This window comes from Lepidochelys kempii, chromosome 13, assembly GCF_965140265.1.
Source record: "Lepidochelys kempii isolate rLepKem1 chromosome 13, rLepKem1.hap2, whole genome shotgun sequence".
In the NCBI taxonomy this organism is placed as follows: Eukaryota; Metazoa; Chordata; order Testudines; family Cheloniidae; genus Lepidochelys; species Lepidochelys kempii.
In genome coordinates, this window is record NC_133268.1 from 16842135 (window position 1) to 17325003 (window position 482869).

General features: G+C 43.6%; 5 protein-coding genes, 2 long non-coding RNA genes and 3 other non-coding genes across 17 annotated transcripts; 3 read left to right on the forward strand and 7 right to left on the reverse strand.

The window, feature by feature from the left end:
- The first annotated feature begins 37724 nt into the window (after nucleotides 1-37724).
- Nucleotides 37725-77589, forward strand: PTGIS (prostaglandin I2 synthase). Of its 4 annotated transcripts, none has more exons than XM_073309465.1 (10): nucleotides 37725-37832; nucleotides 50213-50336; nucleotides 51286-51464; nucleotides 55590-55733; nucleotides 58514-58668; nucleotides 59937-60118; nucleotides 65966-66134; nucleotides 68263-68444; nucleotides 74864-75015; nucleotides 75905-77589. In XM_073309465.1, the coding sequence occupies exons 2-10, from the start codon at nucleotides 50307-50309 to the stop codon at nucleotides 76047-76049; spliced, it is 1338 nt and encodes a 445-aa protein (XP_073165566.1). In that variant the 5' UTR covers nucleotides 37725-37832; nucleotides 50213-50306; the 3' UTR covers nucleotides 76050-77589. The 4 variants fall into 4 exon arrangements, with proteins under 4 accessions (XP_073165566.1, XP_073165568.1, XP_073165565.1 ...); XM_073309467.1 differs by lacking the exon at nucleotides 37725-37832 and adding an exon at nucleotides 38550-38772; XM_073309464.1 differs by lacking the exon at nucleotides 37725-37832 and adding an exon at nucleotides 47070-47357.
- A 19711-nt stretch (nucleotides 77590-97300) lies between these two features.
- Nucleotides 97301-290588, forward strand: KCNB1 (potassium voltage-gated channel subfamily B member 1). Its single transcript, XM_073309469.1, has 3 exons — nucleotides 97301-97676; nucleotides 99115-99771; nucleotides 287158-290588. The coding sequence occupies exons 2-3, from the start codon at nucleotides 99205-99207 to the stop codon at nucleotides 289174-289176; spliced, it is 2586 nt and encodes an 861-aa protein (XP_073165570.1). The 5' UTR covers nucleotides 97301-97676; nucleotides 99115-99204; the 3' UTR covers nucleotides 289177-290588.
- A 7085-nt stretch (nucleotides 290589-297673) lies between these two features.
- On the reverse strand, nucleotides 297674-335817 carry LOC140897127 (uncharacterized). The gene is made up of 3 exons (XR_012154685.1): nucleotides 335736-335817; nucleotides 334634-334728; nucleotides 297674-297806 (listed from the first exon to the last, which is right to left on the reverse strand). It is a non-coding gene; the product is annotated as an uncharacterized lncRNA (long non-coding RNA).
- Nucleotides 335818-340181: 4364 nt separating this feature from the next.
- On the reverse strand, nucleotides 340182-371939 carry LOC140897158 (somatomedin-B and thrombospondin type-1 domain-containing protein-like). Its single transcript, XM_073309544.1, has 5 exons — nucleotides 371702-371939; nucleotides 352126-352320; nucleotides 351009-351087; nucleotides 348254-348411; nucleotides 340182-341401 (listed from the first exon to the last, which is right to left on the reverse strand). The coding sequence occupies exons 1-5, from the start codon at nucleotides 371937-371939 to the stop codon at nucleotides 341250-341252; spliced, it is 822 nt and encodes a 273-aa protein (XP_073165645.1). The 3' UTR covers nucleotides 340182-341249.
- A 30586-nt stretch (nucleotides 371940-402525) lies between these two features.
- On the reverse strand, nucleotides 402526-407313 carry LOC140897129 (uncharacterized). The gene is made up of 5 exons (XR_012154686.1): nucleotides 407259-407313; nucleotides 406551-406707; nucleotides 405621-405766; nucleotides 404331-404376; nucleotides 402526-402970 (listed from the first exon to the last, which is right to left on the reverse strand). It is a non-coding gene; the product is annotated as an uncharacterized lncRNA (long non-coding RNA).
- On the reverse strand, nucleotides 404182-404275 carry LOC140897428 (small nucleolar SNORD12/SNORD106). The gene has a single exon (XR_012154727.1). It is a non-coding gene; the product is annotated as a small nucleolar SNORD12/SNORD106 (small nucleolar RNA).
- LOC140897425 (small nucleolar SNORD12/SNORD106) lies at nucleotides 405859-405950 on the reverse strand. Its single transcript, XR_012154725.1, has one exon. It is a non-coding gene; the product is annotated as a small nucleolar SNORD12/SNORD106 (small nucleolar RNA).
- LOC140897426 (small nucleolar SNORD12/SNORD106) lies at nucleotides 406792-406883 on the reverse strand. The gene has a single exon (XR_012154726.1). It is a non-coding gene; the product is annotated as a small nucleolar SNORD12/SNORD106 (small nucleolar RNA).
- An 856-nt stretch (nucleotides 407314-408169) lies between the features above and the next one.
- Nucleotides 408170-423032, forward strand: LOC140897159 (retinol dehydrogenase 10-like). The gene is made up of 5 exons (XM_073309545.1): nucleotides 408170-408625; nucleotides 415780-415878; nucleotides 418263-418408; nucleotides 422115-422246; nucleotides 422915-423032. Exons 1-5 carry the CDS (start codon nucleotides 408170-408172, stop codon nucleotides 423030-423032), a joined length of 951 nt encoding a protein of 316 aa, XP_073165646.1.
- Nucleotides 423033-427006: 3974 nt separating this feature from the next.
- STAU1 (staufen double-stranded RNA binding protein 1) lies at nucleotides 427007-479777 on the reverse strand. 5 transcript variants are annotated; one of them, XM_073309474.1, is made up of 16 exons: nucleotides 479609-479777; nucleotides 472026-472094; nucleotides 461617-461893; nucleotides 459681-459805; nucleotides 455236-455392; nucleotides 447544-447682; nucleotides 446622-446787; nucleotides 439407-439505; nucleotides 437726-437938; nucleotides 436845-436988; nucleotides 435737-435883; nucleotides 432919-432991; nucleotides 431307-431626; nucleotides 430420-430542; nucleotides 428764-428849; nucleotides 427007-428067 (listed from the first exon to the last, which is right to left on the reverse strand). In XM_073309474.1, the coding sequence occupies exons 3-16, from the start codon at nucleotides 461807-461809 to the stop codon at nucleotides 427980-427982; spliced, it is 2073 nt and encodes a 690-aa protein (XP_073165575.1). In that variant the 5' UTR covers nucleotides 461810-461893; nucleotides 472026-472094; nucleotides 479609-479777; the 3' UTR covers nucleotides 427007-427979. The 5 variants fall into 5 exon arrangements, with proteins under 5 accessions (XP_073165575.1, XP_073165574.1, XP_073165573.1 ...); XM_073309473.1 differs by having other exon boundaries at nucleotides 437726-437956; XM_073309472.1 differs by having other exon boundaries at nucleotides 455179-455392.
- Nucleotides 479778-482869: the final 3092 nt, after the last annotated feature.

Here is a 482869-nt window from a genome sequence, read left to right on the forward strand (position 1 = left end):
GCCCAAAGGCTGTTCTAAAGCTATTCCAGGAACCAGTGCATACTAGATGCAGCTAAGACTCTGGGCGAGAAACTTTACGGAAAGAATCCAAACGCTTGCGTGGTGTAGCTGTGCGGTATTTGGGAACCTCATGGTGTTGCCCATCATTGCCAACACTCATGATTTTACTGAAAGTCTTACAATAGCCAGGATGAATAGTGCCTTAGTCACTTATTCTCCAGGTCTCCAAAAGCCAATGGGACTTAAGGTCCTAAATCACTTTTGACAATGTTCTTCGACTCTGAAATCACCGAGGTGCTTTTGAAAATGTTACCTGGGGTGGTTTTCTTCAAGCCCCAGTTTTGTGATGACAAGACCACTTTCATTTTTTTAAAAGTAAGTTTCTAGCCCTCCTGACTGTGGAGAAAAGAAACTGAAAACGATGCCATGTTCCGTAGGGCAGACCAAGAAATGGTCCGATTACAAGCAGCTGGTGCTATTGAGCCTGCCCAGTTCTCAGACTAGGCTGCTCCTATTGTTCTATTGTTGAAATCAGACAGTGGAGTAAGCATAGGCAGGGACTACAAGGTCAGGGTCAACAGTGTAGCATACTGATCTTCTGTCTGCTCCCAGGATAAAAGACCTGTATATACGCTACCATATGTGGGGGAAAACTTTCACAAACATTGATTTAAGTAGAGCATTATTCTGAGTTTCAGACCCAATGGCAGTAATTCCATGTTAACTGTACATCTAATTGTGTATGTTTTTTCTGAAAACGTAGCTCCTATCCCTAATATTTAGAGACCTGGATTTTCAGAATTGCACAGTCAAAAAGGTTCACAATGAATTTGTAAGCACAGATACTTCAATTACATCTACCAAAGTATCTGTATGTGCAACGGCTAGCTATCCATTTTACCATAATTGATGCTAGTTTGAAATATGGCCCATAATTATGCTGTTTGTAGTACACAATGCCTGAGTTTTCAGAAAGGTATACCCACAGTTACCAGAACTCCACATCCACATTGTATATCAGTGCTGGCCATTCTGACTAACTGGTCAATTGCATGCACAGTTACCAGTTTGCAAGTGTAATCCTGGAATTGGTAGGTGAGCAATTGCACACACATAGAATCATAGAATCATAGAATATCAGGGTTGGAAGGGACCCCAGAAGGTCATCTAGTCCAACCCCCTGCTCAAAGCAGGACCAATTCCCAGTTAAATCATCCCAGCCAGGGCTTTGTCAAGCCTGACCTTAAAAACCTCTAAGGAAGGAGATTCTACCACCTCCCTAGGTAACGCATTCCAGTGTTTCACCACCCTCTTAGTGAAAAAGTTTTTCCTAATATCCAATCTAAACCTCCCCCACTGCAACTTGAGACCATTACTCCTCGTTCTGTCATCTGCTACCATTGAGAACAGTCTAGAGCCATCCTCTTTGGAACCCCCTTTCCGGTAGTTGAAAGCAGCTATCAAATCCCCCCTCATTCTTCTCTTCTGCAGGCTAAACAATCCCAGCTCCCTCAGCCTCTCCTCATAACTCATGTGTTCCAGTCCCCTAATCATTTTTGTTGCCCTTCGCTGGACTCTCTCCAATTTATCCACATCCTTCTTGAAGTGTGGGGCCCAAAACTGGACACAGTACTCCAGATGAGGCCTCACCAATGTCGAATAGAGGGGAACGATCACGTCCCTCGATCTGCTCGCTATGCCCCTACTTATACATTTAGGTCATAATAAAAACGATATCCATCAATCAAAGATGACCAAAACATTTTGGTCTACATTTATGCCTTAAGAATATTGCAATAATCTACATTGCCACTCACCCTTTCATTCCTTTTAGTAGACCAAACAGGTTTTTGGGGGGTTAGAAAGTACTCTTGAAAAGCATTTGGAGCTTATAAATTCCAAGCTGTTATTGAATAAACCCAACAGAAGATGGAGACATTAGATAGCCCTGGAGCTGGGAGAAATAATTAGCAGCTGTAAAGTACAGCGTCTTGGTTCTGTTTCTCCATCCAGCTTCTCTTATAAAATCCTGCCCATCTTTTACAAAGGGGGGAAGAATAAGAAGCTAGAAATCAATGGGAATTAGGTGCCTAAATACCTCTCAGTAGCTGGGCCTTCCTCACACATTGCCAATGACTTGCACATACTATTGTGCAGGTTAAACTATGCAGCTCTAATTGGTTTGTCCTGTTGGCCTAGATTGATTTGCTATACACAGAAAGTTGGGAATTAGCGCATTCTGTGAAAATGTTGCTGCCATATGAGCATCAACCAAACTGCCTGTGGAGTAGCAAAGGAAAACTCTAATCATTCCCTGGGGGAGGGATTCCAGGGGAGCCTGGAGGAAATACAAAATACTGAGGAATATTGGTTTGAATTTGTAAATGAATTCCCTTCTCTTGAGTTCAGGCTCCTTTGGGGTTTGATCTTGACAAACATCTTGAGATTGATGGGTCCCAGATTTCACCAGCAGTGAGTGCAATTGCTGGCAGGAATGTTTTGCAGAAACAGTGAAATTAAAGTGACTCTGGCAGAATCTGTGGAGAAAGTGACCGATGAATTTGTAATCATGAGGATTCACTCTGGGAACCTAGTTCTAAGAGTTATGGCTCATCCCATCAGGGAGTAGAAACAAAACCATTGAGTTGTGTCCAATCAAAATGGCTGTTTTGGAGTAATGACAATAATCCACTTGTGAATGAGCAACAGGCCACAAATCATTCACCAATAAATCTGAGAAAATCACAGTCTGTCCCTAGACAATCAGCAATCAGAGAATGACATGACCATCACTGGGGATGTGACTTGTTCAGAGTGATTTGCCAACCTCTTCTCAGGGGATTGCACAGAAGGCAGGTCACCACCTACACATATGTGCGCATATGGTGTTGCAGGTAAGATGCTGGACCAAGGCTCAGAAGATCTGAGGTCAGTTTCCAGCTCTGACACAGATGTACTGTGTGACAATGGGTAGGTCACTTAATCTCTCTGTGCCTCAGTTCGCCAGCTGTACAATGGGATTAACGATACTTTCTTTTCCTCACCCTTTGTCTCTCTGATCTCTTTAGACTGTAAATGCTACGGGTGGGAATGTCTTTTGCTATGTGTGTGTGTGTTCGGCACCTAGCACAATTGAGTCCTGATCTCAGTTAGAGTCTCTAGGTGTTATTGCAATACAAATCAATAATAATAAAGGACTTCCTCCCTTATCCTCATCCAGCCACCCGGAGCTACGCTCTAACCATGTTGTGATAAGCACTAACCGGGTCAGATCCTGCCTCTGCTGGAGTCAATAGCCAAACTCCCCGTCCCCCCATGGGGAGTGGGATTGGTCCTCATGTACCATGAATCACGTTTTTAATGGGCTGGGAATTTCACATATGTTTCTAAGTCTGGCCACTTCCTCCCCCCCCCCCAACAAAGGATCTGTTTGTGAATAGGGAGTCCCTTTTCTCTCAGCACAATGAGGAAGTCTCCAGAGATCATGAGCTGGGTCCAAGACTCTTCTAAGGAAGAGGATGCCCAAAAGCTGCAGTCTCCTTTCTCCACTGAGGTGGGGTTAGAGCAGATGCTGTAGTACGAAGTTGGGACAGTGCATGAATTGCTTTACGGAATTTGGAGTGGGAAGACAGGGCTGGTGATTGCTTCGTGCTAGAGACTCGCCTGTGTGGACACACTGGAGCTTTGAAGAAGTTTGCCTCTCTCCCAGGGTTTGAAGCTGGACATTATCCACGCTGAACCAAAACCCATTTGTAAGTTGAAGACTGTGTTTGCAACTTGAGGCTTGGCCCTGTCTCTGATTCCATGTCTCCAAAGTGAGACTTTGGGTGTGTCTACACTGCAGTCCTGGGAGGTGATTTGCAGCATGTGTAGATGCACACAAGCAAGTTTTAAAGTGGCCATGGATAACAGTGATGCTGCATCAGCATCAGCGCAGGACCGGCTCGCTGCCTAAGTAAGGCGTACACAAGCTGTGCTGAGACCCGTGTAGCTGCAGCTTCACTACTCTTGTTGCCCAAGCCAGGTAGTTTACAGCTAGCTGGGGTGTGACAGTCATGTACCACCATTGCAGTGGAGACTTACCGGAAGATTTCCGTCAGAAAAATAATGTGAACTCAAGTAACAATGCACAGCACAGAGGTACTGAGCAGAGTAATGAGCCTGATCATCGGGAATTCCAGTCTGAAGGCTTCATTTCCATGAAGTTTTTATCCTGGGTATGATTCGACGCCGATGCCAAAAGTCTCCAGTGGCAGGAGAATTCTAGGGCTTTGCAGAATGGCCAGGACTGGACATGGCAACAGAGCAATGGTTTTAAAACATTCCTCACGTAAAGTCAGGAGGTCCGAGCCTGACTGCTGCAACTGGTGGTCCCCATGTAGAAATGGGCTTGAACCAAACTTCAGCCTCCTGGGCTTTGGGGAATTCAGAATCTGACCCTGGATCCAGAGCTGAGCTTGACAGCTGGCTCCTAGCTCTAGAACGGGCCAAACCATTATCTGGATCCAGATACCTCCAAAGTGGGGCTTGAAAACTGGATCTGAATTTAGCAGCTGGGCCCCATCACTAGCTTAAAGGCAAAATGTACAGGGGGAAAAATATGCAGCCAGGCTGACCCTGATCCTGGCACAAAAAATGCACCTGCTAATGAAATATAGATGCTAATTTTAATATCTGGATATCTAATGACCTGAACTGAGCCCATTATCAGACAGTTAGATACCAAGGGCCTGACTGACACATGGGGTGAGACCCACAACTATTAGCAAGGTCAGTGGGAACTGGAAGTGCTCAGCAGCTCTGATAACCGGACCTCTAACTGCCAAAGCTTGTGCCAGCAGGAGGGAAGTTGAACCATGGAAAATCTGTCCCAAAGAGAGGAAGTGACTCCAAGGGAAGAAGAGGGAGGGTGTTCCAGACACAAATGCAGAGGTGTGAGGTGCTGGGAAGTGGAGAAAGGCCAGGGCTAGAAGAATACCACGAGTGGGCGGAGAGGCGGTCATGGGGAAAGTAGATTTGAAAACCAGGCCACAATGAGGGTGGAGAGGAAGCCAGTGACGGTGCCAGGGGAAGTGAGTGATTCGCTTCATCTTCAGCTTTGAACAGTGAAAGCTGAGACTGGCCAAGGGATTTTGAACTCCCTGGCAGTTACAGACTAGGAGATGCTGAAAGGAGGAGATGGGAAGTGATTGAAACATGAATAAGGAGTTCTGCAGAGGTTTGTTCAGGATTAGCTGTGGCAAGTGCCCAGAGACAGAGAGAGAGGCCCAGCTTTTCAAAGATAGATATATAGGTGCCTACAGTGATTTTCAAAAGAGTCTAAGCAAGCCAGACACCGAACTCCCATCGAAATCAATAAGAATTAGGGGCCCATCTGCATCTTTAGGTGCCTAAATATCTTTTAAAATCTGGCCCAAGGACCCCAGTCAGACTTGCTGGGCCAGGAGGAAGAGGTAGGAGAACAAGAGACATTGCTGCGGTGTTTTCCCAGGATGATGCTGTCCTCTTTCCCCCTACCAATTTTTTTCTGGTTTCATACACAGACTTGGTGCTTGTGAGAGGGAGAGTATTGCCTAGGAAGGATGCCCAGGGAGGGTATGTCATGATCTCAGAAATTTGGAGGCCAGGGGCTTGAGTAGCTGGCGTTTTAGTTTTTAGAGAGCTACTTGAACAGGCCCCTTATAGCAGCCATGAACCCTCTTGCAGAAAGGTTACAACAGTAAGGTATTCTTATCCCACAAAACGGGGTGGAGTCCCCAAGAAGATCAAGGCGATTTAGGAGAAGAGTTGGGCAAATCTGGCCAGTTTCTGCCTAGTAGTCCTGCATATTGCCCCAGGACCTGAGTGCCGAGCTGGGATCAGGTGCAATCCTCTTCGGGAATAGTCTATATTTAGAAATTAGTTACAAATTCTGAACAGAATCCAGCTGCCTCCCCAGAGCAATGGTGGTTCTGTAAAGCTAGCATGAGAGGAAAATGATAAAAGTGTCTTTGTCAGGAAAATAAGATGATTTGACCCTAAGGAGACAGGGAGAAGATCTGCTAACTGGGAGGTGCCATGTTTACAGTTTCTTTTCTGTCCAAACAGAAGAGCAATAATTCTGCTCTCAATGAAATGTGCGTATGACCCATTGTCTTTATCCGAGTTACTCTGGCTTAAGCTTCCAAAATAACTAGTGATTTTTGGTTTCCTCGATTTCTGATTGCTCAGCTTGAGACACTCTAACGAGGCCTGTTTTTTTGGAAAAATCCGAGCCTCCTCCCTCATGAAATCCAGGTCCCTCTATGGTGTCTTAAGTTGGCACCCAAAATGTGAGGCACCCAAAACCACTAGTTACTTTTGAAAACATAGGTCTCTGTATTTGTACCACTGCATCATTATGTCGTGGGCTTGGGCAGGAGACCACATGCTGCGAACGACGGTCCCAACATTTTTCCTCATAAGTTATTTTCATTGTGGCTTTAGAAGCCCATGGAATCGAGACAGGAAAGCATATAGACTGCATTCAGATGGTGCCATGAAACTCACTGCCTGAGTTCTGAAAAGCATCAAAAGCTGTGGGAAAGAAGCAGGAGACTGAGCCTAATGAGTTGGTAGCTAATGAGCTTTGTTTATTTGCCTGGTGATGTGGTCTTGCTCGTGAGCCATTTCCTGAACTACTTTGGCTTCTTGAACATTTTGTTGGCCAGCTTGTTTCTGCTCTTGAGGACTTTGCTGGGTACCAAGAACGAACAGTGAGAGGGTTGGTTTATTTGTTTGCTTTAAAAAAAACCCACACACAATGTATTTGCTTTCCTATGAATGGTGTTCTGTAATGGAAAGCTCCATTTGGGCAGAATTCCTCTTCCATTCTGACATGGCCATGAAAGGTGCTGAATGCCTACGATTCTCAAGAATACAATGAGCTCCCACATCTCTCAAGATCAGAGTCCTAGTCAAGCCCGTATCCTCAATCTCTGGTGTATTCCCGTGCTGACTGCAGGACTGTTTATGTCTATGTAATAGAAACCTGGTCATGAAGGGGCGTGTAAAGGGGCTAGCCGGGGCTCGACCCTCTCCAGGGCAGCGGGGAGCTACACTGGCTCACTACACAGCTGAGGATTGGGGAATTAGTTTGGCCGTGGAAGTCTTCCCTGGCGACACTTGTGGAGGCAGAAAATAAGTACAGTTATGCCAGGGCCCAAGGTCAGGGCAGGGCAGTAATGACTCAGGCCCTCAGGCAGGGCTGAGCAGTAACAGTACAAACAGTCGTGAGCCCAGGCCCTAGGTCAGGGCAGGGCAGTAATGAGTAAGGAGCTCAGGCCCTCAGGCAGGGCTGAGCAGTAACGGTACAAACAGTAGGCCCAAGCCTCCACACGGTTTGGGAGCGGGGGAGACGGCCACCCGCGAGGTGGGTGGCAGGGGGGCCACAGGCCCTCCCACTCCACTGCGTCCCAGCCTGGGGCCCTAGCAGCAGTAGAAGACCCGCTGCTGTGTCAGTGGGGATCCTGGCCGCAACACACTGACACGGGATCTGGAAGTGCTACAGCCAGACTAGGTCGGCTGTCCCCGGGCTACTTCCTGACTCCCCCCTGGTGGTACCTGAGTCCTGGTGGAGTCCTCCGGGGGGTCCAGCACCATGGGTTCCTTGGGGTACCGGGCAAGCGGCAAGCCCTGCAACTCCTCCGGGTAGCGGGTACAGGGCAAGTCAGGCCAGTCCTGGCGTGCACCTTGGGCCACAGGGGCTTCCCAGTCATGGACTAAGCTGGAGGCGGCTAGCCCTCTAGTGAGCTCTGAGGGCGAGGCTTTATACTTCCGGGTCACTGCCTGACCCTCTGAGGGGCGGGCTCAGAGCTCCCTAGCTCCGCCCACCCTGGCCTCCGGATGAGCCACGCCCCTCACAATGGAAATGATCCACCATTAGGAATTCACATGACCGCTCTCAGTGTTGTTTTTGTGGTATCCCGTACCCCTAAATACCTGTGATCTTTCAGTGCTACATATGCTTTTTTAAAACTTCCTGAATAGATAATCTTGCGCATATCAGAGAGCGTACCATTTGAATGGCCATAGTATGGAAATTCCGGGTCACATTCCCAGCAGGTTTAAATGGATCCATTGACTTCAGCATCAGCTTACTCCAGTTAAGGATCTGATTCTGTCATTCCTTCTTCAAGATGGTGCCAAATGGTCCGTTACAAATTCCCTGCAGATAACATCCTGCATCTGATTTCATCCCATACTTTTCTGTGCTGGGTCTGTCTCCTCAACTGAAGTTTTGTAAAATGCTTGTTTTTCAAGAGATGGCGTTTCAGAAATTCTCGTTTGAGAAACCTGAGCAATAAGCATTTCAACAGACTTTAAAATGGTGTTTTATTGGCTTAAAATGATATTTTATGGTCTTAAAAAGTAATTCACTTCAAATATCTAAAGCATGGTACTTTGTAATCTGAAACTTTGTTGCTAATCCATAGCAGATGTAGTTATTTAAGAGCATGGAACCTTTTCTGATCTCGTTCGGCAAAGAGACAAGCCCATTTCCTCCAGCGCTGTATAGTTTTTAATAATGACACTTGGCATGTTTCATCTGAGGATTTCCAGACACTTTGGAAACTTGAAATCAGCTCTCTCAATACTTCACTGAGGTAGGTATTATGATATCCACTTTTTACAGCTGGATAACCTGGGGCACAGAACAGTGAAGTTACTTTCCCACCTGTTAGAGCTGGGATTAGAACCTAGGAATATGTCTACGCTGCAGTAAAAGATCCGCAGCTGGTCTGAGTCAGCTGACCTGGGCTCAGGCTGTAAGGCTATAAAGTTGCCATAGATTTGTTTGGGCTCCGGTTGCAGCCTGGGCTCTGAGACCCTGGCCCCAAATTGCTATTTTTAGCCCTGCACCTGAGCCCTGCTAGCCTGAGTCAGCTGACCCAGACTCGGTGCCGTGAGTTTTTTGTTGCAATGTATACATACCCTAGTAGTCCTGATTCCTGGTCCTAGTCTAGGTGCCATCCCTCCATGCACTGATTTCTTTGCCATCTAAGCTTCCTTCTGCATAGCTAGTTCAAGCCAGACCTTTGGCATTGAACAACAGTGTCTCCACTGAACAGAACCTTTGGCTGATGGCATTGTCTGTACAACTGAAATAAATGAGCAAACAAACCCAAAGTGTACGGTGAGCACGGATCTAGCAAGGAGATGCACCATATTTATCGTTCGGCAAACTATGGTGGCTTTTTTCCCTTCCTCCACTTAAGTCTAATGAGACAGAAAGGAAAAATACTCATAGTGGGAGGAATAGAGCCTGCCTGCTACACAGAATATACCCAATGTTGTTTGTTACTGATGCCCACATAAAAGACCGAAATCTTTCTTTGGGTTTTGTAGCATGCTGTGATCCACAAGATGCATTCGCATTGTCTGTTTAACTGATAACTGGAGTCTGTGCAAGTCACATTGAATGACATCTACTGAAATGCAAAAAGAAAAGAAGAATTAGAAGTGAGCTCTAGCTCACGAAAGCTTACGCTCAAATAAATTGGTTAGTCTCTAAGGTGCCACTAGTACTCCTTTTCTTTTTGCGAATACCGACTAACACGGCTGCTACTCTGAAATCTACTGAAATGTTGCCCTAAAAGGATCAATGTGAAATAGATACATAGATTTAATGAGTAGGGACTTCTTAGGACTGGTGCCTTTTCTTTCTCTTTTTTTAAAATCATTGTAGGTTTCAGTGTCCACTCTAGGATGCTCGAAAGATTGCTCATAACCATCGTGATGATCTGGATTGGCTAATGCTTGTTTTGTGATGTTTACATTGGCTTCTGTACATGTATAGGCATGAATATGTCTATCCATCTGTGCAGGGTCATTGCATTACATCTGGCTGCTGTGTATCATACTTACTCCACCTAAAGCATGCCGTGCCTCTTATGCTGGATGAGATTTTCGTAGCAATACAGAGTGGTTTCCATATTTGTGGTGTTAATAGCACCCCTGTTTGGCTGGGGCAAGCCCCCTTTATAGATTCCTTGGAGGCAATGCTTGTGTTGTACATAGGCTGCAGAAACCCTTATTTGAACATTGAAAACATCTGCATAAATCACATTTCTATACTGTTCCTGAGCTAAGTTATTGTCATTTTGTGTGCTTTCTCAGATCTGTCTACCAATGTGATGGGACAGTTTTTCCCTTAAATAAACTGGCTTGTCCTGGGAGTTCCTGTAGTGGGTTCAGTTGGGGGCATTCTTTCTTTCTGTATGCAAGTAAATTGTACCAGCCAGTTTGAATTTGATAAGGCATGTTAGGGCCTGGGCTAAACTAGGCCTCATCAAGGGAATCAAGGCTTTTTCTTTAAACTTCCCTGCAATTGCTAGTGGCAAGTTAAGTTGTTAATGGTGTCTTTGATGTTCATTGCAACCCCTTCAATGATGATAAACTATTGGACTCAGTAGTGATACAAGCAGCAAGCACATTGCCATGTTATATCTATGAATGTACATGCACGTCAATTAAACAGCCTATCCCTTCCTTAGCTTTCTGATGGAAACTTCCGCAGGGTAAAGTGGAAGCAGATATACTCTGACCCGTATCAAGTTGGCCTTAACTTGCCATCATATTGAATCATGTTGAATAGCACACTTAAGCAGCTGAAGCAATGACATAAACAATTCTTTAGGTAACTGCAGAGTGGGAGACATGATGTAATGCTGGTTATAATGAGAAATGGGTCAGAAAAAAGATCAGAAGTTCAGGAACAGAAAGAACATGCTGATCTGGAGAAGTTCTTTAATAAACTGCTTTCTTCAAGGAGTTAGGGAGTTCCTGTGAGTCAGTGTCATATTCTGTGCTCTTTTATATTAAGTGGTAGATTGTTTTCATGTCACATCACCAGATTATAGATATTTGGGTATGACATTGCTCACTAATGTTGTTTATATTAGGTCATTGTTGGTCATTAATGTTTCTGGTGCTGCCAAAAGATTAATAGTGCAATACAATAGAAAATGTTGTGTTTTTATTCAAATGAAAGAAAAAATGTGAAATGGCCATTTCTGTGTTTATAAAGATTGAAAGAGAAAATATAACTCCAAAAAAGACTTAGATGGGGGAGTGTAGTCTCTTTTTCATTGATGTGTGAAATAAAGTAGAGTTTGCTGCCTAAATTAAAATAATTTGCAATATTTATAGAGACTGTAAGCTCAGAAAGTCGGGGTTCGCCTCTTTGTTCTGTGTTTGTACCGTACCCAGCACAATGAGGTCCAAATCCCTGTTTGGGGCCTGTAGGTGTTACTGCAATATGAATATGATAAATATAAGAATCACAATTTAAAATATATTGCTATGTGGATGGAAAAAGAAACTTATTTTTGTCATAATTCATCTTTCATGTTATATTGCTACTAGTGGAAGAACATGTTTATCTTTATTGAGTTGTCTACACATCCTCATAAATATTATATTATATACATGGTTGTGTGTGTTTAAAGTTAGTCGATAAGTCTATTGACTGAATAGGGACCTCATGATTTGCCCCTCTTTATATTAGTACGGCAGATGATGCTATTACAAGCCTTCCTAGTTCTTTTTTATGAGTATACAAGCAAGTGTTAAGTCTTGGGACGACATGCTATGTGTTTTGTTATGAAAGGTTGTGGTGAAGGGTAAGCTGTGTGATCAGCAAGAGAGATTGGTCTCTGACTGGAATTAGTTCTTGGGGCCTGGACATTGATGTTGCGTTGAGATCCTGGAAAGTGGGGATTGCCTGCATTCTGTTTGTGACCACCTCTGTTCAAGGACTGGTGTATTTGTATAAATAAAACAAGTTACATTTAAATATACTCAGACTCCATGTCACTGATTTCTCCTCCACTGGGAAGCTGATCTGCAAGACACTACTCGGAAGCAAGTTGACACTTGTGTCAGAATGGCACACTTGTGTTGGAAGTGAGGACGACATCATTATTACACTACTGATCTCAACCCAAGCCCTATTTGGAGTATATTGCTATACTAGAATCACAGCACCTTTCAGCTCAGGAATTCAAAATTGAATTACACCTCATAGAAAAGGAGGACAAACTAAGGCCCTAGATATTAAGTGACTTGCTCAAGGTCCCACAGAAACTCTAGGTCCGTGTCCTGGAGTGGTTCTTTTCATGTATAATAGCAGCGTGATCTGGAGAAAACTGTCATGACTTTTATGCTGTTGAAGGCTCAACATTTCTGGATTTCTATTTCTTGTTAGCTGCCTTTGCAGGACAAACAGTGACCATCTTGTTATTGAACTGAGTCCGTGAGATGTTTTTATTCAGACAAAATCAAAATTCAAGTCTGAGTAAGAAACAGTCATTTCCTTGGCATGTGGGGCTAGACAAAGGTATTTGGACCTTAACAGCATAATAGATCTCCTTTTCATAGGACCTGATCCTGCCCTCATTAAAGTCACTGGCAAAACTCTCTGTGACTTCATTAGGGGCAAGACTTGAGAAGCAAAATATCAGACACATCCATTGTGCCACATTGGGGAGAAAACTGACTCTGGTTTGTTTTCTGTAGTAGTCTAATCTGCCCCACTGCTATAAATGATCACCAAGGCAGTATTTCTTAAGATGTGTGCACTTAGCAAAATTTCTCCCTTCATTACCATTGTTTGGATTTTGTAAATGCTGACACATGAACGATGCATTTTCCGTGGATTCTCTCCTATTTCCTGCTAACTAACCCTTCCAACTCAGGAAAAAGAAATCCAAGTTTTGCTATTTTTTGATTATCATATTATACCAGACCTTGGGCCAGGTCCTTCCCTGGTATGTGACCCTACTGACCTCAGCGCTCTTCCAGCGGGGCTCACTTGGACTCAGGGTGACTAATAGACTAGGATTCTGTGGAGCTTTTCCGTAGGGATGTGGTGACACCCAGGATCAAGTCTTTCCTTTTCAGTGAAGACACTGGGCCATACAGCCCCGCCATGCTTCAGCACCACTGAGGGCTTCAGCTTTTGCCTTCGCATTCTCTGCTGACCCTCTTTTGTGCCATAGAGTCAGAGGAAATGAAAGAGCCTGCAGTAAATCAGAAAATTTCACGGTGTTGTAATTGTAGGGACCCTTTGGACTTCAAGACTGGATGGGAAGGTTGTGCTAGTTCATCCTAGCTGAGTTCTAACCCCACTCACAGAGTGGGAGCCAGCTCTTTCCTTCCCTGGTGTTACATAGGAAGCTAACAGGCTGCTGGTTTTTTGATACATTTTCCTCCTTTAAGGGCCCGATCCTGGTCTCCCTGAAGTCACTGCCGAAGTTCTCATAAACTTGAGTGGGAACAGAATTGGGCCCTCCAGTTGGTATCTCCAGATAAACCATATAAATAGGGTTCTACTAAATTCATGCCCATGAAAAATGTGGCACACGCCATGAAATCTGTTCCCCCCCCCTCCGTGAAATCTGGTCTTTTGTGTGCTTTTACCCTATACTATACAGATTTCACTGGGGAGGCCAGTGTTTCTCAAACTGGGGGACCTGACCCAAAAGGAAGTTGCAGGGGGGTCGCAAGGTTATTTTAGGGGGGTCGTGGTATTGCCACCCTTACTTCTGCGCTGCAATCAGAGCTGTGCAGCCAGAGAGCGGCGGCTGTTGGCTGGGCGCCCAGCTCTGAAGGCAGCGCCCCGGCAGCAGCAGCACAGAAGTAAGGGTGGCGATGCCATACCATGCCACGCTTACTTCTGCACGGCTGCCTTCAGAGCTGGGCAGCCGGAGAGCGGCGGGTGCTGACTGAGGACCCAGCTCTGCAGGCAGCAACGCCCAAGTAAGGGTTGCAATACCACACCGTGCCATCCTTACTTCTGTGCTGTGCGGGTGGTGGCGGTTCTGCCTTCAGAGCTGGGCTTCCGGCCAGCAGCCGCTGCTCTCCAGCTGCCCAGCTCTGAAGGCAGCGCCGCCGCCAGCCGCAGCATAGAAGTAGCAGTCCTACAATCCCTCCCTACAATAACCTTGCAACTCCTCCCCCCCAACTCCTTTTTCGGTAAGGGTCCCTACAATTACAACACCGTGAAATTTCAGATTTAGATCACTGAAATAAGGAAATTTATGATTTTTTAAATCCTGCGACCGTGAAATTGACCAAAATGGACCATGAATTTGGTAGGGCCCTACATATAAAACTAACAGCATTACAAGGGCTCCCTAGAATATCCTGTGGGCTTTAATGACCCAAATAAGCAGCTCAAGGTTTTAAGAGCATCTAGATGTGATACCAGAGCTGTCAAGTAACCATGCTGCAAAGTGCCTTGTCCTGCCAAGACTTATGAAGGGGGAAGGTGGGAGAGGAAAGAAAGTGGAGTTACGATGGGAATGGGAGGGAAGTGAATTTCCATACCCTGCACCTACCCCTTCAGTTGGAACAGACACATTTGGTAGCAATTCTGGTTCATTGAGGATTCCTTCCTAATGTTGTGGGTCATGTTTTTAAAGGGTCAGCTTCTGCTATCCTCACTTGTGTGGAGTAGTACCTTAAGCCATAAACAATACCACTGATTTCAGTACAGGTTCTTATGGCCTGAGGTGCTCCTTAATGTGAGTAAGGGGATCAGGATTTCACCCAAAGAGTTTGAGTGTGAAAAGCTTGTCTCATTTGCACTTGCCATGACTATGTTCGTGCTCACAAATCAGGTATGTACACATGAAGAGCTGGTTATTTGTCTGTGCAATTTCTTAATTTGCACCTGTATCTGCAGTAACTCTGTGCACATGTTTGTGTACTTTAACTCTTTAGAAATCTGGCCCTTTAATTCTTGTTGGGATCTGGAAGAGAGATGTAACCTCTTTCAAGAGCCCATTGCAAACAAACCCCAGATTAAAGACTGCCGTTGTAACTATACATAGAATTTGCCGTTAGTTAATAAGAATATCTTATCTATGAATATATCTGTGGATCAACACTGAAAATCCCGTAGATGTAAATAAGAGAGAGAATGGTAATGAGAACTTTCAATAGCACGCAAGTCCCATTTTCAAAAGTGACTTAAGCACTGAGGAGTCCGTCTCATTGAAAGTCAATTAGGCTCCGTTCTTCAAACACATTTAGGCACCTGAACTTCCAATGAGTTAGGCAGAAGCCAAGCAGGGGTTTTGAGGATCACAGTAGCATCTATATCTGGCACTTAGGCCCAGATCCACAAAGGAACACTTAGGAACCTAAGTGACTTGCCCAAGGTCACACAGGTGGTCTGTGGCAGAGGAAGGAAATTAACCCAGGTTTCCTGAGTTGCAGACTAATGTCCTTACCACTGGATTAATAAGACTGGGACTTCTCTGCTTGGAAAAGAGATGACTAAGGGGGAATATGATGGAGGTCTATAAAATCACGACTGGTATGGAGAAAGTAAATAAGGAAGTGTTATTTACTCCTTCTCATAACACAAGAACGAGAAGTCACCAAATGAAATCAATAGGCAGCAGGTTTAAAACAAACAAAAGGAAGTATTTTTTCACAAAATGCACAGTCAGTCTGTGGAACTCTTTGCCAGAGGATGTTGTGAGGACCAAGACTATAACAAGGTTCAAAAAAGAACTAGATACATTCATGAAGGATAGGTCCATCAATGGCTATTAGCCAGGATGGGTAGGGATGGTGTCCCTAGCCTCTGTTTGCCAGAAGCTGGGAATGGGCGACACGGGATGGATCACTTGATGATTACCTGTTCTGCTCATTCCCCCTGGGGCACCTGTCATTGGCCACTGTCGGAAGAGAGGACACTGGGCTGGAAGGACCTTTGGTCTGAACCAGTATGGCCGTTCTTATGTTCTTATGTTTATGTTGTTCTTATGAACATCCTTCTGTCCCCTTCTGGGTTCAAGGAGAATAGCAGGTGCTCAGCCCCTCTCAGGATCTGGTTATTAAAAGAACTAGAATAACTAATTCCCTAGATCATTAAAAATGCTGTCATTGTTTCAGTTCTGCTGTATGTTTGCTCAGAAGGACCCAGTATGAAAGGCCCACAAGTGAATGTTTATTCAGTGAGAAATCATTGTGAAGATTTCCAAAACAAGTATCTGCTCCAACAACCCATTTTCTTTGGAACTTGGGATGAAGTAATACTGGTCTGGGTAATATAAAATTTGGACTCCATGCAGAGCCAGGGGATCCCACCACTTTCTCTGAAGAAAGACACATTGTTTGAGGCCCTTTCAACTAAAGATTAGCAGATTGTCCGCACAGAGTCCTGCTCTGATATAACAATTGTATTTATGAAGGAAACCAGCACTGGTTTGCTAGGCAAAGGTGGAAAAGCAGCCAAAATAAGCTGCCAGAAATAGACTAAAACCTCAATCTTTGCAAATGATTTAAACAAGTTTAAAGCTCCCCAACCAAAGCAGGATGTAGGAGGCGTTTGATAAAACCGAACTGCACATATATTTTGGCGATTGCTGTGGCCCAACGAATTAGAGTTTAAAACAAAGGCTCTGAAATAAAAAATTACTCTGGCTAAGGTCAAGACCTTGTCCTTTAGGAAAGCTGAGTGTGTGTAACTTCATTGTGGGGCTGTTTATAACCAAGGAGCTTTGTTCTTGGTGGTCTTGCAAAGATGCAGGCTTCTTCCATTTCCAAGAGTTTATTTTGGCTGCTGCTTTTCCTTTAGCAAAGAACTCACTCCCGGTTTGTGTCATTCGCAAAAGGCTTTTTCAAAACAATCCCCCTCAGATCCGTTGAAAGCAAAAATGGTGGGTACATGTTATTGTGTTTAGTGGAGTCCCTTATTTTCTTTCAGTACGTGGTTATACAAAGGGTGCAATACATCCCAGTGCAGGTGGTTGCTGCAGGGCTCTCTGTACTGCATAAGCCCCATTTTAGTTCTGAGGGGCAAATACTGTCCCCCTTTACAGGTGCAGTTCTACTACTCAAAAGGGAGGCAGGATTTGAGGGGCAGAGGCAGGTGTCATAGAGTAGCCCAGTTCACCCATCCTCCTGGTGGTCATACATACACAGAACAAGCATTCATTACTAGAGTGCCTCGAAAATGGAATTTCCATCACATGGGAAATTCTGACAGTTTGAAATTTGCTTTGTCCCAAATCAAGACGAAACGTGGAAATCTCAACATTTTCACAGAATATTCCAAAGTATTTCCTGTTGGAACAATTGGAATGACCTTATTGAAATGTTTCGTTTCGACTTTTTCCCTTCAACTTTTATATTCTAAGTCAAAATGAGAAAGTTAAAAGGAAACATTTCAGAACTTTTCCGTTAAAAATTTCTTTGACAGCTACATGTTCCTGCAAAACATTTCAATCTCAACAAAACAGCATCTTCTGATGGAAAACTGTTCTGCTGAAAATTTTTTGACCAGCTCTCTTCATTACCCCATTCTCTTTTGCTTATGGTCATGGGTGAGGCTTGGCAATTAGGAGGATCAAAACTCAAGTTCTGTCCTTGGATCTGATGTTCTACACCTTGCTGGTTAAATTGCCATCAGACTCAGATTAGAAGACAAAGGCCTAATCTGCTGTCAACAGAACTTTCCCAGACTGGTTGCTAAAGGAAGGTGATCTACCTAGTAACAGGCAGTTGATCTGGATGGAGATAATATGGTAGTGAAGCCGGGTTGTTTTTTTTCTGTAGCGACAACAGGCAAATGTCTTCCTGAAGAAAGTTCCTCCTCCTTCTGCAGAATGGTGGAGGGCTTCTCTTGCAGTTGCATGCAGCATTGTCTACAGTGAAGGGCCTAAGGAAGGTCACAGCTTGACTCCCAGTGGGGAACAGCTGTCAACAGATTAACCTGGCTCATTTTCACTCTCTCTGGTAGGAGCAGCTGGTCAGGGTGGTGGCGGCAACCTGATTTCTCCATCCTCCTCTAAAAAGAGGTGGTGGAGGAGGAGGTGAGCCTGTTGGAATGTAACAGTTAATGTCTTTCTAGTAGATCTCTGACTGGTTATTCACAGATGTGTTTAGAGTGAATGAAGCCCTGGCTGTAGTAACCATGCAGGCAAATCAAGTGGGCAGATTTGTGTGATCTTGTACATACACAGCCCTAAAGTGCTCTGTGCCTCAGTTTCTTTATCTGTAAAAAGGATGATAATATTTATCTGGCAGCATGGTGTTGTGTGGGGTTAATTAAAGTTTGTAAAGGGCTTTGATGTCCATGAATGGAAGCTATTCTGGCAGGGCAGAGAACTTTTACCAAGCCACAAAAGACTAGTTTTCTCCAAGTTGGTTTTGCTTATTTAGTATCCAGATTTTCTCTAAATTTCTTGTTCGTACTTCCTGGTACTATACTTAATTTTTCTTTAGCTACTCGTGATTCACATAGATCACTAGAATATTCCTGCGCTGTCCACTTCAAAATAATGATGAACTCTCAACATTTACTTAGATGAATTTAGCAGACTTTTAAGAAGCTTTGTAACTTACATTGATTTCCAGCACATCACTTCTGTCAAAGAGTATTAAAAAAGGGGAAGGCCAAGGGGCTAACTGTCTGGTCTGTATAACCTACAGCTTTGAGAAGATGAAATATCAGGTGTGTCTAGACGAAATGATGATCTGAACAAAAGTAGGGAAAATTGTTTTTTCAAAGACGTACATTCATCTGCCATAACCTATTGGCTATGGAAGGTCATAGGGCCCTTTCAGATCTGACACATTCATTCAGCAGTCATTTTGCTCACGGGATCTTTTCTGGTTCACCTTGATTAATCCAACTGGGACAAAGTGAAAGAGGGAGAAAAAGGAGTGGGCCCTAATCTAATCTGAAGCTAATCTATATAGAAGGGCTTGAAGAAGCAAATACATTTATAGATAGACCTGGTTTCGATTCTCTGCCTTACCGACGTTTTGCTCAAACATGACCCCAGTCTGCCTAATAATCTTTGTCCCTAATTGATTAGCTTTAACCTGCAGCAGAATTGTGGCCTAGGCTGAAGAAGGATGGTGCTGTGGTTAAGCCGAAGGGGTAGGACTCTGACTCATGAGAACTAGATTGAGGGTCAGGTGTCCTGCATTCTACTCTGGCAGCTGGGCCTCGGTCTTTTAAAAAGTGAGCCCCCATGACAGCTCTATACCTCAGTTTCCCTTCTGCGTAGAGAGGACAATAATACTCAGCAGCCTAACAGGGGTGTTGTGAAGCTCATATTTATAAGACCCATTGCCTTTCTGTAGCTTCTTCCATTAGAGAATGTATCTGGGGTGATGGGGTAGTGGTGAAGGAATTGTTTTTTTATCCAGTGTGCCTGTACAAACTTTCCCAGGAGTGAAAATACTTTTTTTTCCTTTTACTTAGGAAAGGAGGGAGAAGCACAATAGCAGGGGGAGTGAAAGGTCAGCTATTTATCTGCCTGAAGCAGCAAGCCTTCGCTGTCTGAATACAAGCTCTCCTACGCATGACAAGTAAAGTTGGGAGAGGGGACGGACTCCTGTACATACAGCGTTATCAACAGACATACTCCCAAAATATTGCAAAATGGTAAAATTCCCTAGTTCTTCCTTCATTGAGAATCATAGGTAACTCAGTGTCTACACTTGTGCTGTGTCAACTTCAGTACATTGACTATGGCTCAGCACAGCTTGGGGAGGGGGTGTTACTGAATTGCTATAACTTACATTGGTGGGAGACAAATTTGAGGGTAGACACATGAATGACTAGGTCAGTGCAGGGTGGCATATGTTGACCGAACTTTGTAATGTAGACTTGGCCTAAGTGGCATATTTTCTGTATTGATTGGGCAATGCCACTCTGCCCTTTTTCCATTTTGCTTCATTGCCCTGAGATGATAGGAGGGAACTAACTGACAAGTGTTCCTCCTGACAATATTGAAACCCAGTTCATAGTCACAAGCCACCAGTCACGACAAGTATGAAATCCACTGCCTCCCTAATGTAGGTTTACATGATTTTAAGTTTTAGAGAGACCTATGGTTCAAATCCCAAGTGGTTATTTTTAAAGGAGTGTAAAATCTAATATTAATATCAGTTTTCAGAGTAGCAGCCGTGTTAGTCTGTATTCGCAAAAAGAACAAGAGTACTTGTGGCACCTTAGAGACTAACAGATTTATTTGAGCATAAGCTTTCGTGAGCTACAGCTCACTTCATCGGATGCATTTGATGAAGTGAGCTGTAGCTCACGAAAGCTTATGCTCAAATCTGTTAGTCTCTAAGGTGCCACAAGTCCTCCTTTTTTATTAATATCAGTGTTTTCATAACTGTATTTTTCTCTAATTTCCATATATATGCAATATTATCGGTCAAATATGTTTGGATTTAAGTCTTTTCCTGCAATGTTCCAAACCCAAACATTGCAGCTTTGTGCTCATACATGAGAACCACAAAGTGAAATTAGCTGGAAGCAGAAGTCATACTGACTAGTCAGTTTTTATTATCCTCCCAAGAGAAAGCACAGACCCTACAAGCAGCAAAAAATAAACCAGAGTGTTAAAATTCAGTGTGATTCAGGCAAGGAGTGAAGGTTTAGCCAAAGGAATTTTGTTTGGTCAGTAAAACACGGGGTCAGATCTTCAGCTCCTACTAAGGTCCCTTAGTACCCCCAAAGCACTAAAGGGGCTGCTGAGAATCCCCTTGGCATAGGACTCATTCCAGGTGGCAGGAGAGGCACGTTGAGGAGTGGATACAGTGCAGTGTGACAACCTCTCCCGGTTTTCTGATGTGCCTTGTGATATTTGGTGGGTTTTTTTAAAGCCCCAGCTCCTAAAGTCATGTGATTACAGAAGAATCTCAGTTTTCATTTAAATAACAACACAAAGGTTCTAGCTCTAATAGTTGCAGAAAAAACTTGAAAACATAAGGTAAGTGAACCCCAAGTGTTCAAAAAGCAGAAGGCAAATAAAAAGAACTCCAAAATCATTATTTTTGGCTTAAAAATCATGAGATGTTTTTAATCTTGTGACTTTTGGAGGCCTAACTCGTGATTTTTGGACACATGGGGGAGCTGTGCTGATATTGTTCCTGCTGGTCCTTGGCCAGTTAGGTGCTGCCTAGTGGACTGCTCCAGCCAGCATCATTTAAAACACCCTGTAGCTCTAAAATCACAATTGTGGAAAGGTACAGTTGAGGATCCAGCCCACATGGCCTGATTCTCCTCTCATTTACACTAGTGCAAATCAGAAGTAACTTCCTTGAAGCTAATGGAAATACAGTGGTACAAAACCAGATGAGATAAAATGAGATCAGACTTGAGACTTTGATTTGTAATATGAGTGTGTCTCTTTAAAAGACCTGGTTTTGATTTTTGTCTTTGAATAGCAATGCTGGTGATGGGGAAAGTTTTGTTATGAAACTAATTTTACAATTCTGGCAAGGGCAGCAAAAGGCTGAGGCAGCCCTTGTGGAGACCAGCTGCTAAAACAAACCCAAAAGATGTTTTCCCATGATTCCTAAAAGACTCCTTAGATTGTCCTTGAACAAATAAAGATTAGGAAATATCAGGAGAGTTGCCAACAGTTCCTTCTTACAAGGGATGTCCTTTATTTCTTTCATCTCTGTGCAACGAGATTGGGAATTGCTGAGTGCTGCAACGAGCAGCAAGAAATACCTCTGGCAAATGTAGGTGATTACTGATTATTATTAATTATTATTTATTTAATAATATCAGAAGGAGGGTGGGGTAGGAGTGCTAAGAAAATGGTCCCTTATTTTTGAAATATAATGTTGGCAACCCTAGGTTGGGCCCAGAACTGCAATCTGCAACACAACATGGGTGTGCAGAAGGCGAACTGTGTTAATATTAGAAAGCATCACACCTTTTCCTTCCCTTTCAGTTTAAATAGCCATTAGAGGAGGAAATCAGGAGAAAAAAACAATATGTGGTATTGAACAGATCCTTAAAGAGAACCCCAGGGGATAATTTGTCCTCCTTTCCCTGGATTTGGACTTTAGATCTTGGGAGGGGGGGAAATAGTCAAAATAATAAGGACTAAAAATAATACATATCTTTAAAGATTTAGGGTTAAAGCTTGCACCCACTGATGACAATGGCAAAGCTCCCATTGACTGGACTAGCAGCAGGATTAAGTCCATTGCCTGTGTTAATGTTTCTACCTAATCCTGAAGGACTTTCTATTTTACTATAGACCATTACCATAACTAGTATTTTACAAAGTATATGGGTCTTAATCACATGGGAGTGTTTATGGGCTGAATCCTGTTGTCTTTACTCAGAGAAACTGTCCATTAGTTTCAAAAGGCCTTTAGCCTGGCAGAGAACTCCTTAAGGGGTGCAGGATTTGTCCCGGCGGCGGGGGAGTGGTTAGGTTCCTCTCCCCAGGGATTTCCCTACACCCACCCTGAACTTCCCCAACACCTCCCCCGCAGTTTTGTGAACTAGTTACATGCAGTGTTGCCAATTTAATGATTGTTTGGAAATTTGAATTGAAATTGAAACATTAATACACACTTTAAAAGCATATAAAGTATATGATAAAATACGTGTATCTGAAAAAGTATAACAGATTTAAAAAGTATGAACATAGACTAGCTTCCTTATACAGCTGTTGTTTTTTATGACAATGTCAGTGCTTTCATTTTGATAATGTTGGCCAACCTAATAATTTCAAATTATGATTTGTAAGCAAAGTCTAAATGAGCTCTCCCTGATGAGCTGGGGGGCTGGGGAGAAAGGCTTCAGGACCAGATTGTATTTACATTCACACCTAATCTATCTAGGTATCCAGCAAACAGAGCTGTGTTGCCCAAGTGATAGATTTTGGCTGGGGTTGGGTTACAAATCACTTGAATGTGTGTGTGTGTGTGTATGGGGTGGGGGTAATGAAATGTTCTTGTTCTTATTGTATGAGTAAAGGGTAGTAGAACTGTACTTAGCCTGTGCTGACTGAGGGCATCAAGAGAGAGGGTGGGGACAGGTGTTTTGCTTGATGGTCTGCCTGAGTCACAAGGTACTACCTGACCTGCCCCTCTCCTCTGTTTAAAGACAGAGCTGATTAGGCTCCATTGATAGTCTTTTGTTTTGTCAAGTGACCATTACAGCTGAAATCACTGATAATCAGGTCTAAGTGCTTAGACCTGCTGTGGGACAGTGTTTCTGTGGAAGAGACGGCCCAGCCTGCACTAGCAGTGAGGTTCCCCCACTGAGAGCTCAAGAGACCAATTTGCAGAGGTCACAGTGGCAGGTGGCAGCAGAAGGTGACAGCGCAGGGCCATTGGCAACAGAGCGATGGAGTGACCAGTGGCACAATGAACAGTGGCCAGAGTGAACAGTGAGCAGCTGGAGGAACGAGCAAGGTGCCTTCTTGCCCCCCATCTGGCAGGTGAACATATGTGAAAGCACCTCTGAATTCTGAATCTCCACTGACCAAGGACAACACCGGTGAGTGTTAATGAGGCTGTTACGAATGCTGGAGACACAACACAGTTCATGTGAACAAACATGGCTGTGGCATCCTACTTTCTATTTAAGCAAGAGATACCGCACACTACAAACTGGAGGGCAATGTTAAGTGCATTGTCACTTGTTCATCCTGAAGTTGAACGCTGGTTCCAAACAAGACCAGCAAATGCTCGCTAACTCAACTGACTGGCTAGACGCAGGTGGTACAACAGTGAAAGACTCAACAGTTGAAAAAGTGAAGAACTCTCTCACCACATTCAAAAAATTTGCATACATGGTTGATGAATGCACCAGTGCAAATGGGCATCAGGTATTAAGTCATTGTGTACGTTATCTTGATGTCAGTGATAGGCCAATAGATGTATTTCTAGATGTTCAACTTATAGAAGACACATTGGCTGCATCTGTGACAACCCACATCTTAGAAGAGTTAAATGCTTGTCCGGTGGATCCCAAACAGATGGCTGCTTGTGCATCTGATGGAGCTACAAACTTCTCTGGTAGACATGGTGGAGTACAAGCTTTGCTCAGAGAAAAATGTACCCCTAATCTCTCCTATATACACTGCAGAGGCCATCTACTCCAACTAGTGCTAGTACGAGCTGCAGACTCTTCAAAAGACATTTAAAAAACTATACATTTAATGTCTTCATTATATTCTTTTTTTAGCAGGAGTCCAAAAAGACTGAATATCTTGAAAAACATAGAAGATACACTGGGACTGAAATTCAAATTAGTCCAACCTGGGAAAACCCTCTGGCTTTCTCATGAGTGAGCCTTGGCTGTTGTCTTAAAATTACTCCAGCTGTTATTACTGGCTTTGGAAAGTCTCTACCAAGATGGGCTGGATCTAAGTAGTGAGGCTGGTGGATTACTTTTGCTACTATGGTCAGAAAAGACTATTGCCATTCTCTCTCTTGTAAGTCTACTGTTGAAACCACTTGGGCCATTAAACAATGCCATCCAGGCATCTGCTACAACAGGAGTAGATCTTTGTCCAGCAATAGGAGCTACATTTGGATCAATCAGAGAGTTATCCATTGAAAAAGTACTGGAAGAAGCAAAGACTTCAGTCCAGAAGTTGACTAATGAAGGCATTTATATTGAATCCTTAAGTGAAGAGGACAAGAAGTGTTTGTTAAGACAACTGAAAAAGTACACAGACTTGATTCTTAAAAATTTACAACAGCAACTTCTAGATTCTACTCAACCTCTATGTAGCTTTTACAGATCCCTGTCCTATAAAACACCGACTGTTGACTGGAGTGAGGCACTACCAGCAATGGGGCTGCCAGGTGGTCAGGACAGAATAGAGAATTTGAACACAGAGTGGAATATCATACGATGAATGAATGAAGATTTGACTTCCAATTCTTTTGTATCTTTACTAGTGGCTCGACCCAATCTTTATGCTATGTTTCCTCGGATGAAAGAACTAGGAATTCATCTCTTGCTACTCCCAGTCACAACAGCTACAGTTGAGTGTTCTTTTTCATCCTTGAATAGAATTTTGTGTTCTGAAAGAAGTCGCCTTCTGCCTGATCATGTGAATGAACTAATGAGCATATCAATTGAAGGAATGGAAGTACCGAACACACGAGAAGCCACCAAAGATGAACACATTGCGTACAAGAAGTTCATTAACAGAGTTGTGCAAAATTATAACAAGAAACCAAGAAGGATGTAGATGTAGTGCTTCATAAAAGGCTTGAGTAGCCAACTTTAATTTGTAACGATTTAAAGCATGAGTTAAATCTAATAAAATGGTCATGAAACATTTTTCAGTTTTTACTATGGTGCCATACAGCCCACCTTCACCCTCACGGTCTCACCCCTCATTGGCCTTGACACCGCTCCCCTGTAAATTCGGACACCCCCCCTTAATTTCAATTCCTGGGGAAAACTCTTCCTCTCCCTCTCCCTCCTATAGTATATAGGGGCTGTAGAAAGGTGACAAGCGACTCAGGGAGAACTCCTCTGGTGCTGGGACTCTGTTGGGCTGTTTTAGATGCAAGGGGAAAACCAGGGGTTGGGGCCAGAAGTGGAAGAAGTCATGTCAGGAGTCAGAGGGGTCAGGGTCATTGTGCAAACTGCAGAGGGGGCACCAGGGAGGGTGCTGTAATTTAGAGCAGCCCCTAGGGCTGCTTAAGTGACCGTGAGGCCATTTTGGCTCCTGAGCAGCCCAAAATTGCGAGGGTGCAAAGGTACCAGAAAGCCACTTTAGTATCCTCCCTGCCCCTGGCCTGCACCTTCTTTCTTGTGCCTCCTGGATGTTCAACACAGAATCTCAGCCAACAGGATTCTTTCCCATTGACCTCAGTGATCTTTGCCCAGCTCTTTGTACAATGTAGTGTAACTTCAATGGGTTCTGGCTGGGCAATTAAATCCACATCCTGCCTGGTCAGAACATCATTGTACGTTTGATTTTAAAACAAAAATGAGGCCTCAGGCTGTGCCCATGGTGGTGAGATGCCGGCAATAGGGCAGGAGAAGTACTTGGCAGAGGTTGAGGCTGAGGCTGAGGCTGGCTCTATGGTAGAAAAGGTTTGCCTGTATAACTATACCAGCAAACCCTCCTAGTGCAGACACAGCTTCCACTGCTTTTCCCTGGTACACCTTATATCCATTCCCTGAACGAGATAAGCTGCAAGCTAGGCAGCTCTCTAACACCACATTCTACAAGCCATTACCCTCTGATCCCACTGAGGGTTACCAAAAGAAAGTACACCATCTGCTCAAGAAACTCCCTGAAAAAGCACAAGAACAAACCTGCACAGACACACCCCCTAGAACCACGACCAGGGGTATTCTATCTGCTACCCAAGATCCATAAACCTGGAAATCCTGGACGCCCCATCATCTCAGGCATTGGCACCCTGACAGCAGGATTATCTGGCTATGTAGACTCCCTGCTCAGGCCCTACGCTACCAGCACTCCCAGCTATCTTCGAGGCACCACTGATCTTCCAGAAAACACCATCCTGGCCACTATGGATGTAGAAGCCCTCTACACCAACATTCCACACAAAGATGGACTACAAACCATCAGGAACAGTATCCCCAATAATGTCACAGCAAACCTGGTGGCTGAACTTTGTGACTTTGTCCTCACCCACAACTATTTCACATTTGGGGACAATGTATACCTTCAAGTCAGCGGCACTGCTATGGGTACCCTCATGGCCCCACAGTATGCCAACATTTTTATGGCTGACCAAGAACAACGCTTCCTCAGCTCTCATTCCCTAATGCCCCTACTCTACTTGTGCTACGTTGATGACATCCTCATCATCTGGACTCATGGAAAAGAAGCCCTTGAGGAATTCCACCATGATTTCAACAATTTCCATCCCACTATCAACCTCAGCCTGGACCAGTCCACACGAGAGATCCACTTCCTGGACGCTACAGTGCTAATAAGCTATGGTCACATAAACACCACCCTATACTGGAAACCTACTGATGGCTATACTTACCTACATGCCTCCAGCTTTCATCCAGACCACACCACACAATCCATTGTCTACAGCCAAGCTCTAAGATACAACCGCATTTGCTCCAACCCCTCAGACAGAGACAAACACCTACAAGATCTCTATCAAGCATTCTTACAACTACAATACCCATCTGCTGAAGTGAAGAAACAGATTGACAGAGCCAGAAGAGTACTCAGAAGTCACTTACTACAGGACAGGCCCAACAAAGAAAGTAACAGAACACCACTAGCCATCACCTTCAGCCCCCAGCTAAAACCTCTCCAACGCATCATCAAAGATCTACAACCTATCCTGAAGGACAATCCCTCACTCTCACAGATCTTGGGAGACAGGCCAGTCCTTGCTTATAGACAGCCCCCGAACCTGAAACAAATACTCACCAGCAACCACACACCACACAACAAAACCACTAACCCAGGAACCTATCCTTGCAACAAAGCCTGTAGCCAACTGTGTCCACATATCTATTCAGGGGACACCATCATAGGACCTAATCACATCAGCCACACTGTCAGAGGCTCGTTCACCTGCACATCTACCAATGTGATATATGCCATCGTGTGCCAGCAATGCCCCTCTGCCGTGTACATTGGCCAAACCAGACAATCTCTACATAAAAGAATAAATGGACACAAATCAGATGTAAAGAATTATAACATTCAAAAACCAGTCAGAGAACACTTCAATCTCCCTGGTCACTCAATTACAGACCTAAAAGTCACAATACTACAACAAAAAAACTTCAAAAACAGACTCCAACAAGAAACTGCTGAATTGGAATTAATTTGCAAACTGGACACCATTAACTTAGGCTTCAATGAAGACTGGGAGTGGATGGGTCATTCCACAAAGTAAAACTATTTCCCCATGCTTATTTTTCCCCCCTACTGTCACTCACACCTTCTTGTCAACTGTTGGAAATGGGCCATCCTGATTATCACTACAAAAGGTTTTGTGGTTTTTTGTTTTGTTTTTTCTTCTCTCCTGCTGATAATAGCTCACCTTAAGTGATTACTCTCGTTATAGTTGGCATGGCAACACCCATTTCTTCATGTTCTCTGTGTGTATGTATATATATATCTATATCTTCCTACTATATTTTCCACTGCATGCACCCGATGAAGTGGGATATATCCCACGAAAGCTTATGCTCAAATAAATTTGTTAGTCTCTAAGGTGCCACAAGTACTCCTCGTTCTTTAAACTAGAAGCTGTCTACACTAGGTAGGGTGACCATATTTCCCAAAGGGAAAATGGGACACTGTGTGGGGCTAGCTCAAGCCTCCTCTCTCCCACTGAGATGCTCATCCAACTTCCCCTCACCCCCCTACAGGGGTTGGCATTGCTGCTTGTTCGAGCCCGGCCTGCCCCCCTCCCCGCCTTTCCCCCTGCATGGGGCTGGCATTGCTGCATGTCCCCCCCACATGTTCCTCTGTACCCCGTTTTTTGACAAAAGTGAGTCTTTGTCCTATTTGCTCTTGCCAACTGATCAAGCTGGCAAGAGCAAATGGGACAAACGCCCACTTTTGCCAAAAAAATTGGGATGGCCAGGTTAGTGCTTAAAAAATGGACTGACCTGGCCAAAACAGGGCATGTGGTCACCTAACACTAGGGCTTTTGCTAGTATAAAGACGTAGTAAAAAATCCTCCTCTCTAACTGACATCACTATATCAGCAAAGTTTCCGGAGTAGACTTGGCCTAAGAAAAAAAAGTTGACATTTGACTTCCCACAACCCGAGGAATGACATCTGGCTTCCCACAACAAGTGGCCCTATTTACAAGTGGCCCTATTTATACCCAAATCACATCCAGCTGAACACACAATTATACCCTCTCAGGGCAATGGGAGCTAAGACATGATGCTCCACTAAACCCCACTGAAAAAACTGTCACCCTTAAGATAGAATAGCTGGGTGCAGGAGAAATTCTGGGACAAATCACACTGGTACAGAGAAATAGGAACGAATAGAATAGCATCATAGTCTGAGAGCGGTTGAGCATTTGCAGCTCCCATTTAACTCTCAGGATCTGGCACATAAAATATACTGGAATGTAAATCACAGAGCCCTGTTTCGTATCATCCCCTGTGTAACCCACACCCACTCACCATAGCATGCTATTTCCCTTCGAGCAGAGGCTGGGCCATAGATAGATCTTGATGAGTCTGTTACAACCTCAGCTAGAAGAACTGAACTTTTTAGCTCAGGCAGTAGAGGATTATGCTTTAAGATCTAGAATTCTCAATCCGCACTGCTGGGAAAGGACCACAGCATGAAAGAGCCAATCCTGCAAACACTTAGACAGGAGTAACTTTATGCACATGTGTAGTCTTCGTGGCACTACTGGGATGAATAAAGTTATTCATATGCATAAATGTTTGCAGGATAGGGGCCTAGATCAACAAAATGCAGCAGGAATCACTTTTTTCCTCTCAGTTCCACAGTGTCATGATGAAGGCTGCAAAGCAAAAGCCATCCCTTTTCCTGCTGCTTTGAGTGTGCCTGGCACACTGACATCCCAGTGTGCAGCATTCCAGAGCAATTCCTCCAGCGTGGTTACGGGTTGACTATTTAAACTGAATCCAGATGCTTTTCAGAGGCAAAAATAAGGACTTTCACTCCAAAGAAAGAAAGAAAGAAAGAAAGAGACACAGATGTTTACAGAAAGCAAATCTGGGTCTGTGGAAATACCCATTTATTTTGGTTGCAGAAGGATTAGTTGCATCAGCTGGAACTTCCATGGCATTTGGTTAATATTTTGTCAGTAGCTGATGTTTTGTTCCATAAGAACAGGAGCAGCAAAGTATTTGAAAATTGAAGAAAAGTAGTGTCTCTCATGTATAATATGAATGCACGTTTCATTTAGCAGGCTGTTCATGCAGATGGGAGAAATCAGAAATATTTGCCTGCCAAATTTGCCTTAGAATTTTGCAAAATATTGGGGTGATAATTAACCTGTTCATTTTCTTTTTAGCAAACCATGGAAATGATTGGGGGGAATCCCCCACCCCAAGCTCTAATGTTAAGAATCAGGCACTGAATAAAAAACTGTGGAAAGAAGGAAAATAAAATACGATACCGTTAGGTCTGGGAATGGGGCTAGTCAGATTCAAGGGTTAGAGAGATGAAAATAACAACAGGGAAAGTTGAGTTAAAACAAGTAAGGGAACAAATCAAACAATAGGATCTAAAGAGTGATCAGGACTGGAGAATGTGAAGCTGTGGAAAAATAGGGAATGGTAGCTCAATGAGTAATGGTACATAGAGTGCAAAAAGTACGTAGACGGCAAAGCACTGTAATGCACTGGCTAATGTGTACATGTATCATTGCCCTTTGCTGGATGGAATCAGAACTGTTCTACCTCATATCTTAGGCCCTATAATGCGCATGGAGATTTTTTTATATAGCTCAAGTGATAGAGGCCTCAATCTCAGATGTTCAAAAATCAGGAGATTGGCTTAAAAATCTGGAGATTTTAGAAAGTAAAGATACATTTCTTTGTATTTATCTTCTATTTTTTTGAGCTTTTAGGGTACACTGGGCCCACATTTTCATTCTTTTCTCTGCAACCATAAGGTCTAGAAAGGTGGGTTTTTCTTTTTAATGAAACTGAAATTTTCTCATGGCTCCAGGAGCTGGGACTTTAAGAAAACCAACAGTTGTCACAAAATTCATGATAATGTCATTAGATTTAGCCTGAGTTCTCTTCCAGTTGTCACTGTAAGTTTAATTGGCACAGGGCATAGTGCTGATTAGAATTGTTGAGAAAACGTTGATGAAAATGAAGTTTTGATGGCAAAGTAGGTATGAAAAACACCACCAAAGTGTCATGAACATTTTCACGATTTCCCCCCTCTGTTTTCCATTCAGCTCTAATACTGAATGTAAAGCCCTGGACACACTAAGTTTGATGTGTTATATGAGAGAGATCAATCAGGAGAACATAAGTCTGAGTGGTTTTTTTGCAGGATGGTGGTGGTGTTGTGGATAGCAACTTACCTAGATTAGGACCTGAAATGTAGAGGAACTGCTCAGCACCTGCAACTCCCCTTGACTTTGACACAGGATCAGATGCAGGCCCTTGAATAATATTTGATCAGCATGCTTTAATAGCTGAGCTGAGAGTTGCTAATATGAATACATTTGCTATAGGCTTGGGGTATTTTTCCTAATCTAAATGAGTGTTTATGTCTTCTCATGCCGTGCTTTGTACTAAGCAAAACCGCTGTATTCACCATTGCAGCAGCCTTTCTTCTTGTTCTCGTGGATACTGAATGTCTGACCTGTTGCTATTCTTGGTCTCATGTTGCTACTGCCTGATAATGAAGCGCATTTTGAAATTCCAGAATTGCTTTGTGTCTGTTTTGGGACCCTATTAACAATAATAAGGCTGGAGCCACAAGGAAGAGGCATGAATTTCCTGTATGCTCACAGGCCAACCCCTTCACACCACATCTGCAGAAATAAAAACAAACAAAAATCCTAAATGACAGTTTTTCTTCCAGTTTCACAATTGTACTAATTCAGGGGCAAGAAAGGGTTAACAACTCCAGTTAACGTGTCAGATTCTCAGGCGGTATAAATTGGCATAGCTCAAATTACACCATTTGAGGATCTTGCCTAAGGGATCTGAGGCTAATGTCCCTACACTGGAGCACTTTAACTGGGTGTTACTTAACTAGTCATCTTCTTCTTCAATGCTTAACCAGACAGTTGGCTGTAGAGATTGTTCGCCATTTGGTCCATTCCTACGCAATTGCGAAGGCTTGGCAGCCTGAGTCCAACATCGGAACAGACTTGATGAACCCATGTAATGAGGGTTCTACCTCTGGGCTGCCACCACCCTTCGGTTGGTGGAATTTGATCCCAGATGTTAAAAGCCACCTGGAGAACAGAGTTCGCTGGAATCTCTTGTGGCATCCTTGCGACATGTCCAAAAAGCTTAAAGTGCCGCCTGCGGACAATGGCCCCAGAAGTCTGTAGACCCGAGCGACCATAAACATCTGCATTACAGATGAAGTCATTCCATTTTATGCCCACTATATGACGATGACATTTTGTGTGGAAAGCCTCCAGCTTTGTCCAGTCTGTGTGGCGTAGTGTCCATGTTTCGCAGCTGTACAACACTATAGGAAGGATGCAGCTCAAATAAATCCTGAACCTGGTTGTCATACTAAGATGATGTTGATTCCATATCTGTTGTAAATGGCCCGTGGGAGATGCTGTGATGCCAATCTGATGGAGAACCCCCGTGTGAGAATGTGGGGAGCAGGTAAGTATAGAACCCAGATAGTAAAACCTGGAAACTGATTTGACGGTTTCATTGTACAAAGAGATTGGAGTCGTGCGTGGACCTGGTTCTAGATTTTTCAGTTTTGTCTTTGACCATGAAACCTATCTTAGCTGACTCCTTCTCCATACACTGGAGTGCCTCAAAAAACCTGTCGGGGCTCTGTACTAAAAGAACAACATCCTCAGCATAGTCACGGTCTCTGAGTGAGAGATCACCGATCTCAGTGTCCATGGACATGACGGAGTGCTGCATTATGAAATCCATTGCCTGACAAAGGAGTGCAGAGGCACTTGAGGCTACTTAACTAGAGGGGACATTAAAAAAAACGAGCATCAGGGCTCTGCTGTGGGGTTTCTGTGGGAAAATAGCACTAGATGGCTGGGCTTTAGTTGGTGCACAGTGAAGTCAAGCCATTGCCTCTGGGCTGCAGTCCTTGTTCCTTGGCCCAGGGGAGCCCAAATGTAACGTGCAAGCACCCTGGGACAGACAATTTTTAGAGGAGGGTTCTTATTGTTTAAAGGTAGTAATTTGGTCTGAATGAACTATATTGATGAGAGCTCTGGAACCTGCCCCTTTAAAAATAGGCAGAACTTGGAGTGGTTCTTTGCAGAGGCCTGTGAGCACTATGTGTGTACTGCTCTACGAGGAAATTGGCATGTAGCCGAGCACTGGGAAGACTTGGGGCCAGATTTTTAAAGTTATGTAGGCATCTGTAGCTGCAGATAGGCATATAGTCGGATTTTCAAAATGACCTAGGTATCTAATGTCCATCGTTTGGTGTGTAAGTGCTTTTGAAAATCCCACTGGCCATCTATTTGCAACTCAAGATGCCTAAATCTCTTTAGAAACCTGGCTCTTTCCCTGTAAGAAGCTTCCAAGAAAGGTAGATTTCAAGAATAAATAAAGTTCTCTTTTGTAAACTGAGCTTTGTGAGTGCAGGTGTAACCCACACATTCCTGGGGAGTTTTCAAACCCTCCTGGACACAGAGAAAACAGAGCACACCCTTTACAAAAATCCCCTTTCCTGTTCCAAAATTATTTTCTCTCCGGCTAGGTGCAGTTTGGGATTCAGTGAGCCCTTTATCAAATCAGTGCTGGGACATTCATCCACATGGCAGTTGTCTTGTTGAGAGGCTACTGCTCATGTGTTCTATATAGTGCCAGATCATCAGGTGGTGTAAACTGGCACTGACCTACTGCCTTCAATAGAGCTGTTCTGCTTTACACCACCTAACTCAGGATCGAGCCCACAGTTTGTTTTGTTGGTTGTTTTGTTTTAATTCTCATCTGGGAAATTGTCTCTAACATTTTGGCTCAACCTATTTCCATCATGGGCTGGTGAAAGGTAGGGAGCAGATGTTGTAGGCCAGCAAGGACATTGTGCCCAGCAAAAACCATGGATGTGAAGGATGTTGTTTTTGTAGACGATCCCAGATACATTTTTGTGTCAGTATCTGCCCCTCATGGCCACTTTCCTCTAACAGCTGCTCTTAATGATTTTGAAGTAATTGCTGCTCCTGGGTGGCAGGAGAAATAACTGAACAGCCTAAAAATCTGCATTTACTAGACTGCATCTCAGCCCCTCTGCCTTGGTCATGCTCTGACTCTGCCCTGACATGCACACGTTCTTCCCCTAGAGCTTGAGCCTACCCCATTCTAATCAATGGTGGTTTGAATTCATGAGGGGAGAATCAAGCACCTACTCACTGGAATTCTGCTGAGAGAAAGCAGTTTTCCTTGCAAGTTGAGTAGCTGACTGTGCTCCTCTTTAAACTCCCTTGCCATCTCAGATGGTGAGACCACAAAGGTCAGTGAAATACAGCTGCTGCCTGATTGTTGCATGAGAGCCCAAAGGTCTCCTGACAGGAAGTAGGGCATTGTATATTGGTTTAATTGCAGAAACAACTGACTCAGACTCCAGTAATAGGTTGAATGTTTTTTAATGCACTGTTAGAAAAACACATCAGCACAAATGTCAAGTAGCAGGGTCGGTGGCCTGAATGCTTTTAATTTGTCCATTGAGAAGTACAATGGTTAAACACTTTTCAAACACTAAGTGTCTGCGGGATGGATTGTTTGTCTCGTAGTGTGAAGTACGCAATTCCTTCCCCATCTAACTTGTAGCTCGCTCATGGAAATGTGTCCAAGGGTTTTTCTAGAAGAACAATGTCCTTCACATAGTTTGGAAATGAAGAACTCAGGTTCCAAACATGGGCAAGCTCAATGGAGAGCCCAAGCTATATTGTTTCTATAGGATTTTTGCCTGAGCTAAAGATTTTGAATATGGATCCAAACTCTTTCTAAATTTGAATCTGATACTATAGATCAGATCTGGATCAAAACTGCTTCAAATTTCAGGAGAGTGTGGATCTAAGTATTATGATTCATAAAATCCATGTTCTGCTTCTCAAATTGGCATAGAATAGGTACATGGTAGAGTAAGTGCTGGATGAATAGTATTTGCAGATAGCACAGTGAAAATTTTTCAATATAAGTCTGATAAATTGTGTGACTGTTTTCTGCTATTTGACAATTTCTAGAGGTAGCTCAACAATATTCATCATATTATTCACATTTTTGCTGTTGATTGGGGATTAATTTTATTTATGAAGATTTTTTTCCACTGCTGCAACCAGATCTAGTGTTTGAACACCTAAGTTTTAATATGAATGTAAGAGCTGGATCTTCTGTTAAGGTGTCTGTGTTTGAAAACTGGGTCCAGACTCTGAACTCTTAAACTTTGTGGTTTGGAAACTCTAGCTTTGCCCTTGTGGTTGATGCACACATCGCTTCCAGGTTGGATACACTTGGTTCTCTACGCCAGCTAGCAATGTCTACTGGGATCTGAAGTGTCCGTGGTATAGGAGATTCATCCTAAGTAAATGCGCCTCTGTGTCTGATGCTTTGCTCTTCCCTCCTCTATCTGAACTCTAGGCAGTACTATTTCTGCACCTGAAGGAAGATTCTTGTACTTTCTGTATTGTGGGTCTTACTATTCTAGCTCTAGGCCTATATCCTGGAGTGGAAAAGACTTTAAATCACTTCTGGTGCAGCTTTTTTAAGAGTTAATGCCTCGAACCTCTTGCAGGCTAACTAGATATGAGCAGATGGCAGCTTCCTTCTGTTAGCCTGGGAGAGAGAGAGGAAAGAAAAAATAGCACGAGATACTAGTCTAATGTTCTTCCTGTCAGTCTGGATTGTGTGTGAGGGATTTTTTTTTAATGTTTAATTATTTAGTTAAGGTTTAGCAAGCTTACAGTCTTACCAGGTTTATTTATAGTATGCCAAAGGAACTGGAAGTTGTAGTTAAAAAAACAGTGTGTCAAACAACCCCAGGACTGTTGCATGAATGAGATTGAATTTTTGGTAGATGTTGTCCTACCCAGTGCACACTGGAAGAGTCACCTACAAAGAGATTTGTCAGCAGGAAACAACAGGACCAATTTTTTTCTTACTCTTTGTAGTGTACTGTTCTAAACCCGGACTGTAACAAAAAAAGGAAAGAAAGGAAGCAGCATTTAAGGAGCTGCTGGAGGAATGAAAGCTGTAACTGGGGAAGTCTTGTGGCCATGTTAACTTTCTTCCCAGCTACAGATGTGTTTTTGTGTTGTAAGAATTTTGAAAACCATGCTGTGATTTATGACCTCTGCACAGTTCAGCAGCTGGCTGTTACAAGCTTGTCACAGTGTGAACAGAAACCTCCCACGTACAGCGAATGCAATAGCAGCATGACAAGGTGATTTTTCCTGGCTGTTGTTTAACGATGCTGCTTTGCTGCAGGGAAGATGCTGTGAACATCAGTGTCAACACATCTTAGTCAAATAAACACTATCTAACTAACGTAGCGTTTTCTATCCCCAGAATAGGTTGGTGGTTGTCTCCACATAAAGAGCAAAGCATTTCCCCTCTTGTAGTATCCTTCTCTTTCCTATGTGCCAAATTGTGGCGCCCGCTGACCTCAGTGAGAGTCTTGCTGGTGATTTAGGACTGGGATTTGCTCTGTGTCCATTAAGATTTCCCAACCAGTGTTTTGCCTGTCCAAATTACCACACAGCTTGGTTGCTGGAGCACCTCCTGAGGCACTTTTACCTCCTTGAAGAGGATGGGGCACAGCACGGGGACTGAGGAGACATTGGTTCTATTCCTGCTTCTGCCACCTTCGGCCAGTTACTTCTCTGCACCTTTGTTTCCAATCTCGCTCCTTGTCTGTTTAGAGTGTAAGGTCTTTGGGGCCAGGGTTGTCCCTTACTGGGTGTGTATGTGCCGATCACAATGGAACCTCAATCTTGGTTGAGGCCTTAAGGTTCTACTGTAGCACAAATATTTAATAAGACGTGTATTTCCCCTAGGATATGATTAGGGCCCTACCAAATTCATGGCCCATTTTGGTCAATTTCATGGTCATAGGATTTTAAAAATCGCAAATTTCATGATTTCGGTTATTTAAATCTGAAATGTCATGGTGTTGTCTTTGTAGGGATTCTGACCCAAAAAGGAGTTGTGGGGTGGTCGCAAGGTTACTGTAAGGGGGGGTGCAGTACTGCTACCCTTACATCTGCACTGCTGCTTGCAGCCGTGGTGCCTTCAGAGCTGGGTGGCAGGAGAGCGGCAGCTGCTGGCCGGGAGCCCAGCTCTGAAGGCAGAGCCGCCGCCAGCAGCAGCGCAGAAGTAAGGATGGCACGGTGTGGTATTGTCACCCTTACTTCTGCGCTCCTGCCTGCAGAGCTGGGCCCTCAGTCAGCAGCCGCTGCTCTCCTGCCGCCCAGCTCGGAAGGCAGCCATGCAGAAGCGGAGACGCCAACTCTGTGGGTGCTCCGGGGCTGGCGCACCCCCGGGGAAAAATTGGTGGGTGCTCTGCACCCACCGGCAGCTCCCTGCCACACCCCCCACCCCAGCTCACCTCCGCCTCCTCCCCTGAGCACGCCGCTTCTCCCCCTAGCTCCCAGCGCTTCCCGCCAAGAAACAGCTGTTTCGCCACGGCAAGCACGGGGAGGGATGGGGGAGGAGGGGGAACGCGGCATCCTTGGGGAAGAGGCGGGGCCGGGGCAGGGATTTGGGGAAGGAGTCCAGTGGGGCAGGGAGGGAGTGGAGTTGCGGCGGGGACTTTGGGGAAGGGGTTGGAATGGGGGTGGTGCAGGGGCAGGGCAGGGGTGGAGTCCGGGCGGGGGGGCACGAGCACCCACTGGCGCCAGGAAAAGTTGGCACCTATGTGCAGAAGTAAGGGTGGCATGGGATGGTATCGCCACCCTTACTTCTGTGCTGCTGCTGGCAGGGCACCGCCTTCAGAGCTGGGCACCCGGCCAACAGCCACCACGTTCTGGTCGCCCAGCTCTGAAGGCTCTGAAGGCAGCGCAGAAGTAAGGGTGGCAATACCACAACCCCCCTAAAATAACCTTGTGACCCCCCCTGCAACTCCCTTTTGGGTCAGGACCCCCAATTTGAGAAACACTGGTCTCCCCCATGAAATCTGTATAGTATAGGGTAAAAGCACACAAAAGACCAAATTTCATGGGGGGAAACCAGATTTCACAGTCCGTAACGAGTTTTCCATGGCCGTGAATTTGGTAGGGCCCTAGATATGTAATCTAACTATTTTCTGTCCTCTAAACTTTCAGGTACAACTGCATTGGTATAAGAAGCCAGATGCAAACCATTTCAAATACAATAATCCCTATCGCTCTTCATCAGTAGATCTCCAAGCACTTTACAAAGGAGGTGAGTACCATTATCCTTGTTTTACAATTGGGGAAACTGAGGCATACAGCAGGGCAGTGACTTGTCTAAGGTCACCCAGCAGGTCAGTAGCAGATCTGGGAGTAGAACCCAGGGTTCTGAGTCCCAGTCCAGTGTTTTAGATACTAGGTCTCACTGTCGCCTGCATAGCAGTAGATTTCAGTCTAGTAGTGGAAATGAAAGAGTAAGGAAACATCAATTATTCCCAAAGAAAGGTTGGACAAATTGATTTTATCTAACTGTTTGCTGGTTAAAGAAAGTTTATGTGATGCTCTTGGCCAGGACTGTTTCCTTTTAGGTATGACTGGGGAGATCACTGGTGAAATAATGGGTAACACATTAGTTTCCATCTGCTAGATTTAGTTCTAGCAGAGACTTTTCCTACACTGGTCAAAGGGATGATTCATGCACAGGTCATCCAAGGCATATAGAGATAAATTATTCAGGGTTTAATGCATGGTGATCCCTGGTTACATATTCCATTGATAATCTTTGAGTCCTTGCATCATACATGCACACTTCAATAATTTTGTTTGCAATACTCAGCTGATCATAAAGTGAGGGAAGCAGGACCAATGACACAAACAGGAAGAAAGTGTGATTGGAGAGGTAAACAGTGGAGGCCACTGAATGTAAATGTTTAGCTCTGGTAGGAGCCTGCAGTGAGAGTGGCTGGAAGACTTATTGCTGCCATGCAGAGGTGGGTGACAAAGGATTTGCTGCACAGGGCATCCGTAGGATGTTAGGAATTGAAATTGACACAATCACCTGAATGCAAATCACAGCACTGGCGGGATCTGGGCAACACAGGCAAAGTTAAACTTCATCCCCTTGTGACTAAAGAGCTTAAAAGTAGAAGCAGGAGAGGCGACTGGCAGCGTCTGGCTAGTTATATGGAGAAAAGGTAACCAGGAGTATGAAGGTCAGTGTCAAATTATTTCAGGAACGGAGCTGTTGTGTGGTATTTTCTACACAATGTCTGTACTCTGTTTGTGGGGCTATGTGTACCAATAAGACTGATGAAGAATGGCAGCAAGACTTCTTGTCAGCTATTCCACCTTTGTCAACTTGGGTATCTCTTACTTGAATTAGGGGAACCCAAATGACACACTATTTATTGGGGGAAGTTTTTCCAGGTGAACTTTTAAAATTTTGTTCAGATAAAAATAACAAATGTGTTGATAAATATTTACACGGCTTGATACCGAACCCTAACATGCCTTAATTCATTATATATACACTGTAACGGCATGTAACGTGGGCTGCTTTATGCGGGATGCAATTGAATAAATCTAGCCAAACAACTGAAAAATGCCTATTTCCTATGAACAAAATTCTGTACGTACATTTGTCAGCATATCGTTTGGAAGTTTACAGAATTTCTGCTGCATGAGTGTCCCTGAGGCGGCCTCAGGTTCAATATTCAGATCAATCCTTCTATTTTAAGAGATTAGCAAAACTAACACAGACGATTTCTGCATATAGTGACTAAAATTCTTTCTTAAGCAGCTAAATCCCTTTCTCTGAGGTCCAAGTTTATTTTATTTGCAAGGATTTCTCTCTTGTTTGATGCCTATAAAAACAACATTAGAGTCAAAGCCTTGCTCTGGTACATTTGTTTGCCATTTACTTCTTTTATGTTAAGTTTTAAAAACATTTCTGATTAACCAGGTTATATGATCTCTAGATTTTATGGGACTGGTCTCCAATTAGGTGTTTTGACTATCCAGACATCTGTTTAGAGCATAGATTGTTCCAGTGTAATTATTTTTTACATGTGTACATCACATAGGAAATAAAAAAAGATACGTAAACAGGAGAAAAAATAACTTTTCCCTTTCCGCACAATCCATAGCAATAACATTTTACTAGTGTTCCGTAGTGTTCATCCAGGAGTGGCCATAATAGTTGGGCAGGGAAGTGTATATTCTGTAAATGAACATGACTAAGTTTCCAGTGTCACTTTTTCCATTCTAAATTACCTAAACATTTTCTCATTCAGGCAACCCTTCTTGTTTTGCCAGAATGAATACACAGAGCTGATAGTGTGCAAACAGCCTGAAGTTTTTAAAGGGGGATGATAAATATTTGTGGTACTTGTTTGTTTGTTTCTGGTCATAGGAAGAACCCCTCAACCAAAAAAAAAAAAAAAAAAAAAAGCTTCTCAATATAAAAACACAAGGCAAGTGGTTTTTGCAAGCTATTCTAGTCCTGCAAAAATATATCCATGTCCACAGATCTAGCAGTGAGTCTGGCTTTATTACTAAAACTGGCTTTAACTTAGAATATTGAAATATTACTATCATTTAAGATTTATTAGCAGTTTCTCCTAAGCCCTGAGTCGTTGGATATTTTGTATCTGAAGAGGAGTTAGGTAAAACCATGAGAGATTAAGTGGTGATTTTAACTTGAAATGTATAATATTGGTTTCCACTGGATATCCTAAAGCACTCTTTAAGGGCCTGATCCAAAGACTGTTGAATGGGCTTTCAATCAGACTCTCGTTGATAGGCTACAGACATACTGAATTCTCAAGTGGATACTCTTTGAACAGCTTCCTCAGATAACTGAATTAAAACTCTTGAAAGGGATCCAGTAGTTATATAAGCATAGGACTATGATAATGTTTGGAACAAAACTTCCATTGACCATCTACAGATTCTGGATTCTGTATCCCAGGTAGGCAGGATCCATGTTGAATTTTGGGTCACCAACAGTGTTTCCACTTGCTCAAGTGAAAAGAGCCCTACTCCATGACATCCTCTTTCTTCCAGAATATGTCATTTCTTTTGGCCACTATCCACCTGTGAGAAGACAGATGTTGTATTCGAATCCAATTAACACTGTTTCATTGCTTATACCTTATTATGTTTGATGTAAACTAGATAACTGGTGATTAATAATTCTGGAGTTCTTTTGCTCATTTAAATTATAGTATGCCTGCAAGTTTTATAAGAAAAGTTGTGTAACAAATAGTGAGATCACACATGTGGACTTAATTCACAAGAAATAATAACTACAATAACTATGTTTTTCCAGACTGTGTGCCAGACCTTCAGCTAGTGTGAAGCCATTTAGTTGTATTGACTTCCTATACTTTTAGCAATGTTTAGATATCATTATGAGTGCTCAATAAACTGAACTTTGGCATAAAAATACCCTATTCCTGCCCACACTGTCTTGGTTAGTTACATAAGTACCATTGTATTCTTTCTGTACCCTGATAGATTACTGTTGTAACTAACAGTGCAGCCCAAACAATGACTGTGACAATATAAAAGCCATATTCCATGCCATAACTTCATAAGTAATTTATAAAAGGCACCTAAGTTAGTTGCATGAATTGCAATATTTTCACTCTGAGAATTAAAAATTGTGAATAATTTTGCCTATTAAATATATTTGAAAGTATTTGTTCAGCTGGGGAGAGCACCCTGACTGTCTGGGAGAGCACCCTGACTAGAATTCTCCTGGCAGCGAATGGAGCACCAGTATGAGATGATTTGACCCTCCTACCTCGCTCTGGAGGGAAACGATACTTTCCACTAACCATCGCTTCTGAGGTTCATTTGGGGTTAGATCCAGATGGAGCTCATTGCCATAAGCTTCAAAAGGTGTTTGCGATAGCCACTGATGTAATCTGGGAACCGACAGGCAGGGAGGCGTCTAGTAAGGCCCACACAGCTCTTCACTTCAACAGTGGTTTGGCAGATGCCTTCAATTGCTGGAGCAGTTGTACGTTTTGTCGTCTCTTCTGAATGCTTTTCCACTGCAGAGCAGCACCACCTCTGTATTATCCAGGTGGAACTTTAGCCAACTGGCTTCCATCCAGGTCTTTGTTCTTGCCAAATCTTTTGGGGAGTCTGACATTGGTTATGACTGGGGCCAATGAAAAGGAATTGCAGACCTGAGTATCATCAACATACTGATGTGGTACCAAAGCCTGTATCGTGTTATGATCTACTGATAGCAAGGGAACCCTGTTGCCCATCCAAACAGATGAAAGGCTACAATTTAAAGCTGAAAAGGTCCAGAATGACACTTATTTGTATACAGACACTGGCGTATGTGCCAAAATAGTTTGCAAGATTAATCATTCTGTTTCTACTTGTCCTGGAGCTGCTTGCCTGAGGCTGATATTTTTGAGATAACCTGTTTTGATGCTTCTTATCTGCCTTTGTAAAATGCTTCATGTTACAATTTCACAGCTAAATTTCATTTTGCAAAAGCCATACATGTATAGGCCATTCTGGAAGACCATAACACTGCAGTGAACATCACTTCCAAAGCATGAAATGATACCCTGGGAAGAGCACCAGGGAAACATCCTTTACCTCGCCGGTTAAGTTTCAAATTATTATTGACACTGTTAGTGATTTTTTTTGTCTCTATTTTCTACTGTGTTGATCTCTGTTATCCCTAGTATAGCACTTAAAATGACTGACCACCAGTTAGTGAATTTGGGAAACATGTTGGTACAAGATTTGAATTAACTCATTGGGCCAGATCAGCTGGTATAAATCAGCGTAGCTTTGGTGAAGTAAGCGTAAACATGCTAATGTACACAAGCTGATATCTGTCCCATTATTCAAATTCCAAGTTAAGAAATCTTCCAGCTCTAGAGTTTTTGTCTCGGTACTGTTTTCTCCCCTACTAGGTACACAAGGAAAGAGTTGGAAAAAATGTAAATGCACATGGTGCTGTTTGCAAGCATGCCAACAAAATACATTCAGCGTTGTTCATACAGACAGTGCAATCCACCCACTCCATTTCTCTACTCTGTACTCACATCACATGCTTTGTACAGCAATCAGTTGAGAAAACACATTTGTTGCATGGAACAGCTTACAGTAATTATGAGCAGTGGCTAACATAGGGCTGGATCCTCAGCTGGTATAAAATGATGTCGCTCTACTGAAGTTAACAGCACTTCCCCAATTTACTCCATAACAATCTTTATATAGGTAAATATGTTGGTTCTTTGGCTAAAAATGGAATGAAAGTCAGACAAAAGTAAAAAGATAATAGAGTTCAGTGAAGTTACGCCCTGGATGAATTTGTTCTGTATTTTGTATCATTGTTTCTTTTCAAAGATGCCAGTAAAGTTGGCTTTATTTCAGATTCGGCCTCTATATTTGCTGCGGTTCAGTTTTCTTTGTAGAAAATAAGTCTACGTGGGTTATTGCCAACAAAACAGGATCCCCTCCTGATATAAAGCATCAAATTGGTATCCTGCCTTTCTTTTATTTTCCAGAGCATTTTTTAGACTTTCTCCAACCGTCAGTGGAGTTAAACCCAAGATGAGTTTGGGGCATAGTGTTCACTATGTTTTAGTGCAGCATTCAGGACAGAAGGAAAATGTTAACTTCTTCAGTGTTTGCATAGAATCTTAGGGGTTGGGGACCCAACTTTCAGGGGTCACCCAAAATGTACCCAAAATATTTACAAGTGCATCCATATACATAAGCCTGACTCCTTGTTTGCATGGCTGGGTATTCTTTATAGTGGTGCCTATTAGCCCAGTCATGGACCAGATGCCTATTGTCCTAGGTGCTGTACAAGCACTGAACAAAAAGACAGTCCCTGAACCCAAAGAGCCAGGTGACTGCTCACCTGATTACAACCTATTTGCATGTAAAACCCAGTGTGTGTGTGTGTGGGGGGGGGGTGTTTCTATTTAGCCTTAAGGTTCAACTCAGTCATCATCATAGGACATAATGCACAGCCATGCTGGAAATGTGTTGGGAAACAATTTAGTTGAATATGCTCTTTATGTAGTATATTTTTATTAATATTCTCTCAGCTGGGGCAGATTCTGCAAATCACTGCAATCACTGGTTCTTTTTGTGTTTTGCTTCCCAGTTAATTAATTGGACAACACCTTTTACAAGTGATAGGTAACATTGTTGCCATTCTCCCCCTCCTAAAAAGCACCATATTCTGACATTTAGAAGGTTTTATTCTAAAAGTCTTTCTTTCACAACTTGGGAAGTTCCCCACGGATATCCAATCCAGTTCAACTGGAGCTCTTTTACTGTCGCAGATGCTTTCCAAAAACCATTTAGTAACTACCAAAATTAACTGTAATGTACTCCTCTAATTTATTTGTTAGAAACAAGCCTCTAGTGCTGTTGTCAACATACATTTGTTCTATATTGACCATTTTGAAATAGAACATTTTTGATTATGATGTCAATCTGCTCATAAAAATACAGGCTACTTTTCACAACAGTTGAAGAAAACACAATAATATATATAAACCTGGTTCTTTCATTAGCTTTTCAGCCTGTTGAAAAAAAAATGTGTTTTAAAATAGTTGTATGCCTTACAGAGGGTCATAATTGCTTCTGCTATGGTTACTATAGGAACTGTTGTTCTTCCTTTGCCTTTTTAGTATACCTCTGTAACAATAATATACATATATACATTTATATAGTTCCGGTTAGAAACAAAGTTGATTATCTGCAGCTAGGTAGGGGTGGAATGATGGGGAGAAATGGATTTTTCTCCCCACCCCAGGCAATAGGTTCATAGTAGTTTAAATAATATATAATTTTTGTTTCCCATGTCTTGGGACCTATTTCTTACAGAGGAAAGAACCTTTCACACCAGACATGAACAGAAGTATTGATTCCAAAGAAAAAGAACATGGGTCAGATTCTTCCTTTTTTCCATGTGTGAAAATGCAAAGCAAGACCACTGGATGTCAGCGGTCACACTGGTATAAAACCAGTATGGGGTCAGAATCGGACTCCAGTTCTCTCAGATTATAAAATAACTCATCAGGGTGTAAGTTACACTAAAAAGAACATGTCTCTGCCAGGAAAACCATCTTTCTATTTTAACAGCTCAGCAAAGAATATTTCAGACAATGACAAACCACCTATTTCTATAGACTGTGACAGGGTCAGGCCAGATGGTTACAGGAGAGTGATAGAAGGTAAATACATTAGCCCCAGATTAAGCAGGTCCCTTTCCCCTGAGTAAGATAATGGGCTGCAGAACAATCATAAAGCTACTAGAATCAATTTAGACAGGCTGGCTAATCAGAACACCTGGTTTAAAGAGGACCTCAGTTCAGTCAGTGAGGGGCGTGCAAAGAACTGGGAGCAAGAGGCGCACAAGGAGCTGAGAGTGGGAAGGTGGACTGCTGGAGGACTGAGGAGTATAAGTGTTATCAGGCATCAGGAGGAAGGTCCTGCCATGAGGATAAAGAAGGTATTGGGAGGAGGCCATGGGGAAGTAGCCCAGGGAGTTGTGTCATGCAGCTGTTACAGGAGACACTGCAGACAGCTGCAATCCACAAGCTGGAACCCGGAGTAGAGGGCAGACCCGGGTTCCTCCCATCCCTCCAACTCCCTATTTGATACAAGAGGAGTTGACCTGGACTGTGAGTCCCACCAGAGGGGAAGGTCTCTGGCCTGTCCCCAGACCCACTAGGTGGGTCAGCAGAGACTGCAGGGATTGTTCTCCTCCCTTTCCCCATGCTGGCCAGTGATGAGGTTAGCTGAGTGAACAGCAGGTTTGAGCCACAAGCAAAAGTGGCCAGACTGAGGGCTGTCTTGAATCTCAGAGGCAAGCAAATCCGCCAATAAGCGCAGGACCCACCAAGGCAGAGGAGGAACTTTGTCACAAGACTTAAAAAAACCCCAGCAACCTAGTTTTAGAGAAAGTCTTTATCTTGTTGTCAGTGGTCTGTTCTCCAACAGACCTCCAACAGTGAGGTCAATAACAGTTCAGCAAGCAACTGACAGTCTGCTGCAGTAACTTCCCGTTTGTCCTTGATTAAAGCGACCAGCCATTTGGGGACCCAGCCTGCTGTCCTTATGCTCTTCCTGATTGCCATGAGAATTTTGCTTCAGTAAGTACTGCAGGGTCAGTACCTTGGTATGAGATAAATGGTCATTGTATAGGGTCCTAAGGGCAGATTCTTGTGTATGTATTAGTAATAATAATTATTTACATAATGGCACCTACAGAGATGTTTAAAAAGGCACTGGCTGCAGACTATGGAGACAAGCTCTTTGGGGCAGGGCCTGTCTCTTTGTTATGTATTTGCATAATGGGGGTCTGATCTATGAATGGGGCTCCGAGGTGCCTCCAAACACAAATAATAAGAAATAATAATTGACACATTTGCAGAATTGCTTATAAAAATGAGTGTGTTCATGGTATTGTAATTAATATTAATTGTTTTGAACCATCAAGGCAAGCAAACATATGCATATCCAGAAATGAGTGACCACATAATCCTGAAGCTTCTCCAGAATAGCCAGTGTGCCACACCGGATTACCAGAGTAACTAAAGGTCTTTTAAGCAAGGTCCATCTTGCTGTGGCATTCACAGGGCCTTGGTTATATATTGTCTGTCAGTCATAGCCATTCATTAGATGTGAAGCTCCATCAATCTTTTAAGTGTCTTTTGTGAAGTGCATCATACATACACTTGTGGGTGCTATAAAAAAGTAATAAAAATACTTCAGATGATTAATAAAATCGGCATGACTAGTATTTAATTTAAAAGAGTTTTGCAAAAACAGTTGGATAAAGTGCCCAGAATCCCATCGAGGTAAATGATGAAGTAATGAGCAAATTTCTTCTCTGCTGCACCGTTTGCTTGCTTAGAATTTCCCTTCAAAAGAGGGGCAGGGAAAAACCGCTTGAGTCTACAGTGATGAGTATCATAGAAAGGCTTCTGAATAAACAGAGATACTTGGTGCCTGTTATTTATCTAGTGCTTGCGCTGCAGGATGCTCTCCGAACAAGAGGCTAGTTGGTGTCTTGGCGCTACAGGGAAGAGTGTGGGAAGGAGATTAGAACAGAAAATAAAATGGAAATCGGGGTTTGGGGGCGCTCTTTCCAAGAGGGATTTGCTGGGCTTTCCCTTTACACAGGGATCTGTGTCTGGGCCGCTATTTGGGGAGGGCTCGTTCTGGTTTTGCACAGTCTAGTTTGACTGCTGGGGTTAGGGTGCCGATTGAAACTGGAGCCTGTGTGTGTGTGGAGGGCTAGAAGGGGGTGGGTTTGCCCCTTCACAAGTTACTGTCGGTTTCTCTCGGGCTCCCAGTGAGGAATGGTGATCCGGAGCCGGGGACCAGGGTCTAGATGTCTGGTTTCAGCTCCCTGAAATCCCATAGGGGCGGGGGGGAACCGGCGAGGGGCAGCCCCTTGCCAGCCGGGCTGGAGAGCTTCCCCCAGCGGTGGGGACGGGGGGGCTCTGCCCCCGCGCTCAGGGCTGGAGCCAGCGCGTAGCCGGCAGTGGGGCAGCCTCCCACGGCTCCAGCGGGGCTGGTCCGGCCCGGCCAGGAGGGACGGAAGGGGAGGAGACCAAGGCAGCTAAGAGTGAGGGGCCCGGCCGGCCGGCCGGCCACACCGGAGTGGCGGTGACCGAGGCAGCGGCTCCTCCGGCGGGGTCCCGGCGATCAGCCGCGCTATGTGCTGGTCTCTGGCCGCCGCCCTGCTGGGCACCCTGCTGCTGCTGCTGCTGCTGCGCTCCCGGCGGACGCGGTGAGTGACCAGCCTGCACCTGTGCCCAGAGACAGGGCAGCCCCGGGCAGCCTGCGTGGGCGGGGGGAGGGTCCCCCAGCGCCCGGCTCCAGTGATCGGGGTACCGAGACCACGGTGACGGGCGCGGTGTGGCCCCAGGTAAACAGAGGTCCTGCCTTGCCGGCTCTGCACCTGCCCATCGCCGAGCAGCTGCAGGTGGACCTGGCCCCACCGTCAGCATGGGATTGGGGTGGCTACACGCGGATGGGTGTCCGCGGGGAGCAAGAGGGAGCTCTGTTCTCAGGTCTCTTCTCCAAACCCCATTGAACCATCATAGGCCAGAACCCCGGTCACTGATGGGGTGCAGGCTACCGCAGGTGGGGTGGGGTGTGGGGAGGGGGGTTCAGTCTTTTATATACCAAATGCCGCCCTCTCCTCGCTAGATAAGTTCGGGCCCTGGCGCTGCAGTCCCTACTTATATAAATCTCTAGCCCGAAACCAGTGGGGTCTGCTTAGGGGTCACTGTGAAAAGAGGAGCAGAAAGGAGGGGGAATGAATCCCGTGAAAAAATATGGATGAAGGGAAATGTGAATACATAGGAGAAGGGGAGAAAGGAAAATAGCAACTGTATAGGGCATGGGCTTGCGCCAGCCTCACTTTTAGGGAATGTTATTTTGTCCTTAATAGGTTGCACAGGATTCCCTCTAGATAGGAAAAACAAGTTTTAAAAACGCTTCTGAATTATTCTCTGGGGGAGGAGTATAACCCATAGGTTTAAATGACAGTGGAAAAAAAGTTTGCAAACTCAATCTCCTTCGACAGAGCTGTGAATTGATTCAAGTTTTCAAAACCTTGATCTCTGTGAGATTCACCCATTGCTAGTTATTGAGCCAGGGCACCACCGATTGGCAATCTGAATCTGCTGATTAGGATGAACACCGCAGTAATCAGTCGAAATCAGAGCAGATTCCATGTTTAATGGGGTTTGTGTAAAATTCTCTCATTCTGAAAGATCCCAGGGTATGGTCTGAGTTGCTAAAGACCCCAATCTTAAATTTGTTTGGCTCCACATAGGCCCTTCTTTACACCCCCTTGCATCGTAACTAATACTTGGCATTTTGAAAATGTTCCCTGGTAGTTATTTCACTGTCATTGGGCCAGACTGTCATTGGCTATACTGGTGGTGTGAATCTGGAGTAATTCCATTGACTTTACTTCTTTACACCAGTGATAAGGAGGTCAGAATGTGATCCTGACCCTTCAAAATGAAGGCTGTAACAGTGTTCAAATCCCAGCTCCTTGAGTGGGTGACCCAACAACAAGTAACTGAGGGTACAGTATGGGATTTGCCTTGCTCAGGGAACCACATGGGCACCTCATACCATCTCTGCTCCCTTTGAGTTGGCAGGGGAATTAAAAGGACAAGATTCCTATTTTCCTTCCAGAAGTTCCAAACAGTCAGATTCCTGCCAATTTTCATATCCTCGGAGCAATGAAACCTCAAGCGCGTTTGTGACAATGGAGCGATCTGAATGCACGGGCATCAGGTGCTTATGCACTCTGGGTTTGTTTGGGTTGCCCTGATATTTTAACAGCATGGCAGCCCTCATTTCGGAATTGCGGTTGTTTTTCCAGTATCGTAGGGATCTTTCAAGGTTGACAGTGCTCAGTTTACTGCATCCCATTGTGCCTTGGTATTGCGTAGGATTGAGAAAGTACCCTATACGTGTTGCTGTAAAATTATGATTTATTGTTTTTCCAACACCCAAAAATGTGCTCGAGTCTTTACAGAACAGAACATGTTTGCAGTGGTGTTGTAGCCGTGCTGTAGACCCGAAGAAGAGCTCTGTGTAGCTTGAATGCTTTCCCCTTCCACCAACAGAAGTTGATCCAGTACAAAATATTACCTTACCCGTCTTGTCTCTCTTAGAACAGAGTATGGCAGATTCCTGGTCTAAAGCACTTAGAATCCAGAACCAAAAACTGCAGAAGTAAGGGGAAAGGATGTAACATTTGCCCCCGTATATCTTTGTCTTTTCCTTAACACGCTTACCTTTTGCTGTGTAGACCTACCCCAAAAAACCACGTGGCTTGCCTGAGCCAGCCGATTCAAGCTGGGCTCCAGCCCAGGCCCAGAAGTCTACGCTTCAATCAAATAGCCCCGCAGCCCGAGCCCTGTGAGCCCAAGTTGGTTGGCACGGGCCAGCCCTGGTTTTTTCTTTGCTGTGTAAACATATCCTTTGTGGTATATATGTTATTGACATACCTAGCCTTAGTCTGGTGAATTACAGATGCCATAGCATAACAGCTTTAAATCCTAAAATTTCAGTCCTTTGTCAGTTTGCAAGACCCATAGGATTATTTTAATGCACTTAGGTATTTCCATTTAATTTCTTCTTTTATATTAGCTATATTAGAAAGAAATAAACCCACAAATTAATATCTTTTTGTCATTAACGCTTATGCGCACTATTATATTGTTTAACCAGCATAAATCTGAGATACTTCCAGTAAATTAAAAAAAACCAACAACCCACAAACCCTTCCTTTGAGCTGCTAACTAGTCCCCACTCCTTTATGACTCAGGATAGTAATGACAAGTCCTTTTGGGGGTTACATCTTTGGAGCCCTGGAGACATAAAAAGATTCAGATTGGGGGAGCCAGAATGCAATCTGGCCATATAATTCTATTCATGTGATGTTCCAAAGCATGGTTGATCTGTGAAACAAAGCAAGGTGCAGATGGTAATGTCATTTCACACTGACACACCCATAACATGCTGGAATGCAGGAGTTTAAGTACCAAAGGTTATTAAGTAACTGTAGGGCAATCCTTCCACAGGGCTTTAAGAGCTTTTACCGATCTTTTTTTCCAGGCTACCGAGTGAACCTCCACTTGACAGAGGCTTTGTTCCCTGGCTGGGACATGCTGTGGAATTTGGAAAAGATGCTGCCAGCTTCCTGTCTCAAATGAAGCAAAAACATGGCGATATTTTCACAGTAAGCGCCCGCTGTGAATTGCCGGTGCTGCCGGGTTTAAATCCAGAGGGGTGCACAGTTCAGCTGTTCAACCAAAAGCAGCCCAGAAAGCTTTGTGGGAACAGCTTTGAGTGGACGCCACAGACCAGCATAAATATCAACAAACCTTTCCTCTTCTCTCCTGGCCACTCTGCCTCTTCCTTCCCCCAGCTACAGTAAGCCAGTCTGGAGCTGCTTTTAAACTAAACAGTGCATGAGCGGCTTTATTTTAGAAGGCTTTAACATCACCTTTCATACGTACCACAGAGCAGCTTCATTTTTCATAGCAACATATTTTCCCCATACCTGCATTAGACTACACATTGGTGTCTTCAGTCCATTCTGCTTCCTGTAGGGGCCCAAACTTGATACTTCAGAGGAAGGTGGATGCCCTCATAATGTTGTACAGTGTTAGGGGGTGAGAGGAAATGACCTTTGCACTGTTAAAGTCAGTGGGAGTTTTGCCTGAGTGAGGAGTGCAAGGTGGGTCCCTTAACTTGTATAGCTACAGGGGATGTTCAGAGTCATAAAATTCCTAAGAATCCTGAGCCCAGATGTGTAACTGTGACCAGGTATGCTACCCTCTTGGTCAGTGAGTTTCTGTGTTTCCATGGGAGTTTTTCAGACCATCAAATATGCAGTCAAAATAACATTTTGGAATTATTTGCAGACTATTGCACCTCAGCTAGTGTAAATCAATGTGCCTCCATTGAGGTCAAAGGCCCTGCACTACTTTGCACCAGCTCAGGATATGTGCTCAGCTGGGAATAATGAAGGAAAAGGACTGTATCTGAGTAATTGGACTTATTACTGCAGATTTTGGCTTAGCAGTTGTCCCACTGTTTGGTAATATTTCACATTTTTAATGTATTATTGTATTCATTAGGCTAATAGACCCATTAATTTTTTTTTTTGGATTTTTCTTCTTTAGATCCAGGTTGCTGGGAAATTTATCACCATCTTGTTGGACCCTCACTCATATGATTCGGTGCTCTGGGAGTCAAGTTGTCAGCTAGATTTCAGCAAATATGCACGCCTTTTAATGGATCGAATGTTTGATGTCAAACTGCCTGACTATGACCCCACTGAGGAAAAGGTCATGCTGAGATCGTGAGTATGATACAAAGGAAAATTTGGGCCAGTGTCTCCAGTTTGTTTTGGGATATTATTTTCCAGTGAGAGAGCCAGGCAGTTCCACCATGGAGGTGGTGGTCCTGGTATCCAGGACAGCGATACTAACCACAGTGTAAGTACAAAGCAAAATGGAAGGGGATAAGACCTGAGGTCTATCTAGATTTTCCCAGCGAGTCACTCAGTAAGGATGAAATGACAACGGGCTAACTATCCTAGAGGCCTGGCTTCGAAATACTAGAGATGGGTGCACTAGGAAGACGGCTAGATCTTAATCTATCTTTGTTAACTTTAAAAAGAAATAGCCAATAATAGCCCTGGTGGGTTTAAACTGTAACGTGGTATGGCAGCAAAAAAAGGCTAAGGTGGCTTGGGGTTGCACATGCAGAGCAGAGAGGTGATAATCCCTCTATGTACGGCTCTAGAGAAGCCATGCCTGGTGTACTGTATTCAGGGCAAAGCACCTCAGGACTGACTAAAAGGTAGAGTCAATTGTTTGACTACGCTTGTGGTCCGTTCTTAACAATGTTCAAGAGACCAAATTACCAAACGTAGCCAAATTCGCTGTCTAAAGACACAGCAGTACAATGCAAAAAGGAGATATATATACCCCTCCTTCTGGGAAGCAAATTCTCACACTGTGTTCACCTTACACAAAAGGTGTGCTTCACAGATACAGCTTCAAACTCAATTGTGTTTATATTATGGTTGTTTCCAAGCTAAATGCCCCCTATATGTCACTTTAAGTTTAACCCACTAGTTTGTGCCAGCTTTGTCCTTGGTGCCTGAACATAAGAACGGCCAAACTGGGTCAGACCAATGGTACATCTAGCCCAGGATCCTGACTTCTGACAGTAGCCAGTGCCAGCTGCTTCAGAGGGAATGAACAAAACAGGTAATCATCAAGTGATCCACCCCCTGTCACCCATTTCCAGCTTCTGGCAAACAGAGGCTAGGGACACCATCCCTGTCCATCCTGGCTAATAGCCATTGATGGACCTATCCTCCATGAATTTATCTAGTTCTTTTATTAATCCTGCTATGGTGTTGGCCTACACAACATCCTCTGGCAAAGAGTTCCACAGGTTGACTGTGTGTTATGTGAAAAAATACTTCCTTTTGTTTGTTTTAAACATACTGCCTATTAATTTTATTTGATGACCCCTAGTTCTTGTGTTATGAGAAGGACTAAATAACACTTCCTTATGTACTTTCTCCACACCAGACATAATTTTATAGACCTCTATCATATCCCCCCTTAGTCATCTCTTTTCCAAGCTGAAAAATCCCAGGCTTATTAATCTCTCCTCATATGACAGCTGTTCCATACTTTTTGTTGCCCTTTTCTGAACCTTTTCCAATTCCAATATACCTGGCTATACTTTCCCGTATCTCATTTTGAATACTACATTCCAAGTGTTAATGAGCTAAGCAAGTACTCCCTAGTTGTACTTAGTAAAAGTATTCCTGCATCTTTGCTGTGGAAAGTTTTCTATTTTATAATGCCAAAGCTAATGTCAGCTTTGCAAAGTGCTGCGGGATGCTTGACATGGGTGAACAGAATTGTGGGAAGAGCATAGTACATTCAGTTACCATAACTTCCCAACAACCATATATATATATATATGTGTGTGTGTGTATATAAAACATATATTAATACCATGCACATAATACCTATTCATGTGCTGTGTACTACACCAACAAATATGTATTGGCTAACATCAGTATGTGAATCATGTGGGTTAACTGAAGGGGCACACAAGAAAAGCAACAAAGGTTATAAGGGGACTGGCTAGAGGGATTAGTTTATAAGGAAGAATTAATACCATGGGGGGGAATATAGATAACTTGGCGAAGAGTCCTCCAGGTTATGTCTGGGAACAAACCTCGCTTGTATATCAGTCTTGCTTTTCAGCCAGGCAGCGAATGTCATGTTGACCTTCGGCGCTGAGTCTGGCTGGCACGGGGCAGAGCTATGCGTGAGGTGTGTATGGAAGGAGAGGACCTAGGGAGTTCCTGCATGTCTCTTGTACAAGCAACAGCACGGCGTCTCTCTCTCTCCTCATAGCACGAGAGAGAGCTCTTGGAACAATGGGCAGGAGACATGCGTGCGCTGATGGGGACTGGTGGGAGTGTGTCAGTCAGTTGGAAGCTCTAGCCAGCAGCAGATGAGCTGCGCTAAAGTGGGCTCCACAGTGCAGTGCCCCCAACCCTCCCCATGGTGTCCTGCCCTGGATGTCAGGATTCACGTGGTAGAACCAGCACCAGGAAAAGTTTCTGGTCTCTCCTGCCAGCCAGGGGAGGATTTAGACCTTCCGAATTAGCAATGCCTGTCTCACACTGTGTGGACATCACAACACTTGTACACCAGCAAATGTTGTCCCAGCCCTGAAACTGGTAAAAATCATCCTGAAGCAATTACAGTTACTTGTCAGGAAACAGTAATAAGCAGCAGAGCCCTGGGGCTGTCATTATTTTACTCTCCTTGGGATCTATTTTTACATCTAATATTTTAAAATATTAGAGAGATTTAATGACTTCTTGCTGTGTGATAGTAGCGAGACATGTTTAAACCCTTTAAATAAAAGCGAGGGACACAACCTGGCTGGAGATAAATATGCTGACCACATAGTTTACAGTACACATCTGATGGAGCACCGGCAGCGTGACTGAAAGCAATGAACAATCATGTTTATGCTCTAATAGCATATAAATGGGACAGTCTGTGGTCTGAACTTCTGGGAACATCTCTGCTTTACCAATAGATACATCACACCGAGACATGAATGGCTGAAAATAGCTTTTAGATGCACTCCTCCCTTCAGATTATTTGTTTCCCAATGGAAGTTTTAAGGTCTGGGAGATGTTGATGTGAATCATTCAGACGTGTGACCCTCAGTCAGACATTGCCCTCCAATCTATAGGTTTAAAAATTGCTGGACTCTCAATTGCTAGGAGGGAGTGACTTGACCTTATTGTGCTGATGCAATTTACAAGGAAATGGGGTTTGGGTAAAACCAGGCTGGTTTCAGATGATTTATTCTGCAATATTGCATTTGCACATTGGCTGAGGGCACTGATATTTCATGCCATGCACTTTCTTTATTGCGGGAATGCTAACATTATGTTACGCTATGTTAGCACTCTGATGATCTCCCTGAGATTGGAAGGTTGGCAGGTTCATTTGTCCGTGCACCTCAGGTAGATTGGTCTGAGCAGCGTAGTGTTCTGAATCAGCAGGTGTAAATCAGCACAGCTTCTTCCCCTGAAAGGATTGCTGCTGCAGTGCTGTGCAAGCCGCCCTGAGAGTCCTACGCGGGAAGTCCCAGGCTGACAGTGCGCTAAGGAGAATGGCCCATAATCAGTCCCTTGGAAACCATTTGAGTAGCACGAAAAGAGCAGTGACTCCAGTGTGGTTAATGAAGTCACAGAATGGCTGCTCATTTTAAGAACCATGCTCCATGTACTAGCATCATGTAATGCCCAAGTTCCAGTTCATTGGAAGTACAGCATAAGAAATCCAGTAGCCACTATGGAAAAACGTTATACTGTCTCAATCAAACCTCTCATCTGACCAGTGGCTATCACTAGAGGCAAATCCCTGCTAGATGTCATAGCGAACTGGCCTTTCTTTTGCTAAGTCTATAACAGCCACTTTCCCACACAGGAGTAGTTAAGGCACTTAAAATAAATCCGCGTAGATGGCATCTCCATGTTCATCACTTATTCCCTCTCAGTGGCTTCTATCCCAGAACATGGGTCCAAAGCAAAAAGCCAAGTCCAACCTTCAGCCTCACCCCCCAAATGTTGGGGAGCGTCCAAAGTATCTTAGAACTCTGCAGCTGGTCTCACTCTCCATAACGGGCAGCAACAGAATCCAGACCAGGCCACTTTACGGTGCCCTAGTGTAGCATGGAGAATTCTGTCCAGCACTTTCCCCTTTACCCAGAACATAGGTGCTTGGGCTGTGTAAGTGACGAGGTTCAGACACCCAGGGATGCATGTGATATAAACAGGAGAGACTTGTCCCTAACTAAACACTGATTATAGAACAGTAAGCCTTATACATGAAGGTGTTTCACAAACTAACTTCTGTTTCTACAGGGCTCTGCAAAACAAGAACCTTCCATCCCTCACTAAGGCGATGTTCTTCAACCTTCAGACCCTTCTGCTTTCTGACCCAAGCAATCTGAGCCGGCAGTGGACAGATGAAGGCTTGTTTCATCTCTCCTACAGCATGATGCTTAGGTAAGTGCTGCACTATAAAGCTTCATCCCTTGGGACTGGAAGGGGAATGACATCACAGTCAGCTCTTCTCCATTTTTTAAAAATTGTGACTCATTTAAAAAACAATGGATGTTTGGACCAGACTTTAAAGATGCAGGGTCTGCTGTCGCTCTCACACTGGTGTCAATAAGGAGCAAGGGCACTGGAGCCAGTGAGGAGACACTGGTGTGAAACTGGTGTACAGCAAGAGCAGAATCAGGCCTGCACCATGCTATAAAAGTGCAGGTGTCGTTATTTGATCATTATGAACACTGATTTTTTTTAAGCATATCTAATATTTTAAAACTTTAGTCACTGCTGCCTTGTTTTGCGCTTTCTTCTTTCCAACAGTCTGTTTGAGGGGCAAATGGAGTGATGTTTTTTATTCATGAAGGGATAGGGAAGAAGCAGAGTGATCTAGTAGTTAAGACTCTGGCCTAGAAGTCAAGAACACTTGAGTTTGCTTTTCTAGCTCTGCTTCTGACTTACAGCATGACCTGGGACAAGTCACTGTAGGCCCAAAATTAGGTGCCTAAATAAGTGACTTGATTTTCAGAGCTGCTGATCACCCACAGCTCTACCTACCTTTGGGAAGCCAGGTTTGAAAATCTTGGTCTTACCTATGTTTCGCTTTGCTCATCTGTAGATAGGGGGTAAGAACACTTACCTGCCTTACAGAAGTGATGTTCATTGACATATAGAAAACAAACGGCAGGGCTTGCATGGAAAGTTCTATAGCAATGCAAAACCAGGGTCTGCTTCTGCCAGCCTTACTCCTAATAGCATCTTACTCCAGGAGTTAGTGTCATTAACATTAAAACCGAGAGGGCTCCAAACGGGGAAATGAAACAGTGACGTTTTCTTTTTACTGAAACCCCGAGAAAAGAGACATTATAGAAAAGGAATATTTGGCTCATGACTTTTTTTTTAAAGCAGTTTAATTAGGGTTGATGTTGCAAACTTTACATTAAATTAACCCCCTCTGTGCCCGAGGATATGCAAAATCCAACCAATGGTCTATGGAACTGACCTGCAATAGGGACACTCGTACTGTACATCCTACGCTGTCAGAAAGCATATCTAAGGCATTGGTGTTGCATTAAACATTTCAGTGGCACTTATAAGTTTCTAGCACAGCAATGTTTGGATTGTAAACTGTGGAGGGAAATATTTATTTGTTTAAAAACAATTATATCCAATAGAATACACACGCACGCATGCACACACAAACACACACAATGCCACATGATAGAATATTGGTTTGCTTTTTAAAAAACCTCGGAGATTACACACAAAATAACTACGTTAAGAGACTATTATTAAGGTTGCAAAGTCAAGCATTCAAAAGTTAGGAGATACCAGAATGAAGGGTTCCTGTGCAATGTTAATTCGGCCCCCTGGTGCATATGAATTATTATTATACTGCCTTTAGTTACATGACCACATACTATTTTTCCCATGGGATCCCAGCCTCATTCAGTAAACCGGTTGGACCTGGAGTGGGGATGAATTAGGGGTGTGTATGAAGCAGGCTGTTGTCTGTAGGCCCCCTGCCTCACTTGTTGCAGAAGTTGGAAGGTGTACAATTAATGAGAAGGGATTTCAGGAAGAAAAAGGACCATCTCATGGTTAAGACAATTGAACGCTGCCCTGGAGAACTGGATTCTATCCCTGCCTCTGCCACAGAGTTCCTATGTGATCCTAGGCAAGTCACTTCAACCCCGATGTTCATAGCTGGTCAGTAGTAATGTGTTCTTCTCTTTCTGAGGATCCATCTTGATGCCTGGGGTTGTATTTGCAGAAGAGCTGAGCACACACAGTTGATCTGTGCTTTGAACACATAAAGTGCTATGTGGTGCTAAGTACTCTGAAAAATCAGGTCCTAGTCGTCACAGACTGGGAACCCAAAATTGGTAGAAACTTTTGACCATAATCTCTGTGACTCAGCTCCCAGTCTGTAAAATGGGGATAAAAGCCTCTCCCCCATTCTCCTCACTGGGCAATGGTGAAGATAAGTTAATTAATGTTTGTGAAGGACTCAGATACTATAGTGATGCGCATCATAGAAAAGCCTAGGAGGAGATTAATAATTCTATCTCCAGAGCAGGGTTTGAATAGTATGCAACAAATAAGGCCTGGGACCACACACTGAACAATGAGGAAAAAACGAAATGTTGAATAGCTGTTCATTAAGTGAGGGCCACCCATCCTGTGCACTGAATGAGGGAGGGAGCCTGTGGAAATAATAAATGTGATCATGTAAATAAATGCAGTATAATAAGTGTGCAAATTAATTCGGATGTTTCCTAACTTTTGAGTGCTTGACTTTACAACCTTTTGTGTGTGTGTAATATATAAAACCCAGGGGCCTTTAGTGTGAGCTGGATTAGACTCTAGTAAAAATATGCAAACAGGCATAATCAGGTGCAACAAATTCTATATAATGTTGGACTTTCTAAAGGCAAATCTTTCCATGGAAAGCAAAGGGAAACAGATGCAAAATAAAACATCAAAACTCTATGCCATTATCCTCTGTCTTAAGAAGTAACTGTTGTTGCATATGTCATCTAAAAAGGTTTCACTATACATTGCACAGAGCCTTTTAATTATATGTTATATTAAGATTAAAATACTAAAAACATTGGGCGAAATCCAGGCCCCTGTTCAGCTCAACGGGAGTTTTACCCTTGACTTCAGTGGAACCAGAGTTTCACCCATTGCATTTTAAATACAAATGTATTTTCCCTCTTTGTTCCAAACAGAGCTGGATACCTGACCCTGTATGGCAATGAAGAAGAAAACTACAACGATCCTTCTTGCCAAAATAAAGACCGGGCCCATTCTGCTGAGGTCTACAACGAATTTTATAAATTGGACCAGCTGTTGATGAGCGCTGCCCGCTCCACTCTAACTGCAGGTGAGTGCCTGTGGGCCAGAAAAAAACATCCACATAGACATAAGGCCACATAGTCAAGCATGTTAGGCATGCAATTATACACATAATTGGTAGGTACAGTTCATGCAGTTGCACATGCAAATCAAATCATATAATATGCCATTTGCATGCACCTCAGAGACTTAGGTGCATGCATTTGCAGCTGGCCATTTGTACTATGCCTCTACTCCCTGATCTGCACAGGCATCCAGTTCATTTCCAGGTGCAAATTGGTAAAAGCACTGGCTTTAACCAATAAAGTCCTGAATGCTTAAGATCCTCAATACCCCGGGAACCTGCCCCCTTTTCCCATGAGATACGAAGGCACCTGAGGTCACCAGAGGCCTTCCTTGCATTGCAAGAATGGGACCAGATGAATTGGCCATTGTGTTTCCTTTGTGTGACACTTGGAGAAGTCTGCACTGGCCCTGCATAGTCTGGTGTGGAAGGTGGTGATGGCACAGGACAGGAAAAGGGCCTCCAGATCCACATACTGTGGCAGGAGTAGCGGCCAGATGGGGCTGTACGGCAGCTCTGCCCCTGCAATAGGGCTTGGGTTAAACTTCCCCAGCTCACATGGAACCCAGTTACCTAGGCTTTCTGCTGGGAAAGAGAATGTCAGCCTCACTGGAATATCAGCATGTCCACATGGAGTAGTCTGGGATATAAGGGTTTGTCTAGAAATGTGTTAGCTGTGTGTGCTCAATCCCACACTTCTAAGTAGCCAGCATGTTTTTAAACATGACTGTCTACACCCGGGGCTAAATGGGGTTCAACAGCATGCTAATCAACACATTTTCTAACACGACTCAGTTCCCAGTGTAGACAATGCATGGGAGGAGCATTTCTGGCAGGGAGCTGTTAAACACCTCACCGTGGAGAGGTCTAACTGTTCCTCATTCCCAGCCTTCTTATGGATTTGCTTTTGACCTTTCCTTCCTCCAGCACACGTGATTAGAGTCTCACTGTTGGGGATTGCTGAGAGCACACAGGAAATGACCATTGCTCTGGAAACCCCCTGGAAATTAAGCCATTTAGGTTGGAAGTGATTTCTGAGCAGGGCCCTACTTTTACATAGGAGCTATTCTAGAAGAGCAAGTATGGGCAGTAGATGGCACCATTGTGAACATTTTAAGTTCCTTCTATCCGTGTCACTTACACTTTAGACCAAGAGTCACTAGAACTGGTCAGCTGCAGTGTCTCTTAATAGTTATATTAATAACGAAATCTCTGCCTTTGTTTATGTGCAGGGGAAAAGAAGGAAGCTGCCAACCTCAAGGGACATCTCTGGAAGCTACTGTCTGTAAAAAGACTGAATTCCAAAGCCAACAAAAGCCTTTGGCTAGAGAGCTACAAGCTGCACCTAGAGGAACTGGGAGTGGATGAGGATATGCAACCAAGAGCCATGCTGATGCAGCTCTGGGCCACACAGGTAAAACCATCTCAGCTCTTTCAGGGAGATAACAAGATGGAGAGAAAGCTAGAAATTGGCTTAGGACTAACAATAATAATACTGATTCCACTAGAGAGGTTGTGATGCCTCTGGAAAATACCAAAGAAATTCTAACTGCATGGAGAAAATGTCAAAGGAAATAAAACACCCACATTGATTTAAAGTAATATTGTGGCAAAGCCAGGGCCAAGCTGTGAACTTCCTCATGGTTGTTCTGAACTGCAAGACAACAGCGGGGATAGAATATTGAGCTTCCTTCTCCAAAAGCACAAGTCTACAGCACTTGAGAGAAAGGAGAATCACAGGATTGGTAGCAGTGTAGGATCTGTGACACACAGTGGAGTCATTGTGATTCCCTCCAGTTGAGGGCAGTGGTGAACATATGCACTAGGTCGAGCCTGTTCATTGCAAATTTTAGTTTCTTAGAGGCACAAACACAAAGATGCAGGTCCCTCTCCTGCAGTGCAGGGACTTGGCTCTGTCTTTAATGTACCCAGCGTGGCAAATTTCACCTGCAGATTGTCTGGTCTTTCAGCAGTGTTTCAGGACAGTGGGTGATCACGAATCCAGCACCGTACCAACTGCAAAGCTGGCATGCCATCTTTCATTCACTGTGTGTGTGATTATTCATCGCTCTGAGGCCCTTTTACCAAGGGCCATATGAACTGCAATACTCAGATCCAATATAGTGAATGATAGTTGCCAGGAAACTTTAACTGTGATTTTTACAGGATTATGCCTGAGGCGTTTGGATATTATCAGTGAGACAAGTCATGCGAATTAAGCCTAAGTCGGTTCTGCGCATATAAATTCTATGGGGCAAATCCTCAGTTGCTGTACATTGTTGTAGAGCCATTGGTATCAGTGTAGCTGTGACAATTGATACCGAGGAGCTGCCTCTATCTGTGTGTAAGCGCTAGTGTGCAAAGACTGTGTGTGAACTCATTAAACACACAAATAGGAGTTCACAATTTGCCCCCTCTATATGCACATTTCCTCATGCACCTGCTGGACAGGTACATAATGTAAATCACCACTAGGGGGTGGTGTATGCTGTATTTTGAGATGTGTTGTTGTCCTTGGCCAAGGTGCTGTTTTCCCAGGAGAAGTAATGCATACTGTCTGGCATGGATCGCAGATGACAGTCTATCCTCAGGCATTTCCAGTTCACATTTGATCACATCTGACTTCCTGAGCAAGGACCTTTTCTAAGCAGCTGTAGTTTCAGGCCTTCTTAAAAAAAACCCAGTTTCTCCTGTGTGTCATCTAACAGTTTGAGGGATCATTCTCACATCCCAAATCCAGAGATTTTACCGGAGACACTCAAACAGGCAAAGCTTCAGATCACTGTGCAGCTAGTGAAAACCACAGCATAACTTCAATAGAATCCTAACCAGGATAGGAAAAAAATACCCATATGTTTCTTGTTTCTTCATGACTAAGGCTATGATTTTGTCATGGATATTTTTAGTAAAAGTCATGGACAGGTCACGGGCAATGAACAAAAATTCACGGAAGCCGTGACCTGTCCCTGACTTTTACTAAAACCATCCCTGACAAAATGGGGAGGGAGAAGTGTCCAGCACCCTGCCCTACTGCATGCAGTGGCAGGGAGCTGCGGCCCTTCACCCCTGCCCACTGGCTGGGGAGCTGGGGGAGGGGGGGTATCCTCCCCCCGCCACAGGTTTGGAGGCGGCTGGGAAGCTGATGGGGATCCCCGCAGCTGCAGACTTGGAGAAGGCTGGGGAGCTGGGAGGGAATCACAGAATCTGTGACTTCCGCAACCTCCGTGACATACTCGTAGCCTTATTTGTGACACAATGGAGAGTTATAGAATAAACTTTAATAGGGATTTAGATCAGAATTTTCAAAAGTGGGCACTTGAGACTAGTCATCTAAATTTGTATTCAGGCCCTGGACCAAAGATTTCTTTAAATTGGACACCCATAATCAGAGGCCACTTTTGAAAATGCTGACAACACTGGAGTTACACTGGTGTATAAGAGTGGAGAATCAGCCTGACAATTGTCTACAGACAGTGTGGCTTAGTGGGTAGTGCACTGGATTGGGACTTAAGAGACCTAGATTGTGTTCCCAGCTCTGCCACTGGCCTGCTGAGTGACCTTGGACAAGTCACTTTAGCTCTGTGCCTCAGTTTCCCCATCTGTAAAATGGGGGCAGTAGTATTGACCTCCTTGATAAAGCACTTTCCGATCTACTGGGCAAAAGTGATAAAAACTAGGTATTAATATTATGATATGGTGTATAAGTTCCTGATAATGATCTCAGTTTATCAAAATGGTTTATTATTTATGGGCCTGATTGAAAATCCACTGAAGCTAATGGAAAGTCCCCTTGGATCAGGCCTTATGTCTGTATCTTAGAGGGATATAGCTTCAGAATCCCATTGTAATACTGATTTTCCTTAATTCAGTTTTCTGCAGTGTTACCTCTGTGTTTTTTGCCCGAGAAAAGAGTTAGCCTTGCTCCACAAACTGCTTGGTGTATTTGATGAAAAAGTAGGGCTCAGTTTTTAATAATAAAAAAAAATTAAGGGGAGAGAGATTCAAAGGCACAAATGGCAGTTGTGGGCCTTAATCAACTGATAGTATCCCATAGGTAGCCTCTCTTTGGTGTAAAAATGGTTTCTTTGCTTTGTAATATTCAGTTCTGTTGTTCGTTACACTGATAATATCACACTCATTTAAGGCCTCATCCAAACGCCATGAAAGCCAATGGAAAGATTCTCGATGGTGTCAGTGGGCTTTGGATCAGGCCCACCAGTGGGCGTTTTGTCTGCAGTAATACAGAAGAGAACTAGAGAGACAAATGTGGTGAGGTAATATCTTTTATTGGACCAACTTCTGTTGGTGAGAGAGACAAACTTTTGAGTTTACACAGGTCTGGGACCTGACCTGAAGAAGAGCTCTGTGTAAGCTCGTAACCTTGTCTCTCTCACCAACAGAAGTTGGTCCAGGAAAAATATTACCTAACCCACCTTGTCTCTCTAATATCCTGGGACCAATATGGCTACAACAACACTGCAAAACTAGGAAGAGAAGTGTTACTTCTCCAATCTCTTTGAAATATTTGAGCTCCTGTTATCTGCCTTAGAAATATACATAATTGCTGGGAAGGCATTTGCTTTAAAACAGTCACTGAAATAGATTCAGCATTGACTTGACTTTTCAGTGCTTTGTTCTTTTTTTGGTTTGATCTCAGCAAACGACTCTTCCTCCAATGACATTGTACTGTGCAGTGGCCCGAAACTCTCTTTAATCACAAGGAGAACTTACTCAGCTCATGTAGTTTTCTGGAATGTAATCTCCAGGAAGAGGAATGATACTTTATTCTTTCTAATGCATGACTAAGTCTGTTCCCTTGCAACATGAAAAATTAAATGGTCATATGCATTTATAAATGCCTCTATTTTAATTAAAAAGTAAACTGCCCTGCTTGAAAATTAGGCAAGATAAAATGTCATTGCACTTACCAAAACAGAATGAATTATTTATGTTGTATACTCTTCTCTTTAAATTACTTAGATTTAATGTACTGTGTATGCACTCCCTATTGACAGCGATGCTACTGTGCTTTTCACTTAATTGTCACAATTGTTTTAAAAACAAGAATGAATATATAAAGTGCAGGCCCATCAAGTATTTCTCTTTGCTGGTTTGACATGGGGGTATATTTCCTCTTGCACTCTGGAACAGCTATGTCACTCTAGCTGAGCTCTCACTTAAGTGGCTTTTATGATGATGATGATGATTTGTGTTAGGGGGCTTATTCCTTCACCCACTTACTTCCCTGGTCCTTCTCACATGAACAGAGAGCAACAATACCCGAAGTCCAAAGGTGCAAACAATCCGATGTTTATTGGGGTGAACTTCCAGCAAGCATGATTCCAGTTTCCTTCCTTAGTATCCTCCTTCCCAGCTCTGACACCACAGAGCCTTACACCTGTGTCCCTGTTCCGATTTCTGCCCTTAGCCAAGCATGATTCCAACATCCTTACTCCCATTCCCTGTTCCCATTTCCCCCTTTAGCAAAACATGATTCCAATTTTCTTACCCCCATTCCCTGTTCCCATCTCACACACCCACATGCCCACCCCCACCCACACCCCGTCACTTCCTCATTGACTACAGATTATATAGTAAAACTTGAGTTCTGCGTAGCTATACCTTAACCAATCATTTTCCTGAAATTTAACTAACCAATCCTAACATATTGTAACATGATTATGTAACCAATTATATCCCACCACCTCAATTAGTTTACACCCAGCAAAATTAATTATACAGCAGACAGGAACAATCACAGAACCAGACAGAGATTATACAGACAAACAACAGCAAAGTGGGAACTATAATGACGAAACAATACAGAAGTGAGGATTTCACATCCCAGCTATTGATAAGTGAGTTCTTGCCAGACAGGATGCTATCAAACTAAGTTTCCTTTTACATTTTCTAGGCACTTCCCTTTCTCTGGAGGTGATAGGAATACAATCCTGTCCTGATAGTGCCTAACAGCCCAATAGCACCTTATTTCAATGTGACTAGTTTGGAATGTGAGGATGTGACCGTTCGCTTCCCAGCTTATGGCTGCCTCTGCTGCTTAGCCAAAGGCCTTAGCCTAAGAACAGGGCCTCAGACTGTCACAGTAAGAGAAGGCCCTTACACCAGCAGACAGTGATTTTGATTCTTTCTTTCACTATCACTAGCCAAGTGATAAGAATACACCTAAATTCTTAGAGTATAGGCCTTTACAGACAGGCCTGAATATCTATATCCTAACAATTTGTATTGTGATAACGTGTAGGGACCCCGGTCAAGGACCGAACGCCAGTGTACTAGGTGCTGTATAAACACGGAACACAAAGACAGCCTCTGCCCTGAGGCTCTTACAATCTACACATATGAATCAAAATTAGAGAGGCAAAGTGGGTGAGCTAATATCTTTTATTGGACAAACTTCTGTTGGTGGGAGAGACAAGTTTTTAAGCTTATGCAGAGCTCTTCTTCAGGTCCTCGGATAGATTTATACACAGTATAATTTATTGAGAGATGCTGACTGCAGATGAAATGGAACCAAGCCCACTAAAATAGGGTTATGTGGGACTTAATTGGTGCATAAGCTTTGTGTAGGCTCTCTGAAATCACTCTCTATGTATATTACATCCCGCTCACGACAATGCAATAGGTGGGACATAATCCCTATGATAGATTTCCCCTCACCGGATGCAAAGGGGAGTGAGAGTATTTATCTCATGGGCATATAAGTACTTTTCTATACAGTAGCTGAAACACTGATAGTTAAATCCTTGCCTATTATAGTCTTTGTAAAATTCTCCTGTTGTCTTCAGAGAATCTTATTAAAATGAATTCAGGTTTCCTACAGTGGGTTACATTTTATGCCTTCATTGGCTGCTGCCGCCATACACTAGGCCGCCTCGCTGACTGCAGGATGCTTGACCCAGCAAATTCTGCTGTCCTCTTTTTTTAATGGCAGAATTGTGAGATCTTTCGCATTTCTGAGGCAGCCATTTTGTTCTGGGATACTCTCATTAATAATGTACAAGAGCTTGAAAGATACTTATCATCCTTTAAAATCAGTCCTTCAAGAATTGTTTTATATTAATTTTCAAGTGTTGCCAACAATTCCTTTCACTTATTGACGGAAAAGATTTTGCTTGTAATGAAAATTGAATTGACATTGACTTGTGTTTTTCTTTTGTGATGTAATGGAAGTTCTGTTTGTTCCAATTCATCTGCTCACAATTTTGATAACTCTAATTCCTTCTGGGGGTTTTATTTTTAGGGTAATGCAGGTCCGGCAGTTTTTTGGCTTCTCCTGTTTCTTCTAAAGCATCCTGCAGCCATGGCAGCAGTTCAAGGTGAAGTAGAAAAAATAATTAGAAACAGAGGACAAACAATGAAACAGATGCAAGGCATTAGCCAAGAGATGCTGGACAGCACTCCTGTTTTTGGTTAGTACATATCTTTTGGGGACATCCGTGTACCATTTGACTTAAATTATCTTTGGTAACTTAGGAAATTTTCAAGGAGTTTAGGCCGAAATTGTAGGCCCAAAATGTGCATGCAATCATGGCCCTAATTTGCACATGCAGTTAATGTGCTTGCTCATGCAAATCAGAGAAAATCTGCATACAGCTATGTCTAGCTGTTGTAGAAGAAATCCCAAGTAAATGAATGTCAAAATGTGGGCATGCAACTGGTGTTCTCACTTTCCTTTCATAATTGTGCCCCTTAAAGATTTAAAAACCTGGCCTACAGCCTGCTAGGTACTATTCAAGGTTTTACAAGTGTTAATTAACTAGTCTGATGTTAACTGCAAAGTAAAAAGGTTTAATTATACACCATTCTTCAGTGACAAAGCTAGACATAATATTTAAGCCATAGAAGCTGGTTCTTAAACAGCGTTTGGGAAATGTAAATCTTATTTTCTCCATACTTTGGGGAACACCTCTTCGCCTTAGTTAAATTTTGTATTATCTAGCATGTGCATTGCTCGCCTCTTTTCTGTTTTTCTATTCCGTAAAATGCATCTACATGGTACATTCAGATCTTTAACCCGCTCTCTGCATAGTGAGAGCAAGTAATGCTGTTGTGAGCAGTCAACCCAGTTTTAATACTGCACTGAACAGATTTAGTGAGAACTTCTTTCACAAAGTGTTATTAGGAGGTGGGAGTCACTGTGTTAATATATGAAGCATAATCTTTTACACTGGGTTAATGACATGAAATAGTGGTTGCAATGAGAAGTAATCTGAATCTATTTTAATACTCAATCATGGTTTTGATGAAAGCAGAACATTCTTAGTTGAGCTGAGAAGGAAACAATTTTCCTGAATTTTCAAGATTTTGAAAGATTTTCCTGTCCTGAATTGGGGCAAAAAGTTGAAATCTTGAAAATTTCCACAAACACAAAATCCAATAAGTTTTTTAATTGGATCAATTGAACTGTTGCATTTTTAAGATTTTAAAACACTTCATTTTGATTTTGGCCTTCTTTGTTTTTTTTTTTTTTACATATTTTTACTATAAATTAACTTAAATTTCTAAACAAAAAATCATTTTGTACTGAAGAAACAAGACTTTTCATTTTAAAAATGGTAAAACAAGGCAGTTTGACAATTTCAAAATATTTTTTTCAAAAAACTTTCAAAACAGAAAATTTGTTCAATTTCAACAAAATCAGGATTTTCCAATAAATAAATTATTTTGTGAAAAATTTCTGACAGCTCTAATTCTTAGTATTAATAACAAAGACACAAGGTGGGTGAGGTGATATCTTTTATTGGACCAGTTTCTGTTGGTGAGAGGGACAAGCTTTCGAGCCACACACACAGCTCTTCTTCTGGTCTGAGAAAGGAACTCCCAGCATCACAGCAAAATGCAAGGTGGAACAGATTGTTTGGCATAACTAGTTAGCACATATTGTAAGGGACCATTCAAGGTAGATTGTCCCGTTAACCCCTCTGCAATCATAGGACAAAAAGAGGGGGGTTAGTGGATTACAGATTGTTGAAATAAGCCATAAATCCAATGTCTCTGTTCTGTCCATGATTTTTGGTGTCTAGCAGAGTAATGTTAACGGGTGGCTCTACCTTGAATTTGTATAGGCTGAGCAACCTATATAGTCAACCATGGATTTTAAATGACAGAGGGATTTCTCCTTGGGTTTGACCATATATATGTTAACTGCACGAGCCACTCTGTAATCAGAAAGCTGCACACATTATTCAGTAACAAAGCAGTTAGCTCCTGAGTGACTGAGATGCAGGAAATAGTTGGATTCACATTTTTTACAGGAGAATTGCAGAGAAAGTCCTTGAAGACACGGTTAGTATTTCTGTGGTCTCTCCTTTATGTCTAGTTCAGTTTCCAAGGAAGGCAGGAGATATAAACCCTCTAAGTCTAAGGTATATCTGCCATTTGGTAGTATATTATGTGGTAGAACTTCATTAAGCAATTTATTTTTTGCAGGTATGCAATTCCATTCCTTATGCATAAATGTAAAGCAAGCAGCCTGCAGTGAGCTCACTCTTGTTTGTTGGATGCAGTAATTCTCTCTTCGCTTTTCCGCTTGTGCAGACAGTGTATTGAATGAAACACTACGTTTGACAGCAGCCCCTTTTATCAGCAGAGAAGTACTTGCAGACATGAATCTGAGACTGGCAGATGGCAGGAAGTTCAGCCTGAGAAAAGAAGACAGGCTCTGTCTTTTCCCATATTTAAGCCCACAGATGGACTCCGAAATCTATGAGGAGCCAGAGGTAACTTGGTGTCATTCTGAATCTTAATTCTTGTGACAATATTCTGTGCTGCTCCCTCTCAGTGTCCCAGCTTTAGTGGTTTATCTAAAACAATTGAGTTGAGCATATAATACAGTAGGCTGCATTATTGAACCTGAATTTGGCATCTCTAACATGCCAGTTTGAATAGATATCCTTTTAGGTTAACGAAATTCTAAAAATAAGAACTAGATTTTCAGAGCTTAAGCAACATTTGTGTGCCTAATTTGCATGCACACCCACTGTGATATGCTGGTTTAGTGAACTTGATCAAGCTTCCCCCTCGTGGCTGGACCAAGCAAAGAGTCTACTACCTTTTGACAGCTAGCGAGGTTGCTCTTTTAGCTGAAGAAGTGGGCTCTTGTGCATCTGGTGTCTCGGGTTTGGTGCTCACATTGACTGGGGCCAACTAGTACACAGGCAAATGAGGCAACAGCATGTGAGAGGGACCAATTCTGGTCATTTGTGCATGCAGTTACCTGAGCTGTGCATGCAATTCTGCACCTGAACTCTGGAAATGTGGCCTGAAATGGCTCGTATTTCAATATCCTGGACTTTACTTTGCCCTGATTTGAAATTAAACTTCAGAAAACTTCAACTGATTCATTTAAGGTTGCCACAATCCAGTATTTGAGGGCTGGATCTCAGTGCAGTTCCTATGGTTGTTTGGGTACTGGTTGCATACTCGTCTACTGGAAGCTGTCCTCTCCCCTTTCTGGAAAGCTGGATTGCTTATCCTTCTCATCTGTAGTTTGTGCCATCAAATGCTTGTGAAGTACTTGAGTCCCTTTAAAATTGAATGTACAGTATTGTACATTGGAACTACTATGAGCAGAAAGGGCTGCATTATTTGTAACTCTGTTATATGTAACAAGATCTAGAGAACAGTTTTAATATAATCCCATTACATAGAAATGCACAGAGGGATCTCTTTCCCTGTAATCTGTGGGATGCAAAGTGGTCCTCATAGTGGTTAGCACTGCATGGGAGAGGGAAAGGGCTCTTCTACAGTTCAATCTCAGTAATTACTACAGGTTATATGGACCATTTCCCATTCCAGTCCTCCTGTCCCTATACAGCTAACCCCAAACCTTCCCTGCAGAATGTGTAGAGATTGGATATACCACAAAGGAATATTAGCACAGTCCTGACATTCACGTTTTGGGCGATGCCCCAGAGGGGCTTCTGATTTCTTCAGAAACTGCTAGCACTGTAGCTACTGCTGGCTATTTTCTCTCCCATTTGGGTGAATCCTGTTCAGTGCTTTCCAGGGTGGGCGAATGACTTCCCCCTCCCATAACAACCACCTGCTGCTTTAGTGACAGGTTGCAAAGGATCCGATGGCTGCTGTTCCGATTGTATCACTTCATGCTCTGACCGTCACTTTCATCTTGAAAATCTGTCGCTCAGTTACTCTGGGTTGAGTGGCAGAGTAGTTGAATATCAGAATCACTGTTCCAATATTAATACTAGAACACCTGTTATTATTATTTACTTATTGTTTTGGCAGGCATCACCAGGTGGTGCTGTAACACATAGTCTTCCAAAGTGTGTTTTTGAGTTTGTGAGCAATGGTATTGTTAGCTTAGGGGTATGTGAGGTTTTCTGTAAAGTCAGCCTGGGGAGAGGATACTTTGCGAGCAGCAGGAGCGATTGCTCTCAGCCTTGGGCTCTGATTAGAGTTAAGTCTTGAAGCAGAGTTGCTTCCTGTAAACCAGGACTGAGAGTCCTGGAGGAAGGGATTGCCCTGCATGCTGTTTGGATGATCTCATTTCAGGACTGGTGTATATGTGTAAATAAAGCACATTACACTTAGAGCTTGCCAGACTCTGTGTGACTAGACTTCTCTACTGGGAAGCTGACCTAGAAGGTCCTGGACATCTGCTGCGACTCAGCAGAGCGGGGACGCTGGTGTTGGAAGAAGGGGTAGCACTATGTGTAGCATGCCCAGCGTGTCAGGCACTTTTGAGAGCTGCATACCAAGAATTCAGCAGGAACTAAAGGCAAGACTCTGGTCGATTGGGTGACGAGTCCCATTAACTTACAACTGTAAGTTGGAGACTTGGACATATGATGCAGTTTCTACAGCACAAAATGTAGTTAGAAGCCAAACTTTCAGCAGGGATGGTAGCCAACATCTGAATGTGGGCAGCACAACTGTGATGTTTCTTTAAGGTGTCTTGTAGTGCTTTATAGGTATTCTTTTGAAGAACAGTGTGACTTTTCAATGCTCAGGTGGGATTTGGCCTGACACCCCTAGAGATTCAGATACTGTGGAGATGAAGACCATAAAAGTACACAGCTAGGTATAGAGACCAAAGTTCTCTCTCCTTTTGGCCAAGAAGAACAGGTCCACATGGGCCACAGCGGTGCTGACTTCTCCTACCATGCTGTAAGAGTGCCTGGTTTGTGTGTATGGTAGAGCGACCTGCTCCCAAATCCTGCAGCTGAATCACACGTAAGGGTTCCAGTGAACTAAATCTGTCTCCCTAGAGGCAGGTCCTATAGCTTAGAGTTGAGGTACATCAATAGGGCAGGGGGGGACAACTTGCACCATCGTTGCATGTGCAGCTCCTGTTTTGTGGATAAACTCAGGACTTCAGTCTCCAGGGTTGTCAATTCATCACTTTCCACCAGCACTGAATTCAGGCTGTTGGTGGATTTTTGTCTATGCCCATTAATCTGGGGGAATTTATAGCTCCCTTTTTCTCCTAGCGTGAAATGTGTTTCTCCATTTATGATGCTGAGACACTTCCCAGGCTACAAAAATGTTTTTCTTCCTTTATACTTGTCAAGGACACGACCAGGACGTGGGCAGTTGGGCCTAATGGACAGAGCCCTAGGGGTAGCCAGGCCCGGAGGTTAGAATGGAGCTGAACTGGAGTCAAGATTCGGGACCACAGAATACATGAGGCTATAATTGAGAACAGAGCTGAGGGTCAGGGCCATGGATTGGAATCTGAATGCCAGAACCAATGGGTGAGCCAGAGATTTGGTCAGAAAGCAGAGCTGGGGTGTCAAGGATGGAGAAGGGTATGGGTTGAAGTGGGCACAGGGGCAGGCAGAGAGGTAGCAAGTGCAGGAGGCAGGACCAAGCCAGCTGTGGGTAGGGAAGATGTTGAGCAGTCAGCGAGCGCTGGCTGTTGCTGGATTAAATAGTAGCTAGCTCCACCCCTCCACCAAGCAGGAAGTGAAGTCAATCAGGCAGCCCCCATTAGGATCCCTGTGGCCAGTGTGTTGCTAGGAGACTGCCCCTGCTGCAGCTGGCTCCCTGTCAATATTTGATCAGTCTTTAAATACCTACACGGGAAAGAGATTTCTGACCGCAAACAGCTCTTTAATCGAGCAGAAAAAGGCATAATTAGATGAAGCATAGCAAGATCTTGCTGAAGACCTAAGGGTATGATGGATCCTCCATCATTCAAAGTCTTTAAAAATCCACACTGGACATTTTGCTGAAAGACATGCTATAGCTCACCCACAAGCTATGGGCACAGATCTTCTGCTGGTGTAAATTAACAGAGCTCTATTAGCTTTACTGCAGCTCTGACAATTTACAGCTGAGGGTCTGCCTCATGGGCCCTATGCAAGAATTACTGGGGGGAAAAGTGTCCTGTGGCCTGTGTTATGCAGGACATCTTCATAGATTATCATAATGGCCCCTTCTGGCCTGGAAATCTAGGAATCAGTGTTTGCTGGGATTATATAATACTCCTGCCGAAGAACGTGCCAGAGAAAACATTTAACAGGTTGAGATGCTAACCAAGAGTACTGCAAGGGAAAACTGAACCAAAAAGAGCTGTGACTGACTCTACCATTGGCTATCATAGCGAGAGGGGGCAACAAAGCTTGGAGGAGTGAAACAGCCCGGACCAACCTAGCTTACTTAGTGCTGCAAACACTTCATCCAATGAAGTGAGCTGTAGCTCACAAAAGCTTATGCTCAGATAAATTGGTTAGTCTCTAAGGTGCCACAAGTACTCCTTTTTTTTTTTGCGGATACAGACTAACATGGCTGCTACTCTGAAACTTTTGTAGTAGAGACACAGCTCCTGTAATTGCTGGAAAATGAAGTGGGAGAAAGGTGTGATGCCAGATGCATTGCTGCACACTGTGAAAGCCTAGAGACCAAACATGTGAAAGGATCATAGCATGTAATGGTGCCCCCGTCACCCTTTCAGGTGTCAGTGCATTGATTCTACAGGACAATGCCTGACTCCAGCTGGATAACTCATCTAGGCTGGGTCCTGTCAGCTCCCTAGTGCTTCTTCTTGTGGACTAATATTTTCCCATTTGAGCTCCCAGAACGTGGCCTCAGAATATTGGTGCTGCGTCTGCAGATACAAGGAGGCCAAGACTAGTGCTGCTTCATAGACTGGCCTTGTTAGGGGCGTAAGCAGCGGTCACCTGCAACTATTTTCCGGCTGAAGTGCACTTACCTCCAAGATACGCCTGAACCCTGCTGGCTGCCCAAGTGAAAGATATGAGCTGATGCCACAGTCCAGAACGCAGCCCTGCCATGGAGCCAGAGTGAAAAATGCCATTCCTGTTGCTTGAGTGTCCTTAGGAATCTCACAGAATAGTTCAGCAGCCAAGTACATACACCAGAGAGGTATTATGTCCAGTACAGTTTGTTTGCTTGCTCTTTGGATAGTTAGCACTAATTAAACTTCCCATGTGCAACTAAATGAATAACTTAGGAACCTATACCTGAAATAGGCTCCCTGGAATCCCAGGTTTGATTCCCAGCAGGGCTGCCTCAAGCCCTTCATTCTGCAGAGGTAGATATGTATTAGTAGGCACATCAATGTAGGCAAGTATCACCATCGCCATGTTACAAATGGTGAAAGGAGACAGAGCAAGGTCAAATGACTTGCCTGAGTTCACATAGTCAGTCACTGGCAGAACCCACATCTCCTGATTTCTGGTTTGGTGCCATCAACACTGGACCAAACTGCCTCTCCTAATGATTTTCGGAATTTGTCAACACAAGTGCACAAATTTAACATACTCAGGCTATTCCGTACTCCTCTACCCTTCAGTGTATTTGTTAGTCAGGGCCAATTCCCACAGCCTTTATTCAGGGGAAACTCCGTTTTAAAGAAATAAGTTTTGGTCCACATAAGCAATGCTAGGACAGTCAGCTGGTGCCCTAATAGGTGAGAAAGACCAGCCGCAATGGTGGATTTTCCTGCTAGTTGATTATAGGCCCTTTAACCATTATATTAGAATAGGTGAAAAAGCAGAATTCCGAGCGGGAATGATAGACCAGTGAACTAAGTGTTTGCATTACCTTGCATGACTAAAGGATTCAGCATATGAGTCACCGAGCTGAAAATACGCAGCATGGCAAGGGTTAAAGCAGGACAGATGTTTGCATGATTTCAAAGGTGAGCATCGGGGAATGATTGGGTTTGTTTCCAGCTGGATGAGATCATTGAAGACTCTCCATTTCAAAGCTGTTTGCCAGTATGGAAGAAACTCTTGATTGTGTCTGTTATGGTGGATCATCATACATCTGTGGCTCAGGGTCTCCACATATGCCAGCATGAGCCTTTGTACCTTGTCGCTTTAGGGAGAGAAACTCAGGCCCTTTCCAAGCCTCATTTTGTGCCATCCCCAGTGGAGTTTGGCACTGCAGGATTGGCGGACTCACATTCGGAAGGTAGAGGCTCCCCCAGCTCCCTAGACAGTCAGCAATGATTCTTTTTCACATTAAGTACTCCTTTTCTTTATCCAAGTTACAGTTGAAGATAAAGAATGTATAACTTATTTAAGAGAGAAAATAGATTTAAAAATGAAGAAAACCATTTCTTCCTATGCTCATAAATACCCAATGGCTGCATACTGCACTACTGCAGGGCAGAGAACACACTTTTTGAAGGTCAGAGGTTGAGGTAATCTCCCATCTCAGAACCCATGCTTGTGTGCTTTGCTCTGCTCTCTCTCTCCCAGTCCATACCAGAGTTCCTTGGAAAAGTAGTGTCTTCTCATGTCCCTAAAATCTAGTTAGGTCTCCCTAGATAGGGAAGTCCATATCCATGTTTTCCCCAGCACACTGCTCTTTTGACCTATATTCTCCAGTCTTCACTTGGAAAGCATGGAATCAAAGGACTGGAAGGGACCTCAAGAGGTCATCTAGTCCAGTCCCCTGCACTCATGGCAGGATTAAGTATTATCTAGACCATCCCTTACAGATGTTTCATCATAGGCTCCCCTACTTCTTAGAATGTCTTCCAATCAGTGTATAGAAAGCCTCTAATGTTCTCTCTACAACAGCATTTCAGGTGATACCAGAATACAAATATACAGCAAGTGATTGTCTCTGTGTTCAGAGATAGCCATCTGCTCCCGTGGGACAGAGAATAACTGGGTGAGAGAAATGCGTTCTTATTTTTCAGAAATTTAAATACGACAGATTCCTCAATGCAGACAAAACAGAGAAAAGGGATTTCTATAAAGGAGGGGAAAGGCTCAAGTATTACAACATGCCGTGGGGAGCAGGAATTAACACATGTATTGGGAAGTTCCATGCAGTCAATAGCATCAAACAGTAAGTAAATACAGAGAGTCTATGAAACTTAGTTATTCTGGCCATTTGTCATTTTAATATCCAGGATAAGAACCCTCTTGTTCTATAAAACTTGGACTTCCGTTTAAAAAAAAATAGCAAAACAAATAATATTTATCTAATGCCTCCGGCATCTACTTTGTATAAATACAGGTTGAGACCATTTGTAAATTCTGTATCTACTCTTCAGTAACCCATATAAACTCTTCTGGAAAACCATATTTATTTATTTTTTAAATAAGTATTTTTTTAACACCATAGATCACAAAATCTCCAAATGATTTGTGAATTAGTTATTTATGCTGCATAGTATATACTGTGGTGGTAGAGAGGAAATGCTCCCAGGCCTTTCAGTCTACTGTAACTTCATACATATACTGCATACACAAAACTACATCAAAAGAACATGAAGGTTGTAAAGTCAAAGTTATATTAAGGATGCAAAACTTAGGAAAGTCCAGAATTAAGTTTTCGGATGCAACCTGCATTGGGCCCCATTAGGATGCATGCATTAGGATACAATCTTTAATGATATGATCACACAGTATTTTGTCAATAGCACTCCCTCACTTTGTACAATGTATTTTTCCCTCATGTCATTCTTGGAAATGGCTAAACCATTTTTTTCTGAAATTTTCCAAAATAATTCAGCTGGTGGCAGGCACCTGGCATGGAAAAGTCCAATCTGAATGGGTAACGATTGGCAAAGTCGTAAGCAACTGAAAACTGGGTGTTAATAATAGGAAGTATCAGGCAACCTTAACTACAGTCAGAACTACCAGTTCCCTCTATATTTGCCTTCTAAGCATAGAGAAACTAGTAGATTGTCAATATCATATACTTTACTGACCTGGTCATTTTATCATTTTAGGTTTGTTTTCATCTTGTTAACCAATTTTGACTTGGAACTGAAAGATCCTGAAGCAAGAATCCCAGGGTATGACAAGGGAAGATATGGCTTCGGAATGTTACAGCCGAAGAATGACATCATGATTCGATATAAACTAAAAGATTAGTAAAATAGCAATGGCTTCCCTTCCATCATCCAACTGGTCTCCTCTGTGTTCCTCTGGTTTTTCTGAGAACTGTCATCGAACTGGTTCTAGATCCAAGTAGTATATTTTGGCTTTATTAATTAATCCATTGGGCTGGGGTAATGGTAGCAGTTAGAAAGAACATTAAAAAAAAAGTCACCATTATGTTGGCTTTGTACCTGCTAGACTACAGCTTTAATGCTAACTGACTCTAGTTAATAGGGGAGCTTCAACACACCATACAGTCATTTTTAGTAACTAACCACTAGATAAAGTCAAAGTGAACTTTACATCGTGGAAGCACATTTCAAGGGAGAATATAGCTGTCATAAGCTATTGTGTGTAACTCTCAACCAATTTTGCACATTCATGGAATTTCTTGCAAATCTTTGGGTACAACTAAATATATCTAGCAAAGTCATGACACAGAAAGCTGAGTGTTTATTTCTGAGTAGCTGGGCCATGGCATCCATACAGAGGGTTGGTCTTCCTGCACACTAGCATGAGAGAGAACTTTGGAAAGGAAGATACACTTGAGTGAGTCAGCATCATTAAGCATAAGGTGTCTTAGTGGCACTATCTGACCATTTTGACTGCTGAAGGTAAGGGGCCATTCCAGATCATAGGTTTACAGCCCAGATTATGGGCTGCCCAGACAAACTGCACACAGCACAGGTAGGTAGGAGGGGTGTGTGGTGCAAGAGAGAGTGTTGGAAAGTGACATAATGTTCACCATTTGCATTCTCCTGATCTTGGAGCTGTTGAATGCAGGCTGGTCCCCTTTGGGCTGCTCTAATTTATGGAAGATGTTGATGGCTCCAAAGAGCTGCTGCCCTGTGCCCCCTTTCTTCCAGCCATGCCAACTGCATTGGTAGCAGGGAGAGGCAACAAGGAGGAGAGTTGACATAGAAGCCTCAGCACTGACTCAATGCCACTGAAGGATTCCCATTGTATGAGGCTGACCCTTCTGTCTGTTTATGCTTCGTTTGTGTCCAGAATCCTCTGACAGTGCAGTGCAAAGCCATTGCATCTGTTCCTGGGATCATTTCTGAACAAGAGCAGCTTGATTTGCACATGTTCTCCTCTCAATTTATTTTTGTAAAGAAAATATTTTGGAATCCTTTATTTTTTAATTCAATTTCCAATGGAAAATCATTAATCTATTTTTAACTACAAATATCTGGAAATCATTCACCTAGTGCTGGGTGCTTTTAGAGAGACATAAGCAGGTCTATCCCATTTAAAGTCTATGAACTGAGAAATGTTATGCTGTTTCGTTTATTTTAGCAGAAAGAAGATATATGCATACACATCTACCCAAGAATCGCCCCCTCCACACACCCACATGCATATTCATGTAAATAAAGTTATTCTTTTAGTTAGACAAAAAGCTACATTAAAAGAATGGTAAGGTTGCAAAATCAGACACAAAGTTTGGAAATGCTAGAATGAAAGTTATCTGTGCAACTTTAACTCAGCCCCCTTGTGCATATGCATTTAAATAAAATATATACTGACATGATCAGATATTTTTATATTCAGTTTTCATGGGCAATACCATCCTGACAGCCACAAGTCAGCCATATGCAGGAAAGAGCTGATAACATTTGACACTGTGGCACTGTAAGAACCAACCCTTTTACCTCAAAACTTTGAGAGTGAAGTTTTAACAAAACTTTGTTTTCATTACAGGAGGCAGCACTTTTCTTTATGGTCCTGAAAGCAATATACAGCCTAAAAATCTTGCTATTACAATAGAGGTTTCTTTAACCCTCTCTTCTGCAGAGTGGCTGGGGGCCGTCAACCCACCTTAACTAAGATAACACACTATTGTAGCTTGGATATTTCCTTTAGCATTATATACGTTTACGATACACATTAAATTCAACCTGGTAATAGACCTATTAGCTGCTGCCCTTTGCCTTCCTAAAGCAATCTCTTTAAAAATCCACATTTTAAACAGAGCAGCTGCTGGCTGGAGAAATGAGTCTAAATTACAGCTGGGAAAGGCACTTTAATGGAACTGATCATCTCTCTCTTAAGTCGTTAGTACATTTCTTTAGAAGAATAAGTTTTATGCTGACCTCATGAATCCCAGAACTAGCAGCTCTTAGACACCACAGTCTGGTAAGGAGGAGGTCTGTCACATCTGGTACCACAGATCCAGAAAGGACCATGTTTGACCTATAAGCTCCTAAGTCGTTTAGGGCCTAATACCTAACAGGTTATCTTTGTCCTCTGTGATACCACAGCAGCCATAGTCAGCTCTGTACGTTCTGCAGTGAGACCAAGAGGACCCTAAACAATGGCTCCCCTTCTTTAAGGCAATGTCCTGTCTCACTGGTGCAAGGACATAGGGGAGATTGTATCAGTTTCTGAGCACACTGGGGATCCATTAGCCATTGTGGTCACACAGGCAGGATGGCTAAGGGTTGCTGGCGGTGCTGGCTGGGAAGGGGGAGGGAGAGGCTGGGTGTACTTTACTACTGCTCCAGAAAGAATGGTGCAGAGGAAGGCTGGGGCCAGGACATGCATCCAAGCAATTAGACTGTTCCATTGGCGCCATGGTGTGTCACTGAGCAAGCTGTCTGGATCCCCTGCCTCGCTGTCAGGAAGCTGCTAGGTTGGCCTGCTACTCTACTGCTGTATCTTCTGGGTGTACTGAGGGTAGGCTCCACTCCAACGTAGCCTCTCAACACAGCCCGTGATCTGGCTCTGGAACTTACTCCTGGCAAACAGTTTAATGTAGTAAAGTAAAATACATCAATGACTTCAAACAGGGTGAGAACAAGGGGACCAAAAAGAAAAGAAAATTATTCCATTCCATAATGGACAGTGAACCAAGAGGGTGAGAGTCACGTAAGCTGCTGAGTTGACACAAATTTCTGATCCAGACCAGGCTGCAGCTCTATCTAGGACCTCATATAGCCCTCATCACCGTAATATCTAAGCATGAGTGTTAATTGATTTATCCTCATACCACCCCCTACTGAGTAAAGAAGTGTCATTATCCCCATTTTACAGATGGGGAGCTGAGGCACAGAAAGATTAGGTGACCACAGGGAGTCTGTGTCAGCGTCAGGAGCTATATAGATCTCTTGAGTCCCAGTCCATTGCCTTAACTGTAAGACCTTCCTTTAGTCAAGGATGCTTGAAACCAGCCTTTTGGCTTGGCCTAATCGCGCTACCTTCTGTATCCATGGTATAGCACAGTACTGCCTAAAATATGAGTGGTTAGAAATGGAACAGTACTATTAGCCGATCTAGGCAGTGCCCTGTCAATTCAGGAATGTTCCATACAGGACATTAACTACGGTACATAGCATCTTACCATAATCTTTCTAAAAAAATAAATGATAAAACTAACTTGTATGTAAGTTTATCTGACGGCTGCAAAAACAGAGATGATCCTGATGCTGTAGCAAAAGGACAAAGGTGTTTAACTTTCATTAATCTGAGCAGTGCTATCTTAAATTAATGGAATGATCCTGTTGAAAAAGATCAAACTGTGAAAAGCAAATGAATCATGAGCATTGGAAGAAAACAAAGCATTTTTTCAGGGAAAACTATTCTTTAAAACCTTGCAAATTAAATGCTCAATACTGAAAGGCACTGAGTGATTTCTGCAAAGTGTTCAGTGCCCATAACTCTGGAACAATGCAGTGAAGTAACAGAACTGCAGGTGCTTAGCATCTCACAGGGTCAAGCAAGTGGCTTCAGTGTAGTTTTTTGCCACTTTAGCTAGAAAGTTAAGATTCTGTTTGCTTCTTGCCCCCCAGGTAAAAGCTCACATTCTAAAATAACCAAGAGATGAGAAAAGGTAAAATGAGATGGCACAGTGACACAACCCTCTGAATTTCTGAAGGCTTTTCTTTTGTATTTGGAAGAAAAGATAACCCAGTAATTTTTCATACTGTTATAGGTGTGATGTGGCAAGGAACTGTCACTAGGAAAAAACCAGCAGCTGTATGTGATCCTCTGAAATTAATTAACATTGTACAGTGCACATTTCTGGCAAAAAAGCACACAAGACAGTTAATCAGATAGATTATAAATACAAGATAGCTGTATTACGAAGCTTAATATATTGTATTGAAAGGATACTTCTGTTGCAGTCCATGATCTAAAAAGGATTACAGCTGTTAGGCTTTTCTAAATCTTTCTATGAACAAAGTATGTTAAACAGGCCTAACCCTGCATCTCGGTGGGTGTTGTTTTTTTGTGTGAACTGATCAAGATAGACTTTACGTGTCTTTAGCATGGGGCTGAGACATGCAGAATGCCTCTTAGCTGATGTGATCCTACGATGAACATTAGCCAGTGATTCTGACGCTCAGGAGCCATCTTTGTTTATAGATAGATATATAGATTAGATAGATCATAGAATCATAGAATATCAGGGTTGGAAGGGACCTCAGGAGGTCATCTAGTCCAACCCCCCTGCTCAAAGCAGGACCAATCCCCAACTAAATCATCCCAGCCAGGGCTTTGTCAAGCCTGACCTTAAAAACCTCTGAGGAAGGAGATTCCACTACCTCCTTAGGTAACCCATTTCAGTGCTTCACCACCCTCCTATTGAAAAAGTTTTTCCTAATATCCAACCTAAACCTCCCCCACTGCAATTTGAGACCATTACTCCTTGTTCTGTCATCTGGTATCACTGAGAACAGTCTAGATCCATCCTCTTTGGAACCCCCTTTCAAGTAGTTAAAAGCAGCTATCAAATTCCCCCTCATGCTTCTCTTCTGCAGACTAAATAATCCCAGTTCCCTCAGCCTCTCCTCATAAATCATGTGCTCCAGTCCCCTAATCATTTTTGTTGCCCTCTGCTGGACTCTTTCCAATTTTTCCACATCCTTCTTGTAGTGTGGGACCCAAAACTGGACACAGTACTCTAGATGAGGCCTCACCAATGCCGAATAGAGGAGAATGATCATGTCCCTCGATCTGCTGGCAATGCTCCTACTTATACAGCACAAAATGCCATTGGCCTTCTTGGCAACAAGGGCACACTGTTGACTCATATTCTGCTTCTTGTCCACTGTAACCCCTAGGTCCTTTTCTGCAGAACTGCTGCCTAGCCACTCGGTCCCTGGTCTGTAGCAGTATATGGGATTCTTCCGTCCTAAGTGCAGGACTCTGCACTTGTCCTTGTTGAACCTCATCAGATTTCTTTTGGCCCAATCCTCTAATTTGTCTAGGTCCCTCTGTATCCTAGCCCTCCCCTCCAGTGTATCTACCTCTCCCCCCATTTAGTGTCATCTGCAAACTTGCTGAGGGTGCAATCCACGCCATCCTCCAGATCATTAATGAACAAAAGCGGCCCCAGGACCAACCATTATAGATACGATCTAAATGGCCATAATTTGCAGGATGGGCAAGCTGGTGTGTATCAAATTAAAATCAAACCTCACACTGAAATGTGTGAGATTCGCTCATTGCTAGTTATTAAGGGCAAAATTGTGACCTGTACTTCGTGGTTCTGACTGCAGGGACACAGCGGAATGTAAGGAGGCAGCTTACTCTTCTGGGAAGCTTCCCCAGTGTGCATGGGCATGTGTGTATGGGGCGGAGGGGGGCAGTAAGTGGAGGCGAATGGAATTAACAAAGCCACTACCACCTTCACCCCTACATAGACAGAGGGTGGGGGGAAGGGATGGAGCCTGGGTTCTTCCCTCCCCTACAAATAAACTAATCAGTACAGCTGAGCTGGTACAGAAGAAGAAGTAATATGCTTTTAGTATGGGTTGGTAGCAGCTCCAGGGACCCAAGGAAAGAATAATGATGCTAAGTTTCTTTCTGTGCCATGAAAGATGATGTTAAGGGCTTCAGTTGCAGTGATCCTTTCCTAGGAGAAAGTATGAAAACTTGACCTCTTATTTACCATGAAAAGTCACCCAAATATCAAGAGCCAGATGGCTCATGTGGTTTGTGACCAAAGTATGTATTGAAACAGCCTGCTTCAGTGCAGATTCCAGAAGAGACATAGTTGCTAAAATATAAGCAAAAGTCTACAGTACTTCATTTAGAGGACAATTATAGATTGTTCAAAATGCCTCCTCATTAGGCATACAAAATGCAATATCAGGAGCTTCTGGGTTTGTTAGAGACAATCTATCCAGTCTACTGTAATATTTCAATTGAGGGCCTCCTAAATTAGACTCTTCCTTTGCATCAATCTGCTCAATTGTCAATATTTAATGCACAGTGAAAGACAAAAGCAGAAAGATGCCCGTTTTAAAAAAATAATCCATAATAATTTCTCCTTATGGCTTTTCCTAAAAAAAGTGCATCGCTATTTTTATTTCGCTTGCCGCAGTACCTCAGGCATGATGGGAGCCCCCTTGTGGTAGCACTGTACAAATAATAGAGATCATCTCTGCACAGAAGAGTTTGCAGCCTTAAGAAGATGAAGCATGGGGGAAAGCTAGAGCACAACACAAGAGTGATCGGTGTGATGCCTGTTTGCAGTGTTGTTGTAGCTGTATTGGTCCCAGGATAATAGAGATCAGAAATCGGTGAGGTAATATCTTTTACTGGACCAATTTCTGTTGGTGAGAGAGACAAGCTTTCGAGTTACACAGAACCCAACTTAGCTGTGTGGTGACTGGCATATGTTTTGTTAGTCCCAATTAATAAAACATGACCTGTTTTTCAGTCCTCACTTTTTGCTACTAAAGTCTACAGCTAGTCACCACTGACTTGATTTGTGTTGTTTGGCCTGGTGTTGTTAGCCCTAGCCTACAGCCTGATACCCTTACTCCTGATGGATAGCACCTTACTCCCAAGCGGTCCTGTTGGCATCAACGAAGTGCAGTGATACACAGCATAAGAAAGGCTTTCAGAATCTGGCCCAGGATGTTGCTTTTCTTGGTGTTTTTACCTTTGCCTTTTATCCTATTTCACTTTATTGTGGGCCAGTTTGCGCACCTCTTACTCACATTGATAAGCTGTTATTCCCAAAAGTAATTAATGGAACTACTTGTGTGAGTAGACACTTGATAGCTCAAATAAGGAACTCAGAATCAGACCCTTCATTGATATTATTTAACCCTGGCCTCATTTTTTAAAAATTGTTTAATGACATCTCAAATTGTTTAATGACATATATTGTTCGAGCCAAGAACAGGAACACCATCATCATCTATCTTCTGCATGCTACAAAAATGGGCACATTTAAAAGAGATCATTAGAATTCAGGGGGAATGGTAGTGTCCCATGTGAAGTAGCTTAATCCCAGTCAACCTTCAGAGATAGTTTATTTTAGTCTTCTACATTACACAATGAAGGGAGCACTTTGTGGGAAAAATAGTGTTAGATGAGTTGTTTTAAAAATGATCTTCTTACTCCAATTAATTAAAATGTGATTAATAAAATACACACATTAGAAATGGAAAACAATGCAAATTTTACCCAGAAAGCAGCACACTCAGTCCTGGGAGAATTGAATTTCTTTACACTGCTCAACGGTGACCCCTCTGTCTGATTAAAGGATAGTGGTGACTGGCTCCAAGAGAAGCCCCATCAAGACCTTGACAGGTGAAAGAATGAAGAGCATGTGGAGGGGAAACTGAGATATAGTGGAACAGAACAGGGATAACAATCACCAAAAATAAGGTTAAAGAGTGATATAAATTATCCTTGCACTGGATGACCGCAGGGCTCTTTTTAATAGGATACAATGGGGAGGACTTGACCTCCAAATCACAAATTCAAATCCACCTTTGGTTAGTTTGTCTGAAAGTCATTACCATCTGATGGCTGACAGGCGGCTTCCAGGAAACAGTCTGATGGTCTCAGTCCATTTCAGCTTCTAGATGGAAACTGAAAAGAAGAGAAGCTAGTTGGTAATTGCATCTTCTAGGGATTGTTACAACAATTAATTTAAATTTCAAGGTAACTAACTATATTTTCTGTTTAGCAAAGCAAAGGGCAGAATTCGACATTGGTGAGGCCTCATCTGGAGTACTGTGTCCAGTTTTGGGCCCCACACTACAAGAAGGATGTGGATAAATTGGAGAGAGTCCAGCGAAGGGCAACAAAAATGATTAGGGGTCTGGAACACATGACTTATGAGGAGAGGCTGAGGGAGCTGGGATTGTTTAGCCTGCAGAAGAGAAGAATGAGGGGGGATTTGATAGCTGCTTTCAACTACCTGAAAGGGGGTTCCAAAGAGGATGGCTCTAGACTGTTCTCAATGGTAGCAGATGACAGAACGAGGAGTAATGGTCTCAAGTTGCAGGGGGGGAGGTTTAGATTGGATATTAGGAAAAACTTTTTCACTAGGAGGGTGGTGAAACACTGGAATGCGTTACTTAGGGAGGTGGTAGAATCTCCTTCCTTAGAGGTTTTTAAGGTCAGGCTTGACAAAGCCCTGGCTGGGATGATTTAACTGGGAATTGGTCCTGCTTCGAGCAGGGGGTTGAACTAGATGACCTTCTGGGGTCCATTCCAACCCTGATATTCTATGATTCTATGATTCTATGAATACAATGGTAATAGGTGTGTGTATGTGTGTGAGAGAAAGGAGGACACCATTGTACCCAGGAGATCTGCTCCCTCTTTACATCCAGGATAATTTCTTCTGACTTTACTGACAAAAACAAATCTTTACTGATTTTTATTCTTTCTTGCCCTGTACAGCCAGGGCAAGGAGAGGTGGATTCTATTCCAGCTCATGCCTCATCAACAGAATTATTAAATACATTTGAATTGAAGATTTATTTATTGGATGATTATTGGTGATGATATAGGAGCCAGAGAGAAACCAGCTTGCCTCTTGGATCACAGAATGAGACTGCAACATTAGCAGTTATGAAAACATCTTTATTACTCATCAACTGAGCAAACTTGATGTGAAATGACTGCGATGAAATCAAGCTGGTGCCTACCCAGCCACTGTTACTGTCACTTTTCAGAGCAGAACCACACTCAGGAGGTCAGTTTCCTCCCACTTTTTCTCAGGTTTTCTTCTTTTAACATTAAAGTGCCATGCCAATGTGGCACTTTGGTAACAGGACGTTTTTCTCCTCAAGGGAAAGCTCTGAATCCCTGTTGGATCTGGAGCATCCACAATTTGTTCTTTTCACTTCTTATAGGCCTTACTCAGCAGCCTCATCCCTTTGGTCAAAAAAGGTTATAACTGGCTCCTTCCAGAGACAATCAAAGTTGCTCCTTCCGTGGCTAGTGGAGGTCAGTCTAGTGCTCCGCTCCATGTCTCCCCTGCATGTCCAGCCTTTCCAAGCTCAGGAGGGATGGTCCCAGGCTGTGTCTCGCTGTACGGCAATGCATTTCACCTGCTAGCTCCCTGAATTAATTTGGTACATGTTTTAAAAGCTCTGTTATTATTAGCGGGGGTCGAACATTTGACATGCCTCTTTGCACACACACAATGCTGGATTTGCACAGCCAATTAAATCAGCATAGGGTGAAAGCTTGGCCCATTGTTAGCATCTTCTGTTTCTGTGCCATGAGTGCCCAGGTGAGCACTTGACCCGCAGTGATAAGACTCGCTCCTATTCTGTTCAGTGAATGGTGGAAAGTGCCAAGAAAAATGTGGTAATTAAAAGGCCAGGGGCTTCTATGGATTGTTGTTTCTTACTGAACTTTCTAAGCCCTTAATCTGCCTCATCACAACAATGGAAAAATCAAGCAGAATACACACAAACTAAATTACTGCCTTTTGGCCTGGCTCTTGGGATTTAGAAGTCACAGTCCCCACGGGGTCTGTCTTTTGGTTCTGTGTTTGTATGGCACCTACAATAATGGGGCAGGCCCATGTCTGGGGCTCCGAGGTGTTATCACAATACAAACAAATAATAATAAGAGTAAATAATAACAATGATAAAGGATGCCCAGTACTGTACATCAATGGAAAACAGGAGATGTAGTTACAACCAATAGCTAGAAAACCCATTGCAGCCCAAATCAGTCCAGAGAAATGAACCACTCTTGCAACTGCAATTCTCAGGGTGAGGATTAAAACCCAAAGGCCTCGCTTCTGTGTTATCCCACACATGCAGGAGAAGGTGGCCAGCTGTGGTTCACCACCAGATCTTTGTGCTGCACTTTTTTTCCTTAGGACCTTGTGCTGTGGAGGAAATCAACCACTGATCAATCCATGCCCCACAGAGGCAGTGAGCGCCAGGTTCCTGAGCACTGATCTGGGGGCTCTCACCATACTTGGGCCCTGGAGCTGGTGCCCAAAAGATCCTGCCTTAAACCACTGCTGGTCTTGTGACAACTTTTCAGAATGGGCTTTGGCGGTAGAATGAGGATCCTAGAGGTTCTTCTTTAGCCCAGCCATATGTTGGAAAGCTGTACAAAGGTGGTTGCAGTAGACCCAGTTCCTGGCTCCTGGATGAATATTTTGGGGAATGGACTTTGGAGCTCCTTGCTATTCAAGTCTCCTATTGGACAAGGAGAGAGCGAGTGTTTTTAGCATTTTGGGGAGTGTAGTTTGGCATGAGTGTATCCAGTTACTGGCAAGCCCCTTTTGCAAGGCTGCTGCTGCCCTTTTCCAGCACCAGTTACTCTGCTCACATATGGACATGGCCCTGAATAGCATTCCTTCCGTAACTGACAGCTCATATCATTAACAGTTCACTTGAAATTACCTTTTTACATTTATTACTTCCCAGTGGTTGGCATGAAACATTCAAAACTGAAAAGCAGCTGTGACTTTTATTATTGTTGAGTTACATTATAGGAAGGGAAAATCAGCAGTGACTTTTATTAAAATCGGAGGGCAAAGTTCTGCCTTCAATTGCCACTCCCTTTTATACCTAAGAAAAACTTGAAAATTCATGAAAATAATTTCAGATTTATTTTTACTAAAGTATGTGCATTAGTAACAGATCCCCTAAAGGCTTCCCTCACTTACACTGCTGACACCTGAAAAATGCAGTTTCCAGTTAGCTGGAAGAAGCTATGACAAGGTTAGAGAATAATATTAAGGGTTAAGGTCCTGATTGCACCATGAGCAATATGATGGCATTCTACACCCTCTGTGCAGGTGTGGAAGCCCCTTGCATGTTAACTTAGCTCTTCATGGCTGCCGTGGTTCATCCATATAGAGCTCATTGCATGGGCAGAGCCTACCCATTTTGTCTCCTGATTCTGTAACAAGCTTGGTTACTTACTTGCTGTGCAATCTTGGATAGGTCATTTCACCTTTCTTTGCCTCAGTTTACCCATCTGTAAAAGGGACATAACAGTATCTCCCTCCCAAGGATGCTTTCAAAATGAAGTAGTGTTTCCCATACCCTTGGAGATCCTCTGGGGAAAGTGTATAGTATTATTCCCATCAATAGCCTGAAAGGAACATCTAAGGCCTGGTTGGCTGGTGTAATGCAGTTTTCCAGGATTGCCTCCTGCTCTAGGATTTATCTGGTCAGTTTACCAGTTGGGCTAGTTATTGCTAATTATTCACTGTATGTATCTTATGGCTTTAAAAACAAACTTTGTATTTGTGGATAATCTAAGCACTATTCCCAGATGTACAGACACTCTTTTCTCAACCTGTGCATTATATAATTTTAACATTAGCTTTAATACAATTTTTAAATTTGTCTTTTAGGATGTGTTCTCTCCTCACCTCAATTAAAAGGGATGGGAGGGGGTGGGGCTGGGAAGCCTCAGATCTGGGGAGGAGCAAATGGAAGTCAAGAAGTGGGGAGTGTGGGAGGGAAAGAGGGATCCCAGCTGAGAGATAAGGTCTATCAAGGCAGGGGCATATGACTAGTCTGTGCGAGGGTAGGGGGTATGTGCTGACTGCAATGGATAAGCACCCTAGTCTTCCCAAATTCACTCCTGCTGATGCTATATACAAGGCTGGAACTGTGACAAATAATGAGTCCTCTTTTATCACTGCCTGTCTGACAAGATTAAGAATCAGGTAGGGAGCTGGTCATTGCCTATCTGGATCTAGCAGAGTACGCACAGCGCTGCTGGACTTCAGGATAATAAAGAATTACAATGCAAAACAGGGGAGGATTCATTTTTTAAAACTGAGCTCCCTGCGGAATCTAGCTAATGAAACTCTTGCATAGCAGTGACTGGTGCCATGAAAACTGACAAATATCGTTGGAGCTGCCCTGGTTAATGCAGCTTTTCTTGAATGTGTGAACTTCAGTACACAGAGGTTGGTCACTGTGTTCTTGTCCTTTTACTTTTGAGCTGTTATGATTGTATCAGTCCTAATAGCACAACTTTAATTTTAGCCTCAACCAGCTCCCTGGTGGCTGAAGGCTATTGGAGGATTTTCCCCTCATTTAATCTGTATACTACCTTTATATCAAAACCTCTAATTCATTTTTCTCCTTCTATTTGGAGTTATATATAGTGATGAGTAAGTACAACTATGTCTTTATTTCCAGGGGGAAGACAGGTGAATGGCAATAGACCGGGCACCTCAGACCTAATCTTAGTAAAATCTGAGTCCCAGCTCCTCAAAGGTATTTAAGCACATAACTCCCATTGAAATCAGCAACTGAATGGCAAGGCTCTGGACGCGAGTGCCCTCAACTCTGCTTGATGTCAGTGGGACCTGAGGGTTCTCTGTATTATACTGTATTCTATCTATTGTGGCTGGTGTGCCCAGGCATGTCTGCCCTCTGCAGGATGGAACCAGAACTGTGCTTCTGTGTGTCATAGATCCTACACTGTTAACCACTAATAGAGATTCTTCTTTAGTTCAAGGCTAAGATCCTGTCCTTCTGTGGGGGGAGAACTTAAGTTTGATTTCCTGCTGCCACAAAGAAGCTCTGAGTATCTAAGTTTTACAGTACAGCAACAACCGCATCTAAGATCCTTTAAATCAACAAATATGTTGCCACATAATATGGAATATATGTGGGTAAATCAGCTCTTTACTAACCTGACTACTAGCTATGCCTTTGGTAGGCTTTGCTGCCTAAGCCTTTCCAAAAAAGACCCTGTCCTAGAACTTTCAAGTGAGCCATAATCTCTGTCACCTGATACTGGAGAGTTTATTCCCCACTGCCAGGTTACAATGATTTGCTCTTACTGAGCAAGACTCTAATCAGTAACCAGAAGTGGTTTTTACACCACCTGTTAGAGGACTAGTACAGGAGGTGGCTTTCCAAATGCTCGTAGGGCTTTCTCCCACCCAGATAGAGAGATCACTCACAGCCTGTGAATCAGATACAATTATACATAATACTCAATGCTTACTACAAATGTAGTAGGGTCAATAATATTTAGCTTGTTCTAACTACATCTCTATTTATATCCTGTTGCACTCAACTGAAGGTTGCTAGATCTGCATAAAATCAGCAGCTATCAATTAATTTAGGTGTGAATTTCCACTATCAGCTGGAGATGTTTTCTTACCTAATCATAGGCATATTCCAGTCATTCTGAATGTAACATTGTAGGAATCATCAGAGCTCAATTTCTTATTTATTTTTTAAGGGGGAGGAAAAAAAGTTGTGCAAAGAGAAGTGTTAGTTATTCAGGCCAAGCAGGAAAGAAACAGGATCCTGCCAGTGAATTTCTACAAGTTAATCCAATGGAAAATCCTACAAGAATGTTAGTCTTATGTTTTTGCGTGTAGGACCTCACCAGCTGGGATTGTTTCAAGGTATGTGCTTCCCCTTTAACTGCACCCCCCACTCCATACCACTGGGTAGCATCAGATTAGTGTGTGGTTAGTGCTGACCATGGCCATGGCCACGTTCATGTTGATCCCAAAAGGCCACTAACCTTCATTATTAGAGTCATGCCTCATAATTAGTATAACCTTTCCCTTGACTAAATGGGGCCATGTGATCATGACAGAGGATCAGTTTGCTTTGCCTGCTGCATGAGTCAGCAAGTGCCACAACTAATGAGGGTGTGAGGGCTCTAATTTTCCCACTAAACCTAGCTGGCTCCTCCCCCTATGACTATGGCAAAGACCAAAAGCCTGGCATAGCCCCACTGATTAGCTGCTGCCATGCAGAACAAGTCATGGGTTTGGATGCACTATCAGAACATCCGTTCCCCAAGCCAGTAGAGACCAGGCAGTTATGGAGATGACACAGTTGGTCCTCGGGAGAAAAGAATCAGTTCCTTCTTTTCATAACATCTGCCCTAGTTGTGCACAAATTTGGATCCTAATCCTGCACAATAGCCTGCATGGAACTCCTTGCACCAGCAGGGTTGTACTGAAAAGCCACAGAGAAAAAAGGGTTACAGTGGGGCTTTCTGGGGTTTGGGCTGGAATTCACTTCCACAGAGGGCCATGGGGTGAAATGCATCAGCTGGGTTATAAAGAGGACTGGACAATGGAAAGCTTTAATGGGCCTGATTGCGATGGATGATGAGGAGCAACTGAATATCTTGATGCTAATGGGAGCTGTGGTTGCTCAATAGCATTCTAGGTAAGGTTTAATACTTGGAAACTTGCTTGCTAAGATAAGAGGGAATCAGTCTCATATTTCAAGGCATAAGTTGGTTAGGAAATATGGTTTTTCCCAAGGACATAGTTATGCGTATTTGGCACGGTGCTTTGCTGGGAGTAGGCATGATGGATTTTGTCTTCCTTTGAAATACCAGGTACTGGCTTTGTGTCAGCAAGGGAAGAGAGGCGCTGCAGATCTGGTGTTAGGTAACAACAGCATGGTTTAGTTAGACATACCTCAAGAGGAGAGAGATTCCCAGCCTGGCTCATGACTGCCTATACAGTCATAGTACCAGAGTGGCACACAGAAGATTCTAGCTCCAAGAGATACAGACACTCTAAGCAGTATATAATGGTAGATCAGCACTTGCAGGCCTCAGTTGAAGGAAAGATACTGGCCTTGATGGACCAATGCTTTGATCCAATATGGCAATTACTGCACTCATTTACACGTATGCAAGTATGGAATAACTTCTTTGATTCCAATGGCTTTTCTCCTGATTTACACCGGTGTGACTAATATTAGAATTTAACCCTATAGGCCTAAAAAACCCTGGCCCAGGCATCTGCAGTCACTAAACAATATAAAAATAAAATTCCTTTGGAGAATTCAGAGGTTCAAGATAAAAGTTGGTTAGATGGCAAATCTCATAGGATGGAAGGTCTTCCCCAGTGCAAAGCCTGAGCTAACAGTGGAGATAGGGAGAATCAAATTTTCCTGTCCGACGTAGAGTCAAGCAATGGGATAGATTCACTCTCTGGTTTTGGCCAGTGCAGAATGTCGCCCCACGCCCATCATTTGCCCTATGCTACCCCTCTACCTCTCTTTGTGGGTCACCAGGGCATCCTGCCTTGCAAAGCTGCCCCACAGCATGTGGAGGATGTCCGATGTGGAGTCTGTCATGAGGAAACCATGCAGCTGCTGCTGCCATTCCAGCCTTGTGCACCCTTGAGGATGGATAGGGAGAAGGATCAGGACTATGATATTTACAAATAAGACTAAATAAATATCCTGGGTAATTTCATTGAAACCATTGCAGCTACACCAGGGATGCATTTGGTCCATTGTGGGGGGCTTTAAACTCACACAGAAGAAACATTTAAGGTTGGTTTTTTTTCTCTTTCCTTCATGCGTTTATGTGCTGTCTCAAATGCAGTGTGTTCAGGATGTGCCCAAGACAAATGTGGCTGTGGGCAATGTAGATTTACATGTACAACCACCTTAGAGAACACCCCAGTGTTTCTGCACTTAAGACTTAAGAGCTATTAGTTCTCCAGATCCATCTTCATTAACAACGCTGAGAACATTAGGTCTTACTGAATCGCTCTTAAGAAGCGAAGCAGCAATGTGTGTGTGCCCATTCTCAGTAAGTGCTGAAATACTATTTAATGTATGCAAGGGAGGCCTCCTCCACAGAAATGTATAAGGCTGGAGTCAAGTGGGATGGCTTTTAATGTGCTTTCTGGTGACTTTAAAATAGAGCTTCTTTAAGAACCAGATCAGAATGGAATTTCTTTATGGCCTAGCCTCATAGACCAAAGGAGCCTGACCTGGTTAAGAACCAATAAGAAGTCTGATAAACAGCTTTATAGAGTGAATGCAGGCACTAGGCAGGCTGGCTGGCTGGCTTCTTACCCTATCAGTCTTCCCATCTTGCCTGCTATGGACTCTTTGGAAGCATATTTTTAATAGATTGCTTCGGACTGAGAGTTACAGTGTAAAATTAAAGCCTGAAAGGACCCTTACAGCCAGCGGTGATACTGGTAGCTTAGGAGGCGGAAACCTCAAAAAGGTTCTGAAAAGTTCAGTTAAGCCTAATCCAGACTTACTGGATTCTGAATCTTTTCAGGGATTTTTCTGTCTCTCTGCACCCTGAATGGTATGTCCAGTCCTTATACAACAAGTGTTATCTTTCATAGCTTCACTACTCATGATTCCATGCCCCAAAACAACTTGTACTCACTTTGGACTCTTCTCACGTCCAGCTAACCTTGCTACTCCACTTACAGAATTCTCTTCCAGGGACAAGTAAAATTGCCCCATGACTCAATCCTTCTCCCATTCCTTGCCCTTTGTTTCCCTTCTCCGAGTGGAGACCCTCCCTTGCTCTTTGCCTTTAATGAAAATGTCAAGTGCAGCAGCTCAGCTCTCCCATGTTCTTCATTACTTCCCTGAGGAGCCTCAAAGGCAAATCTGAGGGCTCAAGATCAGTTGTGTTCCAGGCTGGGTGGCAGTACAAGGCGGCAGCTGCAACTGAAACCCATACCCGGGTAGTTAGATTTTCATTGAAGGCAACTGTAAGGATGGAAAGGTCAACTAGGTAGAGAGCAAGGGAGGATCAAGTTGGCATTGATGTTTTTTTTCTGGAGGTGGGCCCAATAGTGTACAGATTTGTTTTTAATTGTATCTCAGCAGGGAAAGCATTCTAGAGGTGTGGGCCTTCTGCCACTAGCACTTTACCCTGGTATTTTAGTATCTTAGAGTTGTTGGGCTGTGACTTGCACAAGCCATTGTTTGACTCTCAAAGTCTGTGTCTGTCAATTCTTTCATTTTGAAACACACGCTGGGGACTCCTGGGGAGAAACCTGGTTTTTTATTTACTCTTTCCCCCATTTAAGAGCAGGCACACTGGGCTTCCAAATAAGAAGTTTGGAAATCCCTCTTATACCTTGCTATTTCATTGGCCTGACTGAAAGGGCCTTGAAACAGAAGGAATGACTAAGAGGTCAAGGATTCCCGATATTTACATAATGAGAAACACATTTTAACAGAGGGACAGTGCCCTGTGAGTGACTTCCTCTCCCATTCACAAGTGCATGACATCTCTGGGACAACCACAGCAACGTTAGAGAAGTGTTTGGTGTGTGATGTCTTTTAATACATTTGAATGTTAGTATCATGTGACCAGACAGTACCACCTGGTCTGCCCAGAGATGTTGTGCAGACCACAGTCTGAGAGCCATCATTCATTGTCATGAGAGACCGTAGAGTTGCCTTATATCAGTAGTTCTCAAACTTTTGTACTGGTGACTCCTTTCACGTAGGAAGCCTCTGTGTGCGACCTCCCCCCCTTATAAATTAAGAACACTTTTTATATATTTAACACCATTATAAATGCTGGAGGCAAAGCGGGGTTTGGCTTGGAGACTGACAGCTCGTGACCTCCCCCATGTAATAACCTTGCAACCCCCTGGGGGGTCCCGACGCCCAGTTTGAGAACCCCTGCCTTATATTGAGGAGTCCTTGTTTCCTCACAGCTGTATTGTTTATGTTAAGTTCAGCAAAGCAGTGTAAATCAACCTTTTCATCTATCCCACAGGAATGGACAGGGAGACGCTGGAAATGATTTTAAGCTGGGCAGCCCTTTCACATTACCAGCTGTGGAACCCTATGGGAGTCAATGGCATTTGGGAGTCCTGACCAGTGGCAGGATATTTTCCACAGGTAGCCTCAGAATATTCCACTAAGGAGCTGAAAGCCCTGGCTAAATGCTGAAGAGGCTGCTTTATCCTCCTTGGCACTTACCAGGTAAAATCTGGGTAGGTAGATAGGTAATTTCAGTTAATGGTAAACCCAGGGGAATACATTTGAACCATATACTAGACATGCTCTCTGAAGTATTTGAGGTTTAAGGAATCTCCTGGTTAATAACTAGAAATGCTTGGCAGTGAACAGGATTTGCCAATGATCGTTATTCAAGTGTGTGGTGGGCTCCATGGGCCTTGAAAGAATAAACCACAAATTAAGATTTGAGATGTTTCGGGTATACAAAATATCAACCGAGAGAGGTGAGCCAGAGAGACTGTGTGCTATTGGGCTAGAGAACTTTGCCAGAAGATGCGGTGTGTATTATATCCTGGCATCCCTGCGCTGCCCTTTGCTGACAAACTGCCTGAGCTGACCCAGTGAGCAGTTTCTGGGAGGACGCAAAGCTATAGAAATACTCTCTGAATCAGGGCTGGCTCTAGGCACCAGCAAAACAAGCAGGTGCTTGGGGTGGCACATTTCCAGGTGCAGCATTCCGGCGCCGGCCATGCCGCCCCTAGAAATGTGCTTCCGCCGCCCCAGCTCACCTCTGCCTGCTCCCCTGAGCACACTGCCTCTCCCTCGCCTGAGAGGGAGAGGGGAGAAGTGGAGCATTCAGGGGAGCAGGCGGAGCGGAGGTGAGCTAGGGTGGGGAGGAGCCGCAGGAAGCAATGGGGGGTGGGGAATGCGGCACGCCAGGGGGAGGAGGCAGGGCCGGGGATTTGGGGAAGGGGTTGGGAAAGAGCGGAGCTGGGGGCGGCGAAAAGTTTTTTTGCTTGGGGCGGCAAAAATCCTAGAGCCCGCCCTGCTCTGAATAGACTCTTTTCAGGTGTAATCAGCTTGGCAATCCTCCTTCCTTATTTAGGGCCTGATCCTACAGCTTTTCTATGAGAAGTCACTCTGACTCCAGTGTGAGCCTGTTCGTTTGAGCATTAACAGGCAGGAAGGAGTCTAATGTGAACAATCAACAGTGATGTTGCCAACTTGGTTATAGGCTATTTTGTTGTAAATCCTTTTCCCCCTCCTTACAATGATCTGTTCAGCTAGTACTCCATAGTTTCTACAGTAACATGTGAATGATATTACCAGTGTCATAAGAGTGGTGTAGAAGGTTATAAATGCACTGGTGATAAAAGTAAGGGTTGCCTCTCTTCTCAAGATTTATCTGGATTGAATCTGATTTATTGTCTTCTGTATTACTTGTCGTTTTCCTGTTCCCCTGTAAACAGGCAGAGGTTAGTTCTCACGCTGTTGCTTGGACAGGATAGAGGTCACCGAATGTGTTATGCACCTCCATGATATTCTGTTCTAAGCCAAATTTGGTACATTTCAGGATAGGATGCCCATGAGAGACCAGTATCTGTTGATGCTGTCCAGCCATCATGATTTTAGGTCTTCCAAGGGAGGGCTTTTACATCCTACTTTCATTGGGTCAAAGTTTAAAATGAATCTCACAGGGAAATTGATAGGCATTTGGAGCAGATGACCACACCACTTTAGCATTGGGCTACCATTTGAGAGAGTGGGGCCTGTTTAGTTAGAAAAAGGAGCTCTTCATTCGATTTGAATTTGTACCATTTAATGTTTACAATCCTTCAGAGATGCTTCATCTTATACAGACAGAGGCCTGACTTTATTATAATGTAAGATAATGTGCCTCGGACATCACAGATGGTACCACAAGCAAATAACCTGTTCTCATAGTATCTTCTAACTGAAGATTTCAAAGCACTTTACAAACTTTAATAATTTAGCCTGACCCGTGCACGGCAGCTTATTATTATTATCCCCATTTTACAGATGGGTAAACTGAGCCCTAGAGTTGAAATGACTTGCCCCAGGACTCTCCCACAGCCTGTGGTAGAAGCAAGAATAGAACCCAAATCTTCTGACTGAAGATCATGTGCTTTAATGACAGTAATAGCCTTTTTTTGAGGCAGTGTGGCCTAGTGAATAGAGCACTGGACTGGGACTCAGGAGGGGTTTTATCCCCAGCTCTGCCAGTGGCTGCAGGGTGATCTTGGGCAAGTCACTTCACTGCTCTTTTCCACAGTTTCCCCATCTATAAAATTTAGATAATGATGCTTTCTTCCTTTGTAACGTGCTTTGAGCTGTACTAATGAAAAGTTCTGTGTAAGAGTTCCTTTAGAGATAAAAAGTCCTGACCCTACAAGCCCCGAGTGTGTATAGCACTGTCTTGATAAGGACAATAGGTTAACATATAGGTATTAATTAGATGATAGTACCAGGGTGAGAGACTGGATGGTGAGAGAAGCATAGTAATAAGTGGAGAACACTATTAGCAGGAGGATTAATCTCTTAATTATTATTCATGTAGCACCCAACGCAAGTGCTTTACAGACTGAATAGTTCACAGTCTAAATTGACATTCTACAGGCTGGGAGTGAGGAAGGAAGCAAATAGCAGGTGAAGGGGGGGGGGGGATACAGAGAATAGGTTGTGGGCCTGCTGGGTAGTGCCACATGCATCAGAGTTATTTCTTCAGTATTGTCCCCAGGGTCAAGAAATTTTCCTTCTTACTTTATCTAGTGCAGTGCATAAACCGGACCAACATCAGAGATCTGCTTCCTCCCCTGCACCCCCCATTCCATGTTTCAGTATCAATTTATGCATGCATCATTAAGATCTAGTAGAATAAAGGCTAGGCTATAGGGATCAGGGAGGAAATCGGGCAGTCTTCACTCAGACCAAACTCCTGCTGAAGTCAGAGTAACTGCAACAGTGTAATGTGCTAAGGGCTAGATGATAGACAGGGAGAAAACCCCACCTGGTGCATACCTAACAGCTCAACTCCCAGTAGATCCTAGCTCAACAAGGCACAGCCACAGGAAAAGGCCATGCTACGTTTATCAATATAACTTTGCTTTCGGCTCCTAACAGTTACTAGTCTGAGACAAATCCTGGTTGGCTTTTTGCGGTGTCATTTTGTCTGGGAACAGAGGGATTTTGTGTGTGTGTTATGGGGGGGGTGTATGTGAATAAAAGACCTGAGGTGCAGCTTCTCTTAAGGAGAAATGCTCAGGAACCTCTCTCACCCACACTCTTCATAAACTCTAATAATAAAAGTTCTTCCAGGCTCCTCCCTTCTAAATCATCCCCAGGCTGGCAGCAGCCAGGCCCGGCAAGTGTTAACTTCTCCTGCAATGCTGCATCCCAGCTCATGGTGGCGCTGCCCTCCTCTCCTCAACCTCCAACTTCCCATTCACTCTAAACAACGCTGGGTCAGAATTGCAGGGAAAAGCTAGAGGTTCAGACCAGACTTGTTGATCTCCATTAAGAGACAGCACAAGGAAAGAGAGGCGCTTTCCTGTGTGTCTTTAGAACGAGAAAAGGTGGCTCCATTTTGGAATGTAGACGGGGGCGGAGGGAGCGAGCCTCATCCAAGTGCAGGCCTTGGGAAGCTGCTTGCAAAAGGATCCTGGGAATAATCAGCAGCTTTCAGGCGGCTGTGTGGACCCATTTGCCTTGCTTCCCTCCTCCCAAGCCGGGGTTCTTGGACATACTGGAATATTACTGTGACCTGTCTGCCTAAGGCTTCCAGGGAGCCAATGCAAACGGCCTCAGCTCGTTGCTCGCTTTCTGGCTGATGCAGGATGTAGCCACACGTTGGGTTCCCTGTTCTCTGCCGACTGCCCGGCTTTGATGCTTGGCGAAGAAGGTAGGTAGCCCAGCTCGCCTGGGAAAAAGGGGAAAGCCGGTTTAGGAGCGTTTGCCGGAGTTTATGGTTCTAGCCAGGGTCACGGTCAAGGAGCAGATCCGGCTGTTGTTTAAAGACATGGCCACTGATTGCCAGGATCCCTGCACTGGCTACGAGAGGCGAAAGAGCGCGCCCTTGAAATCCGTATAGGGCTGGAAGGCTGGGCATGGAGGACCGTGTGAGCTGCTTCCCATCTTCACTGGGTTTATTTTAATGCCGTCTTGTGTAAGCAACAGTGCCAGGGGATGTTGCAAGGCAGCCTGCTTTCGTAATAAGCATGTGCTGGGTTTATTATTATTTACTGACCCTCCGTTGATTTATGTGGGATGGAAGGGAGGGAAATGGGGGGAGAGTCTCCCAAATGTGAAATGCGTTGTTTAAAGTGACTGGCAATCAATCCATCTCTTCCCGCCCCCCCCCCCCCCCCAATCCAATCTCCTCCGGGAGATTCACAAGGGGAGAGTTATAAAAAGCATCTGGGGCTGAGCGAGAGAAGGAGGCAGGCAGGCAGGCAGGCAGCCCGTAGCTGGGAACAGTGTTCCCCCTGACCCTACGTGCATAATCCCGTCCCTGCATCTTGGGGGGCGTGGGAGGAGGGCGCCCACCCTTCGTGGCAAGAAGCCCTGTCTCCTGGTTTGGACGCGCTCTCAGCACCCGCTCCACTTTCTTTTTTTGGAAGTTCACGGTTCCTTAACCTGGGTTTAACCAAAGAAAACTGGAGGCTCGGGGGAAGGGGGAGAGGCAATCGAAAGCCAAGCGAAAGCCTAGCTCCTGTAATGACTTTAGAGCTGAGTAAACATCCCTCGCTTCTTGCGTGGCTAGCCTGGGGGCCTGTCCCCACAGGAGCGTGTGCTGTGCGCACGGTGCGGGGGAACTGTGCGTGTCCCCCCAGGGCTTAGTGTCTGTGTGGCCAGCACTCTGCCATGGCCCCCTGGAGCCTCGAATAATGCTCCTGGCTTCCGCAAGTCCGGCTAAAGCCGCTGGGGGGGGGGGGGGGATTGCCCCGCTCTGTGTTTCTTACTCCTCGCAGCCCGCCACAAACCAAGGCAGAGCCGCGTCCAGCGCCTTCCCTTCGCCTGCGGCCCCCTCTCCCAGGCTGGCTGTAGCCCTGGAAAAGGCGCGTGTTACCCCGCGAGTCTCGGCCCCCTCCCCGCCCCGGGGCGTGCCCAGCGCCTGGCGCCCCCTGCCCCTGCGGCCGGCTCCCCCGGGGGCACAGCGGCTCTTCCCCCTCTCCGGCGCGGGCCGGTTTCAGCACCACGGGGCCGAACAGCGGCCAGCGCGTTCCCACAGCCGGGCGCCGCGCTGGAGCCGATGAACCGAGCTGTCGGCCGCTCTGATTGACGCCCGCAGCCGGCGGGCAGGGGGAATGACCCGTGCGGCTTTGGCTTCTCTCTTGCAGCTCTTCGGCATGGAGGGGAAGGAGAACAGGTGAAGCCCGCCGGCTCTGAAGCGTGAGTGCCCGGCCCCGCGGAGCCTTCCAGAGGCAGCGATGCCCGCGGGCATGAACAAGCATGGATCTCGGTCTTCTACCTCTTTGCCTCCAGACCCCATGGAGATCGTTAGGAGCAAGACCTGCTCCCGGAGGGTCAAACTCAACGTGGGGGGCCTGGCGCACGAAGTTCTCTGGCGAACCCTGGACAGGCTGCCCCGGACCAGGCTGGGCAAGCTGAGGGACTGCAACACGCACGAGTCCCTCATGGAGATCTGTGATGACTATAACCTGGAGGAGAACGAGTATTTCTTTGACCGGCACCCGGGGGCATTCACTTCCATCTTGAACTTCTACCGCACGGGCAAGCTGCACATGATGGAGGAGATGTGCGCCTTGTCCTTCAGCCAAGAACTAGACTACTGGGGGATCGACGAGATCTACCTGGAGTCCTGCTGCCAGGCCAGGTACCACCAGAAAAAAGAGCAGATGAACGAGGAGCTGAAGAGGGAAGCCGAGACGCTGAGGGAAAGGGAAGGGGAGGAATTTGATAACACCTGCTGCGCGGACAAGAGGAAAAAACTCTGGGATCTTCTAGAGAAGCCCAACTCTTCAGTAGCTGCCAAGGTAAGTTCTCAAATTACTGCTCAATGTTTGCCATCCATAAGTATTGCCTGTGGGGGCTGAAATGGGTCCCTGGCAGCCAACTGTCATAAGCTGTCATATCCCCCCCCAACGGGGACGTTTGTTTGATGTATGTGCCTTTAAAGATTTGTACTGGTGCCCAGGGTTTGAGCGCCTTCAATGTAACACTGATTAACAATAGCCAAGTCCCTAGTGGACTTCATGGAATCTATGGCTCTTCTACTTTCCTGGATAAGGTTTTTATTGGGGGAGGAGGGCTGGGAGCCTGGGAGGGCCTCATGCAAAACAGGGAAAGATTTTCTATTTGTTATTATTATCTATGGGTAGATGAAAGAGTTGAGGAAAGGGAAATAAACATCAGAAGCCATCCAGCCCTCAGAGGCCAGTTGGAACAGATGCACAATTACAGTGAGAAGTGTAACCTCATTAGTTTATCTAAAGCATGGGCTGTTTTACCTAGGTTTTTCAAGTTCTCTGAGAAGCAGTTAAGGTTTATTTACTGCTTGTCCTAGGTCTTGTTTTGATGCACTGTCATAGTAGATGTCCAATCTTGGTCCAAAACTGTAATGATCTGTATAAAGTTTTCTATGAGTTTTACTAGCTTGAATTTAACTAGTAAAAATATAATGGTGTGTATCACTCAGTATAGGGCTACTCAGAATAATTTCTAACTAGCTAGTGGTAAGCAAGGATGGCTGTACTAATAAATGCTGCCTTTCAAGGCTTATCTTAACTTTTCAGGGTAAAATGCAAACACCCCAAGGAAGTACCATGCACTTTTAGTCTTCAGCTTTACTGAGGACAGTGTTTTAGATCTGTTTCTTACCTGCTTCTGGCAGATTTTAATTTTCCCCTTTATACAATGCGATTGAAATTCCTTGGCTGTTAATAAATGATTGACATGCTGCTTGGTTTGAAGTTGTTACACTTGGATCCAGCAGTTCTATTTTAGTACACTTTGAAAAGAACATCATAGTTTTGAGAAATTAGTGTCATAGTTGATGGCTAATTAGCTGCTCCGCATTAGAGAATATCCTTGCAACTGCACATTTTCATTAACGATGAAACATCTGCAAACAAACATGGCTATTTTGTAACTGGGGAGATAAAAATAAAGGTTAAAAGAGGTGGAAATGCAGTATTAAGGATTGGAGACTGAACGTTAAAGGATTGAACGCTTGACATTTCTGGGACCAGTACTCCTGCAATACTGCTGCATAGCAAAATGAAAGCAGAGCTATTTTTCTGGAAATGTATATTTTTCTGCTTGATGTACATTTCTACATGCAAACTGGAACTTTGTCCCTGTAGCAAGTGTATTATGTTTTGTTTTGTTTTCTGATTTTGAAAAATGGGTTTGTTTCTATTGCAGCATTGCAGGTATAAACAAAAGTGTCTTTAAAGTTCTGAGAAGATAGTTTGAAGAGAGTGTGTGTGGGATAAGTGATTTATTCTGGCAGGGAAAAGGAAAAGTGTGGGGTTGCTTTGATGAATTGGTTATCGCTTTTTTAATGACAGGCGGGGACCCAGAAGGTCTTTTTTATTTCAAATGGCACAGATAACACTGTGCTGAAGATGTTAATAATGCATAGGCATCCTTTGGCACAGCTATGGAATCCTGAACCAGAGGCCTCGTGCTTAGCTATCTATGGCACTGAGTCAAAATCCACTAGGGACTGTTGAAGCTCACGATTTATTGTATATGAGCAGGGAGTCACTCTTGCCAAATAAGTGTCTGTTGGGATTTATAAGTGAAATACGCTCTAGGTTTATCTTCTGAGAATTTTCTCAGAGTAAGTGCATTCAGCATGGCAGACTTTGGACTAATCTAGAGTGAATTGCAAATGCATTATTGCCTTTCCCATGTTAAACTACCCCCCTGATGTTTCACTATTACAATTGATGTGATGATGTAATTTGCCTGGGAACTGCTGGAATATTTGAAGACAAATACAGATTCTAGTCACTTTAACTGTAGCAAGGAAAAGAGAGATGATTAGATTAGGCAGAAAAAGGCCACTAGGTCTAGTGAAACCTTTGCCTCTTTGCTTGTGGATACTTCTCCACTCGCTGCTCTTGGGTTTGTAGACAGTGTACTCTTTGCTTTGATAACCTTCCTTGAGAGCTCATCCATCTATTGTATTTATTGGGCCCAATCCTGACACAGGCCAAGGTCTGACTGAAGTCACTGGGCAGCTGACCATGGAAAGGACTGAGTAAGGATTTGGGGGTCTGACCCATTATCAGAATCAAACAGTTGTGCCCAGTTATCATCACTTTAAGACTGCATTCTCTGAATCTGGACTCACTGCCTCACCTCATCCAGCTATTGCATACATGTAAGTCCTTCTAATAGAGTAGGTGACCTTCAAGTAATTCTTCTGCCAGCATCACCCTCTTTCACATTTCCTCTTAAAATGAGACTATTTCTGCTTTTGTCAGCATCGTGCCCTCTCCAGGACATTCAAACCTTTCCCATGGAAAGGGGACCATAGTAATCTATTCCAGTAGTTATCAACAAAGTGTCCTTCAACTGGTACAAACCAGCATTTCCTGTCTCATCCCTCTTCCCTTCCCATTTTACAGTTGGGCTAGACTGAAATACTTAGACAACCTCTTTCTAGTTCTCTCCTCTCTACCCAAAATCTCCGTCTTAGTCAGTAGAATTCTCATCTGTGCTAGTTACTCTTTCCAGTCTCTGGATTTGTGGCTCCTCAGTAGAAGATTCTTTCCAATTAAATGTCATATACATAAACGGGTTGCAGTTTCCTGCTCAAGCAATTTTTAAAATAATTCAACAAACTATTGTACTTTCTGCACCATGAGCCTTTGTATAAGCCAATGCCGGACTTTGTCAACAAGCCATTAACCCTCCTTCTAGCCTCTGCATGCTTTGCCTTTGTCAGCTTTGCCCCATCTCTCAGTTAGATGATAAGGAACAAGTTCTAATCGGATTAAGTTTTTCAAGGCAGGTTCCCTAACTAAATCTCTCCTCATTGTTTCTATTTTAATATTTTCTCCACAACACCTAACCTAACAAATCTAGAATAACTTTCTGCAATATATATGATAGACATGTTGGGCCCAGTTTTGCCCTGCTCCCAACACCATTAAAGGAAGAGGTAGGTATATGAGGGAAGAAGTGGGATCTTTACTAAATTTAAAAAAGAGAGAGAGAGAGACTGCATGAATGAACTAAAAATAAACATATTAAATTAACATCTCCTCTGGGTTTCTCCATACATCGTGTTGAATCTTTGATTGGCTTTTATGCTGTAACCTCCTCAGGGCAAGGAATGTCTACTTTGTCTTTTACAATGCTGAGCAATATTAGTACCTAAATAAAATAGGAATAATATTATTAGATTTGCTAATATCCTGTCCCCTCAGAGCCTTCAAATATCGGAGCTGATATCAGAGAACTTTTCAAAACAGCAGTTTTTGTCTCACTAATTATTGATGGCATTTTCTTTAAGACTTGAGAAATGTGTACTACCTTTTCTTAACACTTTGTTTGCCTCAAGAAGGGCTGTCTGCCCCTCCTCCCAGCAACCACGTCCTCTAATAATGGGAGCTATAGAGATGTATATTATAAATACTCTCCATTTCCACTCTTCCATGCACATTACACTCCTCCCCACGATACTGTAATACAATTGCAGCATTGGGCCCCGGTCCTACAAAGAACTACGCAGGTATTTAACTTTATATGTATGAGTAGTTCCACTGAGCTCAGTTTAGTCCAGTTGTGTTCAAAGGGACTATTCACGTGCATAAAGTTAAGCCTGTTCATAAGTATTTGCAGAGTCGGAGCCTTAGACTACTCTCCATCCCACAAACAAACCTGTATAACAAAGTCTTCTATTTTTCCTTGATCTCTTGCCTCTAATTCCTACTGGTTCCTTTACTGGATCAATTTCTTCTGACTGTTGTGACTATACTTGCAGAATCTTTTACTGTTAGCTGAAATATTCACTGTAATTTTAGTCAATGTTTCCTTCTGCTCCTCTGATTATCCTTGTAGCTTACATCAGCTTATTTTTATGGATCTCCCAATCTTCCTTACCAGTTTGTCTATATTTTTTAAAAGCCTTCTACTTATACAGAGGACCGCCCACTACATCCCTACTTAACCACGTTGTCCTCTGTTGCCCTTGCTTCTGTTTGAATTTAACCTGGATGCAACCGAGTTGTGGTCTTTCTTAAATAGCCCTTTCTTTTTCTAAAGGGACTAAAGGTTGGTTTCACTTGCAGTTCTCTAAAAGCAGCCTTCCAATAATCAGATGGGAATGTTGCTTTTCCAGGACTTGAACCTCATGAGTGTATCAGATATTGGCATCCTTCGAGTCTGGCAGTTCCCTGGTGTTGAGGTCCTGGGGATTAAATCTCAGCTGATCCATTCTCTCACTCCGTGACCTCTGCCCAATATTCATTCTCTTGGGGTCTCAGTCTGCCAACCCATAAAACCGTCTAGATACTAGGACTTCCCTGGAAACCAGAGGCTGCATTTGGTCTGAGCTTGACTAAATAAATAAATTTACAAAACAAACCAGCTAAAGTTTAAGTAGCATACATGGTTTGTTTTACTAGAGATTACGACCTGAAAATTCTCTGACTATCTAGACCTTTCAAACAACTCTATAAGAAACAGTCCTATATGGGGAATTATTAGTTAAATTAGAAAAGATGGGGATCAATATGAAAATTGAAAGGTGTATAAGGAATTGGTTAAAAGGGAGACTACAGTGGGTCATACTGAAAGGTAAACTGTCAGACTGGAGGGAGGTTACCAGTGGAGTTCCTCAGGGATTGGTTTTGGGACCAATCTTATTTAATCTTTTTATTACTGACCTCGGCACAAAAAGTGGGAGTGTGCTAATAAAGTTTGCGGTTGACACAAAGCTGAGATGTATTGCCAATTTAGAGAAGGACCGGGATATCATACAGGAGGATCGGATGATCTTGTAAACTGGAGTAATAGTAATAGGATGAAATATAATAGTGAGAAGTGTAAGGTCATGCATTTAGGGATTAATAACAAGAATTTTAGTTATAAGCTGGGGACACATCAATTAGAAGTAACGGAGGAGGTTGACCACAGGTTGACTATGAGCCACCAATATGATATGGCTGGGAAAAAGGCTAATGCGGGTCTTGGGATGCATCAGGCAAGGTATTGCCAGTAGAGATAAGGAGGTGTTAGTACCATTATACAAGGCACTGGTGAGACCTCATCTGGAATACTGTGTGCAGTTCTGATCTCCCATGTTTAAGAAGGAATTATTCAAACTGGAACAGAGAAGGAAAACCTGTCTTATGAAAGGAGACTCAAGGAGCTTGGCTTGTTTAGCCTAACCGAAAGAAGGTTGAGGGGAGATACGATTGCTCTCTATAAATATATTAGAGGGATAAATACTAGAGAGGGAGAGGAATTATTTAAGCTCAGTACCAATGTGGACACAAGAACAAATGGATATAAACTGGTCATTGGGAAGTTCAGACTTGAAATTAAACGAAGGTTTCTAACCATCAGAGGAGTGAAGTTCTGGAATAGCCTTCCAAGGGAAGCAGTGGGGGCAAAAGACCTATCTGGCTTCAAGATTAAACTCTATAAGTTTATGGAGGAGATGGTATGATGGGATAACATGATTTTGGCAATTAATTGATCTTTAATTATTCATGGTAAATAGACCCAATGGCCTGTTATGGGATGTTAGCTGGGGTGGGATCTGAGTTACTACAGAGAATTCTTTCCTGGATATCTGGCTGGTGAATCTTGCCCTCATGCTCAGGGTTCAGTTGATTTGCCATATTTGGGGTCGGGAAGGAATTTTCCTCCAGGGCAGATTGGAAGAGGCCCTGAGGGTTTTTCGCCTTCCTCTGTAGCATGGGGCACGGGTCACTTGCTGGAGGATTCTCTGCACCTTGAAGTCTTTAAACCGTGATTTGAGGACTTCCATAGCTCAGACATAGGTGAATGGTTTATTGCAGGAGTGGGTGGGTGAGATTCTGTGCCCTGCATTGTGCAGGAGGTCAGACTAGATGATCATAATGGTCCCTTCTGACCTTAATATATATGTATCTATGAGTCTTCCTGCCTCTTAAAAAAGAAAGGACTTTTTTATTTAGTTTTCATAAATTCATACCGTGATCAATATCAGAACAATTAGTGTCCCATGGGAAAAAATATAAACCTCTGATCTTCTCATAGACTTTCCTGGAGCATGACTTGATTTTATCTTTTTTTTTACTGCCCTGCAGGCCTAGAGTACCCACATCCCCCTGCCTGTAAAAAGCTTCTCTGCATATTGTAATATTTATCCTTCTCTTATGCTCTCCTTCCCTTTTGCTTTATTAGGAGTATAAATCTCTCCATTCTGGTGTGCTAAATTTCCATGTATTTCCCTGTTTCAACCATGTTTCTGCTGTTGCAGTAATATCAGATTTATCCTTGAAAACCTGCAGCTCCAATTCAGTAATCCTATTATGCATGCCTCTAGAATTTATACAGCAGCTTTTTTCTTTCAGCTACCCATTGCTCTATGCTGTTAATCTCAAAATGCCTTACATTGGTATTAATGAGGTTCCTCCATAAATTCTCTTTTTTCCTTGTTATAATAGTAACAAAAATAATAGTTACGGAAGTAGCATCTCAGATGGATTTTTTAACATTCTGCTTTTACACACAACTAGTTATAAATGTCTTCAAATTACGATACAAGATCCATTTCTCATTCATCTTCAACATTTTATGTATGAATTCACCACCTCTACCAGCAGCGAGCAGTATATCAGATTCTCCCCTTCCCACTCCCATAATTTATCTCCTATCTCTTAGCCAGGTTGCCAGGTGATATGCCTGCTCATTCCATTAAAGCAAGCCTGGCTAAGTTTTGCTCAGCTGAAGGCTTGTAGCTGTGGTTTACCTTCTTCGCTTGTCCAACATGGCTACTGCTTTGTTTCCCCTTCTCTGAGGTTAATTTAGCTCTTCATCAAACCAAAGTAAACTCCTCCCCTTCCAAGGTAAACAGAAATCTAACATCAGTCCAAAGCCTTTACCTCTTGGTGCGTGGATTCACCTCCTTTTTGGGCCATTGACAGTCTTGTCACTGGGCTTCTTCCACAGCAATTTGGTGGAGACACATAAGCAGCTGCTGCCCTCTCCATGTCTCCTCCCAGTTGCTGGTTATTCTAGCCCCAAACATCACTCCTTCCTCGGGTACATTTCCCAGTCCTTCAGTTGTATCTCTAGGTCTCTTCCCAGGCTCTTCCTAAACCCCACTTAGACCCTTATCCTGGGGAGAGCCAACAATATGCCCTGTTCTCTGCAGCTTATATTTTCCCCCCAGCCCCGGGAACCTTCGCAGAATGCCTTACTGTGCCTACAGTTCCCAGAGTTCCTTGAATTGCAATCCCCAGAATTGAGCTGGTCTGGTATTTTTCCATTAAACTTTTTGGGTTGAAAACTGCTGATTTTTGAAAAACAAAAGTGTTTATGAAACAAGGTCAGTGAATCTCCCAACTCAAAAAAGTTAGAAAAGAGGTTTGGAGTTGCCAAAAAGTTTTGTTTTGACATTTTTTGTAACAAAACGTTCTGGGTTTTCCATTTGAAACATGTTTTTGTTTTGAAATCTAAGCTAATTAGACTTGAAGAAAAAAAAAAGATGTTGAAATCAAAATGAAATGTTTCAGTTGATGGGCACCAAAATTTTTTTCTCTTGCCTCACTAGAGCCCTCTGTCTGGTCATGCATGCTATTAACTCAGTCTCTTTTCACATTATAAGCCACATTTTTATGTCAGGATAATTGTGCAATTGCGTGTCTAATTTGGTTGTGAAATGACTGCAATTGCACATGCAAATACATCTAATTAGTTATTTGTTTGTGAAACTACCTGATGTGCATATGTAACTGAACCAGCAAATGAGATGCGCTGCTAGCTACGTTTCTCTTCTGCTTTTGCTTCATAGCTTCCTCACTAGCGTTCGTCAGTGCAATCTGAATCCTACATGTTTGCAGCCAACACTCACCTTGTTTACAGGGAGTGTGGTTAGCTGTCAGAGCAGGGGAATGGACAGCAGGACTCCTTGGTTCTACTCCTTGCTGAGCAAGTCACTTAACTTCTCTGGGTTCACATCTGTATGAGAGCGTCTGTCTCAGGAGGGGATTGTGAAGCTCATTTGCTAATGCTGAGTTTCTTAGATAACAGGTGGTATAGAAGTGCAAAATATTCAGGGCTGAAAATTTCAAATCATGAGGGGCTTTTAGGCACCAACTCCCATTTGTGCCTTTGAAAATCTCTCCCATAAATGACAGGTTTCAGAGTAGCAGCTGTGTTAGTCTGTGTCCGCAAAAAGAAAAGGAGTTCTTGTGGCACCTTAGAGACTAACCAATTTATTTGAGCATAAGCTTTCGTGAGCTACAGCTCACTTCACCGGATGCACTTAGTGGAAAATACAGTGGGGAGATTTATATACACAGAGTACATGAAACAATGGGTGTTACCATACACACTGTAACGAGAATGATCAGGTAAGGTCTCGTTCACCTGCACATCTACCAATGTGATATATGCCATCATGTGCCAGCAATGCCCCTCTGCCATGTACATTGGCCAAATTGACAGTCTTTACGTAAAAGAATAAATGGACACAAATCAGACATCAAGAATTATAACATTCAAAAACCAGTCAGAGAATACTTCAATCTCTTTTCAATCTCTTTTTCAATCTCAGCTGACAAGAATGTCTGAGGAACAGTGGGGGGGGGGAAATAAACATGGGGAAATAGTTTTACTTTGTGTAATGACCCATCCACTCCCAGTCTTTATTCAAGCCTAAATTAATTGTATTCAGTTTGCAAATTAATTCCAATTCAGCAGTCTCTCATTGGAGTCTGTTTTTGAAGGTTTTTTTGTTGAAGAATTGCCACTTTTAGGTCTATAATCGAGTGACCAAAGAGATTGATTTCAGAGTAGCAGCCGTGTTAGTCTGTATTCGCAAAAAGAAAAGGAGTACTTGTGGCACCTTAGAGACTAACCAATTTATTTGAGCATGAGCTTTCGTGAGCTACAGCTCACTTCATCGGATGCATGCCGTGGAAACTGCAGCAGACTTTATTTATACACAGAGAATATGAAAAAATACCTCCTCCCACCCCACTGTCCTGCTGGTAATAGCTCACCTTACCTGATCATTCTCCTTACAGTGTGTATGGTAACACCCATTGTTTCATGTTCTCTGTGTATATAAATCTCCCCACTGTATTTTCTACTGAATGCATCCGATGAAGTGAGCTGTAGCTCACGAAAGCTTATGCTCAAATAAATTTGTTAGTCTCTAAGGTGCCACAAGTACTCCTCCTCTCCCATAAATGTTGTTTCATTCTTCACTGCACTAAGCTTTCTCCCTTCCTTATCCTTATCATTTGCCCAGTCACTGTTTGCTATATTTTACTGTCTCCTGTGCTTTCAACAGCCCCATTTAGAAACTCACTCAGCTGGTTCCCAGACTCTGGTTTCATTCCTTCAGCAGCGGGGAACCTGACCTTTAGTGCCAGAGCCAAGTAGCCATGTTTATAAAAATGGGGTCTTTATTTAAATGTACTTATTGTTATATGCCAGGAACGTGCTCCGTGCTGGGCAAAACATACATGCACCAAAGGTCTGTTTCCTGCTGTGAGGAGTTTAGTCTCCTGTGGGAAGCCTATCTTACACTCAGTGAGCCAAATTCAACCCTGGTGAGTTCAAGGGGGTTATGCCCCTTCCATCAGAGTTGTATTTGAATGAATAATTTGCATTTTGGCATAAGTGAAAATGGCTCTATCTGCAGTCAATCAGGAATTTTCCATTAGAATTATTTTCCGGTGGAAAATGCAGTTTCTGTTAAATAAACATTTTCTGTGGGGAAAACCTCAATTTTGCAGATCTTTTTTAAAATATATTTTCCATGAGGAAAATGAAAGTTAAATGTTTTGGGTCAATTTTATTTGAATTAGAACATTTTGTTTTGTTGAACAGATTTGAAATGTTCCATATAGAATGAGTTCAGTAAAACATTAAACTGCATTTCCCTATCAGTGCATTGCCTTCTGGGAGTTGCGTTCCATCCTATGGGCTGACCTCCCTGTATTCCCATGATGTAATGCAGATTTCCTGCTGACCAAGTTCCGTGTGGTGCATCACGAAGTCATATGACGCTCCAGCAAAGGAGTATGGCCATAGGGGAGAATGGAGGTCTCCAGTTCCCGAGCTACAGCTCCCACAAGGCAATGCTCAGCCATAGGAAAATGCGGTTTAATGTTGAACTGACGCAAAATGAAGCATTTGGGGTTAGTTCAACAAATGAAAACATTTTGATTTTGGGAATGTCAAAATATTTTGATCAAAAATGGCAACATGAAAACTTTTGACATTTCCAACTCAGAATTTCTATTCCATGAAAAATTTCAATTTTTAATCCCAATTTGGGATAAAAATCTGTTAATGTCAAAATTCCCTGGGGCATAGAAATTCCAAATTTTGCCCAGCTCTAACTGCAGATGTTTATCACTGATTGTTGTTCATGAGAAGAATTTTGGGCTAGATTTTCAAAGAATTTAGGCATGCAGTTATGCACATAATCTGGTTTCAGAGTAGCAGACATGTTAGTCTGTATCCGCAAAAAGAAAAGGAGTACGTGTGGCAATTTAGAGACTAACAAAATTATTTGAGCATAAACTTTTGTGAGCTACATCATCGGATGCACATAATCTGTGCATGCAATTAGAGCAATTACAAATGCAAACCAGACAATTGCATGCAGTGATTGTCAGTTCTGGTCAGCAGACTATGTGATTATTTGATTTGTGCATGCTCGTATTTGTAGCTGTATGCCAAATGGAGTATGCAATTGCACCCCTAAACTGTGTAGAAATCAGTTTCTGTCCATTCAAAACAACTACTTTAATTTAATTCATTTTATTTGCTGGGATAAATGTCCCCACCATTGGTTGTTAGGAATAAACTTGGCACCTAATTATCAGATGCTTCTATTGTCCATTCGTTTGATTCAGGGTGGCCTTTACGTTTCTCCTAACTTGTGAAGCAGAATAATTCAGTGCTACTTTCACAATTACAAGAGTATGCTATTTGTTATTACTAATGGCAAAATATTTATGTCTGTGAAAGTTCACAGCTGATCATTTAGTTCTTATAATAAACACAGTCAATATGATTTACTCTATGGAGGTACCTGGCAGTAGAAGCAAATGTGGCCAGTCAGTATGGTTAACACGTTAATATTAGTCCTGTCTAAAGAAGCTGGTATCTCTTGCTCCCACTAAATTCAATGGATAAAAATTGTATTCTGACCAAGGGAGACAGGAAACATACCTCTTTCAGCACAGGCAGGCTACATGGTCGAATAGGTCACTTCTATTTCAGATGTCTAGGTTTCTGGTATCTCTTAACTTTTGTACCCTGCACCCAGCTAGTCTCTAAGGTGCCACAAGTACTCCTTTTCTTTTTGCGGATACAGACTAACATGGCTGCTACTCTGAGCTCAGGTAGTGTCCAAACTCCCTCCTTCCCTGGGGTTTCCCTTTATTGGTAACTCAGTACAATAACACAACACAAACCTCAGCCTAATCTTCCCGAAGCTTGGCTGTTCCTGTGGTTTTCCCCCCAGGTCCTCCTGTGTCCTAGTTTTCTCTGTTTCCTCTGAAACCTGCTGGAGCTTACTGGATATATCTACCAGAATGACTCAGCAGTACTCATCCTGAATCTGAATGCAGGGATTTAGCTCCCGAGTCTAGAGAAACTCCACAAAAGAGCCAGACATTCCTATGCAGGGCCTTTGAGTTTTCTTCATTACTTACACACACACACTCACTCTCTCTCTCTTCACGTAGCTGGAATAGCGTAATTTAGGTTAATTTACCACAGTAGTGTAGACATAGCCATAGTAAATGCTAATATAGAGATAGTCAAAGCATGGTAGTTCCTTATCTCTTATGGTATCAGCCAAGGGTCCAAACCCGACTCTTTGAAGGTAAAACACCCATTGAGTTTAACTGGAACAGTTCATTTTTACTATAATAATGTCTGCACTTATCAACCAAAGCTCTGAAAGTGCTTTGAAAAGATTGGATGCTTATGCCTTGAAACATAGCTGTGGCATGCAATTATCTCATTTTATACATTTATAAAGTGAACCAAAAGATTAGGTGGCTTTCCAAAGGTATATGGCAAATCAGTGGCAGAGCCAGGACGAGAAGCCAGGAATTCTGCCACGCAGTGCCTTGTTGTAACTACTACACCACATTGCCCATGGCATGATTTTGTTGTTAGTATAGACAAGTTTTCCAGGTACCAAATTTTACCTAATCTGTATTCTGCAATACTAAGACATTAGATGATGTACCAAAGATGACATTATAGTTTGCTGCCCTCTGAATGTCCTTACTCTGGGGAGGCAGTTTAAGCCCATCTTTGTCTTCATGTAGCTGTACCTAGTTTAAGGATTCCAGCCCTTATGGAGAAATCTTGTAGAACTTAATAGGGAATGAAAGGTTGTATAGAAATTTAATAGGGTTGTACAGAAGTTACTCTAAAAGCCTATTGCATTTAATTTAGAACCAAATCCTTTCTATACTGATAGATTTTCACAACCATCCTATGGAATTCTATTATAGGGATATAATTCTTGATTAAATCCTGTAGAATAATTCAAAAATTTGGTGGAAATATTCTTATGTACCATTAATTTCTACAGGATTTTTTTTTCCATATGGAAGCTCTTATCAAACACTGAAATTCATTAACCTGTTCAAGGAAGGTGTTACACAGTTAAGGTAATTACACTTAACTAAGAACATTTTTTTATAATAGTAGCAAGCTGCTTTCCTCCCATCCCTTTCTCCAAATACAGTAAAAAAAACTCAAAGGCCACAGCTTTGTTTTATAATACAGTCAATATATTTTCATATTATTTGACATTCAGACTCTACAGATAAAGCCTACCTATGATACTGTTATCAAAAGGCCTTTCCAGTGAGTTGGTCTGTTAAGCGGGAATAACGTCTCCCTATACCACCGAGAGCATTTATTTTGATAAAATATCCTTCATATGAATTAGAAGGATGCTCAACAGTTGCAGTGTATGTGGCTTGATAGGCTGAATACAGGGTGACCAGATTATTTCATTCAGCAGTCTCTGAAGTTGCATCCAGCCACACAAAGGTTGACTTTGATTCTTTATCCCAGCCAGAACTGATACAGAGAGTGTAGAAAAATTAATATTACCACTGGAGATGTAAGAGCTGGTTGGTTGATTTATTGTGAATAATATTTGTTGTAAATTAACTTTTTTTCCCATTCACAAACTGTCACTAATTTCTGTCATCCCTCATCTTCTAACAAATTGGATTTCTAAGTGTCATTTGTGTTATGTAAATAGAATAAATGCCAAATATATTTTTTGATTGGCAATGATTAGTGAAACCGTTTCAAAGTACAACACTAAAATAAATATTGGTGTCTATAATTAAGATACCTTGTGGCTACATTTTTTTAAAATAATCATTCTGCTAAAAGAGTAAGTTGAATAATTTATCAAAGATTTCCCTGTCTAAGCCTTTCTACAAAGGCTTTTGAAATACAGGCATTAGATTATAGGACTAGCTTTAGAACTTCCACTGGAAATTTCATGACATGTGAAGTCTCGTATACATGCTTGACTTTATCGGCAACTGATTACAAAACTTCCAAACTTTATCATGGCTCTGCCCTGAGCACGGTAGAATCTAGGTTTCTGTGATTGCCAAGCTGGATTCCAGACATGTTTTCACATTTCTCTGACATTGTTTTTTCAAGACTTCTCATCTTAAGATCAAGAGAGCAATAACAATAAAGCAAAAATCTAAGTAAGAACTTGCAAATCTTCCACGTTCCTGGGGAATTATTTGTTTCTTGTAAATACAGTAGGCCAGATCCTCAGTTGGAGTAAATCAGCATAGCTCCATTGAAGTAACTGATTCACTCACATTTTTTTAAATCAGTAATGGAAACATAGAGAAGTGGGTGTATTTGGGTTTAAAACATCCATTTAAATATGGCGGTATATGTCCTGATCCAATGGCCGTTGACTTCAATGGCCATCTATTATATGGCCCCCATCACCATATAATCTCCTAAATCCCTGGGTAGCACGCTAGTCACTGGAACATCCTTCCTCTCCAGTGATGCAGGATCCTACCCATGAGCACTCAGGAGGTAGGTTTGTCAGAAAAGAGAGCTTAGCATTTCTATAAAATTGTGTGAGAATCCACCACAGACTGAGTATCTTCAGACCTCTCAAAATATCTAGATCCTACTGGGCATGCACAGGGTTTAAACCTAGTGACTCATACTTTCTTTTTAATGTTCCTGTTTGTATCAAAGCATCCAGCCATTGCTTTGAGCACTTTTTCTCTGACACCATGTGGTTTTTAACCTTACTGAGGATCATGCATTTAATAAGATCTGTTTACAACTTCTCAGAGTAGTTCTATTCACTCGCCCCAATGACAGAGAGCAAAATAACACCCCTTGTATCTTATCATATTCCATTCTGTGTATTCCTCAAAAAGCTGAGAGAAAAGTAGTGTGATGGTTCTAGATTCTCTTATCAGAAGAACTTGCAACCTACTGTGGAATAAAGAGTTCCACATTTTTGTTTGCTTGCTTTTTAAATTTTGTCTTAATTCTGTCTTTCATATCAAACGTAAGAACTTTTGGGGGACAAAAGTCTCTCTTCTCCCATCAGTGTGCCAGAGGTTTATTAATAATACATACTAATTATACTATGTACTTCTTAGCTTCTTTCATCGAAGGATCTTAAAGTGCTTTGAATATATTAATTAACCAAGCCTCACAACTCCCTGCTGATATCGGTATCTGTTGTTATCAGTCTACTTTTAAAAATGGCAATTTAGAGGAAATAGTAACTAGAAAAATCCTCTTCAGGATTCAGACAAACAATAGCAAACCTGGCCTAAAAATCTAAAAAAAGAGAATATTTTCTCCTATAATTTTGAAGTTGTATTTCATTTAAAGTTTGTCTTGTCTAATCTGCCTATCCCTGTACTCTCTAGGCGCCGACATGCTGGGGTATGACTAAATTCAGACCCAGGCCCAAGATGGACTCGGTATTCTATATTTTTCTAGACCTAGGGAATATTATCATTGCCGGCATGAGGACCATTGCAATTGGCAGCAGAACTGAATCTAGCAGCTCCTTGATTTAAAAGGAAGGAGGCTGTCAGCAGGGTTTTGGTTTTTTGTTTTTTGTTTTTTTTAAAAGGACGTTCAACTCTGGAATTTACCATCCTTGCTCCAATAGATTTGTTATTCCTTAGGGCGCACTTCAAAGCTTGTCTGTGTATGTGGGTTGGATGGGTGGGTGTATGGGTTGTTGTTATCTTCACCAAGTCTCTTTTTGGGGTGGGCTGGTTCTTGAATAGGCATTTCCTCTTGTATAGTTTAGATTTTTATGCTGTTTTTTTAATCAGAAAACAACAGAATTAAAGAAACAAAAAATATCAAATATGATTCTGTCAGCAAGTGTCCTCAAATACCTCCCCCCTCACACATGTTGCCAGCAAGACTAATTAAATTTAGGTCATTCAGCATATGGCTATTTTTAATCTCTAATCTTTCTCACATAAACTTCTGATTGATCTCTGCAGGTGCTGCAGCATTCAACTACCAAGAGCCCTGACTGTAGACTATTGTACCTGTTACCATTGGGAAGGAATGCTGAGACAATTGCTGCTTTTGTAGACTATACCAAGAGCATGTCTGTCTGCTTTTGCAATGTATCAAGGCAGATTATATTGATGCTACAGGAGAGGACTGAAATTCTGAGATCAGGTCTTTGGTGCTGAATGGCATGTCTGGCAATTAACTTATTATTTTGACAATGAACTCTTAAGATCGATAACTGACTAACATTAAATTGGATTTTATATTTTTTACTTTGGTTTTCAAAGCTAAATTTGAATCAGGTGGGTTACTCCTATAGGGCCCGATCTTGAAGTCCTTATTTAATTTTTAGTCAATCCGGTGGTAAAACTCCCACTGATTTGGGGTCTAACACTGTGGACCTTGTCAAAGCAGAGCTCCTTTTAATTTCAGTGGAAGACTGGCAAAAGCAAGGGCTGCAGGGTCTCTCCCTAGGCGTTGACAATGCCAGTAATTGCTATACTGCTTTTGAATAGCCAGTGCTTCCAAGCCTTTCTGTATGGTTAAGGGTGCCTGTATCCTCACCTTGCTGTCAAGGTACAAAGATATTTCTCCACTATGATAAGTGTGCTGCATTTTAAATCAACTGAAGTAATGGATCTCATTTTGTTGATTGACATGTACAGTGTATTCCTTATCTATGTTTACACATAGAAGGTTGTTTTATAGGAGTAATTTAAGACTCACACCAATGTCAGTGAAGGCAAGTGAAATGTGATCTCGTTAAACGTTTCTAACACTGGCCAATAGCCACTTTAGGATGTTCAATTCACCTAGTGAAATATAAGACTTTTTTATCATGCCAGTTAAACACATCTGGTCTCTCACTTGAGTGACAACTGACTCCAATTCAGTCTTAGCTAATCACTGGGGCATATATAATTCCATATTTCTGTGTGCCCATTAAACTGCAGAATGAATTAGGGATTTTTGACTTCTGGGTAGTGCACAAATGCATCCCCCTTGATTTATTGAATTATTGTCTTTAAAAATGCTGCTTGTCGAGTTCTACATTGGCTTCAAATGCCTATTAGTCAACACCGTTCTTTGGAGTGGAAAACTTGTTACACAGTTATAGATAACTTGGGCATGGACAGTACCTCTTGCAGAAGTCATGTAAAAGTTTACTTGGATTGCAAGATCTTTGTGGCAGGGGTCGTCTTTTTTGTTCTGTGTTTGTACAGCACATAACACAACTGAGTCCTGATTCAGGGCTACTGGGCACTAGGGCAATACAAATAATAAATAATAGACGTTTAAAAAAAATCTTCTATTGAAAAGATAATTAGATTCCTTTAAGCATAACGCAACTTAAAGTTGGTCTCTTTCACTGAAGTTTGTTATCTAGTAGATACCTAAAATCCTATCTGTTCTTTCATCCACCACCATATTTTTATTGTTTTGAGTGGAGAACTTGTATCAGCAGGTTCTCTAACATGATAATTGTGAAAAGACTAGAGATCTGGAAGGCCTGGCCTACAGGTAAAGGTGTGTGTTTTAAAACCATTTAGTTATACTGGTGCAAACCCCTGTGTGGATACTCATTTATTGCATATTGATTTAGCTTCATTCAGTAAGGAATCGGTTTAAACTAAATTGACGTAATCCAGGTTTAAACCAATTTAAGAGCATCCACCACAAGGTTTTTGCATAGGTTTTACTAATTTGGTTTGTAACTGCTACTTTTTGTGTAGACAAAACCTAGGTCCCTCATTTAGGATGAGTTACTTATGCATTTTTGTGCAAAAAGAAATGAGTTGCCTAATTTGTACAATCAATTACTGGGATTTAGCATGCAAATCAGGTAATTGAAATATGCAAATATACTTGACAGTTTACATAAGTACTGTGTTACAAAATCTGCATGTGAAAAAACAGGATGACTCTGTGTGCAAATTAGATGTTTAATTGTGAAGTTGTGTATCTGAATGGTCCCGATCCTGTTATATCCTAAGAAAAAATTAAATAAATCTCCTTTCTTAGTTTTATTCAATCTTGTTTTCTTTCCCATCAAGGTGTTACCTAACTCCACTCTGCCTACATCTCTGTGCTCATTTCCTGTGGTCTCTCTACTGTCTCCTACTGAGCCCCGCTGCTACCTTCTTGTTTCTTTCTTTCCATTGGCTGCACAGGTTTCCCCTTCCCCACACCATGCCCTAAACTTGGTACTGCCCACTTCCTCCTATGCGTAAAGTGACCTCCCTTTCAATAAGAGCCTTTCAGTGCTGATTTCCTTGCTGCTTCCCTTCACCAGAATCACTTCAACTGTGTATCATTTACATCTGAATTAAACTGTAAATTCTCAGGGTCAAAGCCATTTGACAAAATTCTGCCCTGATTGATGGTGTGTCCTATACAATCCCATTTGGGTCAAGGAATTATTGAGAGGAAGGATGGCCTTGTGGTTAACGTATTCAACAGATAAGGATTCAGGTCCCAACTCTGCCACTGGCTTCCTGTGTGACCTTGGTCAAGTCATTTAATCTCTTTCTGCCTCTGTTACCCATCTGTAAAGTGAGGATAATACTTCCTTTCTCCCACCCTTTGTATGTCTTGTCTACTTAAAGTGTAAGCTCTTTCAGGCAGGGACGGCCTCTTGCCAGGCATATGTACAGCACCTAGCGCACCGGAGCCCTGATCTCAGTTCAGGCCTCTTGGTGCTACTGTAAAAACAAATAATGATGTTGCCCTTTTACTTCTCTGTGCATACATACAATATGCATCTGCGCTGTTAAAATAATACATATAAACCTTAGCTGGGTCAAGTATCCTATTGGTAACTTAGGGACAAAGGGTCCTTAATGACTCATCACTAGGAATTAGTTTCAAGTTCCACCTACTTTCCTGTCTGACTGGCTACTTAAACTGTTCTGATGTCTCAATACTTTCAGAGTAAAATAATAAAATATTCCAAAGTATACAGAACAAATGTGGCAAAGTTCCAGCCGTGATACCCGTTCTGATTTTTATTTAATTTTTTTTTAAGTGCTGTACATTTGTTTTGTTCATTAGAGACCTGCGAAATTCTGGTATGTAATGGATTAAAAACTCTAGAAGATATTTAAAATAATCCATATTCACTGGAGAAAACGGAGACTTTAGAGATGTGAAATATTTTCACCTGAGAACAAAAATGGTTGGATCATTATTTTCCCCAAAAATTGCTAATATCAAAGCAGATTGGGCATAAGGATATGATCAATTTTACCAAAGTATACATGTTGCTCAAATCTTGTCTGACCCTCTGGATGGTTCTACCACTGTTGCTGAAATTAACAGCCCTCTAATATCCTAATTCAGCAAAGCACTTGGACATGTGTTTAACTATAAGCATGTGAGTAGTCCAGTTGAAGTCAATAAGATTGTAAAGTTAAGCAAGTGTTTTGCTGAATTAGGACATTTAATAGACTGCTCATTTAATCAAGAGTGGTGAGAACATCCAGGCTCTAAATTACTATGGAAGATAAGAAATTCTCCCTCCTTAAATTAAAATTCTTGAAAAATGTTTGAGGGTAATTTGTCATCTGTAACATCCAAAGAGCCTGGAGAGATCTCTTGTCTGGAGCAGATGTTCAGGCATCCATATTCCTTTTTGATTTGGACACTTGTGGCCAATTGCAGAATTGAAAAATACATAAGCACCCTGTACTTGTGGAGCACTGTCATATATTGACTCTTCATAACAGTGGTAACACTTATGAGGTAGATTTTCATCAGTAGATCTCAAAGCACTTTACACACCATCCTCGTTTTACAAATGGGAAAACTGAGGCATGAAGAGGGGCAGTGACTGGCCCAAGGTCACCTAGCAGGGCAATGGCAGAGTGGGGAACCGAACCCATGCCTCCTAAGTCACAGCTCTAACCACTCCCTTCCATAAAAGCCTCATATCAAATAGCTGCCATACAGGAGACCTTACATGGCATGTGGGGATCTGACTGCTCTTTTAGGGTCACAATATGCTAGCCTTGGTCACAAGTAACCGCAAGGAAAGCAATGGGACTATTCATATGGGTAAAGTGGTTTCAACTTGGTCCTCAGTGCTGTATGAGCACAGCGCATGAAAAATAGCTCATACTAATACCTGTAATTAAGCTAGAGGTGATGAAGTAAAAGAAAAGGAACAACAGTCTTGCCCAATCACCTCCTATAAGATACTTGTCTTCCAAAGAAAGTTTTCTATTCTTCCTTACAGCTCCCACTGAAGTCAATGGGAAAGCCTCCACTAACTCACTGGGGACAGGACTGAATCCTAGAACTTTGAAGTGTGGTTAGGATAAAAATAAAAGTCACCTGTTTACTCAGCCGATCTGTTTTCTAATTAGCATTCAAGTCGTATCCTTTCACTTTCGCGGTAAAAAGTATTTTGGTTACGTTAATACTGAAGAACCAGTTCAGCTATGGTAGAGTGCTGCAAACTAGACAGAGGGTCTTTCAATCTGAGGTGAAAAGATCCAAATGCCTTTTGGATCTCATTCAGAAGTGCGCTTATCTGGACTGCAGAAAAACTGAAAACCACATAGCTGCTTTTTAGGGGCCAATTTCCCCACTGGTGTAAAAGAGTGCAACTTAATTAAGTTTTGAATAGCTTGGTGAAGCATTTAGACGCAGGAAACCAGAGCCTCAGGTAGTGTAAATCAGTGTATGTATATTGATTTCAGTGAAGCCATGCCAATTTACATTAGCTGAGGCCCTCAGGGGATGGCCCTCTGCTGCCATTGTATCCATCACTAAAGGTGTTTAAAAATCAATTTGTTATATAATTATCAAGAAGCCATTGTGGATCCTCTTTATTATTATTATTTTATTTTATTATTACTATTTGTATTACCATAGTGCCTAGGAGTGGATCTACAGAAGTGTTTTATACCTTTTGGAGCCTTCTCAGTTTTCTTGGGAAAATCACAAAATAAAGCCTACAGTGTGCAGCCTAGAACTGGGAGACACACACCCTGCTTTAGCAGTGCTCATGTTCAACTCTGTTTTCTGAGATTACAAACTGAAGATCTCACCACAACTTTTACCTTTTGGTTCTTGTGGATATATATATCCATACCTTCCTAAGCAGTTATAGGATGATAATAAACTTTACAAAGGAAATTAGTATTGTCCCATTTTAGGATAGATGGTCTGGAAACTGTCAGAATTCTGTGTGCTAACAGAGCTGTCAAAGACAGAATAATATCCCAAGTGCATAAATATGCAGTGCAGATTTTTCACATGGGCAAGAGGGACAGTTAGAGCAATGATCCTGGACAATATATGTTTTTATAACAAATAGAGCTGGTCAAAAAATTTTAATTTTGAAACTTTTCAATGAAAAAAGGATAACACTTCTGTTCCCATTTTTAAACCATCCCTAGTAACGGGCCCTCCACGTTGGTAACAGATGAGTCAACCATTCCCTTTATTTTCACCTTATACTTTTGGGGAAGTTTTGTAACATCTGTGTCAGACCATCAGAATATTCTGAGCAACAGCTAGCCAACAGGGAGTAAGTCTCTGGGACATGGACGCAGGCAGCCTCTGAGGTCATTTTATATCAAATGATCCATCTCAATCATTAACTGGCTACACTGACACTATTCCTCTGTAGGTGAAGAATCACATGGTCACAAAGTTCTGCAGTATAAACAAGGGAGACCTACTCAGAATCCTATTTGGACAGATTTATCACTTGATTATGGAGTAGCAACCTTGTCTGGCCTGTATGCCACAAGAGATTAATGTGCAACTCATGCTCTGCTTTCTCTCTGGATAATGTACACTCATGTGCTTTCCTATTATACTGTAAGGTGAAGGTCTGCTGGCTTCACAGAAATAGACTCTTGTGTTATAGACTCCCAGATACTGTACTGAGGATTACCAGCAAGCTGTTGCTCAACAGATACAAAATGGCCAAAATCTCCAATTAATCTACACACAGTGGTTATTTAAAAAAATTCAATATTTGCCAGACATTACTGCACTCTGGTGTACTTTCCCCTCGGGCTTAGTTCTGTTGGCTAGGAGTGTGAAAAATCCACATCCCTGGCCAACAAACACCAATGAAAGCTCTAGAGTAGTCACAGTTATACCGGCAAAAAAAAGGTCCTTTAGTCAGTATAGCTTATTCCATTCAGGTATAAACTCCACTGGCAAAAGAACTCTCTTTCAGGTGTAAATTGCATCTCCCGGCAGAAGTTTTGCCATCAAAACTCTAGGAGTGGAGCTATACCAGCAAACGCTTGCTAGTGTGGACAAAGTCTTTGAATAGGGGACTACCACCATGACTGTGTAAGATCTGTTGACATTTAATGGTGACCTCTCTCTCTCTCTCTCTCTCTGAGCTGTGGAATTTTTAAAGAGTCACAGCTACAGTGTCTAGGTCTAAATATATAATTATTATTTCTATTTAAAAACAAAGTGAAGCAATTCCTCCTCCACTAACCTCTTCCAAACCCCAGTTCAGGAGAGCACTTAAGCACGTGCTTCACTTTAAGTACCTGCTTAACCTTCATTGAAATAAACAGTACATAGGCATGTGCTTAAGTACTTTCCTGAATCAAACCCAAGTTATCACTAAGCAGGGTTGGATTAAGGCAATCTGGGGCCATAGGAACACCATGACACATGTCACCATAGCTCCGTTTCCATGGCCCCACCCCAATACCATTGTCCTATATTCCCCCGCCACCCGCCAGCTGGAGTGGCAGTGGCAGGGGCTCTCTTCCTCTCCCAGAGATGCAGGGATGACGTAGGATCTCCTTATCCCCATGTAACAGGCTCCCCTTGAATTGGTAGCATCCCAGAGAGGCAGCCATGATAATAATGGGTGCCTCAGAATTTACCTCAGCAAATGTGGTGTATGGGCTTGAGTAGTTGGGCCTAGCCCATTTTACCCCTTTCCCCCTGCTACACACCATGTCCTTTGTTGGAATGGTATTGGCAACCCCCCAGAGCAGTAGGTTTTGAAGTTCACACCCAATCAAGATGAATGGGGCAGGTCACACCTCTTACAGCTACTGTTTCAAGCTGTCTGAAGACATAGGTAGACCTTGCTGCATCAGTTACACTCAGGTCATGTTTTCAAGCTTTTCTGTGCAACTGCTTGGGCTAGAAACCTTTTTTTGTTTTTTACAGAAAGCTGAGATTATGCCCGCATTATGTGATCCCATTAGTTGGGGGCCTTAACCACTGCTCTGTAGTGCCTATGCCTTTATCCGGCCCTAGCCATGCCCTCATTGCGCATTCACTTCTCACCCAACAACCCTTCTCCCGGAAACTACTTCCAAAAACAAAGTCTTTCTCTTCTCTGTCCCATGGGTAATAATATCATCTCTTTCCAAGACCATCCTCCTCATTCCTCCCAATATATTCAGCTGCAGTGTTCCTCCACATTTCTACAGGTGAACTTGGCACTTTGCATTCCCCCTTAAGGAAAAATATGCACCCTCCTGGAGTATTAAAATGTATCTGATTATATGATGACAGGGAACATTTTGCAATGAATGATTGTCCAGTGGGAGGAAATGTACAGTGTATATAAAAATCCAGTATGTCAGCTTCCATATTTTTTCAAAGTGAAATGAATGCTGATGTTCTGATGAATTATTAGCTATGCTGGTAACCCGATACCTCTATTCCTGTACAGTTTGGAAAACATATTTCAGGAGTCCAGTGATCATAGGACTTAACGAAATCCACAATACTGTTTGATTAGATTTAAGTGCTTTGGTTCAATTATGTCTTTTTCTAAACAGCAAGTGTTCATATTCGATCAGGCAAGCAGCATGTTAGCAAAGGACTGGTTAGCTGTTAACTTGGCAGTGTAGCTATGTTGAAAATGACATACAACTCCTCCTTCCCCCACAGCTGCCAACCCAGTGCCTTTCACAAGCACTTAATTTACTCACAGGGTAACATAAAAGACAAAAATTACATAGGAACTGGGTAAAAGGAAAGTAGAGTTTAAAAAAAAAAAAAAAGTCCGCTCCTGTTGAATATGACTACACATTCCTAATATCAGTGCAATTGCTGTCCTATAGTTGTGTGTCTGTGCACCTTTTCCTGGGTAGGGTTATTTTTACTTAGAGTGGATAGCCTGCGATAGAGATTTGAGGGGAATGGATATGAACCCAAAATTCAGATCTTGTTTTAAAAAAAAAAAAAACCTGTCAAAGTTTGGAGGGTGTTTGGATCTAGAGATTCTGGTTCCACACCTTATAAAAATACGTGCCGTAAGCACAATTTGTCTCTGAATTTAGACTTCAAACACCACCTCTCCTCAGAGTTTGAAGGTGTTCTGATGTCAGTTGTTGGTTTCGGCTCAATGCCCATCTTTAGTTTTTGAAGGTTCTCAAATGTTCTGAAGGCTCTCAGATACTGAGGTACCTTTTCCCTTTATTTTTCTGTCTAGGGTCAGAACCAGAAATGCAGAAATACTGCAAGAGAAATGTTTTTCCTGGTGCTTCTACTTTGACAGAAAGTAGGAAGTGCCATAAATCTTGAGCAAAAGCCTGTTGCTCTATGATTTTTTTAGCAAATTTTTGCAGATTTGGTTGATTCAGTTAAGGTTTAGGAAAATATCCACATTTTATCCAAACCAAGTCTCAACTCTAATCCTCTTTTAGATTTCCCTATCACTAGTTATACATTTTGGACTCTGTTAGGCCAAACAGTGAAATTCAGGTACAATAGCATGTCATTTCTTCTGGTTTTCAGAGTAAGGTACAGAAGGTGAATTGAACAAATGGATGTCAGAATCTGAAAGATGGTTGCCATTGAATAGCCTATATCACCCGCCAAAGTATTCCTCGGATAGGGTCATAAGTAGAATCAGGCAAATAGAACCAGGCAAATAGCTGATTTTCCTGATTGCTATCAGTTCTGGAAAAAAAGAAAATTAAAAAATTCAGTTTGACGTGAATCCAAACATTTCAGAATATTTCAGTGAATTGAGAAGGTCTGGATTCAAATTGCTGCTCCAGAATGCTAATTCGAACCTGGGTCTCCCACATATCAGTGGGCTGCCCAAACCTCTCCCTTCAGCGATTTTGTGAATGGGGTGGGGTGGAGTGGAGGGGAAATCCTGTCCGAAACTATTTAGCGAACTTCTGGCAAATTCACAAATAGTTTTGAGCTCACCAAAACTGCATTTTTTGACAAATCGACTATTTCCATGAACAGATTTCCTCAGCTCTTATTATAAATTGACATACCAAGAGTTAAGGATTAAAACTATATGTTTTGGTGTTTGTTTCCCCTGTAACTTTACAGTGATCTGAGGTGATCTGCAAGATTTGATGTTAGATGATTAAAGGAGCGAATCCAACAGGAGGGAACACAGTGATTTGATGCTGACTGTCATTTTGTGTGATTGCAAAAGCACTCGATGACAGAAGATGAAAACACTGCACTCATCACAGGTTTTTTGTGCAGTCACCCACAGGGCTGCTGCTACCCAGTACCCAGGCTGCCTGTCTTGAATGTCAACAAGATTTGATTAAATCCTTTAATACAGGGCTCCATGCTGAGAAAGAAGTGACAAAATCAATCTTTTTCTTTCACCTGTGGGATAGCTAATTAAATCTGGGCTGAGCTGGAGGCCAGGTATGCTACAAGCTACATGATGATTTAGCAGGCATCAGAGCTGCACACTATAATACTGAGCAGCACATCAAGAACTGAATGTGTGTGTTTCCAAGCCTTTGGGAAGGTGCACAAAGCATACAGGTTACTGCAGGGTATTATTTGTTTGAAGTGAATAACACACATTGCATTAAAAATGACCTAACTGATCTAATTATAGAACTGACAGCTGTGCTATAAGTGAGGTTTCCAAGCTAATACTGAACCACTGCGGGGGGGGGGGGGGGGAAGGGGGAAGAAGTGGCAAATTGACCAGTTTTGCTCCTTTTTTATTTCTTTATGAGACAACAAGCTTTATACAAAGCAATTTATTCAAACCAGCAATAATTGTCAAGGTCACACACAACATGGCAACGTCTGAGGCTGGGCTCCTATTTACAAATGTCCTGCTAATGTAGAGCAGTCACCCTCTTGTGAGCCTGTCCCTGCTGGCACCAACGTGCCCTTTACATTATTCATATTTTTAGTCTTAAAGCATCGAAGGTCTGAAAGTCAAATGCCAGGGAAGGGAGTTCCATAGAAGGATGTGTTTTTAAATTCTCTTGCACTTTTCCAGTGGCCAAATAATTCCCAAAGCTCTCACTCCTAAAGAAATATTTGCAGTCATTGAGTTCATGGACAATAAAGAATATTAAGCATTTCAAGGACAGTCATTCATTTGCTATAGAATAATATAGGGGATTACCAACAAATGAATCAAACCCGGGAGTTCTATGATATCGTCACTGAGGTTTCTAATATCCTGACATAGCTCGGCACCCTGGCTATTTGACATAATTTATATGCTGTATACTGGGTAATGTGACTTTTTAGAAATAGAGCTGATAAACTGATCTACTTTCAGGAGGCCTGCATCTGTTGTTCACATATCCTTTAGTTCTACCAAACAGCAGAAATAATCATTTCCACATATAGCACCTTACATCTGATGCACAAAAAAAATACTTTACAAACAACACTAAAACTCTAAACACTTTTCTAATTAAAGTCTCATGCCCCATGGGGTAGGTAGGTATTCTAGACATTTTAGAATTGGGTGAACTTAGAAACAGGTACAATTATTTACCAAAAGCCTTCAGCAATTTGGTGGTAGAGCTAGAAGTATTTATTTTTCCAATTTATACAATGCACCTACCAGCCCCTCTCTTAGTGAATGGAACAATGAAAGAAATGTTAAAAATACACAACAATGATCTAGGACAACAGAATATCAAAACTCACACTAAATGAACTTCACCAACCAAGGGGAAGTCTCCTTGTTTCGTTAGCAATAAATCATGGGGGAACCAGGCAGAGTTTTAGGAAAGATTTTTCGGAGAAGGCAGAGAGGCCAATGTTTACATGATAAGAGGCCTGTGTGTGTCTGGTGACAGACTGACTGCCAGCTTGCACGCCTAACACGTGGTGTCATACCAAACTGGTTCCCTTCTAAAAACCCAACCCTCTTTCTCCAGTTCCATTCATCATACTGCGTTCTCCACTCAACTCAACACTTAGGGGAAAAAAAAGCTGAATAAACAGATAGGCCTGGAAGTTTATCCAAAACAACAGCAGCACATGTTGTTGGAGTATTTCCATTTATTTTGATAGGCTTTGGATCAGGCTCTAGAACATCTTTAGTGCCCATCTTTAAAAAAGGGAAGGAGGTGGATCCGGGGAACTACAGGCCAGTCAGCCTCACCTCAGTCCCTGGAAAAATCATGGAGCAGGTCCTCAAGGAATCAATTCTGAAGCACTTAGAGGAGAGGAAAGTGATCAGGAACAGTCAACATGGATTCACCAAGGGCAAGTCATGCCTGACTAACCTAATTGCCTTCTATGACAAGATGACTGGCTCTGTGGATGAGGGGAAAGCAGTGGACATGTTATTCCTTGACTTTAGCAAAGCTTTTGACACGGTCTCCCACAATATTCTTGCCTGCAAGTTAAAGAAGTATGGGCTGGATGAATGGACTATAAGGTGGATAGAAAGCTGGCTAGATTGTCAGGCTCAACAGGTAGGGATCAATGGCTCCAATGCTAGTTGGCAGCCGGTATCAAGTGGAGTGCCCCAAGGGTCAGTCCTGGGGCCAGTTTTGTTCAATATCTTCATTAATGATCTGGAGGATGGCGTGGATTGCACCCTCAGCAAGTTTGCAGATGACACTAAATTGGGAGGAGAGGTAGATGCACTGGAGGGTAGGGATAGGATACAGAGGGACCTAGACAAATTAGAGGATTGGACCAAAAGAAATCTGATGAGGTTCAATGAGGACAAGTGCAGAGTCCTGCACTTAGGATGGAAGAATCCCATGCACTGCTACAGACTAGGGACCGAACGGGTAGGCAGCAGTTCTACAGAAAAAGACCTAGCTATATGATCAGGAAGCTCCTTCTTCATGCATTGTGGATAAAAATGTGATGTGTTTGTTCATTTATTTGTGTCATGTTGTTGTGACTAGTGAACTAGAGAATATCATTAATATTGCTGATACATTTTTCCCTGATGTTATAGATATGGAATCATATAGGTGAGAGGGACCGTTAGTGGTTCATCAGATATTACCCTCCAGTATTTATTGCATTATCCCTAACTCACGGATTGGTGTCCAGTCATTGAGTTATAACAAATAAAGTCTAGGCTTGAGTATCTCCCAGTCATTGCAGTTACACAAACTTCCTTGTCAGCTTGTTTTATTGAGCAATGTTCTAGGTCCCGGTCTTGCAAAGAAAGACATACAGGCAGACCCCTGCTCCTGCCCACACCTCCACTCACTTCAGTGAGAGCCCAGACCAATGTATGGGTCTGCCCATGTCATTCTTTTTGAAGGATGGGAGCCACAGCTTACAAGGGATAAAATCTTCCCTCAGATGCCAGTCGCCCCCACTGAAGTCAATGAGACTATCTAACCTACATTTTCTCTGATGCGATAACACACAGAGGTACAGCAGGAGACAAGAGCTGATACAAAAGTGGAGGTTGAGCAGTTTAGACATCCTTGAGTCTGTTTAGACATTCTTGAGACATCTTTGACGCTTAAGTTCTGGCATTTGGAGAAGCCAGATAATGGCTTCAAGGGGAACTACCATGTTTGGAGAGGTAGAAGAAGGTGACTTCAGTTGTTGTGTTGGGGACAGACTGGAGAGGAATGTATGAAGAACAAATACAGTGATTAAGTCGAGAACGCCAACACAGACTGGGGTGAAATCCTGGCCCCAAGTCAATGGCAAAACACTGAATAACCTTTTAATGGGACCAAAATTTCACCCTAGTGTTTCAGAAGAAAAGGGTCATGATCTGCAAACTCAAAGTATTAACTTGCGATTCTATAATGGTTTTAAAGAAAATGGATTAACTGTTATAAGACACAGTACAATTGGGATAAGTAAATACACATTTTCTAAAATGATATGCATATTATATTTGGGAGTCTTGTAGGGCCCTAGCCAACACCGACTGGATGATTTCAGGGTGTGCTGAATCAGGCCCTTATGTGCAAGCTAGCAAGTAATTCATAAATGTATATTGAAAACAAGCAATTTCCTCTGTTTAGTATGTCAGACACACACCTCTGACTGAATTGAACTGCTTATTCTTTAATTTAAACTCTGCACTTGTTCTGACAGGATTACTAGTAGTTTATTTTTGATTACTAAGCTTACTATGAGCCTGATAGAAAGTTAGTCACACAGAAGACAAGCAATTTTCCTGGTAATCTAGAATTCAGCAGGGAATTATTTACACCCTCTGTCATATATCTAAAAACGGCTTGTTTCTTTGCTGTCAAACTTTCATTGACTCTTTCAAAGGTAGGTGCATAAATTATGGCAAAACTGTAGAGAGCGAAAAACTCTCGAGTCTGGAACTTACGGACAGAGATTATGGAGATTGGAAAGTGTGAGTCATGAGATGGCTACTTCATTTAGATTTATCTAATACTGCTCCAGGCACATCTTGGAAAAGTCTTCTAGAGGAAAAGCGTGTTCTCTTATTTTATTTAAAACAGACCATTTTGACACTTGCAAAGCTAGTCAGAGTTTTCTAAAAGTCTGTGTATTATGTACTGTGGTTTAAATGACAGGCTTCCCTTCCATTGAGGGGAAAATCTTTTAAAAGTCTCTGCACAAAGTTCTTTTTCTTTGCTTGGTTCCAAAAAAATTAATCTCGAGACAGATTTTTAAAAGTGTTTGAAGCAGGTTTTCAGCTGGTGTAAATCTGCATAGCTCCACTGAAGTCAATAGAGCCATACAGATTTACTTCAGATGAAGATTTGATCCTTTAAGTGTGCAGCTGGGCTTGCAAATTGTGGACTCAGTTGATCAGGCAGAGTTCTAAAAAATGTGGCCCTCATCACATTCTTTGTTTGTACTGGTTACCGTCTTTATGGACCCATCCTACAAATCCCTTATCCATACAAATAGGCTGTATGTGAATAATCTTATTGACTTCAAACGTACAGGTGTAAGAACGGCTTGCATGGGTAAGGGATATGGGGTTACTACTATTTTATGTGCTCAGTATTCTTCCTGTTGTAAAACACTGTTCAAATACAGAGCCGTATAAATATTAACTAAGAAACAAAATGTGCCGTCAGGGCTCAAAGTCAGTTTCCTGTAAAGCTCTCAACGTGCTGAAACAAATCTGACTGTGCTTATATTTTCCCCTCAATGGAAGGGAAGCCTGTCATTTAAACCACATGCATTTGTGCACCCATCTATACACTCATACATTAGGGTTACCATATTTGAACACTCAAAAAAGAGGACACTCCACGGGGGGGGGGGTGGTATTTGCTCACGCCCCCCCGGCTCCACCCCTTCCCCGCCCCCATTCCAACCCCTTCCCCAAACTGCTGTTTCGCGGCGCAAGCGCTGGAAGCTAGGGGGGGAAAGCGGGCATTCTCTCGAGTGATCAGCATTCACTCTCTTTCTCGAGTGATCAACTCTTCTTTGGGGAAAAATAATAATGGCAAAATCCTGGATGTTTTTAGATATTTAAAAGTTTCTCCCGGACGGTGATTTAAGAACCAAAAAGCCAGACATGTCTGGGAAAATACGGACGTATGGTAACCCTATCATACATACTCGCTGTCCAGAGTGGTTAGAACTCTGTAAAATTGGGGGGAAATTTCTCTATGAAATTGTGCTCTACATTTTTGCTCTCCTGATTTTGTTTTTCAGCCCGTTTCAGCAAACTAACCCAAATATGTCTGGTTCAGTCATAGAGTATTTGGAATTTCAAAAGCTGCCTTTTGCTCAAAAAGTGACAGTTTCCCCTGGAAATGGGCTTGTGTTCACCAGAGCTGGGCCTGGGTGTAAACCCAGCCCCAATCCCCACCTTGTGAACCAGGAGGATGTTTTTGTTCTGGATACACATCTGAAGTTCACAGCTTGGACCCACTGTTAATTTGCATTGGGAACCGGGGAGGGGGAACTTCGTAAATAACAGAAACAGATGGCTGAGGTGTATGTTTTGGTAAAACAGGTTCATTTTTGAATTGTGAAAATGCCTTTTTTTAGTAGCTTTCCCTTCCCTGAATGTATTTCCTAGGCTCACATAGAGTTGTGTACAGGACAGTATCCTTATTCGATAGTGTGCTTTCAAGCACTGTATTTTTCCCAAGGTGGTGCAGCACCCCTCTCCCTGGGCACCTGTGTTCTGTACTTTGGTATTCATCAGATTTTCTCTTTAAGGACTAGACTGTGGCCTGAGCAAGCATAAATGGTGCCACCTCAAAAGTCCCCACAGAAGCCATTGTGCTTCGGAGACACCCTTGTCTTCTCAATGCTCCCCTCTTGCACTAAAGAGTTGGGAAAATAACCCCCAAATAATTCTTAGAGCAGATCTTTTTAAAAAGCCAATCCAATCTTGATTTTAAAATTTAGTGATGAAAAATCCACCACAACCCTTGGTAAGTTGATCCAATGGTTAATTACTCTCACTGTTAAAAAATTAACCTTTATCTCCAGTCTGAATTTGTCTAGCTTCAACATTCAGCCATTGGTTTTACCTTTCTCTGCTGGATTGAGAGCCCATTATTAAATATTTGTTCCCCATGTAGGTACTTATAGACTATAACTAAGTCACCCTTAACCTTCTCTTTGTTAAGCTAAATAGATTGAGCTCCTTGAGTCTGTCTCTATAAGGCATGTTTTCTAATCTTTTGATCATTATATATATGGTGCAGCATACTGCTCCCCTCACACATGCCATGGCTCCACCTACTTCTTGCCAGCTTGCTTCTCATGGGGGGACGGTTTTGGGCACAAAGTCCATTCTCTCCTCCCTCATGTCCCCATGCCCACTGCAACAATCAGGGCAGCCATGACATGGCCACCTGGGAAGGCCCAAGGGAACTCCTTACGCCCTTGTTGGCTGCATTAGGGTTCAGAACAATCGAGTATCTCATGAAGAAAGGCCAGTTAGTAAATACAGGGACTTTACAAATGAAGTTGACGAGGTTTGGTCACTCAATCCTTGAGTGACTCTCTGGAGAGCAAGAGCCTGCTTCAACTATCGGTTTCCTGAGGCGCTGTTGACATTTCATCCATCCCATTGTGGATCTTTGTACAGAAAAAATAAATTAAAAAAATTCCACAAGCAAATTGCACTTACAAAAACTTCCAAAGGAGACATGTCTATGGCTGACTAGATCTTACTCTGAACTTTCACGGAAGTGGTTAACACACGAGTGACAAGGACAGATTTTTCCAGAGGAATATTGGAGCTGGATGAAATTGGGGAATACATCATTCCTAAATTAATCCCTAAAATATAACACATACCCAGAAGCATATAATTTTTCTGTTAAATTTACACCACTTTATTTGTTTCATTAATTCCCCTTATGGTTCACCATAAGAACCTTATTAGAGAGAAAAACACAACAGCTTGTCTTCCTGTGTTTGATTTTTGTCTCTCGGAGAACAAATATATTTAGGTTTTCCCAGCAAAAAGTCCTGAAGTGACAGCTGAAATATCCAGCATAATGAGAGCAAGTGGTGTCTGCATGTGTGCAGTCAGCAATTGGCTTGGAAATTTTCTAAATGAAGGGTGATGCATTCTGAATTGTTACAATGCCATCCAAAGCCTGTAGCTCACGAAAGCTCATGCTCAAATAAATTGGTTAGTCTCTAAGGTGCCACAAGTACTCCTTTTCTTTTTGCGAATACAGACTAACACGGCTGTTCCTCTGAAACCCAACAATTCAATGAAATCAATTCCAGTCTAATGCTTTTTTCTTTTCTTTTCTTTTTTGGTCTCATTGACTTCGGAGCTGTTGATGATACTGCAGAGAGATAATAGGCCCTTATAGGACCTGCTTTCTGCATTGAATCATTTGGCCTGATCTGATTAGAAGTATTTGGGTGCTGGTTACCTGGAATCCATGTGGCTTTGTTGTATTAAATTACTTTATAGTGTGTAATGATGGTGCAGGGAGATTAGCTCACAATCTCCATTGACAACTCCACTATCTTTCTTGTCTCACAGGCATGTAATCGCAATGTTATCTTTTTTCAGAGTAACAGCCGTGTTAGTCTGTATTCGCAAAAAGAAAAGGAGGACTTGTGGCACCTTAGAGACTAACCAATTTATTTGAGCATAAGCTTTCGTGAGCTACAGCTCACTTCATCGGATGCATACATGACAGTATGTATTTTTCTTAATGTTATCTTTGACTCCTCTTTCTATACTCCCCATCCACCAGCCCCACATCCTGCCTGAGCTAGCTAACTCCAGTTGCTTTGTTCTCCTTACTAGCACCAAGATTTGGTCTTTCCTACTGTCACTACTGCAAAAATCCTTGTCCATCCACTGGTCATTTCTCACCTTGATTTTACTAGCCTTCTCCTGTCTGGCCGCACTACCTCCCGATGCCCCCCTCTTCGGTCTTTTCAAAACACTGCTGTTAAAGTTGTGTTCCTCTCCCAGTGCTCCTACCATGTCATTTTCCTCTTCGAGTCCCTCCAGTGGGTTCCCATCTCTTACAAACAACATAGATTTGTTTGCATGTGGTTTGTTTGTCTCACTCAGTTATGTGTCTGCTCCCTTGAAACAAGGGAAGTTTTGCCCATTGCCTTGTAGCTTGCTACAGACTTGTTCACACAACACACCTCGCCCTCTCTCTTTTTTTTAATAGTTTTTAATAGTCCCTTTAATAGACCTTGCTTACGAATGCACAACCACTGGTGTGATACCATTACAATTAATGTTTCCATTGCCTAAGGGACACCCTTAGAAAAATTGTAGACAGTGCTGCAACGGATCATTAAGCAAGCAGCTGTGTAATCAAAAAGGCTGTGCTGAGCTACCGTATACTCTGTGTCCAGTGTAACCACATTACTACAGCACAGACAAGGGGCAAGGAAAAGAGGAGCAGAGTCCCCCCTTTGATACACGTATCAACTTGGATTCCACTGATGGCAAAGCTCACGCCTTTAAACCATAATTATCTTAGTGTTGGCCCATAGTTCCCTTCTGATTTTCTCTTTAAGCCTTTGTGTGGTAGGGCTTTAGTGATGAGTTGTTCACTTTTCTCACAGCTGCCTACATGCTTTCGTCCCCTTTGCATGGGATGCCCTTCCTGAACTGGTCAGAAGGCTATTACCCTCTGAAGAACTTTTGGGGCCCCTACAAGAAACTAGCTCACTGAGTCATCTCCTTATTGGCTCAGAGCCTCAGCTGGTATAAATTGGTCTAACTGCATTGGAGTCAATGGAGCTATGCTGATTTACACCAGATAAGAATCTGGTCCACTGTCTTTGTTTTTTGTATAGACTATCTACTACTACAGTATCAGTCATTTTGATTGTAAAAAATTAGGCTATTTTAATGGGAAAAAAAGCAAATGTGGCAAAAGTGACTTTAATATTAATAATAGTGCTGGCCTGGGAAATGTTGTGGACTCAAAGATTATTTTAGTTATGTAGCATCCAGAGATTAGCTAGTCTAAATGGGCCTAGCTCTATTGTGTTCAATGGCACTATGCCGGTTTATACCAGCTGAGGATCTGGAAATAACTTGTTTGGTATTATTTTCCATGACAAAGGCAAATGGTTCAAGGTTATGGATAAAAATAATTTTTTGCCAGCACTTAAACTCAATCAACAGTTACTAAATTTGCTCTTTGTAGCAACTGAAATTATTCTTCCCGCGGCAGTTAATTTAATTATGTATAATTCAGTTCCTTACGCTTATGCGGTGCTGTACTCACTGAATAGTTTCAGGGGATGACTCAGATGTATAAATCACACACACAAATGTTTGTGGCATCAATTGCCAAACTCAAAGATATTATTTATTATTTGTATTGTGGTGGTGCCTAGGAGCCCCAGTGATTGACCAGGATCCCGTAGCAGTAGGTACTGTACAAACATAAAACAAAAAGATGGTCCCTAACCCAAAGAGTTTACACTGTAAGTGTAAGGAAAGAGATAACAGGTGGATACAGGCAGACAGGGAAAATACAACAAAACAATGAGACAATACTATTGATAGGGAGTGATGTCAGGACACCAGCTGCCTAACTGTTGCCAAGATTTTATAGGCATCACTGCAAAGAAGAGTTAGAAATTATAACATACCCTGGTAGATGACTGGAAGTCTCCAGGGACCATCAAGGATCTATGTGCCTGAAAGTCATTGTCATCTGGTGGTTGTTTGGTAACAGACATAACAAGAGTTGATGGGTTTTAAGCTAGTTACTAGAGTACAGATGTTCAACACAAAACTTGTCACTTCAGCTGGCACTAATTAGCTCCTGGAACTGGCATTCTCAGCAGAGAGGCTAATGGATGAAAATGGACAATTGTGACATACCAGGGTACAGTCCAGAACAGCAGGGGGCTGTGTCACCCCTGCCCTGCAACCTTGGGTGCCTTACAATGCCTTGTTGTAGTAGCTCCCACCTGGGCCACTCACAAACAGCCATTCAGCATGCAAGCCACAACCTGAGTATCTGTGTCTAACTGCATCCTGCCAGCCACACTTGGGTTACACTCTGGTTCTCACCAGCCTTGTTTATGCATTGTGACCCCAATACACCTCCAGTCTCAGATTTCCCCCCAGAAATGTATGTCCTGTACTGCCCACCCTCTCCTAGACAATACAAATACTTTGTCTATTATTCCTTAAAGGGAATAATATGCCCTTTTATTATCAATTCAATGTCAACACACTGGATTAGATAAAATAGTAAAACAATTTTATTAACTACAAAGATATGTTAAGTGAGTACAAGGAATGAGGCATAAAAGTCAGAAATGGTTATAAGAAAAAAAGATAAGATATTTACTAATGCCTAACTTAACAAACTATATCGAATTGAAGAAAAGTTTCTCACCACATGCTTCCTTCAGTTTTACTGACCAAACTCTGTGGATCCGGACCCCTCGCCCAGAGTCCAATTCCTTTTCTCTTCAGGTGCAGTGAATGCAACAGACAGGGAGAGAAAGAGGGGTGCCTTGAAATGTTTGAAATGTTTGTCCTTTTTTATAGTTTCAGTCCTCCTCTTGAAAATCATTTCCAGTTGGGCACTAGGAAACAGAGAGCCTATGTGGAAGGATGTTCTCTGCTGTCTTTTTCTCATCTGTTTGAGCTTTGTTTGTTTCCCTCCCTTCTTGATGACTCTGTTTATTGCTTAAATGCAAATTAAGGCAAGCACATATTCCTTTGTCTAGGACAGACCTGTTTGCTGACTTCTGTTTGGGCATGGCTGTGAGGTGTGAAGCATGTGGTGTTCACATCATACAGGGAAATCTTATCATGCAGTGTTGCCACATACATTTCATCAGGTTGATACTGACCAGCAAAGTATGAGTTTTCAAATGATATCGTACAAGATGTACCTTCTACACAAATTATTACAAGAGTGTGTGGGGTGTGAACACAGGTATATTCTGTCACAACAATAGAGGCTGAATTACCTGCTTTACCCTAAAGTTGGTCCTTCCAGGTCAGAGGCAAAGCACACACCAACAGGGCAATCTTGGGGAAACTTGCACCACCTCTGTTCCTGCCAGGTTTCTTCAGGGACAAAGAGAGGATTTAGTGTGGCTGTCAATCCAGAATCATTCGCTCTAAACAAAATTCACTTAGGGGAAAAAATTCTGATTTGGGGAGGAAAAAATCCTCAAAAAATAAGGCTAAATAGCTATTTATTCAGATCATAGCTATTTAAATCAATTTACCTCCAAATCAAATGAGCACCCACTTCATAGTCTGCCTTTTTATAGAGATGGATTTATATTGCGCGCACAGCGTGCTACAAACAATGTGTACCATAGTTCTCCAGAAGTATGTTAAAGATAGAGCAGGTTAGCATGATATGAGTACATCTCATTCTCCTTTTCTACTGATGTAGAATAAAACTTTTCTCTAGTAACGTAGATTCTTTATTAGGAAAAAGACAAATGCCCCCAGCATTGGAGGATATATGCAGTATCTCCAAGATTAATTACTACAAAGTGGGATCTGGTACTCATTATTTATGCAAAAAATCACTGGGAATCTCTGGCCTAATGAAGACAGTGGCCTAACTTGATACAAATAAAATAATGAATCAGTTAGAAAAAGCACATGATAACCACAATTGACTTGACGTTAGGAAAAAAATCCACAGAAAATGGAACTGAAAAGATTGCCCTTCAAAAGAAAGGGTCAAATGCAGGACAAATGCATAGCTCCCAGCCTTATTCATGTGTGATATCCTCATTCACATACCTTTCCTGTTTAATGTCCTGTAATATTGTCTACTTTGATGAGTGATGTTTGTTTGTTTATGTATTTTGCATGTCTCTTTAGCTGTCTACTTCCATTCTTTGGGTCTGCAGACAACTTCTTGTTCCTCGCAGTGGAATTTATTTAATTTGGAAATGGTTAACTGGACAGATGTGTTCTTAGCCAGGCAGTCATGTTAAGCTAATGCATGAAAATGCTGGCCAATGGCAGGATACTGGGTTACTAAAGCTTTTTACATAAATAGGTAAGGAAAAGAGAATGCAGGGAAAAAAAACAAGCAAGACTTCAATGATGTTACACCAGGAATGAGCTTGGCCCAACATGATAATTTCAAAGGGGCTCTCACCAACCCCTTTGAAATAATAAAGTGTAATTGACAGTTTATGCCTGTCTCCTCTTTTGCTTTTTCCCTGCATGCCCGATCAGAGCTTTGAAATGTTAATTACAAACTTTATGCTGCCCGTCAGTGTGAGCGAGCTATTTTGATGTATTTTTGATGCACTTTTGAGCTTCGCTATAAAATTATGAGGCTCTGCTTATGGAAGCAAGAAATGTCTCTAGCTGCCATATTTGAGTGGGGATAAGGGAGGAAATGGGTTGAAATAATGCATGTTAAAAAGTTGAAAGCTAACGTTATATTATGTGTCAACTGTGCATAGGGTGACCAGATGTCCCGATTTTAAAGGGACAGTCACGATTTTTGGAGCTGTTTCTTACATAGGCACCTATTACCCCCCACCCCCGTCCTGATTTTTCACACTTGCTGTCTGGTCACCCTAACTGTGCACGTGGAGCGATTGATTCCAATCATAGGAGGAGGTCCAGTTATTCATGTACTGAGGCTGTGTGTGTTAGGCAGGTATTTTATTATACAGCAATTGCCTTGCTTGCTGTAACTTGGAAAGGGGCTGATGATGGTGTAGTTCAGTGGATGGGTCACTAGACATAGGTGACTTGGCATCAATTCCTGGCTGTGCCACTGATTTGCTGGATGACCTTGGGCAAATCACCTCCCCCCACTCTGTGCCTCTGTACTTCCCTCTTTATTTATTTATTTTATCTTTGTCTAGTTAGACTGTAAGCTCTCCAGGACAGACTGTCTTTTATCGTGTGTTTCTACAGCACCTCAGTTGGGCCTTTTAGACACCACTCTAGGACAAGTAAACAGTAACAGTAATTTAGTGAGCTACAGAATCTGGGTTGTATTGAAAGGGAATGTTATATCAGGAGTCTAAAGTTACCAGGAAGAAAAAAAACCAACACCCTGCTAACTAATCCAGTCTCACTTGACTTTAGCGGGCTGCCACCACAAAGGAAGGGCTCTTTCTTAATACTTTCCTGAAGTATCAGAGAAATTAGCAATTGAAACAACCTATTGGGTTCGTTTGTCCAAGCCCAGCCAATTCAGGATTGTTCACTGTTGAATGTTCTTCAGTATGCTGGCTAGGAGCTTGTTACTTCATAGAATCATAGAATATCAGGGTTGGAAGGGACCCCAGAAGGTCATCTAGTCCAACCCCCTGCTCAAAGCAGGACCAATTCCCAGTTAAATCATCCCAGCCAGGGCTTTGTCAGACTTCTAGTTATAGTAGTCTGTCTAGCTGTATACAGGACAAATCACACACCATTCTCCATGTCTGAGGAAGGTCCTGCCCTCAGCAAAGTGGGTGGGGGAGAGGGCGCAGTGTTGCAGAATATATTCAGGGCATCCATACTTCTTGTGTTTAGTGGAACCCACCTCCTCCAGTGTAGCATGAACTTGGCAGCAGGGCAGGCCTGGAGCTAGGGCCAGTGGATCCAGGACTACACTCGGCAAGTAAATGCACATACCTTGAGGCTGCAATAATATCTATGGAGTGGTTCTATGGCTGCTCCGAGGCCTACAGGGAAGGATTCCTTCCTCCCAACCTCCAAGGAACTCCCCTGTGCATAGCTCAGCTTCTCAGACTGGGGTTCTTCATGATTTGGGCCTAAAAGAGCAGATTTTCCATGAATTTTGTATGTAACTTTTTTCTTTTGACACTTCAGTTCTCTGGCTGATTCTAAGTGTGTTTTACTATAGAGAACAGTTTGGTGTCTCCCCATCAAAACAGGTCTCTGGCTAGCTGTCCACTCTCCCGTGCCTGGTGCAATCTGTTTGCTTTGGTTGCATGATTTATCACCAGGAGCTATATCCTGATGGCCTTACTTGTCCCAATGAAATCTGTTGTGTCTTTTGCTCTTTACACAACAAAAATAATATGAAGAAAGTACACAGTCAAAGCTGTGTCCCAAATAACTAACTAACAAACAAACATTGAAGGCCCAGTTATCAACCGGGGAGGGGGGCGGAGAAGCAAGTGGGGCGGTGCGTTCAGGGGAGGAGGTGGAGTGGAGGTGATGTGAGCTGGGGCCGGGTGCGGGGTGGGGAGCTGCCGGTGGGTGCTCTGCACCCACCAAATTTTCCCCGTGGTTGTTCCAGCCCTGGAGCACCCGTGGAGTCGGCGCTTAAGGCACCACTTTTGATGTGATCAGTGGGGGGAGCGGCCACTCCCCCTGCTCCCCCCTAGCTATGCTATTCCACCCTTAGGAGCCAGAGGGATGCTGCCAGATGCTTCCTGGGAGCTGCTCCAGGTAAGCACCACCGGGACTCCCCACCTCGCCCCCTGGCAGGTCCCTCTGGCTCTTAGGAGTGGGGTGGGCACCTACTACGGTGGCCCACGAGACCCTCCTGCCCAGTTCTGGGGGCAGACAGGGGAGGGGAGTGGATGGGGCAGAGGTCCTGGGTGGGGCATCAAGGAACGTGGGGGGTTGGATGGGGTAGGAGTCCCAGGGGGCAGGGGTGGGCAACGACCCCGTTGTGGGGTGGGGAGGGAACCAGTTGTTAAGATTTTGGCAGCTCATCACTGGAAATAGGGAGGGATCCTACACAGGTAGGAGGCATGGCTCCTGGCTACCCCATACAGCAGACAGGCTGCCTCTCACATGTGCCCTGAGAACTGCTGCAATCTAATGAGAGGGAAAGGGAGATAAAATATTCATTACTTGACTCTCTAAAACTGAGAGTACATAATTGTTACTTGTTAATGGATAGTTAGGCAGAGGCTAGTTGTGGTCATGAGTTCTGCTAAGAGAGAATCTTGTGGATAAAATGAAGTGCTGTATAAATTGGTAATATTTATAGCATCTCTTCCTAGAATTCCTTTTGTGACTGGGCAACAAAATGGCAGATGAAATTCAAAGTTGATAAATGCAAAGTAATGCCCATTGGAAAACATCATCCCAACTATACATACGAAATAATGGGATCTAAATCAAGAAGGAGATCTTGGAGTCGTTGTGGTTAGTTCTCTGAAAACATCTGCCCAATGTGCAGTGGCAATGAAAAAAGCAAACAGAATGTTAGGAACCATTAGGAATAGGATACATCAGACAAAAAATATCGTAATTCTACTCTATAAACCCATGATACACCCACATCTTGAATACTGCATGCAGTTCTGGTTACCCCATCTCAAAAAAAAGACATATTAGAATTGGAAAAAGTCCAGAGAAGGGCAACAAAAGTGATTGGGGGATGGAACAGCTTCTGTATGAGGAGAGATTAAAAAGACTGGGACTTTCAGCTTGGAAAAGAGACGACTCAGGGGAGATATGAGAGAGGTCTATAAAATCATGAATGAGTTTTCACCTAAAAGTCAAACTTTTCTTGAGGACGGGAGAAAAAGCTATTTTTTGACCATCTATTGTCACAGCCTAGCAATACTACATTTGTTAGCAAATATCAGAGCAGTGCTTATGTGCTCAAAACTTATTAGTGTTTCCATTTTTATTCCATATTTGCAGCGTTTTAGGATTGGCCAACAATCATTAGCTAATAACTACAACTGATGTCCTCTCATGCACCTCACTTGCCTTCAAATCCTTCTTCCACGTTCCCTTATTTTGGCTACTTTTACACCATTATTCCCCACTTGTGGGGGGGTCCCCATCTTGGTGTTGCTGCACCTTACTGTGTTATGAAAGAAAACAATTAAAAGAGAAATTAATATAACATGAAAACTCAAATGACTGTGAGCTTAAGTAGGCCAATTTTCTTTTATAAAGGGTCTATCAAGAGCCATCCAGTTGTTCCCACTTTTCTTCCTAATCCAAACCCTTATGATTTGGTGTTTAGAATAATTATGGGCCAGATTCTGAAGTTGAACAGCACCTTACTCCATGAGTGATCTTACTGATGTCAATGAAGTAAAGTGGTACTGGACATTAGTAAGGCAATCAGAATCTGGCCCTGTGTGATTTGTGTATAAATTAGGTTGTAAGAGCCCCGGGATGAGGACCTCATCTTAATTCTGTATCTGTAAAGCTCCATGACACTGCCACCAGCAGAGAAGTGTCAATCAGGGGGCAAAGGCAGGACCTTTTTGGCTTATGGTTCCGCATTATGAAACTCCTAACCAGTATCTTTTGCAGATCGAGCACAGAGGAAGAAGACCTGTAATGCTCACTCACCAATTGGTAACAAGAAAGGTAGACTTCTGTTGTCCTCGTATAGGCCAGATGTAATGCAAAGCTTCACAGTGTTAGCCTGTAGGATATTCCATGTTCATCCCATTACTATTGATTCCTAAACATCATTCCATATAACGTTTTGCCATTCTGCTGTGAATTCTGAATGACATGAAATGAGATACATACATGTAATGGCCCAGACACTCTCCTGAATTTAGGTTGCTTGATACCATTCCACTATTGCAAAGTTACATTAAAGCTGGTGGGGCCAGCCATGAGAGGATTACCCTGAGGTAGGGGAATCTTCTAGTAGCATAGAGGATGTCATGACCCTAGGCCTACCCACTATGCAGTACCAAAGGCAAATGCAGCCTGTCATATGCACATTTATATGAATGTGCAAATTTGACCATGTATGAGTGGAAGGTAGGGTTTTAAAATGTACTTCAAATTTTCATGTAGCATTGGCAAGAGGCCACCACTATTTCCAAGTTGAAATCAACCCACTTACTCCTGAAACCACATGTAACAATTTTCAGAGCATTTCATTGCTCCATACCTTTTGACTGTCCTTCTCATTCGCCCCATAATAGCTGGGAGGGGAAAAGATCTGCTTCTAGATAGGACTTCTCTGCCCTTGACTGGAGAGTAAAACTTCTGAAGTAACAGGTCCACATGGTGATGGTGGTTTGTTTCCTTTCCACCCAAAATGTCCAAAAAATTGGACGGGGGAAGGCACCATAAACTGAAGACACTTGAGAAATATCCCAAAGAGATTAAGAGACAAAATTGTTCCATGCTCCATGGCTTTTGTTGACAGCAATGGGAACTACTTCATGCTGAGTGCCTTTGAAAATCATTTAGATGACTAAATGGGAGCCGAGATCTCATTTGGCCCTAAAACCCTAATGTTTGAAATACATTTTTTTAAAAAGCTTTTTTTCTTTCCAAATTTTAGATCCTGACTGTGGATTTGTCTAGGCAGCAAACAAAGGTGTGATTGCAGTGTGAGTAGGCATACCTGCTCTACCTTCAATCTAGCTAACATGAATAACAACAGTAGTGAACGGTTTCAGAGTAGCAGCCGTGTCAGTCTGTATCCGCAAAAAGAAAAGGAGGACTTGTGGCACCTTAGAGACTAACCAATTTATTAGTTAGTCTCTAAAGTGCCACAGGTCCTCCTTTTCTTTTAACAGTAGCGAAGAGGAAGTGGTAGGGGCTTCAGCGCAGGCTAGCTGCCCCAGTAGAAGCCCGGCAGGAACCCTGGACGCGTAGTCTGGTAGCTAGACAGCGCTGAAGTCCATGCCACGACGTCTACACTGCTATTGTTACTCGTGCTAACTAGATCACAGCTATTCTATGGCATGTCTATCCATGCTAGTCATACCTTCATCTTCTGTATAGACATACTCTGTGTGCATTTCCAAAAGACATTTTATCTACAGAAACTCTAAGCAAGAAACACTTGCGAAGAGATTGAATAACTGGACAGTCTTATTGTTATCAAAGAAGTATGTAAATCTGTGGGCAAAGAATTCTGAAGGCTGAATGTGTTGACATCCAAAAAGGCTTTTTTTTTTCCACCTGGTGCACTGCTGCTTTGAATAAATTCCAGCTGAACTGGACCAAAGGGGAATATCTCACACTCCATAAAAGACAATGGGAAAGTTAAACTACAAATACATCACTTCTTCTCTCCAGTAAAATCTGTACGCAGGGCTTTTGTTTGGCTTTATTAAAGCAGCAATTTAGAAAATATTTGGCGTTGGTTTCAAATAACCATAAATCTGAGAAAAGCTTTAGCAGTTTTGTTTTTCAATTAGATTAGAAGCTTTAACTTTGGTTCCACTTTCAACAAACGTTTGAATTTCAAAGCCTTCTAATGGTTCCATCTCTTTCTCCCACTTACAGCAGAGTCTCTTCAAATAAGCAACTTTTCGCCACTGCACGATTTCTTAGACATGCCTCTCCCCTGCTGAGAGAAGTGCCAGCTTTGTAGCTATGGCACCTTTCCGGTCTTCAAAAGCCTCCTGCTGCCACCCACATCAAACCGTATCTGAAACCCAATTAGGACTTGTCAACATAAATTATTAGATGGAGCTGAGCTGCAAGCCATCAAGATAACGAGGATGGGCAGAAGTGTGGTTGCTTGAAGAGGGTTGGTATAGTCTGGTACTACCAACTCTGCATATTCTGCAACGTAGTCAAATTCTGACATAGTAATAGCTGGTTTATTTTAAATCGTCAGAGCCAGATTTGTAAAGAGTCTACCCGAGCAATTGTGCATGCAAAATGAGCATGCAGTTGTACATTGCATTTGTACACACATTTACCCCAATGTTATTAATTTATAAGCATTCCTATGCTGCCCATCACCATGGAATCTGAGTATCAATTGTGCATGCAAATTGGGTAATGGAGTGTACAAACGACAATAATCAGCTACTTGAATGTGCTGTTACACCAAATTTGCAGTTGTAAGTCTGTGCCCAGATTTGGCACACATTTGCACACCTGAAACATATTTAAAAGACAGGGTCTTCAATGTAATGTAGCCGTCGCTGTACATTGACAGGTGGTTGTTTGGAAATACCACTCATGCATATTGGTTGGTTCACACCTTGTGTTGGTGCATACATATTCAGTTATGGAAATGATCAGTTAAGAACTGATACCTGCAAAAGATACTTTAGTCCTGAAAAGAAAAGAAATGACATCACCGCTTAAAAGGTGGAAGTTGATTTTTTTTTAAAATTTATTGAATAGAGAAGAGGCCAATGGAATCCTCTTAAATATCTCCAAAGGCTTGATTTCCACTGGGAGGGAGGTCTGACCTCCCTGATCTGCCTGACTCTGTACTCTTTCACAAAAGGGTTCTGCTTTTCTTCAGATTCTAGCATTTTATATACTCCTCCTCTGCTCTCCTGTTTCAGCAGGAGACGCTCCCTCACACAGCCCTGACTCCTCTTTTAAGCAACATCAGATGGGGGAACTTAGGGGGAAAATATCTTTGCTTCTCTTTGAGCTGGAAACCTCAAATTAGTTAAAATAAACCATCTTTTAAGGTCTTCTCAGCAGTGAAATCTTGTCTATCCCGCTGCCAATGACACTTTATTGCCGGTACTTTCATTTTTGGAAGTTGGCAAGTAGAGAAATATAGCCTTTAAGTTTAAGCAGTTTACAGCATTACTGAGTTCAACATGAGTCTGGTCATGTATAGCACAACAAAGATGAGAGGGGGGAAATGCAAAGTCAGAGAGCTTTTAAATATAACCAGTTTGACACTCCCTGTTTACAGACAATAATCTCCAAGACAAACTCAGAGCCAGATTTTCGGAAAAATTAGGTACCCAATTGCGTTGCTAATTTGCACACACTACGTACCTTGATTGTACATGCAAATTGGATAACTGCATGCAGAAATGGCTAATTGATTAGGTAATTTGTACTTGCAATCACTGTAATTATGCACCCAGACTTGGGCAAAGTTTTGTTGTAGGCCTTTTTATTATGCCTATTTCATAGATGGGGAAATTTAGGTGCAGAGAGTGCATGTGACTTGCCAAAGGCTTTTGACTTACACAATAGACCTCGTGATAGAATCAGGAACAAAAACCAGGTCTCCTGACTCCTGGTGTTTTGTTCTAACCCATAGAACATGCTGTCCCTCCCTTACATATATCTATTATATGCATCTATCACCCTGGTACTTGAGTAAATTAATGAGAATGCACAGATTTTCCACCCATAGGGTGAGTTATGTGAACATAATAGAATTGAGCTGAGCGTTTGGAAAGTGTATGACAAAGCCATGCTTTCAGCTTTGGTTATTTTATATGTTGAACACATTGTACAGTATTTTGATGAAGATATTACCCATTTCTTGTATTTCCCCAGTAATTAGATGCTAACTGCATTCAAGGTCTCTTCTTCTGTATAGACAAATTAAGTGTTGTTATCTTACAACAAGGGACCATTTCTGATTGACAGCAAAAGGGCTTTGCAACAACAAAAAATGGTAGGAGCTATGCAATTTAAGTCTATAACTGGCATGTTGGTTGAATGGTAGATAATTGGAAATGATTAAAGACAGATCAGCCAAGCACAACAAGTGAACAAAACAGCAGATGACAAGGAGATATCTAGAACTGATTAACTGTTGCCATACAACAGTTCCTCATAATGGTCAGGGAAGAATTGTTTAAATACTTGCACCACACACCTGGGATAATAAGAAAAATTAAATGAATCATGAGCTTTTTAGAAAATCTGTCTCCAGATCCCTTCCAAACTCTCTTCTCTGCCGATGTGCCCATCTCATCACCCCTTTAATGTCCTCTTTCCATTCCTGCACCTTCATTCATGTGTCCTCACTGACTAGCTTCCCCCTCCTCCACCTCTCACTGCTCCTTTATTTCCATCCACCCATTAAAACAAACTTTTCTTGGGTAGTTTGTAAAACTCTACTCCTCTCTTCAAACCAGTGTGAACTAAACAGATGGCAAAAAAGTCTTGGAGCCTCCCAAGCAAAACTAAATTAAAGAAACCTGGAGATAACACTATGCCAGGTGGTAAACATCATCGCTCTGTGTCTTGCGGTATTGCCAACCCCAAGTGTTCAAAAATCATGAGATTATGTAAAAATAATAGATTTTTATTTGCCTTCTGCTTTTTGAGCCTTTAGGGTGCAGTGGGGTCACATTTTGAAGCTCTCACCACAACGACGAGAACTAGAAACTTACTTTTCTTTAAGAGTGAAGGCTGGAATCATCACATATCCACTTTGACTCCAGGAGATGGGACTTTAAGGAAAACAATAATTATCTTTTAGAGTAACAGCCGTGTTAGTCTGTATTCGCAAAAAGAAAAGGAGTACTTGTGGCACCTTAGAGACTAACCAATTTATTTGAGCATAATTGCTCAAATAAATTGGTTAGTCTCTAAGGTGCCACAAGTACTCCTTTTCTTTTTGCGAATAATTATCTTGAGACTCATGAGAATTGGCAACACTGAGACTCTTGCTTTATTTTAGTGTCCCATCACCCATCTCTGTGCAGTGTAGTTAGACAGCTCTTTGGATGTGCACCTTGGCTTTGTTCTTGACTGTGAAATACCCAAAAAGAGAGCCGAGTGAAATTTTTCAGGTGAAGCTTTTTTGCCAAAAAATGCAGATTTGGGTTGACCGAAACATTCCGTGAATTCATCTCCATTTTTGGCAAATGGTTTTAGCAAAAATTTAAAAAAGGGAAAACCCAGATGTGTCCAAATGAGCTGTTTTGACATTATCTAAATGAAACATTTTGAGTCGCACAAAAGGGTGTAAGGCAGCCATCCCAGTAGCCCAGTGGTTAGAGCACTCACCTGGGATGTGAGAGACCCAGCTTTGAATCTGTATTCTGGAGCAAGGACAGGAACCCTCTTCTCTCCCTCCCAGGTGGTGAATCCCATTGATTTTAAGAGGATTCAGGCACCTAACCTGCTTAGGCACTTTTGAAAATCCCACTGGATGCCTGCCTGCATCTTTAATCACCTGAACACGTTGGAAACCCTGGCCCTTAGGGATAAATTATGCCTTAGAATGGGGAGGGAGTGAGGCTGCCTGCAGCGCCAACCACTTCAAGGTGGGGAATGGGCGGTGTGTTTGCTACATGTTCTGACCGATCCATGCGACCACAAGCACCCAGGAGGCCTCAGGCTTTTAAAGGCTTAATACTCCCCCTCTCTGCCCCCCATTGGAACTCAGCCTCTTAGGAGGCATGATTTAGCCTATAATCTCTCGGTGCCTTGGTTTACCCGTAGGTATAATATTTGCCTTCCTCACCTGAGTGTCCTGAGGCTTAATGAAGGTTGTAAAGTGCTTTGTGATGCTTTAATGAAAGAGGCTACTCAGGTGTGATATTACTGTTGTTTTAAAAATCCATATACCTGCTCGATATTCTTTTTTTCTTATGAGCTTTATAATAGTAATAGCACCGTTCCAGGAAATACCCTGCACTTTGGTTGTATTTGCTTAATGGAATCCTGTTAACCCAGTACAGGATTAAAATATAATGGTATAAATCTGCATTTCTGGATGCTTATCCTTTCGTATCCATCACCATTTGTGGCTGATTCACTTCACAGTAGGTTTCTAAACCATTTGTGTTAATATTGCAGCCAGAAAAAGAATTCCACAGTGACCGGGAGGGGTAATTTCAGAATCATTATTTCTTGCTGAGCTGCTAGGAGATGATCTTCAACTGTGTTTTAGGAAGTAACTATGAGAAAAGGGCACTTGCAAGGTTTCCATGGCAGCTGATTCCCAGTCTGGGAGTTGAGAGCTGTGACTAGGGATAATTAAAATAACGAAAAGAAAAATACAAATATCTTTCATGTTTGCTATCTTGTGGGATTTGCAGGACACAGACCCCAGTTGGTTCTCAGCTCCCTGCCTACTTCTGATTATAGAGCTGCCAATGACCAGCCAGTCTCTGCCTGAATTTGTATCCAGTTCAAACAGGGAAAGGTCATAGAATCATAGAATATCAGGGTTGGAAGGGACCTCAGGAGATCATCTAAGTCCAACCCCCTGCTCAAAGCAGGCACAATCCCCAATTTTTTTTGCCCAAGATCTCAAATGGCCCCTTCAAGGATTGAACTCACAACCCAGGGTTCAGCAGGCCAATGCTCAAACCACTGAGCTATCCCTCCCCCTAGTGCAGACTGAGAATTTCTCTCTGCCATCACTCTGCACTAAGGCAGGGGGCACTGTTCCGCTAAACCAGCAGTTCTCAAGCTGTGGGTCGGGATCCCAAAGTGGGTCACAACCCTGTTTTAATGGGGTCACCAGGGCTGGCCTTAGACTTGCTAGGGCCCGAGCCCTACCGCCCGGGGCCAAAGTTGAAGCTTGAGGGCTTCAGCCCTGGGTAACAGGGCTCAGATTACAGGCCCCTTGCCTGGGGCTGAGGCCGTTGGGCTTTGGCTTGACACCTCGGCCCAGGGCAGTGGGCCTCAGGCTTTGGATCCCCATCTGGGAGGCGGGACTTGGGTGGTCTCAGGCTTCAGTCCTCCCTCCTTGAGGAGTGTAGTAATTCTGTGGTCAGAAAGGGGTCGCGGTACAATGAGAACCCCTGCTTTAAAGAAACATGTCACATGCTCGGAATCTACAGCCAGGGGAAACTCTTAAGGGTCTATTAGGTGAAAAGGTGCTTTGAAAGGATCGCATTGAGCATCCCTGCAGAGTCATATCTAGAGAGAGCTCTGCCATTCTAAGAGGTGCTAAATTATTAACTAATTGTTTATTAAATGGGTGGCGTACATTCCATGCGTAATTTGTATTGGATGATTTAAGGCAAGTTGTCAGTTCAGTTGATATCTAGTGATTAACGGAGCTTACTGTGAAAAAAGGAAGCACTGAATGTGAATGTGAAGGGGCAATGAATTACTGGGGTCACGGGGGCATCCTTAGTCACTCATTATTTGGTAAAACAGCCCCTATAGCAAATACATTCTTTACAGTGAGTTAACTTCAGATTTCTTCTTCTTCATAGTGTTTCTGCAACATAAAGAAACCTTGATTGCTGGTTCGCATAAAGCAAGCAAACAACCAGCTCAGAGCCTCTCTGGGCACAGGGAATCTGAAATTCGCCACACACAGCTGCCTGGCGGGCGGGAAGTAAAAGAGTCCCCTTGAGGCCTTGACAGGGAACGGGCCAAACAAGTTGCTGGTGCAACTCCTTTGATTTCAGTGACTTGCACGTGCTAACACACGCAGTGAGTTTGACGCAATGAGAGTAACCCTGTTACTTCCACGCCATCTGTCTCACCCCGGTGGTTACATCAGACACACAGAGATGTTTTTGCTTTTATGTGTTAGTGGTGTGTCTGGTATTGGATAGGATGTGTGTCCTTGAAACCTTAAGAAAAGGCAGCGGTACTGGGTTGTTCTGACATGCCATTTGCTAGTAGCAGGGAGCGAATGTATTTAATGCTATTGCATAATCATGGTATTTGCACACATGGGCCTGTTCCTCAGTTGGTGTAAATCATCGGTGCTCCATTGAAGTCAGTGCGTATTTACATTAGCTGAGGATCTGTCCCATGGCACTGAAAACCCAAGTCTCTGCTTTTTCAGGGCACCAGTAGGACATTTAAGCTTTTTCTGAGACATGACCTCAGGAATTGAAATAAATACTTGCATAAAGGAAGCATTCGCAGTGCTGAGGACTGCACTGGGCATTCATTTCTCAGGGTGTGTCTACCTTGCAGCTGGAGGTGTGAATGCAGCATGGGTCGGCATACCTGAGCTAGTATTAACCCAGCTAGTTTGGGTACCAGTAATAGCAAAGCTGCGACAGCACAGACTTGAGCGTGGGCGAGGCACCCAAGGGAGGAGCCAGCCAGGCTGCAGCGTCAGTGCCATTGAAGCCGCCACGCGCTAGCGAGATTAAAGCTAGCTCAGGCATGTCTACGTGTGCTGCAGTCACACCCTGTGATTGCAGTGCCGCCATACCCTTTGAGGCAGAGTCACTTGTGCCATATCGTAGGGCTGATTATTCCACAGCCTGACATTACGCCAAGCCGCTTTGGAACAACGTGAAGTTTCCAGGGTCTGTAACCAGAAGCATGGATGAGGTTTTGGGGTGGTTTTCCGGACACTTGCCAGCGAGGAGGAGTATTCCTGGAGTATCTGAAACAGCAGAGGGAAAGGGAAGGGAAGGGAAGGGGGAGGGGGATGTGTATGTGACAGAAATCTTCCCTATTACCATGATGGTCAAACCCTCTTGCTTGTTTGTGGGTGAGGGCAGGAAATCTTGTGTGTCGCAAATGCCTCTCTGAACCCTGCTCATGAATCATTTATCGCCGCCAGCCTACTGCCTCGCTGGCTCCGTTCGTGTGTCTGTGTGTTTTAGGAAGGAAGAAAGGCAGAACTGGTGAATTAAGCAGCTGTAACCCAATAACACAGGGAGCCTGGGATTCTTTTTTTCCTTTTCTTCCTTTTTTTTTGGAAACTGCCTGGGAGTGTGTCCTCTTACACAAGAGGAGGTTGTTTGGGGGGGATGAGTTTGTCACACCAGCATTGTCGTATATGAAGGATCTGAAAGCGGGGGTAGGGGAGGGACTGGGTGGTTTGGTGTTTGGCAAGACAGACCCAGCAGCAGAGTTGTCTAGTGGGCCAGGAGGCAGGGGCTGACTGAGTCTGAAGTAGTGTCCCTAATCCAACAGGGGGCCCACCACAAGGCAATTTTCTCATATGTCTCTGACTGCCCCAAACATGATCTTTCTAGTCCTGGTGTCCTTAAGCACTGAATGGGGCTACCAGTTCTGGGAATGGGAGTTGTGTGCATTTCAGGTTGGAAATAGATATCCTGGGTTCATTTCTCTCCATCTTGTGCTGTTCTTAGCTCTTGGATTTGGCCCCTGACCAGCTGGGAATCAGCACACTGTCAGACTCTGCTGTGTTGTTGCTCAGGGTCTATTGCTCTCTACCTTCTGAGTGGGCTGCAACAGCATCTCAGCTGGCAAATCCACACTTTCACCAGGGCATCTATGAGGCTTTCTCAGGGCACCCAGAACTTTGGGTGACCTTGATACCCCTCTGCCTAAGCAAAAGGGAGATTTGAGGGTGCTAAAGTGAATGACAGCTCCCTGTCACCTCCATCTGTTAGCCACCCCAGACAAACTTCAGAACTATACCAGCCCTTACTTTGCCTACCAGCGTAAATCCTGGTGCATTGAGGAGCGTTCCCCTGCAGTACCAGCCCCTCTGTCCATACACTCACAGAAATGACGAAGTCTGCCCTCTTCAAAGAGATATAGTATACACAGCAGCCCGTTAGCTCAGCTGAGGATGCCCACTTTACTTAATACTAAAGCAGTGAGATGTACTTATGATCACACAAACAAAATGTTGTTAACAAAGATAGAAATTCAAGTGATACTGAGCCAGGTTAGTAGAAACAGATATGGTTACAAATGAAACAAAAGTAAAACTCGCTTCTAAGAGGCAAAACATGACTCTAGCAAGTGACAATCTTTTGATTACAGCAGTTTTCTCACCCTCAGAGTCCTTTGGAAAAGTTTGATGATTTTTTTTCAGTCAAATCAGGATCCAGATTTTCCATGAATCATTCCCCTCCACCAGGCGTCTTCCCAGAGGGTTCCTTCTCCTTCTTCTTATAGTCAAGCAAAGCTCTGAAATGTATTCTTGTGACATATGCCCCCAAACAAAGGTCTTCTCCCCTGCTGGTGTGCAGAGACCATGCTGTTGCCTAGGCTGGTTTTTCCTCAACCTTCTGTAAATTCTGTTGACTTGACACACACGCAAAGTTTGCTTTGTGTTGACTTTTTCCATTGTCAATGTACATTGGAGACCTAGGCAGGCAGGTAAATCAACATCCCTTGGATTGTTCATCAACCCTGCCTAGTTTGCTTGGTTTAAACATCTTTTCAGTGTACACATACAAGTTCTTAATTGTTACCCATACAGACGTCACACACTGATGATGACAACCCCATTATGATACGTTTTCATTTGATCCACAACATTTTTGATAGATAAATACCATGACAGCAATGTGTTAGGTATAGTGAGTTTGTCAAGCCTGATAGGAGTTGCCAGGGGTTAAATTCTCAGAGTATTTCCCGGAGACCCCCCCACCCTCAACCTTAGGGGGGTTAAAATATGTATTGGAGCTCTGCTCCAGACAGCTCTGGCTGAGTTTAAACCCTGAGAGTTGCTGTTACATGACAGTGAACCCTTTGTGAGTGAGCAATGAGGTGCTCTGAGGGTCACAGCATCCACTCTGATTCCATTTAGTATAACTTGAAAGGTGGGATTTTCCAAAGCACTCAACATTGACCTACTTCTGCTCCCATGGGAGTGGATGATGAAACATCAATTGACTTCAGTGGGAGCAGAGTTATCCCACCGCAAATGCTTTCTACAAATGTATTTAACCACACTGCCCCAGCCCTAAAACTCTGTTGCAAATGCATGAAATTCCATCATTGGGCATTGGACAAGCAAGCTCTTCATATAGATTGAATTCTTAGCTACTTATTTGTCCACAAAGATGAAATCAGAGTGTTGTAATGTTGTGCATTCAAATCATGACATTGCATCAGTGCACAATGTTGTGATGTTTTGTGGGGGTGTGTTGTTATCATGAATTGACAAGCCCTTATGACATGTGCAAGCAAGTTCAAAGTGTCTACAGAATTGAATTCAGAACTCTTTGGTTGTTCTGTATGCTAGACCTAGAGTATAGCCATGGAAATTGGGACTATCTTGCATATTCAGAGATGGACAGCAATCTTAAATCCCACCCTGATAGTCCTTAGCAAGATCATCATGTGGATCAAAAATGAGCTGGCTTCAGTTCATTTTCCTAATAGACATGTGTCCACATCAAAATATACCCATCAGAGCCAACGCTGAGTTGTCCCCTTGTTGGCAGTAGCAACAGAGAGAGTAAGGATTGAATGGACCATGGAAACTGAATTTGCCTTGCATGCCCAATAGTGGTCCTTCAACATGGGCAATATGGTCAAGCTATACACATCTCGTGCATATAAAGGGAACTTTTAGCTCTGATGCCATAAAGGCACCTTTCACTATCACAGATTTCAAGAACAGGTGACCCTGGCACTGATCAGGGCAGCATCTCACCTGTAGAGGGCGGCAGTGCTGCAATCTGGCTGTCCTTTCGCTTGCTTGGCCCACGCTGTAGAGATGCTACATCCTGTACAAAAAGAAAAGGAGTACTTGTGGCACCTTAGAGACTAACCAATTTATTAGAGCATAAGCTTTCGTGAGCTACAGCTCACTTCATCAGATGCATCCTGTACAGATTTCTAATCACACTCATTTATTTTTTAACGGCTTTATAACACATCAGATCTTGCATCTGACACAGACTGGCCTCTGAGAAAGAGGCAAGTGACAGGTGGGGACATGTCTGTAATGCTATGCCCTTGGGTCGGCTGTCAACGGGAGGAACTGAACCTTGGATCTCTGGAGCTAAATGCATTCTTCCTAGACCAAATTACTCATCTCTTTTAGCCCAAGCTGCAGCAGGCTCATCAACCTCTATCTGTGGCCCAGCCACTACCAGAGGGGGATCAGAGCAGCATGCTGTGGTGCTATTAGGAGGGATGGCATAACACTTCTCTGAGTCTTTGTACCTCCTGACCCAGCTTGATTCCACGAGCATCTGCCTGCTGCATGAAGCAGCTATGTGAATTGAACCAGTATGTCATCTTATTGGCCAATCTTACTTGGACTTTGGGCAGGGAGGGCCAACACATAGCCCTTTCCCACTGCTCTGGCAGACAGAGTGGAATTGGCACTCTCTTCCACAATTGTCTTGTTTGGACCAGGGCTTAGGGGACAGCCTGTCTGGTGAAACTGGGCGGCCATGGCTTATGATTACTTAGCGAACCCAAGAAAACCACAGGCTATTTCTGGGTCCAGCAGCCTCAATAAAGGATCTTCTAGATCGTCATTACAGCCAACTCCTATTTCTTCTCTACTCTGAGAGACACTCCAATGAGGTGGTAGGGAAGGACAGAGAATCCTAAAAATCTGACATGGATGACTGTAAGCTTTTTGGGTAGGGACCATATTTTTGTTCTGTGTTTGTACAGCTCTTAGCACAATAGGGTCTGGCCCATGACAGGGGCTTGCAGGTGCTTCCACAATAACAATGAATAATAATAATAATTTGTAAAGTGTTTTGTTTCGCAAAATCAGGGAGTTAATCAGATCAATTTTTCTCTCCTCTCCATTCATACCTGAAAGGGAGCAGAATCGGTGATTCAGTAAACCATGTCTCTCCTAACTTTAATGCTGAATTATACAAGATTCCTTGCATAATTCCTCACGGTATCATTGCGCTTCCCTTTGCGTTGTGTGTGTGTGTTTGTCTCTCACCCACACCCACATATGGAGACATCAGCACATAGCTGCTTTAGAAGAAAATGGGTATCTTTTGTGTTTCCCAAAGCCTAAAGTTGATCAGTTAACTTCACTCATTGTCTTCCCCCTCCCATCCCAGAGCCGGCAGTTTTCGGCCTGAGTTATAGTGTTCCTCTGGCAAGAGGCAGTGCTGTGTCCTTTTGACCAAATTCTAAAAAGGAATTATTTATGTCTCATGCATATTTCTGGGCTTGACTGCCAAAAATGGCAAGCAGCACAGGGACACGCTGATAGCACCAGCCATGGAAGAAGGGATTCGTGGCTTGTGACAGGCAAACAAACAACTAACACAAAAGATAGCTACAATGTGAAGCCTTTTATCGGGTGAGGGCGCGGGGGAACAAGCGATGTGGGGTGTCCAAGGTTGTGGAGAGAGGGGCTTGGCTTCTGGAAATTACCCAAAACTTACAAAAAGATTCATCCAGTTTATCCTTTTCCCGCAAGTCCCTTAAAAATCATCTTTTTTTTTCGATCTCCAGCATAATGGATAAAAATAGCATGTAGTAAGAGAGACGGAACTGTGCATTGCCCAAATATTCTGTGTCTGTGCTTGCATCCTGATATATACTTAGGCTTGGCAGAATTTGATCTTTTTAAAACAATTTCAACAGATATTTCCAATATTTATTTTTTAATCATTTTTTTCACTTTTTATCAATTTACATTTTTACAGTTTGGGGAATTTTTTAGGGGATAAGACAATTAATGACAGTAGATGTTGAGATTCAAAAAGTTACAGGTTTTATAACCATTAAAACACAATTTGTCAAAATAGTATATGAAGTAAATATCCTTAAATCAGACTCTAAGAAGTTCTGTAGCAGGATTTTTCTTTCTTTGCCTATCTGTAAATTTTGATTATTATTGACAGAAATATTTTTTCATCACTTTGTGTGCGTACAGTCAAATAAACATTTACCAACAAAAATCTAGTCATTCTAAGCCTGTGTATACTACTGCAACGTCTCCCTGTCATACAGTGCAATCATATTAAACCTTTTGGGGGAGGTTTTCAAAAGCACCTAAGGGAGTTAGTGGCACAAGTACTGCTGAAAGGGGAAGAGAAAAGATTCTGGAGGAGAAAAGAGAATAATGTTTATCTGAAAAAACTGTCTTGAGTTTGGGTTTTCTTGTCAGTGTTTAGGCTGGCATGCACTTCTGCACACACAAAGATGCATTTATTTTGTACGTGCACAATTGGATATATGTCTGCACATGGTTCAGTGTGCACACAACCACATACATGTGCAAATCACGGCATTATGTGCATAAAGCAGACAAGTATTGCCATGTATGTGCAGACAAGCGATTTGCACCCTTGTATCCAGATGTATATGTGCAAACTAGGCAGACATCTGCACACCCTGAGTTTTATCTGAGTTAATAAAGTCAGACTACCAACTGTTTACTTTGCATGTGCAGATGCAGATTGTGCACGCACAAAATCAAATTTACATGAGCTCAGAAATAAATGCATGGGGGGAAATGACATCACAAATGCAGAAGCTGCTTTTGCAAGTATGGGTCTTAGTCTTTCCCTCCAATGTAAATTAATGTTGGAAATAGTTCCTCTCAAAATACTGCAGAGTGTCAGAATGCAGCTGACAGTACAATATTGCCCATCTGTAGATGGAGATGCTAACAAAATTCTAATTGAGGGAAAGTGACATTACACCTTCTTTGGCTGGTGCTTTCCTTTGTATAATATAATCCTGCTGTGAAGCCTCCGAGTCTGCATTCTAACTTAAAGTGAGATTCATCTGATAAATTTCATTATGAGATAAATACTGATGTGTCAGCATCCATAATTTCTGATGTATTACACTGCAGGGCTTCAGTGCTGAAATGTAACATGAAAGGTACAACTCCAGTGCCTATCCCAAACAATGGTGTTATGGAACATTTAAAATATAGGCTGGAGTCCACAGCCTGGCACAGTTTATGCACCTGGGTGGTTCTGCACAAGCTATTGTGGGATTTTCAAAACCTTCCATTGAAGTCAGTGGTAAAAATCCCCATTAACATCAATGGGAACAGAGTTTGTCCAATGCTAAGTGCTTTGGACAGTTCCTCCCTAGAGCTTTGCCATAGGGACCACAAATAATTTGCCAAGTTTCATGAAAAAAATCTCCACTTCAGGCCATGTACTCAGAAGTGCTCAGCACCAGCAACTCCCATTGCAAACAATGGGTGAGGAACGTACTGAAGACTACTGTGGAGTTGCTCATGACCTCACTCATTCCAGGCCACTTTCCCCCCAGAATCTTCATAATTCATGACATTTCCATGAAAAAAGAAGAACCTCGACATTTCTTGTGTGCTTGATGCAAACTGACCTTCATCAAGAGAGAAATCTGGATTGACGGAGATCCTGCTGCACAATCCCTGGTGTAGTCCTCTGGGGTGTTAGTTTGTAAATACCTGTTGTCCTTGTGGAAGCCCTGTTTCTTAGATAGATATGGAAGGTGAGATTTTAGGTTCGTCATCTGAACCTAACCAACATATTAGCTGAGGATCTTACAATCATTAATTGCTTTTATCTTCATAAGTACTATCATCTCCGTTTTATGGATGGGAATTGAGGCACAGTGAGACTAAGTGACTTGGCCAAGGTCACATAAGAAGTCTGTGGCAGAGTAGGCAATGGCTCTCAGGTCTCCCAGCCAAATCCTAGAGCTCTAATCATTGGACCAGACTTTGCTTCATCTCTTCCACCTGAGACAGTAAGGAAACAAGTTATCAGAGCTGGTTGAAAATTTTTTGATGAAAGAGTTTTCTGTTGGAAAACACAAATTTAATCAAAATTGACACATTTCATGGGAAAAAGTCTATTTCATTGAAATTTTGGCAGGAAAATACCCAAAGCAAATTGTTTAAGCTTTCTTGTCTTATTTCAATAATGTTGAAATGTTTCAATAAGGTTAAAATGTTTTTTAATTTGACTTATGATTTTGATTAATTTTGTTTAGACTTTTAAATTATATTGAAATATTAATTTTACTATATTTGTATACTAGAATTATGATATTGTAATATTTTGTATTACCATTATCAAAAAGAAATATTTTTACCTTATCAAAACAAAACATTTTGATGTTTCCAAATCAAAACTTTTTGGAATTTCTGTTCCATGATAAATTTCAAAATTTCAGGGTTTTTTTTTCCTACTTGGAACCAAAACAAATTTTGAAATATCAGAATTTCCCAAGGAATGGAGATTCCATTTCCTGACCAGCTGCACTGTTAATATAGTTTTGTATATCTGGAAAAAGGAAAAGACTGACCTTAACCCTTTGTTCCCCTCCTGGCTGCCTGGCTGTCTAATTTTTCATGGGCTCATCCCATAGCTTCTGGGAATGAAGAACTCAGAGGAGTCACCCCCACTTTTGCCCTAATTTTGGAAAATGAGTTTTCCAAAGTGATCCAACCTCTTAAGGCTGGGGTTGAGGGTGGGAAGAATTTTTAAAAGGAACTGGTGGCCAGGATGAAATCAACTGGTGAAGTCGTGTGTGTTTCTTAGGCAGCGGTGCACAGTTAATTAGTATGCTTTGTTGAGATGAATGAATGAAAATAGTCACAGTGGTTCAAAACCATTACGAGATCATGGTCTGACTATCAGTAAAGCCATCCTTCTCTGAAGCTGGCCAGGGAAGATCAGAGCAGAATAGCTGCTTTGTAAGACCTACACTTTCCATGTGTGAGATTTTGATCTGAAAGGGGATTTTTGGTCTGAAATGAGCTATGCTTATTCTTTGTACTTTTTTATTTGAGAAACAGCCTGACTGTTGTCTTGATAGACAAAACAAGCATCACATTGGGCAGTCCCAATGCCATGACAAAAGCCTGGCGCTCAAACAGAAAAAGAAAATCAATTCTCATTGATTCCCCTTCTATTCCAGGAAGACCAAGGGTCTAGCTTATTAAGAGTTATTTTGTACCAAGTGCCTCAGCTAATTTGCGAACTGTATGGGGAAAACCCTTTGTTGCCTATACAGGATGACAGAACAAATCTCCAATTAGTCAGGCTAGGATGCAGAGTGTCATGCAACTAGCAAGCAGTTTCCTCCTTTCCAAGGGTGATAGAGGAGTAACAAGTCACCATGACAGTTGATCTTCAGAGCTTGGGCCTTAAAGTCCCTTTGCACCTCTCTGGCAGTCTAAAGGGGCCTTAGTGTAAACAAGAATCAAGCCCTTTTTGCTTATTGCCACCTATATTACTCCTGGGGGAATTCTGTGCCAAAAAGTTAAAAATTCCGTGCACGATAATTTATAATTTTGCATATTTTATTTGTCAAAATAACACAATATAATCATCCCAATTTCAATTATTTTGGTAATTTATTTCAAAATACTTGTGAGCAAGTATGTCTAACAATAGAGACAACAACAAAAATCCAAAAAAATGTTTTTTGACAAACAGATTCCTTACTAGGCATATTAATACAGAACTTTGAGTAATAATTCATTTAATTACAATACAGAAATATATTTCCTGCACCCCTCAGAAGCACTGCAAAGGCTTGGGGGAGTTAGAGGTAATGGAGAAGCTGAGGGAGAGGGAAGTGATTGCTGGAAAGGAGCCTGGAAGTGAACCTGGAGGGTTGCTGGTTTTGGGTGGGAGAAGTGTGGAACAGTTTTTATGGCGGGGAGGCATTGTTATGTTAGGAAGTTGGGGAGCCTCTCCAATGCAGACCCTGGCTGACCCCTAGTCTCTCCCATTCAGTCAGGCACATCTGCCCCTATCTCCATGTGTCCCTGCACCCCCACTCACCATACAGCCAGCATAGCTGACCATGTCCCCATGTGTACCTACACCTCCCTCCCCCATCTCCATGTGGCTCTGCACCCCCATTCACATTCAGCCACTGGCTCAATGTTGTCCTCCCACTAGCCCTTTTGAGCCCCAGTCTGTGACACCACCCAGCAGTCCCATGTGTCCCACTCTCTCCGTCCCCACCATATCCTGTGCCTCCTCACCTGGCCCTGCAGGCAGGGCACTGTGAGGAAGGCCCCCTTTGCCCCCTCCCTCTCGAGGGCTGGCTGCTCCAGCCTGTGAGAGCCCCTGGTGAGCGAAAGGTATAATTGCAGCTTCCGTGTCAGACTCAATTATTCGAGGGGGAAGGGGAATCTGTGGAGGACATTAATTCAACACTTGTACACTGCTGCAGAATCCCCACAGGAGTACAATATATAAATGGCAAAGTAGCTACCATAGTAGCATCTTACCACCAGAACCAAACTTTGTAACTGTGGGGAAAGCAAAAATGTCTCTCTCTCTCACACACACACTCACACACACACAGAGATATAGATATATCCAGAATCAGTCCTGCCATTTAGCAGCTAACTCTAGCTTGGTTTGAATGGAGCTGTTGCTCATTTTTTAAAAAGTCTTACAGGGATGATGATGGTGATTTATTTGATGTTCAGTTTTACCTTGCAGTCTGTATCATGGATTTCTCACATTATGTCATCAGTTACATGCTTATTGCTGAGTACCTTTCGCTGTCATAGTTCAGACTTCTGACTGTTACTGTTTAGAACAGGTTTCAGAGTAACAGCCGTGTTAGTCTGTATTCGCAAAAAGAAAAGGAGTACTTGTGGCACCTTAGAGACTAACCAATTTATTTGAGCATGAGCTTTCGTGAGCTTTACAGCTCACGAAAGCTCATGCTCAAATAAATTGGTTAGTCTCTAAGGTGCCACAAGTACTCCTTTTCTACTGTTTAGAACAAAACCCAGAAGATGTATGCTTCCCTGCCAGAGGGAGCTAAAAATAGCCCTATAACTTTAATTGACAGGAGACTGGGAGAGCATGTTTGGATGAGGGTTTGTTTATTTTATTCTGGAGACCCCAATTTTAACCTCTGCAAACATAAAGGATCAATTACTTCTATAACCCATCTAGAACCTCTTTATCTGTAATGCCTGTGGCTGTAGTATCTGGGCACTGCACAGTTACATTGCAAACATATAGTTGCAGGAGCTTGCGCTCCTTCTCTCTCCCTTTACTTGCTGTGACTTGCCTTGCGTGTCAAATGTCACCCCTTGCTGGTACCTAACCAGAAGGAACAAGCAGAACCCCTGCAAAGTGAGCCAGTTCCAGCAGCTGAGGCAGCATTTCTTCATGAGCAAGGGTGTTGGCTGCAAAGTTCAACGTCCCCTCCCTTCCACTGGGAGAGGGAGGGTTTTGTAGGTCAGAATCAAGTTGGCAGGTTCCACTGAGAAGCAGTTGCATTCCACACTGCAGTGAGGGGAGAGTACAGTCAGAACTGGTGTCCTACCCTCTCTCTCCAACCCTGAATTAGGCACAACTGGCTTGAAAAGATTGCTCATTTGCTCCAGCAAGTCAACCTTTTTCTCTGATGTTTGGTAGCACTTACAAAGGAGCAGCTGAGGCAGGGGCTAGTTTTCCTTTTCAGACTGTCTCTCATCAATCCGTACACCCAGATTAGATCAAATAAGCATCATGCCTAAGCAGGCAAGAAATAATTTAATTTACTTGAGAGACAGCATGATCTTGTGGTTTGAGAGCCAGGAGTCTTGAAAGCTACTCTATCTCGACTTTTAGTAGAACCAAGGCATGTTAGTCTCAGTTAGATACTTCCTTTGCCAATCCGCTGTTTCCAGAGTACAACAGGGTGTGGAATAGTGTTTCCTCCATGTATATCTTCTTCCTACACATTGTGCTCTAGATTTTCATAACTCTACATGCAAAACCAGACCATGCTTTCAGCCATCACTTGAAGTGAAACCCAAAATGAGTATACTTTTGAGTAACAAGCTGGGTAAGATAATATCTTGTATTGACCCAACTTCTGTGAGCGAAAGAGACAAGTTTTTGAGCTATGCAGAGTGTCAGGAAAGCTCCGTTTACTTTTGTGAATGTTTGTTTACTGGCCTCTGCCATTTCCATTCCACAAAGAAACTGAAAATTCCAGGGTAGAGAAGGTCTTTGTTGTAACTGCTGAAATACTGTGGGAGGATGTTCTTGCTGCTGTCTGTGGCCCAGCTAGAAGCAGCAAATCAGTTCTGGAAATCCTGAGACAAGAACCTGTTCTCATGAGATTTCTTGCTTAGTTTTGTTGACCAAAGAAAATGGATAGTACAGTTACCTGAATTTCTGGGGTACTGATTCATTCTGAACCTCCACACATCCTAATATATCCAACTAATGATATTGACAAAAACAACGAGGAGTCCGGTGGCACCTTAAAGACTAACAGATTTATTTGGGCATAAGCTTTAGTGGGTAAAAAACCCCACTTCTTCTAACCACAAAAGTTTATGCCCAACTAAATTTGTCAGTCTCGAAGGTGCCACCGGACTCCTCGTTATTTTTGTGGATACAGACTAACACAGCTGCCCCTCTGATACTTGGAACTAATGATAGTATTTATCCAAAGAAAAAGTAGCAATAGTAGTAATACGTGGGCCAAATTCTCTGTCAGTGTAAATGGGTTCAGTTCGATCGACTTCGATGGATTTGGCTTCAGATTAGACCATGATGCTCAGCAGTTACAGTTTCGTGGAAAGTGAACCTGGAAGAGTTGCAAAAACAAGCAACTTGATATTCTCTTTCAAATTCCGGTGCAATAGTTTGTTTGCATTACTCACCTAGCTCTTCTGTAAATGCAACAAACAAGATGTCAATAGAAAAGGTAGGCAGGAATCCCATCCAAACTAACCATAACAGACAAGCAAGTAGCAGCAATTGGACATTATGTAAGCGGGGGAATAGTCCCGTTCTTGTGGGGAACTTTCCTGGCTTCTGCACTACCCTGGTGAAGTGGGCTAGCGAAAGGATCTGAGTCCTCGCTCCCACTTCCTTTACCCAGTGGCCTCCCTGCCCTTGAGGACTCCCCTTCCACTCTCCTGTCTGGCAGAGTCCTTGTAACCCCAACAAGGCTGGGCCCAGGATTCCTGGGGGGCTCGACCCCCAACCCTGCTGTGGTCACCTAGGACAGGGTCTAGGGTGTCCCCACTCCGGGGTACTCTCTCTGCACTGGGCACTTCTCTGACCCACTGACCATTATGTACAAGTTAAAGCAAATGCAAGTTATTTAATCAACCATTAAATTTAAAAAGAATAAGGAAAATGGGAAAGGTTAAAGGAAACACATCACCCCGCTCTGTGGCAGGGAACATCACAAACAGTGTCTCTGGAATGTCAGGGCAGTTCACAGTCTGTTCCTCGTAAGTCCCAGGTCTTCTTCTCAGGCCCTGGCTGTGCTGCAGGGATGCTGCGGGTTGGACACTTGCTTTAGTGGTGGCCACACGCTCTCAGGCTCTAAGTGGTAGGACCCTTCTTCCCAGTGTTGCCCCCACCCTTTCGGGATTACGATCCAAGCCTGGCCTGCAGAGCCTCTTGACTGAGGCGTCTCCCTGTGCTGCTCTGCTGCCCAGGGTCCCCCTTGGTCTCCCCAGCTGCTCACCGCACCCAGCTCCAGCCCGCTCCAGCCCCAGCTCAACCACTCGGTCTCTGCACTGCTGCTGCTGCTCTGCCTCCAGCTCCCTGGGCTGCTTCTTTGGCCCCTCTCCCTCTGGTTGCTGCAGCTCTGCTCCCAGGGCAAGTCTGCTCTCTCTGGGCTGTGCCTCTGGCTTTGGGGCTGCAGCTCTGCTCCCAGGACAGGGTCTGGTCCCTCTGGATCTGGCCCAGCTCTGCTCCCCAGCTTAGCTTGGGCCCCACTCTCTCCTTAGCTCGGCCCCACTCTGTCTGACCCAGGCAATTCCAGCTTACAGGGAGGACGGGACCTCCCTGGCCTCCTGACTCTCTGATTAGCCTGCTCACCCTGTCATTCAGGCTGACCTGGAGCATTGGCCTCTCCCCATTGTACCTGGGGGCTGTCAGTCTCAGGGTCCTGATTCCCCATTGACCCTTCCCCCTTTTTAGTACTGGGAACTAGCAACTAAAACACCCCCTCTGAATGTTAGTAAGGGGGCAACAGTCCCCTTACATTTACTTACAAGCTAATCAAGTCAATCCTGCTTTGTCAGCCACCTTATCTGGATTGAAGGAGGCTATAAATACACGATAGTAAAAAAAAAAAAAAAGCTGCAAAGAAGGGCACATCTAATTCTAGTGCATTATCATCATTAATAACAGGGTTATGCACTGTGTGCAACAATTGATAAAGAGATTTTGCTAATGCGTAAATGACAGTGCTTGCAGAACTGGAGGCCAGGCATTGGCAAGGTGTCCCTTGCTGTCTGCTAAGTGTCAGGATTGTTGGGTTTTTTTTTGTTTTTGTATTTTTTTTGAAAGAAGATGGTATCTATTTTTTTTTATTATTCAAGCATCAGCTTTCTGATGTAGTACTTTCACGGCAAGCTATGTCATGTTATGTCACTTACCAATGAAACAAGTTGTGTTAGTGCATCCCATCATTTTAGGCTATTGCTTGATGATATAATGTGGTGTGATGCATTGCATTGCGAAAATTATCCGGACAACCCATTTATTTGTTTGTGTTGAATAGAACTGGATAGCAAATGGAAATCCATTCCTCTGAAAAAGTTTATGGTTTGGAGAATTTTTCCATCCCAAATCAGGATGAAAAGTCAAAAATGCAAAGATTTTTGCAGGAAGGGGTTTGCAGAAAAATTCTGTTTTGGGAGAACAGACATAGAATTTTGTGGTTTGCTTGACTGCCTGCCTGGAAGGCTCTTGTCAATTTCACCTTTTGCTGGGGAGCTGTCATATTAATTTTTCCTAACAGAAAATTGAAATTTTTCAGGAAAATCTGAAATTTCCTTGCAGATAATTTCAGTTTTGTGAAAAGAGCACTCTATGTTGGAAAATTATTCCAATGGAATATTCCTGACCAGCTCTAATATTGAAGCAGCTCTTGTTGATTTAGCAGAACAGACACCTGGGGTGAAGTCCTGGCCTAATTTAAGTCAATGGGAATTTTGTCTTTGACTTCCATGGAGTCAGGATTGCACTCCTGATCTTGAGCAAAGCCAGTTTACAGAAGCAGCAACAAATGATTAAAGTGTTGTATGTGTGAATACTGCAGCAATATTAATTTTAGGATATTTGGAAAATCTTCAGTGAAATTCTGCTTTGGTCTGAATAATAAAAGAAAGGAAAACAACTCCACTGTTTGTTTGCGTAAATGAGGAATAATTTATTACTGGGGCTTCCTGTGGTAACTGTTTAGTGTATGGTTGCTTAATATCATGGGATCCAGAAAAATACATGTATATATCTGGGAGAGAATACCAGAACAAGTTTTAAGACTCTGGTCTATGTATATTACTTACTACAGACAAGTTTGGCTTTTACAGCTGTAGAGTAGCCTACCAAATTATGACAAAAATAACTCTTTGAACTATATTGAAACCTGCACAAGATGCACTCATGATTTTTATCATAAGTCTCATGATATCTAATGCTTTTTCTTAAAGCCTCAGCTCCTGGAGTCAAGTGATTACATGAGAATCTCAGATTTCACTTTCTGGGAAAAAACTAAGGCTATGTCTACACGCACCACAGTTCCAATTAGGGGTCTGTGAATTGCAGCAGCACACACTAACGTGCTGTGCTATAACTCCTCTGCAAGCTAAGGGGTAACTCGTTCACCTTAACTTAGCCCTGTTTAGCGAAAACATGAACTAGGTACCTCCGAGTCCACATCTGCAGCATATACACAGAGGTATTACAGCACAGTGCATCCTGCAATTCACACCCTTGTAGTCCGAACAGCAGGGCCATGTAGATGCGCCCTCAGTCTCTAGCCCTCATGGTTACAGAGGAAAGCTTGAAAATGTGAAACCTAAAGGTTGAAAAAAGAGAAGGCAAATAAAAAGAATCCTCTAAAGTATCATTTTTATGCCACTCTCATGAATTTTGAATGTTTAGGGTTGGCAATACTGCCATCAATCTTTGGCATCCTCCCAAAGACCCAGAATCATCATGGTACTTAAGCATGTGTAATTTTTTATAATATTACCAACTTCTTGTATGTTGTTTTTCATCCATAGATCTCAAAGTGGTTTACAAAGGAGGTCAGTATCATTACCCCTATTTCACATATAGGGAAACTGAGGCACACAGTGGAGAATTGACTTGTCCAAGGTCACTGGCAAAGTAGTTTCAGAGCTGGGACTTGAACCCATATCTCCCAAGTCTCAGTCCGGTACTCATGTCACTTCGTTACACTGCCTTCCCTCACATAAGTACTCCCCTTGACGTTTATGGGACTAATCTCATGCTTAAAGTTACATAGACGAGTAGAGTCTTGCTGAGTCAGGACCGTGGTTAGGAAGGCAGCCAGATTCAGAGTGCTTTCTTCCATGTTGGTTTTCCTAATTTAAGTTTCTTTTCAATCTGTGCTTCTGAAATCCTGTTTTCTCATCCCTGTCCTTACTCTTATAAAATTCATTGTGGAGAAAGAAACTGATCATCCTCTTCTCTAGGTCTTTTGTTCAAAAGACTTGACTTCCTCTCGATTTAATAAACATTCTCTGATCTTCTTGTCTCCTACAGTCCATCTGCACTCTTGAAAAGAGCTTTTCTTTACTTGCTCTAAATAAAAATAGGTCAGTTGTAAGTAATTTATTATGTGATAACTTTACAATGTTTTACCAGTCATAAAAAGCTAGGAGTTGTAGCAAATTCTAGATTTAAGCAAATGATGGTTCTACTCCAGTTATTATATATCCTCAAATAATTTGCTTGTGAATATTTTTCATATATCTCATAGGAACATAGGAATGGCCATTCTGGGTCAGACCATTGGTCCATCTTGTCCAGTATCCAGGCTTCTGACAATAGCAAGTGCCAACTGCTTCAGAGGGAATGAACAGAACAGGACAATTTATCAAGTAATCCATCCCCTGTCATCCAGTCTCGGCCTCTGGCAGTCAGTGGTTTAGGGACACCCAGAGCATGGGGTTGCATCTCTGACCATTTTGGCTAATAGCCATTAATGGACCTGTTCTCCATGAATTTATTTAATTCTTCTTTGCACCCAGTTATGCTTCTGGCCTTCAGAACATTCCCTGGCAACAAGTTCCATGGGTTGACTGTGCATTGTGTGAAGAAGTTCTTCCCTTTGTTTGTTTTAAATGTGCTGCCTATTAATTTCATTGGGTGACCCCTGGTTCTTATGTTATGTGAAGAGGTAAATAACACTTCCCTATTCATTTTCTCCACACCATTCATGACTTTATAAACCCCTGTCGTATCTCCCATTAGTTGACTTTCTTCCAAACTAAACAATCTCTGTCTTTTTATTTTCTCCTTATATGAAAGCTGCTCTCTACCCCTAATCAGTTTTGTTGCCCTTCTCAGTACTTTTCCCAATTATAATATCTTTTTTTAAGAAGGGGCAACAAGAACTGCACGCAATATTCAAGGTGTGGGTGTACCTTGGGTTTATCTAGTGGCATTATGATATTTACTGTCTTCTTATCTATCCCTTTCCTAACTTTTCCTAACATTCTGTTATCTTTTTGACTGCTGCTGTATGCTGAGCAGATGTTTTCAGAGAATTGTCCACGGTGACTCCAAGATCTTTCTTGCGTCGTAATTTAGACACCATCATTCATGTATAATTGGGATTATGTTTTTCAATGTGCACTAACTTTGCATTTATCAACATTGAATTTCATCTGCCATTTTGTTGCCCAAACACCCAGTTTAGTGAGATCCCTTTGTGACTCTTCACAGTTAGCTGTAGACTTACCTATCTTGAGTAATTCTGTATCATCTGCAAATTTTGCCACCTCAGTGTTCACCCCTTTTGAATATGTTGAATAGGACTGGTCCCAGTACAGATCCTTGGTGGGGCCCTGTTATTTAACTCTCTTCACTGTGAACACTGACCATTTATGATTACCCTTTGTTTCCTATCATTTAACCTGTTACTGACCCATGAGAGGACCTTCCTTCTTATCCCATGATTGCCTACTTTGCATAAGAGCCTTTTGGTGTGGGGCCTTGTCAAGGCTTTTTGAAAGTGCAAGTACACTATATCCAGTAGGGCACCCTTATCCACATGTTCATTGATGTCCTCGAAGAATTCTAATTGATTGATGAGGCATGATTTCTCTTTACAAAAGATGGACTTGTGGCTAAGACATTGGCCTGGTAAATGAGAAATTCAGGTTTTATTCCACAGACTTCCTAAGTGACTTTGTGTAAGTCGTGTCATTGCCCTGTACCTCAGTTTCCCCATCTGTGTGACGGAGATAATAGCACTGTATTTCATCTGGCCTCTAATCGCCTGAACTGAAAGACCCGCATTGACTTTGCGTCAGGCCCACAGTAATGTCAGGTTGAAGAAGAACAAAGAACTGGGACAATCCCCAATGTTGGTATTTCATTCTCTCCACAACGAAGCAATGTGTTGTTTTTTAAAGGCCATCTTAAAATACATGTGTTTTTTAAAATGAAAAATGTAGCAGTCAAGCTACTTGTGCCCAGCAGTTCCTGTGTTTGAAATCATGCTGGGAAACATGATGCTTGTGGGCAAGAACAACAACTGAACTGACTTCAGACCTACTTATGAGCTTAAAAACAACCAGGAATCTTTTCTTTGTGTAGATGTAATGTTTGGATGCTTGTCCAAAGGGGCCAAGTGCCTTCAGCTCCTTGACTTAAATTGGACAGGATCATAGTGCACTCCCAAGTCTTCCAAAGACCCCACCTCCCACCCCACCCCAGGTCAGACTTCCAAAGGAGCTTATAACATTGCACATGAAAACATTGTATGATAGCCATTTTTGCCTGGGCACAGGCCCTCGAGAGCTCAGAAGGGGTAATTGCCCACAAAAGTGCCCATGCGTGTGCAAATGGGTACACGTGCAGGTGGTACAGGTGCAGTTTAGGAGGTTCTTTGACCCAGTCACTAGTTATCATGCGGGGGGGATAAGATTCCGGTGGAGTGGAAAGGCAAGTCTCAGATCCAAGAGATTTTTGGCTGCTAATCAAGTTTTTTTCTGCCAGTCTCTGAATTATGATGATAATAATAATAATAATATAACAATAGTAATAAGCTGTGAACATCTGCAGGGGAACGTTAACCATTTATCCACTATATTTATTGGTTCTTGCCACTGCAAATACATCACTGTGGCAAGAAAATTCAGAAACGTTCTTAGGCCATTAATTCCATGTGGAGATCATCGTTCACTGCTGTATTTTTAAAGGCAGTTTTCTGCCCATAGTCTAGAAAAGGTGTGTGTGTGTTTTCATTAAGCATCAAAGAAAGCTGCTGAAGTACGAGCTGTCAGCTGCAGAGATGATAAAGTGTCAACCCAGCAGAGGCTCCACTAGAGGTTTCCAATTATTATGGCTGAAACAGCATCCATTAAGTGCTAGATTGTGCCTCCTTACACAACAGAGCAGAGAGAGGGGAATGAGAGGAGTAAGCCCAGCTCAGGACTGACCATTGCCCTGAAAGTATATTCAGTTGCTATGATAAGCTCTATGTGTGGCCCTATAGGACCCCTATAGTATCCCCCTCTCACATATCAATGAATCACAGCCTCACAGCAGCCCTGTGAGATAAGGAAACATTATCCCCATTTTACACATGAGGAGGGACTGAGACAGAGAGAGGTTAAATGACTGGAATCCAGAACTCTTGAGCCTCTGTCTGATAAACTAACCACAAGGCCATCTTTCTTCTGGTAAAGTTCCACTAGTTATTTTCTTCTCCATTGCTGGCAGGGCCAGCCCACAACATTTTGGCACCTGGGGCAGAGAGCTCAAATGACGCCCCCATGCCCTCTCGTTTGGGCCAAAACTTTGAAACTCTGTGTCCTAGTGGCGCCCCCCACAGTCTAGCACCTGAGGCGGCTGCCTCAGTTCGCCTCATAGTAAGGCCACCCCTGATTGCTGGAAGTAGGCAAAACCCATAGCTGCACAGGCAGGTATGTTGGTTCAGTGACATATGGGACATTTTTCCTATGGAAAACCTTACAAGCCTCAAACAGACTAAAAAATAAACAGGATTTTAGTATCTGTCCTCAATTTATGACATCATCTGACCCTGAGGACCAGCCTATGTGTCTCACGTTGTCTGTCAGCTGCTATATTTATTGTTGACAGGAGTTAAGAGCACCAATGTACTTTGTTGGACTCTCTCCCCATTATTAGGTAGTGGTACATAGTGTCTTGTGGGAGGCTGGTGCCTATAGCACTGTTGAAGTAGTAAATCAATTACAAAGGGGTTAGTGAAACTAGAACAAAGAAATCGGAAAGTCCATGGCTGTGATTCCCCTCTTCCCCAATCTCTCTTTCTTGTGCTAGGAAGAAATTAGGTCAGAGCGATCCTGAATGTTTTCATTTTTAAACAGTGCAGCAGGGTGAGGTGAACCCATTTCCTTACTACGCAAGGAAAGTTATGGGAGTTGCTGGCATATAGTTATTTTGTAGGTTCTATGAAGAGAAATAGAAAATTTAGACTTGTTCTGACCTTGATTTAGTACACCCAAAAACAGATTTAGCTTTCTATTTCTAGGCCAGAAAGTCAGTAGAATTATTTTGTAAAACTGATTCTGACTCCAAGGTTTGTCTAAAGAGTCTGCATATCATATTTGCTATTCTGACATCAAGAACTGACTGTTTGCACCTGATTTGATTATAGAGTAGACATTTGTGTGCTCGAGTGAGAGGGCCTACATCTCCTTAAAATGAAAGAATATTTCTGCTTTGAGGCTATGGTTCATGGCTCTGTTTTTCAGGATTATCTCTTGTGGACTGTATAATGAGGTGCACATATCCATGTGGGTGCAAGGAAGATACACTGTAGTCCTGTCAAGTCACGCACTGGTGTGGCGGTCTGTGGGTTAAATCCCAGCTCTGTTTTTTTTCGTACCACCTTGGAGTGCCTTTCTGAACCTCAGTAACTAGAAAACGCCCTTCTTACCCATACCAGAGGTAATCAGGTCACTAGGTACCATACCTATGCTGATAAATGGATGGATGCTGCTGAGTCTAGCTGGGCTTAGAGTCTCAGTTCCTTTCAAAATTGGGATAAAAAGAAAAGGATTTCCTAACTAGGAGCCAAGACAAGGGGCTCTGGATCCATAATTGCTGCTCTGTTTATATAGTTTGTTTCAGGCATTTAAAGACTGTTAAACTACCTGAGGGGAATGTGTCCAGGGACTTTGCTAACTTTTGTGGTATTTTGGCTGCACTGGGGGGAAATCTGTAAATAAACCTGAGACCCCAGAGAGGAGATTTACTGTTTAACCTGTTTCAGAGTAACAGCCGTGTTAGTCTGTATTCGCAAAAAGAAAAGGAGTACTTGTGGCACCTTAGAGACTAACCAATTTATTTGAGCGTGAGCTTTCGTGAGCTATAGCTCACTTCACCGGATGCATACCGTGGAAACTGCAGAAGACATTATATACACACAGAGACCATGAACAATACCTCCTCCCACCCCACTGTCCTGCTGGTAATAGCTTATCTAAAGTGATCATTAAGTTGGGCCATTTCCAGCACAAATCCAGGTTTACTCACCCTCCGCCCCCCCCACACACAAACTCACTCTCCGGCTGGTAATAGCCCATCCAAAGTGACCACTCTCTTCACAATGTGTATGATAATCAAGGTGGGCCATTTCCTGCATAAATCCAGGTTCTCTCACTCCCTCACCCCCCTCCAAAAACCACTGTTTAAAAAAACTGTTTAACCTGAGACTCCTGCTGAGTTTATTCTGGCTGTGGGGACGCTAGTCCTGCCACAGGCTGATCTTTAGGAACAACAATTCAGGGTTTTACTGCAGTGTCTAAATTGCACTCTTCCTACTCGTCTGGTGTCCGTTGTCTGTGTAAAAGCTTTCCTAAAACTCCCAGGACTCCCAGCCATGTATGGTATTGGCCTACTCCAATTGCATAGTTCTGTGGCAGCTTATATATACAGTTTGTAGCATCTCACAAGCACAAATGAGTTTAACTATTTATGAGAGTGGTAGCATGGAAGTGGAATTTACCTTCATACGTCTCAGGGCCCTCTTTGTGCCAAGACAGAAAATATTTTGGGAGGGACAAGGGCGGGGGAAATATGCTGCTTTCGTTTTAAGAAGAAGAAAGATCATATAGTTCCCTGTCTCAGAAACTCGGAACAAATCCTAAGAGCTCACCTCAAAGAATTCTTCTGGCAGGACTTCAGGCACAGACACTGAAATGTCAAGACAAGAATCTCTGCTCTGTGGTGATGTGCATGTCTAATTTTAAAATGGATAGAAATCGTGACCAGCTTCAAATTTCAGCTTTACCCTGCCTCCTACTCGTGTCTGAGGCAGCCAGGAAGTAGCAAGAGGGGTTAGCTAAGCAGCACCGAGCTTCTCACAAATGTCTAGGTGGCAGTATATGCGAATGTTATGCCTGTTAGCAAAGGTGAAAATGCACAGCAGGGCCAGCACTTACTCCTGGAACCTAGCACTCACTTCCAGCAGATCCTCTCTGGAACTGCCCACAAGGAAACTAGCAAAACCCCCTTGGTGTAAGGTCTGATGCATGGGCCAGCATGGCAACTTGGTGGTACCATATTTGGTTGTTTGGCGACAGCCTTGACCTCAGGACTTCAGGTATCCCCTCTCTCTTGGCTGGTTGAGTTCTAGAGGATGATGTAACACACGCTGCTATTTTCAGTTCCCACTTCCCGGGTAACATAGGGTCTGATCCAAAGCCCATTTAGGTGACTGGAAAGACTGTCACTAACTTCAGTGGGCTTTGGATCAGGCCTGCACAGCAGGAAAGGCATGGACTGAATGGGTGCCAAAATGCATGTGGTTTTAAAGAAAACCCCAAACTGTATTTTTAGTGAATTAACTGCTGGTGAAAGTTTCTGGATTGATAGCCCTGAGCGGTCCCGTCACACACGTGGGACAGCACAGGCCGCAGTGTACTGTGTATATTATATGTGTATTTCAGAGATATTAAAATAATATTAGGACTAAATGTATCTCATTGCCTCATCTGAAGTGCACTGCATGAACAATCCCTGCTATAAGCACGGAGGTATCGTCAGGGCAGTGACTCACCCCATTCACAAACTCTTTGTCATCCCAAATGCTAGGTCCTAGAAATGCCACTGCGGGCCTGCGAACACTAACATCCGCTTGGATGATGCATGACTTAACATTTCTAAATGATCTGTTGGTGACACATTTCCAGGGAGCAGGATAAGGGCTTGTTCAAACCTTTGCAAGTATATTTGCCATTTCCTTCCTTTGTTGAAAAGGAGGTGGTACTAAATGCCTGTGAAAAGTGTGCCATAATGAAGGCTAAGATTTAGTCATTGGTATTTTTAGTAAAAGTCATGGACAGGTCATGGGCAATAGACAAAAATTCACAGCCCGTGACCTGTCCCTGACTTTTACTACAAATACCCATCACGACTAAAACTCTGCTCCTGGGGCCACGCTGCTCTGGGGGGGCCCTGCTCCAGCAGTGAGGGCTGACTGACCCTGGCAGCCCCCCTGCAACAAGGCCTCCGGGGACTGCTCTCCCAATGGCCTCTAGGGCCACCACTGCTCAGGCGCTCCCTGGGGCAAGCCACATTGCCTGTTGCTGGAGCAGCCACAGAGCCTGCTGCACTGGTCGCTGCTCAGGCAGCCCCGGGAAGCTGGCCCCAGGGACTGCCTGAGCAGCGGCCAGTGCAGCTGGCCCCAGGGTCAGGGCTGCTCCAGCTTGGGCAGCGCTGGGGTCAGCCACACTGGCCACTGCAGCTAGGGAAGTTGCAGAGGTCACGGAAAGTCACAGAATCCGTGACCTCTGTGACAGAATCGCAGGCTTAGCCATAAGGCACCTCGACCTAAACCCCTCCTACAGCCTATGCGAAATATACATTATATCCCTGCTGCACGAGATGTTGAAGGTAGCTTAATATGCACCTCTAAGCCTCTTCAGGGGAAAAGTGCATGAGGAGAAGATACCCTGGGCCTTAAGTAATGTTAGAACAAGGCTGTTAGTCTGCTAGCCTTTTCCCTGCATGCAGCAAGTCCTGCCTTGCTGCTTCCAAACCAACAGCGAAGACCAAATGCAGTGAGAAACGGGAACGTGGTGGAAGGGTCATCGCTTAGCAGTAATGAAGGAACACAGAGAAGAGGCAGCAACTACATAAGGTCATTGGGTTGTGAAAGTTTACAGCTGAAAATGCAGCGTGTGCAGTCCTTGCACAACTCTTCCAAATGGCAGAGGTTCAAGGCTATTTCTTAGCTCTCCTGATGATTCACAGGTGAGAAGCTAGCGCCCCTGTTTCCGACCTGAACTGGCTGTCTGTCTCATTTACACAGAAATTAGGGAAATGGGAGGTTGAAGATATTTGAGAGATCTCCATTAAAAGTTTTGCTAAGTCTTTACGTCCAACTTAGTGCCTGAAATTGTATGGTGAGATCAAGAGCTCTGCTGAGGGCGAAAGGCCGTCAGACTAATGAGAATTTCTTTTAAGGAAGATGTGAAAGGATGGGTGTCGTCGAGCACAGTTTCAGCCATGGCTGCAAATGCTCAGAGAGCCAAAGATTCTCATCACTCTGAGTCCTAATCCCTCTGTGTGCTGACTTTGTAGTATTTGAAAACAGAAATATAAACCCTCTCCCTACCTGACCACATGTTATCCACTGGCTTCCAGTTCATTTTCCAGGAGCAATTCAAGGCACTGAGTTTTCACCCGAGAGCCTTGAGTAGTTTGTGACCTAGCCATGTTTCCTCTTGTTTAAGATCTTGGCAGTGGAGGTCAGCCGAGTTGCTCAAGCTAACAGTCCCAGGGTTTCAAAGAGAGGGGGCAGCTGGCAGGGCTTTCCCAGTGAGGGAGCCTGTGGTTTTGGAACACATTTCCCTTCCTCGTCTGACAGAGCTGTCGTCTGCCCACCTTCTAGCACACTGTCTGTTCTCCCGGGCTTCTCAAGAGGGAGTGGGAGGTGAATCCCCTTAATTCTGAATGACTGATGGCTTTTATTGTACATGTGCCCAGGGCCTTGCCTGCAGGCAGTGTTTTTACAATAGGAATTAATAGGTAAAGAAGCAAAACAGTTTGACTTCTAACCACCTAAACAGCAGTCTGGGTGATGAACACATGTGCAAGTGTATAAAGCCCTCGCTGTGAGTGTTGGGTCAGCACCTTGTCTAAGATTTGAGCAGCATTGCACAGCGTGTCAGCGGACCCACCTGCCTGTCCAAGACGAGAAGCCAAGATCATGGAGCAAATCGGTAGAGAGAAAAATATAAGATGTGCCTGATTCTAATTAGATTATTAGCAAGGATCATGTCTGTACTGCACCCAGCACAGCGGGACTGCAAACTTGATTGGTGCTTTAATACAAGCAATCAAATAACAGTAATTCCCCTCTCACTTATACAAGGTTTACATCCGTACATCTCGGCTTCAACAGAGTTACTCCTGATTTCCCCCCCCACCCGCCCCGTGTACATGAGAGAAGAACCAAGCCCATTATCACTTCCAGCTTTCCATTTAAAACTAGTGCTAAACAGCAAGAGCAGCTAGCCTTGGCAATAGAGACAGTAATGAGTTCTAGAGGTGTATTATTTACAGCATTTTGGCTCTGAAGTAGCAGTGAATATAATGTGAAATACTTAGGCAATAACTAGACTCTGCTGAAATGCTACTGGTAATGAGTGCTGCTCGTGAAGGCAGAAACAGACAAAGTGCAACAAGTAAGCAAGGAAAATCATTATACTACGTAGAAAAAATAAATGTTCTCAGCCTCCTCTAGGGATCTAATCATAACAAATGCATTCTTTCTGTTTAGGATTAACGACATTATTTGGGCTAATTATTCTGGATGTTTCCCTCCTCTTTTGAGTTGACTCAAAGGAAGAATAAATGTCTTTATCCTTGTGAGAATGTTTGCTGTTTGTTTTAATCTTGGCTTTTCCAGATATTAAATTCCCCTCCACCCCGTCATGGTTCATGTTTCATAAAATGAAATCAGGACACTAGTGGAGGCTGTTATGTAGCAATGATTCTGACCTCACTTCACACCCATTTTACACCAGTGTCATTCTGGTGACTTCAGTGGAATCACTCCTGTTTTAGGCCAGTGCAAGTTATACCAGGGTCAGTTAGGGCTTGATCCAAAGCCTGTTGTGGTCAATGGAATTCTTTCCATTGCCTTTAATGGGCTTTGGATCAGGCCCTCCATTGGCTCCAACAACTCCATGCTGCTCAGAAGCTCCATTCTGAAAATCACCCAAAAGATGTTTCCCAGAAGCTTGTCCGAACTCATCTCTTGGAACTGGGATTCTTGTAAAATAAGATTTTTTCCCATGTGATTTCCAACGTTCCTATTTTTTTAAAGCCAGGTCAGAAAAGCTATGAGAACAGCATGTATTAATGACGGTGATTCAGCTCAGACCAGGAAGTTTGAAACCGCATGGAAATTAAAAACAAAAATGAACCAAACTTTTCCAAACTGCAACAAAGTTTTGGGTTTGGTTGGAGTGTTAAGTGAACAAATTGCATTGCTGCCAAATTTCCACTGCCCCTAGAAAGAGGACAGGGTCCAGTGGAAAGGACAGTGGACTGGGGTCTCTTCCCAGCACTGCCACTGACCTGCCATGTGACCCTGGGCAAGTCGCCCTCCATTATTAAAGTCACCTCACCTGTAGAACGGGGCTAATGACACTCACTTGTCTTCAAAGTTCTTTGAGATGTATAGATGAAAGGTGCTAAATCAGAACTAAGCTTTGTTTAGGTAGGAATTCACAGGAGACACAGAGCTAGAGACTGGTTATTTGGGGCCTGATGCTGAATAGGTGGAAGATTCAGATAGCGTTGGCTGCGTTCCTATCAATGGTTATTTGGAGAGTTGTGTTTTACTACGTGGACATAGTTGAATGACCCTTCCTTTCAGTGATCTGTCCACCTATCTAGAACAGAAATGTTTTCAGAGCATTGCTAGCGTCAGTCCTGATACATTTTTACTGTTGACATGTCCGCCAAATTATGCTAGAGAAACTACTGATTTCTCAAAGGATCCGGGCTTAATTTGTAAGGAAAGAGGTGCCGGGGCTCAAGCAATTAGTTGCTGGGACTTGAGCAATTTTTTTACATTCAAAACTGATGCAGCAAGCCCAGAGGTGCTGGAGCTATGAACTGCCAAGCCTAGAGGTGCCGGGCTCAGCCCTGGCAAGCCCTGGCACAAATTAAGCACTGCAGAGGGTATGAACTTTATTGAGTGGATGGATCAGCTCTTCTCCTCAGCTGTCCCACTGGGAGGAAAAGGGGCCAGTGAAATGCATGAGCCAAGTTTCAGGGTCTGGATCAGGATGTTTTGTTTCTGAGTGCACCCTATGGGATTTGTGCTGCATTCTTCCCATGTGGTGAGAATTTCCATGTTTGAACTGCATTTCTATGTGAGAGCTGGTCTTCATCTTTTACAGCTAGATTTGTTTTGGTGAAGGTGCCAAATCTATTTTTAAAGAATCCATGTAGGTATTGTTTTGTCAGATGTTTTTGTAGCTGCAGATTAACAGTTATTAATAGCCATGGTCTGTTACTTATATCTTATTGTCTCATATGTCACATCAAACAAACAGTGAGGTAAGATTGATGCATCGCTACAAAGTTAATGTATGACTCAAATAACTCTATTTTTAACAAATAATAGGCCAGCTACTTTGTTAATGTAACTCAGCATAACTCCATTGAAATGAATTGAGCTAGGCTAATTTACACCAGCTGAAGATCTAATCGTGTACATGTATACATGTCGTATACACCTGGCTTTTCTCTCCTCTTGACGAATGGGAGTCTGTGCATTAATACTGTTAACATTAATGTAGATCTCATATGTCCCTTCTGTATTACTGGGGGAGTTGGTGTAACCCACTGGTGAGCATGTGTTGCAGGACCCCTCCGTGCCCAATCTGCAAAGGATGTAAGTCTGTTACCGGGCCAGTTATCCCACTGCTCTTCAGCTCAAGCTATAGCAGCTCATGCTTTTAGTTCGGAAGATTCCCAACTGGGTCATTTGGTGGTAGCTGACTTCGTGTGAACTAATAACATGGATAGTTTAGATAGTATGGACCACTCACTTCTGCACATGCCTAGGTTAGGCATGCCAATTATTATTTTATTTTATTTTATTGTTATTATAGTAGCACTTATAGGTCCCATTCAAGATGAGGGCTCCACTGTGCTAGGTGTTGCATCTACATCTACATATAGTGAGATACTGCTTACCCCAAACAACTTAAAACAATTTAAATAGACAAGAAGGACAGTGGGTCGGAGAAAGGAAGTATCTTTATCTTTATCCCCATTATACAGATGAGGAACTGAGCTACAGCTACTAGGGGCCCAGTCCAAAACCACCGAAGCAAAAGAAGCCCGTCCATTGACTACAGTGGGCCTTAGATGAAGTACTAAGGGCCAGATTTTTAAGTGGTCAGCACTTACAGCTGGGGCCAGATTCTCAAGGACCCAATATGCTTGACTCTGTTGACAGCCTGATTCCTTGTGACTTTGCCCAGGGATTCTAGACTACAGCCTAGAATCAAACCTAGATCTCCTCCTGAGTCCTAGTCCTGTTCCTTAACCAGGAGACCATCCTACCTGTCCAGCAAATACCCTGATATGGAATGTGTTTACAAATCAGCATTTGGGTTCAGGCACGGAACTATTTGCATGCTTCAGTCAGGCATGCATTTTTGTACATGCCTCTTTGAAAATTAGTCCCATATTCCTGTCAGGACTTAAAAGAACTCTATAATGCAAACATGTCGTTTTATTTCATATTTGTGTAGGATCCATCTACCATCTGTGAATGAGACATTAAGTGTTTTCTCTTTCATCTTTGCATTATATTTCCCGATCACGCATTTAAAAAGTACATTGGATATTCTACCCTCTTAGATCATCCAATCTCTCAAGGGGCTCCAGATGTGATCCTGGCAATTAAATGCTGGTGAGCCTAGCCTGTGTGCTGGGCAAATTGATGGAAATTATAGCAAAGAACAGAATTACAGATACATATATAAATATAATTTGTTGGGGAAAAGTCAACATGATTTGTGTAAAGGGAAGTCATGCCTCACCAATCTATTAGAATTCTCTGAGGGTGACTATGTCGATATAGTGTACTTACTTTCAGAAAGCTTTTGACATTGTCTCTCACAAAAGGCTCTTTAGGAAACTAAGTAGTCATGAGATAAGAAGGATGGTCCTCTTAGGGATCAGTAAGATAGGAAACAAAGGGTAGAAATAAATGTCAGTTTTCACAGTGGAGAGAGGTAAACAGAGGGGTCCTTCAAGGATCTGTAGCGGGATGCTGTGCTATTCAATATATTCATTAATGATCTGGAAAGGGGCATGAATGGTGAAGTGGCAACGTTTGCAGATGATACAAAATAGTTAAGTCCAAAGCCAACTGTGAAGAGTTACAGGGGGATCTCACAAAAATGGGTGACAGGTAGATGAAAAACACCACCAATAAGTGCAAAGTAATGCACATTTGAAGAAAATAATACAACTACATACATATAATGATGGGTTCTAAATAAACAGTTACCACCCAAGGAAGAGATTTTGGAGTCACTGTGGATAGTTCTCTGAAAACTTAATGTCAATGTACAGCAGTGGGCAAAAGGGCTAACTATTAGGAAAGGAATAGATAGTAAAACAGAAAATATCATAATGTCACTATACCAGCGGTTCTCAAACTTTAGCAACCCAAGGACCCACATTTTGATTTAATTTTTTTCACAGACCCCCAAGCCTCCTGCTCAGCCCCAGGCCTCGCCCCCACTCCATGCTTTCCCCTAAGGCCATACCCCACCCCACCTCTTCCTGCCCCTGCTCCACCCCTGCCCCTCCTCTTCCCGCCCCCTCCCCCAAGCGCACCTGGTCCCTGCTCCTCCTCCTCCCTCCCAGCACCTCCTGCATGCCACTGAACCGCTATTCCCCAGCATGCAGAAGACACTGGGAGGGAGAGGGAGGAGTTGATCAATGTGCCCCTCCCCTGATCATGCCCCATCCCCACTTCTCCCTCTCCCTCCCAGGACCTGCTGCACACCGCTGAACAACTGTTCCCTGGTGTGCAGGATACACTGGGAGGGAGGGGGAGGAGTTGATCAGTGGGGCATGCGGACCCCCTAGAGTACCCTCATGGACCCACGGGATCCCCAACATCCAGTTTGAGAAACACTGTACTTTATGAATCCATAGTACTCCCACACCTTCAACACTGTGTCCAGTTCTGGTGGCCCCATCACAAAAAGCATATAGTGGAACTGGGAAAGGTTCAGAGAAGAGTAGCAAAGATGATCAAGGGTTTGGAACAGTTTCCATATGAGGGGAGAGAAAAAAAATATAAGGGCTGTTCGGTGTAGAAAATAAATAACTAGGGGTGACATGATAGAAATCTGTGCAATGATGAAGGGTGGGAAGAAAGTGACTAGGGAAGTGTTACTTACCCCTTCACATAACACAAGAACTGGGGGTCACCCAATGAAATTAACAGGCAGCAGGTTTAAAATAAACACGAGGAAGTACTTCTTCACACACCACAGTCAATCTGTGGAACTCATTTCCATGGGATGTTATAATGGTGTAACTAGGTTCGAAAAAGAATTAGACAAGTTCATGGAAGATAGGTTGATCAGTGGCTATTAGCCAAGATGATCAGAGATGCAACCCCATGCTTGGGGAGACCCTAAACCTCTGACTGCCAGATGGGGAAGACAGGGGTGGATTTCTCCAACTGCCCTGTTCTGTATAATTCCCTGAAACTCAGACAGGATACTGGGCTAGATGGACCAGCTCTTTGGTTCTTATGTTCTCCTGCTCCTTAAGTTCTTCTTCAGTTCCTGTCCTAATCTGCTATGTAGAGATGCTTGACTTTATTTTGAAGTTATGCCCTTCACCTCAGAGGTGGTTGAATTTAAATTGCTGGATAAAGTGATTCCTATATATATATGATGTATATAACAATGAACATAGTCTGGTTATAGTCTATTCAATTGCTCTGAGATACTTTGTAATGGAAGGTATTATATAACTGTAAGTTATCATCAGGGAAGATAGTCGATTACCCAGAATCCATGCCTACTCCTGAATTTTTGATGCATGGTTAAGCACCATCTGTCTCTCTTTCTATTTATTTATCTTCTATACCAGCATTCATCACCACAGTATCTGAGTGCTTGTGACCAGGCAATTCTGTGTCTAATATGCAAAATGTGTGGAATTGCTTTAACCTGTGACTAACTACTGTGAGAGATCAGACACTTGCATAAATTCTACTGTCAATTATGCCAGCGCAGTCCTATTGAGTCATGGGGTTGCGGCACTATAACTGAGAGTAGAATCTAACAAGGATCTTGCCCATTGTTATAATTTACCTGAAAGTCTTGTCTATATCTTGCATGGTGACAGGTTTCAGAGTGGTAGCCATGTTAGTTTGTATCGGCAAAAACAATGAGGAGTCCTTGTGGCACCTTAAAGACTAACAAATTTATTTGGGCATAAGCTTTCGTGGGCTAGAATCCACTTCATCAGATGCATGGAGTGGAAAATACAGGAGCAGGTCTAAATACACAGCACATGAAAGGATGGGAGTTGCCTTATCAAGTGGGAGGTCAGTCTAATGAGACAATTCAATTAACAGTAGGCTACCACTGGAAGGAAAAATCACTTCTGTAGTAATAATGAGAGTGGCCCATTGCAAACAGTTGACAAGAAGGTGTGAGTAACAGTAGGGGGAAATTAGTATGGGGGAAATTAGGTTTAGGTTTTGTAATGACCCAACCACTCCCAGTCTTTATTCAGGCCTAATCTGATGGTGTCCAGTTTGCAAATTAATTCTAGTTCTGCAGTTTCACGTTGGAGTCTGTTTTTGAAGTTTTTTGGTTGAAGAATTGCCACTTTTAGGTCTGTTATTGAGTGACCAGGGAGATTGAAGTGTTCTCCAACTGGTTTTTGAATGTTATAATTCCTGATGTCAGATTTGTGTCCATTTATTCTTCTGCGTAGAGACTGTCTGGTTTGGCCAGTGTACATGGCAGAGGGGCATTGCTGGCAGAAACTCAGAATGAAATTTTTAAAAAGCAACAGCTTTCAAATTTAACTTGCAATAACTATGGGGAGATTTGGGAAAATGAGCCACTTTATTTTTCTCTATAAAACTGTTCCCTAATTGATCTGACATTGCCCAGTACGTCATGGAGATTTGGTTGGAATTCTCAGAATGTTGGCTGGTCACATGGTGCTTTCTCGTACTATTTTTTCAGCTGTTAAATTGCATTAAAAGAATCAAAAAACACATTCAGTTTTTTCCGAGTATTACCTTCCTATGTAAGCTATTGCTGTAGCCACCAAGGGGCTTTTATTTGAATGCCAGTAGGAGGATTAAGTTGCCCATGCTATCATGATTGGGACTTTGGCTAACACTGTAAAAAGGTGTGTTTTTACATTGATATAAACTCAGGATTAGAGCTGGGTGAAATTTTTCGGTGAACAGTAAATTTGTCAAAAATGTATTTTTCAGGACACAGACACTATTTGTGAACTTGGGTCAAATTTGGTGAATAGTTTTGGCCCCAAAAAAAGGAAAACAAAAATTTGGGAAATGTTGCAATGCATGGTTTTGAAAATGTCACTTCAAAATGACACTTTCAAAATTTACAAAATGTTCAAGATGAATCGATTTGACATTTTGTTTTGAAAATATCATTTTGAGTCAACCTGAACTGTTATGGTTTTTCATTTTGGCAGCAAAAGACAAATTCAGCTTTGGTTCCAAACTAACTGGGTTTTTGTTGTTCTTTTTTTCCATCTTAATAACCAAACCAGCTATTATCTCACTTCTCAGTGAGCTACTCAGAATAGCTCTCTGAATTAAAATCTTAGTGGAAACAAGGAACATGTCGTTTTTTTACCTCAGTGTAGCTAGTTAAGGTCAAGCCTTTACTCTCCACCTGGGGTTGACCTTGACTAGCAACACTGAGGTAAAAACTACCTGTGCCTTAGCTATCTTAATGTACAATCCTCTTGGAGACATCTTGAGTTCGTAATCTCAACATAAAATCACACCTCTTTTTGCAGTGAAGACATAACCGAGGAAGAGACGTGTTCATGAGATAATTTCTCTATGAAGGTGTGAAAATGTTTGAGAATCTCTGACAAAGGCCATTTATTCGCTTCCAAAAAAGTAGCAAAAACTCACAGTATATTGGGGGTACTAACCAACTAACTACAGTAGCAACAAATGGTTCAAGCTAGTGATTCTCTCACAATCTGGTCTCATTCTGGCCTAGATAAAATTTTACATTAAAACCTCTTGCAGTTAGAGTAGGGAGTGGATGGGTATGTACATTTTTAATAAAAATTTGAGATCCATGAACAATAAACCTTTATTTTAAATCTTGGCCTTAATTGCAAAATTTGTATCTGGATTTTTAAACCCTCAAAGTTCAGGTTTGTTTGAATTTGGAGGCCTGGTTCAGCTTTTATTGGAGAGATGGGTCCAGCGAAAATATTTGGTCTGGATCAGGGTTCAGATTTTGAAACCCCAAAATTCAGGGTTGGTTCCAGTTCAGCACTTTGGTTCAAGTCCATTTGGGCTTTTTTGTTTCTTTGTTTTGTTTTGCTTCTAATCTTTCCTAATTACTTTAAAGTTTTAGAGTTTAGTCTAGTTTTAAATTTTTTCTGTATAACCCTGCACCTGTAGAAGTGGTAAAAATATGTTTACACTCATTAGGAAAACCACTGAACATTCACTCTGGGTATGTCTGCACAGCTGCTGGGAAGTGCAATTCCCCACTCAGAGAGATGTGCACACAAGTTGTGCTTGAGCTAGAATCTGAAAGTAAACGGTGTAGCCGCCACAGCTCGGGAGGCAGCTCAGTCCTGCCTCACACCCTGGCTACATATTTGCACAGCTAGCCCGGGCTGCTGCTTATGCTGCTGCAGCAACACTAGGCCTTTTAGGCTCAAGCAGAGCTAATGCATGTATGTCTGCCTAAAACTGGGAATTACACTGCCCCACTGCTATGTAGACAAAGCCGATCAGGTCTATCTAGATGCGGGACAAGAGATCAGAGTTCTGTAGTTATGTTGCACAGTATGTTTATCTGATGGACTCCAGGCTCATCCATCCAGCCATCCAAGAAGAGATGGATTTCTCTAGACATTTTTTTCAGGTTTCAAATCCAACAGTGCCATATTTATGTAATATCTTTTTAGTAGTATCATGGTGAAACCAACACGACCCATGTACACTAGGTATCTGTATTCTGTAAAGAAACCAAAGCCTTAAACACAATTGCAGAAAAGAAATCCAAAATGGTAGATGCAATGGATTAGCAAATGAGGCGAACAAGCTGAAATAAACTAAACTAAACTAAAACAGGAGCATTCTCCAAGGCTTTAGCATAGTGCATAGGCACTCAACTGGGAGTTACACAATCTGTGTTCAGTTCTTGACTATACTACTGGTCTGCTATGTGACTTTTAGCAAGTCATCTCACCTTTCTGTGTCTCAGTTTCCCTTCTGTAAAATGGACATAAGGAAACTTACCTTCCTGTGTAAAGTGCTGTGAAAACTACAGATGAAAAGTGCTACGTAATAGCTAAATATTATTATTACACAGATCCCACCTTTTGGTTGTTCAGAACACTTTGGCCATGTGCCTTAACTTCACCTAAGGTGAGCCATGATTATAGTAACATGTACCCCCTGTTTTCTGTTGCAGTACTTACCCAAGGTATTGATATGAACGGTGATGCTTTAGTTGGACTATGCTCTGCGCAGGTATTTACTAATATCCATCTACTGTGCCGGTGGATCTGTTGACTGATCACCTGATCTGATGTAGTGCCAATCTTTAAAAAAGGGAAGAAGGAGGATCCTGGGAACTACAGGCCAGTCAGCCTCACCTCAGTCCCCGGAAAAATCATGGAGCAGGTCCTCAAAGAATCAATCCTGAAGCACTTACATGAGAGGAAAGTGATCAGGAACAGTAAGCATGGATTCACCAAGGGAAGGTCATGCCTGACTAATCTAATCGCCTTCTATGATGAGATTACTGGTTCTGTGGATGAAGGGAAAGCAGTGGATGTATTGTTTCTTGACTTTAGCAAAGTTTTTGACACGGTCTCCCACAGTGTTCTTGTCAGCAAGTTAAAGAAGTATGGGTTGGATGAATGCACTATAAGGTGGGTAGAAAGTTGGCTAGATTGTCAGGCTCAACGGGTGGTGATCAATGGCTCCATGTCTTGTTGGCAGCCAGTGTCAAGTGGAGTGCCCCAGGGGTCGGTCCTTGGGCTGGTTTTGTTCAATATCTTCATAAATGATCTGGAGGATGGTGTGGATTGCACTCTCAGCAAATTTGCGGATGATACTAAACTGGGAGGAGTGGTAGATATGCTGGAGGGCAGGGATAGGATACAGAGGGACCTAGACAAATTGGAGGATTGGGCCAAAAGAAATCTGATGAGGTTCAATAAGGATAAGTGCAGGGTCCTGCACTTAGGACGGAAGAACCCAATGCACAGCTACAGACTAGGGACCGAATGGCTAGGCAGCAGTTCTGCGGAAAAGGACCTAGGGATGACAGTGGATGAGAAGCTGGATATGAGTCAGCAGTGTGCCCTTGTTGCCAAGAAGGCCAATGGCATTTTGGGATGTATAAATAGGGGCATAGCAAGCAGATCGAGGGACGTGATCGTTCCCCTCTATTTGACATTGGTGAGGCCTCATCTGGAGTACTGTGTCCAGTTTTGGGCCCCACACTACAAGAAGGATGTGGATAAATTGGAAAGATTCCAGCGAAGGGCAACAAAAATGATTAGGGGTCTGGAACACATGACTTATGAGGAGAGGCTGAGGGAACTGGGATTGTTCCCAGTTCTGCAGAAGAGAAGAATGAGGGGGGATTTGATAGCTGCTTTCAACTACCTGAGAGGTGGTTCCAGAGAGGATGGTTCTAGACTATTCTCAGTGGTAGAAGAGGACAGGACAAGGAGTAATGGTCTCAAATTGCAGTGGGGGAGGTTTAGGTTGGATATTAGGAAAAACTTTTTCACTAGGAGGGTGGTGAAACACTGGAATGCGTTACCTAGAGAGGTGGTAGAATCTCCGTCCTTAGAAGTTTTTAAGGTCAGGCTTGACAAAGCCCTGGCTGGGATGATTTAATTGGGGATTGGTCCTGCTTTGAGCAGGGTGTTGGACTAGATGACCTCCTGAGGTCCCTTCCAACCCTGATATTCTATGATTCTATGATGCCTTGGCTTGTGTGACAGAATTGTTTTCAAGAGGGTTTTCCTAACCTCACCTGTGGCTGAATTGGCTAGAAGAGGTTTAGCAAATCACTTTTGGTTCAGCTGTTTTTCAGTGTCTGGATAAGTCAACAAAAAAGCCCCAGGGCAAGAAGGGAAATTGTCTCCAGTAGCAAAGGTAGGGAAGTATCCAAACTGAATCACAGATGCTGTCTTTGTTTTAATGTTTAAATAATTGCTTGGTGCAGACACTGCTTTATAAACAGGTAATAAACACGGTCCCTGAAATCGAAACACAAAAATTAGGAATTACCATCTTTCTTCCCTAGAATATTAAAGGACAAAGCTGGAAATATCAATTTTTTTGATATTTTGCAATAACATCCTTTGTCTTTATAATGACTTTTACAATGCATGCCTGATGTTATTCCATTCACAGTGGGAAAACTATATGTAAAAATATTCAGGTATTTAGGAGATTCCATTTGGAATTCCATTTGTATGTTTGCTAATTTGCTCTAGTTAAAATGTATTTCCTGTTCCAAATTAAGCACTTGAAAAATATAGTGTACTTTTCACCTCAACAGTCTCCTTTGGAAAGGTCCTACAGAATTTATTAAAAAATAATATACTCCCTAAAACCACCCTGTAGAGTTATATAGCCGAGATATGATTCTCTATTGAATCATGAAGATGGTTTAACAATTCTGTATAACTATTAAAATCTACAGGTTTGTAGACTAATTCCTATAGAACCCCAATTCATTTCTACAAGTTTCATCCCTATTCACTTGTGAGGGAGTTCTCCACAAGGGGTATATGGAATATAGTGTGAAAACTGTTGATTCTGATGTTAGTATCCTCAGGGTCCAGACTTAGAAGGTGCTGAGTACTCTCAGCTGCCCTTGAATTAATGCTCGGTACCATGCAGGGCAGAACCTAAGAATACACAGACAACTTGTGCTTCAAAATACCTTGTAAACAGAACATGTCAGGTTTTGAGCCACCAATCCCAGCAACCTCTGGAATGCCACCTGGAGCTGTCACACAAGGCACCACCTCATGGGTAATCATTTTATGGAGGCAAATGCCATGTATGTCACACCAGCATAGGTCCGTGTGCATGTACTATGCCCATGCACCGCTCTGGTGTGATTGACATGGACCTCTGGGGAAATATTTAAGGGTTTTCAGAATCGAAGCAAGTGTGTGTGTGGCGGGGGAGGAACACAGGGGTCACCAAAGCAATACAGGATTTTCTCCCTGCTTGCAAAAGCTGGAAACCAGATTCATTTTACAAAGAGGGCCAATCAAGGTACCATTGTCCGACAAGCCATCTGATGGCTACATAGAACCAAAACTTTTCGTATGCAGCAGATGGGGACATGATGAACTCTATTTCTGTAATACTTCATTGCCTCCCTGCACTCTCTTGATTGGTTCTGTTGCCACAGAAACATGGGACAGGAAATTACCTAACCTCTGAAATCAGCTAGGTTTCTTTCTGCAGCCCAGTTAAGTTCTAGTTCTATCATTCCACTGTGTGCAAATCTTCCTGAGAAGGAAAAGCGGAGCTCATTTTGTGTGTTAGACCATTGGTTATATTATATAATATAGAACCATATTGTAATTTCCATGTAGTTACACAGAGAATAGTTTGGATTCTGAAAACCTGAATACCAGAGCTGGTTGAAAAATTATTGACATAGTCTCCTTCTGAAATTACAGTTTTGTCAAAATCACACTTTCTGCTTAAGTGTGTTGGTTTCAGCAAAAATTTCAACAGGTAAAAAGTCAAATCATTTAGACTTTCTTGTTTTTGTTTTGATAATATTGAAACATTTGTTTTTATAAAGTAAAATGTTTTGTTTTTACTTTATCATTTGTTTGATTAAATGTGGTCTTTTATATTATAGTAAAATACTAATTTTAAAGTTATATTTTATATATTTAAGATTATCTTGTTTTGACATTTCCAAAATGAGTCAACATTCTTGAAACAATATTTTGATGGTTCCAAATAAAACATTTTAGGAATTTCCATTTCTTAAGTAATTACAAAATTTCAGCTTTTTGTTTAGATTCAGAATGTAAACAGGTTTTCTAAAGGCAATTCAGTTCCTCGCAAAATGGTGATTCCATTTTCTGGCCAGTTCTACTAAATTCCACATAGATGTGGTAGGTACAACAACTGAGTTGAGACTATTGAGATTCTTCTGCTGTGCATAACATTGCTCATCATTGGAGGGCGCGATTACAAGTATGAAGTAACAAATGCATGGCCCAGTTTGATGCTTTGGGGGCTATACTTTGCATTCTGTCAGGGAATGGTACTTGGTTCCAAACTAACTAAATTATGTCATCATTTCCACTTAGTAAAAGCTGTATCTTTCCCCATGGCTTTCCAAAGCTGCATCACCTTCCTCTTCATAAACTCCACTGCCATGGCTTAATTTCACAGCTCATATCAGCGTTGTCCAAGAAAGATGCTGACTGGCTTTTCTATTATTCTCTCCTTGTTCTATTTACTGAAATCAGAGATGATGATTGCCTCTCTGTTTGTGGAGAATATGGATCTCTAACGGGGTCCCTGCAGGGCCCTCCTGGCTCCTGCCCCCGCTGAGCTGAGAAAGTCACACAGAGACCTTGGTGCAGTGCTCACCTGGTGCTTTTATTTACAGGTTGTGTTCCCACCACCTTTCCACCATACACAGTCTCCTTCTTACAGTCTACCAGCAGGAGAGAGGGGGCAAGCTATCTCTCTCTGCTTCTCCTCTAGTGCAGCTCACAGCCTTCCTTCTAGCTCTTCCGCTGGGGCTTTTATCCAGCCGCAGCCTGATGAGGCAGCAGCTGTTCCAGCTTCCCCAATCAGGGCCAGGTGGTCCACCCAGCTCCAATTCACCTCCATTAATTGGAGCTGGAGTGACAGAGGGTTGGCAAAGCAGTTTTCTGCTTAGCACCCTGTCACACGATCTCATAAAAACCCAGCACCACTTTAAGGCTTGTATGATGTGGGGAGGCATGAACCACTGAAGCTGCCGTGACTTTGTAACCCTGCTTGTTCAGTGGAAAATGAAGCAAGAACAGTCACACTAGAATCATGGACCAGGAGCCAGGCCTATTAGATTCTGCTTGTGTGGTTTTGTGTGGCATCAGGGTGGCATGACAGCAGCTGAGCAATTGTTGTTTGCTCATGCTGAGTCCTCTGCATGCAGCAGTGTGTTCAGAGTTACAATCGCCCACATTTCAGTCAGGGAAAGGGCTTGTCTTTCTCATGCGAATCCCAGTATCTGGAAATATCAAGAGCCCTCATGTAGATCTGCTGCTCTCTGTGAGAAACGGAGGTTACTGTTGGGGCTTCAAAATGAAAACAAACAAATTAATAAAAAGGTTGGACGTGCTGATCTCAGGGACGTGGGTTTAAATTTGAGACTAATGGGGTAGCCACAGATTTGCCTCCTGTAAGTGAGATCAGAGAGCTCCATATCTTTACTTACAACATGCAATGATTTGTCCCAATGTGTTAGGCATGGCTTTGGCTAGCATTCACGTACTTACTTCACATTTCTCCTGATGTGCTGCTGTTATCTGTATATAATAGTTAGTAATTTTATTAGCAATAATACCTTGGATTAGTAGCCCAAATTCACCCAAGCAGCATTTGGCCCAGTTGGTGGCTTAAGGCAAGGCACAGGTGCGCTCTACCACTTTTCCACCCCGTGATTCTAGGGTTGCTTGGGTCCAAACCAAGTCCCAGCCAAGTAACAGCAGCCCTGAACTTATGCAGTGCTGGGTAACAGCTATCCTCCCAGCCAGGGTCCCTGGACCAACCCCTCCTGCCCCCTGACATGTACCCTACATATTGAAGCCCACCCAGAATGCCCCCTATACCAGGGGTCCCAGTCTTCACGTGGTATCTTAGCAATTTTAAGCAGTGCAAAGAGGATTGAATCATAGACCCAAAGAAGATTAGGGTTAGAAGAGACATCAGGTGGTCCTCTAGTCCAACCTCCTGCTCAAACAGGACCAACCCCAACTAAATCATTGAAGAAGGATCCCAGCCTCTAGAATGTTCAAGGCATTATTCATGAAGCAGACCTGCATTTACTTGATTACAAGGCTAACAAAGCAATTAAATATCCTTCCCAATAGTATCTGTGCTGTAATCATAATTTGTGTTTACTGCTGGTTTTCAGCTGGTGGCAAGCTGGGGACTCTCAGCTTAATCTTGCTGTGTGCATTTTATTTTATGGCCAGTGGAAATGATAAATAAATGAGCCAAAAAATAAAATAAAATGCAGAGTTACATTTTTTGTGCACAATCTTTTATTCTCACCTCTAGGCCACTTACTCTTATCTAAACAAAGCATCCCAGTTGTCCTAGCAACCATGTATATTTACACTCCTGATGTCTTTTTTGGGTTACTTCATTTTCCAGCTCAGCTTGTATCACTTTAGAACATAAGATGCTACAAAATAGGACAATATTATTGTGACAACCAATCAAAAGTATTCATTTCATAGTTTGTTCTTCAAGGAAAATTGCAATTCTCTAGCTCTGGGGAGAAAATTTAGGGCCATATTTTCAGAAAATAACTTTAGCATGCACATAGGGGGCTACAAGCATGCAAATTGGACATACACAGAAATGCACTTCTGGAAATCCAGCATGAACTCTATAGCAACAAAGCATTGCAAATAGCAATATAGGCCTTGATCCTGCATTGGGATCCACTTGTGCAGAGTCCTATTAAACTCAATGGGACTCTGCAATATTGCCAGGGTCTGTGCTAGCAGAACCCCATGCAGAATCAGAGCCTTAGAATATACCTTTTATCTAAAAATAAGTATCTATTATATCATATGTGATGAAGAGTCACTAATTGTAAAATTATTATTCATGTTGCTGTGCTTTTTTTTTTATATAATATTGTTCTGATAGTACCTCCATATCTCCAGAGAGGCAATGGGACTGGGAAAACCACAGTGAGTTCCTCTAATCCTGCAGAAATTCATTGCACTGTTTCATACATTACATATATATTGTTGTTTCCAAGAAGATTGCAAGATTGTTTGAGCAGATGCGGGTAGTGAACACGTGTCCATTTTGGGTGAACTCACCCTGTTAGGCATTTCTGCTGAAACAGCTGCCTTCAGGTGTTTGTACAATGCTAATTATAGTCAACATTTTGCAAATCCTATTAACTAGAGTGATTCGTATTATCTGCTGGTTATTAACATAACCAAACACAGCTGAGTGGTCTAACCAGCTGAAACTGAAATCGACTTGCATAAAGGGAACCTGCTGGAGAAGAGCAGGCTGCTGGCAGAAGTCAAATATAGTCATGGGGAAAAAACTTCCTTTCCAAGCAAGCCTTGTTGAGTGATGCACAGCAGGAAGTCACCAAGAGTTTTTATCAATAAAACATGAGTAACAGCAGAGAGACACTGAGAGAGAAACAGATGGGAGCTGCCAGAGCAGAGCAGAAGCACAAGCAGTGGAGGGCACAAAGTACCATGAAGGACTGTCCTAATACAGAAGCCTCCTACTGATGTGCTTCCTGCCAGTCTGTGAGAGGGAGGTAATAAAAGCACCCTCTGCAATGCATATGGAGACCCCAGCCAAGACTCTGGACCCAATGCCGATTGCTTGAGGGTGGTTCAGATCTGGATCTGGATTCTGAATTTACAGGTTGGACCCACGCACATTTTAGTATTATCCTCTTCAGACCTCAAGGACTGGACTCACGTAATCCATTACATAGAGGCAGTGTCTCTTTTCGTGCACAGGCTGAGTGAGAAATACACAGATAAATGTATGCACTTTATATGTATTAACATAAGACACCGTAACTGGAACAGGGAGCTGGAGAGATGAAAAATGAGTCTGCCACTTCAGCATCTTTTATAACAGTAGTCAGAGAGAGAGATCTATCTTCTTGTGATTAGAATTTTTATTGGCACTGCTTGTTGGCCCTTGGTATGCTGTGCATGGATGCGGTTTTCTAGGCATTTTGCACAAAAGATAGATGAACTAGACATACAATATGTTACAGAGAGGTGATGCCGGTATTTATGCACTGTCAGCAAGTCCCTCAACAGCTAAACTGTGTGGTTTTATAGGGCCCATCTACTCATCTTCCCATGATAAAGCATGTGGATGGGGAGGTCTTACCTTGGAAGACCAATAGACTTTGGCTCCTTTTCAGGGTATTGGAGCACCCCCTTCTGGTAAGTGGACCCTGAAGTCCTGTGAAGCAGGCAGCATACAGCCTGGATGGACCAGCATGGTTTTGTGGATGATGCCATACTACCAGATCTGGGTTCTAGCCCCAGCTCTCCTAGGAAATGAATTCTGCAAGCCCTCTGCAGACACAACTCCCGTTGATTTCAATGAGACTTAAACATGCACTTAAAATTAAGTGTGTACTTAAATGCTTGGCTGAATTGGGGGACTTGCCAGAATGAGCTCAACATGTGTGGGAGAATGGTAGGGTGTTGTAGGTGGAGGAAAGCGGAGAGCTGAGGGAGTAGCACTGTATGTAAGGGAGCAGTATGACTGCTCAGAGCTCCGGTACGAAACTGCAGAAAAACCTGAGTGTCTCTGGATTAAGTTTAGAAGTGTGTGCAACAAGAGTGATGTAGTGGTGGGAGTCTGCTATAGACCACCGGACCAGGGGGATGAGGTGGATGAGGCTTTCGTCCGGCAGCTCACGGAAGCTACTAGATCGCATGCCCTGATTCTCATGGGTGACTTTAATTTTCCTGATATCTGCTGGGAGAGCAATACAGCGGTGCATAGACAATCCAGGAAGTTTTTGGAAAGCGTAGGGGACAATTTCCTGGCGCAAGTGCTAGAGGAGCCAACTAGGGGGGGTGCTTTTCTTGACCTGCTGCTCACAAACCGGGTAGAATTAGTGGGGGAAGCAAAAGTGGATGGGAATCTGGGAGGCAGTGACCATGAGTTGGTTGAGTTCAGGATCCTGACGCAGGGAACAAAGGTAAGCAGCAGGATACGGACCCTGGACTTCAGGAAAGCAGACTTCGACTCCCTCAGGGAACGGATGGCCAGGATCCCCTGGGGGACTAACTTGAAGGGGAAAGGAGTCCAGGAGAGCTGGCTGTATTTCAAGGAATCCCTGTTGAGGTTACAGGGACAAACCATCCCGATGAGTCGAAAGAATAGTAAATATGGCAGGCGACCAACTTGGCTTAATGGTGAAATCCTAGCGGATCTTAAACATAAAAAAGAAGCTTACAAGAAGTGGAAGGTTGGACATATGACCAGGGAAGAGTATAAAAATATTGCTCGGGCATGTAGGAATGTTATCAGGAGGGCCAAATCGCACCTGGAGCTGCAGCTAGCCAGAGATGTCAAGAGTAACAAGAAGGGTTTCTTCAGGTATGTTGGCAACAAGAAGAAAGCCAAGGAATGTGTGGGCCCCTTACTGAATGAGGGAGGCAACCTAGTGACAGAGGATGTGGAAAAAGCTAATGTACTCAATGCTTTTTTTGCCTCTGTTTTCACTAACAAGGTCAGCTCTCAGACTGCTGCGCTGGGCATCACAAAATGCGGAAGAGATGGCCAGCCCTCTGTGGAGATAGAGGCGGTTAGGGACTATTTAGAAAAGCTGGACATGCACAAGTCCATGGGGCCGGACGAGTTGCATCCGAGAGTGCTGAAGGAATTGGCGGCTGTGATTGCAGAGCCACTGGCCATTATCTTTGAAAACTCGTGGCGAACCGGGGAAGTCCCGGATGACTGGAAAAAGGCTAATGTAGTGCCAATCTTTAAAAAAGGGAAGAAGGAAGATCCTGGGAACTACAGGCCAGTCAGCCTCACCTCAGTTCCTGGAAAAATCATGGAGCAGGTCCTCAAAGAATCAATCCTGAAGCACTTGCATGAGAGGAAAGTGATCAGGAACAGCCAGCATGGATTCACCAAGGGAAGGTCATGCCTGACTAATCTAATCACCTTTTATGATGAGATTACTGGTTCTGTGGATGAAGGGAAAGCAGTGGATGTATTGTTTCTTGACTTTAGCAAAGCTTTTGACACGGTCTCCCATAGTATTCTTGTCAGCAAGTTAAGGAAGTATGGGCTGGATGAATGCACTATAAGGTGGGTAGAAAGCTGGCTAGATTGTCGGGCTCAACGGGTAGTGATCAATGGCTCCATGTCTAGTTGGCAGCCGGTATCAAGTGGAGTGCCCCAAGGGTCGGTCCTGGGGCTGGTTTTATTCAATATCTTCATAAATGATCTGGAGGATGGTGTGGATTGCACTCTCAGCAAATTTGCAGATGATACTAAACTGGGAGGAGTGGTAGATACGCTGGAGGGGAGGGATAGGATACAGAAGGACCTAGACCAATTGGAAGATTGGGCCAAAAGGAATCTGATGAGGTTCAATAAGGATAAGTGCAGGGTCCTGCACTTAGGACGGAAGAACCCAATGCACAGCTACAGACTAGGGACCGAATGGCTAGGCAGCAGTTCTGCGGAAAAGGACCTAGGGGTGACAGTGGATGAGAAGCTGGATATGAGTCAGCAGTGTGCCCTTGTTGCCAAGAAGGCCAATGGCATTTTGGGATGTATAAGTAGGGGCATAGCGAGCAGATCGAGGGACGTGATCGTTCCCCTCTATTCGACATTGGTGAGGCCTCATCTGGAGTACTGTGTCCAGTTTTGGGCCCCACACTTCAAGAAGGATGTGGATAAATTGGAGAGAGTCCAGCGAAGGGCAACAAAAATGATTAGGGGACTGGAACACATGAGTTATGAGGAGAGGCTGAGGGAGCTGGGATTGTTTAGCCTGCAGAAGAGAAGAATGAGGGGGGATTTGATAGCTGCTTTCAACTACCTGAAAGGGGGTTCCAAAGAGGATGGCTCTAGACTGTTCTCAATGGTAGCAGATGACAGAACGAGGAGTAATGGTCTCAAGTTGCAGTGGGGGAGGTTTAGATTGGATATTAGGAAAAACTTTTTCACTAAGAGGGTGGTGAAACACTGGAATGCGTTACCTAGGGAGGTGGTAGAATCTCCTTCCTTAGAGGTTTTTAAGGTCAGGCTTGACAAAGCCCTGGCTGGGATGATTTAACTGGGAATTGGTCCTGCTTTGAGCAGGGGGTTGGACTAGATGACCTTCTGGGGTCCCTTCCAACCCTGATATTCTATGATTCTATGATTCTATGATTCCTGCTGCCCTGTACATGTCACAGTTAGGAGCCCTCTAACAAGCAAGAGCCCTTGTATAACATACGCATGTACTATCTACGGTACTCTTAGGGTAGGTCTACACTTTGAGCTGGAGATGTAAATTCCAGCTCGAGGAAACAAACCCGCACTAGCTCTGACTAAACTAGCACATGAAAAATCAGAGTATGGCCCCCGCAGCATGAGCGGCAGGAGGGGCCAGCCACCCCGAGTCCAAGCCTCACCAAGATACTAGGTACTTATTCAGGCAACTAGTCCCTCCCACCACTCTCACCACCATGATTACATTTGCGGTGACCATACATCCCATTTTGGCCAGGACCGTCCCTTTTTTTAAGCTCTGTCCTGGCTGTCCCACTTTTTTGCCAAGAAGAAACAGGATTAATGCCCAAAAGGTGGGGTGTGGAGGAACATGCCGGGAGGGAGAGAGGCAATCAGCAATGCAAACCCCATGTGTGGGGGAGGCAGGACTTGGGTGGAAGGGAGGCAGGGCCCAGGTGAACAGTGACACCAGTCCCAGCCTCATGCAGGGAGTGGGGCTTGGGCAAGTGACTCGGGCCAGCCGGGGGGAGTTCGGGCCAGCCCCAAGTGTGGGGCGAGGAGGGGGTTTGGGCTAGCCCCATGCAGTGTCCCTTTTGCCCTTTGGGAAATATGGTCATCCTAACTACACCTCTATTTTCTAGCCCACTATCTCCATCAGAGCTAGCATGGATCTGCCTTCTCCAGCAGGAAATTACACCTCCAGATCAACCTGCAGATGCAACCTTTGTCTTAACACTAGAGATGGGCCTGAGCCCCAAGCCTGGATATGCCATTGCCTTCTACCCCCACTTTGGGACAATTCCAGGTCAGAGCTACATCTGTAATTTGCAGCTCAGGCCTATCCCTTGCTACTGACCTCTAAAATTGACCACGTTTATTCACATGCTCTGTGGCATATCCAGAGCAGTCTGCTCCTCCCAATCGCTTAGTGGCAATAAGGCCCCTTCATTCCCTAAAGATAAACTGTATCTGTATCTGCAGTGCTGCTGTGTATGGCCTTTGGGGAGGGGGGTGCTTCACTGTGGGGAGGAGTTTATGAAGGGATTAAAAACGGTTTGGGCTAAAGGAAATACCTTTTTAAAACAGAACATAGGCTGATCGCTATTAAAAATGTCACCTCACACCTTTGCAGGATGCTAGTTTGAGGCAGCTCCACATGAATCCTGTTATTATTAAGAACAATTCCAGTTTTTCTTTTGGTTATATTAGCATAATCAAACCTAGCAGAGGGTCCGATATGGTTGTAACAGCCCCATAAAGAGCAGAATGGAGCATATTTTGCTTTGACAGCTTCAGTAAGGCAAAACCAGTGTGCAGTGCAGGACAAAAACAGCTTTTCAACTGTCTAAATCCAATTCTCAAGCAATCCTAGAGATGTTGTTTTACAGGAACTTCTGGCTATTGCAGTTAGTTTTTGCATGTAAGGCCCAGATTTTGAAAGGCTCAGTTTTGCCCATGTGCTGCTTTTAATACATGTACAAAAATATGGACAGAACTGTTAATTTGTAGAGTTTCGCACATTTCTGTCAGCTCTGAGGTTCCTAAATATAGCAAAGTCCCACACTAAGAATAACAATGTGCCCAAAGGATAGATGCAGTCTCAGATCATGGCTACGGTGTTTCTCATAGAAGTTGTTCCAACTGTATCCAATTGAATTGGATTCCAGCTTAAAAAATAACAATTTTCTGATTAATTAGGTGTGTTCTTAAGTCCGATAGAGAACTTCTTAATGTTGGAACAAATGTTGTGTATTAGTTTCATAATTAAGATAACTGATCTCTTAGCTTCAAAGTTCTCATAATTCTATCTTGTGTAGAAGGATGCTGTTCTGGAGTATGTAGTTCTATGGGGTGCCTGCAAAGCCATGAGGGAAGTTTAACTATATACAAGACAAAATAGCAATTAGGTCTGGAATATTGTTCCAAATAAGATTGTAATGTCCAGGAAGTAGCCCCACGCCTTCTAGATTCCTAACCAGAATTTTGGAACCACCCCCAGAGAATTCATCCCAGACTTTACAGTTAGCACATTGCAGGCTGGGAGTATAGTCAGTGCTGTGTAGATGTCCCATGCATTATAGACAAGGGGTAACATAGACAAGGGGTAACATATTCAAAAATGCCTGAATGACTTAGAAGCCTACATGCAATTTAAAAGTCATTGAAACTTAGGCTCTTTAGTGCCTACATCAATTTTGAGTATGGGACTTAAGTGAAGTATACCCAGGATCAATAAATCTCCTGTTTATGTGTGGTCTAATGGGTAGAGCAGTGACTAGGATCCAGGAGACCTCAGTTCTATTTTTAACTGCTCTGTGCCTCAGTTTCCCCATCTGGGGATAATGATACTGACCTGCTTTATAAAGCACTTTGAGATCTATGGATAAAAGAACACTCTAAGAATTGGGTATTCTCATTAGGTACCTGCAGAGTCTCAGTGTTTTCAGTTAAGTAGCTCCCAGAACTTGGTATCTAGGTTAGTTTGGCTTATACAGAAAGCTCCAGGCTCCTGCACTTCTTTGTGAATGTATCACGATCTCATTTGAAACTGTGATCATTATCGCTGCATGACTTGTGTGACATTTTTGAACACTGCAAAGGAAGCAGCCCTCAGATGTTCGGTTCCCTCTGAAGGGGGAATTGGTGTTGATATGACACAATGAAGGCATCTCCAGATAACTACATCCAATTAGATTCTCACAATGTGCCAGTCAAACAAGCTTGAACTGAATATACAGAAGAGCCATTTGTAATTCCAAATGGCACTGATTCTTTCTTTAAAAGCCCATAACATGTAGTGTTGTTTTCTGCAACTCTTTCGGTCCAGTTACCCCAACTGCTGGCAAACTGCTGGGTTTGAGTTACCATGGATACACTCTGCTGTGATTCACATGAAATACATCACTGCTGTATCCCCAGAGTGGTGAAAGCCTTTCACAGCTGATAATTTTTAAGAGGATGACTCATTGTTAAATATATCATGGCAGCTTCATATTGTTTTCTCTTCCTCAAACGCACAATCTGCAAATAGACAGCATTTGTAGGGCCCAGAAGTCAGGTAGCAAGACTTTTATCAAGACATTTTCAGTAGTGAAAGGTGGTACTTGATTTATTGTCTTTTTTTTCCTCCTTTAGTGAAGCAAGCTGTGTATTTGGCTCAGCCCATTTCTGTATAACTACATCATTATTATTTCCATTGTGGTCGTACATAGAGGTCCCAACCAAGGTCAGGGCCTCATTGTGCTAGGTGCTGTACAAACATGTAGTGAGAAACAGCCCTTGCCCCAAATAATTAACCATCTAAATTGACAAGATAGCCAGAGAGTTGGAGGGGAAACAGAGGAACGGTAATTTGCCCACGGTCGCACAGCAGGCCACTGGCAGAGTCAGGAATAGAACCTTGGTCTCCTAACTCCCCAGGTAGTACCCTATCCACTGACCACACTGCCAGTATTTGTTAGTCTTCTTTCCAGAAGCTGGTGAGAAAGGGACCAGATGTGGGAAACTGCCATGTCAGCCTGTTATAACTCCTCCAGGGCCACGTTCTGAAAACTCGCTCACATTGGATAGTTAGTACCTTCCTCCACAAATGCTCCCACTGTAGCCAGTGGAAGTCATCAGGTGCGACTCCACACAAATATGGGGATCAGAATCTGGCCGTATGGCTGAAGGACCTAGAGGTTGTATTAGCTGTTATGATTCTCCACACACAGAGAGCCACCACATGCTTTCCGTCTGAATGATTCTTATTTTAGATTAAGAGGAAATAACAAACCAAAAATAAAAGTGAGGTCTCTGTGGGAGAGGACAGCATCTCTCCTTTGTAACATGCTCCATCCAGTCTGCCTACCTCAGAAACTGGCAGCTGCTGTCTGCTGAGAGCAGGCCCCTAGCGATGTATTTTTAAAATGCAATTCACCAAAACCAAATTCACTCATAACAATTCCACTGTTATATATGCCACAGGGGAACTTCCCAGCTGTGGACTCTCAGCTATATAAACCACTTCCACATCCCGTTGCAGTACTGTTATAATGCATTATGGATTAACAGCCCTTTGGGATGAGAGTTTCGTGAGCTGGGAAATATAATGGGGCCAAATCCCCCAGTTCATGATCTCCATTCCATATCAAGAATTAAAAAATTCAGGACTCAGGGAAAATATTTTTGAGGGTTACCCCTATACTGCCAGGGTTTGGTCAACATGCTATTAGGAGAACTTGCTGTGTGTGTAGAAAGCAAGGCAGGAGGCCACCGAGGTTTCTTATCTATCAGTTTAAGAAGAAAACAATAGAAGTAAAATGGGGGCAGAGAAAAGGAACTGGCAGAGTAGATGTCTGGCATGGTAAGAACAGAAGATTGGGATCAGGACTCGTGGAGATCATCCAGGATCATCCTTGGTTAGGGTGATCTAGGTTTGAAAACCAGATATGGTTCCTTATAACTTTTTTGTGTGTCTGAGAACCAAGAACCAACTGGATTTTTTTTTCTGCTCTTTTTTGGATATCTGCAAACTCTTTGAGGTAGCTGATCATAGGCACATTTAACCTATGTTCACTGGTATAAAGTAACAAGTTGCAATGTATGGTCAGTAACCCCACACTTCCATTTCCAATTTAGCAGTGAACACATACAAATATTTGTGAATCCATCAAACCCTAGCCATGAGTATCCAAGCAGACCCAGGGCCAAACCATAGGAAAGTAGGGTTCAGAAAACCTCAGCATGAAGAAGGTTCCAAAATGGCTGGGCCTGTTTTTCAAGCAGAAATTGTGCATGCAATGGTATATCTGGAGTTGTGTGCCTACTCTGAGCATGCCTTTGCAGGTTGGACATTCCCCCAAACACATATGGTAGTTTGCATGTGCACAGAAGGTGCATAATTTCTGACTGAAAACCAGGGCTAAAATTTTCAAAAGCTCTTAAGTGTTTTAGGAGCCTAAGCCCAATTTTCAAAAGTGACCTACACATTTAGGGCCAGATTGTTAAAGGTATTTAGGTACCCTAAGACATAGCTACATGCCTAGTGGGATTTCCTAAAGTGCCTTGGTGCCTAACTCCCAATGCACCTGTTTCCCATATGTTGCCATTTCTGGAGATGGGGAAACACCTCTACACAGAAAATGAAATAGATTTTCTCTTTTTGGAACAGCATGGAGGGAGAATTTGGCAGAAAAACAACAACATTCTTTTTTTTTTTTTTTCTATTTTTCCTTTTTTTTAATGGGCCCACATCAAACAATTTCTTGCATTCAAAAAGTAACCTGAAACAAAAATAGGACTGCAGATTCTTGACTCCAGGCCAAAATAAATCTCAGTGACTCCTAAGATGAGCCTGTCTCCACTGCCCCTAAAAGCCCAAGACATACATTTAATGCATAATTAAAGTGAGATTTTAGCATACATTAGAATCTACAATTGTACAAGGTACAAATGGAAATTTCCAAACAAGACTTTTGATTACCAAAGCCATTTCAAGTGAAGGAAATAATAGAACTTTGGAGACCTCCGAGCCATCAGTGAGGAATTTCTGGAGTGACTGATTGCTTGGGCTGCATTATTCTTCAGTTCAGTTCAGCAGTATCTTTCAGGTGTATTGTAACATTTGGGGCCCAGTTTTCAAGGGGGATCTGCAAATGTACAGTAGAGGCATCCAATCTAGCTCTCCCTTGGTACAGAGGGAAGGAAATGCAAGGTGATGGACCCTTGAATCTGAAATGGGGAAGAAGATGGGATGGAAGGTGGATGAGGGGCGAGCAGTTGTTAATTGCAAGATAATGGAGTGGTGTGTGGGAATGAATAATGATTGTATAGGTGGTCCACAATGGAATTTAGTGATTCACTGCAATTCTTTTATAGGTTGGCATGGACACTCAGAGCATGGGATGAGTGCTCCTAGTATGAATGTTTAAAAATCAGAATAGAAATTGTGCTGTAGGGAACATGACAGCACTAGCCGAAGAATGGGTTAGATGACATGATGGGGCTTTTCCATCACTATTTGCTATCGTTTAGTGATTGTGGGCATGCAGATAGGAGTAGGGTTGCATGAAAAGCAGTGGAGGTTTTAGGATGCTAAGTAAGAAGGCCTTGGGAAATATGGCCTCAAAAGGAAGAGATATTACAAATGACTCAATGGCATTCACTTCAGAGTCTTCTGTGCCATATGATCCACAAAATGAAGGTGATAATGCTTGATCTCTATATGGAGTGTCTTGCTGTCCCATCCATTCCTGGTGCAGCTTCTAGAGGTGTTGGCATATAGAGAAAAAGTAGCTACTGTATTAATAATACCGAAAACTTACATAGCACTTTTCATCCCTGCATCTCAAAGCACTTTACAAAGATGGGCATCATTATCCCCATGTTACAGATGGGGAAACTGAGGCACAGATAAATCAAGTGATTTGCCCAGAGTCACAAAGCGAGTCAGTAGGCAATCCAGAACAGAACCCTAGTCTCTTGGCTCCTGGTAAGATGACTCTATCCATTGGACCATGCTGCTGAGAAGAGTAAGGTGCATTTTGGCATGACTTATGTTCAGTTCACGTGCTGTAACCATGGCGGAAGAAAGAACAAAGGGGCACAGCTGGTGCATAGCCGCCGGTGGAGTGACATGAAAAGTACCCGTTTTTGGCACAGGCAACCACAGCACTGCTGTCTGCTGTAGCGCTTCTCAAGCTGCAAACCACTGACCTCCTGCAGAAGGAAGGCGTTTCTCTGCAGGGAATTAGAACTAACTTTTTAGTCGTTCCCAGGGGCAGCCACTGTTGTTTGATTTAGTTGGGCTGATCCCATGCCCCGCATGCATGCAGTGGTCCCATTGACTTCAGGGGGATGTCCCTGCTTGGGAACACAGGACTGGGCCCTAAGATTGTGCAATACAATTAATGCTAATTTTTTAAAATCCAGTTCCTGCAAAAATTATAGCCAGAGATGTGTCTGAAGAGCTCGAGGAACGAATACGGGAGAAGACAGGAATGGCAGGGCCATAAAAGCTAAGAATTTGCCATCAGACGGTCTGTTTGGAATTGCTTTATTCTCTCTTGAGCTCTGTCTTTGCAACTTGGAGAATTACTGGCCATCTGTAGGATACCATCACACAAACCACATTCCCCTGGCACAGCCTCAGTTACCTGTAGTGTTGCAAGTAATAGGAGATGGAGCTTTTCTGCTATTTGAACCAAGTTATTCTAGACTCCAGAACATGTGTGTATTTGTGCAAGGCAGGCTGTAAATATGCACTTGGGGATAGAACACAGTGGGGAGGTGGCTAAATAAGTAATGAACAAACCCATCCACCTACAGAGCCACTGCTTGATGTGCATGACCAGCAGGATGGGGAAGAGCTGGGAGAACAAAAGTTTTACATGGCATGTTCTTTTCTCAGGGCAGGGCCTCCCTCCGTGATGCAGATTTGTTTGCATTGCTGCTCTGAGGAGCAGTAATATCCATCCTGATGCCACTCCACCAAGCAGAGAGCATAAGCATGGGATCAGCAATGAGCTCACCAGTTGCTGCAGGGCACCTTTGTGAGCCATGCCTGCATTGTCATGTGGAAAGGGGCCAGCAGCCGCATCAATCCTGTGAGGACCCCTCTGTGGCCTGAGATCCCTGGGGTCTTCTTTTCACTTCCATTCCCGCCATCCTATACTGGATTTATAGGCCCAACTCCCATACTGCAGAGAGCCTGCCAGATGCTAGGGGGCAGTGCAGCAGCCCCCTGGTTTTCCAAAGGAAGAGCATTTCTGGAGCACAGCGCTCCCCTTAAACACAGTTTTATATGGGAGAGGACGCATGTGCCTGCCTGATCTTCTGGGCTTGCTTATCTTCCTCTTTTTTTGTTGCATTTCACAGCACTTACAAGTCCCCTCCCGGCCTCCACCTGACTAAGCAGTGGGGATGGAATCCCCCTGTGATGTCCCCTGGGCTGCTGAAAGTGCTTTGCACTTTGCTGTCATTCTCCTGCTCACACATCACCTTATTCCAACAAAGTCACACTCAGAAGGAATATTTTCTTCAGCTCTAATACCCAGTGAGTTTTCAATCTGTAATCCTTGTTTGTCTGCTTCTGCGAGAGCAGCCATGGATGGATGAGGAGAAGGATAACACACTTTGCATGAATGCCTCACTAACACCATGGGCGTAGCTCTTTTCCCTCTATTGGAGGCTCTCACTGGAGGACTTCAGTGATGCTTGTCTGCCATTAGGTAGTGCCTAGGAGCCCCAGTCATGGGCCAGGACCCCATTATGCTAGGCTCTGTGCAAATTCTTTCTACCTTAGCGTTATCTTGTGAAGTCCCCTAGATCCAATATGATCTGGCCTGCAGTTAGCCCAATAGTTTCCCACCATACAGTTACCCACTGGGATTTTTTCTCGGCAGTTTTCAATTCAGCAGCTACTTTATGGGCTGGGGTGGACTGAAATGTTCCTGAGCTTCCTGTCCCTGAAGGGAAGGGACAGTCGTCTGTGAGGTGCAGAGGTCTTGGTCTTTCAAAAAGGCAGGAGACAGGCAGCCAAAAGGGGGAGTGTGTGCTATATATGTGTCGCCAAAATATTGAACTTCAGCCAAAACAAACCCAGCCACAAGTGAGTCATACAGGAAAGAAAGTCCTGGTAAAGACAACGGGCCTCAAGTCTCAAGGAAAACACATTGGAAAGGTTAGAATGAGAACCCAGAGCTCTCCTGATGGGGGAAGGTGCATACCAAACCCATTCGAACCTTTTCATGCCCTTGCCTTGGTGTTCAGATTCACTCAGCGTAGTCACCTGCTGACCTGCGAGTAGGAATGATTTCTTTTTAGATGTTTTTGACAGGTGTGTAAAATACCCTCTCTTTTCTTATATTAATCTCATGATGCTGAGAGATGGAGAGTAGAGTCTTATGTCTGGGCTGGTACATTTTCCTCACAATTTTGTAAGGCTAGAATAACAATGCCCATGTGTGAACGCCTCTCTAATCAAGGTTGTGATTAATTTTGCATCAGCCCTCCCTTAGCCTATGTTAGTCTTCTGCTATGTCCAGACTGTCCCCGCCCCAGTGCAAACTGGCATTTCACTGCATCAGTGCTAGTCCTTCCTTCTATCTGGGCTGATCTCAATCCTTATGAAAGGTTTGCCTCAGATAAAAATACTGAGAAAAAACAATTTCCTTTCCCCTTTCTTTCTCCCCCTAAATGACACATTCTCCTTCTCAATGCACACTGCCCCACAGCAGGTCTGGGTGCATTCTCTACACTCAGCTGTCCCTCCCCCAAAGCCAGCTGCCACCCTGAGCTGACCTCCTCTCCTCTCATACTTAGATCTTCCTCAGAGCCTCTAGCTGTGATAAAAATCCAGCTGCCCTGCTCTAATCTCATTGCCTTGAACCAGCCTGGTGAACTCAAGGTCAAATGGTAAAGCACTGCATTCTGGGTATCCCATGAAGAGATGAACTTACAGTATAGAAATATCACAGTGACTCTTATCAGGACAGTATGGGTATGGAGGCTGTTCATAGAATCATAGAGAAACAGGGTTGCAAGGGACCTCAGGAGGTCATCTAGTCCAACCCTTGCTCAAAGCAGGACCAATCCCCAATTTTTGCCCTAGATCCCTAAATGGCCTATAAAAATGCCGTTCTTGTGATAGAGCCAGATTCACCCCAGGGTCTCTACTAACTTTCATTGCGGTGGACATTAGCACAGACCTTGCAGCAGCAACAGAAAGCCAGGCTACCGGTAGCAGCCTGAAAGTGAGCAGGGTTGGACCAAGCAGATGCAAGGCTCAGGAGAGCAGGAGGTGGCTGAATATCCCTATTGCAGTCTCTGGGGGTCTTCAAGAGCCACCAGAGCTCAGTCGCGCAGAGGTAAGCCTGGCCCTGTTTGTTTCAGTCAGACATCTTGATGGAACTCCTGCCTGGGAGATCAATGGAAAAGGATATTGAGATGGAAAATTTGGATGCAACCTATTTGCTCCAAAATATAGCAAAGAGAGCAATGCATAGGTGGGAGGAATGAGCAGGACTAGGAACTCTCAGTAAATGAGAATTGTAGTCACCTTTTGTTCTTCCGTCTCGTGAGATTAAGAACATAAGATACACGTTTTTCAGTTTGAATCGCCATTTGACATTGATCCATATTTTTAATGCTCAGACTTTGATCTAATTCCCATCTCTACCCAGCAAGAATATGACGTGCTGGAGTGTGTTGTGCCTAATCGGTCCTGGCATTAATAACTGATTTACAGAGGAGAGAGTTGACAGACAGTGCTTAGAAGAATAAGTCATCATTGAGGGGGGAAAGGAAGAAAAATGTGGTTTCCTTCTGTTGTGCTGAGAATTATTAGCATCAAAGAGCTTTCTAAAACTTCCATCAGCTGGTAACAAAAAGGAGGTCACAATTAAGTTCTCAGTTTCAAAAGGCAGCATCTTGGTACGATACATAAATGAGTGTATTTGTACTGAAGATTGTCTGAGCTTCAGAGCAGTTCATCTTGAAAAGCACAGGGGAAGTTATTTGTTTTTAAGTGCTAGATTTACAGCCCCAAAGACTAAGTGCCCTGGAACACATTCAGCCTAGGCAGTAGTACTGCAAGCTTCTGCCCACATCTTCCCCAGCTAAAATGCCTCAGACCTTGAGGGTACGTCTAGGCTGCGGCTCGGAATGAGCCCCCCAGCCCTAGTAGTCAGACTGGTGTTAGAGGGGCTCACGTTGACATGCTAAAACTAGCGGTGTGGGTGTTGCTGTACTGGCAGAGGCTTGGGCCAGCCACCTGAGCTTGACCCAGGAGGTAGGATGGGTCCAAGTTTGGGTGGTTGGCCCAAGCTGCTGGCAATGCGGCAATGTCGACACCGCTATTTTTAGCATGCTAAGACAAGCACTGCAAACACCAGTCTGTCTACCCTGGCTCAGACGCTCACTCCAAGCTGCAGTGTATACACACCCTGACCTGCTTATGGCGAGAGGGAAGTTCGTATGTCCACTCAATCCTTGTCCTCTCTGCTGACGCTGGCAGCAGGTGGGGAGCAATTAGTGCCAACCGGGGTAGAGGTTGGTGTGATATAGACACCTGTCCACAAGAAACCAGGCTGAAATCACCACTATATTTCACATGGGTCACCAAGCTGCCATCAGGCCATTTACTTGGAGGTGAAAGGCTCTCTATACTATTCACCACTCCCCGGAGCCAATCAATCTCATCTCCTGACAGTAAAATAACCTGGTTGACACAAATATATAGGTCTGTTTCTTTCCTAGTATCTTTACAGATGAAACCCTAAGTGGTTTTGCCTCAATTGTCCATTTCTGGGTCCATCAAGGTGCTCAGAAACCTTAACTCTCATTGACTTCTGCAGTCAAACTCAGTAGGAATTAAAAGTGCTCATCACCCTGGAGGAATGGGCCCTAAGGCCTAACCTGAAATCCTATCTCAGGACTGTACATCAGTGATCCACATGTAATGAGTCTCTTAGCAGATGTTTGACTAATTTTCTATTTAGTAAAACAGGAAAATCAAAGGTCTTTGGAAAGGCAGAACTGAAGCATCCCGTGTTTCTAGCGGTTTAATGCTAGCTCTCCTGTTCCCTGTATTTGTCAAAGCAATGAAGCAATGTCAAGTCACAACTACTGTATGCTGTGGTACTGGCAAAGCATCCCAGAGCAACCAGCAATGATAATGATAAAAAGATCCAGGGCCAAGGCCAATATTCATAGCACCGAGGCAATTGATCCCCAGCCTGTTCCTGCTGACTTTTGAATAATGTTGATGCTTTAAAGGCTATTTTCTTGAAATGTAGGAACTCTTCACTCAGACACCCTATCTGATTTCAACTGTGGTGGCTTGCTTTGTCAGGGGAGGAAGTTTCTCAAACCTATGGTTCATTAGAGGTTCCCTGTGAAGTCATTACACCGAGGCATCGGGGAGAGCAACATCATATATCCATTAACCTGCCTCTATACAGTTCTTTGAGTGGCTTTTCTTTTCCAGCCACTGAAAGGTCCTTACCGCTGCAATTCAGCTAGACTAGCCAAACCCCAATTTCTGCTTGATTGCATAGAAGGTAGCAAGTGAGAAATCTGAGCAGTATTTAACCTGAACTACAAAAGAGAAGCTCCATTTCACAGTATTGATTAAGGGCAAGACTTCCAGATGGCCCTTGCCCTGATCCCTGAGACCACATCAGTGCTATTCCTCTGGGAAGCACAGAATAGAAGGCACAGCACAGAGGCTTGGCATCAGCATGTCACCCCCAACATAAGTTAGAGCAGCCTCAAGGGTTCTGTAATTTATGGCAGCCTCTGAGGGCCACCTCCACAGCGCTGAATCTTTGTAGCAGCATGCAGTGTGGATATATTCCTCCTGCCTCCTACACATCCCCTTCTGGAGTGGCATTTAGTGGGTGGGATGTGGGGAAGGAGAATCTCCATTCATTTCCAAAGGCTTAATTTTGTGCCCATAGTTACATACAATTGCAATTAACTGTGGGTGCAAATATTAGTTATGCATTGACTGTCATGACTTGGCCTGCAAATCAGATAGTTGAGCACCTGATCTTTTCGGTTTTTGCCTACAATTAACAACAGGTGCAAAAATACATATGTAAGTAATGTATTTAGGAGCACAGACTCAGTTCCCAAAACCAGAAAACAGCACTGAAATTCCTATACGTTCAAAACCACTACAATGTATAAGAAATACACTATTCATTTACTCCATTCAACAAGGAGCTGAGGGATACCTTCTATTGATAACTCTTATTTACCAATAAGATTGGGGTCTGATTTTGCAACTCTTTACTTCACATTACTAACTGTTTGAAGGATCAGGCCCTGGGTCCCATTAATTTTCAGTTTAGCAGAATGGGATGCTGTTATCTGTTGAGTGAAGTAATGTTGAAACATCTCTTCCTTGACAAATTCAGTAAGCAATACGCTGACCTGTTTTCTAATGCATCTTGCTGTGTCCCAGCCCTGTGCTGGCAATGTTACTGTGTAATACAAACATAGACATGAAACACTTTCATACATACAGTGTAATAACATCCTTCAGAAATTGAGGTGTAATGTAATATTTAGCGACTCCACCTTTATTACTGGCAAGGTAACTGGGGAACTCCGGAAAAAAAGGACAGGCATTTTAACTGATTTCACTGACCTGAGCTGTGTGGACAGCTGCTTTCACTCCTCCCCGCCCCCGACCTGAATCTTACCTAACTCAGGCTTGTAATAAACTAGATTGCACGGCCAGAAGCGGAAGTTTTTGAGGTGTAAAAATGGTTCTGGTCAATGTGTCTCATGTTGAAAAGACTACAGTCTACAGTCTTTGTTGGATTCCAAGCTTCTCGGGCCTGAGTTTTAAAGTACAACAGTACACAGCTGTATGTGAAAATGGCCATAAGTAGTCAGTACATAATACAGGAAAAATTCTCTGGGGAGGACACTGCATTTTTAATGGAGATACCCTGTAGAATTCTGCTGACTGTTCGGGACAGTGTATCATCACAGAATTTCAAGCAGGCTCGTGTAGCTTGAAAAGGGAACAACACTTTTTAGGAATTGTTACTGCTATTAGCTAGATAATTAAAAACTAAAGATTGTGCCAGAGACTTAACTAGAGCTGGTCAAAAATTTCCCAACAAAACATTTTTCTATCAGAAAATGATGTTTCATTGAAATCAAAACTTTCCATGGGAATGCATCAATTTTGATGAAGTTTTGGTTAGAAAAAATGGAAAAATATCATTTTGATACGGTGAAAATGGAACACTTCAGTTTTTCATTTTGAAGTGACTTTTTGTTTCTAAATTTATTTTATTTTGTGTTATATGTTATGTAATATAAAAATTTTAAAATATCAAAATCAGCACAAAATATTTCCATTTTATTGAAACAGAACATTTGGATTGACCCAATCATTTTGAGTCCATCAAAACATTCCATTTTGATAAAATTGAAATGTTTTGTTCTGATTTTTACTTTTAAAAAATCTTATATTACATTATAATTTTGTTTTGCAGGAAATTTCTAAATGCTTTGGTTTTGTTCTGGTGTGCAATGAAAACAGACTCTGAAATGTCAGAATTTCCTGTCAAATGTAAATTCCAAGTTTGGACCAGGTCTAACCTTAACCAGGAGATGCATCAAAAACCTCGGCTATAGTCCGGAAAAAACTCGTCCACTTCATTACTCACAGCAGAACTGTATATAATTACACCGAGTTATTATACAGAGTGACCTTCAATAATATCTAAGCTGCTTATTCCAACAGAAATGCAGACGTATACATTAATCTTCTTATTCTTACTGAGAAACATGAACAAGACAGCACTATGAGGGGGCCACTTATTTTTGGCTGTAACAAGGTTACTATACAAGTGGGAATTAATTTTATATGAAGCATCCTGGAGATCTGATATTTGAAGTTGTTTTAATCAGTTTTTCTTAAATAAGTGAAGAATGGAAAGTCCCTTTAAAGCTTCATATGCATGAACATCTCTCTTCTAGAAAGAGGTGGAATAGGATCAACCACTTGGGCCATTCCCATCTTCACATGGTGACATGAAGGCAACATGCTCTTTTAGACCCTGATTCCATCAAGGTCCCTAACCCCGAGAGTAGTGTCACTGACTGCTCACGTGCTTAAAGTTAGGCCTATGCTCAAGTGCCTTGTTCAGTCAGGGTGATAACGTGCACTAAAACAAGTTTTGCAGCACTAGCCTTACAGTATAATATCAATGGGGTATCCTATTAAATAATGGGGTATACGGGTTATAACTTGAGCTGAATGGAAAATGTTTTTTTTTCCCCATGTAAAATATAGACTTGTTGGTGGAAAACAAAAATTTGAGGGGAGCAGGGGCGTTTCAAAACTTTAGGTTGAAAACCTCAAATTATGATTTGGACATGCCCCCACAGGGCTTCGTGGGAGCTGTAGGTCTTGCCCCCATTCTTCTCTATGGGTCAAGCTTTTTGACCCACGTTTCTTAGTTTCCCATGGTCTCCTCTCTTGCTGAGGTAGTGTGGTGCATCATGTAAGATGTAGTCCAGCCACGAGGCCCAGCCTGTAGAGGAGAATGGGAACAGGAGGCAGCTGTCTACAACTCTCGTGAGGTACTGGGACAACATTTCTGAATCAAAATTTTGGTTTTCAGCAGAAAGGTTCCATTCTTTGAGTGTTTGGTTTTTCAATGAAAAGTCAAAATTTTCCGACTCTTCCTGTGGAAGAACTTTGTTTAGGCCAAAATCTTATTTTTCTATGGCAAATTTTTGACCAACCCTAGTAATCACAGCAGTTGTTAAAGGGAGCTCCATGGAGAGCCTTTCCTCCTGGTCTGCAGAATGAAACATTTTCAGAAGCACTCACTGGGAGATTAGGAGGTTGGAAGAAGTGGCAGAGACCATGTGGGCCAGTTTTAGCGCACGACACATTAGTGAGCACTAGAGCTTATATCCTTGCAGTGCAGACTAACACCCCATGGAGATAAGTCCTTATAAAGTGTCCCACAAAGTTAGGAGTCCAAGACTCTAAGTAAACTGAGTCTTAAAATCAGGATGTAGATGAGCTGTGCTGCACCTTGCACTTGGGGTCAGTCCCAAAGGGCAGGTCTACAGTACGGGATTAAGTATCAAAGAGGGGTCGCCGTGTTAGTCTGGATCTGTAAAAGCGGCAAAGAGTCCTGTGGCACCTTATAGACTAACAGACATATTGGAGCATAAGCTTTCGTGGGTGAATACCCACTTCGTCAGATGCATGTCATGTCATACGGGATTAAGTCGACCTAAATTACGCAACTCCAACTACGTGAATAATGTAGCTGGAGTCAACGTAGCTTAAGTCAACTTACTGTGCTGTCTACACCGTGCTGGGTCGACAGGAGAAACTCTCCCTGATGCTTCTCGTTCCAGTTGAGGACCAGAGTTGACAGGAGAGTGCTCTGCGGTCGACTTAGCAGGTCTTCACTTGACCCACTAAATTGACCTCTGGTGAATCGATTGCCGCAGTGTTGTAAGTGTTGGCATACCCTAAAACAGAATACAAAGGACAGTAAAGAGGAGGAGAGTTTTATTTTTTGTTTCTTTGTTTATTTCTGCCTGTTTTCTTCTCCGTCTGAGTTTTTTAAAATAATCATCAGGGATTCTAAACTTTTTAAATGGACATCTGGAGATGGTACCTGTGCAATAGGGAGAAGAGAAATCTGATATGTCAGGAGCACACATATTTGGGTGCTGTGTTACTATTTTAGATGGCTGAGTATCTCCAAACACTGGAAGGGACTTGCACAAAACCACTGCCATGTTTTCATTAGGCTTTTTAATAAGGGACAATCAGGGCCAAGATGGTTTGTGCAGCTCACAATCTAATTCCAGCCCGAGCAATATTCTGTCCTATTGAGTCAATATCTCTTGTTCTAAACTTTTCCCCCCAATGTATATAGCAGAGTAAAAAAAACAACCCCTTCTCCCCCCCCCCACTCACACACATATGCTACTGGGACCCAATTCTCTTTCCACAAGATACGGGTAACTCTGACTGACTTCCATAGGAGACACTTGCATTCTGTGGTGGGAGGGTCCAGTCCTGGACTCCCTAAAAATAACTGGTCAGACAGCAAAAGGATGGAAAAATATGGAACTCCCAAACTGCCAAGGTTCACAGGTCACTGGCTGGACTCATTTCGGTCTCAGAGGCCCATCGTTCTTTGTCTGTTGGGTTGAGATTAGTCATCAGGGCATGTTCTGCCAAGAGGCACTCCATTCTGATTGGCCACATCCCCCATGCACTTTGACCAGGAGACTCTGTTCTCCCTCTCTCATAATACAAGAACAAGGGATTATTCAATGTAAGGCAGCAAATTTAAAACAGATAAAAGGAAATACAGGTGGTTAGACTGTGGAACTCATTGCCACAGAATGTCACAGAGGCTGAGAATTTAGCTAGATTCAAAGGTTATCTCTACACTTATGGCTGCATGTAGAGTATAGGCGCTATATACATGTAGCTACTTGCTGCAGTGGAAGGCTCCAGTGCTAGGGAGGCAGTGGGGAAAGACACTGCAGCTACTCTGGAGCCTTTCCCTGCTGCCTCCCTGCTACCAGAGCCTTTTACTGTGCAAGGCTTCAGCAGCAGGGAAGTAGAAGGACGCTGCACAGCTGAAAATAACAGTGCAGGCATGGGAGGCTCTGCCTGAGCAGGTAACAAGCCCCTGTAAGGTATAGACACAGGGGACTGAGGCTGGTAGGCCACTCTGCTCTACTGCACTAACCTAAGTTGTGCCTCACGGTCTACATTGCTATTATACCCTTGCTAGCTGGGCATGCAATGCCTGTACTCTGCATGCCACTAAAAGTGTAGACACACCCAAAGAGGGACTGAATATTCATATGGGGAACAATTGTTAATGCTTCCAAAAGAGTTTTGGAAAGGATATTAAACCTCAAGCTTTAGGGCTGAAACCAGTCTCTATTAGCTGTTAGGATGAGACCTTCATGGGATATATATTACATCTTCCTTCTCAGGGGTCTCGTGTATCTTTCTGAGAACCACCAGGTGTTGGTGACCACTGGAAACAGGATGATGAACTAGATGGACCACTAGTTTTGATCTGGTATGGCAATTTCCTATGTTCCTGTGATCAACAGCTTCACTGGCATATACTATACTGGACTGCACGAAGAACCAAATCCCGGAGTCCTGAGAAAGGCAACATGAAGTCAATTTGAAGTTTCCCTGTGTCCAGTCTTCAAGTTTTGTCTCTGTATTACATATGGGGCAGTGATTGCATTGTACAGTTCTGTATGTCGTTCAGACACTGTACAGCCCAGGTATATACTATCCACTGCATATACTACATCGTACTGCATATGCTCCGTGCATTATAGTGAACTGTATATTTTCTATCATTGGCAGGGGCTGTATTACACGCTATATAGTGGAACCTACTCTTCAGATGTTGGTCTGTTGTAGATGAAATGATGATGAAATATCTATTGTGTTCGGGGTGGGGGGGAATCTATCTTCTTTGCCCTTTGGCAAATGACTTGAACTTCTTCACCTGGTTTCCCTGGGAGACTCAATTTGTGAACAGTGTCAGTTGTCATTTACTAAAAGCTCATGCTGCTCTTAGTGCCTTTAAAAGTATCTGCTGTCATGGCAACAAGGTTATTTCTTGCCTAATGGGCATCTACTTTTAAAAAAATGTGGCGATAGTTGCTAAGTGAAGCTTTGGTCAGGGATGTGATAACATCATCAGCCTTTCTAGAGCACTTTTCATTTGATGGTTGCAAAGCCATTTACAAACACTAATGAAGCCTTACAAGCCTCCTCCCCACTATGAAGGGAAGTATTATTAGTCCTAGTTTCATGCAGGTAAACTTAGGGTCAGAGAAGTGACTTGCCCAAGGACAAGGTCACATGCAGGGGCAGAGGCAGGAATAGAACCCAGGAATCCTGACCCCTAGTCTTCTGGTTTCATCACGAGGTCACACTTCTTCCATGTTCAGCAAAGACCATCCTTCCCTGCTGTAGTTCTGCTTCATGGCCTAGATTCACAACGTCACTGGAGCAGCCCTTGGTGCTACTGGGGTGGGGCATTGGAGGGGACAGAGGTGGGTTAAGCCCCCTTTCTACTACCATCACCCTCTTCTTGGACACTGGTTTGGCCCACTGCCCAGGTTAGAGCAGCTGCAGCATCTATTTTGTCATGTTATCGTCTTTGTTGTCCTTGTCCAGTGGATGTTGATTTACCATAAAACAACTATTTAAAAAACAATCCCTGGCAAACTGGTGCCTGGCAAAGCTGCTTTATGCTTCCTAAATAGACTCAGAATGACCTTTTGATTTGACAAGCTCAAGTGCTAATATCATACTGTCTCAAAATGTAATTAAAAGGTGCTAGCATCCCTTTCAGTCTGAACTGGAACCCACTGCTATCAATGCAGAGCAGACCCTGGCACTAATCAAATTTACATTCACCACACTCCCTGCATTCATCTAAACCATATTTAAAACAATTTGTATTATAATGCATGGCTGATCAATAATGCTGTTCAATTATTTAATAGCTGTACCAGCAAGGAAACATTACTATCCTTCTTATCAAAGCCAGGCTGATGAACCAGGTTCTACATGTAAAATTTCAATTTCAATTCGTTTTTAAACGGTTTCTGTTTTTCATCTGTCCATTTCTCATAGCAACCAGCAAGGACCAGAGTTCAGAGAGCCAGATTTCACTTATACAAGATGAATTTATATTTGCCATCAATGCACTTAGAAGCAGAGAATCTCTCAAGGATTTTACGTGAAGTGGGACTCACCCTATCGGGTAGATATAGCATCTCTTCATGCATGATCCACAGACTTCCTTCTACTGATCCACAGACTTCCTTCCCTCTACCCCTATCCCCCGATACTGGATGAGGCCTCTCAAGAGATGACTCGGTTCCATTTCATTTAATATTTAGTGCAAAGGGTGGAGAAATCCTCAATAGAAAGATGTTCACAGTGACCTGTCCTGAATAAAATCTGTTGTTCATCAGGACTCGGAAATCTTAGCTCTCATATGATAGTAATACTAACATAACATTCTTATTATGATGGCGACGACTGCTAACACTGATGTGCTGTCCATCTGCATAGCACTTTACAGATATTAGCTGATGTCTCCTTGAGCTAGGAAATAGACCGCAGCTCAATGTGTGGACATGCTAAGTCTTCCATTTAGGATCCATTGTCATTTTCAGAGCTGCTGTTCAGCTGCAGCCTGTCCCCTCTAGGTGTCTAAGGATGTGGCTACACAGCAACTAAACTCCCGTGGCTGGTCCATGCCAGCGACTCGGACTTGAGCTGCAGGGCTATTTCATTTCTGGGCAGACTTCTGGGCTTGGGCTGGAGCCTGGTCTCTAGGATCCTGCAAGGTCAGAGGGTCCCAGAGTTCAGGCTGCAGCCCGAACCCAGAAGTCTACACAGCCCCAGCCCGAGTCGGTTGGCATGGGCCAGTGGCAGATTTTTCTGGTTTCTGTAGCCCCATGGGTGCCAAATTTTCACTGGTCAGCATTTGCAAAGCTGCCTAAGTGCTGCTGCCATCCCACAGCTAACAAGCAGCTTGGAGTCCTAGATCACGCCAAAGACCCCAGAGGCAGGAATCTCAAACTAGGCCAAGGGAACACCTAGCTCATCTGCGGAGTCCAGTCCTATAGGTGTGCTCTGAGCATATGTAAGACATGATATCTGTCAGACCCTGCTGCAAGAGGGCCAGAGGCAGACCACTGCTAGGTGAGGGGGGTAGCACAGCACCCACAAAAAAGACAGCTGGAAGCACAGGGAAATGTAAGCTGAGTGTGAGAAAGGTGTCGAGCAGGAGGCAGAGAGAGAAAGAGATGGTTTCGGGTGCTAGAACATGGGTTATCTAAGCAGTTGACCTGGCTCCTGTGCCTAATTCATAGCTGAGGATCCTGAGCAGAACAGGTGTCTATCTCTGCCCTGTCAGCTGGGCACACCAAGTCCTAAGCCCCTCTCCTCAGCATATCGGTCCTGACTAGCTTAGGCAGTCTCACACTCAGCTTGCTAGCTTCTAAAAATCCCATCCTTAGGCACATAACTCTCCCTATGCATTGTACGGGGAGTCTGGACACCTTGTCTGGGGCAGCAGGCCGCCAACAGGTTAGGTGTTGCAGTGCTGAGCAAGAAGAGTCTGGGTCTAGGCATTAAGGGTTAGGGCTATTCTTCCCATTTGACATACGGGCAAACTTAGCAGAGAGGTTAGGCAACCTGCCCAGCATCACAGAGAAATTAAATGTCCAGACCAGGATCAGAGCTCAGAATTCCTGTCTCCTAGGCCTGTCTTCAAATCCCTTGACTGCACCTGTCTTCCTGATGTGTTCAGTAAGATTTCAAGCAGAGATGGTCAAGGGTGGCTCCAGTCCCTACCAAGAATTTTCATCAAGTTTGAAGGTATTTGGATTTGGGGTTTCAGACCTATTTCTGGTTGCTAGCGTGGCTCATAATGGTGCCCTCTTTCATCAATAGTTGTAAATACCTCACCAGACAAATTGGAATCATCTCAGCAAAGAGGGCTCTCTTTATGGGATTTGGTTTTCTTTGTCTACTCAGTTGTGTACGCGGAGAGGGATAAAGAACTTTATTTGTGTGGAAATGATCATGAGTTGCCTTTTGTGTACAACTCTCGCCAAAAGGGAACCAGCACTCCGAAAACAAGTTACTTCTGATTGCAGTGTCATAGTTCGGAGAGAGGGAGAGATTCTGGGGATACCAATTCCGGGGAGCCTAGGGCCTTCTCTTCACTGCTGAAAAAGGTGCTTTTTATTTTATTTAGTTTTGCCTTGGGGTAGTTAAAATGCATGAGTTTTCCCTGGGTAAAACATAGTGAAGACCAGACACTTTAGTTTTACTGCGAGATAAACTGTCCCCCAAGGGCTGATCTCAGTGAGTTTATCTTGTAAAATGAAAGTGCCTGGTCTCCACGGTGTTTTTACCTCAAGATAGAACATCAGAACGGTCATACTGGGTCAGACCAATGGTCCATCTAGCCCAGTATCCTTTCTTCTGACAGTGGCCAATGCCAGGTGCTCCAGAGGGAATGAACAGAACAGGTAATCATCAAGTGATCTATCCCCTGTCGCTCATTCCCAGCTTCTGGCAAACTATAGCTCATACGTGTTTGTTACCCTGAGGTAAAAAAAAGACACCTTTTTAGCAGTGAAAACACCACCTTAGAAATACCTCAGATAGGTGCCTTTTCCACAACTATTGAAAATTCTGGCATCAAAACCATGGCACTGGAGCTTGAGGTATGCACTTGCCTTACTAAACAACACTTTGGCTGCTTGTTCAACATTTCAGAGAGGTGTAAGCTCTTTGATGGTAGATGTTCATCAGGATACATTACCTGCTGAAATCCTTTCAGGAAGATGAAGGGTTACACTGGCTACTTAAAATTCCAATCATTAAGTAACCCAAGGAATTGATGGAGTGGGCTCCAGGAGAAATGAGTGTGAATGCAGGAATAATACTTTGAATTTATGTGGCACCTTTGACTTAAACCATGGTTGGTTGGGCATTTTGTGACCCTGGTGTATAAAGGATGGATCTGTGCATTTATTTTAATTTTTACATGCATCCATCATAAAGTGTCTGGGCTCATGTATAAGTAATTAAAGACAATGCAAAATGACTAGAGTGGCATCAGACTACATACAAAGGGACTTAGCTTCACAATTAGCTGCATGCAGGGATTGAGAGGCAAACTATATTTGAGGGAGCTGAGCAAATTGTAGGAAATATTTACTGTTGATAACGCTACAGATCACAACTTGGCTACATCTGCAACTGTATCCGATGGCTTTCTGTAAACATTACTCCTGGAGGAATTTTGCACCACTGTGCATGAGCAGAATTTATGTCCCCCACAAATTTCTTTGATTTCCTGCAGAATGATACTCTAAAGGGAAGCCACAAGAGCAGTCATGTGCCGGGCTCAGCTGCTAATCTGGGCTGAGGAGGATGGGACTTCCTCTTCCCCTGCACAGCATCCAGGGCTGGGTCAGACCCACCCACAAATTTCTGTTCCTGGCTGCAGAAAGCTCTGCAAACTCCCCCATCCCCGCTGTCTGCGCCCACTGCTCCTCAGCTGCAGGGGGAGGGATCTCTGTACAGGGAGCTGCTCCCCCATCTGTCCAACCCCCGTGCATCCAGACCCCCTCATACTCAGACCCTCCTGTCAAGACTCACCCCCCTGCTCTCAGAAATCCCCCTGATGAGCTCCCACTCTCCCTGCACCTGGACCACCCTGACGAGCCACCTGGAACCCCACCCCACCTAGACACACCTGGATCCCCCCCACACTGAGCCCCTCTCCCCCAGCATTTGGACCCCCCATACCTAGACCCCCTGCTGAGCTGTATCCCCCCTCCATACCCAGACCCCCTGACACTGAGCTCCAACCACCTTCACCTGGCCCCCCGTACAAAGTCCAATGACCATTGCACTCAGAACCCCTCAACAAGCCCCTGTGCATCCAGATACCCTCCCCACCCAGATCCTCCACTGAGCTGCCTGCACCCAGATTGCCCCACACAGAACTCTCTCAACCCACACCTGGATCTCCCCATGCTAAGCCTTCCATACTTGGATCCCGCCTTGCTGAGCCTGCCTGTCCACACCTGGTGCATCTGGCATGGAGGGGCAGGGCCCTGGGGTGTTTCTGGGGCAGGCCCCATCCTTGCACTGTATCAGGGTTGGGTGCAGCCTCACCGCTGAGTCCATGTCCCGGGGGAGAGGAGCTGCACAGTGATCTCTCACCTCTGTGCAGCCAGGGGCCTGTGCTCCCCAATGCCACGCTGTAACGTCCACATTTATTTGACAAGTAAAATTTGCAGAATTTTTCAGAATTTTAAAATATTGTGCACAGAATTTTAAATTTTTGGCGCATAATTTTTTTATTTTTTTGGCACAGAATGCCCTCAAGTAAAACATTCAAGCATTTAAGGACTCTTCATGGAATTTTTGTGGAAACAGAATTTCAAGCCTGAATGTTCAAATAGCCTCCAGAAGCAAATTTCAAAGTGCACATTTGAAATTAAAATTCTCGCTTCACGGTGGTGTTGGTTAGTTACCTAAATCATTCACCTGGAGAACAAAAGGAATGCCTTGTGATTTAATTAACTAGCCAGCACAGCAAAATGTGTTAACAAACTGTTTCATTGCATATATTCAATCTGCAAGCCAAGAATTATTCACTGACAAAATTCACAAATAATTCTGAAGAATGAACATATTTGGGGATTTTCTGATCTGTCTATAGGCAGTTTGCAACAGAAAAAAGGCAACTTTGTCAGATAAATTTTTTAATGAATAAACATTTAGCTCTGCTCTGAAGTCAACAGGGCTACTTGCATAAATAAGGGCTATTCATGTGAATAGGATTGAGTCTGTAATGGTACTTGGAGAACGGGAATTTCATTAGCTGAAAGCACTGATTACAAATCAAAGGGAAAGGGGAAATCAAGTAATAATTAGTCATTTAAATTTTATCAAGCATAAAGCAACTGATTTCAAACAAAGCCAAATAAAGAGGAAGTGCTTCTTTCTTATTAAGTTGGTCTCCCTTGGCCTTTTAAAGATTTATTAAGTGATGTCAATAAATTATGGCCTTGGGATTCAGCCTATAAAAACCGCATAGAAATACAATATCAGACAAGTAAGTAAGACTGTCACACTGGAATAGAAGCTAAATGCATATTTATTAAGGAGGCATATGCTGAGTTTTGGTTCACCTCTCTCATCTAAACTCTCTCTTGCTTTTCCACCTGTTGTTATTGAGACTGTATCTGAGTTTAGTTCTAATGTTGAAGTCAGACCAGATTTGATCACTGATAGGTTTAATTACATTGCTAAAGGACTCCTTGTGAAACTAAGCTATCTGAATTAATTATAGCACTGCTAAATTATGCAGCATATGTGTAAAGACCCATTTGGAATTTACCTTCATTTATATTCTAGCATAGCATTTGGATTTCCTTGAATAAATTTTTCTGTGGTGCTACCATTGAAACAATTTTGCAGAGAGAGAAAGTATGTGATTAATGAGTCTATTTATCCAAAGAAGTGTTATTGAAAAAGATAAAGGGAAAGTAGCCAGTGTTTGTTGCAATATGGTAAATGCAGAAACACCAATTCCTTTCCAATATATTATTTTTAGGGAAGCATCAACAATATTCTTAGAGCTATACAAGACAGGGTCTTGAAGACCATGGCCTGAAAAGCTCACATTTAGAAGAAGTCCAGATGAGGCATGACACACTAGGAGACTCAGAGGGAGGTGTGACCTTAAATAATTGTAAACGTTTGTTTATTAATTTATTGTAGTTTGGGGAGCTTGGGAAAGAAGAGAATCTTTGGGGTGGATTTAAGTGAGCCAAGGATGATGGGTTGTTATAATATGCATCTGTCTTAGGTACTTATTTTGGCCCTCATCACACAATATCTGAGTGCCTCACATTCTTTACTGTACTTGTCCTCACAACACCGTGTTAGGTAGGGAACCGGTATGATTAGGGCCCTACCAAATTCACGGCCATGAAAAACCCGTCACGGACCATGAAATCTCATCTCCCCGCCCCCCCCGAAATATGGTCTTTTTTGTACTTTTACCCCATACTGTACAGATTGCATGGGGAAGACCAGTGTTTCTTAAACAGGGGTCCCGACCCAAAAGGGGATTGTGGGAGGGTCGCAAGGTTATTGTACGGGGGTCGTGGTATTGCCACTCTTACTTCTGCTCTGCCTTCAGAATTGGGTGGCCAGAGAGCAGTGGCTGCTGGCCAGGTGTCCAGCACTGAAGGCAACGCCCTGCCAGCAGCAGCGCAGAAGAATGGGTGGCAATACCATACCATGCCTATAGGAGCTAACTTTTCCCGGTGCCGGAGGGTGCTTTTCCCTTGGCCCGCACCGACTCCACCCCTGCCCTGCCCCCTCCCGCCCCTGCCCCACCCCATTCCAACCCCTTCCCTAAAGTCCCTGCCCCAACTCTGCCCCCTCCCTGCCCCTATTGGACTCCTTCCCCAAATCCCTGCCCCAGCCCCGCCTCTTCCCGAAGCGCGCCGCGTTTCCCCTCCTCCCCCCTCCCTCCCAGCGCTTGCCACAGCGAAACAGGTGTTTCGCAGCAATAAGCACTGGGAGCTAGGGGAGAAGCGGGGCACAGAGAGCTCAGGGGAGGAGGTGGAGCAGAAGTGAGCTGGGGCAGGGAGCTGCCAGTGGGTGCAGAGCACCCACCAATTTTCCCCGTCGGTGCTCCAGCCCCGGAGCACCCACGGAGTCAGCGCCTATGACCATGCCATCCTTACTTCTGCACTGCCTTCAGAGCTGGGTGGCTGGAGAGTGGCAGCTGCTGGCCAACAGCCCAGCTCTGAAGGCAGCAGCGCAGAACCAAGGGTGGCAATACCACACCGTGCCATCCTTACTTCTGCGTTGCTGCTGGCAGTGGCTCTGCCTTCAGAGCTGGGCTCCCGGCCAACGACTGCCGCTCTCCGGCCACCCAGCTCTGAAGGCCGTTCCGCCTCCAGCAGTAAGGGTGGCAACACCGGAAACGGCCCCCTACAATAACCTAGCAACCCCCCCACAACGACCTTTTAGGTTAAGACCCCTACAGCTACAATACTGTGAAATTTCAGATTTAAATATCTGAAATCATGAAATTTATGATTTTTTAAATCCCATGACCATGAAATTGACCAAAATGGATTGTGAATTTGGAAGGGCCCTAGTTATGATCCCTATTTTGCAGATGGGGAATTGAGGTACAGTGTAAAGGGAGGGAGGAGGTGTTCAAAGGCACTATTACAGGGGTTCTCAAACTGGGGGTCAGGACCCCTCAAGGGGTCGCAAGGGTCTTACATGGGGGGTCGTGAGCTGTCAGCCTCCACCCCAAACCCCGCTTTGCCTCTGGCATTTATAATGGTGTTAAATATATTTAAAAGCATTTATAATTGATGGTGTGGGGGGGTCACACTCAGAGGCTTGCTATGTGAAAGGGGTACCAGTAAAAAACTTTGAGAATCACTGCACTTTTGGAACTAGGCATGCATTTTACTTGGGCTTTCAAGAGCCTAAGGCCTGGTCTACGCTACAGAGTTACGTCAACACAAGGCAGCTTACGTCGATCTAACTATGTAAGTGTCTACACTAAGGCCATGTCTACACTAGCACTTATGTCGGCAAAACTTACATCGCTCAGGGGTGTGAAAAAAACACCCCCCCCAAGCAACAAGCATTTTGACAGCATAAGTGGTAGTGTGCACAGTGCTATGTCAGCGGGAGAGCTTCTCCTGCCAACAGTAGCTACTGCCAATTATTGGGGGTGCTTTAATTATGGAAGAGCTCTCTCCTGTCAGCATAGAGCGGCTACAGGAGAGATCTTACAGCGGCGCAGCTGCATTGGTACAAAGGTAGGTAAGGAGTATTCTCCTGGGAGTAACAGAGAGATTAAGGCCTGAGTCAGCAGAGCATTTACACATAGGCTTAAAGTTAAGCATGTGTTTAAGTTCAATTATAATCAGACGGACAAAAACAGATGCTTAAACACTTTGTTGAATAAGAATGGGATTACTCACACTCTTAAAGTTTGGCATGTGCTCCAGTGCCTTCTTGAATTGGGGCCTAAGAGATTTACTCAAGATCTTGCATAGTAAATCAATTGCTAACTCAGAAATAGAACCCATGGATGAAATCCTGGCCCTATTGAAGTTGATGGAAAAATTCCCATTGACTTCAGTGGGGCCAGGTTTCACCCCAGGTCTCCCAACTCATCAGTTTCTTGTTTTTAACCACTAATCACAATACTTCCCCTCATTAAATGCCTCAGAACTACTCTTATCACATGAGAATGATGGGCATCATATTTTCAGCAGTCAGTATCTTTGTAGTACTGTGGCATTAGAATTAGATCTCTGGATTCCTGTGAGTTTGCACATTCCACATGTAGACACTTGGTAGAATCCATGAATATTTTCAACTGATCCATTGTTAAGGATGTTCCACACATTTTTTCTCAGGACCCAGTGTCACGGATAACATCTGTCTTAAGATCTGAACAGCCCCACTGGTTGCACAGCTCAGCCTAGGCTCAGAAAAAGAAAAAAAAAATTCTATGGACAATGTGCTATGGTGCAGACCAAGTGGAGAGCTTGATCTCTATGGTTTATTCAGTCCTCAACCTCACTACCACTACCAATAAGTGCTGGTTATGATGGTGGATTTTGATCTGAGAGAAGTATCCCCTAGGAACTGAACTGAGATCTGTTAGCTCATTTCACACAAGCTCCCAAACAGCTATCAGATGGGAATGACAGGCTAGATTGGAATCTGTGATGTAGATGCATAAGGCTCTGTATGCCATGGAAAATTTGAAGCCATCCAATCCTCTTCTATCTATTTTTGATTCTGATAAATAGAGTGTACATGTTACCTTTGCCAGGTCTTATTCCCCAAACCCCTAATTCTGTAGAATCTCTTCTGTTCCAAATGCAATTACTTTTCATCTTTCTTTTTTGCTGTTTGGAACCACAGCGCATCATCCTTCTGTGTCTCATTATCTTAATTAAAGCAAGGCAAATCAAGGGCCTGTTTTATAATCTGTCATCACCCGGCACAATTTCTTTAGCTCAATAATTGTGAAATCACATTAGGCCAAATCCTGAGAACTGCTTAGCACCTCAGCTCCCAGTGACTTTGATGACAGCTTTGGCTGAATAAGGGCAGAATGAAAAACGGAGCAAGGAATTCAGGGTTTGTCTCATTGTATCAGATAAAGCCAGTCTTTCCCACAACAGCACAGTTCCTTCATGCTCTCTCTGGGATCCCTGTGTGAATATTTCAGGTGATTATATCACTGTATTGCAAACTTTTGGCTCTAATATTGGCTCTAATCCTCTCCTCACTCATTATAACTGTTAATAATTGTTCTATTAGCCTTAACTGCATTTATACTTCCCAAGCCTCTATTGTCAAGTTGGCCATAATGACTGGGAATAAGTTATGTTTTAAAGCTGACAGGTTCTCTGCAATGAACACGATAGGGCTGTAGGTGGAATAGATTGCAACTAATCACTGCACTGTTGTATGCAGTGTTGTTGCAGCTGTGTTGGTTCCAGGATATTAGAGAGGCATGGTCCTTTTATTGGACCAACTTCTGTTGGAAAGAGACAAGCTTTCAAGCTTACTCAAAGCTCTTGTTCAGGTCTGGGAAACTTGTGTCACAACTGAACACAAGGAGGAACAGATTGTTTAGCATAAGTAGTTAACACATATTTCAAGGGACCATTCAAGGTGAAGTGGCATACCCGTTAATACCTCTCCAGTCATAGTGAGAAAAGGAAGTGAAGGTGGGGATCGTTAGTGGGTTATAGATGGTTGTAATAAGCCATAAATCTAGTGTCTCTATTCAGTCCATGATTTTTAGTGTCTAGCAAAGTTATGGATTTAAGCTCCCAGGCTTGTCTTTTGAAAGTGTTGTGCTGGTTTCCTTTGAGGATGAGGACTGAGAGGTCAGAGATAGAGAGATCGCTTTGTGAAAAGTGCTCACCCACAGATACAGTGTTTTTGTCTTTTATCATTTTCCTCTGTGAGCTCATTCCAGAACGTAGTGATAGTTGCTATTGAGGCATGCAGTGCACCGGATGAGGTATATCGTGTGTTTAGGATGGCCAGATTTCCCAATGCTGAATATAGGACACCTGGTAAAATTACTCATATTCAAGCGAGTTCAACAGCAATCAATCAGAACGATGCCGTACAAATGTTCAGATTAACATCAAGTTGACTGAGCCCCTGTTAAAAAGAAATACTGCATAGTTGGATTCTTTTTATTTACCTTCTTAGGCTTTAGGGTTTCACACAGAGAGAGGTGACACACACACGCCCGTACACCTTTCTCACATGGTGGTTGTGGTTGGGGGGTGACGGACCGATGTGGCTTGCCCGGCTCCCTCCACCCTCTATGCCTGGCTGGACCCCTGGCACAGACCCGCTTCTCCTAGTACCTGATACTGCGTCTTCCTGAGGCAACCCCTGCCCCCCCGAGTGTAGCTGAGGGGCGGAGAGGCTCCCCTGTGCCAGCACTGTGCAGGGCTTTCGGAAATGCAGGGCTCAGCTCCTCCTGGCTGGCACCCCAGGCCACAGGGTCTTGGGCTTTTCCAGAGCGTCAGCCCAACCAGAGGCAGTGGGGGGAAGGAAGAAGCCTGCTGGCCAGGCTGTTGGTGAGCTGAGCGTGCTGACCGGGGCCGGTTCTCCACACAGCGCTGAGAGCAGGACGTGCCACGTGTAGGGGGGGATATGGAGGAGCAGCAGGGTTAGGAGGTGAAGGAGAAAAGCAGGAAGAGGACAGCAAGAGGGGAAGCACATAAAAGCCCAATGGGTGGGCAGAAGAGGTGACACTTAACCAGCCGCCACCTGGTGCCTGCCCACCCTCACCTGCCCACCTGGTGCCCACCCGCACTCACCAGTCAATGCAGCCAGTGCCGGCCAGAAACGGGATGGGGGATGGGGCCCTGCTGGCCCAGAGCCAGCACACAGCAGGGGCTGTGCTGATGGACCAGCAAGGAGAGCAGACTGGCGGTATGATGCAGGTTTTGATGTGACAGCATTGTTTTAAATGTAAAGGTTGAACAAATAAATGTTGAGGAATTCCATACTGGAGCCAGAAATGCACTTTTTTTTTCAGTTCAGTCTATTCTTTTGAAGTCATAGGAGGAGAGAGAGTTGGAGAAAAGAGCTAAAGGCTGAGATTTTTCAGAGCTGTCTAACAGCTGTGAATGTCCAGTTCTCATTAATAATAATAGAAACGGTGTATCTGCATTCCCTAGGCAACTCAAATGCTATCTTGTGGTGGCAGAGTTCCTTATCTTATGTTCCGTAAGTTCAGTGGGGGTGGGAGGGGAAATGCACCAAAGATCATATAGAGATGAGCTGAACATATTCAAATACATTCAAAGGGTCTAGACTGCAATCACGGTGTGATTGCAGCTCAGGACGACATACCCAAGCTAACTTTAATGTCACTAGCTTGAGTCCCAGAGCAGTGAAACCGTGGCAGCATATACTTCAGCTCAGGCTGGCTCCATGAGTAACTACACAGGATTCTGGGCGGGCTTGTGTAGCCCTCACTGAAATTCAGACTACACACTTTGGGACTTGAGCTAGTGAGATTAAAGCTCGAGCTGAAGTCATGCCCAGTGACTGCAGTCTAGACATACCCTTAATGTGGTCCAGTAGTGAGAGGAGTAGGCTAGGAGTCAGACACCACGTACCTACACATTACATTGTTGGGCACCTTATAAACCCTTTGCCATTGTCTCGCTGTGTGTGTTTGAACTAGTGATTAATCAGCTGCCCATCTGTGTATGTCTATGGTAAAAACGTTACTCATTTCCCTCCTGGGAGTTTTCTGAGGCTTACTTAATTTAAATAATTAGAAATCCCCAAATAAAAGTGTTGTTAATAAATAGACTGCATCCTGCTATGTACTGCATCAACAACAAGGTTACTACATATAATAATATCCAGCACTGATTTAGCACTTTGCGTCTCTCCATCTCAATGTGTTTTACAAAGGGAGGCAAGTCATACCATTATCTCCATTGTCAGATGGGGAAACTAAGGCACAGCTCGATGTGTCTTATCCAAGATCACACGACAGGTCAGTGGCATAACAGGTAACAGAACCCAAGCCTTCTGACACCTAGTCCCTGTACTTCATCTTCCCTTTTAATGAACAGTGACACTTTGTGGCAATATCACACACAGGCAAACTGATGAGTCAGTCAGAAAACGGGGAATTCAGAGAGCAGACAGGTTTTCGGTTCACATGTTTGGTTGCCTTTATGTCTCGGTTTTAGATCTTATTATTGGGATCTCTGGATAAGCTACTGCAGCATCTTTTCTAGGCTAGCCAGTAGAATGCAAATGTGTCCAACAGTATTAACATGCCGGCGACATACCAACAGTGAATGGCACCCTTCCCCTCCCCCCCTTTTCTTAACTTTGGCAGCAATTCCTTTCATTACCTGAGGGAAATTCACGCTGGAAACAATGTGGATTAAATAAAAACAAAACCGAGGCCTAAACTGGAACTCCAGCCAGAGAGCTCAGAAGAACATTAATGTGGTATTATACACCGAGTCCCCAAACACCTTCAACTGAGGAGTTTCTAAAGTGGAGCACTTTATAGTATCACCTTAAATACCTCAAGGATGCAACATCCTGCAACCAAGATGTACAATATACCCCCCATTGTAGTCATAAGGTTAAATATTGGGGCTTTAAAGTCCCTTCTCTCTTGCTAGGTTCCATATTCTCCTCTGTATTTCAGTCCTAGTAGAGAAAGTTAAAACAACTGAAGCGGTAACATTTTGGGGATTCTGCAAATTCAGTGGCAAATATAGACCCCAATTCAGGAAAGCACTTTCACACGTACTTAACTTAAGCACAAGGTTAAGTCCCACAGAACTGAATGGGATGTAAGCAGTCCTGTCCTGAATAGGGATAGTTTCCTGAATCAGGACTCTAGTACTTAAAAATCTCACGAGGAGAAGGAGATGTTACTTCCCGAAGCAAAGAACTTAGGGCCCTAGTTTTATGATGAAATGAAGATTTTGGTTGTTAGTTACATGATTTTGTCTCAAAACTCTGTCAGGAAAGTGTATGCATGTGTATGGGTGGGTAGTGGGGGGCGGGGGGAGAATAAAAACATATCCAAAAATTCTTTCTTCACTGCCACTTTCTGTCCAATACAGAAAAACTGCAAACATTAGCAAAACTGATGGCTGCTAAATGGTCTTCTTTCTAACAATAATGAGCTGCATTTAATAATGAATTAAACATCATTAACTGGGGAATTTTTTTTTAATCTTTCTTTAATGATGTTATGCAGTAATTGCCACTGGGGTGAATAGGCTGGCATTGCCCATCCTTATCACTGTCTATTATTCAAAGGCACATTAGAATTACTCCCATTTGCAAAGGCTTATTACAGTAAGTGATACTGAATGAAGTGTAGTGCTCACATTGCAAACCAATGTAAATAAGACACTTTCCTTCATGTCTCTGTATCTAGATGATTCAACAATACTGGCTCTGTTTTCTCAATCAATAAAAGCCTTTCCTAGTATATAATCCAAACTAATAGGCATATGAAGTTTGTTAAAAACTGATAAATATGATTAAACCCTGATAAAAAGGTTCTAATGGGAATAATGAAGCTACTTGTAATCTGTATTATGCAGTGTAATTCCACAGTAATCAGACCTTCAATAGTTGTTCTTCATGTCTATTGATAAAGTCCTTTTCCTAAGAAATTGTTTGGTACTTTTCCAAATATTCCTTGTCTTAAAATAACAGGACCTTTTTTTTTTCTTTTTAACTGTTTGCAAGATTTGCTTTTGGGCTTCCTTACTTGTCCTTTACCTCTGTCTGAGTGGAGTCTTCTCTGTTTGTACCTAAGGGTTGCTCGATTTTGATAGTGCAGCTAGCAGACCAAAGATGCAGCCCTAGCTCTGACTTAAAAAAAAGCTTTAAAATAAATGAAATTGATGGAAAAACAGGGGATGGAATGCACAAGTGACTTTAGCCTGTAGATATACCGGTGATTTATGTCCCATCACATTAAGCAAGCTTGCCACCTGCATTTACGCTGTTGCTCAGTAAAAGAAGAGCATATATTTTATGGCTCTACTTCCATCAGACAATAAATGTTGCTACTGACCACATGATTGTAATATCTCTTGCAGTGGAGAGATAAGACATAGCTGAAATGACTTACTGAAGCTTCTGGACATAGACAGATCCTGTCGTTCTGTTTCTTAACTCTCATATTGACTGTGTTACCACACAGTCTGGCATGACTGTTTCCACACAGTCTGAAACCTGGCCTAGGCAGAGCAGTCAGGGGATAGACTGTGTGACAAAGCTCTGTCCTTGCCTCCGTGGGTCCCACGTTTTCTGGCAGATTTCGCTAGCCTCAGAGGCTCACTGTGACCCTCCACGTAACCCTTCTCTCTCTAGAGACAAGGGTCACAGTCTACTGAGTCATTCTCATCATAAGCCAGCAAGGGAGGTGAGGAGAAGCTATTCTTCCTTGCATAGTCTCTGTTGTCTCCCAGTCTCAGTGATTAATCAGGGAGCAAAGGGGGGGAGCCCAGGCCCACCCTCTACTCCAGCCCAGGGACCCTAATAATATCAGCTATGTTAGCTGACCTTTTAGAAACATGACATGTACAATTCCCTGGGCTACTTCCCCCACAGCAGCCCTCAATTCCTCAAGCTCCACTTCACCCTTACCTCAGGGCTTCCTTCCTTGTGCCTGATATGGTGTGTACTACACAGTCTCTCCAACAGCACAACTTCCTCCCACAGCTCCTGACATGCACCCCCACCTGACTGACTGGGAAGCTTTTAACTAGTTTCAGCCAGCCCCTGATTGGCTTCAGGTGTCCCAATCAACCTAGCATTCTCCCTGCCTGCTGGAAAGTTCTTAATTGGCCCCAGGTGTCTTCATTGACCTGGAGCAGCTGCCATTTCACTTATCCTGGTACCAGGGATTTGTTTAGCCTGGAGCTAATATATCTATCTCCCACTACTTTCCTATAGTCTACTGACTCCCTTGACGCCTTTGAGGAGCAGTGGGCGCTGTCCGGAGTTCTCTGCTCAGTGTCCCCGTCAGGTTCCCTTCTTTTGACCCTTTGACCGCACTCCTGTCCCTGTTGTTCATTAGTTGTCCCCCATAATTATTTGGTTTTCCAGGTCCTGTGGACCCCCCGCCTTAGGCTGGGGGGGAATCCTTTAGCAGTGGGCGGGCTTTACCCGCCCACTTCCTGGATCCCAATAAGACTACTTTCCTAGAGCCATCTGGCCTTGTCCCGTCACAACTGTTGACCACACTACAATAAGCAGACCTTTCCCCAGGTGCTGTGATATGTGTCTCATACCCATGGTTCTGGGTTCAATCTCCTTGCCACTTCTTGATTTTGGCAGTCAGACCTGGTGAAATAAAGGAAAGAAATTCTGTCTACTTTTTCCTCTGATCCCTGTAATACCATTGCTCCATGAATACCCAGTTTTAGTTACAATACACAGCATGACGATGCACTTGAAGGGATTGCAGATTTTTATTTCCACATCCTGTCCATCACTTAGCAATGACGTAGAATCGGTGATAAATAGCCCCAAATATATGCTAATAGCCAAATTATCATATAGTAAATGGCCGTAGATTAATTTTTTTAGACTGGAGCACCTAAAGTTAGGTGCCAAAATCCAATTGTAGGCACCTGAATAAAAGTGGTCCGATTTCATTTTCATAGACGCTGAGCCACCCCAGCTCTATACATGTGTACAGACGAGACCCACGTGTGCTATTCCACACTCAGGGAACTACCATGTTATCACATGAATCCCGTATTATAGTAGCTTTGGTAGTGTACATGGTTCTCCACCGAGAAAGGTAGCATACTGCTGAGCCCATTCTATGGACTTGAGTGGAATGAAGGGGACTGTGCTCCAAATATACATGTGTAAGGTGGACCTATAAAATATACCCATAGATGTTCAAAGAGCAGGTGCACACCAGGATCCTGAGCACATAAAAACATGTTCTATGTGTACAATTATCTGCTTTGTGCCTACATTGTGTGGGCATGACCCAGGCACCCATGCTTGAAAAATTTATTCCAGAGTGAACAAAGGTGCAAAGCAGGCAGAATTCTTCATTAAAATTTCTCCCTCTCAACAGTGTCTCTCTCTCTCTCTCTCTCTCTTTCTCTCTGACTGCACTTACACTAAGAGAACCATCTCCATAATTCTGGTTAAAATGCCAGTGCAGAGGGTCATAGGAGCATGACTCATTCTGCCTTGGCATCATCCGCTTTAGGATGTTCCTGCCAGTGTTGTGATGCCTGAACCACTCAGGTCTTTGTGAAAACATCCATTTATTTCCTGCTGCAATTGGGTCTGAGTATGGGCTGATTTGACTCCTCGCTCACTTCCTGGTTGACAACCAAAATATTTACAGCTCAGGGAATGCGCCTGGCAGCAGCTCCAAAACTTTGCTTTTGATTGTAAATGTAATTAAATGCAGTACTGATGATGTGAATTACTCATGTCATGCCAGGGTGAGCTATTAATTATCACTAATAAAATCTGTCATGGAAAGCTCTTAAAATGTTATATACTTTTTTAAAGCACATGCAACTCTTGGGGGGTAAAAACACACTGCACACAGAGAGAAATCTAAGCAAGACACTAAAAATGTAACAACCCTGTTCCTTTGTGTATAACAGTCAGAACTGATCTGCTGTCCATGCTGGCTTATTGTTCACCTTAGCAGTCCATAAAGCCAGCTCCCACACAGACCGTCTGCAATGGAATGGAGTGGTTACTTTATCATCCTCAATAAATAGTGCTTAGAGAAATACTATGCAATATCTTCCAGGACAGATCACTTGCTGCTTGCAGATCCTAGATATCTCAGTCACTATAGTGATTTCTGCATTTCAGTGTAGTGGAAAGTAGAACTGGCTGGAGGAGGACAATCCTCTTCTGAAATTTTGAAATTGGGTTTCATCCCACATTGGAACGAACACAAAACCTTGTAAATGTTTTCACTAAATGGAATTTGGTCCTGTCCGCTCTCTCGTCAGAAGTGACAAGAGAGCCCTGGATCTCAAAAATATTCTCTGTGACTAGCAGAATTTACAGTACGTGACTTGGTGCAGCCTCATGTAATGTGAATGAAATAGGTGCCTCATTAGAAACATCAGGCAAATAACTTTATGCTTCTGAAGGTAGAAGATCTCAAGGGATCTACTGCATGAGACTCTGGTGTGTTCGCAATACCAAAAGGAACGAGAGACAATGTAAAATCGCCTAGTATTTGAATATTTGAAGTTTGCCAGTTAAACAGAGGGAAAGTTTTCTGACTGCCAAATTCTGGGGCCAAATTCTGTTCTCAGAACAGAAAATTTTAGTAGTTTATTTTTTACTCCAGATTTATATTGGAGTAACTGATAGAGCACTCTGGTCCTTCACGCTTAGTTGCCTTGTTATATCGTAAAAGGGCTGCAGAGACACTAGCTCATTAATCCTTTACTTCAGCTCTGGCCGAACTGTTGTCCATGTGCCAAATACACAAGCTGAGGTTTTGTGGTGGAACCCATGGTGCTCAGATCAAGAAGCAGCATTGTGTGGTGGGACCTGTACTTTCAACATGCCAGGGATTAAAAATATGGACAGATGCAAGCTGCTCCACTCCATGCAATTTGGCCTGGCCCTCAGGCTCCTGGCAAGCTTCCAAAGTGACTCTCAGTTGGGAAATGTTTAAATGTTCCTGCTGTACTTTCTATCGGCGTAGAAAGGATTTTCTGTGTAGCAGGGCTGGTCTAGCCTATTGCTGTTATTCCTACGGCCTAGCTTGCAAAACAACACCATGGCACTGGTTTATCAAGAAAAAAAATTAAGGCAGCATTAGATTAAATTATGGTTTGCCATCCATCATGGAAAGAATATGCATTCTTCACTGCCTGTGCCTTTAAATCTGTCAGATTTCATATTGCTCTGCTTTACATTGAGATGAAAGTAAACTAGACAGGACTGAAGTAGAAACCAGACATGGTGTTATATGTAAATTATTAAGGTATTGTGGTTATGGTCTGCAAATCTCTTCTGGCTAGCTTTGAACCTGGCGACAGAGGTAAGCCTTGGCTAAAGGGAATAGTAATTATACATACTTTTGACTTCTGTAGTGTCTTCCACTTGAAGCTCTCCTAGCGTTTTACAAACATATTAAGAGCCAAATTCTGTCCTGACTCTCACCGCTTGCAACATCCGTGTGCACTAGCTATTATCCTTATTGTACAGATGGAGAAAGTTAGGCACCAGGAGAGTAAGTGGTCACAGAGCAAGTCCGTGATGGCAGAGTCAGGAGATCTGGGTCCTTTTCCTAACTCCTTGTTCTTTAGCCACAAGACCAAGCTTCATCCCCTAATTGGGATTTACTTTTCCCTCTAAACTCCTGGGTTAGTCACTCATGGCACCCCCGCCCTGACTCCCCTGTTCTCGTATCGGTGTTATTTCCTGTTTTACAACTTAGCAGTTCTACAGTACATATACAACTGGTTGTTTTGCTTTAGCACCATATCTGGCAAATCAAAACTTTTTATATTTGATTCTTTATGAGCCTACTGCATCCAATTATATTAATTTGCACTCAAAGTTTCATTTTGCTAAACTAACTACTGAAGAGAGCACGGTTTCTTAGCCTTTAATAACTGTAGGGTTATGACTGTTTGTTCCTCAGAGGAGTGGGACTGATTATTTCATCAACCCTAAATGCTGGCTGAGATGAATTCATTCTATGGATGCACTGGAATCTTTTGATCCTGTATTCCTTCTAGCTGCCTAGTCAATAGAGGAGCTAGTCTTGATTATTCTCAGGACCTTCAACCAATTCCTTTTATCTGTAATCAAGTTTGAAAGTGTCAAAGGGAGATAAGGCATCGAAATGGGGATCACTGGGATCTGATTTAATTTTAACTCCCTGTTGTATTAACTGGAAAAGGCTAGTCCCAGGATAGAATAAATGATATATACTGCCATGGTTTGAGGGTAAATGCATCACATTACCAGGAAGCATTCTTTAGCAGGAAATAAAACATATTAATGAACCACAGAAGTTTTTCAGCATCCTTTTCTCTGTAGCAAAAATATACATGAATTAATGTACAAGAAAGGCGGCCGCCTATTTAATTCCTGGAATGGGGGCAGAGTGTACCAGAATAACAAAAGGCCTGCCTGATTGGATAAAGGAGGGACCACAGGTCTCAGGAGTCAGCGAAGCACTGGGGACAACTGTGACAAAGTGGGGATTTTCCCTTGTTACGTTGTATGTGAGTCTTACCGTTTTGCACGCATACTGTGTGTGCCTAGTTTCCCTGTGTGCTGCACCAGTACCTCGGTGGGGAGAATAGGGGTGTGTGACTTTGGCTGAGCCCTCTGGGGCAGGTGAAGTTGCTCCAGCTGCCTGCTCATATGCTATGACTGGTGTCCTTCGTAACCTGAGACCCAGGAGGGGGATGAAACCAAGTGATGGCCAGGTGACTCTTTGCCCGAGAAGGGAGACAAAGACAAGGGGGAGCAACAAAAAGGTGTCTGAGGTCAGGTCGCTGGAAGCTGGCAGTCTGCTTGGGGGGACTGGAAGAGAAGGAGGCCAGGGCTTCTGGCCCAGAACTCCCCAAGATGGACTTGGCTGAAAGTCACTGATTTCTGTGCTAACAAGTTCTGTCCTACGCTGTGTTCCTGTCGACTAATAAACCTTCTGTTTTACTGGCTGGCTGAGAGTCATTGCTGACTGCGGAGTTGGGGTGCAGGGCACTCTGGCTTCCCCAGGAGCCCCGCCTGGGCGGACTCACTGCAGGAAGTGCATGGTGTGAAAGGGGATGCTGAATGCACCGAGGTCAGAGCCAGGGAAGGTCGAAGCTGTGTAAGCTTCTTGCCCTGGCGACAGTATGCTCAGAGAGAGGAGGCATGCTACCCCAGAGTCCTGACTGGCTTCATCTGGAGTAGTTTCAGAGCATCAGCCCGGTGACTCCATGACAACAACAAATGAAGAAACAGGGACAGGATGAAGGTGATAGGTACACAATGTAAAACTTCCAGAAGGAGCACCTGCAAGATGGAACTCATGTGAAGAACACACATGCTCAGAAAGCTGTCCAGGGCAGAACTCAGTTCACAGTACATGGGTGGTGCTCAGGTTCAATGACAACAGCATGTCACACATTGAGACATCCAGAGGTATGCAAATTATTACAGCTCTACAGACAGAAGCCCCCTGTTTCTCCACAGAACAGTCACAGCACAGGTCATGGCAGTACGAGTTTCCTCCCGTCCTAAGTGAAAGGAAAATTCAGTCTGCCTGGCTTGTAGAATGCTCGGCCTAACTGCTGAGACAATCTAGACCCACTGCAAGCAGGAATAGATGACATAGGGTTAAAACACTTGTGCACATTCCAGCAATTGCCAGCGCTGCGTTGGTGCTACCCGAACAATGGAAGAATTTCTGAAAATTCAGTGCAGCTGCAGCCTTAGTGCCCAGCATTGTAGTGGAGATGCCCAACCTCTGCTATAGGACAATGCAGGTTCTAATTGTCTGTGCAGGGCAATGCATCATAATGGATTCCTCATGCCGGGAATGCAGTCCGGCAAGCTCTTGCTGCCTGTGCATGCCCTGGCATCCTCATGGAGGATGCTTGGATGTTCTGTGCCAAAGTAGCTGTCTCTGTCCTTCTTGGGGCTATCAACAAGCTGCTTCATTGTAGTCACACTGACTGCTAGGCCCCGATCCTCAGAGGTAATTAGTCACATGATTTCCACTGTTTTCAGTGGGAGTTAGGTGCCTATTATGTTTGAGGATCTGAGCCTAGGTAGACATGACTAGTGATGGTAGGGGAAAATTATCAATTTTCATGAATATTTTGTTGATTTTTTTCCCTAGTTTTTCAAAAACATTATACATTTAAAAAATTTAAAGAATCTTTTTTGCAAATTTTGATGGGGTGGACTCACTGAAATTTGAATATTTTCATCCAAAAAATGAAAATTGAAAATTTTCAATCAGCTGCAGACATGGCATCACTGTGAGCTTTTCGCATCTACTTGTGGTTGGTGTGACTGAAAAGGCAAGAGACACTCTTTTTTTTTTTTTCCTTTCAAAATATCCTTAGGCTCCCCATGCTGACTGGTCTTCACTGAGAAAGCCATCGAGTTTTGTTCTCAGCTAGCATCATCAAACCAGTTTAATGTGATATTCTTGGATCAGACATCAAGAAATAGCTTTCCTATTAATTGGAATCTCATGAGTCAGTCCAGGTGGCTTATTCATTTAAAAATTTAACGTGCTGCATATGCCCATTCCAAGCAAATGCTGCCTGCTTTGTGCAGCTCATTTATAAAGTAGAACCAAATGTGGGTTGTTTTTTAAAATTACTTTTATTGTAAATATTACAAGATCATACATGTCCAAAATGTTTTTTTCCACCCTCAGTAACCTATGTGAATCTAAGCAAGGGTGCTACCAAACCAATATAATAATATTCAATGCATACAAAATCATGTGTAGGGTAAATGAAAATCACCATTAATGAGTCTTTCTGAAAAATGATGTTAAGGGTGAAATTCCAAGGTGATATTAACGTTGGTATAAGTTACACAATGGGAGGGCACAAGAGGGAGTTAGCAGAAATGTACCTGGCAGAGGAAGTGAGGTAAAAGCACTAAAATACAGTAAGAGGTCCTATATATACATGATAACAGTAGCCATTCACAAGACAGGATTCATTATCCACTAGCTCTAGTGGTTACTGTTGCATAGGTCACCTCTGAATTTGGGCCCAGTTGAAGTAGGAAGCCCGAGGTTCAGCAGTGTTTCCAACTCTCATGGTATCTTGCGTTTTGTTTTGTTTTTGTTTTCTTAAAGTCCCAGCTTCTGGAGTCATATGATTTCATTAGAATCTCAGCTTTCATTTTAAAAAAAAAGCAAGTTTCTAGTCCTCATGGACCATGGTTCCAGAGAAAAGCTTGAACATGTGAACCCTAAATACCAGAAGGCAAATAAAAAGAATCCAGAATTTACTGGCTTTTTTTTAAACTTATGATTTTTAAGCTAATCCTGTGATGGGTGGGAGATACAACTTTTTTTTAGCTTTTTTGGATGCAATACTGTTTCATGCTGTAAATATTTCCCCATTTTGATTTAATTCTCATTAAAGAGGAGAGAGAGAGTGAGAGAGAGCGAGAGCTTCAGTGTTTAAAAATTAAAAATTTTAATGAAATATTAAACCTGGCAGTGTTTCTTCTCTCCTACCAGTATTAAAGCAGGGTGCAAATTGATTTGCAATCATACTCTTATATCCCACACTTCCAGGGTCACAAATAATATCTTTCAGCAAGACAGCTACCTCCAGCAAGAAGTTTAAAATGCCAAATATACAATAATGACAAACTTTACTTTCAAACCCATTTTGCAGTCAGTAAGAGGAATGATCTGGATGATGGGATAGATAGCACCCTCAGCAAGTATGCGGTTGACACTAAGCTGGGGGAAGAGGTAGATACACTGGAGGGTAGGGATAGGGTCCAGACAGATCTAGACAAATTGCAGGATTGGGCCAAAAGAAATCTGATGAGGTTCAACAAGGACAAGTGCAGAGTCCTGCACTTAGAACGGAAGAATCCCATGCACTGCTACAGGCTGGGGACCGACTGCAGCAGTTCTGCAGAAAAGGACCTGGGGATTACAGTGGACAATAAGCTGGATATAAGTCAGCAGTGTGCCCTTGTTGCCAAGAAGGCTAATGGCATATTGGGCTGCATTAGTGGAAGCATAGCCAGCCGATGGAGGGAAGTGATTAGTCCACTCTATTCGGCACTGGTGAGGCCACATCTGGAGTACTGTGTTCAGTTTTGGGCCCCCCACTGCAGAAAGGATGTGTTGAAGTAGGGTTAGATATTAGGAAAAACTATTTCACTAGGAGGGTGGTGAAGCTCTGGAATGGGTTACCTAGGGAGATGGTAGAAACTCCATCCTTAGAGGCTTTTAAGGCTCGGCTTGAGAAAGCCCTGGCTGGGATGCTTTAGTTGGGGTTGGTCCTGCTTTGAGAAGGGGGTTGGACTAGAGGACCTCCTGAGGTCTCTTCCAACCCTAATCTTCTATGATTCTAAGAGGTATTCATACAGTCTAAGGCCAGAAGGGACCAACATGATCTAGTTCAGGGGTCTCAAACACCTGGCCCGCATGCAGCCAGCAGAGTTATTTCCTGCTGCCTGCCAAGCTCCCTGCACCCCCGGGGTTATTTCCTGCGGCCCGCCAAGCTCCCCACACCCTCGGAGTTATTTCCTGTGGCCTCCCCAGGCTCCCCTCCTCCCACTCCCCTTCCCCACAGCGCACCGCATCCCCGCTCCTCTGTGTACCTGCAAGTGCTTCCTGCCACTAAACAGCTGTTTGGTGGCACTTAGCACTTTCCAGGAGGAATGGGGGAGGAGCGGGGAGCCACGCGCTTAGGGGAGGAGGCGGAGAAGAGGTGGGGCAGGGGCGGGGATTTGGGGAAGGGGTTGGAATGGAATGGGGGTGGGGAAGGGGTGGGAAGAGGCAGGGCAGAGGCAGGACTTCATGGAAGGGGTGAAGTGGGGGCTGTGCCGGGGGCAGCGCGGGGGAGGGGTCAGTGATGCAGCCCTCGGGCCAATGTACTAGTCCTCATGTGGCCCTCGTGGTGATTCGAGTTTGAGATCACTGATCTAGTCTGACCTCCTATACAATGCAGGCCACTTCTCTGAATTACCACAGTCCTATGGACATACAGACTCCTGGGCACAAAATGGGTGGGATATTTCCTTTAAATTGTAGGATCAAGTGCATAAGTCACACAAAACCCAGTGGAAATGTTCAGGGATGACAGGGTTTCTCCATTGCTTTTGAGAACCATCTGTATACACATTAGGAATGATTATGACATCTTGCAAGCTGACAAAAAAATCATATGAACAGCTGGTGAAATGTTGCAACCTCCCTGTGCCCTTCACATACCTTAAACATGTTTGCCTCATTTAACCATACGCAAAGTGGATGGAAGATGAACTCACAGACAAATTCACATGATTTCATATTTTATTATCCCAATCCCAAATAAAATGAATATACAGCACCTAAGAAAAAATGGGGGGGGGGAACAACCGACTCCTCAGGCTTTGATGAAGTCTTAGAAACTTTTTGGCCTGAGGGGTGGGCAAACTTTTTGGCCTGAGGGCCACATCTGGGTGTGGAAATTGTATGGCGGGCCATGAATGCTCATGAAATATGGGGTTGGGGTACGGGAGGGGGTGAGGGCTCTGGCTGGGGGTGTGGGCTCTGGAGTGGGGCCAGAAATGAGTTCAGGGCTCTGGGCTGCAGCAGGGGGTTGGAGTGCGGGGGGGATGAGGGTTCCAGCTGAGGGTATGGGCTCCGGGGTGGGGTTGGGGCTGAGGGTACAGAAGGGTGCTCTGGGCTGGTACTGAGGGTTTGAGGGCAGGAGGGGTATCAGGGCTGAAGCAGGGGGTTGGGGCACAGAAGGGGGCCAGGGGTGCAGGCTCCCGGCGGCGCTTACCTCAAGCAGCTCCTGGAAGCAGCAATATGTCCCCTCTCTGGCTCCTACGTGGAGGTGCAGCCAGGAGGCTTGGTGTGCTGTCACATCCCCAGGCGCCATCCCTGCAGCCCCCATTGGCCCTGGTTCCCTGCCAATGGGAGCTGCGGGGGCGGTGTTTGGGGCAGAGACAGAGTGTAGAGCCCCTGGCTGCCCTTATGCATAGCAGCCGGAGGCGGAGACATGCTGCTGCTTCTGGGAGCCACGCGGAGCAGGGTAAGTTCCCAACCCCGCTCCCCGGCTGGAGTGCTGGAGTGGGGCAAGCTCCGGATCCCGCTCCCCGGCGGGAGCTCAAGGGCCAGATTAAAACGTCGAAGGGCCACCCCTGTCTTAGAAGTATGTTCAATTTCCTTGGAAAACAGTAAAGAAAAGAACAGTGCATCTCAAAAATGCTTCTTCTGTGAATCCACTTAATGAAATCTGGGCAGCAAGAGAAGCCACTCTGCAGATGAAGTGCAATCAGTGAGTTTCTAGTACACCCTAACTCAGAGGTGGGCAAACTACGGCCTGCGAGTAACATCCGGCCCGCAGGACCATCCTGCCCGGCCCCTAAGCTCCAGGCCTGGGATGCTGTCCCCCCTCCCCTGCAGCCCTGCTGCCGCACGCAATGCTCTGGGCAGCGGGGCTGCAGAGCCCAGCCTGACCCAGTGCACTGTGCTGTGTGGTGCGGCTTCCTGTCATGGTGCATCTGCACTGCCAGTCACTGGTGCTCCAGGCAGTGTGGTAAGGGAGCGGGGAGGGGGTTGGATTGAGGGCAGGGGAGTTCAGGGGGTGGTCAGGGGCGTGGATAGGGGTCGGGGCGGGGAACGGGGGTTGAATGGGGGCAGAGGTCCCGGGGGGCAGTCAGGAAGGAGAGGAGGGGTTGGATGGGGCAGCGGGGGGTGGTCAGGGGACAGGGAGCGGGGGGGTGGATGGGGCAGGGGTCCTGGGGGGGCAGGGGTCCTGGGAAGGCAGTCACGAAGGAGAGGGGTGGTTGGATGGGGCGGCGGGGGGCAGTTAGGGGCGGAGGGTCTGGGGGCGGTCAGGGGACCGAGAGTAGGGGTGGATGAGTGGATGGGGCAGGAGTCCCTGTGGGCCCATCAAGGAACAGGGGGGGTTGGATGGGGCAGGAGTCTCGGAGGGGGGGCCATCAGGGGGCGAGAAGCAGGGGGGTCGGGTCGGAGGCGGGGGCCAGGCCATGCCTCGCTGTTTGGGGAGACACAGCCTCCCCTAACTGGCCCTCCATACAATTTTGGAAACCCGATGCAGCCCTCAGGCCAAAAAGTTTGCCCGCCCCTGCCCTAACTGCATTGTTAGAGAGCAGAAATAGCCAGGACTTGTTTTTTTATTAGTGCACTGAGGTGCCTACCTCTTATATTTTGTTCTACTTAAACAATAGTAACAGAAGCTCAGGGCATTCCTTGAGGATTAACATCTTGCTGGGAGTAATTGATTGTCCTGAAATACAGCTCAGGGACCACTACAGCGAATCATTAATCTCCAGGAAAATTTCCTGTTGCTATTATCATTTAAAAATTAACATTCCAAACCAGAGGTGATAAAGTGATCCATAGTCAAGGATGTATGACCTTGAAAGCAGTATGGGAATGGTCTAGCTGAAAGGTGCTATAGAATCATCCTGAGTTGTTGTTGTGAGACATTGATATCTCACAGAGAGGCAGCCTGAAATTATCTTGCACAGGTGATACGGTGGCAGATACGGTGGTAGATAAGGTGGCAGGTAGGGATAGGATACAGAGGGACCTAGACAAATTGGAGGATTGGGCCAAAAGAAATCTGATGAGGTTCAACAAAGATAAGTGCAGGGTCCTGCACTTTGGACGGAAGAATCCAATGCACCGCTACAGACTAGGGACCGAATGGCTAGGCAGCAGTTCTGCGGAAAAGGACCTGGGGTGACAGTGGATGAGAAGCTGGATATGAATCAACAGTGTGCCCTTGTTGCCAAGAAGGCCAATGGCATTTTGGGATGTATAAGTAGGGGCATAGCCAGCAGATCGAGGGACGTGATCGTTGCCCTCTGTTCGACATTGGTGAGGCCTCATCTGGAGTACTGTGTCCAGTTTTGGGCCCCACACTACAAGAAGGATGTGGATAAATTGGAGAGAGTCCAACGAAGGGCAACAAAAATGATTAGGGGTCTGGAACACATGACTTATGAGGAGAGGCTGAGGAAACTGGGATTGTTTAGTCTGCAGAAGAGAAGAATGAGGGGGGATTTGATAGCTGCTTTCAACTACCTGAGAGGTGGTTCCAAAGAGGATGGTTCTAGACTATTCTCAGTGGTAGAAGATGACAGGACAAGGAGTAATGGTCTCAAGTTGCAGTGGGAGAGGTTTAGGTTGGATATTAGGAAAAACTTTTTCACTAGGAGGGTGGTGAAACACTGGAATGCGTTACCTAGGGAGGTGGTAGAATCTCCTTCCTTAGAAGTTTTTAAGGTCAGGCTTGACAAAGCCCTGGCTGGGATGATTTAATTGGGGATTGGTCCTGCTTTGAGCAGGGGGTTGGACTAGATGACCTCCTGAGGTCCCTTCCAACCCTGATATTCTATGATTCTATGATTCTTGTGAATTTCCAAGCATCAGTCCAACAGGTACCCAGTACCTGTGGATCTGAGGAGAAGTTCAAGTCCTCATTCAATGACTTTTCTTCAGTTTGGACATTATGGTGCAATAGATATAGATTGCAAGGCATTTTAACTGAGTTGAATACAAGCGATGTAAAAAACCGGAATCCTTGTGTCCACTCTGCAATTCTTTAAATCTTGCATTCAGAGGATACAGGTTTGAACTAATAATGTCTAATGTATTCATCTCTTGCTGCTCCCAAGAATTACAGCATTTAGAGAGATGCCTTTTTATTCAAGTGGTGATTCACAGGCTATGGGTCTTAGGTAGATTCATAGACTTTGTGACAGGGTCGGGCCAGATGGCTACAGGAGAGTAATAGAAGGCAGATATATTAGCCCCAGGTTAAGTAGGTCCCTTTTCCCTGGGTAAGGTAATAGGGAAAGTTCCAGAACAATCAGGAACCTTCTGGAGACAATTAAGACAGACAGGCTGATTAGAACACCTGCAGCCAATCAAGAAGATGCTAGAATCAATTAAGGCAGGCTAATCAGGGCACCAGGGTTTAAAAAAGGAGCTCACTTCAGTTTGTGGTGTGCATGTAAGGAGCTGGGAGCAAGAGGCGCTAGGAGCTGAGAGTAAGAATGCGTACTGTTGGAGGACTGAGGAGTACAAGCACTATCAGACACCAGGAGGAAGATCCTATGGTGCGGATAAAGAAGGTATCGGGAGGAGGCCATGGGGAAGTAGCCCTGGGAGTTGTAGCTGTTGCACAGCTGTTCCAGGAGGCACTCTCAACAGCTGCATTCCACAGGACCCTGGGCTGAAACCCGGAGTAGAGGGCGGGCCCGGGTTCCCCCCAAACCTCCCAATTCCTGATCAGACACAGGAGGAGTTGATGTGGACTGTTGGTTCACGAAAACGGCCAAACTGAGGGCTACCGTGAAGCTCCAAGGCAAGCAAATCCACCAACAAGCGCAAGACCCACCAAGGTAGAGGAGGAACTTTGTCACAACTTATAGACTCTAAGGCCATTGTGTTCATCTAGTGTGGCATCATGTTAGCACAGGCCATAGAATTTCCCCCAAATAATTCCTAGTGCAGATCTTATAGAAAAACATCCAATCTTGATTTTAAAATGGTGATGGAGAATCTATGACTGGCAGATACAGTCAGTATGTCATATTTTTTTCTGCGCTTATTTTACTTATTATATTAATTTTGATTTATAATGACATATACAGAGATGCTCCCCTCCTGGGCTCCATGCATCCTTGCCAAAATTTAAAAATCCAATTAACAGAAGTAAGGCCAGTGTCCACTCCACAGCTCTCTGTCAAAAATAACCAATCTCAGTTGGCTCCTCTCCCCAACACAGAGAACTTCCATTGTGCATGTGTAACACCGACAGACCCCGGTCGTCAGCAGGTGGGATCAAACCTGGGACTTCTGGAGCTTAATGCATGAGCCTCTACCACGTGAGCTAAAAGCCAGCTGGCTCTTAGCTAAGGCTGCAGAACAGACTCATTTAACTCTCTCTTTACGTGGTCTCAGTGCTACTATATGGGACAGAACACCACACCCAGAAGGTGTGTGGGTTACACATGTCCCTTTCTCTCCAAAAGCCTGGGTAGATATGTAGTGTGGCCTCCTGTCCTCCCCGCAGCACGGCCTTTAGGTCACCGCTAGAGCTAGCTTGAGGGTGACAGTTCCGTTTCGCAGCAACCTTCAAGTTTTTGGAATTTGTTTTTGTCCTGCTTTGGAACAAAACCTTCTGAACATTTTCGTGAAAACAGCATTGTGCTGAGGTGTCTCTTTTCAGATCAGAACCTGAGCTTTTTAATCTGGGACTGAGGGGTTAGGTCCAGGGGTCTCCAAGCACTTTTGACAAGCCCAAGATTGACTTACTCTCTATAGTCTGGTGGTTAGGATGTAGCCTAGGATGTAGGAGACCTGGGTTCAATTTCCTGCTCTGCCTGGTTCAAAGCAGGATTTTTCATCCCAGATCACACCTGGGATGAAAAAGATCCTGCAAACTGCAAACTGCTCTGTTACCAGTCTAGTGTATATGTGTAAATAAAGTTACACTGAGAATTCACTGAGAATTCACCCAGCCACCACATCACTGATTTCGCCTCTTGTGGGAAGTTGGCCTGAAAGACTCTGGAATTTGGCTACTGCTCAGCAGAAAGGGGACACTGGTATCAGCCATAAGTGACGAATAGTTGATCACTCAAAAGTGAGCTTTCAGGCTACTGGTGAAAAATGCACAGCTATCAAATCTCAAGAGTTGTGCTGGTGAGCTGTTAGGAAATCCTCTGTGGGACTTCAGACAAGGTGAGGTAACTTTTAATAGTTCTGCCTCTGCAGAGTAGAAATGACAGATGGCGAGACAGAACCCAAAGAGCTGGGCTGAGGCCAGTTAAATCTGCTAACATAAGTACAGTTTTATAATTATTTCAGGTTTCAGAGTAACAGCCATGTTAGTCTGTATTTGCAAAAAGAAAAGGAGTACTTGTGGCACCTTAGAGACTAACCAATTTATTAGAGCATAAGCTTTCGTGAGCTACAGCTCACTTCGGCTCTCCTCAGGGATCAGAGATGGAAATCGACCTAGGGCTGGAAGGTAAATGCCTAGATTTAATTCAAGACAGGGAGAGGGCAGCTAAATTCTATTGCTAGTTGTAATGGCTGATGGGGGAACAAGTAGGAAACTGGGGAAAACCTGCATCTTTCTTATCAGTGCGGTAAAAAGGGGTTTCAAACTGACCGTGACAACAAACTTATAGGAATCCTAAAGTATATGTGATTCCAATTATATAGCAGGATAGCCAATAGGCATCTCAGAATATGACATAACTGCCCTGGGTACCAGTGCTAAGAAGCTAAAGGGGAAAATCTAAATCCCAGTGATTTAGGAGGACTCCTGGCTCTCCTCGCAAGCTGTAAGTAATAAAAACAGGGATACAGGGCTATCAACAGTTGTTTCTAAAGGCTTGTAAAGTTGATGTATATTTGTGTCATCCAAATTGTTGGTTTCTAGGTGATTAAAAGCCACTGATACGTTTCTGGATAATATGAGGTTACTGAATTAGGAAGAGACTCCAAAGCCAATCGGTGGTGCAGACATCTAGCAGTGGACACAGAACGAGCCTGTGTAAGAAAGATACAAGTAGAGACTGGCAGGAAATGGGCTTCCCATCCCATGAGAATTTTCAAGATTTTCAAAACTTTTCCTGTCATGAATTGGGATGAAAAGACAAAATCTCCAGAATTTTCCCAAAAGCAAAAAGGTGAAGAAAAAATATCAGATCGGGCCACTGAAATGTTTTGTTTTGATCATTTCTAAATGCTTCATTTTGATTTTGACCTTTAAAAAAACCTACAAATTAACTAATTTCAAAACGAAAAGTCATTTCAAACAGAAAAACGGAACTTTTCATTTAAAAATGTTGGAACGCCTTGTTTCGAAAACTTCAGAAGTTTTGTTCAAAACAGAAAATTTGTCAAATCTGACCTTTTACCATGAAAGTTTTCAATGTCCACGGATCGGCATTTTCCAGCAAAATAATATTTTGTCTAAAAATTCCCAACCAGCTGTAGTTAAGGGTAATCTCCCTCCCCCTTTATGTGAACGAGTGTGGGGTTTTATGCAGTCAGGAGCTGTGGTAATAGAAAAGGGCAGACAAGCACTGGAAGAAGAATTAAAAGCATGGTAGCTTGGAAACTATTGGATACAAATAAAATTAAAGAATTAGAGTTAGTGTTAAGTTTGGTTAAGGAAATATATACATTGTAAAGAAAGGCCCTGGCTTGCAAGTAGAAGTCAGGCCTTTTTAAATAAATGAGTTAAAAGGCCAGAAGGAATGACACAGGGAGGATGTCTAGTTCACAAAAATAACAAATGCAATAAGGGGAAATGTCTAAAAAGAATGCCTCTGACCAATAGAGGTGACTGCAAATGGCTTTAAATAAGGCAAAATAAATCTGTCTTAAAATGAGACAACATGGCCTTCCCAACCCACACACCAGTATTATCTCAAAATTTAGGGCCTGTGTGAACCCAGGTACAAAAACTGTTGGTCGGCAAGAAGGAGGAGAGGAAAGGCCTTGTGAAGAAAGGAGAATGCAAACCTTACCTTGACTGACTGGAAATAAGGGTGACCTGTCTCAAATTGGTTTTTAGCTGAAGTTAGTAATTGGCAATAACATCATTTGTTTGTTGAATGGTTTAAAGAGTTATGAATTGGAAGGGTTCTTTTTCAGACCCTATCTAATTATGCTGAAGTATGTGAGAATGAGATGGTCATCTCTAGGTCTGGCCTCTTTGTAAGTATACTGATCACATGCTTATGAATACTTTGTTATTGTATTGGATGTAGTGACTGCTTGTTTTTAGACAATTAGACATGGTTAGAGCAAATGCATAAAAATACCATTTGGCCTTTGGATTTAAAAAAGGAATTTATGGTTAAATTGGTGTTTGGTGATCAATAAAAATAATTTCTAAACATTATTAATAATTCCAACTGAAACCATTTAAGAAAAGTCTCAGTGTGAAGAGCAGTGTGCATTTAGGGACATATTTCCAAAGTTAGTCACATGCAATTGCATGCCAATAAGTGTGCACATCTTCCACTTTCATATAAATAACTGGTGTGTCGGTGCTCAAGGACAAGAACCAGTTACTCATGCACAGATACCTGCTTTTGGATGCATATGTCAAGTATTTGCTGGCATAAGTTAGGTGCATGAAAACGTACATGTGCAATTGCATGTGCTTCCCATTAAAGATCTATGCCTTAGGCCTTGTCTACATTATGGGGCTAAGTTGACCTAAGTTACGCCGACTCCAGCTATGTTATTCATATAGCTGGAGTCGACGTAGCTTAGGTTGACTAACTGCAGTGTCTACACTGTGCTGCGTCGACGGGAGATGCTCTCCCGTTGACTTACCGTAATCTTCTCGTTCCGATGGAGTAGCGGAGTAGACTGGTGAGTGCTCTGCGGTAGACCCCCGCTGTATCGATGGCAGCAGCAGCATTGATCCCCAGGAAGTAGACATGGCCTGAATTTAATACAGTAAAGAATTCTTCAAGTATATGGAAAACATGTTACAGAAATTTGGAATGCAAGGGAAACCAGACAGATTTCTGAAAGAGGCTGAGGGGCCACTTGAGTAATTCAGTTAGCTCAACACTGGAAATTTCTTTTGGAGTCAGGGATGGCTTAAATCTACAGGGGACTTCCTACTTGATTGCACTCTCCTGGCACCCTCCTTCCACTGCTATGTGGTGTAATGTGAAGGAAGATCATACTCCAGCTTCTGCTGTCCTTGTTCTGGAGGTAAACAGAAAGTCTCCAGCACTGTCAGGACCTCTTGCCAACACTAAATCCACTTGCCAAAACTAAATTCACAATAGCCCCCATAGATTTCATTGGGAATATTCACAGAGTTAGGTATATGCAATGTGAGTAAGGTTAACAGATTCTGGCCCATAATAGTTGAGATAGACTATGCCATTCTTGTCCAATAGTCTTGAATCATGTGTTTGTAGCAGAACCAACAACTTCAGTGCAAAGACTGCACATGATACAGACAATACCCACTACAGATGAAATACAGTTGGTCTTTCCCCTCTGATTCTAATTTTAGGGCTTTATCTATAATCTTTCTTCTCATTCACACACTGCCAATTACCAGTAGGGCAGAATTTTTGTTGGTCCAGTTTGGCTTCCATATGTTCAGCCTTGCTTTCTCTTGGACAGATTTCTGCTTTTATTTAATAAGTACATAATCTTCATGTGTTGACAGAGCTTCCAGATGGCTCTTGTGCATTTCCTGAAGCACAAAGAACCTTATCAGTTGTTAATATCACAACCCCGCTGGGAAAAATACCTCTGGGCTCTTTGACCATCACATTTTTAAATATACATATTTGATTTTAAAAAATATATGTTGCCTTTGTGATCTCAGGAAGATTTTAGGATTTGCCCCTATAAAGCGAAGGGAGACAAAAATATAAGAGGGTTCTAAAATAAGTTTTCTTGGTTCATATAGGAGGATTATTGTATCTTCACAGCAATCTCCATCACTCTGCCTTGGACAGTTCATTGGGTACCAGGCTCTTTAATATGCATATCATTGACATTTGAGACCCAAAACCCACTGATTTCGGGGGGAGAACACTATATTTCCACATTTTCCAGTGTAGATTCCCCATTTAGAAGCATTTTGCAAGACAAAATCAGACCTTCTTTCTCCAATTAAATGGCTAGATTGTCCCTAGCCCTAACACAGCCACATGGGGGGAATAGAGGGCAGTGAGGATTCTCTATAATTTGCAGGCTTCACAAGGGCTTTCCAGATCATAGCTGCTGGAGCTCATGGGAGCACAGGGCTGCACTCAAGGTGTTCCCCATGAGAGCAAGTGGACAGGGAAGGACATAGAGTCAGTTGACTCCTGGCTCCTCTCCATTATCCCAGGTACCTACTAAGCAAAGCTGACTGGGTGTATGCTACACCCCAAAGAAGGGTTGTTCTACATACTTCCCCTCCTCCCCCCAGCAGAACAGAGGAGCCCCAGGAGGAATTGCCTTTCTGAGGAACAGGGCTTTCCCAAGGCACCCTCTGAGCCCTGCTTTATCATTGCAGTTTTAAATTCAGAACTGAAGATCGTCCAAACTGTCAGCAACCACAGACGAGGCAGAAGTGCAGGATAGGTTCTGACTTTGCACCCATTTAAGGCCCTGGCAAAACATCCATTGTTAGGATTATGCCCACAGGTCCTAAAATTATGAAAAAATACAGAATCCATGGTGTGATCTGATGTCATACCAAAGGGCCTTTTTCCAGCCTCCTTCCTCACAGGATCACTGGCACGGGACCAGCTTCTACTACCTTTACTGTCCTTGAGTAGCACCTCTCTCTCCACAAGCAGACCCATTGCTATTGACTGGGGCAATTCCTAGAATAAAGTGCTATTCACCATAAAGAAGGGTATCAGCATCTGGATCTGTAATGGAACTAGTCGAGGAGTAAGGTACAACTCAGCATGAGTAGGGCTGGCTGAATCTGGCCCGTAGTACAGCACTGGGCTGCTCAGTGTGAGGAAGGGTGACAAAACTGGGCCCTGTAGGTTTACACGCCCTGTACAAATAGAACAATAAAAGAGTAATTGAAAAAGCCCACTGATGCACATAAGAAAACAGGTGGAAAATATGAATATTTTAAAGTGTGCTGACTTGACTAAATATCTTAAGGCAATTAGAACTTTAGGTGCTTGTTTCATATGCAAATATGCATGAATCATTGAGATACATTTGAGAGCTGAACTGTAGTCAAAGGAGACTATATTTTTTGCATGTTTCCCTTTTCATAGCAACATTGCCAACCCCAAGCATTCAAAACTCATGAGTCAGGCCACAACATTTTAAAATTGGCTTAACAATCATGTGATTGTTTTTTTTAAATAAACGTATATTTTGGGTTCATTTGCCTCTGGGTTTTGAGCCTGTGGGGTTCATGTTTTCAAATTTTTCTCCACAACCATTAGATCTAGAAACTTCTTTTTTTTTTTTTTACAGGAAAGCTGATGTTTTCATGTAATCACATGACTCGAGGAGCTGGATCTTTAAGGAAAAACACCAAATATCATGAGAGTTGGCAACACTATAGTCAGAAATGCCTCCTTTCCATGGCAGCCTAGTTGCTCATTTACTGTGTTTGCTTATTGATCAGTTTGCGTGATGTGGGGATTTCTAATTTTGAATAAATCATTTCTTGATTACCATTAGGATAGACTAGAACTTTAAAACAAAGTGTTGGAGTATTTTACACTCTTGTTGCTGTTTTCTCAGACCCATGTAACTATTTGTTATTGTATTCTGATAGTGACGGGAGGCCCAAGTTAGGGGTTGGGGATGGGGCCCCATTGTGCTAGGTGCTTTACACACTCAGAAAAGGATTTTACAATCTAAATACCTGCCAGTACTTCCCAAGAGAAACCCAACCATTACAAATGTTTTCTTCCATCATGAGACTATAAAACGGGGGTGGGCAAACATTTTGGCCTGAGGGCCACATTGGGGTTGCGAAACTTTATGGAGGGCCGGGTAGGGAAGGCTGTGCCTCTCCAAACAGCATGGCCCCCTCCCCCTATACACCCCTTCCCACTTCCTGCCCCCTGACTGCCCCCCTCAGAAACCCCGACCAATCCAACCGCCCCGCTCCTTGTCCCCTGACCGCCCCTCCTGGGACCCCCCCTGCCCCTAACTGCCCCCCCGGGACCCCATCCCCTATCCAACCCCCCTTCTCCCTGTCCCTTGACTTCCCCGACTCCTATCCACACCCCTGCCCCCTGACAGCTCCCCCCCAGGACTCCCACGCCTATCCATCCCCCCTCCCCCCGCTCCCTGTCCTCTGACTGCCCCCCCAGGACCTGTCCCTAACTGCCCCCGGAACCCCCGTTCCTAACTTCTCCCCCAGGACCCCAACCCCTATCCAACCCTCCCTGCTCCCTGTCCCCCCCGACCCCCTGGGACCCCACCCCCTATCCAACCCCCTCTGTTCCCTGTCTTCATCCCAAAGGCTCTCAGAATGCTACAGAAAAATTTATTAATGAAACCACTTCTTTGAATTAGGTAAGTAGGGAAACTGAAGTACAGAGCAGTTCATGTGACTTTCCAAGTATCACACATTGCTTTGGGACTTGTCTACACAGCAAGTTACTGTGCGGCAAGCTGGAGTATGAATCTGCAGTGCACCAGCTTACTGTATAGTAACGTCCCATGTGGACACTGCTAAAGTGTACTAAAGGTCCCAGTGCAGCTTGCTGTGCTACGATTTGTGATATCATAAGCCAAGTGATACTCTGGAACTCTTACTGCACTGTGGTAGTGACCACAAGGAGCGTTACTGTAGATTCACACTCTGGTTTGCCACACAATAACTTGCTATGTAGATAAGCCCTTAGTGTCAGAGTTGGGAGTAGAATCTGGAGTCCTGACTCCCATTCTCCAGTTCTAGCCTCTGTATTAATTCTTTTTCAGTTTCTGATCAGCATTAAACTTCCAGATAAGCTACACTGGCACCAATTATTATTATTTTTACCACTAATCTCAAATGTGCAGGACCTATAATTAACTAATAGCATTTCTTCAGGTAAATGAATCTGCTTGCACCAATCACACACAGCATAGATGGTGATTAGGCACGGGTCATTGCTGTAACACTGAAGACTTTGTGGACTGTGATGTGTCATTATAAATATACTGAGGTCTTCGGCTTACAATCAGACTAGGTGCAGCATAGGTATCAGCAGGGCAAGTGTGACAGCTGCCATCTTGGTCAACAGAACAGGGGCTGAACTTGGGGCCTCTGGAGCTAAAAGCATAAGTTAAAGAGACATAAGTTAAAGAGAGTCTGTTGCTGGGGACTCTACCAAACTCATATCTCCTGTGAATCAGCACAGAGCGGGACCTGTAACACACTCACCAATGGGTTATTCAAGCGGCTCCACACAGCTCCATAAATACGCCTCTGTCCAGACTGGGAGGAGTCACTGTGAGGAGGGAGATGGTTAATCTGTTTCCATGGCCCACTCCTTGGCCTCTCTGTCCTGATAGTCATCCAGGGGACGAGTTAATGCCAGCTTTGGTGGTGGTGTGATATGGACACATGCCCACTGGGAACTGGAGTAAAGGCTTTCTGATTCATTTTCACACAGGCCACCAAGCATTGCACTTCTGAGATCAGCAGCTCCCTGTGAGGGATCAAAGCACAGAAAGCGTAGGAAAACCAGCACAAGCCACATGCTGAGCCTCACCCCTTATTCTGTCACTTGTTTTCTTCCCTCACATTACCCATCCCTCATCTTCTCATAGGCTGTAGAGGCTGTAAACTCCTCAATGCAGGGAGCTGCGGCCACATTGACAAAGGAGGCCAGGGCCAGGTTGTCAAGTGCCCAGCATCCACAGGTGGTGCCCAATTTTTCTATTGGAGCTGGGCTCCTTGAGAAGAGCCAGTTATTCAGAAGTGCCCAGAGCCCGACATCTTCTATTGTGGCATTTGGGGGCAGATTTTCAGAAGAACTATTGGTGTGTATTTTGGTGACTAAATGGAAGCTGCAATCCCTTGAAAATTGGGTTCCTCATCTTCTTCTTTATTTGTAAAACACTTTGAACATTTTGAGGACTGTATAAGTAATAATAATAATTAGTCTAAGTCCTGTTTGTAGGGTCTTCTGCTGGCCTGTGCAAACTGGCAAATCCCTGTGCCTCACAGCCCCATAATTAGCAACACACTAGACAATTTGCTCAACGTTTGGCTATCCCTTAGTATTTTATTTCTCCAGAGGGGGGTGCCTGTTCTGTGGTATGGTGGAGCCAGCCCTGGGTAATCTCACTATATCACTGGAAGTGTCAACATGAATAACTGCAGTCAGATAAACCCACCGACTACTTTTGACAGCTACAGTGATGTAAATAAGGCAACTAATGCAGATGCTAATATTAATTTGAATGACCCAGTTGTGCTTCACTAATAATATCTGGGTTAGCAGCAGGGCAAGGCAAGAACACAAAATATAAATATAGTCTTCCATCGTCCATGACACCAAATGGCAGCCATCTAAATATATTTGTTTCTAGCAGGAAACCATGGAGCCATTCTTCAAGGAAGAGTGAGTGAGGCAGGGAAATACAGCTGCATAACCTGCTACTTAATATAAAAGGCAATGCCAAGACCCGCTTGCCACCCCCCAGACTAGAACAACTAAGCAACTGAAGGTTTCTTCTGTGAACCGCTGTCTGCAGCAACCTTGGGCAAGATACATTGCTGTACTCTAGAGGTTTCTGCTCTTCCTTCCATAACTGTCTCCTCTTAGTTTGATTTCAGTCCTTGTATAAATGTTACCAAAACCAGTATGTGTTGGTGCTTAGGTGCTATTGGTCCTGATACAGCTGTTGCTGAACATACATTTGGTAATATCAGCTGTCCTACATATTGCAGGGGTAGTGACATAAAGTCCAATCCTGCAAGGGTGCTGGGTGCATACCGGAAAGTCTCTCCGCAATGGGAGTCGAGGGGATTTTGCATCTGCAGGATTGGGCCCATAATGCCCAAGAGTCATGTACCCCTGCTGCTATTTGGCATCAGCACTCACATTTTCCTGTGGTTTCAATGTAACAGTTTGTGTCTCCTCTGTCTGGCTGCGGCATATCTACAACGCCATGCATATGGAAGATAACTGCAGTGCTGCCCGTCTCTGAGAAGTGGATGAGAACCTGCTCAGGGGAAAGCATAGGGCTTGCCCAAGGTTTGAGGGAGAATAATATGTACAGGGCTTCAGAGAGACATTCATAACCCACATAGCACATCTGGGAGACTCTGACAGCTGGCAGGTCAGGGATGCTTGTCATGACAGGAAGGCATGAGGGTTCTAATAACCGGGAGTGACAAATGAAAGTGTATGTCAGGGGTGGCCAACCTGTGGCTCCGGAGCCACACGCGGCTCTTCAGAAGTTAATATGCGGCTCCTTGTATAGGCACCGACTCCGGGGCTGGAGCCAACTTTCCAATGTGCCGGGGGGTGCTCACTGCTCAACCCCTGGCTCTGTGCAGGCCCTGCCCCCTGCTCCACCCCTTCCCCCAAGGCCCCCGCTCCTTCCTACGCCGTTCCCTGAGCCTGCCATGCCCTCGCTCCTCTCCCTCCCCCCAGAGCCTCCTCCATGCCACAGGAGGCATGGGGAAGCAGGGGGCAGCGCTGATCAGCAGGGCTGCTGTCAGGCGGGGGGGAGCTGATCGGGGGCTGCTGACGTATCGCTGTAGCGCTGTGGCAATGTACATGGGTAAATTCTGGCTCCTTCTCAGGTGCAGGTTGGCCACCCCGGCATATGTTGTTACTGGGAGAACCTGAAGGGTTTCATCAGCTTGATAGGGAGGGATTTGGCAACTGAGGAAGCTGGACCCTATTGTTCATCTTTCAAGGCTGTGGTAGGATCATAGATGGAGAAAACGCACAATGAGAGGGGAAAGCAACCCCTCCCACCCCCCAGCCCTAAGCATACTTGTCACAGGCCTAAGGTGAACTCTGAACTAGGCAAACCCAACCATGCTATCTCACCTGCATGTGTGTGCGTAATCCCCGTTCATATCATGAGCATTTCAAAGTAGATGGCAGCGTCCGAGAGAGAGAGATGACAGTGCACACAACGTAAGGTTTGAATAGCCCCATGGATTAGCAGGGAGAAATAGCGTCAATTTTCTGTGTCATGTCAAAAATATATAACAGCTGTTGTGCAGTGGGCTGAAGTCAGTCACCGCTGATATGTGCCTTATGTGGCGGTAATGGGTAGGCAGGTACACAGAGGGGAGGGACAGAGAAGTGTGAGCATGGAGGGTTGTGACCCAAGTGAAAACTCATTCAAGTTTCATTCATTTGGCCTACAGTCATTGCTACACTATCCTGTAGATGGAGGCTTCACCCAGGGAAAATATAAATGGCTGCCTGGATAGCCAGGTCCCATGTTTTCTGCCTGGGAACTTTACCTGGACATATTTCCTTCTTTAAAAGAGTATATAGTGTAAACACAGTGATCAGAGAGTCAGGAAAAATGTGGCTTTGTTCTTAAATGTACACAATTGAAATTAAACGCCCAGGACAAATAAATGTCTGTGACCACCAGCAGCAAAGATTGACGCAGCTGTTCTCCTCTACATTCTACACTGGTGTTAAAAAGATGATTCAGGCCAAAGCTCTGAAAATCACATCATAGTGAAAGAGGAAAGTATAAGGACGAGGTCTTCTTTAAAGCTCTTCAGAAACAAACATAGGGGCCAGGTCTAGGGAATCACTAGCTGATTATTAAGATTCATTTTCAGTAGCCAAAAGACTGAGGCACCTGGCAGAAATAAGTAAAAACAGTCTTTGCCTCTGAAGAGTTTACAGCCCAATACTGCAAACATGCATGCATACGAGTAATTTTACTGCTGTAATCTCAATGTAACTACTTAGGAGAATAAAATTACTCACATGTGTTAGTGTGTGCAGAATCGGCCCTTCTTAATATAGAAATAATAGGATGATCCTTCCTACAAAGGACTCTCCTTGTATAGATTAAAAACAAGCTGATGGAAGAGGGTAAAACAATATACAGTATGAATATGGTGCAAGTATATCATTTATGTTTTCCAGGATAACATGATTGTGCAGTTAAAAAGAGGTAGAACTGTGCTTTTCATAACAGCCTGGAAGGCTTAATTAAGCTTTCAGAGTTCTGTAAAGTTTATTTCACTGTTTGGTGGAGGACAGTTTAGGATCAGCATAATAGGATTACAGTTGCTATATACAGCTGTGTAAGCCAGGAAGTCCTCCTAATGGGCCTTTACCCAGCAGGAAAATCTTTTCAAAGGATGCTTTTTATTTACTGCACAGTTATGCACGCTATAAACTTTTAGGGGGGAAATACACTTCCTTAATGTATGATTTTCAGTAACAACCCCTCCTTCCAGATCAAGAGCCTATAAATAATATATATTCCAGATCACAAACTGGGTTAGCCACATTGTTTGCTCTCTAATAGCTTCCCATGGTCCTGAAATTGAAATTTATGACTACGCTATCTTGCTAGGATACATTCATTGTCTTCTTTGTGCTGAAATGTTGGTAACTTCCAGTTAGCTGTGTACACGAGAAGTCACTCCGGCTGCTCCCTTCAGCCATGTGACCCCTTTTGAATTTTATCCCATGTGGAACCTCGCCATATTGTAGATTGCCAGCCAAATCCAACTGCTTAGGAGCAGCTGTCTTCCCACCAGCTGGAGCGGGTCATGGGATTCACTGAACTACAAGGCAAGAGTGGGTTTCTGTTATCTGATGAATAGCTTGGTCAGTTGGCATAGGATTGAATTGTGTCCTGTGCATACAGGTGAGCCATGGTGCTAGAATATACTGGAGCTAGTGCTTTGCAAATCCTGGACCTTCAAAGAAACAGCTAACATCAACACTCAGCTTCAAGTGTTTTCTTTGTTACTAATCAGCAGTGACTACAGTAGATTGTGGCAAATACTGGTGAGGAATGGGAAAAAAAGCGGTGAGTCTAGATTGTGCCAAACTAGAGTAAAACAAAAGGATGGGATTTTCAAAAGCACTCAGCATTGTCCTAACTCTGCTCCCACTGAAGTCAGTGGGAGTTCTACTCCTTACTCTAAAGGCAGCACAGAGCTAGAGCTAGGCACTTTTGAAAATCCCAGTGTAGAAGTGCAGACTAATTGCACAAGTCTAGACTAGAACAAGAGGCTCATGCCAGAGGTTCAGAAATTTTGGAGGTGCCTTTTTAAACAGGACACCAGGCAGATACATGAACAAGCAGTAGTGAGGGGAGAACAGGAGGCAGAAGGACCCTATGGAGTGACTGGATGGCTAATATGCATTTAGCAGCTGCCGTTGTGTTGGCCAACACAGGGAAGAGGAAGGAGGCCAGAACAGGAACTGCAAAGCTGGCTGAGCAGAGCTGGATGCATGGAGAGAACTAGCTGCCACAACATAGGAGTCCTGCCACCATTTCGACCACTGAGCTCTGGGATTAAAACAATAGTTAAGAATATAGAGAAGACACAATACATTTTAGGAGCTGTGAGTGCTTGTTGGGTTCATTGGTCCCTGGTTAGTAGCCTTTCCTTTCCTCTAAAATAATGCACATATTTGAGATGAAGGAGGGATGTGTGAACTTTTGTCATTGTAGAAAATGGGAGGGAGTATTCTGGGATGGTCAGAGGCAAGAACAGAATGCCAGGTCTCCTGGGTTCTGTTCCTGACTCTTACTCTTTGTGTGGTAATGGACAGCTCAGTTATCCTGTCTGTGCCTGGGTTTTCCTTTCTGTAAAATGGGGATGATAATACGTACCCCACCAGAGAGCTTTGACATTTAATCTATGTCTTTGCTTGAATGGAGATATAGAAGCATAAAGTCTAATTATCACTATTTCTTTAGTAACAATAATGTGGCTTTCAGTTTGAGTTTAGTTGGTGTCATGGCTTTAGTGCTGTTCCTGAGCCCTCCTCAGAATATAGACACCAGAGGGCTCAGCCTGCACTGCACTGAGATAATGTCACATCAGGCAGGTTAAAAGGACACAGATCTCAGCTGCGAGGGAATAATCCCACTAATGCTCCTTCCAACAGGCAGATTCACAATGGTTTTCTTACCTCTGTTTTTGTTTTCTGTAAAGTAGTAGGAACTTCACTGATAGAACAATCAGGACTTATACCTACACACACACACACACCCAGACACACACACGCACACACACATGCTGTTCTTAATCTTTACAAACCTCTGAATGTTCCTAATGCGTACAGTTTTGAATTCCTAGATTTAGTCCTATAGATTGATTTTACACACTATCTCAATCCAAAATGGCACTAATGAGCTGGGGTTTTTCTTTTATCCCTGGCTGAGCTCCTATAGGATTTAGAACTATAGCAAATCCATCAAAAGCACAGTGGCATTACAATCACTGTGAGTACTGTTCTCCAGTAGCACTTGTGAAGTTATCCTTTGGATTATATAAACCCTGGTAGAATTTGGCCAAACCACTGTCGTCTGACCATAGGTTATAATAAATCGTCACTTTTCTGTTAATTTGACTTATTTTGCATAACTCCCAGAAAACAAGGTAAAGGCAGGCGAGTAACAAAAGATGATGCAGACTCACGGTAAGGAGCAGTGAAAAACAAAGCCACACAGATTATCTATTTTTGCCTTGTGACTTTTTGTGTGCATCACCAGAAACTTTCACAAGAATTGGGCATTTTATCCTGTGAGTAATTGCCCTGACTCTGCTGGTGAACATACAAAGCTTTGTTACCACCGCCATGGTGAAACATGACACACGTGATCAAAGTCATGAATTTTCCATTGCATGAAACATCCCTTTTTTTCACCTGAGCTTTCCGGTGAAATGGCACTTTTCATAGAAACTCAAACAGCCTTCACCAAATGTTTAGCAAATGGAAAATGCAGTGTGATTTTTCTGATCAGTTTGGCTGATCCTGAGAGCAGTTTCAGACATCCCTATTGGTAAACGTGACATAGTGTTAGGAGCAGGTCTCTGTCAATAGCTTCCAGCAGAAGGACATGGTACCAAGGTGTTGGCAGACATTGATAAACCCATGCTTTGTTGCATGCTAGCTGGATTCCAGTGTCTTGTGGTTGAAGCATTGGAGCCAGACTCAGGAGATCTGGGTTCAACTCCCAGCTCAGCATCCTGGTGAGCTCTTAAGCAAGTCACTTAATTTCTCTGTGCCTCAGTTTCCCATGTGTAGATTGTGGGTAACAATATTTCCCTGCCTCCCAGGGCCACTGTGAAGATAATTTCATTAATAGTTGAAAGGTAATCAGATTGTACAATAGGGGAGCCCTATAAATACCTGATAGACATAGTGCATGTTAAAGGCTGGTCAGCATCTTCAGTGTACAGCTCTGTGACTCTTCTATAAACAACAGAACCTTTAAGGGAGAAGCTGTGTTGAAATTTTCTTTCAGCAGCAAAATTATCTCCATTTGTATAAATCAAACTATAAGTCAGAGCAGGGACACTGTTTTGTCTAAGCCTACATACTCTGCCATATCCTGTCTGTTAGAAGCTACTTGGGTTTACAGATCACCCTGTTAGTCCAACATTTGTCAGTGGCAGAGGCTCCTCACTCCTCCTACATCATAATGTTTAAACCATTTGCCCAGATCATAAACAAGGCGGCAGCAAGATTTCTGAGACTTCTGGCTTTGTCTGAAATGATGTGTGGGGGAGAGGGGAGAGGTTCGTTAGTTTTAAACTGCAAACTGGAGACTTGAGAATGAGTGGCACAAGAGCTATGTATTTTACAATATATTGTTCACAAAGGGCCAGCGACTAGGAACATGGAGCAGGAAAGATTTTTTTGTATATTTTTAAATAGCCTACTCAGAAAACAATGTAAAAAAACCTGACACGAGAACTGTGTGTTTTGTCATTTAAAAAAAACATTTCTTTTAAAAACTAGAAATCAACTTGTAGATCTGTTTTACCAGCAACACAGTTCAAAAGAATGTGTGCAAAATATTCATCATCAAATGGTGACCTTAAAGTGCCAACTTGACAAGACCCTACAGTACTATTACAGTATCGCCTACTGATGCTGCCATAATTAGGGCTCTGCCAGCCTTCAGCATTTCCCTTTGCACACTGTGATTTTCATGGGTATATAATTAACCAGAAGCACTTGCCCTGGCAGCACATTATTTTACAGGGTTTCTTAAAAATATGTTTGGACATTTTTAATTTACAGACGTGAAAAAACACCTTGCACAGCTAGTGTCACACTCTTAAGTGCAAGCATCTAAAGTGCACTTGCAAAAGTTACCTGGGCATCTGTTGGGTATTCAGATCTTGCATTTGCAATGCACAAACAAATGTGTGCAATTGCCCAGTTTGCACACCTAATGCTCCCCTGTGCATGCAAATGCTGGGGCTGAGGGGACAATAATACTAAGCACCTGTTCAGGGTAAGCATTTGTGTTAGGTTCTTTTTGTGAGAAAGCTCCATTTTTTACAGGGAAATGTCACAGGTCATTAGTGCACAATAAGGACTGGGCTTTTCTGGCATTGGAAAAAAATGTAGACTGGTCAATATCTAGATTCAGTGAAGAAAAATCTGTCCAGTCTCCATGTGGCTAATACCCATACAAGAGCACGTATGAAGGCTTCTGCGGCATTAAATCCAAACGTTGAAGTCAAACATCAGGTTATCAATAGTGTCAAACTAGCAAAGACACAAGGGTTTTGGATTCACCCAACTAAATCTGCTCTTCTTCCTCATTATTGTTATGGGGTGGACGGGTGGGGTATTTGGGTCTCTTAATTGTGTGTCTGGCACTCTTTTTAACCCCATGTGGTGGACATAATACGGAGTAAGGCTCTTCAGGGGAAAAGTCAGGAAAGGAGCTAGCATCATCCTAAATAACAGTATGAAGCCAGATTTTGAAGTAGACCTCCTGGGACAGAATGGGCATTAAAAATCTCACAGATCCCTAAGGCTGTGATCCTGCAAATGGAACAGCATGGCCAGACCCCAGGTTCACTGTGGAAACCCAGTGAAGAAAATGGGCCCAACCACAGTGTGTGTGGTCACCTGTGTGGATCCAGTTGCAGTATTGGGGCCCAGCAGGCTAACATTCCTGTGATTAGAGACCCAGATAGCATAGCCAACATGGGAATATGCCCACCACTTAATCTTTTCAGAAGGTGTGGGATATCCTGTTGATAATACAGCTGACCTCATGATGACACAGAACCCAGTCACCTAGAGTCCATCCACTGAGTGTTCACTGGGCTACTATATTGGTGGGGAAAGCCATAATTGACTATTTTCTCCAAAATAATAAAATACGAAAACAGAAACGAAGCCAAAAACACCAAGACAGTGACAGCAAGAGTCTGACTTAAATCCCCCCAAAGAGCATCAGACTAATGGCACCAATTTGCAATGCAGGCTCCTGGGGGGGCGGGGGGGAGGGTATTTGCAAAAGCCTTTGCCCTTTCTCTTTGTGCAAATGTGTAACTGTCATATTTCATTTTTCTCCCTCTTGTGAAGAAATGGTTATTTTTATATGGAGAAAATTTGAATTTTTTACATGTTTTCTGTGCACAGCCATTTTGTGTCATGCATGGTCCAGTTTCTGTCTTACAAGCCCATCCAAATGTAGGATCTAGAATTCCTGTCAAAGGGGCTCATGGAAAAAAATTGGACCCACAATTCTAGATGACCATCCACCTTTAACTAAACACCTCAAAGGTAAATCTTGCTTTGGCTCTGCTGCTGCAGTGGCTTCCTTGGCATGAGAATTAGTGTGGTCCCTCATGAAAGGATGAGCAGGATTCCAAGAGCTTGGTGACCCGAGAGAGATAGTCCAGGAGATCCAATAAGTCGGATGGGGGTCCTTAAAAGAGAATTCCTCGTGGAATGGCATCATGGTGCTACAGAGCCTGGGATGAGGGAAGATCCAGCATGAGGAGCAGTTGCTCCGGCAAAGGATCTGAGCTTCATTGCAGGAGGTCACCTGGAACAAGGCTGTCTTTTGGGGGTGCTGTGTGCTCTTTACAAAGACACCACAGGGGCACAGTTGGGTCCAAATAACTCTATTTAATAACTCTATACAACGTCCATGGCCTAGCTGCAGATATATGCTGCAGCTCTGGCAGGAGTGTGGTGGCTTCTGAGACAGAGAAGACAGGGAGAGTCATTAGAGGGCTCACAAACTATTATGCTCAAATAAATTTGTTAGTCTCTAGGGTGCCACAAGTCCTCCTTTTCTTTTTGCAAACTATTTAAAGAAATACTACCTAGTTCCTATACATTACAGGTTGACTTAAGCCAGAGCAACCTGCCCTTACTAAACCTCTTGCCAACCTTCCCTTAATAAAATGTATTATTACCACATGATCCCATCTGCTACCACTTACATTAGAGATATAACAGTTCCTTGGGCCATTATTGTGAACAGTGTGGTATTCTGATATTTTTTTCAATAGTACATTTAAGAGCTTCATTTCCTTGTGGGTTGGGGGGGGGTGTTGTTTAAATCCCTGAAAATTGTTCGTTTAGCCAAGGCTCATCCTTTCACTGTGGCTGATACTAGCACAGAGTTACTACATCAACATATTTGACCGCAGTTCTTGATTTTTGCCTCTCTTACGTTATGGTCCTACAGGTGCTAAAGGGTTTGTCCCTTACTCTGCCAGTCTGTAATAGTTACAGAGAGAGAGAGAGAGAGAGAGAGAGAGAGAGAGAGATTGTATTCCATCGAGAGAGAGTGGCAGAGGAAATGATGCAGTGCAGTAAAGCATAGAGAGTTGGATGCCACTCAGTGGCAAAGAGACCCCTGCTGGCATGTTGCTGTTTATGTTAATATTCTAGCAGTCTCTTTGGAATTTCAATGCAAAAAACTGACAGCATTTTAAAGCTCTCCTATTGCACAGTGAAATAAGACAAGGACCATGTGTTTATTTACCAGTTTCATTTCTTCATCTGTTCGCTATCTCACCTCTTCCTCGGTAACTGGGGTCCTTGTTATCCTGAGTTGTCCAAAGGGATTGTGGAGCAAAATCTAACATTAGAGAAGGGGACTGGCTTTGGCTGAAATGTCTTTAAATATCAACAATTCCTTCTCTTCTGAAATAGATCTGTGTAAAACTTGGCTGTTACTGCTCACAGGACATTGGTTGATTTGGTTTTGATTTCTGATGTATTCATTCCTTCCACACATGCATTCATGGTTCCATGGTTTCCCTTTGCATTTCAGGGTCAAACAGAAACAAAACTCAGCCAAAACTACCAAATTGTGCCTGGGTGAACCACATGAAGGCACCAGTTTAGGGATTATTCCCTCCCAGGGAATTTGACCCAGTAGGACCTTTCAGCAATTCTTGGCTGAGTTTGTAATGAAAGCAGATGAGTTGTGTATGCATTCGGTTTTCACAGTGCACAGATGCACAGCCCTTCCAACTGTCAGAGCACTGAGGCCTGAAGCTGAATCATTTCTGGGACAGTAAATTTAAGATTGGAGTTTGCTAGTTCTAGTCTTTATACTTTCCATACGTATCAACCTTCACCCTATCATTTTGTTTTCTATTTGATCTATGGCTGTCAGTGTTAGACATTATTTTGCCATAAATAAAACAATATTGTGCAAGTTTTATTGTGCGTTGGCAAGTAGTATGAAAGAAAAGACCCTGGGTGAAATCTTCTTCCTATTAGATCAATGGGAGTTTTGCCATTGAGTTTAACAGAGCTAGTGTTTCAAGCCATGTCTTCTGTACGGAGGGGCTTGCTTTTGAGTGCTGGGATAAACAGGAGAGCTGGTTGAAAGTTTTAACACTGAAGTTGTGGAAAATGTTGAAGTTGTCTCCATTTCAGAGGGGTTCAAACTGACTCATTTTTCATTGTTTCACAACGTTTCACAATATTTTTAATTTAAAATTCCAATCAAATTCTGAACCCATAAACATTACCAAACCTGCTCTTGAAACAATTATTAAATGTTTTCCCCAGAAAAATGGGTATACACTAAAGGATGCATTTCAAAAAGAGTTTTGATTAAAAAAATGTAAGAAAGTTGTGAAAAAAAATGGTTAAAAATGAAAATGTTTGAAAAAGTCAACAGTTTATTGCACAAAAAAAAATCTGAAAAAGGCCAATATTTCAACAACAGGTGAAGTTTCATGCAAGAAATTTCAAACAGCTCATGGACCAGGACCCCACTGTACTAACACTGTACAAACACAGAGCAAAAACATAGTTCCCCACCCCAAAGAACTTCCACTCTAGTAACCATTAGCTAAATCACCACACAGAAGGGTTATAAAGGTGCTGGTAGCTTGCTAGGGTCTTACCTCCTTCAAGCCTTTGCCAGTGAAACACTATAAAAAGCAAGATGACCTTCTGGAATATTCGAGGAAGCAATAAATAAGATGCTAAGTAAAAAAATAAATCGTTTTTCCTATAGCAGCAGCAGCTCCACCCTGTTTAACTCCATTTCCAACTCGGTCCAACAAATGGGATTTGGGTTTTTTCTGTCATTCGGAATTGTTAGAAAGAAGAGATATTTTGGGGGAGTATGACAGGGCACGCCCTCCACACCTGTCTTCCTCTGCGCACACAAACCGCTTGGAGACTCTCTGCTTGTAAACACTGTGTGGGGTTTATTTACAGTGTTCCTCCATCAGCATTGTGCAGCACCTTATCTCCATTCCTCAGCCCCTTAGAGCAAGGACAGGAGAGGGAGGAGAGCTCTCCCTCGGAGACCACTCTGGCTCTCAAAGCCTGCCTCACAGTCACTCTCCCCTCTTCCACTTCCTTCCTGCGTGGTTGTCTTCTATTCCCTGAGCTAATGGGCTAATTAGTGCTTTAACTCTCCTCAGCCCATTCTAATCTGTCAATTAGGCACAATTTTGCTCCTCAGGTTTGCTCTGGGGAGATTTAATTGGTGATACAGTGATGAGAGGACGGGTATAGCTGCTGTTGTCCAGTTCTCTGTCCCAGGTTCCTTCTTCTACACCTGCCCTTGATTATCAGTTCAGGCCCCAATTCATGCTTGGTCCTCCTCACCCACATATGGTGTGAGTGGCCCCTTGTCAGTCCACATCCCTATGCATGCTGTTCTCACCTCTTGTACACTGTGGGTGATTCCATTATCGCTCCAGGCAACCAAGCATATTGCTTCCATTGCAGCTTCTCTGTGCTGCAGGCCTTGCGCATGCTAAGAACTCAGAATATTCTCCTGAGTGGTGTAAAGGCAAAGAGCATGGGGCAGATGTGCTCAGGGCTCCTTGTCTAGTTTTATTCATTTTACTTTTCCTAACTGCTGCCCGATCTACCAGTTGTGATGTGGAAACTTCCTAGTATTACAGGGATTTCCAGTCCAGATGGAAACTTATAGAAATCAGCCCTCAGCCTTACAGATGTGACTGTAACGTGAGCATCTGTGCTGGCAGCCCTATCTCTTACAAGTTACACAGCGTCATCTTGCAATCAGCAAATTATGGTTAATCCTCAGAAAATGGTGGGATCAAAGCATTGCTGCCTTCCTCCAAAACTAGAGAGGAGGCTGAACTAAAGCCCCAGGAATTAAATACAGGAACAATTTACCAAGGGTCATGGATTGTCCATCACTGGCAATTTTTAAGATCTTTGTCTAAAAGATCTGCCCTAGGAATTATTTTGGGAAGTTCTATGGCCTGTGTTTTGCAAGGGGCCAGATTAGGTGATCACAGTGGTCTCTTCTGACCTTGAAATCTATGAACCAATAAATCTGAACTCTTCCCCGAGAACCCCGGGATTCCATTCCCACCCCTCAATTTCACAGCCACCCCCTGACTCTATACTAGGCTGACCCTAAACCCCAGACTTGAGCACCTCCCAACCACTGGAATGTTCAAAACACAGATGGGAATTTTGTGGCTCAGGCTGATCTCTACATAACACTTAAATTATCATATCAGCTCGTGTGATTCCATTTTTAAATACTTTTGTAGTTAGATGTGCTTCCCAAAGGGGGCTCTGGAACCAGTGCACTGAATACAGGAAGCTCTCAGGTCCTGGTTCATAGACACTTACTGCTGTGGGACAGTGGGACTCCAAACCACCCTGCAAGAGCGGCAGTGGTCAGATATACGAGGCAGGGGTTCAGGAACCAGAAAATTAGGCTTTGGAGGCCAGTCATACCCTCTAGCCGTGAGCACTCAACCAGTAGAGAGAGGAAGAGAAACCCTGAGATGGAGAGAGGGAGAAGTAAAGGCAGCTCCATAAAATAGCGTTGGGGCAAGTAGTTCTTTGGCTTCCTCTACAGGTGAAGCAGGAGAATGGCGGCGGGGAGGCGGGGGAGCATTCCTATAGCTGCCAGGCTAATTTGCACACACTGCTCTCCGGCTCCACCTATGAGTAAATGGGTTATGCTGATAAAGCCTTTTCTTTTGCAAGAAATAGAGGAGAATAACAAGCCCATTCTATTATTGGCCTCTCTGCTGGGATTGTCCACTCAGAACTGGATTGTGACTGCCAATTTACTTCACACAGGATACAGGACAGCCCTCAGGTGTTTGTGACTTTCACTTACTTCTCCCCTGTGCTAGATTTGAACCAGTGAAGGCGCTGCGTCCCTTTGACATTCCTCTAAACCCCAGTCCTCTGCTAGACTTGGTTTTTCATTGGGTCCTAATTTAGACTGAATCTATTGTTTCTTATTTTGCTGCTTACAATGATTTCCCCCTTGGTATGCCGCTCCTCTTACTTACAGTATTTTAATTCTGTAGGTGCCTAACAGCCAGATTAGCAAGAGTTCGGCCCCCAGCAGCCCCCACCCCCAGATCTTCAAAGCCGAAATACCTTTGAGGATCTGGGTGGATCTTAAGTGACTTTCAAAAGTGCTCATCACCCCACATTGTTGTCAGTGGGAGCTGCTGTGTGTGGGATACTTCTGAAACACTCACTGCTTCATTTTGGTGCCTAAATGGGAGCAGAGCTCTTTTAAAAACTTAGCTCCAATTGCTTTAAAAATCTGTCCCAAAGCCAAATTTAGGCATCTCCTATAAATGTCCTCATTTTCAGAGGACCTGAGCACCTGCAAGTCCCTGGCACTTCCATTAGCATCAGCGTGATCAACACCTCTGAAAATCAGGCCCTTTTGGAGTGCCTACATTTAAGCATGCAAATATGCAACCTTTGGTCTTTGCAAACTTAAAATTGTACCTTTGTGCATGATATAAAAATCGCCTGTTCTTAAGCAACTACCAACAAATCATGAGGCGTGAGTTGATCGGTAGGAAGATCCCAGGCTGGACATCTCCCCTTCATCATATTTCAGTATTGCCAACCGCTAATGTTCAAAAATCATGAGTCAGGCCCTCCAAAAATAATGAGATTGGCTCAGAAATCAAAAGATTTTTAAAATATAAAAATTGGGGCTCTTTTTTTGTTTGCCTTTAAGGTTCTCAAGCCTTTCTCCACCTTGAACCTTCTCTAGTTCTCCACATGAACTAGAGTCTCACATATTCACATGACAACAGGAATTTGAGCTTTAAGAAAACCCTTAATATCATGAAACCCACAATAAAATTGCATGAGTCCACAACTTTTTTATTTCTAAATGTAGTCTTTCACAAGCAGAGATGTCCGGCCTTCAAGAAGTTATGTGCTGTGGACACTCGTCCACACCAAACTAGTCTGAGACCATCAGCCGGTTGAATTTAGGTCAAGAAACATCCCTGACCAAAGCCTTAGATCTGAACTGTGTTCTAATGTCAAGTCCTCCTGCTGTTTTATTTTTTAAGTTCCTAACTGTGGTTTCTGTATTAACATCTGTCTGTGAGCTCATATGAGAATCCTGAATTTGTTCAAATCAGCACTCAGATGGCATTTAGTGTCTGTATGTGGGATGTGGGTGCCTTGTTAAGAAGGCTCTGTTTGAAATGTGGGCTTCCCTGTGGATCTATCACAATGTCTGTGCAGACAAGCTGACTGTTGGGGATCGACAACTGAGCAGAAATCAGCAGGAGTGAAACAAACTAGTTATAGACTTTGCTTAAAAATGACCTAAATGCTGCCCACCAGAAGGTAGGGTTTTACTAGTTTCTCTTGGTTGAAGAACAGAGTGTTGAAGTGTCTGACAGTGCTAATTAGGGATAATTCAGTCTGACTGTAGACAGAGCATAATCCAGTGGCTAGATAAACTCACAGGGTGGCTTTTATCTGACCTTGTAAGAGGAATTAATACTTTGACTCTGACCCATCCAGATCAGCTATCTGATTGAGGGCATCAGAGCTTCAGGAGAGGGGATTTGACTTCTGCGATGACAGAACCATTAACAGTCAAGGGTTAAACAAAACGCCACCCCTCTCCAGTGTATTCGGATGTACAGCTGTTACTCATAATAAGGACTTGCCAAGCTGCAGTATCTTTATAGCAGCTTTATTGCTGTGATTCAAAAGTAGTAACTGCAGATTGAAGAGCCATGTTCGGAAATTCGAAAGAGCAGTGGGTCAAAAATGGAACCATTTAGCCGAACAACTGGCTGAAACTTTGGGGGAACAATAAAAATGGAACCTAAACCCAATCCTCCCTTGGTTTTTCTTTTGCAAAACCAAAACCAGACCAAGTCCATATATGTAGTTAGACATATATAGACTGCTAACTGCCCTGAGACAAGTTTCAGAGTAACAGCCGTGTTAGTCTGTATTCGCAAAAAGAAAAGGAGTACTTGTGGCACCTTAGAGACGAACCAATTTATTTGAGCATAAGCTTTCGTGAGCTACAGCTCACTTCATCGGATGCTGAGCTGTAGCTCACGAAAGCTTATGCTCAAATAAATTAGTTAGTCTCTAAGGTGCCACAAGTACTCCTTTTCTTTTTGCCCTGAGACAGAAAAACTCATTCCACCTAGGCCACTAAGCATGGTGGCACCTTTTGGTCACCACCTATCTGAGTTGTACTGGAAACAGCGACCATAAGTGAAAAGCTCTCATAACCTACTACCAGTCATCTGAAAGATCAAGACCTTCACAATTTTTCTGTTTTTAATTACAGTAATTGCATTCACAAGTTAAATGCACAAAATAATACCTAGCTCTCCTCAGTAAATCTCAAAGCAATAACAAAGGAGGTTATTATCACATACCCCACTTTACAGAGGGAGAAACTGAGGCACCAAGAGTAAAATGACTTGTGTCCATGATCTCCCAACAGGCCAGCAGGAGAATTGGGCCTAGAACTCAGGTCTCCTAAGTCCCAGTGCAGCATTCTAGCCACCCACAGTTTTGCATACACAAAGTCTGCAAACCTGACCCTTGGTTTTAGCCCTTGGATGCAAAGGTTAAGGGGCTTGAATTTCAGTCAATATTGTTTTTTCTTTAAAATATAACAAAACCATTTATGCAGCAGGCACAGGACTAGCATGTTGGTTAGTCATTCAGATGCAGGAGCAGTGTATTTGAAAGGGAACTGCAGTTCCAAGTTTCCCAAGGCATCAGAATTGTGTGGATCACTGAGATGACAAGTTCTATTTTTGGAAAAAAGAAACTTTGGCTCCTTTACATACCCTTCCCCCAGTTACTTTGTTAGCCAAGGAATGATGTTGATGTTAGTTTGGCAAACAGCTACTAGGAGGCCCCACTAGTTAAAGAAATTATACTGAGCATTATCCTCTGTGGACTTGGGGGCAGGGACAAAACATTTCTAATGCAGCAAAGTTCAAGAAAGGTTCATCTTTGCTATTCCAAAATCTGCTGCTCTGGAAACCAGCTCAATTTTAAGAAAGAGAGAAGGATCAACCTTGCAAAGGGGTACATTTGTGATTAATTTCTGCATAGGATGGTATCCTCTTACATTACCTTGTAACAAACAAAGAATAATACAAAATACTCTGAAAGCTGGTGAAGTGAATCATCTCCCTTAATCTTAGACACTCATCTTTGCTGTTCTGTGTGTGAATTATAATACAATATACAATGCAGCAATGTTAGTCTGCCATTCAGAGCAAAACCTTCCCTCCACCCCCTGCCACACACCAGAAGGTGGTACATCCCTGTTTACCAAAAGGTTTCAGTGGACTTTGTCTTAACTGATAAAATTCAGTAGATCAACTATAGAGAAATAAAATCTGTGCTCCAGGTCTCCAGTATGGCAAAGGGGCCCTAAAAGGAATGTCCTTCTCATAAGGCCGCCCCCCCCTCCCCCCGACGTAGATCCAGCATAGATGAATCTTTGCTGGCTCATTTTGCAGGCCCTCTTGGATGGAGCATGCTGGGGATGAGGATGTGGCCAGAGCACTGGCTGCTCATGGCTGACACAGTGGCCCTTGTGTCTGTCTTTTGTTGTGTGAGCAGGTTAATTTCTTTGCTGGTCTTTGTCTGAGAGTTCCCTGTTTGGGATGTACATGATAAGTACTATTGTGAAAGTTTTGGAAAAGATCAAGAAGCCAGGGGCTGTACAGAGGTAACAGGTGTTTATTTCCTGTGGTTTTGAAGAGCTTATTTATTCCGTTAATATTGCTCCCATCACTAAGATAGGAAGTCAGCTAGCACACAAGTGAAGAGATTTCAAGATTGCCAGCTGACACTTAAAAGGGTATTTTAGCTCAATTAAGAGTCTTACAAATAAGCCAGTACATATTCAGCGCCAGTGCTTTATTTTTCGTCTTCTAGATGCCTATGTAGAATGCACCAAAATAGTTTATTTGAGGTGCTATCAAACTTTGTTGTTCAAATGCTGATGTAAGTAATTGTTTTGTTTTGATTTTTCCCCCTTTTAACAGACTCCATATCTACTATCTCTATTTATTACTCACTAGGGCCTCATGCTAAAATGAATGATTAATTGCCAAGGATTAGCTCTAAGCTGCTTTGGTTTGTATGCAGTTGTTGGTATTTATTAAATATGTGACATCTCACCCAGCAGTTAGTATTTTCAAAGAGAAGAACCATCTGCGCTTGAGATTAAAACACTTTCATTTGCATTGGTATCAATACCCTAACAAAGGGCTTTATGATCTAGCAGAGTGAGATGAAAGCTTTGGGGACCTCAGCTTGGAACGATTGCACGAAAATATGTGTCCAGGATTAAAAATCAAAGGCTTTACGTCTGATACAGGCTCTGTGTGCCAGACACAAAATAAATACAGGAATTACAGAGAGAAAAGAAGCAGATAGAGAGAACCCGAGGTGGGGTCAGAACAAAAGACTAGGAGCTAGGAACCTCCTGAGATCTAAAAACGAGGCTCTGATATTGACTCATTGTGGGATCTCATCTAAGTCACTTCACCTCTGTGTCTCATTTTCCCCATCTGTAATATGAGCAAGAATATTCGCCTAATTCACAAGGTGATCGCAGTGAATAATTAACTAATGTTTGTAACACTTAGGTAAGTGCTAAGTATTCTTAACATTGATTAATCCTGTGCAAATATAGCCAATTTTTCATCAGGCTTCCTTAAATGTATACATGTGCAATATTTGGCTCCACACTTCATGCAGGTCTGGTGACTGTATGTGCAAATTCTGAATTGCACCAACAAATTGGTGTTTGAATAAGTACAAGTGCGGCTGCATCTGTAAATACTGCAGCTGCATTTAAGAAGGCCCATTGAGAATTTGATCCAAAATGGAATGAGTACCTTCCCCCCGAAAATCATGATGCAGTGATACTGGCAGCCTTGCCTAAATTCTGTCCCTGGTTAGACTCTAAGGCTCAGATCCTCAAAGGTATGGGAGTTAGGGCCTAAATATCTTTGAGTATTGGGGTCTAAGTTACTTCTGCTCCCTACCTCACAACCTGGAGCTGGGCTGGTGTCTCAGCTTTATTTCTTTCCATTACTGACTGAATCCTGAAATTTGTGCAGCAGAGGTGAACACCAAACATAAATTTTTTATCTGGATTTTGAAACCCCCAAGCTGGTGGCATAGATGTCTGGCATAGGTTTGGCTCCTGGCCCATCTCTACTATTTAGGTAAATAAACCTATTGGATAGGGGTCTTTCGGCAAATACCCTAAAACCACAGGGACCAAATCAAGGAAATGGGTGCAAGGATGGGCAGAAGTGACCATTTGCACAGTAAGGCCCAAGAACTGCTCCCACAAATTCAATACATGATTGGAGAGATTCTAGAAATCTGGCCCAGAATGCTTTGCAAAGTCTCTAGAAGTTATCAGCAGTCCTTTAAACCACCATCCCCTTACCACTTGTGTGTGGTGTGGTGCACTGCCTAAAGAACTGGGCTGGTCTAAATATGCTCCATTCAGGGTGTGTCTACACAGCAGTCAGGCGGCACAGTTCCCTGCACATGCTGTCCCAATGGCAGTGGAACCCACAGCATGCATGGTCCTCTTTGCTGGATGTAAAGCCAGAAGGAGTTAATCTTCCTTGTCATATTAACCCCTGTGCATTTCATGGCTGAATTATCTGCCTCAGGACAACTTGTTTTAGGGTCTCTCTATAGGTACACATTGTGACAGGTTCGGTCACAGAGACCCCCTTGGGACTGTCACCTGATGTGCTGAGATTACCTGCCAGCTTGGGACTCCAGAAGCCTGCCTTGTTGAGCCAGATACGCTAGCCTGCTGCAACACAAACCCAGGTCTGGTCCATGTCCCCAAAGCTGCAGACTTTAACCAAAAACTGCTCAACAGATTATTTGCCTCCAGCACCCAGACACTTAGCTCCCAATGGGATCCAAACCCCAAATAAATCCATTTTACTCTGTGTAACACTTATACAGGGTAAACTCATAAATTGTTCACCCTCTATATCACTGATAGAGAGAGATGCACAGCTGTTTGCTCCCCCAGGTATTAATCACTTACTCTGGGTTCAATAATAAACAAAAGTGATTTTATTAAGTATAAAAAGTAGGATTTAAGTAGTTTCAAGTAATAACAGACAGAACAAAGTAAGTCACCAAGCAAAATAAAGCAAAAACACGCAAGTCTAAGCCTACTACATCAAGAAACTGTTTACAGGTAAAATCTCACCCTCAGAGATGTTCCAATAAGCTTCTTTCACAGACTAGACTCCTTCCTAGTCTGATCCCAGTCCTTTCCCCAGTACAGTCCTTGTTAGTTCCAGCAGACATCTTTGGTGGAAAGCAGGGGTGTTCTCATGACTGCAGCCTCCTTTGTTCTTTTCCACCCCCTTTAATAGCTTTGGCACAAGGCAGGAAATCTTTTGTCTCTCTGGGTCCCCACCCCTCCTTCTAAATGGAAAAGTACCAGATTAAGATGGATTCCAGTATCAAGTGACATGACCACATGTCCTGTGAGACCCCAGCCTCCATTCTCCCTGGGCTGGCTTACAGGTATACAGGAAGACTTTCAGGTAAATAAACCATTTACAACCAATTGTTCTAGTCAATGGGAGCCATCAAGATTCTAAACCACCATTAATGGCCTGCACTTTGCACAATTACAATAGGACCTTCATATTTCTAGCTTCAGATACAAGAATGATACATGCATACAAATAGGATGAACACACTCAGTAGATTACAAGCTTTGTAATGAGACTTTTTGCATAAAGTGGGCAGATTGCTTTCAGACACAGCAAGAACAAATTCAAGATTCTTGGTGGCGTTCACAAAGCAGCTGCAAACAGTGGAGCACTGCTTCTGGGCCTGAGAAACAAGCAGTGACTGATAGGATTGCATCGTAATGGAGGCTTGGGTTGATGAGCCGTGGCTGCAGAATGTTCCGATGTGCAAGGCCACGTTCCTGGGTCTGTGTGCCAAGCTTGCCCCTGCCCGCCAGTGCAGGGACACAAGAATGAGAGTCACACTAACAGTGGAGAGTTCCGTGGTGATCACCCTGTGGAAACTTGCAATGCCAGATTGTTACAGGTCAGGGGAAGTCATTTTGGAGTTGGAAAATCAACTGCTGGGGGCAATTGTCATGCAAGTGTGCAGGGCCATTAATCATCTCCTGCTACACAGGACTGTGACTCTCAGCAATGTGCAGAACGTAGTGGATAGATTTGCTGCAGTGGGTGTTCCTGACCTGTGGTGGACTGAAAGACAGCACGTATAGTCCTATTTTGCCACAGAGTACATCAACAGTCAGGGCTGTTTTTCTGTGGTTTTGCAAGCCCTGGTGCAGCACCAGGGATGCTTCACCGACATCAACGTAGGCTGGTCAGGGAAGGTGCATGACTCTTCACATCTTTAAGAACACAGAACTGTTCAGAAAGCAACAAGCAGGGACTTCCTTTGCTGACCAGCAGCTTACCATTTGCGATATTGAAATGCCAATAGTAATCCTAGGGGACCCCGCCTACCCATTACTCCCCTGGCTCATGAAGCCATACACCAGCCATCTCGATAGCACCAAGGAAAGATTCAGCTACCAGCTCAGCAAGAGCAGTGGTTATCTCAGTGGTGATAGCTGCCTGCTGTGCCCTGGATAATATCTGTGAAGCAAAGGGGGGAAAGTTGCTGTTTTATTGAGAAACGGAAACACTTAAAGAAGTTCTGTGCAAGTTAAAAGCAAAATACACTACAGTCTGAATAAATGTATGGAACAGAGTTTAAAGAAGCAGAAGGAACATTCACATCCATTTTAGCTACACATACAGCAGTCGTAGCTCTCACAGATCAGGGTATGTGAAGCTGTGGTTGTCCTTAATATCCCCCGGTGTGGAGTGGTAGGGGTAGGGCTGCAGCCCTTGATGCCATGTGGAATGTTGGGGGTGGGGGGGTGTAGGGAGGTGCTGTCCTGGAGCTCTCTATGGACCACAAGTGTCTGCAGCATCTGTGTTTGCTGCCGGAGAAGGCCCATTACATCCTGATGCATCTCCCTCTCCTTTTCCTGCTGGGCCTCCTGGGCCTTTTGCCTGTCTGCTCTTTCCTTCTCCCTATTGACTGCAGTATTTATCCTCCAGGCCCTCTGCTCATGGTCTGATGCAGCACTGGCTTGCAGGCCCACTTGAACAAGTCCTCTTCTTTCTCCTCCATATCTGGCTCAAGTGTTCCACGGGTGTGGAGAGGAAACCCTTCCAGGCCGCACCGTCAGCAGCTACAAATAAAACACAGAGGTACCGCAGTCTGTATAGCCCCAATGGAAAGTGAAAGTCCCTTCCTTTACTCCCCTAAAGTTTTACACAAGACTTGCTTATTGACACTTCTGCTGCAGAGTGCTTGTTCATGCAGAGTATGGCCTGCCCAGGGGTGAGGAAACTGAGGGGGAATTTCTCAGTTGCATGAAACTATGAGTATATGCCAATGGCACCGTTTACCACAGGCGGTGGTGATTTTAGCTGATATCTCACTCCTGAGGGTGACAGACACACAGAGAGCACAGCTGCTGGTGGAGTCCTGAAGCCACCTGGCCCTTAAGCTGCTAGCCTGTTTACTGCTGACATTATCGCCGAGTGGCATGGGAAAATGTCCTACTGTGGAGGAAGAAATAAGGCAGCCATCCCCAGAAACCGGGATGAGGAGAGGATTGCAGAGTACCTCCATGAAATTTTCATCGATATCTCTCAGGAGGATTCAAGAGACACCCTGTGTACATAAACCAATTGTTCTGCATCACTTTCCCCCCACCCCAACTCTACAGGGGAATGAAAGGCAGATACAAGCTCTCCCCCTCTCTTTGTGGTACTGCTACTTCTTCTAGTATGAGTAAATGAATGAACAGTCAGCAGCTATGTCCTGCTAAGTTGGCGGTGCCCTCAGTACGTCATTGTAATGGCATATCATTTACACACTTACCTGAGGTTCCTTCCCTTATATCAGGCTTGCCCATTCTCGACTGCTGGGACTGGCTGGACTGCGGTCGAGTCTCAAAGAGGTCCTGGCTTGTGGCATAGCTGGAGCCCCCCAGTCGCATGTCTCCATTGTCCTTCTATTCCTCCTTCACCGCCTCTTCGTCCTTGCTGCTCATGCCAGAGGCCTGTGAGTCAGGCTCCTTGGAGGTATCCACAGGGGGGGTGTGCAGGGGTGTGCAGGGGTGTGGGGTCTCTGCCAAGCATGGTATGCATCTCTTTGTAAAAGCGGCAGGTCAGTGGCTCAGCAGCAGAGCAACCTTTGTCCTCCCTGGCCTCCTGGTGTGCCTGCCGTAGTTCCTTTGCTTTCACCTGGCATTGCTGCTGATCCCTGTAGTACCCCTTCTCCTGCATCCCCCATGCAATCTGCTCATAGATGGCCACATTTCTACAGCGGGTCCATAGCTTTGCCTCTTCTTGTGTCGAGGAACAGAAAATTGAACATCATAAAAACAGTTGCCTTGTGGTGTTATAGCTATTCAAGCCATGATTCATTCATGCTTGTGAATGAGTAGAAGGGTTCAGCCTTACACAAGATGCACCTATGTACTCACTCGCACTTTAGAAATACCCGTAGTGTAGCTTGTGTAGAAGTATTTAACCACCGGCGGGCAACAGATAGTACAGGCAGGTTTGACATTCAATCTAGCTGAGAGCAACATATACAGATTACATATGCATAGCTATCAGGCTAGCAAGCATTAGGCCCCCAATTCAGTCATTTTCCTCAGCTGTGCATTAATATTTTGAAAATATTGTAATCACACAAGAGGCAATGAAATGTCATGTAGTAACATTCAGTATCAGGGTGTGCTAGTCTGCATAGAACAACACGGGCAAACTTAATGGCTTGTAGAAATTAGTCTATGTATTTGGGCGATTGAAGAACTAAAGAGCCAGATGGTAAATTGGGATAAATTAATGGGGCTACACAGATTCACACCAGTTGAGGATCTGGATAAAGATGTGTAAGAATGAGAAGTACTGACTGCATATCTGCATTTAGACAAGTAGGAGGTTCTTATTTGATTTTCGAAGGCTGTGGAAGCCTGTCACCAGCCCCATAAATAGCTGCGAGGCAGTGTGTGCAGTGGTTAAGAACAAGGGACTGGGTGTCAGGATTCCTGGCTTCTGGTTCAAGTCATGTTACCCTCTGTCTGCGTAAAGGGTAAAAACAGTACTACACACCTCCCAGGGGTGTTGGGACACGTCATTCATTAATGGCTGTGAAGTCCTTTTGAGTGTTTGGATGAACTGTCCGACTTTATGAAAGGGAGTCTGTTTTGATCCTGATTCAGGAAAGCATTTCACCATGTGCTTAAGTCCCCTTGAGCACAAGCTGGCCCCCTGCGGGGAGAAAAGTATCAGCTCTCCAGACTGCCACCAGGTGTCCCCATTTGACCCCTGAAGCAGTTGCTCTTGTCCTTAAACCACTAACTCCTGTCTATGGGACTGCAGGGGTCTCAGGCTAGTGCCTGTGTGTTTTCACAGCCAAAATCTGTATGGACCCTGGCTGACCAACTAGCAGCAGGGACTTTTTGATTGCACATCTGCATCTACAACATAGCCCTGGCATGTATATGGCACATGGTGTCACTCCTGCCACACACTGCTCTGTATTTTCCAAAGATTGGTTAGCTCTAGAGTGGACAGAGAACTATTTGTAGTCGGGGATGGCGGTAAAGGGGAAATAGAGCTATGGACTATACTGAGTAAAAGTATATTGTTTCTTTAAAGAACTAAGAAGACTGAGGGGGGAAATCCCTTAGCAAATGGAATGTCAGGTTTCAAGAATGAAACTTGTTTTTGGTGCCAAGTTTATTTTTCTGCGGGCCTCTCTGGAGCTTTAAAAAGTTAAAAAAAAAAAAAAAGGCATTAGACCAAAGCGCTCTTGGGCTTGTCAATTACATTACAATTCTCTCACAGAATTTCCAAGAATACTGGATCTATATTCAAATGCTAACTTGTTCTCTCCCTCTCCCCGCCTCCCATGCTGGATCTTCTCTGCTACTAAATATACGCACACCCAAAAAAGGGGTGAGGGGCATTAGCAGAAAAAGCTCAAAAGGTTCAGCTGAGATTTTTTTCAAGCCACCTATGGAATTTGGACATCCACTTCCCATTCCTTCTAGTGAGAATTGGGTATCCAGATTCGGTTGGTTGCTTTGAAATGTTCAGGTCTTTGATCTCAGCTGGGGCCTCTAGGTGCTCCTGCAATACAAATAACAAACAATAATACTGTGATAAGCATCCCAAGGCCTGAATGCTCACCAGATCCCTCCCTCCATAAGACTCCCCCCATTCCATACTGAAAGAAAGAGTTTGCTCCTAATTTTTGCTGCCTGTAAACTTTTGCTGCCAGGAAGGGGAAGAGAGAAGCAAGAAATTCTTGAGCAGATTTCCTTCTAGGTGGGACACGTCGAAGGGCCAAGCCCTGCTCATCTTGCCTGTATCACTACCCTCCACAAGGTCAATGGGCTTGATCCTGATCCCATGCGGTTACTCACAGAAAGTGAGCAGGAATTGGCACTAAAGGAATGTTTCAAGAATGATCACCACGACAGGCTTATGAGGGGTCTCATGCCAAATTTTCAAGAACAAACATGGTGCACAAATGGGAATGTGAAACATCTTTGCCCATGGTTACAGTAGTTTCATGCATTGATGTGAATCCAGTGCATCTTTGGGCCTGGGTACAGCAGTTGCATGCACAGACTGGGTGCACAGTTGGCTTGTTAGGCTCATTTGCACATAACCAGCCCATATGTGCACACGTGATAATTACACATACACAACAGGCATGCATTTTGCGTGCTTATATCTGTTAACAAATCTTGCTCTGCTTTCCCCAAGGTTACTGAACCCTAATTAATCACTAACCGTCACAGACATTCAATCCGAGGCTTGCTCACTTAAATCTTTGCAGCGGTGGGAACAATTTAGTGTAGGCAAAGCTTTCTGGATTCTACTGCCTCCTTGTGTCCCTGGAATTCTGCCTGTAACTATTGTGACTTACATTCCAATACAGCAATATCATTAAGAGCCAGTGCAATTAGCTGAAGGGGCTTGAAACCCTGCCTGGCAGGAATTGTGTGTTTGCCATTATATCAACCACATGTGAATTGGGTTTGTGAGCTTGTTGGGATGTATTGGGGATACAGATCCACTCAGACCTGGACTGTTAGGGCTACCATAACTGGCCCTAATGGGCACCTGGTTTGGGCTGATGGCTTGGTCTAGCTGTTAGGGGAGTGGCTAGAGAATCAGGAGCATGTGGGTTCTGTTCTTGGCCCTCCCACTGACGTGCTGTGCAACCTTGGGCAAGTCACTTCCCCTCCCTATGCCTCTGATTCACACTCCCAGCCTTTGTCCATCTTGTATTTAGACTGTAAGCTCTGCAGAGTAGGGACTAGCTCAGACGATGTGTTTTGTACCACACCGAGCACAATGGGGCCCTCATCCTAGTTGGAGCCTGTTGGCACTACCAGGGCTGGTTCCAGGCACCAGCATTCCAAGTACGGCAGTGATTCCGCCGCCGCAGCAATTCGGCAGCAGCCCCTCAGTGGCGCCGGCCGTGGCAGCAGTTCAGTGGCAGCTTCTCCCCTTTGCCATCCGCGGCGGCAGTGTTTTTCACTGCTCGGGGCGGCAAAAACTGTAGAGCCGGCCCTGGGCACTACCATACGCACCACTCCTAGGTGCTATGGTAATACCAATAATAATACTAAACAGGTTCCCGCGAGAGCTAGAGAACTGACTAGGCCATGGATATAGAATCCCCTCTCACCTCTCCAGCTGTCGGTGCAACGAAGGCAGAGTTTGCATTTCTGCTGCAAAGGACTTCAGTTTCAGGGCTGTCAGTCCACGACCTTTCCCCAGAGCTAAATCACTCACAGTCTTTTTGAAGGATTTCAAATACCATAGCAGTGAAGCTGCAGGTCAGTAGCACACAGAAACAGAGACACCCTTTGGCTGTAGAAATGCAGATATGCAGCCGATTCACTAGTTGGTAAGAGGGTTAATGCTCAGGAGCAGGTCTGAAGGACACTGGGCTCCAGTCGTCAAAGGCTGACGCAGCTAGAACTGTATTCACCTCAGTGGAATTATTCTTGCTTATGTCACAATTGGACCTAATGGCTTTTCCCAGCCTGTAGTAAGGCCGCCAGGCAGCCGTGAACACTGAAAGGAGGAGTAAGGCAGAAGGAAGGGGAGGTGGGTAGGGTTGGGAATGGAATGGAAAGGCAATTACTGCTGCCTTGAGTCCAGAGCGCCCCTAGGTACACAGTGTTGCAGAGGCCTGGTTTTCCCATTAGAGAAAGAGCTCCTGAAGATATGCCTACCTCTCCCAGAAGGGCTTTATCACAACTGATTCAGCAGGCTGTTTAAAATGTGATCCATGGTCACAGGGTTAGGGGGAAGCAGTGGAGCCTTCTTAATGGTCCCCTTCCCACTCCTCCCATTTCTCATACCTTCTCCCCACTTCCACGACAGCCTCTGTCTTCTCTCTGATGTGTCCTTGACCCTCACTGCTTCCTTTGCAGCTTCTCCCTTCCTTTGTGACACCATCTCATGTACTCCCTGTTCCTTCACTGACATCTTTGCTCACGTTCTGTGCTCTGTTCCCAGTGCTGATGGTTCCCATATCACAACCCATCCTCCCTCTTCAGCCCTGCTGAGGAACCAAATGGCAGCACAGCTGTTCTCCAACACAGCCAAGACACACTTCTATCGTGCATTACAGATGGGACCTGACCATGTTCAAAACTGCCCTGAAACAGCCCATTCCAGTTGTGATGGGATACATCACTGTTCCCAGGTTGACTTTTGTAGTATAGCAGAAGTTCAGATTGCAATCACCTCAGAATAGAGACCAGATCTGTATGGCACCAAACACAATCATTCCTCAGTAACTGATAACAATAACAATAGTAATCGTAGTAACAATACGTAGAAACAATAGTAATCTAATAGTAGATAGTAATCTAGATCTGAGATTACTCAACTAGCACTCACCTGGTGCATTCGCTGGTTGATAATTGTTGTCCATCTTAACCAGATACCATGGTGACAGATCAGAGAGAGAAGAGAGAATGTTATCCCTGACAGCTCTATGTACATTTCATGATGTACATTCTTTTACCCACTTCAGGAGAGCTTACACAATTTTAATTTTAAAAGCTGCACATAGCTTAATGAGCTTCCTAAAGACAAAGAATGGTTGTAGATCAAAAAAGTGGAAATCATATAGCTTAGTAGTTCAGGTGGCATCTTGCTGTGACTTGCAGGAGAAATGATAACTGGCTTCTTTTGTTTACTGCTTAGCTCAGTGACCAGAGCCGATAAACCAAAAACTAATTCTACCCCCTAATGCGCTACTTCTCAAATTAACATTCACCTGGCATTGCCTTGATCTTCAAAGCAGGAAAGTACATCAAAAGAAATAAAAATGTGACACTAATTATTGCTGGATGCAATCCAATGAGTAAAGGTGGAGTGATTGATATTTGAATTGAAGGTAAAGGACATAAACACACCAGACATATCAAGGTCTATGAAAAAATCCTTCAGTATATAATGGGTAGAGACTAAACCCATCAAGCAATGAGGAATTACCATTTAAAACATCCCAAACACATTCAGAAATGTTGGGTCTAACCAAAGAAATCACAACAAGAAACATTAAAACAGTCTTACCTGAAATTATTCACTGATTTACAATGCCATTTATTTGCTCTTTGAGAAAGCACTTTTACTAAATAAATAACAATACTGAAATAGTAAAATTCTGGATTTCATTCCATTTCCTCTTGGAATATCTGACTTCAACTTTTGAGTCTGAATTTGGAACCTACTGCTCCCGTAATTCTTTGAGCTTTTTTCCTGTGCTTCCACTATGCCTCTCTGAATGTGTCTCCTCATCCCAGCATTCTTCCAAACTTTTTGTTGTACACCAGTCCTCTGCATGGATGCCTTTCTCCTAATCTTCCCTGGTCTCATTCAGTGCTCTCACAGCCTTCTCTGTGCCCCTTCAGCCCTTTGGTCTTCCTCTGACTCTTTTTTGCACCTCTTCCATCCTTTGTGGACATTCCCATTGCTATCATGTACTGCTCTTTTGCTTAGATTCCCCAGCTATGATTTACTGCAGTTCTTTATGCAGTAGGGGACTAGGATCCAGAATGCCTAGGTTCCATTCTGCTCTCTACAGCTGACTTACTTGGGAAGCTCACAGTCTTTCTAAAAGTTATGTCCTAGTTCATCCCACAAGCTATTGGGCTTACATTTCATTTATATAGAAGAGAAGAGAAGAATAGTTCATCCACTACAGGTATTACTAGGTGAAAGTCTAGAGGTCTGTATCGTAGAGGAGGTCAAACTAAGGTCTGGTCCACACTACAAAGTTAGGTCGACATAAATCACCTTGCATCAACCTATTTGTGCATATCACAACAGAAAGCAAGATCTGTCTCTGGCTGACATAGGCACCCAGGTACAGTGACACAGTAATACCACCACCCCCCCGAATGAAGTGGCACCATGGTCAACCAACTGAAGTCAACATGGTGTGACTGTAAACACTGCATGACCTGGGTTGACCCTAACAGTCCTCCAGACATTGTCCCACAATGGAACTGCGACTACTCTGATCACAGTTGTAAACTCCACTGCCTAGGGGGCTCATCCCTTTTTAAGCTCCTCCCCTCCCCCAGCATGTTTTAGAAATGCCTTTTCCTGATTGCTCAGCGTGGCAAGCATTCTTACCAACTCAACCTTGTTGTGCTCAACTGCCCAACCAACCATGCCAGCTCCATTCACTAGACACACTTCTGCCTGGAGTAAACAGGAGATATTGGATTTCCTGGGCCTGTGGGAAGAAGAGGCAGTGCAGCTGTAGAAATGTGGACATCTACAAACAGATTGCTCAGGGGATGCTGGCAAAGGGGTACAACAGGGATCTGTACCAGTGGCGTGTAAAAGCAGAGGAACTTCACCAGGCATACCACAAGGACAGGCAGGTCAGCACTGGATGTGCTGGTGCCCAGTGGACCTGCTGCTTTAATCACAAACTGCATGCCGTTTTTGACAAAGATCCCACTAACACCCCACAGACCACCCTGAATACCCTGGAGAAGCCCAAGACAGAGATCCCTGCCATGAACAGCAAGGGGCCGGGGAGCAGGGAGACGCAGCAGCAGGCTCCAGCCATATCATGAGCTAGGACCTGTTCAAGACTCTGCCTCAGTCTAGTCAGTCCTACCAGATGAGCACGTATGAGCCTGATGAAGAAGAAAGGAACTTGGGTAACTGTGTGCACGCATTTTTCCTTACCATGTGTAAATTTAAAGAGGGCACCCAGCCCATCGCCAAGTTAACAAAACACGGGTATTGACTGTTCATTGTTTTACTCACACAAGGAGAAGTAGCAGTACAACAAACAGAAACATGAAACAGAAACAGAGTTGGCATCTGCTTTTCATTTCCCTGTTGGATTAGGCAGGGTGGTTGGGGGAAGGAGGCATGCAGAGCACTTCTTTTATGTACATAAGGAAGTCCCTTTTATCCTCTTGAGAGATGTTGATTGAAACTTCCATGGAGGTTCTCTGCAATCCTCTCCCATAGGGATGGCTGCCTTTAAAGACACTGTCCCATACCACTCTGCAATGAGTTTGCCAGACACCATTGCAATAAACAGGCTAGTGGCAGCTGAGGCTTGGAGGCTTCAGGATGCCAGTAGTAGCTGTGGTCTCTGTGCCTTTGTTGCCCTCAGGAGTTAGATATTAGCTCAAATCACCACTGGCTGTGGAAAACAGTGCCAGTATTCAGTGCCATTGCCCTGTGCTCACACCCATGGAATAGGGACTGAAATTTTATTGCTTCATGAAACAGAAAATCCTTCCCGTGCACTTAACTCTAGCAGGCCATACTCACCTGGCTGGGAGCTGGAGACCGGTGCTGTGGAGAGGCCCTCCAAAGCTAAAGTTTCAGTAATCATTTCTTATTAAATATGTTTATGGAAATAAGAGAAGGGAGGTGTGAAACTTATTTTCCCCTTTACATTGTGACTGTAAATCCAGTGGTACATCTCTGTGTTTTTATCAGCAGCTTCTGGCATGGTGGCCCTGAGGAGTGCCCCCACCACCTCTGCAGAATGCTTAACCCTGATGAGGCGGAGAAAAAGGAGTACTAGGGAGGACACGTTCAGTGAGATCCTGCAACCTAGTGCATCAGACCATGAACAAAGGGGTCGGGGGGCCAGTATGACCAACAACATGGAGAAAGAAAGGGCAGCCAGCAGAAAGGTCCAGGAGTCCCAGCAGGACAAGGAGAGGGAAATGGGTCTTCTCAGGCAGCAAACCCAAATGCTGCAGACCCTGGTGACCTACAGATCCAAAAATCCCAGAATTCCTTTCCCTTTTCAGGCCTCAGACAGCTTCATGGTCACTGGTCCCTTTGCCCTCACCCCCCCGGCCCCCCAAAATACCACATGGCATCACGGCCCACATCTTTATCCCTGGTACTTTGTGCTGGGGAACAGCAAGGAAAACCACAGCTTCCACAGTGAGATCACCACTTGCTTCTCAAGTGTCAGCTGGTGTCTGTGTAGCTGCTGCATTTGTGCACTGAAATGGACAGAAATGCTTGTTGCCTTTCCACTTCTAAAGTTCCACTCCATTAATTTATGTCAAAAGTTTGCATTACATCACCTGTGGTTTTTTGCACATTGCTTTTTTTTTCACACAATAAAGTTCTATTTTGAGAGAATAAAATTGTCTTTACTAGTTCACCACATGTATTGCAGAATGCACAGTGGTACTCAAAGCAAAGAGTACGTGGACATGTACAACAAGTACCACATAACTCATAACTCCAAGAAAACACCCAGTCATGTCATATTTATAAATGTACAGCAAGCACTACACAATTCTTAGCAGCACCCAACGCACCAGGCCCAGCGAACATTCCAGCACAGAGCACTACCGTGACTGACTGTTAAGTGCTCCCTCAACTGCGTAGCTCCACGCTGGGCTCTTGTAGTGGCCATTGTGTCTGGCTGTTTAAAGCCAGCAGACAGCTGCTCCACCTCTGCAGAAGCTTTGCACCCTTTGCTTCACAAATATTATCCAGGGCACAACAGGCAGCTAACTATTGGGATACTTTTCTCACAGATCCAATCTAGTGAATAAACACTGCCACTGTCCCTTCAATCTACCACAAGTACATTCAACAGTTGTTCTGCAATTGCTTAGTCAGAGATTAAATCTTGCCTTGGTGCTGTGAGGTGGCTGATATGCAGCTTCATGAGCCAGAGGGGCGAGGTCCCCCAGAATTACTATTGGCATTTCAATATTGCCAATGGTAATCCACTGGTTGGGAAAGGATCTCCCTGCTTGCAGCTTTCTGAACAGTTCTGTATTCTTAAAGATGCAAGCACCGTGCATCTTCCTTGACCAGCCCAGTCCACAATGATATTGGTGAAGTGTCTCCAGTGATCCACCAATGCTTGCATAGCCACTGAACAGGAGCCTTCTCTGTTCATGTACTCAGTGGCAAGGTTATCCGTGCCAAAATAGGAACATGTGAGCCATCTATCACCTGCTGCCATTCAGGAACCCCACTGCAGTAAATCAATCCACTCTGTCCTGCACATTGCTGAGAGTCACAGTCCTGGGTAGCAGGAGATCGTTATTGGCCCAAAACTCTTGCATGACAATGGCCTCTACAGTGGATTTTCTGACTCCAAAGTGAGTTCTCGCTGATCGGAAGCAATCCAGAGTTTCGGGCGTCCACAGTAATCGCCGCTCGCTTCTCCTCTGTCAGTGCAGCTCTTATTTTGGTGTCCCTATGCTGGAGGGCTGGGACAAGCTTGGCGCACAGATCCGGGAATGTGGCGAAAGTTCTGTGGCCGCTGCTAGTCATTGCAAACCTGCATTACGATGCAATCCCACCAGTCAGTGCTCATTCCTCAGGCCTAGAAGCAGCGCTCACCATCTGCAGCTACTCTGTGAATGCCACAAACCACCTTGACTTGATTTTTTTGTGTCCCTTAGCAAATTGTCCTTGAAGACGTTGCCGCCTCCCCCATCGGTGTGGTATTTCGTGCAGGGCTACAAATACAGGAGAATTATGCATTCTGTATTTGCAGCATTAATGAGAACAGTGCAGAGCTCTGTGGGCTCCATGCTTCTGTCAGAGATGGCGAACACTGAGAAGTGCTGTGCGGTTTTGTGGGATTTTAAAAAAAGGCACCGAAATTATGGGACATAGATGGCATGATGGGATGGAGAAAGTTGCAGGCTGGGAATTTGACCCCTAGCGCTCAGTGATCCCCATAAGAGTCATCTCTACCTCACAACACATTGAGAAAAGTTCCCAAAAGGCATCACACTGGATGGCAGCACATGCCACGTGGGGCTACCTATCCGTGGTGCACACCGCACTTTCTGCACACTGAAGTAACTTGCATCAGCTAAAATCTGTAGTTCAGCCATGGCCTTAGTAGTGGTCCCTTCTGGCCTTAAAATCTGTCAAGTAGTGCCAAGTCAGAGCTGACACTGAAGACATTATCTTCTCGCCAACTGAGGGTTCATTTTTTGATAATTCAGTGTGCCAATATTTTTGATCAAAATGTTTCTGTGAAATTTTCCTCCACTTGTCACCGCCTTGTTCACCAAAACAAAAAATTAGTTGTGTATGGGTTGGGGTAGTTTGTTTCTTTTCTATTCCTTGTTTCTTTTCTGTTGTTCATGGTTTGATTGTATTCCTGATTACCTCTGACTGGCACTCAGTTCACACACCTATTTACATTCACTTCTAAGCTGTTTCCTATTGGTAGTTTGTCTCTAGTGACTCGTGCATTTCCATTTCTCTAACAATAAAGTGATATTTAACAACAGTAGAAAGAAATACTTAGAAAGGGGAAGTTTCCTACCTATGTTGCCAGTAATACCTTAGTTACTGATAGTGGTGGAATTGTAAAAATCCAATATACTTTTCACCATTTGTTCTGTTGATTTGTTCCATTTCACGTAGTTGCCTGGGTTACAAAATTTACAGGGGAGATTTTTTTTTTAGCCAATTTAAAAAAAATGTTTTGCATTACATTGTTTTGCAAAAAGTCATGAAAACTTTTAAAAATTACAAAAGGATGTTTTAACACTTAAAAAAAAAATCCCAAAGAAATTTACATTTTTGAGCCAAAATTACCTGGCAGTGTCTCTTTTACCTGTTTATTTTCAAGGCATATGTAATCTACGTCTGTTCCAAAACCACAGCTGAAGTGTACTGCATCAGCCCAACTCATGCAATGCCTCCAAGCATTGCAGAACAGATCCACTTTTCACTCCTTGAATAACAGCCAGGTGCAGTGTGTGCGATTGAAAATGGGTGCTTCTGCGACAGCAGCAAGAGTTTGGGTTGCACCGTGTTCCATTTTAGCTCTTGTCCATGCAGGTGGATGTGTTCAAAAGCTTGGGGCATCCTGATTGCTCTGGTATTTGCACTGCTTACAGTTGAAAATGTGATTGTTTCTTTCTCTAATGCTCCTGATGGTAGTTCTTGATGCTTTCATATTGACACTGGTTTAACAGTGTCATTGTCAGCAAGGCTAACATTTCTAACAAGTCAAATTGGCGGGGGAGGTGGGTGAGGGAAGGAGGGAGTTCTTTGTCATGTTTTCAACTCATTGTGTTGAAGTCCTGCCATGGGATTTTATAATTCATTGTATACTGTGGTATATTAAGCCAATGCAGCTTTTGACTTTATGTTGTTTTTAAAGCAGGGCAGCAGAAAAGTAAGCATAAAGGATCACCTTGCTGCACAATGAATAAAAAATAGTCATCAATATGTATGTTTTAAATGCACATCCATATTTTGCCAGTAGCCCAAGAAACAAGATATCCTCTCACCCAGTTAGCAAGCAGCAGAATTAATTCATCACCAAGAGAAAGTGGATCTCAGATAGTCCGTCAACTCTAGAGCATCCCACAAATAAGTTAAAAGAAAATGTCATCAGATCTTGAAAGCAGGGAAACCAAAAAAAAGTGAATGTAATCTATTTTAATGCCTGTATACAACTGCTATGGGTGGACAGCTCAGATACACAATCTTAAGATTGTAATGAGCATAGAGTAATCCAGCACTCTACCACTTCCTAGTCTCTTCACAATCAGTGATTCAGGAACAGACTTTTTTTTCCCCATGCCATTTTCTTCTTCTCATTGCACTCTGTCCCAAGAATGGGTTTCTAAAGGCTGGTGTGCTCTCTGGAAGTGGGTGCGGACCTGACCTGATGACCTCAAAGTTGTGCAATTTGATTTTCACAGGCAAGTTAGCTGTCTCCCCAGGCTATGATGATGAGTTCGAATAGCTGATCAAGCAAAATATGGAATATTTTGGAATTCTAAGATCTCTTTTAAAAATCTTGAGAAAGTTTTATCAGCTTTCAAATCAGTCAGGCCAGTTTTCCATAGGTTTTAGTCCTTCAAAATGTGGCATATATGGTATAATTGTGCCAGTGTAATGCCAACAGACCTCGGCTGTCGGCGGGTGGGATCAAACCTGAGACCTCTGGAGCTAAATGCATGAGCCTCTACTGCATGAGTTAAAAGCCACATGGCCCTTAGCTAAGGCTGTAGCAGATTCATTCATCTCTAAGTGGTTTCAGTGCCACTAGAGGGGACAGAGCACTACACCCAGGAGGTGTGTGGCATACACGTGCAAGTGAGTATTATTAGCCATATGCACATGCAGTTACCAAATGAACACAATTATGTTATCTGTACATTAAATGGGGTGCACTACTACACACGCAGTTTGCGTACACAATTGCATCCCCAAACTGGATGGAAATCTGGCTCTCATCTACAGGTGGACTTTAATGGGTACCTTGTGGATGGCTAACACAAAGCTACTCCTCTGAATTATCTCACAATCCTCCAGATAGTTTAGCTATCTGATACAAGTGCCTTGAATAGGTAGAGATGAGCAAACTGGTTTGGAGTATCTGTGTTCAACCTTCTTTGTATACAAGACACATTTAAAAACAGTTTGCAGAGTGAACACTTTTAAGATCATATTTTCTTATGTTGCATTTATGGGAGCCGTACTTGTATAACTAAGGGCAGAATTAGCCTGAGATATGTCAGTGAAAATATCCTGTATATTATTAACAATGATGATAAATATTGGAGCATATCTTTTGAGATGAACTAACTAGTTTTTCTTTTATTTGCAGATTTTGGCCATCATTTCCATCATGTTCATTGTATTATCTACAATAGCCTTGTCACTTAATACGCTTCCTGAACTACAAGGCACGGATGAATTTGGACAAACCACAGATAACCCTCAGCTTGCCCACGTGGAGGCAGTGTGCATTGCATGGTTTACAATGGAATACCTCTTGCGGTTCCTATCCTCGCCTAAGAAATGGAAGTTTTTCAAAGGCCCCCTGAACGCTATTGATTTGCTAGCTATCTTGCCCTATTATGTCACTATCTTCCTCACAGAATCAAACAAAAGTGTACTTCAGTTCCAAAATGTACGCAGGGTGGTTCAGATATTTCGTATCATGAGGATACTCCGAATTCTAAAGCTTGCCAGGCACTCAACTGGTTTACAGTCCTTGGGTTTTACACTAAGGAGGAGCTACAATGAGCTTGGATTACTCATCTTGTTTTTGGCCATGGGCATTATGATCTTTTCCAGCTTAGTTTTTTTTGCAGAAAAAGATGAGGATGATACAAAATTCAAGAGCATCCCAGCTTCCTTCTGGTGGGCAACTATCACTATGACAACAGTAGGCTATGGAGACATCTACCCCAAAACTCTCTTAGGTAAAATAGTTGGAGGGTTGTGCTGCATTGCTGGAGTGCTGGTGATTGCTCTTCCCATCCCAATCATAGTAAATAACTTCTCTGAGTTCTACAAAGAGCAGAAGAGGCAGGAGAAAGCCATCAAGCGCAGAGAAGCACTTGAAAGAGCAAAAAGAAATGGCAGCATTGTCTCCATGAATATGAAGGATGCTTTTGCCCGTAGTGTAGAACTGATGGATATTGTGGTTGAAAAAAATGGAGAAAGCACGGGCAAAAAGGATAAAGTTCAGGACAATCATTTGTCCCCCAGCAAGTGGAAATGGACCAAGAGAACACTCTCTGAAACTAGCTCCAGTAAATCTTTTGAAACTAGGGAACAAGGATCTCCAGAAAAGGCCCGGTCCTCTTCCAGTCCTCAGCACCTGAATGTCCAACAGTTGGAGGACATGTACAACAAAATGGCAAAGACTCAGTCACAGCCAAACCTCAACACTAAAAACACAGGTCACCCTGGAAAGCAAAAGGAAGAGCTAGAAATGGAGCCCATTCCTGGCCCTACGGTCCCTTTATTGACCACCCATGCTGACGGGATCATTGACATGAGGAGCATGTCAAGCATTGACAGTTTTATAAGTTGTGCTACAGATTTCCCTGACTCTGGGAAATTCTCCCACAGTCCACTTGCTACACTTCCCTGCAAAGGAGGTGTTAATCCAATTCAGGAGCAAATCAGGGCAGAGAGAAGTGGAACCAGGTTCATGGAGATAAACCCAAAGCCGGAAGGCAGCCATCGCTCTACATTTTTCATAGAGAGTCCCAACAGTTCCGTAAAAGGCAGTAACCCTTTAAAATTAAGATCTCTGAAAGTCAACTTTATGGAAGATGGCAACAGCACATTAGTACCAGCATCAAATGTACTCAGAATATATCCAGATGCTCTCAAGGACAGGGGAGCTGCTGCCGCTGCAGACAGTTCCTTACTCTCTGATCGATCTTTAGTCAGTCCAGAAACCTCTGTCTACACAACAGCGAGTGCTAGAACACCCCCAACATCGCCAGAGAAGCAGATAGCAATAGCCTTCAACTTTCATGATGCCAGCATACATAAATATATAGATGCTGACACTGATGATGAAGGTCAGTTGCTTTACGACTCAACCCCTCCAGGAAATGTAAGTCCCAAGTACAATATTACAAACAGTGCTTATCTAAAGCAAAAAGATAACATTTATAGAATGGAGAAGAACCATCTAGAGAGTGCTGCTTTACCCACCTCATCGAAGTTTATAGGGCAAAACTGCATTTACTCCATGGAAGGTATCACTGGAAAAACCCAGGGCAATCAGGAGACTGTCAGACTAGAAAATCACATTTCACCTGAGGTCCATATATTGCCAGGTGGTGGAGGACATGCTAACACCCACGATCAAAGCATCTGACATGTGCTCCAAAAAGTTGTTGAACGTTAAAAGGAATGTCTTTACAGTCAACACAACGAAAGAGAGCTTCTGCATGGCATGAACTTTGACTGAAGCAAGCCACTTGTTTCTAAAAGTCTGAGGGGAGGCCTGGTGTGGGTTTATGAAAACATCCTTCTCTGGAACAACTATAGGGATGTTGCCCAATTCATCCTACAAACATCAATGAAAATAAAGATTGTAAGTCTTGCTCACGCTTTGATCTCCTTTCATGTCCTTCATTGAAGTCAGCATGACCAAATATATATGTCCACTCCCCTTGTACGATGGATCTCCTTTTGGAAGTGTTAACATCTGATTTGTGTTACTTCCGTAGAAGAGACCAAAGGCAGCCAGATTTGAACTCCGGAACAAATTACTGGGGTTGGTATAAAGTTATTAGAAACACAATACTTGCTGCTTCAGGGCAGCTGTTCCAGATAGCCCCCATCTGCATCTTTCTTTCTGATGGATACAGTGTCTAAAGGTAACAGGGAACACTTGGGTAAATCTAAGCTTATGTCTATTTAAAATAACAGTGGTCGAGAGAAATAAATTATTAATATGCCCTGTGTGTGTTTAATTCTTCCAGATACTGTAGGACCTGATGTTTTATTTTGAAATCTAATCAGGGTGAGTTGCACCACTTGTATCTAATTTAAAACGCCCCCTAGAAAGTAGTGAAACTTGCACTTGCCCACTGCTAAAACCAATACCTAATCTGGGGCTAGAGAGGGGCTTCTAAGCCACAGCCCACACTGGGGGAGTGTGAAGCGACCGTGCAGAAGTAAGACTCTCCAGGGGCGCTTTGGCTGACTCAGCCAGAATTTTTCCAGGGCTCTGCAGGAGAATGCACCTGAGTGAGAGCTCAACACATTTACAGGGTGTAACATGCTCCCTCTTACTAGGAGTCCGGTACCCCATACTGCCTGTTCTGTGCAGAAGGCAGGGGCCCAGGAGCTGCCCTGTTTGGAGAGTCCAGGCATTCTAGGCTTGTGACTCCTTGTGTTGCAGCTGGCCCCTACACCAGAGTGTAAAGAGTGGCAGTGATGGCTCCTTGTACCCCTCCCACTCTGACTTCCATAGTCACTTAGGGGTCAGCTTCAATCTAGCTCATAAAGTAGGAGGAGAGGAACGAGTCAGTCTGAAGCATTTTGCACTCAGTCGATGTTGAATGGCTAGATATGCAAGTGTTAACTAAATATGCAAAAACAGGACTTATTTAATTATACACAACAGGCCTGATTGTGCTGTCACTTCCAATGGTGAAATCAGGGGTGACTCCATTGAAACCAATGAAGTTACACTAGCATAAAACAGATATAAGTGAGAGGCAAATCAGGTCACACAGCTTAATAATATTCAATCTTTTTCTTAAAAATGACCATTTTAAACAAATGCAACTAACAGCAACCAGCTTAGGTTTTAAACATTGTCCTTCTATAAAGTTATTTTGACTTGTGTAGAAAATATTTTTCTTTCATTTGTAATATTAAAAAAAAAAAGCACTTTCTGTTGGGGGGGGTTGTTTTTATTTTTGGGTGTTTTTATGTGTGAAGGTGGAATAACAAACCAGAGTGTAAGAATCTAGCACTTTAAACAAGCACTGTCTTCATTTGTGCCTCCTGTTATGGCTGTGATTTGTTACACACATGTAACAAAACACAATCCGTCCTGTGATAACTGTGATAGTAACACTTTATGTTGTCTGTTTCTATTGTAAAGCTAAACTGTAAATAACTTATATCAATAAGAGTTTGATGCATATTTATGAGTACCTGCTGTGATGTGTAACTATTTGCATGCAACAGGTCTTGGTACATAGTGTCACTTTATAAAGAATACGTCTCTAGGAAGATAAACTATCTGGGTCTGGTGCATTTTGTTCCTTTCTATTACAAAATAGCTGTTGGTTGGTCCTGAATGTAACTGTCTGTCCACTCTATATTATACTTCTGTCTATCAGTAACAATGAATGCAGCACGTACAGATGAAAGCAATAAGCACGTGTATGTTTTAGGAATTGTTATGGGTTGTAACTATAGCTTTGTTAGGTCTGTACTTGGAACAGTACTGTACACATATTTGGATCTATTCTGCCCTCAGTATGCAGAGCAATTATCCAGATTACTCCCCTCATGTTGGGTTAAAGCTTGAGGTCCTTCCTCAAAGTTTTTACTCACTTCTTAATAAGGCTGAATCCTGGGAAATTTCCTGAAAGAGAAGACAGAAAGAACAAACTGAGTAAGGACCTCAAGAATTAGTCTAGTGACAGGAGAACAGACCTCATTCCATGCAAAGTGTTACACAGCAGGTACTCAAAATAAATAAAAGTACCTGTCCATACAGAAGCATCTTCAGAGCACTTATATAGGGCCAATTCCTGAGGGTCATTAGTCAGTTTTTACTCAGTCTTGACTCAAACAAAACTCATTCATTTGAATGGGCATTTTGCCTGATTAAGGACTTCAGGCTTTGGCCCATTGTACATACAAGTGTACTTATGGGAACTAATGTAGTGTGTTGCTGAGATACTTGTTAAGACTGAGTAATTATTAGAAAGTAAAGTGACTTTCCAGCAGATAAAGCGTTAAGTATTGATTGAGTCTATGGTTTGCTAGGCCATAGAGTGGAAACGAGAAATTTTAAAGAGAGCAGTCTCGGCATAATCTCGATGTTTCAGTCATCAGCCATGTCTGCCATCAGCACAAATGTAAAAAATTAAATAAAAAAAATTAATTCAGGGAAGATAACTTTTTTATAAAGTAAATAATAGTGATTTCCAATTTAAATATTTTTAAAGCTGATGCTTTCATGTAAAAAAAAAGTCATATTTTACATATCAAGAAAGTGATCATATTTAAATATAGCCATACACTGTAGTGTTGACCACACATTCATTTAAAGTGATGTATTTGGTTTATAGATGGCACTGACAAAAATGTATAGATCAATAATTGTCATTTTTTTAATAAAAACAACTGGTGCAACTCTCCTTGTAACCAAAGGCCCTCTCTCTGCCTTGTGTGATCGAATCTGACACACACTTTATCTCATCTATTTAGTCTTACCATTAAAGTAGCATTTTATTGAATCGCTTTTGAACTGGCTGTCAAAAGTATCATTAAATTTCTACCTTTTAAGTCTTAATGGCCAAAGTCCTATAGATTTCTTATAGAAAGAGAATAATGTACAATTAAGCATATAATATGCTTGAAGAGCATTTCTTTCTTATTTGTGCGTGAAGATGTAGCTCTTATTTTGTGCCCAGTTAAAAAATGAAATATGAGTAACTTATTTTAACGAAATAAAGTCTGAATAAGAAATATATATCTATATATATGTGTGTGTGTGTGTACATAAGACATATATATATATGTAAGCACTGGGAAATCTACTGTCAAATGAAAAGCTACGCTAGACTGAGAGTCTGTACTCATTACAGAAGAAAAGGCAGTGCTTTGATAACGTAATGCTCACCAAATCCCGTAGGTATTTAAAGGGCAATTTCATTTTACAGTTCATTTGATAAATGTTTCCCTAATCTTCTAAAATTGGAGGGGAAATATGTAATATCTCTTGCATCAAACTAAAGTTTGCAGATCAGTCGCTAATATCTGGCATTCAGGTCCTTTACTGTGTACCATGCGTCAAGCAAGCTGATAGAGTTTTATCTACTGCAGCAAAGAGCATCACAATCGAAAGGACCGTGTGCACATGATGTCTGGGTTCTTGCTTGTCTCTTACGCAATCTACAACTTTAAAATATATATATATATATATATATATATATATATATTTGTGGAAGGAATGGGTGCAGTTTTCTTAACCAGGAGGGAAAAGATTTTTTGACTTTTAGCTTTATACAAAGGAAAACAACAGTAATTTATTGTAGTGGATTTCTCAGTGCCTTTTCTTAGAAACTTCACCTGAGTACATTTAAGGGAAAACAAAAACAGACTCTCCTGTGAAACCCACATTTTATGAAAGATTCAAGAATCAATATGAGAAAAGAAGAAGAAGAAAGAATGCCAATGGAACACATATTCTCCTTCTGATCATACTGTGTCAAAGGCCTGGGGAATATTAATCTGTGCACGTCACGTAGAAACAAACCCTACGCGGTTGGTCTCTTTGGCAACTATGGCTGTGATAAACTGTAGCCTTTTCTTCCCTTGCAGCTAATATGATAAACATTTTTAATGAAAAACAGTATTCTCTTCTGTAAAATTGTAATGTATTGTTAATATTTGTATCTATTGTATATTTATGTTTTGACAGAATTATGGCTGGTACAGTTTATAATAAATAACTGGGATATTTAAAACTCATTACGAAAACAAGGTTGCTAATGCCAGGTTCTCTCTGTTGATAAGTTCCGCATAATATTATCTCCAGTCATTTTTACCAGACTTCTCAAACACCTCATTTTAAGCAAATAGTAGAATTCCTGGGTAAGGTGATGAAACAATGGAAACTGTGTGGCATTTACATTGTACAATATAGCTCAGTCCACAAAATGTGGAGGTGGAGAATCCCATATATCTATTTCTTTAGCAAAGCTCTCATATTTTATCAATTATTACACTTATGGTAACCAAAATGAACCAAGCATTAGCTTAGATTGCTTTAGAATCACCCAGTTGGGCAGAATATGGCTTTAAATAATTCTTGATTAAAGTACAGATGTTCTCTGTACCGTCTGTTTGCCATTGTGTTGGCTCTATAAGTATCTGATGTATGGAAAAGTCTATTTTTCTGTTCAGATTTTAAATATTATATATATAAAATATAAATATATATCTGTATTTTTAGCAAATTTATAATAGGGCAAACAAGTCAAATTTCTTCTTTTTGTATTACAGAATAATATATTAGCAGCTATTGTTGTTCATTTACATAGCTGATTTCCTGAGTGTTTTTTGTTATGTCTCTGTTCTGAGAACACCAGAAACACCCCTCCTGAAATAGGTCTGTGAAAGGTCACAGGATCTCTTTGATGTCATTATGTATTTGTATTTTCCTGCTTGTTGTCCTTAAAAATAAACAAAATACAAGGACAGTACACGGAAACTAAGATGTGTTTTCTTAAAAAAAGAGAGAATGAGCCAGACAGTGATCTCAGGTTCAATGGTGTAGATTTGGAGGAACTCCACTGATTTCAACCCTTAACTGCAGCCTTTGACTTCAGTGGAGTTTTTCCAGATTTACGTTGATTTAGCTGAGATCAGAATCTTGCCCAGTGTGTAGAAGGGACTAGATTTGGAAATCACCATCACCATAATAATTAGTGATGGAGTCAACTACAAAAGTTTTAGGGATGGAGTTGAGATCAGCACCAGAACTGGAAGTTCAGGCTCTTATCCAACCTGAATACCTGGTGGTGTATTCTTTATTTAGATAAAGCTCCCACTGAAATTCCAAGCCCAGTGGGAGTTTTGCCTAAGTAAAGACTGCAGGGTCAAGCAATTGTTGTATTTTGATATTGCCACCTTCAGTCCTGGGCAAAACCAGGAATTGTGGAGAACATTTATTTATCCAAATTCCTAAATATACAAGTTTCAGAAAGGGACTGGATTTGGGTTTGGTGAAGGCAAAGATTTGTCCATGTACTTAGTTCTTCTTAATCATTTTGCTGCTCTCCAATTACGTCACCTACAATGAAAAAAAAAAAACAAGAGAAAAACAAATGCCTTGATATATACCATGTCATGGCCCTATGAAGTCAATGAGGAGTTTGCCTGGATAGCTTTGACCCTAAATCTATGCATAAATATTTCTTTTTTGAATTGGTCCAAATGTTTAAACATAAAATTAAGAAGAGGCGACTGGTTGCACATGGGCAGTTTCTTTCCAGAGTTGAAATTCTCGCGCAGTAACTTCTGTTAGCCCAGCTCTATATTTACACAGCTATGGTCTCTTTATGGAATTTTCCTATATGCCTGCAACCCCAGAGAGCAAACCTGAAACATGATTTAATTAGAAGCCTGTACATTTGAAAATGTATAAATAATCAGCAATCACAGTAGGAACAAGCTTGTAATGACCAGCAAAGTTTGTTTTGCCAATGATTTATACATTAGCAAGGCTCAGCTACCACGTGAGGAAATAAATGAATGGAAAATGTGTTTCTGTTTCTGAAAGGGAGCCACACCTCCAACTAGCCAACGCAATAACCCTGCACATCTGACATCTCCAGTCATATAAAATGCCCTTCAAAAGGGCATACCAATAAAATACTTGGTTTACTCAACATGTTATGGACCAAATTTACCACTGCAATAAGTTGTATTTGCTTATTCCAATGTTACATTTGACCCGCTGCTAGCTCGCTTGCATTAGGAAAAAACACATCCAAATGTCAGTCATCTCACCAATTAAAAGGTGATTGATTTCCAGCATGTGTTTTGCAGCCATGTACCAAGATAATTAGGCTTTGGGGCTTAAAGAAAAGGGTTTTTTTTTCTGCAAGACAAAAGAAATCTTCTGAAAGCTAAAAGTTCATATTCCCCTTTATTGCTGATGTTACCTAAACCACCACCAAGTGTCCTTTGACACCAATGGTCAGGTGCCACAACTGTTCATATCTGTAAATATGGCTCAGTTTTGCTTTTCTTAATTCTGGCTTCATCGCACAATAAATCATGTTATAAGCTTAGAAAAGAATACTTTTCATTTTTAAATAGAGAGTAATACTATTATATTGATGTTCTGGAGGTCTGAGCAAGGCTAAACATTTGAAATTTTAAAGGAATGCTTATAACACTGCAGCTATGCTGCATTAAACAAAATAAGTAAATTTGCACTCAGAGCAAAGACCCACTGTATTCAGATCTTTTGGACATGCCAGCAAATATATTTTAGGGAAGACTAAAGGCTTTGTATGATCTCAGGGATGGAATACAGCTGTCCATTGCACCTGTTTGAAAACCGTCTGGGCAGGGGGAAGTGAAAAGCAGTAATAATTAGATGGAAGTGGGTGAAAGAGAATGACAATCATTTCATTTAGATTTGTTGGTTTATGATCACTCTATGTTATTGCTCTTTAAATGTGCAAGATCGTCTTGGGTGAACTCCTGGCCCCATTGAAGTCAATTATAAAACTCACATTGACTTCAGTGGGACTAGATTTCACCCCATATTTTTATAATTTATCAGGGCCTTAGACAAGGACTTGTTGATTTGTACAAGTAGTTACCAACAGATATTGTGTCAGTTACTGGGTCACACCTTTCAGTCTCCTTGCTAATCTGCAATTAAGACCATGTGAGGACACACCAATTCTGATCTATGCGCGGTACTTCATGGTTATTGTACAGTATTTCAATTTTGATCTGTCCCCCTGACATGTCTCTTGTCTTTTATCCTCCTCTATCTTGTTTCTGAAGTACTGCTGAGTTCATGTTGCCTCCTATGACCACCAGCTTTGTTTTATATTCTGTTGGTTTGAGCCCTGAGGGATAGGACACTTTTCAGTCCTTGCCAGCTTTTTTACGGTTGGCGTACAGAGCTGCTTTCACAATAAAACATTCCCTGCAGGTTTGTCATTGTGGCAGATCCTCCATATTATGTTGAACTTTGAAGCCATGATAAGGAGTGATTCTTAATACCTAAGGCTAAAAGGCCAGCCACAGGTCCTAAATTGCACCAAATCTCAACCTTTTTATATATTATTGGAATTAGAAGATTTTGATCTGCTGTACCCAACTTTAACATGGAAGAGTCCTGCTTTTTAATCAGTCCAGTGAAGTGGTTCTGGAATGGAGAGAAAACATCTAAAGGTGTGCTTCTCTTTATGCTCCTAAAGACATACCGTGTTGTAACAAACTTATGACTATTTCAGGAAGTCACAGCTGTCTTTCACTATGCTATACATCAGACCCATTCAGAATTTCACAGTGCCTGCAGGGATAGAACAAATACCTTCCTGTTCCAGAAGCACAGGCCTCCATCGTGTCAGCAAACACACTCTCCGTAAGAGATATAGGGCCTATGAGCCACAGATGAACAGTTCTGATGATATTTATTAGAGGGTTGGGGGGGGGGAATATACACTAGCCAGTACATTAGTGCAATAAAAATGGTACCGGTTTTAAAAAGCATTTAAACAGTAAAGCCGGTATTTTAACACCAAATATAAACTGGAAAAAATTCCTGGGACTCTCCTGGCGGATTTGGATGGAATTATAGTGAGAAAGGGCAGAAAATATAAAGTCTGGTGCTCCACTGCTTTACACCGTGTTTTGTCATTTTATACCTGTGGAAAGTGGAGGCACTAGGAAATCAGGCCCAAAATGTATAGTGAAGGGTAGTTGTTGCCATGCATGTCCTGCTGCCCCAGCAGATTCAGCACGGCCAGCACGTGTTCTTTGTTCTATTAGATTGGGTCACACTAAGGGACAGCATGTCAGAAGATGTTTTTTCACCGTTTGAGCAATATCTACTCGACACCCTTGTGTTTTGGGGTAACTATGTTCCATTAGCCATACACTAGTGCACTTAGAGTCTTACGTTTTGGGAGGTGAGAGGGAGGGTTTGGTGCGTTCTTGTTTTTATTTTGTTTTTTTGGTAAATAGTCCTCCGTTGAAGTTTATTGATCACTCCAGTTGTTTCTGTAAAAAATAATTTAAAAAAAAATTAAAAAATCAATGTCTTTATATGCATGTAGTGCTATGAAACTGTGATCAATGTGTGACATTCAGAAACTGTACTGTCTTGTAAAATATGTCCAAATGTCTACAGATTTTAAAGCAATGGTCCCCTACTGCAGAAATAAATAAAAAGGTACGGATAAAACTGAGCCTTTGGTTGGTTTGTTTTATGGTCATATTTACTGGCCAACACTACAATAACTATGGTCAATTGGCACAGCGATTCAGGCTACTTGAAACCATTGTAACTGACAGCAGATGTTACAGAGTACCCTATTTTCCCATATCTAGGGCACTGATTCAGGAAAGCACTTAAGCGCATGTATTTATGTCCCATTGACTCCAAAGGGACTTAAGCATATGCATGAAGTTAAATGTGTGCATAAGTGCTTACCTGAATAAGGATGCTTTTTCTGAATCAAACCCTAACGCCCAGATCCTTAAAAGTATTTAGGCACCTAACTTCCTGGGCTTAAGTGTTTTAGAACTGTACATTGAAATATACATTGACCAAATTTAGCCACAACTCATCTCAGTGAAACAGAACACTTCCCAACAATATTCCGTTCTGAATGTATCTACAGTGATGTATTTACAGATATCAGACTGGAGACCATAATGATGAGAGCCTTGACCTTGATGTTAGGATTGATCACATGCAGATGGGATGACAGCAGAGTTTGTCAGATGAAGAGCTCTGGATATGGAAATTGGCTAAACAGGTTGCATGTATAGTTACTGGGTCAAGAACCTGGATTTTCTGATTGAGCAATTGCATTTTTCTTCCCCAGAAAATGAAATAATGGGGTGTTAGTTAAATTGTGCAAGACATCAGAACAAAGGGCCTTTTGCACTACTCAGTTGTACTTTTCTTTCATTCAGTTGGTGAAACTAATATTTTTTAAATTGGCATGCAACTCCAATATAAGATGAGTCTTCAGACCTCCTGATTTCTAAAGACAATTAGCTTTATTTAATTCAAACACTTTAACTGATGACCAAATTCAAAAAAAAAAAAGAAAAAAGAAAAGAAAGCACACACTTTAACTAGAATTGGCCATACATTTCCCCAGTCTGCACAAGCACTCACAGTAACCACATACACAATTTTTGTGCAAAAAGGTACACTATACATACACAATTGTGCACCTAATTTATCCATGCAGCTACCACATTTGTAAATCAGATACATATATGCACAAATGGTCAAATCTGGTCAAATTATGTGCATAGGCATTTTTGAATAGCTTCCCTCTGTTTTTAAAGTCTCTTAAGTTTTTTAAATGATCTTTTGAGTATCACAGTAGCTGATAATATCTAGCATTATTAGATCTAAGGACTAGGACTCAAGAGAAATTTTACAGATTTCAGATAAAACCCCTGATTCCAAGAAAAAAATTCTGACAGAATTTGGCTACATTTCCCATTGATTTTTTTTTTTTCTTGTCTAATAATCTGAGCACAGGAATGCCTGAGCTCTGAGATGGGCTCTGGAACTGACTTGTTTTGTGATCCTATGCTAGTCTTCACTCTGCCTCAATTTCCACATCAGTCAAATTGGGAGCATGCCTATCTCGTGGGGTTTGGGCAGATTGTTTGTCAAGTCCTTGAAGATAAGAAGCACTAAGTATTCTTTTACCCTAGTTAAAGCCAATTTACCGAAATCGTTTGTTTTGCTTGGCAAAATCCAGAGGCTAGACCACAACGCTGCCAGACCTATTACAGTCTATTGACACAAAAGACCAGAACAACTTTGAAAAGCGCATAAGGCAAAGGAGCTGTTGGTGGTAAGCAGGCTGTGGAACTTCGGATTTAATTTGTGGCTCATTGATCATTACAATCTGCTTGTGTGTGTCCTGTTAGGGCCAGTTTTACCCAGGCTTGTCTTATGTTTATCAACATGCACTCAGCTGGCCACAAACGTATGGCTAACATACAAAAGGACTTAGGTGCTTTCAAAGCACTCTCAATATTTTAGGTATGTCGTATGTGTGATGGGTAGTATATTCCCCCCCACACACACGTGAAAAAAGGGTTAAAGTGGCCAATTAACCCACCAAACTGCACCTAGAGGAGTGTTTGGCTTAGTTGGTGATCAGACCTGCTAGGGAGGGACTGAGTCTTCATAAAGGAAGGAGCAAAGGGATGCTGGAAGAAAGGCCAGGGAAGCGAGCCACCTGAGAGGTAGATGGACGCTTTTGCTCTTGGGCTGTGGGATGATTGAAGCCTGGGACACTGATCCCTGAGTTGGAACCCCCAACTGAAGACAGGAGCCGATCAGAGAACTGCAACCTTCATGAAACCCTGGGTAGAGGGTTTTGCTATTTTCTGTAAATTAAGGACTTTGAGGTCCTGTGAAAGGTTGCATCTGTTACCTGGCTTGGCTGGAGGCTCAGGTGATACCAATAGGCCAACAACTAGATGGGGGAAACTGAGGTACTGCCACTAGGAGGGCATGGTACAGTGGCAATTTTGCCACAGTATGTCAAGGCAATGGACAAAGTAAGGAGTTAGATCCCAGCAGAAAACCAGCAGCCATTACACACTCAGCAATAGCTCAGTCCTAGCTTCAGACAATGGCACTGAGAAAAGGAATGTTGGCCAGGATTGAAAGAGATTTCACAGCTCTACAGGGAACCCAAAGCACTTAACATATTTCATACATAGAGCACAAACAGAATGCACCCTCTTCTTCTCCCTGTCTTTCTCTGCCAAGCACCCGCTCTCACCTCTCTCAAACCCACTTCTCCAGGCAAGCCAGCCTCCCGTGTTCTCGTCACGACTAGTCTCACTGTCGTCCCACTCCTGACCCATTGTCCTGTGTCTTGTGCTTAGCTATAAGCTCTTTTGGGAAGGGAACGGGTCGCTTTCTATGCATGTGAGCTAACAGAGCTAGCTAAATGATGTTGTAAAGTAAAGAATGGTGACCAAATAGAGCGTGGCGCACTTCACACCAGTGTGGGGGGATGGTTGGTTGAGGCCATTGCAAGAGTGTAAACTGAAGCCTACGCTGCTGTGCTGCATAGATATTGCTGGCACTTTAAGAGCACGGGTTCTTGGTAAAGACGTCTTAACACTGCCTCCCCCGCTACACACCCAATAATCATCTGCATCAAAGGACTGCGTCAAGCCCACCAGGATCTGAACCTTGCATTTCAGAGAATCTGTATATTTCAAAGGTGAGGCGCAGAGGGATCCCCTTTCATTTGTGAAGGGTGGGCCTTTGCTCTAGAAGACTGGGGCAGTACGAAGGGTTCCTGATATAACATCTTAGCTCCAGGGTGGTGCCTCTGAGGATACAAGGCCCATTTTTTAAACATGTTAACTAGCAAGTTAGCCTGAGGAGTCACTGTCCCGCCCATTGCGCCATGGAGAGATTAAATTGCACTGGGGCTATATCTGACACCCGGTTTGTGCCTGGCAGACCAATGTAACTAGGCTACCAGAGGCGTGGGATTGTGGAGGGGGGGGGGGGGCGGGAGCTTTCCCAGCTCTCCAGCACACTTCAGTTAAGTGAGCATATGGCAGCTCTGGCGAGTCTGCTCCTCGCAGGGTGCTGGCATGGTGGTACCAGTGCAAAGGCGTGAGAGAACACGTTACGCCCCCTGAGCCAAGCAACAGATAATCTTGCCAATACTCACCAACGTTTGTCAAATGGATCGTTAAACTGGAAGCTTATTGCTAGGCAAAGCACATAACCCTACCCATAACGAAACAAGTGAACTGAACCACTTCAAAGCACTCGTGGCTCAGTGCCAGCTACTCCTAATCATAATTTATTGCAGAGGGAGGGAGGGAGAAATCAGCACATATGGTAATAAAAGCTGCACAGTGTTTTGGCAGCCTGTCTATGGGGAAAGAGCCTAAAGTGTATAAAAGCTCCTTGTAATGGTGCCACCAGCAATCCCTGTGGTCTGAAATCACTGTATTATGTAAAGTCTTGCATAATGCAATTATAATCACGCATTAAAAATTTAATCTGGGTTCAGGGCCTGGCACACGCTTTCCAACGGAAGGGTCGCAACAGCAGGAAGACCATCTAGCAGGTAAATACTGAGTTCTAGAGGCCAGGGGGGCATTTAATAACCTAAGTGGTGTGTACTACTTTTTCTTTTAAACGAGGGCCAAATACCCTCTTAGTGTAAAACCACTACTGCAGTCAATGTGATTTCCACCAGGAATGAATTTGGCCTGTAGCGCCTGAGCCTGGGGTTGCAGTACAATGCAAGTGAAGCACTATGGACCCCATTTTGAGGAATAACTAGCTATTTAGCAGGAGGAACCAAGCAGCCAGTCCAGCCCATGTGGCCATTGTTATTGGCTCAATCGCCTCTACCCTACCACGCACTCCTTAGCATCACAGGGACTCATTGATTAAAGGCTCTTTGGAATGCACCTTTGCTCCCTGACTGAGGTGGCGCATAGAACTGGAATGAAGAGCAGGCAGGCTTTACTCTGACTGAGCTTTCTCATTTGCAGTAAGAGAGGTCTGCAGTGGCAGAACGTCCAGCATCCTTGGGTTCGCCTTACGGCCATGGAAACCAACCAAAGGCCTTTGGATCAGCAGGCAATTCCATCAAACTGGTTTCTCAATGGGAAAAAAAATTTTCTTTAATTGAACTGAAATTTTCACAGACAATGTCTGGTTTTTTTTTTTTTTTTTTTTTTTTTTTTTGGCGCAGAGTGGTTTGTTGACAAACAACAACCTGAAAACTTTTAGCAACTGAAACCCACATAATTTTCTGGTTGTGCAGAAAAAAGTTTGGTTGCCAAGAACTGATTTTTTTTTTTAACCCAGGGTTTTTTGGTGGTTGTTTTTTAATGAAAACCTGAAATTATTCAACAACGAAAAAGAATTGTCAAATTTTTTCCTGAGGGGGAACTCGCTGGCGTGGGAGGCATGCATTTTTAATATGGGAAACTCTTCTTTCTTTCTTTTCCTTCCTTATCCCAAAGGAGAGCAATAAAAATGAGAAGCAAGAAGCAAATTGTTTAGCAGGCAAAGAATTTGTTCCAATGAACTAAATGTAACATCAAAGCAGAAAGTGAGTCAACCATGTGGCTGCAAATTTTGCCCCTTACTTAATTCAACAATGTATCCACATTCTTTACCACAGACAATCTACATTGTGTTGCTGCTTTCTACTGTCTTTTAATTATATTTGACTTTATAGGTAGTTATGCTGTTAATAATACTTAAATCAAATATGAAACAGCATGTTACATGTATTAAGATAGATAGAAAATAATTTTTGAAAGCCTTGATAATAATTACTCTACAAATACTTGTAGCACGGCATTTAAAGGAAAAGAGTAAAGAGAAGAAGAGGGAGCATTAAGATGAAGTTCATCCAGACACAATAAAGTGTAAATTTATATTATTTAATAAAAATGAATTCCCATCGGCTGTGTTCACTATCTCGTTTTACTCCTCTTTACAGACACATTTGATAGCCAAATAAATGCAATAAATTGGCAAGACTGGGATCTGAGCCACCAGGGGTTGAGAAGGCTACAGAAGGCTCTTAAAAATTAAGTCCCTCAAGCGTGGGAGCCTAGGGCAGGGCTTGCCAAGCACTTGTTGTGATCCGCAGAGCTGTGCTTAACTTCTCAAAACTATGCATCCGATAAAGTGAGCTGTAGCTCACGAAAGCTTATGCTCAAATAAATTTGTTAGTCTCTAAGGTGCCACAGGTACTCCTTTTCTTTATTCAGTGTGTGTATTTCTAACTAGTAATCCCTGAAACGTCTGCTTAGGCTGACCAGATAGCAAGGTCAAAAATCGGGACAGGAGGTGGGGGGTAATAGGTGCCTATGTGAGAAAAAGATCCAAAAATCGGGACTGTCCCTATAAAATCGGGACATCTGGTCACCCTACTTCTGTTGTCCTTGCCTAGACACAGTGCTTTATTCTCCGTGACACACACAGTCCTTGTCTACACTGGTAGCAACATGTAGGGGACATGTAGCTGCAGATCTGCATTCAAAAGCAGTCTGTGTCCACACTGTACTGTGTAGCTACATGCGGCAGTGAAGGCTCTGGCAGGGTGAGGCAGACAGGAGCTGTTGGAGTCTTTCTCTGCTGCCTCCCCCTATCGGAGCTTTTCCCCCACTGCCAGAGCCTTTCCCCAAGGCAGGAAAAGGTTCTAGCAGCAGGGAGGCAGCAGGACACTACATTGCTAAAAATAGCCGGGTAGATGGGGCAGGCACTGCTTGGGTGTGTAGAGACCCATGTAGGGAACCCATCCAAAGATACTGGCCCAGCTGTACTCAATTCACCAAACCAGTGCCTCACTGTTTTACACTGCTATTTATACCCGTTCCTAGTGGGTATGCAATGTATGTACCAAGTGTAGCCATAGCTAGAGTGGGCCCAATTCAATGGTATTGCACCAGGCATGTATCTGAACCCATGATTGATTTATTTAATAAATGTAATTAATACATCAGCCTTAGTAGATACAGTAACTCCTCGCTTAACATTGTAGTTATGTTCCTGAAAAATGCGACTTTAAGCAAAACGATGTTAAACAAATCCAATTTCCCCATAAGAATTAATGTAAATGGTGGGGGGTTAGGATCCAGGGAAATTTTTTTCACCAACCAAAAGACTATATTATATATATATACATACACACACACACACACACGGTATAAGTTTTAAACAAACAATTTAATACTGTACCCAGCGATGATGATTGTGAAGCTTGGTTGAGGTGGTGGAGTCAGAAGGGGGGATATTTCCCAGGGAATGCCTGGCTGCTAAATGATGAATTAGCAATCAGTTGAGCCCTCAAGGGTTAACTCATTGTTGTTAATGTAGCCTCACACTCTACAAGGCAGCACGAATAGAGGGAGGGGAGGCAGCATGGCAGAGAGAGACAGAGATAAACACCCTGTGTGTGTGAGAGAGACACGCATTGCCCCTTTAAGTACACTGACCTCACTGCCTTTTTAAGTAGATCAGCAAGTTGAGACAGAAGTTGCTGCCAGGAAGCTCCCTCCATTCTGAGCCCTGTCATGTCCCCTCGCCCCACTCTATGGAGATATGGGGTAAGCGGGGTACAGGAGCAGGGGGGAGGGGGACACCCTAATATTATCCCCCCTCTTCCCCCACCCCGCACAGCAAGCAGGAGGCTCCGGGGAGCAGCTCCAAGGCAGAGGGCAGGAGCAGCACATGGCAGTGGCGGGGGGGGAGGAACAGCGGAACTGCCTGGCAATTGATAGCCTGCTGGGTGGCTGCCACACAAGGAACTTAAGGGAACGGGGAGCTGATAGGGGGGGCTGCCGGTCCACCCAGGTTCCAAGCCCCACCAGCTCATTCCAACAGGCTGCCCTTCCTGCAAGCAGTGGACAAAGCAGGCGGCTGACAAATGAAGTTATAAGGGAGCATTGCACAATTTTAAACGAGCATGTTCCCTAATTGATCAGCAATGTAACAATGAAACAACGTTAACCGGGATGACTTTAAGTGAGGAGTTATTGTATTAGATACGTAGCATTTGCTACATTACATAGCAGCCCATTGATCCATTGTGTCTGGCATCGTGCCTCAGACAATGCCCAGCACCTGGGAGGCAGCTCCTCTGGTGGTGCAGATTGTCATAGGGCCATTGACTTTGTCCAATGACCATTTACCCAGCTGAGCATCTGCCCCTTGATGCAAAGTTAGCAGGAAGGTGATAGTCTCTCCCATAACCTATCTCACCAGTTGTGCAGTGCTGTAATTGTGTGGTTGTGAGTTGGGGAGGAAAATCCATTCCTGCCCTCTTCAGAGCATTCATTTATGCAATGAAAAATACGATCCAATTACAATTAACTACAGTATCGCTGGCAGGATTGTGTTGGAATATTCCACGTGGGGGGGGGCTGTTAATTTCACAGGCCTCAGTGCCATCTTAAAGGTGAAGATAGCTCCAAGTGGCTATTCCAGTTCTCTGTGGGCCATCAGGCTTCTGGGAAGCTGCTAATATGCCCCTCTGCTGGGCAAAGATTGGACATTCCCAAGTGCTTCAAAAAAATAGTAGACATATATGTGGATAATAAGAGCATCCACAGTTATATGCAATAGAAAAAAACTAGAAGGTACATTGCTTCAAGGTAAACATCAACGGACAGTGTTTAGGGAGAAGCTTCCCTTAGTGGCAGGTAATTCCATAATTGTCCAGTGTGGGTTTTCTTGCCCGTTCCCCTGAAACATCTGGTGCTGGCTATTGTCAGACACAAGACCAGAAGAACCACTGGTCCGATCCAATATAGCAATTCCTGAGTTCCTATGTCCCTGCTCATAGCAAGCTGATTTAGCATTTGCATGTTTAGTCTAACCTTGTTTATTCATTATGAATCATTAATATAGCACTCTTGCATGTTCAGATGTAATAATTCACGATGTCAAACAACTAACTCAACTGAAGTTTTACTTAAATAAGACAATCAAGCAATTCTTAATACTGAACTATGCAGAATACAGAAAAAGACACCGACCTACCAAATCTGAAAATGGAGAGATGAGGCAGCCTACCTGAGTTCACTTCTAACTCCCTAAAACTCACCTCTTATATATTGTTCAAAACAAAGAAAAATCCTTTCTATCTTGATCTTATTTTGAATCACTAAGCCAATGATATTTGCAACTAATTTATCACTGCTAGGACCATCTATATCACAATTAGCTCTTAATACTTAGACATTACTCCATACATTAATATCATGCTGATATATTAATTATAGAACACACCTGCTATACCCCAGGTTCCTTGTCCATTTTGTCATTTACTAAGTTCATCAATTACAGAGCATCCCTTATCAAGTTTACCATTTTCTCCAATACAACATACATATATAATAAAGGCATCTCTTTATATACTACTATACGTGTTCACAGAAAAGAGACAAAGAAAATGGACTATTGCTCATAACCTTCTTTCATGGTATCTGATTTATATAACTGATAAGCTAAAGACATGTGAGCAACCATCTATTTTATCAATTACAAAAGATATCTTATAACCAAGCCATTCTGACAGAAATAATGTTAGAGTAATTCCTGATAAGCTAAATGCATCCTTCAATTATTATTATCTTATTAATTACAGACCATGCCCACCCCATGTAGGTTACAAGTGGTTCCTTTCTGGACATTTCCCTAAGGGTCAAGAGTATAGAGTAAAAAGGCCACGCAATCCGTTATTTACTAACATGCGACCGTCCAGGTAAAATTCAGCTCACTGATAGCACACCAGATCAGCTAAAGTTCAGAGTAAAGCAGAGTGGATAATAAAGTACAGGCCTACTATGACAAAGCCATTCATTTATTCAAAACAAAACCCTCTTTAACCTTAGAGTTTAGACGCATTTTTGGTTAACAGAAAGGATTCTACAATGTCTGATCAAGAAATCACGAGCATTTACTTTTAAAAGCACACCAAAAGATAAATATTTACTAACAGCACTGTAAATATACATGATGCTGGCCACTGGAAGACAGATACTAAGTGGGCTGTCCAATGATACACAGAAAATAAGCCCATTTCTTGAAGGTCCTACTGTCCAGCACACCTGTGGCTTTCTCTAAAAAATTTCTCATCGGGAAATATTGATTTACACTGATGTGAAACATACCCTAGCAAACAACATTTCAACAGAGTAAAGAGCTTTGATAAGGCATGTGAAGGTCAACACTTTAAAGGGGTAGCCCCTCTATCTGTTCTGCTGGGAGCCCTGATAAGAGGAAGAATTGAATTCTTATTAATATAAATGAGCTCATTATCTGGGGGAATTTCAGACTGTGTTCAGAAGTTCGACGTCTCCATTCCAAGAAATATAAAATGTATGTGACAAAAATTAAAAGGCAAATGAAAGCAATATATTGTAGGCACCTGTTTCTTAACTAAGTGATTTTGGTATTCTGTTTCGATGGGTGATAACTGTAGGATGGAATCTGAGACAGTACTGACTGGACCATGCCCAAAAGAGAGACTGGCTACAGACTAGCTATCACTTACATGGGATGCCCTGTGCCCCACAATGCTTTGCAAGTTCCCTAAATAACCACCATTTCTGTCCTCCAACCCCTGCCATCTGTGCCAGGAGCTGAGACTGCGGCTTTTAGGGGAACTCCAGAATGAACAGCAGCAGCAGAACTCCAGAATGAACAGAATGTACAGCAGCAGCAGTTTTTAGGATTTTCTCTTTTCGGATACAGCAAAAGGGTTTTAAGGGTAGTCACATAATTCATCCACTGTTACAACAGCTAAGGAGAGATCAAAAATGCTTTGGTAGTCTTAGCAAAGCACTGGAACCCAAGAACTCCTGAGTTCTCTTCCTATGTCTAACAGTAACATTTTCTGTGATTGCTTGATTATTTCTTGGCTAAGTTAGTTACCCCTTCTGCCTAAGTTTCCCCAGCTGTAAAATATGGATAATACTACACACCTACTTCAGAGGAGTGTTGTGTGGAATAACTGGTTAATATGTAGTAAGTCCTTGAGACTGTAAAGTGCTCAGCATTATTAAGACTGCAGTGTCAGATAGATTCTTGGTTTCAGAATCGAAAACTGGCTACAGTAATAAAAGAATAAATGAAATATGCAAATAGCCTCCTTTTTTGCTACAGTTTTTTGCTGCGGTTCAATATGCTGCTCTGAAATTGTTTTCACTAATTTATTCCCAAAGCTTTTTAGTGGAATCTGTAAGAGATCCCAGAACACCCAGCCATTTCCTTACAGATTGTTAATTTTTGCCTGTGGTGGGTGGGCTGAAGTTCTGCACACTCTGAGTATGTAGGTCACCCAGCAAAGCTAGTCTTATATTAAAAACAAAAAAAATCTGTGTTAAAAGACTGTTATCTAGGTTGTAAAGTCAAACAACAGAAAATGAGGACATGCCAGATTAATGGTTGTCCATGCAACCTTGATTCTGTCCCCTTGTGCATCCATCATGTGCCCTGAATGATGCAGGAGTCCTGTGGGAAAAAATATCATGTGATTTTGTAATTTAAAACTGTACTAGAATGTACATGCACAAGGAGACCAAATTAAGGTTGCACAGACATCCATAAAATCTGACATTTCAGTGCTAACTTTTCAGTTCTTGACTTTACAATTTAAATAATATTATGTGGATTTTTTTTTGGTATATAATTTCCTAGGCTTTTTTTAAGGGAAAAAGGTAAAAGTCCATTGCGCATATCTGTAACAGTTTCCCTATCCCCATGATGCAAAAACAGGAACATGTGAACCCTGAACCTTCAGCACAGACTGCTACTGCTTGAGCTGTAGGCCTCAAAACATTAGGTAGCAGCAGGAGAAGGATATTATCCCATGGGCCAGGTGCTGGGTCCTGGGGGAGCTGAGCCCAGTTCTCTCTCGCTCTTCCTCTTTCCCTGAGGAGTTGGGCGGGGGGCTCCAGCACTTGGGCTATGGGCCGGTCCAGGTGTGGGGAGCCCAGCTCAGCCTTCTTACCCACCCAACTGCTCCAGCAGGTCTTCCCAGAATAATTGCATCAGCTTATGCCGACAGCCCAGCTAGCTCAGTTGTAAAGTATGAGACTCTTAATGTCAGGGTTGTGAGTTCAAGCCTCGAGTTGGACATGCGAGCCTCTTGCCTTGGCAGCAGTGTGACTCCAGCACTTCGGAATGTTAGTGTTCACTTATTAATTTGGACTATAACCAAAATTTGCTTGACGGACACAAGCGAGAGAAGGGAAATGGTGATTTTAACAGCTCCTATCTCAGCGAAAGGTGAACAGAATTTCACGGGGAAAAGAAAAAAAATACCTCTGTAACTTGAAGACATTCCCCCTGCCAAATATTAAAGGGCTGCTGCAAACAATGGAGCAGTGAGCACTTCTGAAAGAAAAGATGCCAAGAATCCTTGGAAATTGAAAGTTTAGGCAGTCTAAATATAGGGGGCAGTCTAAATATAGGGGGCACTACCAAGTGCCCCTATAAAAATGAGACAAAAAGGCATCATTGGGATGGTGTGACAAGTCATCTCACTATGGGTGAATGCTGTGGTGGTTCTGAAATAGGGAGGAAGCAGGTTATCCTTGACCTTAATGTTGATAACTTCAGAATCAGAAATCCATGGGGGTGATTTTACCGAGTAGCCATTATTGTTGAAAAAGGACAGAGCCCCTCCAAGTCTGTGTAGGAGCAGACACTTATACTTTGGTGCTGGTGAAAGCCTCCCAAATGGCTGGCAGCTGCCAAATGCTTCCGAAACACAACTATCATGGTGGGTTGTGGAGGGAAATTTTATTCCCTGATATTGTCAAGGAGGGTTTTGTGGGTTAGCACGAGGCCCTGGAAGCAGATCTTGGACTGAAAAGGCATGCAGCTCGTCCAGGACCCATCTGAAAGGGAATGATGAGTTTTTGCAGAGAGCTGTGGTTTAGGAGACCTTGGATTCCCATGGTATGATAGACCTGCTGCTTTGACCCTAAGCCTTCCTGTGGCAGGAGCTTGTTCCTTTCCATTGTTCTCTCGGTCTTGGCTTGCAAGGACACAGATGAAGAACTCATAAGGGGGAAAAAAAACTGCTGAAAAAGTTACTCAATGCCAGATTAACCTACTGAACAAAAAAAAATGTAGAACCAGTTAAAATAAGTAGACAGCTCTCTGTACCTGTGGTGTGCCATCGACTGGAAAACCAATCCAGTCAGATACAGGATGCCCACATAACAAGGGCAGTGTCAGCCAGCACATGGGTCAGGCTTTTGCCAGGCACGTAAATCTACCCATCATGAGCCTCTGTTCTTACAGAGACAATATCCATTGTTTCTAAATCCAGTTTATCCCCTAACACTGCATGTGTAGCATTCCATGCAGTGGGCAGTCTTCTTTCTTCAACCATGTCACAGCTACTGGAAGCAAAGAGGTTGTGCCACATGGCTGCAGTTCAATATCCATTTGAAGGACTTTTACACCACTTCCTATCCTGTGGTCCAGAGACTACAAGTGGCCTGCAAAGCACTTGCACTCCACAGAGAGCTGGTTCCACCTGGTGCTGACCCTCCTCCCTGTATGCAGCAAGTAAATCACATTAAAAGCAGTTACAAAGACATGGGTTGAAACCCTGGGCCTATTGAAGTCAAGGGGAATTTTGCCATTGACTTCAATGGGGCCAGGACTTCACCCCGGTCATGAAAAATCCCACAAGTTTCCAAAACACTACATGAGAGATATAAGGTCCTAGTCGCGTGCTAATGTGCGCTATTGCATTTTGCCTCCCTCAAATTCATGCTAGTGTTTCAGTTGGAGAGCAATTAATTTCCCCTTCTGAAATCTGTTGTGCAAAATGTTGCTGGTGAGAAGATCTGCCCCTTTCCACGAGTAGATGAGAGACCCTTAAACACGCAGCGAATAAAATATTTAAGGATCAGAGTGAATGAGAGGCACCATATGATGTAAATCTAATGTGCTATGGAACAGGGGTGGAAATCAAAGGTCAGTAAGTAAGCCAAAGGACTGAGAAATGGACAGCTCAGAATTGGGGAAACATGGTTGTACATTTGGGTCTTGTGCTGAATCTGCCACGGTAATAATTCTTCAGCATGAAGAAATGATGAGATTCCAAGAGAGAGAGAACGCTCTGGGACCAAACTATCAGTATTACAGCTAAGGAAATTGCTGCAGGAAACTGCAAAGGTATTTTCCCTCGAACCCCTCCTCCTCTTTCTCCTTCCCCAGTCCTGCAGTGCACAACAGCCCAACGATCCAACAGGTGGTTGCTCTGAGCTGCAGTGATAGCTCTTGGACAGGTGAGATTGATTTAAGCTTGGATGGCTGCTAAAGTTCATTCCTTAGACAGCATGGCTTGTGACCTTCAGGGAACAAACACCGCTCCTCACTCTCTTAAATGAAGGGCACATGTCTGTATCTGAGCAAAAGAATTAATCTGACCCTTAGGAGACAGCAAGTTCTAGAGCATTCATCCCTGGCAGTGAAGAAGACGCCTCTTTGTTGACTCAGTTTCAGGCCAACTCAAGTTGCAAATATTTCACCCTGCCTCAGTTGGAGTCAGTGCCAATAACAGGCCCAGTCTTGCAAGGAACTGAGCACCCTCAATTCCCAGTGGAAATGAAGATGCTCAGCACAGTACTTCACAGAATTGGGCCAAATCCCAGGGAAACCCTGCCCAACCCACATCCAGGAGGTATTATCCCACCAGACTGTCAACAACTTCTGAAAGACAAATATTAGGGGCCAAAGCTTATGATCTTTGCACAGGCTGAACTCCCATGGGCTTCATGCCTGAATAAGGACCACAGCCCACTCCTGAAAGGTTCTGGACTCCTGTAATTCCCATCTACTTCAGCTGGAGCTGCATGCTCAGCAGATACTGAAATCACCTCAGGGGCTGGCCCTGAGTTAGAATGGCAGGACTTGACCCTAAATAACTAGAGGACAAATGGACTGCCGGGGACTCTGCCTGGCACGACTTATTGATGGGGCTTAACAATGTATTTATCCTTCCAGCAACAAGATGAACCCATCTCAGCTCATCCTTTGAATCAGGCTCCTTGCTTTTGAGCATGAGTATGAAAAGGAAAGAACTCACAATGGCAGACACTCCCAGTCCTTCATTTATTCTGGCTGTATAGTTCCTCCCAGCACATGCTGCAGATCCTTGTACTAGAGGGATCTCTTGCAGCTTTCATGTCACACTTTTGAATGCCAAATGGGATCTAGCCTGCCAGGTCTCTTCAGTTATGCTGAAAACAAATTGTAGTTTATTTATTTAATTGGCTTTTCTATGGTACTCAGCACTAGAGTATCCGCCCATCTCAAAAACATCAATGAATTTAGTCTCATGACCCAGGCAAGGTAGGAAAGTCACTATCCCCATTTTTGTGGATGGGGAAAGTGAGGTGTGGAGTCTTCATCTCACTGACATCAATTAGAGTTGTTAGTGCTCATAGCCTCTTAAAATCAGGTCCCTGGTGTCTCAGTTTGAGCAGCCAAAATCTGAGGCACCCAAAATGAGTGGCCCCTTTGGAAATTTTTGGCTTAAGTGACTTGCCCAAGAAGCCTGTGGTAGAAAGAGGGTGTAGAACACAGATCTCCAGGATCCCAGTCCAGTGCCTTAACTACAAAACCATCCTTCCAGGAAAAAAAACTGCATAGAAATAACAAACCTTATTATGGAAGCAGCTAATCTACCTCTCTCTCTCTCTCTAATCTACCTTTTTTCTTGCTCAGTCTCTCTCCCTTTCTCTCCCTTTCTCCCAACAAACAGAATCTCTTGGAAGTTTTGAGAAGATGCCTCAGTATCAGTCTCTAACTGAAAAGAGAATGTTCGTAACCCAACCACAGGCACTAAATCGGGTCCTTCTCTTTTCCTGACAGTTAGCCAGGGTGCAAGATAGAGATCCATGCCACAAGCCAGGCTGGGACTTCTAATTGGGTTTTCCTCCCACTATAACTCCCATCCACCATCTGCTTCTCTTTTTCTCTCCTATGACACATACCTCAGTCTCTTAGCAATACCCCTGGATTGCCAACCAAGAGTCAGAGAATTAATCAGAACAACTGCCTCTTTCATTCTAATCTCCCCAATTATTCACAAGCCTCAGAATCCAGGTGTGGGTCTGGATTCCAGCCCTTCTCTCTCCCGCTTATGGGGGTGTTCAAATTCAAGATTCCAGGTTAGCCAATGGTCCAGTGGACTCAGATTCATGCTTCTAGTCTGGGTCTAAGTTCAGTTGAGTGATATAATTTGTTGGCGAGATAGGATGAAATCCTGGCCCCACGGAAATCAATAGCAAAACTCTCATTGATTTCAATGGGGCCAGGATTTCACCCATGATGTTTAGATCAGACGGTTTCCAGAGTGCACTTGATCTAAGATAGAATTAAACTTTTTAAAAGTTATTTCAGGTGCATTATTATTATGAAAGGAAAAATAAATAAACCCTGGTGAGGTGTCTCCTGCTGAGTGGATCAAGCATCCTAAACCTCCTCATTGCTAGAGAATCATTCTGCTACAACAATTTGCCACCACCGCCTTGTGCAGGATCTGTCCCCATGCCCAGAATTTGAGGTTCACCCATCAGTAATTATTGCATATGCTTCTGTTTCTTGATCAAAGTGAGACTCTTCCATAGCTGCCAGTAACATAGTTCTTTTTTGCCTCCTTCAAACCCTAAGTCACATCAGGCTTAAACTGCTGCAAACCACACTATATCATCATTTTTAAATCAATGAATAAGTGAAACCTGCTCATTGGGAATCATGAAGATAACGTTGCCTGTAGCTACTGCTGGTGTGTTCAGAAATTAGTCAGTGACAGCAAAAATCCTCCTTGATATCTCGGGAGATGAAATAAAAATTGGCAGTTTTACTGCTGCTGTTAACGCTTTCCCTCCCATCACATCCTGCTTTTTTGATCTATAAAGTCTGGAGATATGGCTAAAGTAAAACCAGGGACATGTCAGAGGTTTAGGGATATATTTTTATTGTGATGCCCTAAGATGGCAACTTTCGTTAGCCACCAAGATAACTATTTACCCCCAAATACTTACCTTCCTGAGCACTGTGGGGAACGTGAAGCTAATTATGCTCTGTGTACACGACGCTAAAAGGGTTTTTCTGAAAGCCCCTCAGAATGGTATCCCTGCAGAACACCAAAGGACTGAGCCTTTGTAAAATGGATCCTGAAACCACCCCAAATCAGGTGGGTTCCAGTTCTAGTCCAATCAAAAAGAAAAAGAAAAAAAACATCTCCAGCCCAGGGTCCAGTTTGTGGACTTTTGCTAACACCATTCACCAAGCCCTGGCCCCGTCTCTCCCTCGCCATGTAAACAGAGCCCTACAGTTTGCTCATCATGCCTGCATCCCACGACACCACCAGGTGAAACCGCCACGCTGGGTGCTCCAGAGGGTTAGACCTTCCCCCACCTATTTCCACTGCAAAGCTGCCTTCTTTGTGCTCAACAGACTCCCTAATGCACAGCTCGATCCTGGCACCTGTTGGCCAACCAAAGGAACGCCTCTTCTTACAGCACACAGAGAGGATCCAACACTTAAGCAAAGAAAGAAAAGGACACGATTGATTTTATTGTCCTAGAGAACATGTGGCTGAATAGCTCGTGCCCAGCAAAAATGCCATCTGCAGGCTGCGTCATTCAATGCTGTGTTTTCCCATCTCATTCCATCTCAAGGGGAGGTAGCAGGATGGATGCACAGACTTGCCTAAGATAATAACATCTCCTTTTCTTTCTCCAGAGTGCTGATTGCCATACTGAAGTGGGCCCTGGTTTTTACTGTGTATTGCTGAGTTCCTTTCTGTTTTCCCTGGTACACCCATTCAATCCCTAAATGCTATTTCTTGCTTCCATTGCCTAATTTCCCCCATTAAGCTCTCCACATGTGTCAGATGGCATCAGATGGGGAACTAAATTTTTTCCCCCTTAGCAAGTTGACACCAAAATTAGATCAGGTTAAATTTCTAGGATTGGACCATCTGTGCTAACCACCAAAATAACCTTCAAATGCAAAGCATTATGCTTTGAATATAAAAAACTGCTGCTGTCTCTTTTAATTACATTTGCTTTCCTCCATAAGACAATTATAAGGATTTCAATAGCTCCCAGACATCAGTCTTTATTGTATTATAACACTGAAAAAAAAACCCCTCATCAGCCATGTTCTTAGTGAAATCCACAAGTGTGTCATGTATATTTGTTCTCAGTTTGGCAGAGATCCTAGCATCACTGGAATCCCTTCAATCTTCCTCATGTATCCATTTTATTATTCCAGCTGTTACAGAGATAAGGCCACCGTCTGATCTCAGTCACCTACTTGCAACCTCAGTAGAGCTACATATGTGTAAGGAAGAGCAGTACTGAGCCCCTGTGCATTTAGAACAGACCCACTTAACATCCACTAGTGCATTAGTGGGATTTCAAAATGGGCTTTTTATACTAAATGTTTGAAATGTAAAATATCCTTGGAACATAGGAGCTGCCAGACCAGATCAGAGCACGTCCACCTCTTTGGATATCTTTCCTCTGGCAGAGGACAGTATCTGATACTTCAGAGGCAGGCAAATTAGCTCTAATGTCCTTGGTGAAGTGAGAAGTACTGTGTCTGAGGCTGCACTTGTAGATTCCTTCCCATTCCCAGCTAGAAATTGTTTTACATTCTGAAACTTGATCCGTTTAATCTAGTGAGTGTAAAATGCTTTTGTAACATTTCATGGGGTTTGCAAATAAATATTTAACATAACCAGGCAGCCAAACACAAAGCTCCGGTCAAAGACTGTGGACTAAGTTTTATTGCCACAACATAAGAATTGTATATACTTGGGGCCAGGTTTTCACATGCTTCAGGCACCCCTTTTCTTATGCATTTTTGTAAGTAGAAAGAAAAGGAGTACTTGTGGCACCTTAGAGACTAACCAATTTATTTGAGCATGAGCTTTCGTGAGCTACAGCTCACTTCATCGGATGCATACCGTGGAAACTGCAGAAGACATTATATACACACAGAGACCATGAAACAATACTTCCTCCCACCCCACTGTCCTGCTGGTAATAGCTTATCTAAAGTGATCATCAAGTTGGGCCATTTCCAGCACAAATCCCAGGTGGAGTTATCCCCCCCCCGCGGGCCAGTGTGCCTGCCTTGAGCAGCCCTGTGCTTGTTAAACACTGCATTTCAAATTGTGGATTTTAATCCTCAATAAAGTCTGTTAGAAATGGGTCAGAGCTGCATGCCCAGCCAGGCATCCTTGACAATAAGTCTGATAGCGCGAGAGAAAACATGGAGTGCAAGGGAGTGTGTGTGGGGGAGGAAGGGGGGTGTCTGTATAAAGGGGAGCTCTGAGAAAATGGAGTGAGGGTGTGTGAAGGAGGTGAGCGATAAAGGAGGGCGGGGGGGAGGGGAAGGAGGATAACTCCATGGCAGAAGGAAGGCAAGCTGGCGGGTAGAATTACCTGGAGTCCAAACCCACAATAACAAGCTCATTCTGGAAACCTAGAAAGCATCTCAACAGCTCTCTCCAGCTCACTACTCCATGACAGTAACTGAGCAGAGGAGGACCTGGCTGCTGAAAGAATGTGCTGAGTGTCAGGAAAGTGAATAAGGAGTAGACTCATTTCCTGTCAACAGCTGCCTGGCTCAAATGCCCCTTTCCTGCAGCCCTTCCTCTCGGACCACCCTGCACATAGCACACGCATGCTTAGCAGCCCTCTGCTCTTCTTGTCCCAGCGCACACACACCGCACACCACACTCTCGCTCAGAGAGCTGGGTGAAGCAGGCTACTGGCCTGGACTTCCTGGGAACGCTCTCTCCTCTGGAGAGAAGATGGAGAAGGCCTGGAGCAGGGACCAGACGGCAGGCTGCCATGCCAAGTGCTCAATTATAAAGAAGTTTGAAAGGGTGGGGCATAGAAATGGAAGGATCCCGGGAGCTTGTTGAGGGGTACAGGAAGGAGGGAGAGGTCTACTGGGGCCTCACAAGGGTTAGAGGGAGCCAGGTTGGAGTCTTTTTAATAATCAATACACGAAATGTATGCTTTGCATTTTTATAGCTATTTTCCATCCAAAAATATTTAAGCACTTGATTTTAGACATGGGGGGCGGGGGTTGTTCAGGGATTGGTTCACAGAAGGGCTGGGAGCCTGCTGAGGTTACATGGAGAAGGTAGGGAGGTGTCTGCTTGTGCCAGTGTAGGTTGCTTCAAAGCAAAGATTAAGATTCAGCCTCGTTCTTATTTGACCAGAACCCTGTTTTCATCTCCTTAGTTTTCACGGCAGCCTCACATCTGATCACAACCGCGGACACTTGCTTGCCAGCTCAAGTGTGTGACTAGCAGATGGGACGAAGACCTGGCATTCACACGCCTCTCTGGCTGCCAACAAGACAGCGTCAGCTTGCAGCACGGAGGGCAGTGGAGAAATGCCTCTCAGCATATCTAAGTGTTGGCAATTTACAATCCGCGTGAGGTCAGGGGGTTAACAAGATGTTCCACTAAATGGCAAATGGCGTTGTAATAGCGTCCTGTGTTTGCTTTATTATTTCAATCAATATTAGCTCCTATCTAAAGCTTTGTTTTATTGCATTGCAGCTATCCCCGACTGGATTAGAAGGATGGCCTTGTGGATGAGGCACCAGCCTGGGACTCAGGAGAGCTGGGTTCAATTGCTGGCCAAGCTGTTCGCTTCCTGTGTGATCTTGAGCACATCCCTTAATCCGCCTGTGCCTCATGAACCTGCCTGGTAAATGGGGATAATGGTACTTCTTCCCTCCCACCGGTGCACATGGATGTGGGTGTTGCATGCCCCTCCATCCAGCAACATATAACTCACATCACCAGGGAGGACACAGCACAGTGAAGGGCAGTGCCATGTGTTTGGAAGGGACAGTTTGGTTCAGAGGCAGTTGAAGACTGGCCCCATTAAGGGTGCGGGCTGTGGTATCAGTAAGGCAAGTAGAAGGTATGCACTGTTATGTGGCTTAACAGTACCTTTCCTTGCTTCACTGTTGGTGTCAGGTATGTTGTGTGTGTAGCAGCCCTAACTGCTTCACAACAACAACAAAGTGTCAAGTATCAGAGGGGTCGCCGTGTTAGTCTGGATCTGTAAAAACGGCAAAGAGTCCTGTGGCACCTTATGGACTAACAGACGGATTGGAGCATAAGCTTTTGTGGGTGAATACCCACTTCATCGGATCCCTCTTTGCCACAACAACGAAGTGTGTGTATTATGGAGATTAGGGACAAACATCCTTCCAGCGCTGAGACGACAGCTCAACGCCATCCCAGATCGGGGTGATTAAAACTGTTAACATCTAAGCGTTCAGGAGGTTAAATGACATGAGTTTGGTGGGATCGCTCTAGTGCCCAATGAACAGGGGCATACTAAGAGGGCAGACTGCTTAGATGTGCATATCACAAAACCTGGTACTATCTGGCACCCTCAATTGCAGCCTCAGAAAAGAATCCAATGATTGAATGGTCAGTGGAAGCTGAATTCTCCTGTCACCCTGCAGGTCATGCTTGGGATATTTCAGCAGGAGAGGAGCTATTGTCTGCATAAATAGAAGTAAATGCTGTTCCTATTATCTGGATAAATAGACGACTGAGGTTTAGGGCTGTCAATACAGTAACTTTCCCCAACCCTGATTCAATTAAACATAGAGAAATAGCAAAGATCTATTAGGTCATTTAGTCTATCTCCTCATTCCATGCAGAATTGTTCCCCGTAGGATATTCTCAAGTGGCTCAGTTGACCTCTCAGAGCACAAGCAAGTGTGGGCTGTATGGTTCATAGCTCTGGAAGGCATGAAGACAACGTCTGCTTGGGAAGAATCAGCCATCTCGGTTAACTTAAATAATAAAAAAAGTAATGGAGTTCCTCTAACCTATTCCTAATTCCTTCCACAGAGCCATAGATCTTCTAAATAAAATATCCATTGCAGAAAGCACTTGGAACAAATGGTCAGCACCACCTGACAGCGCAATACGCAATCTTTGTTCTGATAAGCCTCCAGCAAAACCGCAGCAGCAAAGAAATTTATGTACTGAAACACAACCAAAAAGCAGTAGGAGTTGCTCTGAAGTCAAGTTTGCTCAGGCCAGTGCTGCTCTGAGCCAAGTTTTTTTTTTTAAATGTATTTAAGCTCTAATGTGTCAGCCAGTAAATATGAATAAAATGAAGCCATTTTCTATGCCAGAACTAGGCACACATGGTAATTCTGTGCACAGTCTTTGTGCAGAACAGCCATTGACAACAACAGGTTTACAGAATGATCTCAGGTAGAATATACAACACAATATAAAATAGATTTGGTTTGTACGGAGGTTTTTGTGCAACATGTAGACAAAGCCCTTACAGAGTTAAAAGGCACAGCACAGTTACAAAGAGATACAGAAACTGAAAGGGGAAGACATTCAAAAGGGTTTCAGGTCTGATGTGTAACGGAGTGGAGAGCTGCTAAGCTGGAGAGCTACTGGAAGATCCAAGATACTGGATAATCCAAGATGGCTGGAGGGTTAGATCTCTGTGCTGAGTTCATCTCTGTGCTGGCAGAGGCTGATGCTGAGACAACTGGGGTTCCCTCAGCACAGTCCTGCCAAGGGCCAAACCAGCCCCTGGTCTTTGTTGGGCAATCTTTGTCTTGCACTACAAGGCCCCTGTGGACCTTGCAACCGTCATGGAATAGCTGGGGGCCAGACTGCCATAGTGTAGGGAGCCAGGGTGGCTCCCCTCCGAACCAGAGGGTAAAGAGCCACCCTTTCAGCCTGATTGGGCGGGGCCAGGCAAAGCTTCCGCCAATCCCCGGAAGGGGAAGGGTGGGACAGGAAGTACAAAGGGCAGGGTCCTCTGCCCAGTGAGGAGAGCACCAGGGACGGAGACAGATACAGGTGGCTGACTGCTCCCTTGCGATGCTGCTGCTGACCCAGGAGAAGCCCTGGGCAAGGAGGAGCCTGACTGGGAGGAAAGCCTGTGGCAACCAGGGCTGCCAGCCACTGAATACCCAGAGGATCTGGAGGGGCCTGACTGCAGCCCGGGCCAGCATGAGTCTGATACCGAGGGGGAGCGGGAGTGGCCCGCAGCGGAATACCCGGAGGAGATGGAGGGACCGGAGCTGCCCGCAGCGGAATACCCGGACGAGATGGAGGGACCGGAGCTGCCCGCAGCGGAATACCCGGACGAGATGGAGGGACCGGAGCTGCCCGCAGCGGAATACCCGGACGAGATGGAGGGACCGGAGCTGCCCGCAGCGGAATACCCGGACGAGATGGAGGGACCGGAGCTGCCCGCAGCGGAATACCCGGACGAGATGGAGGGACCGGAGCTGCCCGCAGCGGAATACCCGGACGAGATGGAGGGACCGGAGCGACCCGCCTGAGATACCGGGTAGGAAGTAGCCCAGGGGCCGAACTACACCGTGGGGTGGGTGTGTTTGGTCAGTGCGCACGGACGGCCCCGCTGACCCAGCAGTGGGACTTTCGCCTCCCACCACTGTCAGGGCCCTGGGCTGGAACGCAGTGGAGTTGGGTGGGCCTGCGTTCCCCTACCCCGGCGCTCCCCTGCCTGAGGGGCGCACTACTGACTCGTGCCAGCACACCTTTCCCGCTAATTCCTCAACGCCCGGAAGGTGTGGCTGAGGCCTGCCATGGAGACCACAGCTCTCCATCGCCCCTAGGGGCTCGGAGGACCGACCGACACCTGTCACACAGTCACACCTCTTCTCGCTCCCAGAAAGATCCCTGCCCACTCCCATTATGCCTGAGAATGCCCCATGTCAGGGGCTCTGGTGGAGGATACCAAGAGCTGTCTGTGTGTCTGGTAGGAGGCCTCCTGCCTGAGGGTATTGCCCAAGGGAGGGCATGCAGATGCTTGCATAAAGGGGTCACAGGGCATTCGTGGGGCAGGCTGCCTGTGAGCACATGCCACCTCCTCAGCTATAACAAAGAATTAACATAACAGACACTCTCTAGCTGGAAGAGAGAGAGAGAGGGCTGCAGACAGCAGCTACCAGTTGACAAATGGCCACTTAAAGCTGCGGCTGCTCGCCCAGCATTTTTTGACCTGTTCTAGTCCCAGGTTCAAACCCTTCTGAGGACCCAAGTGGGATCAGTTACAAAGGCACTTTCTTAACATTACTATAATTCAGTAATAAAACTTACTGAAAGCTTGCAACTTATCGATGTTCATAATCATGGCATGATATGTGTATGAATAATATTTAAGACATAAAGTAACTATATTGAAGCTTATGCCTTCATAGCAGTAAAGTTGGGAGTAAACTACTCAGTGATGGCCTATTCATGCAGGAGTTGACATCCCTCCCTGCTCAGCTGGTGATGTAATGTCAGGTTCTATTGACTACCATTGCCCCATCACAGAGCAGTCATAGAAAACCATCAGAGACAACTGCAAACGACTGAAACCACTTGGAGGGTTAAAAAGGAACATTATAACAGACAGTGGGAAGTTCCTGTCTATGAACATACTGTTTTATTATAACCCAGAGTGGGGAGAGGCACTCTGTATCCATTCACTGAGGATATATCTTGTTGAGCAGAGTGTTTTATGAAAGACTGGCTCCAGTGAAGCCAACCAGCTAGCTCTGCAAAAGACTGAAGGGGGGCAGGAGGGGTGTACTTTATTAGATAGGAAAGGTAACTATTAATAAGCATAAGCACTAGTTTGCATTTTAGGATTTTGTATTGTATCCATCAGTCTCTGTCTTGTTTCTAATGGAATCTCTATTCTTTCTTAAACAAACCTTTTTTTGTTTTATTATAAGTGCTATTCATTATACAGAGTGGTGATTTAAGGTTAAATTGGAGTACCCTGTTCCTTTTTGGGGCAGAGGAGCTGGATTTCTGTGGGTAGCCAATGTCAGGGGCTGGATATGACAGAGGAACATTTCCATGGGACTCAGGGACTGGGGTGCACCTACTGTTAACCTGCAAGGCTAAGTCAGGGCTGGCATCGCCCATAGGAGAGTGCTTGAGTAGCTAACAGGCTGATGGTGGTAGCTCCTTAACACCTGGAGGCAGGGGGCTGATTTAATATCCTGGATACCCCAAGAACTGTCACAGTGGTTGCCACCTGGAGATTTTAGTGAAGAAGACTGGAGTTGTAGATAGTGGGAAAGCCTGGCAAAGGATGCTGAGTGAAGAGAGGAAGAGTATATCACTTCTGAGGAAAGGGCAAGCAGGATAAGTTGATTTATCACTATAAGAACCAAAATGCACCACATGGGAATCCAACTCTTCTTTGACGTTCTGGTTGTCCAAGATGTAAGCAAGAGAGATGGCAGATAGACAGACAGGCAGTATTAGTATTATTGTGGTAGCACTTACAGGCTATCATAATGACTATCCCATTGGAGCTGGTCAATAAACAGGGCAGGAAATTGTGGAAAAAAAATCCCTTTTTTCTTATTTAAAATATCTATGACATTTTTTCATCAAAAAATTAAATTTATAAAATTTTGAGCAGCTCTGCTGGAAACAAGAGTGAGACAAAACGTTATCCCTGTTGTAATTCACTGATTTCAATAAGAGCAACGGATTAGTCCCAGTGCATGCACATGGAAAGAGGGAAGGATGAAGATAGTCAACATGATCCACTGATCCAACTCTGTCAAACCTATGAAGAACCACCCAGCAAGAAGGCTACATTCTAAGTGCATGACCAGACGGATAAAGCAGTTGAGTTAATTAGAAAAAACAAACTGTGATTCCATCAAAGCCAGGGAGAAAACAATGGTTTTGGCTGGGAGGGGGTGCAAGGAGGAGGGTGTGAATCGGCCTCTGTGGGGTTATTTTTTTAAAAAACATCTGCAATTTTGGAATAAATTCCAAGGCAATTTGCAATCCTAAACTGGTATCCTCCCAACCCTATTTACCAAGGCAATGAGAAATTACACTTCCTATGGTACCCTGGGCACATTATTATACTGTGTAATTTCCTTCTGAGAAAACCCAATTAACTGTGCATGTCTGGGCCCATCCTGCCAACCGTCTCATTCTATCATTTCAGAACAGCAGCAGAAACCGCCAATGAGTTATCAGTTAGAACTGTTCCAGAATAATTAATAGATGTGAAGATCAAGGCAAGGAGCATATCAGACGAGTCTTTATTACCATAGTTTCCTTGTAAATGGCTATCTACATGCCTGGGATCTTGTCTAAAATTAATTCTCATATTAACCTTGACCATCTCAACCTGGTTCTATTACAAAGGTCATGCAGAAGAATGGATGTAAAGGCCAAGTGAATAGAGGACTAGTCCTGATCTCCAAATCTCCAACTATTTGGTTTTTAAATGAATTTATCTGTGACTTGAGAGATGACATGCTGGATAGTAGTTCGGGATATTAAACATATTAGATTTTGGAAAGCCTTCTACCTCACCTTTAACAAATATTTGACTATGTGATATTGACTGTGTGTGTTGGTGCTTCTCTCTCACTCTTGACTCCACCTTTTCTTTGACAGCGTCCACTATGCACCGATCAGCTTCACACTTCCCATGCACTGAGTCAAATCCTAAAACAATTCTAGTCAAGAGGGTCTGGGATTTTTAAAGGAGCCTAAGGGAGTTAGGTACCCAACCCCCATTGAATTTCAATGGGATTTGAGCACTTAATTCCTTTAATCTCCATTGAAAGTCCAGCGTCAGGGTCTCTCCATTGCTTCAGTGAATCAGATCCAGTGCACTTATCCTCTCCTCCAAATCCCTCCTCAAAATAAACTTCTCCCATAAATTCTTCTGTCGGAGGCCTGTAGGCTCTATCCCAATATAAATAAAATATTAATAATTCACTTCATCACCAAAGTCTCCCCACTGACTGGTGCTGGAACAGTTGTCTGTATATTGTTATTTCCTCAAGTTACATTGTTAGTTTTTTGGGGTAGGGACGTTTTGTGAAGTGCTGTGTGCACTTACACAGTGCAAATAAATCATAGTACTTGAGTATGGAGAAACACTGTTCTAAATCAGGGCCTAGACCTGCAAACGCTTATACGCTAACTTTATTTAGGTGACTAGGTCCCCACAGAGTAGATCAGAAAGCCCCACAGCAATTAGAAAAGATACGAGTCAGACAAATTTTCATAGACCATTTTCTCCTCCCCTAGTAATCCCTTACCAAGTTTGTTACTGCCCCATCAGGTCTATTGTTGCTGACTCATCATTTATCAGGGGAAAAAAATCCTAGTCGTTAGTGGGAATGAGCAACAGGGGATGGATCCAGTGATGCACTGCCAAAATCTTAACAACTGGTTCCCTCCTCACCCAACGAGGTGGTCGTTGCCCACCCCCATCCTCTGGGACTCCTGCCCCATCCAACCCCCCACGTTCCTTGATCCCGCCCCCGGACCTCTGCCCCATCCACCTCCCTCTCCTGTCCCCTGACTGCCCCTAGAACCGGGCAGGAGGGTCTCGTGGGCAACCATAGTGGGTGCCCACCCCACCCCTAAGAGCCAAAGGGACCTGCTGGGGGGCGAGGTGGGGAGTCCCAGCGGTACATACCTGGGGCAGCTCGCAGGAAGCATCCAGCAGGTCCCTCTGGATCCTAGGGGTTGGGAAGCGTAGCTGAGGGGGAGCAGCCGCTTCCCCCACTGATCACATCAAAAGTGGAGCCGTAGGCACCGACTCCATGGGTGCTCTGGGTCTGGAGCACCCACAGGGAAAATTTGGTGGGTGCAGAGCACCCACTGGCAGCTCCTAGCCCCACGCCCGGACCCAGCTCACCTCCACTCTGCTTCCGCTCCTGAATGCACCCCACGCCCCCGCTTCCCATGAATCAGCTGTTCGGCGGGAAGCCTGGGAGGGCTGAGAAGCAGGCGGTGGCTTCCCACTCAGGCTGAGGGTGGCGGAGGTGAGCTGGGGCAGGGAGCGGTTCCCCTGCACGCCCCCTTCCCAGGTTACCTGTTGCGGCGCAGGTGGCCCTTCTTGTGCCCCCCCCCCAGCTCACCTCTGCTTCCCTGGGCCTGAGTGCAAAGCCGCCCCCTGCTTCTCAGCCTGCCCCAGCTGATTCGCGGGAAGCCTGTGGGGGGCGGAGAAGCAGAGCGGGGCGGCGCGTTCAGGGGAGGAGGCGGAGCACAGGTGAGCTGGGGCTGGGGGTGGGGCAGGGAGCTGCCAGTGGGTGCTCTGCACCCACCAAATTTTCCCCTTGGGTGCTCCACGGCTGGAGCACCCATGGAGTCGGCACCTAAGACACCACTTTGGGCCGGTTAAATTTAGAAGCCCTTTTAGAACAGGTTGTCCCTCGCGGAACAACCGGTTCTAAAAGGGCTTCTAAATTTAACAACCGGTTCTAGTGAACTGGTGCGAACCAGCTCCAGCTCACCACTGGATGGATCACTTGATGATTACCTGTTCTGTTCATCCCCTCTGGGGCACCTGGCATTGGCTACTGTTGGAAAACAGGATACTGGGCTAGATGGATCTTTGGTCTGACCCATTACGGCCGTTCTTGTCTTCTTATATTCTTAATAGATATTTGGGATAAGATTTTAAAGTGTGCCCAAGTGATTTAGGTGTCAATCTCATTTTCAACAGTGACTTCAGCACTTAGGGCCCGATATTTAAAGGTATTTAGGCACATAAATATGCAAATAGGTCTCTGGTTGGATTTTTGAAAGTGCCTAGGCATCCATTGAAATCAATGAAGTTATGAGCCTAGGTGTTTTTGAAAATTCCACTAGGTACTTTTAGGCTCCTAAATACCTTTAAAAATCTGGCCCTTTGATACCTAAGTCTCATTGAAAAAAATATCTGTGTGACTGAGGGTAAGTCTACACTGCAGTAACACCTGCAGCTGGCCCATGTCAACTGACTCAGGCTTGCAGGGCTCGGGCTGTAGTGCTATAAAATTGCAGACTAGATGTTTGGGCTCAGGCTGTCACAGTCACAGGGTCCCAGAGCTTGGGCTTCAGTCCAAGCCTGGGCATCTATGCTGCAATTTTATAGCCCTGAAGCCTGAGCCCCATGAACCCAAGCCAGGTGACATGGGTCAGCCACGGGTATTATTGCAGTGTAGACATATCCTAAGGCTCCTAAATCCCAAAGCTGGGATTTTCAAAGGCACCCAAGGAAGTTAGATGCTCAGCTTTGATTGAATTCCAATGAGAATTGGCACCTAATTCCTTTGGCATCTTTGAAAATACCAGTCTGAGTCACTTTCAAAAATTGGACTTAAGCGCCTAACTCATTTAAGTGCTTTTTAAATGAATCTACAGTGGACTCTTCTGGCAGAAAATGGAAAATTACTTTAAAGCACAGTTCTGCTGTGAAAGGTACTTCTGTAAGAAGTGTCTCAACTACTCCAGCTGAGACTCTTCCAGTTTACCACTGCCTCCACCACAAGGTCACCCTGGGAACCTGCAAGACACTACAGTCATGGGCCTGCTATAAAACGTTGAATAGATTAACTGAGTAGATAGACAAGTAAACAGAAGTCAGACTTGCTGCTGAACAATATCCAGATCTTTCATGTGAACCCTAACCTTGTTTTGCCCTCCAGAGCAGCTGAAGTTGTTAGGTTTGTGTGAGGTGGGTTTTTTTCTTTATGCATGTGTGTTAAAGTGTAACCAAATTATCTACAACTCTAGGGCCCAAATCTGCCATTTTTCTTGTGTGTACTGAGATTACTTTCCAGATTGAAGAAAACTATCAGGAACTTTATTTTTCATATTCATGATCTATCGGGGTGCTCCATATTTATACTCTACCAATATGCTTCTTATCAATAGTGTACAGGTTTGAATACACAGCTCACAAATAGTCTACAGAGTGTACAGAGCACAGTACAATTATAACTCTGGAAAATGCATTTACTTAATTCTAGAGCTTCCACATTTCACAATAAATGACTTGAATACATTCATTACGCCATTTGCAATGAAATGGGCAACCATTAATATAAAGCAAATGGCTGTGTAGTGCTGGGTGCTGAATGATAACTGTTTAAGAACCATTCCTAATAAAATAAATGTAGGTACAACTGTTACATCCCTATGTAGTAAGGCATTTAGGGGGAGACGTGCAATCTTGAATGTAAGTGCATTTGGACTTATTGATTTAAAACACAGTTATGTCGATAAACAAATGTGTCATCAGTTTCCTTCCTCTATTTCTCCTCATCAACAAGATCAGTCCCACAGGGATGGAGCCTCCTAGCAGACCCATCACTAGCTAGGTGTTTAAGATCATCTGGCTGGCTATTCAGTGTATGTCCACCATTCCTGCTCCCTTGTTGTAACAGCTCGTCCCTGATTCTTCCCATGTCCAGGTAGAGCATGCTTTCCAGGCTGTGATTACCTGCTTGTGCTGCTGAATATTCCTATTTCAATTTACCATCCCACTGAGTTCAGTGAATGGAAGGACAGTTTCTGAGTGGGGGGAAGGGGAGACCAGGAGAGAGCTGTGTTATTTCTGCATTCGCTGCAGAGAAAGTTTCCCTAAGGGCCATCGGCATGGAAGTGTTTTGTGTTTAAAGAGGGCTTGCTCACCAGCTTCTGCCTCTCACCAGTTCTTATCAATAATCTTACTGTTCCTACCATCAGCCCCTTCCCCTACACTAAGCAAGTGCCACATCTAGGTCTTTGCTGTCCTAACCCAACATTTAATATTTGATCAAATCATTTGCTTCAAATCCCATCCTAGCCTTTGCTCCCAAAAGACGGCCACTGGACGAGGCTGCGATTCCACCTAAGACACATAGGGTGCGCGGTTGTCTTTATACTTGTAGTAATATTTGTCTCCATCCTCCTCGCAATTATTGTACTCATTCCATTATTCTTCACACCCACCAACATATCCATTTAGGTCACGTATTTGTTTTCAAGTTGTCATCTTTGTTTCCAGGAAACCTGTATTAACCACCATTAATATTGCAATTCCGAGTGTCGAAAAGCAGCCTAATGGAACTGAATGAATTCTCAAACCCAAAGCTCCCATCTGCCATCCGTCTGTTTGTTGTATGACACAAAATCAAGCCACGCAGCTGGTGTGCTAAGGGAATATTTACACTTGCCCTGTGATCAGAGGAACTTCCCTACTTCCAAGGTTTGAGGTATAGTTTTCTGTGACACATTATGCCAGTAGAACTATAATCCACATAATAAAACAGTTTCAGCCTAGAGCATCGTTTGTGTTTGTCTGGCCTTTGACTGTACTAGAAGGAGACTCCCACCCTGTAACAGTGGAGAATTCCTGTTAGCCACAGCTGTCCTACACATCCGCCTCACAAGCCTCAGCATGGGGGTGTGCCGTAGGCAAGAGCGAGCATGTGGGAAGTAGAAAGGGATGAACTTAGTCTCATAGACTATCAGAGTTGGAAGGGACCTCAGGAGATCATCTAGTCCAACTCCCTGCTCAAAGCAGGCACAATCCCCAATTTTTTTTTGACCCAGATCCCTAAATGGCCCCCTCAAGGATTGAACTCACAACCCTGGGTTTAGCAGGCCAATGCTCAAACCACTGAGCTATCCCTCCTCCTCCCTATGGAAATTCTGGATGAGCTGCCATCCATGAGCAGGAGGGGACGGGCTGCTGGGCCATTTCAGGCTTTAGAGCAGCCCAGAATCAGGAGGGTACAAAGCTAGTACTTTTGCCTTCCCTTCACAGAGGCTGCGAGTTTTTCACCAGTATATTTTAAGGCCAGGAAATGCCAGTGTGAACGTCGAGTCTGATCTCCTGCATAACGCAGGCCATAAAACTTAACCCAGCGATTACCACATCCCATCGAATAACGGGATTGAACTAGCATGATGGCTCTCAATCTTTTCTACAGTGATCCCATGTTACAATAAAGAAGTTTTAGGATCCTCCCTGCTCCCCCACCATCCCAACTAGCCATAAGAAAAGGGTGGGTGGTCCCACACCAATTTGATAACCCAGGAATTAGAGCATGTCATTTAGAAAGACAGGTAACAGTTCCTCTCTACATGGCTCTGGGGTGACCACACCTGGATAAGTGCCTGCAAAGATCTGAACAAGCTGGAGGGAGTTCAGAGAAGAGCCAGGCCACTGGAGGATTGCTTTGTGAGGAGAGATTAAAGGAGAGAATCATGTATGGTTTGATTAAGGGCTGAAGTTTGCAAACACCAGTGTTGGAGAGGAATAATTTCATGTGGTAGAGGAGGCTATAAACTAGGAGGACAAGGAAGACATTCAGACGGGGAAAATATAGGCTGAATTACAGGAGAAATTTCCTGACAATGAAATACAGCAGGCAGCGGAAGAGACTTCCCAGGAAGCCCTCTCACTTGAAACATTTAATACCAAACTGGACAAAGCACAATAAAATGAGCTTCAGGGAACACGGCTTCATTGGGCAGGATGATCTAATAGGTCTTTTCCCTCTCTAGAGCCTATGATAAATGGAAAAAGCCCTGGATAATCGAAGTGGAAGCAGCAGCAAATTGGTCATTTAGCATCTTGTCAGATAAAAAGCTGCATAGCTCCTTCAGAGCACAAGAGATGTATGTCAGACACAGAGTGCATGGGACATGGCAGCGTGGGAGGGTCTAGCTCAGTATTTCCAGATTATTGAATTTCTTTTTATATCTTTTGTCTTTATTAAAAACAAACAAGGAAATTTAATTTGTTTAAAAAATGAAGTTAAAAGAATAGTATGGTGTCATCAATACACATTTAAAATTCAGAAAATGACCTAGTTAAGCTCATACACGTCTTAGCCCTGCCACTGTCTGCATGTGAGATAGAGCAGGTGGGGGATGGGAATTAATTTTATTTTCTGATTTTTATCAAAAATTTGCAACCAGCTCTACCAGACAATTTTTAATTAGATGACCTCACACTATTTCTCAAATAGTACAGAAAGACGTTTTGTTTTTAACTGTAGAATCATCTAATACTCTCGTGTAGGCATATTTAAAACAGTAAGTATGAAAAATACACAGTAAACTATGCACAGCACACTACAGATTAAGTGTAATATAAATAATGAAAAATTACTGGCATATACAGACTGTCAGTTTGTTTAGGACAACTGCACCTGGATTTCCCCATCGTGATCCCTTGAGGGCACCCATTCTTGGCTTCAGTCTCCTCAGCTGTCACGTCTCTTAGATAGAGAGTCACCTCTCTCTCCCTCCTGACCAGGTTTTTTTCCAAGCTGCACAGTTCCCTGTCTATACTGGTATATCTCCAACAAGCCAGATGGCCTAAGCAGGCCTGCTTTGCCTTCTCCTCAGAGGCTATGAACAGCTGTAATTGTCCACAGTTAAGTTATCACACAGCCCTTTTCAAGCAAGCACATTTATTCTTAAAGTGAAAGCATTACAGAAAAAACATTAAAATAATAAAAGAACCTACACACATGCTGAGAATCTTACCAGAGACTTTTCCTTCACCCAACCCCACCTAGTTACAGCAGGGGATCTGGTCGGAGTCAGTCTTTGAAACCTGAACAGGGGTTTTTCTGTGGCTACAAGTTCAGAACACCCTTTGTTCAGAACAAGAACCCTCCATGATTAGGTCAAGTCCTTCCAACCCTTCCCAGGAAGGAATGAGGCCTCCCTCTGACAGAAGGTCCTGTCCATTTGCTAGAAAGAAAGGAGGCCCTGAGTCAGTTTAAACTCAGGCTATTTATCCAAAAGTCCTTTCTTTGTCTGCTGGTCTCTAGAGAATCCAGTGTGAAGCAGGACATGCAAGCCTCTCCAGGTTGTGGTACCTCTCTGGTGTTACAGAGAGGTGTTACAACATGAGTGAATTTGCCTCATCACCCCTAACCATTCTTAGGTAGTTAACTGCTGCATCTGAGGGAGCCATGCTGTGCATGTGTGTAGAGACTAATGAACTTGGTGGTTACCTGCCTCATTCCCTGAACTGCATCTAAAGAACGTTACGCTGCTGACTGGAAAATAAAATAAATTGCACATGGTTGCTGAGTAAAACCCCTATCCTGCAAACACTGACATACATGCTTAACTTCAGCACCAGTGCTGAGCAGTCGTCTGAATTTGTATAGCTCAAAAGCTCCTTTTTCACCCATAGAAATTGGTCCAATAAAATAAATTACTTCACCCACCTTATCTCTCTAATATTCTGGGACCAACACAGCTACAACACTACAAATAACTTTACTAATGAGAGTTGTTCCATTGATGCCAACAGGATTACTTGTATGAGTAAAGTTAGCATGTGTACAAGTGTCTGTAGGATAAGGGGCCTTAATTATTGAAATACATCCCTTAGAAAGAGAAGAGTGCATATAAAATGTCTAAGCCACTAAAGATCTATTGAGCTGTTATGAGAATGAATATAGACGGAGAATACAAGAATAAATAGGTTTTAGTGAATGCTACATAGTGCTATCTAATTGTCTGCTATGATACCGTCTTTCAAGAAATAATTATGCAATGAATAATGGGATAGTGTAATGAAAAGTGCAACGATGTGTACACAAAGGGGCAGAGCGAAGGCTGGGCATGCTACCATAAGCAGAGGCCACTCTAGTTATAGGCAAACTAGCCAGCTGTCTGGGTGGCACTGCAGAGCGGTCTACAGGTACATGAAGGGGAGAGCACTCTAATGTATAATTCTCTACCTGCCCATGTAGACCCTGGTGTGAACCACTTTGGTGTAGTCTGTTCGGATCAGGCAAACTGCATGGCTGCCTGGCTTGGAGTGGTCCCTGCGCACATGCACTGCAGGAGTACCAGATTTGATGGAAGAGGTGGCGCCACCCATCTCACTGGGTTTGGCAGGTAACAGGGAGTGGCTGGGCACTTGGTACCCACTCCTGACAGATGTGTGCATGGGGGAGGAGGGTGAGAATGAACTGGGATGTTCCTGCCTGTCCACCTCCTGCAGGCACCCACCACCCCCAAACCACAGGCATCCTCCCAGACAGGCCCTTGCCTCATTCTCCCCAGCATGGCCAGTTTAGCTGACTGGGCTATCCCTCTCCTGTCCTCTGTGGCTAGGGGAGAGAAGGGGCTTAACCCTGCTTCCCCAGTCCCCCCTCCCCTTTCACAGTCTCTGGACCTCAGCAGCTCAGGAGAGCCCCTACTCTGCAGCTCCCCACCCACAGTCCCTAGCTAGCACCTCCCCACACCTCCTGCCCAGGTCTCAGGAGAAGGGTATCCCTCCAGCTCTGCTGGTAGGTGTTGTGACCATACGTGTGTCTCTTCCTGACCTCTAGGAGTGGAATTGTGCAACTTTAATCTGCTACCACAAAAGAATCTGCAGTTCATTATGGGATTTACCAAACAGATCTACGCTAGCACCACCAACAACAAAAAGTTAGAAAACATTAAAGTTTTGTGAATTTTCTTCCATTAGGTTTGGTTTTTCTGCATGCTCATTTTCTGTCTCAAAAGAATGGTGTAACACCAGGAAGCCTTTCCTTCGGATTCCTCTGTTACCTGCCAGTCACTGCCCCTTTTAGTCCAGAAAGGCTCATTTTGTCCATTTTTCCCAGCAGTCAGAAGTTTCTGAAGGAGAGAATCATAGCCCACCAGGAATAAACTATGTCATGTACCTGAAACGTTTGTGTTTTAACATGCATTTCAGAGCCCTTTGCTGACGGCCCCTTGTTGTGCAAGGACATTCCTGACACCAGCATCCTGAAGGGAGCCAAGTGCAAAGACTGCAACTTGGTGACAACTTAATTCCTAGGGGTACCCTCCCTGTCTGACTAAAGTCCTGATGCTCCCCCCACCCCCCAGTTCCCTTTGTGAATAGTTTCCAGTACAGCTCCCTGACATTTGATTTAACAATTAAAGGCAGAAAAAAGATTAGCACCATTTTCACCCTCCTCTTCATTCACTGTGTGCGTCTCCACATGTGTGTGCTCACATGCACGCACTTTGTCTGGTTCACTGTCAGACCTGCAGCACACTGTACAGTTGGGACTTTCCAGTTTGCCCAGTGTGATAAATAGTGGCACTTTTCTTGGAAATATTTCAGCTCTTCTGCCTTAGGAAAATGAACAGCTTTTGACTTTGTTCCTAGAATTGGGAGATGAGATTAGTACACAGAGTGCTCAGGAGTTTAGCACACAAAAGCCATGCACTTCCACAATCTGGAACCCATCCTTAGCCAGATACATGTGGCAAAGAAACTCAGTAGAATGCAACTCTAGTGCTGCCAGAGGTAGCAAGCACATTGCAAGGAGTTATTTCCCTTTAGTGCTCCCGGCGTTACGTTTCGATGGGGTATCATAGCTCTTCTCTCATGGACATAGTCTTCTGTACTCACTTAGGCAGCTGAGTAGGGGTTAGGTATTTTATTGTTGTCAACTGTGCCTTTAGTGTCATCGGTGAAACGACACATTTACCTGTCCTCTCTGCATTAAATTCCTACCTCAAATCACATTCCAATTAGTTTCAGAGTAGCAGCCATGTTAGTCTGTATTCGCAAAAAGAACAGGAGTACTTGTGGCACCTTAGAGACTAACCAATTTATTTGAGCATAAGCTTTCTTATGCTCAAATAAATTTGTTAGTCTCTAAGGTGCCACAAGTACTCCTGTTCTTATTCCAGTTAGTGCATTTCACCCAGGTTCCTTTCTGTATTGTACAAGCCTGGTGGATTCACATTGGATTTGAGTTGAAACAAACATGAAAAATAGGAGCATCCTTGAAAATCCAAAATACACTGAACTCTTGGAACTAGCTTTGTTCTAGTGGAATGGAAGATTATTTATAGAAGCATGGGAATTGCCCAACCAGATCAGACCCTCCAGTCCAATATCCTGCCCCCAGAAGTGGATAATAGATTGTGCTTCAGAGGAAGGTTTAAAAAAAAAAATCCAGAATGTGCATGGCTAGTTGTTCAACGCTGTACTTCCAGGGAGGAAAAATAAGAGCCCTACTGAGTCTTATGTTCTGAAACATGAGCTCTGGTTCCTCATATGATTGAGTTTGCAGCTCTAGTAAGACACAATAAATTCTGTCCAGATCATAGAGGTGCCAGTTAAGTAGGTCTAGTTCCCTCAACAGATTTTCACAAGAAAACAGTGTGGCAGAACAACAGCACTTATGGGGAATACAACTGTGCCGAGCACTTGGCACCATGTACTGTTCCTGCATTTTGCAGACAGCATTAGCTCCACCTCAGGGGTCAGGGTCTAAAGTGCAGAGTCAAGGAATAAATGAAAAATGGGCTGAGGATTGGTTTAAAAGCAGAGAAAGCTAGAGCCCATTAGCGCAGACATTCTCCCACACCCTAATTCAATCACACATAGTCATTGGTATGAAAAGACACAAAAAAACTCAAGTAAACACGCACGAAGCATAGAAAGTAACAGCAAAACCAAATTCACTGAAAGATAGTATCACTGACCTGAGAGGCAAGACCTCATTGTGGAAACAGCCTTTCTACCCTGATGACTCAGAAGTGGGCACTTAGTGGAATTAAAGAGGTGGTAAATTTACAACCTGTAATGGAAAACACCATACTTCTTTATCCAATGCATGAGTGACCTCTGGAACTCACTGCTGCATGAAGTCATCAGATCAAATACCACGGCTAGATTTAAGAAAAAAAACTGGATAATGTTATGATCATTCACTACATGCATGTGGATTGATGGTACCACATTTTCAACTTCCTGCCTTCCCTCTATTCTTATAGCATGGAGAACACTTTTAACAAGCAGCTAAGCAAATCCTGCCCTTGGTATGCATGCGCTGGTCCCACTGAGAGTTATGTGGTTATGTCACAGGACAAAAGTTATCCTTGACAGCACAGACTAACTACTTCGAATCCCTGAATATCCTGGTCTCCCCTAGATTTAAAAAGCCAGTGACTAATAGAAAACACTGAACTCAGTTTAGAAATCAGTCTATTTCTCTCAGTCTGGAAATGGGGAGTGAAAGAGTTAGTTTCTCCTTTGTCAGGTTTTTTTTTGTGGGGGGGGGGGGGGTGGAGGTTGTTAATTGTAAGAGATGTATATTTACAGAACAAAATAATCTTTGTTGGTTAGGAATCTCCTCTACTCCCGACACTTATCCTCATAAATTATAATCCTCTGTTTGCAACATGACAGTCATCTCCACAGCAACTAATTGTACAACATGAGTCTAAGGCCTTAACAGTAACAGTTAGAACTTTGTGTAATGCTTAACATTTTGAAAGTGCTTTATAACATTAACTAAAGGTTTCAGTAACCCAGGAGATTAATCGCCTGAGCAGCTGCCACAAGGCTCATTAGCAAAACACAAAGCCCAATCTAGGAGGGAAAATTTAATCCAAAACAAAGTTTCCAAAAAGTTTTAAAGGACAAAAAAAGGGTCAAATTCTCAAAGCTAGCATTAGCAGAGTGATTATGAAACCTTTCCACACATGAAGCAGTATTATCCTTTACCAACCGTCTGCCCCACCCCTCAAAAAAAAAATCTTGAGATTACTTTAAAAAAATACATTTGGAGTTCTTTTTATTTACCTTCCAGGTTCTGAGCCTTTCGCCTGCAGTTGGGTCACATTTTCAAACTTTTCTCCACAACCATCAGGGCTAGAAGCCTACCTTTTTCCTTTAAAAGAAAGCTGGTCTTCTCACATTCACATGAATCCAGACACTGGGGCATTAAGAAAAACAAAGTATTGTGAGACTCACACAAGAGTTGGCAACACTGATGAAGGCCCCATAGTAAGGTGTGATCCTGCTCTGCTTTGTGTTTCAATACTGGAGAAGACTGGCTAAATCACAGACTATGCTACAAGACCAGAACACAATGCACATGACAAATTCCCAGGGCCTCTCTTTCTCACCTGCTATCTGCAGACCCCCCTGTCATAGAAATAACCTGCTGGCCTCTACGCCACTCTGGTAAATGGCCTGTGGTTTTGCCTGGATTGTCACTGTGAGGGAGTTTCAATTACATGAAAGTATTCATGCAAAGTGTCTGCTTCCCTTATACATTTTTAGCTTTTCACTAAAGCTAATCTTTTCTGGCCAAAAGGACAGGGGGGCGCGGAGGGAAGGGGAATCAGTTTAGCCACAAGCTTTCAGTTTTTGGCCTTAAATTTTTGGTTTCCAGTTGCCAAAAGCTGGAAAGATTTTGATGAAAAGCTGAAATTTTCAATAAGGAAAAGCATCCTCAACCTTCCACTGAGGATGTCCCCCTACCCATTCCCCTCAGCCCAAGCACATAGAAAATTCAGAGGGGAAAAAGCTGGGGAACAGGCAAAAGAACGTGGTTTTTAATCAAACATCTTAAGGTGTCACTGAGGCTTTTATTTTTAACTTTGATAAATTATCTGAATTCTTGTGGTTTTTCCCTTCATTCGTTGCTCCAAAGGCCCATAGCTAAAACACGAACCCTGCACACGTACACAAGAAACAGTTCCTGATTGTCTTGTTGCTCAAGAACAATTTGAGCTATTGGGCTAAGGTTCTTGGTTTCATCCATTCACTGCAGGAGCTGTTTTCCTGTTGATACCCAATGGTGAAAGGCTCACAGTGTTGTCAGGGGAACAATTGTCATCTCTAGTAAACAGCCTTTTGCTCAATACGAAGCTGTCTGTCTGTTTTTACCATCTGAAGCCATTTTTCAGCAATATTTAGCCTGGGCTTTCCAGTAGCTTTCTCTTCCCTTAGATCCAGGCTCTAAAATGTTACAGAAATTATGATGATGGATGGTGATAAAGACCCCAGGGACAGCAGGCAGGACCAGGGATTCATTTGTCATTGCTGGGGAAATTGGCCCATCACCTCCATTAACCTCTCTTGCTAATGGGATGTCTGTCTCTCTCTCTCTCTCGCTCTCAATATTTGTGCTTTCCCCCCACCGATGGGTTTATTTGAGTGAGTGTCTCAGAGGCAGCATTTAAACTAGTGCCTGGTGCTGCCCTCTTCTGGGACATGTTGATGCATTTGCGGTGGTACCATCACTATGGAATGTAGCCTCGATGTAGCTTTGCTTGAGATTCAAAAACGGAGGAAAGCCAGGGGCAGAGGATGGGAAACAGTCCCTTCTTGGTTAACCCTTGTGTGTGTGTGTTAGTGTTGTGGTGCTAGATTGACAGCCCTGTAGATCTGAAGTCATCATCTCACCAAAGTGCCTCAGTCATGAGCTGAAGGTACCATCTCGAAGGTAAGGATTTATTCAGACTTCAATGGATCGTGAGTCATTGCTGTCTTCACGGACTGCCTAGAAAGCTGCCCCTTTGGGCCCATTCAGGTAGTGTTTCATACTGTAGACACCTAACACTTCACCTACCCACTTCATTTCACATAGGCCACTGAACGACTTTCAGCTGGTGACAACTTCCAGAGTTTCACTTGAACCAGCAACATAGAACTGAAAGGGCCCATAGCCCATCAGCACGCTCCTCCCACTTGCTTAACTGGCTGATCCTGCAAACCCTCCCTCCATGCAGGGAATCACATTGAGGCCAGGGGGAGTCCCGTAGAGGAAGGACTTGCAGGATCAGGTTCTTAATTTCTCAGCACCTCTTTGCAACCTCACCTCTGCCAGAATACACGGTACCACAAGACAGCTGTGCTCATGGTTACTCTCACATAGCTGACACAAGGAGGTATTATATGCCTCTGTCCATCAAGGTTTGCTTGTCACTTGTCACTGTGGCATGTGGCAACCACCAGATCCTGAAAAAGTCTCACAACAAAGCCCACTGGCCCACACGAGATTTCTAGTAATAAATGCTTAACAGAGTCTTTTATAACAACCTCTTTAATGTGTATTCTAATACACAGACATAGTACAGTTAACGTATGGGCATTTGGTAAATGGAGCCACTATAGAGTGACATCATTTCATTAACGTTTTTCTAACCATAATCTAAACTGTGTGCAACAGACTACTTACACTTGGTTGGCTGGGGGGTGAATTTGTAGGGGAGGGGTGCTTTGGAAGATTAGAAGTTGGGACTGAATAGAATTTTTGTAGAGAAAGTTAATTAGGCCACAAGTTTTATATTGAATGAATGCTGAGTCCACTACTGCACCCACTGAAGCCAATGCGAGTTGAGGGCTCCCAGCAGCCGGCAGAGGTGGAGGTTTAGTCTCTCAAAGGACTGGACACACTAATTTGCAAGTGAAAAATGCTTCTGACATGCACTTGAGCCTGCTGCCACTGAAGCTAATAGCAAAACTCCCTTTGGACCCATATGGTGCAGAATTAGGCCTCTTTAAAACCTTCCAATTAGAGTTACTATTATCACATATCTCCAAAGAGAGAGACATACTTCTATATCCAGAGAAATTCCTCACTGCAAAAGCACAAATGCTGCACTCTGGTTATTTATTCATACGCCATTCCTCAAAAGGAGTACGTCTTTGTCCACAAAACAGAAAGGATCTTTGAGGAGGCCATAAAGGCCAGTTACTCACGGATGATGTCAGAGACAGCAACGCATAAGCCATTTTTTTTTCCACCTTGCTACACTGAGATGAGGTCATTTCACTGAGAGTCGTTAGTCCACTAAGAGAGTCTGTAATGTACAATTAAAAAGCAGAGGCCTGCTGTACTGTCTGAGTTTCCTGTGTCACCAGCTGCGCAAAGAAGTTAAACAGAGCAAATTCCTAAGGCAGGCAAGGGGAAACCCACTACTGCGGGGAAGTCCGAACAATACCTCATGCCAGTTTGAGTGACTCTAAACAGGACTTGGGAGGCAGATCATAAACAAAAGAGGAAGAGAAGGGCTGCTAGAGGCTTCAAATAGACCCAAAGGTAAAGATCAAAGGCTTTGTTTTCACTGCAAGAAATAGGTGTGTATTTTCATGGAGATAGCTTTCACGATGAAACCCTAGTGGAGAAAAGGCACTGTGGTTTTTACCTTGATGGGAAGGAGGTTTAGGGTTGGCCTCAACTAGCTCGACTGAGGAAAGACGTACCTGTGCCTTGTCTCCACTAGGATTTTATAGTGATATAGCTAACTGGAGTCAGCTCTCTTGATGTAAATACATACCTCTTTTAGCAGCGAAGACATAGCCACAGAGATCACAGGACTGAGTATAACTACCCCTGAACTCAACAGCCCCAAAGCAGTGGATAGTTTTCTCGGTTATCATTTACTGTGAGACTGGAAGTAGACCACTAGTGCAGTGATACATGTACCCCTGGAAGTACACAGAGGTCTTCCATGGGGTACATCAACTCATCTAGATATTTGCTTACTTTTACAACAGGCTACATAAAAAGCACTAGCAAAGTCAATACAAACTAAAATTTCATACAGACAATGGCTTGTTTACATACTATCAACTGAAATATAAATACAATATTTATATTCCAATTGATTTATTTTATAATTATCTGGTAAAAAAGGAGAAAGTCAGCAATTTGTCAGTAACAGTGTGCTGTGACACTTGTATTTTTGTCTGATTTTGTAAGAAGTCGTTTTTAAGCAAGGTAAAACTTGGGGTACGCAGGACAAATCAGATTCCTGAAAGGGGTACAGTAGTCTGGAAAGGTTGAGAGCCACTGCACTAGACTAGAGCATTCCATCTGCAGGCAAAATACAGAATTTCCCTTTATCCTATACAACTCTACTGTATACTGTGTTATTTAGGTCCATCAAATGAACATTAGCGCATATCAGTGCCACTCTGACTGTCCAAATGAGGGATCCTATCAAGGCAAAGCTAGAAAGATGGGCTTTTTATTTTATTATATTTAGTTTTTTTGATTAATTAAATTTAAAAACAAAGTGTATGTAAAAATGTCATGTCCGCTTCTCGGGGCCATTCATGCAAGGTGCTTGGGATTTTTTGGAAGTTCTAAATGGACTAGGGATTGGATATCTGAGAGATCCATCTTTGTCCTATATCCTGTGGTAGAGAAGTGGACAGTAAGATTAGCTGGACTGAGCTCTCAATGGCCAACTGCTCAATGATGGCTCTATAGAAACAGATCAACAAACACCATTAGAATGTCTCCAGCATCTCTTTATTTACTACAAGAAAGTTCTACAACAAAACCCAACCATTATAAAGAAAATACTTTAAACAGTTCCATGTGCAAACAAAAAGGAACAGTTATCTCCCAGCTGCACACGAAATGGCTACGTTTTCTATACATCCCAAAGGTGTTCTAGGGACTTCACAGATAGTGGAGATAACATGGTCCATGATCCTTGAAGCCTGAAATCAAAGGACTCCATTCTCCATGGCACCCTCAACTCCCATTGGGTTCAACAGGCCTGATCCTGAAATGGAAATTTTGCACAAATGAACAGAACTGGAAGGGATGGCCTGAGTCATCGAGTCCAGTCCCCTGCTATCGCAAGCAACCCTCTCATAAATATATACCTCAATGAAAGCAGGATCCAGCCCAATGGGAGCCGAGGGTGCCCAGAAACACCCAGGAGGCACTCAGCACCCTTCAGGATCAGTCCCTAAGGGCTCAAAACGCCTCTCATTGAAGTAAATGAGAGCTTTGCCCCAAATTTCAATAGGGGCCAGTGCTGTACCTACCAGGAACCCAACATAAAATAGCAAAAGCATGGTGGGGGGAGGGGTGGCGATGGACTGCCCTCCAGGCAGGGGGGGTTATCTGTGCAGAGAGGAGGCAGTTTGAGTGAACTCATTTTGCATGTCTCTTGTTGGCTACTTAGCTAGGTTTTTAAACAATACATGTATTGTAATTCTTTTTTGAATTCTCTTATTTGGTGGCTTCTCGCTGGCAAGTCTCAGGGAAGGAGGAACTTGGAAGTAGAGAAGGGGACTGACTGATGGCCCAAGTCAGGGTGGCTGCTCTCAGGCACAGGGGACATTCATGGAAGGAAGTGTGGGGAAAAAGACTGAAATTGCTTTGTCAGCTTGTCTTCTTCGGACAGCCAGGAGCATGGGTGGATATGAAGGGGTTTTCAGCCGCAGCCTTGGCAGGTTGCAACCTCCTTGAAGCAGTCCAAGAGGGGCTTACTGACTGATCAGCAGGTGGGGTGGGGTGGGGTTGTTACTTCAATCTTTGTGCCAAAGCCACGATCATGTGGCTCAGGCTTGGAGGCGCTGGGCCAGTTCAGAAGGGTTAGATGAACAAGAAGCTGTGAACGGAAGGACAGGAGCAAGTGTCCAGCTGGCGAACTCTCCTCCAGGTTCCTCTGCACTGGGGATTCCCCATGGCCTGCCAGTGCAGCAGCTGATTCCTGGAAGGAACAAAGCAAAAGTGGGGGGAAGGGAATTAGCGTATTAACTCCTTCAAGGACAGTACCTGAGTGCATAATGCACCATCACTAATGGGGACTCCAGCAAGGCTGCTAAGCAGGAAGCTGGCTGCTTTCTAGAAGCAGCCAGTCACACAGCCACGGTTTGAGATCAGCCAATAAATCCTGAAGCTTCTGTCTTTGACATAGTCTGCATTCACCGGGCCTGATTCTGATGAAACACTGGTGAGAATCAGTATCAACTCTATTGATACCAATGGGGTTACATCAGTGCAAAAGTAGTGTAAAGTGAGCTCACAATCAGTCCTCTTGTACTGAAGCAATTGATAGTTGCAAACCACAGGCAAAATTCACCTCTTCAATGCACATCACCAGTCTCTACTAGAGGGCGAATAAGGGATTTTTTGGTTCACTGGTAATTGAGCGGCCGAGGGAATAAAATAATTGTGACACCTCAAACCAAAAAGTTTTGTTTCAATTTTTAGCATTTTTTTAATGTTTTTGATTTTTTTTTAAATAAATTGAAGGAAATTCTGAAACAAAATGTTGTTTCAAACAAAAAAAACAAAAATATTTTTGTTTCAAAAACGTCAACATGAAATGTTTTGATTTTTTTGTTTAAGTTTTTTTCCAAATCAAAACAATTTGGTGAAATCTACAGGAATTCACGAAATATTTTGGTGTCATCAAAAAAAGTTTTGTGCAAAAAAAAAAAAAAATTCACCCAGTTCTAGTCTCTTCTGTATCCTGCCCTCTTTCCTTGGGCAGAGCTCCCACTGTCGTCCATGAACGCTGCAGACACTGAACGAGTACGTGTTACACAACACAGAGCCATGGAGTACAGCTCTATTTGTAAGGCAGGAAAAAAGAGCAGAAACATCACCGTCACCTTCTAAACTATTTTCTGCCAGGTTCTGAATGTTCCCAGCAAGTTACAGAATGTGTTTATCCTGAATGGACTAGAGAAATGTTCCATTTTAAACAAATGCTTTTAAGCACTTGCCCCGATGTGTAGATGTAGACTTTGTGAGTCCCCGCTCACATTAGACATACTCACACTAGCTTGCTAAAAATAGCGCCGAAGCCAAGGCAGCGGCAAGCAGCGGCACAAGCTAGCCAGGTCAAGCACATACCCACAGGGTTCAGGCAGACTTGTATGCCGCACAGCTACCCTGTGCCAACACTTGCTGCTGCCCAAGCTATGCTGCTATTTTTAGCATGCTAGCTTGAGGAGAGCTAGCAAGAATATGTCTAACATGAGCTGGGAATTACGCCCTAGCTCTTGTGTAGGCGTACCCTTAACGCCTACACAAAAGGTGCTGGCCAGACAGGCAGGGAGCTTGAAATTTAGCCATAGAAAAAGGTACGGCACGGGCAGCAGCATTGCAAACTTCTTCTCCCATTACACATTCATGACCTCGTGCCAACGGGGCTGAGCCCTGCCCTTTCGGAGAAGCACAATGGCTCGTTCAGTCCTTGCTCCGGCGCCAAGAGCTGTCAGCAAAGTAGCCAGAATGATCTGTTGCTCCTGTTAACTTTATAATTCTCTAGAAGCCTGAATTATCACTGCCAATTGTACAGAGACAGCAGTGCTGCTGGTTTAATGAGGTGCCATGCTCCAGGGTGCAGTTTTATACATCACACGTGGTTGGGGGGAAACAAAATGTTCGCTCTTCTGGCTTTGGGTCATTTCAATGCACCAGGGTTTGCACAGGAAGAATCAAGATCCTAGATCTTACAGAGCAGGCTACATAGATGGACAGGTCCCACATGTTGTATGGTTCTCCTCCTCCCCGGGCCACAGCTTTATCTTTAAAAGGCTTGATTCTTTCAACATAACGCACACTTGCCAGCTTTGGCCCTGCCGATAGGAAACGCAGCCTGTGTTATGTTTAGAGGAACGTTCCCCGACTTCCCTATCTGGATGTCCCGAGTGAAGCTGTTTGTGAGCTGCAATCACCACATCTTGCTTAAGACTATCAAGAACAGCTAATCCTCCCAGGCACCGGCCCCCAGAGCAGTTTGTAGAGCATGCTCATCACAGACATCAGTGCTTGTTACTCAGTGTTCCGAGGTCTGGTACCATTTCAAAACTACCCACCACCACCTGTCCTAAGATCGCTGAATAACTTTGCGGCCCTGTCACGTTGCGCTTCTTACCACTTACCCTTCCATGAACAAGGAGGCCAATCAAACTCCTTGGAGCATCCCAGGTGTCCCCACTTATGTGATGGCTGCTACTTGGCCATCACACTGGGGACCTCCAGAGCTACAAGCAGGAGATGCTACATCTTGGGTCAAAGACCCAAGGCTCCCTAGCTGCGACTATGACAGATTCACATTCTCTGCAGGTCAGGCAAGGAGAAGGAACCACTCGCTAACAGGTTACATAGGCAGCCTTCAGAATCTCCCGTTAGTCTGCACTGGCTACTCAAATGCTTGAATTGCACCAGACTAGGCTGAGAGAGAGACAGACAGACAAGCAGGAAATATTCAAAAGTACAACACTGCTGCTGAGTTTATTTTAAACTCTCCCCAATGTTTCACTGCCCGACAATCATTCTGGGAACAATAAGTGAATTAAATGCTGGTGCCAGCTGCCAAACCAACACCATGAGAGGACTGAAGTGTCAAAATGGAATGGGTGTGACCCAGGTACTAGCTATGCACGTTTCCCTCACAGTGCCCAAGCAATGTGCCTCAGCCAGGAGCTGCAGTGACCCCCTCTAGGAGTGGCAGATAGTTCAGCCTGTATGATCACCAGCAAATTGATCATATTTATCCTATTAGCATAAGTGGAACAGGCTAAAGCTTGAAACCAGTGTACTTTGTGGGGAAGGGGGGTTGGATGTATAGCAGGAGAGGCCTACGTAAATCTGACCAAGTGCTCACTAATACTGCAAAGCTGTATCCCACCCCCCGCCAGCTGCCGCTGCCTGCTTCATCCTCTTTACCAGGGCTCACAGATTCTGGCCTGAGGAGTTTAGCAGGACAAGAGCTCCCCTAAAATGTTTCAAAACTCAATCAGTACTCTGATAGGTCTACTCTACTCTACTGGAGAGGCAATGCTCTCCAACACGTGTTTCTCCCATCCCACCTGCTCCCCTTCCTTCTCAGAGATCATGGCCTACCAGCTCCATAATGTCCCTCAGATGCTATCCCTGCCTCCATCCTACTTGGCCAGTCCTTAAAGCCTATTTCTGGAAGGAAGTGAAAAGGGACTATCATGCACCAGCGCAGTACATAAAACATGCCCATATAAGACATTCCAAACATGGTTCAGGTCCATCTACAAATACTTTGAACTGCACACAAGACAGCAATTAGAGAAATCAATAAAACCGGCCCCCATAACTTGCACAACATTTCATGGTAGCTTTAGGGAGAGTTGTTATCTAATGTGTGAATCATAAAAATACTTCCCACCACTCCAAAGGAGATCCAACTCCCATTACTCCCTCAAGAATGTAAGGCCACAGATCCAGTTGAAAGGAACAAAAGAACCAACAAAATCTCTTACCCTGAAGTAAAAGCTAAAATGGCTCAGAAACTTGATGGGAATTCTCTTTGCTTTCAAACAGCAGGGGGACTTGTGGTGGGAGATGTAAGGATTGAGGTGGTGGGGAGCAGAGGAACGAAATGAATGGAAACAAGATGACTGTCAAGGCTAGGATTATTCTAATCATTCAGGGATTTTAAATTTATTGGTGTAATCAACCCATTAAGATTCCCCCCCATTAAGGATTTCATCACAGATGGTTTTCCATATTAAGGGCTAGAGTGGTGCCTTGCCCTTTAGATGATTAAAGGTGAATTAATTTTAAAATTTTCTATCTCTACAGGGCTTCCTATTCACTAGTCTCTTCATCACAACTCTGCAGTGCACAGCCTCTGCACCCCCCATAACAGGAATGGCATTATACACACTGGCATCCAAATGGATTTTTAGGCTGCACCATCTTACCTTCAGTTGGCCAACTGCACATTCCAACACCAGCCTGAAACTGATCAGGGTGTAATTAAGCCTTCTTCTGCCAGGTGCTCGCACATCAGAGTAGGGCTTCATGAGCCAAGGCAATAGAAGATAGGCTCCCAAGATAAAATTAGGCACAGACACCTCACCGAGAGCTATATTGGGTCAGAATAAAGTCCCAGCTTGTCCAAATTTGAAAATGACAGATCGCCGGAATAACCCGGCATCATTCACCCTACTGGCATGTCCCACGTTGGTGACCATGATTCTCTATCCATGGTCAACCAAGGTCTGCATAATGATTGAGTAGTGTCCTTTCTGATTTACATATTCATGTGCACTGCGTGGAGGCAGACAATGGGCATGTGTGCCATCAGTGACCCCAGCACACCTCAGAAAGCCCATTTGCTCAAAGCCCATGATAAAGGCTAAGATTTTGTCACAGATATTTTTAGTAAAAGTCAGAGATCAGGTCATGGGCAATAAACAAAAATTCACAGAAGCCTGTGACCTGTCCCAGACATTCACTAAAAATATCCCTGACAAAACTGGAAGGTGGGCTTGGCACCCACTGCTGCTGGGGCTCCGGGGTCCCTTACCGCTGTGATAAGTGAGAGCTCCGGGATCCCTCTGCAGTGAAGACATAACCTAATGATGTTAGGGCTGGTGGAAGGTGCCGGATTGACAGCCCTGAAGGCTATCCCCAAAACAGATGTCACATAGGCAGCAGCAGTGTAAGCTTCCCCCACCTGGCCCCAGACCTATCTGGAAGGACCATCTCTGGTGCTGCAAGGGGCATTCACTGTCTGTACCCCATTCAACCCTTGGTCTCCCTGACAAGGCAGCCAACTGGTGCCAATTCCCATGAGACTTATTTGACTCAGCTTGGTAGCTAGACTGGTCAAATTCACTATGTTTTATAATCTGTTTCACTTCCCAGTTTCTCATGCACCTGGAAATGGATTAACTCAGCAACTCATCTCACATACACCACTATACAGCAAACAGATGGGAACAATTTCCATCTCTGCTGAAGTAGAAAGGATTCAGACCAGCTCCTTAGAGATGAAAGGTACCATGGGTGAAATCTTGACTCCATTCAAGTCAACAGCCACACTCCCACTGGCTTCAATGGGGGCAGAATTTCACTCCATATTCACAAAACATTTAGTTCAACCCAAAATGACTTTTGGGTTTTTTTGTTTTGCTTCTTTTGTTTTCAGGTGGCTTTTTATTTAAAAAAAACAAACAAAAAACCACGAGCTAAGTTTCTAAGCAAAACATAGTTTGAAAAGAAAAAAAAAAGGCAAAATGTGTCACTTCAAAAGTACTGAAATTAAACATTTTAGCTTTTTGGCATCCCCCCCCCCCCGGCAAAACTATTCACTGAGTTTGTCCTGAATGTGCAAATAGTTCCGGTCAACCCATGAATTTTTCCATGATTAAACTGTTCAAAAAATTTCACTCAGTTCTATAAAGCTATGAATGTAGATGATGTTATTCACCAGACAGCCTAGTAAATGAGGGAGGGTCTCTTTCCACATCCCTGGGAAGGAAACTGTGGGCTGCAGATATTTTTCATTTCACTTACTGCGATGCTCTTCTCTGGCTCCAGGATTTCCAACAAAATAACGTTATTTCAAGCTTTTACATTTTTATTACACTTCTTAGCCTCCGCTGACCGCATCAGTTGGGTTCACTGCTCTTTATCTAAAGATCTTTGCAACCTTCATACTTAACAAGCAGGGGGACGAGGGGGAGGAAAGAGAATCTAACCTGACTTGTTCTCATTAAAAGCCATGGGCAGCCTCTACCTAAAAAGGCTATTACTGGTGCGGTAGTCGGTATGTAATATATAACATGTTTTATAATCCTTGTTTATGGCTAGTATCTAAAAACAGAGCTATTCATTTCAATATTAAAGTGAGCTACCAGCAAAACACCCACAGCCCTGCCACACAGTCATTTCCAGTGCTGGATTGCCCTGCAGTTCCACAGTGGGTTCTTAAATGTTAAAAACAAAATTACATTTCACCTCTTACACAGATGTAACTAGGAAGGGAACTGTGTGATAAAAAAAGTGGAGGGGCAGTGTTATGTAGCAGCTACAGCAGGGCACTGGAGAATCAGGACTCTATTCCTCCACTAACTTGCTGTGTGGCCATGGGCAAGTCCTTCCTCCTCTCCTTTGGCCCATCTGTAGTGTGATTAATGCTTGCAGAAGCAATCTGAGATTCCTGGGGGAAAGATGCTATAATGCAAAGATTTGTTTTGATCTCCAGTTACACTGGCTACCAGTCCTCAGCACCAGAGCTTACAGTGCCTGGGGTCAGGGAGAAACACACTATTCTGAACCAACCAACCAGTTAAGCTCACTTTTGGAAACACAGTACAGATCTAGATGAGCCATAGGTCCACTCAAGTGAAGTAAATGGTTCTTACAACCAGTGACAGCCTGCAGAACAAATTTGGTTTTATTTTCCTGCTGGTGGGAGGATGGTCAGACAACAGGGGAGCCTTTAAAAAAAAAATCATGACTGTGCTACTTAAATTAGGAGGCAATGAGATTTAACGGACTAAGCACAGGAGGTCCCGAGTTCCCATTCTGGCTGCGCCACTGGCTTACCATGCAACCTTGGCCAAGACCTTTCATCTCAGTCTCCCTCTCTCTGTCAAACAATTATAATATCGCCTACCTAACTCCTAGTGTGCACTGAGGATTACTTAATATACGTACAGGGCTCTGAAGATATAAAGTGAGAGGTGAGCACAGGGACAAATCTCTCCAAGCAGCTCAAGGGGGAGGAATAGAAAAATCCAATATGAAAAGACACTAACAAAGCAGCATTCAGGGCTCTTACTTTTTGCTTCCACTGCCATCCCCGTAGCAATGCAGACTCCTGGAATCCAAGGCCGGGTGCTGGCACTCCACGCAGACTGTGTGCCCCTCGCTGAGATATCGCATCCACTGAGTATAGGAACTGTTCCCCTGCAAACAGCCTTCCATGATGGCAGTGATCTGGAATTCGACACAATATCTGCAGCAGAAATGACAGTCTCAGCTAACTTAACAGCAGCATTACAGACCTACCAGTGACCGAGCAACCCAGAGCAGACTGGGTGAACAAAGATCATTTTAAGAAAAGGGAAAGTGCATCACAAAATACACCGTGCACATTTATTCTGATGAGTTAGAGCTGAGTGTTGCTATTCAATAAAATATAGGTGCTTTCAACCTACAGATACCAAAGTGCTTCTCAAAGGAAGATATCACTGACGCCCCTTTTACAAATAGGGAAACCGAAGCACACACAGCAAGTAAATGATAGCTCCAGGAATAAAGCCCAGGTCTGCTGACTCCTAGTCTGGTTCCCCAGTTCACTGGACCGTGCTGCTCCCAGTGCTTAGTTTTGATTATTTATGGTAATTCTTCATAGGAGACTAAGACCTGTCTGATAGAATAATTCATAATAGCACCCACGTCTCAAGTAATTGGAGGTCTTTCTATGGCAGTGTACTTGCTTGGAAGTGGGGTGAAGCTGCCAGCTTTCTGATCAGGATTATCGGGCTAGCAGTGAGACTTCGCCCTCTATTTGTGCCATGCTCAGATCATGCTGTACGGGTGTTTTTAACCAAACCTTAGAGGAAAGGCTAAGAACTGGCCTTGTTCAGGAAGGAGAATGGAAGTTTGAGGTGGTAGTAACTGCCTGCAAACATATCACAGAACGGGGTTTTGCACAAGCAGAAGCTCTTTCCCTGCAGAAGCTTAAATGAGGGTGAAGGATGCATGTACATTACGGAAACGTGTGTGCGCGCAAGGGTGCGGAACCAGCAAGTACACAACTGCCATATGGTGCCAGAGAGGCACCAATATCCTCCCTGTGACACTTACAGAATGGCAGGTGACAACAAAGAAAACCCCTCCACAGGAGCTTGAAATAAGATGCCACAGAGAATCACCAGCCTGCAAAACGGAGTAAGGCAGGAGACAGGAAAACACGCAGGAATCCCCCTTAGCGATCTGCTACATGGGCCTGCATCAGCAACGGCAGCCCCTACCAGAACGAGAAGCAGGAGGCAAGGCCAAAGTCAGCACCCTCACAGACCTTAGTTCTTTAAGCAGAGCATAAAGGAGGAACGTTTGCCAAATTCATGGCTGTGTTGAGAACTCCACCCTGGCAACTGATCAGCACTTGCACATCTGTCTCTCGCAGGATTTAAAGTGCACATGAAAGCCATATGCAGAACCTGGACGTCTGCCAGTACCTGCACCGTGTAATAGTGACATTGGGAGGAAAATGCGCAGCAGCAGCTTAAGGGAGCCAAGCATATCAGGTACCCCCTCCAGCTCTTGATGCAATCAAGCCAACCAGTACAATAACCTGCCTCCTACACAGCAAGGATGCCCAAACTCTGCTCTGCTGGTACCCAATAGGGCAATTTACCAGGAACCCAAAGGGCAAAGCTAATTTGCATAAAACAGAACCAGCTGCACCTGGCTTCACCTTTAATACAGAGGTGCTGCCCACAGAGACTACAGCTCCCAGCATGCTGGAGCTGGAGTCTCTATAGTCCATGCTTTCCCTTTAATGCAGAGGATAACTATGGTTCACACTGTAACCCAAGAGGGGAGTGTAAATGGCTATCCCTATTATAAAGCTGAAGATCAATGCTAAACTGCAAACAAGTAACAAAAACATAACACACACACAGGAAAAAAAACAGGGGGTCCACAAATGCTCTCCTCTTTGACAGCAATTAATAGGCATCAAGGGCCTATACAGTTGAGATAAGAAGTTCCAACATCAGTGATTGATTTATTCTAAGTACCATGACAGTAACACTGCATACACGCACATTCTTCTGACTATTTAGGCCACGGTCTATGCTGGAAATCTATTCATGGTGCAATATAAACAGCAAAGAGCACAGTGAGACTGAAAGCTACCCTGCCAGCAAGCCCATCACATGATGATGGGAGAAAAGGGCACTGGACCCAGAGAGAAGTAGGTCAAGGGAACCGGCTGAAATGACCGCTCTTTGCTTACGGGATTCTAAATAGCAACATTATTAAACAGCTACAACTCAACTCTCCCCATCAAGCAGAGTCAAGCCCTCTATTTTGTGAAGTTGGTGCTGCACTGGAATCAGGCTTTAAGGGTTTGTGGGACCTGGACTTGTAGATTCAGTGTTTCCAAGCTGCACTTTAGCATCCACACTAAATTGTAAACCTGGGTTCACACTTACAGAACCTGGGTCTCACAACCGTGCTAATGCATCCATACTGAACTACGCAGACCTTCTGACTTGGGTCTTCGGTTTGATCTGTGACCACACTGCAAAATTTCACGGAGGAACTCAGGTTTAGACCCACCCCCCAAGCCAGGTCATAGGACCTGGGTCCTCATTTATATGTGGACAGAAGGGAGGTTTGGGCACAAATCTGAGTCAGAGCCCAGGCTTAGCATGCTGTGTAGACATCGTCTAGAAGTCTCCATCCTGCTGAACATCTGCTCTGATAAGAGCAGACCCTGGGTGCAATCCTGCACACACTGAAGCCAATAAGAAAAGGTGCGTGAAGTGTGATTACACTGCAGCACTCAGCCCCCAACTTACCCTGCTCCTTCATTTTCGCTGGACGCAGCTCTCTTTTTCCTTGCTTTCCCATAACCTCCTGTGGTTATTAATGCTGGAACTGAGCACAAAGAGAAATTGCACACATGGTAAGTGACACTACTGCACCGAGGCCACTTGTGCCTGTCAAACAATAAAAACTGGGGCTTTGATGGTCTTTAACGGCACATATTTTTTACTCTGGCAGGAAACTGAAGACAATTCCATATTATCAGTGAATATCCAGCATTTGATTGGAGATACATTTATATTCATCCCCTTTTACTGCCTGAGATGGAGGCTGCTTATCAGAGCCGTGCCAACCAAAGGAGAACAAAATCACAGTTCATTTAATACCAACTCTCGGCATGTTTGAGAAAGCCGATTTAAAATAAACCTGAACTCTTAAATCCACACTAGTAAAGAAGTCAAAGCCAGATTCCGGTCTCAGAGACATCAGCAAAAAAAAAAAAAAAAAAAAAACAGAAGTAGTCAGTGGAATTACACCTGTGGAAAGTCAATGTATTCGAGATCAAATCAGCCTTTACTCCAGATTTACATCAGATACTGGCACGCAAGAGAAACTGGATGGGGAAAGGTGATACCTTATCTCTACTGGGTGCCATTCCTTCATGACTGTTGCAGCTGATTTATAAAAATACTGCTCAGCACCTCCTCAGGCCAAATTTTCCCTCCTACTTACAAGAATTTTCCTCATCAACTTCACAGGAATTACTCCAGTTTTACAATCCTACATGAGCTCAGAATCAGACCCCTGGTGTGTTACTTTTGAAACATACCAGATTCCACTAAACAACATGTACTATTTAAAATAAATTTCCCAGAAAGGATGCCCATGATCCCCATATAAAAGGTTAAATTCGGTTCTCAGTAACGCTGGTGTAAATCCAGCGTAACTCCGCTGACTTCACTGGGGCAACTCCAAATTTACATTGGTGTAACAGAGCAGAATTGGGCCCAAAGGCTTTATCTGCAAATAATTCCAGCCCAACAAACCCTGTAAAGAAGGTTTAGTGGCCAGGCCCCTGGATTCAACCAAGCTCTCTTCAGCCCAGGACTCAGCCATGTTCCCAAGAGGTTGCGTTTTCAATGTACTTACTAAGGGACTGTTTGCACTCAGCTCCTTCCTGGTTCCAGTACTCCACACAGCCAGCCTTCTCCTCCAGAGGAGGACACGCCTCACCTCCATTTCTAGGCTCCTGCACGACGTGTCTCCTCCGAACTCGGTATGTTGCTTGGCAAGGCTCTGCACAGCCACTCCAGTCACTCCACTCAGATACAGCACAGGAGACCTCTGGGAGTAGGGTGAGAAACAACAATGTAGACTGCAGAAATCGTGTGCGTGACACCTTCAGAGATGGATTGGGATCTCTGGCTCAGCTCAGTAAAGCAACCTTCCCCTGACTAAAGCTGCGGGATGCGGAGTTTGCAGCCAACCCAGACTGCCTGCCGTATTTGGTCACACAGAGCACTTCCCAATGGTTTCAGTGGAAGGCCCCATACACTGATAGCTTGACCCTGGAGGAAGTTTCAACAACCTCAGGCTGATCTGTGTTGGGGGTTTTGCACCCATGTGGCCACACTGCAGCAAAGAAGCACTGCTGTAAAACAGTGCCTGCACTTAGTCCAGTTTGAAACCAGAGTAAGTCACACCAGTGTAAGACCCTTTTTATACTCTGGTGCAGCACATCTACGCTGGCTGGGGAGGGTGGGAGGAGAGAGTTGCAATGGTGTAACTACAGCCATGCAAACATCCCTAATGTAGACAAGCCCACAGATCCTTTATTCAGACATCATAGGTCTCTCCATAAACAGCAGGAGAATCTCTCCCACTACGTAGCAATGTTTTAAACTGCTTATTTCCCTTCTCCCACCAACAAACCACTTTCTTATCCAAATACCATGCCCGCAGGGTGTGTGCTCAACCCCAAGATACACTCTCTCTGGATGTGTGAAGGCATGAACCATGTGTATTTGCGATGTGGAGTACCATGGGGTAAATAGCAAATACATTTTCCACTAATTTTTGATTTTCTAAATAGATTTTGAGAGTTTAAAGCCAGAAGGGACCACTAGATAGCTAGTCCAACCTTCTCTAGATCACAGACCATTAAAGACTGAATGCATCCGATGAAGTGAGCTGTAGATCACGAAAGCTTATGCTCAAATAAATTTGTTAGTCTCTAAGGTGGCACAAGTACTCCTTTTCTTTTTGCGAATACAGACTAACACGGCTGCTACTCTGAAAACAGACCATTAAATGTAATCCATTAGCCCTTGCACTGAGCCCACTTATTTGTGTTTGAATAAAGCATCTCTTCCAGAAAAGTCATCCAGGCTTCATTTGAAAACATCAAGAGATAAGAATCCAACACTTCCCTGGGTAATTCGTTCCAATTGTTAACCACCCTCATTGTTAAAAAAAATTGTGCCTAACATCTAATTTGGCTTTATCTGGCTTCGACTTCCAGCCATTGGTTCCTGTTATGCCTTTCTCTGCTAGATTAAAGAGCCCTTCAGTATCTAGTATTTTCTCCCCAGGAAGGTACTTTGTAATCAAGTCACCTCTCAACCTTCTTTTTGGTGATCTAAAACAGATTGATCTCCGGGACTCTCGCCACAAGGTATTTTCCTCCAGTCCCTGAATAATTCTTGTGGCTCTTCTCTGTGCCCACTCCAAATTTTTCAACAACCTTTTTAAAATGTGGACACCAGAACTGCATGCTGTATTCCAGCACCAGTCTGACCAAGACCATATACAGAGGTAAAATCACCTCTGTACCTCCACTCACTACTCTCCAGGTTATACATACAAGGATCGCATTGGTGCTTTTTGCCACAGCATCAGACTGGAAGCTCATGTTAAGTTGCTTTTCCACTACGACCTCTAAATCCTTTTCAGAGTCTCTGCTTTCCCACATCCAATCCCCATTCTGTAGGTATGACCTACAATCTTTGTTCCTAGATATACAACTTTGCATTTCAGAGTAACAGCCGTGTTAGTCTGTATTCACAAAAAGAAAAGGAGTACTTGTGCCACCTTAGAGACTAACCAATTTATTTGAGCATGAGCTTTCGTGAGCTACAGCTCACTTCATCGGATGAAGTGAGCTGTAGCTCACGAAAGCTAATCCTCAAATAAATTGGTTAGTCTCTAAGGTGCCACAAGTACTCCTTAACTTTGCATTTGGCGGTACTAAATGGTATTCTGTCTGAATGGCCGCCCTGTCTTCCTCATTATTGACCACTCCAACAATCGGTCATCCACAAATTTTAGCAGCAGTGATTTTATATTTCGTTCCAGATGATTGATGAAAATGTTGCATGGTGCCAAGCCTAGTACAGATCCCTGCAGAACGCACTAGAAACACTCCCCATTAGATGATGATTCCTCGCTGGCAATAACTTTTTGAGATGTCAGTTAGCAACCACTTAATCCATTTAACAGGTGCTTTATTGATATTCTAGTTTTAAATCAGAATGTTACTTAGTATTAAGGGCTGGTCCACACAGCACAGCAACGTACACTAAATTTCTAAAGGTTTCAGAGTAGCAGCCGTATTAGTCTGTATCCACAAAAAGAAAAGGAGGACTTGTGGCACCTTAGAGACTAATGCTCAAATAAATGTGTTAGTCTCTAAGGTGCCGCAAGTCCTCCTTTTCTTTTTTTAAATTTCTTAAGTGCTCCAACATATTGCACATTAATTGGTCCTTGTAGAACATAGAAATCATGCCACCATAAATGTGCATTGCTCTCCACCTAGACCAGCTCTAAGTCAAATCCCTGACATAAGTCCAACTATATTACATCTACATGGTTACCTTTATCAGCCAAACTTGTAATTTCATCAACAAATGAAATCAGATTTGTTTGACAAGATCTATTTTCCATAATACCATATTGACTGGCATTAATTATATCCCTAACCTTTAATTCTTTATCCAGTGAAGCCCACATCTGCTTTTTCATTGTGTTGCCCAGGACTGACGTCAGGCTAACCAGCCTGTAGTTACTCACTTGCCCTTTTTAAATATTGGCACAAAATTAGCGCTCTTCTAGTCTCCTGGAATTTCCCCAGTAGTGCAAGATTTATTAAAAATTAACTCCAATGGGCCAGAGATCTCCTCAGCCAACTCCTTTGTTTTAGAACTATTGGGTACAATTTATCTGGGCCTGCTGATTTTAAGTGTTTATCCCAAGCAGATGTTGTCTAACATCATCCCCAGTTACTAATGCACCAGAAACTACTTCATCATTGTCATAGGATATAAGAACCTGCTTCTTTCCAAATACCTGCCTTTTCTGCATCACTATTAACAATTTGACCATCTCCATCTAATAATGAGCCTATATACCATTGCTAGGATTTCTTTTGTTCCCATATACTTTAAAAATTCCTTCTTGTCTTTAGGCCTGTCAGCCATGGAGTTTTCCCTGATGTATTTAGCTTCCCTTATCAATTTTCTGCACTTCGTAACTTCTTTTATTGATTGCTATTTATTTCTCCCTTTTCCCCCCATATGCTATATATTTCTTCCCCCCACCCAACTGATTGTGAAACGGCAGCTTTGACCGTCTAGTAAACTTTTTAAATAACTCCAATTTTCATTCATATTTTACCGTCTACATTCTTCCTCCCAATCAATTTCACTCAATGTTTCTTAGCTTTGGAAAATTAGCCTTTTTGAGAAGCATCAAGTTTATATATTACTGGTTGGGACTTTCCTCTACCCATTTTTAATGTCATCAAGTCACATGATCCCGAGGCAACCACCAACTTACACTCCAGTGATTAATTCATCTTTATCCATCACAATGAGGTCCAAAATGCAGTTACCACATGTTGACTGCAATATCTTTTGTGTTAGAAAATCATCATCTATAATTTTTGGAAACTCTAATGATGTTTTACTACTGGCTGCATGAGACCTCCAGTTTGCAAGACATGTCCTGAAGGCCCCCATTACAACACAGTTCTTTCAATACATTACACACGGGATTTAAGCAGTAACTTACCCTGTCCTCTGGTTTGATTCAATGGTCTGTAACAGATTTCCTCCTCCCCACCCTCAAACCCCATCCTGGGCTTTATGAATTAGTGCTTCGATCTATATGGATTCAAGATCCTGCATTTCTGAGTCATCAATAACTCTAAAACAGGCAACGGTGTCTTTAATATAGTGTGCCATCACACCCACACACCCTTTTTTTACCCACTCCATCGTTCCTGAACAGATTATAACCAACAATTTTAACATTCCAATCAGGTGAACTATCCAATCAGGTTTCAGTAAAGCCAGCTGCTCACATTTGTCCCATCAATGAGAATTACCAGTTTTGCTTGCTTGTTACCCAGACACCTAGCATTGGTACAAGGTGCCATTGAAACGTTTCTTCTCTTCACATTCTTTGCCACCTTGGTTCAATAGGTTCGCAACACACTGAATCCACATTTGAACTACATCCGTACCACCACTTATGCAAAGCTCAGGCCCCTTTTCATGTTCTCTTCCCATGAAAATTCCTGGAGTCGAGTCTCACTGGCATGAATTTTAGCAAAGAGCAGATTTCACTGCATCACAGGAAATGAACTTAAAAGCAGCACACAAGAATATTCACTTGCAGGATCAACAAGGAGTGTGGAACAATACCACATGACTTACCTAGCCAGTGACAATTAACCCACATGGCTCAAATAGTAAGTATAAAACATTCACAGAAAACTATTTGCAATCAGTCCAGAGTCCAAAAGCATGCAGAAAAAAATGTGCCAAATCCTTTTGATTCAATGATTAGTTAAATTTGAGTAAATCACACCCTGCTTAAAAATACGTCACCAGCAGAATTATCCACTCACTTCTCCCCAGAGATGTGTTTTTGGTTAGGTCTATTTTTTTATGGCCGGGGGCCTGCGTGAGCGCACACACACACACACACAAAACAAAAGACCACACACACAACACACAAGCTAAATTTATTTGAAATCTAAAATACTATTCTGGGTAAGGACCCCTCCTTACCCTTTTCAGTCACCAAAGCAAACATGGTAGAGAAGGCTGTGAAGTCTGTCCCTGGAATGGGGTCATTGGGCCTTGTTCTAGTAACACAACCATTACAATAATATTTAGAAATAGCAACATTTCTGGGTTTATTCAGTGCATGTTTACGCTTTCGCCGCCTCTGTTACTGCTAATTTGGGAAATATTGAGGCAGAACCACCAAGGCTTCCATCTTCCCTAGAGCCTCTCATCCAGTTTCATTCAGGAACCAAGCAACCTTTGGACTGGAACAGAACCCTGGGGCATTGGTCCCATCAGGACTGAAAGTGCGTGGTTCTTAAACTGGCCCATAAGCCAGGGGGTCTCAACCTTTTTCTTTCCGAGGCCCCCCTGAAGATGCTATAAGAAGTTCATGGCCCACCTGTGCCACAGAAAACCATTTTTTTCTGCATATAAAAGCCAGGGCTGGCATTAGGGGGAACGAAGCAGGGCAACTGCCTGTGGCCCCATGCCACAGGGGCCCACACAAAGCTACTTTGCTCAGGCTTTGGCTTCCACCCTGGGTGGCAGGACTCAGGGCCCCGGCCTTCAGCTCCATGCAGTGGGGCTTCGACTTTCTGTCCTGGGCTGCAGCGAGTCTAATGCTGGCCCTGCTTGACGGACCCCCTGAAACATGCTTGCGGCCCACCAGGGGGCCCCGGACTCCTGGTTGAGAACCACTGCCATAGGCTACCTGGGAACCACAAGCTGAAATAGTTACGGGACTAAGCAGCAGGGGGAACATTTTAAAAAAAAAAAAAAGGTCCATCAGTGTATCAGAGATTATTTTGTTGCGTGATTAGAGCATAGGATCGGGTTTGGGAGAACTGGTTTCCTATCCCTGGCTGGCTCTGCCACAAGTTTCCCATGTGACCTTGGGCAAGTCATTGCATATATCTGTGCTTCAGTTTCCTCACTGAGATAGGATAATAAGTATTATCCTAATAATTTACTTGTACTGTAATAGCACCTACAGACCCCAATCAGGGATGAGAGCTTGCTGTAGAAAGATGGTGCCTGTCCCAAAGAGCTTACCATCTAAGATAAGAGACAACAGGCAGATACAGTCAGACACATGAGGGAGTACAAGGTAAGAGCTCCTGGGAGGTGAAAATTCATCAACATTTGTAGAGTAATTTGAGATCCTCAGAGGCAGGACACTATGGGACACAGCTCTGTATTGGGACTCAGGAGTCCCGAGTTCTATTCCCGGCTCTGCCCCGAGCCAGTCGTGTGACCCTGAGCCATCTCCCTGGTCTGTGCCTCAGTTTCCCTATCTGTAAAAATGGGGCTAATGACACTGACCACAGGAACTGAATTTCTCATTTTCCCGGTGCTCGACCCCCGCTCTGCCCCAGGCCCTGTCCCACTCCACCCCTTCTCCCAATGCCCCACCCCCTCTGCCTCTTCCCACCCCGCCAAGTTTACAAGTCAAGAATACGTCTCAAGTCCAGTTCCCCTGCTTTGCTCACTAGACCACTCCCCCACACCTTTTTTTTTTGCTTGCCTGATGCTAATTTTTTCAGCACCTCCGTAGTTTGAAATCAACAGATTCCTCATCCCCACCCCATTTTCAGTCACCACTTCCCTTTCAAGCTTGACCTCTTTGCTGAGGTTGCAACTTAGTGCCACTTGTTCTTGGGGCTCCTTTGCAATGGGTTATGATGATTTTATTCCTCACAGAAGGAACCACTGTAGATCATTAGACCAGAGCAGACAGAACATCATTACAGGAATCCCTCATCAGCTCCACCCTGGCCCCCATCTTTCTGGACAGGACTCTAACCTGTCAAAATTATGTTTCGAGGTTTAAACTCCCAATCTCAAAGAGACATGATCAGTATCTGCTTCTGGAGGTTCTGCAAGGGACTAAGAGCCTTCATGTCCCATTGAAGACAATGGGCATGCCGCATCTTGCAGGACTGAGCCATTACATAGGAAAGTAGCAACATCAGTGCTAGATTGAGCATCGGTTTGTTGCACTAATACCCTCCAAGATGATCCTGATGTAAACTCAGACCCTGCAGTCGCAAATCAGTGTATTATACAATGTTTCATGAACAGCCCCCCAAAATATCCTTGCAGTCCTCCTATTTCATCCCAGTGTATTTGACTGACAGACACCAGACTATTCTGCAGCTGAATCAGCAGGAAAGGAATCCAGTATTTCAGCCTTGGTCATTCCGGCATCTCTGCTTCTCCAGGCAGGCCTCTGGACGGCTTCCCTAGCAGCTTTCTGCTGCCAGCCCTTCTGTGCAGTAATTCCTCTCTGTCTGGGATGTGCAGGCATGCTACCTCACATCCTGTCTATAATTAACACTCCCTCCAACTTCAAGTCTTCCTTGCTGGACTGAGAATAGTAACTGGGACATTCATTGCGCATATTATCTGAGAGTTTGCTCTATTTCAGTTTCATCTTGTTTTCCTATTTTAGAAAGTTCAGGTTCATACGTTATAATCCTAAAATCAACCTCTTCACTCTCCATCCACCTTCCTCAGGTTCCGAGACAGCTTTCTACAAACATCTATATAGAAACTGCATAGAAAGCCATAGCATGCTACAACAGCATGTGTTCTATTGACAGATCCCGGCTTTCCACTGGACTCGTCAGACCACTTGCTTCTCTCTGCTGGTGATAATCATTCCTGTGTCCCGATGTTCCCATTCAGCTTTGGTCCCACTCACTGTGCATCTATGCAGTCTACTAGTTTAGGGCCAGAGTCTGTAGCATGCATGCTCACCAGTCCAGGAGTAGCCCCCACTGAAATCACCATGACCACTTGGGGCATAAAGTACGACTTCAAATGAATAAGGATGGCAGACTCAGACCCTTCACGCTAGGCTCAAATGTGAAGAACTCCTGAGTTCTAATCCCAGCTCCGCCTTGACGTTGGAGCCCAATCTTGAGAGGTGCCAACTATCTCATCTCCTATTCAAATCAATGAAGAGTTCAGGGTGTTCAACACCTTGCAACACTGGGCATTTGCCACATAGCCGCAAAGTAGTCACAATGCCTCCGCTTCTTCTCCAGTAAAACACAGATAATCTCTAGTTACTGAATTAACTTTGTTTGAAACTGCGGCTAGTATTGTCTTCAGTATTTAAAAAACCACACACACACACACACACACACACCACTGTGGCACCATCCATAATATAAACAAATCTGAACCTTTCATTTTTGTAACCATACATCAGTAATTAGCATTAATGAGCTAAATAAATGAGACGCTGTTCCGAAGATGCAGCAATAAACCCTAAATGTTTATTGGCTTAGACAATGGCCAACATTAATCCTCTAATGAATCCTCTTTGAAATCACCTGTTCTTTCAGCCAAGTTTGGCTTCAGATATTAGTACCACACTTGAAATATTTCATTTTAATATTACTTGGATAAAGTAAATCTGTAGTGATGAAAAATAATCTATTAGAAACAGTCTACAGATATGATTCAATATCAAATATATTTGAGTTCCTTGCATCCAGTAAAAATGAACCATAAGAAATAACTTTGAGCAAAGAAGATATTAGTATACAGAAAGTGACCATGTATTTTTTGACATAATTCAGTGGCTAGTACATGGTTATATCTACAATATGCCACTAGATGGTACTGTTTCAAAATACTATTGTGATGTATAAATAAACAATAGGCAGTATCCATAACAGATGGTTTGCTGAAAATTTTGGCAGCTTTTGCAAAAGTGACCTACAAAGGGGGAAAATTGTACTTGCCTTTTTGGTTTATTTACAATGCATGAAAAGATTTTTTTTTCCTGCTAGTTTTATACATGAGAAATTTGGCCATTTATCATTCCTTGTTTTCTTGGAAGACTCCACAGACAACTGGGAAACTAGAAGGAGCATTATATAACAAGTATAGTGTTGTTATTATTTGGATTTCAGTAATATCTGAAGGCTCCAATCATGTTCAAGGGCTCATTATGTTAGGTGCTATATAATCACTTCAGAAAGCATAGTGCCCCAACCCCAAAAAGAGTTCACAACCTAATCCAAAACAAGACACAACAGTGACTTTGACAAACATTAGGAGACAAGGAGGAAGGTTGTACAGGGGTAATAGTAAAGCAATCACATGGTTACATACATCAAGTATTGCACAGACAAATTATCAGGATTTTTTTTTCATAAATACATAAGATCAGCTATTCCTGATTGCTGCTCAATCTAACCATCACTGGGAGTGAAACCTTACTGAGAAGAAACAGGATTGACAGTCAATTATGGGTTTTTTGGATGGGAACCACATCCTGAAAGAAATCCTTCCCAAACTCCTTCTTGTGACCTTCAAACAACCCCCCAACCTTGCAAGATCATCATAAGCAAGCTTCTCAAAGTTCACCAGCCCTTGCCAGAACAACAGATGCACAACCTACAGTCATATCTCCACTGAGACGATGATCAACACCACCCACAACATGCCTTTCAAGATCCGTCAGTCCTACACATGCCTGTCACAACACCTTACCCAGTACACTAAATGCCCTAACACCACCTGTGTGGGCAAAGTCAGAATCACTACGCTCTCAAATGAACTCACAGAGAAAAATGATGAGACACAGAAATACCATGACATCTGTTGGTGAGCACTTTTCACAAAATGATCACTCCATATGTGACCTCTCAGTCCTTGTCCTCAAAGGAAATCTGTGCAGCACCTTCAAAAGACAAGCCTGGGAGCATAAATTCATGACTTTGTTAGACACTAAAAATCATGGTCTTAATAAAGACACTGGATTTATGACAGGTTTCAGAGTAGCAGCCGTGTTAGTCTGTATCCGCAAAAAGAACAGGACGACTTGTGGCACCTTAGAGACTAACAAATTTATTTGAGCATAAGCTTTCGTGAGCTACAGCTCACTTCATCGGATGCATAGAATGGAACATATAGTAAGAAGATTTTATATACACATATATATACACACCAACCCACTCACACACACACACAGAGAGAGAGAGAGAGAGAGAGAGAACACGAAAAGGTGGAGTAAGAGGCTAATTAAATAAGATGAGCTATTATCAGCAGGAGAAAAAAAAACTTTTGTAGTGATAATCAAGATGGCCCATTTAAACAGTTGACAAGAAGGTATGAGGACACCACTTTCTACAAGCCATTACCCCTCTGATCCCACTGAGGGTTAGCAAAATAAATACAGTATTTGCTCAAGAAACTCCCTGAAAAAGCACAAGAACAAATCCGCACAGTCTCTATTCAAACCCAAGTTAATGGTATCTAGTTTCAGAGTAACAGCCGTGTTAGTCTGTATTCGCAAAAAGAAAAGGAGTACTTGTGGCACCTTATCTAGTTTGTATATTAATTCAAGCTCAGCAGTCAGATTTATGACTCATTATAGCAATCTCTAACCCACTAACCCTCTGTGTTATCCTATGACTGCAGAGGTGTTAACTGCCCCCTTCAGTTTGAATGGTCTCTTATATGCTAACTTCTTATGCTAAACAAGCCATTCCACCTTCCATTTAGGGTGACTCAACATGTCAACTTTCCCAGACCTGAAGAAGAGCTCTGAGCAGCTTGAAAGCTGGCCTCTTTCACCAACAGAAATAGGTCCAATTAAAAAAAATAATAAGTCAGTCATCCACCTTCTCTAATTATGTTTTTGGTAACTCCAATACCTGGCATACAATTGGGAAGAAAGTTCTCCTGGTTACAGAGTAGCAGCCGTGTTAGTCTGTATTCGCAAAAAGAAAAGGAGTACTTGTGGCACCTTAGAGACTAACCAATTTATTAGAGCATAAGCTTTCGTGAGCTACAGCTCACTTCATCGGATGCATCTGAGGAAGTGAGCTGTAGCTCACGAAAGCTTATGCTCTAATAAATTGGTTAGTCTCTAAGGTGCCACAAGTACTCCTTTTCTTTCTCCTGGTTAATAATTCTACCCCCAGCCTCTTCAACTGAGGGCTGAGAAATCTTCCACTTCAGTTACTAGTCTTCCAAGGAGGCCTTCAGGGAAGACATGACTTGATATATCTAAGCTAAGAAAAGCAAGAGTTATTTTTTTTTCTTAAAAGGGAGGGGGAGTGAGGGGTTTTTTTGTTTTGTTTTTCTCTCCCTCCCCCCCCCCGCAGTCCCTTTAACCAAGGAAATCAGCAGCAGGTCTACCCTTAAAATCCTGCAATGGTGCAGCTGCACTGCTATGGCACTTTAATGAAGATGCTCTAAACCCATGGAGAGAGCTTCTCCCATCAGCTTAGTTAATCTACCTCCACGAGAGGCAGTCGCTATGCTGGTGGAAGCAGCTCTCCTGCTGACACAGTGCTGTCCACACCAGTGCTTAGGTCGGTATAACTACGTTGCTTAGGAGGGTGGATTATCCACAGCCTGAGTGACATAGTTCTACCAAAGTAATTCTGTAGTGTAGACCCAGGCTCAGAAAACCTATGCTAACACACACACACACACAAAAAACAATGGTCTCTTTGAACAGCATCCCACCCCCATTGTATTTATTGTGTTTTTGATTTAATCTACAACATAAACTGTCGGACATGGATAGCCTTATTTGCCATGCACACCTATAGCACTATAGCAGTGAACAAGAGCTTGATCCCTTTAGGCGGTTATCTCTAGATGTGTTCTTAGAGGTTTATTCACTGTTCCAGCCAGCCAGCTTGTCAGATGATTTCCATCCTGCAGCAGCACTGACAGATGAGCTGTATATTTTGTGGTCTTCCCCTCACTCTCAGAAATTGCTCCTTTACCTAGAGTGCAAGCTCCTAAGGACAGGGACTGGCACTGTGTTACATGTCTGAAATGGCTAGTACAATGGCACTGGGGCCTCTCAGCACTACTCGAAAATAATATTTGACTGCTGTGGTCAGCGCAGGTGCTGGAGAAAGATACCTCTGAGGGGCAGTTCCTAAAACCTAGCAGCCCTGTGTTGAGTCCAAACCAACATTGCTCATGTGGGTGGTGGAGCCTCCTCTCCCCTCCCCTCACACATCGAATGGTACAGAAGAGGTGATCTTCCAAGCACACTTTGTGACTCTCTAGACTAGAGCAGCTTCTTCTAGCAGGCAAGAAAAGAAAAATACCCACCCCGTCTGCATTTGCCGGGTAAGTGATAGCAGAACTTTTCCAAGACCCAGGGGAGGGATAGCTCAGTGGTTTGAGCATTGGCCTGCTAAACCAAGGGTTGAGAGTTCAATCCTTGAGGGGGCCATTTAGGGATCTGGGGCAAAAATTGGGGATTGGTCCTGCTTTGAGCAGGGGGTTGGACTAGATGACCTCCTGAGGTCCCTTCCGACCCTGCATGTCCATGACACAACTACAGCAGTTAACAGTGCCAGTGATACCCTAGGGCACCGTTTCTCAAATGTAGCCACCAGGAGGTTTCCCTGTGGCCGTGGCACCCTCCTGGGCAGCGAGGGGGGGGGAAGCATCAGTCCCTCGCCTTCCTCCCTGTTGCTCCTGGATGCGCTGCCCTGCACCACCTCTCTGGAGACACAACGCTGAAGGAGCAAGGGGCGCTCTCTAATGGGGGGGTTGGGGTTCAGCCCTGCGGTCGTTGGGCAGCAGGGACTTCGGGAGCTTGGCTGCGGACCAGGGCTCCAGCCCTGGAGCTTTAGGTGCCAACACAGGGTTCAGGCCAAGGGATTTCCAGTGCTGACCCCCAACTCTGGCCATGCGGCCCCAGCCTTCGGCCATGGGGCTTCAGGCTCCAACCCCTGGCTGCGTGGTGGCAGGCTCCAATCCCTAGCTCTGACCGCACAGCGCACCAACCCCTGGCCACGCGCTCTGACCCACTAACCCTGGCAGCTGACCCAGGGCGCTGGCCCTGGATGCAGTGATAAGCTGCCAAAATCTTAACAGCTTCCCTCCTCACCCCACGAGGGGGTCGTTGCCCACCCCCGCCCCCTGGGACTCCTGCCCCATCCAACCCCCCCGTGTTCCTTGACCCCCCCCCCGGGCCCTTGCCCCACCCATCCCCCTCCCCTGTCCCCTGACTGCCCCCAGAACCGGGCAGGAGGGTCTCATGGGCCACCGTAGTGGGTGCCCACCCCACCCTTAAGAGCCAGAGGCACCTGCCGGGGGGCAAGGTGGGGAGTCCCGGTGGTGCTTACCTGGGGCAGCTCCCAGGAAGCATCCGGCAGGTCCATCTGGCTCCTAAGGGCGGGGGAGCGTAGCTCGGGGGGAGCAGCCACTCCCCTCACTGATCACATCAAAAGTGGCGCCTTAAGCGCCGACTCTCTGGGTGCTCCGGGGCTGGAGCACCCACCGGCAGCTCCCGCGCCCAGCCCCAGCTCACCTCCGCTCCGCATCCACCTCCTCCCCTGAACGCACCGCCCCGCTCTTCTTTTCCGCGCCCCTGCCCCCCCCGCAGCTTCCCGCAAATCAGCTGTTCGGCAGGAAGCCGGGGAGGGCTGAGAAGCAGGCCTCGGCTTCCTGCTCAGGCCGAGGGTGGCGGAGGTGAGCTGGGGCGGGGAGAAGTTCCCCTGCGCACCCCCCCTGCAAGGGTTACCTGCTGCGGCACGGGGGGTCCTCCTCACGCCCCCCTGCCCCAGCTCACCTCCGCCTCCCTGGGCCTGAGTGGGAAGCCGCCGCCTGCTTCTGAGCCCGCCCCAGCTTCCCGCGCAAACAGCTGATTCGCGGGAAGCAGGGCGGAGTGGAGGCGGAGAAGCAGAGCGGGGTGGAGCGTTCAGCGGAGGAGGCGGAGGCAGAGGCAGAGGCAGAGGCAGAGGTGAGCTGGAGCCGGGGGTGGGGAGCTGCTGGTGGGTGCTCTGCACCCACCAAATTTTTCCCTTGGGTGCTCCAGGGCTGGAGCACCCATGGAGTCGGCGCCTAAGGTGCCACTTTTGGCCAGTTAAATTTAGAAGCCCTTTTAGAACCGGTTGTCCCTTGCGGAACAACCGGTTCTAAAAGGGCTTCTAAATTTAACAACCAGTTCTAGCGAACCGGCTCCAGCTCCCCACTGCCTGAATGCCCACCCTGAACTCTGGTGAGTGCCGGCCCTGGGCACCAATGCTGACCCCTGCCCCCAGCCGAGCGGCAGCAGGTGCCGACCCCAAGCGCAAATCCCCACCCCAGCAGTAGCTGCCGACCCTGGGTTGTGTGCTCTGACCGCCCACCCTGGCGGCTGGCCATGGACGCCGATCCTGGATGCCAGCTCCAGGTGCAGATCTCCGGTGCCGGCTGTGAACTCCAGAGGGTGCTGGCCCTGGAAACCAACCCTTGGCCCCAGTTGCAGGGCAGCAGGCTCTGGTAGGTGCCAGCCCCAGACACCAACCTCTGGCCCCAGTCATGCGGCAGCAGGCGCAGACCCCAAGCGCCGGCCCTGGGGGCCAAGCCCTGGCCATGCAGCAGCGGGCATGGTTGGGGTCTGCGCCTGCTGCAGGTGCTGGAATGCTGCAGGTGGCCCAGGGCACCATCAGTTCTGACCACGTGGTGGTGGCACCCCTCATCTAGAGCCTCATGCCCCACCCCTCCATCCAGGTTTCAATTTGCCAGGACTTGCTCTGAAGTGAGATCTTAAAAAAAAAAAAAAAGATACAAATATCACTGTTCACAGCTCAGTTAGCAGCCCAATGCCACCTGCCTTCAGAGCTGGGCACCCGCCAGCAGCCACCCAGCTTGACCCCAACACCTTTCATTACAAATTAAGGACTGCCCCCGATTACTACTATTTCCCACTGCCTCCCGGGCTCCCCACCCACCACCCCATCACCTATGGGCCCTACTGCCTCCCCCCACATTGTCCCAAGCTCCCTTCCGCAGCCTCACACCCCAGACCTGCCCCATTCCTTGCCTCTTGTCCATGGTGTTCCCCGCACCACAGCAGGACCATGGGCAGTTGTCCACATTGCCCACCCACAAGGCCCTGTTTGGTCCTGGTTAAATCCACACCGCCCTGCTCCCCCAAATACAGAAGTCAAAATATTCCTATGCACCAGAGCACCCAAACAATCACTGAGATGTAAAGTTTTAAAGTTGCCTTGTAAATGCCATAAATCATAATGCAGACTCATTCCCTTCTAAATATTACTACAGTGCAGGCAGAGTTGTATTACATAGATTAGGTTTCCTTTCAAATCACAGAAAACATATTCACACGGTGTTTACAACTCCCACTACTGTAGCACCATAAGCAGCCATTATTCAACCTCATCATGGACAAGATCAAGGTGTGGTGTTGAGTAGGCTGAAATTTGTTTGTGGCAGAAGGCAAAAGAGTTAGAGACAACAAATGGATATCAGAAAGTTTTTCAAAAAAGAAATCAGTGCCAGATAGTGCCCCTGAATGCGATACAGAGATGGTCCCACAGCAGTCACCTCCTGCTAAGAAAAGCAGAACATGGAAGGAAGAAAAACAAACGTTTCAAGACCAGCGGGAAATCGCAGTTTCTTGGAATCAGATTGCTTCAGAAACACATTTCCAAGCACGTTTGTAAGAGAGATTCATCAAGTAAAAATTTATGCGCTGCAACATCACTATACCACTCATGCAGGAGTACTTGAACAGAATTACCACAACGAGTTTCAGAGGCGCAAGCTGTTACATGATGCAAAAACAGAGTTCAAAAGACAACAGTGGCGGCTCAAAGATTTTTTGAATAAAGCTACTTTTAAAGTTGTGCTTTGGGGGAAAGCAAGGAAACCATTCAGCGATGGAGAACTCCTGAAGAAAATTGTTCCGGTCGTAGAACCAGAAAATAAGCTTTTCAGAGAGATACCACTCACTGAGCAATGCCACGTTACAGAACAGCACAAGAGATCTGACGAATTTTCTACAAAAAGAAATAGCTGGAAAAGTCGCAGCAAGCCCTTTCTACAGTCTGTGCTTGGATGAGAGCCCTGATGTCATGAGGAATCCCAAGGTAATCGTATGCGTTTGCTATCTGGACTGTGATTGCCATGGTCTTTCTGAAGGTGTTTTAGCTCAGGTGAGCCTCAGAGATAGGCCTACTGGCAAACACATTTTTAAATGTGTTCAGGCGAGAATGCAGGAGTGCCATGTTAGCTTTGACAATCTCTGCGATTTGACAGCTGATGGGGCAGCAGCTATGCAAAGTGCACGAGTAGGGGTACTGAACGGCTTCCAAGAAAGGTGCACTCAAACTTTTTTGGTTCACCATTTTGCCCATCAAGTAGTACTTGCTCACAAGGCTTCAAGGAAAAGTATGGAGGAGGTTGAATCCATAGTGAAAAAAACATATCAATGCTGTCAACACCAGCAGCGTCAATAAAGGGAGATTCACAACTCTGTGTGAAATGGGCTGAGAGACCCTACAGGTGCTGCTGAATTACAACCCAGTTCACTGGCTTAGTTTTAATGACCGTGTACAGAGGCTGTTTGAGCTCTGGGAAGAGCTCGTTGAGGTTTTGAATAAAGTTTTACCAGAACTGTCCCAGAAAACAACAACATGGTTGCCTGCTCTTTTTGAAAGAGTTTTTACCAAAGCTTGCTTCCTTGAACCGGGAGCCTCGGAAACCTCAGCTAACAATATTTGATAGCACTGAGGTAATTAATACATTTAGAATGACAATCATTGACATCGTCCAGCACCTACAAGAGGAATGGGACTTTTCAGGGGTTTTGTTTGTTTTTTAAAAAACAAGCTTAGTCAATTTCTCAGCTGTCAGGATGAGAATGTGGAGCAAAAAGTCGGCTTAGCTGTAACCGAATACCTGAGTATCCTCTCAGAGGATCTTGAAAATCATTTCAGGGAGGGAAACTTTTTCCATCAGTACACCTTTGTGACTGACCCATTTAACAACTCTGGTTCATCTTTTTAGGCTACAAACAAACTGCCTTTCAAGACAGATTAGCTTCCTTTGACTCTTTGGATTTAAGGAATCTCAAGTTCTTCATGCTGAAAATGTGCAATGATTCAAGAATGAAAATATACTTCAGTAAGCCTGGTGTTACAATACAGGAGTTCTGGAATAAGGTGTACTTTGTAGGACACCTACAAGCCCCAAGCTAAAGTTGCTTTGCTTGTCCCTGTTTTCTACTACTGTGTTGTGTGAAAGGGTATTCCGTGCACTTCATTTCCTGAAAAACAAGTACCAAAACTGCCTCACTGATGCTAACCTCGAAGCTCCTCTTCTAATTTCACAGGAGACCCAACATCCTGCAGACTTTCCTCTCAAAGAGCTTCTGCGTTTTTGAAAGTAATTTGATCCACACAATGATGTGGTAAAACCCAGAACTATTACTGTCACACACAATATAATAGTATTATGTTTGTTGTTATTATTATCAGTATTACTAGATTGGATTGATATGTTTGTCTTTCTGAAATAAAAAATTTTGACCTATTTGCAGATATGTTTTTTCATTATTATTTGGACTTCTATTATGTCAAAGCATTTTTAAATTTACTTCAAAATTGTTGTTCAATCACTTTTACCAAAAAAACCAAAAGAAACAATAATAAAAAAGACAAGAACGTGCAAGGCACCTTATTTGTATTTCTATTCTGTTAGGTCCAGTAAAGAATAGAGATAACTGTGCATTATTTTTATTATTGAGTCTGCAAAAAAAAAATCTTACATAAATAAATTACAATGATTTGGATGTATATGTGTGCATCTTACTTTATTCACTTTAGGAAAAATAAATAATTTTAGGGAGAAGTGTCAGTGCGGCCACCAGCAAGAGTTGGTGAGAACTTTGTGAGAAATTGTGAGAACCCCTGCTCTAGGGCATGGTCACTGGGAATCATGATGTGTCTGTACTTCAAACACTCCCCACATGTGAAACAGTTTGATTCCAGTGGGCCAGTGTCCACATCACTAAAAGCCACCCTGATGTCTAGCACCAACAGGACGGACCCCCTCATTGGCAGCCTCAGCCCAGAGGAACCAAGTCGGAAAAGTGACTGAGCTCTTCTCTCATCCCTGGAGTTAACCACTCCAGGTCAGGGCTGAGACAATGAAGGTGTCGTTTGCACTGCTGTAATCTATGCTGTGCATGTTGGGTATATAGGAGTTTTCAGTCTCCAGAACTGCCAACCCAGCCCCTTTCACCAACACTAAATTCAATTTAAAGCGATTAAATGAAGTCATTTCCCACAGGGAACTTTCCCTCATAAAGTAGAGCTCCCAAAAGATCACGGAAATGTTTGCGTGAGGCAAAAACTTTGTTAGGGCAGAGCCAAATGGAGGAAGAATATGGAGCTCATGACTAGGCCTCTTCAGAATACCATCTGTGTGTGCATCTGACTCTGAGGAAAATGCTTGTGGGAAACAGGCAGGTGATTACACCCGTCTCTGGAAAAAGTTACCTCCCTGATTAAAGATTTGCACTTTGCTCTAAAGCATTTTACTGCTTGTTCCACCCCCCTGCTGTTCTGAACTGCACATCAATATGTAAACACAGCTGCTCATGGACTGGGGCTCAGGGTCCAGCCAGCTCAAATCCCAGCCCGAACCCAGACCAGACACTTACAGAGTTTGAGAGCATTCTGACTTCTCGGGAGCTGTAGCGATTGACAACAGCAGAGGCTCTTGTCCTAGAATTAGCAATTCATTAATGAGAGGAAAGCTGGTCTTGTGATTTAAGCACAGGACTGGGACTCGAGAGATCTGGGTTCTTTCCCCATTTCTGTTACAGACTTCCTATGTGACCTTGGGCAAGTCATTTAAGCTTGGGCCTCAGTTTCCCTCTCTGCAAAATGGAGCTGTTACTTCCTTATTCCACAGAGGTTTCTGAAGCGTAATTAATACTTGTAGAGGTGCTCAAATACTATGGTGATACACCCATCATTAAAATAATAAACCTCACCTAAGTAGCCCCATGACATCCTGAAGGTTAGTAAACCCTAATCTTACATGCAAACCATAAACTTCTCATCGAACTGCTGCCTCAAAACGGTTTACCTACTCTTCTTACAAGTAATGCCCTGGGTTCCTATAACTGGAGATGACAAGAAAACCAGTCTGTGTACCGTGTGCATTTGTGATGGCCTGTTTCCGGGTTTCTCCTGCACAGCCAGTTCCCTCTGTTGTTGGGGTGGGAGGTTACACACAGTAACGGGGGGGAGGGGGTGCTTTTGAAAACAGACGCACAGTAAGGTCACACACGATACTGAAATGGAAAGGGAACTCGGGGCAGGTGTGGGATCTGAAACTGCTCTTGGGCCATTTTTTTTAAAATGGACTAGATTTCTTTCCAGTTGATGGTGCCCCTTAAACTCCCTTGGTTATTTCTAAACACCAGAAAAGGGGGTGGGGGGTGCTAAGGGAGACGACAAGGAGTTTATCCCAGAAGAGGCATTGCCCAGGCTGTTACTGATTTCTCAGATCAGACCAGGAGCTGCCCAGAAGCACAAACCCTAGTCAGTAAAATCTAGGGCAAAACACCAAATATTGAGCCAAACCCTGATATTGAGCCTGAGGCGGCCTGGCACCTCTTCCTGGCCCCCCACAGGCACTGGGGGGAGGCTTCCAGGAGACACGTGCGTGCTCACTGCCTCACCTTGGGACCAACGAGCAGATGGCACCTGCCCATGGCACCTATGGGTGCCAGGGCGGCACCTTCGAAGTGACTTATGGGTGCTGAGTGCTCAGCCCCTCCCCGCGGCACCTGGGGGTGCTCGGCTCCTTCCCGGGCCAGCCCCTCTGGCCGCACGCCGCAGCGGGCGCTCACCCACCTGGGCAGGCCTGCGGGTAGTCGTGGCAGCAGTCCATGGTGCGGGGACACGCCTGGTCGCAGTAGCAGGCGCCGTGGGATCGGTCCGGTCTCCAGCCGCTGCTGACACAAGCCAGGTCCCTGCCCCGGCAGCAGCGCCCCAGCTCGGCGCAGCCGGCCTCCGAGCTGGGCGCCAGAAGGAGCAACAGCAGCGCGGCCGCCGCCGCCGCCGCCGCCAGCCAGCCGGGGCCCCGAGCCATCGCCGCGCCCGGCTCGGGGCGAGGGCAGCAAAGGCAAAGCCGGCCGCAGCCGCGCCCAGCCCCAGGCGGGGCGGGCCGGGCCGGGCCGGGCCGGCACCGCCTGGGGAGCCCGGCGGCCGCCGCCGCAGGGGCGCGGCGCCCAGGTGCTGCGGAGCCGGTGATGCCAGCGGCTGCTCAACTCTTCGTCCCCGCAACGGGCTGCGCTTTAGGGAGGGGGCGAATCCCGGGGCTCCCTTACCCCCAGCCCAGCTCCCGCGATGTAAAGGAACAAGGCGCCTGCCCTGCTGCCGGTAGTTCTGGCACACCGGCCGGGACCCTCCTGCTCCGCCCCCAGCGAGCCCCCGGTGCTCGGCGCTGGCGCCCCTTGGACACACGTGCCCAGGCTCCGGCTCACACTTGTGGCTGAGTTTCATCCACAGAGTCCCCCTCAACGCTCGGCAGGGCGGGGCCCTGGGGCTCATTTCATTCACCTTCCCTCCCCCGGTCCCGGCTGTCCTGCTCTCCTCAGCCCTTGACACCAAAGAGTAGCGCTGAAACTGCCTCTGAAGAGCCCCACACCCCTAATGAGGGTCAGGTAGCACCGGGTTTCCTTTGGCCAGGGGTGGGCAAACTTTTTGGCCAGAGATCCACATCTAGATATGGAAATTGTATGGTGGAACATGAATGTTCACAAAATTGGGGGCTAGGGTGAGGGCTCTGGTTGAGGGTGTGGGCTCAGGGCTAGGGCTGGGGATGAGGGGTTGGGGTGCAGGAGGTTGCTCTGGGCTGGGACCGAGGGTGGGAGGGGGATCAGGCTGGGGCAGGGGGTTGGGGCATGGGAGGGTGTCAGGTGCAGACTCTGGGAAGTGCTTACCTTAAGCAGCTCCCAGAAGCAGCGGCATGTCCCTCCTCCAGCTCCTACACAGAGGCACGGACAGGCGTGTCTGTACGTTGCCCTGTCCGCAGGTGCTGCCCCTGAAGTTCCCATTGGCTGCAGTTCCAATACCACTCCCTGGCTGGAGCACCAGTGCAGGGCAAGCCCCAGACTCTGCTCCCTGGCGGGAGCTCAAGGGCTAGATTAAAATGTCTGGAGGACTGGATGTTCCCGGGGCCGTAGTTTGTCGATCCCTGCCTTAGGCCAATGGGCGTCACTGCACTAGGACAGAGACTGCCTTTGTGTGGGCAATGTCTAGTGCAGTGAGGCCCAGGTTTTGGTTGCGGGGGACCCTACACGCTATGGCGATACAGCCAGATAATAAACCCTGCCAGTATTCTAATCTATTGTAACACTCCAGAGATCTTCAGCTAGCAATGGTGATGTTACATCATATTATTATTTGTTATCTGTATGGCATAGCACCTGGGAGCCCTAGTCATGGACCAGGGAGCTGGCCAAACACAGAACCAAAAGACAGTCCCTGCCACAGTCCATTGCTATAGACCACAACAGTATTTTTATTAGGCTAATTCTTTGCTATAACATACTTATATTTGTCCTTGATGTTAATACACTTTGTATGGACTTTAACCTCACAGTGGCTTTTTGAAACTTAAAGGGTATGACATGTATACATTGGCTGCCAGCTGTTAGTCAGCTCAAGCCCCAAAAAAGGGACACAAAGAATACCACCAAAAAACATTTAGAAGACACTAATTTTTTCAGATATAACTCCAGCAAATCCAGGATGCCACTATAACCTGAGGCTGCACCATTCTCACTACAGCAGCCTGTAATAAACATGACCCAGCTGTCTACCCTGCCTCACTGCAACAACTTTACTATGAATGTTTTGCTAGCTTTCAAGTGCTGGAGGCTTAAAGACATTAGAGCAATCCCTGTGCACTATTCACTGGGGATCAGGTGGTTTTACTGTAGCTTTTTAGCAAAGGAACTGGCTTTAAATATTGATCACAACAGATGTTATTACTTGCTGTGTGCTGAGCAGGGGTTTGCAAAACCCACCCACTGACTAGTTACAAGGGATTAGACTAGAGTTCTAATGGTGGTCAGAGGAATAAAGTTGCTACTTAAGAGAGGCTGCACTGGAGACATGGAAAATATTATTACAGAGCAGACTGTGAGGTTCTGAGTGCTTGGCAGTTCAGGGGGCCTAGCCCCTCCCAGGAGCAGGCCTTCTGAAAGAATAAAAAATAAAAGAAACACTATCTTCCATGTATGACCATGTGTGGCTGTGACAAAGGAATGCGGGGAAGCCAAGGAGCTGGGAAAATAAGAGGCAGCGTGGTCTAATGCTCACAGAAAGAGACCAGGAATTTAGGACTCAAGCTCTAATTCCTCCCTTTGTCACTGACTCACTATGTGACCATGGGTAAGTCATTTAATCACTCCATACCTCCATTTACTCATCTGTAAGCCTTACCTAATCAATCAACATAAAGCCAGAGGTCCTCAGTGGTCTTGTGCATATTATGCAGAGTGGCATCAATGGAGAATAATTCTAAGGGATTTCCTCTGTCTCAGGCACTAATGCTGCTATCTCTTCAGTGCTCCTAGTCCCCATCACTCTGGGGCACAGGGGATACATTCACATTGCACTGCTACTACAGCTCTCCTCCTGTTCAACCATTGGTCTCAAGAACACTCTGTCCTGGCATTGTCATTGTTCAGCTAACAAAAGCCATAAGTAAGACAGGCTCCACTGACTGTTTCGACAAGCAGCACCAAAAGCAAAGCTCAGCCCGCTGGATTAGCAGAAGCTTGTTCCACAGACAACAGAGCAAAAATTTAGTTTTATACAGCTATGGGACCCAAACCAAAACCTCAGACTTTGAGGAAATTCAGATCAGGATCCAGACTTTGCGGTAGACTTCTCGCCCAATATAGCCCCCCAAAAAACTTTGGGATAGTTAACCTCCAGCTCCCAAACTGAACTTTGCTGATTGGGCCCAGCACTAGCTTTAAAGGACAAGAGTTAATTCTCCCTTATTCTGAACGAGGTGGAGAGTAGCCTTGTGTGAACCTCTCATTTGAAATAGTTTTGCTCTGAAGTTGGAAAAGGGCCACATTGAGACAGGCCATGTTTTCCCTTGGCTAAACCTTGCTGAAACCCCATCAGCAAGGCAACAGGCTCCCTAATTTGCAGGCACTAGAAGTGGGCCTACTGGCCATATTTGAGAACATCATGTGACTTAGCCCAGGCAAACTTATTGTACAGCAGAATGCATAGGTGTGCAGCACCTCAGCGCGCCTGGGTCTCCTGAGTGGAAAAGCTCCTTGTCCAACTTGGGCAAAATGTATACAGCTCACTGCAGGGCCATGAGATGGGACCCAAAGCTGATCTTGAGTGTGGCTGAGGGTCAAGTCAAACAGTGTGACCTCTAGAGCTAGCTCCTACCACCTGTGACACTGAGAACTTGACCCACAGCTTGACTTCTCCCTTTTGCTTGTCTTCTCCTCTGATGCCAACAAGATAAAGTTACAGATGTTTTTCTACAGGAAAATGGAATAGCAGGCCTGATCCAAGTCCCTTTAGGTCCATGGAGAGAGTCCAGTTGGTTTTAGTGTTGATTGCACTCTGAAAGGGCTGGAGCCAATAGACAACAGCAGAGAACAGAAAATGAGAGAGAATGTGTGTGTGAGGGTTGGCGGGGGGGGAACGAGGGTGTGTGAGAGGCAGAAGGGGGTCAGAGACAGGGGCATGTGGAAGTTGATGTGATCCATTCTCCCTCCATAAAAGAAACAATTCCTCTATTTGGAGTCAGCTGTCCCTAATGCTTCACTTTATTTCATGGCAAAGCCTAGCAGGCCCATTCCAAGAACATGCCAGCTCTCTGCCCTTTCCACTTTATCACAAGGCAGCATGACTAGCTCACTTTGCCAAGTGGGAGCAGTTCAGAGGCAGGAAGAATCTACAGGGTGTTCTTGGCTCTGGCTGCTGTGCTTGCCAAGCTAAGGGGAACACCAATGGGCTGTTCGCTGGGACCAAGCAAACGGCTTTATCTGCTCCTTCAGCACACAGCTGCCTTTCCTGCCAGCCTCTTGGGATTTCCTTCCCCTCTGGTTCATTTTTTCTGCCTTAATTAAGCAAGTTGCACTGCAGTGGAGCTGCCAGTGACCCAGTTCCCAGATGCTTTCACTCTCAGTCCGCCTTTGTTAAACTCGTGGGCAGAAGGATGCTGGCAGACGAAACATTCCTTAGAAGTGGTGGACACAAAGGAACCCTTCTTCTCACTTTCACTTCTGGATACGCTTGGGACTGTTAATTGCTCTCCCTGGCCCAGCATCAGTGGCTTTACAGGTGGATGCATCCGCTTGTGGAACTGGAGCCACTGTGCTACAAGCAAGGAGGGTCATCAAATCCCTTCGTAAAACTCTCCTTTGCAACGATGCCTACAAAAAAACTTGACAATGGTTAGGCAACTGGTGTGCAGAGAGTGCTGCCCATGATGCTGGTCAATATTGTTTCCTTGGTTCCCCCAATCTGTTCTGCCTGTACCCATCTCTTTCTTCTGTCTTACATTTAGATCATGAGATCTTTAGGGCAGGGACCATCTTTTTGTTCTACATTTGTACAGCACCTAGCACAATGGAATCCTGGACCATGACTGGAGCTTGTAGGAGCTACTGCATTACAAATAATAATAATCATGATGCCAAAGAGGTCTAGTAATATTTCACCATTTCTGATTTCATTTCAACTAAGAGCCTAGGAGAGCAAACATTGCGGGGGAGGGGGTTACTATTAAAGGGTGCTGTGCTAGAAATATTCAAGTTCACAGTGTGCCTTTAAAAATGTCTATCAGAAAATGCAAACAAGAGCAGTAAAGCTCAATTCACATTTGGATCCAGGTGAGGATTTTGAAGACTCTTGGGGCAGAAGAGGTGAAGAAGGAGGAGTCTGGGGCTTTGGTTCTGCCTGTTATAAACATGGGGGGCTTTGCAACATTCTGTTATAGATTCTGAACCCCCCAAAGTTTGGTTCCTGAGTTTGAGCTTAGTAAAGATCTTTGAACTCTTTCCTTTTCATCTCATTGTCCATGGAGACACATTCCTCTGTTTCTGCTGATGCCACATGTGCTGATGTCCCCTGGCACTAAGTGAGGCTCCAGTGGTCTCCTGTGATGCTGGAAATAATGCTTGATTAATTTTTCAGACGCAAGGCTTGGATTGTGCTGCTGCTTAGCTCATGGGCACCAATGTAAGACTGTGGCTATGTAATGATGTTTGCTCCTGCTCCCCGTCTGCCCTAGCCAAAGGGAAAGTGCAGCGGGGGTGGGAGGATAACAGCAATCAAAAAAGAGACTACATAGCTCCACACCATACTTCGCTAACATTCCCTTTCACACAGTCAATTCTGTGTGTGCTTCACTGACCTGGCAGAATAGGGAAGAGCTGGCTCCTTGCCAAGGCCAAAGGGACCGCTGGGTCTTTGTGTATGTGGCACTTGTCCGTCTCTGTAATTTACTGAATGGTTTCTCCTCCCAGCTCCTTTCCTCTGCTAGTCAGATGGGGAAAAGCATCCAGCTCCGGGGAAATGAGAAAGCAAGTACTGTGATCATGCTCTGTTAGCTCTACTCCATATGTCAGGGCTGGGCTCCTTTAGAGCCATGAGTCTAAGAGCTTTTGATCATTTTCAGAAGGGTTACTCTGCTCTACTGTTCTGGGTTTAAAGAGTAAAGCAGATCACGGCTTTTTTTGGTCAGTGGCCGGAAATCTTTGAAGGGTCCCAATCCCAATCCCAGCCCGCACCCCACCCTCAGCATCCTATACTCCTTACAGTCCCTCCGCCACCCAGCATTGTGATAACCCTCCCTCTGGCAGCTGCTGGAAGGAGCTGTGCGCAATGCCATTCCTTGCATGAGCCAGATACACACAGGGTTCTCCCTCCCCTCCCTTCCAGGGGCTGCTCTAACATTCCCAGAACAAAGGAGAGAGCACACTGCACGTTGCACTGCTGTTACAATACTGATTTGACCAAAGTGAGCTGTTGATTAATCCTGAGCTAGAGCCTAGGAGACAGTTTGGTCCTGTGGTATGAGCTGGGGCTAAGTATCAAGGCTCCTAGGTTTTATTCCAAAGAGACCTGTTATTAAGAGCTTTATAGAATTACCATATTCATGTTAAAACTCCCCCTGTCCTCTCTCTCTCAAGCCATTCCATAGATTGTCTGCTGGCCTTGACGGCAATAGAAATAGATGGGCTTGCTTTCCCAGGCAACCCACTCGCAATATGAATGCATGCCCTCAAGGCCAAGCCGAAAACAAATTCAGAACAAGCCGATAACAAGGTCTTAGTGCCAAGAAGAAAAAGGATGTAGTGTGAGAAAATATCCAAGAGCAGGAATTAAGAGATTATTTTTTCTTTTGACAAACTGAAAATAATTCTCCTAAAACTAGTGGAGGTTGGCCAATTTCCTTTCACACCTGCTCCTGCTCTCTCAAAATCCCCATCTACCTTCTTAGCCCAGGCACCCTGCGTGGAAAGTCGTAATTAAAAAAAGTGATGATGGGAGGGGTGGGAGAGGGAGGAAAAAACATTTTTGAGTCTCAGAAGAGGCTTGTGATTTGGGCAAGGCTCAAGAGAATTCTTATTTTATTCAGTCTGGTTCACCCAGAATGTATGTGAGAGGATTCTAAGCTCTAAGGGTGTTTAACTCTGCCTGACTTAAAGGGGAGTCTAACTCTGAACCTTGATTCATTACTCCTTGCTAAGTAATGTTGAGATCTAGGAATGGAAGGGATCTCTGGATGGAATTATTATATTTCCTTTTCTGTACCTGCCTGTGAGCCTTTATTCTGAGAAGAGATGGAGCAAAAGCTTTCACCAAGCAGGTCAGGTTTGATACTGAGCAAAAGTCAGAGATGTTTCACATAAGATTTGCCATATTTATTATTGTTCCATAAGCTCTGGTACTCTGTCTCCTGCTATACCAGCTAAGATCATTGAACAATCTAATCCTAAACATCATCAGCAACAAACACCCTTCACAAATAATTGTATAAATTAACAAAAATAAACGTGGCTCTTTTCACACTAAAGGGGAATCTGGTTAGCATATCTAAGCAGGGTATTGCCCCATAGGCCTAAGAGCCTCTCACCCGGAAACAAATATTTTTTTTGTTGGCCTTGCTGCATTGTGCTCCAGTACAGAACTCCAGGCCCTGCTATGTATTGACAAGGAAGAACCAGTGCCGTTACCATGTCTGTAGAATGTGGCCCCTGCCTTATTGCAAACAGGGAGAGGAGATCGCATCAGCTTGCAAGACAGCTGGGTATGGGCAAGTCATGAGAAGAGAACAGTTGACTCCTGCTGCCACCTCTGCAGCCCTATTTTAAGATCAGGTAGGTCCGATATCTGTGCATTTGTTCAGTTGGATGCATGTCAACAGTTTTATTCTTGGTTTGAGCATTGGCCTGCTAAACCAAGGGTTGTGAGTTCAATCCTTGAGGGGGCCATTTAGGGAGCTGGAGCAAACATTGGGGACTGGTCCTGCTTTGAGCAGGGGGTTGGACTAGATGACCTCCTGCGGTCCCTTCCAACTTTGATATTCTATGATTCTATGATTCTCAGGATTTAGAGCTGCAAGGTGCCGCAAAGAGAATCTTCATCCAGGTGGAGGCAAGTTACACAAGTAATTTTATAGGGAAAGCAAACAGCCCTCACTGATTTCAGCTCTGCTCTCAGCTGTGAGAACATCAACGTTGGCCAGAGAAGCACATGGCCAGCTCATTAATCCAGAGCGACTGTCTCTCCCTGGACTCCAGCAATGAAGACTTGAACACCCATAGCATACCAAGTTTTATCCAGTCTCTCTGCCTCTTCTTCTCTTAATTACAACACTCCACTAGACTAGTGATGGTACAGGTGAGGGCTAGAGCTTGGTGAAGCAGAACTCTGTATAGCAAATCACTGATTCAGTTCAGTTTCCTCTGTCTTCTGTTCCTGAATTGGAAGAGAAGGGGGAATTCATCGGTGACACTGGACATAAAAGAGTCAAACCTGCTTCCATCGGAATCAGTGGCCAAACTCCCATGGTCTATAATGAAAGCAGGAGCAGGTCCAAAGTGGTCAGACTGTTTATTTTTAAGTAAATAAAACACATTTTTAAAGCTTTTAGTGGTTTCTCTGATGCCCCTTTTGCTCCCCACTAGAACAAGACCAGAAGCAACCTGTTTATTTGGAACTGGCACATTTCACACCCAGACTAAAGCTTTTGCTTTCTGCTTTGTTTCTCCTAAAGAATCCAGTAGAACCTCAGAGTTCCAAACACCTCGGGAATTGGAGGTTGTTCATAACTCTGAAATGTGCATAACTCTGAACAAAACCTTATGGTGGTTCTTTCAAAAGTTTACAACTGAACATGGACTTCCTACAGCTTTGAAACTGTACTATGCTGAAGAAAAAAGCTGCTTTCCCTTTATTTTTTTTAGTCATTTACATTTAACACAGCAGTGTGCTGTATTTGCTTTTTTTTCCCCATCTGTGCTGTCTGATTGTGTACTTCCAGTTCCAAATGAGGTGTGTGGTTGACTGGTCAGTTCGTAACTCTGAGGTTCTACTGTATATTAAAAAGCCTGGGAAACTACCTTTAAAAAGTGCTGCCCCCTTGAGCATTCCAGGTCAGAAACTACTTTCTCCTAACTGGAGGAAAAGCCAAGGGCAGAGCCACTTTTCCAGTGAAAGCTGGAGTTTCTGCACACTCACACTGGGATAGCACTGGGTCACTACCTGTTCCTGGGTCATACCCAACACTGTGAGGCGTTAGCAAAGAGTTTTTCCGAGCCCAGAATAACCCTAGAACACTTTTCAGAGTAACCGATGAAGTGAGCTGTAGCTCACAAAAGCTTATGCTCAAATAAATTGGTTAGTCTCTAAGGTGCCACAAGTACTCCATTTCTTTTTTCTAGAACACTGACTGTCACACTCCTTTGGGAAGAGGGAATAGATCAGTCAGTATCCCCTGTGTCACTGTCACAGGCTCCCTATTCATCTCCCAGACTAATTCAAAAACACTCTGCTGGTTTTCAGAACTCTCCATGGACTTGCTCTGCTTTGCCTCTCTAACATCCACATAACCCTCAGCACCTCATTCCAGTTTTTATGGTGCATATACAGCCAGGAGCCACTCTAGCTCTAGGCAAACTAGGCAGTTACCTAGGACAGGAGATATGGCTCAGCCAAATCTGCCACCCTAGGCCTCTTTAAGGAAATATTTGCAATTTGGCACTGGCTCATGTCCAAGCCCCTTTTATGTTTTTGACATATGACAATTCATAAGGTTAAAATGCAAAAGTCAACATCTCCCTCCTTTAGGACGACTTATGAATCTAAGCAAAACTTCAGGATTTTCTTACAATGAATTATCCTGAAAAGACAATGAAAAATGGTTCTTGAATGAAGCATGGGCTTTATTTGGGATTTAGAGCTGTACCTCTGTGTAAATTAATTCAGGATAAATTAGTCCAGACAAAACTAATGAAGCCATTCAGTTATTTGTTTATTTACTGATTTTTCAGGGCCAGCTGAATTGGCTTATCGGAAGGTAGCAAGTGCAAAGGACTGTCATACACAAATTCCAGCTGCCAACTTCAGGCTTTGACAGATCTCTAGACTTCCGAGCTTCTTATCCAGTTTCTGAGTGCAGGAAACAACTATTTGAGGGTATCATTATATATTCAAACCCTTATGTTCACCCAGTTATAAAACTTATCAAATATTCACCCCCGGATTATCAAGGAAAGAAAATCAACACAAAGGCAATCCTATCATCATACAGGCCCTGGGTCAGCATAGCACTTAATTGCATATTTAACTTTAAAAACATGCTTAAATGCTTTGATACATCAGGGCCATCATCCGTAACCTCATTAGGTTGCCATGCGAGCTACCGAGGAAAGCAATTACATTTAAAATAAAACAACCTTGATTTTAAGTTGCCAGGGGAAATAATTACATCCAGCAAGAAACCTTGGTTTTAAACAAAGCTATTCGGTAACTAAAGATACACGCCATTAATATCTGATTGATCCAGGCAAGGTTTTGAAAATACTTGGTCAAATGTATGTAGATTACAACGAACTGTAGAATACGCACTTTAAAACAGAATGAATAATGTCAGTTTCTTAGCATCTGTGGAACTGAAAAGCTTCCCTTTATAAAATAGCAAAATTAGGATCAGATAAAAGGTCTTTTAGCATCATGAGATGTCTCACGTGGGCTTCAGTGAGAGTTGGATCTGCATTAACATTAATTAATTATAATAATGGATCTAATGTTAATTCCTCTTCACCTCCCAAAATATATTAAAAATAAGTAATTTTCTGCAATAAATCCCAGGAAGCCCTGATTTTCACAGACTCACTCTCCTCTGGGTTTGCCAATCTTCTTCTTTCTAATACAAGGCCTCTATATAAGATTCACGACCTTTTGTAGAACACTTACTGGGCTAAATCCTAAATCAGGCCTAAATTGCCATTCATGCAGAACTCTAGCTGAAGTCAGATTTTCAGTGAACTCTCGCAGTTTTTGACAATTCAAAATGAAAAGCAAAATCCTCCAAGGTCAAGGGTTTCATATTCTTAGAGAGTGGTTTGCACAGCCCCGGCCCCACACAATGGTGCTCACTGCAGAGTTTTGCTAGGGTAGCAAGAATACAGTAATTGTAGAGGACATAACCAGGTCAAATGGCAAAATGAAGTGTAACAGAATCTTAGCAAGCACCAGTCCAGCAATGATAAACCCTCAGGAAACAGCTCATAATCAGGTACAGAATGAGAAATCTGGAACTCCCAAAAAACTGACAATGGTTTTAGTTATAACTTGTAAACAGATAGAATAGGAAAGGTAGCAAAAAGATTTGATTCTCCTGGACAGGCCTAGATGCTGTTTGGGGCCCTGCTGCACAAGTGGTGCTGGATTATTGTTACACCCAGGTTGTCTAGTCATATTTACTTTGGCCTTCTGAGAGTGCAACTCGTCAGGAAAATTAGGAGGTCAGAGGAGAGCACCTGGTTTAATCTTTAATAGGCAGAGTTCCTGTGGAGCCCACAAAGGGGGAGGAGCTTGCTCTGCCTGTGTTTGTTTACCTAACTCAAAGGAGCAGCACATGGCTTCAAGGAGTCAGACAGTTCTGGTGACACCTGCTTCCTAAATGTCAATTACCCTTTTCAAATGTTTCATCACAGTGTTAATAGGGCCTAATCCTGCAAAGTCTTTACTATGCTAGCAGCAGGGCCGGCCCACAACGTTTTGGCACCTGAGGCAGGGAGCTCAAATGACGCCCCCACACCTCCTCGCTTGGGCCAAAACTTTGAAAGGTCTCTTGTGCCCTCCTTCCTCCAGCACAGCACTCCACCATCTCTGTGCATCTAGAGTAGAGAGAATACATATGCATCAGCAGCAGATACAATTTTCTACACTCTGGGTCCTAGTGGTGCCCCCCACAGTCTGGCACCTGAGGCAACTGCCTTAGTTCGCCTCATGGCAAGGCCAGCCCTGGCTAGCAGCCCTTATTCACACATGTAGTTCCATGGACTTTACTGGGTCTCTACTTGTCTAAGCCTTTGCAGGTCTGGACACAAAGCAGAGAAGTGACCTTCCCATGGTTGTAGCAGGGTTAGGATTAAACTTGGTCAGGAGTCCTGATTCCCATGCCCATGCTCTAGCTTCTGAACCACTCTGCTTCCTGTAGCTACCCTCTCATTGAAGAGGACACTGTAACAGTAGCCACCAGAATGACTGTAGACTCACCCCCATCATCTGACAGCATTTCTCAGCTGCTGCCCTGATGTAATCTCTCTCTGTATTTGTAATGCAACCAGCAAGACAATATCTAGACACTGGTTACAGACTCTCAATTTCACAGTGAACGTCTGAGGTGGGCCTAGCTCATTTCCCTTCCCTTGTTTTAGCCTTTGGATCCTATAAATGGACTCTTTTGGCCATTTGGTTAGTGGAGCTGATCCTGTGACAATATCTTTGGGATCCATTCTTTTAAATGAATGGTTTCTGTAGAACTGTGTTCTACTCCATGGGAAAGGGCTACCACAGCAAATCCAGGAACTAAAAACCATAGGGGTTGTTGGTGGTGGTGGTGATGGCAAATCAGCCAGGACGCAGCAGCCCCCACAGAGAGGCACCACATTCTGGCATGTCTCGCCTAGACTAGTTCCAGCTGGATTCTCCAGACACCAACAGACAAAAAAAAAGACTTTGGGATAATTAGCCTGAGGTTAAACTGACTCAGGGGCTGCTTTCTGATCCAGAAGATGCACAGGACCTTCTGTCCAGACAGAGGTCCCTAATCCTTTCAGAAGAGTTAGAAGGACTTGACCTATCAAGGCCAGAGAAGACGGTCCGGTGACTCTGGTAAGCTTATTAGCATGCTAATAGGAACTTTGATGGGGTTTTATGGGTTTCCTCTGTAATACGGAGGAATAAGTGTGCTTGCTTAGAAAAAGCTGTGTGGTAACATATAACTGCAGGCCATACCCTGGAAATAGTCTCTGGAGAGAAAGCAAAGGGCAGACATTGACCCTTTAGGCAGTCTGGGTTACTGGGGAAATCACAGTGTAGGCAGGGATTGTGCAGCCTTTAGGAACCCCCAGTCAGGAGGGTGTGAGATATGGGTCTTCACCCAGGAGAGGTGAAGGCTGGGAACCTAACATGGGTGCTCTTGGGTGGACCACAGAGAGGGAATGCAGAGGCAATTGCCCTGAACTGCAACAGACCTTTGTAAATCAATAAAAGCGTAGCTGAGCTACACAAGAGCTGAATGCTTATTTGTCAGCCAGGACACTGCCCGCTTGAAGATCAAGGATGGCTGTGACACGGAGTTGATTAAACCTGTGAGCTCATCTAGGTGAAATTTACCTTTCCACTTACATACAGAACGCCCTGTCTTCAAATCCTAGTAGCTGAGAGAAGTTCAAGTGCAGCTGCTTATGGTACATTCAGTATCCGCAGATGCAGTCTAGGCAATCTGCACAACCTTGAGTAGCAGCATAAAATTACACCAGATTGTGGAGTTTAAAAAAAAAAAATAGGCCCTGCTCCAAAACCCACTGAAATCAACAGAAAGACTCTCATTGACTCCATGGGGCTTTGGAGCAGGCCCATATGTGGTGGTGGTGGGAAGAGGGGAGGGTGGGAAACAACTAACAGGACCTCATCTAGGGAATATGCCAGCAAAGGGCCCTGTTTTCTCTAACCATGACTGCATTAAGGATCTGTAATGAAATAAGAGATGGTATATTTCTTCCCCATGAGGCCCTCATCTTGACCAGGGCCTTCAGGTGCTATTGCAATACAAATAATATGTAATAATAATGCAGATGGGAGGAATGAATAACCACCTGTACAAACTAGTCTACTATATAATATTTTTCTCAGCTGATACAACTCACCACAGTGGCAGAAATAGCCATGCTTATTTTCTAAAATGAAAGCAGAAGCAACCATGGACTCAAGAGATTGTTAGTCAGTCAGGTGTTTTTTTAGATTTTGCAGTTTTGTATTTTCTTAGAATAAGCAAAGCTGCCATGTATGCCATCAGTATATGCAATTTTCTATACTTTGCAGTTTAGGCAAAAGAAATAGCTTAATTATTTTAGTTGTTGTTTTTCATGCTGGGGGGAAAACCTGAATTTCTCTCTCTCCTTCAAAATTATATTAAACTTTTATCACTTCAACACTGTTCAGGTGGTTCCAGGTTTAAATTATGGGGCTCCAAATCAAAGCTTTATTTATCTATTTAACCTCCGTCACCACAGAACAATATTAATTTCACAGCCCAGGCTCCTTTTGGACTCTCAAAATTATTATTTCTTGCAGTTGTTATAGCAGGCAGCATATGAAAGACCTCTTCATGGAAAGATGTAACAAGAGAAAAGTTTAGCTCTATAAAGAATTCTGCAGATGGATATTTTCTGGGGTTTGCATTCGTAGGGATGGGGTGGGGGTCTGGGGAGTCCTTTATTTGTGGTTATTAAGGATAACTGAAGGTGCAGCCTTCTGTTGGTGACATTTAGTTGCTGTGGAGATTAAAAATTCACAAACGGAAGATTCTAGGATTTGGGTGATGGGGGGAGAATGCCATGACCCCGAGCCAATCTCTCCTGCTGATCAGCCAGAGCAATACTGCTGAACAGCTCTTGGCAGCCGTTTTAGGCCCTTGATCTTGTAACTAGCTCTGCGTAGGCAGAGTACCGAGCCCCAGCGAAAACAATGTGTGGGGGTGCAGAGGCCCACCCACACAAAGCCAGTTGCAGGATCCATCCCTTAGATTTTAAGATCCTTGGGACAAGGACCACGAGTTTCCTATGTGTTTTCTACAGCAATGAACTCAAGGATGATGCTCTCTCTGTATCCGTCTGTTGTCTCCTGTCCTATAGTTGATCGTAAGCGCTTTGAGGCAGAGACCATATTTTTGTGCTGTGTTGGTAAAGCACCTACCACAATGGGGCCCTGGTCCATGGCTCCTAGGCACTACTGCAGTACAAATAAATAACTGTATTTACCACAAGTTGCTCATCAGCTGGCGTCCTGCCAGGGGAGAATCCAGTTGTAAATGCCATGCACTAAGTTTCGAGTAATTGCTCAGTGAATTGAGGTAGCTTTATATCCCAGAGCATCATGTCAAAGAAAATTCACATACATTTTTATTGTCTCTCTTTTTCCATAGAGTTAGATTTCTAGGCAACCTCCCCAATCCCTCCCTCATCCTTTTCTAAATGCAAACATACTGTACATTTCTATTGCTAACTTTAGCACAATATGAGCCTAACACTGTCTGGAGCAGAGAGCCTTAAAGAAAACAGCCAGAAGACAGATTTGAATAACAAAAGGGGTCACTAGACTTTAAATAATTACATTTTAAAAGAACTAAGAACTTTTAATAACATGCTAAATGAGCCCAAGAAAAAGGCCTAATAACCCAAAAATCACATTACCAGTATCACTGACTAGCTGTAACTCTCCCTTCTAATCTCTGCAGATAAGGGAAATACTGCTGAATAGCATCTCATACTGTCAATGGGAGTGGGGAAAGCCAGAGGAGGAATTCACTAGCACCATGTGGCAGAAACAAGAGAACTCTATTTGTGAAATCCAAGCAGAGGTTTAAAAAATCATATTGTAATTTTGCTTTAAATGCTATATTACAAGCCGTGCAGAATAGAGTGTAAGGAACAAACCTTTGCTGGAAGTTAGATAAAGGAGATGTGACTTAAGACTTTTCCAACTGTTGTTTCCATGAGACAAAGACCTTGATGTTTGCAGCCATTTGACATCATTCAGCCATCATTTCCTATGACTGAGGGCATGGGGATGATGAAATGCTAAGACCCACTGCACAGATTTCAATGGCTGAGTATCCAAGACCCTCTCAAGAATTTGGATTCATATAATGACTGAAAATCTGACAGCTGTTTGCCAGAAATGACTTAGTGGTTTCAGCCCAGTTCATATCAGATATGTGTCCATGTCACAAGAATCACCACCACAATAGGCACTGAGGCCCAAATAATGGTATTTAGGGGCCTAACTCCCCTTGAAATTTATATCAAGAGGAGTTAGGCCCCTAAATACTGTTGAGGATCTGGGCTTAACTCTCCCCCTTGTTGTAAGCTGGCTATATGGATACTTAGGGAAGCTTGCTATTGGATAAGTATGCTGAAGAAAGGATGTATAAAAGCCTGTGTAACTTCCTGCTTTGTGTGCAGGATTTGAGATTCTATTCTCCCTGTACCTTTTTGAAGCTTCAAATAAACTTTTCTGCTTCTCCACCCCGTTGTGATTATTGGGTGAAGCACACCGGGTAGCGAACCAAACCCTGCTGTTGTTTTGCCTCTCGGCACTGGGTGCCGGCAACTGACTCTAGTAATCGCTCTAGGATAGGCTGAGGTACACTTTTACCAGCGCTAAGATTCACTAACACCCCCACACACACCTTCTCCCTCCCCCCCACCCACACACACATGTGCGCAATTAATTTGGATCACATCTTTGGAGATTACTTGATACAAAAGAGACTGCAGGTCATCTCCTCTCTCTGGACCTCTGTTTTCTGCTGAAGTGGAAAGGGAACAGCTTTAGTGGGCAAGTCACTCAGGTAGACTTGGTGAACTGAAGATTGATTTCTGCTCCATATGCAGCTAATCACCTCCCTCTCCACCTCCAAAGCACTTCTCCTGCCAGCTCTCTCAGTTTTACCTGCCAAGTACAGAACACAACCCATAGCATCAATATTCCTCTTGCAAAAATGCATGCACAATTACACACCTAATCTGCATGCCAATCAGACAATTGTACATATAAATTACCATAACTGGCCACTTGCATGTTCAATTATAGGGATCAGCAACCTTTGGCATGTGGCCTCGGCCCACGCCACTTCCCGCAGCCCCCATTGGCCTGGGACGGCGAACTGCAGCCAGTAGAAGCTGTGATCAGCCGAACCTGCAGACGCTGCAGGTAAACAAACTCGCCTGACCCGCCAGTGGCTTTCCGTGGAGGGCCGCATGCCAAAGGTTGCCGATCCCTGAATTATAAACAGTCTTCCGTCCAATGAGGGAAATGATTTCCAAAGCAAATTAGGTGCAGAACTGGGTAGACATCTTTGCATGGGGAAAATTTTGAATATTCTGGTCAATTTATTAAATAAAGAAACACCTGCCTTGCTTAGTTTAGTGTTTCAGCTTGTCTTGTGCATCGGAATGATATAGTTTGTACCCAATTTCAATTGTAAGTTCCTTGGAGCAGGGACTACATCCTCTAGTTATATTTGTGAAATGGCCACTATCTTGACTGACACCAGAGAATGAACTGGAGATCTCTCGAGCTGAAGCTAAAGAGCCAGGCACTGTAGCTGGGAGCTGTAACAGATTCGCATCATCTGTGGTTTGGGAGGCAGACAAATACCCCACACTGACCAGCAGGTTACATTTGCACAGCACTATGCAGTCGGTCACAGCCTTCAGCATGTAACCATCCACTCCCAGCTCAACTTACCCATATTAACTGAACTCCCTGTGAAAGTCCACATGCTGGGAAATCACAGAGTTGGTGGTGGTTATTATATTTAACGAAACAAGACAAAAACAAAACAAGGAAGTTTGCCCCCTAGGGTTTTTCCTCCTTCAGATGCTCAGTGCTCTATTAAGAATAGTGCTCTGAGCAAGATGACATGACGATTACAAGGCTGCTGCTAAGAGGCCAGATCTGCTATTACACCAAGGAACATTTTATTCAGTTCCTCCTCTGATTTGGAACTTTCTCTGCATAGCTAGTGAGCTCCTTGTTGATCCAGCTTACACATTTTCCAATCAGGTTCTGCTCTCCGTAACAGCAGCATGAACTTGGTCTCACACCGGTATACAAAAGCACTGGCCCGATGACATTTATTTCCCTCACTGCACTGTTAAGCACGTTCTTTTTCTGAATAGCTTTTTGGCCATACATCTTCCGAGCCACCCCGTTTCTACAGCAGGCACTAACGTTAGAAAAAGCTAGACCGCAAAACGGTGTTTTACCATCCTCTACCTACTTTAGGTCTCATGGACAAAGGGCGCCATGTAACACCACATCTCAAAGGCTGCCCTGAACTGAGTCACAACTCTATCAGCATCGCTGAGAACCAAGGCACAGCAGGCATAAACAGATCTGAGACAACATCACGATTATTCACATTGCTCCAACTCCTGAGGTCCCAACAGCTGGCGGGAGAGGGCTAAAGACAAGGAAACTGCCACAAGTTGCTCCTCATGGAAGCTGCTCATCAATCCTTCTGGCAGAGGGTTCTCTCCACAGGCCAGCCCCCACAATCCCTCCAGATCCACACAGATCCCCCAGGGAGAGGGGGACCTGCAGGAGGCCATGACTCTCTGTGAGGAGGCCTCATGCCTCCACCCTGGTTCTGGGTCTCTGGTGGCCCGACTCTGCAGCATGGCTCCAATGGAACAGTGCTAATGGGGCTCTTGTCTCTGACACTTCCCTGAGGGACACCCCCAAAAGGCAGATTCCTGCTGCAAGTTCCAAAGGGCTGGTGAGGAGATGATCTGTATCTGTCCTCTATCATCCTGCCCCCTCCTTTCCCAGACCACTGTGGCCCTCCACACGGATCCCAGGAGCCACGGAACAAGGTGTGAAGAAGAGGGAGGAGAATATTGCAATGAAGTCAGCCAAGCCCCATTCTGAAGGGAATGAGGGAGATCCCCTCAGTATAAGGATCTTGGGGATGGGGGTGGGAGTGTGATTTAAACACTCAGTTTTTCATCAGTCCAGCAAACTCCCCAGGACTCCAATAGGAGCTTGACTTGAATCAGAACCGATTTTTATTTTATTACAGCAAAGAACTAGCTTTCCCTCACATCTCGCAATTACACCAGAAACTGACACTTCAAGAGCACAATCTCTTCCCTGGAGGGGAATCTGTGTTTTCAGCATTGCTGTAAGGAATGAGCCACATGGAAGAGCAGGATGCAGCTCCCTGGACACTCCCCACCTTCCTCCTATTGCAGAGAGGGTTACAGTGCATCTCGAAAAGACACTGCAAGAAACTTGCTGGTAACTTCACACACCTGCACACAATCCATGGAGAGAGAGAGACGCCCACTTGCAGAGAAAAGGCTGCATTGCGCCTCACAGGAAACAGCCCCCACCATCCTTTGTGCCTGGCACATCCTATTTGTGCAGCATCCAGAAGCTGCCCAATTTGAAGCATAAATGTTAAGTAATTGATATCCTGCCTCCTCTTCTCCGCACTGCCATGTTACTCTGCATACTTTGGGCAGGATTAGGAGACATGGGATAGCCTCAGTGAAAGTCAGCACATGATGTCCTTTTATGGTAAAGAGCAGAAAGGGGATTTATTTGTGTTTGCTGCATAAACATGCAGGCTGATCTCAGCACTGCCCTTATCTCAGTGGGCATCCAGCTTCTACAGAGAGTGCAAAGCAGAACAGAGCATGCATAGTGAGATCTGCTGGACAAAACCCCAGGTCTGTTTGAGTGCAAACACATTCATTAGCTGCTTTGGCTTTAGCCCAGACTGCACATAACTTCTCATTCTGATTAGCGAGCACTAACTACCCCGCCATGCCAACGTCTACGTGCATTTGACTTAAAGCCAGTAACCTCACATGGGGGCACTGCATGCTATGCATGAAAACTACTCCAGCCCCAAGCAGAGTAAACGGATCAGTGGAAAGGCTGGCAGGGAATCTGCTTCACACAGCTGAGAAGAGAGAAAGAGGCCCCGGTCAAAGCCAGCAGCAGGAAGAGACAGGTCTCAATTCATTGTCACTAAACAAGCTAACAGCAGCCCTTGTGTACCACAGGCCTCTTTCTATGGTGTAACAAGTGAGTTCGAAACCAATGAGAGGCAATAATTGCTCCTGGTCTGCTTGACAGCTTTTGTCCCTTTGCGTTTGCCCTTAGTCCTTACAGCAACATAAAACGTTGCCATGGCAACATAAACTGCTGACTAATGAAACTGCTCAAATGGATTCCTCTCTAGATCTCCAGGAAAATCAGAGCTATAAATAAATGACTGTAAAAAGCAACTGTCAACACACAACCAATGCTCAGAAAAGGTTTGCTTTCAAACACTGGTGTCAGGTACCCAGCCCAGAGGCCCAAGCCACATCTGCTTGAGGCATTTACTCAGCCCAAAGGCAGATTTCACAGAGGGCAAACTTTCCTGTGAAAAGTAAAATAAAATAGTCGTAGTAAGTTTCTCTCTCTTCTGGGTGAACAGAAAACCTTTGAAATGTGAACTGTGTGCAAATCAAGTGTAACCAATACAGTGCTGCCTTCTTGCAATTACAGATGGCCTGAAATAACATCTGTCAGAGAGATGTCAGCTATGCCTTTTTACATCAACAGGGGATTGACGCTTAAGTCTAGCACAAAAGCCAAGTTTTTCTATCATTTAGATGTGCAGCTGTTTATGCATTTGTCACCATTGTGTGAGTGAATCAGGCAACTGCATGTGCCCATGGTCGAATAAACAAAGGGCAGAGACAGTGGTGACCCTGAAAGTGCCTGGGACTGTTTTTCTCACGGAGTGATTCTAACAAAATGTTTTCTTATTTCTAAGGGTCATGCTCTCTCCTCTTTAAGTGCAAGCCTTCCTTTATCAGTGGGAGAGCCCAGGACCAAAAGCACAAGCTTCCATCACCTTTGAGCTAACGGAGTTACTTTGAACAGTACGTATGTAGCAGACTGCTAACATTGTTGGGGCCAGCCACACCAGGGAAATATGACCATATATGCCAAGCCAAATGTAGATACTGTACCTGCTGTAGGCTAACTAGTGGGTACCAATGTGCAACTACCAGGAAATGAGTTGCAAAAAAACTCCATACAGTCAATCAGGACCACCATGCAAAACTCACGCATTGTACACCACCACCACCCTGTCTGGGTGCAATGAGAATAGCTCTTGCCCTTCATCCATGGATCTCAAAGTCCATCTCTCACACTCATTAAGCCCTCTACCCCTTACTACAGCTAAGTATTATTGTGCCGACTTACACAGTAAAAAAAGTGACCCTGCTGCCGAAGGCAGCAGCACTGAGACAGTCTAGAACAGTGGTTCTCAACCAGAGGTCTCGGGCCCCCTGGGGGCTGCAAGCAGGTTTCAGGGGGTCCACCAAGCAGGGCCAGTGTTAAATTCACTGGGGCCTAGGGCAGAAAGCCAAAGCCACACTGCATAGGGCTGAAGCCCGGGGCTCTGAGCCCCACCACTTGGGGCTCAAGTCTAAGAAATGCAGCTTCATGGGGGCCCCTGGGGCGGTCTATGGCAGTCGTTTTCAACCAGGGGTATGCTTACCCCTGGGGGTACGCAGAGGTCTTCCAGGGGGTACATCAACTCATCTAGCTATTTACCTAGTTTTACAACAGGCTAAATAAAAAGTACTAGCAAAGTCAATACAAACTAAAATTTCATACAGACAGACTTGTTTATACTGTTCTATATACATACACTGAAATGTAAACATCATATTTATATTCCAATGGATTTATAATGATATGGTAAAAATGAGAAAGCCAGCCACTTGTCAGTAACAGTGTGCTGTGATACCTTTGTATTTTTATGTCTGATATTTGTAAGCAAGTAGTTTTTAAGTGAGGTGAAACTTGGGGTTATGCAAGACAAATCTGACTCCTGAAGGGGTACAGTAGTCTGGAAAGATTGAGAGCCACTGCTCTGTGGCATCTGACATTACGGTGGAGGGCTCAGCCCTGTTCCCAGGCTCCACATCACAATATGCAATTAGGGCCCACTCTAATCAATGGAAAGACTAATGGGAGTTGGATCAGGCCCTAACTGGCCCTTGTTGGTCGCTTCAGTAAAGAGGTGGATGCAGAGAAGCTTTAATTTTTGTTGCCTGTGCTTTGTGAATAAAGTGAGGTTTCAGAGTAGCAGCCGTGTTAGTCTGTATTCGCAAAAAGAACAGGAGGACTTGTGGCACCTGAGAGACTAACCAATTTATTTGAGCATAAACTTTCGTGAGCTACAGCTCACTTCATCGGTGAGCTCACAAAAGCTTATGCTCAAATAAATTTGTTAGTCTCTAAGGTGCCACAAGTCCTCCTTTTCTTTTTGTGAATAAAGTGAGCATAACAGTCTCCTGGCCATCTAGCTGACACTTCTCACCACTGTTTCATTCCCTATACAGTATTTTAAAAAAAGAAAAGGAGGACTTGTGGCACCTTAGAGACTAACCAATTTATTTGAGCATAGGCTTTCGTGAACTACAGCTCACTTCATCGGATGCATTCAGTGGAAAATACAGTGGGGAGATTTATATACATAGAGAACATGAAACAATGGGTTTTACCATACACACTGTAACGAGAGTGATCACTTAAGGTGGGCTATTACCAGCAGGAGAGCGGAGGGGGGGACCTTCTGTAGTGATAATCAAGGTGGGCCATTTCCAGCAGTTGACAAGAATGTCTGAGGAACGGTGGGGGGTGGAATAAACATGGGGAAATAGTTTTACTTTGTGTAATGACCCATCCACTCCCAGTCTCTATTCAAGCCTAAGTTAATTGTATCCAGTTTGCAAATTAATTCCAATTCAGCAGTCTCTCGTTGGAGTCTGTTTTTGAAGTTTTTTTGTTGAAGAATTGCCACTTTTAGGTCTGTAATCGAGTGACCAAAGAGATTGAAGTGTTCTCCAACTGGTTTTTGAATGTTATAATTCTTGACGTCTGATTTGATTTATGTTCTTGTCAACAGCTGGAAATGGCCCACCTTGATTATCACTACAAAAAGTCCCCCCCCCCCACTCTCCTGCTGGTAATATCTCACCTTAAGTGATCACTCTCGTTACAGTGTGTATGGTAACACCCATTGTTTCATGTTCTCTATGTATATAAATCTCCCCACTGTATTTTCCACTGAATGCATCCGATGAAGTGAGCTGTAGCTCACGAAAGCTTATGCTCAAATAAATTTGTTAGAATCTAAGGTGCCACAAGTACTCCTTTTCTTTTTGCGAATACAGACTAACATGGCTGCTACTCTGAAACCTAGTATTTTAAAAGACACTGGCACTGGGCCTTGATGTGCATCCTGTGATAAAAGGGAGAGTCTTCTCCCAGTGGTACAGCCTGGGTTGTAAACACCAGCAGAAAGCTACAAAATACGTTGGGCACCTCTACCTTCCCTCCAGCCCATCCACCCATCCATCTGCGATGATGTCAGCAGCGACTACTCCACTGCATAAAGCAAACCTGGGCAGCAGCCATCAAGAGCTATCAAGAGAATTCACAGCAAATAGCAGGGGAAGCTGACATAATTTTTCCCATGGCAAGTGGTGACAAAAGACAGTGCATGCTTTTTAGAATATGCTTATCCATATGTGCACAATGGCATCATTGTCAGGCCCTGCCTTTTTCTTTTAAAATAAACATCTAACAAAGGCCCCAGTTTACAATGTCACCTCAACTTTGCTCCCTCCACACCTGCACTCTGAGCCACGAGCACCTGCACGCACAGATGATTTCACATGCGAGGCCCCTTTGTCCCAACGTGGGGATGATGCACGGGAAACACTATCACATGTACTTGCCACTGTTTGAATCTGCCATGGGCGCCCATACAGGTGTCATGCACAGAAGTGTTTGCACGTGTAAAATCGCATGCATGTAGGTGGCAGCTGGTGTGAAGGAGGGGAAAAATGGAAAGTGAACGTGGGGCACAAGTGTTTGTACAGTGCCTTGCACGATGGAGCCTCAGTCCCTATTTGGGAGCCCTTAAGTGCTATTCAAACTCATAATAAAAACATACACCTAAAGATGTGTTTAAAAGCAAAGACATCAGAAAATTCAGCCCCAGAGATGTATTTTAAAAGGATCCTGATTCCTGTAACCCACAAGAAAGCATTTACAGTTCTTCATTGCATGGATAAATGGTTGTCATGAAACCAACATTAGAACACATTTGCCATGGCAAAGGGAAAATGAACTTACCATGCACAGCCTCCAGAGCAGCCATCTAACCATTTTTCAGTTTAAAAGGATCAACTGAGCAGCAAGGAAAGGAAGAGGCAAGTCATCATCATCAGGTAATTAATCAGTTGATCAGCTGAAAACCAACAAGATGTTATGACAGTCAAAAGCATTTGTTGATTGCACTGTGCTCCACAGTCAGACCTAGATCTCTCCTACTGCAATCACAAACTATTATTGCCTAGAATACAGTCTGGCCTGTCAACACAACTGATGTATCAGAAGCTGATAACTATTCAATGTATCACTCTCAGATTAGAGATGGAGCTGGCAGGGGAGGGAGAAGGGAGAGAATGCTGCAATGAATAAATAGTTCGTGCTAACCCATCAGCTAATGCTGCTGCACAGCAGAGCTAGGATAGGCTCTAAAAATAATATTATAATCAGCATATGGCCAGAAAGATTATAGGGTCTTTGGGAAAATAAGTATTAAACCACTCATGGTGTATGGGGAAAAAAAGTAAATCTATTAAGAGCAACATCAGACAGAAAGAATCTGTGCTTATTTCTGGCCCCCCAGACCCTATCCCCTAACGGCACCAAGAAACAGATCTGTTTGAGAAAAGTAAACATTTGTTTAAAAATAGGAACCAAGTGAGAGACTCCAGATTGATTTTTTTAAAGTTATGTAAATATATATGGAATTGTCTGTTCCTGCGGTAACTGATAAGGCGAAGGAGAGAGAAAATCCACTCAGTTCCCAGCATTCATTCTCTTCTCCTGCTACTTCACACGGCCACAGGGCCAGAGGGCAGGATACAGCGCTAACCCACTGGAACCTTCCTTTAAACTAGCTCTGAGTTGGGGCTCTCAGTTTAAAAGGAGAATTTGAATAAACCCCTGGTCAATCTCATTCCAAAAATGTTATTTCTGCCATCAGCTGGTGTTCCAAAAACACACAGTGGTTATCACAAGTGCTGGCATCCTCTGGGCCCCGGGGGTGTTCCATACCCCCACTCCTCCTCCCCACCCGTTCCCCCAAACCTCCACCCTTGCCCCGTCTCTTCCCACCCAGTTCCTCCCCCTTCCCTGAGCACACCCCACTCCTCAGCCCCAGAGCACCCATGGAGTCAGCGCCTGTGGTTGTACCAGGGAATTGGCTGGTCCCCGCTAGAAGCTGACAGATGTTTCGGTAACATGAAGCACAACTCAGACCCGGCCAGAGAAAGAATTCAGATTTCACTTGCTGAGTGTTAAAGATGAGGTAATTCCCCTCCCCCATTTATTAAAGGAATAGGTTAAGGCCAAGATTTTCAAATATGGGAGCTCTTACATCCTTCCCTATCCTGGAGAGGAAAGCTGGTCCAAGGATTCAATCACTAGCCTGGGACTTGTGTTCAACTCCCAGCTCTGCCAGATTCCGTGTGTGACCTCAGGCAGGTCACTTTGGTCCAGGTCCTAAGAGGTATCTAGATGCCTAACTCTCACTGAGATCACAATGGGAGTTGGGGGCCTCAAGCCCTTTGAGGATCTGGGCCATAGACTGTCTATGACTGTTCTCCACCTGTAAAACAGGGATGAGTGTGTAATTCCCCACCTCATAGGGGTGTTGTAAGAATAAATACATTAAAAGAGTGTGAAGTATTTAGAGACAACTCTGATGGGGGGCATCTAGGTACTTTAGATAGTTATTTAGGCCCAGATTTTTAGAAGTATTTAGGCATTGCTGTGCTCAGCATCACAATGCCTAACTGATTTAGAAGCCTCTACTTCATTTTTAAAGGGATTTAGGTGCTTAGTAGTCTAAATTCCATTGACATTGCTGAACACAGCAACACCTAAATACTTTAGCTGTCCAGGCTTTCGTAGACAGATTTTTCAAGTGCTGAGAATTCAGCAGCTCCCATTTACTTAGAAGCCCCATTTTTGAACACCTCTTTTTGCAAGTCTTGTCCTTATGCTTCTGCGTGTTTGAATAAGTGCCAGGAACTCCAACAGAAGCAAGTCTCGGGAAAATTGGCTAACACAAAACTTTGTACGGTACACTTACTAAACCAGGCTTTTGCCACAGCAAAGGAAAATTATATTCTGTCTGGGCTTTGTGCCTCTCAGCAACAGTACAATAAAACCTCATCTAACCATCTCTCCAAGCATGAGGTCCTGACAAGTTCAAGATTTACTTAGGAGCGGTTTCTGAGAGGGCTGTGTGTCAAATCTCTTTCACTTCTCTGTTGCAGAAAAAAAAGAAAAAAAATGTCAAGGACTTCTTTGAGCTACAGGCTCGCGATTGATTTATTACAACACTAATCTAGTGACAAGGAGAAAGCACCAAAGTACAGGAACACAAAGAATTGATGACTTGGCAGATAAAACTACCCTCTGCAACTCAAACAGATGGGAGTATTTGATGGAGAATTCCATTTGACCCATACAAAACCTTGGCAAACGTATGCACACAGCACCCCCTGCAGATCCATAATTACTTGCAAATATCTGGATTGAGTTCTCAACAATCTGTATGTGATTTCCCCACCCACATCTATTCTACCCCTGCACAGCAGACACTCACATCCAGAATTGTTGGCATTCACAGGGATGTCCAATCCACAGTGAGAAAATCAGCAGTAGCCAGAGGTAGATTTTAAGCTGTATTCCCATACGCATGCAGAGTAACCCTGTGAGACAGAGCAGAAATCCTGATCCATTATTCTTGGAGAAAAGAAATTGAGGGAAAAAAGGCAATGAGAAAATTCCATCCCAGCTGGTCCCTCTCAAACTGGCTAAACAGGTTCCTATTGGACTCCCTCGGAACCAGCAGGGCTCAGCTGCCTTCAATCCCTATTATAAAGGATGTGTCTGCTAAACATAGTTAAATTATTAACATTGTCTGTATTAGAAGTGTTTTAGCTCCCACATCAGTATGCTCTAGTTCAAGAGATTATTCTGATTGGAGTAGCTAAATGAGCAAAATTGCTACTCACATTAATGAAAAACTGCTTTAAATTATGAGAGTCAATTTTCCACCCTCACTGTCTTGTGGCTACACACGCTAAAGGCAGCTGTTCGCTCGGCCACCCTTTCCCCTCCCTTCACCATGAAAACTGTCATTTATGGTTCTAAGTAGCAGTAATACCCTACAAATATGCAATGCCCTCCCAACCTGGGGATGATTTATGGTAATCTGTTAGAGTATTAATTAGGCTCTTGCTATTGGGCATTGAACTAACAAAGCCATATTTTAAATGCTGCAGGAAATTATTGCTTAAATATTTCCTCTGCCTAGTTGACTGCTACTTGCTGAACATACATAAGGAATTGCCACTAACTAGCTTGAAGCAGTGATTAAGAGCTGCAACTACTTTACTCCTGGGTGAATTCTGCGCCACTGCACAATGCAGAATTTTGCAGAAATTAATGTTGTGTGCACAGAATTTCCTCCCCCCCCCCCCACCACAGAAATGGGCTGCAGAGATGTTGGCTGCCATTAGAGGCCCCTGGACCCAGCTGAGCCCAACTTGCAAATAGAAAACAAGGCCAGGAGGAGGGAACTGGAGGGTTCCCAGCAGCTGCAGTTCCTAGCACACCCTGAAGGAAGGAGGTGATGGCATACAGGAAATTCCATGCAAGCCCAGAACCCAGCGTCAGGCTGTTTCTCCCCCTGGATCCCTGGGCTCTAGGAGAATTGGGGTAGGGGTGAAAGTAATTTAAAGGACTTTCCAGTACACAGGACAGCTGGGGTCCTGGGCAAGGTGGAGGGGGTACCTCTGGGCCCCCCAGAAGGGGCAGGGCCCCAGGCAGAAGGGGAAGGGCTGGGGCCAGACTCCCCTAGCTCTTCCCTCAGCACTGCTTAGCCTATGCTGCCCAGGGCTCCGGCAGCGATTTAAAGGACCTGGGGTTCTGGCTGCTGCCAGGAGCCCCCAGCCCCAGGGCAGCTTCCCCTTTTGCCCCATCAGCAGGTCTGGTGGTACCAGTGACCACTTTCTTACCACTGTGCCATACCAGACCTGCTTAGTTTCACCTCTGGCAGGGGGTGAGAGTGTCTGGGCCAGGGAGGTCCCCATGGCTGAACTCTGAAGTGGGGTGGGGTCAGAAGAGTGTCTGACCACCTGGCTGGGCTGGGCACACAGAGAAACAGGAACTGGTCTGCTGTAGGGGTTTCTTTAACTTTCTACTTTGGGGGGATTTTTTGTGTATCTGTATTGTTGCAGACATACTCGCTGACAGGTATTTTGAAATAAATTACCAAAATAATTGAAACTGATGTGATTATATAGTGTTATTTTGACTTACAATTTGCATAATTTTAAAATATTGTGTACAGAATTTAACATTTTAGCACCTACTTCCTCCAGGTGTACTATTTGCCCCTAGGCAAACACAGCTCACTTCAGTGTATTAAGCATGTATGAACTATTAACTTTATAGCTTTGCACAGCCAGGACATTGCAGACACAATGGAAAACTACAGCTGTGGAAAACTAAACCTGTTCCTTGAGGTTCTAATGAATATGGCATGAGAATTGGTTTTAGAAACACACCTCGAATGTACATACCTGCTGCACTACTCCCCTACCTTAGCACATCAGTAACAGCTATTTTCATCATTAAGCCTGGAGTTTGAATGGAGTCCTGCCACTCTAGACGCCGCTAGGTAACGAACACATTCCAGCTCTTAGTATCAGCTCTGAAGCATGAATGTGCATTGCAGCAGGAATGCAGAGGTGCTACCAGCTTGTTTATCCAAACATAGCCAGACCCTGGTGGAGTCATCAGTTCAACCAATGCCAAACATCTACCAGGGCTGACCCCAGATACCCTGACCCAGTTGCTTCCAGCTCACAGCTAAACATCACTCAGCCAGGATTACTGTGTGCCACATAGCAATCAGGCCAGATGGAGAATGGCTGTCACCTTGCCAAAGGAACAGCTGCCGCCTCACCTGAAACTCTGCTTCATCACACAGGGCAAAGTAATTAGGATGTTTGTATCTTGTGGTAAATCACTGCACACACTAGAACAGGCTGACAACAGTTAAGAGGGGAACAAAACAGATTTTTACTACTGCTTAATATCAGTGGCATCAGAATATGTAAATTAGGTGTACAGAGCTGCCATCCCATGACTAACTGTGGTCTAAACCTCAAAGACTAAGGCAATCCTCATCTCTAATTGTGATAACATTTTTGACTTGGGCAAAATCAATTTTGAATTGTTACCCATATCTGAAATTAGGATAATTCTTACAGACGTATCTGGCATTGCATATGTACCTTGCGTGGTTATTGTGATTTAGTGCCTCAAACAATTTTGAAGATAAAAAGTAATCTGAAGTTCCAGGCTGTGTGAAGGAAGAACTGATGTCTACTATGAGGTGTAAGCACTTGTAATGCCACTCAGACTGGCTTTTTTCTGCTTTAGTGATTTCCTGTGTGTTAGTATGCATTTACGCATCTGTATTAACAGTAGTCTGGGGGTTGAGACAAATGTCAGCAAGATGGGGGTAGAAAGCTGCAGCATTTAAGTACCTCCATTTCATTAAAGAAATGGTTCTACAGGCCTGAACTGGCAAATGTAATCACTAAAGACGTCATCTTCCTCCTATCACACTGACAGGATCAGCAGAGGCAACCGAGTTGGATTCCCCTTGATTTCTGAGGGGGCTAACTCTAGACCTCACTGAAGGGCCTTAGATTGCAGAACAAGTTTTTCTCTAAGTTCTGAAGTCACCTGGCTGCATCTACAGAACAGAGCTCTTGAGGGGAAATGATATTTAGGCATTAATTTTGTTTTGTAATTTATAGCAGCAACTATTAGCCTTGGATGGGCCTAGTTTTATTTCTGTGCAAGTCAAAAGAAATGAGGGAAGAGTGCAGCAACTGCTGAGAATGCCTTTAGGCTAACTTCTCCACTCCAACTCAAGGGGTAGATACAGATCCAGCTAATGGAAATGGCATTGTTCTCTTCTGTGAGACTCCAGGAGTTGAATGGGGAGAAAGACAAGTGTGGAGAGGAAAAACTGGCAACAGATGCTCTGCAGTTGCCCACCCTTACTAAGCGCTATCTGTTCTGAGGTTTGGTCTACACATGGAATTTTTCTACTGAATGCAACCAACGAAGTGAGCTGTAGCTCATGAAAGCTTATGCTCAAATAAATTTGTTAGTCTAAGGTGCCACAAGTACTCCTTTTCTTTTTACATGGAAATTGTATCAGCATAACTGCACTGGTCAAGAGAGTGAAAAACTACATCAGAGTTGCTATAGCTATGCAAGAGTGCTGTCAACATAGCTACCCACATTCAGGGAGGTGTTGCTACACCAACAGAAAAACCCTTTGCCAGCATAGGCTGTGCCTACACTATGGGGCTATGCCAGAATAATTATGCCAACATTGTTGCTGTAGTGTAGATATACCCTTTACCAATACCATGTGTCAGAAGCAGGGAGATGAGGGAGCCAAGACACTAAGAACTCACTGCTTCAGTGCAAGTCTGGCTATCACAGCGGCCCCAAAGCACGCAAACCATCTGGTGCAGGATGAATTACCAGCTCTAAGACCGTATGTACCGACTAGGCCCCAGAACCTTGTTCTCTTTTCTTTCTTGCTGCAACTGAGGCTCTGGCTCTCTTAAGTTGCCAGTAAGCAACACCCACCTTCCCAGGTGCATGTATTTGATTATGACCATCCAGTTCTGTAAAGTAAAAAGCCCAACAAAACCTAGACAGCTTTTAGAGCCCCCAGCCACCATGTCAGAATCTCATGCAAAGTAGGTTTTAAGAAAGTCTCCAAGGAGGATGATTGAGGGGTAGTTTTATCTGTCTGAAAAAAAGTTGACAGTTGGGTATTTTCCTCAATGTAACCATTTAAAAGCTTCCCAAGATATTGGAATCACCTCATGGCAGGGCCTGCATGCCATGTCTAGAACAGGCTATCAAGGTATTTTGTCACCTCCACTACTGTGGTATTTCAGCCCCTCAAAAACACTAAAGGATTTATCTTCACAACATAGGAAAGCATAATCCTCATTTTACACATGGGGTGCTGAGGCCAGATCAAATGACTTGGCTGAGGTCCAACAGGAAATCTGGTTAAAACAGCTCTGATTTCAACCTGATGCCTAGAGGCCCAGGCTCTGCTTAACCACACGAACTTCCCATTCATATACAGACAGAAGCACACACTTCAATCCATTTAAGAAGTTACCTCAGTACTTTTAATGATTTTTAGTACATAAGAACCTTCCACATTACAGCAGTGGGTTGAACCCAGCTTGCATGGGGTGAATACAGCCATTACGGACACAAGAACACTAGACATAGTATGTTACTGCATAAAAAGAGGTCAAGATTCATAGATGGTCAATCCCTTCCACTGAAATGGCTCATGAGCTTTGAGAGAATAAATTACTAAAGCTCCATGGCATGTCTTAAGGAGGCAGGACATGCAGTATTTCTTACTCCACGCAGAAAGAGGGAAGTTTGACCATGAAGTCAGAGCAGAGCAATGTGGATACAACAGCCTAGACTCAGGAGATTTTGCTGTCACTGACAAACGTTCGCAATATTAACAGGAGCTTTCTGCTACTTCACAGGAGAACTTCTGCTTCATGCGGACATTGACAACTCCTTCACCTGTCAAGGGAAAGTGAACATTTAGTCATATGAACTCTGCCAATTTTACAGACAGTTAAGGCAGCTCTTGTCACTTTGCACTTCTAGAGTGACACATGGGAGTTTGAGCCAGGATTCAACCTTGTGTTGTGTTTTCCACAAGCTAAAATAAGGAACAGCTACTTCTCTCCCTCCATATCACCTAGAGCATCTTAAGACCCAATGCAGCTACAGCAGTAAATGCAAACTTAGTAGAGCAAGACACCCACATAATGAACTGAAAAAAGCAGACTTGTGTTTAAATTTGTAGAGGATTTTGGAAAAATTAAGACTATTTGCTTCTTCACAACAGATTGAACTTTTCAGTCCCCAAAGGGAAGCATATAAAGGAGGCAAACACCTTGAATGAAAAGTTGAGGCACTCAGTAATCTTCAACAAAAGCTCTTTTTACTCATTGAAGTTAAATTTGGTGTTAAGACCAGTTTCAAAGTAATTTTGACTAAATAATATTCTTTTCCCCTCTTAACTGAGCTTTCTATCCACAAGTCCTGTAACATGAACACTAGTCACTAAAGGATACTTAAGCACCTAAGCAGAAGTTGTAATTTTCAAGAGCACCAAGATGCATCATTCCCATTGATTTCAATGGGAATCAAGTGGTAGGTACTTCGGAAAATTCCACTAGGCACCTGTCTGCATCTTAGGCCTCTAATACTTTTTTAAAACCTGGCCCACATTCAGTCTTTCAGCCAGGATGGGACCTGAAGTACTAACAAAAGTTTACTGACAACCCACCCACAAACACATCATAAACAAGTGAAAACAGCAGAAACCCCAGCCATACCCCTCCCCACCAAAAATAAACTCAGTCACCTTTAACAGAGCAGTAATAGCACACAAGCTATTTTTACAGTCAGCTATGCCAAGGAAGCTAGAACAAAATGTAGGTCATTGAAGTTACTAGACTGGTACAGCAGTATCTGCAGGTCCCATGAAAACATGGATTGTGCTCAGTACTGACCAGCTAATGTTTGTTACACATGTTGAAGACAGTTCATATATAGTCTCCAAGTGTTACTGAGATGTGTGCAAAGAGCACCCTCAATTGCTGTCTGCCTTCAGAGTAGCCTGCATTTATGTGCAACCATTTTGGGCATACAGGCCATGGAGCTCTATATATGCAATGAATTGGTATTTACACAGCAACATGAACAGGGAAAGCATCTCTGCATCTGTGGAATCAGACAGCCTGGCTAAAATGCAAGTTTTGGTCAGCATTGCCGATCTGATGGGGAAAAAAGTCTGAAGTCATCACATTCCACAGAACATGCCTTTCAGGTTGTCAAACACTTTTTAAAAAAAATTAAAGCCACAGTTTACCTTTAGAAGATCCTCAAGTCTATGTTTATGGACAACGTAATGGTTCCTGCAGGAGAGATATTGTACAGGAGAATTAATGACTTTCAAGGGCAGCTGGCATTTAAAATATTCAGTCTGCATCTTAGAAAGTCTATGATCTACAGAGCAGCAAGTGGGTGCATTTGCATGACAAAAGGTTTATTTTATATTCCACATTGAGTGCCATTAATAATCTAACTGAATTGCTAAGAACAAGTATCAAATTATGAAAATACAGGAGAGATGCATGGATCTGAAGAACTGGATTTTTTTTACCCACAAAAACTTATGCCCAAATAAATCTGTTAGTCTTTAAGGTGCCATCGGACTCCTCGTTGTTTTTGTGGATACAGATTAACACGGCTACCCCTCTGATACTATGCAGCTGTTCCACAATATACTTCTGGTCCACTGCTCATCCTATCATTTACCCATTCCATTCCAGGTCAAACTATCAAGCTACCACAATGGGATCTGCCTAACAGGATGCAAAAGAGATAAGCTGGGTGAGGTAATTATCTTTTATTGAACCAACTTCTGTTGGTGAGACAGACAAGCTTTTGAGCTTCACAGAGCCTTCAGGTCTCCACAAAACACAACACACCAGCAAACCCTTTTTTGCTTCCACCCTTGACTGGCCTGCACTTCATGGGAAGTTTGCAAGACATTTCTCAATGCTCCCAGACTTCCAGAAATCTTCCTCATTCACAAACCATTTGCAAAGCTTAATGACCCCAATCAACTATGTGCCCATTGCCATCCTGCAACCTGTGCAATGGTAGATTGGCTGGGCCCTGGCTTTTTGTGTTCCTCACCACTAGACATGCACTGCTGTTTACATGCAGTATTTGCCACCGATGTCTAAGACTGGCAGACTTGGTCAGCAACATATCTGGGGGCAGTGGAGGGACAAGATATTTCTGCAGAAAGGATGCATCCAAAGAGAAAGGGGTGGTGTTTTTTTCAAATGATACCTAAACGATGTTTAAAAGGCTGCAGTCACTCCTACTTTGGAGGCACTAAGCATAAACTTCTAGCCTGAAGGTAAAGGAATTAAATGTCTGTCTTGTCTATTAGAGCGTAAACTCTCCAGGGCAGCATCTGTCTACTATTGTTTGTACAGTGTCTAGCGTAATGAGGCCCCATTTCCAGTTGGCCCTTATGCACTATCATAATAATAAATAAGTGGGATTCATGACTGTTTTAGAGCCAGTCTCTCCCTTGGAGAAATTATTTGAGACTACTGACAAAGATATTTATTCAGAAACTTACCACTCTCTCCTAGTAGTGGCTCACAAGTGGCTTGTTAACCAGGGCAGTGTCCTCTCTTTCCAAGACTCTTCAGGTCACCATGTCACCTTTCTCTCAATGAGCCAGGTCTCCCAGGCTCACATTGCTCCACCCTTGCTGCCATGGACCTAAAAAGTACAAAGCCATGGGGTGGGATTAACTACTGAGTATGAGTCAGTGGAGGGGGAGAGAAGAGAGGAAGGAGAAAGGGCCCTTCCCTACTGGTGTATCAGACTGAATCTGGCTAAAGCAGTGAAAAATCAGCACTGTCGCTCTGATGGGGAAAAAAGTTTAGTCATCATGTACACCAGTGAGATCTCAGCACCAGAGTGAGCTGGAGGAGGGAAGTGCCAGGGCAGCATGCGAATGACATCCTAGTTTGCATGCAGTTTCAGCAAGGCAGACACATGGGACGTATGTAGCTAACTGGTTATCTGCACATTAGGCTGGCATACAACTGCACAAATGCACTTCACTTTTTTAATACATCAGCCATAAGAGTACCAGTTACATGTTTCAGATGGAAGACTGCAGCACTTTAGATGTTACAGTGGTAGGTGCTATAGAAGCCTAAGATAGAGGAGTCAGTTGTTTGGTCACATGTGGAGAAAGGAAAACACATGCTGAGAAACAGGTGGAAGAGAAGAAACAGTGTTATAACGGCAGATAGAGACAGGGGTTCACGAAAGAGCAACACTTTTAAAGATAGGTGCCTAATATAGCAAAGAGCGACTAGGATACTGGACAGAGAAAGTGGCAAAAAGGATGCAAAATAAGAGTAGCTTACATCTGTTGTCTGGGGAAATGGTGATATGGCTGCCCTAAGCAAAGTTTCACACTATTTACATGCAGGCACCAAGAAACAAACTTGGAAAACAGCAGCAAAAGGTATTTATTCATAGACGGACTTACGGCTGCCACCTCCACTAGGGTCAGAAAGGGCAATGGACACAGTGGGTTCGTAACCAGAGCACCGGTGCTTCCTGCTGGTTCTACTCTGGAGCCGCACCTGGCCTCGCTCTCCCAGGCCGGGTCCCCAGCACATGTTGCTCGCTCCTGCTCGCTGGACCTGAGAAGCAGAAGACCGAAGAGGCACAAGAGATTTAGCCCCGCTGGCCATCCGGCGGGAGCAAAGCAAAGGCCGCCTCCCCGGGCTGGTGCATCAGACACAATCTGGCTCAGCGCAGCGAAATCAACACTGTCGCTCTGATGGGGAAAAAAGCTTTAGTCATCACGTGCACCGGGCTGCGGGGGGAGCCCCGGCGGCGGGACCACGGAGCGACCAACCCTGTCAGCGGCTACAAACACTCCCGGGCCCTCTTACGGGGGAGCGACACGCTGCTGGGGGGCGGCCAGCGAGAGGGCAGGCTGGAGCGGCAGGGGCAGCCGCTAGCGAAGGACTCCCCCAGGCAGCGGGGCGCTCCCGCCCAAGGGCCGCGGCCGAGCTGCAGCCGGCTCCCCGCGGCCCTTGCGGAGGGGACGCCCCATCAATACAGGCCGAGTGCCGCAGCGGGGGCTACGAGGCACTGCTGGGGCTGGACAGGGGCCAGGCACCGGCGCGGACGGCCGCGGATTGCATTGGATTGCATGCCACCCCCCGGCCCCGCACAAGCCACTCACCGGCGCCCTCAGCGAAGGGAACGAAAAAGAGAGCGCACGCCCGCAACACGTCCTTATATAGCGCACTGTGCCTCACTGCGCATGCTCCACCCAAGCGTACCTGGGAAACGTAGTCCCAGAGGCGCCCTCTGTGTCGGGCCACGCTCGTTCCACCACGCCCGGGCTCACCGCTCTGGGCGCTCGCGAATCGGGCTCCCTCCCCGCTGGCTAGTGTGGAGATAGACACAGAAAGGCTCAGCGGTTGTGCAACCCCCTATTGTAGGAGCAGGAGATGGGCCTGGGGTGCAAGGGTCTGGTTTGTCCCTTCTCTCTGGCAGCCACAGGCCAGGGCGGGTCTGGGTTGCTAAAGCCCCATCAAGCAGGTCCTGTGCCCAGGTGGGCCTGAGACCACTGGGCGGGAGTCTGGACAAAGACAGCGAAGAGAAAGCGTAACGTGTCCTGGAAAGCAGCGTGCCTGTTTCATTCCAGTCCAGTGCTTTGCTGTGCACGAATCACAGTTTTCGCGTCAAAAGCAAGCAGGACTCTGACATTTAGCACGTCAGTGGTTTCAGGGCAGCAACTGTGGCAGTCAGAGGTCGAGCTTGTGCAATGTTTCATACAAGAAACCCTCCCCCACTGTTACACGTTCAGAAAAGCCCTGAGCCGCGAATCTAAGGGCTGATCCTGCTGCAAGCGGCTGAGTGCTCTCAATTCCTGGTGAAGTCAATGAGAATCAATGGCACTTAGCACCTTGCGGGATCAGGCCCCTAATACCTCCATTGTAGTAGAGATCCCTCCCACTTATTGCTAATGGTGGCAGGCCAGTATAATCTCTTAATCCTGCATTTCCCTATATATCCTGTCTGGACTGTGCTGCCTGAGGCCTTCACTACATTGGTGTTCCATAAGCTGCTCTTATTTTAAAAGAAACAATGGGTGTGCTTATAGATTTTCTGCTACTCACAGCTAAAGTTGTGGGCTATATAATCCAGTCCCTTGTGCGGTGGATAAAGAGGCCCGCAGAGAAAAGAGTCACCAATGAAATATGTTTAATAACAGGTACGGCCAGTTCAAAAGGACTGGGTCGGCGTTTTGCTTTAGAACTCGCCCAAAAAGGTGCGACGCTTGTCCTGTGGGATATAGACACAGATGGTAATGAAAAGACTGCAGTGCAGGTGAGGGAGCTAGGGGCCAAGGCTTATGCTTACACCTGTGACGTGAGCCAGCGAGAGGACGTCTATAACACTGCAGAGAGAGTGCGACGGGAGGCGGGAGATGTCACCGTCCTGATAAATAATGCTGGGGTTGTAGCAGGGAAACCGATCTTGCAGTGCTCAGACGAACTTCTGGAAAGGACCATGAAGACTAACTGCTATGCACATTTCTGGGTAAGTGTCATTTAGTGCAGAAAACCAAGTATAAAATGATTGAGAGGCAGGGTGCTCTTGTGCATTGGGCACAGGCTTGGAAGCAAGCCCTGGTTTCTGTTCCTTACTCTGCTGTTCAGACCCTAGAGAAGTCACTTTACCTCAGCGTGCCTCTTTCATTTATTTATGCTCTTTATTAGAGATGAGGTGGATGAGAATGATTTTTATTGGACCTTCTTCTGTTAGGGAAAGAGACAAGCTTTTGAGCTTATACAGAGCTCTTCTTCAGGTCTGCTCTTTGTGACAAGGACTGACTCTGACTACTCACTCTCCAGCACATCCTGAAGGCAACCGATGTGGCCTATTTTAGACCAACGGCAGAAGTGAATTAGAGTCCAGCGCAGAGGGAGATGTGGCAGGGCCCCTCTACCTGGGAATTCACCCACCCCTTTATCCCTGAAGGCCAAAGTCTTGGCCTTCAGGACATGCTGCAGCAGAACCCATCCAATTGTTCAGGGATTTGGGACAGGGTGGGTTCCCTGTATTTGGGTGCTGTTGATTCCCTGTCTGACTTTGGACATTGAGGTGTCTCAAGGAGAAGGGGTGGCGCAGGACAGGGGGCTGAGGGAAAGGGGCAGTGCATCGCGTGCTCCTCCCAGGGGCTCTCGAGCGATGGTAGCAGAAGGGCATTGCATCACAATGGGGCGGAGAGGTGGGGCGTTGGCAGACCGGGAGCACGGGCTACTGCTCCGGGGCCGGGCCATAGTTTGGATGCTGGCACTGTCCAAGGGACCCGAGCTTCTGGACAGGAAGTGGCGTGGGAAGTGGGAGCTCCCCAGCCACTGGCCACCAGTCCCGAGTGCACTGCACCCCCAGGCTGCCCGAGCCAGATGCCACAGGCCAGGCACTGCTGGTGAGTAGAGCCCTGCACGATTGTATCCACATCCAGCTAGAGCTTGAAGTGAGCACGTCCTGTTGAGACAAGCATCAGAAGGAGGATATTTACCAGGGCTGTCCCACAACATTTTGGCACCTGAGGCGGGGAGCTCAAATGATGCCCCCATGCCCCCTCACTTGGGCCAAAACTTTAAAACTCTGGGTCCTACTGGTGGCCCCCTACAGTCTGGCACCGGAGGCGGCTACCTCAGTTCGCCCCATGGTGGTAAGGCCAGCCCTGCATGCGGTGCAGCCTGGGCCTTTGGGGTGGCTGCTTAGGGAAGTCCTTTGCCAGCATGCCTCCTTGGCAGCTGGCCCTTTAAAAGTGAGGGGAGAGAGGCAGCTGCTGCCCGAAGGTGGCCCTTTTGCCTGGGAAGGCTGGCTGCAGGCCTGTAGCTGTCGCTGCCTCGGCTCAGGGCCAGTAAGTGGGAAGGTGGGTGCTGGTCGCCTCTGGGCTGGTCTCCCTGAGAAGGAGGTGGTGGCCCATCCTGCCTCCCCCGGGGCCTTGCGAAGTGGGAGACGGGGCAGGGCGAGGCCTCCGGGGCGCACATCCTGGGTTTCCCGGAGCAAGCAAAAGGCAAGCCAAGTGCAGGAGGGCGTCCCTAGGGAGGCGTGAGAGCTGTGAGCAAAGCGGGTTGTGTGGGAGCTGCCCCTGTAGGGTGCGTGCAGGTAAGGCACGGGAGCAGGAGGCAGCCCCGTCCTGGGTGGTGCGTTGCGCCTGGGGGTGGTGCGCAGGGTTTTGTGGCGGGGGGTGTGAGTGTGGCAGGGGAGCTTTGTGAGGGTCCCATCTCAGGACCTCAGTGTGTGGTGAGGGTCACAGGGGGTTGCAGGGGGGTGTATTTGTGGGGGGGTGGGGAGGAGGCTTAGGCGTGGTGTGTGTGGGCCACGGGTCAGGGGCTGTGGATGGTGGTGCAGGGTGGGAGTGTTGGTGTGGCAAGGGAGGGGTGTGAGGCTGGTGGTGTGGGCGTGAGCGTGTTGTGGGGAGAGGGAATCGGCAGCATGGAGCAGGCAGGGCATGTCTGTGTTCTTGCTTAAAGGCAAAGTGGTAGTCAACAGCGTCTATGGCCATACCACCCTGAACATGCCTGATCTTGGAAGCCAAGCAGGGTCAGGCCTGCTTAGTACTTGGATGGGAGACCTCGTGGGAATACTGGGTGCAGTAGCTTTTGCCTGCCCTTGCCACGTTGCCTGGCTGCAGGTCTAGGTCTGCCTCCAGCACATTTGCCGCCTCGTCCTCACTTGCTTCCGCAAAGGTCTCCCAGGCTGTAGCCACCTCGCCTGCCGCAGCCGAGGGTAAGGGCTTTGGACACCCGGCCCCGTGGCGTTTTTCTTTACCAGCCCATGCTCTTGCCCTCTTGGCAGCAGGTGTGGGAGGCCAGCTGGCTGAAGCGGTGGCAGGCACCCCAAGGCCTGTCTGCCCTCGCGTTTCCTACCTGCTGCTTCAGCTCCACCGGGGGGAGTGGAAGGCTGGAAGAAAGGAAAGCTACAAGCCTTACAGTGCGATTAGGAAAAAGAAAAGGAGGACTTGTGGCACCTTAGAGACTAACCAATTTATTTGAGCATAAGCTTTCGTGAGCTACAGCTCACTTCCCACAACATTTTGGCACCTGAAGCGGGGAGCTCAAATGACACCCTCATTCTCCTTCACTTGGGCCAAAACTTTAAAACTCTGGAGCCTAGTGGTGCCCCCCCCCCCCCAGTCTGGCACCGGCTGCCTCAGTTCGCCTCATGGTAAGACCAGCCCTGACCATTTTTTACTACAATCTCTGCCTTCTAAATGGGTCCTGGCATCACAGTTTAACATTTGAAATATTAGTTCCTTCTTAACCTTTTTGGAGGCAGGTTGAGATTCCCTTTTCATTGGGAAGACCCCTCTACTCACTGCTAGAGTTCAATATTTTGTAGTACAAAAAATTCCAAAGATTTGAGTCAGGGTTATCAATAGATCTCAAAGCACTTTGCAAAGTTGGATGAAGGGAAAATGTAAGGTTCAGAAACATTAAGTGACTTGTCCAACAGCATACAAATGCAGTGAAAAAACTGGGAATAGAATCCAGGTATTCTAGTCCTGTACATGATCCAGTCTAGATCACACTCGCACCTGTTTTCCTTCAGGTCTGTATACTACCGTCTCATTTTTAGACTAGGTAGTTATACAATTTATTTGTCATTTTATTAGTCCAAGATGAAATTTAGTATAAAAATTACATTTGGAGCAGCTATCCCCTAGCTAAAATTAAAAGTAATGGCAATCGGTCATTGTACTCTAAGGCTTGATAAGGTCACCAACAGAGAACAGAGATAACCCCCACTGGGGTGGGTTTATACCTTCCTCTGAAGCATCCTGCACTTGTTATTGAGAGAGATCAGATACTAAATTAGATGGATTGCTGATCTAATAAAAGCAGCAAGGTTCTCATGCTCATATTTTTTGAACCAAAACATTAGAAAATCAGAGCATTGAATCCAAAAGCAGTAAATTATCATAACCCTTCCTACATGTGAAAATAGACCCTGTGATCATTTATGATCAAATATTTTACAGTTTAGACTATGCAGAACCTCAGGGTCCTGTGGGACACAGTTCAGGAGTGAATTGATTGTTCTATTTTGGGGTCTCTCCAAGGATTGTTATAATTTATTATTTTTATTATAGTAACATGTAGGAAGCCCAGTCTTAGACCAGGAGCCCCTTAGCTGCTGGACAAACAGAATAAAAAAAAAATACAGTCCCTGATTCATTCATTACAAACTCTCAAACTCACCCTAAGCAGAGTTCAGGGGAAAAAAAATTTCCGATTTTCCAAAACTATAAAACCAACATTTTGAATTGGTTTTACTCAACATAAAAGTGTTAATTTATGGCCAAAAATTAAGTCAGATTGAATTTTCCAGGCTTTGAAGTCTTGATAAGATCCCTTTAAATATTTCTCCACTAAGTAACTTGACTCTTCCCACGAGAAAGGCATTGATCTTGAATGAGAACAGTCTGTCTCATAAATGGCACACTCAGACATGGCTGCATCAGTGATTTTATATCCATAGATTCACCTTAGTCAGGAGAACTGAAATGTTTTAGAAATACTTTGACAGAGCGGGCCACATAGCATCTGTGAAAACACACTGAAGGTATTTCTCAATCTGCATTGCTTGGGCAGTGCTAGCTCAGCTGTGTGTGTTTAGAAAAGTCAGCCAAGCAGAGTGTTCCAATCCCTGTGATAACATATACATGCCAGGGTGGTTTCCGAGGTAGAACTCCGAGCTGCCGCCCAGAATTTCCCTGGTGAATGAAACCTCCTCTGGTGGCCAGGCTAAGATCAACAACAAAAGAGTTGGTGTTGAAGAGATACTGCAACACAGCATAGCAAGGGGGAAAGCTGAAGAACCCTCCCCATTCATGTCTTGGCTTCACGTCGATGAGCTTTGAGAAGCAGAGTGATCAATCGGAACCAACAAAGGATTACGAAGTGAGCAGTCCTGGGTTCCACGTCCCACTATGCTGATGACTCCCTCTATAGCTCCTACCTATGTAACTGCTCTGTGCCTCAGTTTCTTTGTGTAAAATGCACATTGGTTCTGCTGAGTAACCAAATATAGCTATTTGGTTGCTCAGATCTACCAAGTTACAGGAAGCTTTAGCACCATTTGACTTGCCACACTGGTTTTTAAGCCAACTAACCAGCCTATGTTTCATAATTGAGATTCTTGTGACAGCAGCCAAACCAAAACCAAGCCAAAGAAAACTAATGTCCTGAAACCCTAGTGGATGAAATGGATGGTTTAAGGATGTTATTTAAAATCTGACAAAAGTGCAAGACGACATCCTGCAAATGTGTGTACTACACTGTGAAAATATACCAAATTCTCTCTACAGAGCTAGCCAGAGGAGAAACCCACGTGAGGTATTCTGTGCTCACTCTCTCAGAAACAACCTAACCCATGTGGTTTCATCCATCTCCTTATTTAGGGGGATCATATGGAGATATAGTGCTGAGTGCATATAGGCATTATGCAAAATGTTGTATTATAAAACTGTCCATTTAAATTCTGGTGACAATTATTGTTCAGTATGACTTAGGTTTGTAGGTGGCTAATTCTGGAAAGTAGCTTATCAACCAGGACTTGGGGAAATGAGGTCTGGATCCCGTTAATCCCAGTTTCACAGCACTGAAAGACAATCAGAGGAAGGACATTTTAAGAGGATTGCAGCGAAAACTAATCTTGTTACACCACAAAACCATCTCACATGTGCAACCGAAAACTAACTTTAAATGGGCATCAGTGTTTCCTAAATTGGCAGGATAGGGAAAGTGGGAGGGGCTAGGATAATCAAACACATGGCTGAGACACAGCTATGGTGGCTGGATTTACTTGATCTCCCTGGGTAACATTCAGATTTTTTCATAGAAATCTCTTTGGCTGGAGCAGTGTTTAAATATGGTTTCTTAACTCACTTTGGGTTGATTGTAGCAGGGCCCTTATGAAGGCAGAATAAAGTTTGTAAGTGCATGATAAATGGTCAGAACCCACCTCAGCTCCCATTGTTTTTCACTTTTGGATGCAGACAGAGCTCCTCTCTGAGATTCACTGGCTTCCAGCCAGCTTATGAAAGCTTTGCTGGATTCCAGCCAGCTTATGAAAGCTTTGCTGGATTCCAGCCATGTACCAGTGCATTACCCAACAGAACACATCTCCCACGTGACAGCCGCACAGTTGTCAGAGTGCTCACTCTCTTGGCATGGATGCTTTTGGCACAGCACTGGAAGGTAAAGATGCTTCTGGGCTGCGTCTGCATTTTGCATTTTAGCTTTGTCTACATTAGAGGTGGCTGTTCTCCTGCCAGTGCATCTCCACCAGTGGGAGCAACAATTGGAGTGGCTGCTGGCATTGGAACCACTCCATTGTCTAAGCCTGCGCAGAGCAGCTCTAGCCAACAGGATGGTTACAAGGCTGCTGGCGGCCTGAATTACCCTGATGCTCTCGTTGCTGTCCACAGTAGGCTAATATTCTCAGTGCTCTACAACAGTGGTTCTACAACGCAAGAGGTCTTCCAGGGGAGTGCATCAACTCATCTAGATATTTCCCTCATTTTACAACAGGCTACGTAAAAAGCACTAGCGAAGTCAATACAAACTAAAATTTCATATGACTTATTTATACTGCTCTATATACTAAACACTGAAATGTAAGTACAATATTTATATTCCAATTGAGTTTATGATTATATGGTAACAAGGAGAAAGTCAGCAATTTGTCAGTAATAGCGTGCTGTGACACTTTTGTATTTTTATGTCTGTTTTTGTAAAGCAAGTCATTTAAGTAAGATGAAATTTGGGGGGTATGCAAGACAAATCAGACTCCTGAAAGGGGTACAGTAGTCTGGAAGGGTTGAGAGCCACTGCTCTACAATCTGGAAAACCTTCATTTGCAGCTGAACATTAAAGGGATGTGTTTTCAACAACCTCTAAATGTGAACACCCTGTATGGCAGACTGTCATTCTTTTGCTCAAGTGCCCAAATAAAAGTTAATAAAACAAGAAAAATGTCTGAGTTGCTAAAACAGACCACACTGGTTTCTGCGAGATCCTTAAGTGTTTAGCATATAAATGGCCAACTGCTAGATATGGGCTTGAACCAGAACCCTGAATCTGAACTATTCCAAACTTGGATGGAGTTGAAATCAAAACAGCTTTGGCCTCTATGTAATAAGAAGCTAAACCAAAACCACAGAGCCAAACACCCCCAAACGTTGGGCAAGTTCCAATCCAGGTTGTAATTTTACAGCTCAAGCTCATCTCTCCTAGCTGCCTCATTTTAAATCACATGCATCGTTGACTTGAAAGCCATGAAAAATCTCTCATCTGAAATCAGCAAGGCTGCTCAGGGGCTTTGTGAAATGTTCATAAAAATACACCTGTCAGCATCTTTACTGCATGTTGGGAAAATCTCCATGCAGCTGCCAAATCAGAAACATTGATCATTCGGAATAAGGAAATTGCAAATGCCTAAAAATCATCTACTCCACATAATGGAATAAGGGAGAGTAAAAGAAGCTGCTTCTCTGCAGTAATAGTTGAGCCATGAGTCTTTTAAGCTGCAGCTAAGAATAGAAATAAATGTGTGTCCTAGCAAAGCATCAGCAAAACAGACCTTGGAGCATTGTACCCACTATCTTAGATGTGCAAATGTAATAGACGAATGGTGCACATGAATAAGCTTTCTTCTTTCTGTCCATACAGACTGTCAAGGCTTTCCTCCCAAAAATGATGGAGCTGGACCATGGTCACATTGTGACGATAGCAGGATCCTTGGGCCTCTTTGCAACAGCTTGTGTGACGGTCAGTAGCTATGGATCACCAAAGTGTGTGCTTTCCTTTCACACACACACCCCTCGCTCCCCCAGCAGCTGGTGCCACAGACCCCCCCAAGATTCAATTAGGGGTATTTCTGGTATAAGTCATGAACAGGTCATGTACTGTGATTTTTTGTTTCTTGCCTGTGACCTGTCCATGACTTTTACTGAAAATACCCATGATTAAATTGTAGCCTTACTTTTCAGTTGGAATTAATTTCATGGGTTGATTAGGCCCCCCAAATTTGGTTGATAAAACAGGAAGCATCACTAGGGAGGTTGTAGGTTAGTGGCCCGAGCACAGCGCTGGGATACTCCGAAGTTGTAATACCACCTCTGACACTGGCTCTGGGGGGCCTTGGGCAAGCTACTTAATCCTTTCCAGCCTCAGTTTCCTTATAGCTAAAAGGCAAATAGTAATCATTACCTCCATCACAGGCACCTGGAAAGTCTTAAAGTGCTATGGCAAGCACCCCGATTATTTTCCCAGCATATTTCAAATGTGTGTTGTGGAGTTCAGTCTATTATCCATATTAAAAAAGTAGGGTGTTTATTGAGAGATCTGCTTGTCACAGTAGCTTATTGGTGCTAAAACCTCTAAATATGTTCTCAAGCTCTGAGCGCAAATTACCTGGAATGTACAATAAAAATAGGACATTAGATGCTAATGGAAAGGCCGTCAGAAGCAATCTGATGGCCCAAATTTGGTAAGGGATGGAAAATGAGGTCCCTGAAATTAAGAAAAACTGACAGGTGATTTTTCTTCATTATAAATACAAGGTTTTTATGCATCCCTTTAAAGTGCAGTGACAATATTTATTAGGCATTTGCAAAGTATTACAGGAGCAATATTAATGCAGAGGTTGGATTTTAAAAAGCTAGAATGACGGTGTAAATACACCTCACTTCTCAGGTCTGCACTGACCTGATTTGTACGGGGAAGTGAGGCTCACAATTGTGCACACTGCACATTTAAGCGCTATAAAAACCTGGCTCAGAGTCAGATCCAAGCCAATGGAAAGACTCCCATTGGGTTTGAGATCACATCCTTAGCTCATTGGCACCTGCAGTTTATCAGCAGGCATTGCTCGTAAAAGGCATTTCTCCAAGGGCAAAGACAGACATTCTCCTGGATCAAAGAGATGAAGGAGATTATAGAACAATATGGTGGAACAGACAGGAGTTTAAATCAGAGGTAAAAAGGAAAAATATTTTGAGTACAGCCAACTCACTGAAACCTACGACAGCATCCTTGTGTCCCATTTACTTGGGACCATCCTTTGGCCCATAATATTTACCTCTTTTTTACTTGAGTAAAACTAGTCAAAGCTCAGGCCCAGAGGATATTCCAGCTGTGAGCAGAAATTGATGTTGGAGTCTGATGTTTTCTTTGATGTTTTTTAATCAATCAAGAAGTGTATAAAGTCCTGCTTCTCCTAACACAAGAGGAACGGAAAAACGGGATAGCTTCTTTGTTTACAGCCTCAAGCTTCTTTATCCAGCACCAGACCCAGAAGTCCCTTCACTATTTTCTTCCAGGGTCATACACCATGTTGTCCAGGCTCTCGCTCTCTCCCAGTATGTCTTGCTTCAGTTTCTGTGTATTCTCTCAGTTTCTATCTACACTTCAGTTTGTCCCACCCATGTTTAAACAGTACCCTGTCAAAACCCCCCACCCACAAGCACCAGCTTCCTCCTTTCCCAGGGGGTGCTCCATCCTTACCCACCCCAGACCCCACCCCCACTCCACCAACCTCCTGCCCTGCCTCTTGCTGCCCAGTTCCACCCCCTGCCCCGTCGTATCCCCGCTCCTCCCCCTCCCCCCAGCACCTCCTGCATGCCGCAGAAGAGCTGATTGCAGTGTGTGGGAGGTGCTGGGAGGGAGGGAGGGAGGGAGGGAGTGGGAGCAGTTGATCAGCAGGGCCACCAGTGGACAGGAGGCATGGGGGGAGGAAATTGGCAGAGGGAGCTGGCTGCAGGTGGTGCTAAGCACCCACTGATTTCCTACATGATGGTTGTTTCTGGGCAGACTCCATTATGCCCTGTTTTAGGTGGGGCCGCTTAGATGTTTTGTACAGCTATCTTAAGGGTGCGTCACACCCATCACAGTTTCAATGAGATTTTAACCCAACCCATAACAATATTGAAAGGTGGCATGTGGAAAACCAAGCAGGTCACAGGAGTGTCCATTTTCAGTGTATGTTCAAGGGAATGCTTTGGTTCAATGAGCAAACCTGCTCTGTGCAGAGAAGCCAGCCTGCTGCACTCCCGTAGCTAAGCTAGCAATTGCCATCTACTACCTAGGAGTGTTTCCAGTAAGAACAAGCCTCTTCCCCCACCTACCACTAGCCAAAGTCTCATTTCCTGCAGGATTACTGTGCAAGCAAGTTCGCAGTAGTTGGATTCCATGAAGCTCTTAGCCATCAGCTGAAAGCCAATCGAATCAATGGAGTGAAGACTACTCTGGTGTGCCCCTGTCTTGTTGACACGGGCATGTTCACTGGATGTAGAATCAGGTAAAACCATTTACATTTGACTCATTCGCAGACATATCACACCTGTCCAGCTGCTACCAGGGTCAGTTCCTCAGTTGTTAGGGAACCTGAAAGAACAACTCCAGCTGACTTTGTAGACTACTAGAATCAGCAGACACCCCCAACATTTAGCCTTGCAGCAATTCTGCCCTGGTTCAGGTGCTCAGATAATGGAGCAATTAAACTCTCCTTTAATTAGCCTAGCGTACTTGTCCCTTAATATTACTGAATTATAGCAGGTTGGATCACTAGTGTAGAACACTGATATGTTTTTAAGAAAGGGCAGACAGCAAAATCAGAATGTAAAGCTGGCATCTCTTGATAAAAGTAAAGAGAACTTGTAAAATCCTTACCTACAAAAATGAAAGTATGAACCATCCTTCCTCTGAGGGGTGGATGCAAATGAGAGCTTCTGTGAGAAGACTCAGGCTAGAAATGGATCATCTAGAATGATTGGCCATGACCAAGAAACCAGGGGAAAATTGTAGCAAACTTTGGCAATTCCAAATTGCAGGAACTGTCAGTACTCACATGTTCCCTCAAGACCAAAACATTTCAAACTAGAGTGAACCTTCTGGATAATGATACACTAACATGAAAATAAAGATTACCTTCCTGTAAGAAAGGGAGGAACCCTATACTGAAATAGATTTCTCCATTTATAAGACCAGATCCACATTACAGCACAGGACCAGGAGAAAGGATGCCCTTGTTGTATTCCTGACTCTACCACTTTGAGATCTTGGACAAGTCACTCAGCTTCAAGTTTACCTATTTGCACAATCACAGGAGCATTAAGTGCAAAACACCTGGAGGCCCCTGAATGCAAGGTGCTAATTTTATGCAAAGATTTTTATTAATGAAGTAGCCTGTATAGAATTTGCAAAGAGTGCATGATTCTCTGGCCAGGGGGAGTGGGCATAAATATCCCACGATATGAGAATAAATTCCAGGTGATGAAACACGACAGGGTATATAGTATTTCTCCCCACCACATAGGAGTAATATCATAAGCCATCATACCTTTTAAGTGTGTTTTGCAGGGTTAGGGGCTGGAGGTAGGCCTCCCCTCTCCCGCCACACTCATGTATAACTGAATTTTAATGCTGAGCTCCCAGTTCATCTGTCCAAAGAGGATGAGCACCCAGTAGACCAGAACTCAACTAATGTGGAGGTGTTCAAAAAGAACTACAGCTTGGGTACGAGACCCTCATGTATGGCATGTCTGCACTACAAGTGCTATAGTGGTACAGGTACAGCTAAGCTACAGTTGTGTATGACACTTGTTACCATGATGGAAGGGGTTTTTCCATTGCTGTAATAAATCCACTATCTCAAGAAGCAGTAACTAGGGTGATGGAAGAACTCTTCTGTCGAACAAGTGGTGTCTATCCCAGGGTTTAGGGCAGCTTAACTACATCTTATGGGTCACTTGCTGGTTTAAAGTCGCAGAAATGGTGACTTCTCTGTAACTTGAAGTCTTTAAACCATGGTTTCTAACCATCAGAGGATTGAACTTTTGGAATAGCCTTCCAAGGAAAGCAGTGGGGGCAAAAGACCTATCTGGCTTTAAGATTAAACTCAATAAGTTTATGGAGGAGATGGTATGATGAGATAACATGATTTTGGTAATTAAATTGATCTTTAAATATTCATGGTAAATAGGCCCAATGGCCTGTGATGGGATGTTAGATGGGGTGGGATCTGAGTTACTATAGAAAAGTCTTTCCTGGGTATCTGGCTGGTGAATCTTGCCCATATGCTCAGGGTTTAGCTGATCGCCATATTTGCGGTCAGGAAGGAATTTTCCTCCAGGGCAGATTGGAAGAGGCCCTGGAGGTTTTTCGCCTTCCTCTGTAGCATGGGGCACGGGTCACTTGCTGGAGGATTCTCTGCTCCTTGAAGTCTTTAAAACACGATTTGAGGACTTCAATAGCTCAGACATAGGTGAGGGGTTTTTCGCAGGAGTGGATGGGTGAGATCCTGTGGCCTGCGTTGTGCAGGAGATCAGACTAGATGATCATAATGATCCCTTCTGACCTTAGTATCTATGAATCTATTTGAGGACTTCAGTAACTCAGCCAGAAGTTAGGGGTCTGTGTCAGGAGTGGTGAGGTTCTGTGGCCTGCCACGTGCAGGAGGTCAGACTAGATGATCACAAGGGTCCCTTCTGACCTTAAAGTCTCTGAATCTCAGGGGTGTGAATTTCTCACCCCCCCTGCACGACATAGGTCAATTTAAGTTTCAGGTGTAGACCAGGCCTCAGATAGTAAACCTAGAGTCATGACTGTGGAGCACTACTCACAAATGTGCTCTGTGCTTAATGTTGGTCATTAAATTAAAACTAAACTGATAAACAGCTTACAAAAGGACCAGATTCAGCATGCAGCACAACTCCACTAAAAATCAATGGCGTGGCAATTGAGAGAGTTGCAACCAACTTCTGCGTTTGGCCCAGTTTGTCAAGGTGTATCATTTCAGGTAGATCAGGCAACTCTCTTCCTTGCCTGCATGAAGCCAGACTCCCAAAACACTGCAGATTTGGTCTGCAGAAACGAAGCTTTTTTAAAAAAGATATCACATGACGCTGTTCCATTTGAGAGTCAGCCCCTACACTTTGAATGGAACAATCATTACTACACAAATTCAAAGGCTCACTAAAAATGACCGTTACCTTTGACGTTAGCATAATATAAAGAACTCCGCAATTATTGCTAGTAATCCTTACCAGGAGCCGGAATTGTTTAAATTCATTTAAGCCAGGACCACTTGAAGTTGTACAACACCAACAAAGGTGATATCTGAGCTAATAACGTAAAAGCTTTGTTATCCAGCATGTTGGAGGAATGGGGGTGCCAGTTAGTCAAAAATTATAGTTAACTAAGAGTTGTACTTACCAACGGAATACCAATTTTCAAAGAATTAGAATACAATAAAATGAATCAAGTATAAAATAGTTTACAGCTACTCACCAATCCAGTAGTCGTACTGCACTGCAGAGTGGTTGGTTTCTTGAAGCACTTAGGTGTATACAGGTAAAGTTTTCTCTACAGGAGGTTATCTTAGGACACTACATATCACTATGGGCAGTGCATGGCATACACCCAGATCACTAAAAATACACATTAAACTATACTGAACATAATTTAATCCTTGGTGATTCAGAAGGCACTTCAGGATCTTGCAGTGCCTCAGTCATCATCATCAATCACTGTTGTAGATGTAGGTGGTGTAGGAGATTGGGCTGAATCTGTAAGGACTCTGACATACCCTGGAAGTGGCTTTTTTGAATAAACCCCTGATATCAGCTTGTTTACGTGTCTTCTGCCTCTTTTGCATAAAAACAGTGCAGAATGTGCAATTACATAACCTCCTGGGCAGTATACTAGTCCTGGTTACTAAATTGAAGACTTGTATTGGGAGATATCAGAAATGCTGGTTAATAGAGCTTTCCGGTTGATAAAACGCTGGATAACAGGATAACACAGCGTTTACTGTAATTAGAACAGGTTGACAGGCTAGACACCTTGGTTTATGAACTCCCCTGGATCTACCTAATATGGTTTAAAAGGAAAGGTTGACACTTTTCCTTTATGCAGTGGTGGTTTCAGTAGGGTTATACAGAATCTAATTTTCCCCAAATTACTGATTTCTTTCTTAATGAAATACTTACCAATTGTTTTTCTAGGCAAGAGCTGGATGGTCTTCTCTCTCCATTAAAACCAGATGACTGTGTGAAGACAGCAATGAAAGGAATACTGAATAATCAGCCCATAATATGTATCCCCAGAGTGATGTACTTTGCAGTAGTTTCAAAACAGTAAGTATTTCCACTCGGGGAATTGCAGCCACATTAATTCATTTTGATGGTACTCTGTTTCAAGATGCAGTTAAAAGTGAAATAATTGGCTGTAGTGTTATCTGATGGTCCCAAAATGGCTAGAACATTCAGATTTAATGGAAAAGCACATCAGAAGGTTCTGGGCCTGCTATTTAGGAAACGCTATTCTCCCCTCTGCTAAAAAAGATTGTTTTAAATATGCAAGATGCTACACCTACATCTTATGTTTGAAATAGCAAAAACCATGGAGGTAAGATGTGTTAGAATAGGAGATATGTAAGATACTCTATCAAAGGCTTTTTCAGATTGTCAGCTACATTACATTTAATGTTTATCAATTAGCAGTTTGGGGAATACGTCCTGAAATCTGACAGGGAGAAGATGGATTATTTAATAATGTTACAGCTTTTTCACCTTTAATCTTACAAATTTTTTACTGGATTAGAATAGTGTTAGTCACATACAAGATTCTTTTCTTTCTTTGGATGGAGAAGGTAGCATAGATATCCTCTTGGGTAAGTTTTGTTCACCTTTCAATACATTATTTAGATCTAGTCCACAAATTCAATCAAGGCCCTAAAAAATTAAATGAATAATGATCTGAGAAAATTAAAATCTTTTCTTAATTACTGAAATTTTATTTCCAGCCTCCTACCATGGGATGTTCAAGTTCTTGTTCACAAGTTTTTGGGTATTGATAAGTGTATGCATCCATTCATTAGACAAAGGGAAGCGAAACGCCATCTCGTAGCAACAGGAAGATGAAGATTGGTACTTGCACAGATTTTTTAACAGCTTCTGGAACACTTTCTTAATCTAAACTCAGCTGGGAAAACCTGGTGAATAAAATCACTTCAGTGTAGAAACACTTAAAGGTCGCATCTTATATTGATCCATACTTGCTCTTTTGGTCTACGTCTGCAGGCTTTCAGGAGAATTCTGGCGACATCCAGCATTTATGTAATAGTTACTACACACAAGGGGGAGGGCTAGATGAATGGTATAAATACATGCATCAGCACCTGATGCTTGGTGCCTTCACTGTGCACAGGCACTTCTGAACATCCCATCCTTTAGTCTATGCATTAGAGCCGGGAGAGAGATCAGGTCTTTGACTTTGCTCCAAACTGGAGTAGTATTTGGACCTAAAGTCCCAGGAGATGGCAAGGAGATGAGGAGAATACGTCTTTCCGGGATTTTTTTTTTTAAAATTGTTTTCTGGACTTCTTGGCCACCACACTATAAAGCAGGGGAGGGGTCATGTATTTTCAGACATGCTTCCCTTAGCTGCTTTTGGATGGGAAGTTTTATGCTGTATGTTCTCAGCTGGGGATAAGAGTAAGGGGTATGGGAAAGAATCCTCCCGTAGATCTGGATGACTTCTTTTGAATTTTAAAAGTTACGAGAAACAGGAAAATTTCAAAAAAATGTATTTCCCCCCACCTCGTTTTTCATCAGCTGTATCCACTTGGTTATGGGGATATTCCATTAGAAAGCTGGGAGAATCTTACAGGATGGCTGCTTGAATGCCCATGTTAGGACTTTATAGGAATACCCAGGGTCCTTGTTAGTTAAAGCTAGGTGTCTGGTAAATACATGCTGTGCACATGCTTGTTTTGTGATGTGGATCGATGCTGTGCCAGGGGAAAACCCTACCATCTCCAAGACAGTCCCTTGCCCTGATAGGACGAGGGTTCTTGGGCTGGGAACAGACTAGACAATTCTCTTTTAGTTGCTGCTTGGACAGGCACTTCACAGATGGAACATTTGTTTACATGCTCCACACCCTGCTGCTGTGAGGCAGGGAGAGCTGACGGTTCCAGAAATCACTGGTCTGCTCTGAAGTTTGGAGGAAGGCACCCTAATCTAAAGCTGCTCCCATCCCAGTAGTTTGTAGGATTTGTGCCTAAAGGCAATGGCTGAAGAGGGAGCGCTTGCCTCAGCTTGAGGCAGACCACTTGGTGACAAGAGGAAGAGGCATGGCTGAGCAGATAGGTCGTCTCAGTTCCACTACACAGGAGGTAAACCACTGCTGTGGATACGAGCATGAAACACAGATGCCATTTATAAATGTGAGAAGATTCAATGTGAAGCACAGTGAAGCTTGTCTTAAGTGTGTGTTTTGATTTCAATGCTGAAAGTCGGTGTAAATTGAACTTTCTCACCTACCTCACAGGGATGTTGTGAGGATTAGTGTCTGTACAGTGCTAAGAACACGTAAAGTGCTATATAAATGCTATTACTACCATGTGAGAGAAAGCAAAGACTGAAAAGAAAGATCACAGTCTCAATTGCTGTTAGTGTAATTGTTAAGAGACTGATAGAACAGGACTAGATATTTTAAATGTTAGATTTTCCTTACACTCAGTCACGATTTGAAAGGCAAACCCAGTACAACAGAACCTCAGTTATGAACACCAAAGTTAAGAACTGACCTGTCAGCAAACACCTCATTTGGAACCAGAAGTACACAATCAGGCAGCAGCAGCAGAGATGAAAAAAAGCAAATACAGCATAGTGCTGTGTTAAATGTAAACTGCTAAAAAAAATAAAGGGAAAGCAGCATTTTTCTTCTGCATCGTAGTTTCAAAGCTGTATTAAGTCAATGTTCAGCTGTAAACTTTTGAAAGAACCACCATAAGTTCAGAGCTACGCACATTTCAGAGTTATGAATAACTTCCATTCCTGAGATGTGTGTAACTCTGAGGTTCCACTGTATTACTAAATTGCATGACCTTTTGGTCTGCAAAGCTTCTCCCCTTGCTGAAGGTTCGTTAGGTTCTGGGACACTGAAATTGTTATAGTCAGTAACCCTAAACTTAGACAAAAAGATAAACCCAGAAAGATTATCCATTTGCTAGACTGTATTAATGAGAGCAGAAAATGCTCCTGGACTGGTTCGACTGTGTCAAAATCTCCCATTGCATGAAAAAATTACTTAAACCAATTAAACCAAGAGTCTGATGCAAAGGCATGTTTTTAGAACTATAAATCTTGCAGTCTACTTATATGAGGCTCATTAGCAAAAACAAGACTTACCAGAATTATAGACTTGCAGTGGGATTTTGACTTCAATGGGAGGAGTTTGGCCAATGGTGAACACTGTACATTTTAGTCATGTGTATGCACGTTTTTAGGGATCTAAGAAGATCAAAGCAATAGGAGTTTAGCACAGAAAAAGTCAGAGGCAGTATTGCCTCATGGATACTGGAGAGGGATTCAGAAAACTTGGGTTCTAGTTTCAGGTCTGCTACTAGCCTGCTACTAGCCTGGTGATGCTGGGCAAGTCACTTCAACGTCAAGAACCTTAGTTTCTCCATCTGTAAAACGGGGAGAATGATATGGCCTCCTTTGTAAAGCACTTCAAGATCTACTAATGGAAAATGCTATGTAAGAGCTGGGTATTTATTATACACTTGTCCTATCCTACTCTGCATTAAGAGTAGACTAAATAGAATAGAAGGACTAAATAGAACATAAAACCCAAGCAATAATGTAACAAAGCAGCTCAAGTACAGCTCCAGGTGAAAAAAAAAATGCTTTCCTTTTGCACATTCTTGGCTCCACTTACCACCCACCTCCCCATAATCTGATGTCCTGTTATCTGGCTTTGGGCCAGGGACCTTATCCTGTGTCTAATGTCCCACATACACGTATGGTGATAGTGCATCTAGGAATGCATTAGGTATTTGACAATGGACACATTTGATATTTTTTGTTAAAAGTTCACGTGGAGCACTGTCATACCTCAACAGCTACACAAGCCAAGACAGCCAGAACTGTAGGCTGGCCTGTTCAGCTTAGTGAGAAGAGTTACCCAACTGCAGAACAGAGACCTATGGTGACCACCTGCACCATCGTTCAGGTTTTCCATTATAAACGATTTTCCAGGGAATTTCTAAGTTGTAAGAATTTGCAATACAGAGTCTCAGCCTAGCAAGTCTTTTTTTTAATTTTTAAATTTACAGCATTTTAGTTCTACAAATGTAAAAAAACTTTACAATGCTTTTTGCACTTATAATGATCAAAAACAACTTTGATTTAATAAAAATTTGGTAAGCAGTTAATATGGCCCAATTGCTTAATAATGTGAACAAAATAAGGTTTAATATGGCCGAGACATTTAACTTTGAATAAACAGCATGTGCAGTAACTGCTTTTCAGAAGAACATTTACTTCACATACTGCATGTGGATATTTAGGAAGAGCTGCTACAGGTTACCAGTTAAATATACATTTAAGGTAGTTCACATCCAAATGTTACACTGTTATGTGTCAGTCTATGGTGCCAATTCTTGCTGCTAGAGGGAAGGTTTTGGGTGTTTAAATAGTACCCCCCAAAAATTACTCTGTGCAAAGCTAAGATTATGACACAAATTACAAGCAAGCAAGAAAACTTAAAAGTAGAGATCTAAGTATTGATATCATTTCAACCTGCTGTGCCATGTTGCTTTTCAAAATCATGTTATAATTTTGTAAGGCTCCCATTAATGTATTTAAGCTAGACATTGTGGCACCAAAGACAGAGAGCGTACCCATATTACTTTTGAATTTCCTTGACCTAGCCAGTTTGTCACAACCTCCACATTACTAAAAAGTAGTTATTTATAGGTTATTGATTAACCATTGTACAGTTACTTCATAGTTTTACATTACAGCCCGTACTATATCACAAGCATTACAAATCCTATCAAAAAGGAGCCCCAGTAATGGCATACAAGAATAAATTAACCAAAAAATTTTTAGTATTACCATTTATTGGTGACAAACACTACGTTTTACTTACATTCCATGGGGAGAAAAAATTCCAGCGTAAACAATGAACTGAAGCAGTACTTAACTTGCAAGGCTATCGTGCTTTACCTGGACCATATGCAAAAAACTTATTGCACACAGATTTGTGTGCAATAACACAACATCAAAAGCAACACAGTTTATATATAAACATAGGTAATTTTTTTCAGCCCTACATGGAGATGTAATTAAACAGTATAAAGCACTCAAGGAAAATCAATCTGCAGTTTTATATGCACTACACTGAGATCATATCCTGTAATGTAGTGAGTTGTGTGCCACTATATATCTCTCTCTCTCTATATATATAGATATACATAGATATATATCTATATACACACACACACACACACACACAATCTTTAAAACATAGATCAGAGATTATTTAAACTCCTGTTGCATTCAAGTCCCCCCATTCCCCACAAGAAAACTAGAAATTAACCAAAATCAAACAAAGTTTAAAATTCCTAAAATGTTTAATTCATACAACCGTTGAAGAATTAAGTTAAGTTTGCCGAAGTCCTTGACTTTTTTTTTTTTTTTTTAAATGGAGGGCACACAATTTGTTTCCAGTGAAACTTTGCTATTTCAGTAAAAACAAAATAACCACATACATGGATATGATCTTCCCAAGTTAGTTCACAGATAACATCAGTCTCCGAAGACAAAGTTTCTAAACTGTGCTATTGTTCTAGATACAATTAAGAAACTTTTAAAGGAAAAATTTATAGTGTCATTTCAATCAAAACAGTATAATGAAACTAAAAATTTATCACTTTGAAGAAAAAGCAACGGTTATGATTTAGATACTACAGTAGGTTGGAAAGACTGTAGCACTCTAAAACGGTTAGGTTACATTAATAGGAAGCATTTGATTTTCTCTGGTGCTTTCAGGTTTGGGTCCAGTCAAAAGCCTTTTCAGGCAGTGCTGTCCAGTGTTTGTCCCAAAGTGTTTGAGTTAGCCGGTTTGAGGAGAGGGTCACTTTCCATTTCTTGTTTCACACATCTAGAAATGAGAAACACCACGTTACTCAGAGGATCCTCCTGTAACGCTATTTTCACTAACTGTCTTGACACAGAGGATTTTATATTGCCACGAAAAAAAAAGAGTTCACGTGAACCAACAGGCTCCCATAAAGTTTTTTCCGAGTTGATAGAAAGTGTGCTGCCAGTTCCATAATTTAATTAGCTCAAACTTCTTGAGCAGCAAAGGAATTTGTTTACAATTCCATTGGCAATTTAGACAACAGTAAGCTGGCTAACCTGGATATTCTGTTTATGGTTACATATTCAGAAGACTCTCTGAAAAAAGGAACTACTAAACATTTGTTAAAGCAAGTGGGTAAGAGTAATAGATTCATGGAGCATAAGACCAGAAGAGAGAATCAGATGATCTAGTTAGACTACCTGTATATATCATGAGCCATTACATTTCACCCAATTACCCCTATATTGAGCCCAATAACTTTTCTTTGGCCTGTCATAAAAATGTCCAAGCTTAGTCATAAAACTTGTTCTCTCACCCTTAACAAGATAATAGCTTGATATTTTAACTCTCCTGGCCAAAAAAAGCCAAAGACAAAAACAAACCAACCTTACAACATTTTATTTGCCTGAGGTAAGGCTGTCCTTAAAAGGTCACAGCCACTTTTACTTTACTGCAAGGGAAAAATATTGGCCAGAATTAATTTCTTTCACTCACACAGACATTGGTCCATTTCCTTGTCGTGGCATCTCTGTACTTTGTTGGTCCAACTCAGACAGCAACTTTAAAATGTTCAGTGCAGCCTAAAGAGAAGAGTCATTTCTTTTAGTTCATTTGGGGGAAAACAGGACTAAAGGCCAACTTGAAACCAGGCATCAAAGTAAAGCCAAGTCTAATTTTCCTCCTGTGTAGTTAGTATTGAGGAAGGATGAAGGTTTCAACATGTAAAAGCATTTTGTAGCACTAGACAGCAGTAGAATGCTGTGGCTTTGGATTTCCTACTGCATTTGTTCTTAGGGGAGGGGACAATGGATCCAACAGTGCCAAACATGACCACCACCACTGGCCTGCTACTTGTGTCATTAAAGAGGTCATTACCAATTATTTATTTCTAACCATATTGATACCAGGCACAGATGGTTAAAATGAACAGAATCAGAAAATGCTTTGCCGGAAAAGTGAGCTACTAAGTTACATTTGGATGAAAATATAGGTACAGTGTGATTACTCTTTAACAGGCTATAGGTGTTTTGTCACTATGTGACAAACAGGTCATCTTCTGGGCTGAACTGAAAAAGATTTTTCAGTAATTTGATTAGGATCAGGATTTGGACTATTCTCTCTCTCTTTTTTTTTAAAATTATTTTTGGTTTAATATTAACCTTAAAGGTTAGTTATGTCATATGCATAAATTAAAGATAAATATATGAACACGTGCAAGAGACAGTAAAATAATTTCATAAGGCTGGTCTTAAAGTTTCTTCTCCAAATTTACAGCTTTTCCTGTTACATCTGTTTGTATGCCTAATCTTATATACATTCTTTGAACAGGATGGGCAGATATCTATGAGTACTTCAAAGTGAGGACATAAGTCAGGTTAAAAAGAAATCTCTAGAAAAATTTAAAAGATTATAAAATATAATAAAATATCCTATAAATAATCCAAGTATAAAGATAAAATATATTTGTGTGATTTAAATTATATTTAAGAGTTAAGCTGCCATGTGAGGCTGTCAGAACACCATTCACCACTGAACAGCCCAGGAATGACAAACTTTTTCAAAGTTGTAATAGACTAGATGCATGTTACCAACAATATAAACACCTTTCAGACTGGTACAACCAGGTCTCTCCCTCAAAGTTTACAGTCTAGGAGATAATCTCCTTTTAAAACCTACTAGATCTGAGAGTGTCTTGTACTATCTAATGGGAATGACATTGTTTTCATCTTGGTTTACTTTTAGCAGGAAGTCTAGCCTGAAGAATTATAATAGAATCAGATAAAAGCGTATTTCAGTTCCCAATGAGAAAATATCAATAGGTATTTATGTTCTGAAAGTTCACTTTATACATTTTCTTTACTAAATGATCACGTAAGCTAACTAATCACAGCAAGATAAGAAAGCAAGTACATTTTATAGGCCAAAACGGTGAGCATGTATTTAGCATTTTAAATATCAATTCTACATCTGAAGTACATCAGTATAGAGTAAATCAATTTAAGTGCTTCTGAGGTTTGCAACATGTCGGAGAAAAATTAACCAATTACACAGCAAAGATATTTGGCTGTGAAATGACGTCTTGGATGATCAATTGCACCCCTTGCTCAATGCAGACCAAAGAAGATAGTAAATCAGTGATAGTTGTCATACCATATCATGGCAAGATTCTACATCCTTTCCAATTCCATGGCTGATCAGTGGTGGCTGAGAGGAACAGTTTATAAGAGATACAAACTCGTTCTTGTTATTTTTTGGAAAGTCTTTGTATTCCACCTGAGGAAAAAAAAAGAAAAATGCTTCAGTTATTCTCAATGAACTGTGATAAGAGTAAATGTATTCCAGCCACTATGTAGTATCTGCCCTCACCACAAAACCATGTTCAATCTAATTGAACAATGATTCTTATAAAAACTAGTAAAACCATTTATTCTGAAGCCTAACTTTGAACCTGTAATAATTCTTGAACACATATAAGAGCTCCTAGATGAAAGGTGCTGTATAAAAGTTACTGTTGCTGTCATTATTCCGACCATGGGTACTTGCCATTTTAAATTCTTCATAGTATAATTTATCCATGAAATTGTTTGTATTAATGCAATGCAGTAGTTGAAATGTAAATTCCTATTAAAGAAAATATGGAAGATGACTAATTTGTAGCCTACAGCAAGTGTCAAAGTACCCAGGGATTTTTCAAAAACTTAAATTTGGATCAGCCAATATTGGTCGGCTATATATTCTCACGTTAAGGAAACACTTTACAAAATGGAACTTAATTCCATTTCTTAAAAATAGACTTTGAAATAGCACTGAATTAAGGTAGGACATGAATCAAAGAAATGCATATTTCAAATACTAAAACTCTAAAATTCAAAAGGTTTTCCAGCTGGAGAAAAATATTAATAGGAAGCCGAGGGCAACTTAAGTACTCTCAGAATCAGAAGCAATTGGCAGAGAGAATTTTATTAAATAGCCATCTAATCTAGTATGGTAAACCCTATATAATATTTTTCCAGCTATACCTCAGATTGAACATTTACCTGGATTCCCTGAACACCGGAAAGGTAGTCCAACTGTTCAGAGGGCCTAGTGAGTGGTCCATGGGGTACGTGGCCTGATGAGTTGTTATTCTTCAATATGGTCTCAGCAGTAGGAGATGTACCACCATATAACAGCTCTCTAGCAATCATGGCTGTTACTGTAGCCTTGGCAGGATTAGGGGCTGCCCTGTTGAAGTCTTTGGTGTGATGTCCTTGATTGGCTCCTACAGCTTGTGCAACCTCTGGGACCATGGGAAGAATTCCAGCAGGAAGCTGCTGATGGCTGAGATAAGGCATCCTAAACTCATCATCTTTATTACCTGAAGAGAGAGAGGTACACATTAAATAGATTCTAGCCATTTATCAAGGGAGCCTGGTCAGCATACACCTAAGAATTTATAAATCTCTAAACATCTACAAGTTTTTGTTGTGTTTCAAAAGTAGTCACACTTACTGGGCTTGATTCATCTCCACTGTTTCGGAAGGGTGCAACTGCACCCTGGGTAGTATTTGCAATGCTGCGTTGAATGAATTATTCAATGCAACGGCTGTTTCTGCCAAAGGTGCCCCTTTATCCCCAAGTGCCCTGACTACAGCCTCTCCAGTGGAGCTATCTTGCGTTGCTGCAGCTACACTCCAGGTGGCCTTTGACATCAGGGTCTCTTATTTTACTATAAAAAGAAAAGGAGGACTTGTGGCACCTTAGAGACTAACCAATTTATTTGAGCATAAGCTTTCGTGAGCTACAGCTCACTTCATCGGATGCACCTGTCATTATTTTACTATGTTATCTGAATCACAATAGCAGCATAGGGAACCACACAATGACCAGACTTCACTGTGCTAAGCACTGTACAGGTGGTAAAAAGAATCCCGGACCAAGACAGCTTACAATCTAGGTTATGACAAGACACAGCAGGTTGAGGAGAACACATGAGGAGGAACATGAGGTTAGTAAGCAAGCATGTCATACAATAAGCAGAAGTCACAGCTCACCGCCTGCCTAACTGTTGTCAACCAATAGTTATTTGTAGGCACCATGGCAGAAGTTAGATTTAAGAAGAGATTTCGAAGAGGATAAGGTAGTGACCTTTTGCAGAAGTTCTGTCCCTTTATCCCCTGACAGAGGCTCATACGGAGTACCATGGGAGAATATGAGGTGGTGTATCTGAGGGGTGGGTACAGTGGCAGATCAAAGGCAGGGGTCAGCATCATGGTAGATTAGATAAATTAGGTAGGGCATGACTACAGGATGAACACTAGAAATGGATGAGGGAAGGGATGACAAAGTCAGAGCACAAGCGAGGAAAATGATCTTGGAAGCAAATAAAGTTTCATAGCCAGAAGATGGGTGTAACTTGGGGCACAATCAAGCCCCTCTATTAATAAACTTTTAAGGACTAATTCACACAAATCCATGCTCATTCATCTGAGACCTGACGAGCAGAACCAGAACTATTTGCAATAAGGCAGCTCCTTAAAGAAAGCTCATCTGGTACTCCATATACACAGCAGGCTAAGTGCAGCAATCAAGTCAAGAACGGAACATATCTTGCGAACATACACCCATAATAAAATAAAGGGCCAAATTAATTTCAGTCATTTCACTTACTAGCTGAAGTTTCTTCAGTGCCTGGTTCAAAGAAGGTTACTTTTCTTCCATCGCCTGGTTTCTTTACTGGTGTCTAAAAAAAACCCATAAACCAATAACTTTTCCTTAAAGATTTCACGATCTAAGTGGTTCAATTGTCACAAAACTTTAGAAAAGGATTCCAGTTGCATACCCAGAACTTAATCTTTACATAGCCATGCAAGAACAAAACAAATTAAGTGAATCATACACACACTAGGTAGGCAAGACTACATTTAGTCTATGAGTAAGTGCTACTGAAAAGCATTGTAGCTCAGAACTGGATACTCTTGGTTGGTACTGTTAAACTGAGTGGGCTCAAGTGAACCTAGGCTGAAGATAATAAAGCTTAGTCTGAATCTTTAAAGCTGACTGCACAGCCATATGAGTTGCCTGAGATTACTATGCCTTCTCAAAAGGAAGTATGGTACTGTATCGTAAATGTAAACTGAAAGGATTTATTTAAAAAACTATCCATTAATTCATGGTTTCAAATTAAGCCAAGTTTTGACCCTGTCCATTCTACAAATCTTGACTTCCAGAGACCTCCATGACATTTTCTGCTTCAGCCCCTGGGGTTGTGGGACTGGAACTGGCAGCCAGCAGGGCCCCGGCAGGGTTCCAGCAACAGGCGACAGCCTCCTCAGGGTGCCCTCTTTGGGGTTCCAGTGACCAGGGACAGCCTTGGGGGGCGGGGTGGGAAGGAGAGACGGGGGACGGGAGAAAGAGGAGAACCCTGCAGCTCCCAGCCACCATGGAAGCAGGGGAAACCATGGAGTTGCAGCAGCAAAAGTCACAGACGGGTCACAGCTTCTGTGAATTTTTGTTTATTGCCTGTGACCTGTCAGTGACTTTTACTAAAAATAACCGTGACAAAATCTTAGCTGTAGTTATCACTATTCCTAGAGCAGTAATGACATAGATAACATTGGTGTACAAAGGGAGAAAAATATCTTATTAATTTCAAGCATCATTAGTCAGTAGAAGTCAAATTTCTAAATGTATAAACCAAGGGAAAAACTTTTCAATTGTTTTAAGTACCCAACAGAATCCAATATTAAGCTACATAAAAATAATGTTATCATGAGGTCTGATATAAGCCTGCTGAAGCTTAGGTCCTCAGACCAAGGATTTTAAATATCACAAGCTATAAGGTGGATAGAAAGCTGGCTAGATCGTCGGGCTCAATGGGTAGTGATCAATGGCTCCATGTCTAGTTGGCAGCCGGTATCAAGTGGAGTGCCCCAAAGGTCGGTCCTGGGGCCAGTTTTGTTCAATATCTTCATTAATGATCTGGAGGATGGCGTGGATTGCACCCTCAGCAAGTTTGCTGATGATACTAAACTGGGAGGAGTGGTAGATATGCTGGAGGGTAGGGATCGGATACAGAGGGACCTAAACAAATTACAGGATTGGGCCAAAAGAAATCTGATGAGGTTCAACAAGGACAAGTGCAGAGTCTTGCACTTAGGACAGAAGAATCCCATGCACTGCCACAGACTAGGGACCAAGTGGCTAGGCAGCAGTTCTGCAGAAAAGGACTTAGTTTGCCCACCACTGCACTATGGCCCACGGGCCACATCCAGCCCACAGGACTGTCCTGTCCATCCCTTGAGCTCCCGGCTGGGGAGGCTAGACCCCGGCTCCTCCCATGCTGTCCCCCCTCCCCTGCAGGCAAGCTGCCACACAGGCAGCATGGCTGGCTCCGGCTGGGCTGCGAGCTCCTGCTGCTCTGAGCTGCATAGTAAGAAGGTGGCAGTTGGATAAGGGGCAGGAGGTCCCGGGGGCTGGTTGGATGGGGTGGAGGTCAGGGGGCATTTGGATAGCCATGTGAGTCCCAGGTGATCTGTCAGGGGGCGCGGGTGTGGCTAGGGCAGTCAGGGGACAGGGGGGTTGGATAGGGGGGAGGGTTCCGGGGGTGGGGGGCGGTTTGAGGTGTGGGGTCCCAGGACGGTGAGGGGACAAGGAGCAAGGGGGGTTGGATGGGTCGGAGGTTCTGAGGGAGGCAGTCGGGGGCGGGAAGTGGGAAGGGGCCAAGCTGTTTGGGGAGGCACAGCCTTCCCTACCTGGCCCTCCATACAATTTTGCATCCTGATGTGGCCCTCAGGCCAAAACAAGTTTGCCTACCCCTGTTCTAGACTGTTCTCAGTGGTACCACATGACAGAACAAGGAGTAATGGTCTCAAGTTGCAGGGGGGAGGTTTAGGTTGGATATTAGGAAATAAAAACCTTTTCACTAGGAGGGTGGTGAAGCACTGGAATGGGTTACTTCGGGAGGTGGTGGAGTCTCCTTCCTTAGAGGTTTTTAAGGTCAGGCTTGACAAAGCCCTGGCTGGGATGATTTAGTTGGTGATTGGCCCTGCTTTGAGCAGGGGGTTGGACTAGATGACCTCCTGAGGTCCCTTCCAACCCTGATATTCTATGATTGAAGCTCTGACCCATTCCGTGAAGAGATGGTCCTCCAGCAACATTATGTCAAGAGCAGATATAGTACTGTCAAGACCCAGGAGGATCTGTATTATATGTGCCCCAACACTACTCCGCACTCAGTGGCTAGTGCACAGGGCCATGATTATACTCTTGTTCAGAAACTCACTGGGGCCTTGATACCAACAGGTAGTACTAACTGGCACTCCCTTTCACTCAATGCATTGTAGCTGGATTACTGCTGCCTCTTGTCAAATGTGCTGCGGTGGGAAGTATGAACTTGATATACTCTTGCCCCCTGCACCTCTGCCAGTCATCATTTCACTCAACATTTGCTGAAATGCCAAGTGGTAGTAATTTAAAAATGTTTTACCTTCTCTTCTGTCTTTAGTGCTGGCTTTGGGGGTTGAGGCTGGGGGACTTTGAAACCTAAAAGCTCCAGCATGTTTTCAGCTGCATTGCGTTTAGCCACTTTCTTGTTCGTACCCATTCCTTCAGCTGTGTGCATGCCAACTTTCACCTGGAAGAAACAGGGACAAAGAAAAAGCAAATAAATCCTTATAAAAGTAAAACCAGTGTATGCTCATTAGTGGCCCATTTGTCTCAAATATGGTCTGAGTGATCAGAGAATCAGCTGAATTGATTTATTGGCCTAACCAAGTTTGTCTTTTGATATAATTGATCGTTCTTCTCCCCAGCACAAAGCCACATACAAGTACAATAATCAGCTGTATTTCATGATCTCACTTTGGCATTGGCTTAAATGCTCTGTCAAGCCAAGAAATTTATATTCAAAAAGTTACCAAGTTAAAGTAATTGGCTCAGAATTCTGCAGCTTTCTTGGTGCAATGGAAGTGCAGTAAGAATTCACATCCTTTTACATAGTGATAGTTTTCTGCCTTGCTCAGCATAAAAGACAGAGGGCTGGAAAGCATTTAAGCACTTTAACTACCGAGGGATGGTAGTTAATCAGCCACAAATCAGCAGAATACCTACGGTCACAAATGCTACCAAATTACTGGAATTTGCAATGCAGAGTGAGATTTTGGACCACAGCACTTCTAATGGGAGAAGGAAACTAGTGAAAAAAGCCAAGGGATTCTCAGAGCTACATTTCAATGAAGCCCACATTTTAGATGTATGAAGCACCTACTATCATATTCGGCAGCACTTTGCAATTCATGTTAGTTTTATTTTTGCTAAAAAAAAGAAAATTAGAGCATGATGTAGGTATGAGATAGTGTTCCAGCAACCTATCCAGCTTTTTGACAGGACTCAAGATAGGAGAGATTTGCTGTCTTGAGTCCTTATCCTGCTCCAATGGAGTCAGAGAAAATATTTCCTAATGAGGTCAGCGGAATGAAGGGTGCAATCCTGCTAGCTACATTTATCATTGTTGTAAAGTCTGGTAACCCTAAGCTAAAAAATAAAAATAAAAAATCAAAGCCAGGCAACCAGAGATCTGAAATCAATATACAAACCTGCATAACAAACTCCCTGCGCCTTGGAAGACCACGTTCTGTGATGAGCATGTACTCTGGCTCCTTCTCTTTTTTGGCCTGCTGTATCTGAGCAAGTCTGCTAATGGGATTCATTCCTTGGCCATATTCTGGGCTTGTTTGCAGCTAAGGTGGAAATAACGTTGAAGAAATAAGCTGACACTTGTGAATATTTGAGTACAGTAATCCTAAATGTAGTGTGCCAATTCATTCATTCAACTCTGGGCTTTAGATTCTCTAAAAAACACCAAAACCTGCTTTATGAAACACTACAAAAAGCAATACCAATAGCCAAACGAAGTAGCCAACTTAGTTCTTCGATAACCTGCCACCAGCAAGCGTCACAAGTTCAGCTTATTTTGAATGTTAGGAGACTAGTGCTGAAAGTACAGTCTCGGAGGGAAGTGGCACCACTAAAACTAATCGACAAACTGCAATGCCCTTAGAAGCTTGAAAATAAGATAAAACTAGTAGTTTATAGGGTAAACATTCTTCTATGTCAGGTTTCAGAGTAGCAGCCATGTTAGTCTGTATCCGCAAAAAGAACAGGAGTACTTGTAGCACCTTAGAGACTAACAAATTTATTTGAGCATAAGCTTTCGTGAGCTACAGCTCACTTCATCGGATGCAACTTCCATGTGTTTTCTCATTGTTCGCAAAGCTAACATAATTCCTCTTTAGTGCACCGAGGCCAGAGCTCCATTAACAGTGGATGCAGGTTAACTAACATCTCAGTTGCTGCTTGGGACTGCTGGTTTAGGTGCAGCATTTGAAAAGGTGATTTATAATCAGCTTGGAATGTCCCTCACCCTATGACATTTTACAGCAGTTAAATTTGAGTCCACCATAAAGTATTTTTTTACCTTCACTATTGATTTTGTTTTCTTTTTGATTCGTGGCTTCATTTTCTCAACCATAGGGAGGGGTGGCAGTTTTTTCAGTTCCTCTAGGACCGCTATTGCAGCATTTTTCTTTGAGATCTTCTTGCTCTTTCCTTCACCTTCACCCATAAATTCTCCAACGAACACCTTGGTTACAAAGCTCTTCATATGCGGAGGACCACTTTCCTTTGTCACCTGTTTCAGAGGGAAAAACTGAGTGAAAGCGTGATAAACACTTATTAAAAATGGTAGGGCACACTGGTTATAACAAACTTCACTCACAAAAACTGTCAAATGCGGAACACTCACATGGAACAGCATTCCTGAAACAATCCAGGTAGTGGCTGTTTAAATGCATCATCACTAAGTATAATGGATATATCACCCACCCATCCATAATTTGCTAAGATATTTATATCTGGAAAGGTTTATGTACAGCAAGCTGTAAGTAGACTTTACATGCTACAAACATCATTCACATTTAATTTACTGTTTTTACCTTTCAACAGGAAACACGAGTGTTCCTCTTTTTTTGGTGTATATTTCCACACAACTAACATCACCTCTTTAAATGGTTCATATTACAATAATTTGATCAGTAAAGAGTAATTATTTAAGGTCTAGAGTCTACTGTGATTTTAGTTCAAAGAAACAGAGCATATCGCAGAAATGTGAGGTACTGTTGCTTACAACTTACTAGGTCTTTGAACAGACATTCTCTATTTCTACTCACACTTTAAAGACACCAAAGGCCCATATTAATTGACAGTAAAGAGCTCAAATATAAATAAAAATTTAAACTCAAGTGTATGACAAGCAGAGGATTGAAAATGTAACAGATCTGTCATTAATCTAGTGTTTCACAAAACAGATTAAAAGCAATTCAGTGATATGCAATTGTATTTTCTCTCATAAGAACTCAGGTGTTTGTGTGAAGACTCACTGTGTCTTCTGCACATCACAGCAATACGATAAATTAAAGTGTTAGTGCAACAAGATATTCCTCTGGCAGGTATTCATTTAATATAACAAATAGTTGAAGGAGAGATGGACAAGGAGGGAACCAAGAGTGAGAAGTGGCAGGACAATTTATGCATATGAGGCCAAAGATTCGGCAGTTCTTGAAGCCAGGAGAGCAATTTTAAAGTAACAGTAACCCCATGATGATTGAGGATTAGGGTAATATGGAATGGGAACCTGATTGTGGGATTCCCCACCTTGTTTATCCCTCACATCTGTGCACAAATAAGCAAAGGCTTCTGTAACTTGCCTTTACAGGGACACTTTAAACTCTTTCCCTTCTTAACTCTGCTTTTATTGTTCTAACTATAGATGTGATTAAAAAAAGTTTCGTGCAAGATCCTTTCAGGATTCATTTTCAAAAAGCACCATACAGGGCCTATCCCGCAACAGAACTACTCACATGTGAAGTAATTAGCATTGGGTGCCAATTCTGGGGTGGTAGAATTTGTTTTTTAAATTATATAGACCTGGAATGATCAGCTTGAAATTCATTAAGATAAAAGCATATTCAGAACTAACACGAAGCTTTAAAGGTCTGTTGTATTTGTCTAAAACAGAGCCACTTTACATAATTTTAGCTTAGTATACTAAATTAATATTCTAACAAAGAATAACTCTAGAGCTTGTAAAATAAACATACCTCAAAATTCACAGGCAAGTTCCTTTTAAGTGCAATCTCAAACACTTGGCTTATTTCAGATTTATTGAGATTTTCATCATCTGGTTCTTTTCCATTAACCTAAAAGAAGCATAATTATTTAAATAAAGATCCCACTAATTGACTTGTTAGCAAACCAGTTTATGGAACCCATAAATCTTTAAGTTGTCTAACCTTTACTGTCACTTTTCATGAGAATGTGCAATACACCAGACATAGTATAGACACGTAAGTTTAAGAACCTTGTTTAGTGAAAAACAGGTTTTATGTAAAAGCCTGATAAGATTCACAAGTGCCCACTGAAGGAAGGAAAAAAATACACCACAAAGGCCAATAAGCTTCAAAACTATTTTTGTAAGTGTTGAGACAAACTCAAGTGTTAAATTAACCGGTTTCCAAATTGAAATACACTTGTGAAACACTGTAGTGTCATAAGCTGATTTAACATTTGTAAGACTGTATCAGATGAAAAAAAGGCAGGAGAAATTTGAATTCCAAGTGTGGGACTCTCATGAGTGATGGTTAATTAGTTTCTGGGATAGTCACGTGTTCTCCACATGCTTCTGTTTAATCATTTGCTCTGCACATATTTCTAACTGCAGAAACATAAGCAATTACAATGCATCACTCGCAAAATGCCTAAAAATTAAATGACTGAGTCTAAGGGTACCTCTACAGTACGACATTTCGAAATTATTCTATTCGAATTTTCGGAAGCTATTTTATACATTCAGTCTTCTATGTCCCCACTAAAGCGCGTGAATTTGGCGGATTGCATTCACAGTACCAAGGCTAGCATCGAATGTCGGAGTGGTGCACTGTGGGTAGCTATCCCACAGTTCCCAACACCCATTGGAATTCTGGGTTAAGCTCCAGTGCATGATGGGGCAAAAACATTCTCGTGGGTGTTTCTGGGTGCGTGTTGTCAGAAAGCTACGGCAGACAATTGTTTCGCGCCTTTTTGGTGTGCAGACACCATACTGCTTTCAGCAGACGGTGCACCGCTGCTCTCCTGCTACTATGAATCCACCTTTCATTTCCTCTTATCTTCCTATGTAATCTCTACTATCTACTCTCTCATCGAATGCTTCCGCTGCCAACTCTGATTGGCTATTGTGAACCGAGCAGCACAGCTTCCGCCGCCAACTCTGCTCTCCCGCTATTGCCACGCTTCCGATCTTCTCCATGTTGTCTGTCCTGGGCTCCCACCTCCGTGAAAGCCACGGTAGACAACCATTTTCAGCCTTTGTTCGGCTACCGTGAACCAAACAGCACAGTTTCTGCTGCCACTTTGCTCTCCTACGTTTCACGCCCTTTTTCCAGGATTACCCCTGCAGGCGCCATAGCCATGGAGCCCGCTCAGAGCTCCACTGCAATTTTGACCATTGTAATGCGCATTATCCAGCAGCGTGTGCAGTACCTGCAAAACTGGGCGAGGAAACGACAGCGTGATTACTATACTGATGCGGACATGGACACAGACAGCACGGTATGTGGCGATTGGGAGACCATGGTGCTGTTGGGCCAGGTTCATGCTGTGGAACACGATTCTGGGCCCGGGAAATGAGCACAGTGTGGTGGGACCGCATAGTGTTGTGGGTATGGGATGATTCCCAGTGGCTGAGAAACTTTCATATGCGTAGAGCCACTTTCATGGAACTTTGTGACTTGCTGTCCCCTGCCCTGAAGTGCAAAGACACCAAAATGAGAGCAGCCCTCACAGTTGAGAAGCAAGTAGCCCTAGACCTGTGGAAGCTTGCAACGCCCAACAGCTACCCATCAGTCGGGAATCAGTTTGGAGTAGGGAAATCTACTGTGGGGGCTACTGTGCAGCAAGCAGCCAATGCAATCATTGACCAGCTGCTATCAAGGGTAGTGACTTTGGGAAATGTGCAGACCATTGTGGATGGCTTTAATGCGCTGGGGTTCCCTAACTGCGGCAGGGGGATAGACGGAATGCATATCCCTATCTTGGCCTCGAAACACTGGGGCGGTCAATACATAAACTGCAAGGGGTACTTTTCCATGGTGCTGCAAGCACTGGTGGATCACAAGGAATGTTTCATCGACATCAACGTGGGATGGCCGGGAAAGGTGCATGACGCTCGCATCTTCAGGAACTCTGGTCTGTTTGAACAGCTGCCGGAAGGAACTTACTTCCCAGACCAGAAAATTACTGTTGGAGATGTTGCACAGCCTATAGTTATCCTTGGGGACCCAGCCTACCCCTTAATGCCATGGTTCATGAAGCCGTACACAGGCACCCTGGACAGTAATAAGCAGCAGTTCAGCTATAGGCTGAGCAAGTGCAGAATGGTGGTAGAACGTGCGCTTGGACGTTTGAAAGCACGCTGGCGCAGTTTACTGACTCAGATCTCATCACAACCAATATTCCAATTGTAATTGCTGCTTGTTGTGTGCTCCACAATATCTGTGAGAGTAAGGGGGAGACATTTATGGCGGGGTGGGAGGCTGAGGCAACTCGCCTGGCAGCCAGTTTCGCACAGCCAGACAACAGGGCAATTAGAGCGCAGCAGGGCATGCTGCACATCAGAGAAGCTTTGAAAGCCAGTTTCATGACTGGCCAGGGTACAGTGTAAGAGTTGTGTTTGTTCCTCTTAAAGTTACCTCACCCCTATAAAGATAGAGAGATCTATCTATATGAATGAAAGGAAATAAAGTCACAATTGTTTAAAAAGCGTTCTTTATTATTTGTTGCACAAAACATTGAGAGAAATCAGAAGCTAGATGGGGGAGAGGAGGTATTGGGTTGGGGGGGTGAAGGAGGAGGGACGGACAAGTCCAGAAACCAAATCAAAATTTAGGATATGCCAGCTTTCTGCTGCTTGTGCAATCCTCTGGGGTTGACTGTGTGGGTCCCCATAGCCTCCCCACCCACCATGTTCTTGGGTGTCTGGGTGAGGAGGCTATTGAACTTGGGGAGGAGGGAGGGTGGTTATTCAGGGGCTGCAGCGGCAGTTTGTGGTCTTACTGCCTTTCCTGCATTAGATCCACCATACAGAGGAGCATGTCCGTTTGCTCTCCCATGAGCTTGACCATCGCATCCTGCCTGCTCTCATTGCGCACGTCCCTCCTATCTTCATATTCATGTAATGCTTTACGTGACTCTGCAATTGTTTGCCTCCACACATTCAACTGAGCCCTATCAGTGCAGGAGGACTGCATGAGCTCGGCAAACATGTCGTCCCGAGTTCATTTTTTCCGCCTTCTAATCTGGACCAGCCTCTGGGACGGAGTAGATAGGAGCCGCGTTGAAACATTTGCGCCTGCTGCAGGCGGAGAAAAAGGGAGGGTAGTGTTTTAAAAGATCCCTTTGTTCTCTAAAATGTGACACTGTTTCTCAGTGAAACAGGCAATTCATAGTACACAGAACATGTTCTTTCTGTACAAGGTCTCATTTTGCCTCTTACGCTGAAGTGCCTGCCACTTTGGTGTGAGTAAGCCATCACATGTGGCCAGGCAACAGAATTCAGCTTGCAGGCAGCCTGCGGGCTCTCTGGGATGATTGCTTCACACAACACCCTCCCTCCTGCCCCCCACACCCACTGCAGGGCTCTGATGAAGCTCTGAGCAGGGATGAGCCCTTTAAACTAAACGCGAACAGCCCTGCACGGCTGGGTTTCCCTCCACCCCCTACTGCGTGGCTCCAATCAAGCTGTCACTCACCAGAAGTGCCTTCTCCAGGGTCATGGTCCGGGAGCATGCTTTGGGAGTAGGGGGAGGCTATTGGCTCCAGCATTAAGAATTGTTCCTGGCTAGGGGAGAAAACAGATTCCCACTTGCCGCTTGTGCACTGTCCTCCTCCTCCTCTTTGTCCTCCAAAAACTCATCCTCCTCGCTCCATGCTACTCCCCCCTTGCAGGTGTCCACGGACAGTGGTGGGGTAGTGGTGTCGTCACCCCCCATAACTGCATGCAGCTCACGGTAGAAGCAGCATGTATGGGGCTGTGACCCAGAGCACCTGTTCGCCTCCCTGAATTTTTGGTACACTTGCCTGAGCGCCTTGATTTTTGTACGACACTGTTCTGTGTTCCTGGAGTAGCCACTTTCCGTCATGGCCCTGGAGACTTTAGCATACTTATCTGCGTTCCTTTTTTTGGAATGTAGTTCTGCCATAAAAGATTCGTCTCCCCAACATGCAATGAGATCCAGTACCTCCCAGTCGGACCATGCTGGAGCTTGTCTGTGAATCCGGGACTGCATAGTCCCCTGTGATGGTGGTGACCAAACAGGAAATTCAAAAGTTCCCAGGGCTTTTACTGCCTACCTGGCTAGTGCATCGGAGTTCAGAGTGTTGTCCAGAGCAATCACAAGGGAGCATTCTGGGATAGCTCCCGAAGGCCAATATAGTTGAATTGCGTCCACAGTACCTGTAACCCGGAACTGTGATCTCGATTTTAGCACTACTCCACTTGCTGAGGTGCAGTACAGAAATCAGAGTAAAGAGCCCTTTAAAATCGAAAAAACTGATTTGGTCGTGTGGACAGAACCAGTTTTATTTCGAGGTAACTCGGCTAATTCCAAAATAACCGCATACTGTAGACCAGGCCTAAGATCATGCACCTTCCACTAGTAGAGCAATGCTATCTTGAGCACATCACAAATTACTGTTTCATAAGTTTGTTATGGCCTTACTGCACTCATGTTCCGCACAAGGTACAAAGGTGAATTTGATAGGCAGAACAACAATGACTAAGGAACTCTAGGACTTGAGCTGTCAGGCACTGGTGGGGAAGGTACCACAGTGGAGAGGAATAGTGTCAATTTACTAATCACTTCATTCCATAACACCATATGGAAAATGGGTTAGCTTTTTTAACTTGGAAAATAAATATACCCTGAAGAGGCCTTGTCAGGTTAAAAATAGCTCTAATTAAAAAACAGTTTCCTTGAGTTACTACCATCTTAGGGCTTGGCTACACTTACATTTTATAGTTCTCTAACTTGCTGGCTCAGGGGTGTGAAAAATCACCCCTCCGAGCACAGCAAGTCAGAGCACTTTGAAGCGCTAGTGTAAACAGGCTCAGAGCGCTTGGAGCTAATCTCCTTGTGGAGGTGGATTACCAGGAGCGCTGGGAGACCTCTCCCAGTGCTTGTGCGCGACCACACTCGCACTTCAAAGCGCTGCTGTGGGAGTGCTCCCGTGACAGTGCTTTGAAGTTTCCAGTGTAGCCATGCCCTTAGATTGAGACATTAAGCATTTAGAAATCTAGTTTACTACTCACCATTTATGGTCCTACATCCCAACCCAAGTGAAATATGAGTAAACAAAATACTTACCATTTTCACTTGTTCTCAGACAGTTTTACTTTCTCTCTCTCATTCACTAATACTTAGTGTGGGAGTAAGTAAATCTCAACATGCTTCTCATAATAAAAACATCCAATATTTCTGGTTCTCTCAGTACTATGTACATCATGCCTGCTTCCAGCCGTCAAAGTCCAAACTACATACAGGCATGTGGGTATGTACTCTTTATGTTCGCAAACTCTGGTCCACACAATAGCACAACTGGTATAGAATTGAGGAACATGCTGAAGCATATGACAGCTGTTCAGGCAGCATCAGAATCAGTGCTAGAGCTAGAATGTTCATCTCTTGGAGTGCACCCCAGGAGAAGATGTAGTTAAGACATTTGGCCTTCCAGATCAAAAAGCAGTAATCAAAAGGTTTTTACATCAAGGTCTAACACTTTTCTGATTTCAGATTCACTCATTTTGAGTCTACCATGGTGTGACAGAACCGAAAGGAAAGGACATAGAATGACCATTTCAGGTCTTAACCCATACTCCTACAATAGTGAATGCGGTCAACTTCAAACTCCCTAAATGTAATTAGTTCATCAGTGCCACCTCTACTGATGCTATTTCAGTGACTTCCCCTTTTAGTTTCAAAATATTAATTAGCATAATAGTTTTAACCTCTAGTTCCAGATGCATTGAAGCATTCCCTGCTCATAATTTTGAAACTTTACAAACTTTTCCTTGTTAAGATGACCAAATTTTTCTTTATTGGACTATCTTTTCTCCTTTTTTAAACTGCCAAGGGAGGGCAATCCAAGAAATACCCCATAACTTATTTCATTAGTAGCTATGTTATAGTTTGTAGTCTAGATGTGTTCAAATGATTAAATACATATGAAGAATGTAAAGAACAGTTGACACTTCATGAATATAGTGAAAAACAAAATTAATGAAAAACGTACAGAAACAGTTCCACCTTAGCGTTTGCGATCTATTAAGGCAGAAATTTGCAGGTAAATTGGTTTGATTTTTAGTACTAGACTTAGAGAAATACCAATGTGTGGTCATCTCTGGCCTTGCATATTGCAAGCTAATTCATTCCGGCCCCTAGCTTCTTGCTTCCAGTCCATACAGAAAACACAGCTAAAAAATCTCTATCTCTAGTCATGTCACTCAGTTCAAACCACTCTGAATTCTCCACCATCCAAATTGGCTTAAGGCATTTCTTCCTCACCTTTGAAGCCCTGCACATATCTGTTCTTTTTTACAATATATGTTAAGCATGCACTGTTGCTCTGGGTACTTAATATACAAGTTTAAGCATAAACATTTAAGACAGACGCACAAATTTTCCCCAAGGCATACCTAGAAATGCACCCCCCCAGGAACACACCCGCACCTCTTCATGCATCTTCCATACAATTCCTTATCTTCCAATAGCCTCTCATTCTTCTAAACCTTTTCAAACTTCTACAGTGTTTATCCACACTCCTGGCAAAATTCCTACATCATGTCAAACTCATACTGACACTATGTACTAGAGGTGTCTGAACTAAGCTGCAAGTTGCTTGTGAGAGATCTCTCGCCATAGGTTTGTACAGCACCAACCACACCATCGTAAGTTAAATATTAACAGTTTATCTGTTCCTGCTGCCTATCACCCATCAGGGATCAGTCTACTGGTGACAATGCTACAGGAATTATGATAGCACAAAGCAATGAATATGACCTCACACAGGGAAACCCTGATTGTGTAGATGTAGTTCTATTTGTCCTATAAGTGGCTCCATTAGATACTACAAGTGTTAAGCTGTTAAAATTAAGTCTTCCAAGAAGTGCAGTTTCTTTTTAAACGAGCAAAGAATATTTAAAACTGCATTTCCACTTTTAAGGTACCTCAATTCATTTCAGACATTTTCAGGTTAATTCCTACCTCTGGTTTCTCAGGCAGGGGCTCATTTTGCAGAATTTTCAGTGCTTTAGCAGCTGCATCATGCTTAGCAGCCTGTCTTGTTCTTCCTTTCCCATGAAACTGCTGTCCTCCAATAGAGAGCTCAACTTGATAAAGTAAGGGTCCAACAGGAAATGGGTAAAAGTACCTAAAATTAGAAAGGCAAGTTTGCCTGATTGAAAATTGCTGGTAAGCTACAAAGTCAACATTTAGGGTTAAACATCATCTATTAATGAGTCTCTCAGCAACTGAAGCTCAACAATAAACTCCTATAGTAGAGAGCCAATTTGAATACATTGACCAATTTGAATGACTAATGTAGGACTTTTTAAATACTTACAATATCTACACTAAGTTAAACACATTTTTAATACTTTTGAAGCACAGAGAATGATAGCATAGTAAATTAAGTTTTTATACACTTGACAAATGACTAAGCAAGGAACAATGGATTTTTATACTCAAGTATTTCAGACCAAAGTCAATACTTAAAGGCATACAGCCAACTTCAGAATAAAACATGTCTAAAAATGTTTTTCCTATTTTCCCTCACACCTAAGATTATAACTTAGAGGAAATTTTGTCAGTTTATTTAGTGAAACAACAATGAATATGTTCTGAACTGCACAATTTCACTGTTTAGCTCCTTTCCCTGCTTTGGATTTTTTCCACACAATAAAGAGAAAAATTTAAAGAAAATATGATTGTAAAAAACAAACTTGCAGAGGTACTTGGGGCAGGAGTGGTTCCTGAAGAATATACTGGCTAAAGCTGAGTGTCCCTTTAAGGCATGTTTTATTTTTAGAGATTATTTTAAAAGTAGCAGCAGCAATGCATGCATATTGAAGAAAGGAACTCAAAGAGTACGGGACTGATTACAAAACTGAAAAACTGTAGTACATACCGTGGAGGATAAGCACCACCTCTCATATTATAGTTGTAGGTAGATCTCATCCCTGTGTAAGGGTCAATAGGTTTGTACATAGGTTTCTTTCCCAGCTTCATGCAAAGAGCATTTAGCTCCACTGTGGGGGTTACACTATCTAGATAAATAGAAATATAGAATATAGCTGTCTAAGTGTCAAGGCAGAGTAAAATCAGGTAAAAATCTCAAACCAGGACAGATTGGGACTAGATTCTTGGTGCACACATCACAATAATCTGTAGTGAATTTGTGAATGAGTATGAGTGAAAGTATGTACAAAAAGTTTACCACATACATAAAATGGATCCCAGAGCAATCTAGTACTGCTATTGGACTGGCAAGTCTTGTTGCAATCAATTGAGCTTTCTAGGTTCTGATACATTTTTAGGATACTTCCTTTATACAATACTACCAAATGTTATGGGAAACCACACAAAAATGAAGGTTTCTTTCCCAAGAGGTACCTTCTTTTATATTAACAAACAGCTGTATAATTTTACCTTTGGCATTTAACTGGAAAGAAATATTCGGAAATTATGAACAATAAGCTAAAGAGGGCCTTTACAGTTGTCCATTTCCAAACAATGCAGTTGGTTTATTTGGAAGGGACATACAATGGCATTAAGAGGCACAGCTGTTTGCCTCCAGGTGGGTCTGGCCAGGTTGAAGATTTGCTACACTAGCTTGTAATTTTATTGCCATTTAAGAAATTAATGGCTCTCTAATTTTGGACCCAATGAAACAAAGCATCTGGGCCAAAACTAGAAGACAAAAGATAGTTACCTTATACTAACGGGATGTTCTTCCAGATGTGTGGTCTCTATTTCACTGTGTGAAAGTGTGCACTCCATGCGTCTGGAGCCAGAGAATTTTGAAAGCAGAATCCCTTCATCCGCACATGCGCCCTGGTTCACCTTATGTCTCCAACCAAGGAGATAAAAGGTAAAGACAGTTATCCCCTCTCCATTGCGAACGAAAAGATGATCCAAAGCAGAGGAGGGAGGATGGTAATAAAATACAGACAGGGACCACACATCAAAGAACCTCCAATTACTACAAGGTAACTTTCTCTTCAAGTGCTGGTCCCTACATGTATTCCACTGTGGGTGATTCACATGCAGTACTCAAGAGGAAGACGGTTAAAGATGCAGATGGCAGAGCCAAACAAAGGAGTACTATTCCCAAGGATGCATCAGAGGAGTCCTGGACCAAAGCACAAAGTCTCACAAATGTCTGGCTAGAACTCCATGTAGATGCTTTGCAGGTATCAAGCAGAGGTACTTCCTGAAGTGATGCCACAGATGTCACTTGCATTCTTGTGCAATGAGCCCTTACCACATGGAGGGAGGGAGAAAAATTAGGATAGCTGACAGAGCAAAATACAACCCAAGATCCATTGAGAGATTCTTTAACAGGCTTTAGCCTGACCCTGAACTCTTTCCACTATGGTGACAAATAGTCTGGGAGACTGACTGTTTTTATCCTTTGCAGGCCAAGGCACACCAAATGCAAAGGGAATGGAGCCTCCTTTCTTCTAAGGATGCGTGAAGTTTTGGAAAGAATACAAGTAAATGAATTGACTGGCTCAGGGGAAACTCAAGCTACTCTGGGGATTAATTTAGGACATAAAGGTAATGAAACTTGTCCCTATGAAACATAGCATAAGGGGCTCTGCCATCAGGGCTCCAAATTCACCAACCCTCTTGGGTGAAGTGATGGCTACCAGGAATGCAACCTTCATGGATAGGAGAGACCTGGAAACAAGAAACTAATGGTTTGAGTAACAAAAGAACAAGATTTAAATCTGATTAAGCAAGCTATTTTCTCTCTCTCGCTCTCCCGTGCCTTCAAATCTGCTACCTCAGTGGTTCCCAAACTTGTTCACAAAATGTTACAAGGGTTCTCAGGAAGACAGAGACAGACTGATTCTAACTATGCCTTTCCAGAGTTTGCTAGTCAGTGGATGCATGATGATCGAGTAACACTGTGAAGGTGGATGGTATGCACTGACTGCTGCCAACTGGACCCAGAAGGAGCTAATAGACAAATCTGGTGTCTTTAAGGAAAGAATATAGTCAAAGATAAGAGGAACAGCCACTGCTTCTGAGGTACACATAAGACAGAAAAACACCTCCACTTGGCTAGATGACATTTTCTAGTGAACTCCTTTCTACTATTAGAAAAGAAGCTCTGTACTTCTCCAGAACATGATCATTCTATGGATGATGCCCATCCAAAAACCACACCCTGAGGTGAAGTGGACAGGGGTTGGGATGCTTGGTCAGGAGATTGGAAAATATCGTAATAATGATCAGTGCCCAAGATGACATGCACAGAGGTTCGTAAACCAAAACCATCTCGGCCAGTTGTGGGCAATGAGGATGACTCATGCCCTGTCCTGCCAAATCTCCTGTAAGACCGGAAGTAGAAGTGGTAGTGGAGGGAAGGCATAGTTCAGGTGGTCTGACCATGGAAGAAGTAAAGTGTCACCCTATGAGTGGCAACCTAGGCTTCTGGAGCAGTATATTTCGTACTTCCTGTTAATTTGGTAGGCAGACAGGTCCCTAGTGGGGGGTCCCATAGAGAGCAAAGATATGGTTCACCACACAGTTGTGTAGCACCAACTTGTGGCTAACAGCAAAATGTCTGCTGAAAGAGTCCTCTAGCATGTTCTGATTTCCCAGAGGGTAGACTGCCCACAGGGTGATCTGACTGCTGATGCACCAGTTGTACAAACTAACCAGTTCTGCATGCAGGTGGACAGATTTTCCTCCCCACATTTGTTGATGCAAGACAGTCATAATGTTGTCCTACACTGAGGACATGGTGACCTTGAATGAATGGGAGAAAGGCTTCACAAGTCTTTCAAACTGCTCACAATTCCAGAACTTTGATGTGCATCCTGGACACTTGAGATGTCCAGGTGCTCTGCACTGTACAGTTGTCCACGTGAACTCCTCAACCCAACAGGGAGACATTTGTAATGATCGCCCTTGTTTGGAGGGGAGGCAAGAAAGGAAATACCCAAACATACCTGAAGGGGATTCTTCCACCATTGCAGGGATGATATTATTTTGGTAGGAACACTCACTATAGCACTGAGATTGGTGGTTTGATGAGTACATTGTTTGAAGCCAAGCCTGAAACCTGTCCATCTGCAGGTAAGTCCTTGCCATGATCCAATTTAAGGATGCACCAATAAAGGCTAAAGTTTACACTGAGCCCCAATGAGGAGAGGAGTTGCAGCATTTCCAAAGTCGATGCACAGGCTTTTTGGTATATAGGCTGTGTCTCTATATAGGTTGCCACTACAGAGAATACCCTGATGAAGGCCCTGGGGGCGGAAGCAATGCCAAAAGGGAGTACTTCATAATGAAAGTGGTCAAAGCCCACCGTAAATCTGAGAAAACATTTGAGCAGGGTAGATGTCTATGTGAAAGTAGGCATCCTTCATATCAAGAGCTGAAAGCCATATTCTCTGTTCCAGGGATGGGATTATAGATGACAACGTGACCATGGATTCTTGAATCTGCAAATAAAACTGTTGAGATGGCAAAGATCCAGAATGGGTCTCCAATCACTCTTCTTTTTGGGTACTAGGAAATACATCCAGTAAAAATGTGGTACTGAAGAGGAACCTGCTCTATCACTCTTCACTCTAAGATGGATTCTACTGCTTGTTTGAGAATCTTCTCATGACAAGGCTTCTGAAAAGAGATAGGGAAATGGGGTGCACAAGGTAGACACAAACTATCATACAGCCAGAATGGATGACATTCAGCACTCAGTTTGTTATTGCACTCCAGGTGTGGAAAAAGAGAACTCCCAAAGAATACATGGAGATTAGCAGGTGTTGGATTTAATGGTTTGCAGCTCTTGAGCGGCCATCAAAAACACTCAAAGGGCTAGAATTGGGAGGAAGAACCTGCTGAGGAAGGCGTGGGGAAGTAGGGCTTTGGAACCCACTGCCTCTTATGGAATGGCTCATAAGGTCACTGGTGGCAGAACTGTTGAGCCATCAGTCTAGATTTGTATAACTGCCTATGAAATTTTCATTTTGGGACAGGAGTATATATTCCCAGGGAGCAGAGGGTGGCCCTGGAATCCTTCTCATCCATCTTCTGGTTAAGTTCATGAGTTTCACCATAGGGCAGTTCCTCAATGGTGTTCTAAACCTCTCTGGGGAAACCCCGACGCATGAAGCTATGATTCCTTATTCATTTCAATGGCAGTAGCCATTGCCCTTGAAGATTTATCAGCTGCATCTATCACTGATTGAAGAGCAGGATGGAGACAGAGCCACAGCCTCATCTGGGGACAAAGATACAACCTTATTGATTCCGGCAGAACTGCTGGATCAGGCATGTACTATTCCTCTTCAATTGGATCAGGAGGCAACTCCAGTTGCCCCCTCAGAGGGGAGGGATGAGACCACTCCTTAGCAGAAGGAACCAACTCTGCAGGATGGTACAAGTCCAAACCCGCCACTACGGCCAACAGGTAGATTGAATGGGGGTTGCGGAGGTCCCCATGGCATAGACTAACAATGGCTCAAAGGCAGGTGATGAGGTGCAGGCTGATCCCAAGCTGGTCTAGGCCTTGGGTCTGGGAAGAAGCTTTGGAGGATGAAATAGCACTTCATCATGCAGTTCAGAATCTCCCGAAGAAGAGAAAGCCAATTCTAGATCCACTGGCGGTATCTATAGTGCTGCTGGAGGGAAGTCACAACCCAAAGATGGAATGGGAGACAGACTCCTCCCAAAAATTGGCTCTTGAATGGAATTAGGATCTTTCTTGAGAAAGAGGAACTTGACAGAGTAGGAGACATCAGATCTGGGAGAGCAAAGTCCTCAGGAGGAGCACAGGACTTGGCTTTTCGTGGAGTGAGGGGTCCTGTCCACTCAAACCAACAGAGCTGTAAAAGGGATAGTTTGTGCTACGGCCATGGAAGACAAACTCAGTACCACGGCTAGCCAAGGGTCTCAGTGATTGCTCTTCATCAGTGCCAGCAGACCCCAGGTTTGTGCTGGGCAATACTGGAGGCACCATTGCTGCCGAACCGCAATCTGGTGCCAATGGAGCCTTGGACTGCCCCTGAGACTTAGGATGTACTAACTTCTCTTGGGCTGATCTTAGACACTTCCTCGGTTTAGGCAGAATCCTACTTTGCCTCCAAATCCACTCAGAAGGATTTAGTTTCATGCTTTTGAGAACGCTCCCTGCTCTCCCAATCAGACCCTGATGACGGATCTGTAGGGGTAAACTCCCTCACTCCTGAGCTAGACCTTGTGGCAGGAGGCACATTCTTTGCTCAACCGGGTTTGCTGGCCTGGGTCCAATTGCGGTCTTTGGGCCCTCTCCATGAGGTGCTTCTTAAGGCAAAATTGACGCTCTTCCCGGATACAACTGGGAAATGAATGGCAGATACTACACCTTGCTGCAATGAGGGTTCCCACAAGGCAATACAAGCAGCGTTGGTGGTCATCGCTGACCAAGAAGCAGCGTGGGCAGGAAGCACAAATTTTGAAGCTGGAGTCCTGCACATAGTCCAGTACCCAAAACAGGGTATGGGAGGGCTCCCCATGTCAGGGAGGCTAACATTAAAATTATCAGATAAAACTCTATAAACTTTTTTAATGATTTACAGATACATATTCACAGATTAAGGATAAACCAAAGCTTTGGACACTGACCTGGACCATACAAGGTTAGAAGGAACTACAGAGGCAGAGAGTCCACTGCACCCTTTATCTCTTCAGTCAAAGGCATGGGATAGGCAAGGAAGCACATGTGGATTACTTGACATTGTTTTCAAAATTCTCTGGTCCCGGGCACATGTGTAGCCACAGTGAAATACACAGAGGGACAAACACTCTAAGAAGAATATTTATTATGTAGCAATAATGTGTTGGTTATATGAGCAGTTGCCCTATTTGCTTAGGCAGTGGCAAATACAAGGAAAGAGCTGAGTGAAATTCATCTTCTTTATGGGCTAAATGGCTCAACTTATTCATGATTTTTTATCATTTCATTATAGTTTGTAGAGCCCTGCGCAGATATAAAATTTATATCCACAGATGTGAATATCTGCAGAGCTCCAGTGGTGTACCAGGAATGGCAGCGGCAACAACAGCTGCATGTTGGGCCATCACTCGCAGGAGCCAGCACCCCGCCTGGGCAGCTCGTCCAGAATGGCTGTACCGCCTCAAGCTCTGCCCACCGGGGCAGCCAGCAGGCTCATTGGCAACTGTCCCTGGTCATGCTGGTGTGCGCAAGTGCCTCGCATGCTCCCAGGCAGGAGTCCCTTCCGTGCAGCAGTGTGCGTCTCCAGCATGACCAGGGACAGCTGCTGGTGAGCCTGGTGCCTGCCCCAGTGGGCAGGGCTGGGGGCAGAAGAGCCATGCCAGAGGAGCTGCCCGGGCTGGGGGCTGGCTCCTGCGAGCGACGGTCCAACATGCTGAGGCCGCTGCGGTTCCTGATACAGCACTGCAGCTCCGCTGATATCTGCTTTATATCCACAGATATAAATTTTGTATCCACGCAGGGCTCTAATTGTTTTATAGTGTATCTTAAAAGTGTGATTTAGGAGAAGGGTTGAATGTTTTTTATCTTTCGTATTGTGGTTTTAAAATCTGTACTAATTTTGTTGATGTTGTTGGTTAATTACCAAGATGTTATACTAATGTACTGTGGGGGGGAGGGATAGCTCAGTGGTTTGAGCATTGGCCTGCTAAACCCAGGGTTGAGAGTTCAATCCTTGAGGGGGCCATTTAGGGATGGGGCAAAAATTAGGGATTGGTCCTGCTTTGAGCAGGGGGTTGGACTAGATGATTTCTGAGGTCCCTTCCAACCCTGATATTCTATGATTCTATGATCTGACTGGAAAGTCTTGGATACAAAATATACAGAAAATAAAGCTAAGTCAAGAGCATGCAGTAAAAGAAAGATAAGATTATTCAGATTTCACTTTACCAATTACAAAAAGTTCTTACTACAGAAGCTGAGTGAAATCAGAACATTTTTATTTTCAACACACAGGTCCCACTTAAATGCTGACTTAGCAATTAGAAACCTTTTAACTGAAATGCCAACTACAATAATTTTACATTCAGTACTACAAATTTTATGCATGTATTTTGATTATATTTGGAAGTTCTCATAAAATCCTTCAAAATGTACCCAATAGAAAATGTCAGTAGAAACCAAAGTAAAACACTGATTTTTGCAGCTTCAGGTTTTCAGAATTGCCCAAGCAAAAAGTCTTATTATCTACCCTCACCATAATTCAATTACAGTAAAAAAAAATTCTATCCATGGGCAAGTCAATCTTTACAAGGATAGTCTAACTGAAGTGTTAGATGGCAAAATACAAACAGTAAAATTGAAACTGAAGTTTCTTTAAAAACTTACTACAATGCATATCTAGGTGTAGGGAAAAAATGACACTTCAAAATATTCTCTGGTGGTCAGAGGCATTTGAACAATTCCACATTGCAGATAGGTGACCTTTAGATTAAGATGAAGATCTCACGTATTTTGACAGTTGCCACTGACTGTACAGAATGTCACTTCAAGATCACCAAGTAAGCACAATCTTAAGCAACTTATACATACCAAGTTCAGATGTGGGTATCCTATACACATTTTTAAAGAGCCTGTCCTGGAAAATACCTGGATTCTTTCCTTCACTACGAGACGGGCGAGCTGTAGGTTTAGGAAATTTTGTCCCTTCCAAAGCTTTGGCAGCTGCCGCATGTTGAGCTTTTTTAATACTAGTTCCTTCAGCTTCCCAGTGCTGGTCCCCAAGAGTCAGCTGCACTGTAAACACCTACAAACAAGAAGTCCAAGTTCTTTATTATAAGTGACACCACCATTTCGCATTTTTTGTTAGGACCTCTTATGTGTTTAATATGCCTTCTGCTACAATCAGAAAGGTTATTTACTACTAAGCACAATTTAAATAAAGCCTTCTCAACACGGTAGCTGAAGTTACACTTTTGGTTTCCTGGGCTACTGAATGCAGGGATTAACAAAAACTGTTATAACAGTACTAACCACACAGCTCCCCACTGCAAGACATTTGGGGAGTCTGAACTGAAGGATGTGCACAGATGTAGGTAGACCGGTAATGGCTACACAAAGGGCTGTTACTGTGAGAAATTTATTGTATGATTTTAATGTTTATAATGCCAATATGATTCTCCTAAATCTTCTCAAAATGCAGACTGCTTATGTAGAATTACATTTTATATTGCATAAGTCAGGGATTCCCAAAGTGCGCTACCTGTACCCTGGGGGTACGCGAAACATCTCTGGGGGAACGCAGGAAAAATTGTGTAATGGTGGATTTTATTTATTGCATGTTCATAATAGGCTACTCAAACGAAACTTTAAAACTGTGTGGGAATTTGTTATATAAAACATGGTAGTTAATCGACTTCAAAATGTACCAATAAGAACACAGAGATACTGACATACAGAACCCTCACCTCCAATCACTGTACAGTGTGGGCTCAGTTGCCCAGCAACTGCCTAGTCTAACTGAGCTCTGAACTTAGTCAGGGTTGGTTTTTTTTTCAGCTGTATGTGTCACACTAACTATATCTGTACATAACTGAAATATGGACAGATGGCTAAAGACAGATAGTGTTAGGAAGAACAAAGTATCAGTGATGAGATGGGTGGGGTACACGGGCAGCTGGGGGATTTGGAAGGGGGTATGCAGTAACAAAAATTTGGGAACCTCTGACATAAGTCATTCACTTGTTACTTTAGGCTTTCAATTTGGGTTATATTTTTCAGAGGTCAGAACAAAAATATGTAAGGCACTAAGGAATAACAGTTCTTACATTGTCATAGGTCAGTGGTTCCCAAAGTGTGGGGCATGCCCCCCAAAGGGGGACATGGAGGAACGTTTGGGGGGTGTCACATGGGAGGAAGGGGGAAGTGCACCACCCAGTCTCAGCTCCGGCCTCAGCTCCCGGCTACAGCCCCAGGTGGACAAGTTCCATTATGGGTAATGTGGGGGGAAGGGAAAGGGAACAGAAAAGGTTTGGGGAATCACTGTCATAGATGCATAGTTTTTCAGCCCCATATGGTGATAAACAGTTATTTTACACAAGTGTAACAACTACAGAAACTTTGTAATACATCACTATAAGTAAAGTGGGGTAAGGACAGATCTATTAGCCTAATTTTCCACAAGTGAATCAAATCCAAAGCAGGTTAAGTTTAATTTTGATCGGAGTAACAATGCAAATGAGTATATGCCTTGATTATTCTTCCCAAATACTTATTTTTAAAAAATGTAACCCTTTCCTGCTTTGCACATGGAATCTTTGGCTTAAGACACTAGATAAAAATTAATGGAATTGTGTTGATCTTGGAGCAAAATCAATTTAATATGTTTTAAAAACAATCACACCTAAGCATATTCTCCTAGGGCAGTGGTTTCCAACCTATTTTCTTTTGCAGATTCTTAAAAAATTTCAAATAGAGATGCAGACCCCTTTGGAAATCTTAAGGCAGTTTGCAGACCACCTAGGGGTCTGTGGACCACAAGTTGAAAATGACTGTTCTCGTGTGCATGGGACATTCATAATTACTACTACAGCACAGACCTCTTGCCTAAAGCAACTTAAACAGATAAAAACATTTCACCAGATTTTCCCTGTAGGTCTTAGCCTCAGGATCCACAAAATGCAGAGCTTTACTAAAGAAAAAAGTTTAATATTCCAACTCCTTTTCCATCATCAGAAGCCTCCTGTATATTTGCTACAGCCTTTTAAGGTAGGCATTTGAATGCTAACAGCAGACACTCAAGAAACGAAGTATTTACTACAACCTGCCAAAATTTCAGTGGAATATTATGGCACAGAAAGTACACAAATGGGTCCATGCAATGTAATATTTTTAAACCATGAGCACCACTAATTCCATAAGGCACTGAAGACTAGAATAGTAAAGTAATTTATTTCAAAGTGGATTAATGCCCTATGAGATTCCACTGTATTGTGTGTTTGCAGTTAAGTGAAATTTACTAAAATCTTGCTCTCAACTATCTAGAAAGCAGGATTCTAGTAAATTGCACTTCACTGTCAGCTACAATAGGGTACAGTAATTCCTCTCTTAACATCCTCCCAGTTAAAAACGTTGCTGATCAATTAGAGAACACGCTAGTTTAAAGTTCTGCAATGCTACCTTAAAATGTTGTTTGGCAGCTCCCTGCTTTGTCCACTGCTTGCAGAAAGAAAAGCCCACTGAAGCTAGCTGGTGGGGGCTTGTAACCTGGGTGTACCGGCAGCACCCCCATCAGCTCCCCACTCCCCTAAATTCCCTATGTGGCAGCCACCCAGCAGGCTATCAATTGCCAGCAGTTCAGCTGTCCCTCCCCCCACTGCCATGTGCTGCTCCTGCCCTCTGCTTTGGAGTTGCTCCCAGGAGCCTCCTGCTTGCTGTGCGGGGTGGGGGTGGGAAGGGAGGAGGAGGAGGAGAGAAGATGGGTGCAAATGTCAGGGTGTCCCCCTTCCCCCCGCTACTGTACCCCACCTCCACAGAGCAAAGTGTGTGTGGGACACAACAGGGATCAGGATGGAGGGAGCTTGCTGGCAGCAGCTGCTGTCTCAACTTGCTGATCTACTTAAAAAGGCAGTGTACTTAAGAGTGGCGTCATCCTACTTAAAGGGGCAATGCACATCTCACACACACACAGGGTGTCTCTCTCTGCCATGCTGTCTCCTCTCCCTCCTTTCATGCTGCCTTGCAGAGTGTGAGGATACATTAACAACAACGTGTTAACCCTTGAGGGTTCAGCTGAGTGCTAGTTCATCATTTAGCAGCCAGGCATTCCCTGGGAAATATCCCACCCTCTTCCACCCTCTGACTCCAGGACAGGCAGCAGCGCACACAGACCACTGGGTCAGGCTGGGCTCTGCAGCCATGCCGCCCAGAGCATTGCGCCGGTGCTGCGGCAAGGTAAGGCTGCGGGGAAGGGGTCGGGGGCTAGCTTCCGGGGCTAGGAGCTCAGGGACTGGGCAGGACGGTCCCATGGGCCGGATGTGGCCCGTGGGCCGTAGTTTGCCCACCTCTGCTTTAGGCATTATTTCAGACTGTTTAATGCTTGAGAATAGACTATTAAAAGCTCTTACAGCACTTCTAATGCACTGCATTGCCTGTGATAAAGGTGAAGTGATCTGTGAAAGCAAGCACTGGAAATGCACTACTTTAAATGAATATGGACACTTTGCAGAATGCAGCAAAAATTCTAGGGACCCCATGATTCTCTCCAATTCTAATTTTCTGGGAAGTTTTGAAAAGATTCTCCCAGACGAAACCGTTCCAGCAGGAGTAGCACAATCTGGTCAATGAAAGCGTGCAGTTATGTACAAGGGGAAAGGGACTGTCTTTACTTCTTAAATTTTAAGTAGCCAACTGAGTATTCCCAGAAGTGATTTTTCTATTAACTTACTATTCCCATACCACAAACAAATGTGCTTGAGTTCTCATTAAGGGGGCAGGGGGGAGGACACAACAAATCTCAGCCATCTTTACTGCATCTGAAGGTACAGTTTTTTGGGGAATGGAATTTAGGTCAAACTTTAAAATAAAATCACTGTCAAGCAGGGAGAGCATGGGAAATTTCAGCATAAAACACATTTGTAACAATTCAAAGTTGGTTATTATAATAGAAACTGATTGCTAAAACATACTCCATTGAACACTGTATGTTAAGGCCATGACCACAATGCAGACAATGGAAAAAAGTAAGTAGTGTACAGTTAAGGGCAAGTCTCAAACAATATGTTATGCATCTCCTGCAACAACTACAATAAGCAGCTTTAAAAACAATTAATGAGCATTGGAGGAGAAGTTTTAACCCATGGGATAACATCCCCAGTTCAACCGTAATATGCTTCAGCATACCCAATGCGGCTGTACTAAAAAAGCTGGACTGCAATTGGAAACCACTTAAGGCTTTAAATTGTTTTCAGTGTTCCATTAAACCACCCATTACTCTACTACAGTAGATTATTTTGCACAAGAGCTAGACATTTTGCCTTTCCACTCACAAAGTTATTTGTCAATATAAATGCATAACTGATATGAGCAATATTTACCTTAGAGTGAGCTGGACCTTGCTCGCTCAAAAGCTTATACTCAGGCTGAATCTTGTTGAAACGGGCTAACTCATTCACAAGACACATTGGGGTTTTCTCTTTGGGGTTTGCCATGTTAGAAGGAGCTGAATGATGAGGCAAAAATCACAAATTATTAGATCATAATTAAGACTACAGAAAGTCCAGAATTTAAAAAGTTACAAAAGATTCAACAATTAATTTTCTGTATCTTTATGGAAGTACTGATAGACGCTTGCAATCCATGCTGGTTCAGGGGGAACATGCTACTTTACTGTCAGAGTTATTTGCTGGGATAGAGACCTCTAACCATGTCTCAAACCAGTGGACCTGTGGATGTGGAGATCTCTAACCATAGTGTGTTGAATGGAAAGCATTTAAATGGAATGCATTCAAGAGCAAATGCCATAATTGTGACAGAAACTAAGAGGAAGGATCAAATGGCAATTTGCTTTCAGACATCTATCCAGGTACATGTTGATCTGGTTTAACGCTTAGGAGGCTGAGGCCTCAAGTCTGACCTACGCAATATACATTAGATGTTATCTAACTGTGCATCATAATGTTCATTTGTTTTGACAATTCCAGAAGGGTCAGTTCTTATTTCTGGGCTTTTCGGTTTCTTTCCTTGGGAATCTATTTTACTATGTTATTCTGGTTTGTATTCATTCATTTTTCCTCCACGCAAACTCTACATTAATTTTAACCTACATATGCTATGTATTTAAACCAAATTAGGACAAGTTGTCTAGCATTTAGTTTCCTAGCCATATCATCCTTTCCACTTCAGGTCTGTTCCTACTTTCCCAGGAAAACCCTTGTTAAGTATCTCCCCTTTTTGAAAAAGTTTGATTATGCTATTCATTATCCAAATACAAAGTACTCCATTTAGGAAGGAAAAAAAAAATCAAACGCACAATTACAAAATGGGGAATAACTGGGTAGGCAGTAACACTGCTGAAAAGGATCAGGGAGTTATAGGGGATCACAAATTAAATGATTTAAAATACAATGCAGTCGCAAAAAAGGCAAATATTTTGGGGTGTAATAACAGAAGTGTTTGCAAGACACAGGAAGTAATTGTCCCACTCTACTCAGCACTGGTGGGGCCTCAGCCAGAAGTTTGTATCCAATTCTGGGTGCCACATTTTAGGAAGAATGTGGACAAAGGCTTAGAAAACCCGAACTATGAGGAAAGGTTAAAAAACTGGGTATGCTTAGTCTTGAGAAAGGAAGACTAAGGTGGGGACCTGAGAACAGTCTTTAAACATGTTAAGGGCATGTATAAAGAGGATGGTCATCAATAGTTTTCTATGTCTACTGAAAGTAGACAAGAAGTAATGGGCTTAATCTGCAGCAAGGGAGATTTAAGTTAGATATGGGGGTGGGGGAGAACCTTTCTAAATAAGGATAGTTAAACACTGGAATAGTCTTTCGGGGGGGCGGGGGGGAGATGTAGAATTCTCATTACTGGAGGTCTTTAAGAACAGGTTAAACAAACACCTGTCAGGGATGGTCTAAGGTCCAGGGCTTTGCTCACACACCAATCCTCCTGCTGTTATATGTGAATGGAAGACATGCAGTCAGTTTAAAATATTGTATTTAAAAAAAAATTGTAAAGAACACTGATTAAAATGTTGCTGTCAATTCCTTCAACAAAATCATCCAGTTATAATTTTAAATAGATATTTTTAATTCATTCTCTCAAAACTTTTGAAAGCTATTTTTAGATCTGTTTAAAACAATTTCACTTAAAACTATGATCTTAAAACAGGGATAAAACATGGAAGCCAACTCAGGTGGTGAACACAGTTTTTAGAGTAACGTTTGTAAAACAGTTCCTATATGTCTGCAACCTGCTGTATCAGACCACAGTACAAGGCTGAGAAATACAGACATTCATTAACATATAGCTTACCTGCAGCTGCACTGGTGGATGTAACAGATGCAGAAGGTAAAGCAGAGTTTTGAAGAGGTCTACCTGCATTTTCAGAGGGCAGAGAACTAGTGGTAGAAGGAATACTCAAAGGCTGAGAAAGAGACTGGTTCTTATTCAAGATTTGGCTCCCTGAGAGAGCAGCAGATGGATTCTGAATTTGAACTTGAGACATGTTCACTTGCAACCAAAGCGAATTACTGCAGGTAGACAGCTTTGAATGCAGGTTAATTCAGTGCGATGGAGCCTAATGGTCTACCTAAAAGTTGTAAGGAAGAAGAAAAAAAGATTATACCAAATATTTAAGTTCCAATAATTCACAAACATGATTGGAACATCAGTATGTATAACAGTAACTGGAAAGCATTAGATTTCTCTATTATTAAAAAAGAGTCCAAATGTTCTTCAAGCACCCCATTGTTTCCATTTTGTGCACAAAAACCTCTCCTGCATCCCAACGATTTTAACAAAATATTTCAAAGTGCATAAGCTTCACACTGGTTCAATTTACAAAACAGAAAAGTACACTAGGTTTAATTTATTCTTGCTCATTTATTACTACCTAACTGCCCATCTCTTTTCTGCATCATTGTTGAATCCACTTTCAAAGTAAATCCAGTTACCCGAGTTGTTGTTAGTATACAAAACAGAACAACTTTCAAAATTATATTACATTTCAGCTTTGGAATTAGTTTATAGCTCTAAAAGATAAGCAATAATGTGGTCTTTTAAGAAGAGCAGTTGTTCAAAGCAAGTACATGCCATCACAACCATATATTTGATTTGGACAGAAGATATACTGTGGCTTTCACAGTATTGTTCACCTTTTCTGTGTAGGAAACAGTATTCAGTGTTAACATGCCATTACTCTACAGCAGTGGTTCTCAAACTGTGGGTCGGGACCCCATTTTAATGGGGTCGCCAGGGCCAGCATTAGACTTGCTGGGACCCAGGGCTGAAGCCCAAGCCCCACCTGGGGCGGCAGGGCTCGGGCTGCGCTTCTCCATCTCCTGTTATGTTGTAACTTTTCTGTCAGAAGGGGGTTGTGGTGCAGTGAAGTTTGAGAACTCCTGCTCCACAGGCCTTCTTCAGAGTATATTTGGTTGGTCTCCAAAAGCAAAAATGTCTAAAAGCAATACAGATTACGCACAAATGTTTATGGAAGAACCATAAAATGAATGGTAGCTAACAGAAATCTAAGTAACTTTACCAGGAAAGTAGAAGGTGAGAGTTTAACACATGTCAGATATAAAATTCCAAATGCATATATAATTGAATTAGAAGGTGCCTCATTCACAGTTCATACATTAGGATAGCACTGTTCACAGTTTTGTGGCCCTCTAGCCAAATGTCAGAAGTGCTCTTAAGCAACGACTATTTTCATTAGAAGTAACCGCCAAGTGACAAACTTATACGAGTAATTGTGAAGTACTATATATGATATACTTTTCTCCACTAAACTAGTAGTAGCATTCTGCTTTACATGGGTGCAACATTACATTCATGCCCAAACAGTTCAGCTTAAATATACACTAAAACTGCCAGTTTGAAGATTATTATATCTGCCAGAGCCAGATGCCAATATCCATTTACCAGCCATCCAGCAATTTACTTTTTCAAAGTAAATTTCTACTGCCAAGTTTACTACTAATGTATTTTACACACACACTTCCCAGCTGCAGATTTCTATAAAAATCTAGCTAGCTGGCAAAGGTTTATGCCTGTATTACTTTAAGATGAAGAATACAAATGAAATTGCTCATCCAGAATCCACCCAGGTCCTATTACTAGCAATACAACTATCCACATATTCTGCAGGCTTCAAATCCAGAGCCTGTGAAGAGACTTCCAAATGTAGGAAAGAAAGGGGGATGACTCAAAGGGTATGTCTACACTGCAACCTACTGGAGGTGGCATGTAGGGTCTGAGAAGCTACATGCCACAGCATGCATGTAGCTAAACGTGCCAGAGAAAGACTCTGGTAGTGGGGAGGCAGCAGGGAAAGGTTTTGGCAGCAGGGAGTTGCCAGAGCCTTTCCCTGCATTGAGGGGGAAGAGGGACAGACACTACATGGCTAAAAAGAGCAGTGGAGACAGGAGAGGTGCTACTACGGTGACCAGATGTCCTGATATTCAGAGCTTTGTCTTATATAGGTGCCTATTACACCCCAACTTTCTACTCACACAAAACCGAACACCCTTGCCCTGCCCCCATTCCAGCCTTCCTCCGAAGCCCCGCCCCTTCTTCTAGGTCCCACTTACCCCATCACTCCTCCCTCTGTCATTTGCTCACCCCACCCTTACTCACTCACTCATTTTCACTGGGCAGGGGCAGGGATGCAGGAGCGGGTGAAGGCTCCAGATGGGGTGTGGCCAGAAATGAGGAGTTCAGGGTGTGAGAGGGGGCTCCGGGCGGAGGTAATGGGTTGGGATGCAGGAGTGGGTGAGGGCTCTGGCGTGGGGCCAGAGATGAAGGATTTGGGGTGTAAGAGGGGGTTCTAGGCTGGGGAGGTGGAGCTGAGGGATTCAGAGTATGGGAGAAGACTCTGGGCTGAGGGCACAGGTTCCGGGGTAGGCCAGAAATGAGGGGTTCATGGTGCAGGAGGGAGCACCGGGCTGGGGAAGGGCCATAGGAGGCATGAGGGCTCTGGCTGGGGCCAGGAATGAGGGATTCAGGGTGCAGAATGGGGGTCTGGGCTGAGGTGTTTGGAGTGCAGGAGGAGGCTCTGGGCTAGGGCATGGGATTGGGGTTCATGAGATCTCCGGCTGGGAGTGCAGGCTCTGGGGCGGGGCTGGGGATGAGGCACTTGGGGTGCAGGCAGGTGCTCTGGGCTGGGACTGAGGGGTTCAGAAGGTGGGTGAGGGATCAGGGCTGGGGCAGGGGGTTCAGGTGCGGGAGGGTGAGGGCTCCAAGCGGGAGTGGGTCGGGGTGCAGGCTAGGCTTATCTCAGGTAGCTCCCAGAAGCAGCAGTATGTCCTCCCTCTGGCTCCTATGCAGAGGAGCAGCCAGGCAGCTCTGCACACTACACCATCCGCAGGCACTGCCCCAGCACCTACCATTTGCCACGGTTCCCGGCCAATGGGCGCTTCAGAACCAGCGCTTGGGGCGGGGGCAGTGTGTGGAGCCCCCCTGGCTGCCCCAACATGTAGGAGCGAGAAGGAGGACATGCCACTGCTTCCGGGAGCCACATGGAGCCCAGGCAGGGAGCATGCCTTAGCCCTGCTGTGCGGCCGACCGGACTTTTAACAGCCTGTTCAGCGGTGCTGACTGGAGCTGCCAGGGTCTCTTTTCTACTAGGTGTTCTGGTCAAAAACCAGACACCTGGCAACCCTACCCCACCTCGATTTTTTACACTTGCTATCTGGTAATCCTAGGTGCTTCTCATGCATGTAGAGAGCTGTGTAAGGCAGTGGTTTTCAACCTTTTTGGGCTCAGAACCCATTTGTAAATGTTTACGGCAGTTGTGACCCAGTAAATAGTCTGTGGGTGGAGGCCCTGGGGTGGTTTCTGTCGGATCCTGCCCCCCAAAGGGGTTGGGTCCTACATGGCACTCACTTCACAGTGGTAGCTTCTGTGCTGTTGGGCTAGCTGGGCTTGGCTCTCTGCTCTTGGCATTGCAACCTCTGGAGTTGCAGCGCTGCTCCGGTTTGGTCCTGCCCCCCTGACTGGACCAAATTTGTGACAGTGGAGTTGTGACCTGTCTCACGGGATTGCAGTGCTACTCCCTCAAATTTGGCCTACCCAGACTCCCTTCATCATAACAGCTGGGCTCAACTGGAGTATCGTTGGGACCCCAGAGGTGGCAGTGTCTAGAGCAGGGAGGCGAGCCCAGCCAGCCTCATGGGACTGGAGTCACAGCAACTGCCAGGCAACCATTTGAAACATTCTGCCGACCCAGTTTTGGGTCCCAGCCCATGGGTTGAGAACCCCTGGTGTAGGGTACATATCCCAGGGCTCAGGCGTATCTGTGCTTGCCTACATTGCTATGTATACCCATACTAGAGGGGGCTTGCACTGTATGTATTCTACATGCTGCAATAAGAAGCGTGCAGTGTAGACGTACCCAAAGTGACCTTTTTAGATAACACTGACAAAAAATAAGCCTGTAGTGAGAACTTATATTCATGAATATACAAACACTGATTTGTTTGAATTTAAAAAAGATTGAGGAAAGAAATTTCTAGAAGGCAAAGTGATAATTTTGAAAACTTAAACTTCCATCGCGAATCCAGTAGACTGAAAGTCATGTAATGTTTCAGTACTTGTATTTGGTAGCATTTCTGATAAATGGATCTCAACTAAAGGTTTTTGGTCTACTAAACTCACTGATTTTGATGCTCCTCTTCATATTCCTAAACTTTTTTGTTTCATCTCTATTAAGTCCCCTTTAAATACTCTTGATTCTGATTCCATGCCTCAACAAAGGTAGTCATTGTTTCTTTATCTACAATTGATTATGAATAATTAGATTTAGACAACTAGGGGTAACATCTTATATAAGTAAGCATCTTTCCTTATGTTAGCAAAAGTTACTCTGGCAAGAAAGAAATTTCCTCTTTTCAGATATGAGTATCAAGATTTTTGTTTCTTCACACTTAATTTTTTACTGAAGTGGGAACATACAGTCTCACCTGAATGAGTGAATATATTTTTCATATTTGTCAAGAATGGAACTTTGAAGATTTTATCATACTGTTGTTTAAAGCTTGTGTGGAGTTTCTTTCTGGGACTAATAATTATCTTTCCTTGTTATGTTTTATATACTCCATGTGTGTCTGAGGATTTTGTACAAGATTGATTGTGTCTGATACAAATTACTTGCTTGCATATTTTCACCTTGTTTTGTAGTAGTACACAGTTACTTTTTTTTAATATTTGCAGATATATAGATAGTGAAGGATTAAAAGGTTCCCATTTCCATTATTTTAAAGATAAAAATACTAGCAAGCACAACAGGGACCTTATGGCACTTTACAAATATTCAAAGCAGTTTGAGTTCTGAATCTCTGAAGTGCACTTCTCCCCCATTATGTTCTGAGGTTTAAAGAAAGATTTTCCTGCTAATTCAACCTCACTTTAAAAGTTGCCAGTATAAACTCTAAAATGCCATGAGTGATTCATTCTAAATGCTTTAGCTCACAGAAGAGAAAATTAGTTCAGACAAACTAGTTTTTCATAAATGCAGCAAATGGTCTTAAATATGAGAGCAAGTTCTGTATTTGCCTATCAAACTTATAAAATTTTCACAATTGATACACCATAATTGTAGTGAATAACTTGTCCATGTTTATAAAGAAGGACCTGGAAGTTGAGAGAAGGTAAGATGCAGTAAATTCAGAAGGTGGCTCCACAGTAATGGCATTATAACCCTTACATCTACTCACAAAGAGTGTGTCTGAAAGCACTGAAAAAGTCTTGACTTTAAATGAAAAAAATAGGCCAAGTGAAATGAGGTCCCATGCTCAACTCAACTGAAGAGTAACATCTTACAAATAGAAGAAATTATTGAATCTTCTCTTCCTTTGGTCTGTCTGAAGTAATATGCCTCTTAAAACAACATAATTTACACCGCTTTTCTGAAAAGCCTAAAGTAGAAACCAAGCTCTAAAGTGCACTGAAAACTCTGCCCACAGCTCCCATATGTATAAACCAGTACACTATTTTTCAGCTGAAGTCCACTACTGTGGTACCAAATAGGAAGAGGGAATCTCAGGCTACAAAACAAACATTAAATTGTACTTTGAATCAAGCTATCAGCAGTGCAGAAAATAGAAAAAAAATTAATTCCTGTGGGAAACTGCTAACTAAGGCTATGTCTACACTCGAGACATGTTTTCACTACCATGAGTGACATAAATTATGCCAACAAAAGTGCTAGTGTAGACACAGCATAAGTGAGTCACCAAATTCATCTCTAGTTCCAGCTCCCAAAAAGGTCTTCAAGGGTAAAGTAGAGTCCTGTAGCAGGTACTTCACTATCTAAAATGTAACTAAGCTCTGATTTTTTTCCCCCTTTAATGATTTTTCTGCTTCATTATTGTATTGCAAATACACTAGATGCTCAAAAAAGCAAACTGAAATGCTGGTGTTCCAAAGACCTTTCAGCTTGCATTGTCACAGTAACAAACACTGTTAGCACATAAATACTAATGAGGTACACATTTAATCTAACTAGGAAGTTACCAAAGCACTCTCTGTGCTTTTATCAAGGGCAGACTGCCTTCCGTAATTCCCCTCATTGCTTGCTATTTAGTCTATTTTGCTTACTGGCTGATGACTAGAGTTTGATTTTATAAACCTCTTTCTAACGTTTCACGCTGCTCATTAAATATTTCATAGGTTTTCAAGTCAGCGCTAAGGTCCACCAATGAGCATAATTAAGATTTCAAAGAGATTGGCTAGCTAAATTCCACAAGTATAAAAACTAACCTATTCAGATGTTATGTCTCCAAAATTGCTGGTTTAAAAAACACCATACGATTAACTACCGCAAGAATGCACTACATGCTGTATCCCCAAGATTATAGCAGCTACTAAAATGGAATTTTTAAGCAGATTATGAAACAATATTTTATAGAAATGACAGCATCTTTCAGCCTAAAGAATGTACATACCAGCACAAAAATACTGATTGCAACTTTTCTGGACACACTCTCAGTCCTTCTAGCAAAGAGAAAGTTTGACCTTTTTTTTTTTTTTTAAACACAAATGTTAAAATATAGGTCACTAACACATTTCTCTCTGTAACAAATGTGGCTTGTTATAGGTTTGTGGATGCCAAATCTAAAATTTGGTGACACTTTATTTTTAGTTATACAAACTTAAGACTAGAAAAAATGAAATTAAGTCACATGTGAATACGTATATTGATCACACATTCACTATCAAAGCAACCCAATGCCTCAGAGTTAAATTTTTTCAGAAATAGGAGCTGTTTAGGCAGAAGCTGCTGAAATTTGTACCAACTTCCTGCCATGCATTCACAGAGCCATTCAACACCACCCAGATTTCTTTTTCTAGGTGGTCATTCTTGAACCATTTCATATGTTACTTGGTATAAGCCTCTGGGGATAATAGCAACACAAGCCTGCTACTTCCTAAATACTGCTTAGTTCAGAATATTGTTAATCACTGCCATGCTAAAAGTGCTGATCCATCTGGGTGCAACCAAGTTAAAAAACACAGCAGAATGCTAATTTAATTCCGTGTGCACATCATTATCTATTGGGATCAGTACATCCCTAATCAATACACTTTTGATAGTCAGGGACATCCATTAGCGGCCCCGCTGCCTCAAATATGTCAGCATGTACTTAACAGGATTAGCCAAAGTTTTCAATGGACTTATGTTTGAGTTCTCTCCATGTTTCGTGGTTTAGCTTAGAATGTTTACGGTTCTAAGTCTCCATACATTTATTACGGTTTTCTTCTGCTCCTTTCATCCACAAGGTGTTTACTACCTTGATCTTCCAAAACTGCTCTAGTATTTTTTGCAGGGAAGCAAGTCTCTGAGTAGGATACTAGTTACTTTCTATATTTACTGTGGAGGACAAAGGGATGGAGTTTCACATACAATCATAGCTCAAACTAAGTTCTATGTGGATCAGTCTCCATCAAGAGTCAGAAAACAATATTAAGCCTGAAAAAGCTTCCCTTGAAACACCTCTAGATAGAACAATGCTTAAGACAGACAATTCAGCCATTATTCTATAATTCTATGGAAACTCCAGCACATGAGCTAGGGCTTGAAGCAATAAGATTTTAGAAACTAATCCAAATGTGAACAGATTTCATCTGTTCACATTCCAGAACCAGACAACAAAATCACTGTAGACATGTTCATAGGGTCATAACCTGCTGCTTCTTTTCAGCCTACAAATCAACCACTCAAGTTTTAGACAAAGGCCTGGCAGGGTTTAGGAAACAGCTGCTGAAAGTTTACCTCTTTGCTTGGGACAATCTTATGCAGTTTACCTCCCCTCCATATACCCCAACATCCACTCCCCCAACTTTCAAATAACTTGAAAGAGCTCAGCCTTTGTCTATCCTCTGGGAATTTGAGATGACATTTCCAACCTCAGAAGAAACCAAGTAACAGCATTTAAATTAAATGGAACCACACTGCATTTTTCTGTGCCTCAATTTCCACACCTGTAAAATGTGGACAATCTATCCACCCTTCCTTTGAAAAGTGCTTTCAATCTACAGATGAAAAATGCTGTGTAGTTATTGAACGTTATTATGGAGACCCCAGCACACAACGTTGGCAATTTAGCAGGCAAGAAAAATGCACCAAACAAAATCATGAGTGCTCCCTCCCATCACTGTTCATAGGTGGCAGTAATGTCTGCCCAAATTGGAGATTTGAAAAAAAATCCATAATGAGCTTTTAAAACTTCACTTGAAGTATAATTGCCAGCTTGTGGCAGTAGTCATCTCTTAACATTTACCCTATGCCAGCCAACTGCTTGAATACACGAACCCACAGTTTATTTCCATACCTCAAGATGAATTTCCTACTTTTTTTAAAAAAACAAGAGAAAACAATCGTGTTGCAGGTGCAATTTTTCTAATTAATCTATCCTTTTTATCTGCATCTCATATCTATGTACAAACAAGCATTGTGTACATTGATATAACTTGTTGTTTGATGCAATCATTGTTATTTAGTTTGCTCCTTCAAGCAAAGCCCATTTATATTTATACTCCAATTGCATGATAACTTGCCAGATGCACAGACATTACTAATCTGGAAATATTTCAGCATCAACACTTATTCTCAGAGCAGAGAAAGCCTAGGAATCTTGTATTCAAGTATTAGCCCTTCTTGTGAAGCAGATATTTAACTAATTCTATAGGTTTTAAGAAGTCTCCATTTATTTCATTTCTGGTACTGCAAACAATAAGAAATATAGGAATGGCCCACAGAGGATTTCTATGTAAAAATATATATACTTTGTAAAATCAAATTTGAGAAATATTTTGACAGAACTCCAAATAACAGTACAAAGCAAGGTGTCCTTTTATTGTTGAAATTTAAGCTACTCAGGTAGCCAAACTATTGTACCCTATTTGTACAAGGTACTCATTAAGCTATTGCGCCTGACACTGCCCTCAAAGCAAAAGCTTAATTATAGGCCATGTTTTAGCATCTATAAAAATACAGGCAATAACCTTTACAAATTAAGGCAGCAAGTATCCTGTAACAGAAATTTAGAATGTTTTAGGTTGCCACATACAACAGAAAACTTGAGACGGTGGTTGAGATTGACATTTTACAAGTGAAGTAGAAAACTAAGAAAATACTCATGTATTAGGTGGGACAAAAATAGATAATTGCTTGCTAACTGCATTCAAAAATGAATTTTAAAAAACCATTTTGAACTCCTATAGGACCTTCTGTTTGATGGCAAATTCCTTACAAACTTTAGATGACCCTTGTGAGATACAGGTAGCAAAACTGAAGCCTAAAGTCACAATGAACAGACGCAGAGTATGGAAGTGAACACAGGTGCTTTTGCTCCCAGTCCTTTTCTCATTAAGACGCTTTTAGATCAGAGTCTCATACTTTGTAGCTTCTGTATGCCAAGCTCATTGCACATACCAGGGGCTTCTTGTATCCTACATTCTCCCATCCCCACAGTTCCAATTTGACACCCTTACATCCCACCTCCCCTCCAGTTCAGGGACATATGTAAATAGCCAAGAAGTTTATTAGTAGTTATTGTAGAAGTTACTGTAGTTTAAATTAATTTTCTTCTTTCTGCTTGGGAGATAAGGCAGAAAAGAACATTTAAAACTCTATTGGAATGATGGGCAGAGTTTAGATGGGGAATGTTGTTATACTGGAAGGTGTTGGTAGTTTCCATCAACCAGTTTTGTTCTATAAATAGTTACAAAGCTCATTAAAGTTGATGGGTGTGCTAACCAGATGCCAGGGACTGTATCTCCCCTCACACACACACACTTTCCTCCTCCTGGTTTTCCAATTTTTATCAAAATCAATAGGATTCTGTCTATTGATGCCTACAATATTCCCTAAAATTTTGGAAATGTGAGGAATGGTAGTCTAAAGTTATATTACATCCAGAGAAATACTATCAGGTTGAGTTTACGGCCCCATTTCACTCAGCCAAAAATTGACAGATTTCTGTAAGAAAAAGTTATGCAAGAAAGTAATTTTTTCAGGCAACTGATCTTTCTGGATTTCTTTAATGCCAAAATTATTAGAGGTGTTTCAGATAAGTTAAAGTGTGCAGGGGGAAAAAGAGCTCTTTTCCTCCGTGTAACATAATATTGCCAGTTAATAACCTTCTTGAATATTAGGTTAAAAAAGGTAGATACTATAAGTGATAAAAGTTATTGAATCATAGGTTTAATGTTTCCTGTACCTTTAGGTGATCCAGGGACAGTGAAGTTTTGGTTTTAGTTCCAGGGAGGGTATTTATGTTGGAGAAAGCCTAGGAAGAAAAAAATATGCAGTGTTAGTAATTTGCTTTGTGAAGCTACTGAAATATTTTAAGGTATTCTATAATTAACTGATCATTGCTAAAAATCATCATCAGGAGAAATGAAGAAACTTCTGAATATGAGGGCAAAAATGTCCAAAGTGTAGCTGAGAGTGAAGACTGCTTGGAAATTTAGGAACTGGTTTGCAGAAAAATGCTAACTCCACATATATTTTAAGTTTCTGAGGCTTGTTTTATAAGATGCCTTCAATATATGCCTTGTAAGTATTTAGGCTGTGAATTTCAGACGGGCCTAAGGGAGTTGGGTGCCTAACTCCCCATGGCCATTGAAAATCTCAGCCTTAGACAAGAACATACATAAACATTATATTCTCACTGACAGACTGTTTGCAAATGAGCTTCATTTTTTACCATGCAGAACTACAGCTTTATTTGCCAACCCTCCCCTTCCTGCTCCCCTTCCCTAATCCCAAGTGACCTCCCTTAGGGATGCCTACTGTACAGAGACTATATTGTCATAGTATACTGGCACAGCCCTGTAGTGTAAATGCAGCCTACACTAATGGAAGAGGTTTTTCCGTCAGTATTCGAGGAACACCACCTCCATGAGCTACAGCAGCTACGCTGATGGAAGCATTCTTTCATCAATTTATCTGCGTCTAGGATGGGGTTTAGGTCAGAATACCTATATTGGTCAGGGGTGTGTTCCCTCCCCATCCCTGACTGATATAGCTATGTCAAACTACTTTTAAGTGTAGACCAAGCCTTACACTTGGAGGAATGGCTGGAATCATGGAGTCCATCAATCCTGCTCTTCGCCTGGCTGTAAGGCAGGGGTCCCCAATGTGGTGCTTGTGGGTGCAATGGCACCCGCCAGGGCAGTTGTATGCGCCTGCAGGACACTGCACCTCCAAAATGTCGCTGCCGAAGAACCACCCACCGAAATGCCGCCGAGAAGTGTTGCCGTTTCTCGGCGGTGATGCTTCTTGCCACTGCCACTTCTCGGCGGCATTTCAGCGACGGGGTGTCTGGCGCCCGCCACAATCTTCTGGGAACAGGAATATGCTATTCCCACAGAAAGGTTGGGGACCACTGCTATAAGGGTTACTTAAGAATATGATGTACCCGCTCCACAGCGAGGCCTGATCTCACTGCCATGTGACTGAACACTGGAGGACTAAGATCAGATAAGGGAACAGAATTTACGTCTCCTCCACAGAAACAATGCATTGCATTGCACTAAGCAGAGAAACAGATATCAGACAGCCTAATTCAAAAATTGATTTTTGCAACCATCTTTAAAAGTTACAGTAACAGCTGTGCACATAGTATTATCAGTTAACACACTGACACTAGCATTGTGTTGCAGAATTTTTATAAAGTCTGGTTAAGTAGAAAAAGTTTAACAACTATGAATCAAACTCTGCAGCCCTTACTTACTACAAGGTGAGTTTTATCTGTCTATTGACTATCAGGGCCCAGGTCAGGCCCCTTAATATTTCTGATTGACTTCTTGTGCTATATATTGATATTATACGGTAGAAATAGGAAAAGTAGAAAGCAGAGGTAATAGATAAACTGATGAGTAGAAGTTCCCTAAAGAGATAATGCCTACATATTTTGTTAAAGGTTTTAAACTTATGTAACATTAAAGCAATAATTTCAATGTTCAAACTTGGTCATATCTCATGTATTAAAAATTATGTAGTTAAATGCCAGGTGGTTTTTTTTTTTTAAATAAAGAAAAATGCTTTCAGTACTAAGATCAAGTCAGTCACTTGCAACTCCCATTTAGACTAATCCTACTCAACACATTTATGGGGTTTTTTTTTGGACAGACATTACACAGCATGCCCACAGTTTTACCTCTGGGGTCTTGAAAATGAAAATTTGTTTCCTACTCAGTTATTTCCTACTATTTTATCAGAGAAGGTGGATGGTCTCTCGGCACTGCAATGATTTTTAGTTTTGGCTTATGTCAAAAAATAAGTCCCAAAGTAGCGTTTCAGTCCCTAGCATAAAAGTCTTATAACTATCTTGCTAGAGCCAAAACTTTAAAGATAGGTTTAAGTTCCTCTCTCTCCATAGGATTTTCACCTGAATAGTACAAAAAAAGAGAAAAGTACTCCTCTGTTGCAGCAGTATAGCCTCCGAGAATGTATTTTCCAAAATGATTGTAACCATTTTCAATAGCTGGATATTTCTTAAATGCTTGGACTTGTTGTCCTTTTAATGCCCTTCTCACTGTTCTATAAGTGATGTTCCTCATAAAATCCAAATGCTACCATCCCAGAATACTGTGTGAAGCAGTTCAAGGACACGCATCAAGTATTAAATTTAAAATTTTATTTAAAAAGTAACTGACCACATGAAGGTTTGACCTTCAGTCCACACATCATATGTAGTTTTTAGTATAATGTACTGTGTCGAGTTGTAAACCAAGTGGGACAGGGACAATTTCTTCTGTACTTATGACACAAAGCAGTATACAATAGAAGACTGAAAAAAGAAAAGATGACAAAAGGGCTGTGCAATAAATAGCAGCTGACAAGGAATTCTCAATCTACACAAATGAAAACTGTACAAAACATACTAACATTTCTAGCCACCTTTTTTAGATGAACAAATCCAGTTTATTCTACACTTTGGATATTTTGTAAAAAACTAATCAGAAAAATGTTAGATAAATAATACAATATCTTACAGACCCCATCACACTAAATTGAGTTGTTATAGTCCTATTCCCCAGAGATATTTAAAAACTAAAGGAATTCTTCAATCACCATAAATATAACAAAAGCCAGTATATTATTAACATCTGCCACCTGTGCAGTGACAATCTTCAGAGTGACCTATCACAAGGTAGTAGAATAATTACTAGGGCAAGTTTATGAAGTTTAACATCTAATTGATGGATAAGTATTTTCAGAATGATTTTTAAACAAATAAGAGGTTGTAGAAATGTATTTGTCTATTTTTTAGTTCTTAATTTCAAATGACTAACACAAAACCAACATGGCATCATGTTGATATTATTAAGTGTCCTCCAATTTGTGTTTAATATCCTCTCCATTATCATACTTGTCTAATAGATTGTAAATCAAAAGCTTGTAATTATAAAGAACATAAATCTACTAGAAGTTAGCTGAAACTGGCATGTTCCTAGAAACCCATTTCTGAATCTGTGTGTCCTTTCTTTGAAAGGGGTAGTTACTTTTCTTCTAATTTTAAATATGGCATTGGTTTTCAGAAACTAAGTGGGGGAGTAAAAATAGTAACTGATTAATAAGGCACAGCAAAGCGACTATTATGTGCTACTGTACTCAGCTAAAACTAAAGAAAAGTCTAAAAATATGAGTTATGCTGTAGACAGAATAATTTCTTCTAATCATCAACATATTCCTGTTCAGGGGTATAAAAGGGAAGATGGAAGCTTTTATAAAATGAAATATGCAGAACTTCAGTTCAAGATCAGGAATAGTGGTGTTTTTGCCCATTAATACAAAAGACAAATTGAACTTAGGTTTAAATAAATCTCATATGCATCTTAGGCACTTACATGGCCCCCATTATAACAGTACCTACCTGCCTCACAATCTTTCACAATGTCCCTGTGAAATACAGAGTGCTATTATCTCATTTTATAGATGAGAAACAGAGTGGCTAAGTGACTTGCCCAAGGTCTCAGAGAAAGTCTGCAGTGCAGCAGGGTTTTGGTGACATCTGCAATTTTGAAGAAATGGTTTTCATATCACATTCTTTATGAATTATTACTCTACACTCACCATACAAAAAACTGAAACTTGCAATCAGACACCTCTGAAACCTCAGTAGAAATAGTGGTGGTGATTAACGGAAGCCCAAAAACTCAGGTCTTGAAAAATTTACATGACATCCACATAACTACAATACTACATCTACCAGCCTACCCCAATCAGTGAGAACAACTTCCTACAAAACCACTGAGAAGAGGAAGGGTGTGGGAATTCATACAAAGTGCTGTTCCTGAACCCTGCTCAAAGCTTCCATCTCTTATTAAATGAATATTTAATGCCATGAAAAATTACAAAAGTTTTGTCAATGTGTATGAAACTACTCTTGGGTCTGTCAGAGACCTGTACAATATATTTGACGTGCTCAAGATGCAGAAGTGGGATGTTTGGGAATTTATTCAACGTCCACTTGTTGTTATTGCCCATTTTTAACTTGATGGCTGGTGGCTACCAAGAAAGATGCTATTATTGTCTCCAATATCAGCCTCTGGCTAGTAAGCGTAATACATATCAAACCCCTTCCCCGCCACCATCTCAAGTTTCCTGACTGTATGGAAGGATCCATACTTTAGATCTCCTCCAGACTCCGTACTGCAGTGACCAGGGGCATTGTCATTCTATCCTTCACTCAGCTTCCACTTCTGTTTTCTTCTTCTCTGTGAATAGTTCCAGCATCCTGCCTGTTCATAACTTTTTTAAGTAGCAGTGATGAAGGCAAAGACATCATCATTGTCAGTTTCACTAATACTAGTTAGAATCCCATGACAACAGTGAAACCAATTAAGTCTTCTGTCTGCAGACCTAGGAAGACAGAACCACACTACAAAGTGTGAATTTTCCTTACTATTATAAAAGCTACACACTTTCTTAAACATGGAAGGTTAAATACTGCAGGAACTGATGGCTTAGCTGCCTCTGCTCCTTTCCAGTCTTCCCCTATACCACATCATTATTGGAACTTCAAGTCCAAATTTCCACAAACTATAATAGCTCTGTAGAGTTGGGTCATTTTACAAAATACTCCATGATAACCCATATCAAGGTATGTTTTCATTTAAGTAGCACAGCTGCAGCTATGTTGCTGTAGCAGAGACACTTACTACAGGAACAAAAGGGTTTTTTCCTCTCGCTGTAGAGGGGGTAGCTAAGTCAACGGAAGAATTCTTTTGTTGGCCTAATTGCATCTACAGTGAGGGGGTTGGCCTAACTGGGTCAAATTTTCTCACAGCCCTGAGCAATGTAGGTACATGGACCCAAGTTTTAGGTGTAAACCAGGCCTCAGTGACAGTGACTTGATAACCTACAGTATGAAGCAGCTCTGATGTGGCTGACTATTTAACTTTTATAATTAGTGTTAAAATAGAATAGCCGAATATTTGTTATTGAAAGGTTTAAATAGCTGCCACAAAAAAGGCACTTGCCCCTTATTTTCTATCAATTACAGGAAAAAATGAGTTATCAGAATGCAAAAACACACTAGCTGAGCCAGATCATGTTCCTGGACAAACTTTCTATAAACCACAAACATGTTCCTCTTATAAGATCTTGATTAGCCAAGGAATCTCTCTAATATTTGTGGCACTATAAGATGAGGCGCAAAATAATTCACAGGGCTGATAATTTACATGGTGCTTCACAAATACAGATAAGACACTCCAGGAGAGAGTATATGGATTAATGATAAAAAAAGGAAGCACGTGATGAAAAGCCTGAAGAGGGGGATTTTAAACAGTGATCTGAAGGAGAAGCAGGAGCAACACCGTGGTTTAAAAACACAAAACCAAGAGCAGAAAAAGATGTAATTAAGGCAAAGAACTGAGATAACATGTAAGCCTTTAAATGCTAACAGTTTCCACTATCACAAAAATATTTTAAATGAAACTTTATTTTTCGAAAACATTACATGGTTTGAAAATACACACTCAAGGCTAATGACTGTAGAAAATACACACTCAAGGCCAATTGTAAAGTTATCAAAAATACCACACAGGTCTTCTTTATTGGTCCAGTCCACTAAAATAACCAAAACACATACATGCCGTGTAAATATCAACATCTTCATGTTTAAGAGAAGTTGTCAATGCAACTGTTGAAAGTATTGTTATAACAGGCAAAATGAACTCCCCTTTTTGGAATTATAAATGTGTAAAAACAGTCAAACCACTTTCACGATATCTAGATTTACCAAGACAGATTATTAGATGGGGCTTTAAAAACCCAGACACCTGCAGAGTAGCATTTATATTATTTAGTGACACCAAAGGTATAGGCAGCCCATTTTTTCAATTTACCTCTGATCCAGTAATTACATTAGCACAATTGCACAGATGTAGGTAAGTCTATGGACAGACTAACTTCTACACAGATTGACTTACAGATGTCCACACAACAAAATGTTTAAAGATATGAAAGACTTTCAAGAAGTCTGGCTGTTGCTATTTATTTTAGTGTGGTTTATTTCATTTATTTACACTTATACACAGTACAGAGTTTTATTTTGTTAAAATTAAATTCTACAACCCAATATGGATTTTGGACAGGAAAGTGTGAAAGTATGTATGTAGAAGGGGTGGGAGAAATCAACTATACAGGATATGTCTACACTAAAGTTTTTTAACCTTGTTAATGGATTGCCAATTAACTTGAAATAGTTAACACTTTTGTAAAGGCTAGTCTGAACACTACCCAAATGCTTGTGTTTTTTCTTAGCCAATTCCTTGACCAGCTAACACATGTTAAAACTACAACTTGTCTAATCTATGCTATGATGTTATCATCATCATTAACATGTTAAAAATATAGCTTTCCCCCCTTAGTATGAACATTGCTACAAGGTACTGTAGTTGCATGTTAAAGTAAGAATTATAAGAATTTTAAATAAAACTCAGAAGACCTTCGTATATTTATTTTATAAACTTATTACCCAAGCAGTGGATGAAGGATTATATTGTTGGTGTGGCATTTTTATTTGTGTGTGTCACTGATCCTAACCTACTCACTGACATATACCATGTTCTTCCTCCTCTTTAACCGGCCAAAACAAATATAAGACTGTCATCTATGTATCAAGTTAAGATATTGCCTATTGGGGCTCTAACACAATGGGGCAGCAGGTGTGAACTAGCCAAATGCACCTGTCCCACAGGCTCTAAAACGGGCAGCGGGGAAACATCTTGCAAAGGAACCTGTTGCTGTTCCATCTACCAAAAGATTGCCAAAAGATGTCACGACGGGAAAATGGGGGTGGCTGATGCTGTAGCTGTCAGCCGCCCTGGTGCTACGGGGGGGTGAGTGGGAAGGAGGGAACCTGGCGCTTCAGCTACCACCTGCCTATACACCTGGGGGTCGGTGTCTCCGACAGGGCGGCGAGTCCCAGCCCGCGCGGCCTGCTCCCCCTCAGCAGCCTCAGCCAGAGCCCGCTCTGTAACCTGAGCCAGTCCCCCACCTCCCCCTACACCAGGCCGGGCCGACTCCCCCCAGGGCCCGCCTGCCGCTGCCCGTGAGGACGGGGCACCGATTCATCCTTAGGAAGCGGGAGGCGAAGGGGAACCCGGCCCCTGCCCGAGTTGGCGGCACTACGACCTACCGAGCACCGACTCCCATCCCCGCCAATCAGGGCCCCCCGCTGCCGGCCTCGCACACCCCACAGATGGAGACAGCAAAGCGGCCGCTGCCCCACTAGGCCCCGCCGCCGCCCCCCCCGTGGGGAATCCGGAGCCGTCCCCCTCTCACCTGGCTGCCTGGGCTGCGGCTCCCGGGCCGGCTGGTACTGCGGGCGGGCGGGCAGGCGGGCGTCTCAGTCCATTGGCCGGGTCCCGAGGCGGGGAGGGGGTCTGGGAAGGGGGGGCGAATCGCAGTGGCGGAGGGAGGCGGCGGACACAGGGCAAACACTAAAGAGAATGAACGCCGGGGGCAGGTCCGGCCGGGGAGGAAGTGACGGTACCGCGCCTGAGGAGAGAGCGAGCCAATCGGAGTGGCCACAACACCTTATAGCACCCGCCCATCGTAGCACTCGCAGCCAATCCGCCCGCGCACCGGCTCGAAGCCCGGCCCTTATCCCGGACCGCAGCTCCCGGCATGCACTGCTCACTGAGACAGCCTCACCTCCAAGGGGACTACAGCTCCCGGCATGCATCGCTCACCCCGACCGCCGGATCGCCAAGGGGCCTACAGCTCCCGGCATGCTTGGCTTCGCTTGGGCACTCGCAGTTGAGGGAGACTTGAACTTGGTGAAACTTTCCCACGCAACCAGCCCAAGACGGGCCCTGGGCTGACTTTAGGCCGGAGACCATTCAGCATACGGGGCCTGAAGCCTCGCTCTAGGTTGAGACAGCCCCTGGTTGCTGTTGGGGGTGGGGGAGGCTTATCCTACTGGCCCATGATGTGGGAGGAGGAGGGAGAAGAGACGCTGCTGCAATGTTTGTGGTGTACGTGGAGTCGTTCCGGCCCTTCCCCCACATTTGGGCCCTTCTTTCAGGTGGCGAGGAACGCCCCCCCCCCCCCCCCCGCCGGCACTAGGTGAGAAGGCAAGAAGATGAGGTTTGTGTGTAGGGTGGAGCAACAGCAGGGCCACTTGAGTTCCAGTTGTGGGCAAACCAGAGGGCCAGCCGCTCTTGGCTAGGTGAGGCAAAGCATCACAGGGGTGTGAGGGGGCTCCCAGGGTGTATTGTGTTTGTTTGAGAACACAAGAACAGCCATACTCCATCAGACCGAAGGTCCATCTAGCCCAGTATCCTGTCTTCCAACAGTGGCCAATGTCCGGTGACCCAGAGAGAACAGGCAATCATCAACTGATCCATCCCCTGTCGCCTATTCCTAGCGTCTGGTGAACAGAAGCTAGGGATACTATGGCTGCCCATGCTGTCTAATAGCTACTGATGGACCTATCCTCCCTGAATTTATCTAGTTCTTTTTTGAACCCTCTTATAGTCTTGGCTTTCACGTCATCCTCAGGCAAGGATTTCCACAGGTTGACTATGCATTGTGAGAAAAAATACTTCATTGTGGTTGTTTAAAACCTGCTGCCTATTCCTGCCTGGGCCAGGAACGGTACAACTACGTTGAATGTGAAGACGAGGTCATAGGCCTCCTGTCAACTACAGCAGTGGAGCGAATGTTGACTAGTGCATAAGGGAGCGGTAGTTCCAAGGTGGCAGTGTAGTGGGAGCTGTAGTCTCTTTCTTTGATCTAAATGGAACATTGCATAGTAGGAGGTGTAGTTAGTCCACCCCTAATCTCTAGCTTATAAAGGCAGCATGGGCGTCAGCTACTCTATTTAACCCAAGTGAGGTATAGGCCCCCTACCAGTTCCCAGACATAGTAGGTGCTCACTTTCCCCAGAGTAGAGCTGTAAAAAACAACAAGGAGTCCAGGGGCATCTTTCAACCTAACATTTATTTGGGCATAAGCTTTCGTGGGTAAAACCGCACTTCTTCAGATACATGGTGTGAAAATTACACACACACACACACACATGCTGCATCTGTAATTTTCACACCATGCATCTGAAGAAGTGGGGTTTTTACCCATGAAAGCTTATGCCCAAATAAATCTGTTAATCTTTGAAGTGGCACCTGCCTCCTTGTTTTTGTGGATATAAACTAACATGGCTACTCCTTGATACCTGGCAGCTGTAGTCCAGTGACTCTCAACCTTTCCAGACTACTATACCTCTTTCAGGAGTCTAACTTGTCTTATGTACCCCCCAAATTTTACCTGACTTAAAACTACTTGCTTACAAAGTCAGACATAAAAATACAGAAGTGTTACAGTACACTATTAGGTTTCAGAGTAACAGCCGTGTTAGTCTGTATTCGCAAAAAGAAAAGGAGGACTTGTGAGCTGTAGCTCACGAAAGCTCATGCTCAAATAAATTAGTTAGTCTCTAAGGTGCTACAAGTACTCCTTTTCTTTTTGCGACTACACTATTACTGACAAATTACTTAAATTTCTTATTTTTACCATATAATTACAAAATAAATTAATTGGAATATAAATATTGTGTTACATTTCTGTGTATAGAAAAGTATAAACAAGTCTTTGTATGAAATTTCAGTTTGTATGGACTTTGCTAGTGTTTTTTCTGTAGCCTGTTAAACTAGGCAAGTATCTGGATGAGTTGATGTACCCTCAAGGCTACATGTAGCCTTGGTTAGGAATCTCTGCCATAGTCCATAGCTAGGAAGAGAGTTTATGTCCTAGACCAAGTTTCACATACTCCAGAGTGATTTTTAATCTGTTTAGTTTGAATTACTCACTGTACCATTTAGCATCAACAAGGGCCCTGAGAAGGGAGATGAGATTGTAAACTCTGCACAGAAGGAAGTAGCATTTTGGGTTTGTTTTAATTGTTATTATACATAGCCCACAACAGCATCCTGGTCTACCAGTAGCAACCCTTTATACTATTTGTAATACAAATAATTAATTAGTTTAAAACTGTTTAACATCCTTAGATAGAAGGAAATATTGCAATTACGTGGGTGTTAGGGCACAGGTTTAAGGCCAAACAACCCAACATTGTGTTCCAGTTCCTGTCCTGCTGAACTTTATACCTTTTTTTTCCCAAATAAAACAGTTCATACTTAGAAAGCTGCTATTGTATACTTCAAGAGAATGAAAAACTGCAATAAAGAAAAATACAGAATTTAACAGGTCCCTGCTGAGGAGTTTTAGGGATTGGAGAGTTTTAAGTATTGACTTTGAAATAGCAGCCAGTGTGTTATACACTCTGACTACAGAGCTTCTGCCTCAAAGAGCATACAGTCTTATATACACACACACACACACAAAGGGTAGAATATTAAAAAATAAGGCCTATCAGTTTATGGAAACTTCTTTTTCTCTGCTTATTCAGTATTTGAAGTTGAGGGCCATCATCATCATTAGCTTTTAGCATGTTTAAGATTGTGGACTGCTGTTCTGTAAGAAGTCTTGCTTTAAAACGATTTTACTGTTCTGCTGTATAAGTAAGGAATGTATGGCACACTGCCA

Coding starts and splice junctions, on each gene's coding strand:
- PTGIS (XM_073309464.1), top strand. CDS start 47,284: ATGTGCTGGTCTCTGGCCGCCGCCCTGCTGGGCACCCTGCTGCTGCTG. Junction 58,669..59,936: donor CCGCTCCACTCTAACTGCAG/GTGAGTGCCTGT, acceptor GTTTATGTGCAG/GGGAAAAGAAGGAAGCTGCC. Junction 66,135..68,262: donor GGACAGCACTCCTGTTTTTG/GTTAGTACATAT, acceptor CCGCTTGTGCAG/ACAGTGTATTGAATGAAACA.
- KCNB1 (XM_073309469.1), top strand. CDS start 99,205: ATGCCCGCGGGCATGAACAAGCATGGATCTCGGTCTTCTACCTCTTTG. Junction 99,772..287,157: donor ACTCTTCAGTAGCTGCCAAG/GTAAGTTCTCAA, acceptor TTTTATTTGCAG/ATTTTGGCCATCATTTCCAT.
- LOC140897158 (XM_073309544.1), bottom strand. CDS start 371,939: ATGGCTCGGGGCCCCGGCTGGCTGGCGGCGGCGGCGGCGGCGGCCGCG. Junction 348,412..351,008: donor AGCGAAAATGAAGGAGCAGG/GTAAGTTGGGGG, acceptor GTCGAATTCCAG/ATCACTGCCATCATGGAAGG. Junction 341,402..348,253: donor GATGGCAGTGGAAGCAAAAA/GTAAGAGCCCTG, acceptor TGTTCCTTCCAG/GAATCAGCTGCTGCACTGGC.
- LOC140897159 (XM_073309545.1), top strand. CDS start 408,170: ATGGGTGTGCTTATAGATTTTCTGCTACTCACAGCTAAAGTTGTGGGC. Junction 408,626..415,779: donor ACTGCTATGCACATTTCTGG/GTAAGTGTCATT, acceptor CTGTCCATACAG/ACTGTCAAGGCTTTCCTCCC. Junction 418,409..422,114: donor TTCACTGGATGTAGAATCAG/GTAAAACCATTT, acceptor TTGTTTTTCTAG/GCAAGAGCTGGATGGTCTTC.
- STAU1 (XM_073309471.1), bottom strand. CDS start 461,809: ATGTCTCAAGTTCAAATTCAGAATCCATCTGCTGCTCTCTCAGGGAGC. Junction 432,992..435,736: donor CACTAAAGACAGAAGAGAAG/GTAAAACATTTT, acceptor GGTTTTTTTTAG/ACACCAGTAAAGAAACCAGG. Junction 428,850..430,419: donor TAGAATCTTGCCATGATATG/GTATGACAACTA, acceptor TCTTCTCTTTAG/GCTGCACTGAACATTTTAAA.